At 44.0% G+C, this 487,587-nt stretch overlaps 1 protein-coding gene across 3 annotated transcripts; it reads left to right on the top strand.

Moving 5' to 3' along the window:
• Positions 1-22,411: 22,411 nt before the first annotated feature.
• Positions 22,412-300,695, top strand: CHCHD3 (coiled-coil-helix-coiled-coil-helix domain containing 3). Of its 3 annotated transcripts, none has more exons than XM_068272640.1 (9): positions 22,412-22,581; positions 33,575-33,692; positions 62,381-62,462; positions 95,209-95,350; positions 163,938-163,952; positions 171,670-171,753; positions 209,376-209,446; positions 281,836-281,971; positions 300,214-300,695. In XM_068272640.1, the coding sequence occupies exons 1-9, from the start codon at positions 22,501-22,503 to the stop codon at positions 300,235-300,237; spliced, it is 753 nt and encodes a 250-aa protein (XP_068128741.1). In that variant the 5' UTR covers positions 22,412-22,500; the 3' UTR covers positions 300,238-300,695. The 3 variants fall into 3 exon arrangements, with proteins under 3 accessions (XP_068128741.1, XP_068128742.1, XP_068128743.1); XM_068272641.1 differs by lacking the exon at positions 300,214-300,695 and adding an exon at positions 283,650-283,777; XM_068272642.1 differs by lacking the exon at positions 163,938-163,952 and having other exon boundaries at positions 22,413-22,581.
• Positions 300,696-487,587: the final 186,892 nt, after the last annotated feature.

The raw sequence follows: 487,587 nt of genomic DNA, 5'->3' as shown, positions 1-487,587 counted from the left end.
CTGTTGTATTCAGTGAACCCAGCTCACTGCATCTAAGTACCTTTATTGTTCAGTGAACCCACCTCACTGCATCAAAGTACCTTTACTGTTCAGTGAACCCAGCTCAGTGCATCTAACTACCTGTTGTGTTGAGTGAACCCAGCTCACTGCATATACCTAGCATCCCCTCGAGATGGACAAAATGAACAAACCAGGTAGAGGAAGAGGTAGAGGCAGACCAAGAGGAAGGCCACCAGGCACCGGCAGGTCTGTGCGAGGTGGTGTTGCTGTGATTTCGTGCGGACCTGGCCCAAAATACAGTGCTCAGAAGAAGGCACGTGCCATCACTTCCCAAGATCAGGACGTGCTTGACTATTTAACACAAAACGCCTCATCTCCCGCAGCCACCAGCGCTACAACAAGCACCACATCTGCTGCATTTGACACTTCGCAGGAGTTATTTGGTGGTGGTGGTGAAATCACTGATTCACACCCACTACTGCAACAACAAGAAGAAGGCGCAGGTACACCACCTCATACGTCTGAGTTAGGTGGCGATAGTATGGACGTAACGTGTGAGGAGGGGGATGATGAACCACCTGAAGTTAGTGCAGTTGAGGAAGTGTCTGAGGAAAGCGAAGCTGGCCAGGAGGATTATGATGACGATTATACGGATACCACATATGTTCCCGGTAGAGGAGATGACCAGGGGGACAGATCAGAGGAGGAGTCAGAGAGGAGTAGGAGGAGACGACTCCATGATAGAAGCAGAGGGAGCTCGTCCTCAGAAACAGCTGGGGGCAGTGTCCAGCGCCATATATCGCCAGCTATGGCCAGCCAGCCAACATGCCCTTCAACGTCAGCTGCTGATGCCACCGTAGCGCCATCACCCCAGGGAGGCTCAGCGGTTTGGAAATTTTTTCACGTGTGTGTCTCAGATCGGAGCAAAGCCATCTGTTGTCTCTGCCAGCAAAAATTGAGCCGTGGAAAGGCCAACTCTCACGTAGGGACAAGTGCCTTACGAAGGCACCTGGAGAGAAGGCACAAACAGCTATGGCAAGAACACCTGAGGAAAAGCAGCACCTCTCAAAAGACAAGCCACCCTCCTTCTCCTCTTCCTCCTTCAGGTGCATTGTCTTCATCCACTTTCTCCCTTGCACCTTCACAGCCACCCTCCTCCACACCGCCTCTTCCCTTCAGCAGTTCCTTCTCCTCTGCCCACAGCAGTACCCAGCTGTCCGTGAAGGAAGTATTTGAGCGTAAGAAGCAAATGTCTGCCAGTCACCCTCTTGCCCGGCGTCTGACAGCTGGCGTGGCAGAACTATTAGCTCGCCAGCTATTACCATACAAGCTGGTGGAGTCGGAGGCTTTCCGTAAGTTTGTGGCCATTGGTACACCGCAGTGGAAGATACCAGGCCGCAATTATTTTTCACAAAAGGCCATACCCAAACTGTACCGTGCAGTTGAGAGGCAAGTGGTGTCATCTCTGGCACACAGCATTGGGTCAAGGGTCCACCTGACCACGGATGCCTGGTCTGCCAAGCACGGGCAGGGCCACTACATTACATACACAGCCCATTGGGTCAACCTGGTGACCGATGGCAGCAAGCAGGGAGTACGTGGCTGTGCAGCGGACCGACTTGTCACACCTCCACGGCTTGCAGGCAGGCCTCCAGCCATCTCCTCTCCACCTGCTACCACTGCTTCGCTGTCGTCATCCTCCTCCTCCTCCTTGGCTGGTGCCGTGATCTCCTCTCCAGCTACACAGCCCCAGCATCCCAGGGCCTATGCTGCATGCCAGGTACGACGGTGTCACGCAGTGTTAGACATGTCTTGCCTGAAAGCGGAGAGTCACATTGGAGCAGCTCTCCTGGCTGCTCTTAACAAACAGGTGGAGCAATGGCTGACCCCGCACAAGCTTGAGATCGGCAACGTGGTGTGTGACAACGGCAGCAATCTCATTTCTGCGTTGAATTTGGGAAACCTGACACACATGCCCTGCATGGCACATGTGCTGAATCTGGTCGTGCAAAGATTTTTGTCCAAGTACCCAGGCTTAGAGGACATCCTGAAGCAGGCCAGGAAGTTGTGTGGGCATTTCAGGCGCTCTTACAAGGCCATGGCACGCTTTGCGGACATTCAGCGTAGAAACAACTTGCCGGTGAGACGCCTTATTTTCGATAGCCCGACTCGCTGCAATTCCACACTGCTGATGTTCTCTCGCCTGCTAGACCAGGAGAAAGCCGTCACCCAGTACCTGTATCATTACAGTACAAGGACACAATCTGGGAGGATGGGGATGTTGTGGCCCAACAACTGGACACTGATGCGAAATGCATGCAGGGTCATGGAGCCCTTTGAGGAGGTGACCAAACTGGTGAGTCGCGATGAGGGCACCATCAGCGACTTGATCCCCTATGCCTACTTCCTGGAGCGTGCCGTGCGTAGAGTGGTGGATACAGCTGTGGAGGAGCGTGAACGAGAAGAGTTACGGCAGCAGGAGTCGTGGGAGCCATTTACACCCGAACCCGATGTTTCCACAACACCTGCGGCAGCACAGAGGGGGGAGGAGGAGGAGGAAGAAGAAGAGGAGTCGTGTGGGGAAGGAGAGGAGTCAGACTCTGATGATGGTGATGATGAGGAAGGTGTTTCTGTGGAGGAGGAAGAGGCGGCGGAAGAAGAACAACCGCGGCAGCCGTCACAGGGGGCTTCTGCTGCTCCACGTTCCCGTGGTATTGTTCGTGGCTGGGGGGAGGAAGAGGAGTTGCATCCCGTCACTGAAGAAGAGCAAGAGGAGATGGAGCTTTGTGCAGATGTCCTCTTTCATGTTGTCCAGCCTGTTGAGGGACCCCCGTATCAAAAAACTCAAGGCGAATGACCTGTACTGGGTGGCCACGCTACTAGACCCTCGGTACAGGCACAAAGTGGCGGACCTGTTACCAACTCAACACAAGGCCGAAAGGATGCAGCAGTTGCAGAACAAGCTGTCGATGATGCTTTACAATGCGTTTAAGGGTGATGTGGCTGCACAACGCAATCAAGGTACCACTGGCAGTAACCCTCCTCCTCCCAAGTCCATGCAGGCAAGGACAGGACGCTCCAGCGATCTCATGGTGATGTCGGACATGCGGACGTTCTTTAGTACAACTCCTCGCCATAGTCCTTCCGGATCCACCCTCCACCAACGCCTGGACCGGCAGGTAGCCGACTACCTGGCCTTTAGTGTAAAAGTAGACTCTGCGAAAAGCGACGATGAACCCTTGGACTACTGGTTGCGCAGGCTTGACCTGTGGCCAGAGCTGTCCCAATTTGCCATACAACTTCTCTCTTGCCCTGCCGCAAGCATCCTGTCAGAAAGGACCTTCAGTGCAGCTGGAGGCATAGTTACTGAGAAGAGAAGTCGCCTAAGTCACGACAGTGTTCAGTACCTGACCTTTATCAAAATAAATGAGGAATGGATCACGGAGGGCTACTGCACGACCGAAGACTAAGTCATTCCCCACACACAGCATCTTTGCCTGCAGGCCGCTTGCCTTCTCCGCCACCACCAACAGGGTCCAGGACTCTAGGCGGATTCCTGAATTTTTAAGGGCGCTGCTAGCAGCGTCCGCTACACTCATTTTTCTGGTGCGTGTACATGCCTGGCCAATTTTTCTGGCTGCACTGCGGGCGGCTGCAACAAAAAAACAAAAGGCATGTACATGTGCCCATCCCCCTTCATGATCATTACCTTGCCGCGGTGAAGGGGCTTGCGTATTACAATGAAGCAATGACCGCCGGCTATTTGAGTGTCTCGGGTGGGGGTAGCACACAAAAGATAATAAGGTCATTGCTTCATTGTGGTCAGACCAAATTTGATCAGCTGGACAGTCACTGTTGTTCTATCATTGAGCTACCACAGACCGGCGACCATATGGGCTTGAAAAACGCCACGGCCTACACTCTGGCCACGGTGCGCATCAGTCCAGCATGGTCGTCACTACGCAAACAGCTGTTTGCGGTGCGTTACACAGTGAGTTTGGTGTGTCAGTGTGAAGCAGAACTCTAATTACACTCCCTGATTGATGTATACCCATGCAAGATGTTTGAAAGCACTTTAGGCCTGCAATTTAGCATTCAATGTGATTTCTGCCCTTAAAACGCTGCTTTGCGTCAAATCCAGATTTTTCCTCTGGACTTTGGACATGTATCCCACTCCGCCATGCCCCCCTCCAGGTGTTAGACCCCTTGAAACATCTTTCCATCACTTTTGTGGCCAGCATAATTTTTTCTATTTTTCAAAGTTCGCCTCCCCATTGAAGTCTATTGCGGTTCGTAAACTTTTACGCAAACCGAACCTTCCGCGAAGGTTCGCGAACCGAAAATCGGAGGTTCGCGACATCTCTAGTGATCTCTGTGGAAGGAGACACTGTATGTTTGGCAGTTGAAAACAGCTGTTATTTCCAACACTGTCAGGACCATGGTCATGACATCACATCACACTGTGGGAGGGGTTTCACCACAATATTAGCTATATAGACCCCTTTGATGATCTATTTGATAAAAAGGTAAAGCTTTCTCCTGGGTAAGGGGGGTATTTGCTACTGATTGGGATGAAGTTCAATCCTGGGTTAAAATTCCTCTTTAACACACAAGTGATGGGATGCCTGGGGAGTCTGTGATTAATGTGAGTTATCTTTTTACTTTTTCTTCCTCATTTTTTTTTTCTTTCACACTTCTACCACTTCCACTTTCTGTTACAGTACCTGCTAATGGGTTATTTCACAATATAGTAGAATCTCGTTGTAGTAAACCCTGATATAGTAAACCTTTGGATATAGTAAACGCTCCTCAGGTCCCAGCAAATGTGTCTGTATAAAATATTCAATATATGACCAATTCTGATATAGTAAACTTCCGATATAGTAAACAACTTTTCCTTGTCCTTTGGAGTTTACTATAAAGGGATTTTACTGTAATGCGCCTTTAAAAATTATTTTAGGTGTCAAGCTCATTTTTATTTAAACCACTACCACCAAATAAAACTACAGACACCCTCGTTATTACAATGCTCACTTCTATTTGGTCTTTAAAAATGCACAATCTAAATTGTTCAGTACACCCTCAGTATTTGACAAATACGGTTTCTTCTCACCAGTCTGTGTGTGCATATGATTGTGATAATTGCAGAAGCTAAGCTGACAATTAATATTCCCCCATAATGCACTAAAACTAGAAGACATCATTTTACCATTTATGATGTTAATAGCTTTACAACATTGTTTGACTTAATGAATTACTTAATGTCCTGATATGAATATTTAATTCATTTATAAACTGATTTGTAAAACACAATACAGTAAAATTATCTACCCTCCGTGAATTTGAATATCGCCAAATAATTTACAAAAGTAGCTGTGTGACCATCTTAAAAGGTACTAAACTAGAACATTTTTCATTACATTTTTTCATACATAATCTAGTTTACACAGAGGCATAATGAAAGTTTTTCCTCACAACATAAATGATTCTGAAAAGATAGTACTATGAATACATTAAAAGAGATGAACATTTGAAATGTTTAGAATCAGCACTCATCAACTCTGCAATTTCACTGAAAATGAGCTACATTTTCCTTCACTCAAAATGTACAGGACATATCAGTCTCCTCCCAGTTTGTAGTGCGGGGCCGTCTCCAGTCGGCATCTTTTTTTCACCCTAAGTGGCCAGTCAGAGCCTTTAGGCTTGATTTATTAACTGCTTTGCATCTAGATCTTGCTTTCAGGCTTACCACATCTAACAACACGTGCAGGAGCCGTTCTCCTGCACGTGTTGAGTAGCCTGCGGCTGTCGTTGGGAATCTGCGGTGCGACGCTGAGTAGCGACGGTAATATCAATTCACCCGATGGGGAAATGCAGATTCCCGACAATAAAATGCTCCCGGGTGCGTTGTACCGCAACGCATCGAAATACAGCGTCGGGTGTGAAAGGTAAAATTAAAGTCTATGAACCTTCCTTTTACCTTGGTTAACGCAAAGTATAGACTTTGCGTTAAAATGCTGAAAAAGGGCTCTGGTGTGAAAGAGCCCTCAACCGATGATCTACAGCAATTGTGACGTTTTAGCTTTGTCCCCATTTAATCAGCAATAACTGTATTGCCACTTATGGCATTTAAGTAATATATACTATATTTGTTAAATGTATTGGGGTATCTGTGTTTACACACACTTTACTGAACTTTAATGACATCCCATTCTTAATCCATAGGCTTCACCCTTTGCAGTTATAACAGCATCAACTCTTTTGAGAAGGCTTTCTTTAAGGTTAAGGAGTGTGTTTATGGGAATATTTGACCATTTTTCCAGAAGAACAGTTGTGAGGTTAGGCTTTGGTGTTGGCCTAGCGCACAGTCTCTGCTTTAATTTATGTCAAACGTGTTACTTTTCATCCATGTCTTTATGGACTTTGCTTTTGTGCACAGTAATAGTGAAACAGGAATGGCCCATTCCCAAACTGTTCCCATAAAGATGTGAGCATTAAAATTTACAAAATGTCTTGGTATCCTAAAACTTTTAGATTTCCTTTCCCTGGAATTATGGGGGGTAAGCCCAAGGCCTGAAAAATAACCCCACACCATAATCCCCCCTCCACTAAACTTCACACATGGCACAATGTAGTCAGGTAAGTACCATTCTCCTGGCATTTGCCAAACTAATCCAAACAAGTCTCCACTGCTGTAGAGTCAAGTGGCAGCATGCTTTACGCCACTGCATCTGACGATTTCCATTGCACTTGGTGATTTGAGGCTTGGATGCAGCTGCTTGGCCATGGAAACAGCCCTTTTTGCACTGTTCTCTAGCTTATCAGAAGGCCACCCAAAGTTTTGAGGTCTGTGTTTATTGACTCTGCAGAAAGTTGACAACTTTAGTCAGCCACACACAGCCAAATGTACCAGAAAATTAAAAAATCTTTTTGTAAGGGCTCCCATCTAGTCACGTTTTGCTGCTACACTTAACTAAATGGCATAACAGCAACTTTGAATTTCTCATCAGGGCAACCTATTGGTTCACTCATCTAACCAATGGGATGCCACTTTTATTATAACCACAAAGGTGTCATTATTTTTGTGTTTGCCAGTATCATGGCTTTTCAGATAAAGTGCTTGTCATTATCCCTTCTGTAGCCTGTCCTCTTGGTTGCAGTGGAACTGCAACCAGGCAGTTCTGAATTTCCTGCATGCATATTGTTGCGTAATATTGCTTGCATTTGTAATGAGAATCCTTTCCTTCTGCTGTCAGCTTGCAGCCTTCAATCAGACTTACACAGGATTGAGTGATTACCATTCATGTGTGGGAATTTGCATGTCTGCTCTCATTGGCTGATGTCCATAGAAAAGCCTGATCCTCCTTCAGATCTTGCCCGTCATAGCGTTCAGCTCTGCCAAAGCTGTCTCCTGGGGCCAGTGTTTGAATTGTGAATTACTTTGTCTTGCCTTGTATTTCCTTGTGGACGTTTGCTGTACCTACGGGGGTACAGCGAAGTCCTTCCAGCTCTGCTAGCCTTGGCGCAGCCTCACTTCGGTGGTGATTGCCTAGCGTTCCAGCTGGTTCTGTTCCCGTGGACGTAAATATAGCTGCGGTTGCTATTAGTTACGCTCCTTCTTGTTTGTCTTGTCCGTGCCAGTGTGGACGCTTGCTATTGCTGGGGCAGTGGTTAGTTTGGCAAGCATTCCTTCTGTCTGTCTGTTGACTGTCCTTGTAGTGTGGTGGACATCAGATGCTCAGTGCTGCGGTTGCACTGAGCAACCATTGTTCCTGTTTATTGTTGCGGTTATCAGAAGCTCAGAGCTGCAGTCGCTCTGAGCAATCTAGCTCCCTTGTTCATAGCTCCTGGTGTGATCTGTGTAATCTCCTCCACAAGGGCATTCCACTATATTTCCTGAACTCTGTCAGTTGTAGATTGCTCCAGCCCTTCAGTTCCTGAGTCTCAGCAATCCTTTTTAGTAACCTTAGAACCCCAGCATCTGAATTTTCCAGCTTCACAATGGAAGAACTTGAGTTCGGATTCACAAATTCTGTGTTCTAATCCTCCTGTTTCAGCACTTTTGTCTGGTTCAGTGATTGAGTCAGAACCTCTGTTATGTGAACCCAAAGTCACAGAATCATTACCTTGCCCAGGAAATGCTCCAGTAATTTCGCCCTGTACCATGGATTACTCTGTAATCCTGTCTAGTGAAGATCAGGTCACAGAATCATTGCCTTGTCCAGCAGGTGCTTCAGTGGTTTTGCCCTGCACCATGGACAGTGATCCTGTCCAGTGAAGCTGAAGCCGCAGAGTCTTTACCCTTTTCAGTAGATACTTCTTTAGCTTCACCCTGCACTATGGATGATTCAGTGTCTCTAGCAGAGGACTCAGAAGTACTGCTTACTTCAGTTGGTGTTGCAGTAATATTCACCTGTTTAGCAGCTATCTTTGAATTACAGTCCAGTCTAGCCAATGCTGAAGAATCTCTGTCCAGTAAAGCAGAAGTCATTGAATCATTGTCCTATTCAGCAAATGCTTCAGATGTTTTACCCTGTATGTAGTCTGGCCTAGCTAATGCTGTCGAGTCCCTCTCTGATGCAGTAACAGCCATGGAATTCTAGCCCTGTCCTCTGAATGTTTCAGAAGTCTTGCCCTGTATCATGGAAAATTCTGACTCTGGTGAATGTAGCAGAGGTCTCAGAATTTCAGTCTGGTTCAGTGAGTGTTCCTGATTCTGAAGTCCTGCCTTGTATCATGGAGAATTCTGATTCTCTGTCCAGTGTGGCAGAGGTGTCAGGGTTCCTTTCCTTTCCAATGAGTTCCTCAGAAGTTTTGCCCACTTCAGTGGGTGCAGCTGTAATACTGACCTGTTTGGCAGCTCTTCTAGAGCTTCAGTCCAGCGTAGCTAATGTTGAATCCATGTCTAGTTCAGAGGAAGTCACAGAGAATGTTTTGTCACTGGCCTTGGTTGAATCAGTGACTTCCTAGTCTAATTTTGAATCCCTTTGTGAGAGTCCAGTGATTGAGAGTTCTGGTCATGATAGTTCCCTGCCCTGTTCTGGTTTTGGTCTAGCCGTGGCTGATTCTGAGGTCCGCGGTTCCTCGGCGTATCCAGAAGCTTCTCTTGTGCCAGCATGCCCAGACATATCCTGTGTGTCAGTATACCCAGATGTGTCCTGTGTGTTAGCATGCCCAGATGCCTTCCTGATGGTGGCATGTCCAGATAGTGCCAGTATTCCCGCATGCCCAGATTTGGTTCTGGTTCCTGAAAGCTCTGATCTCAACAGTTGTCCTCGTGAGCATGGCTTGGGAATTGCCCTGAGTTCCATAGGGGGTCTTGATAGTTCTCCATGCAAGCTTATGGGGTGTTCTATTCTCTTGGGGTCTCTATGGAACTTCAAAGTTTTCTGGGAGATCTCTGAGGAATCTTGCCATGGTACCTTGGACTTGTTCGACAGTGAGTGTTGTTTTGGAAAGGACAGTTCCGGGGGGCATTGCTCTGAGAGGTTCGGGATCTTTGGAAATTGCCTAGGAGGTTACGAGTGGGCACTGCTCCAAATGTCACAGTTCTGATGGGTATTGCTCTGGAACCTGCAGTGCTGATGGGTATGACTCTAGGGGTTCTGGGTCCGATTGTTTCAGTTTTAGTATGAATAATTCTGGAATTCTGTTTTGTAGGGCTACTCCAACCTTCATGAATCATCATCCAGATCAATTTACTGGGGATTCTGCACTTAGTTTTTTGTTGTGTGTGGTCCAGAATGGAGATGCGAGTTTTTAAAGGTGTCTGGAATCTGCCATTAAAGGACGGGGATCCCTTCTGTAGCCTGTCCTGTTGGTTACAGTGGAACTGCAACCAGGCAGTTCTGAATTTCCTGCATGCATATTGTTGCACAATATTGCTTGCAATTGTAATGAGAATCCTTTCCTTCTGCTGTCACCTTGCAGCTAGTGTTGGGCGAACAGTGTTCGCCACTGTTCGGGTTCTGCAGAACATCACCCTGTTCGGGTGATGTTCGAGTTCGGCCGAACACCTGATGGTGTTCGGCCAAACTGTTCGGCCATATGGCCGAACAAAGAGCGCATGGCCGAACGTTACCCGAACATTCGGCTAGCGCTGTGATTGGCCGAACGGGTCACGTGGTTCGGACCCGAACGCGCTCTGATTGGCCGAACGGGTCACGTGGTTCGGATAAATAAATACCCGATCCACGTCATTTCTCCGCCATTTGTCTGTGGGTTTAGCTTTGGGTAGGCAGGCAGGGTAGTTCTCTCTCCAGCCAGGCTAGCCAGGGTCCCCTGGTCATTGTGTCGCTGCTGGGAATAGTAGTACACCGCTCACCCACACTATATAGCATTGTGTTTACTGCCACTCTGTGTCTCTCTGCTGGGAACAGTAGTACACCGCTCACCCTGTATAGCATTGTGCTCTGTGTCGCTGCTGGGAACAGTAGTACACCGCTCACCCACACTATATAGCATTGTGTTTACTGCCACTCTGTGTGTCTGTTGGGAACAGTAGTACACCGCTCACCCTGTATAGCATTGTGCTCTGTGTCGCTGCTGGGAATAGTAGTACACCGCTCACCCACACTATATAGCATTGTGTTTACTGCCACTCTGTGTCTCTGCTGGGAACAGTAGTACACCGCTCACCCACCACTGTATAGCATTGTGCTCTGTGTCGCTGCTGGGAACAGTAGTACACTGCTCACCCACCCACCACTGTATAGCATTGTGCTCTGTGTCGCTGCTGGGAACAGTAGTACACCGCTCAGCCACCACTGTATAGCATTGTGTTTACTGCCACTCTGTGTCTCTGCTGGGAACAGTAGTACACCGCTCACCCACCACTGTATAGCATTGTGCTCTGTGTCGCTGCTGGGAACAGTAGTACACCGCTCACCCACACTATATAGCATTGTGTTTACTGCCACTCTGTGTCTCTGCTGGGAACAGTAGTACACCGCTCACCCACCACTGTATAGCATTGTGCTCTGTATCGCTGCTGGGAACAGTAGTACACCACTCACCCACCACTGTATACCATTGTGCACTGTGTCGCTGCTGGGAACAGTAGTACACCGCTCAGCCACCACTGTATAGCATTGTGTTTACTGCCACTCTGTGTCTCTGCTGGGAACAGTAGTACACTGCTCACCCACCACTGTATAGCATTGTGCTCTGTGTCGCTGCTGGGAACAGTAGTACACCACTCACCCACCACTGTATACCATTGTGCTCTGTGTCGCTGCTGGGAACAGTAGTACACCGCTCAGCCACCACTGTATAGCATTGTGTTTACTGCCACTCTGTGTCTCTGCTGGGAACAGTAGTACACCGCTCACCCACCACTGTATAGCATTGTGCTCTGTGTCGCTGCTGGGAACAGTAGTACACCACTCACCCACCACTGTATACCATTGTGCTCTGTGTCGCTGCTGGGAACAGTAGTACACCGCTCACCCACCACTGTATAGCATTGTGCTCTGTATCGCTGCTGGAAACAGTAGTACACCACTCACCCACCACTGTATACCATTGTGCTCTGTGTCACTACTGGGAACAGTAGTACACCGCTCAGCCACCACTGTATAGCATTGTGTTTACTGCCACTCTGTGTCTCTGCTGGGAACAGTAGTACACCGCTCACCCACCACTGTATAGCATTGTGCTCTGTGTCGCTGCTGGGAACAGTAGTACACCGCTCACCCTTCTCCTCCTGCGCCTCCTCCTGTTCCATCACGTGTGCTGCTGCTGGGTTAGCGTTGCCGGTCCCTGTTTATGGAACTTCTTATCTTTATCACATTTATGACTGCATGGCGGCAAAATGCATGCTATCCGCACGCTTCTTGTCCTCATGCAAGGCCTGGGTTGTTGTGTCTGAAAGCGTGGCCTTCTCCTCCTGCGCCTCCTCCTGTTCCATCACGTGTGCTGCTGCTGGGTTAGCGTTGCCGGTCCCTGTTTATGGAACCTCTTATCTTTATTACATTTATGACTGCATGGCGGCAAAATGCATGCTATCCGCACGCTTCTTGTCCTCATGCAAGGCCTGGGTTGTTGTGTCTGAAAGCGTGGCCTTCTCCTCCTGCGCCTCCTCCTGTTCCATCACGTGTGCTGCTGCTGGGTTAGCGTTGCCGGTCCCTGTTTATGGAACCTCTTATCTTTATTACATTTATGACTGCATGGAGGCAAAATGCATGCTATCCGCACGCTTCTTGTCCTCATGCAAGGCTTGGGTTGTTGTGTCTGAAAGCGTGGCCTTCTCCTCCTGCGCCTCCTCCTGTTCCATCACGTGTGCTGCTGCTGGGTTAGCGTTGCCGGTCCCTGTTTATGGAACCTCTTATCTTTATTACATTTATGACTGCATGGCGGCAAAATGCATGCTATCCACACGCTTCTTGTCCTCATGCAAGGCCTGGGTTGTTGTGTCTGAAAGCGTGGCCTTCTCCTCCTGCGCCTCCTCCTGTTCCATCACGTGTGCTGCTGCTGGGTTAGCGTTGCCGGTCCCTGTTTATGGAACCTCTTATCTTTATTACATTTATGACTGCATGGCGGCAAAATGCATGCTATCCGCACGCTTCTTGTCCTCATGCAAGGCCTGGGTTGTTGTGTCTGAAAGCGTGGCCTTCTCCTCCTGCGCCTCCTCCTGTTCCATCACGTGTGCTGCTGTTGGGTTAGCGTTGCTGGTCCCTGTTTATGGAACCTCTTATCTTTATTACATTTATGACTGCATGGCGGCAAAATGCATGCTACCTGCGCAAAAAAAACAGACATTTCCCGCATTTAAAAGACAGTTTTCCCTTTGAAACTTTAAAATCGATTTTCTCAAAAACTATAAGCTCTTTTTGCTAATTTTTTTCCCCTCTTGTACCCACTCCCAAGGTGCACATACCCTGTAAATTTGGGGTATGTAGCATGTAAGGAGGCTTTACAAAGCACGAAAGTTCGGGTCCCCATTGACTTCCATTATGTTCGGAGTTCGGCGCGAACACCCGAACATTGCGGCCATGTTCGGCGAACGTTCGCGAACCCGAACATCCAGGTGTTCGCCCAACACTACTTGCAGCCTTCAATCAGACTAAAGCCCCATCTACACGATACGATTCTTTGTACGATTTGATTACGATTCTATTTACGATCCCATTAAATCTGACATGTCCGAACGGGATTGTTGTGCAATGGCAAATCGAATTGAATCGAATCCCGATCGGACATGTCGGATTTAATCGGATCGTAAATAGAATAGTAATCGAATCATACAAAGAATCGTATCTTGTAGATGGGGCTTAACACAGGATTGAGTGATTACCATTCAGCTATGTGGGAATTTGCATGTCTGCTCTCATTGGTTGAAGTCCATAGAAAAGCCTGCTCCTCCTTTCAGATCTTGCCCGTCATAGCGTTCAGCTCTGCCAAAGCTGTCTCCTGGGGCCAGTGTTTGAATTGTGAAACACTTTGTCTTGCCTTGCATTTCCTTGTGGACGTTTGCTGTACCTGCAGGGGTACAGCGAAGTCCTTCAAGCTCTGCTAGCCTGAACGCAGCTTCACTACGGTGGTGATTGGCTAGCATTCGAGCTGGTTCTGTTCCCGTGGACGTAACTATTGCTGCGGTTGCTATTAGTTACGCTCCTTCTTGTTTGTCTTGACCGTGCCAGTGTGGATGCTTGCTATCGCTGGGGCAGCGATTAGATTGGCAAGCATTTCATCTATCTGTCTGTTCCAGCTGGTCCTGTTCCTGTGGACGTAACTATAGCTGTGATTTGCTATTAGTTATGCTCCTTCTTGTTTGTGTTGTCCGTTCCAGTGTGGATGCTTGCTATTGCTGGGGCAGTGGTTAGTTTGGCAAGCATTCCTTCTGTCTGTCTGTTGTTTGTCCTTGTTTACTCAGTGTGGTGGACATCATATGCTCAGTGCTGCAGTCGCACTGAGCAACCATTGTGTCCTGTTTACTGTGGCGGTTATCAAAAGGTCAGAGCTGCTGTCGCTCTGAGCAATCTAGCTCCCTTGTTCATAGCTCCTGGTGTGATCTGTGTAATCTCCCCCACAAGGGCATTCCGCTCTATTTCCTGATATCACCCAGCTGCATAGTCTTGCTTGCTCTGGTGGTACTCTGGTTTTCCTGGCCTCAGCTTCTATACCTTGCACGTTAAGACCTGGGGGTAACCAAAGTCAGGAGACAGACATATTCAGTGTCCTGTTCAAGCAGGGGCTTGTCTATAAGTGAAGACCGTAGGCGAAGCTCAGAGCTATGGCACTAGTTTGGGGTATAGTGGCTGAAGGAAAACAAGAGATCTGCAAGGCATTACAGTGCTTTCTTGCATCAGAAGGCACTGGTACATTTTGGGTAGTGCATACCCAGAGGTCCCTGAGTCCCGCTCCCCGCCAACCCTGCCTACAGACACAACGAGACTGTGGGCAGCAGATTGGTCAGAGCAGATCTCTCACTTATTCCTAAACAAACCACTTCCCTCTCAGGCACCATACGTGTGGGTATTTATCCTTGTTTATCCTGCAGTGAATGCCAGCATATGATAAAAGGTACCTACAATGGTGGGGTATTCGAGATAAGACACTTCTTGACCTGCCAGAACTCCTATGTTGTGTACTTACTTGTTTGCCCTTGTGGCCTTTATTATGTGGGTGGGACCACACAAAGGGCTTGATTCACAAAGGCTTGATAAATGCTATCACAGCCATGAGAAGCTCATCACACGGGTTAGCAGGTTTGCGCGTGTAATAATAAAGGTTTGCGCGCAATAACTTTCCTGTTCACATGCTAACATGTGGGTTAGCGCGTGAACGTGGTAAGTTAATGCACACAAACCTTTACTATTACGCGAGCAAACCTGTACGCACGCTAACCCGCATGATGAGCTTATCACCGCCGTGATAGCGTTTATCACTCCATTGTGGATCAAGCCCAAAATAGGAGACACACATAGGAGCTCTGTCAGGAGCAAAACTTCGGACTTGCCTGTAGCCAGACACTGGCGCACTACGGGCCACAGGGATATTGACCTTAAATTTATAGTAATTGATCTTGTACCTAAGCCAAGACGAGAGGGGGACAGGATAATCTTCCTCAGAAAATGGGAGCTTATGTGGATTGATAAACTGGGATATTTACACCTAGGTGGATTAAATAAAGATTTTGACCTTTACCTATTTTTGTGAATTTTCAGATTGCATGAAATGATTGCATATGTGGACTTTATGGAACTATTGGATATAGACAATTTGGACTGGATTATGGACTCTGCTTCTTTAAAGCTAAGTGTGAAACTAACACTTCCTTTTTTTCTGCTATGGGCCATTTCCTGTCTGTCAGGTGTATATAAGCTTGTTTGATTTAATTTGTCTGTTGGCATTGAAAAAGCGACGCGGACGACCAAAACCGTCTGCCTGTATAGTGTGTTGTTGCTCAAATAAACAAAGAGCTGAGTGCTGCAATCCTCCGTTTCTCATCTATCTATCTATCTATCTATCTATCTATCTATCTATCTATCTATCTATCTATCTATCTATCTGTATATACACAGAAGGATGCAAAAGTTTGGGCAACCTTGTTAATCGTCACGATTTTCCTGTATAAATTGTTGGTTGTTATGATAAAAAATGTCAGTTAAATATATCATATAGAAGACACACACAGTGATATTTGAGAAGTGAAATGAAGTTTATTGGATTTACAGAAAGTGCACAATACTTGTTTCAATAAAATTAGGCAGGTGCATAAATTTGAGCACTGTTGTCATTTTATTGATTCCCAAACCTTTAGAACTAATTATTGGAACTCAAATTGGCGTGGTAATCTCAGTGACCCTTGACCTACATACACAGGTGAATCCAATTATGAGTAAGAGTATTTAAGAGGGTCAATTGTAAGTTTCCCTCCTTTTTAATCTTCTCTGAAGAGTAGCAACATGACCTGAAAACAAAGATTGTTCACCATCATGGTTTAGAGGAAGGATACAGAAAGCTGTCTCAGAGATTTCAGCTGTCTGTTTCCACAGTTAGGAACATATTGAGGAAATGGAAGACCACATGCTCAGTTCAAGTTAAGGCTCGAAGTGGCAGACCAAGAAAAATCTCGGATAAACAGCAGTGACGAATGGTGAGAATAGTCAAAGTCAACCCACAGACCCGCACCGAAGACCTACAAAATCATCTTGCTGCAGATGGAGTCACTGTGCATCATTGAACCATTCGGCGCACTTTACACAAGGAGTTGCTATATGCGAGAATGATGCAGAGGAAGCCTTTTCTCCACCCACAGCACAAACAGAGCCGCTTGAGGTATGCTAAAGCACATTTAGACATGCTAGCCTCATTTTGGAATAAGGTGCTGTGGGCTGATGAAACTAACATTTAGTTGTTTGGGCATAACAAGGATGTTATGCAACACAGCATTCCAAGAAAAACACCTGCTACTTACAGTGAAAAATGGTGGTGATTGCATCATGCTGTGGGGCTGTGTGGTTAGTGCAGGGACTGGGAATCTTGTCAAAGTTGAGGGACGCACGGATTCCACTAAGTATTAGCAGATTCTGGAGACCAATGTCCCGGAATCAGTGACAAAGCTAAAGCTGTGCCGGGGCTGGATCTTTCAACAAGACAACAACCCTAAACACTGCTGAAAATCCACTAAAGGCATTCATGCAGAGGAACAAGTACAACGTTCTGGAATGGCCATCTCAGTCCCCAGACCTGAATATAATTGAAAATCTGTGGTGTGAGTTAAAGAGAGCTGTCCATGCTCGGAAGCCATCAAACCTGATTGAACTAGAGATGTTTTGCAAAGAGGAATGGTCCAAAATACCTTCAACCAGAATCTAGACTCTCATTGGAACCTACAGGAAGCGTTCAGAGGCTGTAATTTCTGAAAAAGTAGGATCTACTAAATATTGATTTCATTTCTTTTTTTGTGGTGCCCAAATTTATGCACCTGCCTAATTTTATTTAAACAATTATTGCACACTTTCTGTAAATCCAATAAACTTAAAGAGACTCTGAAGTGAGTCTCAATTCTCTTTTTTAACCTATATTAATATTAAGCCTCATAAGCACAGCTAAACCGCCGCTATCTCGCGGCAAAACGCGGGGTTACTACCCCCCAAATCCCCTCTCCTGTGTCGGCGAAGCGCTTCCTGATTGAGGCGGAGCTACAGCCACAAAAGTTTTGGGATAGTGTTCTGTGGACTGATGAAACAAAATTAGAACTGTTTGGGCCCATGGATCAATGCTATGTTTGGAGGAGGAAGAACAAGGCCTATGAAGAAAAGAACACCTTGCCTACTGTGAAGCTTGGCCGGGGGGTCAATCATGCATTGGGGCTGTTTTGCTTCTGCAGGTACAGGGAAGCTTCAGCATGTGCAAGGTACCATGAATTCTCTTCAGTACCAGGAGATATTGGATGAAAATGTGATGCACTCCGTCACAAACCTGAGGCTTGGGAGACGTTGGACCTTTCAACAGGACAATGATCCCAAGCATACCTCCAAGTCCACTAGAGCCTAGGTTCTCAACGTGTGGTACGCATACCCCAGTGGGTACTTCTGATGGTTCTAGGGTGTGCTCGGACTTGATATACTTAACCAAGAATAACAGACTTTGAGTTTTAGAAAATTATATATCTTATTTAAACAGCACTAAATTAGAATTTTAGTTTAATTAAAAGCAATAGTAAATGCTTGGAATTGGTTTAGAACCAATTATCTTGTACTACGATTAAATATATATTTGTCAAGGGGGTACTTGTGATAATGTTTACTATGCTAGGGGGTACTTGGTGAGTACAGGGTTTTAAAAGGGGTACAAACCAATAAAATGTTGAGAAAGACTGCACTAGAGCATGGTTGCAGATTAAGGGCTGGAACATTTTGGAGTGGCCATCGTAGTCACCAGTAGAGGTGGGCCGAACGGTTCGCCGGCGAACGGTTCCAGGCGAACTTTGGGTGGTTCGCGTTCACCGGCAAAGGCGAACTTTTGTGGAAGTTCGGTTGACCCCCATAATGCTCCATTACGGTCAACTTTGACCCTCTACATCACAGTCAGTAGGCACATTATCGCCAATCAGACTACACTCACTCCTGGAGCCCCCCCCCCCCCTTATAAAAGGCAAGGTTCTCCGGCCGTTTTACTCACTCGTCTGCCTACAGTAATTAGTGAAGGGATAGCTGCTGACAGACTCTGCTAGGGAAAGCTTAGTTAGGCTCTTGTAGGCTTGTTAGCTTGCTCCTGGCTGATTGTTATTCCTTATATAGCACCCCACAACAGCTTCCCTCCTCCCCTCCTTTCCTTCTTCCTCCTCCTCCTCCTCCGGAGGAGGATCTTGTCTTCCAGGGATTTGTAGGATGTCAAAAAGCACGCTCACATATATTGGCCGGGAATCGAACCCAGGTCAACTGCTTGGAGGGCAGCTATGCTCACCACTATACTACCAACACTACAGGCTGAAGCCAGTCAGCTGGCCTGGGAAGGATGCAAAGCTAGGTGGCCATGCAACCATTCCTGCTAACCTAAAGCTTACTTATGTCTTACAACACATTGGCTTAAGACTTTACCAAATCCAATGCTCCAATATGGGGAAGCTTCTCTGTTTGCTGTTTTTTTTTTTTTTTTAAGTGTGGTGTCACAGTTCACTCATCTTTTCAACTACAAGAAAGGTCGAGGAGTAGTCTTAGCTGCCGTAATATCTATGTTACGGCAGGGCCCTTATTACACTTTCTCTTACAGGGCTATGGAAACCGTTTTGCCCTTGCGATAAAACGAGGTGCAAAAATAAAATCATGCCTAGCAGAGGATGGTTTTCGATCCATCAACCTCTGGGTTATGGGCCCAGCACACTTCTGCTGCGCCACTCTGCAGTCTGCTTACATTTGTATACAATCTTACATTAGTTGAAATAGCTACACTACAATCTATGTTACAGCAAGGCCCTAATTACACTTTCTCTTAAGAGGCTATGGCTGCCGATTGGCCCGTGTAGTAAAGCAAGGTGTAAAAAATAAAGTACACCTAGCAGAGGATGGTTTACAAAGTTTACAAAGAGTGGCGCAGCATAAGTGTGGTAGGTTCGTGAACCGAAAATCGGAGGTTCGGCCCATCTCTAGTCACCAGACTTAAATCCCATTGTGAACCTCTGGTGTGCGCAAGCCTAAGAATGTGACTGAACTTGAGGCTTTTGCCCATGAAGAATGGGCTAAGATACCCGTAGATCGCTGCAAGACACTTGTGTCAAGCTATGCTTCACGTTTAAAAACTGTTATAACTGGAAAAGGATGTTGTACTAAGTACTAAGAATAAATGTCACTTGGGGGTTGAATAAAACTGATAATGATGTGAGCACAGAAAAGACATTTGTGTTTTTTTTCATCATAAATGTTATATTATATTTGTCTGACTTACAAGTGCCTATTTGATTTAATTGTAAACAAGATGACTGAAATTATCAAAATCAATGTCAAACTGGCCAAAACACTCAATTTCAGTGGGGGTTGAATAATTTTGAACACAACTGTATATGGGGCTTACGCTTCTATAGGGACAAATGATGCCCAGGGACACCGAACAAGCTGTTAGGCACTCCCAGGACTCTGCCAATGTGAATAGTGGTGGCTCCTGCAGAGTATGTACAGCGGAGCACACTAACCTGGTCTAGCCTACACGCTCCTTCTTCACTTTGTGAGCCTCCATCTTCATCCTCACAGTATACATCTGCTTAGTTGCAAAGCAGAGGCGCACTGTGAGGATGAACACGAAGGCTCACGGAGTGAAGAAAAAGTAGGCAGGCCGGACCAGATTAGTGTGGCCTGCTACGCATATAATTACTATTTATTGGATTTATATAGTGCAAACAATTTACGCAGCGATGGACCATACATACGGTTACAGACAATGAAAAAAGGGGTGACCGACAACACAATACAGCTAATGAGCAATAAGATACGCATTGCCAGATCATGCACTAGAATAGTTCATGGCAGAGAAAACCTCTCACCCCCACCCCATACCCTACAAGAGCCCTAGGGGACCACTATTCACATTGACGAGGGCCCAGTAGCTGGCTCAGGGAGGGCGGACCCAATCTAGCTGCACACATATAATACAAATGCCACTGAGGGAGTGCAGTGATTGGCCACAATGACAGAGCTCTGGTCTCGCCCTCGAGACCATTGGCACCTATTAGGAAGCAAGCCTGGAGCAGTGGGTGGCCATGATCGGCAGTCTAGGTCAGGGTCCCCCGCCTGATTGGTGAAATGCTTGCCCAAGCAAGGCTCTGTACCAGCTAATCCCTGGTAGCAGCAGTGCGCAGGGTAATGGCTGTGCAATTTAACAGGAGTGGAGACACAGGAGGAGACAGCCCCAGGGCACCCCTGCTTATGTGAGTTTTACACACTGGCTGAATGAGTAACAGCAAACCACCGCAATATGTATGGTAGGTGTGGGGGACACAGTCAGTAGTATTCGGACAATAGGTCACACTGATACCCCCCCCCCCCCCCCCCCACACACACACACTTTTGGGGATAAATAGTCTGCAAAAATATGGTATATAGCTTTTTTTTTATAACATTGCATCATTCTGTCATATTTACAATTTACAAACAAAGCAGAAACAATGACCCTTTAAACTTTACTGCAGTAAAACCTTATCTCAAGCTGTCTCTCATGGTTTATTGGCTGTTTAAGTGCTTCAGAAAACAGGACTGTATTGACCCAGAGGGTCGAAAAGCTCACAGAAGCTCTTTTGCATAGATAATGACTGACTAGAAATCAATAAGTGACTCTTTCTTTTGCTACAAATGTTCTTTTTCTTAGCTATACTACAATTACAGTTCATTATCTCATAAGTTTATTTTCACTTCAGGTTTGCTTTAACCAGGCCATTTTTTACTAAATAGGCCACTGCAGCTTTAAGGCCTCACTGCAGAGCCGCGCAACTCAGCACATAAGTGATCCCCCCCCCCTTTTTCTGCCCACCAACAGAGCTCTCTGGTGGTGGGCAATTATCGCTCCCAGGATGTGTTTTTTTTTTTTAAATAAATATTTATTTCATTTATTTTTAAAGACAATTTTTTTAATTACTCCACCCCCCCCTCCTCACCCTGTCAGCCAATCACTGTGATCGGCTGTCATAGGCTTCAGCCTATGACAGCGGATCACCCCTGATCCTCCCAGGGGGACAGCCATGTCACACGGCAGTCCCCAGTACAGCGCAGCCTTAGATCGCAGCGCTGTACAGTCTTATTAGGCAGCGGTTTCGCCGTCTAACAGTCTCCGAGCATTCCAGACGCATCGGCGCGCACAAACCCCTGCAATCCTCATTCCCAGCCATTCACGCCAATCGGTGTGGAGTGGTCCTGGGGCTGCTATGTGTGAAGCGGTCAGCAAAAGGTTAAAGAGACTCTGTAATAGAAAAAAGTTCCCCCAGGGGGGTACTCACCTTGGTAGGGGGAAGGCTCTGGATGCTATTGAGGCTTCCTCCGTCCTCCTATGTCCCACTGTGGTCTTGCTGCAGCCCACCGAATGCACATCTGATACTTTGTCAGACTGTGCAATATTTACCTTTCCCTGTTCCAGTGGGGGCGCTGTTGCTGCTCTCCGCTCAGAAATAGGCGGAAATAGACGATCTCAGATGGGTCTGCTCTACTGCGCAGGCGCAAGAGACTTGGGCATGCACAGTAGTGGACCCGACTGGGATCTGCTATTTTCACCTATTTTCGAGTGGAGAGCCGCTACAGCGCCTGCACTGGAGCCGGGAAGGTAAATATTTACATCCCCACCATTCGGGTAGCTCTATCGCTGCCGCCATGGGATGGAGGACGACAGGGGGAAGCCTCAATAACCAGAGGCTTCCCCTTCCCCTCATCAGGGGGCTCTGTATTGCTGATATTGTGGTGAAACCCCTCCCACAGTGTGATGTCAGGACCATGGTTCTGACATCACACTGTGGAAGCCTTGTTGCATTGTGGGAAATAACAGCTGTTTCCAATTGCCAAAAAAGCAAGCAGCATCTCCTTTCACTGACATCAGCGGCCAGCAGTTAAAAAAGGTCACCATGTGAAAAATGTCAGAATGTTAATCAGGGAGAGGAAAGATTTTACAGTGGGCAAACACTGACTAAATATATTATTGTAAAAATGAAGCACTTTTTTTTAAATTACATTATTATCACTGGAGTTCCTCTTTAAGTGCCATGTTTCGCATTCCTCGCTTGTAGCTGGTTGAGTCCCGATAGTCGCTCTGTTATTATGCAGGGTGGATTCGCTTGCAGAGTACACCGCAGCCCAAGCTGACATTTCCAGCAGACTGCTAAAAGAAACTTTCCGCTTCAGGGTTGTCATAGCAGCCATCTTCCTATTGTAATCGCGCGTAATCTTTACTGGGCGTGTCGTGATTTGCAGCTCCCAATGAGCGCTCTTGTTGTTGCTGAGTCGCTGCCGGCTGGTGCTGCGTGCGGCCTGTGCGTACTAGGTGACCCAGCCGCTGTCCTTAGGATAGTTGTACTGTGACATGGGGGGCAGTGGCAGTACCAGGAGAGTCTCCTTCGAGGCTGATGAGAATGATAACATTACGGTGGTGAAGGGGATTCGGGTGAGTGTTAGCAGCAGCCGATGAGAGCGTGTTGTGTCCATCCGTGACTTCTATGCTGTGACATTTATGTGTCCCTTCCCTGCCTTACCTATTTGTCACATCGCTACGTCCATGTGTTGAGTCCAGTCCCATTGCTGCGACCAGGGCATATCTTGAATGACAGTGCATCAAACTCAATGTAACTAAGTGTCATTTCTGCTATGCGGTTGCAGCATGTGTCCTGTGTGTAAATAGTGTAATGCATTGACTTCATGTAACTGGTTCCACTTCACCACGTGATTAAATATGTGCTGCTTGTGCTCTTAGACTTCATTAATAAAGTAAACTTTCATGAACATAAGGCAATTAGAGTTGTTGGACGGTGTTGGTGTGTCTATGCGACCTTTATCAATATCAAGGTTAGATCTAGGGCAGTGTTGCCAGCGCATCCCCCAAATTACTGAATTTTACAGGTCTTGTGGCTATTAAATGCATTTAAGTCACTGATTATGTCTAAGTAGCCCCACAGCCTGTTTAACTTAGATTTGTTAGTATTTTGGAAGACCATTTCCAGGGTATGGCACATCCCCTGGGCGCTGAATTTTTTGGGTTGCAGATAACCTGCTGTATGGCACCCTTGAAAATTGGGTGGCCTTGAATGCCCGCTTGGTTGCAGAGAGTAGATTGATGACCCTATCCTAGTCATAATGACAAAAAGGGGGCGTGTACAGAGTATTGTGTCTGATCTGTTATGGGGTGCTGTCTGTTATTGTGGGCAGTCATGAAGTACACACTTGTGTAGTTTTTAATTTAAAAAAAATGTATAAAAATGCTGTCAAAGTTGCAGACAGAGAAGTATACAAAATATGTGGTTTTGGAAGAGGTTTTATCCTAATATCTTGGAAACGGACCATAGTGGGAGAACACGCAGTGCATTGTATTCTCGTGCATTACTTGTAAAACATCCATTGACTATCATGACATTTGTTGGGACAAAAAAAAGCATCCTTTCATTCATTTTTTTTTTAAATGCACCATAGAGTAGCACTTGTGTGGAGTCATCAGCAAGTGCTTTATTTCTATACACTTTTTTATGTTCTTGCAGAATGCAGTATGTGTTGCTGAAATCTAAAACGGAACACACGAGTATGGACTGGCGTCAGGCTTCTTTAATACTGCAAATCGATATTACGATTGTCACTGGACGCTAGCAACACAAGAAAAAAATACAGCATGCAGGACATTTTTTTTTTAAACTCATATCAAATCACATTCAAAATTGCAGGGCCATGGAGTCTGTACAAAAATCCACCGACTCTGACTCCTCCGGTTAGGATTCCACCGACTCAGACTCCTCTAATTTGCATATAGCAATTTTGTTGATTGAAAGTATGTAACATGAAATTCATCTCTTAAAGGAGTTCTTTCACGAAAAAAGTAGGCAGTTAAAAAATGTGACAGATGACAGGTTTTGGGCCAGTCCATCTTTTTTTAAGGGGGATTCTCAGGGCTTTCTTTGTTTTCAACAGCATTTCCTGAACAACAGTTGCAAAGTCTAACTGACATAATAGCGTGTAAGTGATTAGGGAGGCCGGCTGGTATCTTACTATTTTGGCATTTAAACTGTTGTTTAGGAAATGCTGTCGAAAACAAAGAAAGCCCTGAGAATCCCCCTTAAAAAGATGGACTGACCCAAAACCTGTCATCTGTCACATTTTTTAACTGCCTACTTTTTTCGCGAAAGAACCCCTTTAACTGCCAACGCTTAGGAATTTTAAAAGACAACTGAAGTGAGAGGGATATGAAGGCTACCATATTTATTCCCTTTTAATCAATACCAGTTACCCCGATATCCGGCAGATCTTCTGCCTCTAATGCTGGGTATACACGGGTCGACCCGGCGGCTGATCAGCCGCCGGATCGACCCCAGCCGCGTCCCAGCTCGTTCTCGCGGATCGATTGCCGCTGGCGCCTCCTTATCACTGCTCGATTCCCTGCCATTGTCCACCGGCGGGGATCGAGCGGGCGGGAGTCGAGCGGCTTGATCGGGCCAGCTGAATATTATCAGCTGGCCGGATGAGCTGGTCGATACATGGTACAGAAATGTACCATGTATCCCCAGCATAATACTTTTAGTGATAGGCGAAAACTAGTCCTTGGTAAGAGTACTTGTAGAAGGTACAGACAGAAACAAAGAACATCTACCAGGCCCTAGGCAAAGTAACTGTGAGAACATGTAAGAGTGATGTGCAGGTACTCTACAGGGGAATGTGGGGATTCTTCCTCTTTTACACATTCTTCATGCACAATCTGAACATCTATCAGGCCCTAGGCAATGTAACTGGGTACATGTAAGAGTGATGTGCATGTACTCTGCAGGAGAATGAAGTGATTCTTCCTCTATTACACATTCTTCATGTACAATCTGAACCAGGTTTATGGATGATAGACAACACCTCTGTGTTCAATATGCACAACATTCTCAGTGGATTCCCTGCAGCTCTGTGGGGAGTGCATATGTAGAGTATAGTACTACTGTGTAACAAAGTAAACCTTAGACAGATGAAATAAAAGCTTTATACATACCTGGGCCCCCCTTCAGGCTAATTAGTCCCTTGCTGTCATCCTCTGCCACCTGGATCTTCTGCTATGGGTCCAGGTACTTGAGCTGCGTACTACACCTGCTCAGCACTATTGCACAGGTGCAGAATGCTCCTGGCTGTGGGAGTGGCATGTGACCGTACTGCGTTGACTGGCTGAAATACCAGCACTCATAGCAGAAGATCCAGGTGGCGGAGGAGGACAGCGAGGGATTGATTAGCCGGAAGGGGGCTGGAGGAAGTCCCAGGTACATATAAAACGTTTCTTTTCATCTGTCTCAGGTACCCTTTAGTCGTCAAACAAAATTTTAACAACATATCTATTTCATTTCATGAACAAAGGGAGTGCATACATTTGCATAAACCAGCATCAGCGCAAAATTATTTCTATCTCATTGACCATCTCTGTTAGTGACACAGTTACACATTAGAATTTATTCTTACAGCATAGACGATATTTAGTGTATATATAAGAGATTCCTGTGTACACATCATATATACTGTACAGTCACAATCAGATATTTATATCTGACTGTAAAAATATGGGGACTGCTTTATTGAAGCAGCACAAGTAACTATTTTTTGATTGGTTTGTTTCATTTTTGTGGACTAAGCAGAGCTATTACTGTATATATACAGTAAATTATTTATGATGACTGTTATCTGAGAAATAGAAAATGTTATCATATTTTTTATTTTAATTACAGTTTCAATTCATTAGGAGTCCGTGCATTTTTTTCCGACTCCAGGTACCCAAAAATTGCTCCGACTCCACAGCTCTGCAAAATCGGAATCACATGTAGTGTAAAAGAGCCCTTGATTGTGTGTTATCATGGGACACTGTCTGTTTTTGTGGGCTGCCAAGCGTTGCTGTCCTTTACTGTGGGCTGCTATGGGCTGCTGTTCCTGAGGGCTTTCATATGATGCTGTCTGTCAGTTGTTAGTAGGGCTGTAATACTGTGCTGTCAGCTACCAGGGGCTGTCATACAGTGCTATCTGTATTATGGGATGCTATCTGTTGCTGTAGGTCTTGTATGTTACTTGGGGCTGTCGTGGGATGCCGTTTGTTAGCGAGGCTGTCAGAGTACTGTCTAATGGTAGTGGCTGTCATTGGATGCTGCCTGTTATTAAAGAGAATCTGTACTGTCCGATTTGTACAATAAAAAAAACATAGCAATCAAGTCACTGTGATCTCTTGGATCCCTCTTTGCCGTTTCCGCCGCTCCCCGCTGCAATCCTGGCTTTTAATTGCCAGTTTTGGGTAGTGTTTACAAACATGGCTGCTAAACAGGAAGTGATGTGATGTGATTGTGTGTGTGTGTGTGTGTATCTCATGTCACAGTATACTACAAGTTTTTATTACATTGTGAATTATCTGCACTCCTGTCAGGGATTCTCAGTTTCTCAGCATTACAAGCTGAAACAGAGAGCAGAGGCCTGTCTGTGAGGGATAAACAAAGCCCACACACAAAGCTTGCAGAGGGCATGCATAACTTCTCCCTATCACAGCAGAGGCAGTGGATTCCTCTCTGTGTCGACCAAAGGAAAGAAGTTAGATTACAGAGACTGCAACTACAGAAGGCTGCAGTAATCCAGACCACCTTAGAACAAGTATAGGAACTTTTAAGGTAGCCATACACTGGTTGATTTGCCATCAGATTCGACCAGCAGATAGATCCCTCTCTGATCGAATCTGATCAGAGAGGGATCGTATGGCTACCCTTTACTGCAAACAGATTGTGAACAGATTTCAACCTGAAACCGTTCACAATCTGTTGTGGTGGTGGTGGTGCTGCCGCCGCTCCCCCCGCCCGCATACACGCATACATTACCTGCTCCACCGGCGCGACTCAAGTCCCCAGGTCTCCGCTGTCTTCTCTGGTCTCCAGGTCCGGCATGCTTTACTTCTTCCTGCCCGGCAGGAAGTTTAAACAGTAGAGCGCCCTCTACTATTTAAACTTCCTGCCGGGCAGGAGGAACTGAAGCATGCCGGAGACCAGAGTGGAGAAGAAGCCGCGGTGACAGCGGGGGCAGTCGCGCTGGCGGAGCAGGTAATGTGTTGCCTCTCTATTGCGTCGGTCGTCGGACACTCTAACGCCGCTAGCGACGCGCTCCCTACCTGCGGGCGATCGACGGTAATTTTCCGCACGGAGCGATCGACGGTATCGGAGGAAATGGATCGAAATTCGGCGTGTAGCGCGAACGATTGGCAGCAGATTCGATCCCAGTGATCGAATCTGCTGTCGAAACGGCGGCAAATCGGGCCAGTGTATGGCCAGCTATAGGAGAGAAGAAATAAGGCTGCAAATTTTGTTACAGAGTCTCTTTAAGTGATGTCATTGGATGCTGTACGTTAAGTCTGTTAGTATGGCTGTCATATGGTGCTGTCTGTTACTGGGGCTGACATAGGGGTTGATTCACTAAACAGTGCTATTTCATAACGTGTACGGCATAACGCTGCGTGCGCTATCTGCATAACGCGACAAGGGCTATCAGCATGTACGGTAGAGCGCGATGGTTTTAATGTTAGCATTACGTGCGTAAACTTCTGTGCGCTTAATTTAATGCTCGCTGTAAGTTTTAATGCACATAAAGCTTTACGCGCACAATAACACACGTAATTCATGTAGCGCTATTCAATAGCACGGTTTAGTGAATCATCCCCATAGAGTGCTGTCTGCAATCAGGTGCCCTCTACTGTTTAAACTTTCCCGGACAGGAAGTAAAGTGAAGCTGAAGCCCAGAGCGGAGAAGAGACAGCGGAGACCGGGGGACTTGCGCCGGCCGGATCAGGTAATGCATGCAGGGGGGCGGCGGCAGCACCACAGATTGTGAATCGATTTCATAGTGAAATCAATTCAAAATCTGTTTGCAGTGTAGGCAGATCAGATTCGATCACAGAAGGGATCTATCTGCTGGTCGATCTGGTGGCAATCGACCAGTGTATGGCTGCCTTAAGAGATTATATTACCTATCTATTTTAATAACATAACTAATATAACTTTATGACAGTATGTTTGTTTAGGCTGAAGTTCCTCTTTAAACAATACCAATTGCCTGGAAGGCCTGCTGATCCTGTGTCTCTAATACGTTTAGCCATAGACCCTGGACAAGCATGCAGCAGATCAGGGGCTCTGACTCAGCTGACTCCGGAGGTGGTAGGTTAGTGTTAAAGAGAACCTGAACTGAAAATAGAGTCAAAATAACCAGGGCTGTGGAGTTGGAGTCGAGCAGTCGGAGTCGGGGCAATTTTGGGCACTCGGAGTCGTTGATTTCATAAACTGAGGAGTCGGAGTCGGATGATTTTTGTACAAAATCCTCAGCCCTGTTAAGTATTAGGCTAAGGAGTCGGAGTCGAGGAGTCTGAGCCATTTTGGGAGTCAGTCGTGGTTTCATAAACTGAGGAGTCGGAGTTGGAGTCGTAAGATTTTTGTCCCGACTCCACATCCCTGAAAATAACCATACTCAGGTCATACTTACCTCCTGTGTAATCTACTCCTCAATCTCTTTCACCTCTCCTGTATCCCATTTGTCCACTGTGATCAATGGAATTCTCTGTCCTCCATTTTAAAAATGACCATTACCCCATAACCGCTTTCTGGTCAGCACACTGTTAAACTGTAACATCACCAACTTGAGCCATAGGGAAACATGGGCATTACTTTGCACATTCAGTTGAATCTGATAGCTGCTTATATATACTGGTATATTTTAGTTTTGACAAAATATTGTCAGACCTGGAATGGATCACTATAAGAAGAAAATGGTGAGCTTCTGAGAGGAACTGACGGTGAGGTTAGTATGTAATATTCATTTGCAGCTAGGTCATGTGTTTATTTTAAATAATTTTACTCACTTCAGGTTCCCTTTAAGTATACACGATGCAGTTTCCGTAGATCGTCGGCTGGGTCGATAATTTCTGGCATGTCCGATCTGTTGATCAGATCGAGAACAGGATCAATTTTGTGTAGTAGGTGATGTGAAAATAAATTGAGAGCAGATCGGATGTGTTGGAATTTATCGATTTCACCAGTCAATCTGATGGGAACTAAGGCCGGGAACCCACTAGAAAGCGCTATCGCAATTGCTAGTTATTTGTGATAGTTCTTTGCAAGTGATTTTTGGGAGTTGCGATTTCCCTAATCACAATCGCTCTAGTGGAATCTGTCCCATCCATTTACATTGGCAGAGCGTTTAGGGAATTTAAAGCGCTCCCTAAACGCGCGCAAAAAAAAAAAAAATGCTCTAGTGGTTCAAGTCCTTACATTGTGTGTACCAGTCATTACGGGTATAAAGAGCATAATTTTACCTGTTGGATAGGTGACGCATGCTGATGACATAGGACAGTACTAATTGTCACTGTAGGCAGCCAGAAGGGTGCTAAGCAGGGATGCTCAATTCCAAACTTTGAATGAAGCCGCATAGTTGCTATCCGAGTTTCATCCTGTTAATTGCAATCACCTGGGCGGGGGGGGGGGGGTCAATGTTACCTCTCTGACGTCTTCTTAGGTCCGTCCCTGGGCGCCTCCTACGATGCAGTCCATGCACATCACGTGAGTACAAACACTTCCTCCTTCAACCCGAAAGGAGGAAGTGTTTGTAATCACGTGACCACCGCTAGGACCGCAACATGGGAGGCGCCGAGGGACGGACCTAAGAAGACGTCAGAGAGGTAAGATTGACCCCCCTGCCCATCCTGCACAGGTGATTGCAATTAACACGATGAAATCCGGATAGCAACTATCTGGATTCATTCAAAGTTCGGATTTGAGCATCCCTGGTGCTAAGTGACAAGTAAGAGGATGAGACGGGCAAGGGGGAGGGAAATACAAAGAAACAGGCAAGAAAGAAAAATCCAGATGCATTCACTGCTGCAGGTACTGTCTCAGCCTCAGCCAGCAGCAATTCATGTCTTCCTTACCTGACCCAGATCAAACTACCGTATTTTTTTCGGACTATAAGACGCATCTAGTTTCAGAGGACAAAAACTTTTGGAACAAAAATTGAAACTTAGTGCGGATATAGTGCAGGGGCATCTTATGGTCCTTTCCCACCCCTTCAGGCTGTCTCTATTTAAATTACACTGCCCAGCTTAACTAACCCCTACTGCCCCCATTACCTACACTATGCTACACTGTCTCCACAACCTACACTATGCTACACTGTCCTCCACAACTTACACTATGCTACACTGTCCTCCACAACTTACACTATGCTACACTGTCCTCCACAACTTACACTGTGCTACACTGTCCTCCACAACTTGCACTGTGCTACACTGTCCTCCACAACTTGCACTATGCTACACTGTCCTCCACAACTTGCACTATGCTACACTGTCCTCCACAACTTGCACTATGCTACACTGTCCTCCACAACTTGCACTATGCTACACTGTCCTCCACAACTTGCACTATGCTACACTGTCCTCCACAACTTGCACTATGCTACACTGTCCTCCACAACTTGCACTATGCTACACTGTCCTCCACAACTTGCACTATGCTACACTGTCCTCCACAACTTGCACTATGCTACACTGTCCTCCACAACTTGCACTATGCTACACTGTCCTCCACAACTTGCACTATGCTACACTGTCCTCCACAACTTGCACTATGCTACACTGTCCTCCACAACCTACACTACATACTAATATATTATTCAACATTTCTAATACCTGCAGAGGCATGCTGCCAGGGACACAGGATCCTGGGCTGCTGTTGGTCTTGAACCATGGAGTCTCCAGGTCCTCTGCAGTGGCAGGGTCTCCCATCAGCGGCGGGGGTGGAGCTGGAGCCATTGCAGGAGATGCTCATGTGGTTCGCCCCCGATCACAGATGGGAGCCCAAGTGCCACTCATTAGGCCTTCCGTAAATATCTGGTTAGGAGGCAGCCCAGCAGAAAGAACGGTCCGTCGAAGTAGTGACGGGGTGGAGGAGTGGCTGCACACATGGTGAGCCAGCGAGCGCAGGATTCTGGGGCAGTGCAGCTCATCAGCCCAGCATCATCGGCCTGGGTCACCGGCGGTATGGTCACAGCGTTGGTGGAGCGGCTGCAGACAGGATGCACAAGCGAGTTTAGGATTCCCGGTGAGTGCCACTCATCAGCACAGCAGGATCATCGGCCCGGGTCACTAGCGGAGAAGCCGTGATAGCAGTGGTGGAGCGGCTGCAGACACACCATGTGCCAGCGAGTACAGGATTACGGGTAAGTGCTGCTCACCAGCCCAGCAGGATCATTGGCTCGGGTCACCGGGGGAGAAGCAGAGATAGCTGTGGGGAAGCGACTGCAGACACGCCACATGCCAGTGAATGCAGGATTCCGCGTGAGTGCCACTCATCAGCCCAGCAGGATCATCAGCCCGGGTCTCTGGCAGAGAAGCAGAGAAAGCGGTGGAGTAGCCGGAGACTTGGTGTGCCGCCAATCACAGAGCGAGTGCAGGGCATCCGGGAAGCCCAAATGCCGCTCCTCCCTCCGAGTGAAGCTGTGATGAAAACACCAACAATCTCATGATGCGTGATGCAGGAAGCATGATGCAGGACTCTGATCCCACAGCTGGATAGGTAAGGGCTTCCGTTATGTCCTGCACCTGTTTGTGGGGGACACCTGGCCATACATTCGGACTATAAGACGCAGGGCATCTTATAGTCCGAAAAATACGGTAGTTAGAACAAGAGTGAAGATCCTCCTTCCCCCTCTTTCTCCCCTGGCCAGTCGCCAGCAATAAGTGCCCTGGACCCCTGCTCTTTCCTGACTCCCAGAGCATGTGATTTCTTAGCACTCACTGTGGAGCCAGAGCAAGGCTGCAGTCAGGCAATGAAAAGATTGCAGCACCAGACGGGTATTACAATTTACTCTGGCTTTACCTCTTGTTCTTGCAACAACAGTGATGTTTCATTAAGGGCCTGTTCTAACTTAGCCGATTAGCGTCAGTTTACCACTAATCGCTGAAGCGCTAGCGCAACATTAACTATATAGCAGTGATCTCACTAGCGTGATTTGCGGCAATCGCAAAACGCATTGCATCTAGCATTTTACTGTGATGGTAATACAGTGCTTAAAAAATGCTCTGATCGCGATTGCCCAGGAATCGGGAGAGTGTACAGTGATTTTACCGCACTAATCGCGGTAAAATTACCTGCGAAAATCGTTGCTACTGTGAATGGGCCCTTAAAGAGTGCAGTGCTTCCTACACATGTGAGCTGCTGAAGAAATAATTCCTCCAGGTTAGGGTGCCATACAGACAGCAGAAGCACCATCTCTTCGGTGTTCTCCCCAGGCTCTTTTATTTTTGTGAGCACCCAGCTGTCATCGGCTTGCCTCTTCCCTTGCAGTAAGCAGAGAAGCACCGGCCCTGTAGTCTCCCGTGTCACCCACCCGTCTACTTTTTCATGACACCCGGCTGGAGAAAAATTAAAAATTCTGGGGAGAACACTGCTCTTATCACCCCCCCCCCCCCCCCCCCCATGTCAGCAGGATCCTGCATCTGTTTGGTTAACCGCTTCGGACAGCAGTGATTAAAATATACACCCTGTTTTGATGCTGTTATTCCTGCCAGGATGTACATTTCACATCACTGCCGCAGCGCATTCTCACTAATCTCGGCGCTGTCTCCCCGCCACAGCTCACTATGTGAGCCGCTCAGGAGCCGATTTCATTGGCTCCTGACCCTGTCATCCATGTAAGCAACTCCCATTGCCTTACCTTGATCACATAGTTGGGAACCAATGAAGGCGGGTCCTGACCAGCTCGCAGAGCTCTGCTGTCATAGAGACGGCAGAGTGGGTGGCCTGAGGGGACGGTGGTAGCGGCAGATATCTGCAGTGATTCATCGTTATGCGCCGGTTTCTAGTACCAGCAGTAAAAAAAAAAAACGGCACCGACTCCTCTATTCCGACTCTTTAGTGTAATACTTACCAGGGCTGTAGATTTGGTACAAAAATCATCCGACTCAAACTACTTAGTTTATGAAACCACCAACTCCGACTCCAGGTACCCAAAATTGCTCCAACTCCGTGATTTTGACTCCACAGCCCTGGGGTGATGTGTGTAGTTAAATCAGTCTACATTCCAGAGACACAGGAACTCGTAAGAAGTAAGTGTTCTAAACTACTGTGGAAGAGAGTTTTATCTACTGGTCACAAATTTATCACAGAGTTTACTAGCTGCCCATATTTGCTTACTGTTTTTACTGACTGTCAGTAAATCTACTGACTGTTGGTAACACTGATGCTGTTTATAACCGTTATTGGGAGCTGTCATACGATACTGTCTGTTATGAATGTTATTGGGAACTGTCAGGTCAAATTACATTTTATCCTTGATTTTTTTTTTCCTGTACATCTTTGTCTTTGCTAGTAAACCCATCAACAAATTCATTATTTTTTCTTCTTTCTTTTGCCTTTTTATAGCTATCTGATAATGTTATTAACCGTATGAGGGAGCCGTCACCTGCTGTTTCCAGGCCTCCACCACTGCCTCCAAAGCCAAAACTGCCAACTGAACAAGCAGCCACATCTAGTTTCTCAGGTATACTTTAAGGCTAACAAATATTATTATTATTATTATTGATTTATAAAGCACCAACATATTCCGTGGTGCTGTAGTAAGAAGCAAACATGGGTAACATAATACAGACAATGTTATACACTAATATACAAAATACAGAGTTGGTACAAAATACAGATTTAGTAATTACAGTGACAACAGTAACATGATGAATAAAATGTATAACAAATTCCAATATACAAAAAAAGACTAGAAAGTCCTGTCCTTGTGAGTTTACAATCTAAAGGAACAAGAGGTGGGGTAGCATACAATAATCATACCTAGTGGTAGTGTGTTTTTAGGTTATCTAGTAAGGTTACAACTTGACCAGAGGTCAAAGGGAGGATAGCCTAAGGTAGAGTGTATGTTTGTCGGAAAAAGTGAGTTTTGAGGGAGCGCTTAAAGACCTCAACGGTTGCAGAGTGTCAGATGTGTTGCGGAAGGGCATTTCAGAGGTGGGGTGAAGCACATCTGTGTTCTCACCAAGCCTTATCAGCCAGGCGCCGCCCGGCTGATTTCCCAGAGTGCACAACTTCCTCTCTCCTCACTCGACAAGGCTGCAAACCTAAATCTTATAATTCAGGCAGCATCCTCTAGGTGGCAGCAGCGTGGTACAGCAGACAATCTTCCTCACACTCTATGCTGCTGACAGCTAGGAGAGAGCTGAGCTGTGAGCCTCTCATTCTCATTAATATTCACTGTAGGCCAAGCTGGCCGGCCTCCTCCATGTGCTTCTGAAATGCCTGTAAGACTAAGTTTTTGCTATGCTGCAAAAGAACAGTAAAATGCCGCTCACCCCAGGTAAAGGACAGTGCTGGATCCTGGAGCTGGACTCCAAACATGAAACGGAAGATGAACAAAGCAATTCCGCACTTGTCCAAACTGGTTCCACTTTTATTCAGGACGTATCAAGCATCAAATGAAAGCTGACATGTTTTGGGCCTGTGCCCTTAATCAGAGCCGGAACAGAAGGAAGCAAAAGGTTGGCACTACAGCGGCATCACATGCACTACTCAACTTCAAAGACATGCAGTATGCACAGGAGGACTACAAGTACACCTCTTCACTGGAACCTCTTCAGCGTGCTCAAGCAGAGAAATCAAGCAGCAAGCAAATGAAGAAAGCAGGAAAGCTGGCACTGCTGCAAGTGTTCAATTTATTGTAACATCATAAAGTGCAAACATGCAACATCTTTCAAAATTGCATTAAATAAAGCACATACCCTTGTGAGAGGAGGCGTGGATGGTGGTGGGTGCTGGGCACAGGATGCCCACTTCGACGGACTGTGCGTTCCTTTTTTACATGTCAAACACTATTTGTGGTTTACACAATGTGGTGCCCCTGCGGAAGGTTTTATATAGGGGAGACTACAAGGTCAATTAATGAACGGTTCAGAGAACATTATAACTCTCTAAAATCTGGAAAAGGTTCCCCAAGGGTAATCCAGCACATGCGAGAAAGCCTTGGGAATGATCCCACAAAATTGAAATTTGCAGGAATCATCCATGTCCCACCTCTGTCTAGGGGTGGAGACAGGGAGAAACCACTAAAAAGAGAAGAAGCAATGTTGATTTTGCAATCAGAAGCTATGGGACCCTTGGGTCTTAATGACCATACAGATTTATCATGCTTCCTTGATCCTTGAGGCCTTCCTTTCCTTCCCCACACTTGGATCTCCCGGTTTGTCTTGTTTTGATGTTTGCTTATATGTTCTGCATGTTTTCTATGGCCCTTTATACAGTTACTAATGAGGAGAGTGGCATAAATACCAGTGGCTTGCCCATTCTCCCCTTTTTCTTATCCATGTTTTGCTCATCCCTATGGCGGTAAGCAGTGGTGCTCACCGACAGGTCGTGATCACGCTTACGCGTGGATTCACGACCATTTTGACGCATTCCGCCTCGGACACGCTAAGCCGTGAATAGATTTTCAACCACGAAAATCTACTTCGGCTTCGCGTGAATGCGGACAGAAATCCGCATTCACGCTCGTGAAACCCGGTGCTGAAGTCGTGGTTTGCGGAAATGCGTCAAACTATGTGGAAGTGACACATTGCAGGCCAATCAGAGTGCCCCAGCCAGGCCCTAGTAACCAATCACAGGAGTGGATCTATGCCCTCCCCTCCTGATTATAAAGCGGCGGCCATGATGGAAAAGCTCTGTCCTTGCTAGACTGTGGTGCTGAGAGGATTATCTCCAGGCCATTGTTGTTTGAGCAAGTGCATTTATTGTGTTAAAAACAAAGCATTTTTTTTTGCTAACACTGCTCTTTTACTGTACACAGTTAGCTAGTCAGTGAGTGATTGCTGTAGTTAGTTGTAGTCAGTGTAGTGTAGTGGGAGTGTGGGAGTCTAGTGATTATTTAACTGTGTGTAGTGCAGGCAGGTTCAGTGCTGCAGTGTAGTCAGTGTAGTGGGAGTGGGGATTATCTGTGTGTAGTGCAGGCAGGCAGGTTAGTGCAGCTGCAGTGTTCACTTGCATATTCCAGTGACAGTTATACACTTGTACAATTTGCAGGCAGCCAGTCACACCGCCGGCGCCGCCACTCTCTGCCAGCGCTGTTCATTCATTCTGTCAGTGACCTTGTGCCGTGCCCAGTGCCCACTGCTCGCTCGCTGGCATATGAGCATCTCATTACACAGTGTGACATCCTTGTGTGCCCACTGCATCCTTCAGTGACCTAGTTGTATATCCAGTGCCCACTGCTGTGCCCACTGCATCCTTCAGTGACCTTGTACAGTGACCACTGCATCCTTCAGTGACCTAGTTGTATATCCAGTGCCCACTGCTGTGCCCTCTGCATCCTTCAGTGACCTTGTACTGTGCCCACTGCATCCTTCAGTGACCTAGTTGTATATCCAGTGCCCACTGCTGTGCCCACTGCATCCTTCAGTGACCTTGTACTGTGCCCACTGCATCCTTCAGTGACCTAGTTGTATATCCAGTGCCCACTGCTGTGCCCACTGCATCCTTCAGTGACCTTGTACTGTGCCCACTGCATCCTTCAGTGACCTTGTACTGTGCCCACTGCATCCTTCAGTGACCTAGTTGTATATCCAGTGCCCACTGCTGTGCCCACTGCATCCTTCAGTGACCTTGTACTGTGCCCACTGCATCCTTCAGTGACCTTGTACTGTGCCTGGTGCATCCTTCAGTGACCTTGTACTGTGCCCACTGCATCCAGTGATTCATTACTAGCAACATGTCTGGCAGGGTTTCGCGGGGTGAGAGGAAAGGGAGTTCAATTGCCTCAGCCACTTCTGGGACTGCTCCACGTCCAGGGAGAGGACGCCCAGCTGTACGTGGTCGTGATGCAGCAGAAAGGGGGGCAGCAAAGCCTGGGCCGAGTCAGCGGACGCCATTGTCCAAATATTTTAAAGTTTCTGGTCCCCGTGTGGTGGTTGAGCAAATGGAACCTGACGTACTCATGGACATCATGACTTCCTCCCAGACCTCTACTGTGAGCACCACTCCAAGCAGCAGCAGCAGCCAACGTCCCACGCTTGTTGTGACATCCACCCCAGCACTCACTGGTCAGCAGCCCTCCCAGGATGACAGCGTTCTGTCCCTCAGTCCGGCTTCTGGGAACCTGCTGATGCAAGAAGCTCAGGACTTACTGGGGACTGATGTGGCAGAGATTGAGATCGGGCCACAATCACAAGTGTTGTTGAGTTCTGGTGATGAAGAAGAGGGGTCTGTGTCTGGGGATGTAGGGACAGAAGAGGAGGCGGGGGAGTCAGAGGAAGAGCTGGATTATGATGATGATGCTGCTGATGATGACGACGTTGTGGACCCTAACTATGTGCAGCCTGCTGAGTCCGTGGAAGAATGGTCAGAGGCAGAGCAGGATGACGAGTCACCTCGGCCTAGGCAAGGATATCGCCATATGTCAGGCAGGGGCAGGGGCATCGGCAGCAGTGGGCGTGGAGGAAGTAGACAGGACACTGCTTCAGCCGGCACCACCACCATGCAACCCCCGGCAACTACTACCACACATTGTTCCGCTGCACCCTCTGCTAGTGGGGGCCGCAGTAAATTAAAGTCACCAGTGTGGGATTGCTTTGAGGAATGTACTGATGACAAAAGGTATGCGGTGTGCAGGTTATGCAGCAAAAGATTGAGCCGTGGGAAAAGTCTGAGTAAGATGGGTACCTCATCCCTCCAGGGCCACCTGAGAAGCCGCCACTGCCGCGAGTATGCGGACTTTAAGAGGAAGCAGGCACTGCTGGCAGGGGTTCCTGAGAGCAGAAGGCCCACCAGCGCAGCAGCATCATCCCTCCCTCAGGGTCGTGAATCCCCCACAGCAGCAGCAGTAGTAGCACGCAAGCGCTCTTCCACCTCGGCTGCTCAGGACACAGACATTGAGGCTGACAGCCAGTGTTCATCTCTCTCCTCTGTCTCCCCTGCATCCCAGCGTCGTCAGACCCTGCTGAGCGACACCTTTCAGGGTCTGACCAAGCCTCTGCCTCCAAGCCACAGGCGGATCCGCAAACTAAATGGCTTGCTGGCCCGGGCCATGGCATCACAGCTGCTTCCCTACTCCCTGGTGCAGGAAGGGAGCGCCATGCGGACGCTGCTCCAATTTGGCATCCCCGAGTGGCAAGTCCCCAGTCGCCACTACTACCACCAGTATGTTGCCATGGTCCTTCTGTGCTGCTGCTGCTGCTGAACTGACCGCCCGCATTGTCCTCCTCCTCCTGAATCAGTCGCTTCCACCAATGTACTCTGTCTGCGTTCACACTGCCCGGGTCACCGGGTGCATTTAATTTTTTGGCCAGCACTATGACGCTGTGCTGCTACTACTACCACCAGTATGTTGGCATGGTCCTTCTGTGCTGCTGAATTGACCGCCGGCATTGTCCTCCTCCTGACTCACTCGCTTCCACCAATGTACTCTGTCTGCGTTCACACTGCCCGGGTCACCGGGTGCATTTAATTTTTTGGCCAGCACTATGACGCTGTGCTGCTACTACTACCACCAGTATGTTGGCATGGTCCTTCTGTGCTGCTGAATTGACCGCCGGCATTGTCCTCCTCCTGACTCACTCGCTTCCACCAATGTACTCTGTCTGCGTTCACACGGCCCGGGTCACCGGGTGCATTTAATTTTTTGGCCAGCACTATGACGCTGTGCTGCTACTACTACTACCAGTATGTTGCCGTGGACCTTCTGTGCTGCTGAACTGACCGCCCGCATAGTCCTTCTCCTGACTCAGTCGCTACCACCACTGCACTCTGCGTTCACACTGCCCGTGTCCACTGACAACTCTGCTGCGATGTCATTGCTAATTGCTGCAAAAAAAACAAAAAATAACAAAAACCTCTCTGGGGCCTTTTTGGCGTCAGCCACTCATCCTCCTCCAGTGGTACCTTCGCCGCCAAGTGCCATTGGAACTCGCCTTCACCTCTTTGACTGCTTAACGCGTATATCCCTTTTTAAAACCACTTATTACCAATTAATAGCCCCATTTAAAGTGTTGATTTCACTTTAAAATCCATTTTCTCTAGAAAAAATTTTTTGGGGGGGAATTTTATATGTTGAAGTTATGTTGCCCCTTATCACCTCGATAATCCATGCAATTTGGGGGATTGTAGCATGTATGGGGGCTTTTTTATTAACGTTAAAAGAAAATCCGCCTCCGGGCGGGAATCCACGCGTGATTACGCCATTCACGGCAGAAAATCCGCGTAGTTGCGTGGACGCGGACGAAAATCCGCATGCGACGGGGCCGAATGCGGATTTTTTTTCTTTTTTGCAACCACGCGGATTGCCGAATTCGTGGATAAGGCACATCCGAGCATCCCTGGCGGTAAGCTGCCTAGGGATGTGGGCAATTTTACTTCCCCACACAATGTTGCTTCCCATTTTTCTTCCCCCTGTTTTTGCACATTTATGAAGTTTTTATAGCTTTTTGTGCTCCTATTAGTAGAATATTTGAATTTTTGAGGGGCACAATTCAATCATACTGGCACTAAGGGTCATTCACTATTATTCGCCTTTTCAGGACTTTCTGATCATTCACTTCTTCACTGTGCCCTCCTTTCTGTTTGTTTTTTTTCTCCCTTCTCCTTTTTCTTTTCTAGCTTTTTCCCCTTCTAAACCTAAGGTGTAGGTATGACTGAGTCGGGCCCTACTCATCTTTGGCCACTAGGGGGAGCCTCTCTTTTTCCTCCTATGCGACCACTTTTACGCATGCGCCATAAGCATAATAATGCAGTACGCATGTATCCATTGGACATGCGTACAATATAGGTGACATGCGTAATCACGTACGTGTGTGTTGTACGATGACAGCCTCCGTAGAAGCGTTGTTTAGCGCGAAACGGCCATTAAGGCATCCTGTGCCCAGCACCCACCACCACCTCCTCCTCACAAGGGTATGTGCTTTATTTAATGCAATTTTGAAAGATGTTGCATGTTTGCACTTTATGATGTTACAGTAAATTGAACACTTGCAGCAGTGCCAGCTTTCCTGCTTTCTTCATTTGCTTGCCCTTAATCAGAGCTATGATATGTCCTGAATAATCGGAGCTGGATATGTCTTGAATAAAAGTGGAACCAGTTTGGACAAGTGCGGAATTGCTTTGTTTGTCTTCTTTTTGGTATGCCGCTGGCTATTGCCAGTATTAGGGCCTGCACGGAAACTGATAGCAATGTCAGCCGAATCGTTAAGGTAAGTGATTCGGCCGTCGGGGCCATAGTTTCCTATGGCAGAGTTTCCCTGCGCGGTTCGCCTGCGGGGAAGCTCTCTGAATTCGGCCCAGTTTCCGCAGTAGTGGAAACGGGCCCTCAGGGATTGTGTGCATAAGCCTTTGTTTTAGTACTTGTTCTATTTTTCACACAGCACTTTCAATGCTCAGTGAGAAATTTTATAAAGCGGTGCTAACCTACCATACAGTTCCATTTCAGTTGGATTTGCTTTGCAATCCATTTTTTTCCAAACACACCTGTTTTTTTTTTTTTTTTTTTTTTTTTTTTTTATTCGTGGAATTTATTTTTTTATAGTTGAATTCTGTGAATGGATGAAATCAAATGCCTGTGTGTGTGTGTGTGTATCTATCTGTCTTCTCTGTGTGCCCTGTCAGAGGCCCTTGGCAATTGCCCAGGTTGCCCTTATGCAAGCTTCAGGCATCAGCCTATGAGAGGGGATCGTGATCGGAGCCTCTCTAGGGGACATCCGAGTGACACGGCTGTTCCCAATACGTTGCTGCAGCAGTAGATCGCAGCGCTGTACAATGTAAATAGATGGCTAACGGTTTCCTAGTGGCGATCGCTGCTGGTAGACTGCTGATGGAGCAGAGATGCGCGTGCGATCCCCTGTAAAACACCACCCCAGAACTTGACGCCTTTGGCGTTAGGCGGTCCTGGGGCTGCCACCTTCCCGATGCCTATTGGCGTTAGACGGTCGAGAAGGGGTTAACAGAATCTTCATTTGAGCCAGTAACAGAGATCTCTGTAAAACTATGATATCTGAGACTACATTAGTAGCCATCTCCTGTGAGAAGGGTGGTAGAATTGCAATTGCTTGTAGATTCCTCTTCTTTTCCAAAGTCTCTTCTAGATACTTTAACATGTCTAAAGAATTATCTTCGAACTGTAGTAATCCAAACATGAAAAGGACGAATATTTCTATGCCTAGGAGTCAGATGATGTGCCATTTGATTCCTGGAGATTATATCTTTCTGGAGTAGATTGAATTCCCTGCTAATTCTTATCGCTGGTAAGTCACGAGCCATTCAGATGTCTGAAGCCATCATTGCTCACTGGACTTGTCAGACAAGTTCTCTAGCTTACACAATACAGGAGAAACCGATACCATTGGCACTAAATACTCATTCGACAAGATTTGATTCAACCTGGGCAGAGAGGCCAGGATCCATTACTGAACATGTACAAGGCTCAAGGTTCTTCCTACATCCCTGCATTCCTGCGCTTTTTACAATATTTGACATTTAATGTTGAATATTGCTCATGGCCACAAGCATACAAGCACTGCGCATACTTTAAGTGCACGGCTTTTTTCCTCCATGCTCAAGTGGCACCATGCTGTTGTGGAGGTGCGTATCCTACTGGTGCCTGTGCAGTGCAGCACCTCGTATACAGAGGGGAGCACAGCCGCAAAGTTGAAGAGGGTCCCAGATGGCAGTGAAGGGGTCTTGGAGGTACAGTGGTATCTACTCCTTTTTTTTTTTTTTTGTTTGTTTCTTAGGCTTAAGGTTTGCTTAAGCAAACGTCCCTGCAGTTTGGGTTGCTTCGTGGGCGATCGTGTGGGCAAATGCCCGCGATCGTGCGGTTGCTGGGAGCAGGGGGGATTGGCTGCAGGGGACAAAAGTCCCGTGCCAATCCGTACATGTCCGCCGAGAATAAACACTGTTTTTGTTCAAAAACCGTGTTTATTCTTAAATGGATCCGCCGCGCTTCCTTCCGCCGCCTATCGTTAGATTTATGAATGGGAGCAATGTTCCTATTAATTTCCCAGCAGGCTTCCATTGAAGCCTGCGTCCCTTCCCTAGTTACAATGTAGCAGCACATTGTTTCCTATGTAGCGTACTTATACGCTAATAGGATTTGCTAAACGGGGACATCTTGTGGCCAAATAGTAAAATTACAACTACTGACTTTAGGGAATAAAAAAAAAATTAATATGTATGTAAGAGGGCATATTATTATAAATTTAGGGCTAAAAATTAGCGAAGGATGTAAAACTAAAAAAATGTCTCTTTATTTTCAAATAAATTGTCACCATACATTATACTAGGGATATAATGTTAACATTGCAATAACCAGGACAAATGGGCAAATAAAATGTGTGGATTTTAATTATGGTAGCATGTGGTATTTTAAAAATATAATGGCCGAAAATTGAGAAATAATAATTTTTTTTCATTTTTTTTTTCTTAATTCCTGTTAAAATGCCTTTAGAATAAAATAATTCTTAACATAATGTACCACCCAAAGAAAGCCTAATTGGTGGTGGAAAAGACAAGGTATAGATCATTTCTTTGTGATAAGTAGTGATAAAGTTCTTGGGGAATGAAAGGGAGAAGCGCTGAAATGGGAAAATTCATCTCGTCCATAAGGTGAAAAATACCCGCGTGCTGAAATGGTTAAAATATACGGTATAGTGTCTTTTCTGTCGCTGCAGTTGAAAGTTTGTGTTGCCCAGTACCTTAAATTTATCATGAATTCCTAATAAATGTTCTGGTTCCTAAGCCCTGTTCTTTTAACGCTCATGGTAAAGCATCTACAATAAACTTTACAGTTGGGGTAGTTTGGGGAAAATGATAAAATTGCTGCTTCTTTTCTCTGTAACTTAGAACTGCTTGCATGAGTGTGTGCCACCCATTTGCATATTTGAGGGTCTAAACGCTCATACCAGCATTGAGTCAAGAATTGAAGTTTGATTGGAGAGGGAATGAATTTTTTTTCTTGCATTGCTAGGAAATGCTGAAGGCTTCATTGCTAGAAAATGCTCTTTCTTTCTTCAAGCGATAAGAGTCTTGGGGTTTGGAGAGTCTACAAGCTTGTAATAAAAATTGTTTGCCAAGCTTCTGAATGTTAGAGAAGTGCTTCCTTAATGTTTGATATCTGCAGCTGCTGAGTCCTTTACAAACTCTCTCACATCAGGAATACACTTTAATGCTTTCCATTGCTTTTTATTCCCCATATGTTCCTCTGTGTAGCTACACAGAAGGCAACCACTCAAAAAATCCAAGAGGCATCTGTACTTTGCATGTTGAATGTGTAATTATTTTGATCTCCTTCTGTACTGTTTTATGTACAGTTGTTATGGAAATGTGACCTTTGCATTTTGGCAAAGTTGGTAACTTATTGACATCCGTTGAAATGTTTTGCCAGTTGAGTTGATGTTGTGTGAACAGAAACCAAAAATTGACATAAGTTTATGTAAGTGTGCATACAAGGCTGCCGCCAGCTAAACTTTTCATAAGCATGTAGAGTTAAGTGATGGTTTGCTTATGTTTAAGGCCTCAGCAACTAAGTATGACAAGGCCTCAGCAAACTTAAAATTATACCATTTATATAAAAGTAATTTTCAAAAGAAATTGCTGTTTTGGAAGAATTTTAATCTGATGTTGTACTGTAAATCAGGTGCTTTCAGTTTATGGGGAACCTGAGGCGAGAGGGATAGGGAGGCTGCCATATTTATTTCCTTTTAAAGAGAACTTGTAACTATAAAAAAAGTTCCCCTGAGGTTAATCGCCTCAGGTGGGGGAAGCCTCTGGATCCTATTGAGTCTTTCCCCGTCCTCCTGTGTCCCACGGCGGTCTCGCTGTGCCCCTCCGAACAGCGGGGATGTAAATATTTAGCTTCCCGGCTCCAGCGCAGGTGCAGTATTGGGTTTCCGCTCGGAGATAGACGGTAATAGCCGATCGCTGTTTGTCCACTCTACTTTGCAAGCGCAAGTCTCCTGCTCCTGCGTCGTAGAGCTGACCCGACATTGATCGGCTATTTCCGCCTATCTCCGTGCTGAGAGCCGCAAGAGCACCTCCGCTGGAGCCAGGGAAGGTAAATATATCAAGCCTTGTCAGGCTTGTCGAGCCAGGATTGCGAGAGACTTCGGGGGAGCCAGCGCTGGATTGCCTGCAGCTACAGGGGAGGGGGAAGCCTCATTGGGACCCTAAGGCTTTCCCCTCCCAAGGGGAGTACCCCCAGGGGACTTTTTTTGTTTGTTTTATTTGTTAGAGTCTCTTTAAAAAATATCAGTTGCCTGGCTGTTTTACTGGTCATGTGTCTCCAGTACTTTTAGCCATAGACCTTGAACATGCATGAAGATCAGATGTTTGACTGAAGTCTGACTGGATTAGCTGCATGCTTGTTTCAGGGTTGTGACTCACGTCAGATGCCAGAAGATTATTAGGACTGCTAGGCAACTGGTATTGTTTAAAAGGAAATAAATATTGCAGCCTCTATATAACTCTCACTTCTGGTTCACTTTAATTGTTCAAAGCAAAGCTATGTATGTAATGAAGAGATGAATCCATTTTGGTGGAACTCTAGCATGAATATAGGCGTACCACAATGGGGTCATCAAGCATTACCGCATTCGGTAATGCAGAAAATAGCTGACTTAACCAAATACTTATGAAAATTTCAATTCATAAAAGCAGTTACCACATGAAAAGCTGAAATTCCTAAACAGTGAGGTAAATTACCGACTTGTGTGGTAATTACTTCAACACAATACAGTAAATGTCAATTCATGAAGATTAGAGCAGGCGTTAATGGCACGGAAGAATGCCGCCTGCTTTGAAGAGGTGATAAGAGGGCGATAATGGAGACTCACAAACAGAAGCAGTGAGATCTCCCCCTCAGGCAGCAGCAGAAAGTGGAACAAACAAGGCTTCCACTAAATACCTTAGGCTGTGTGTTTAACCTCTTGGGTTCCTGCTTTTAAGATGTGTATTTCACATCACAAAGTATGGCATGTGTAAAGTTTTTTTTTTTTTTTTTTTTTTTTTTTTTTTAAGTTCTTCTAAGCTGTGGCAATTAAATAGATTGTTTAGAAAGACAAATGGACAGAGTAAAGCTACGTACACACGAGGCATGGATGTCTGCAGTTGCATGGAGACAAGCAACAGTTGAAAGTGTCCAGCAACGACAGTTGTATACAAGCGACGATTGTATACACGCGGCAACAACCTGTCTGCAACATAGCGGAAACTGTTGCTCAGCAACTTCTGTCGCAGGTTCAATGAACTGTCGGACTCACAAGTGTTGCTAGAGACTAGCATACACATGACCGCACCGACTTGAGACTAGCGACGGTTCCTGCAAAAGCTGTTGCCGGCGATTGGCCAAGTCAATCGCCTGGCGACAGCTCTGATTAACAACAATTCCTTGCGCGCACCTCATACACATAGAGGACCTGTTGCCGCAACATGCGCGCGCCATGTGTTTCCAGCAACAGTTGTAGCCCGTGTGTATGGGCCATTAACCCTCCTGGCGGTTTGGCAAAATCCGCCAGGGGGCAGCAAATGCGTTTTTTTTTTTTTTTTTCATGTAGCGAGACGAGGTCTCGCTACATGATAGCCGCTGCTCAGCGGCATCCCCCCAGCCCCCCCGATCGCCGCCGGAGATCAGGAGATCCCGTTCAAAGAACGGGATCTCCTGGAGGGCTTCCCCCGTCGCCATGGCGACGGGGCGGGATGACATCATCGACGTCGTGACGTCAAAGGGGACTCCTATCCACCCCACGGCGCTGCCTGGCACTGATTGGCCAGGCAGTGCACGGGGTCTGGGGGGGGGGGGGGGCGGCTGCGGCGACGCGTATAGCGGTGGATCGGCGGGCAGCAGCGGCGATCGGGCACTGCACGCAGCTAGCAAAGTGCTAGCTGCGTGCAGCAAAAAAAATTATGCAAATCGGCCCAGCGGGGCCTGAGCGGTGCCTCCCGGCGGCATAGCCCGTGCTCAGCACGGGCTTACCGCCAGGGAGGTTAAGGGCTTGTTCACACTGTAAGCATTTTCTGGTTTTTTTTACACTCGGGCGATTTTAATTTATTTTTTAAATCGCCCAGCAAACGCTTGTGCAGTGAATGTCTATGAGAAGGTTCATATCAGCGCAGGTCATGCACTGTTCGTTTGGTAAAGCGGTGCGTGGACCATTTTTGAGGCGATTCTGCCGCAATGCAAAGAATAGGAGAAACGCAAGACGCTTGCAAAATCGTTTTGTGTAGCAATTGTTAGTGTTTTACGAATAAATACATTGGCCTCAATTCACTAAGCTTATCTCCTGTCTTTAATAACTCTTCTAGAGTTGTTACCATGGTGATAAGGCATGTAGTATTCAGGAATCATTTTACCTCAGGCAAACCTAAAGTTAACTCTTCTGTCTTTAAGTTAACTCTTTAATCCTTAAAATAACTCCAGAGTTAAAGACAGGCTGTTCATTAACTGCGTGTGAAATTAACTACAGAGGAGGTAAATTAACTACAGAAGAGGTAACGTAAGGAATGAAGAGATAAGATAACTCTCTCACCATGTGGAGGTAAGTTTTCTCTTGCCTTATTATCTTCAGCATGATCTTTGTAAATTGAGGCCATTGTATTAATTATTTTCCGGGTCAAAGTTCACTTTCTGACTTGCGTCAGGGAGTGAATTACAAAATCACTCGGGCAGCGGAAACCGCTAAGCACAAAAACGAATCGGTCACCCAAGTGCCGGCAATCGGAGGAAAAAAAAAAGACGCCTCAAAAACAGCCCAACGCGGACGGACACGCGAGCCGAAATCAATGTGAACAAGGCCTCAGAGCAGATTAAGGGCAAGCAGAGGCAGTATAACAAACCATGCACATCTAAATTAAAGTTGGGATGCCTCTTTTATTGTAATGCTCTCTCGGCATGGAGAACAGCAAATGTAACGACTCAGCCAGCTACTCTTCTCGTGTTACCGACAGTTTAGTTCGATAAATCACCGCATCTCTATCACAGCTGTGAAAATGTTTATGAATTGGCACAAAAAAGTCTAATATACCGAATGTGGTATTTTCCCGACGGATTTTTTTTTACCGTGCAGCCTTTTATGAATTGACCCTAATGACACTGGTAATCTGCTGAGTTGAATGATTGCTCCTAAGCCATCAACAAAATGATCACTTAAAATTGTATCAAGTGACCATAACGAAGCAATTGTATAAAGTTTTAGCTATAGGGAAGTGCTTTATCAGTTATTTGAAAAAGGGCTATAATATTCTGTTTCTTAAAGAGGAACTGTAATGACAAAACGGCCCCTGGGGGGTACTCACCTCGGGTGGGGGAAGCCTCCGGATCCTAATGAGGCTTCCCACGCCGTCCTCCATCCGTCAGGGGTCTCGCTGCAGCCCTCCGTGCAGCGGTGACGTAATATGTACCTTCCTGGCTCCTGCGCAGGCGCTCTGACGGCTGTCGGCGCCGAAGTAGGCGGAAATACCCGATCGCCGTCGGGTCTGCTCTACTGCGCAGGCGCAAGTTTCCGGCGCCTGCGCAGTAGAGCGGACCCGACGGAGATCGGGTATTTCTGTCTATTTCCGTGCCGAAAGTCGCCACAGCGCCCCCGCTGGAGCCAGCAAAGGTAAATATTGAACTGACAGTCGGCACAGTCACCGGCTGTTCGGAGGGCTGCGGCGAGACCCCCGTGGGACAGAGGACGGCGTGGGAAGCCTCATTAGGATCCGGAGGCTTCCCCCACCCGAGGTGAGTACCCCCCAGGGGATCTTTTTAATGTTACAGAGTCTCTTTAAACTGAGGATTAAATTACATTAAACAGCAAATGACTAGCGCTATATCTCCTGATTAGCTTGCCCCTTCTGAAGATTAATTCCTGCAATGGTGAACGATGTATCTTTTTATTCAGTCCTTTTATATTTTTTTTTTTTATTATGTTACACAGAAGGGTGTACTTTTAAAGTAGAAATCATGCACTACTTTTTTCATTATGGTTTCCCGTTATGAGGGGGATATTTGCACTTAATGATTGTAAATATATTTTAAGTCTTTCTTTAATAACACTTTTAAAAATAAAGTTCAAACCAATGAACAAATGTTCAAAGTATTGCTGATGGGTTGCAATGAAGCATTCCTAAGCAGTCCTTTAGTCCAAACCGTTAGCATTTTATTGAGGTACTTTAGTGTTATTGATGTAAAAATCTATTTGATCACAATTCTTACTTTATTCTGCACTACAGATGTAGTTCCTATGAATCGCATGGAGTAGCAGGTGTCGTCATGTCAGTGCCAGCAACCTCCACGTAGTTTAGAGATGCTCGGCTCAAGAGACTTTTATTGTTTAAAATACATCTGTGCTCTCTGTCAAAAACAACCATTTAAATGTAGAGTCAATCCAGCATGTGAGCAGAGGCTGAATGCCTCCCTCTTGACATTGTGGGGTTTTTCTACTAAAGAGCGGAACTCTTGATGTTACATAGAAAGTGGACCCAGATGTTGCTACACTAATGTACTAAAGAAATGTTATTGCAGTTGGACAAAAAAGCATGGAACAAATAAGCAATTGAAGTAAAACAACAAATCAAAGTGTATTCTAAACTTTTTGCTCTTCAAAGTAGCCACCTTGCTGCACGTCCTCATGCCATTTTTTTCTACAATGGAAATCAAACAGTTCTTCCGTACCCTTGCAGAAGTTCCCATAAATGTGTGGCACCTGTAGATGGCTTTTTCTTTCACTCTTCTGTCCAGTTCCTCCCAAACTAGCTCAATGCAGTTTAGGTCTGGAGACTAAACAAATCAAAAAGACCGCACTCACGTCAGTGGGTAAGCTGGTGCCGGGCTCCCAGGCCATCACATCCAATCATCATGAAGGAGTCCGCACACAGACTAATCGGAGCAATCACCATAAATTTATTGTCCCATCACATGTATAGATACAAGAGTCTGACCTGCATAGGCCTATGCAGGTCAGACTCTTGTATCTATACATGTGATGGGACAATAAATTTATGGTGATTGCTCCGATTAGTCTGTGTGCGGACTCCTTCATGATGATTAGGTCTGGAGACTGGCTGCTCCATTTACAAGCTTGTCGTCTTGTTCGTTTTTTGTTTTTGTTTTTTTTCCTAAGGTTCTTCTGGCATAACTTGGACTTGGGTTTCTTGCTGTTGGATGAATCTCTGACCAATTTAGTGCATGCCAGAGGGTATTGCATGGCGCTGCAGAATGCTTGTGGTAGCCGCTTTGGTTCAGGGTGTTTCTCACTCTGTACAAGTCATTGACACTGGATACAGCAAAACAGCCCCAGACTATCACACTTCTTCCTCCATGTTTGACAGTCAAGCCTCTTTTCCACGGGTTGCTGAAGGTGATGAATTTACCACGTGTCAGCTGCTCCCGTCCACCAGCTGGGTGCTTGCTAGTGCTCTACATGTGAGATGAACAAGCAGAACCCACATGGATTGCATTTAATAATGGCACAGACGTGACACGACTCTTTTATTTATATATATATATATATATATATATATATATATATATATATATATATATATATATATATATATATATATATATATATATATATATATATATATATATATATATATATATATTTTATTATTAATTTTTTTTTTTTTTTTGCCGTTGCATGTCAAACCTGACATGCGTGGTGTTAGGGCTGGTTCACAAGTGCTTAAAAAACGTACCTGTTCTGGATTTTTTTTTTAAACTCCGCTTAGTGTAGGAAGCTGATCCTAATGTTAAAAATAGGATCCGCCTCCACTTGTTAAAAAAAAAAATTGATTCGCCTGCTGCTCCACAAAAGCAAAACTCTAAGTAGAATGCCGAATCTGAACTTGACATGTTTTCCCGGACCAGGCAGGAAAATGTGTGCAGAATCAGAATCAGAATCATTTATTTCGCCAAGCATGACTGGGTCATGCCCGGAATTGGATTTGGCGCGTAAAAACTCAGAGCAAAGCAAGACAGTGGATAAAAGCACAATAAGACAATAGATAATACTACAATAAAACAATAGATAAAAGCACAATAAGACAGTAACACTAACAGACCGTGGACACTGGACAGCAAGACAGATCGTGTACACTATACAGCCAAAAGAGGTGGTGACATAGTGGCTACAGTATAGTTTCCCAGCTTCAGGTCTCTTCAGTTACAGTTCAGGGGGACCCTGGTTGAGTGGGGGTACGTGGCTGTAGTTTAGGAGGAGTTTAAGAGGTTGACAGTGGAGGGGAAGAAGGAGTTCCTGTGCCTTTCGGCTCTAGAGCGCAGTCTTGTGGCGTAGAGGAGGTCGAGTGGAGGGAGAAGTTTCCCAATTATTTTCTCTGCTGTTCTGATAACCCTCTGAAATTTGCGTCTGTCGCTGGCAGAGGAACCAGCGTACCAGACCAGAATAGACGAGCAGAGGACAGATTCAGTGGTGGCAGTGTAGAATCTTGTCAGAACCTCTTTGGCCATACCAAACTTCTTCAGCTGGCAAAGGAAGAAGAGCCTTTTTTGAGCTTTTACCAGGGTGGAGCTGGTGTTGGCCTTCCAGCTCAGGTCATTGGAGATAGTAGTGCCCAAGAGGCGAACACAGGGAACTCTTGCCACCTCAGTGCCGTCAATGTGGATTGGAAGTGGTTTGGAGGCATTTTTTCTAAAGTCTATGATCATCTCTACAGTTTTGGCCGTGTTGAGGACCAATCTGTTCTCCTTGCACCAGTGACATATTCTGTCAACCTGCTGGCGATAGGCCTGCTCGTCGTCGTTTGTGACAAGGCCGACAATGGTGGTGTCATCAGCAAATGTGATGACCTTGACGGAGTCTGCTGTAGATCTACAGTCATTCGTGTACAGGGAGAACAGCATCGGCGACCGGACACAGCCTTGCGGCGCGCCTGTGTTAGTAGTCGTTTGTTTTGAGGAGATGTCACCCAGCTTGACTATTTGCGACCTGTTGGTTAGGAAGTCCTTAATCCATAGGCGTAGAGTTGAGTGGACCCCCAGTGCTGCCAGATCCTCCTGAAGTAAGCATGGGCATATGGTGTTAAAAGCTGAACTGAAGTCCAGGAGGAGGATTCTGGCATACGAGTCTGATCTGTACAGGTGATCGCTGATATACTCTAGGCAGATATTTATGGCATCATCCGTGGACCTGTTGGCCCTGTACGCAAACTGAAGGGGGTCCAGAAGAGGCATGGTGGAGAGTTTCAGGAGAGAGAGGGCCACTCTTTCAAGGGTCTTCATGATAACAGATGTTAGTGCCACAGGCCTGTAGTTGTTCAGGTCGGAGACTCCCTGCTTTTTGGGGACAGGGATGATGGTGGACCTCTTGAAGCATGCAGGGACTCCACCCTCCTGAAGTGACTTGTTGAAGATGGCCGTTAGGATGGGAGCTAGTTGTCGTGAGCAGGTCCTCAAGCAGGCTGGAGAGACGCCATCCGGACCAGAGGCTTTCCTGGCATTCAGTGTTGCCAGGTAGCGCATAACCTCGGTCTCACACACAGCTGGAAGGGGTGAGCTTGGGCTCAGGGCACATTCCTCCGGGGCCAGGGTGGAGGAGGGTAGCAGCTGATGACCTGCAGGTGCCGCGTGGTCCTCAAACCTAAAGTAGAATTCGCTGAGTTTCTCTGCTAGCTCAATGCTGGGTGGCGCATCTTGGGGGGAGGGCTCATAATTAGTAGCCTTTAGTCCCTTCCAGACAGATCGTGAGTTGTTCGAGCAGAGGTTTTGATTCATCCTCTCAGCGAACTCCCTCTTGGCTACCCTCAATTCACGGTTAAGGTTGTTCCTTGCCCTTTTGTAGTCATCCTGGTTGCCCGACTTGTACGCAACTTCCTTGCACTTCCTTAGTTGGCGGAGCTTGTTGCAGAACCATGGCTTGTCGTTAGGGTAGACTTTGTAAGGTTTTGTTGGAACGCAGGTGTCCTCGCAGAAGCTGATGTACGAGGTGACATTGTCCACCCACTCGTTCAGGTTTGGTGATTCCAGGGCCGGGCCTTCCAATCAGTACAGTCAAAGCAGGCTTGAAGTTGGAGCTTGGCCTCCTCTGACCATACTTTAGAGGACTTTGTGGACCGGTTTAGCTGATTCCAAGCGCCTCCTGTAGGTGGGGATGAGGTGGACGAGGCAGTGATCAGAGGATCCAAGTGCTGCCCACAGGACGGCTTTGTAAGAGTCTTTCAGGGCCGAGTAGCAGTGGTCGAGTATGTTCGATTCCCTCATGGGGCAGTCAACATGCTGGTGGTAACGCGGCAGCTCGTGTCTGAGGTTGGCTCTGTTGAAGTCCCCCATCACTATAAACAACGAGTCTGGGAGGGCCGTCTCCCACTGGGAGATGGAGTCGCTTAGGTCACGCAGGGCAGATTTTACATCGGCGTCTGGAGGAATGTACACTCAAGCGAGGATGTAAGAGAACTCCCTTGGCGAGTAGATTGGTCTGCAGTTCACAAGGAGGAGTTCTAGATCAGGGGAGCACTTCTTGACAAGAACAGAAGTACTGGGGCACCAGGCGGAGCTGATGTAGAAGCAGATACCACCGCCTCTTTTTCCCAGAGAGGGCAGAGTCCCGGTCAGCTCGGATGAGGCTGAAGCCTGGGAGTTGTAGGGCGTCATCTGGGATATCCTTGTGTAGCCACGTCTCTGTGAAGCATAGTACTGGAGTGTTATTGCCGAGCTCCCTCCTGTCACTGAGGAGGAGCAGTTCGTCCATCTTGTTGGGGAGGGAGCGTACATTTGCAAGAAGGACTGAGGGGATGGCTGACCTCATTCATTTTTTCTTTAGCCTCACGAGGGCACCTGAGCGACGGCCCCTTCGCCGACATCCCCTGCGGGGCCACGGGGCAGATGCTGTGGTTGCCTGGACATAGTTCCAAACAGAGTCAAGCAGAAGCCTGCCTTCGTAGGTAGAGGAACCGCATGATTCCCACCGGAGGAGCTGCTCCCTGGTGAATGTGATACGCTCAGTAAGGGGTGGCGTTGGAGGAGCAGAACCATAATTGCTGGAGTGGGGTTGAGAAGTGGTTGAGGTGGTAGGGCGCCGGCGGCTGCTGGCTGGCGGCATGGCCAGTTGTAGGCCACTCGGCCAGATAGACTGCAGGGAGGATCAACACAGACCTGTAGCTGTCCCCGCAGATAAGAACAGTCCACTCACCTCCAGCAGCAGGTAGTAACAGTCCACAGCCAATTCCACTACCCACAGACCAGAATTCCCCACCAAACAGAACAGACAGTTCAAACAGTTAAATGCCTCACGGTCCGCAGCCCCCAAGCAGGTAAGACAGACCGATTCCCTTAAGCACAGTTTGATTGCCCACGTAACAACAGAAGAGTCCACATGTACTCTTGTGCAGTGAAAGCCTATGAGAACGTACATTTTCCATTCTCAGTAGGCTAGTTTCCGCATCTACTTTGCCCGTTTTGAACGACACCATGACTTAAAACGTACGTGTCCTATCGCCGATTGCTGCCGATTGGTCGCTCCTACACAGCCCGGATCACAGCGCAGGGGGGCCAGGTTGCTGGATTCCATAGAATACAAAGATATGCAGTGTAGATTTCAAGAAGTTGTCCACAGCTAGATTGGCAGTTTGAGCTGCTCAGTGCAGTCTCTGCGTTTTGTAAATATCAGCGGGGATCAGTGTGGCTACTAGCACCTAGAACTCCTGGATCTCCAGTGCTATAGGATGGTTAGTGACGGGAGTCTATGGCTCCACCCACCATTAAGCAGGGATGTGCTCATGAGTAATTACGAGTAGATAGCTACTTGAATTCATGGTTCTAATGAGGCTTAATTGCCTCAGGTGTGTGGCTGGGAGAGAGGGGGCTAATTACCCAGCCACCCGCTGTTCGAGGCTGTGTGATACGCATAGAAGCAGCTGGGTAATTGACCCCTCCTCTCCCAGCCACACACCTGAGGCAATTAAGCCTCATTAGAATCAGGAATTCGAGTAGCTAGCTACTCGTAATTACTCGTGAGCACATCACTACCATTGAGTCTCTGCAGGTGTGTTTCCCTTTAAAGAGAAACTCCGACCAAGAATTTAACTTTATCCCAATCAGTAGCTGATACCCCCTTTTACATGAGAAATCTATTCCTTTTCACAAACAGACCATCAGGGGGCGCTGTAGGACTGATATTGTGGTGAAACCCCTCCCACAAGAAACTCTGAGGACTGTTGTACTCCTGGCAGTTTCCTGTCTGTGAACCTTGCTGCATTGTGGGAAATGGCTGTTTACAACTGTTTCCAACTGCCAAAAAAGCATGCAGCAGCTACATCTGCCAACAGTAAAAATGTCACCGTATAATAAATGTCAGAATGTAATCAGGGATTTAAAAGATTTTACAATGGGCAAACACTGACTAGATCATTTATACATAATTATAACAGTATTACATTATTTTCACTGGAGTTCCTCTTCAATGCTTTGTCTGTCTCACCGCCATCTTATCGGATTGCTGCAGATCTGGAGAGATCATTTTGGTTTTGCCTACTGACAACCTTTTATAGTTTGTGTCCATAGGTATTTGTGCGCTCACCTCTTCAATGAGTCTTCCTGAGGGGAATGGGGTACTGTTAGTTTTCAAATCAGCCCTGAAAGCTCACCTCTTGAAGGAGGCCTACCTCACTTCAACACTGCCCTAACTCTCTCTGCCGAGAACCTCTAATTGCAGCCCCCCTACTTTCGTGTCACCACTCCTTCCCTTATAAGCCTTTGGCAGGGCCCTCTCTCTTTGTGTGTCATACTTGATGCACTCTACACAGAATAATGTGAACTTGTATTATTAGGGCTACTACTCCAGTGTATGATCTGGCATTGCATTACTACCTGTATCACGTTGTGTATCATATTGCTTATTACCTTTTATTGTGTTGTGTCACCTCTGTTATCACTGTCTGTAACCTTATGTATTGTACAGCACTCCGTAATGTGCCAAAATGCTGTTTCATTGGTCAGTTCTCCTGGTTCCCTGGACTGTTGTAGGTCAAGTGCTTTGTTAGGTTTAAAGACTTTCAGACTTGGGCCTGGTACCTACTAGCAGCGCTTTTCTAAGCACTTTGTGATTTGAAAAGTTGTTGCTGATGTAATGCTACGGGTGTGATCCCACTTCAGGAATGTGATTTCTTAAAAATCCCCCATAGCATTACATTAGCAAGAGCTTTTAAAATCATAAGCACTTACAAAAGCGCTGCTAGTGGGTCCTAGGCCTTATGTTTCAGACAATTAGGGCCCATTCACATTAGAGCATTTTGCCGCGATTTTGGCAAAACGCTCAAACACTAGCGCTTTTTAAAAGCACTAGTGTAATGAAACCCTATGGGCCCGTTCTTTCTTGGGCGATTTGCGCTAATTGCCGCAAATCGACCCCATAAAAACAGCCAAAAACGCGAAACGCACACGCGTCACCTACACCATTTTTAGGCGATTTCCCGGAGATCGTGTTTCAGTGCTATAGAAGAGCTAAACGCGATCGCGGCAAAATCGCCGCATTGTTCAGTGATTTTTTTCCACGTGAAATTGGGGAAAAATCACTCCTGCAAAAATCGCAGGCGTTTTGTAAGTGTGAATGGGGCCTCAGGATAATGTCCTCTATTTTTTTGCTGCCAAACCCTGAAAAAGTTGTAATTTGCATTATTTAGCTTTTTTTATCTTCATAAGACTGGATGGGCTACTTTGATAGCTTATTGTATGCCCCCTATCCTACAAGAACATTTTTAAAATGTTGTTTTAATTAGCCTGGGGTAATTGGGCCGACTACTCCCACACACAATTTTTTTTTTTCTCTAATTGCTTTGAAGTGTATCTTTTATAAATATACAAATACATTGGAGAGTGGTGTGTGTAATACAGTTCTATGATAAATGCTTATATCTTACCCCTTTGAGATGTCTTTTGGTTGTGCCTTCCTGGACTAGACAGTTTAAATAGCTGTCACTGATGTATCTTATCAAGATCCAAAAGCTCATATATTTCTTTTCATTCATGTGGAATTCATAAACGTGCTTTGTCTTCATGTGGCGTGCAGTATCCAGCCGTGACACATCCTGAGGACCTTATTAGGTGGCACATAATAAAATGAAGATTTGCATATTACCCGTTACAAATTGGAATGAAATAAAGAAGCAGATTAATGTTGAAGGCGCAATAAAGCCAGATAATAAACTCTTGGCTTGATGCTTCTTATGCTGTGGGTTGCTATAGTGTTTGTGACTGTTCACTTCTGGTTCAGTATTTATGATTACTTGTGTGCCGTTAAGACTTCTCCTTGCGACCTTGTCATTAACTTTTATGTATGTTATAACAATACTGTTCTGCCAACAACTGTATTTAAGCAGATGGTGTCGTCAAAATTGGGCTTTAGGATCATTGTCCTATGTTTCCAGTTCATGAATGTAAAAATACTGCAATTAATTTGGATTAACTTCTATAGCATTAAAGTAGTAGTAAATCTAGAATTAAAACTGTAAAATAATAGCTGAATGTGGTTTTTGGAACACATGTTGGTGTCCTTTTTGTACCATATTTGGGACAGTAGTATTGCATCAGAAGGTTGTACTGTACCTCGATTGGGAGGACAGAGTTGCTCCCTTGCAGCAGAGAATGTATCAGGGCCATTTCTAGGACAATTTCTGATATAGTAAACTTCTGATATAGTAAACCACTTTTCCTGGTTGTATTTAGTATTTAGTGGAGGTACACGTTAATGCCCCTATGATTTAATTACTAGAATGGAACTCTGTAGTAAGTAATGATTTAGGCTCCTTTCACATCTAATAACGCGTGCAGTAGCCATTCTCCTGCACGCATTGACTAGCCTGCGGCTGTCGGGAATCTGTGGTGCGACGCTGAGTAGCGGCGGTAGTAATTAACCCAATGGGAAAACGCAGATTCCCGACGATAAAATGCTCCCGGGTGCGTCGTACCACAACGCATCGAAACGCAGCATCGGGTGTTAAAGGTAAAATGAAAGTCTATGGACTTTCCTTTTACCTTGGTTAACGCAAAGTATAGACTTTGCGTTAAAACGCTGAAAAAGGGCTCTGGTGTGAAAGAGCCCTTGTGGTAGTTGAGAAGTGTTGCTGCCAGCCTTAGTACACAGCCCGATTACAAGATGTCCTACTTTTGGTTATGTGATAGGACAAGGAGGAACCACATCAAGGTCTTCCGGTTCCTGCTACATAGCATATTTTCTTTTTGTTGCTCTTTAATGTGGTCTGAAACTCAGCATTTCTTCTTTGCTCTAAAAGATTCCTTACAGCTTTAAGGGCCTGTTTCCACTGCAGCGGAAATTGGGCCGAATCCACAGTTTCCCTGCATGCAAATCGTGTGTGGAAACTCTGCCATAGAGGATAATGCTGCCGCCGTCAGAATCAATTGCTATAGTGATTTGGCAGATATTGCAGCATTTTTTCGCGTGAGTGGCAGCGACTCCCATAGCCGTGCATGGCACGGTTTCCGCGATTGGGCTGCATACTCCTTCAACAGGGAAGTGGCTAGTGGAAATGGACCTTAAAGCTACTATCGCAAAAAAAAATTGTAGAAGAACAGCATTCAGTTAAACACAGCATGTTGTCCTGCCATGGAAAGCCCCTTCAGCTTAGAATCCATCCGAACTTGAGATAACATTTCTCAGTTGTTACGTTGTGTGTAACAACTGAAAAGGAGCTCTCTGCTTCAAGCCTGCACACAGTGCAGAACAGCTCACTTGAAGATTTTAATAATAAAAAGCAGCTTGAATAAAATGCAATGGCAGCTTTCAGAGCAGATAAACTGTGCTTTGGGAACTTGTAATTTGTAATCCTACAATATTATTTGTGCACAAAAGCAAATATGGTAACTGTATGAGTTAAAAAGTAGTTAAACACATTTAGGCCTCTTGCACGCTATTCCGATTCCGCTTTTTAATCTGTTTTTACATCCGATTCAGATTCCGATTTGCAGTGTGCAGGGAGCAAACTGCAAATCTGAATCTGAAGTAAAAACTGATTAAAAAGCGGAATCAGAATCTGAATCGCTTGCAGTGTGCAAGAGGCCTTCTATTGAATGTTATGTCAGAGTTTCAGACCACTTTAATTTTCTCCTTTCAGCATACTTTCTGTGTATGCTTCTCCCTAAGGAACCAGGCAATGTTTGGTGCTTAGGACTCTTTAATATCTATAAATATTGGATGCTGGGTCGTAGGCTTCCTACAAGGCACCATAGTGTTGCTAGCCTTTCCAATTACTATTGTGTTATCTGTTTCAATATATTTTTTATTTAAATAAATAAACATCTGGTGCTTAGGTGAGAAGTCTCTATATGGACTGTTGTAGGTGGGTACTAGACAGGGCTGTGGAGTCGGTACAAAAATCTTCCAACTCCTCAGTTTATGAAACCACTGACTCCAACTCCCACTTCACAGCCCTGGTACTAGAGCACACCCATGGCCTGCTCCTTTTTTATTTTTTTTAGACTAATGTTCCAGGCATACCTCCAGGTTTCTAGACAAGAATCTATTGGTTCATAGGACAGTCAAGACAGATGTATAGTTCTGTTGATCTGTGATATATTTCACATACTCTGTATTTCAGGATTGTATTGCATTTTCTGTTTGCCCTTAGTTGGATGCATGTCTCTGGTTGACACAGATAATGTGATAGATATCACTACAGATGGCTTTCGAATTTCTTCTACCGCTCCCTCTGCCTCTCTTTTCTCGGTTTTACTTTGAAAACAGAAATTTCTAACATTCCATTTTTTAGAATTAATGGCATTATGCTTTTAGCCATGTATAATTTCATACCCTGTAAGGTCTTTAGCTTTTGGAAAGAGGTTTTTCGTTTGTTCTAGACCTCATAAAGAAATCCTCTTGGGGTTTCCGGTAACAGATCTGTATATTAGTCAAATTAATTCAGTTTAATAGCATTGTAACAGCAGAACTGTGACCTGAATGTCTGATCTCAAGATTAGACGCTACAATATTTTGTACAGAATTACTGAATTGTGAAAATACAAGAGGAGTTGCTGTGTATCATTTGTTTTATTCTGGATTGGTGAGCTGATCAACAAGACCCTACTTATGGTATTCAGTGTACAGATTGTTTACTGGATGTAAATGTTGAAGGGACTAGCGTACACTGACCCATGACATCAGTTTGCATACAGTTTGGCATCAGTCTATGGAGAACTCTATGAAGTATCATTGGGGGTGGCATTCTGTAAGGATAACATTATTTAGTTTATACCTTTTTTTTTTTTTTTTTTTTTTTTTTTTTTTGTCCTTCAAGTGCATGCATTTTCATCACTTTTTCTGGCTAGCTGGCTGATCTACATACTTGACTGAGGTTGAATGAGTCAGGCATTAAGAATAGAAGCAAATTACAACTTTAACTGATAAGATAAACAATTGTTCCTATCCTTCTACTCCTGAAAATTATTTTTTTAGAATCCCAGTATTCGATACAGACTTTGTGTCCCAGGAGCAAAAATATATGAACTACTAGCTAATGGCCCGGTGTTGCCCTGGTTTGTATTTGGCTGGTGTTGGCTCCACCCACTTTCGCTAACCCTAACACTTAATTACTCAATGACCTGGTTTGTGAGCTTTGTGGTCTTTGGCATCAATAATTTGTATTGAAATTAAACAAATCTGATTGCCTGTGGCCCTACTCCCTTTTCTGAATTTGAACCCCAATCACCCAATGACCAACTATACCAGATTTGAAGCTTATGCCATTAACTGTGCAAGAATGGCAGCAATTAAATATTCCCCTTGAAAATCAATAGGTGAATTTTGTTTGGCTTTTGTAGGCTCCACCCACTTTTCTGAATATTAATTCCAGTCACCCAGTGACCAACAGTGCAAAGTTTGAGAAACCTACCAATAACAGTGTAAGAATGGCTGCAGTTTACATTTTCCCAGTGAAATTTGTATTGGTCTCAGTCCGCTTTTTGGTTATGTGGATTAGAAGTATCCTATATGTTTTTCCAGGTAATGTACTATGTGTGTGCCAAATTTCATTCAAATCAGTTAAGCAACATTTGCGTGATCGAGTAACAAACATCCGAACTTTCACATTTATAATATTAGTAGGATTTACATTTTTTTTAATCTATCACCTGTACTCAAGTTTTTCTCTACTAGGTGAGTTGTATGGCTGTAATTCCTTATCAGCGAGGGTTACTCTATAGTCCGACTGGAGAGAAACTGTCACTTGCATACTTTAAAGTTTTTAACTATTTCATGCAGAAAAGAATGGGAAAAATAAGATAGCACTGCACCTTATAAAAAACACAGAGAGAAACAGAAGCCTAAATGGTGCAATGTAAGATGTAAGGGGGGGCTATAGGACTAAATAGAAAAACTACTCACCAGTATGGGCTTGCTAGCAAAAGCAACCATCCTGTAAGTTAAGTGGAGTAATCCAGTCTCTACTCAGTTATTCCGGATGGTCCTTATTTGTTTTTCGCTCCCTTTACATTTGTTGCTCCCTTTAGAAAAAAGAATGTGATAGCCTTTGGCCTGATAACAGTGCTGGGGCCCAAAACTGCTCATTTCCAGAGGAGGGTATAGAAACACAATGGGGGAAAGAGGCGCACTAAAAGTATAAAATGAATCAAAAAAATTAAAAGAAAAGAAGAGGTGCCTTACCTCAAAGATGACAATATGGGTAATTTACAAAAGGGTGTATTGGAATCTGCTATAGTATAGGGAATACTGAGGTAAAGAATACTACATTGGCCTTCTACTTAATTCAGTAGCTGCTGCATTCTACGGTAACGTAATCTAGACGTGGACATCTGAGGAAGATGTGAATAGCTATGAATTTCCTACTTTGAAATAAATTAGTATTGTATACATATATTTTTTTATTTTCTAAAAGCAGCACATAGGTTCAATCCTGTTTTGATTAATTTAGTAATTTTTCTGTCCAGGGCTGTTGAATCAGAGCAATTTTTGGGTACCTGGAGTCGGAGGTTTCAGAAACAGAGAAGTCGAGTCTGATGATTTTTGTACTGACTCCACAGCCCTGATTCTGCCAGTTATGTTTGTGTGTATTTTCTTTTAAATCACACAGTTAGGCAATGTGTTTACTGCTGTGTTGTTTGAAGGTATCTTTCTTTTTCTTTTAATCATAATTAGGAAGAGCGATTTGTCAAGGTATGCTGCGATTTATCCCACTAAAATGGAAGTTTTTTTTTTTTGTACACTTCAGGATGCAACATTATTTCCTTGAAACTATAATTCGAAACTTTTATTACTTTGCATAGTTTTCTTCTCTGGAGATCTTTGTAAATCTACCTATGTGGATTTTCCTGGTCAGGGAATGTATAAGGATTCTCAGATCTCTTTGTAGAGGGGTTTGGTATTTACAGACGGACACACACCAATAAAAAAAAATTGCAGAAAAATATGCTAAGCAGCTTATTAAATGGCCATGACATGCATAGTTGGGGTCAGAGACCATGACAGGGAGACTCTTGAACAGCAGTTTTCTGATAATAATTGCAGTTTTAATACAATCAGTTATAATTTTATAATAGGCTATTTGATTTTAGCTTGGTCACAATGATCACTGCGTGAAATCTTTTCTGTTCCTTTTTAACGCACATAAAAGCTGTATATTGTTGTGATATAAGTCAATACAATTAAAGTGCAGCCTTCTGTACTAGGGTTTGTCTAATGTAAAATATAATAATATATTATAAATAATTTGCTTTTTTCAAATCTGCCCAAAAATGTTTTCTTCATTTAAAATTAAAGTGTACAAGAGATCAAATCACGTAAACATTTGATACCTACCCAGGGCTTCATCCAGCTCCATAAGCTTGTTTGAGTCCCACGCCATCGTCCCACGGTCTGCCGTTCAGCTGCGATTAGCCCCAGTAACAGCTTTGTCGCGTCCAGTCTGGGTTTTCTGCGTATACGCGGGAGGTCTGTACATGCGAAGAAGACCCAGACTGGACACGACTGAGCTGTTACAGGGGCTAATTGCGGCTGAACGGCAGACTGCGGGAGGAAGGCGTGGGACTCGCATGTGCTTATGGGGCTGGAGGAAGCCCCGGGTAAGTATCAAAGCTTTACTTGATTTGATCTCTGGTTCACTTTGACCAAAAACTATTCAAAAAGTGATTTAATCAGATCAATAGGGTTGTAGTATATTGATTTAGGTAATAAAATAAATGTTTCTTTTGTTAGGGGACAAAACATTGACAACTAAATGTTACTTCTCCTTTGTTCATAGTTAGTGAAGAAGAACTCAGAAAAAAAATTGCTGAAGAGTTGGCTTTAGAACAAGCAAGAAGAGAATCTGAAAATCAAAAAAGGTTTGTAAAGTTTGTTTAAAATATTCCAATGTATTGTTTTACATTTGTGAGCTAGCGGTATATTACGTTTATGAATGCTATTATTTTTTTTTTGGGACATAATTGCCTTATTTTTCTATTTGGGAGACATGCCTGCTTATTCTCATTTATTTATATAATGCTGTACATAGTTATAATATATACTCAGATATAGACCAGTTGACATGTAAACAAATCATGTAAACCTTGTTGTTGCTTGAGAGAACAGGTAGTTGATGTACCTTTTACAGTGGCTTGCAAAAGTATTCGGCCCCCTTGAAGTTTTCCACATTTTGTCATATTACTGCCACAAACATGAATCAATTTTATTGGAATTCCATGTGAAAGACCAATACAAAGTGGTGTACTTGTGAGAAGTGGAACGAAAATCATACATGATTCCAAACATTTTTTACAAATAACTGCAAAGTGGGGTTTGCATAATTATTCAGCCCCCTTTGGTCTGAGTGCAGTCAATTGCCCATAGACATTGCCTGATGAGTGCTAATGACTAAATAGAGTGCACCTGTGTGTAATCTAATGTCAGTACAAATACAGCTGCTCTGTGATGGCTTCAGAGGTTGTCTAAGAGAATATTGGGAGCAAAAACACCATGAAGTCCAAAGAACACACCAGACAGGCCAGGGATAAAGTTACTGAGAAATTTTAAGCAGGCTTAGGCTACAAAAAGATTTCTAAAGTCTTGAACATCCCACGGAGCCCTGTTCAAGCGATCATTCAGAAATGGAAGGCGTATGGCACAACTGTAAACCTACCAAGACAAGGCCGTACACCTAAACTCACAGGCCAAACAAGGAGAGCGCTGATCAGAAATGTAGTCAAGAGGCCCATGGTGACTCTGGACGAGCTGCAGAGATCTACAGCTCAGGTGGGGGAATCTATTAGTCATGCACTGCACAAAATTGGCCTTTATGAAAGAGTGGCAAGAAGAAAGCCGTTGTTAACAGAAAAGCATAAGAAGTCCCGTTTACAGTTTGCCACAAGCCATGTGGGGGACACAGCAAACATGTGGAAGAAGGTGCTCTGGTCAGATGAGACCAAAATAAAACTTTCCCGGATCGTCACTCGCACAGCACCCCTGGATGAGACCTGTCTCCCTCCCAATCGTGGACAGGAAACTGCAATAGAAGAATTTGCATAAGCTATTGGCAGCCTACTATATAAGGTACCTACTTGCTACTATACCTCAGTATAGTTTCCTGTCCCGGACGGAAGCGGACGGAGAGGTCTCCGGGGTGCCATCCATGTCAGTCGGCAGGGGCAGCGGTCAGCAGGGCTCCGGATAGAGCTGTGCAGTGCATAGTGCGGAGTCCTGTAGCGTATGGGAGGCTTCTCCGGATTTGGCAGCAGTATTATGCGCGCAGGCGCGCGCACAGAAGAAACAGCTTCCGGGTTACCCGGAAGTAATCACGTGCTGGCGTCCCGCGTGATCTGAGGTCTGCAGAGCGGCAGGGGCCGCGGCGGAGAAAGACAAATCAGCGAAACAGCTGATTTCATTCAGCAGATGCATTTGCCTGACTAATTATGTGGCAGGGGCCGCGTCGGTGACACGTACTCAGATCGGAGGCTGATTTGTTAAGGTATGTGAGACTGATTGAATAAATTATGCAGCAGGGGCAGCATTAATTCTTTTCAGCTGGGTCCTTGTTTCTATATATTTGGCTAATAGTCCATGAGTCAATTGTTGCTGTTCATCATGGAGGACGCCTCTAGTTCAGCTCCTTTGCAGTCTGCTAAGTTTGGACAGGACCCCTCTCTGGCAAGTAGATGTGGTACTTGTGATACTCCTGCTTGATTGTTGTGTATGAGAAACCATAGTAATAGTTGTTTCTTGTTTGTGTTTTTTTCATAGCCTAAAAAACATGACAAGTTGGACAAATCTGATAAGCGTGAAAAATCTGACAAATCTGCTACTCAGACCAGTCAGCATAGTTCGAGCAGGTCTGAAAAGAAGTGTGCAATTTGTGGCAGTCGTATATCTTCATCTTCCTCTAAGAAGTTATGTCAAAACTGTACAGAGAAAGTGGTTAAAGATGAATCACCAGTTATATTTAAGGATTTGATGGGCTGGATGCGGGCGGAAATGTCCACCGCTATAAAGGAGATTAAGGATTCTGCCTTTGCTTCCACTTCTGTAGTCCCGTCTGACCTTCCTGGAACTAGTGGGAATATGGACGCAGTGCCGGCTATTACTACCCCCACATCTCCTGTCCCAAACAGCACCTATTGGTTCTAAACGCAGAAGGGAAAGTGACTTGGAAGGATCAGAATTATCAGAAGGGGAAATTTCTGAGTTTGAACAAACATCAGATACAGAGGAGCGGTCTAATACAGATAGGCCAAAATTTGCTTTTTCTACTGATTTAATGAAGGACTTATTGGGGGCCATGTATGATACAATGGGCATGAAGACAGAACAAAAATCTGTGACGCCTTTGGATGAGATGTACAAAACTTTGGCGGACCCCCAGCCTCAGTTTATCCCAGTCCATTCCACCTTAAAAGGTATGATTAAGAAGGAATGGGATAATCCTGAGAAACGAGCCTTTTGGCCTAGGTCCTTGTCTATCCGTTACCCTTTCTCTCCTGAGGACCAGGGTTTTTGGGGGACTCCGCCTAAGTTGAACCCATCCTTTTCAAGGGTGTCAAAGAAAACCGATTTATTATTTGAGGATTTCGGTAGTCTAAAGGATCCAATCGATAAAAAGATGGACAATCTCTTACGCAGAGCATGGGAATCCTCTTCTTTGACCTTCAAGCCTGCTGTAGCTTCAACGGCGGTGAGTAGGTCATTGAAGACATGGCTATTAAAGATGCATGATAAAATTGCTTCTGGGGTTCCTCGAGAGGAGATCCTGAATGATTTCCCTAAAGTTTTAAATGCCTCTAATTACATCGTGGATGCTTCTGACGACACTGTAAAACTTACGGCCAGAACTACTGCTTTGGTTAACTCGGCCAAAAGAGGAATATGGGTCAAGACTTGGAATGGTGACAATTCCTCAAAATCAAAACTATGTGGTATACCATGTGAGGGAGGTCTCCTCTTTGGGTCCAAATTACTGTAGATGACACACTGGATAGAACAGCTGATAGGAAAAATAACTTTCCAGATAAGAAAAGACCTTTTCAATACAAACGGCCTTTTCGTCCCCCTAACAGATCAGAACAAGATTCCAAGTCCTCTAAAGGTAAACGTTGGGTCCCATATAGAACACAGAGGTCAAAGCCTAACTTCAATCCTGCCAAAAGGCAGGACAAACTATGACGCCAGAATCCCAGTGGGGGGGGGGAGAATTGCAAACTTTTACGAAACATGGCAGCCACAATTTGCAAATCAGTGGTTACTAAAGATTATTCTGGAGGGATATCAGATAGAGTTCGATCACCTTTCTCCAGTAAAGTTTTGCATTACTCCCCAGCCCAAGGATCAGAGAAGGGATCTAGCATTACAAAGCGAGGTCCTCTCTCTACTAAAAAAGGGTGTGATAAGAGACGTACCAACTTGTCAGAGAGGAAAAGGTTTCTACTCTCCAGTATTTCTAGTAAAGAAACATCAAGGAAATTTCCGGTTTATTCTGAACTTAAAAAAATTAAATCTGAACGTAAGATACAGAAAATTCAGGATGGACAATATAAGATCTGTGATTCATCTCTTGCAGAGAAACGATTTTCTTGCCTCCCTAGATCTGAAAGATGCATACCTCCACTTACCCATCCATCCATCATCTCAGCAGTACCTAAGATTTGCGGTCCACATGGAGGAAGAGGTAAGACATTTTCAGTTTATTGCTCTTCCTTTTGGACTTTCCTCAGCCCCATGGCTATTTACCAAGGTGATGTCTGAAGTGTTAGAGAATCTTAGACTAAGGAAGATTAATATTATTGGCTACTTAGATGATTTTTTGATATGGGGATCATCAGCAGAAATAGTAAAAATACAGATGACCTCTACAGTAGATTATCTTCAAGAGTTGGGTTGGTTTATAAATTGGGAGAAGTCTTCCCTGGTTCCGTCTCAAGTTATTGAGTTTCTAGGATTTAATATTGACACTAGGAAAGAGAGACTTTACTTACCTAATAGAAAGACGATTACTATTCTAAACGCTGTTTTTTCCTTTCAGAAAGCAAGAACAATATCACTGAGGAGAGCAATGGCAATACACTCGGCCTCTTAACAGCCTCATTTCCGGCAGTACAATGGGGGCAATTCCACGCAAGAGTTCTACAGTTGTGGATACTCAAGTCATGGAACAGAAGCCTCAAAGTCCTAGACAAGAGAGTTCCTATCCCATAAGCATAAAGGTGTCTTTACTTTGGTGGCAGGACCAAGTTCACTTCTCGACAGGTCGTTTATGGAATTACCCAGAACAGAGGATAATTACGACAGATGCCAGCCTATGGGGATGGGGAGCCCACCTGGATTCTCTCCCAGCCCAGGGACAGTGGTCTGCACAAATCAGTTCGAAATCTTCGAACAGCAGAGAATTAGAGGCAGTATGGAGGGCATTACTACATTTCAAGGATCAGATCAAAGGATCGCATGTTACAGTAAAGACCGACAACAGGGCAGTTGTTGCGTTCATAAACAGACAGGGAGGCACAAGGAGTCAAACATTGTGGAATCAAACATCAAAAATTATGTTTTGGGCAGAGAGCAATCTCAACTCACTAAAGGCACTTCATCTAAAAGGTGTGTCAAACAGGATAGCGGATTTTCTCAGCAGAGAAGTGCTGAATCAGAACGAATGGTCACTCAATCCAAAAATATTTCAGATGATAACTTCGCATTGGGGAAGTCCAGAACTGGATCTATTTGCCAGGAGAAGGAACACGAAATGTCAGAAATTTTGTGCCCTGTACCAAGAGGACTCTCCTTGGGCAGTGGATGCATTCACAATCAGTTGGACGGGTATGATGATGTATGCTTTTCCCCCAATTCCATTGCTTTCAAGGGTGTTGAAGAAGCTAGTCAAGGACACAGCACGGGTCATATTGATTGCTCCAATGTGGCCTAAACGTCCATGGTTTACATTGCTTCAATCTCTGGCAATATCAGAACCAATAATCCTTCCGCTGACGCAGGACCTGTTGACCCAGGGCCCAGTGTCTCATCCAGAATTAAATCTACTGCACCTCTCAGCCTGGAACCTGAGTGGAAGATCTTGAAGTCCAAAGGGTTCTCAGATGGTCTCTCTGAGACATTACTTAATAGTAGGAAGAAGGTTACTCGGGTAATTTACCAAAAGGCATGGAGAGTCTTTAATGACTGGTGTACAAAGAGGTCTGTTAGCAACAGGTCACTCAGACCTGTTTTTGGAATTTTTACAATGTGGATATAAAAAAGGCCTCAGTGTTAGTACCCTGAAGGTTCAGGTTTCAGCTTTAAGTGTATTTTTAGAAAGAAAATTAGCACAGGAAGATTATATAATTCAATTCTTTCAGGCACTGAGAAGACTAAAACCATTTATAAGATCAAGGGTACCACCTTGGGACCTTAATACTGTCTTACAGGGTCTATGTGACCCACCATTTGAACCCTTAACTCAGAGTTCGGACAAATTCCTCACGTTAAAGACTGTGTTTCTTCTATCCATTACTACAGCAAGAAGAATAGGAGAACTACAGGCATTATCCATAAAGGAACCGTACTTTATTGTTTCAGAGGATAAAATTACATTGCGTCCGGATGCAGCATTTCTGCCTAAGATGGTCTCTTCCTTTCACAGAAACCAGGAAATATATATACCATCGTTCTGTGAAAATCCTAAGGATGATAAAGAAAAAAGACTTCATTCTCTGGACGTAAGAAGATGTCTATTAGAATACATCGAAAGGACTAAATCATGGAGGAAGTCAGACTCAATCTTTGTTCTGTTTGCAGGCAAATCGAAAGGAAGCAGGGCTTCTAAAACAACTTTAGCACGCTGGATTAAGCAGTCAATTATGTCAACATATCAGACACAGGGAAAGACATTAACTTCTTCTGTTAAAGCTCATTCAACAAGAAGTATCTCTACGTCATGGGCAGAGAGGGCAGGGGCCTCTATTGATCAGATATGCAGAGCTGCAACTTGGTCGAGTCATAACATTATCGACTTATCGATTATCGACTTAACTTATCGGCAAGCGCAGATTTATCCTTTGGAAGAAAGGTTCTGCAAGCAGTGGTCCCGCCCTAAGCCTGATCTCTGTTATATCGTCTCATCCAGGGGTGCTGTCCGAGTGACGATCCGGGAAAGACGACTTTACTTACGGTAACGTCTTTTCCGGTAGTCAGGAGGACAGCACCCCTACAACCCGCCCTTATTGGGTGGAGAAACAAAGGTTTATATAAGCATTATTAGTGTCCGTGTTATCTCTTTTATTTACTGAGGTATAGTAGCAAGTAGGTACCTTTTATATAGTAGGCTGCCAGTAGCTTATGCAAATTCTTCTATTGCAGTTTTCTGTCCACGATTTGGAGGGAGACAGGTCTCATCCAGGGGTGCTGTCCTCCTGACTACCGGAAAAGACGTTACTGTAAGTAAAGTTGTCTTTTTGGCCAAAATGCAAAATGCTATGTGTGGCGGAAAACGAACAGTGCACATCACTCTGAACACACCATCCCTACTGTCAAATATGGTGGTGGCAGCATCATGCTCTGGGGGTGCTTCTCTTCAGCAGGGACAGGAAAGCTGGTCAGAGTTGATGGGAAGATGGATGAAGCCAAATACAGGGCAATCTTGGAAGAAAACCTTTTTGAGTCTGCAAAAGACTTGAGACTGGGGCAGAGGTTCACCTTCCAGCAGGACAACGACCCTAAACATAAAGCCAAGGCAACAATGGAATGGCTTAAAACAAAACATATCCATGTGTTAGAATGGCCCAGTCAAAGTCCAGATCTAAATCCAATCGAGTATATGTGGTAAGATCTGAAAACTGCTGTTCACAAACGATGTCCATCTAATCTGACTGAGCTGGAGCTGTTTTACAAAGAAGAATGGGCAAGGATTTCAGTCTCTAGATGTGCAAAGCTGTTAGAGACATACCCTAAAAGACTGGCAGCTGTAATTGCAGCAAAAGGTGGTTCTAAAAAGTATTGACTCAGGGGGCTGAATAATTACGCACACCCCACTTTGCAGTTATTTTTTTTTTAAATGTTTGGAATGATGTATGATTTTCGTTCCACTTCTCACGTGTACACCACTTTGTATTGGTCTTTCACGTGGAATTCCAATAAAATTTATTCATGTTTGTGGCAGTAAAATGACAAAATGTGGAAAACTTTAAGGGGGCTGAATACTTTTGCAAGCCACTGTATTCCTCCACCATTGCTCCTGCTAACACACTGATTCATAGTTGACTGTCACTCATAGTGAATCCTTGGCTCCCCAGCATTACTGTCAACATGAGCTGTGTTGCACCTGCAGCCACTGGTGTCCTTCTTGTAGAGTATGCACATTGAAGTGTTCCCCACCAGCCTATCCATTGGTGTCCCCTAAAGTACAGTTTGGAGTGTCCGTCAAATCTATAAAGGAACAGTAGGGACTTTTAAGCACTAGCCACTTTACAGTGATTTATCTCTTGCCACCCAACATTCTTAGGGAAGAGCTTTCTTTGGCTTGGCAATAGTGTAATCTCCCAGGACTCTAAGCAGGCAAGTATTAGGACTCAGGGATATTGAACAACCCATTTTTGTTATGTGCAAAGGCTAGTGTTTGATGCCAGAAATCTATTAGGGCAGGAGATTGCTTAATTAAGTTTTAGTGTGGGGTCTGTGTCCCCACAAGAACATTTGGACCTAATCTGATAGGTGACTATGGATTAAGGTATGCCAAGTGGAGTGTGTGCAATTACTTTATTCTTTATCACAAACATGAAGTTTTTTTGTTTTTTTGTTTTTGCATGGTGCTGAAAAGAAAGTAAAGAAAAAATTTAATAAGGGCTATTGTCTTCTAGGGTTACCCCACCCATTAACCACTTCTTTCTAGAAAGTCAGTTCACCTCCATTATTTTGAGTTCAAGTACATGTGCGTGTATTTTACCCATTAATTGTCCGTCATGCCCATACTCATGATGTTGAGTATGACTGATGTAGTGATTTTAATTTTAAGCTCGGAATTTTCATCCAGTGCATTCCACAGTGGCAGGTATTGGGTAAAAAGCAAATCTAGAAGTTGAAACTGCAGCTATAGTTGGTGAAATAGATTATTTTACTACTGTTTGGCCTTTATATATTCTGTTTGTGAGGTGTAAATAAGTTATGTCAGAGAGGGGTGTAGAATTCCTAGTTGTTATAGTGGCCTAATCAAGAATTCCTTTGGGTAATTTTTTTGCCTGGGAATATGCCCTTTTTCAATTATGAAACCTTGTTTGTCCAGTGAGATTTAACTGAAGAATTCAGATTTGTACTGACATTCTAGCTTACCACTACTGCACTACTGATTTTTTTTTTACCATCAGGTTAGTCCTTGCTTTTTCATACCCAGTAACAATGTGTTAGGCCCCTGGGTAGTGAGAACGTTGTCAGTGCACAGGACCGTGACTAAAACTACTGCAGGAGTGCTGTAGCCCTGGTTTACAGTCCAGACATTCGTAAAAAAAGAGGAAAAGCTGGGCGCGCACATCCAATGCAATTACGATTTATTATCTTCTTTAACTGTAAAACCAAATTGTTACAGGCTACAGTACCGTTACCAGTAGAGATACAAGCAGCGGGGGGTGTCTACAGCTGTTTCACGCCAAAGTGCTGTGGCACTTCATCAGGTCCTGTTGAAGAAGATAAATTGTAATTTGTAATTGCATTGGATGTGCGTGCCCAGCTTTTCCTCCTTTTTTTTTTCACGAATGTGTTAGGCCCCGTTCATATCTAGAATCTCAAAATGCTAGCGATTACCACTAGCGTTTTGCGGTAGTGATTTTTCCAGGAAAGTAGCGTTTTGGGGGTGATCGACATTTGCGGTTCTATACATGCTAATCGCGATCGCTTCAGAATCCCCGCCAACGCCCACGATCACGGCAGTGAGAATACTGCCATAGAGTATAATAGGACTAGCGGTTTTAAAAACTGCTAGCGGTTTGCGGTTAGTGGGAAACGCACGATTCCTGCTTAGATGTGAACGAGCCCTTAGGGGGAAAATAGATATACATGCATTTACAGAGCTTGGAAGAACAAAGAGAAATCGAGAGCCCAATGTGGTGTAGTATTGTTAAGTTGGTTGTGGTTTAAAGCAAAAAATCTTAGATATACTCACAAACATGGGTTACCCATAGGCAACCACTTCAAGTGCAGGTGGGGGAGTATTAGAACCTGACCCCACTCAGGTTTTTAAGATGTCGCTCTCTGTAGATAGGAAACTGGGTAGCACCCCTCCACCGAGGGTGGAATCAAGATTTCAGCAAAGCTTGGTGTACAGAGGTGCCAGAGTAGAATAAAAACATTTAAAAACAGTCTGTTTTTAAATGTGTGAGCGCCTCACTTATGCATTTAGACCCATTGAGTTATACTCCTTTTTGCCTGATGAAGCTGGACCACACCTGCGAAACGCGTTGCACTAAGTGGAGTTAAATAAAAAAAATTTGTATTGATATATTGTGACTCAATTGAGTTTTATATGTTTGAGGGAGGTAAGTCCACCTGAACATCCCCCTCTTTTAGACTGTTTTTAAATGTTTTTATTCTACTCTGGTGCCTCTGTACACCAAGCTTTGCTGAAATGCATTTACAGAGGGATGCTGCTTGCGTGGAAGTTGGAAATTATTTCCCTCAATGCACCAAGGTTCACAGACAGGCATGGTCCTGACCTCACACTGTGGGAGAGGTTTTTACCACAGTATCAGCCACATAGACCCCTTTGATGCTCTAGTCGAGAAAAGGTAAAGATTTATTATAGGAAATGGCATATCGGCCATGATGGAGATTAAATTCAAGCCTGGGTTAAGGCTGCTCTTTAATATTGTTTAATGCAATGTGATAGTATTCAATTCACTGATCAGATAAACTAATGTCTTAAGTGGTCAGCTGCTACACCTTTTTTTTCCCTTATACCAGCAACTAGTGTAGATATTTGTAATAGCTGTAATGCATGGTAGAATTAAATATTCATAGATGTACACTCACCTTAAGGATTATTAGGAGCACCATACTAATACGATGTTTGACCCCCTTTCGCCTTCAGAACTGCCATAATTCTACATGGCATTGATTCAACAAGGTGCTGAAAGCATTCTTTAGAAATGTTGGCCCATATTGATAGGATAACATCTTGCAGTTGATGGAGATTTGTGGGATGCATATCCAGGGCACGAAGCTCCCGTTCCATCACATCCCAAAGATGCTCTTTTAGGTTGAGATCTGGTGACTGTGGGGGCCATTTTATTACAATTAACTCCTTGTCACGTTCAAGAAACCAATTTGAAATGATTCAAGCTTTGTGACATGGTGAATTATCCTGCTGGAAGTAGCCAGCAGTAGTACATGGTGGTCATGAAGGGATGGACATGATTAGAAACAATGCTCAGGTAGCCTGTGGCATTTAAATGATGCCCAATTGGCACTAAGGGGCCTAAAGTGTGTCAAGAAAACATCTCCCCCACACCATTACACTACCACCACCAGCCGGCACAGTGGTAACAAGGCATGATGGATCCATGTTCTCATTCTGTTTACACCAAAGTCTGACTCTATCGAAAGTCATTTGACCAGGCAACATTTTTCCAGTATTCTACTTTCCAATTTTGGTGAGCTCGTGCAAATTGTAGCCTCTTTTTCCTATTTGTAGTGAAGATGAGTGGTACCCGGTGGGGTCTTCTGCTGTTTTAGCCCATCCGCCTCAAAGTTGTGCGTGTTGTGGCTTCACAAATGCTTTGCTGCATATCTCGGTTGTAACGAGTGGTTATTTCAGTCAACGTTGCTTTAATCAGTCTGCCCATTCTCATCTGACCTCTAGCATCAACAAAGCATTTCCGCCCACTGGACTACCGCATACTGGGTGTTTTTCCCTTTTCACACCATTCTTTGTAAACCCTAGAAATGGTTGTGAGTGAAAATCCCAATAACTAAGCAGATTGTGAAATACTCAGACCGGCCCATCTAGCACCAACAACCATGCCACACTCAAAATTGCTTAAATCACCTTTCTTTCCCATTGTGACATTCAGTTTGGAGTTCAGGAGATTGTCTTGACCCACCAGGACCACACTCCTAAATGCATTGCAGCAACTGCCATGTGATTGGTTGATTAGATAATTGCATTAGTGAGAAATTGAACAGGTGTTCCTAATAATCTTTTAGGTGAGTGTATATGACATTGATTGAAATTCATTTTATTTAGTATATATACTGTACATGTGAAGTAGATGTAGGCTTAACATTTGATTATTTTTTCAGCATGTTGTAATTCATTATTGGGAGGTTGCAGCTTTAATCTTAACAAGTCAACAGCAGTTTGTGCAGGACTCACTCATGTATAGGCATTCTTTTATACTAGAATTTGTTGCACGACATAATTGAAACCTTAGATGTCATTCAAACTTTGTGTTCATACTGTACTGCCTACCTTTATCAATGTATTACAGCTTTTTTGCAGTCAATAGTGTATGATTTCCCCTTTTGCCGCAGAAAATAACACATTTCCCAGTCCTGATAGAAAGGAAAAGACAAATGGAGAATAATATTAAAAAGGAACCCTTTGGGAGGCAGAGCAAAAAGTGTTATATTAAAATCGATACCTGGGGCCTAACCTTTTGAGTTCTGGTATGCACTAAGGCTTTTTTTCTTATTGATCTCTGTTTTAATAACATGTTTATTCTAGTTTCTTTGGCTGGGCCTTGAGAGATTAAACTGAAAAGATTAAATTCTTTATTATCACAAAGACTTAGGTTTGGCAATGATATTCCCCAATGCAGTTGATGTATTTGTTTGTTGGCTTCTTGTAGCAGAGCTACAGACAGTGAATAAGTATGAAAATTAGCTTGATTTTCCTCGTTTAGCATGGAGACATTTAAATATAGGATTTGCTTTGCACTGTGCATGTTGAAATCTTAAGACCATCATTTTTGGTTTATTTGTTTAGTATTTGTCATTAATATGATGTGAAATTTTTAGTTTATAATATTAAGACTATGTACATTAATGCCACACTCCTTCATAAAGGCGTAGTTCTGGAAGCTCAAATTTCCCCATGCAGCGAGAAACATATGGTGAAATTGTACCAACTCCACTAGCAATTGACCTGCACCAAAGTATGTGATTCTTAGAGCAATCGTCAATTTATTTTTTTTTTAAATCATTATAGAAGTTTCATAAATAAAACATAATAATCCTATAGACTGCAGAAGAGCTTTGCCTTTGCAGCTCTGGCACACCGTAAACACTGAGGCTTAACCCTTTCAGTGCTCCTTCTATGTATCGAAGCGTAGTTAGTGAAATTCTTAGTTTTGGGAATAAAATCCCACTTTAACGACTTATGTGGTTTCGATGGATTATTGCGGCCTGCAGGACTTTACTTACTCTGAGACGGAGATAATAGTCCATTAAAACCGACGGCAGCAGCTTGCTTCCATTCTAAAGGGACTTATCCCCACCAGCTATGAAAAAGGCACCTGTAAACCCAGCTACCTATGCTGAAGGCACCTGTAAACCCAGCTACCTAGGCTGAAGGGACCTGTACCCAGCTACATATGCTGAAGGGACCTGTACCCAGCTACCTTTGCTAAAGGGACGTATACTTAGTTACCTTTACTGGAGGCACTTGTACCTGGGGGCTGTTCATGATCGGGGGGAGGGGTCTGCAACACTTTAAATGTTGTTAGATCTCCTGGACTCAGCAAATTTTAAAGTAGCTCGCGAGCCAAAAAAGTGTGGGCACCCCTGTTGTAGAATGTTGTAGGGGTGGGTTCTGCATTTTTGGAAGTATTAGATGAATTAGAAAATAAGATACTGAGTGCCAGAATGGTTTGATAAATATTCATTTGGCCCTTTGATGAAAGGTGAGGATGTGGACTTCTGCAGATAACTTTAAAGTGAACCTCCGGACTAAAAATCGACTCAGCAGCACTGAAAAAGCTTTGTGTTTCTTTAACAGTTTCACAGCATCAGAACTTTGTTTCTCTTAAACAAGCCTCATTTTTAGCTGCACAGAAGAAAACTGCCCGGGCTTTTTCCCCCTGATGCTGTGCAAAGCATGATGGGACTTCTGATTTTGTTCTCGTTCTGCTGTTTTGGTGCAATTTTTTTTTTTTTTTTTTACATTTTGATTTTTACATTTGAAGCCTAGCGTGTGATGCTGGGAGGAGTAATCAGGGCACAGGATAGTTGGAACTGTGTCTCCTGCTCCTTGTCACCTCCTTTCAACCAAAAAGATGGCTGCCCCCATGACAAAGATGGCAGCCCCCGTGAATCACGAACATTTGCCTGTTGTTTTAAAACAGGGTGGGTAAGAGATTATATTACCTATCTATTCTAATTAACATAACTAATGTAACTTGATGACAGTATGTTTGTTCAGGCTGAAGTTACCCTTTAAGGCTTGAAATGCAGCTCTGATGTATGCTGTTATTTATATAGGTTTGGAGTGACATTACTGAGAAAATTATTTGCAATAAACTAAGAAAAAAAAAAAATATGGCCTTTCAAATGGATTTGTATAAAAGCCCAAGCCCACTGATAAAAGACACCCAGAACACTCATCAAAGACTGATAAGAAACCTAGACAAATGACAACAAAAATTGTGTATTCTGGGGAAAAATATAATTTATCCAAAAGCACTATGCACAACAACTAACAAGGTGAGCATCTTTGGTTTAGAATCATGCTTAACTGCCATGACAATTAACTGAATCTGTCTGTTTCATCTGCCCCCCTTGAACTAACAAAATGAATAATTTAGTACTCAATCAGCTTGGCTTCATTACAGTCCAAGCTATTTGCAAGAGCCATCAGTCCTCGGCATTCAAGTTAGTGGAGATGTAACTATGAAAATGACTATAATTTCTCTAAAGGTAAATCAGTCAATTTAGAAAAAAAATAAAACCTGTAATAAAGCACATTCCCAGTGGATTCAATTACTTACACAATCACAAAGAAAGTCAATATTGTAATTAAAAAGTTCAGTCTGCCTCTTGTACGCCACAGGAAGTCAGGAAATTCACGAGCAGACAACAAGCTGACCACATGTGCTAACTGCCATTATAGTTTCAGAGCCTGATGATTAAGCATTGATTGCACATTCACTTTACAGTACAAATCCAGCATCTTTGACAGCATAGTTCAGAGTTTCCTTGTTGAGGAGAAAAATAATACATTCTTTGAAGTACGTGCAATTTCTTAGAAATTCAGAATATAAAAGATTTAGAATTATGATTATTATGTGTGTACATGCTGCAGCTATACCCTGCAGTGCTTTTCACAAGATAATTGCACCATTCATATTTGTATATGCATTGATAACTAATCTAATGACCCTATAACACAGTTGCACAACTTCTCATGTGTGGATCGATAGATTTGAAGACAGCAACTCCTGCCTACTACTCTGTAATCTGGGCACCTGTGGGGCGGTGGTAAAATGCTGCATAGACCGCATTGTTCAACTGCAGCTAAAGCCGTGCCCAGGTTGTATTTTGGGAAATGCGGGTTCCTGATATATCGCGGGGTTAGGCAGCCAGTGAGCGATAAATAGCAGAAGAGAGGAGGTATTTTGCAGTGAAGGCAGCACTGGTATCGGCAGAGACTATGTGGGGTTAGTGCTAGGCATCAGTAGAAGAGGGAACGTGAGAGAAGTGTGTTAGGTGTTGATAAAATATCTGTAAAAATTAGATATTCAACTAGCAGCTTTCCCCAATGCCCAAAATACAGCAGCACCCTTTTTAAATATACACCTGATACCACACTGATGGAAGATTCCATAGTAATGTGTGGTACTGACTAAAAATATGTTCTATTTTTTTACTGGATTATCCTAAACAGGAAGTAACACTTTGCAAGCAGTATATCAGATTCCATGAATTAATACAATTAATGTAAGAAGGTGGGCTGGACAATGTACATTTAAAAATCACCAGTGATTCAAATCGTATCGGCAAAATAATGTGCAACCTACAGCATGAAGACTGCACACACATTTTGCTGAAGGCGGTCTCAAAAATTGCAAACTGTGCCTGGTTTTCTTCTTACATGCATGCCATCACCTTATACTTTATCTGGCTAAAGTGCACATCCCTTATCTGGCAGCCAACAGTCCTGCGATCGCTCAGAGGAGATTTCTGGGAAACCTTCTTAGAGTGGACCTGAACTCAGAATTTCATCTCAGCTCTAAAAGATAAGCAACAGCATAATAATCTTTAAAGTGGACCCAAATTAAAAATACAAGATTTCATAAATAAAATCTATTTCCTAACTTATAATAATAGCAGACATTTTTCAGCTGCATGATGACAAATATAAAATGTTACATTTATTGGAGGAACCCATCCCTTCCTTTCATATTGCTGGGACAGAATCCGGCAGACTGATGGAGGAGATAAAAAACAAAACACAGGCTGCTACTTATTATTATTATTATTATTATTATTGATTTATAAAGCGCCAACATATTCCATGGCGCTGTACAAAGAAACAAACATGGGGTACATAATACAGGCAATGGTGTACACTAATATACAAGATACGTAATTAGTGACAAAATACAAAAAAATGATACAGAATACAAAATATAGAATTGGTAATGACAGTGATAAAAGTAACATGATGAATAAAATGTATAATGATTTCCAAGACACAAAACGGGGAGAGAGCCCTGCCCTTGCGAGCTTACAATCTAAAGGATGATGTCACAGGGGAGGTGATCTCAGCTTGTGTGAGATTTCACATAGACGACTCCCCTGTGAGGGAGGGTAGCTGATGACAAACACACCCATGATCTAAAACCTTCTACTAAGCTCAGAGGTAATGGCTGCCACCTGTATAACCCTAGTTATTTAGTTAGTAAGAGAAGAGTGAAAAGCATGCACTGAAATGCTCATAGGCTTGAAGGAGTGTTTATTTATCTTTGTATGTGTCAGAGTGGTGCAACTAAATATTTTGAATTAAAAAAATGTCTGGTTTGGGTCCGCCTTAAAGAAAAGCATTTCTTTGTTACAGCCGATACAAATCCTGCAATAAATCTGTAGTTTGTCTATTTCCTGCTTTCATGAAAGCAGACATATTCGTAAAATCCTGTGTTTACAAATGAGCTCTCTGCAGCGGAATTCAGCTGACACAGCTAAGGGATCACATTACAACTTGTGCTTAGTCACAGATGAGGGGGAACTAGACAGGCTACACTCTCTAAATACATACAGGGTGCATTTCTATATGTTTTCTCTGTCCAGTGCTAGAGTTCAGGACCACTTTAAATTTTGTTCATGGAAGGATTCAGTGACTACATGCCTATTTTTGTTCTATTGTACAGTATAATGAAATCTATATTTAAAGAGGACCCGTACAGTAACAATAAAATTGCTAATTTTTTTACACTATTACTTTATAATTTTTTCAGGCATGGTTTGCCCATGGTAAAATCTTTTCTCTCCCCTGCTTTACCCAGAATCAGAATCAGAATCACTTTTATTTCGCCAAGCACGACTGGGTCGTGCCCGGAATTGGGCTTGGCACATGAATACAGGGCCCATACATAGAAACAACTGAGACCTCAGAACATAGGACATAATAGACATCAATGCAACACACACACATATATATATATATATATATATATATATATATATATATATATATATATATAAATATATAACCCACAATTCTTTATAACTAGGTTGGTTACAGGCAGAAAGTCTATGTGGGGAGAGCATGAGCAGAGTTTATGGAGTTCAGCGAGTTTACTGCTGAGGGGAAGAAGCTTTTTTTGTGTCTCATGGTCTTTGTGGAGATGGACCTATACCTCAGACACCTCCGCCCCAAGGGGAGCTGATTGAAAAACTGGTGGCCAGGGTGTGAGGGGTCCTTGGCAATCTTCATTGCTTTGGAGCGTAGTCTGGCATTGTAGAGGGAGTCCAGGGCAGGGAGTGTGTGCCCGATTATCTTTTCCGCTGACCTGATGACCCTCTGTTGTTTGCGCCTGCCACTTTCAGTGGAGCCAGCATACCAGACAAGGATGGAGGAACAGAGGACGGATTCGATGGTTGCGGTATAGAAGTTCGTTAGGAGTTTACGTGACATGCCGAACTTCTTCAGTTGGTGGAGAAAGTAGAGCCTCTGCTGGGCTTTTCTCTGGGTGGAGACAGTGTTTGCCTTCCACTTCAGGTTATTGGAGATGGTGGTGCCCAGGAGGCGGGCACAGGGCACTTTTTCCACCAGCATCCCTCCAATGTGCAGTGGAGGTGGGGTGGGGGCATGCTTCCTAAAGTCAATGATGATTTCAACGGTTTTTGCGTTGTTGAGGACCAGCTTGTTCTCCCTGCACCAGTGGCAAATCCTGTCGACCTGCTGGTAGTATTCCTGCTCGTCATTGTTGGAGATCAGACCGACTATTGTGGTGTCGTCCGCAAATTTGATTACCTTGACCGAATTTGCTGAGGATCTGCAATTGTTCGTGTAGAGGGAGAACAGGAATGGTGACAAGACGCAGCCTTGTGGGGCCCCTGTGTTGGTGATCTTTGGCTGTGAGGTGATGGAGCCTAGCTTGACAACCTGAGATCTGTTTGTAAGGAAGTCCCTGATCCACAGTTGAAGTGTGGGGTGGACCCCGAGCTCAGCCAGATTCTCTGGTAGTATATGGGGGCTAATGGTGTTAAATGCCGAGCTGAAGTCGAGGAGGAGAACCCTGGCATATGAATTTGGTTAGTCAAGGTGATTGTTGACAAGCTCCAGACAGATGTTAATGGCATCGTCGGTCGACCTATTCGCCCTATGAGCAAATTGATATGGGTCTAATTGGGCTTCTGTTTTGTGCTTAAGGAGGGGCAGGACTGCTTTTTCAAAAGTTTTCATGATGACCGATGTGAGAGCGACAGGTCTGAAGTTGTTGAGGTCAGACGCGCCCTGCTTTTTGGGAACAGGGATGATGGTGGACCGCTTGAAGCATGTCGGTACTTTGCCGCTCACTAGGGACCTGTTGAAGATGGAGGAAAGGATAGGAGCAAGCTGCTGTGCACACGTTTTCAGGCAGGCTGGTGACACTCCGTCAGGGCCTGAGGCTTTCCTGGCATTTAGTCTGGACAGGTGGCACTCCACGTCCGACTCGCTTACGGTCGGGGGAGGCAAGTCTTGGCATGGTGGTACTAAGGCGAGGGGTGAAGTGAGGGGAGCCTGTAGCTTCGGAGACCCTTCGGGAGCCTCCTTCTCCTCAAATCTGCAGTAGAAGCTGCTGAGGTTTTCTGCTAGCTCAGTGCTGGGAGTTGCGTTTTGAGGGGGGGCTTGTAATTGGTGGCAGCCTTAAGCCCTCGCCAAACAGCTTGTGAGTCGTTCGAGGAGAGGTCCTCCTTCAGCTTATCTGCGTAGCCCTTTTTTGCAATTCTCAGTTCCCTGTCGAGGTTGTTCCTTGCCCTCCTGTATTCTTCCTGGTTCCCCGACTTGTGTGCGGCTTCCTTGCTTCTGCGCAGTTGCCTAAGTTTCTTGGAGAACCATGGTTTGTCGTTTGGATAGAGTCTGTGAGTTTTTGTTGGGATACAGGAGTCTTCGCAGAACCTGATGTACGAGCTCACATTGTCTGCCCACTCGTCCAAGTTTGATGCTTCCAGAGCCTTCCAGTCCGTGCAGTCAAAGCATGCCTGGAGTTGAAGCTTGGCCTCGCTTGACCACATTTTGGTTGATTTAAGGACTGGTTTTGCAGTCTCCAGGCGCCTCCTGTAGGTGGGGATTAGGTGGATGATGCAGTGGTCGGACGCGCCTAGAGCTGCCCATGAGGTGGCTTTGTACGCTTCCCTCAAGACCGTGTAGCAGTGGTCAAGAGTGTTCGCGTTTCTAGTGGGACAGGTGATGTGCTGATAGAATCGTGGAAGCTCTTGGCGGAGGTTAGCCTTGTTAAAATCTCCTAGAATGATGAACAGTGAGTCCGGCAGGGACGACTCCCATCGAGTGACAGTGTCGCTGAGATCGCGCAGGGCAGTTTTGACGTTGGCATCGGGTGGGATGTATACGCCGACAAACACGTAGGAAGAGAACTCTTTGGGAGAGTAAAAAGGCCTGTGTTATAAACTGTTCTTATCACCTTGCTTCGACACCATCGTCTCACAGACTGTGAGATCACTTGACTCTCCACACAGCAAACAGGAAATAGACTTTCTCAGGCTTCTCCAATGTTTCCGTTATTTATTCAAGAAACAGGAATACAGATAGATACATTCATCTCCTGGCCAAGCAGACTTCCATGTTGCGTTACAGCTGCTTGAGTATCTTCCTACTGAAGATACCCAGGTCTTCTTGTATCTACTCTATGTTACAGCTAGACTACCTATGTACATAGCATACATTATATCAGATTACATAAAGGAAGAACATGCTTAGAGAAATAATTGGGTTCCAGTCAGTATTGCGAGCTAGTGAGGAAGGAAGAAGTAGAAGTGCCTTCTTCATTGCTCGCTCCAGATTTAATACCGACTAGGAAAGAGTTAAATATGACATCATCTTCGCCACCCCCTATATCAGTCTATTGGTGGACCCACTCATGGTGTCATCATACCCGCCTACTCGATTAATAATCAATGAGGCACTTGACCCAGATGCAGGACCGTGGATGTTTAGTAAACATGGCCAATGTTTTCTGTTCCTGTGGTTGAGGTCAGAGTAGTCCGATGGCCTTCTTTAGGAACATGTTCTCAGTATCTGCGTGTATCTTCTGCTACACGCAGACCCTGAGATGCCTCTGCCTGCATCACCAAACCTCTATCTATTTTAAAGGCATACACTGCGGACAAGCCTTTTACATAAAACTCAGGCCAAGTAACTGAGGCCTACTTAAATTATAACAGCCTGCAGTTGATCAGAAGGAGTTCAAGCTCTGGTGAGCATTTTTTGGCAAGGACAGAGGTGTTGGAGCACCAAGTGGGGCTGATGTAGAAACAGATGCCGCCACCCTTCCTTTTCCCGGAGAGGGTGCTGTCGCGATCTGCTCGGATGAGGTTGTAGCCTGGAAGGTGTAGGGCACTGTCCGGGATGTTATCGTGGAGCCACGTCTCTGTGAAGCAGAAGACTGGGGTGTTGCTGCCGAGATCTCTTTTTTTTCCCCAGGAGTCGCAGCTCCTCTAGCTTGTTAGGGAGGGAGCGGACATTCGCCAGGAGGACTGCTGGTATAGCTGACCTCAAGCCTTTCCTCTGCAGCCTCACACGAACACCTGCTCGGCAGCCTCTCCGGCGCTTGCGCGCATGTGTCCCTGTCGGAGAGGCCATAATTTTCTGAACATGGCTCCATATGGAATCAGCCAGTAGCCTGTCTTCCGGGTGTAGGGCTGTGGCATGCTCCCACCTGAGTAACTGTGACCTGGTGTAGGTGGTGCGTGTGGAAAGGGGTGATGCGGGAGACATAGCGGCGGGGCTGAGTTTATGCGCCAGTGCAGCAACATTGAGACCAGCAGTAACTGCAGCTTATGAGCCAGTGCTACTGGCAGTACAGTGCATAACATACTCCTAGCAGCAACAGTAACAGTGCAGTCAATGAGATGGTGCTTAGCAGCAGTAACAGTGCAGAGTAGTCCATCAGTCAGTGCGCACAGCAGAACAGTGCAGAGCAGTCCATAAGACCATGCTTGGCAGCAGTACAGTGCTGGACCACCATACGTCAGTACATAGCGGTGGGAGCAGTGCGGAACAGTCCATAAGTCCGTGCACGACCGCAGTAACAGTGCAGAGCAGCCATAAATTAGTGCATAGGTCCGGTTAGGATCAGCCGTGAAAAACAGTCCATGGATCATAATAGTACAGCACAGTCCACAAAAACGGCCCATGGAGGAGAACGCACAGAGCAAAGCAGAACACACCATAAACAGTCCATGGATCATCATACAGTGCAAAACAACCAACCATGGATCAGTACAGAACAGTCCATTCGGCAGGCCATGGGTCAGTGTTAGTGTTCAGGTGCCTGTAGCAGGCAGATGCCCAGGCAGGGCGGCAGTAGCAGAGTATGGTGCCCTCTAGCACACAGATGCCCAGGCAGAGAGGCAGTGGAAGTGAGAGGTGCCTGTGGGCTTTACAACGGGGCGGTAAACAATCAATCAATGGGGTTCTCACCTGGCCTGAGTGGTGCTCCGATGTTCCAGGGGGGAACCAGGCGGAGAATGCAGCACTGTGGGTTGCCGTCTACGGGTGGCTGACTGCTCCAGGCCAGAAGTGCGGTGGCTGCGGGCTCCTCGGGCAGGCGGGACTCCCAGGATCAGTGGCTGTCCGAGCTGCAGACGGGGGAGCGCAGCTGTGGGATCACGCTGCCCACCATGCAGTGTGTGTGGCCTATCAGACCGGAGGCGGCGGCCGCAAGTGGATCCCGGCCTCACTGAAGGTGTTCGCCAGTGAAGTGCTGGCAGCTCGGAGCGGGCTGAGGGGCACTGGCTGCCATCCGCCTACCACGGCGCCGGTGTGGGAGGCGAGGTCTCCCGATGGGGATGGCTGAGGAGGAGGGCACGGCGTTGGGAGAAGGAACACGTGGAGTGCACGTGGGCCCCCGCAGCGGGCCTGGCCGTCCCTGGCTGGTGCGGTGGCTGGGGAACACCGTCCAGCGATCCGCAGGCTCCTCAGGCAGGCGGGACTCCCAGGCTTCCGGAGTGGCTGTCCGAGCTGCAGACGGGGAGCGCAGCTGTGGGGTCACGCTGCCCACCATGCAGCGTGGGTGGCCTAGCAGACCTGAGGCGGCGGCTGCGAGTGGATCCCGGCCTCACTGGAAGCGTTCGCCGGTGGAGTGCTGGCAGCTCTGAGCAGGCCGAGGGGCACTGGCTGCTGCAGGAGGTTCGGCAGCCTCGTCAGGTGGTGCCCGGACCTTGATCGTCGGTGGGAGCTTGGAGCCTGTAGTGCGCACTGCGCAGCAATGGAGGGTAGGTAGGCAGCCGTGACTGCAGCTAAAAGCTAGGAGCTAAACTAAGAATTGACTATACTAAAAAACACCTAGTACACTATCTAAAAAATAACAGCAAACCTAAACTGGCAGAGGTCTAAAAACGAACAGAAGACAGACTAGACGAGAAAAAAAGTTGGGAGCTCCTGTGTGCCGTGGCTGCTAGTCAGCGCCATCTCATGCTGTAGTCGGGATGAGAGCGGCCAGCAAAATTTATTATGGTTGGCAACACATTTACTGCTGCCAACTTCAGCTCTGTGAAATGTTTTGTAAACTAAATAGCCTAGGCTGTGACCTCGCTGGGAGGGTGGGCAGAAACCAGGATAATTAACGTAAAAGGTGGATAAACTGAATAACTTAAAATTTTAAAATTACATCACATAGAAGAGAAATAGGAATTCACCAAACACAAATGCACATTATGGATGTGCTTAAAGAGACAATGTAACAAAGAAAAACCCTCTGGGGATACTTCAGGAGGGTGAAGCCTCAGGGTCCAAACGAGGCTTCCCTGTCCTCTGTAGCTTAAAGGAATCCAGCGCTGGATCCACTCTACTGCACAGGCGCAAAGGACTCACACCTGCGCAGTAGAGCAGATCCGATCGGGTTTGGCTATTTCCACCTTAACCCGAACAAAGAGCCAGTAGTGCGCTTGTGCTGGATCCTATTGTGGTAGGTAAATATTTACCTTGCTGCTGTTGGGGGGTCGCAGCGCTGAATTGCCGGGACACCGGAGGACGGGAAAGCCTCGTTAGGATCCAGAGGCTCCTAAAAGAGGTTTTTTTTTATCATTACAGTTTTCTTTAAAGGATGTTTGATGAGAAACAAAGAGCTATTCTACCAAGCAGGTTAAATAACTAACTGGGACGAGGGGATGGATGAAGAAAAGGGAAGGCTCTATGGCAGGGGTGCCCACACTTTTTTGGCTTGAAGCTAATTTAAAATTTGCCGAGTCCAGGAGATCTACCAACATTTAAAGTGTTGCAGACCCCTTCCACCGGGTCATGAACAGCGCCCAGGCACAAGTGCCTCCAGTATAGGTAGCTAAGTATTGGTCCCTTCAGCAAAGGTAGCTGGGAACAGGTCCCTTCAGCATAGGTAGCTGGGTACAAGTGCCTTTAGCATAGGTAGGTAGGGATAGGTGCCTTTAGCCTAGGTAGGTGGGGATAGGTCCCTTTAGCATAGGTAGGTGGGGATAGGTCCCTTTAGCATAGGTAGGTGGAGATAGGTGCCTTTAGCATAGGTAGGTGGGGATAGGTCCCTTTAGTATAGGTAGGTAGGGATGGGTGCTCGGGTGCTCAGGTGCTTAATCACTTACCTCCCTCCAGCGGTGGTGTCTGGCCTCTCCTCTTTCAGCTGCAGGGCATCGCATGTCAGCGGCTGAAGGAGCGCTCCGGCTGGCAGCGTGATTGAATGAGACGTGCGTGTATGTGTTGTGCCTGGCGCCGCCCCCAGCCATGACGTCGCGTCATGGCAGAACCGCTCCTTGCCTCTTCAGCCGCACCTCCTCTCTCCTCTCCTCCCCTGCTTCCTGTTGGCCAGCGGCAGGCAGCAGAATTTGATGGGACAGCTAAATGATGGCTGCAAAATGTAATGGGATGCGGCCAAGAGGCCGCGATCTACCAAATAGGCGGTCGCGATCTACCAGTAGATCGCGATCGACCTATTGGGCACCCCAGTTCTACAACATACATGCAATAAAGAAAAGAACTCCTCCTTCTCCCCCCCCCCCCCAACAAAAATAAATATAGAATTATAATTTCTCTTCTTACTGTAATAATGTTGCAGTTTTTGTTGACTTTTAATTACTTTTCATGTGACAAGCTGAAAAAAATGTCTTGTATTGATTTTTATTCTTCGTACATGTATGCGAGGGACTTGAATTTCTGGTGTTAAAAATGTAGAGAACAATTGAGGACCCGTCACACTGGGACGTTGCAGTGCAGTAAATATACTGCACCACGCCCTCGGGAAACAAAAGTCTATGGGGGAGTTGACACTCCCCACGTTGTGGTACGCTGCGCTGGAAGTTCCCTAACTAACGCGAGCACATACCTACGTTACCGTGCGGCACCTACGGCGATCTGCGTCAGACTGGAAGTCTATCTTAACATGCATCTCTTTAAAAAAACAAAAAACCTGCATTTTTCAGCGTCACGCACACTCAGAAGCATGTTATGAAATACGCTTCTGTGCACGTCCTTGATTGTCCAACAGGAAGTGAGTGTCACTTCCTGTTCGCCAAATGCCAGACAGGGATTACTGTGTACTAATGCGGTAATCCCTGAAGGCCTGTTTTTGGCGGTGCACGGGCCGCACTGCACCACTGCCGCCAAACTGCAGTGTGAAGCCGGCCTCAGGCTACTACTGCTGCCACATGAGTTGTAGTTGTAAGCTACTTTGTCTACTAATGTACAGAGGCAGCTAAATCGCTCAATGTGGTAATGTAGCATCAGTATAAACAGTTGAAAGTAAATCCATGTACTTAAGCAAAATTGCTATCAGCGCAACTAGTGGTGACCCACCTCTGCCAAGAATGTGTACAGTGAGTCCTGATCTCACAGACTTCCCCACCTGCCCTCCCCTGCATTGACAAGAGATCCAAATGGCAAATCGTCTCATCTGAGCACAGGCCGACTGTACTGTCCCTTAAAGTCCAACGTACCTGCCTTGTGCCGCTCCGCATGTGTACAGCAACTCTTGATCTCACAGACATCCCCCAATGCATCAGCAAGAGATCCAACTGGCAGATTATTTCATCTGAGCACAGGTTAACCTTATTGTCCTTTGACAGACCCTACCTGCTGTGCAGCTTTGCTTTGCACTGTGCCATCCACCTCCATAACAACTGAGGACACCGTTAGTAATGTACAGAACTATTACAAACCATCACCAAAGACTATCCTGGGACCAGTATTAAAAGTACACGAGGTACATATAGATTATTGGACACAGAGGTATATTCTCTGCCCAATGACATGCGTATGTGTCCTCCTGGTGCCGCTGCCAGTCTCCCCTGGGCTCCGCTGTACCCCCCTAAAACTAGCAACAGGCTAGCAACAATCTGATTGTCGCTAGCCTCCTGTTTTCCTCCAGCTGTCAATCACTCCGCTTCCACCACCTCCCCCGCATTGCTTCCCCGCCTCCACCAACATGCTTGCCGCCTCTGTCACCTCACTCCCCTGCATCCCCCAATCAGCAGCAAAGCAGGGACCCAGGAAGTACGGCTCGCAGTTATCTTGGATTTGTCTGCCAGTGATCGAAGGCTGCGGAGGATAAACACCCCAGTATCCTTGGAGAGCAGCGTGGGGGGCGTAGATGCATCCAGGAGGCGGCGTGGAGCAGGTAGTATTATTTTTTTTTTTTTTTACTTAAAGCTGCCTCGGGTTCTCTTTAAGCCCATGATCTTTTTGTGTCAATTTTTTTTTTTTTTTTTAAGTTCAAATGCCTTTCTGACCTGTGCATTTTTAAAAGGATCTTTTTAAATTTCATGGTCATGTTTTTTAAATTGAATAATTTGATTGGGAAAAGTGATGACTGACACGAAAACAATAATCCTTTAAAGAGAACCAGAGACTAAGCACCCTCATGTATTTTATTACATTTATCAGTGGGAACATGGCAGTAAACACCTACCCTGCTTTTAGTTTTATTCTTCTTAGTCTAATCTATCTGTTATCAACTGTGATAAGAATCCACCGACTATTCAGTCGAGGTTTGACCTGGAATCATTATAGCTGAGTCACTCTTCTGTGGAGTCTTTTCAAGCCCAAGCCTTCCCCCTCCTGGATCAGATTTCCTGCTTTACATACTGAGAGCCCTGATGACATTGGAGGGGCTGCTGCTGCAGGAAAAATCTCTGTCTAACAGACAAGTGTGGCTGTGTGATCTGTGTACTCTGTCTGTGCAGCCAGTCAACATTATCTACTGTATGCAGTTTCATTACTATGAGAGACACTTCCTACAGGCAGCCACACAGCATACCAGATTATGAAGTTGAAAGCACACAGAAAGCACACAGATGATTTGCTGCAGCTGCAGCCCTGCTTGTCTATAGTCTCATATAGCCTAGACAGCACATTCAGAACACCTCATAACCTGGAAGCAGAAAGGGATATGAGTCGGCGGCCATATTGGATATTTCCTGGAGCAATAATGGATAAAGAGCACTCAAAAAGGCACACCAGAGTGGCAAAATTATCGGGTAGAGCATTTATTCTTTACAAGCTATCAACTGATATGTTTATTTTGTGTGAATCGTTCATCTCTGGTTCCCTTAAACTTTGTTCCTCTATGTTCTGTAGTAGTGTGCCTGTGTAGTTCGATTCTTTTCTGTAGTTTTCGTGAGGTTTCCCTAATATTTCATCCCATATCACTATTTTTATTTTTTTATGAAATATACTGAATGAGCAATGAGTATGATCTTGTAACATTAAGACCTCTTACACAGTAAGACGTTGCGTTTGATGTAACGTTAAGGTCGCACAACATGCCCCTAACACAACGCATTGTGCGCTATAACTTGGACGTTATAGTGCATTCTTTAGCCCTGCATTTGGTGCACCGTTTTCGTCGCACAGTGATAGAACGAAAACTGCGCATGCGTAATAAAGGAAAAAACAAAACAAAACATTACTGAGCATGTGCAAACAGTCTAACGCAGCTAAAAACGTGTATAACGCATAGCATTGAGCACTTTCATTTAACGTGCAGCGTTAGACACCAACGCAACGTCTGCACTGTGAACAGCCCATTGATTTTTCATTGCTGTAAGTTATTGGGCGTTACATGTTGTTGTAACGTGTGACATTAATGTCGCACTGTGAAAGAGGCCTAAAGGTTCCACTTGAATATGTAACACTAGATAATTGGTCAATGTGATTGCACAGTGTTCACTGTCTGCTTTTGCAAAGGTTAGTTGCATGGTTTAGTTATATTAACCACTTGCCGACCGCCTACTTCATATTGGCGGTGGCGGCAAAGTGGCAGCCCCAGGACCACGTAACGCAGATTGGCGTCAGGTCCTGGGGCACTCTCTGGCCGGGGATCGCGCGCTGGGATGCGCGCGCATCCACCGGCAATAGGCTCCGCCCACCCGCGACGTCAACCCGCCGGCCAATCGGAAGCGCCGGCGGGTTGTTAACCCGACGATCCCCGGATAGGAAGCGTATAATACGCTTTGTAATGTTTACAAAGTGTATTATACAGGCTGCCTCCTGCCCTGGTGGTCCCAGTGTCCGAGGGACCACCAGGGCAGGCTGCAGCCACCCTAGTCTGCACCCAAACACACTGATTTGCCCCCCCCTGCCCCCTGATCGCCCACAGTACCCCTCAGACCCCCCCCTGCCCACCCCCCAGACCACCATTTGCACACAATCACCCCCCTAATCACCCATCAATCACTCCCTGTCACTATCTGTCAACGCTATTTTTTTTTTTTAGTCCCTAAACTGCCCCCTGCTCCCTCCTGATCACCCCCCCACCCCTCAGATTCTCCCCAGACCCCCCCAGACCCTCCCCCCCCCCTGTGTACTGTATGCATCTATCCCCCCTGATCACCCATCAATCACCCGTCAATCACCCCCTGTCACTGCCACCCATCAATCAGCCCCTAACCTGCCTCTTGCGGGCAATCTGATCACCCACCCACACCAATAGATCGCCCGCAGATCCGACATCAGATCACCTCCCAAATCCATCGTTTACATCTATTCTCTCCTCTAAACACCCACTAATTACCCATCAATCACCCATCAATCAGCCCCTATCACCACCTGTCACTGTTACCCATCAGATTAGACCCTTGCGGGCACCCAATCGCCCGCCCACACGCTCAGATTGCCCTCAACCCCCCCCCCCCTTATCGATTCGCCAGTGCATTATTTACATCCGTTCTTCCCTGTAATAACCCACTGATCACCTGACAATCACCCCCTGTCACTGCCACCCATCGATCACCCCCTGTCACTGCCACCCATCAATCAGCCCCTAACCTGCCCCTTGCGGGCAATCTGATCACCCACCCACACCAATAAATCGCCCGCAGATCCGACATCAGATCACCTCCCAAATCCATCGTTTACATCTATTCTCTCCTCTAAACACCCACTAATTACCCATCAATCACCCCCTATCACCACCTGTCACTGTTACCCATCAGATTAGACCCTAATCTGCCCCTTGCGGGCACCCAATCACCCGCCCACACCTCAGAACGCCCTCAGACCCCAGCGCTGATCACCTCGCTAGTGCATTGCTTGCATCTATTTCCCCCCTCTAATCACACCTTGAGACACCCATAAATCACCTCCTGTCACCCCCTAGCACACCTACCCATCAGATCAGGCCCTAATTTGCCCCGTGTGGGCTCCTGATCACTCGGCCAAACCCTCAGATCCCCCTCAGACCCCCTTCCTATCACCTCCCCAGTGCATTGATTGCATCTATTTTCCCCTCTAACCGCCCCCTGAGACACCCATCAATCACCTCCTGTCACCCCCCTAGCACTCCTATTCATCAGATCAGGCCCAATTCATCCTGTCATCTAAGAGGCCACCCTGCTTATGACCGTTTCCACAAAATTTGCCCCCTCATAGACCACCTGTCATCAAAATTTGCAGATGCTTATACCCCTGAACAGTCATTTTGAGAAATTTGGTTTCCAGACTACTCACAGTTTTGGGCCCGTAAAATGCCAGGGCAGTATAGGAACCCCACAAGTGACCCCATTTTAGAAAGAAGACACCCCAAGGTATTCTGTTAGGTGTATGATGAGTTCATAGAAGATTATTTTTTGTCAAAAGTTAGCGGAAATTGGATTTTTATTGTTTTTTTCACAAAGTGTCATTTTTCACTAACTTGTGACAAAAAATAAAATATTCTATGAACTCACCATACCCCTAACGGAATACCTTGGGGTGTTGTCTTTCTAAAATGGGGTCACTTGTGGGGTTCCTATACTGCCCTGGCATTTTAGGGGCCCTAAACCGTAGGGAGTAGTCTAGAAAACAAATGCCTCAAAATGACCTGTGAATAGGACGTTGGGCCCCTTAGCGCACCTAGGCTGCAAAAAAGTGTCACACATGTAGTATCGCCATACTCAGGAGAAGTAGTATAATGTGTTTTGTGGTGTATTTTTACACATACCCATGCTGGGTGGGAGAAATCTCTCTGTAAATGGACAATTGTGTGTAAAAAAAATCAAAAATGTGTCATTTACAGAGATATTTCTCCCACCCAGCATGGTTATATGTAAAAATACACCACAAAACACATTATACTACTTCTGAGTACGGCGATACCACATGTGTGACACTTTTTTGCAGCCTAACTGTGCTAAGGGGCCCAAAGTCCAATGAGTACCTTTAGGATTTCACAGGTCATTTTGAGACATTTGGGTTCAAGACTACTCCTCACGGTTTAGGGCCCCTAAAATGCCAGGGCAGTATTGGAACCCCACAAATGACCCCATTCTAGAAAGAAGACACCCCAAGGTATTCCGTTAGGAGTATGGTGAGTTCATAGAAGATTTAATTTTTTGTCACAAGTTAGCGGAAATTGATATGTATTGTTTTTTTTTTTCACAAAGTGTCATTTTCCGCTAACTTGTGACAAAAAAAAAATCTTCTATGAACTCACCATACCCCTAACGGAATACCTTGGGGTGTCTTCTTTCTAAAATGGGGTCACTTGTTGGGGTTCCTATACTGCCCTGGCATTTTAGGGGCCCTAAACCGTGAGGAGTAGTCTAGAATCCAAATGCCTCAAAATGACCTGTGAATAGGACGTTAGGCCCCTTAGCGCACCTAGGTTGCAAAAAAGTGTCACACATGTGGTATCGCCGTACTCAGAAGAAGTAGTATAATGTGTTTTGAGGTGTATTTTTATACATACCCATGCTGGGTGGGAGAAATCTCTCTGTAAATGGACAATTGTGTGTAAAAAAAAATCAAATAATTGTCATTTACAGAGATATTTCTCCCACCTAGCATCTGTATGTGTAAAAATACACCTCAAAACACATTATACTACTTCTCCTGAGTACAGCGGTACCACATGTGTGGCACTTTTTTGCACCCTAAGTGCGCTAAGGGGCCCAAAGTCCAATGAGTACCTTTAGGATTTCACAGGTCATTTTGCGACATTTGGTTTCAAGACTACTCCTCACGGTTTAGGGCCCCTAAAATGCCAGGGCAGTATAGGAACCCCACAAATGACCCCATTTTAGAAAGAAGACACCCCAAGGTATTCCGTTAGGAGTATGGTGAGTTCATAGAAGATTTTATTTTTGTCACAAGTTAGCAGAAAATGACACTTTGTGAAAAAAAACAATTCAAATCAATTTCCGCTAACTTGTGACAAAAAAAAAAATCTTCTATGAACTCACCATCCTCCTAATGGAATACCTTGGGGTGTCTTCTTTCTAAAATGGGGTAATTTTGTGGGATTCCTATACTGTCCTGGCATTTTAGGGGCCCTAAACCGTGAGGAGCAGTCTTGAAACGAAATTTCTCAAAATGACCTGTGAAATCCTAAAGGTACTCATTGGACTTTGGGCCCCTTAGCGCAGTTAGGGTGCAAAAAAGTGCCACACATGTGGTATCGCCGTACTCAGGAGAAGTAGTATAATGTGTTTTGGGGTGTATTTTTCCACATACCCATGCTGAGTGGGAGAAATATCTCTATAAATTGACAATTGTGTGTAAAAAAAATAAAACAATTGTCATTTACAGAGATATTTCTCCCACCCAGCATGGGTATGTGTAAAAATACACCCCAAAACACATTATACTACTTCTCCTGAGTACGGCAATACCACATGTGTGGCACTTTTTTGCAGCCTAACTGCGCTAAGGGGCCCAAAGTCCAATGAGCATCTTTAGGCTTTACAGGGGTGCTTACAATTAGGCACCCCCCAAAATGCCAGGACAGTGAACACACCCCACAAATGACCCCATTTTGGAAAGTAGACACTTCAAGGTATTCAGAGAGTAGCATAGTGAGTCCGTGGTAGATTTCATTTTTTTTTGTCGCAAGTTAGAAGAAATGGAAACTTTTTTTTTTTTTTTTGTTTTGTTACAAAGTGTCATTTTCCGCTAACTTGTGACAAAAAATAAAATCTTCTATGAACTCACCATGCCTCTCACTGAATACTTTGGGATGTCTTCTTTCCAAAATGGGGTCATTTGGGGGGGGATTTTTACTATCCTGGAATTTTAGCCCCTCATGAAACCTGACAGGTGCGCAGAAAAGTCAGAGATGCTTGAAAATGGGAAAATTCACTTTTGGCACCATAGTTTGTAAACGCTATAACTTTTACCCAATCCAATAAATATACACTGAATGTTTTTTTTGTTATCAAAGACATGTAGCAGAATAACTTTCGCGCTCAAATGTATAGGAAATTTTACTTTATTTGAAAAATGTCAGCACAGAAAGTTAAAAAAGTCATTTTTTTGACAAAATTCATGTCTTTTTTGATGAATATAATAAAAAGTAAAACTCGCAGCAGCAATCAAATAGCACCGAAAGAAAGCTGTATTAGTGACAAGAAAAGGAGGTAAAATTCATTTAGGTGGTAGGTTGTATGACTGAGCAATAAACCGTGAAAGCTGCAGTGGTCCGAATGGAAAAAAAGGCTCTGGTCCTTAAGGGGTTTTATGACTGCAGTCCTTAAGTGGTTAAACAATTTCACTTTACTAGGGAGATCTACTTTTAGCTCATGGACACAGCAATGGCGAGCAACATGGTACCACAGCACCGCAGACATCACACATGCCAAGTTTCAATCAGAACTAGTTAGTTTCCATCCGATAATGAATAAGCCTGGGAGGGCTTATTTGAATTTTCCAAATTCTTGTCGGGCCATAGGGTTGGACCGATAGACCTCAGTTAGGAATTCAGAAAACAATTTTGGCAGTAGTATGTGGTGAGAATGGATGGCGTGTGGCAACTGCAATGTAGATTATAAGTATTTTTGTAAAAGAAATACCTTCCCCTTTTTTCAATAGTCCATCATTATATGCAGTTAAGTGCTGTGAAGTGACATCACTGATAATCTCACTGCCCAGCAATGTTACCATATTTGTTTCAGTGGACCTGTGCAACAGTACCCCTGGAACATTGTTTCCTTTAGGTCAGAAACAAAGCGCGCTTAGGGCCTTTTAATGCGATGTGATTGCAGTTCTCTAATTTTCACATGATCTGACAGGTGTTCTGAGCAATTGCGATTTGCAACAAAAAGAAAAAAGGTGGGGAAAAATTCATATCACTGCATCGCAAAAAAAAAAATTGCATACCACTGCGACTGCTTTGTGATTTTCTTGCGCTCCCACACAATTGGAGGCCAATCGCAAGAAAAAAGCAGCACGACTGATGATTGCAATTGGGTTAATTCATATTGCAGTAATGGAAATTCCCAGCGCAGTTTTCACCAGTTCTAGTTCAAGTATCTAGCGTTTTGCGATCTGCAAAAGATCAGAAGTGGATCGCAAAATCCAGCAAGTGCAAAGGGGCCCTTATACATACATAAATGATGTCGTCATTTAGGTAATTTTTACAGTTTAGTGGTGGCATTTGACTTTTTGAAAGTGACATACATTTTTAGTCAAAGATTACCAGACTAATTTGTATGTTGTCAGGGCATCTTATGTAAAATGTAATCTTCTGTTTATTTTATCCCTAGATTAGATCATGGAAAATTATTGCATGAGGAAATAGGGAGAGCTCTTGAACGGGAAAGAAATGCTTCAACTGAACAGCTGACGAGATCAGTCCTGCGTGAAAAAGCTGCCACTGAAGAGGAGAGGCTGAAAACGAAGACCTTTGTAAGTGTGTAGCCACTGCTTTTATTTTTAAGTGAACCGTTTGTGAATAGAAATAGAACAGCTTTTATTGCTGATTTGTATTAAAGCTAACGTTATGATCTTGGCTTCACCACATAGTAGCGGGTTACTGACATGGAATAAACATTCGGTTGAAAAGTCCGTTTTCCTGCTAAATACTACTGGGCTAGGTGGCAAAATCTGTATTCTGATTGCAGATCTTCAACTTTTTTTTTTTTTTTTTAAAAGCAGGTCAGCAATAGCAGGTGACAGGCTAATTTTTAATTTGCAATTTGTACATCATAAATACACTCTGGTTTATTTTGTGACACAAAGAGTAAGGCACTTTGCACAATAATCTGTAAGAAATTATCTTTGTAATTTAACATATTCTTAACCAGAGCCAAACCCGGCCCGCTAAGCCATTCCAGTAGCCCCCAAAGCTCTGGTGAGATAAGTGCATTCGGCCCGCCAGCCATTGCTGTGGCGCTGCTTGCATTAATGTTTAGGGCCAACCTGTTCTGCTTCCCCCTCTGCTCTCCTGTGTGATAAAGCCAATCTTATCACCTTTTACCTAACCTGTTATACTGTTTGTAGCCAGTATTTTAACTACATTACTTCTGTTACTGGTTGCGAACGTTACATTGTTTTTATTGCAAGATTAAATTGACAGTGCTCTTTACATATAAATTATTTACATAGTTTTTATTTGATGAGCAGTTTTATAACCTTTATTAAATATTGACCATATTGAGGAATGTGCATCCTTCTTATTATTCATATTCTTATTTACTTTTTTATTTGACAACAGTAGCTCTGCAATAAGGACCACAGTGCCAACCTCTAGGAAATCCTTCTCTTACCTTGTATTTTTTTTTTTTAGATTAAAAAAAAAAAAATCGACTTTTTCTTCACATATCCGGCCTATTTTATGTCCTGTATCTTAAATTGAAATATTGTTTCAACTATGTGAGGTAAAAATAAGTTACGTGTTGTTCTGCAGCATATATTCCTTGCTAAAATATTCTGTCACTCATAATCTGCATAGTAGATGACCCAAAACAGTATTACATATTATCTAATCGCTGCATATTTCAATCTTTTATGTGGTTTTAGAAGTGAATTATTTAATAGCAAACATTATTAGATCATCCTAATTGAATTTTGTGAGCCAGTTTCCAAGGTGTAAATCTAAATATCTGGGCCAATTCCAACTGGCAAGGAAAGGCAGCAGGTGCGCAGAGCACTTTGCAGTGTTTACTCCCCAAAAACTGCATAGGATAACATTTTTTTTTAATATGGTTATCAATTTGAAATGATGTATCAATTAAGCAATTAACAGCCTGCTGCACTAATAAGTACTGCTAACTTGGTTAGTGCATCATAAACCGCAAACTGAAAGGTTTGATAATCGGCTTATTGAAATTCAAATGATTTTGTTGTGAGTATTGAAAGATGTGTGCTGTTCTTAGTAGCTGAATCTTAAACCATATTTTTGAAATGTGTTTGTAACTCCTAGAGTAGTGTATGCCTTGCGAAGAAGAAACGTATATTAAAATTAACTGGTTAGCTAGGTCCTGTAGCTTCCTTTTATGTCAAGACTCCTCCACTTTCCCTGCTATCACCCAGATAAGGGTAGCAAAGGAAGGGAAGTCAGCAGCATTTAGTCTTTCTCTTTCAGCAAGGGTCTCCTTATCACTCTTACCTCTCCCCTCTCACCACCTCTCTCTAACAGCTGGTAAGTAGTTTAAAGAGAAACCGTGACCAAGAATTGAACTTCATCCCAATCAGTAGCTTGATTCCCTTCTTTTACATGAGAAATCTATTCCTTTTCACAAACTGATCATCAGGGGGCTCTGTGTGGCTGATATTGTGCTGAAACCCCTCCCACATGAAACTTTGAGAACCATGGTCCTGGCAGTTTCCTGTCTGTGAACCTTGCTGCATTGTGGGAAATGGCTTTTTACAGCTGTTTGCAACTGCCAAAAAGCAAGCAGCAGCTACTTCCACTGAAATCACTTGCCAGCAGTAAAAATGTCACCATGTGATAAATGTCAGAATGTAAAGCAGGGAGAGGAAATATTTTACAATGGGCAAACCATGACTAAAGGGCCTATTTCCACTACACGCAGATTGGATGCAGAATGGATGCATAAAAACTGACTCCAATGAATGCCTATGGGCCTGTTTCTACTAAACGCAATTCTTCTGATGCAGATTTTCCCATAGGCATTCATTAGAGTCCGTTTTTCTGCATCCAATCTGCGTGTAGTGGAAACAGGCCCTTATACATTTACCCTCACAGAAAGTGTGTGTGTTCTAAGATATTTACTTACAGAACTTATTCCTTTAATGACCTCTCTTCGTAATGTTTTAGAGTTAGGTATAATATTTGTCAAATGCGTATAGAATTTATTTTTTAATGTTTCAGAATCCTATATACCGTATTTTCCGCTGTATAAGACGCACCTTTTCTCCCCCTAAAATAGGGAGAAAAAGTCCCTGCGTCTTATACGGCAAAGGCAGGGAATCCCCAACTTGTGAACGCCCGCCGATATGAACCGCTGACCCGCCGCCATTGGGGATTCCCTGCATGTGTGTGCGCGCTCGCTGTGCCTGGCTCCCCTGCGTGCTTAAAGAGAATCTGTATTGTTAAAATCGCACAAAAGTAAACATACCAGTGCGTTAGGGGACATCTCCTATTACCCTCTGTCACAATTTCGCCGCTCCCCGCCGCATTAAAAGTGGTTAAAAACAGTTTTAAAAAGTTTGTTTATAAACAAACAAAATGGCCACCAAAACAGGAAGTAGGTTGATGTACAGTATGTCCACACATAGAAAATACATTCATACACAAGCAGGCTGTATACACCCTTCCTTTTGAATCTCAAGAGATCATTTGTGTGTTTCTTTCCCCCTGCAACCATCTTCCACTGAAGTGGCTGTTTCTTCCTGCAGAGTGCAGACAGCTCTGCCTGTATGTAATTCCTCAGTATGTGAAAGTCCAGCCAGCTCAGAGGAGGATTTAACCAGCTTGTAAAAGATAAGAGAGAAGCTGCCCTAATCTAAATAACTTACAGGCAGTGTGCAGAGAGGGGCTTGGAGGGGGGAGATGCATCACAGAACCACAACACTGAAGAACTTGGCAGCCTTCCAGACACAGGCTGACAAGTCTGACAAGAGAGAGATAAGCTGATTTATTACAGAGATGGTGATAGTAGAATGTGCTGCAGTAAGTCAGAGGACATTAGAATAGCTTTTGGAACTTGTAGGATGATAAAAAACAGGATGTAATTTTTGTTACGGAGTCTCTTTAAGGTGTCCCCCTCTAATTTCCTCCTGCCCCCTCCATGTGTGCATCTCCCTGGTCCCCCCCCCCCCCGCGCGTGTCTCTGATATCTCCGATGTAAAGCCTCCCTCCCTCCGGGTCTGCAGCTGCAGCGGCTTACCTGATACATGCCGCCGCGAAGACTGCAGACTCCCGGCTACTCCATGTGTTTCCCTCTACTGCGCGGCTTGTACTGATTGCGTCATCCGTACAAGCCGCGCAGTAGAGGGAACACATGGAGTAGCCGGGTGTCTGCAGTCTTCGCGGCGGCATGTATGAGGTAAGCCGCTGCAGATGCAGACCCGGAGGGAGGGAGGCTTTACATCGGAGATATCGGAGACGCGGGGGGGGGGGGGGGGGGGGGGTGTAAGGGAACGGGGAGATGCACACATGGAGGGGGGCAGGAGGAAATCAGAGGGGGACACCTTAAGCACGAAGGGGAGCCAGGCACATGCCACATGGGGGAAACAGGACTGATGGGGGAGAGGGACACATGGGGAGGACACAGACTGACACAGGTGGACACATGGGGAGAGGGACACAGGCTGACACAGGAGGACACATGGGGAGAGGGACACAGGAGGACACATGGGGAGAGGACACAGACTGACACAGGAGGACACATGGGGAGACTGACACAGGAGGACACATGGGGAGACTGACACAGGAGGACACATGGGGAGACTGACACAGGAGGACACATGGGGAGACTGACACAGGAGGACACGGCGGCATGTATGAGGTAAGCCGCTGTAGATGCAGACCCGGAGGGAGGAAGGCTTTACATCGGAGATATCGGAGACGCGGGGGGGGGGGGGGGGGGGTGTAAGGGAACGGGGAGATGCACACATGGAGGGGGCAGGAGGAAATCAGAGGAGGACACCTTAAGCACGAAGGGGAGCCAGGCACATGCCACATGGGGGAAACAGGACTGATGGAGAGAGGGACACATGGGGAGGACACAGACTGACACAGGTGGACACATGGGGAGAGGGACACAGGCTGACACAGGAGGACACATGGGAAGAGGGACACAGGAGGACACATGGGGAGAGGACACAGGAGGACACATGGGGAGAGGACACAGGAGGACACATGGGGAGACTGACACAGGAGGACACATGGGGAGACTGACACAGGAGGACACATGGGGAGACTGACACAGGAGGACACATGGGGGAGACTGACACAGGAGGACACATGGGGAGACTGACACAGGAGGACACATGGGGAGACTGACACAGGAGGAGACATGGGGAGACTGACACAGGAGGAGACATGGGGAGACTGACACAGGAGGAGACATGGGAGACTGACACAGGAGGACACATGGGGAGACTGACACAGGAGGACACATGGGGAGACTGACACAGGAGGACACATGGGGAGACTGACACAGGAGGACACATGTGGGAGACAGGCAGACAAGGTGCACATAGGGAGAAGGGACACATATGGGAGACAGGATACATGGGGAGACGGACACAGGAGGGACATATGGGGAGAAGGGGCTGTCAGGACACATGGGGGAAACAGGACACAGAGGGAGACAGGCAGACAGGGTACACATGGGGGAGACAGGCAGACAGGTACTCATGGGGAGAAGGGGCACACTGGACACATAGAAAAACACATGGGGCATACAGCAGGACAGATGGGGCACACCGGAAGAGACATGAGGTACACAGGAGCACACAACATGTAAAAGACGCTCCTGGAACATGGACGCACTAAGTTTAGTATTTTTTTCCTGGTTTTTGCCCTCTAAATTTGGGTGCGTCTTATATTCCGGAGCGTTTTATACGGCGCGAAATACGGTACGTTTTTGTGCACATATTTGATTTGTACCTTCAGAAAGACATTTATGGAGCTTTAAAATTTCAAGTAGTATCTCATTTGAAACGATGATTATTGATATTATACGGTTTATTAATGCAACACCAGAAATGTGTTTACTAACCTGGAGTGATTATTACATAGATCATTTAGCTTATTAATCATCTTAGAAAATGTAAGTTGCTTGAAATAATTAAAGTAATGTGAAATGGACATGCCTAGAAGGTAGTGTATGATTAACCCTCTGGGCGATATAATTACATCGCCCAGGAGGGGGCGCAGCACTTTTTTTTTTTTTAATTTTTTATTTTGTATATCATGTAGCGAGCCCTGGGCTCGCTACATGATAGCCGCTGCGCAGCGGCATCCCCCCACCCACTCCAATCGCCTTCGGCGATCAGAGTAAGCAGGAAATCCCGTTCAGAACAGGATTTCCTGCTGGGCTTCCCAGGTCGCCATGGCGACGGGGCGGCATGACGTCACCGACGTCATGGACGTCATGACGTCAGAGGGAGTCCCGATCCACCCCTCAGCGCTGCCTGGCACTGATTGGCCAGGCTGCGCAAGGGGTCGGGGAGGGGGGGGCTGCGTGGCACGGCGGGTAGCGGCGGATCGGCGGCGATCGGAAGTTACACGCAGCTAGCAAAGTGCTAGCTGCGTATAACCAAAAAAAAATTACGCAAATCGGCCCACCAGGGCCTGAGAACTCCTCCTGCGCGACATACCCCGAGCTCAGCTCGGGATTATCGCCCAGGCAGTTAAACAAAAGTTGCACATCAATTGAGAATGAAGCAATGAACCCATAGGGACTGGAAAAAGAAACCTTTTTTCTTTTTAGCCCGTGACTTGGTTGTACTTTTTCAGAATGATTTTTTAATTAATGAAAGAGAGCACAGGTGGAGTTGGCAATCGATCCAATTTTTTAATCTGAAAGTAGACCTCTCATTGCTGACAACTTTCTCTTACTACTGATGTGCTGGCTTATGGCTGCGTTCAAACTGGGGGGTTGTGTCGCGTTGAACAATAGAATTGCATTGCTATTGTGATCCAATTACCGTATATACTCGCATAGAAGCCGAAGTTTTCAGCACAAAAAATGGGCTGAAAAGTCCACCCCTCGACTTCTTCTATGCGAGTCAGCTGCCTGTGCCCCCACTATGTCGGTCCTTCCCATGCCTGTAGCAGCGTTAGCACAGCAATAAACAGACTGATGTTCCCCAGAGCGTGCATTGCAGAGAGCAGGAATCCTTTTGATGTAACTTTTACTCTGTTTTTACACTCCGCTCCCCCTCCCCTCCCCCCCCCCCCCCCCCCCCACATGCTGAAGCTGCGAAATGTGCGAAATGTACAGTTGCTTCTTGTATTCTCAATGCTGGCATCCTCAGTTATGTGCAAATACATGTTTATGTGACAGGCAGCCACACGCTGTTGTTATGCACGGATCTGTATACTGCCGTGGCTGCAGCTCGATATCATGAAGCTCTGATAGTGATCTGCAGCCACGGCAGCATACAGGTCCGGGCATAATCGCAGCGTGTGGCCGCTTGTCACGTAAACACATTTATCAGCACATAATGGCACTGCATTGCCACGGAGGATGCAGCATTGAGAATACAAGAAGCAACTGTACATTTCCCGTCTTCAGCATGTGGGGAGGGAGCAGAGTAAAGACAGTGTAAGTTACAAGCAAATGCCGGGCTTCAAGAAACTACATCTCCCTGCATGTTTTGCTGTCCTCAGCACATGCCCAGTAGATGGCAGCAGTCAGGAAGTAAGCTCTGACGTGCACATGGAGATCAGACGTGCAGAGGAGATTAGTGATGGGAATTCCGGCTCTTCTCTGAGAATTGGCTCTTCTGAATCGGCTCCCATTAAAGAGCCGGCTCTTCATTAAATATCACTAGACACCACTCAGAATCAGAATTGGAGTAAAAGCCCCGCCCCCGTCTCCATGACAACTCCAGACTGCTTCTCTGACTGGGGCAATCCCTCCTGCTACTGCTCTGCTCAGCCCCATACACTCCTACAAGCTGCAAGAGGAGGACTACATCTCCCAGCATGCCTCAGCGCCCTTTATTACACAGCAAATCAGAGCTGTGTGGGGCGGCTGAGGCATTGGCTCTTTCAAAACCGAGAACCGGCTCTTGTCGTTCGCAGCAAAGAGCCGGCTCGTTCGCGAACGACCCATCACTAGCGGAGATGGAAGCAAAATATTCATTTCAGACATGGGCTGTGTCATAAGGAACAGTTATATTCCCTGCCTACAGCTTTGCAGATCCTGTAGGAAGTACTTTCGTGTCCTGGTGAGTCCAACTTCACCTTACTGATTTGTCCTTTGTTTGTCTAGTGAGAATCATAATCTTCCATCATGGGGAAATGCACCCCAGTTAGCAACATTTGAGATTCTATACTCCAGGGTGTGGAAGATTTGTCTTGGGCAATGTCCCTGGTTGTCAGCAGGATTTGTGTCAAGAGGCTGGGAGCTAAGCAGATGTGAGCGGCAATTAGCAGAGACATGGATGCACATTTGGCTATGGGGAGGTCGGCTGCTTCATACTGGGGGCCTATTTGGCTTTGGGGAGGTGGGGATGTCTCATATTGGGAGCACATCTGACTTTTTTTTTTTTTTACTGGGTATTGGGATGCCTCATATTGGGGGCACATCTGGTTATTAATCCTAAGGCTATACGGGGGGGGGGGGGGGGGCTTATATGCGAGTCAATCACTTTTTCCTTGTTTATGGGGGAAAAGTGGGTACCTCGACTTATATGCGAGTATGTACGGTATATTGTAATGGTACATTCATATCCGTTGGCATAACGTGATGCATGCTGTACGTTGCCATGTAACATGCCCATTTACAGTTGGAAGCATAATTTTTTTGTTTCCTTCACTGTCGCATACCAAACAATGCCACTATTCTCCTCTGCTGCAGTCCTGCTTTTGTAGGGTACACAACGCAACACCCCAGTGTGAACCTAGCCCAAGTGCTAACCATATTCAGTATTATAAGAATTCAAGAAAGTTACAGCCCGTGTGCTACATATTTCTTATGAATACCTATTGTGAAAAGAGAAATAAGAAGTCAACATTGAGGACACTTTTGCTTTCTTCTTTAGATCGTGATGAGTTAACAATGAATTGGACCGGAATTAGTTGTGGTACACAGGGCAGTGGCAGGAGGACATGAGACAGACATAGCATTGAGAAATGTACATTGATGCAGGCCAGGGGAGCATGCAATTTTAGTGAAGGGAGCAACAAAAACTTGGAACAGAGGAGGAAGTATTGGCCAGGAGGGCTTGGAAGTACGGAGTGCACTTGGGAACTATGCTGTCCATGGACTAGAGTGCCCTAGACTTGCACGTCTTAAAGGGATACTGTAGGGGGTTCGGGGGAAAATGAGTTGAAGTTACCCGGGGCTTCTAATGGTCCCCTACAGACATCCTGTGCCCGCGCAGCCACTCCCCAATGCTCTGGCCCCGCCTCTGGTTCACTTCTGGAATTTCAGACTTTAAAGTCTGAAAACCACACATTGCCGTGTCCTCACTCCTGCTGATGGCACCAGGAGCGTACTGCGCATTCCCAGTATGGCCTGTGCTTGCGCTGTGCGCTCCTGGTGACATTAGGGAAAGCGAGGACACGGCAACGCAGGCGCAGTGGTTTTCAGACTTTAAAGTCTGAAATTCCAGAAGTGAACCGGAGGCGGGGCCGGAGCATCGGTGAGTGGCTGCATGGGAACAGAATGCCTGCGGGGGACCATTAGAAGCCCCGGGTAACTTCAACTCATTTTCCCCCGACCCCCCCCCCCCCCTACAGTATCCCTTTAAATTATAAAGTGTTGCAGGAGCAAAAGGATATCTAATTAAAGAAAAAAGACAACAGCTTGCCCCAGTGAGCAGTACCACTCTGATGTATATTTAAGATTTGCCATAATTGCTAATATTAAATATATAGGCAAAGTATCTAATAGCATCAAGGCTGAGTTAATACATCTTGCTCATATCTATTATTGTTTGAACTATTTAAAGTGACGAGGTTCATAGAGTTGAAATATTTTTATATGTCTGGAGATGACATATGCCCTTGGCTACTTTACCTATATGTTTGCTAGACAATAAATATTTATTATTTGTACTATAAGGTCTTTTCACATCGCGCCCATCGCAACACACAATACAAACTCCTTACAACACGATGCAATTATATTTCTATGGTACGTTTACAGGTGTGGTGGCTTTGTTGTGGTGATCAGAATCCCTTTATTTTGCCAAGCATGACTAGGTCATGCCCAGAATTGGGTTTGGCACAATACATAGCTCAGTAGGCAAGAGGTGGATAGATTTAGAGGCACACAACAATCAGTTTACAACAATCATTTTAATGCACACCATGCTGTTTATGACAGTGAAGCATATGTTCAATGTACTGTATGCTTAGCATCACATTCCTGCCGCGCAATGAGACATTTTGCCACTGTTGCGATATTTCTAACTAATCTCTCTGAAAACGCACACGCGCGCGCACACACGCACACACGCACACACGTCTATCTTGTGACCACACACACGTCTATCTTGTGACCACACCACCCAAGTGGTTAGCCATACTACTTAAAGCTTTTTTTTTTTTTGTTTTGGCTCTGCATGCTTTTTCCCTAACCTGTGCTGCATCACTGAAACCCTTATGCTGCTCTGACATTGCCCTAAAAGTCTTTGCATTCTGTGCCATGTCCAATGGTGCTCCGTATTCTAGTATAATATACTAAGAAGGTGGTGAAGTTACGGCCACGCTGCCTTTTCAGTCAGTAGAAAATGGTTGGTGTGAGTGACATGAGTGCCACAATCCATCATAGAAGTGAGCAGGAGGCTGTGCATCTGTCATGATGCCAAGGCCCATTTCCAGAAACCGACTGAGGTGATAAACAAAAATTTTTGCATTGTAGGCTTTTAAAGCAGGCTGAAACTCAGAACGTCCTCTCTGCTCTAAAAGATAATCAACAGCATAATAACCTTTAAAGAAAAAAAATTCTTCTTTACAACTTATAGAACTACCGAGATCATGCAGTGTTTACTTCCTGGTATCCTGGGAGCAGAGAAAGAGTTAACCTTCAGTGTTCACCTATTAGAACAAAACAATGGCACACCTTGGCACAGTTCAGCTGACAACCTGATTTACATGTGCCGATTACTTGCAGATAGGGGGGAATGGGACAGGCTGTTCTCTGTAAACACACAGGGAGAAATTTTCAGCAACTATGTGTTTCCTTGTCTGCTGTGCAAGAGCGCAGGTCCGGTCTATACCGACTCTATTGCAGTTCACACACTCATTAGAGCTGACCACTGTGAACCTAGCCTGAAGCCAGCATAAGAGCTTCTATACTGTACAGCCAATGTCCTCACATTCCAATGCTGGGCAAGTGCTGAGGCCTTCATTCTTCTCTCTGTGTGTCCTTACATCTCATTCAGTGCACCTCTATGTGAGCTGTACAGAGTCACTCAAGCGTATTTCCAGCAACTATTCTGGTAATCTGACATTATCATTCATGTTGCACCTTCTTCAATATTTTATATCATTATTATCGTTCATATTGCACCATGCAACTTATTCATTCTTTTATCAATAATGATTTTTCTTTTAGAATCTGTAATATATGCACACATCATTTTTTAATAAGCATTATTTTCTGAATGTTGATGTGTATAGTGTATTGTTGTCAATCTTGCTTATATAGTGGGAATGCGTTATGGTTTATAGGCGCTTTTTATGACCTAACAAAGTGGTGGTAACCCACGAAATGCGTTGCTAGTATAAATGCAATAATATTGGATATTAGTTTTCATGTTTTCTGGATGTAAGCCACCATTTATAGACCTTTTTTATTTTTTATTCTCTGTATACCCTTAGGTGAATCGTAATATTTTCTAGTAGTTTCTAAATTATTACTTCTGGCGCAAGGTCGATATTTTATGTTCCCATTTTCTCTGTAGTGTAACCACCTTGCTATAGAGTAATCTGATATACTTGAGTGAGGACAGGGTCAATTTCCTCACCTGTTTGTCCCAGTGGCTGCTTTTGAGGCAGCCCTAATCTGTGTATATTTTTTTTCACCTTCAATGTCACTCTGGTTGTACAAAATTCTGCACTAGATTGTCTACATTGTTCAATACCAATCAGCCGTTTTTCCCATTAACTGCCCAGCTCTCCACCATACACTATCTGATGGAGATTAGGGCCCATATGCAATTAATTTTTTCTCTGGAGTTTTCTCCTAGGTGATATTTTCAGAACTTGTCATAAAATGCCTTTTAACCACTTCACCACTGAGGGGTTTTACCCCCTGACCACCAGAGCAATTTTCACCTTTCAGCGCTCCTTCCATTCATTCGTCTATAACTTTATTATTACTTATCGCAATGAAATGAACTATATCTTGTTTTTTTCGCCACCAATTAGGCTTTCTTTAGGTGGGACATTATGCCAAGAATTATTTTTTTCTAAATGTGTTTTAATGGGAAAATAGGAAAAATGTGGGGGAAAAAATAATTTATTTTTCAGTTTTCGGCCATTATAGTTTTTAAATAATGCATGCTACTGTAATTAAAACCCATGAAACGTATTTGCCCTTTTGTCCCGGTTATAAAACCATTTAAATTATGTCCCTATCACAATGTTTGGCGCCAATATTTTATTTGGAAATAAAGGTGCATTTTTTTCAGTTTTGCGTCCATCCCTAATTACAAGCCCATAGTTTATAAAGTAACAGTGTTATACCCTCTTGACATAAATATTTAAAAAGTTCAGTCCCTAAGGTAACTATTTATGTATTTTTTTTAATTGTAAATTTTTTAATTATTTTTTAATTACAAAAAAAAAAAAAAAAATGGGGAGTGTGGGAGGTAATGAGTTAATTTTATGTGTTAAGTCATTTATTTGTATGTTAAAAAATGTTAGGGTGTAGTTTACTATTTGGCCACAAGATGGCCACAGTAACTTTTTGTTTTAATGCGACCTCCAAGCTTCCTTCCGGAAGCTTGGAGGAAGAATAAGGAGGCTGGACACGTGAGTTTTTTCTCACAATGATCGCGCTGCCCATAGGAGAGCAGCTGATCATTGCGGGGCTTAGATCAACGAACGGGAATGGATTTTCCCGTTCATTGATCTCTGGGCGAGCGGGCGGCGGCGGTTTTACTAGCGGCGGGCGGCGTGTTTGAGAGCGGGAGCGCGGGCAGCGTCGGGAACGCGGAAAGTACGTGTTTCTCCGTCCCTGGTTTTTAAAGGATGGAAAAAGGGGCGGAGAAATACGTACGCGCGGGGGTAAAGTGGTTAAGCCACCGGCAAGCAAGAAAATACTCAATAAGTTTGATAGCACTTTTTCACCAACTTTTGAGTACTTTTTGAATTTTAAAATGCTGAAAAGTTATTTTAAAGAGAAGATGAAATGTATCTTATGGAGATAACTTGGGTGACATATGGGCCATTGTGTTAAAAATGACAGTCAGTACACTTAACAAAATGTGTGGCATAAGAACCTCCTATCAGGGCAGTGGAGTTAGTTCAAAAATGATCAGACTCCTCAGTTTATGATTCCACCAACTCCGACTCCTCTAATTTGCTTTTAACAATTGATTGGCAGAAAGTAACAGAAAAGGCATTTCCTCACTGCTAAAGCTTAGGTATTTTAAAGCTATATTATGGCATCTGCTTTTGGGAATAAACAACTCCTGGCCAGGAAGCTGACACTCTAACCTGTCAGACATCCCAGCCTGTTATTGCCTACTTGAATGTCATCGCCCCAGCTTGTCGTCTATATTAAAAGATTCACTGGAGCTGCATATCAGCCGTGTTCCAACTTTTAGCACTGAAGCCTTGCAGAAAAGGTCTCTATCTTTTCTATATCTCATATAGAAAAGGCCAAGGCCATTTCTTCAAGAAAGCAGATATGCATACCAGAATCCAGCTGTGTTTTCCCCAGGCTTTTTTTTTTGCTGGTTACTTCACCCCGCAAATTTTTGGGAGCACTCGGCTGTCATCGGCTCTCCTCCTCCTATGCTGTAAGCAGAGTTGCATAGAGAAGTGTCGCCCCTGCATTCCCCCGTTGCACCCTACCTGACCACTTTTTACATGACACCCGGCTGGAAAAAAAATTCCAGGGAAGAAAAAAATACAGCAAAAATTCTGGGATGGAAAAAAATTCTGGGAAGGACACAGAAGCATGAGCATACCAAAGCTTTTGTAATTGCAAAAACTTTCAGGGAGATGTATGTTTTTCTGATGTAAATACAAGGGTGCCAATATTTTTGGCCATGTCTGTATAGCGCATTGTAGTTTGCATGCCCAATTTTTAGCAAGATTCTAACCTGCATTGTCCATGTAGTGACCTGTTTTACTAGTTTCATGCTTAAATTATTCCATGGTGTATTGAATTTAAATTACAGTTAAAATATGGATTCAGAATGCATATTATGTATTTACACCGCATGAATTTATTATTTTTCAAGTGCCTGATTTTTCGTTAACAACTGGCATTTTTGACAAATGTAATTACAAGATTTGATACTTGTATAGTTTAACAGTTTTTTTTTCTATGGCCTTAATAATCTTTAAGACAACTTTAATATATTCATATTGGTGCCATAATAGAATAAAACTTCCTTGAAATAATTCTTCCATTTAATAATGGGTAAGTGTACGGTATTCAGCTCACTCACTCTTTTGATTGCTGCTGGTCTTTTGAAGTGTGTAAAGCGTGCATGACAAGCAGCAATAAAAGAGGAATCACAAAGTTGTCAGGTTTTGTCCTTGTAAATGACATGTGACAGATGCATGCATTGGTTTAGAAGATGTTCCCCTTGACAAGCATCTTGGTGTGAAACTAGAAAGGACCTCACAGCAGGTTTGGGTACACTCTATTCCTTTTATCACCAGTTCGTATATAGATGGTAGTGTCTTGTATGATACTTTATTCACTGCATTTTTTTATTTTTATTTATTTTTTCTTACCATAACAAAAGAGACATTAACCACTTCACCACTGAGGGGTTCTGCCCCTTGAACACCAGCGCAATTTTCACCTTTCAGCGCTCCTTCCATTCATTCGTCTATAACTTTATTATTACTTATCGCAATGAAATGGACTATATCTTGTTTTTTTCGCCACCAATTAGGCTTTCTTTAGGTGGGACATTATCCCAAGAATTATTTTATACTAAATGTGTTTTAATGGGAAAATAGGAAAAAATGTGGGAAAAAAATATTAGTTTTCAGTTTTCGGCCATTATAGTTTTTAAATAATGCATGCTACTGTAATTAAAACCCATGAAATATATTTGCCCATTTGTCCCGGTTATCAAACCGTTCAAATTATGTCCCTATCACAATGTTTGGCGCCAATATTTTATTTGGAAATAAAGGTGCATTTTTTTCAGTTTTGCATCCATCCCTAATTGCAAGCCCGAAGTTTATAAAGTAACAGTGTTATAACCTCTTGACATAAATATTTCAAAAGTTCAGTCCCTAAGGTAACTATTTGTTTTGTTTTTTTTATTGTATTTTTTTTTTTAATTACAAAAAAAAATAAATTGGGGAGTGTGGGAGGTAATGAGTTAATTTATTGTGTAAAACTAAAGTGTTTGTATATGTAAAATGCTTTAGGGTGTAGTTTTACTATTTGGCCACAAGATGGCCACAGTGTGTTTGTTTACATGCGACCTGTAAGCGTCCGGAAGGACGCTTACAGGAAGCAGTACGAGGCTGGGTAAATCACAATGATCGCGCTGTTTCTCAAAGAAGCAGCACATCATTGCGGGGGCTTAGATCAATGAACGGGAATGGATTTTCCCGTTCATTGATATCCGGGGCGAGCGGGCGGCGGCATGCACTAGCAGCGGGAGCACGCGCACGAGCAGCGGGAGCGCGGACAGCGGCGGTAGCGCAGAAGTTACGGACTTCTCCGTCCTTGGTTTTTTAGGGTGGAAAAAAGGGACGGAGAAATTCGTACCTCTGGAGGTAAAGTGGTTAAACATGACATGTGATTGTGTCTTTCAACCACAGAATTACTGTGTGTTTCTGCTGTGCATGACAGCTGTATATTACAAAAAAATTATCATAAATATTAGGCTGCTGCCTGAAAAATATGTATGCTTTCAGGTCAGTATTTCTGCAAGAAACCTCTTCTAATTTTTACTGTGTGTGCATGGAATATTTGATTGTCAAGTGGATATGATCAGATTTGCAGGTTTAAAGGGAACCCGAGGTGAGAAGGATATTAAGGGAGCGTTCACACTGCACGCGTTTCCAGCCGCGTTTTGGAAATGCGTGCAGGTGGCCGATACGCACGACATCAGACATTGCATAGAGTGCAATGTCTGATGTTCACACTGCATGCGTTCCGGACCTGTGCGGTCCGGGAACGCATGCTGCACGCAGATTTTGCTAAAACGCGTGGCTGTCCCATTCACTTTTCAGTGATGGGATCAGCCACGCAACGCACACAATTGCGGATGGCCATGCGTTCGTACGCGTTGCGGTCCGCACGCATGGGCATCCGCATTTGTGATCTGAACAGGCCCTAAGGCTGACCTGTTAATTTCCTTTTAAATAATGCATATTGCCTGGCTGTCCTGTTGATCCTCTGCCTCTAATACTTTACGCCATAGACCCTGCACAAACATGCCGATCAGATGTCTATGACCAGTCTGACAGGACTAGCTGCATACTTGTTTCAGGTGTGTGATTCAGACCCTACTGACCAGTAAGATCATCAGGACTGCCAGGCAACTGGTATTCTTTAAAAGAAAATAATCATGGCAGCTTCCATAGGTCTCACACCTCAGGTTCCATTTAAAGGATACCACAATCGAAAAAAAGTTTGCAGCAGTGTGTGACGAACATTACGGAAAGTCATGCACAAAATTTCAGAGCAATTCTAGGCATGTGCCGAGCTATTTTCTACACATCAGGAGACATTGGCAGCGCTTCCAAACAGAGGCTGCACCCGAATTGACTACCTGCAATCGATGTGCAGAGCTCCACAATTGTACAAAACTGTACAATTAAAACTCATGTAAATATACTTATGGCTAGCTGCATCCATGTGCATCATTTTGCATTAAAATTATAGATTAGAACTAGTACATGATTTGCATCTGATTTGCATTCAAGGCATGTACTTAGCCCTGTGGGGCTCTGCATGCCTCTGTTGGTCTACAATTCAGTTGCAGCCTATGAGCGCTGTCATTTGTTTGATGTCTATTTTCTACACATGCCTAGCATTTTTGGTGTGTTTTGGTTTAACATATTTTTTTATTTTTTTTACAGTAGAGCTGTAACTGAAAAGCTTCTATAACAAAACCGCTTGGAACATCGCTCTGATCTAGTACTTTTCAGAGCAATTTTTTTTCCACATACCTATATTTATGAAGACAGAATCGCCTCAAAAATCCGCAAAAATGCTGCAGGAGCTGAGTTTGTGTTTGGGGACAAAAACAATTGCTCTGGTGTGCACCATCCTATTGAAATAAATTAGCCAGCAAGCAACCGCAAGCATTTTTAAAAGCTCTCAGAACCGCTTTGGTGTGCACCAGCCCTAACTCTGCCAGTTTAGAGATAGTGCCTTATGCAGCATGAAAGGAATCATGTTTACTACTGGTGCGCAGGGCTAAAGGTTTTGTTTCTTAAATTCCCTTAGTTGTAGACAGGCCCCTGTTATTTCCTTTTATAGATCCCCAAGTTTATACAGAACCGTTAGGGCCCTGTTTCACACTAAAATCTAGTGTCCCAGGATTAAAGGGAACCTAAACTGAGAGGGATATGGAGGTTTCCTTTTAAACAGTACCAGTTGCTTGTCAGTCTTGCTGATCTTTGGATGCAGTAGTGGCTGATTCACACACAAGCATGCAGGTAATCTAGTCTGACTTCAGTCAGAGCACCTGATCTGCATGCTTGTTGAGGGGCTGTGGCTAAAAGTATTAGAGACACAGGATCAGCAGGAGAGTCAGGCAACTGGTATTATTTTAAAAGGAAAAATTCATATCCTTCTCAATTTAGGTTCCCTTTAAATATAAAAACTCACTAAACGTAAAACAATTATCAGTCAGGCCTCTTTCACAGTGCGATGTTAAATTCCCACATTAGAAAATGTTTCAACACAGACTAACGCACAGCAATATTAGGCGGGGTTCTAACATCGCAATCCATATACAGAAGCTGGGTCTGTCTATAGAGCCCAGCCTCTGTTGCTAGTTAGTTTCCTTCAAAGCCCCCCCTGCGCGCTGTCAGACCCCAAAAAACACAGCCACGTCGCAGCCGGCTGTGTTTATCTCACTAATGTCGGTCTCGCCGCTCCCCCGCCTCCTGAATCGCTCCGGGTCCCCACCCTCGTCCCTTCCCTCGCTGCTGATTGGAGGGAAGGGACGCGGGCGGGGACCGGAGCGATTCAGGAGGCGGGGGAGCAGCCGAGACTGACAGTACTGAGGTAAACACAGCCGCATAGCGCGGCTGTGTTTTATGGGGTCTGACAGCGCGCAGGGGGGGCTTTGGAGGGAACTAACTAGCAACAGAGGCTGGGCTCTATAGACAGACCCAGCCTCTGTATATGGATTGCGATGGAAGAACCTCGATTCGGGTTCTCTTTAAGTCTGCATTGTAATTTGCGTTGCTACATTAACGTCGCATCAAAACGCAACGTCCTACTGTGCAAGAGGACTCAGAGAAAAAGAAGTGCCCCTATGGGGTACTTAATTGGGGAGGGGAGAAGGCTCTGGATCCTAATGAGGCTTCCCTTGTCGTTTTCCGTCCCAGTGCTGTCAGCCGCCGAAAGTCGGCGGTACTGGGCTGCAGGATCATAGCAATCCTGTGTGAGCCTCTCGCAGGTGCAGTAGCGATGTTCCTCTGGGCTCAGGCGGAAATAGCTGAGCTTGATCGGATCCGCTGTACTGTGCAGGGGTGCAGTGTCTGCACCAGCGCAGTACCTCCTTTCCGATAAGAAAGCTTTTCCTTTTCTCAGCTAAAGCTTAAGGGGGGTCTGAGTGGCTGATAGTGTGAAACCCCTCCCACAGTGTGATGTCATGGCCATGGTCCTGACAGTTGGCTGTTTATGACTTTGCATACTGGGAAATAACAGCTTTTTCCAACTGCAGAGCAAGCAGCTTCCCTCTCTGTACATAGAACTCAAAGTAAATAAACATTCTGTACAGATCACCTGGCAACACTTAAGATGTCAGGAAAGATTTTGCACTGGGCAAATCCTGACTAAATTATTTACAAATAAAGATTGTAAAAAAATAAGTAATTTTATTCATTACGTTATTTTCAGTGCAGTTACTCTTTAATATCCTTTCTACAATTAGGGCTTCTTCCTGAAAGTCCATTTCTTCCTCTAAAAATTTCTTGTTGGTTACTAAGCTCAATAGCCTTAATTCCCCTCCCTTCTCTTTTGTTCTTTCCTCGCCGGATTTATCTTCATTCATAGTATGAGCTGTGCGGCGCTCTGCCACCCTGACCACCCACCCGCCTGGGACTCTTAACTTGGCCTGTCACCTGAAATCCTATCTTTGAATGCAATAAAGCCATCTAGTCAAGGTCTGTGCAGCCACTTACTTCTATTTTTGCTTGACATTCAATGTCTTTAAGGTACCCCTCAGGCTGGTTTCACATTGCCAGTCAGCGTTAGGAAAGCGCTGCGGTGTGATGATCGCAAAGCATCACTGCACCGAAAACTGCCTTCATGGACTTCCACGTCAATGTGCAGGTAATCCACCCTCTGGCTGAAAGCCAAGCAGGAAGTGAGGATCTCTAGCACTCACCTCCTGTGTCCGAAAAAGGAATTGCACGGCAGTGTATTGACAAAATATGCTTCCGTACATGCGTGCTGCAGCGCTACTGCAGAAACATTGTAAAATATCTGCGCCGCCATAGACTTGCATCCTGTTCGCCAGCACATTGCTGTGCAAGATGCCCGATAATGCGATGTTGCTCTTGCACTTTCATTGGTGTAGTGTTGGCTGCGGCTGCCAAATCGGCCAACGCAATGCGCTAGTGTGAAAGTTTTTCTGTGAAATACGAAGATGTTTCGGTTCAAAGTTGGGCCTTAAAGCTTTGATTGCACGTTGCCTGTTCACAGCATAATCTTCCACATGCAAGCGCCACACCTCAATCAACTACAGACCTTTTTATCTTCTTAATTGATAACTTAATGGACTTGACCACACCTACTTATGAAATAGCTTTTGAAGCCTAATACACGCTCAACAAAAGTCTTTTAAATGCACAATTATCAAACAAGGTGAAACAAACAAAAAAGGTTATTTGCTATTGTTCAAACAACTGATAAGACACAGCTCAAGTCAATCCAACAGTTGAATTGACTTGAGCTGTGTCTTATCATTTGGTTACACAATAGCAAACAACTTTTTTTCGGTTGTTTCAACAACAAAAGTTGTTTGATAATTGTGCATTTAAAATACTTTTGTTGAGCATGTATATGAGCCTTGAGTCAATTGTCCAATTACGTTTGAGCCCCTGAAATGAAGGAATTGTGTTAAAAAAATGCTTTGTTTACCTCACCTTTTTATGCAATCAATTTGTTCACCCCGCTGTATTAAAGCTGCACTTCAACTGCATCTGAGTTGTTTCATTTAAAATTAATTGGGGTAATGTACAGAACCAAAATTAGAAAGAAGTTTTTGTCCAAATATTTATGGACCTAACTGTCAGCTCAGTAAAATGCAGTACAAAAATCAGCACTACATAAATACACAAAAATTATAAAAAGTATGTTGTCACTATTGTGTTGTGTGTTATTTGTATTTTGGAACCGATTTATGTGAAAATGTCATTAGTGTGGTATGGAAGATTTCAGTCAGAAAAGTAATATTTTGAAATTGTATGTGTTAGTTCAATTTAAATGTGTATTTTTGAACAATATTTCACAGCTTTTCATGTTCTTAATTATCGTGCAGACAAACAGTAGGGATCTGAACATTAAAATGAGTGAGTGCTATATGAATTTGCCTTTAGGAGGAAAACCCCTCACTGTTCCTCCCTGTTGGCTACATAGTCGTAATAAATGAACAAGTTCTGAACACTTAGTGATAGGTAATGGTGCTGTGTCTATGCTAACAGGCATATATTCTTGGCATCTGTCGCAATTCATAGTCATTAGCATAACTGTAATGGTTTATTTTCAAGATAGTTTCAAGCATGTTATGCAAGTACTGTACATTAATAAAGATACGTAACACATTGGGGTTTTTGAGAACTGTTGGTGATAAATCCATTTTTAACACTATAAAATGCGTGTTATATGTACTAAAACTATATATGCCATATAAAAAGATTAACACTACCATTCAGGGCTGGAACCCACTACAGTGATTTTGTAAGCGTTTAGGGAACGATTCAAACCTCTATCGATTTCCCTAAACGCTCAGTGAATGTTAATGTTTTCCAAAGAAAGTTATGTACCAGGGCACATCGAACAGCTAATACCTTTTTTTAATTTTAGCAATGCAAAGAAGGGTTAGAACTAGGGATGGACATTGAAATACAGATAATTCTGAATTTATTTAGGATTATGCAAAAATTTTTTCAAGTTTATGCAGCTTGAAAATGGAGGGACCTCTGTTTGTTGGGGAAGGGAGGGAAAGAACTCAGAAACATACAGTGCAGTTAACATTCCAAGACTTGACTATATTTAAGAATTTTGTTTATTTTTTACCAGTCTATTCCATAAGCCTATTGCAGACAACTTATTTTCGTATGCCTCAAGTTCACATCCTACCAGTTTCATTAGAAACTTTACTTGTAGTCAGTATGTCAGATTATGACAAAGCTCTAATAATAACGATCAATCTTTAAACTTAAATCTATTGAAGTATAGTTAAGATACTGGACTAGAGTGTACACAAAAAAGGCCTCAAAAGAGAAAGTAAGAAAGCCATTACCACCTCTCACGCAGTTATTCTATTTTCAGATTTCTACTAACACAAGCACAAATTATTTGTCCAATAGTCTCAACAATCCCAACAGTCTCCAGTTCATCATTCAGTATTTTCATAAACATCTTCCATCTCATAATACTGGAGATGTATCTCCTGGATAGGAAAAGGGTCCTTAACACCCTTGGCGGTCGGATTCTTTCTGGATTTTAGGGTCTAAAAGCTGTGCTTTTCTTTTGCATGCATTTAGATCCTAAAACCTGGAAAAAAATGCTGCTAGGGAGTTCTGCAACAGCCCAGTATTCACCTCCCTGAGATCCAGCGCTGCAGTTTTTCCTCCGTACTCCGGGTGATGCTGTAACCCTATAGTGTAATTGCCGGTGGTCGTCATGATGACAGACGGTGATCTCACCAGGGGGGAGGAGAGGAAGAAAAATGGTGGCTGACGGGACCCCCCCGGGAGGCGAGTTAAAATGCTTGCTGCGCGCATTGCTCTGCCAAACACCCCCCCCCCCCTACCACGAATTCAGCTCACGGTTACCGCTCCTGGCCAAGCTGAACTCGTGATTACCGCTAAGGAGATTAAATATTCAATTAGTGATCACCACTCCAATAACAATGAATAAAATGCTACTGAATAATAGAGTGCATCTTGTTGAATAAAAACATGTTAAACTAACATTGCACTCACCTCCCCATTTAATAAAAGTTACAATGGAATAAAATCCCTTCTAGAGCATCAATATGCCATCATCTTGTCAAAAATAAGTGATCTGACCAGTGTGTTTTGGACTCTACTGAGCCCTTACTCAGGCAGCAGAAATTATTAATGCCTTAGGCAGGAGTGCATACTAGAAAAAATAAAGTATGCAACATTAGGATGACGTAATCCAATAAAGATCACTAGTGCCAAATCTGGAATAAATGCAAGGCCAGGATAAAGCAGAAGACTGTTAGGGTAATGATCACATGGTGTATCAATTACATGCAATTTCTCCGACTATTAGGCCCAATATTTCCTCACCAGAGAATCTCTGGTCAGTGCCACCAAGTGCTCAAGTTGGAAAAGAAAAGACTGGTTTTGCAGGATACAACGGGCATTGTCAGGGCATATATTCATCTGGCAGGTCATCCATTTATGTCCAAGCCTTGAGTCTCTGGTCGTCCAATCCATGCAGAACTAGGCCCACATGGTTCCTCCATGTGTTCTAGTGTAGATCCAGGGGAAAGGACGCCTTCAACCCCCACCACCAGCATCAGGTTGGAAGGTACTGGGCGAAAAGGCAGGTCAGGTGTGCCTGGCAAGGAATACCGTTGCTATGAAATGTGCGGCAGTTAGGGCAGCAAGTGACACCCTTAGGGTCTGTTTCCACTACACGCAGATTGTATGCAGATTGGATGCAGATTGGATGCAGATTGGATGCAGATTGGATGCAGAACGAATGCAGAAAAACTGACTCCAATAAATTCCTATGGGCCTGTTTCCACTACATGCGATTATTCTGATGCAGATTTTCCCATAGGCATTAATTGGAGTCAGTTTTTCTGCATCCATTCTGCATCCAATCTGCATCAAATCTGCGTGTAGTGGAAACAGGCCCTTATAGACTTCAATGAATACCTATGGGAAAATCTGCATCGGAAAAATCGAGTTTAGTGGAAACAGGCCCATAGGCATTCATTGGAGTCAGTTTTTCTGCATACATTCTGCATACATTCTGGATCCAATCTGCGTGTAGTGGAAACAGGCCCTAAGGGGTTGGCTTTGCGGCCTTTAATACACAGATTTCGTGCTCTAGCAGGAAGCACACACATTACATTCTAAGTTTTAAAATTAACCAACACAAAATCATGCTCTGCAATGTGTTAATATTTGCTAAAATTCCTATCTGATTCAGGACAGTCCAGCTGCTGTGAACCTTCACAGAAAGAGAGAGTAAAAACAAAAAGAAAATGTATCTGAAAAATACACTACAAATAACAAGCAAAGTCTAAATCCTCATTTAGTCCTGGCGAGTAGTGTGCCCTCATTTTAAAGATCCAAGACAACCAGAGGCATCTGTTCCAGTTTCCTCTCCTAGGAACAGGATGTACTCTATCGTGAATCGTAAAGAAAACATAGGCGTAGTCTCTCCACCATGGCTACGGACCACATGATCGGCCACTGAGGGTTTGGGCTCAACATTGCTTGTATTGTAGAGATGTTCATAAATCCTGATGATAAATAGCCATTTTGGCAGTGTTTAGCTCTGCACTTTCACTACTGTGGGACTTGCTGCTCTGAAAGGAAATATAATAATTTTTCGGGGTTGAGAAATAACACAAAGATACATGCAAATTTTTTAAACCGGTTGAAATATCTGTTTATAGAATCTAGCAGTTTTTTCCTCCTGTAAGGCAGATGCTGTTCACCCCAATTCCTTCTACTTGGATTTTGTCCTAAATGCTTGTGATGCACATTTTACTGTAGTAATATGCACTTAAAGGAATACTTAAGTCGCCTAAAAAAAAATGACTTTTACTCACCCGGGGCTCCCCTCAGCCCCTTGCAGCTGAACGGTGCCCACGCCGTGTCCCTCCGATGCGCCTGGACTCGCCGGCGGCCACTTCCGGTTTGGCTGTCACCGGCCGACAGGCTGGGAACGCAGCTGATTAGCCGCGTTCCCGGCCGCAATAGCGCCCTCTATAATGCTATTGCGGCCGGGAACGCGGCTAATTAGCCACGTTCCCAGCCTGTCGGCCGGTGGCGGCCGAACCGGAAGTGGCCGCCGGTGAGTCCAGGCGCATCGGAGGGATACGGCGAGGGCACCGTTCAGCTGCAGGGGGCTGAGGGGAGCCCCGGGTGAGTAAGTGCCATTTTTTTTTTAAGGCGACTTAAGTATTCCTTTAAGAAGCTGCTTTATTTCATATAAACTAGCTTTCATAAATTAGAAAAAAATGTATATACTGATATGCTGCCCATGTTAATTATGACTGCACTGAAATGTCATTAAATTTGTGAAACTGGTCCTTTAAGAAAAGTATTTTTTACCATTTTCTATGGTGAAACTTGGAATGTCTGCTAAACTGATCTGTTGCTCTGGGTTACTTTTTATCAGTCAAGCATGGAGCACATAACTTTCTTAGTCAACAGAGGATTTGTTTTTAAAGGAAGTGCATTTTATATATATTTATATATTTTCTATGCCCAGTAACATATATTTTCTCCACATACCTACTAAACATTATGATTCATGGCTAAATTTCAGAGCTTTGTCCAAGGCATAGCATGCATTTTCTTCTAAAAGGTTGTTGGAAATTGATGTGCATGTCAAAGCAAGCGTGCTATTGAATTTAGAAATGGCTCAGCATACATAGAAATAATTGCAACTTTCCTGGAGAGTGGCAAGTGAGAGGAATAATGTATCTATTTGTTACTCTATTTAAGTATTCAGTATCATTAATAATTTGTAGTGCGTCTGCTTTTCTTTCTGCATTGTAGATGATAAAGTATGGACTCTTTAATGGATACTTGTTGGGTTCCATTTTCATTTTTCTTCTCTGTTCAAGAACTTTTTTTTTTTTTTTTTTTTTTTTTTGCAAGGTGAAGGCTGCAGCCTTCCCCCCCATGTGTTAGTTGGACAAGCAAATTTTTTAGTTTTATTTTGAATAGGTTTGCTGTTTGATGAATATGTAAAATGTAAGCAGGCAAGTATTCTGGTTGGACTTGGACAAATGTCGTTGTTTTATTATTATTTTTTTTATTTAACTATGCAACTATGCTTAACCAGTTTCCGAGTGCGTCACGCCGATGGGTGTGGCCGTGGCGGCAGCCCCAGGGCCGCCTAACGCCAATTGGTGTAAAGTCCTGGGTCTGTAATTTGCATGAGATCGCGCGCACGCTGCGCGAGCATCTCATGCTCGGAGGGCGGAACTCCGCCCCCTCTTCAGTCTCCGAGAAGCTATTGCTGCTCGGGAGACTGTTAGACGGCGTGATCGCCGTCTATTTACACTGCGCAGCGCTGCGATCAGCAGCAGCGCTGCACTGGGGACAGCCGTGTGACACGGCTGTCCCCCTGGGGGTTAAGAGAGCGATCGGCTCTCATAGGCAGAAGCCTATGACAGCCGATCGCCGTAATTGGCTGGCTGTGGGGAGGGAGGGAGGGAAGGGTTTTAAAGACAGGTTTTTTTTTTTTTTTTTTAAAGCAGGAACAATAATATTTATTATTAAAAAAATAAACATGGGGGGAGCGATCAGTCCCCACCAACAGAGAGCTCTGTTGGTGGGGAGAAAAGAGGGGGGGGGGGGATCACTTCTGTGCTGTGTTGTGCGGCCCTGCAGCTTGGCCTTAAAGAAAACCTGAACTGAAAAGTCAAAATAAACCTGAAACTGTAAAGTCAAAATAAGCATACACAGGTCATACTTACCTTCCATGTAGTCTACTCCTCAGTGTCTTTCTCCTGTCCCGCGTCCTGTTTGTTCACTGTGATCAAGGGAATTTTCCGTCCTCCATTTTGAAAATGGCCATTACCCATAACAGCTTTCTGGTCAGCACACAGTTAAACTGTAACATCGCCCACTTGAGCCATAGGGAAACATGGACATTACTGGGCACATCAGTTTTCCTCTTTGCTATAACTGACTGCAACTGATATTTTACTGACAGCAACTGATATATTTCAGCTCTGACAAAATATTGTTAGAATTGGAAGGGATTATTGTCAGAAGAAAAATGGTGAGCTTCTGAGAGGAACTGATGGCAAGGTAACTATGTCATGTTCATTTGAAGTTACCTCATGTGTTTATTTTAAATATTTTTACTCAGTACAGGTTCTCTTTAAAGCTGCAGTGGCCAGTTTTACCAAAAATGGCCTGGTCACTAGGGGGGTTTAGCCCTGCAGTCCTCAAGAGGTTAAAGTGAACCTCCAGACTAAAAATCTACTCAGCAGAACTGAAAAGGCTTGGTGTTTCTTTCACCGTTTCACAGCATCAAAACTTTGTTTTTCTTACCAAAGCATAATTTTTAGCTGCATTTTTAGCTAAGCTCCGCCCCATCAAAGAAAACTGCTCTAGGGTGCTCTAGGGCCTAGGTTCTCAACGTGTGGTACGCGTACCCCAGGGGGTACTTCTGATGGTTCCAGGGGGTACTCAGGCTTGATATTCTTAACCAAGAATAACAAATTTATAGTTTTAGAAAATAACTCTTATTTAAACAACACCGAATTAGTATTTCAGCTAATTAAAAGCAATAGTAAATGCTTGGGAATTGTTTAGAACCAATTATCATGTACTACAATTAAATATATATTTGTCAAGGGGTACTTGTGATAATGTTTACTATGCTAGGGGGTACTTGGTGAATACAGGGTTTTAAAAGGGGTACATACCAATAAAATGTTGAGAAACACTGCTCTAGGGTAGCTGAACAGCGTTGGAGAAAAACCAATACTAATGAGGATTTCATTTCTTACAAAAAAGCATTGAACAAGGTTAAAACCGCTTTCTCTTCTGCAAAACAATATATCATACTTTTCCTCCCTCATATCCTCCCACTTGCACAATCCAAAGTGCCTGTTCAGTACTTTCAACTCCGTTCTCCGTCCACCCCCTCCTCCTCCTTTTTCATGCTTATCAGCTGAAGAATTTGCAATATACTTTACAGATAAAATTGCAAAAATCTGTAGTGTGTTTTCCATGCAGACATCAAACTCCATCTCCACTTTTGTTGACTGCTCTTCTTCCAGTTTCTCTCCTCTCCCTGAACATTCGCTCTCCTCTCTTATCTCCAAATCCCATCTAACACCTGTTCTTTGAATCCTATCCCATCACATCTCATTCCACAGCTATTCACATCCCTCACCCTGCCCTAATATCGCTGTTTAACCTATCCCTCTCCACTGGAATTTTTCCATCCTCACTCAAGAAGGCTGTTGTAACACCACTACTTAAAAAAACATCTCTAGACCCCACCGAGCTTGCTAACTACCGCCCAGTGTCACTTCTCCCATTTGCATCTAGATTACTTTAACGCCACATTCATGCTAAACTAAGTCAGTATTTATCTGCAAATTCCTTGCCTGATAAGTTCCAGTCTGGCTTCCGGCCAAACCACTCCACAGAAACAGCCGTCACCAAAGTAGCCAATGATCTTCTCACAGCAAAATCCAAAGGGCTTGTTTCCACTACAAAATGATGCGAATGCGGCTACTAGCCGCATCGCATCACTTCCGCCGCCGGTCGCATCACTTACGCATCTCCTGATGTGGAAGTGAAATGAGGAGATGGGACGCGGCTGCGGCCATGCGAAAATCTGCAGCATGCTGCAGATTTTCGGATTCCTCTGCACCGCACAACATGCACGCAGTGGAAACTCTTCCACTGGCGTGCATGTGTTTCAGCACACCCGTGGTGCGATGCGGCTATGTAGCCGCATCGCACCGCTCCTAGTGGAAACGGGCCCAAAGGCTATTATTCCATACTCCTCCTTCTAGATCTGTCATCAGCATTCGACACTGTCGACCACACTCTACTCCTACAGATCCTTTCATCTATAGGAATAAAGGACCTCGCTCTCTCCTGGATATCTTCCTACCTCTCTGGAAGGTCTTTCACTGTTTCTTATTCAGATTAGGCCTCTTCACACCCTCTTTCTGTAAGGGTACCTCAAGGCTCTGTCCTCGGTCCCCTCCTCTTCTTCATCTACATGCACGGTCTTGGTAACTTAATCACCTCATTTGGTTTTCAATACCACCTATATGCAGATGATACACAACTGTACCTCTCGGCCCCAGACCTTAACTACCTCCTCACACAGGTTCTCGACTGCCTGTCCGCTATATCCTCTTTCATGTCTTCTCGCTTCTTAAAACTTAATATGAATAAAACTGAACTAATAGTCTTTCCACCATCCCTGTCCACCTCTTTGCCTGAAATTACAATACATGTTAACACGTCTATAACTTCAGTTCTCAAAGCACGGTGCTTAGGGGTAATATTTGATTCTTCTCTCTCATTTATTCCTCACATTAAGTCCCTAACCAGCTTCTGTCATCTCCAACTCAAAAACATAGCACGTACCCGACCTTTTCTCTCTCATGACACAACCAAAATGTTAGTACATGCTCTTATTCTATCTCGATTGGACTATTGCAATATATTGCTTGGTGGACTTCCAACTAACCGACTAGCACCGCTCAATTCTGTACTGAACTCCGCTGCTCTACTCATTCATCTATCCTCTTGCTCTTCCTCTGCTGCTCCTCTCTGTCAAGCTCTTCACTGGCTACCAATTAATCAGAGGATTCAGTTCAAACTCTTAAGCCTAACCTACAAAGCACTCCACAATCTCTCTCCCCTGTACATCTCCTCATTGGTCTCCAGATACCAACCCAACCGCAATCTCAGATCTGCACACAAGCTTCTTTTATCCTCTTCTACAACTACCTCCTCACATTCACGAGTACAAGACTTCTCATGTGCCTCACCCCTCCTCTGGAATGCCCTTCCACAGCACATCTGCTACTCTCCCACCTCTGAAATCTTTAAACGCTCCCTCAAAACCTACCTTTTCCGACAAGCATATTCTCTAACTTAGGCCATGCACCCACTAAATAACCTAATTACGCACTGCCTGTACATATACTGTATACTTCCCCACCTCTTGTTTCCACCCCATTCCTTTAGATTGTAAGCTCGCAAGGGCAGGGCTCTCAACCTTTTGTGTCAAGGAATGTTATTAATTTAATTGCTTGCACGCTGTTATACATTTATACATTTTAGTCATCATGTTAAATGTGCTATTGTAATCAGCAGTTCTGTAATTTGTATCAGTGTTCATATTTGATGTATAGTGATGTGAAAAACTATTTGCCCCCTTCCTGATTTCTTATTCTTTTGCATGTTTGTCACGCTTAAATGTTTCTGCTCATGAAAAACCGTTAACTATTAGTCAAAGATAACATAATTGAACACAAAATGCAGTTTTTAAATTATGGGTTTTTATTATTTAGTGAGAAAAAAATCTCCAAATCTACATGGCCCTGTGTGAAAAAGTGATTGCCCCCCTTGTTAAAAAATAACTTACCTGTGGTTTATCACACCTGAGTTCAATTTTTGTAGTCACCCCCAGGCCTGATTACTGCCACACCTGTTTCAATCAAGAAATCACTTTAATAGGAGCTATCTGACACAGAGAAGTAGGCCAAAAGCACCTCAAAAGCTAGACATCATGCCAAGATCCAAAGAAATTCAGGAACAAATGAAAACAAAAGTAATTGAGATCTATCAGTCTGGTAAAGGTTATAAAGCCAATTTTAAAGCTTTGGGACTCCAGCGAACCACAGTGAGAGCCATTATCCACAAATGGCAAAAACATGGAAAAGTGATGAACTTTCACAGAGTGGCCGGCCAACCAAAATTACCCCAAGGGCGCAGAGAAAACTCATCCGAGAGGCCACAAAAGACCCCAGGACAACATCTAAAGAACTGCAGGCCTCACTTGCCTCAATTAAGGTCAGTGTTCACGACTCCACCATAAGAAAGAGACTGGGCAAAAACGGCCTGCATGGCAGATTTTCAAGGCGCAAACCACTTTTAACCACCCTGGCGTTCTGATTAAATCGCCAGGGTGGCTGCGGGAGGGTTTTTTTTAAATAAAAAAAAAACTATTTCATGCAGCCAACTGAAAGTTGGCTGCATGAAAGCCCACTAGAGGGCGCTCCGGAGGCGATCTTCCGATCGCCTCCGGCGCCCAGAATAAACAAGGAAGGCCGCAATGAGCGGCCTTCCTTGTTTTGCTTATATCGTCGCCATAACGACGAGCGGAGTGACGTCATCGACGTCAGCCGACGTCCTGACGTCAGCCGCCTCCGATCCAGCCCTTAGCGCTGGCCGGAACTTTTTGTTCCGGCTACGCTGGGCTCAGGCGGCTGGGGGGACCCTCTTTCGCCGCTGCTCGCGGCGAATCGCCGCAGAGCGGCGGCGATCAGGCAGCACACGCGGCTGGCAAAGTGCCGGCTGCGTGTGCTGCTTTTTATTTCATTAAAATCGGCCCAGCAGGGCCTGAGCGGCAGCCGCTGGCGGTGTTGGACGAGCTGAGCTCGTCCAAACCGCTCAGCTGGTTAAGCAAAAAGAACATTAAGGCTCGTCTCAATTTTGCTAAAAAAACATCTCAATGATTGCCAAAACTTTTTGGAAAATGCCTTGTGGACCGACAAGACAAAAGTTGAACTTTTTGGAAGGTGCGTGTCCCATTACATCTGGTGTAGAAGTAACACAGCATTTCAGCAAAGGAACATCATACCAACAGTAAAATATGGTGGTGGTAGTGTGATGGTCTGGGGTTGTTTTGCTGATTCAGGACCTGGAAGGCTTGCTGTAATAGATGGAACCATGAATTCTACTGTCTACCAAAAAAATCCTGAAGGAGAATGTCCGGCCATCTGTTCGTCAACTCGAGCTGAAGCGATCTAGTATGCTGCAGCAGGACAATGACCCAAAACACACCAGCAAATCCACCTCTGAATGGCTGAAGAAAAACAAAATGAAAACTTTGGAGTGGCCTAGTCAAAGTCCTGACCTGAATCCTATTGAGATGTTGCGGCATGACCTTAAAAAGGCGGTTCATGCTAGAAAACCCTCAAATAAAGATGCATTACAACAATTCTGCAAAGATGAGTGGGCCAAAATTCCTCCAGAGCGCTGTAGAAGACTTGTTGCAAGTTATCGCAAACGCTTGATTGCAGTTATTGCTGCTAAGGGTGGCCCAACCAGTTATTAGGTTCAGGGGGCAATTTCTTTTTCACACAGGGCCATGTAGGTTTTGAGGTTTTTTTTTTCTCACTAAATAATAAAAACCATCATTTAAAACTGCATTTTGTGTTCAATTATGTTATCTTTGACTAATAGTTAACGGTTTTTGATGAGCAGAAACATTTAAGTGTGACAAACATACAAAAGAATAAGAAATCAGGAAGGGGGCAAATAGTTTTTCACATCACTGTACAGGATCTTCTCAAAAAATTAGCATACTGTGATAAAGTTCATTATTTTCTGTAATGTACTGATAAACATTAGACTTTCATGAATTTTAGATTCAAATACACACAACTGAAGTAGTTCAAGCCTTTTATTGTTTTAATATTGATGATTTTGGCATACAGCTCATGAAAACCCAAAATTCCTATCTCAAAAAATTAGCATATTTCATCCGACCAATAAAAGAAAAATGTTTTTAAAACAAAAAAAGTCAACCTTCAAATAATTATGTTCAGTTATGCACTCAATACTTGGTCGGGAATCCTTTTGCAGAAATGACTGCTTCAATGCGTCGTGGCATGGAGGCAATCAGCCTGTGGCACTGCTCAGGTGTTATGGAGGCCCAGGATGCTTCGATAGCGGCCTTAAGCTCATCCAGAGTCTTGGGTCTTGCATCTCTCAACTTTCTCTTCACAATATCCCACAGATTCTCTATGGGGTTCAGGTCAGGAGAATTGGCAGGCCAATTGAGCACAGTAATACCATGGTCAGTAAACCATTTACCAGTGGTTTTGGCACTGTGAGCAGGTGCCAGGTCATGCTGAAAAATGAAATCTTCATCTCCATAAAGCTTTTCAGCAGATGGAAGCATGAAGTGCTCTAAAATCTCCTGATAGCTAGCTGCATTGACCCTGCCCTTGATAAAACACAGTGGACCAACACCAGCAGCTGACATGGCACCCCAGACCATCACTGACTGTGGGTACTTGACACTGGACTTCAGGCATTTTGGCATTTCCCTCTCCCCAGTCTTCCTCCAGACTCTGGCACCTTGATTTCCGAATGACATGTAAAAGTTGCTTTCATCCGAAAAAAGTACTTTGGGCCATTGAGCAACAGTCCAGTGCTGCTTCTCTGTAGCCCAGGTCAGGCGCTTCTGCCGCTGTTTCTGGTTCAAAAGTGGGTTAATGCTTCCATCTGCTGTATAGCTTTATGGAGATGAAGATTTCATTTTTCAGAACGACCTGGCACCTGCTCACAGTACCAAAACCACTGGTAAATGGTTTACTGACCATGGTATTACTGTGCCCAATTTGCCTGCCAACTCTCCTGACCTGAACCCCATAGAGAATCTGTGGGATATTGTGAAGAGAAAGTTGAGAGATACAAGACCCAACACTCTGGATGAGCTTAAGGCCGCTATCGAAGCATCCTGGGCCTCCATAACACCTGAGCAGTGCTACAGGCTGATTGCCTCCATGCCACGCTGCACTGAAGCAGTCATTTCTGCAAAAGGATTCCGACCAAGTATTGAGTGCATAACTGAACATAATTATTTGAAAGTAGACTTTTTTTGTTTTAAAAACACTTTTCTTTTATTGGTCGGATGAAATATGCTATTTTTTTGAGATAGGAATTTTGGGTTTTCATGAGCTGTATGCCAAAATCATTAATACTAAACCAATAAAAGGCTTGAACTACTTTAGTTGTGTGTATTTGAATCTAAAATATATAAAAGTCTGTTTATCAGTACATTACAGAAAATAATGAACTTTATCACAATATGCTATTTTTTTTAGAAGATCCTGTATATTGCTCCCATTGTTTTCCCAGGTCCCCTAGCTTGAAAGCTCTGTTTACTCTCCGCAGACTCTGCACTATATCAGATAAATAGTGCATTAGCAGAGGTCTCACTCACACCAAATGAAGGATGATTATCAGTTCATGTGCAGAGTTCTGAACTTCTCCGGCATCAGTGTGATGTGCTTCAGAGGAGCTTGTGTGTTGTAGAGAAGCAGATGGGAAATAGAGGGGGCGGCGCGTCAGAACTCATTGCCGTGCATTGCCCTATCCTATCTGGAGTAAACCTGCCCTGCCCCTTACAACCTGCCCAGCCAATCACTGTGTAAGCGGGAGGTCACACAGGCAGAGGAGCGCTCCTGCAGTGTATAGCGAGAGCTGAGTGCTGATTTATAGCAGGCAATGGAACGCTCCTGCCTGCGGAAGGTTTACATCACCAGCTTTAGCTAGGTAGGAGGGCGAGATCTCAAAACAGCCGGGCGGCCCGCCCACCTAAATAGTCCTTGGGAGAACACTGTTACTGTTTTTGCAAATAAGGGCTTGTAAACACTGAAATAGTATACGGAAACAAAAAACAGAAAAAATACACCTTTATTCCCAAATAAAATATTGTTGGCATAAATTGTACTAGGGACACAATTTAAACATTGTAATAACCAGGACAAATGGGCAAATAAAATGTGTGCGTTTAATATATAGTAGCTCATTTTATTTTAAAACTAGTAGTAAAAAAGTAATACATTTTTCATTTTTTTTTCTTCCTATTCCGTTGCATATAAAATAAAATAATTCTTAGCAAAAAGTACCACCCACTGAAAGCCTAATCTGTGGCAAAAAATAAAATAAAATGTATAGGCAATTTCAGTGAGATAAGTAGTGATAATTTTATTGGTGAATGAATGTGATGAACATGGAATTGGAGAAAATTGCACTGATTTTTAAGGGGAAATAACCTGTGGTGGCAAAATGGTTAATACATAAAGTCCTCCATATATGTGTTCTTGCATATAAAAAAAATTACCCTATACTTAGTGAGTCTGAAGACAAAATTAAAAAACAAAACCAATACTCACCTAAGGAGAGGGAAATCTCTGGGTCATATAGAGCCTTCCTATTCCTCTTCTGGTACCATAGTTCCTGCGCTGGCTCCCCTGCTAGCAGCCTCTGACTGATGGGTCGGGAACTGCTCTCTCTTGCACTGCAGGAGGCTTTGGCAGTCCTCGGGCCGCTCTGTACTGCGCATGCGCGAAAGCATATGCAGTATGGAGCGGCCCATCTTCCTGAGCATTTCACTCAGGTGAGTATCTGTTTTTTTTTTTTATCCTGGCTTCAGACTTCCTTTAAAAGGAATATTCCCTCATGTACCCAAATCACTTATGCATGTTAAAGCTTTATGTAATTTAATGGTGCCTAGTATGTTGAAGGAGAAAACAAATGAAAGTTTTAAGTAAGTAAATCTGTCACAAATGCAGAAACTATTAAAAACACATTTCACTCTAATTCTACCAGATATCAGTGTTGTATCACACTTATTAATGAAGTAACTGCATTAACATCTTATACAGAATGAGAAATTTGGATTATAAAACATTTTGCAAGTGTTCATGTTTCGTTAGTTTGTAAGCTGTAGTGTATGAGTAGTCCCAAATGAGATTAGTGGGAAGCTGTTAGTTGTCTTTATCCTCAGTGTGGAAGGTTTCTTCCGGTTTCTTTTTCTTAGTGGCTTTTTCAGTGGGTCAGGAAGTAGGAAGAATTTTTTTTTCAGGTAAACACAATAGGTAATATATTATATATAGGTAAAATATTAATTTACTTGTTTAATGCATTTTTTTTCCATGAGGCTCCTAACTGATGCTATAAAGAAACAAACTAGGCGGATTTGATGAAATCTTTAACCAAATTAGGAACTTGGTTTGCTTTTACTTGGGACTAGGAACTTTAGTCAATGGGAACTTTAAAAATAAAATCAGCTAGATACTTAGTGAACCCAAAGTAAAAAAAACAAAAAAAAAACCGATGAGATAAACAATTGTAATCATGCACCTACTCCTAAAAATGACTTTTTTTTTTTTTTTTAGATATCCCATGCTTTTACTTTATATGTAAACATATACAGACTAGATTGAATGTTTATTGCCTCTGCTCAGTGCCAGCATAAGTGTCCCAGAGTTAGAAAAAGGTCAGTAGGTCATGTATTTTATCTCCCTCTGCTCTCAGAAGTCGTGTTCTGCCAGGAAAACTTTTGTGGTTGTAATTTGCTTATCGTGATGTTTAGTCTATTCCTGACAAGCTACTGAGAAGACAGAAGCTGTCACCTCCATGCCTAAAAATTAACTTTTTCAGGCAGCAAAATAGAACAAGTAAAACAGCTTGGTTATTAATGTTTTGCACTGTACATACACGTTTATCTCATCATGTTACATGTCCCCTCGGATACACTTTGAGAGGGAAGCAAAAGTCTAAGAATCTGTTAGCACACCAGGCTTCACAATAGCAGTAATGTCCTTTTTTTTATTCCATCAAATGGATGTCCAACACCAATCGTTGACAATTGTTTAGGGGCCACACAGGAGTGTCCCCTTCCTCAGAACAGTACAGATATGAGAGAGAAGGCTCTGGGTCCTATAGAGCCTTCCCACTCCTCTCTCAGTCACCTTGTTGCATCGGCAGCTCCCCCGTTTTAAAATCCCCCGCTGTGGGAGGCTTTGGAAGTCTTTGGGAGCCCAAGTGCTACCAAAGACAGGAGGCTCCATAATGGACCCGCGTGAGCACACGAGAGAGCATGCTTGCGCAGGTTCAGTATGGAACCGCCCATCTTCTGGAGCACTCGGGCTCCCGAAGACTTTCAAAACCCCCATTCATTGGAGGAAAGCAGTATTTAACCAATTTGGTCAAATACTGCTATGGGGTAGCCAGCGCTGGAACAAGGGATCTGTGAGAGAAATGGGAAGGTGTTTGAATTTAAGTATTATATGCTTGAATTCGTAGGCCTCAGTTACTTAACTGAGTTAGTTAAAAGACTTGATGTGCAGAATCGCCCTTTAACCTCCTGAGCGTTCTAAATAAAAAGGAGCACACGCAGCCGGCACTTTGCCAGCCGCGTGTGCTACCTGATCGCCGCCGCAGCGCGGCGATGTGGCAAAAGAGGGTCCCCCCAGCCGCCCGAGCCCAGCGCAGCTGGACCAAACAGTTCCGGCCAGCGCTAAGGGCTGGATCGGAGGCGGCTGACGTCCATGACGTCACTCCGCTCGTCGCCATGGAGGCTGGAGGCGATCAGAAGTACGGATTAGGAGCGCCCTCTAGTGGGCTTTCATGCAGCCAACTTTCAGTTGGCTGCATGAAATAGTTTGTTTTTTTTTATAAAAAAAAAAAAAGTCCGGTCGCCAGCCTGGCGATCTTAATAGAACGCCAGGCAGGTTAAGGAGACTTTCTCTTAGAGATAAATAAAGACGGTTCTGATTTTCAGTGGAACATTTTACTAGAACTCCCAAGGCTGTTTTAGAGATATCCAGTGCAGAGGCCAGACCAGCTGGCGACAAACAACATAAACGTGTTATGAAAATATTCTCACAAATACATTAAAACAATGGCCTCCTCAGAACAAGGTGACAGTTCCTTGGAAAATGGAATTTTCCAAGGCATGCGCAGTAAAGACTGTGCTTGTCATGATATCACAGGGTTTTATCAGCCAATAGCACGCGATGAGTTATTGATCCGTCCCTGCTCAGATGATGTCACATTTAACTCTTCAGAGGTTAGTGTAAGAAGAGCGAACGTGGCTCCCGGGGGGACTACTGCGGCTGCTTCTGACTTCTGGCTGATGACTTCCACCCTCTACTCTTTTTGTAATGTATTGTCATCTTCTATAAATGTATGCTGTATATAGGCCTAAGTGCAACGTAGTCTAGATGTAACAGAAGAGAAAGCCTGGTGCCATTCAAAAGGAATGGACCAAGGGCCAGGAACGCAAAGAGGACTTACTACAGACCAATTGCTTCGCTGAGGTGTAACAAACTTGTAGAGATAAGCATCTGTATATCTGTTTACTGAATAAACTCCTGAAACTTTGAAGACGTCAAAGAAGTTCTATCTCCTATGCTGTTGCTGTGATGAGAGTCAAGTTATCACACTTCCTGTGATATGGTGCCGAACGAAAGCGTAGTGTTGTTACCCATAGCAACCAACAAAGATTTATTACAGAAGGCTCTATAGGACCCAGAGCTTTCCCTCTCCTTATGTAAGTGTCTGGTTTATTTTTTTTTATATACAGGCTCCCCATTCACTTTAACCTGCAGCTATCCACATATTGCTTTTTTCATCGTTGCTAAAAGCATAAAACAGTTACCAACAGTCATCTGATCGCTTTTCTGTGACCAATGTGTTAGTATTAGGAATTATTCAGCTACAAGGTCTGTGTAAGTTTTTAGCATTTGCTATGTGACAGCACTAATTTGCTAGTACTGTTCTGAATAATTGCTTTGTGCTATGCCCTGTAGCTTTTATGAGAAAACCCAGAAAACAATACTCTGTGAGCCCAAATACCGCATGCTCATAACTTAGTTTTATACATAAAAAATAATTTTTCATGTCATGTTTAAACCTTCTACATTAAAGCGGAATATAACCCTGCATTTCAACTTTGCTCTAAAACATTATTTACAGCATATTATATGCAACCAGCATTTTTTTTACTAGACCAGCATTGGAAGGGTTACACACAGAGCTTTAAAGTTTGTGGAGAGAACTGCAAACGCATCAGAATTTTAGATGGATACATTTAAGCAAAACAAAATGTAACAAGTGAGGAATGTTACACACTCTTTGGCTGTCCTCCAGCTCCTGCACAGTCAGGGTGAGCCACATTCCACAGTTGTTACATTTTACTTTGCTTAAATGTATCTATCTAAACTTCGGATGCGTCTGCAGTTCTCTCCATGGAACTTTAAAACTCTGTGTGTAACCCTTCCAATGCTGGTCTAGTAAAAAAAAAAATGCTGGTTGCGTATAATATGCTGTAAATAATGTTTTAGAGCAAAGTTGAAATGCAGGGTTATATTCCGCTTTAAAATGACTTGGCTTAGAAGTTGTAATAAACATGAAAAAGGACTTTCTTTTGCACTCTTCTGAAATTCTTACACTCAGGAGAAATGGACATCTATTCCAGGAAAAGGGAGTTCTCCCAGAGAGATTTTTTACAATACTACTGCACAGGTGTTTTAGATATGATCTTTTATCACTACAGAAAATTAATAGTGCGTTACAATCTAAGTGCAGAGTACCTGTAAAGTGCTGTGAATCAGAACGGTCGTCAGACAAATTAAAGCTTGTTCTATTTATGTAGTACACTGCAGCACAGATGCATATTAAATCCTAATCAATAACATTGTTTCACTAATTTACAAAACAACTTTAAGTATGGTCTAGATTGCAGTTTGTGAGTATTTGATTTTATTAGCCAAAGCGACTAATTGCCAGGGGCAAAAAGCTATCAGACCTACCGAAAGCCTCCATCACAGTGTTCAAGCTGTCGGCAGCCTCATATTTCTGTTAGTGCTAAGGAAATAATGGCGTTACAAATACATTTATTATAAAGGCTGCATTCTTTTAAAATGCATGTGACTGTTACTACATTACAACCCATTCTGAAATAGGAGTTATTTAATGCATTGAGGCCTTAGTGATGTCGAGAAATAATTGCACAGAGAAAGAAAATAAATATATAAATGGCTTGTGAATCATTATGTAAGATTTCTTTAAAAGCAATCATTACAATCATTAAACTTTTATAAAGTGACTCCTTGTCAGTACAGGTAACAGACAACTGAATATGTTTTATTTTTGCTAAGTTAATACAGTGTAATGTCTTGCTTAAATGTCAAACCAGACCTATAGCTAAAGGCAGAATGCAAATGAACAAATAGACCACAATCCGAGTGGGGACAGACTCAGAGATGAAAAAATAAAAAGAATGATACTTACCCGGAGTTTCCTCCCTCCCCATAAACACGCCTGAGTCCCTCGTTGACATCCCGCGCTCTCCCATTCAGCCACAGTCAGGGTAACCGGCTCAGTCGCGTCAGTCCGGGTCTACTTTGCATGTGCAGGTCTGCATAATAGATACACCATTAGCGCATACAAGTTTAATCACTTTCACTTAAAGCGGTATTATGGCAAAAAAAATGTAAAATATAAAATATGTGCATACATAGACAAATAAGTAGTAAGTTTTTACTCCAGAGTAAAATAAGCCATAAATTACTTTTCTCCTATGTTGCTGTCACTTACAGTAGGTAGTAGAAATCTGACAGAAGCGGCAGATTTTGGACTAGTCCATCTATTCATAGGGGATTCTTAGCTAGGCTTTTATTCTTTATAAAGATACTAGTGACCTTAGCCCGTTCCAAAACGGGGTAGGTCTGTCACCGCGCGCGCACACATACCCGCCGCCGAGCGTATGTCCGCCCCTTCTGGCCCCGTCTTCCTAGGCAAGCCGCTCTTTCTCTGCGTCCCTCCCTGCACATGCGCACTGCAACAAAAGGACACACATGGGACGCAGAGACACTTAGGTATTATTATATAGGATTCCCTAAAACTGATTTAAAGAGGAACTCCAGTGAAAATAATTAATAAAAAAAAGTGCTTAATTTTTACAGTAATTATGTATAAATGATTTAGTCAGTGTTTGCCCATTGTAAAATCTTTTAAATCCCTGATTTACATTCTGACATTTATTACATGGTGACATTTTTACTGTTGGCAGGTGATGTAGCTGCTGCATGCTTTTTTGGCAGTTGGAAACAGCTGTAAACAGCTATTTCCCACAATGCAGCAAAGTTCACAGACAGGAAACTGCCAGGAGTACGTACTCAGTTTCTTCTGGGAGGGGTTTCACCACAATATCAGTCATACAGCGCCCCCTGATGGTCTGTTTGTGAAAAGGAATAGATTTCTCTTGTAAAAGGGGTATCCGCTACTGATTGGGATAAAGTTCAATTCTTGGTCGGAGTTTCTCTTTAAACAATGATGCTGGCCAGCTTCCCTGCTCGCTACACAGTTTTTTGGCAGTTGGACAGAGCAACTGCCATTCACTAAGTGCTTTTGAAAATAAATAAATCCCTGAGCATCCCCCATGAAGAGATAACTAGTTTAAAACTTTTCGCTTCTGTCAGATTTCTACTACCTACTGTAAGTGACAGCAACATAGGAGAAAAGTAATTTATGGCTCATTTTACTCTGGGAAAAAGCATACTTATTAGTATATGTTTGTACATATTTTATATTTTACAATTTTTCGCCATAGTGCCCCTTTAAACTGTCCTGAGCACCATGTGCAGAAGGATAACGGATATGATATAAAAAGACAATTTGTAAAACACAAAGCGAGACCGAGAGCCCAATATAGAGTAGTACCTTTAGTAGCAGATAACGTGTGTAATCAAGCAATGGTTATACTCACAAGTATAGGTTGCCACAAAAGGCAACCACTAGATAGGCAGGTGGGGAGAATTATAACCTGACCCCACTCAGGTATAAGAAGTCTCTCTCTGTAGACAGGAAAAAGGGGATACACCACTCCACCGGGGTGGACTAGTTGATTTGAAGTTGGTGGACTCGCCTCCCTCGAAGAGAAAAACGGACAATGGGACGTTACTAACAGACAAAGTAACTTTTATTAAAAACTCCAAAATTTGCAACGCGTTTCATGGGTCACTATCCTGCTTCATCGGGCAATAGTTTGGAGGGTACACAGTCGGGTCAATATCCTGGCTCACAGAGGCGCTTGTATGTATAACTGTACCTGATTGTCTCTATATACCCTCTTTTTATATCCTATCCGTTATCCTTTTGCACATGTAAGATGAGCTGCCTTTCATGCCTTATGTCAGTGGTTCCCAACCTTTTCCAGGTCGTGACACATCTTGGCAAACATTCAGATTTCCGTGACACGTCACATCACGCCAAATATTCAGATATACGTGACACGTCACATATTGATAGAAAAATAAGGTCAATAAACAGAAAATCAATAGAGTGCATCTTTTAGAATACACTTTAAAATGAGGGCTAGAGCTTTTCATAAATATGATTAAAGAATCAGTGGGAAAGCTAGGCCTGATGGGAAGAACACAATTTTTGTAACCGTGGCCTAATTTTTGACAGACACACCCGTAACTCCATTTCTACATCAATGAGCCGTGATCTAGTTTTGGACTTGATGGTGTTCAGAGCTGAAAATGCCTGCTCACACAAATATGAAGTGGAAGATGGCAATAATAAATCAATGGCTTTTTCAGAAATTGAGGGATACTCATCTTGAACAGTAAGCCAGAATTGAGTTAGGGTGCTTTCTTCCAACTTTTTCTTTAGAGTGGTGTCTGAAGACAAGTCCAGAAGCTCATCCTTTTGTTGAGGAGTAAGTTCTTGTGCATTATCAACAGAACTGCTGGAAAAAGGAGCAATCACCCACTCAATACCTTCAGTAGATAAAGAAGGAAAATAATGCTGAACTGCTGCTTCTAAAGATGACAGGTGGTTCATAATGATGTCAACCAAAACTGAGTGGTCAGAAGTGTCTGCAGCCATTTGAACAACTGAAGGAAAATTGCAGAGATCCCCCTTTGCCACTGATTGTTTCCAGGACTGTAGTTTCCGAGAGAAAGCTTTAATCTTATCTGCAGATGTTATTAAATTTTCTTTTGGACCTTGCATGCTAGTGTTTAAATTGTTGAATTTTAAAAATATATCAGACAGGTATGCTAATTTCAAGTACCAGATCTTGTCATTGATCTTTTCCTGAAAGGCCGGTTTCTCAGTAGCAAAGAACTCCAGCAGTTCATGCTTGAGTTCCAAAAAACGATTTAAAATTAGTCCGCGTGAAAGCCATCTTACATCATTGTGCAATAAAACAGTCCTATGGGGAGAGTCTTTTGCTTCACAGAGCCTTTCAAAAATCCTAGTTTTTAATGGGTTAGCTTTAATATAGTTTACCATTTTAATGACTTCGTCAAGAACAGTTTTTAACTCTGGGCCAACAGTTTTGGACACAAGAGCCTCACGGTGCAGAAAGCAATGAGTAGTAATAACATTTGGGTTTTCCCTCTTTACAAGGGCCACAAAACCTTTAAAGCGCCCAGTCATTGCCGGAGCACCGTCAGTGCAGACCGCACAACAGTTAGTCCACTTTAGACCAGTTTCTTCTAAAAAGGAATTTACGGATGTAAAAATATCATTTCCAGTGGTTTTTTCAGCCAGCTTCCTACAAAATAAGAACTGCTCAATGATCTCTGTACCGTCCACAAATCTGCCAAAGCCAAGTAAATTGGCATTGGGTGTCACATCAGTGCTTTCGTCAATCTGAAGAGCAAATTTCTTGGCAACCAGCAATTTATTTTTCACATTATCTTCAATATCTCCAGACATGTCACCAATTCGCCTGTGAATAGTATTGTTTGATAATGGCACCTTGCGAATTTTAGCAGCTGCATCTTTGCCCAACATGGTCTCTACAATGGTTTCACAAGCTGGTAAAATTAATTCTTCAGCAATTGTATGCGGTTTCATTTTTTTTTGTTCAGCAACTAAGCAACTAAGTATGATGCTTCCAGTGCTCTGTCAGATACGGTCATTTGGTTCACCATTTTCTGTGCAGATTTATTTTGTTGTGCAAAAAGACGCTGAAAATATTGTAGTGGTTTTTCATATGCATAAGCATGTTTTGTCTTTAAGTGCCTTTTTAGCTTGTTTGGTACAAGTGATTCGTTACTTAATTTTTCACCACAAACAAGGCAGATTGGAATCTGTAGACTTTCAACTCCTGTCCAAGTAAATCCAAATGCTAAAAAGCTGTCTTTGTATTTCCTGGTGACACCAGCACTGGTATTTGAGCTTGTACTGGGCTCATCCTCAGGCCGCTTTCGTTTCTGAATTAAAAATGTATCCATTTGAAATAGAATGTTAGCAAATTTGGCCAGAAAAAAAATTTAATATGAAAAAAAAAAATGTATGCGCTCCTTCACAGTTCTGAACACATAAACTACACACAGTCACTAAAGCCAACTGGATCGCTACAGTTCAGGGAGTAATACATCCCAAATTAGTGATATAAGATGCAATAAAATAAATTTTATTGTATTGCAGTATTGCAGGAAAAAAATCTGACAAAGATGTTGGCCTAAAATTCAGGAAAAACACAGCAATAATTCAAACAAGCTCACTTTTTTTTTATTGTGGACAGACCCTGTGTACGTGCAGGCAGGGGTATAACAATCCAAGCAGGCCAAACTACAAACTGATCAGGAAAAGATAAATCTTACAATGCCGTGGGCCTGGATTAAAGAGAACACCACTTTTCCCCCCTAAAATGTGAACAGACCCTGCGTGTGTGCGACAAGGGTGAAAACCCCCCCCCCAAAAAACGGCTGCTACTGGCACAATAGAGAGGACTGCAGCGACAAACTTCTTATGCTGCTGGAACAATAGAGGGGCTCAGAAACAATATAATGCTGAACGCACAATGGCGGCTGCAGCGACAAACTTCTTATGCTGCTGGAACAATATAATGCTGAACGCACAATGGCGGCTGCAGCGACAAACTTCTTATGCTGCTGGAACAATATAATGCAGAACGCACAATGGCGGCTGCAGCGACAAACTTCTTATGCTGCTGGAACAATATAATGCAGAACGCACAATGGCGGCTGCAGCGACAAACTTCTTATGCTGCTGGAACAATATAATGCTGAACGCACAATGGCGGCTGCAGCGACAAACTTCTTATGCTGCTGGAACAATATAATGCAGAACGCACAATGGCGGCTGCAGCGACAAACTTCTTATGCTGCTGGAACAATATAATGCTGAACGCACAATGGCGGCTGCAGCGACAAACTTCTTATGCTGCTGGAACAATATAATGCTGAACGCACAATGGCAGCTGCAGCGACAAACTTCTTATGCTGCTGGAACAATAGAGGGGCTCAGAAGCAATATAATGCTGGACGCACAATGGCGGCTGCAGCGACAAACTTCTTATGCTGCTGGAACAATATAATGCTGAACGCACAATGGCGGCTGCAGCGACAAACTTCTTATGCTGCTGGAACAATATAATGCTGAACGCACAATGGCGGCTGCAGCGACAAACTTCTTATGCTGCTGGAACAATATAATGCTGAACGCACAATGGCAGCTGCAGCGACAAACTTCTTATGCTGCTGGAACAATAGAGGGGCTCAGAAGCAATATAATGCTGGACGCACAATGGCGGCTGCAGCGACAAACTTCTTATGCTGCTGGAACAATAAGAGGGGCTCAGAAGCAATATAATGCAGAACGCACAATGGCGGCTGCAGCGACAAACTTCTTATGCTGCTGGAACAATATAATGCAGAGGGCACAATGGCGACTGCAGCGACAAACTTCTTATGCTGCTGGAACAATAGAGGGGCTCAGAAGCAATATAATGCTGAACGCACAATGGCGGCTGCAGCGACAAACTTCTTATGCTGCTGGAACAATATAATGCTGAACGCACAATGGCGGCTGCAGCGACAAACTTCTTATGCTGCTGGAACAATATAATGCTGAACGCACAATGGCGGCTGCAGCGACAAACTTCTTATGCTGCTGGAACAATATAATTCTGAACGCACAATGGCGGCTGCAGCGACAAACTTCTTATGCTGCTGGAACAATAAGAGGGGCTCAGAAGCAATATAATGCTGAACGCACAATGGCGGCTGCAGCGACAAACTTCTTATGCTGCTGGAACAATATAATGCAGAACGCACAATGGCGGCTGCAGCAACAAACGTCTTATGCTGCTGGAACAATAGAGGGGCTCAGAAGCAATATAATGCTGAACGCACAATGGCGGCTGCAGCGACAAACTTCTTATGCTGCTGGAACAATAGAGGGGCTCAGAAGCAATATAATGCAGAACGCACAATGGCGGCTGCAGCGACAACCTTCTTATGCTGCTGGAACAATATAATGCTGAACGCACAATGAATAAACAATGGAGAGCCTCAGAAACGATATACTTCTGTAGCTAACACAATGAAGGGAGAGGGTGTTAGAGGTACAAAATCCTGCAGCTGCAATGTGTGAAGTGCAGCACTAATATGCTGCTGCAATGTATGAAGGCCTTGCACTAATATGCTGCTGCTGCAATGTGCACTGCTGCTGGCACAATGAGATAGGAGGGACAGTATGCTGGTGCAATAGATACAGGTCTGCTGCTGCCACTGTCTCATTTACAACAAAATGCCGGCCACAGGAAGAAGTCACACCCTTATGTGTAAGGCGGGTGTAAACTTCCTTATCACCCCCCATACAGCCTCCTCTCCCCTCCTCTCCGCCCCTTATCCACCTCCTCCTCCTCCTGAATGTTCCCTCTGCCGTCTGATGCTCTGCCTCCGCCCTCTGCTCGTAGTACTGTAAGGCTACAACAAAATGGCCGCCGATGTCTGCAAATGCGGATGGCGGCGGCAATTTTCTTGTAGCCCTGCAGTATTAGACAGTAGGAAGAGGGCGATCTGCCGGGGAGACAAGCGGGGGAGGAGAGAGTGGCGACACATAGCCGGGGATGCCGCGACACATAAATGTGTCGCGGCACACAGGTTGGGAACCTCTGCCTTATGTAAACAAAACAAAACAAACCATTTCTTTAGAGATCTTAGTGGTTTTGGCATAATGAGGAATGCATTTCTCTCTTGCATCCATTGCATTGCTAATTTACAGTGCATTTGTGAATGAAAACCTTTATTCACATTTTTATTTTCAGAATTTTTTCTTTTCTTATCAGAACTAAGTAATTTGATAATGTCCAGACAGTTAAAATGAACCAAATTAATTCCACTTTGTATTTTTGTTGAGGAACAAAGCAAAGCTGTTATAGCATCTTGATTTTTTTTTTTTTTCTTTAAGAAGTGCTAATCCTTAATTTGCAAGTAATTTGTGGCATTTGCTTTCCTTTAATTCTACATTTTCCGCAGCACACCATTTCTGCACCTTATGTTCCTTATTTTAGAATGACAGTTTATTTTTAATTTTCTGTTAGATTGGTCTCTTATATGTCCCTTAGGGGACAAAATAGTTTTTTTTAAAGACAAAATGCATCCCTACTTCAAAGGGCATGGAATCCTTTTCATCACTAGAAATAAAAGGACTCCTTCCGTTACTCCTACTTTACATGGATCAGAATCTTTCCTGCTGATAGCCGGTATGTTATATTTAATTGTTAAACAGTAAATATTCAGAACGTCCATGTCATTGTGCTAAAATTTCAAGGACACAGTTGTTTTTATTTTATATTTTTGTAAGCAAATCTTGTGCAGTGTTCTTTCTACTTTAAAGCTAATGGGAACCAGGTTTTAAAAAAAAAAAAAAAATAGTCAGATACTCACCTAAGGAGAGGGAGGCTCTGCGTCCCATAGAGCACTCCCTCTCCTCTCCCGGTGCCCGCTGCTGTCCTGGCTCCCCCGTAGCGGTATTTGACCATTTCGGTCAAATACCGCTGTCTCCCGGCCGAAGGGAGGCTTCGGAGATGCTTCGAGTGCTCCCGAAGACGAGCCGCTGTACACTGCACATGCGCGCGCGCGCGTGCTCTCTATGACGCGTTTGCATGTGTGCTGCCTGTCTTCGGGAGGACTCTGCTCCTGAAGACTTCCGAAGTCCCCTCGGCGTGGGATGAGAACGGAGGAGCCACCGGGAGAGGGATGGCTCATTAGGACCGAGCCTTCCCTCTCCTTAGGTGAGTATCTGACTTTTTTTTTTAAACAAACTATGGTTACATTAGCTTTAGGGCTGGTTCAGACGGACGTCTGCGTGGCGTCGCGTCTGGGAGCGTTGCGGCGGATGCGCGGTCAGGCTTTCAGTTGCTTTCGCGTCGAGTTCTGATGCGGTCGTGTTTTTTGTTCCCCTAGGGGGACATTAGCCGTCGCGGTTGGCCGCCCCCTGGAAGCGACATGTCGCTTCCAGGGGCAGCTCGAACGCTCACGAAAATCGGGACCCGAACGCCACGATCGTGCAAACGCACGCAAAAGCTTGGTGTAAACGTTCCCTTTCACTTGAATGGGAGCGTTTACCGCAGGGGTAGGGAACCTATGGCTCGTGAGCCAGATGTGGCTCTTTTGATGGCTACATCTGTCTCACTGACAAATCAGTAGGGGTTGATTCACTAAGCTACACTGCTCAAGCAGCGCTTAGTGTGGCAGCGCAAGTAAAATTAAAGCAGGCACTCTACTGCTGTAGCATGCACTACTAACTTACTCACGCTACCCCTAAAACGAACAGCTGCTTCAATTGTCCCACTCTGGACCCTGTCAGGTCCAGTGACTTTGTAGAACGAGATCCCCGCACTTTGATTTGCCCAATAGGCTGCCTGTCACTTGACAGGCAGCCTATTGGGCCAAAGTGCAGGGATCTCGTCCTACAAAGTGAATCAAACGCTCAAGTCAGCTAGCTAATTGTACAAGCTGTTAGTCGGAATTTCTCCTGTCTAGCTCTAGGGGAAATTGCTGATGTTGCTGCCTGGTGGCTCAACTGTATACACATCACCATGGCAACAGGGAAAGCCCTCTGCTGCGCATGCGCACTGTCCCAGTTTGAAACCTATTGTATGGCTCTCACGGAAATAAATTTTAAAATATGTGGCGTTTATGGCTCTCTCAGCCAAAAAGGTTCCAGACCCCTGGTTTGCCGCGACGTTCCGAATGCTTGCGGTACACGCCCTGCAAGCGTCCGTCTGAAACAGCCCTTAAGACAAACTAAAACCTTATTTAAATAAAATACAGTCCTATGGATAGCACAATAAGTATTAAAACTCAAAAGTTACGAAAAATTACCTCCACCTTTTTAATTAAAGTGAACATCCAGACTAATAATCTCAGCAGCACTGAAAAGGCCTGGTGTTTCTTTAACAGTTTCACAGCATCAGACTTTGTTTTTCTTACCCAACCCTAATTTTTAGCTGCACAGAAGCTAAGCTTCGCCCCAACAAAGAAATCTGCCCAGACATTTTTCCCATGATGCTGTGCAAAGCATAATGGGATTTCTGTTGATGTTCTCGTTCTGCTTTTTTGGCACAAATTTGTTTTTTGTTTTTTAATTTTGAGATTTGAAGCCTAGCGCGTGCAGCTGGGAGGGGTGATCAGGGCACAGGACAGTTGGAACTGTGTCTCATGCTTCCTGTCACATCCTTTCAACCAAAAAGGTAGCTGCCCCCATGAAACCACAAACATATGCCTGTTCTTTTAAAACAGGGTGGGTAAGATATTATATTACCTATTTTAATTAACATAACTAATGTAACTTAATGACATTGTTTAGGCTGAAGTTCCTCTTTAAGTGTATCTGATCAGTACACAAGGCATTTTGTAACTGAATGCCATTGAATATTATTTTTCAGCTGCAGTCTGTATCTACTATAATTATGTGTATATAAATTATATATTCTTTTGAACACGCCTTTTACACAAGAACCTTCCCATAGGTTACTAGAGATATAGTAACAACTAGCTTATAAGTAGCTTAGGCCTGGATTTGCATGTGTTTATTTAGTGAGAGTGTGTATATGCTCCAAGCCAATGCAAAATATAGTGACCAGTAATGATGGTTTTAAAGGACTTTGGGAATTGTACCTGGGATAGATGGGTATGAACATTTTTGCCTCAGTAAATGAGATAAATACTAATCATTTTATTTGCTCATGTTGTCAGACACAAGGTTTTGTGAATAGACAAAAACTGGAAATCGGGAAGGGGAAGATAACAGTGTATTACAGTTAACATACCTGAGCTAGCAAATATGGCAAAGAGTGGGAAAGGGTAGGGTGGGAAGACTCTGGAAGGTAGAATATAGCTGGGTTGGCATAGTTGGGGTGATGGCTGGAAGGGGGATCTTTGGAGTGTAGGACAGGTTGAGAGACAGAATGGCCTCGATTCATAGAGCTGTGTGCGGTGAATGTAAAATGCTCGTTAAATCACCGGAGTCTGTGTTTTAGACTTTGGTATGCTGATCCATAATAATGTTCAGAGGTGTAATTGAAGTTCGGTAATTTACCGCTTCAATAGACAAATCTCCATGCAGTGAGCGCAATACAATGCATCCCAACATCCCTTTAGATGTGCATGCTGTGCTATACTGTTTGTTATACTGCCTCTGCTCGGCTCTGAATATGTCTATCAGTCTCTCAACATTTTATTTAATTGATACAGCTTAAATGAACTTTTAGGAGAAATCACACATGCCCTGCTTTAAAGATAAGCAGCTAGTATAGGGAAAGTATCTATCAGGAACGGAAGAGGTTAAACACTGCTGAAGGACTGCAAGGGAAACTTTATTTGTTCATTTCTCTCTGCTCACTACGGGGGTGGTAGAAACTTTTGTTCCTATCAGCACCGGATCAGCAGGACCTGAAGCAGACAGGAGCGGTTTCTATTGGCTCTGCTCTTGTCAGTCACAGCTTATTCCACCTTTTGCTTGTGGCTTTCACAGTGTTACTGCTCTCCTATCACTCTCCTATCGCCAGCCCAGAGCAGCCGGTAATTTTTCGGCTTGTTATCGCATGTTCTAACTTTTATGAATTGATATTTACCGACCTATTTCCTGCCCAAGTTGGTAATTTACCTCACTGCTCGGTAACTTCAGCTTTTCATGCGGTAACTGCTTTTATGAATTGACACTTTCCTAAGTGCTCGGTAAAGTCAGCTGTTTTCAGCATTACCGCATGCTGTAATGCTTTATGAATCGAGGCCAATGTGGTTTAGACAGGGTGATCATACACAATGGGCATGATTCGCAAAGCTTTTTCATCTGTTTTCAACTTATTTTTGTACATTTTTATGCTCCCAAAGAACAACATTTTATAATTAAATTAAGAAAAGTAATATTGAAATGAAGTTAATTAGGAGCAACTTACTTTGAGTGATTATTTTGCTTCTAAATGTGCTGAAAGGTTATTTTTATTAATTAGGTGATAAGTAATTTGAGACGTTTTGTGAATAAAGCCCAATGTGATATTTTGTTTTGTTTTGAATACTTTGCACAATAGATATCCTATATATGATTAAATCAAACAAAAATAGAAAAAAAAATAAAGTTCATGGTTTATGGGATGATGCTTTTTGTATGTAAATTAATAAATAGTTAGCAGCTTGTGATTTATGACGTCATAAATTAGTACTGTATTAAGCAGAGCAAAGGGTGCAGTAGTTGCTTTGCGCTAAAATATGATTGCATGCGTAGTGGTGCAAGGTGGTAAAATAGGTAAACAATATGAAGGAGATAGTAAAGGACCCCGATCGCAAAACATAAAATGTAAAAACCATACATAAAAAAAATGTACATTTCTCCCAGAGTTAAATGCACTTTAAAACATTTTTTCTATGTTGCTGTCACTGTGAGTGTCTCAATTAACAAACAAGAAACAAACTGTAGGTTCATTCTTAACCAGAATCTGATGATAAGTCGAAACACTGTGCCATCTCTGTCCTACCTCCTCTATGCCCCTGTGTCTCCTTTTGTATCACCTCTGTTAACTTTTCCCTCAGTGTCCCCCTCTGTGCTTCATCTGCCTCCACTGTGTTCTTTTGTACCACCTCTGCCTTCCTTCCCCTTTGTGCCTTCTTCTGTTCCCATTTGTGAAAGTATGCAATTTTGCTCTTTTTAATGTCAGAAGTTTGCTTTAAAATATATAGAATGTGTATATAGTATAGTGTAATGCAGCTAAATGTAATTTTACTAAGTTTAAAAAACATTTTTTTCTTAGAAATTTTTTTAGTTGATTTTCTCAAAAAAAAATGCTTTCATTTGTTCCCACAGAATCAAATTTTGCACCTTAGGGCCCGTTTCCAATTAAAAGTGATGCAAGTGCGGCTACCTACGCTACCTAGCCTACCTACCTACGCATCACTTCCACATCTCCCGATGCAGAAGTGTATGGAGGAGACTGGGGCAGATGCATGCTGCAGATTCTTGGATCGCTCCGCACACAATGAATGCAATGATAACGTCCATTGCCGTGCATTGAGATCAGGACTATGTAGCCGCATTGCACCGCTACAAGTGGGTATGGGCCCTTAGGGCCATTTGTATCGGCAAAGCACCTACAATTCACATAATCATGGAAATGTTGCAATTTCCTGGAACAATCGTGATTTGGCAACTGTAGCCACTATGTAATTGCTATGTTATTTTTAACTTTTGATAATAAAGCTCTTTGACTGGAAGATTGTGCGGACCTCTATCGATTACCTAGCTGATATATCCTGGCGGTACCCAGGAGGAAGGCCCAGCACATCTGATCCCTTCTATAGGGATAAGGCCGTTCTGGTGCAGTTCCAATACTCACATGTAGCCACTAATGTGAACGCTCCGGGATCACTACCTGCAAGCAGCGTTAGTGAGATCACCCCCATCGGGATCCACTGGTAAAACGCTTGCAATCAGCAAACGCTGCCAAAGCATGCCTAATGGGCTCTGGCCCCCATATTTTTCATTATGATCTGTAAAAATAGCACCTGGATGCTGACTTCTTGCATGAAGACTGTTCTAGTATTATTATTTATGACATTTTATAGGACCATTTGGTTTGGACTCTCTGAAGCAAACCTATGGATGAACACTGCAATAATAGGTATAGTTGCAATTGTGTTTTTGTGCAACTTTATTTGAAACATACAGTTTTCAGCATATGAGTGATCAGCAACATATCCATTGTTACATACATTGTTTATTTGTCATAATAGGTTCAACTTCGTAATGTATGTGTAATTTGATCTGTCTTCGTAAGCATTTAATGCTGCTATTTTTAAAGGATGACTCCATACAATGGCAGAAAGAAGATTTACGTTGCCTGTAATGTATGTTGATGCAGTTATGATAGATTGCAATTTAGAGCATTTGACTTTATGCCCCCAGCCATTTGTGTCAATCAGAATAATGGTCAGAGGGGGTTTAGCCTTTGACCTCTGTCTTGGTGGGAAAAAGACAACTCTTCCCCTAATGACTGGCACATTTAGCATGGATTATTCTAGCAACTGAACACTTCATTATAGGATTTATCTTTTTGACAGGTATTTCTGATGTTATTGCATGCTATTCTAGTGTTTGTTCGCGTAATTCTAAATATGCAGAAAAAAATTGTGATTTAAATCCGAAAAAAAGATATTGCGCCCAGCTTTTATTTTTAAAACGCACACTACAACAATAGATAGCTGGTCTAATACCTTTTTCCAAGTGCTAGTAATTATCAATTACTGAACATCTATAACAGCTGCACTGTGCATGTGCATTTTACTAAAGCACAGTGTCATAATACAAATATATATATATATATATATATATATATATATATATATATATATATATATATATATATATATATTATAAAATCTATATCTCTCACAGATAGTGGATATGTGTGTGGGTGTACACACACACACACACACACACACACACAACTATTTGTCCCCTTCCTGATTTCTTATTCTTTTGCATGTTTGTCACACTTACATGTTTCTGCTCATCAAAAAACGTTAACTATTAGTCAAAGATAACATAATTGAACACAAAATGCAGTTTTAAATGATGATTTTTTTTATTATTTAGTGAGAAAAAAACTCAAAACCTACATGGCCCTGTGTGAAAAAGAAATTGCCCCCTGAACCTAATAACTGGTTGGGCCACCCTTAGCAGCAATAACTGCAATCAAGCGTTTGCGATAACTTGCAACACATCTTTTACAGCGCTCTGGAGGAATTTTGGCCCACTCATCCTTGCAGAATTGTTGTAATTCAGCTTTATTTGAGGGTTTTCTAGCAAGAACCGCCTTTTTAAAGTCATGCCACAACATCTCAATAGGATTCAGGTCAGGACTTTGACTAGGCCACTCCAAAGTCCTAATTTTGTTTTTCTTCTGCTGTTCAGAGGTGGATTTGCTGGTGTGTTTTGGGTCATTGTCCTGCTGCAGCACCCAAGATCGCTTCAGCTTGAGTTGACGAACAGATGGCCGGGCATTCTCCTTCAGGATTTATTGGTAGACAGTAGAATTCATGGTTCCATTTATCACAGCAAGCCTTCCAGGTCCTGAAGCAGCAAAACAACCCCAGACCATCACACTACCACCACCATATTTTACTGTTGGTATGATGTTCTTTTGCTGAAATGCTGTGTTACTTCTATGCCAGATGTAACGGGACATGCACCTTCCAAAAATTTCAACTTTTGTCTCGTCGGTTCACAAGGTATTTTCCCAAAAGTCTTGGCAATCATTGAGATTTTTTTTAGCAAAATTGAGACGAGCTTTAATGTTCTTTTTGCTTAAAAGTGGTTTGCGCCTTGGATATCTGCCATGCAGGCCGTTTTTGCCGTTTTTGCCATGCAGGCCGTTTTTAATTGAGGCAAGTGAGGCCTGCTGTTCTTTAGATGTTGTCCTGGGGTCTTTTGTGGCCTCTCGGATGAGTTTTCTCTGCGCTCTTGGGGTAATTTTGGTCGGCCGGCCATTCCTGGGGAAGGTTCATCACTGTTCCATGTTTGTGCCATTTGTGGATAATGGCTCTCACTGTGGTTCGCTGGAGTCCCAAAGCTTTCTATCTTCTCACACACTGAGTTCAAGTGACACATCACTGTTAAGGGTTTGAACTTCGCACCCACCTCAGGGCCAAACGATTTTCAATTATTCAAAGATCTAAACAAACCTCAAGCAAACCTACAGTTAACTCTTCTGTCTTTAAAGTGAGCCAGAGACGAAGAACCCTCATGTATTTTACCATATATTTTAGCGGGAACCTTAGAGAAAAGGCCTACCCTGCTCTCTGTTTCATTCTTCACTGCTCAGCCTGCTTCTAATCAGCCCTGATAAAATCCCAAACTGAGCATTCAGTCTGGCTTTGTTCAGGAATCATTATAGCCGAGTCATTATTGCAGAGCCAGAAGATGCAGGCTTGAAAAGACATCAGAGAAGACAGACTCCGCTATAATGATTCCTGAGCAAAGCCAGACTGAATGCTCAGTTGGGGATTTTCTCAGGGCTGATGACAAGCAGGCTGAGCAGTGAAGAATGAAACAGAGAGAAGAGTAGGTGTTCTCTGTAATGTTCCAACTGATATATATGGTAAAATACATGAGGGTGCTTTTTTTCTTGTTCACTTTAAGTTAAGGAGAGATCTCTGAAGTTAACTCTTCAATCCTTAAAATAACTCCAGAATTCTAAAGTTAAAGACAGGCTGTCAATTAACTGCATGTGAAAATAACTACAGAGAAAGTAACTAATGCTGGGAATACACGGCTCGATTCTGAGCTGATAAGCTGGTTAAATAATTTCCAACATTTCCGATCACCGTTCGATCGATTTGTCATTGAAGTGAATTGAAAAAAGATAAGAAAAACGAGCGGAAGATAAGAGAATCGAGCAGGCAAAACGATCGGGCGCAGACTCGAGCGCCAGAATCGACCTGTGTATTCTCAGCATTAAGTACTGAAGCGATAAGATAACTCTCTCACTGTGAAAACTTGTCTCTACATCTTAATAAGGCAAGATCGATGTGTGGAGGTAAGTTTTTTCTCTTGCCTTTTTATCTCCAGCATGATCTTAGTGAATTGAGGCCAATGTATTTAAATCACTCCATCCTTATGGCATCTTAATAATCAGACCTTCAACTCATTGTCAAACAATAATCTAAAAACAAACAAACTGGGGCTCTCTGTTATTTTTTGATTAACATATCAGTTGTAATTTCGAAAATATAATTAACTTATCAGTCCTAACTTGGAAAGGTTATTCAGAATTTCACTTAGCATGGTTTGGATTACGAGCAGGAGCGTTGGGGCATAGTAGACACTGGCGTGATTAGTGGGTGATCGGCGAGTAGCTTTGTAGTGAGCAGTGCACAGCTAATGTTCTTAACAATTTTTTTTTTAAATGTTGCCATTGAGTTATACCTTTTTGCTTTTATACATTTAAAGGGAACCTGAAGCGAGTAAAATTATTTAAAATAAACACATGACGTAGCTGCAAATGAATATTACATACTAACCTCACCAACAGTTCCTCTAAGAAGCTCACCATTTTCTTCTTACAGTGATCCCTTCCAGTTCTGACAATATTTTGTCAGAACTGAAATATACCAGTTGCTCTCAGTTATATATCACCAGCTGTCAGTTACAACTGAATGTGCAAGGTAATGTCCATGTTTCCTTATGGCTCAAGTGGGTGATATTACAGTTTAACAGTGTGCTGACCAGGAAGCTGTTGTTGGGTAATGGCCATTTTTTAAATGGAGGACAGAGAATTCCATTGATCACAGTGGACAAATGGGACACGAGAAAGAGATTGAGGAGTAGACTCTGCGGGAGGCAAGTACGACATGTGTATGGTTATTTTAACTTTTTATTTTCAGTTTAGGTTCTCTTTAAGAAAATTAGGTAAACCTTATATGGTTGACAGAAATTTCAGTGACAGTTTCTCCATGAGGTTTTGGGAAATAAAGTTAGAAAGGAGAAACATTTCTGATGCAGACTTTCCTATTCTTAATATTCCACTCCTCATTTGTGTTCACTGCAGTGAACATTCTGCGTATTCCTATGGCTGTTCCACAGGAGGAGTCAGTAAACTTGTCTTTAGCGTCTGAAAGAAAGAGAGAGAACACATTGAATAACTGATCCAAAATTATTACAAACTAGTGTTTCAGGTGATAAGATTTTAAGATACGCACAAATTGTGTTAGCAGAAAATTACCCTATTCTATATTTGATGCATCACTACGATAGAAGGTTGGACACAGGAAGTGTCAATTCCAATTATGTTCCCAGATGGGAAAGCCCTATTAGTGCTGATAAAAAAATAAGTTTTATTAGGTCTGCACTAAAATGGCAAATGCCGTGATATCTATCACAAGCAATAACACGTCATAGTTAACAAGGGCTGGTAAGCAATAATGAATGACTCGGACCTAAGAAGACTACAGGATAAGAGCACACCAGTGAAGCAATTTTACTAATCGAGACTGAATATGTCTACTTCAAAAGTCTCGGGGCATCTACCGTGGCACAGCTGGATAGAACAGTTGCACTGGTCCTTGATCAGGTACAGAGCGGATGCAAACTATGCTCCTCAAACTAGCCTATTATCTAACATGTTTTGCCCTTAGAAGACCTTTGTTAGAGGACCACCAGAATGTGCAGGAGTGCAAAAAATAAATACCGATAGGTAGAGCATATTTCCCCCAAAAGTGTAAGGACTATTGATACAAGTGTGTGCTGCTTCGGTCAGAGCTGACCAAAGTAACACAGACCTTGCAGTGATAGTCTTTAGATTTTTTTTGGTGGAAAATGCTGTAATTTTTTACACTCCTGAACCTGACTAGATGAAACCTCATAATCTTCATTAATTTATCTTGGTCCTGGAACACATGTAATAGACTGTTACAGACACGCGTAGATGAGGCTGCGATTAGCCGCCGGATCGCCTCTTCCGCGTCCCCGCCGCGTCACCCGCATTCGATTCCCCGCTCGTCCCCGCTTATCTTCCGCTCAATTCCCTGCCATTGTCCCCTCGCGGGGAGCGAGCAGGGAATCGGCGGAAGCAAGATTCGTCCTGTTGGATCTTATCAATGGAGCCGCATCAGCTGTTCGATTGATAAGGAGCATCGCGGCCGCATCTACGTGTGTAGATGCGGCTTTAGGCTCCAAGTTATAGGATGTTCTTATTTAGTATTTATATAGCACCAACATCATCCGCAGCTCTGTTCAGAGTATATATTCTTGTCACTTAACTGGCGCTCGGCGGGGGACGGGGGGGCTCACAATTTAATCCCTACCATAGTCCTATATCAGTTGTAGCATAGGGCAAATTATTTTAGCAGTGAGCTGTGGGAAGAAATGGGGGGTGTCCATAGAACACACACACAGACACAAGGAGAACATACACACTCCATGTAGATAGTGCCCTGCAGGATTAGAGTACTATCTTCTAAGCCACTATGCTGCCCAAAGTTATCAAATGTTCTCAAATTAAATAACCAAATTTAATTAATAAACACTTGCAATACAGGTATCAGGTGTAGAAAGTGCATATATGCGAGATTAGATTATATTGCCTATCTTTTTGTAACCTATGTGGCCCTTCAAACAAGATGCCAGAACTATAAAAGAAATACTAAATAATAATAATATTGTAGTTGCATTGCATGAAAAATGAGTACAGGTGGACAGCTGTTTATAGATGTCCATGCAATGTGTGAATTGAACATGTTTATCTAAAATGCAGTGCTGTTAAGGAGGGATAGCTTTTTTTAGCATTAGCCTTAAGACGTAAGCCCTAGTAGGAATTTTGTGCGTGCTCGAAATATAAGCCCTACCTCGAAAGTAAACCCTAGCTGCAGTAAGGGGGAAACAGTATAGCAAGTTGTGTTTCTACTGGAGCTGATGGTCTCTCAGGCAGGACCATGGCTCCATCGTTGAGCCAAGCACTGCACTAGCTTTTACTCAGCAAGTGCAGTAATCGGCCCAATAACAGAGCCATGGTCCCGTCTACGAGATCATCAGCTCCAGTAGAAACAAGTTGCTGTATTTTCTCCTCATAGGTCGAAGATCGGGGACACAGCGGCATGGAGCTGGGGGAAAGAAGAAGATGCATGTTCATCAAAATATAAGACCTCTGCTGAAAATAAGCCCTAGCACATCTTTTGGTACAAAAATTAATAAAAGACAATGTCTTCTTTTCCGAGAACCCAGTACTTCCATGCTTTTTGATCTTGAAATGCAGAGAGTTTTTTTATTCAAATGTATTGGAGTGTTTCTAAGAGTTTTTATTTTAACCCTTGGCATTGTTAACCCTTAAAGAGAACCCGAGGTGTGTTTGAAGAATGTTATCTGAATACAGAGGCTGGATCTGCCTATACAGGCCTGCCTCTGTTGCTATCCCAAACCCCACTAAGGTCCCCCTGCACTCTGCAATCCCTCATAAATCACAGCCACGCTGTGAGGCTGTGTTTACATCTGTAGTGTCAGTCTCAGCTGCTCCCCCGCCTCCTGCAGAGCTCCGGTCCCTGCCCCCGTCCCTTCCCTCCAATCAGCAGGGAGGGAAGGGATGCAGGCGGGGACTGGAGTTCTGCAGGAGGCGGGGAGAGCAGCAGACTGACACTATAGAGATAAACACAGCCAGCTCTGACAAGCTGTTTGTCAGCAACGTGGCTGTGATTTATGAGGAATTGCAGAGTGCAGGGGGACCTTAGGGGGGTTTGGGATAGCAACAGAGGCTGGGCTGTATAGGCAGATCCAGCCTCTGTATGCAGATAATATTCTTCAAACCCACCTCGGGTTCTCTTTAAATGTATCCAGTTTGTCAGTTTCCACCTTTTTTTTACTATATGGAAATCTTGTATATATAGCAGCAAGACTGGTAAATTCCATTACCCATATGCATCGTACATCACCCTCACCTCCCAGTTATCTGAGAACAGTGTCGCATAACATGGGGAACATGCTGCTCCCATGGCCTCTGTTGTCCATCAAATGTTACTGGATTACATCTTGTGTGGTAAGGCATGTAGATCTCCACATATGAGGATGAGATCATTCATGTGTTACAGTGTATAGGCAGTTAACAGCATTATTGTAAAGCTGCTTTCCAGATGTCTATCATTTCTATTGTTGACACATTAAGAGGTTGTTTGTTATCGATTGGTAACGTTAACTGCTTTGAGCATATTTTGCAAATTAATATCTAGCGTTTAATAGGCTATGCATTTTCCAGGGTTTGGGGAGTTTAGCATTGATAATGATTCTTATGGATATATGGGTGTGAGACGAGAAAAGATTGGCACTAGATGACTGGGTAGACCATTGAGGGTATGCGTTGCAGTACTGTGTCTCCAGACCAAACAGAGTTAATTGTGAAAAAGAAAGCAAAATAGAGTGCGGGCACCAGCAGGCATGAAATGCACGGCGCCTTTATTCTATCCTCAATATATGACAGCGGTTGCATAGTGTATGGCCTAACAGCCTGTTTTGCAGGATACTCTGCTTCGTCAGAGGCAAAAACATATTGTTCATTCAAAATGCCGATCACCATTGTGGATCGTTTATTTATTGTTCCCCTGAGCTGTCATTTGCGTTAAATAATTTTTAAACTACATCTGTTCATCGTCCATTTGGAATGACTTTTACTCTCCTTGGCGTTTGTGATATTCACTGCATGTTACTGAAAAGATTTACACCTCTATTGAAATCTGAATAAGTGAGAAGAATGCAGTGTTTGAGAAAGCCTCACAGGAAACAGTTGCAGCTATCTTGGCTTCTGATCTGAGAAACACTGGGCATCAGTTTCCACTTCCTTTCTGAAGGTAGAACACCGCTGTAATCACAGCCACTTTTTTCACTAAATGCGTGTTGCTGTTTTTAAAGCTGAAAATCACTTTATCACCTCTTTGCTTGATGAATGTATCAATAGACAAATTCTTCTCTGTGTCTATGCAAGTGCCATCTTGATAGATGGGCCTCTCTCATCAAAACCTGTAATCTGATTTATGTAAGGCTCTGCACATGGTAAATCACATTGCAGAAGAGAAGTTGCATGGGATGTGCTCTTTGCACTCTTGAGTACCAACGCTAAAGGGCTTAACTTTATTTACAGAGCTAAAGCAAAAGGTTAACATCTGCTGAGCTTTGATGGCACTCCTAGCTGTTTGGTATTGTTTTGCTGATTTGAAGCACTATTTTATATCAGAAATATACTGTACTTGCCTGTTTTTTTTTTTTTTTTTTCTTCTGCATGTGATCATAGTTCTATGAAGATTTGTCCCTCCATTTCTGACCAAAAGATATGTTGAAAGCCATAAAACTGTACAAAGTTTGTAATAGACTGAAATTTAAAGCCTGGAAGTTTCAAGCACTTATGCATTGTCTATACTGCACTACACTGGTGGCACCATAGTATGGCAGCCTCAGCTTTCGGACATTTTCCCCCCTTAGGCCCCATTTACACTTAATTAGTTGGTATGCGTTAGTACGAGTTGATACATCTTTTTTCCATAGCAATTCATCTGCCTTGGGCCTCGATTCTGCACTTCATCCCCTCGATACTTCCTCGAAAGTATCAGCAACAGGGAGGCAGTTAAACGGGTAAATTATCCCTTAGTGCCATGGCCGCATCCTGGAACGCATGCGGGTACAGTTTCACTTTTCTCCTTTTTCCATTTTTACTTGTTGTAAACAGTCACTCTGACCAATCAGTTTGTATGCTTAGAAAGCAGGTTATGAAGGACTTTATATGCATTTGGTTTGTTATATTTGCTTGGTGGCGACTAGGATCAATACACTTTTGACAAAATATTCAGACCCCCCCCCTTTTTTTTTAACTTTATGGTTTCACAATAACCTGGCTAAATAATGTATTATCTGTGTAAGGGAAGATTACTATAAGGGCAGGTTTCTCTAGCTCCAACTTTCCATTTCTGAGAGAGCATGCCAATTACGCATCCGAATCCCAGTAACAGTGCAATGCATGGCTATGGAGATTCAGCTGCATTGTCCGGAATTCTGAAGCACTGCTTCAGAACATTTTAATGCGCAAGAATTGAGATGCAGCCTTTTGATTTCAATAGGCTGAGATTCTGGATCTGTGTTCATGCGTATGAAATCTGACAGTCCCAGCCCTAGTGGAAATGGCCCTTAGACTTAAAGCATAACTGCACTTATGCACATACATACAGTTTTCGTCTTAGCCCAGAAAGTCCATTAAAAAAGAAATTGGATGCATTTCCTATTATTTCCAGATACAGAGGGCTAACCATTGTGGCTTATTGCTTGTACTCTGGAAGTTGTAAATAATAGTGAACAGTCTACCTCAATAGCCTAAGTAGTAGACAGTATGTAGGGCTAATGATGGCAGTAGAACACCCTCAATGACTGGGTAAAGCTCTCAAAAGCCCACCTCCTGTCTACCCCCTACTCTTTTTGTTTGGACAGATGGCATCCACAGCTTAATTCACAGTGTAGATTGAAGAGGCACTAGACCACGGTGGCCCGATCTCTGTATCTGGACAGTCCAGGTAGAACGATTAAGAATGTATTTTTCACTTTAGATGAACAGATTACTCAAGCAGCTCGGGATGACCCAAAACCACTAGGAAAGTATAGGGGACTAAAAGAGACAGAAAAGCCCTCCTACTAAAAAGCAATGCTAAAGGTGTGTACACACTTGAAAGATTAATGAAAGATCTTAGACCAATTTTACTACCTTCCATGTAGTATGAGAGCCATACTCTACACAGTCTATTCTATTGAGCTGAACTGTCTGTTAAACAAGCTGTGTATGAGATCTGCAGATATCATAGACCAGTGGTGCCCAACCTTTTTTGGCCCGAGGGCCGAACTTTAAATCAAGAAAAATCTCGAGGGCCGGAACACATACATACAAATTTTCGATGTAAAACTTTAAACGTTTTTCTAGTAACAGTTAACATGGTGTTGGAAATGGAAAGAAAACGACAATATAAGAATTGTTGTACTCACCATTTGATGCACATTTTCTTAATGAGAAGTTTGCGGCTGTTTTTCAGAAACCAATTTCTGGATATTCGGCTCCAAATTTGTAACATTTATTCTTAATACAGAATGAAGATGATCATCTGTGATGCGAGAACGTGAGCCAGTTTCTGTGTGGGGCTGCCCGCTCTGTGTGGTGCTGAGGGGGCTGTCTGCTCTGTGTGGGGCTGAGGGGGCTGTCAGCTCTGTGTGGGGCTGAGGGGGCTGCCCTGTCTGTGTGGGGCTGAGTGGGCTGCCCTGTCTGTGTGGGGTTGAGGAGGCTGCCCCGTCTGTGTGGGGCTCAGGAGGCTGCCCCGTCTGTGTGTGGCTGAGGAGGCTGCCCTGTCTGTGTGGGGCTGAGGGGGCTGCCCTGTCTGTGTGGGGCTGAGTGGGCTGCCCTGTCTGTGTGGGGCTGAGTGGGCTGCCCTGTCTGTGTGGGGCTGAGTGGGCTGCCCTGTCTGTGTGGGGCTGAGTGGGCTGCCCTGTCTGTGTGGGGCTGAGTGGGCTGCCCTGTCTGTGTGGGGCTGAGTGGGCTGCCCTGTCTGTGTGGGGCTGAGGAGGCTGCCCTGTCTGTGTGGGGCTGAGGAGGCTGCCCTGTCTGTGTGGGGCTGAGGAGGCTGCCCTGTCTGTGTGGGGCTGAGGAGGCTGCCCTGTCTGTGTGGGGCTGAGGAGGCTGCCCTGTCTGTGTGGGGCTGTGTGGGGCTGACCTGTCTGTGTGGGGCTGAGTGGGCTGACCTGTCTGTGTGGGGCTGAGGAGGCTGCCCTGTCTGTGTGGGGCTGACCTGTCTGTGTGGGCCTGACCTGTCTGTGTGGGCCTGAGTGGGCGGCCCTGTCTGTGTGGGGCTGAGGAGGCTGCCCTGTCTGTGTGGGGCTGACCTGTCTGTGTGGGGCTCTGTGTGGGGCTGAGGCGGCTGCCCGAGGAGGAGAGGATCGGGTGGTATTGCGTAGTAAAGTATCGGCGTAGTCCCGCGCATACTTGAGAATGTGCTGGTATTCAGCCCCGGGTAGCGCTGGGATAGTTAGAAAGCCTCGCTCATTGGTTAGTGCAGGAACCTTCCTCCAATAGGAATCAGCCTAATTCCTATTGGAGGAAGGTTCCTGCACTAACCAATGAGCGAGGCTTTCTAACTATCCCAGCGCTACCCGGTGCTGAATACCAGCGTGTATGCGCAGGACTACGCCGATACTTTACTACGCAATACCACCCGATCCTCTACCCCTCCGCGGGCAGCCTCCTCAGTCTCCCCCAGCCTCCCCCTCCGCAGGACACCGCCGCGCGGGCCACAGAAACTGGCCTTGCGGGCCACACATGGCCCGCGGGCCGTAGGTTGGGCACAGCTGTCATAGACTATGAATGCATTTTGCAGAAACGGATCTTTTGCAGGAACAGATCTTTTGCAGATACTGATCATTTGAATGTGTGCAGCATCTTGCAAAGATTTTGATCTGATGGGAGTTCAGCTCAATAGAATAAACTGTGTAGAGTATGGCTCTCATACTACATGGAAGGTGGTAAAAATGGTCTAAGATCTTTCATTAATCTTTTAAGTGTGTACACACCAATAGGCTTCTTGCACACTGCAAGCGATTCCGATTCCGCTTTTTAATCAGTTTTTTACCTCCGATTCAGATTCCGATTTGCAGTGTGCAAGGAGCAAACTGCAAATCTGAATCGGAATCGGAAGTAAAAACAGATTAAAAAGCGGAATCTGAATCTGAATCGCTTGCAGTGTGCAAGAGGCCTTAGTGTGATCTGCCTTCTTAAAACAGAAGGTATTTGCGATAATTCAGCTTTAAGTGAACATCTTCTGTTACCCACAATGTACTGCTACTGAATATGCAAATTATCTCTTTATGCCCCTGAAGCCAGGCATACATCCAGAACCGCTGGTGTATAGCAAGCCTATAGCTTGAAACTTTACAGAGCCACATCAACCCCACATGCAGACAGCCCGTTTCTGACTTTTGGTCCTCCTCCATGCACTATGGGATAGGGCTTGGACCAGTACAACCAAGTACCCAAGCAACTATACACCAGCAGTTCTGGATGCAAGCCTGGCTTCAGGGGCATACAGAGATAATTTGCATATTCAGTAGTGGTGCATTACGGGTAACGACATTTGTTCACTTAAAGCTGAATTATCGTGAATACCTTCTGTTTTAAGAAAACAAAACACATTAAGCATCACTTTAGGGGACAAAGGGATACATGTACTTTTGTGCATTTATACAGTTTTAGCTAAATTTTTGTTTTGCAACAGACCCGACTATCTTTAGAGGATTTTGTTGCAGTACTGCCTGTCAAGAACCGGCCCGCGGCACGCCTGCGTATACGGTTCCCGACTGCGGGTTTGACCAGATTAAGCGGGGAACAGCCTTATTTAAGCTACAAACAAGGCTGGAACCCCTCAAACACTTACCACTGCCACCACTAGCGTTGCTAGACACGTTCACTCAGCTATCGTGTGCTCAATACGCAATCTGCGTTTTCGTATTTGGGTCAGCTCTGCGCTTAGGCCAAATACGAGAGCGCCACACACACACACACCGTTGCAATCTTACACTATAGTGACGCAAAACCACTAACAGTCGTTCCGAACGATACTGTTAGCTACTCGCACTGGCGTTTCGTACGTTGGGTCAGCTGCGCGCTTTGGCCAACGTATGACAAACGCCCCCACACACAATGCAATTACAATTTCATATGGTAGTGTTGCTCAAGCATACAATTAGGCACGGACTTATACACAGCTATACTGCAGTCTCTTCTAGGCTATGAGTGTTAGTTTAGTACAGCAGAAGTCAAGCTTATTAAATAATGATTTAATATTCCATAAAAACATAGAACAATGCAGAACTTAATATATACAAAAGATTACAAAAAGACAAAGTAAAAATGTTACAAGATAAGTTACAAAAATAAGAGGTTACAAAGATAACACACAAAGCGATTTTGCTTACCAAAATAAACGGGGAAATAAACGTACCAGCATATCGATCTGGCGTTGTTGCGGGGGGTACGCACTTCTGGTCAGGAACCAGGTTAGTTCTAGCCGTGTGAGCTACCTCCAAGAACTACAAGTTGTGGCTATCCTAGCTGCGGTTTTATACTATGAAATATGCCTGGAGGCTGCAACTTCCTTTGGGAGGGGAGGAACTAGTTTTTAATTAAATCTCAGACATAAATGGGATTTCCAGAGATCCAAGTTACAGGTGACAACCCCATTGTTGACAGTATTTCCTAGCTGATCAAAGATAAGGATGTAGTTTGCACCTCCACCAATAATTCAATTTCCACAGGTAGGAAATGGTATCAAAAGGACTTCACCCCTTCAATAATTTCCAGTAGGCTGTCAAAATACATTTCAAACATTCAGGTGTCAGCTTCCCCCTTTCCTCAAGACTCTAGCAGGCTTGCCTTATCTAATGGGACAATGGCTGACACCAGACTCAAAAGCCATGCCGACCAGCCTATTCTTCCTCAATTGGCAGCTAATTAGCAGTCGACACAGTTTCCCCTGCTGGACAATGGGGCAGAGGTAATGGACATCTACATACAGAATTACATTAGACTTCCGTTTACTCTGGCCAGGTGACCAATTACTCCCCAGCGCAATACACATCTGAGGTTTTACCCAGTAGACAGAAAAAGGACAGAAATATGTTCTGTTATTATCCTTACCATTATCAGCACCCCAATATATCACCACACTGCCTTCCATGGTTCTGGAGAAGTGGCAAGAAATAAAGCACTTGCATCAGGTAAAGAATTCAGTGCATCCGTTGCTAAGATTTTTTGTTACTACAAATGTTCAGAGATTTTGGAACTACTGTATAATCAAAGCAGTTTCAAATTGTTTAAAAGATGTTGGCAACAGATGAATCTCACTCCTTTCACACATGGTTTTGTCCCTTACGCTTCTCCATTATCACAGTAGAAAATTAAAAATGTAATATTACTACAGACTAATTGTACTGTTATATAAAAACAAAAGCATGTCTAACTGGCAATAACTGTTACAGTATCTGCTATTAAATTCATTGTGTACTTGTACTTTGTACACTTTTTTAAGGCAGATAATAAACTTTTATGTCTAAAAGATGGATAAGGCAGAAGCTAATCAGCACTTCAACCTAATATTTTCCAAACTCTTTGCCTTTTCTTGTAACGTGTAATATATCTCCATTGCTTTCTGAAGTGGAATAGCCATCATTCAACTATAGACCATCAAGTGTTTGAAGTAATATAAGTATGTAATTGAACCTGCAGAGACACCTATTGGACCTTTCCTGTTGAATCTTCATTGAACAGCAGCACTAATCCATTCTGAATTGTGGCAGCCACATATACTTTCCTTTTACTCTCCTATTTGTCCAACTGTGAATTTAAATTGAATTTTATATATGTAGAACTTGAACTCTGTTTTTTCTGAGCCACACACGTAATGCTTGCAATCTCCTGCTAGGATGGCATATTCCTTGATTTAGTGTTTTTTCCTCTCCTGTCTTGAAATGAAATCCCATTTGTCCTCCCATGTTTCTCTTTTTTCCCTAAATAAATATCACAGATTTTTATTGTACACTTGTACTGAGCGTCTTTGGCCTTTCTTGTGAAGCCCTTGGTAATCTTTGCTTTGTTGTGTATTGTTCTCTGTGTTGGTTCTTGTAAGTCCTGAAGTTGAAGGTCACAATCTAACAGCTGCTTCTTTCCGACCTTTCATGATCTCGACCTTCTCTTCTTGTGTATCAGTCAAGTCAGTCATATGTTCTTTATGTTCCCTGACCTTTGTTTCTTTCAGTTCAAATAGAGTACTGCAGAAGACTTTTGGACATGATCAAATCAAAGTGTCAAAGGATTATTGTATTATAAAAGCTAGAAGATTGAAAGTACTGTTTCAGAGAATTGTTTAAAATGTCTCTGCTTTACTGCTGATCATTTAGTTCATTAGCATGTAATATATTTGATAGTCATTGGTAAATTATGGTGCACTGTGTTGTCAGCACAGAGTTATATCTCCGAGTAATTATTGCATGTTAAAATAAATTGTGGAGTCTTATCCCATTATTTTTTTCAGAATTCAGAATGCTCATGGGAATGCTTTCTGTTTACTGTTTGGTAATTGTGTTTTGAGAAGTGTTCACGTTAAGGCTTTAAAAACGGAGTATAGTGTTGTAAACTACATAATCAATGGTTACCCATGGCAACAACTGCATGTCTGAATTTCCAGCAGTTCCATGAACTTGGAGCAGTTGCAAGTGAAAATGGGAGTGAAATTATCTAAATTTCTGAACATCCCTGCACATCTCTGTTGGTCATGGAAGCCATCTGTGTTAAAGAGCCCATAGGAAGGTCTGAAACGTCAATCCAATGAGCATGACTTCTAATCTCTGATGGGAGATGTTAGCTGGCACATGTTAGTTAAATCTCAACTGGCTGGTGCTTGTGATTGCAGCATAAATGCTGGGATCAAGGCTATTGAAATCTGTATCATGTAAGAAATAGGAGAATGTAAACACAACTTGGATTTCAACAGACATTCCAGAAGTGGTAAAAAATAGATTACAAATTACCGTATTTTTCGCCGTATAAGACGCTCCGGCATATAAGACGCACCCAGATTTAGAGGGCAAACATCAGGAAAAAAAGAAAAAAACTAAACCTAGGTGTGTCTATGATGCAGGGGTGTCTTAAGGACTTTTTACCTCCCCCTTTCCAGTTACATTACATACTATTACACCACATATGGGGACAGTGTTATGTGCTGTGTCCCCCTGTGCCTGCTGTGTCCCCCTGTGCCTGCTGTGTCCCCCTGTGCCTGCTGTGTCCCCCTGTGCCTGCTGTGTCCCCCTGTGCCTGCCGTGTCCCCCTGTTCTGCCTGCAGCCCCCTGTGCCAGTGTCCCCCGTCCCCCTGTTGTGGCAGTGTCCCCCTGTTGTGGCTGTGTCCCCTATTGTGCCAGTGTCCCCTGTGGCAGTGTCCCCTATTGTGCCAGTGTCCCCTGTGGCAGTGTCCCCCTGTTGTGGCAGTGTCCCCCTGTTGTTGCAGTGTCCCCTATTGTGCCAATGTCCCCTGTGGCAGTGTCCCCTATTGTGCCAGTGTCCCCTGTGGCAGCGTCCCCCTGTTGTGCCAGTGTCCCCCTGTTGTGCCACTGTCCCCCTGTTGTGGCAGTGTCCCCCTGTTGTAGCAGTGTCCCCTGTGGTAGCGTCCCCTGTGCCTGTGGCCCCGTTGTCCGTGTGTCCTCCAGTGCCGGTGTCCCCCTGTGCAGGTAGTGTGAGTACACATGCATTACCTGCTCCTGCGGCCGCGCTCCTGGCTCCCCGATCCTCTTCTTCCATCTACCGCTGCCCGCTGCTACCCTCGCCGAACATCGCTGGCCGGTCTTAGCCGCATGGATACGCTATCAGCACACCACGTGCCGGGGTCACGCATGCCGCCGAACAACGCTGGCCGGTCCTAATTATCCGCGCAGGGATACGCTATCAGCGTGCGCCGGGTCACACATGCGTATGCGTGACCCCGGCGCACGTGGTGTGCTGATAGTGTATCCCTGCGCGGCTAATTAGGACCGGCCAGCGTTCGGCGGCATGCGTGACCCCGGCACGTGGTGTGCTGATAGCGTATCCCCGCGGCTAATTAAGACCGGCCAACGATGTTCGGCGGGGGCAGCAGCGGGCAGCGGTAGATGGAAGAAGAGGTTCGGGGAGCCAGGATTGGAGCCAGGAGCGCGGCGGCAGGAGCAGGTAATGTATATAATGCTTCCCTGCGCACCTCTGCATCCCGAAATCCGTACCTTCGCCGCATAAGACGCACCCACTTTTCCCCCAACATTTTGGGGAAGAAAAAGTGCGTCTTATACGGCGAAAAATACGGTATATACAATAATATACAATAATTTGGCATTTTTTACTGTATAAAAAAATACAAGTTACCTTCCATGAATCCTTTTTTCCTACCTTAAATCCTTCTTTGCTACTAAACCCCATCTGAGTTCCCCCAATTACCAGTCTCCCAGCCTCTTCTCATGATGTAGTCTCCTCCATGCATTACTGCAGAAGGCAATGTAGATGTGCCAGTTCTGACAGGTGTAAACACGCTTTACTTGCATGCACTTTTGTCTGCATGAGATTGGTGGCTCTCTTACTTCTATATTATAATCAGGATTTTTATTTTTGCTAGACATTCATGTTGATTTTATATAGTGGACTAGGGAATTTGGTGGGAATCGTGTCACTAGGTAATACTGACTAGACATAATTTGCTGCAGTTGGATAGTGTGTTCATATAAACCTTTAATAGAGATCCTGATTTATATCTCTGATTGAAGGCTGCTTTGTATTTAACAAGAGCTGTTGAAATATCTTGTTCCCACCGTGAGTTTTCATTTTCCTTAACAAATGTTATTCCCTTTTCTTTTGCAATGCTACAGGAGTTAAACGTTCAAGTGAGTAAATTCTTTGTGTATTGACTTAAATGTTAAGCAATCATTCCTCTTTTTTATTTTTTTTAAATGAACTTATAGACCAATATTTCTTATGTCTGTTAAAGGTTTTGGAGTCCAATATAGTGTATAGGGATGGTCAGTAAGATGCAAATAATTCTGACTTACATGTATGTACTTTCTGGCAATATGGAATGGCCCAATTCCATGCTACGTACAGTTTAAATTACATTTACGTTTAAGTTGGAATTATATGCATCTCATTCACCTTGTCCAATACTTTGACTGTTGAGGTTATTGGATATAGCATCTTTCAAGCTGAACTAGGAGGCAGGTCAATGACAACCACAGTACATCTGTAGTTGTATATTCCATAAATCCTTTTACCGCTTTGTCCTTAGCCCGCTTATTTTCCCCATCTTTTATTTTGCCCAATAGATGTTATAATTTTAATCATATCTAGAAAACTTTTGATCTTGCTGATCTATAAACTGCCAATAGATATGTTATCAGTTAGAAGAAGCAGAAACTTTTGATCACTTGGGTGGTGAGTTGCCTGGCAGCTAAATTGTACTTCATTAACCAATGCAAAATCAACTTGCTGGAATCCGATTGAGATTCAGTGCTGTAACCAACACAGAGCAATGCAGGTGCTGTTTGTTTCTGTGAAACGCATGACCACTTGCGTTGCAGAGCAACATGATAGTGTTGTGCTAAATAAAAATGTTAACTTTGCCAAAAATCTTAACTTGCTTGTTTAGTTGACTTGGTTATATGAACAGAGCTGCAACTGTTGCAGCTTGGCTCAGCCTCCACATCCTCCTGTTCAGTCTTTAACATCAACTAAGAAGGGAACTTATACATGGGTAAAAACAAATTGATACCCTTAGGGACAATAGACCTGACTGGCGGCTTGTTTCACTGATGTCAAACACTTCTCTGCTACTGAGCAGAAAAGCATTTGGCATAATTTCTGTTGCATTTTGAGCCCCTAATACTGAATGCAAGCACAGCTGATGCTAGAAGCTACATGCAGTGTCTTTGGATTCGATCAACAGTGTTTGCGCAGTTGATGGTAAACTCATCAAGGTGGATGCTCCCATTCATCTCTGTGCGTCACGCAGTTTATCCCGGTGCTAAATGATGACAGACTCTGGCAGCCATCTGTCTGAACCAATTTATTGAACTGCAACGTTGCACCGTTTGATGCAGTGCAATGCTATGGGTCGTTGATCTACTACTGTTCCTGCCCCACCCCATGTTGACCTAGATTTTCTGTCCTGTCCGATCAATACTATAGATTTTTGGTCAAAAACGTTTGACATTTCATCAAAGTGACATTTTGGGGGAATTGACTCCCATCTGATTTGATCAGTGATCGAATCTGCCAGGAATAAAACTGAAAAAAACAATGGCCTCAATTCACTATGATCATGCTAGAGATAATAAAGCAAGAGAAAACTTACCTCCACACGTGAAAGAGTTATCTTACCTCTTCATTCCTTAAGTTACCTCTCCTGTAGTTAATTTACCTCCTCTGTAGTTAATTTACCTCCTCTGTAGTTAATTTACCTCCTCTGTAGTTATTTTCACATGCAGTTAATTAACAGCCTGTCTTTAACTCTGGAGTTATTTTAAGGATTGGAGAGTTAATTTAAAGACAGAAGAGTTCACTTTAGGCTTGCCTGAGGTAAAATGTTTCCTGAATACTACATGCCTTATCACCATGGTAACAACTCTAGAAGAGTTATTAAAGATAGAAGATAAGCTTAGTGAATTGAGGCCATTGTCTCTTATTCAATGCAGTTTTCTCCTAGGAGCTCATAGCCAGTTTAAGGCCTTGTTCACATTGCGTTGCGCTTTCGCCTGCGCTGAACGATTATTATTTTTTAATTGCGCTGCGTGTTATAAGCGCTTTTGTAAGCGCTTTAGCAGAGCAATTATTTAAATCACTTCCTGACATAAGTCAGGAAGCGATTACTTTGCCCCCGGAAATGAATAAATACAATTGTATTTATTCATGAAAGCGCTGAGGAAATCGCTATACAAAGCACTTTTACAAGTGCTTTGCGATTTCCCTATACTTTCCATTCAGTGAAAATCGCTCTGAAAATGGTACACACAGCGCTTTTATAATCGGCAAGCAAACGGAACACCCCAATGAGAACGATCTCATTGGAAAGCATAGTGTAGGCGCTTTTAGGGCGATTTGTACAAATCGCCTACATTTAAAAATTTCAAAAAACGATTCTAGTGTTAACGAGCCCTAAAAGAACTTTTCAGCACTTGGGAAAGTACCAAAATGTCAGTGAAAAAGTTCTGTTAGAGTAATTATGAGTATTTTCTTGATCGATAGTAGCTTAACCACTTGAGGACCGTGGGCTTTACCCCCCTTAAGGACCAGGCACTTTTTTTTCCATTCAGACCACTACAGCTTTCACGGTTTATTGCTCGCTCTTACAACCTACCACCTAAATGAATTTTGGCTCCTTTTCTTGTCACTAATAAAGCTTTCTTTTGGTGCTATTTGATTGCTGCTGCGATTTTTACTTTTTATTATATTCATCAAAAAAGACATAAATTTTGTCAAAGAAATGATTTTTTTTTAACTTTCTGTGCTGGTATTTTTCAAATAAAGTAAAATTTCTGTATACATGCAGAACGAAAAATGTGGAAAAACATGTTTTTGATTAAAAAAACCCCCATTCAGCCTATATTTATTGGTTTGGGTAAAAGTTATAGCGTTTACAAACTATGGTGCAAAAAGTGAATTTTCCCATTTTCCAGCATCTCTGACTTTTCTGACCACCTGACATGTTTCATGAGGGGCTAGAATTCCAGGATAGTATAAATACCCCCCAAATGACCCCATTTTGGAAAGAAGACATCCCAAAGTATTCACTGAAAGGCATAGTGAGTTCATAGAAGATATTATTTTTTGTCAAAAGTAAGCGGAAAATGACACTTTGTGACAAAAAAAAAAGTTTCCATTTCTTCTAACCTGCGACAAAAAAAATAAAAATCTGCCACGGACTCACCATGCCCCTCTCTGAATACCTTGAAGTGTCTACTTTCTAAAATGGGGTCATTTGTGGGGTGTGTTTACTGTCCTGACATTTTGGGGGGTGCTAAATTGTAAGCACCCCTGTAAAGCCTAAAGGTGCTCATTTGACTTTGGGCCCCTTAGCGCAGTTAGGCTGCAAAAAAGCGGAATACCTTTGGGTGTCTTCTTTCTAGAATGGGGTCATTTGTGGGGTTCCTATACTGCCCTGGCATTTTAGGGGCCCTAAACCGTGAGGAGTAGTCTTGAAACCAAATGTCGCAAAATGACCTGTGAAATCCTAAAGGTACTCATTGGACTTTGGGGCCCTTAGTGCACTTGGGGTGTAAAAACGTGCCACACGTGGTACCGCCGTACTCAAGAGAAGTAGTATAATGTGTTTTGGGGTGTATTTTTACACATACCCATGCTGGGTGGGAGAAATAGCTCTATAAATGACAATTGTTTGATTTTTTTTTTACACACAATTGTCCATTTACAGAGATATTTCTCCCACTCAGCATGGGTATGTGTAAAAATACACCCCAAAACACATTATACTACTTTTCCTGAGTACGGTGGTACCACATGTGTGACACTTTTTTGCAGCCTAGGTGCGCTAAGGGGCCCAACGTCCTATTCACAGGTCATTTTGAGGCATTTGTTTTCTAGACTACTACTCACGGTTTAGGGCCCCTAAAATGCCAGGGCAGTATAGGAACCCCACAAGTGACCCCATTTTAGAAAGAAGACACCCCAAGGTATTCCATTAGGTGTATGGCGAGTTCATAGAAGATTTTATTTTTTGTCACAAGTTAGTGAAAAATGACACTTTGTGAAAAAAAAACAATAAAAATCAATTTCCGCTAACTTTTGACAAAAAATAAAATCTTCTATGAACTTGTCATACACCTAACAGAATACCTTGGGATGTCTTTTTTTCTAAAATGGGGTCACTTGTGGGGTTCCTATACCGCCATGGCATTTTACGGGCCCAAAACTGTGAGTAGTCTGGAAACCAAATGTCTCAAAATGACTGTTCAGGGGTATAAGCATCTGCAAATTTTGATGACAGGTGGTCTATGAGGGGGCGAATTTTGTGGAACCGGTCATAAGCAGGGTGGCCTTTTAGATGACAGGTTGTATTGGGCCTGATCTGATGGATAGGAGTGCTAGGGGGGTGACAGGAGGTGATTAATGGGTGTCTCAGGGAGTGGTTAGAGGGGAAAATAGATGCAATCAATGCACTGGGGAGGTGATCGGAAGGGAGTCTGAGGGGGATCTGAGGGTTTGGCCGAGTGATCAGGAGCCCACACGGGGCAAATTAGGGCCTGATCTGATGGGTAGGTGTGCTAGGGGGGGGTGACAGGAGGTGATTGATGGGTGTCTCAAGGTGTGATTAGAGGGGGGAATAGATGCAAGCAATGCACTGGCGGGGTGATCAGGGCTGGGGTCTGAGGGCATTCTGAGGGTGTGGGCGGGTGATTGAGTGCCCTAGGGGCAGATAGGGGTCTAATCTGATAGGGAGCAGTGACAGTGGGTGTTTAGGGTAGAGAACAGATGTAAACACTGCACTTGGGAGGTGATCTGACGTCGGATCTGCGGGCGATCTATTGGTGTGGGTGGGTGATCAGATTGGCCGCAAGGGGCAGGTTAGGGGCTGATTGATGGGTGGCGGTGATTGATGGGTGATTGACAGGTGATCAGGGGGATAGATGCATACAGTACACAGGGGGGGGGGGGGGGTGATCAGGAGGGAGCAGGGGGCAGTTTAGGGAATAAAAAAAAAAGCGTTGACAGATAGTGACAGGGAGTGATTGATGGGTGATTAGGGGGGTGATTGGGTGCAAACAGTGGTCTGGGGGGTGAGCAGGGGGGGGTCTGAGGGGTGCTGTGGGCGATCAGGGTGCAGGGGGGGGGGGGTCAGTGTGCTTGGGTGCAGACTAGGGTGGCTGCAGCCTGCCCTGGTGGTCCCTCGGACACTGGGACCATCAGGGCAGGAGGCAGCCTGTATAATACACTCTGTATATATTACAAAGTGTATTATACACTTTGTATGCGGCGATCCGGGTGCTAGTAACCCGCCGGCGCTTCCGAACGGCCGGCGGGTTACAGCGCGAGGAGGGCGGAGCCAGTCACCGGCGGCCGATCGCGTCACGAATGACACGATCGCGCCGCCCATGCCCCTACAAGGACCGCCGCCTCTGGGCATGAGCTGGTCCTTGCGGCATCCACTTTCCGACCGCCCCTGTGCAGTGGGCGGTCGTTAAGTGGTTAAAAGGGGTTTAATTGATAAGTTATGAAGATATACCCTAGGAGAAAACTTAGGAGGAAAAGTGAATTGAATAAGGGCCAGTGTTTGTATGGGCACCTTTACTTGACTGTTACCTTTTGCCTTATTTTCCCTGGTTTGGTATATCCATACAGTTTTCACTATAGATAACTTCTATGTGTATTTTTTTTCCCATAAGATTCCCATTGTATTAAATTGATTTCCTTTAGTGTTCTGCTTATCTAGGTTTGCTGAATTAGGCTGGCAAGGTGCAGGGAACATCTACCTGCAGCCAAACTGCAGTAACCATTCCTTAAAGAAAACCTGAACTGAAAATTAAAAGTCAAAATAAGCATACACAAGTCATACTTACCTTCCATGTAGTCTACTCCTCAGTGTCTTTCCTCTGTCCCGCGTCCTGTTTGTTCACTGTGATCAAGGGAATTTTCCGTCCTCCATTTTGAAAATGGGCATTACCCATAACAGCTTTCTGGTCAGCACACAGTTAAACTGTAATATCGCCCACTTGAGCCATAGGGAAAGATGGACATTACCTGGTACATCAGTTTTCCTATCAGCTATAACTGACAGAAACTGATATTTTACTGACAGCAACTGATATATTTCAGATCTGACAAAATATTGTCAGAACTGGAAGGGATTATTGTCAGAAGAAAATGGTGAGCTTCTGAGAGGAACTGATGGCAAGGTAACTAATGTTCATTTGAAGTTACCTCATGTGTTTATTTTAAATATTTTTACTCAGTACAGGTTCTCTTTAACCTGCAAAGAATGCTTTGCTAGACCTAGCTGCTGGCTGCACATTAATTTTCTTGACTCCCCACTAGCCAAATCTAATACTCCCATGGTTACAATGGCTTGCAAAAGTATTCAGCCCCCGTGAAGTTTTCCACATTTTGTCTCATTACACCCACAAACATGAATCATTTTTATTGGAATTCCACTTGAAAGACCAATACAAAGTGGTGTACACGTGAGAAGTGGAACGAAAATCATACATGATTCCAAACGTTTCTTTACAAATAAATAACTGCAAATTGGGATGTGCGTCATTATTCAGCCCCCATTGGTCTGAGTGCAGTCAATTGCCATTAGACATTGCCTGATGAATGCTAATGACTAGAGTGCACCTGTGTGTAATCTAATGTTAGTACAAATACAGCTGCTCTGTGACAGCCTCAGAAAATTGATTCATGTTTCTGGCAGTAATGTGACAAAATGTGGAAAACTTCAAGGGGGCCGAATACTTTTGCAAGCCACTGTAAATAGGAGCATTGACTGACAGTGTCACATTGACTTTTATCTACTTGCTGTCTGAGCCATAAGAGTCTGTATCAGCCACCAATTGTGACTTTTTTGTTAGATAAAGAATAGGACTAACAAAGAATTCTGTGGATGCTAATACATTGTAATTTACAGGTTTTAAAATGTTCTCGTCTTTGAAAAAAACATTTCTATGATTTTTTAGAGTTTCAGAATTAACATATTTGTACCTATCCTTATTGTCTCTTTAAAGTGAACCTAAACCCATAACTTCCTCTCTGCTCTAAAAGACGAGCAACAACATAATAACCTTTAATGTAAAACATTTCTTTTGTACAGCTTACAGAACTTTTGCAATAAATCTGGAGTGTCTATGTCCTGGGTCCATGGGAGCACTGAAAGAGTTAACTTCCTGTGTTTACACATTTGCACACACCTCGACACAGATCAGACACTGGCACATTACTTGCACATAAAGGAGCATTAGGCAGGCTATGGATTTCTCTGTTTTTTACTTGTCTCTTGTGAAAGAGTTTAGTTCCGCTTTAAAGAGAGACAGAAGCGAGAATAAATCTCGCTTCAGATCTCAGAGTTAGCAGGGGCATGTGTGCCCCTGCTAAAACGCCGCTATAGCGCGGCTTAACGGGGGTCCCTTCACCCCCAAATCCCCCTCCGTAATGCGGGGGAGCGCTTCCTGGTTGGGGCAGGGCTAACCGCCGCAGCCCTGCCCCACGCGCGTCTGTCAGCGCGTATCTCTGCCTCTCCCCCGCCCCTCTCAGTCTTCCTTCACTGAGAGGGGCGGGGGAGAGGCGGCGATGCGCCGCTGACAGACGCGACTGGAGGCAGGGCTGCAGCCGTTAGCCCTGCCTCCAGGAGCGACCAAATGCACGACCAAGTCGTGCTGGGGTGGGTTTGGGGGTGAAGGGACGCCCTTTGTGCGGCGCGATAGCGGCGGTTTAGCAGGGCCACACGTGCCCCTGCTAACTTTGAGCTCTGAAGCGAGATTTATTCTCGCTTCAGAGTCTCTTTAAGTGTTATCTGGTTTTGGTGTTATGAAAATGTATGAGCGCACAATTGGATGGAGTGGTAAATATTTATTGCAATTATGTGTTCTTAATTTTTAGGCAAAAAAGTTGGAGGAAAAAGAGCGCGAACTTAAGAGGCAGGATGAATATTACAAGGAGCAGCTGGCCAGGCTGGAAGAGAGAGTAAGTTTGTCACTGAGTGAAATGTGTTTTCTATTAGTGCATGTGATAATTGGTGGACGTATAAGTCAGTGTAATCAAATGGAACATCATGCTCAATACCAGTATTTTTCAAAGACAGTATGTGAATATGTTATAAAAGTCAATGTAATGATCACGGTATCCTACTAATTTCATTCACTTCATGTTCTCCTGAGAGAAAGATAAAATTAAGTAATATGTTTTCTGAAATGGTTAGTGTACTTATAATTGAGTAGTGAATAATGCAGGGAGTTTGCTGTTGCTCTCAAAGCAAACCTGAATTGAAAAAAAACGTGTGATAATTAATTGTAGTAAAAGAGTAAATAGAATGTTTCTGCGGTCTCACATCATTATTTTATGTTTGAGGGCTGCAAATGTAATGTGAACTGACCAGCAGCCATGACAGTGTGTGGTAGAATCTGGTGCACTCAGCTTTTAGGGAAGCCATTTAAAGTTTTCAACACTATGGGCATGATACAATTTTTCTTCTAAGTTTTCTCCTACATGATATTTTCACAGCTTATCTATAAAATAGAAAATGAGTAGAGGTGTATACCGCTACACTCCGGCAAGAGACAGAGCTGGACCTTGGCGGCCTGAGCCAATACTGGAACTGGAAGACGGAAACAAGTAGGTCCGCTTCAATGTCTCTAAAGTTTTATTCAGGACTTATCCCATACAGGCAAACATGCACAATGCTGACATGTTTCGGACCTAGTGTGGTCCTTAATCATAGCAACATTACATAGCTGTGATACACAGTTTAAAGAGGAACTCCAGTGAAAATAATGTAATAAAAAAAAGTGCTTCATTTTTTACCATAATTATGTATAAATGATTTAGTCAGTGTTTGCTCATTATAAAATCTTTCCTCTCCCAGATTCACATTCTGACATGTTTTACATGGTGACATTGTTACTGTGGGCAAGTTATGTAGCAGTTTCTAGCTGTTTTGGCTGTTAGAGACAGCTGTAAACAGCTAATTCCTGTCTGTGAACATTGTTACATTGTGGCAGTTTGCCCAGAGTATCGCGGTGTTTAGAGCTTCTTGTGGGAGGAGTTTCAGCACAAAATCAGTCATACAGCGCCCCCTAAAGGTCTGTTTGTGAAAATCATTATATTTCTCATGTAAAAGGGGGTATCAGCTACTGATTGGGATAAAGTTCAATTCTAGGTTGGAGTTTCTCTTTAAGTAAGGTCCAGCTGGGAGGAGACCAGTCTGACCCACCCACAATAAGGAAAGGAGGGGAGGGACCAAACGATACCATATCCCATCTTGCCAAACTCCATAAAAACAAAATCACAAAGATATACATATACAAAGAAACTGTGTGTACATAGAGCTAACTTGCAAAATATAAAAATATAAAAACAACAAGTTGTCAGGAGTCTTAGAAGCAAAAACTATTAGCAGATACCACAATTCACAAAGACCATAAAGAATATAAGCAGTGTCCATATAAAACATGAAACCCGACGGGGTACGGGATAAGAAGATAGGGAGAGGGAAAGGAAGGAGGGGGGGGGGGGGGGGGGGGTGGAAGAAGGGAGGGAAGAAAAGAAAGGAAATTAATGTGTAATTAAGGCTAAATCCCATCTAGCATTCAAACCTGCCGGGGCTCTCGTTCCCATACGGTAGATCCATAGGGCTTCCCTTCTCTTAATTAGGGCATGTAGGTCACCCCCTCTCCTGGGCAGGAAAACCCTCTCAATGCCCTGAAACGAAAAAGATGACATGTCACCCCCATGTGTGGTACGAAAATGTTTGGCAACATTTGAAATGTTGGATGTAGACCAACCAGCCCCTAAATAGTGCTGAGCAATTCTTGCTCTAAGGGGTCTGGTAGTACATCCGACATATTGTTTAGAACACTGTGTGCATGTTACCAAATAAATTACATTTTTAGTGTTACAGTTAATAAAATGTTTAATGGGAAAACCCTGTCCATTAACTGTGGACTGTATGTCCCGGCCCTGTTTATGTACCCTGCAATAGTGGCACCTAGACACTCCACACCTATAAGACCCATGGGTGGACAACCAAGTGGACGGTCGAGAACTCGAAACAAATAAACTCGGAGAAAGTAAGCGTCCAAGGGTGGGTGCCCATCGACTGGCAAATCTGACGCCTCCCTTGAGGTAGGGCTGTAAGTCATAATCGCCCTCCAAAATTGGGAGGTATTTCCTAATAATCTGGATTATAGACTGATACTCTGTACTGAAAGTAGTGACAAAGACAGAACTGTCCCCAGAGGACCGCCCAGATACAGTGGAACGCATAAGATGGTCTCGGGGGATGGACCGAGCTCGTCGTTTAACCTTCTCGACCAACCACCTGGGATAGCCCCTTTCTCCTAAACGTACAGACACCCTTTCGAACTCCGCATCAAGCGCAGTATTGTCCGAGCAGTTCCGGCGGGCCCGGATAAATTCCCCCACCGGAATTGCACGGATCGTGTGCCTGGGATGGCAACTGCTAGCCCTGAGTGTTGAAATCCCAGCACATTGTTTCCTGAAAGTTTTGGTTGTGATCTCATGGGACACCAAATCACCCGTCAGTGTGACATCCAAATAGTCAATGGACAGAGGGTGCCAGGTGTAAGTAAACTGCAAATTGCAGCAATTTTCATTAAAGAGTAACTGTTAGCCCCAAAACTGAAAATTAAATCTCTCTTGCAATCTTTTATTTACTATTTAAATGAGCCAAAAAGGCATTGTAGAAGTTAAAAATCAATATAATTTTTTTTACTATGTATCCTTTTACCCCAGCTCCGGACGCAAAGCCGCATATCAGATACTGCTGAGCATGCATAGCATGCCTAGCTCTGCCCGACCCCCCTCCCCCCCCCCCAGGACCAGGTGCCGATATATGCTCACTCCAAACAGCTGACCGCTCTGACACGGAGAGAGAGCGGGAGCACTTCCAGCGCAGCCACCGCAGAGCAGCCGCCGCCGAGTCACATGTGAGAGATGCACCTGGAAGTGCTCCCGCTCTCTCTCCGTGTCAGAGCGGTCAGCTGTTTGGAGTGAGCATATATCGGCACCTGGTCCTGGGGGGGAGAGGGGGGTCGGGCAGAGCTAGGCATGCTATGCATGCTCAGCAGTATCTGATATGCGGCTTTGCGTCCGGAGCTGGGGTAAAAGGATACATAGTAAAAAAATTATATTGATTTTTAACTTCTACAATGCCTTTTTGGCTCATTTAAATAGTAAATAAAAGATTGCAAGAGAGATTTAATTTTCAGTTTTGGGGCTAACAGTTACTCTTTAAGGAAGTCCAAAAACACCTTGGCACCCTCCTGTCCCCCCTTCCACACAACCAAAAGATCGTCAATATACCTCCGGTACCACGCAATACACTCTAGTTGACGGCCGTCACCCCCAAAGATGTGGAACTCCTCCCACCATCCCACATAAAGGTTAGCTAAGGATGGTGAAAATTTAGCCCCCATGGAGGCTCCACACCTCTGGAGGTAAAAAAATGCAGTCAAACATGAAGTAATTGCGGGCCAGGAGGTATTCAACAGCAGCGCACAGGAAAATCCGGGTGTCTGAAGAGTAATCTGAGTATTTCTCAAGATGATATTGTAGGGCAGTCAGGGCCAAACGGTGTGGGATACAGGAATGTAAGGCTTTAACATCGATAGCAAGCCAACTATATTCCCTCTCCCATCTGACCGTCTCTAAGCTAGATGTTTGGTGTCCTTCAAGTAGCCAGGCAATCTTTTCACAAGAGGTTGCAGCATTGAATCCACCCAGTCGCTGAGGCACTCCCCCAGAGAACCTATGCCCGCAACTATCGGCCTGCCCTCCGGGGAGCGCCTGGCTTATGTATTTTGGGCAAATGGTGGAAAACGGGGACAGTGGGGTGAGGAACCCCCATATATTCAACGAGCTTGTGACTAAGGACCCCCAAACTCTCACCATATCTAAGAAGGCTAAATAGCTGTGTCTGAAAATCAAGAGTTGAGTTCCCTGACAAACGTACGTATGTAATTCCGTCATTAAGCTGTCTGTGAGCCTCTATCTGATAATCAGTTTTGTTTAAAATTACCACTGCCTCGCCCTTGTCAGCACTGCGTATAATGATATTATCTTTCGCCTGCAAACTCTTTAAGGCTGCACGTTCCATCCCAGTAAGGTTGCTGCGCCGTGTATCCTGTGAGGCACCAGCCAAATTAACTAGTTCTTTTTCTACCAAATCCTGGAACAACTCAACAGGAGGCGTTCTAGCAATTAAAGGGTTAAAGTCGGGATTCCTGATTTTAGCAGGGTGCACATCCGACAGAGAGACCAATCCAGAGCCCTCGGACATCAGAGAATCTAGTGTCCAATCAAAATGATGTGTGGGGGCATAAGAAAGACCCTTAGATAGAAGTGTGAATTCAGCTTGTGTAAGTGTAACATCAGAAAGGTTCACGACATTATTGACATCTGTAGGGCCAGAATGATTACCTATACGTTTGTTTTGATCCTGCCCTCCTCGTCTTCCTCCTCCCCACACATCATTTTGATGTATTTGATACTCTTCTTGATGTTAATAGATTCATTAGATCAGTTTTGCTGAAAAAGTTTTTTAAAGCTGACCTGCCCCTGGATGATGCTGGGCCTGTTCCATCTGGCGTGGATGCTATCTCTGACATTGGGACCTTTCAGGATGTTAGGGCTCGTTGGACACTAGATTCTCTGATGTCTGAGGGCTCTGGATTGGTCTCTCTGTCGGATGTGCACCCTGCTAAAATCAGGAATCCCGACTTTAACCCTTTAATTGCTAGAACGCCTCCTGTTGAGTTGTTCCAGGATTTGGTAGAAAAAGAACTAGTTAATTTGGCTGGTGGCTCACAGGATACACGGCGCAGCAACCTTACTGGGATGGAACGTGCAGCCTTAAAGAGTTTGCAGGCGAAAGATAATATCGTTATACGCAGTGCTGACAAGGGCGGGGCAGTGGTAATTTTAAACAAAACTGATTATCAGATAGAGGCTCACAAGGGCGGGGCAGTGGTAATTTTAAACAAAACTGATTATCAGATAGAGGCTCACAGACAGCTTAATGATGGAATTACATACGTACGTTTGTCAGGGAACCCAACTCTTGATTTTCAGACACAGCTATTTAGCCTTCTTAGATATGGTGAGAGTTAGGGGGTCCTTAGTCACAAGCTTGTTGAATATCTGGGGGTTCCTCACCCCACTGTCCCCGTTTTCCACCATTTGCCCAAAATACATAAGCCAGGCGCTCCCCCGGAGGGCAGGCCGATAGTTGTGGGCATAGGTTCTCTGGGGGAGCGCCTCAGCGACTTGGTGGATTCAATGCTGCAACCTCTTGTGAAAAGATTACCTGGCTACTTGAAGGACACCAAACATTTATTATCTAGCTTAGAGACGGTCAGATGGGAGAGGGAATATAGTTGGCTTGCTATCGATGTTAAAGCCTTATATTCCTGTATCCCACACCGTTTGGCCCTGACTGCCCTACAATATTATCTTGAGAAATACTCAGATTACTCTTCAGACACCCGGATTTTCATGTGCGCTGCTGTTGAATACCTCCTGGCCCGCAATTACTTCATGTTTGACGGCATTTTTTACCTCCAGAGGTGTGGAGCCTCCATGAGGGCTAAATTTTCACCATCCTTAGCTAACCTTTATGTGGGATGGTGGGAGGAGTTCCACATCCTTGGGGGTGACGGCCATCAACTGGAGTGTATTGCGTGGTACGGGAGGTATATTGACGATCTTTTGGTTGTGTGGAAGGGGGGACAGGAGGGTGCCAAGGTGTTTTTGGACTTCCTTAATGAAAATTGCTGCAATTTGCAGTTTACTTACACCTGGCACCCTCTGTCCATTGACTATTTGGATGTCACACTGACTGGTGATTTGGTGTCCCATGAGATCACAACCAAAACTTTCAGGAAACAATGTGCTGGGATTTCAACACTCAGGGCTAGCAGTTGCCATCCCAGGCACACGATCCGTGCAATTCCGGAGGGGGAATTTATCTGGGCCCGCCGGAACTGCTCGGACAATACTGCGCTTGATGCGGAGTTCGAAAGGGTGTCTGTATGTTTAGGAGAAAGGGGCTATCCCAGGTGGTTGGTCGAGAAGGCTAAAAGACGAGCTCGGTCCATCCCCCGAGACCATCTTATGCGTTCCACTGTATCTGGGCGGTCCTCTGGGGACAGTTCTGTCTTTGTCACTACTTTCAGTACAGAGTATCAGTCTATAATCCAGATTATTAGGAAATACCTCCCAATTTTGGAGGGTGATGGTGACTTACAGCCCTACCTCAAGGGAGGTAGGACGGGCACCCACCTTTGGACGCTTACTTTCTCCGAGTTTATTTGTTTCGAGTTCTCGACCGTCCACTTGGTTGTCCACCCATGGGTCTTATAGGTGTGGAGTGTCTACGTGCCACTATTGCAGGGTACATAAACAGGGCCGGGACATACAGTCCACAGTTAATGGACAGGGTTTTCCCATTAAACATTTTATTAACTGTAACACTAAAAATGTAATTTATTTGGTAACATGCACACAGTGTTCTAAACAATATGTCGGATGTACTACCAGACCCCTTAGAGCAAGAATTGCTGAGCACTATTTAGGGGCTGGTTGGTCTACATCCAACATTTCAAATGTTGCCAAACATTTTCGTACCACACATGGGGGTGACATGTCATCTTTTTCGTTTCAGGGCATTGAGAGGGTTTTCCTGCCCAGGAGAGGGGGTGACCTACATGCCCTAATTAAAAGAAGGGAAGCCCTATGGATCTACCGTATGGGCACGGGAGCCCCGGCAGGTTTGAATGCTAGATGGGATTTAGCCTTAATTACACATTAATTTCCTTTCTTTCCACCCCCCTTCTTTTTTTCCCCCCTCCTTCCCTCCCCCCTATCTCTCCCCCCCCCCCCCCCCTCCTTTCCCTCTCCCTATTTTCTTATCCCATACCCCGTCGGGTTTCATGTTTAATATGGACACTGCTTATATTCGTTATGGTCTTAGTGAATTGTGGTATCTGCTAATAGTTTTTGCTTCTAAGACTCCTGACAACTTGTTGTTTTTATATTTTGCAAGTTAGCTCTATATACACACAGTTTCTTTGTATATGTATATCATTGTGATTTTGTTTTTATGGAGTTTGGCAAGATGGGATATGGTATCGTTTGGTCCCTCCCCTCCTTTCCTTATTGTGGGTGGGTCAGACTGGTCTCCTCCCAGCTGGACCTTACTTAAACTGTGTATCACAGCTATGTAATGTTGCTATGATTAAGGACCACACTAGGTCCGAAACATGTCAGCATTGTGCACGTTTGCCTGTATGGGATAAGTCCTGAATAAAACTTTGGAGACATTGAAGCGGACCTACTTGTTTCCCTTATCTATAAAATACCTCAGAATAATTTTGACAGTAATTTTTTTTTTACCTACTTTTTGGTACTTTTTCAGTTGCATAGTTCTGAAAAGTTATTTTAAAGAGAAGATAAAAAAATTATCTCCTAGGAGAAAACTTGGATTGGGCCTAAAATGGGCTATTTAAAGGATATCTGAGCCGAAGTATATAGGAGAAACGGAGGGAGCTGGCATGTGTGGTGAGCCGTCCTGATGCACCCTCTTCCGTGACGCTGAAGTATCACTGCACCTGGACTGGCCCGGCTGCACGCAGAATTATGTCATTACGCCAGAGTACTTCCGGCCATAGTCGCGCACTGTAGGATGCGTGCAGCCGGGCCAGAGCAGGCGCAGTGATGCCTGACTTCGGTGACACGGAAGAGGGTGCCGGATGGCATTTAGGAGCATCGGGGGGGGGGGGGGAGGGCAGAAAGGAGATTGGGGGAGCAGTGGGCCTCAGGATGACACACCGTACATGCCAGCTCCCCCTGTTTCCCCTATATACTTTGGCTCTGGTATCCTTTAATAGATTTTATACTTACCCGGGGCTTCCTCCAGACTGAGCCAGTTCACCCAGACTGATACCAGGAGAACGGAGGCACTCAAGAGGATGGTGAGGGACGCATTGATGCTCATGGGGCTGGAGAAAACCCCTGGTAACTATAAAATATTTCAAATATCCCATCTCAGCTACACGTTAAACAGATATGCTAATGAGATTAGAAATCAATTTATTTTGTGGGAATCGGTGACAATGACCTAAAAACATGTTACTCCAACAGAGATAGGCAACGACTGCCGTTTGCATCCTACCTAATAATTCCCTGAGTTCTGCATCCATGGGCTGCATTCCTTTTCAGCTCAGGTGCCGATGTGCTGAGCCCTGGCCGCCGTTGCTGTAACAACTTTTTTCAATTGACCTTATTGTCTGGAACCTTATACAGTGGGATGCAAAAGTTTGGGCAACCTTGTTAATTGTCATGATTTTCCTGTATACATTGTTGGTTGTTAAGATAAAAAATGTCAGTTAAATATATCTTATAGGAGACACACACAGTGATATTTGAGAAGTGAACTGAAGTTTATTGGATTTACAGAAAGTGCACAATAATTGTTTAAATAAAATTAGGCAGGTGCATAAATTTGGGCACCACAAAATAAATATTTAGTAAATCCTCCTTTTGCAGAAATACAGCCTCTAAATGCTTCCTGTAGGTTCCAATGAGGGTCTGGATTCTGGTTGAAGGTATTTTGGACCATTCCTCTTTACAAAACATCTCTAGTTCATTCAGGTTTGATGGCTTCCGAGCATGGACAGCTCTCTTTAACTCTCACCACATATTTTCAATTCTATTCAGGTCTGGGGACTCAGGTGGCCATTCCAGAACGTTGTACTTGTTCCTCTGCATGAATGCCTTAGTGGATTTTGAGCAGTGTTTAGGGTTGTTGTCTTGTTGAAAGATCCAGCCCTGGCACAGCTTCAGCTTTGTCACTGATTCCTGGACATTGAGCTCCAGAATCTGCTGATACAGAGTGAAATCCATGCGTCCCTCAACTTTGACAAGATTCCCAGTCCCTGCACTGGCCACACAGCCCCACAGCATGATGGAACCACCACCATATGTTACTGTAGGTAGCAGGTTTTTTTTCTTGGAATGCTGTGTTGTTTACCTCAATGCATAACACTCCTTGTTATGCCCAAATAACTCAATTTTAGTTTCATCAGTCCACAGCACCTTATTCCAAAATGAAGCTGGCTTGTCCAAATGTGCTTTAGCATACCTCAAGCGGCTCTGTTTGTGCTATGGGCGGAGAAAAGGCTTCCTCTGCATTACTTTCGCATACAGCATCTCCTTATGTAAAGTGCGCTGAATAGTTGAACAATACACAGTGACTCCATCTGCAGCAAGATGATGTTGTAGGTCTTTGGTGCTGGTCTGTGGGTTGACGCTGGCTGTTCTCACAGTTTGTCGCTTCTGTTTATCCTAGATTTTTCTTGGTCTGCCACTTCGAGCCTTAACTTGAACTGAGCCTGTGGTTTTCCATTTCCTCAGTATGATCCTAACTGTGGAAACAGACGGCTGAAATCTCTGAGACGGCTTTCTGTATCCTTCCCCTAAGCCATGATGGTGAACAATCTTGGTCTTCAGGTCATTTGAGCGTTGTTTTTACGCTCCCATGTTGCTACTCTTCAGAGAAAACTAAAGGGGAACTGAAGAGAGAGGTATATGATGGCTGCCATGTTTATTTCCTTTTAAGCAATACCAGTTGCCTGGCAGCCCTGCTGATCCTCTGCCTCTAATACTATTAGCCATAGCCCTTGAACATCCAGGCGTTTGATTGTTCTGCACAGCTCTTTGTTTTTTTTTATCATGTAGCTAGCCTAACGTTAGCTACATGATTTCCCCCCTCCCTGCAGCATCCCTACCACCCTTCCGTTCGCCACAGGCGATCATACCCAACAGGAAATCCAGCTCTGAACTGGATTTCCTGTTAGGGCCTCCCTCGTCACCATGGCGATGATCGGAATGACGTCATGATGTCAGGGGGGTCCCGATCCACCCCTTAGCGCAGCCTGGCGGTGATTGGCCAGGCTGCGCAATAGGTCGGGGGGGCCCTCTTTCACGGCGCATAGCGGTGGTTCGGTGGTGAGCAGCGGCGATCGAGTGAAACATGCAGCTAGCAAAGTGCTAGCTGCGTGTTTTAAGAAAAAAATTGGTCAAAAAAGACCCACCAGGGGCTGAGCAATCCACCGTGGCGGCAATGGACGAGCTGAGCTTGTCCATACCGTGAAGGTGCTTAAATACTCTTTCTCGTAATTGGATTCACTTGTGTATGTATGTCATGGGTCACTGAGCTTACCAAGCCAACTTGAGTTCCAATAATCAGTTCTAAATGTTTTGGAATCAATAAAATGACAACAGTGCCCAAATTTATGCACCTGCCTAATTTTACTTAAACAATTTATTGCGCACTTTCTCTAAATCCAATAAATTTTATTTCACTTCTCAAATATCACTGTGTGTGTGTGATATTTTTAACTTACATTTTTTGTCGTAACAACCAATAATTTATACGGGGAAAATTATGACGATTAACAAGGTTGCCCAAACTTTTGCATCCTACTGTATTTAGAAGCTCAATGTAAAAGATTATTTTGTACATACTGGGGATCACATTTCTTTATCTCAAGTGATTTAAAATAAATAATGCAAGTACATTGTGGTACCATTTTAAGTTAAATACATTTAAGTAAACAAACACTTTTACATTTACATTTTGTGCAGACAAATAAAACTTACTTGTGCTACATTTTCTGCATATATATATATCACAGCAGATAAAAAATTGGTTGTTTTTAAGGCAGACTTGAAGCCTGCAAAGAAATTCTGGAACAGTGCTGATCTGGCCGCAGTGGTGTATGGGTTACGATCCATTTATCGCTTTAAAATTCTGTAGTCCACACCTTTATTTCTGTGCGTCGTTGCCCTCTGTGTAAATGGAATTGAGGGGAAAGTGTGGCCAACAGTGGTGGAAGGGTGGTGCAGATTGGAGATATCTAATGTGCACCACTTTCTTTTTTAACAGGCCCTTAACCTGTTCAGGACCATAGGCTTACACCCCCCTAGTGACAAGGCTATTGTTTACTAATTAGGGATCTGCAGCTTTAAGTGCTCGCTGCAGGGCCATACCAAATCAGCACACAAGTGATTTCCCCCTCCCCCCTTTTCTGCCCACCAACAGCGCTTTCTTTTGCTGTGCTCTGATCCCTGCTGGGATGTTTGATTATTAATATATTTGTTTTATTTTTATTACATTTCACTATTTTTTTTTAAACATTCACCTCCCTCCCCCGCCAGCCAATCACCGCAATCGGCACGCAGTTCCAAGCAAAATGGACCTTACGCCAATTGGCGTTGAGTAGCCCTGGGGGAGCCGCCATGTTCATGCCAATTGGCGTGGAGCAGTTGGCAAGTGGTTAAAGTGTAGTGAAGAAACTTCTTATTTAACCCATTCGCGTACCGTCGTTTTCACTTGAGAAATGTTCACCTCCCATTCATTAGCCTATAACTTTATCACTACTTATCACAATGAACTGATCTATATCTTGTTTTTTCCGCCACCAATTAGGCTTTCTTTGGGGGGTACGTTTTGCTAAGAGCCACTTTACTGTAAATGCATTTTAACAGTAAGAATAAGAAAAACATTGAAAAAAAATGATTTCTCAGTTTTCAGCCATTATAGTTTTAAAATAATACATGCCTCCATAATAAAAACTCACGTATTGTATTTGCCCATATGTCCCGGTTATTACACCATTAAAATTATATCCCTATCACAATGTATGGCGATAATATTTTATTTGGAAATAAAGGTACATTTTTTCCATTTTGCATCTATCACTATTTACAAGTTTAAAATAAAAAAAATATAGAAATATTTCATCTTTACATTGATATTTAAAAAGTTTAGACTCTTAGGTAAATATTTACATGCTTTTTTTTTTTATTGTAATGTTTTGTTTTTTTATAGTAAACATTTTATTTGGGTAGTTTTGGGAGGGTGGGAGGTAAACAATAGGTTTATAATGTAAATGTGTGTTAATTTTCATTTTTTTTTTTACTTTTAGTTGTAGTATTACTTTTTGGCCACAAGATGGCGGCCATGAGTTTGTTTACATGACGTCACTCTAAGCGTAACACACGCTTAGAGCGACGCATGGGGGAGGTAACAAGCCAGAAAAGGCGCAGCTTCCGAGAGAAGCTGTCGCTTTTTCAGCGGGGGAGAGCAATCAGTGATCGGGCACCATAGCTCGATTCACTGATTGCCTGGCTAACAAACCGCAGGCCGGGAGCGCATGTGCATGCGCGCAATCGGCCGTGGGAGCGCGCATGGATCCTGGACGTAGTTTCTACGTCCAGGAACCAAAATAGGTTATGAACAGGGGAAGCTTAGGGATCCTCCAGGCACAGTACAGCCTCGCTCGTGCATGAATAGGAGCGAGGTCGCGATCAGAAATCTGAGAAGCTCTTGTCTGATTTAAATTGGCTGTCCGCATGCAGCAATGGGGGGGACTAAAAGGACATGGGAAGCCTCTGCAGGATCCAAAGCCTTTCCTCTTCTGTCACCTTGGTACACCTAAATGTCTAATCCCACATTGGCCTCAATTCTGGTACGGTTTTCAAGCAAATTACCACATTTAAAGTAATTTACTGCATGCAATAATGACATTTAGCAATTCTGGTAGATTTCTGTAATGTTTTACAGCATGTGGTAAATTATGCGGTAATTTGCATTAATTTTACCAAAAATCGCTATTCTCATGGAATTATGTTAGCAAATGATTTGTTGATCAGTTTAAGACCTGCCTGTACCTGGTGATAAAGTAAATTTGTATGCATTTTGCAGTTTTTAGGTGAGTTACTATTGCTGTTACAGGCTGTGTAATAGAAAATTAGTAGAAATAAAACTCCAAATATTTATTGGATTTGTTTTTATAGGGGATGCCTATAAATTATACTTTTAGGTTGCTACAAAATCAAATACCACTCCCTCCCCCCCTTCAAAAAAAAATCTACCAAAGACTATCGTAACTTACGGAAGACAATTAAAAACTACTATTTTTTATTTATTTTTTTATTTATGCGTTTTCTTTACTTTTTACTGTGTGTTCGAACATGCGGAAAAATCATTCAGAATTGAAAAAAGAGGGAAAAAGGAAAGTACCGCATGAGGTATTTTACCAATAAAAAAAATATTTACTGTACATAGCTATCAGAATTGAGGCCATTGTTGCAGAGTATAGAGGCATGCAGTAGAGTCCCAGGGCCGGGCCGAGGCAGAGGCGAGAGAGGCTCCAGCCTTAGGGCGCTGTGTGGGAGGGGCGCACAGCTCAACTATCATTCCCCATTGTGTTTGAAGCAGAGAAATAAGAAAAGGGGATACATGGCACTAACTGTAAGCCAGATAACTAGAGATTAAGGTGTTGGGGGCTTGGGGCGCCTCTTAGTCTAATAGCAATCAGTGTGTGATGGCTGGGGTGGGAGGGTGGATGGGTGCACTTTGGTGTCTCAGCCTTGGGTGCTGGAGGACCTTGTCCCGGCTCTGTGTCCAATGCAGATAAATGGAGCACGGTCTGTTAGTTCTACTGTTCATTGGCATGCACAGGCTTTTCCAAGGCACAGAATCTAAAAGCAGAGCATCCTGCAAGTTGCAATAGGCCATTACTAATTATGAGAACTACTTTGATGCAAGTTCAGATGGCTTCTAAGTTGCAGCCCCTGGGATTATACTACCTGAGGCAGGGAGAACAGGTGAGTTCACAGTAGAGAGACAGAAGAGAAATCACATGCAAGGAAACCTCTACGGCCAATCGGGGTCACCTGTAACATTGTACCCATACTCTCCATTTCAACAGCTGCATGAAGGGTGACAGGGCACAATAAGGTTGGGGATAGACCAAATCCAGCCCAGCTGACAAGGAATTGCACACAGAGCAACATCACAGTCTGGACAGTAGAATCGTGATTCTTTCCTGATTCTTTTCCCCTTCTCGTCGCTTTTGCTGCAGCATACATGACATGTCCTAGTTGGTGCATTTTTTTTGGGAGTTGGTGGAATGTATTCCATAAAATGGCGGCCAGTGAGGCGCTCTTGATTTACCACATAAGAGGCACGGCGTCCAACTCTGGCATCCGATGCAGTCTGGTACCTTAGACAGATGCATTCGCACAATTTTTTTCTGCTGTTTCCTTACAGCAGGATAAAAGGTCACTGCCTGGTCAGCTCTGTCCACACCACCCATGGTGTGGTTATAGTCCACCACGACCTGCGGTTTTGCGATATCTTTTCCTCCTCTCGTTCTGGTGGGTACAGTGGAGGTGTCATGAACAGTAGAGAGGAGACAGACGTCTTTTTTGTCCTGCCACCGGAGGGCTAACATCTTCCCTTTCTGCCAAGCAGCTATGTCCCCAGTCTTCAGCTTCTGCTTGGCAAAGGCCGACGGCATCTCCCTCCTGTTAGCCCTAACAGTGCCATAGGTGTCAGTCTTATGCTTTTTAAGAATCTCACAGTTCAGGGGAGGTATAGAAATTATCTGTGGTGAGACAGTAGCCTTTGTCCAACAAAGGCTCCAGAAGGGACAATACAGACGATGTCGCCACTCCAAACTCGCTAAACCTGGGACAAAATTTTGTGCCTTTTCCCGTATACAAAATAGTATTCCAGATGTATCCGGTACTTGACTCGCATAGAGTGTATGATTTTATCCCAAAGCAGGCCCGCTTGGAAGCAATATATTGGAGCCAGCTCAGCCTCCCCTTCTAGGCCATCAGGCTCTCGTCCACGCTGATGTCCCTCTGTGGCACATACGTGGTCCTAAAATTTTCCACCACCATCTGGTAGACCTCCCAGATTTTTTTTTTAGTTTTGGAGCAGGGTGGGTCGACTCCTCAAAAGTTTCATTGTTAGAAAAGTGGAGAGATTTCATTATTAGGGAAAACCGGTACTCGGACATAACTGTACCGAAGAAGGGGGTTGCAATGATCTTATTCGTGCTCCAGTAATATTTCTGCAGGGGCTTCCCCACCACTCCCTGCAGAATGATCAGGCCCAAAAACAGCCAGATATCTGCTGCTGTTACCGGCTCCCAGGTCCTGCTTCTGGAAAAGGGTCCTTGAGGAGTAGCCAATTGTTGGGTGCCATAGCGATTAGTCTCCTCCACTATCCACTCAAAAACCGCCTCCGAGAAGAAAAGCTGCAGGCATGCCAGGGGGTTGCACTCGCACTCCTTCTTCAAGCCAGGCTCCCCAGTAAAAGGGAAACGTGGGGGCGGTGGTGGAGCCTGAGAAAGGTCGATGGGGCACCAAACCCGGACATCACTAACTTCGCTGGTGATGGAGTCGCTGTCGCTATCTGGGTCGGATGACAGGTCCCCAGGTGCGTCACTGTCACTGGAGTCCGCCAGTGACTGCAGATCGTTGTCCTCCAACTCCAGCGCTTCCGCGGTGAGACGCCTTCTGGAGGATGATGCCATAGTAAATCCAGGCAGAGGACTGTGTAGGCAGCAGGCAAAGAGTAGTCCAAGTCCAGGCAAAAATCGGCAACGGGTAATCAATCAAATCCAGGCAGAAGGCAGAAAGAGTAGTCAAAGTTTAGGCAAAAATCGGTAACAGGTAGACAGAAATCAGATTAGATAAGCATTTACAGATCACAGCCAGCTCCTCTCCAGCTCAACAGCCACAGCTCCTCTCAGCAATCCAGGAAGCAAAAGGCAACATTGCATCGGATACAAAATCCCATTGTATCCAATACAATGCTGTTTTGGCCCAATCAGAAGCGTTTATTTTAATTATTATTTTTTTTTTATACTCCCTCCCCTCCCTCCCCTGTGACCCTACGCCGCCCCTACGTCACTCCGCTGCTGTGATGGGCTAATTGGCCGCCGGGTCCCCGAAGATCAGAGCGGTAATGGGGACTCAGGCGACCGGGTGGAAGAAGCCTTCCAGGAATTGGCTGCAGGCACTTTTTTTTTTTTTTTATATATGCAGCCTCCCTCCCCGATAACTCTTCGCCGCCTGCGACGTCACGACGCACTGCCGATCTTCCCTGCTAATTGGCCGCCGGGTCCCGGAAGATCAGAAGGTAATGGGGACTCCGGCGGCCGGGGGGAAGAAACCTGGGTCCCGCTGACAAGCGCTGGTCGCGCGCGGGACCCAGGAATTAGCTGCAGGTACTGTTTTTGCCCAAACGAGCAGAGCTCGGGCTTACCGCTCCTGACATGTGTCAGTCAGCCCGAGCTCTGCTCGTGAATACCGCCAAGGGGGTTAAGGCACTTTTCCACCAGTTTCTAACACTACCAATTTTTCGAACCAAGTCTGCAAATTTTCAGATCACCTTTAAATTCTAACGGTTGTTTTGGACCTGAAGAAAAAGAGGGAGAATATTGCAGTGTGGAGAAGGCAAGGCTGAAGAGAGGTGTAGATGAGAGCTAGGGGCAAGTGGGGGCAGAGTCTAAGTCAGTGGCAGACTGGTGGTTGGTTGAGCAGAATCAAGGTCACAAACTGAGGTTAGGACTGGTGCCTTGAAGAGCAGGTTCCAGACAAGAGGCTGAGGACAGGACTGACAGTTGGCTGAGCATGGTCAGGGACACACGCATGAACTTTGTAGATCGGACTATTAGTTAGTGCTTTCTAAGCAAGATTTAACTAGCCTTTGACTGGTGTTAGTCATTTGACTATGCTCTGTGCCTGGGTCACAAGTTAGTATGCTGTGGGGCACACTGGAGGCGGAGTCAGACCATGATGGCTCTCCCTCCTGGAGGAATGAGGAAGACCTGGGCTGAAGCACAGTGATGGACACTTGAGATACTTGACCATAAAGTGGCATAAGATTTGTGTTTTATTACATTAAAATAGATACTGTGCTGACTAAAAAAATCGTGGTTGTCCCTGTAGGTTATTTTGTAGCATACGTTAGATAATAGGTGGGTCATGGTTGACCAGTCTTACAGGGATTCATTAATAATTTTCCAGATAAAATGCACTAAAAAGAGTAATTTCGGAAAAACAAAACCTAGTTTCTGAGGACATAATAATCGCCCCACATCAGCTTCTAAGGCTGACATTGTCTTCCCCTGGGAACTGCAAGGAATTTTAAAAGTGACAGTCATCATCTGCTAGTGAATGTGTATAATAGTGTCTCCTCATAAGGAGCAGAAAAGCTGACACTAATCTGTTCTCTTGTCATCTTCCTTTATTATTATTGCTTCTGCTTTTCCTCTTCTTAGTGCAATATAGGAAACGTCTAATTGGAAAAACCAAAGTAATCAAAAAGTCAATTAATCATATAGATGAGCTGTGACACTTAGTGATGCAATCACCAGGAAACATTGCCAGCTAGCAGGCAAGGTATTAGAAAATGCCTTTTAATTTGCTTATGATGTGAAGATTTTCATGACATTTACTGCAGAATAAGTGGCCTTGACACTGTTCTCATTGACTGTTAAATAATCAGATAATCCATTTCAAAGTCTTCAAACTTGCTTGAAGAGTTGGACTTATTTACTGCTCCAATAACTCCATGCTGTTTATCCTTTATATCAAAAATTAACACAAGGTATATAGCATTACTTAAAAGGACCACTCCGGCGATAAAAAAAAGTTAAAATCTGACAGGGTTAACAGGTTTTGGACTAGTCTATCTCCACATGGGGGATTGTCAGGGTTTTCTTTGTTTTAAAAATCATTTCCTGAGCACCATTTGCAAAGTGACAAAATAGTGTGCAAATGAGTGGAGGGCTGGCTGGTATTTTACTATTTTGGCAGATAAACTGCTGTTCAGGAAATGCTTTTGAAAACAAAGAAAACCCTGACAATCCCCCATGAGTAGATGGACTAGTCCGATTCCTGTAGGCTTTGTCAGATTTTAACTGTTTACTTTTATCGCTGTAGTGTTCCTTCAAATTTTACCAAAAGGGATCATCCTCTGAGCTTAATTTTAAAGTGTTTGTTTATTGAAACAACATCAATTCTACAAAAGGCAAAAGTTGAAACCTATTACGTTTCTGCCAACTACCATAGTGTGTGTGTGTGTATTATTTTCTCTGTGTAATTCTGCAAATACCAGATGTTCTTTGACCATTTCAACTTTTTTTTGTAGTTAGATGAAAATCTAGTGTAAGTAAAAGTGTCATCTTAGTTCATGTGGTCTTCCATCACAAACACCCAATGCCATCTTTGTGCTTTTTTTATCAGCCCAGCAGCAGAGAGCCCTCCCGCTCATCTTCCCATAGAGGTAGCCAACCATCCGCTCTCTACAGCGATTGTTGATAAACCGTCATACAAAATGATCACAGATAATTGTTGTGGATGTAGACTGCAGTGAATATCATTACTGATGATACATAAAATGTTTCAGGTGTTCAAGCACAATACTTAATATGATGCATTACAGCAGCATAGCTGCACAGTTACTTTGTCTTTTTGTTAAAGAGTCACTGAAGCGAAAAAAAAATATGATATAATGAATTGGTTGTGTACTATGAATAATTACTAGAAGATTAGCAGCAAAGAAAATATTCTCATATTTTTATTTTCAGGTATATAGTGTTTTTTCTAACATTGCATCATTCTATAATATGTGCAGATTACACAACACTCAGCATTCAAAATGATTCTTTCAGAGCAGTCTGTGAACTAATGACCTCTCCTCTGGCAGAGAAAAAGAAAACAGTTGAGATAATAAAAGTCAGATAACAGCCCTCTCCACCACTTTGAAAGTCATAGAGCTTAATGGCTTTTTTTGCATAGAGATAACAACTGGAGTTTCTTAACTCTTCCTGTACTAAAAACCATTAGACTGATGTGTCTGATCTTAATGTTTTATTTCTTAGCTGTACTACACATACAAATCATAATATCATAATTTTTTTTCGCTTCAGTGTCTCTTTAAAGGACACCCGAGGTGACATGATGAAATAGACGTGTATGTACAGGCCAAGCACACAAATAACAAGGCTATGTTCCTTTTTTACTTTCTCTGCCTTAAAGTGTTAAAAAAAATCAGGTATGCAAGTGACAGTTTCTGTCCAGGTCGGGACCAGGTTGGTCTATAGCGTGACCCTCACTGATAAAGAATTACAGTCATAAAACAAATAAGTGTCAATAGTTCATAGATTTTAGTTGCAGGTGCACACGCATCGCCACTTGAATGACTGAGCTCCACTCTGTCATCAGCCTCCCAGCCGCTAGGAGACTGTTAGCTGGCGAAACTGCCTACTATTTACATGGTACAGCGCTGCGATCTATGCCAATGCTGTACTGTGGACAACCGTGTGACACACCTGTCCCCCTGGGAGACACAGGAGCAATCAGCTGTCATAGGCTGATGCCTATGACAGCCAATCGCGGTGATTGGCTGAGGGAGGAAGGGCTGGAAGAAAAGTAATAGTGATTTTAACTTTTGGATTGCCTGGTTAGCATCCTTATTACTTCTTTACCAGGTAAAAATAAAGAATTGATTTTGTGCCCTACAGTTACACTTTAAGGGAACCTAAAGTGAGAGGGATACGGAGGCTGCCATATTTATTTTCTTTTAAACACCAGTTGCCTGGCAGTCCTTCCAAAACTCTGCCTCTAATACTTAGTCATAGACTCTGAACAAGCATGCAGATCAGAGGTGTCTGATAAAAATCTGACCAGTTAAGCTGCATGCTTGTTTCAGGTGTGATTCAGACACTAGTGATGCTCAACCAACCACCAGGACTGTCAACTGGTACTGTTTAAAAGAAAACAAATTCACCAGCCTCTACATAACTCTTGCTTCAGGTTTCCTTTAGGGTGCTCTAGAGACCAGGCTGAATACAGTGAAAGGAAGGGCCACTTCTCCCACATCCAAAGAACATCAGTTCTCTGTTTCTTCTGGTTCAGCACACCAGCATCATTGAAGTAAGTGGTCTATCAACTTGAGTAATTTGGGACATGGATCTCAGGTGCTGTCCATGCATTGGATGCCAGTCTATGCTTGGGTTACAGTGAAAGATGTGCCATAATAATGTCTAGCTGCATAACTCCTAACATCATGCATAATTTGGTGATACATTTGATTATTGTTTTTATTTAGACATTAGGAGGGTTGGGGTGTTGGTTGAAGGCAAAGATATGTAGAGAAATGAAAAAGAAAACCTGAAGGGAGAGATGTGGAAAGAGGGAGTACTTGTGGTAGAAGGACATTCCTATTGTTTCTAGCCAACTACATGTTCACATATTTTATCATCCATGCATGTTTAAATAATACCATCATTGTCAGTGGCTATGTTAAGATTAGGATATAAACGTGATTTTTGCAAATGCATGCAGAATTCATACATAGCACAAAAACATGTCTTCTTTTTCATTTCTCTACATATCTTTGTCTTCAACCAACACCCCAACCCTCTTAATGTCTAAAAGCATAGATAACCATTAACATGAAGTCCTTTTTTAAGGGATTGGAAAGAGTTAACAAAAATTATTTGTTGTGACAGTTGAGGATTATAAGCGAACAGTTAAGACAACAAAACAATGTACTTTATCTAAAGCTGAGAGCTGCTGCCACCCTGTATGTCAGGCATTAAAGTAAATAAAGTTTTGCGATTATTATGTGACAGGATTTTCTGCAAAGCTAAAGACCATGTCCATCTCTGCAGTAGAGCAGCTTTATTCTGTCTTCAGGGCTTAGGGCTGCTAAAGCTTTTGATAACAGCTTGTAGGTAACTCATTGGACATAATAAACATGGACACTTATTAGTGTGTGCGCAACTGAGTCAAAATGATGCTGTCATTTTTGTGCAGTATAAAATTGGTAGTGTACCCATAGTTAGTTTTGTACTTCTGGATAGACGATTTGGATATATTTTTCCCACTGAGTTCTTATTATTTAAGGACTAGAATGGTAAGGTGCCTAGACTTTTATGTCGGTTAAAAGCACATTGATTGTCAAGGCCTTGTTGATCCTGGCACTGGTGGTTTGGGTGGGCACTCACAGGACACCAGAGCACCCCCCACCCCCGCAAGGGATGATGTGCAATCACCCATAGTGGGTGACAGACTACTGTGCTGCCAGTGGACGCTAGGTCACCACCCCTGCGATTGCCCAACCGGTGATGGGAAGTTTAGGCTGGTGAATCCCATAGTGTAGGAAGGAGGGGCAGGAAATCTTGCAGGAGTAACTTGACAGGTAAGGCTGGTAAGCCTGAATGTAAGGTAGAGACTTCTAAGACGTACAGGGATGCAGGAATAGCAGAACAGACTGAAAGGTAGGATTGACTGAATGAATGGGAAAGTAGAACGGGCAGGAGGGGGACTGGAAGGTATGATTAGCAGGACGGACTGTATGATAGGACTGGCTGGAATCACTCACAACTACTTCACATTCACTGATTTCAGTCCTCCCTGCATTTTCACAGATGTTGTTTTTCTGTGTATTTCATAAGGAGTAATTAAACTGACATTTTTTAACATCTGGATGCATTAACATAAGTCTTTCCATGTCAAATCACAGTTTTGTATGAAAATCTGCCTTGACCTCTCAGGTTTTGTTGAAACTTGGTGTAACTAGTGCCCCTTACATAGTTATGAATAGAAATGGGGAAAAAAGTAAAGTTTTTATTTGTGGAATTATTATAATGCATAACTATCACTGGGAGAATGTAGTAGGTATACACAAGCGCTGCTCTCAATCCATGACAGTAAATGTATATCCAGGCAGCAGCCAATGGTAACCACTCCACAATCGGAACAGAGTTTGCAGTACAGGAATCCTCAGCACTTGCCAATCAGTCAGTCAAACCATTACTTGAGTCTGTGCTCAAAGTTGCAACAAACAGGTGGCTGCCACCACACAGCCAAATAGGGGTTCAATACTGCAAGGGAAGAGAGACTGGGCATATCTTTCTTGCACTACATTGTTTATATTGCGTACTTTGCATACACTTGAGGTGAGGTGAGATTTTACAGTTGGGTCCTCGTTATAGGGGCACACAATGTAAGTAAGTTCACCACTCTAAACAGCCATTGTGTTCAATAAAATTGTGTTTAACAAGAGTACTAAACCCTATATGGTTGTTTTGGTGGCGACCACCTGTTTTTTGCAACTGTGAGCACCCGCGTGTCTGCAGGTCTTCCACTAATGGTTTGACTGATTTATTGGCAGGTGTTGAGGATTTATGTACCGTATCGCTGGGATAAAGTTAAGTTGCTATCTTAGATGCAGTCCGTTTATTAATAAAATTTGGTGAAACGACTAAACCAGCAAAATAAAATCCAGCCCCATCACTGGCAGCATTAGATGCAGGCATTCCTCTGGTAGAATTAGTTGTGGAAATTTTGTCAAACTAGATTCAGTCTGCCACCTAGCCGAATTTGATGCAACCATGTCACCAACAGAATTACATGCAGACATGCTACTGGTATAGTTAGATGGGAGCCATGCCACCAGCTGATTAGATGCAGTCTTGCCACTGGCAGAGTTATAAGAAGTCATGCCGCTGGCAGAGTGAGCTGGAGTTACACCACTGGCAGAGTTATTTACAGTTTTGTGACACTGGCAGAATAAAAATAGTCATATCATTGGCAAAATTAAAATGCAGTAAAGGCAATGGTGGTGTTACTTTCAGGCATCAAATATTAACAATTTTCAATCCTTTGTCCCAATCACCAACATTCCCCGCCAGCACTTAATATTTTTGTGGGTGCTGGCAGGGAAATGGATGATCAGGGAAAAGGATTGGCGGCAGTGATTTGGAGAGTCTTTACCTTTTTGCCCTAAAAAGGTGTAGCTCCACTCCCCTGGCACGTGTGCCAACACAAATTCGTTGTTACGCAGCACGCTGAGAAGGTTCTTTGTCCAGCCCTTTTATCCAAAAGGTAGAGGCCATGCTGGACCAGATCCAAGCAGTGGCACCTCTACACTAAGCCCAAATGTGCCCAAGTAATATTTATATTACGTGGCACTGCGGTGGTGGATGGGTGGGGGGGGGGACGAGTCCGCTGGCGAAATCAATGTGTCAGACATAGTCTGACAATTTGATCTGAAGAGGGTTGCATTGTGCCAGATTTTATCATCCTCAGTGCCATCTAGCAGCAACCACTTTTTCCTATATCGGACTATGTCCATCATTGGACCTATAGACCTATAGAGCAGGGGTAGAGAACGTTGGCTCTCCAGCTGTTAAGAAACTACTAAGAAAGTCCCACAATGCATTGCAGGAGTCTGACAGCCACACTCAATATTAATAAAGGCAAATGCATGCTAGGATTTGTAGTTTTATCACAGCTGGAGAGCCAAGGTCCCCTACCCCTGCTATAGAGGAAAAAGCCAGTGTTTGACATAGTCCAACATAGGATTGGAAAGGGATAACATCATGGGCAGAATTATATAAATATATACAGTATATCACAGGCAGAATTAGATTTAGTTACATCACCAGCAATTTTAATATGCAGCATCTGTAAATGCACTTTTGAATTATTGGATATATGCATCTAAAAGAGCCCAAAGCTGCATAGACGACAGCATGGAAGTAAGACGGTGATACAGTATTTATTGTATTTATAAAGCACCAACATGTAATGCAGCACTGGACAATAAATAGAGCAGAGCTCAGAACAGGATAGGCAGTAGTACTGCGCATGAATTGAAATTTTTAGGTGTGTATTACACAATTAAGCCTCCTGCTTGATATGCGCAAAAGCATTTTTCCCATTATATTTAAATAAACCATAGAGGTAACTGTGTCTGAAATGAAAATAATTTTATGTTTACCTTCCTGCTACCTTACTGTGATGTTTTGTTCCTGTGGCACAGTGTACTTCAGACACATGCAGTTCTGTGTTTTCTCTTCACTTATGGGGATACAGTGCATCATTCCCCTCTTAAGGAGTATGACACTCTGATTAGGGGGTTGCTGGCCTGACTTTGTGAGATTAGACAATTTCCTGCCAATATTAGGATGTCAAATCTTCACCTGTCAAAGGAGCAAATTACTTATATCCAAGGATATTCTGTCCAGGAAACCATCCCTCTACCCGCAGTATCTCATCATTCTTTATGCTCTACATTTTTCATCATCACTATGTCCTTATTATTCAAGTAAATGCCTTTTTCCTTTTAAAATGCACATTTGATTTTTGAAATGACGGGATATGCTCTTTATTTCCTTTAAAGCTGATCTAAAGCCATACATGCATTTATATGTTTAAACTGAGAGGAATGACTAGAATCAAAGAAGCTTATCAAATTGGCAACAGGAAAGGTGTAAATACTACTACTCCTGATCTAGCAGAGCCTGAGACAAATGGTAAACGCAGTGATAAAATATATCTTTGAGATTTTAGAAATTGGCAAAGCCAGATTAGATTTTTGGGAGCAGCAAGAAAACGTATGGTTGCAGTTAGGAAAATGGAAAGAAGCCTTTTTGAAGCAAGGCTAAGAAGTTTACCAATGGCTCAGTTTTTGCTCGTTGAAGTGGCAGATGTTCCACTACGATGGTGTCTATAAAGCTATAGAGAAAGTTTGTCAGAATGACCTTCTGATTGCTGTGAGAGCTCGAAACACAAAGATTAGAGCAGAAAATTAAAACAAACCTGTGAGATCCATAGTAGAGAAAGTCTGATGCTTATCAAAGTAGATAAGTGGAAGTTCACTGCTGTGCTCCCATCTGTGAACCAGCGTGGCCACACTGGGCAGATGTAGAACATGCCCAGTAACACAGAGTTGCCCGAGTTGTAAAAATAAATGCAATGGAAAAATATTTACATAGATCTGTGTCAGCCATGATTTGGTACGACAAGTAACCTTATTTTAGCATCTACACTACTATCTTTCCAGTGATCATTTGATCAGCGGTCTCTGGCAGCAGATGCAATCCGTACAGCAATACAGTTATTGTGGTGATGGAGAGATTACATGATTAGGAGCCAGTCGACACGGGACATGAGATGTCAGTGATCACTACTACTTAGTCTCTACTGTTGGCCATGTGTTATAAAGGCAGAATCCACATCCTGTCAAGAGTTAACGGGACACATACTGGTCATAGATTTTAACTGCAACAGTCCTAAAGTAAATAATCATGTTTGGTTTTCATGCTTGCCCAGGATGATCTGTGCACGTGAGTGTTAAGGTGGTCACTAATGATCCGATCTTTTTCATCCAATCTTACCATTTATATGTAATATAAGGTAACTGCCTGAAGTATCCATTCAGTATATTTACTCAATTTACCCTTATACTACATAGATTTGGTAAGATTGGATGAAAAAGATTGGATCATTAGTGGCCACCATTAGAGTCTAAGTTCATTGTAACTCATGGAATTACATCTCTCAGGAGAGAAGGTGTATGTTTTCTATTTTGGCATAATTGACTCATATAATGCACTTCAGTGGGCAGCATGCATCAGAGCAACAATCAAGCCAGGTGGATGAAGAAATTGTCCACAGTACTTAAGCCTTATGCATATTTTATATAATTGTGGCCAAACATAATGGTGTTAGTGATAGTTTTGGAATGAATCATGTGTGACACTCTGCTTGGCTCTTGGCTGATGAGCCTGTTCTGTTCAATGGAGAGGGAAGGAGAGGATACAAATGAGCAGTGCCCTGCTCCTTGAATTTAATAGAATAGCAATAATGGTTTGGCAAGAACAGTCAAGCAACCCAGCCAATCGAAGGAAATGGGAGAGGAGTGTCTTAGTTAGAGGCAGTTTTGTTTTTAAAGCGGTATTGTCACCATAAAAATCAAATTTCAACAGCAACTGGTCTGAGTTTATTAAGTGACAAAGATGCTAATCCTGCATTCAAAACTTACAAAACTTTTTCTGCTGTTATGTTTTGTACTTATCACATACTTTAGGAGCACTGGCCCTAGTGCCAAACAGTGCCAAAAAGTTGAATGCTGGGAGTTCCTTTGAATGCTGGGAGTTCTTTTTATCTATAATATATTCCTCCTCTTCCATTTATTTCCCTGCCTAGCTGATCACTTGTGTTTACAAGCAAGGCTGAGGTGACTGAGTGATTGGATGTGTAAATAAAAAAAAAGACTCTGGGAGGAGGGCAGCTAATGAATACACAATGAACAAAAGAAGGGAGGGGGGGGGGGGAACAAGAGTCAGGGAGGATATGATGTCAGCGTTAGCTTGGCAAAATGGCCACTGCCTAGACTAGGATTTTCTGCTTTTACTTTGTAAAATTCACAGGAATCATTACATGGATAGCACAATACATCTGTTATGTAAGTAGAAGTAGTATTTATCTACTTATATATGTGTTTTTTATTTCTAGGTTAGCATGGGTGTCGCTTGTTCTTTAAAAAGGGAGCTAAATTACTGTAGGGCTCATTTCCACTATAGCGAATCCGCATGCGTTGTCCGCATGTGGATTCGCACAGCCAATACAAGTGGATAGACCTGTTTCCACTTGTGCGTTGTGCGGAGCGTTTTTGTGTGCGGGGAAAATTTGCACGGCATACCCCTCAGAATTTGCCTGCGTGTGGAATGCAGGCGAGTCGCACACAATGTATTTAATAGGGAAATCGCATGTGTTTTCCCATGCGTTTTTGCCGCGATTTTGCATGCGATTTCACATAGGTACCCATGTTATTTCACACAGGCAGTGACATGGTTAAAATCGCATACTTACTACCCTATGCGAAATCGTGGCAAAAACGCATGCGAAATCGCACACGCATGCGATTTTGCCTACGGTGATTCGCTGGTGATTCCGCAATGCAATAGTGGAAACAAGCCCTAAAACTCTTTGACCTTGCACAGTACCAATCTGTCAAACTTGGTGGTGGCAGCACCATGTTCTGTGGTTTTGTGGCAAGAAATTAAGAGTCAGGGGAAAGGTAATTAGCGCAAAGTGCAAAAGTACCCTGGCTGTGTAAATCTTCTTAAGACATTTCTTAGGACCTCAGGTCTGGACCTCAGTAGTGGATTAGGAAAAACACATTGAATATACTTAAAGTGGACCCAAATTAAAAATACAATATTTCAGAAATAAAATCTATTTTCTAAATTATAGTAATAAATAGCAGCCTTTTTTCAGCTGCATGATGACAAATATAAAATATTTTACATTTATTGGAAGAACCCCTCCCCTTCCTTTCAAATTGCCGGGACAAAATCCGGCAAACTGATGGAGTAAGTGGTGTCTGGCAATGGAGGAATTGCTAATGGCTGCCCTCAGTATAACCCTAGTTATGAAAAGAGAAGGGTGAAAAGCATGCACTGAAATGCTCATAGGCTTGGAGTGTTTATTTATCTTTGTATGTGTCAGAGTGGTGCAACTAAATATTTTTAATTAAAAAAAATGTTTGGTTTGGGTCCGCTTTAAGTGACTTAGTCAGAGCCTCGACTTAAGCCTGGTACACACAACAAATTTTGATTGGCTAATTTTATCACATCCATGAAGTGTGAGCACTTACCTACACAATCTGATTATAGTATTCAAAATCTGTTGGCCCTCATATTACATGGAGGTGGTAAAACTGGCTAATGATTGACCGATTGGCCAATCAAAATTGGATGTGTATGCACCCTTAGATCCTGTTGAACAACTCAAGAAAAACGTGGTAAATAGCTTTCCGCTGATCTCAATGCAATATGACATAACTTTATAGGGTCTGAGGAAGCGAACTAAAAATCCCCAAATATAGGTATCTAACTAACTCTTTTCATGTCATACTTGAGACGACTTAAAGCAATCTAATCATTGCTACAGGTGTGGGTTTTGATTTTTTTTTTTGTAAATTTCCAAAAGTATTTTAAATAATTTTTACACTTTGTCAGCGATAGGGTGCAGAGTTTTGCTTGACGAGGAAAAAAATACTTGTGAAATGAGTTCAACTTGATGTTACTACAAAAACTGAAAGGATTTGGATCATTTCTAAATGCATTTCTTCATTTGGCATCCTGCTAAGGTTAGTCTCAACCTACAGTAATAGAGAACAGTTGAGATATAAAAGATCAACCATGAACCCATACTTTTTGTAGTGTGTCGTGGACACTTTTAAAGGAAATCCAAAGTGAAAATAAACTGATGAGAAAAACAATTGTATCTGTCCTCTTTCTCCTAAAAGTTACTTTTTTAGATATCCCACAGTTTTATTTCATATTTAAATCTGGGTTTTAAGTATTTTCTGTTTCATTGTCCCTGCTCAATGACACCTTCATTTAAGTATGCCAGAGATGAAATCTATGAATTATTTACCCTTATTACTTATCAGTGAGGGTTATGCTATAGTCTGACCCGGTCCCGACTCTGACAGAAACTGTCACTTGCATATCTGATGTTTAACTTTCAGGCAGAGAAAGAAAAAAGGAACATAGCCTAGTTATTTGTGTTACACAAAAGATGCTGGTTGTCCGGCACTCAGTGAGGGGGGGATGATTGGGTCTGCTGCACCATATATATTAGACAACCCCGTCCTAATCCTTGCTGTAACTTGGATCCTTGTGTGAGGAAGCGTGCATACAGGTTTGCTTTAAATCATCATTCATATACAGTACACACAAGACAGTCCGTGCACCGCTTCCTTAAGCCACATTTATTTCTCCATTAGCTCACATCAGCGGGTGGATGGGCACAGATACAGTAGCCACTTGTGCTCATGTACATATAAATTGTAACGATCTGACCTGTGCCGTGGACGGGTGCGGGAGGGTGACCAGGGATGAGAGGACTGCGGAACAGCCGTTTCGCGCCGGTGTGGCGCTTGTTCACGTGCAGGTGTCCTTGGGCGAATGGCGGCGTGTACGGGCTTCCGTGATGTTACTCGGAAGCCCCGCCCATCACGCACACCATTGGCTCCTGAGTGTTGGGTAGTGATCGTGCGTGAGGCTAGGGGGGGAGGAGACCGGGCTGTGACGTTACAGTGGTTTGGTGGTTGCTATGCCAACAAAGGCACGCATGTGCATTAACAACAGATCGCCGTAACATTGCGCTTTAGAACTTGTGAGCATATTATCAATACCTTGTGACTGTGCCCAATTACGTAATGTGTGTCCGTGCAAACCTCTTTCAATATCTTAAACCTTGAAAACTTGTGCATTCCTTGTACCTTAATAAGAGACCGGCTCACACCGGGCCAAAGTGACTATCTGAACTATGCCTCAGTCTCCGCCTGCTTTTTACTTAAAAAGACAACTTTTATTAGACTACTTATCTAAAAACACCCTAATACCCTTAATTAAAATCACTGTGAGGTTGGGAAGGGAGATTCATGAGTAAAGAGACACAAACCTCTGGACAAATTTCTTAAACACTACATTGTGTGATCCCCACCCCCTTCCTAAATCACCACTTTCCCCTTCTTGGAACATTCCAATTGGCACCCTTCCATTCTTGGTGCCAATATTGGGGGGTGGAGAGGGGGGGGGGGGGGGGGAGGGGGAAGAACCCCTACTTGCGCCCATAGGAGAGGGCATATACATTATACCGCTCATTTTTATAAGGGGATCCTTTGGTGACAGCCAGAGGGCAGGATTGCATATACTTGGAAAATGGGAAGGAAAAGGGGAAGAAGGGAACGGGGGACCTCTGGTATATCTCCAGGAGCATTGAACCCCCCTACATCTTGGGGACGCAATGGATATGGAGGCAGTGCAAATGTGCGATGGTCTCGTCCCGAGGAGGGGGGAAGAACAAAAAGGACGCCACCGGGGCATACATATCATCCCCAAGCGGCGCCCCCCCCACACACCCCCTCCAAAGGGACAAGAGTGGGGGCATGACCTCCTCCTCTCCTGTGGCCCCTGGGCCACATTGCCATCCACAAGCTAAAAGCACCTGCCTCACCCCAGCGCATCCCCATCGGTGGTACTCCCACCCATCTGTGCCCCAGGTTCCTGATGCATCAATCTTTGGGCCAGGGGCACATTAAGAGGGGGGCGCTCCTGAACAGTAGTACATTTTTCTCAGGACCCACTATTTACAGGGGAGGGAAGTGAAAAGAAGGGAAGGGAGGAGCGCCCCCCTCTTAATGTGCCCCTGGCCCAAAGAGTGATGCATCAGGAACCTGGGGCACAGATGGGTGGGAGTACCACCGATGGGGATGCGCTGGGGTGAGGCAGGTGCTTTTAGCTTGTGGATGGCAATGTGGCCCAGGGGCCACAGGAGAGGAGGAGGTCATGCCCCCACTCTTGTCCCTTTGGAGGGGGTGTGTGGGGGGGGCGCCGCTTGGGGATGATATGTATGCCCCGGTGGCGTCCTTTTTGTTCTTCCCCCCTCCTCGGGACGAGACCATCGCACATTTGCACTGCCTCCATATCCATTGCGTCCCCAAGATGTAGGGGGGTTCAATGCTCCTGGAGATATACCAGAGGTCCCCCGTTCCCTTCTTCCCCTTTTCCTTCCCATTTTCCAAGTATATGCAATCCTGCCCTCTGGCTGTCACCAAAGGATCCCCTTATAAAAATGAGCGGTATAATGTATATGCCCTCTCCTATGGGCGCAAGTAGGGGTTCTTCCCCCTCCCCCCCCCCTCTCCACCCCCCCCTCTCCACCCCCCAATATTGGCACCAAGAATGGAAGGGTGCCAATTGGAATGTTCCAAGAAGGGGAAAGTGGTGATTTAGGAAGGGGGTGGGGATCACACAATGTAGTGTTTAAGAAATTTGTCCAGAGGTTTGTGTCTCTTTACTCATGAATCTCCCTTCCCAACCTCACAGTGATTTTAATTAAGGGTATTAGGGTGTTTTTAGATAAGTAGTCTAATAAAAGTTGTCCTTTTAAGTAAAAAGCAGGCGGAGACTGAGGCATAGTTCAGATAGTCACTTTGGCCCGGTGTGAGCCGGTCTCTTATTAAGGTACAAGGAATGCACAAGTTTTCAAGGTTTAAGATATTGAAAGAGGTTTGCACGGACACACATTACGTAATTGGGCACAGCCACAAGGTATTGATAATATGCTCACAAGTTCTAAAGCGCAATGTTACGGCGATCTGTTGTTAATGCACATGCGTGCCTTTGTTGGCATAGCAACCACCAAACCACTGTAACGTGTCAGCCCGGTCTCCTCCCCCCCCTAGCCTCACGCACGATCACTACCCAACACTCAGGAGCCAATGGTGTGCGTGATGGGCGGGGCTTCCGAGTAACATCACGGAAGCCCGTACACGCCGCCATTCGCCCAAGGACACCTGCACGTGAACAAGCGCCACACCGGCGCGAAACGGCTGTTGCGCAGTCCTCTCATCCCTGGTCACCCTCCCGCACCCGTCCACGGCACAGGTCAGATCGTTACAATTTATATGTACATGAGCACAAGTGGCTACTGTATCTGTGCCCATCCACCCGCTGATGTGAACTAATGGAGAAATAAATGTGGCTTAAGGAAGCGGTGCACGGACTGTCTTGTGTGTACTCTAGTTATTTGTGTGCTTGGTACTGTACATACACATCTATCTCATCATGTCACCTCATGTGTCCTTTAAATTGGATCCGAGATAAACTTTTACTCATTGCATAATTCTGCTCCTTACATATAGTTTTATAGGACATTCCTCAAGGCAAATACTTTTTTTGTTTTGTTTTAATACTCTAATTCCATATAAAATAAACAAGCTTCGCCCACAGCTTCTCCAGAGAGCCTTGGCTCTGTAGCAGGGCCTTATGGGAGCTCAGTCTGGGCAGGAGGAGGAAGAGGTTACTAGCCAGAGATTTCAGAGGCAGAGGGGAGGAGTGGGATTTTCACAGGCTGAGGGCTGGAGATGCTATCAGTATGCCTGTGTGTAATGTGACAAACAAAACATGGCTGCTGTCATTGTATCACAGTAATAAGTACTCCTAAGGTGCGTGCACACTCACTACAAAAGGCAACGACGGGTCCGCTGGGCGGTCTTTTAGCCAACAGTAGCGTGTGTGTACGCGCTGTCGGCGGACTGATAAGGCCGTTTCTGCTAAACTTTAGATAAGATATATAGACAAGTTACTTGTTATAGTTAGTTTTTCATTTCGTATCCACTTTAAGTATGAGGTAAGTTGAGTTTTACTTTATTCCAGTTACAACCACGGCTAGTCTTTATACTATGCAGGCTTTTGTCCAGTAAACAGTTGCATTGTGACAATGTTGAATACAGTAAGAACAATGTAGTTCCCTCCGATTTTAGCTTTTCTTTGTGGAACGCAAATAAAATAAGGAAAGAAATGTTGAGCTAAGGCTAGAATTTTGTCTTCATGTGAAAACTGAAAATGCAAAAAAAAAAAAAAAAGTATTGATCTATGTAGCTGTTCTGTTTATCTTTATTGATTATACTAGGCAAAGATAAATCGTAGCCTAAACAAGATTATAGTGAATGCTGGCATTGTAAGGACAGTAGCTTGATAGAAGGCCATTCATCATTTCAAATGGAGGCATGTTCTCTCCCATTCAACTTCTTCACCTCAGCTTTGTTCATTGCATGCAATCTGTAGGCAACATGTAAAGTATTTAAAAAAATAAGACCAGTAGAAGAATCAGTCTGTTTTTCATGTAAAATACAGGAAGGGAAAAATAATTTTCTAAAATGTTACGGCAAGCATGATAAGTAGGACATTCTGGGAGGTTACCCACAGTGACATTTGATCAATGTTTTTACTTCTGACATGATGACTTGTACAAGTTTCTTTCACTCACAGTGACCGAACACTACAAATTTGGTGGTCAGATTGCAGGCTGAGATTTATTAATGTATGTGGTTAAAGTGGACCCAAATTGAAAATACAAGAATTCAGAAATACATCTATTTTCTAAATTATAATAATAAATAGCAGCCTTTTTTCAGCTGCATGATGACAAATATAAAATATTTTACATTTTATTGGAGAAACCCCTCCCAAAATCCGTCAAACTGGTAGAGTAGGTGGTGTCCGGCAAAGGAGGCATTGCTAATGGCTGCCACCTGTATAACCCTAGTTATGAAAAGAGAAGGGTGAAAAGCATGCACTGAAATGCTCATATGCTTGAAAGAGTGTTTATTTATCTTTGTATGTGTCAGAGTGGTGCAACCAAATATTTTGAATTAAAAAAATGTTTGGTTTGGGTCCGTTTTAACAAACACCAGGACAGCATTCCCATGTCTACCTCCCTGAAAGACAAACTGGGAGAGTTCACACACTTTTCAATTTGCCTTTGTAATTCCTCAAACCTCATTTTGAATCAAAAATACTCTGACTCGTCAGTTTAGTGAAACCACAGACTCCGACTCCAGGTACCTAAAATTGCTCCAACTCCTCGACCGCGACTTCACAGCCCAGATAGGTAGGCCAGCTCTAGGTGTTGCAGTACGCGTTAGCCAATATAGTTGCCGCAGTACACATTAGCCAATACAGGTGCCGCAGTACACGTTAGCCAATATAGGTGCTGCAGTACAAGTTAGCCAATATAGGTGGGTTCCGCGGCAAGGAACGCAGGTGGAGCGTACCAGGGGTCCAGTTTGGCTGACAGAGGGCTCTGGTGGCTAGGAGGGCCACTTCCCGGCAGAGCTGGCATTTTAATAGGAAAAGCGGAGCATGCAGATGTCGGTCCCGCTGTCCTCCTGACAGAGGATCAATTGTGCAGGCAGAAGCAGCTGATATGCACCTGGGGCTATAATTAGTGATTAGCAGTGGTGCAGGAGGAGACCGCTTGTATGGAGGAGAGGGGCACTCATCCTTGGCAGGGAAGTGTTGAAGGGAAGCCACTTACTGAAAAAAGTCAGCGCCTCCCTGCGTGCAGGTTGAGTCCAGTCACATCTATTGCGGCCATAGCTCCCAACTTTCTGAGATGAGAAAGAGGGACACTTTAAGACACACCTCTGCTAAACCCTAACCACGCACACGCCTAAAAATTCATAAGTAAAAAATTTAATTTGAGTATTCTTTAAAGCAGCTAAGCATGATTTGTTTAACTGTACACAGAGTTCAGCTTTGATGTACTAAAAGGTTGCTGCGTACACCATCATACAGACCTCATTATTGACATGCAGCTGACCATAGGAATTTGCCTGAAATTTAATGGTTACTAATGGGATCTGGTTAATTAGAGAATGCTCAATACTTCCCAGGGATTTTCTTCCATTTGGGGCCTTCGAGGATGGAAACCTCTCAAGCACCTTAGCAGACTGGTGCAATAGGAGGAGTCTTACTTGTTCTATTAGTATGTATAACTGTGATTTGATGTCAGTAATACTGTAGTTGTTCATAAGAGTTAATAAGTCAAAAGTAGAAGCCGCTAACAAGGCACCACACTTTTAGACTCAGGCTGTCAATCAGCTGGACACCTGTCATAAACCTGAGCGGTTCTTGCCTTTTTCATGATTGCTAACTCAGTAAAGGACCAGTCCTTAAAGCGTTGCTATCATATAAATCCGGCATAGTGGGGTCTGAACCCTCTACAGTATAACAGTAATTATAGAATGATGTTGTACCTTGAAATGAATCAGAGCACTCAGTATATGATTTTATATAAAAAATTGTATTTGCTTATCATACAGCATATATACAAAATATGAACAGTTCCAAGTAGTGTTTCCTTCTAACAGTATTCCATCTTATCAAGGCTTTATAGCCAAGCGATCATCAATCTTCTAAGTACATTCAAAAAATAACATAACAGTTGTGTTATGTAGAATAAGATCAAAAGTAGTCTCATCTGTATCAATAGCTGTGTATATAATAGTTGTGTAAAACTAATCTTCTAAAAGAAATAGCATAAAAATAGCTTCTAAAAAACTTCTTGCTAACATCTTAACAAAACTTAATGCTGAAAAATTAATAAAGTAAATCACCAGAACATTAAGCATATTACCCATTCTCTGTCATCTCTTCACTCTTCAGCATATAGAACCACTTGTGGGAAGGTAGCTTCTGCCTCATGTGTCTTCTCAGGAGATTGTTGGGCTTCTGCAAACTATGAGCTTTCAGTTTCTACTTTTATAGGGATAGGAAGCAATATGGCTGCCTAATCTGGAATGTCCCTAATTCCCAGGTTCTGATTGGCTAAAGCTTCCATGCGTCAATGCTTTATCATGTTTGGATATCTAAATCATAATATTGTTTATAAATTCCTTAAAGAGACTCCGTAACAAAAATTGCATCCTGTTTTTTATCATCCTACAAGTTCCAAAAGCTATTCTAATGTGTTCTGGCTTACTGCAGCACTTTCTACTATCACAGTCTCTGTAATAAATCAATGTATCTTTCCCCTGTCAGACTTGTAAGCCTGTGTCTGGAAGGCTGCCAAGTTCTTCAGTGTTGTGGGTCTGCTATGAACTCCCCCTTCCAGGCCCCTCTATGCACACTGCCTGTGTATTATTTAGATTAGGGCAGCTTCTCTCTTCTCTCTTATCTTTTACAAGCTGAATAAATCGTCCTCTGAGCTGGCTGGGCTTTCACATACTGAGGAATTACAAACACAGGCAAAGCTGTTTGCAGGAAGAAACGAGCAGCCTGAGACTTCAGTGCATGAGACCTGCAGGGGGAAAGAAACACACAAATGATCTCTTGAGATTCAAAAGGAAGGGTGTATACAGCCTGCTTGTGTATGGATGTATTTTCTATGTGTGGACATACTGTACATCAACCTACTTCCTGTTTTGGTGGCCATTTTGTTTGTTTATAAACAAACTTTTTAAAACTGTTTTTAACCACTTTAAATGCGGCGGGGAGCGGCGAAATTGTGACAGAGGGTAATAGGAGATGTCCCCTAACGCACTGGTATGTTTACTTTTGTGCGATTTTAACAATACAGATTCTCTTTAATTACCTTATCTTGTGGGAATTAACGTCATTTGGAGTGCTTGACATGTGATATAGGGTCATTTCTGACACAGTTAATTAAAAATGGAAGTCACCAGCCATCTTGTCTGCTGGTTTGCCCCAGACATTGAGACTAAACAATGTCATTCATGACGCATTTCTGATAAAGTGTTCTCTGCTAATTAGGTTGGAATGTGTCTGTACTTTCCCAGACAAGAAATAGGGCATGTTGACCCAAACAATCTGTGAATTACAGATATTGTAATGCAATGCTTATTGAAATACACAGGGCTTCTAATATACTAATTTAAATATAAAGCTTATTATATAATTCTTCTTAAAACAATCATATAAGAAATAATTGCATATTAAATCTTAATATAAAATCATGTTCTATATATTTGTCTTTCTTATAAAATAAATATAATAATGTAAACCGAAAGATGTCACTATCTCATCATAAATAACAAGCAATATTAATATTATTTACAAGACTATAAAACCGCCAGGTGGCATCATTTGTCCTTAATACGGGACAATACAAAAACCTTGGAACTTATTATTGACATTTCGAAGAACTATTATAGCCTAAACAACTTTGTGGAAAACAGCTAATGTATTTTGAAACTTTCACTGCTGAATCCAGCTTTTTAAAATATATTCAGAGTATTAAATTCTAATATATATGGTTTAACAATAATTATTTCTTTCTTTAGAAGGACTGTATTGATTCATATTTAAATTGATAATATTTATGTGTAATTAATGAGCAAATAAGATTGCTGCAGTAATGTGCATTTAACTTGCTTCCAGTCAGTCTTTGCACAGTATGCTTATCTTGACCTTGGCATTTGAAAGAGGACTCTAACAAACAATAATGTTTTGACTTCTTGTAGCTAGAATAATCTTATAGGCCTCACAGCCTGGAAAATGCTGAGATGTCATAGAGCAATATTTTAAAAAAGTACTCTAACTTTACAGTTTACAATGACATTTTGCATAGAACATTAAAACTTAAAATGTATACATATGACAGCTTTTCCTACATAAATAAAACCGCTAGAATTCTGACGCACCCACCTGGTGTAACTTTTCTGCAAGGAGCCAGGATGCTCTGAACAGATCATCCACTTTGCAGAGCCTTCCACGTAGCACAAGGAGAGCAGCTCTGCGGGTCGCTTCTGTGTCCATCCCCTCCTTTTGTGCCGAATATTTAGATGAGAGGGAGAGGGAAGGTCTGAGGGCACGGCTGTTGGAACGTGACAGCCCAGGCAAAGGACATCGGATTATCCCCGGAGTATCGATAGGATTCGGGGGCTTCCCCCTACCGAGGTGAGTACCCTCCTAGGGGAACTTTTTAAAGTTACAAGTTTTCTTTAAAGTACCACTATCCCAAAAAGTCTAAAGTTTAAAATACATACGTATAAATATGGTAGTACATTTCTCCCAGATTAAAATGCACTATAAATTTACTTTTCTCCTGTGTCTCCTGTGTTGCTGTTACTTACAGTACGTAGTCAAAAGCTGACAGATTTTGGACTAGCCCATCTCCTCATAGGGGATTCTTAATATTACCTTGATTCTTTGCAAAAAATCTTTTTGTAAAAATAAATAAATAAATTGATCTCAGGATTTACAAACACCCACTCCATAAATCTGGTAATCTGGTAATCATGCCCATGTACATGGTGGTGTGTAGCAGAGATTTGTAGCAACTGCAAATGCTTCTTTTTGGCTATTTATACCAAACTAGAGGTATGGTCAAACATAAGTGATTTGTAACTCTTCGGTGGTTCAAGCACATGGTTAGTAGAAATTACTGTATGTTGGAGTACTGACTTACATCAAGAGTTTGGTTATTACCACACATTCTCTACTAAAGAGTATATCATGGCAATGCAACAGAGTATGTGTTGTGAAGGAATTTCATATGTTCTTCCATTTATATCTTTACAGAGCGCCCAGTTTTATAAAGTTACCACTGAACAATATCAGGATGCTGCGAACACTGTGGAGGCACGATTCAAGTAAGTTGTTAACCATATAGATTATCCACATGGAGTCTTCAACATGCTGATTTGTAAGTCCAATATAAATCTAGATTTCTAACTGCCACAGTGCCCTCAATTCATTAAGACCTGTCTGGTAATAATACTGTTTTCGAGGAAGGAGACTTTTTTTCAGTGTTCACTAAGTTTATCGCATGTAGTGATCTGATGGTATAGTTGTCAGAAGTTAAAAAATATTCGGTACTTAGAGTACGGGATACTGGTATTCCAAGCCGGCAGATATGTGCAGCACTGTGCCCTGTCTCTTTATACGTGGACATCTCCATAACCTGCCTCTCAGGTCTGCCATGAGTGGAAGGCTGTGTCTACAGTGCCGTGAGGATTGCTGTGTCTGCCCAAAGACAGTCAGGCAGTGGATGTTGCATGCCCAGTTTTAAGATGATGCTGAGTTGCCTAATAAGCGGAATAATTTGCAGTCTGTCTCCTGTGTGTGCACCGTGAGGCTGGTGGACAAGTATATGTGAAGGACACAGAGGGGGGAGAGAGGGATAAGGAGGAGAACCAAGGTACAGGTGGGCCTATACGGCGGCATGTGATTCTTCTGCTATAGAGGGGTCTGCTGCCACACTCTGCACACCTGTGTTACATTGTCACCTTTACTGTTCTGATGTACTGCCAGCTCACCTTTATCCTGCATGCCTCATAAGTCTAATATCTGAGCAGACCACTCCTCTCTACCTATGCAACTGGGCTGTGTGATGTGTGCTCCTTGCCAGCAGTTATTGTCCATTATTGCCTGCTTTCCATGGATCATTTTTGTTGTTGCTGCTTCTGTATGTATGCAGCTGTAGCCATGGTTAGCCTTATTTTTGAGGTCCTGTCTGGCAGGACATCAGCGCCTGTGAACTGAGGAATAAAACAAACGAACGTCTATGAAGTGAACCTTATTTTTTAATACATTTACATTATATTTGATTATTTTGCCAAATGCAACATGTAAAATGTATTGTACGTATGGTGGGCTTTGCCCACCCACATTTGTGTCCTCCTAAACTGTCATCCATTCTATAGATCCTCCCCTTCAAACATCACCTGTGTTCTTGTCCTGTCTCTTACTTTCCCCCGTATCTGCCTAAAGATATATTCCTTGAAGATAGACTATCTTATGTAGAAAGAAAATGCTTGATTTGTTGTAAATTTACATTTTAATACACCATAGCATTGCAAGAATTTTATATGAAGCCTTTTACCAGTTTTTGTGGGTGCAAATGAGTTTGCAGATATATACACTTCTAACAAGCGCTTTGTCTCTGCTTTGCTTTAAGAAACATTGATCTAGGGCTCAATGATCAAATGCTTTATCTCTGAGATCCTAACATTGATCACTCTGTAAATGATCAAGTTCAGTGGGCTCCTGAGCTTTGCAAATTGTATTAAAAGAACATTACTAAAACATGCTACTGTTTCTAATGTAAGAATAATATTTCCAGGAGTTGCATTATAACCATTTCTATTAAATTATGAAGATGTCTCCTCCATAATGAAAAGTTTACACAAGAAGAGAAGAATGCGATATTACAGGAAGAACATGGCTTTGGGCAAGGATTTGGGCTTTTACAAACTAATTACATTTCTACATTTGTATTAGCTTTCCTCCCCTTTGTAATTAAAGAGATGGTAGCAGGAAACACAGCAGATGCCACAGTAACATTGTATTCCCCATGGGCATCTAAGTCAATTTATAACGGCTTTATTATTCTGTGATATAATAATTAAGCAGAAGACATTATGCCAAAAGATTTTTTTGGAGGAACTGTTATTTTTGTACATACTTAAATTTTTTACTAGGAATAGCACAGCGAACTACCATAGGTGGGGATTTTAAGAGAGCAGCAGTGTGGGGATAAACAGCAGTTCATGGGGTTCCTTTGTGTCACTGCAGTGCAGATAGCAACATGGAGCAAATGTCCACTTTGAAGCAATTTTGTGTCAAAAATAAAAATATAAAAGGAAAAACTTTGTAGAACTGATCCCAAGTCAGTTTTGACACTCTTCACCTACTGTTTAATATTATTTAGTATTTATATTGCTCTAACATCTTCAACAGCGCTGTACAGAGTATATTGTCTTCTCACTGAAAGCGGTCCCAAACCAAACATTTTTTTTTAATTAAAAATATTTAGTTGCACCACTCTGACACATACAAAGATAAATAAACACTCCTTCAAGCCTATGAGCATTTCAGTGCATGCTTTTCACCCTTCTCTTTTCATAACCAGGTTTATACTGGGGGCACCCATTAGCAATTCCTCCATTGCTGGACACCACCTACTTCACCAGTTTGCCGGATTTTGTCCCGGCAATTTGAAAGAAAGGGAGGGGTTCCTCCAATAAATGTAAAATATTTTATATTTGTCATCATGCAGCTGAAAAAAAGCTGCTATTTATTATAATTTAGAAAAAAGATTTTATTTCTGAAATCTTGTATTTTTAATTTGGGTCCACTTTAACTGTCCCTCAGAGGGGCTCACAATGTAATCCCTACTTTAGTCATGGGTCTATGTATGTATCATGTAGTGCGTGTATCATAGTCTTTGGCCAATTTAGGGGGAACTTATCTGTATGCTTTTTGTAAAATGAGAGGAAACCCACACAGGCATGGGGAGATGCCTGTGCAGATAGTGCCCTGGCCGGGATTTGAACCAGGCACCCAGCACCAGTGATTGACTTTAGGTCCCAGAGCAACTACTTGTGTCTGAGTGGAACTCAATGTACCACCCCTTAGTAAGCTCAGAAAAAAAAAATCTGTTGCTGGTGATGCTTTATAGTATATTTGCAGGATAGTCCATTAGTGGTTCATCTCCAATATAGCATGTTTGGGCATATTCCTCACTAGTTATGTTGCCAGCAGGGAGGTGCTCATATAGTACATGGGTCTTGCAGATAACTGCCTTTATTGAACCATTTAAAATAGTCAGCTATTTTCAGAATCAGCTGTGAAGTTTAAGCTTTTTCATCCTAAAATTCTATACATTTTTTAAAGTTGCATACTGTATATTCTCATTTTCCAAGCCCTGGTGATCTACCACTAGATATCTAGTTAACTTCATCTGAAAACTAAAATAGTGGTTTCACTTGCACGTACAACAAAAACAAAATAAAACATATCCGCGTTTACAACTAAAAATATATTTTAAGCAATACATACTGAGCCTGTGTTTTAAAGGTGCTCATTTACTTAGGTCATGGTTTTCCCCAAAAAAGTTTTTTTTACCTGCAGCAGCACCCCTTAGGAAAGTATTGACCCTCATCCCCCCCCTACCCCCTCCCCCATCCCAATGGCACACACTATTACAAACCTCCCTTATGGGAAGATTCTCTTCATTTTTGTTTATGTATTTTCAGTTGCTCACTTGCCTTTAAAGGGAAGGTTCAAGCAGGGCGGTAAAAAAATAAAAATCAATATCCACTTACCTGGGGCTTCCTCAAGCCCGTGGCAGGCAGGAGGTGGCCTCGCCGCCGCTCCGCAGGCTCCCGGTGGCCGACCCGACTTGGCCAGGCCGGGTGCCAGGTCAGGCTCGTCTGCGCTCCAAGGCCTGGCACTTCTGCGTCCCACGCAGCCGCGCTGACATCATCGGACGTCTGCCGGGCTCTACTGCGCAGGCGCAGAACTACTGCGCCTGCGTGGGACGCAGAAGTGCCAGGCTTTGGAGCGCAGAAGAGCCCGACCTGGCAGCCGGCCTGGCCAGGTCGGGTTGGCCACCGGAGACCACCGGGAGCCTGCGGAGCGGTGGCGAGGGCACCTCCTGCCTGCCACGGGCTGGAGGAAGCCCCAGGTAAGTGGATATTGATTTTTATTTTTTACCTCCCTCCCTGAACCTTCCCTTTAAGGCAATTGAGAGGGTAGACTAAATAAAAATATTATTTAGGTTGGAGGTACGTAGGAGGGGCTAAAATAATTTAAACCATAAAAAAGCAGTTTAAATAACCACTTTACCTCCTTGGAATGAGCAGCCAAAAAAAGTACATTTTTAGAGCCGTATTGACTGCTCAATATAACATCGTGTTTTGCAAAGCTTATGTCTGCTTCATCAAGCACAGTGCCTGAAATATCATACCGCGAGCAATGTTTGTTTAATAACAGGAATAAAAATAGACATAGAAGACAAGCAATTGTATTAAAAGCTTATTGCAAAAACCTTTCTGAATATCTATCTATTATGTTTTATTATTATTATATAGTGAGTTATGAAGCATACAGTAATAGATGTATGCTTCACTACAGCTATAATTGCTTATGTTATGTAAATGCACAGCATGCTGCCTGTCATTCCTGACCGAATTCGCTGCACTTTGCCACTCATGCGCAGATTTGAATGTGCCATAGCAATCCAATTGCATCTCATTGCAATTATGTATTTTTTTTGTATTTGTATCGCTCATTTAACTGGCCAAAATGCATCTGTGTTTTGGGTCAAAGCCATTAAAATGCATGTTAATTTCCCTGCTCAGGTATATTTAGTAGAAAGGTGTGCTAAGGTGCATGTGGGCAGAACAAATTAAATTCATTCAAAGTGCATGTTAGTGAGCTACCTTAGTAGGTTTCATAAGCTCCATCTAGTGGTGGTCAAAGGGGAGAATGCTTATGGAAAAATGTATTGCTTTGTGAATAGTAGGCTTCATGGGTTCCACCTTGTGAAGTTACATGTGGTGAATACATGGAAAAGTTATCACTTTGCAAATATTTCCTGTAGTAGAAAATACTGAATTTAGAAAATAAAATGGGTTACTGAATAGAATACATCCTGAATATATCTTCAAGAAAAAAGTTTTAATATCCAAAATAAGTGCACCACTTGGATAAGGTAAAGCTCATAATCCTGGTACTAAAGAGTCAAATGGTAATAAATCTAATACTTATAATACAATTAATATAATAAATAAAAATTATCGTTAATAAAAAAATTGAATGATATAACAGCACAAGTCTTCAAAACTGAGTATGAAACTAAGCAGTAACAGTTTCTAAGATTTGATTTAGTCCATCTGGGCAAAACATTAGTTACCTAAAAATCTAATTTGGTTCCCTGTTTTTGAGTTTCTTAAAACGTTCTGGGCTCTTGAGGAATGAGGATTACTTCTATAGAGAAGAATTGTAAGTGAGCTGGGTTGAAAATTGTCTTTGTTGACCCAGTTTACGTCAAATCTAGTATTTTACAGCCAACATACTGTAGATTGGCAAGACAACATTATGCAGGAAAAGAAAAAGAGCTTATCCCATAGAAAATAGGGCACCACTCACTGGCATAGTCACAAATATAACAATACATTAACCTTCTTAGCGGTAACCTTTAGAGCTACCCGGGGTGGAAAACCGCAGCTCAGAGCAGTAACGCCGAGCTACACTCTTGGTAGCTGACAGGAGTTCCATGCAGGGCATTGTGCACAGAAAGCATTCTCACTCACCTCTCGGGCAATCCAGACACTGGCGGCCATCCCTCTTCCTGTCCACAGAGGCTCTGCATCCCTCTGGTGAGATCACTGAACTGTCAACTTGATGACAGCCGGCAATCTCACTGTAGGGTTTCAGCGCCACCCGGAGGACGGAGGGAGAACTGCAGTGCTGGATTCCAGGGAGGTGAGTATGTGCAGGGGCTGCTCCAGGCTCTCTCGTGGTATGATTTTTTTTTCTTGCTTTTAGGGTCTAAAAGCACATGAAAAAATGGTACTGCTTTTAGACCCTAAAATCCGGAAGGAATCCTACCGCTAGGGAGGTTAAAAGGAAAATTGCATGTATAATATCGTATTTTCCACCGTATAAGAAACTTTTTCTCCCCCAAAAATATGGAGAAAAGTCCCTTCCCTGAATGACCACCACTGCTGCCATGTTGTGGATTCCCTGTCTGTGTGCCTGCTCCCCCCGTGTGCCTCCTCTTCCTCCCCATTGCGTCTCCTCCCCCCTCCCTTGTGCTTGCAGCTGCAGCCAGCTTACCTATCCGAGAGAAGGCACGTACGGGGAGCTGGCACACGCTGGGACACAGGAAGACACATGGGGGAGACATAAGCCACACAGGAGGACACGGGGAGACATAAGCCACACAAGAGGACATATGGGGGAGACATAAGCCACACAGGAGGACACGGGGAGACATAAGCCACACAGGAGGACACGGGGAGACATAAGCCACACAAGAGGACATATGGGGGAGACATAAGCCACACAGGAGGACATATGGGGGAGACATAAGCCACACGGAGGACACGGGGAGACATAAGCCACACAGGAGGACACGGGGAGACATAAGCCACACAGGAGGACACATGGGTGATGCATAAGCCGCACAGGAGGATGCATGAGGGAGACATAAGCCACACAGGACGACAAGGGGGAGACATAAGCCACACAGGAGGACACATGGGGAAAAATGGGGCACACAGCAGGACACGGGAGGACACCATTTGGTGGATAACATGTACAAGATGCTACTGGAACATGGACGCACCAGGTTTAGTATATTTTTTTCTTCTTGTTTTTGCCCTCTAAACCTAGGTGTGTCTTATATTCCGGAGCGTCTTATATGGCAAAAAATACAGTGTATCACTATATTAAAACATATTAAAATGCCCCTAAAAGGCTGTCACCAACTGAATAAATAACAGAATCATCCTAATCAGGGGTGCTCGGATACACCTTTTCAAAATTCGGAACCAGCTATCCGGATGCGAATCGGATATCCGAATCAGGACTTTATCCAAGTAAACCCCGATATCCGGATTGAAAACCGGAAGTGACCTGAAAATGGCTTCCAAAAGTCTCTTCAAATGGTCTCTCTCTCTGTCTCTGTCTCTGTCTCTCTCTCTCTCTCTCTCTCTCTCTCTCTCTCTCTCTCTCTCTCTCTCTCTCTCTCTCTCTCTCCTCTCTTCTCTCTCTCCTCTCTCTCTCTCTCTCTCTCTCTCTCTCTCTCTCTCTCTCTCTTCTCTCTCTCTCTCTCTCTCTCTCTCTCTCTCTCTCTCTCTCTCATGTATATTGCATAAGTTGTAAAGAAAGAAAATGTTTAATTTTAAAAATATTGCTCTTGAAATTCCTTTTGTATAGGATGTCGTGGTAGCTATGTAATATTGTTAAACTCTGTTGAGGGCCGCGAGGTTTGTGTTATTGATGGACACATTATGAGTCCCTAGCTGTGTCCTCTTTCAAAAAAGGATCTGCTTTGAGTATATGCCAAATTATTTTGAAGATACTGAAATGACACTGTTATTTTAGGCAGTGTACCTGATGAAGCAGTAATGAGCTCTGTGAAAACGCATTGTTAATTATGCAAATAAAACTTTTAAAATGTACCATATTGGCTGCACATTCCAGGAGGAAAGTTGTTAGTTACACATCCTTTTTAATGTCCTAATGATTTTTACCCCCTCCTATCAGCCTCCTACGACTGGTAATATCTTAAGTGTATTAATATTGTACCTCCTGCCATCAAGTGAGTGACCACCACCACCACCACCGGAGCAAAGACTCAAATGAACTAAAAGGCAGTTGTGCGCTCCCCTCCAGCATTGAATAGTTTGTGTATGCAGGCGGAGAGCAGCGGCAGATACATACCTTCCATGCTCTCCAGTGTGGACGTGTGGACGTTCCTCTCTCTAGCCTCTGACGCGACTTCCTGTTTATAAAGGAAGACTCGTCAGACACTAGAGGGAGAAACGTCCATGCTGGAGCGCACGGAAGGTATGTATCTGCCGCTGCTCGCCGCCTGCATACTCAAACTATTCAACGCTGGAGGGGAGAGCCCAAGGTGAGGGAGGGGGGGCTGTCCCCCTCCCTGCCGAAGTGCAGCACTGCATTCCCCTCATGCTGTGACCCCTCCAGCCCCCCAAAACTGCTCCGAGCGGGCCCCAGGGGGGAGGGGGGCCCACTCAGTATATCTGCAGGGGGGCCCGGTGGAACGTTGTTACGCCCCTGCTTTCTATGTACACCTCAGGAAGATATGGTTGGGAAGGTGCCTAATTTGGACGGAAAAGAAAACGTTTTTACAGACGGCTTTAAAGAGAACTGTTTAATTTACAGCCATCCTATGGCATATCATCTTCATTTTGACACCAGATTAATTAAAGCAAACTATCAAAAAGAATGCCATACATATTTTTGTTTTGCATTTGTTGAATTGTAACATTGTCCCACTGGACTGTCACATGTGGAGTATAAGAAATTTTTATGGGCAAGACCCTTCAAGATCATTACCTCCATTAATCTAGCATAAATCCACCTTCTACTAGTTCTTTTCACCCGATGGCCATGGTGCTTGAGTAAGTTGTGAAATTAGCGGATCTAATTGAAAGAACTGTTTTTTTCATTAGAGAAGTACTCTAATATTACTTAAAAGAAGAGCAGGTTCTTGTGGAAGTTTGATATGCAGGAACTGCAGTTGTCCTGAACCCTTTAGAGCTACTTATACAGCAGCTGTGCACATGTATTCATCTGTTCCTCGTAGCCACAACAAAGCAGAGCCTATTATTGATTATGATGGTTAAAGAATTTGAGTGAGAGAAAATGAGGCAAGTCTATTTCAAGAGCTCTTAATTCATGTGCAACTGTATTGGATTGCGGATTAAACTAATGTGCCATATGCTCAGAGCTTGCCAAGACAAACACCTGTAGTTGTTTCAATATTTGTCCTTTCATCTGGCTGCAATGAAGCCTTCTGCCTGATGAATAATAAATCTTCTATTTCAGCCATTTAATGCATCCATTTCAGAGACGTGAGGAATTTAGTTTAGCCTTAATAAAAATGTAAATGTTCTTGAGTAAAATTGCTTTGCTCATTTTCACATTGATTTAATATATACAGCAGTTGTCCATTTATAATAAGTGTTAGAGACATTGTTTAAAAAACATTTGTTTGTTTTTAAAGACCCCCTAGTGTCTACAACACACACATTTCTAGGTCTACAGTGGGCAGTACACATTTAGAGTTACATTACATTTTTTGGGGTTGGTAAAATTGATCTGTTCAACATCTTGGTACTTGGTATGGCTTTAGTAGTTAATGACAATTTATATGCAAGGTGGTAGTACACATAATAAAATGTGCATTGAATAAGGACATTCATATAACATGTAAACTTTGATTCACAAAACTTTCCTCACTATAAATGTGCCTTTTTTAAAACAGAAGGTGTTTGCAATTACTCAGCTTTATGTGAGCATGAAAGATCTCCTATCGTATATCAGTCCTGAATATGCAATTCAGAGGCCATAGGCACACTTTGCACTTTGGAAATGTGTCTTGCTTTTAGGAACATAAAGGGTTAATTGACGTATTCAGCAGTGATGCATCATGGTAAATCTAACTTTCTTGCATAAAGCTGAATATTTGCAAATATTTTGTGTTATAAGAAGGCAAATTTATATTTAGCATGGTATCTTTAGTAAAAGTGCTTTTGTTTTTTACATGCCCTTTTAAAGGAAATCTGTAATGTGCACCAAATAATTATTACCTGGGGTTTCTGCCAGCCCACTGCAGCCACCCTGTGCCTGAACGATCATCCGGTCCCCCGCCTAGGCTCAGTTTCGTTACCGCAAGTCACTGTCCACTGCGCGGCCCTGATAGCGTTTCCTCATTCCTGTTCCCCCTCACCAGGAGCATCCTACGCAGTACGAGTTTTCCCCGTACTGCACCTGCGCAGGAGGCTCCTGGCGACGGGAGAGTGAACAAGGATGCGCGCGGCCAGGGCCACGCAGGCGCAGTGGCCGTGGAATTGCAAGTTGGTGGTAACGAAACTGCACTGCAGCGGGGGACTGGAGGATTGTTCAGAGATGGCGCAGGCACAAGGGGTCTGCAGAGGGCTGGGAGGAACCCCAGGTAAGAAACTTTTTTGGGGGGCACATTACAGGTTTCCTTTAACACCGAACAAGCAAAAAAATAGTATAAATATGTAAGGAAAAGTATTATCAAAGTTAACTTAATCTGGAACAAGTTGGGTCTATATAGATAAACAGGTGACTGTTGGAACCTTTATATATTATTAAGGCCACCCGTAAGTTTATATTTCACTTTTAATCTCCACCTGATGAACTAAGAATTATTTGCTAATTCAGTGGGGGGAATTGTGCAGCACCTATCAAAAATATTATCTGGAAGCATAGAAATGTTTCAAGTAGATTGTTTTTATATTTTTAAACACTACAACATTTTCTCTAACCATCTCAGTGTACGGCAGGAAAAGGAGAGACTCCAGGCTCCTCCTCCAAGGGAAACACAATTGACAAGAAGTTTAAAAGGCCCCCACCCCCTGCTACCCTCAGTATCTTGTGTTTCCGGCCTGCCGAGGACACAGTTGACAGCTTTAGTTTATTTATCTATTTGGCGACTTTGTGTAGCTATGCAGAGCAGTTTGTTTGGGATAAGATCCCATCCTGGCCTGTGAACAGGCGTTGGGAAGTTTATCCTGCCTGCAATAGTTAGACATAGTGCTTCTGTTCCCAGGTGGTCATCATGTCTGTGTGTGTTATGACGCTGGGAATCTCCCCCCTTCGGTAGCCTGAAGGGTCGCAGATGATCTCACTTAGCTCGGCCAGGTGGGCAGTTTGAGCGGTGAGTGCACGCGGGTGCACAGTGGCATCTGACAAGGGGGAGATGGCTAGGATGAGACGGCACCAAGATTTTTGTATATGGACAACGCCGTCCTCCAGCAGCCGTAGGAAGTGATCACAGCAGAAGCTTAAGGATGTGGTACTTCCGGATCACTCCAGTATAATGGAGGAGACAGAGACGCCGGCTGAGCGGTTGCTGTTGCAAGTCATGGCGGATCCTCTGTCGGCAGACAACACGGTGATGTAGCGTTTACCATGTATTTGCTTGGGGGGAGAATCTGAGGGGACAGTACAAAGATTAGAATCCCTAAGTTTCTCTTTTCTCCAGATGGGGCTCAGCGATTGCTAAAAGCCCTTACCCCTGATCCTATGCCTGTGAGTTTACAGAAGTAATTTTCAGGTCTAGCATTTGCATAGGATTGCTACATGCTAGCTGTGGGGACTGATAATTATTTGCTGGGGAAATGCATTCGCATGGCTGAGATTAGAGTGGTTTCCCTTGTATGTTTTGTGCTATTTCTTCTCCTGTGTCCAAACAAGCAAGCAATAGATGCAGGACTGGATGAAGGTGGAATGTTGCCATTGCAACAATAGGCTTCCCTGGGATTATAACAAATTAGCTGGTCAAGCCTGCACAGGAATAAAGTTGATTGGCAGAATTAGGGGTATAGAAACTTTCACCCAACAAATCTCTGAATAATTTCAGGTGGTCCCCTGATTTGCATTTGTGTGCAGATTATAATTTGCTTAGGCTGGTTAGCCCTGCATTTATTTGCTGAGACTTGTTAACCTTAATTTTTTTGTTAAGCCTTGCATTTATCTGCATATACTTGTCAGCTTTGCTTTTATTTACATATGCATGATAGCTTTGCTTCAAGTTACAGAAGATTGTCAGCCTTGCATTTGCATTCATTAGCATTTATTTGCTTATGCTTGTTAACCTTGCTTTCATGTGCATAGGCTCGCAAGACTTGACTTCTTTTGCAGAAGCTTGTTAAGCCTTGCATTTATTTGCATATGCTTGATAGCTTTGCTTTCGTATGCAGAGGCTTGATAACTTTGCTTTCATTTGCAGAGGCTTGATAGCTTGGCTTTCGTATGCGGAGGCTTGATAGCTTTGCTTTCGTATGCGGAGGCTTGATAGCTTTGCTTTCGTATGCAGCGGCTTGATAGCTTTGCTTTCATTTGCAGACGCTTGATAGCTTTGCTTTCATTTGCAGACGCTTGATAGCTTTGCTTTCATTTGCAGACGCTTGATAGCTTTGCTTCCATTTGCAGACGCTTGATAGCTTTGCTTTCATTCGCATAGGCTTGTTAGCCTGGCGTTCATTCGCATAGGCTTGTTGGCCTTGCGTTCCTTCGCATAGGCTTGTTGGCCTTGCGTTCCTTCGCATAGGCTTGTTAGCCTTGCGTTCAATCGCATAGGCTTGTTAGCCTTGCGTTCATTCGCATAGGCTTGTTAGCCTTGCGTTCATTCGCATAGGCTTGTTAGCCTTGCGTTCATTCGCATAGGCTTGTTGGCCTTGCGTTCATTCGCATAGGCCTGTTGGCCTTGCGTTCATTCGCATAGGCTTGTTGGCCTTGCGTTCATTCGCATAGGCCTGTTGGCCTTGCGTTCATTCGCATAGGCTTGTTGGCCTTGCGTTCATTCGCATAGGCCTGTTGGCCTTGCGTTCATTCGCATAGGCCTGTTGGCCTTGCGTTCATTCGCATAGGCCTGTTGGCCTTGCGTTCATTCGCATAGGCCTGTTGGCCTTGCGTTCATTCGCATAGGCCTGTTGGCCTTGCGTTCATTCGCATAGGCCTGTTGGCCTTGCGTTCATTCGCATAGGCCTGTTGGCCTTGCGTTCATTCGCATAGGCCTGTTGGCCTTGCGTTCATTCGCATAGGCCTGTTGGCCTTGCGTTCATTCGCATAGGCCTGTTGGCCTTGCGTTCATTCGCATAGGCCTGTTGGCCTTGCGTTCATTCGCATAGGCCTGTTGGCCTTGCGTTCATTCGCATAGGCCTGTTGGCCTTGCGTTCATTCGCATAGGCCTGTTGGCCTTGCGTTCATTCGCATAGGCCTGTTGGCCTTGCGTTCATTCGCATAGGCCTGTTGGCCTTGCGTTCATTCGCATAGGCCTGTTGGCCTTGCGTTCATTCGCATAGGCCTGTTGGCCTTGCGTTCATTCGCATAGGCCTGTTGGCCTTGCGTTCATTCGCATAGGCCTGTTGGCCTTGCGTTCATTCGCATAGGCCTGTTGGCCTTGCGTTCATTCGCATAGGCCTGTTGGCCTTGCGTTCATTCGCATAGGCCTGTTGGCCTTGCGTTCATTCGCATAGGCCTGTTGGCCTTGCGTTCATTCGCATAGGCCTGTTGGCCTTGCGTTCATTCGCATAGGCCTGTTGGCCTTGCGTTCATTCGCATAGGCCTGTTGGCCTTGCGTTCATTCGCATAGGCCTGTTGGCCTTGCGTTCATTCGCATAGGCCTGTTGGCCTTGCGTTCATTCGCATAGGCCTGTTGGCCTTGCGTTCATTCGCATAGGCCTGTTGGCCTTGCGTTCATTCGCATAGGCCTGTTGGCCTTGCGTTCATTCGCATAGGCCTGTTGGCCTTGCGTTCATTCGCATAGGCCTGTTGGCCTTGCGTTCATTCGCATAGGCCTGTTGGCCTTGCGTTCATTCGCATAGGCCTGTTGGCCTTGCGTTCATTCGCATAGGCCTGTTGGCCTTGCGTTCATTCGCATAGGCCGGTTGGCCTTGCGTTCATTCGCATAGGCCCGTTGGCCTTGCGTTCATTCGCATAGGCCCGTTGGCCTTGCGTTCATTCGCATAGGCCCGTTGGCCTTGCGTTCATTCGCATAGGCCCGTTGGCCTTGCGTTCATTCGCATAGGCCCGTTGGCCTTGCGTTCATTCGCATAGGCCCGTTGGCCTTGCGTTCATTCGCATAGGCCCGTTGGCCTTGCGTTCACTCGCATAGGCCCGTTGGCCTTGCGTTCACTCGCATAGGCCCGTTGGCCTTGCGTTCACTCGCATAGGCCCGTTGGCCTTGCGTTCACTCGCATAGGCCCGTTGGCCTTGCGTTCACTCGCATAGGCCCGTTGGCCTTGCGTTCACTCGCATAGGCCCGTTGGCCTTGCGTTCACTCGCATAGGCCCGTTGGCCTTGCGTTCACTCGCATAGGCCCGTTGGCCTTGCGTTCACTCGCATAGGCCCGTTGGCCTTGCGTTCACTCGCATAGGCCCGTTGGCCTTGCGTTCACTCGCATAGGCCCGTTGGCCTTGCGTTCACTCGCATAGGCCCGTTGGCCTTGCGTTCACTCGCATAGGCCCGTTGGCCTTGCGTTCACTCGCATAGGCCCGTTGGCCTTGCGTTCACTCGCATAGGCCCGTTGGCCTTGCGTTCACTCGCATAGGCCCGTTGGCCTTGCGTTCACTCGCATAGGCCCGTTGGCCTTGCGTTCACTCGCATAGGCCCGTTGGCCTTGCGTTCACTCGCATAGGCCCGTTGGCCTTGCGTTCACTCGCATAGGCCCGTTGGCCTTGCGTTCACTCGCATAGGCCCGTTGGCCTTGCGTTCACTCGCATAGGCCCGTTGGCCTTGCGTTCACTCGCATAGGCCCGTTGGCCTTGCGTTCACTCGCATAGGCCCGTTGGCCTTGCGTTCACTCGCATAGGCCCGTTGGCCTTGCGTTCACTCGCATAGGCCCGTTGGCCTTGCGTTCATTCGCATAGGCCCGTTGGCCTTGCGTTCACTCGCATAGGCCCGTTGGCCTTGCGTTCACTCGCATAGGCCCGTTGGCCTTGCGTTCACTCGCATAGGCCCGTTGGCCTTGCGTTCACTCGCATAGGCCCGTTGGCCTTGCGTTCACTCGCATAGGCCCGTTGGCCTTGCGTTCACTCGCATAGGCCCGTTGGCCTTGCGTTCACTCGCATAGGCCCGTTGGCCTTGCGTTCACTCGCATAGGCCCGTTGGCCTTGCGTTCACTCGCATAGGCCCGTTGGCCTTGCGTTCACTCGCATAGGCCCGTTGGCCTTGCGTTCACTCGCATAGGCCCGTTGGCCTTGCGTTCACTCGCATAGGCCCGTTGGCCTTGCGTTCACTCGCATAGGCCCGTTGGCCTTGCGTTCACTCGCATAGGCCCGTTGGCCTTGCGTTCACTCGCATAGGCCCGTTGGCCTTGCGTTCACTCGCATAGGCCCGTTGGCCTTGCGTTCACTCGCATAGGCCCGTTGGCCTTGCGTTCACTCGCATAGGCCCGTTGGCCTTGCGTTCACTCGCATAGGCCCGTTGGCCTTGCGTTCACTCGCATAGGCCCGTTGGCCTTGCGTTCACTCGCATAGGCCCGTTGGCCTTGCGTTCACTCGCATAGGCCCGTTGGCCTTGCGTTCACTCGCATAGGCCCGTTGGCCTTGCGTTCACTCGCATAGGCCCGTTGGCCTTGCGTTCACTCGCATAGGCCCGTTGGCCTTGCGTTCACTCGCATAGGCCCGTTGGCCTTGCGTTCACTCGCATAGGCCCGTTGGCCTTGCGTTCACTCGCATAGGCCCGTTGGCCTTGCGTTCACTCGCATAGGCCCGTTGGCCTCGCGCTCACTCGCATAGGCCCGTTGGCCTCGCGCTCACTCGCATAGGCCCGTTGGCCTCGCGCTCACTCGCATAGGCCCGTTGGCCTCGCGCTCACTCGCATAGGCCCGTTGGCCTCGCGCTCACTCGCATAGGCCCGTTGGCCTCGCGCTCACTCGCATAGGCCCGTTGGCCTCGCGCTCACTCGCATAGGCCCGTTGGCCTCGCGCTCACTCGCATAGGCCCGTTGGCCTCGCGCTCACTCGCATAGGCCCGTTGGCCTCGCGCTCACTCGCATAGGCCCGTTGGCCTCGCGCTCACTCGCATAGGCCCGTTGGCCTCGCGCTCACTCGCATAGGCCCGTTGGCCTCGCGCTCACTCGCATAGGCCCGTTGGCCTCGCGCTCACTCGCATAGGCCCGTTGGCCTCGCGCTCACTCGCATAGGCCCGTTGGCCTCGCGCTCACTCGCATAGGCCCGTTGGCCTCGCGCTCACTCGCATAGGCCCGTTGGCCTCGCGCTCACTCGCATAGGCCCGTTGGCCTCGCGCTCACTCGCATAGGCCCGTTGGCCTCGCGCTCACTCGCATAGGCCCGTTGGCCTCGCGCTCACTCGCATAGGCCCGTTGGCCTCGCGCTCACTCGCATAGGCCCGTTGGCCTCGCGCTCACTCGCATAGGCCCGTTGGCCTCGCGCTCACTCGCATAGGCCCGTTGGCCTCGCGCTCACTCGCATAGGCCCGTTGGCCTCGCGCTCACTCGCATAGGCCCGTTGGCCTCGCGCTCACTCGCATAGGCCCGTTGGCCTCGCGCTCACTCGCATAGGCCCGTTGGCCTCGCGCTCACTCGCATAGGCCCGTTGGCCTCGCGCTCACTCGCATAGGCCCGTTGGCCTCGCGCTCACTCGCATAGGCCCGTTGGCCTCGCGCTCACTCGCATAGGCCCGTTGGCCTCGCGCTCACTCGCATAGGCCCGTTGGCCTCGCGCTCACTCGCATAGGCCCGTTGGCCTCGCGCTCACTCGCATAGGCCCGTTGGCCTCGCGCTCACTCGCATAGGCCCGTTGGCCTCGCGCTCACTCGCATAGGCCCGTTGGCCTCGCGCTCACTCGCATAGGCCCGTTGGCCTCGCGCTCACTCGCATAGGCCCGTTGGCCTCGCGCTCACTCGCATAGGCCCGTTGGCCTCGCGCTCACTCGCATAGGCCCGTTGGCCTCGCGCTCACTCGCATAGGCCCGTTGGCCTCGCGCTCACTCGCATAGGCCCGTTGGCCTCGCGCTCACCCGCATAGGCCCGTTGGCCTCGCGCTCACCCGCATAGGCCCGTTGGCCTCGCGCTCACCCGCATAGGCCCGTTGGCCTCGCGCTCACCCGCATAGGCCCGTTGGCCTCGCGCTCACCCGCATAGGCCCGTTGGCCTCGCGCTCACCCGCATAGGCCCGTTGGCCTTGCGCTATTTTCAATCTTCAATCTACAGAGAATTGAAGCGATAAGCTTTTTGGGAGAACCAAAGACTAATTGGTCCAGATATGCATTTTAGATGGGACTCTTCTTCAGTCAGGGCCAACATTTTGGTCGAAAGGTGCTTCAGGCAGCAGTCCCTCCCTCATGTGAGTAGGGGGTTACTTGCCTAGCTCTCCTTTTCCTGCCGTACACTGAGATGGTTAGAGAAAGGTCAGTTTAGACTTACCTGGTAAAGATGTTTCTAAACATCTCAGTGTACGGCATACTACATCCCTCCCTCTATGCTGCCTTCTATCCTTTCTTCCTGACTTTTTTTGCACTGTTTTGGTGTGGATTGAGCTGTAGACAGGAGTCTGGGTCACGTTTGGGTGTTTCATTGGCCGGATTTCTTGTCTATATACTGAGGGTAGCAGGGGGTGGGGGCCTTTTAAACTTCTTGTCAATTGTGTTTCCCTTGGAGGAGGAGCCTGGAGTCTCTCCTTTTCCTGCCGTACACTGAGATGTTTAGAAACATCTTTACCAGGTAAGTCTAAACTGACCTTTCACTGCTTTGTGTTGTTTTATTTTTAAACACTATAACATTTTCACTGCTATATGCACAGAAATATTAGGTGTTCTATTAAATCTAAAAAGAAAATTAATAGACAACAGAACATAATCTTGTCTTTAAGAAGCAAATCCATCTTTTGCATGCCGAAGGCTTAATTGTCAGTTTTGTTTATCCCTTCTTCAGATATGCAAAAAAAATCCCATAAGGCAAAGGCCAATATCAACACAATTCTTTCCAAACGAAAATAGTTTCAATTTTCCCTAAAGCAATCAAGACATTTAGCTGTTGTGTTTTGATCAATACAGTCCATTAAGTATGCAGTGTAACAAACACTGTGCATGAAATATTAATTGCATGCGTTTTAGCTAGATAAATGTAGTTTTCTCTTTTGCTGTTAGAACCAATGGTTATGCTATATGTTGAATAGCTTTAACAAAGTATTCTCACTTTGTATTCAGTTTTTTATTTTTCTGAAGAACAGGATTTGTGGGTGGTGATGTTATCATCTTTTAACACCATATAGTTTTCCTGTTATCTTCCTGAATGTCAGTGAATTCTTCAGAGATTTCGTAAAACAGTATATCTGGATGATAGTCTTATCTTTTTTGCTTTAATTAACGAGCTTCGCATTCATGTCACCAAACTCCATACTCACAAGTCATAAGTTATTTTCACTGACAGTATTGTCTTGAATACACACACTAGAGCGTGCACAGCCAATCGAAGATGTCTTGACCAGTAGTATACAGTTTGTAAAGGTGTCCTACAAATTCTGCCAAGATCACTTTGATGATCCAGCAAGCAACAATTGGTGGCTTAGTCCATTGTCCCCCTCCTTACCCTGTTCACAGAAGCACTGTACTGTCACTCTCCTCTCCCCCCTAGAAATAAATAGTGCTGCCAGGTGATGCGTCTGTACACCATTGGGGTTGCGCTGTCACTTACAGAATCTATTATGATCGTTGGTGGTGACACAAACTACTGTTCTCTCAAATTGTGCATGTGTTCACACCGTTGGATGGGCCCTCTTACAGAGCACAAGAGTGTACAGTCTTTTTATGGCATTTGCTCATTTCAAATGAAACTGTATCAAATGATTATCAGCTACCCTGTTACTTAGAACTTAGAATACCTGACAGCAAACCCACTTCCTTTGAAATTCAGAAGCCCAGTCCTAATTTTAATTATTTAAAAAAAAAAAAGAACTTTATTTCCTCTCCCATGCACATTGCTACAGTAACGCACATAACTGTAGCAATGCTCCAGGTACTCGGGAACCACAGGCTGCGCTAATAGCGTAACTCGTGGTACACTACTAGCAGTAGTAACTGTAATATTGCCATGCACTGTCTGCGCATAGTAATATTACTGTTGCGTCGTTCATCAACCCTATGCTCAACTAGCATTTTCTTCTTTAAAAAAAAGAACAAAACTTTCTGCTGCTGAAAGATTACAATTCTGGGGAGTTAATTTCCGGTTAATATAGACAGTTTGCAGTTTACTTCTAGAGGGAGGTGCTCACCCCATATTAATTTATACTAGCCATTAGAAACTTAGAGCATCTCAGAACTAAAAATGTTTAAAAACTGGTCAAGTCAGATCAGTATTTCAATAAACTTGATAGTCGTATTGCTATTTTCTGATATTCAATATTTGTAGTTGTAGATCACCTGTTCAAGTAGGCAAATTTCCTACTGATACAAGAAACTTACTCAGCTTCCCCAACTACACTTACCGAGATAATTGTTAGAATTCAAGGGGTTCCCACAATATAACCTTAAACTAGGATTCACAGTTTGTGCAAGTCCTGTTGGCATTCATCTCTGTGTACCTGGGCTTAAAGTGGGACTAAACTCAGAACTTCCTCTCTGCTCTTCATTTATTACCTAAAGTTTCACTTCGTTTCACTTTTGCAGAAGGCACTTGAAGATTTAAGCCTCCGTTTTTACTATATGGAGAGGTGCCTCTGCAGAGCACTCCTTAAGTCTATTCACAGTTGGTGATAAGAAACAATTAAATAGGTTAATTTGCCTAAACAAATACAGAACAAAGAGAAGTGAATTCCTTCAGCAACTATATGTGGAATATTGTGTGCTGTGCAAGGGTTCGGGTCCGCTTTGACATTTTCAAGCCAATGGGAATACAGAATTGGCAACCAGGGGTGCTCGGATACCAATTTTTAAAATCCGAATAGATTCGGATCCGAATACCCAGATATCCGGATCCGAATCGGATATCCGAATCCAAACTTTTGGGTATCCGAGTAGAATCGGATATCCAAACCCAATATCCGGTCGGATTCGAATATCCGGATTGAAAACCGGAAATGGCCTTTCTCTCTTCTTCCTTCTTTCTTTCTTTCTTTCTTTCTTTCTTTCTTTCTTTCTTTCTTTCTTTCTTTCTTTCTTTCTTTCTTCTTCCTCTTTCTTCTTCCTCTTTCTTCTTCCTCCTTCTTCTTCCTCCTTCTTCTTCCTCCTTCTTCTTCCTCCTTCTTCTTCCTCCTTCTTCTTCCTCCTTCTTCTTCCTCCTTCTTCTTCCTCCTTCTTCTTCCTCCTTCTTCTTCCTCCTTCTTCTTCTTCCTTCTTCTTCTTCCTTCTTCCTCCTCCTTCTTCTTCTTCTTCCTTCTTCCTTCTTCTTCTTCTTCCTTCTTCTTCCTTCTTCTTCCTTCTTCTTCTTCCGTCTTCCTTCTTCTTCTTCCTCCTTCCTTCTCCTTCCTCCTCCTCTTCCTCTATTGTTTTCTAGGGATTTGTAGGGTCTCAAAAGCAAGCTCACATACATTGGCCAGGAATCGAACCCTGGTCAACTGCTTGGAAGGCAGCTATTCCTGCTAACCTAAAGCTTACTTGTGTCTTACAACACATTGGCTTAAGACTTTACCAAATCCAATGCTCCAATATGGGTAAGCTTCGCCGTTTGCTGTTTTTTTTTTCTTTTTTTTTTAAGTGTGGTGTCACAGTTCACTCATCTCTTCAACTACAAGAAAGGCCCAGGAGTAGTCTTAGCTATCGTAATATCTATTACGGCAGGGCCCTTATTACACTTTCTCTTACAGGGCTATTGAAACCATTTTGCCCATGCGATAAAGCATGGTGCAAAAATGAAATCATGCCTAGCCTGGTTTCGATCCATCAAGCTTTGGGTTATGGGCCCAGCACACTTCCACTGCACCACTCTGCTTACATTTGTATATAATCTTCAAGTTTAAGAAGGGTACATTAGTTGAAATAGTTACACTACAATCTATGTTACAGCAAGGCCCTAATAAAACTTTCTCTTAAGGGGCTATGGCCGCCGATTGGCCCATGTGGTAAAGCAAGGTGTAAAAAACAAAGTACACCTAGCAGAGGATGGTTTCGATCCATCAACCTCTGGGTTATGGGCTCAGCACGCTTCCGCTGCACCACTCTGCTGCCGTTCAACAGATGCTTCGTTGTAGGAAAAAGTGAGTGAGACCGCTTAGCCGTACGGAAAAATGGGCACTTTTTTGCCTACTTTTTTCTGGCCTTTGTCATCATGAAAGGATCATAGAAAGCCATCCCTGGGTGGGCTTGAACCACCAACCCTTCGGTTAACAGCTGAACACGCTAACCGATTGCACCACAGAGACTGCGCATGCAGTTTCTGCTAAATGATTTTATGGGCATGTATGTGTCTTTTGAAGGGAGGAAGAAAGTCTGCTCCAAGAAGTATAACGCCACTTTTTCGTACAATGAAGCACTCACTGTGTGGCAGCAGAGTGGTGCAGCGGAAGCGTGCTGGGCTCATAACCCAGAGGTTGATAGATCGAAACCACCCTCTGCTAGGTGTACTTAGTTTTTTACACCTTGCTTTACCACATGGGGCAATCGGCGGCCATATCCCCTTAAGAGAAAGTGTCATTAGGGCCTTGCTGTAACATATATTGTAGTGTAACTATTTCAACTAATGTACCCTTCTTAAACTTGAAGATTGAATACAAATGCGCAGTGGAAGTTTGCTGGGCCCAAATCCCAGAGGTTGATGGATCGAAACCATCCTCTGCTAGGCATGATTTTATTTTTGCACCTCGCTTTATCGCATGGGCAAAACTGTTTCTATAGCCCTGTAAGAGAAAATGTAATAAGGACCCTGCCGTAACATAGACATTACGGTAGCCAAGACTACTCCTGGGCCTTTCTTGTAATTGAAGAGATGAGTGAACTGTGACACCACAAAAAAAAACAAAAAACGCAAACAGCGAAGCTTACCCATATTGGAGCATTGGGTTTGGTAAAGTCTTAAGCCAATGTGTTCTAAGACACAAGTAAGCTTTAGGTTAGCAGGAATGGTTGCATGGCCACCTAGCTTTTCATCCTTCCCACTCTTGCCCTGGAATCTTCCATATTTCAAATTCAGCATGTAGTGTTGATGGTATAGTGGTGGGCATAGCTGCCTTCCAAGCAGTTGACTTGGGTTCGATTCCTGGCCAATGTATGTGAGCTTGCTTTTGAGACCCTAGAAATCCCTGGAAAACAAGACAAAATGAGGAGGAGGAGGGAGAGAGAGATTTTGTTTTTTTAATCGGATCCGGATATCTGTAAGATCTGCTGATATCCGTGTTATGCGTCTAAATATCCGCAGATAGCTATTCGGATTTTTTTAAAAAATCCGGAATCCGAACTGGATATCTGAAAAAAGTTTGGATATCCGGGTTACCTGGATATCCGAAATCCGGATGAGCATCCCTGTTGGCAACTGCACTTTTTGTTCATTTTCAGCATCTGTTTTTGCTGACAACAACTCCATTCATTCAAAATAAACTGTAAGTTTGTCTCTTTTTATCTTTCATTCAAATATCCAAAAATTAGACATTAGACTAAAGATGGTAATTCATACGATATTAAAACTTCTGCAGCTGGTAACTTTTGAAGGAAAAAAGAAATGCCGAAATTATACAGTACAAATGTTGCTCATATTCAATGCGCAGTTCAGTGGCACTTCAGGATTTTCCTTAATTTGTTTAATTTAACTAAATGAGTGATTTCCTATATTAGTACAGGTTTATTGCAATGGCTTAATCATCATGTAAGCCATCTGTATCCCAGTGAAATGTCTAGGTTTCAGAAAAATACTTTAATACTTAAAAATTGCTTGGCAGGGCGCCCAGTCATTCCTGGTAGAATGCACAGTCGCTGCTCTGCCAATCCATGGTTTAGGCCACTACTGCTTAAAACTAGTGCTTAAGGAGGAGCTGTCAGCCATACTATTTCAGAAAAAAAACACACATATAAGTAGATAAATACTTGCTCTACTTACATAGCATATCTATTGCACTGTCCAATTTTGAGTTTAGTGATTTTTCTATAGTGTAAAAAAAAAAAAATCTTTCTTAGGATTTTCCATTCAGACTCTTGTCTATCTTGAAGCCAATCCTGACATCATTTCCTCCTTTACTCTGTGTGAAGATTGGGAGGATGGCGGATGATACACAGGCACTCCTACCAAGCTCTGCAATAGAAAGTGCATTGTCATTGTGTGACTTTGCAGCTTCTCAGCATGAGAAATAATGGCCAATCAGAGAGGAAACGTGGTGTGGGAGGGGAAAACAGGAGGGACAGAGGCTTCAGCCAATCAGGCTGCATTAGTTAAAGGACAACTAAAGTAAGAGGGATATGGAGTATGCCATTTTTATTTCCTTTAAAGCCATACCAGTTCCCTGGCTATCCTGTTCATCTGCTGCTTCTAATACTTTCATCCATTGACTTTGAACAAGCATGCAGTAGATCAGGTGTTTCTGACATTGTCAGGTCAGGCAAGATTAGCTGCATGCTTGGTGTTGCACTGGTGTTATTTGGACAGTACTGCAGCCAAATAGATCAGCAAGACTGCCAGGCAACTGGTATTGTTTAAAAGCAAATACAAATGGCAGCCTCCATATCCCTCTCACTTCAGTTGTCCTTTAAAGAGGATCTGTAACATCAAAACGTCCCCTGGGGGGTACTCACCTCGGGTGGGGGAAGCCACCGGATCCTAATGAGGCTTCCCACACCGTCCTCTGTCCCTCAGGGGTCTCGCTGCAGCCCTCTGTGCAAAATGACGTCATTATTTACCTTCCCGGCTCCTGCGCAGGCGCTCTGACGGCTGTCGGCTCCGAAGTAGGCGGAAATACCCGATCGCCATCGGGTCTGCTCTACTGCGCAGGCGCAAGTTTCCGGCGCCTGCGCAGTAGAGCAGACCCGACTGAGATCGGGTATTTCCGTCTACTTCGGAGCCGAGAGCAGTCACAGCGCCCCCAGCAAAGGTAAGTATTGAATTTACAGTCTGGTCTGTCGCCAGCTGTTCGGAGGGCTGCAGCGAGACCCCCGTGGGACAGAGGACGGCGTGGGAAGCCTCATTAGGATCCGGAGGCTTCCCCCACCCGAGGTGAGTACCCCCCAGGGGAGGTTTCTGATGTTACAGAGTCTCTTTAAAGCGGAATATAACCCTGCATTTCAACTTTGCTCTAAAACATTTTTTACAGTATATTATATGCAACCAGCATTTTTTTTTTTTACTAGACCAGCATTGGAAGGGTTACACAGGGCTTTAAAGTTCCTGGAGATTTCTGCAGACGCATCCGAAGCTGAAATAGATACATTTTGTTTACATAAATGTATCTAAGTGTTAAATGTGACTCATCTCTCTGACTGAGAAGGAGCTTGGAGGACAGCCAAAGAGTGTGTAACATTTATCAATAGATACATATAACTAGATAGAATGTAACAATCTGAACTTCTGCATAGCTCTCCACGGAACTTTAAACCTCTGTGTTTAACCCTTCCAATGCTGGTCTAGTAAAAAAAAAATGCTTTTTGCATATAATATGCTGTAAATAATATTTTAGAGCAAAGTTGGAATGCAGGGTTATATTCCGCTTTAAGTCTGTTGTCCTTTAAGTCTGAGGGGAACATAAAGAAGAAAAAAAGAAAACCCAGCATGCCTTGCAACTTCCTTTTGTACGGCAGATGTACCAAATGAGAGCCAGGGAAACTGGGGACTGATGTCTTATGGAGAAAAAAAAGTAAGAGTGATTTTTAACTTGATTGCTTGGTTAGCATCCTTATTACTTGTTTACCAGATAAGAATAAAGAACTGATTTTATGCCTGACAGTTACACTCTAAGGATCCCCAGAAGTGTATGCATGGGTGAATATTGTTTTGTAATACCTGTTAAAGTGAAAGTGAACATGCAATGTCTACATTAGTCTTAAAATAAGTATGTAACCAGTAATGTAATTTTAGAATCAGAAACCTTTATTTTGCCTAGCATGACTGGGTTATGGCACAGCTGAAATAGAAGATAGCGCGCACACAATATATGGCAGTGTAATTGGAAATGGTTAAAGAGAACCCTAACTGAAAATAAAAAGTTAAAATGTCCATACACAGGTCATACTTACCTCCCGTGTAGTCTACTCCTCAATCTTTTTCTCCTCTCCTGCGTTCCATTTGTCCACTGTGATCAATGGTATTCTCCGTCCTCCATTTTAAAAATGGCTGTAATCCATAACAGCTTCCTGGTCAGCACACTGTTAAACTGTAATATTGCACACTGCATGGAGCCATAGGGGAACATGGACATTACCGTGCACATTCAGTTGTAACTGACAGCTGCTGATATATAACTGACAGCAACTGGTATATTTCAGTTCTGACATAAAAAATTGTCAAAACTGGAAGGGATCGCTGTAAGAAGAAAATGGTGAGCTTCTGAGAGGAAATGATGGTGAGGTTAGTATGTAATATTCATTTTCAGCTACATCATGTGTTTATTTTAAATAATTTTACTCACTTCAGGAGGCAGCAACTTCCTTGCAGACAGTTTAGCGACAGCAGCCACCGGCCTGAAAAACCTAAGGGGGGAGGGCGTAGTTGGAGTTCAAGAGGTTGTTTAAAACAAATTATCGCCACCGTCTCATTGTGTATATAAACATACCACTTTCATGATTCCTTAGCGGGGTACAAAAAGAACTGCATTTAAAAAACGCTTACAGGATCAAGCACTTTGTAATTTATCGGTCAGTGGCTCAACAGTTATTGTGCGTGACTGTCGCCCAGCAACCGCCTATGCTAACAGCCCGCACCACTGTCACACTGCCATCTGATATCCACCACCACACGCACCCCACTCGTGTAATGCAACTGTCCCACTCTAACTGTCGGGCATTGCATTGATGATTGAGCTTTGCAGCATATAAGGGGGGAAAAAAAGAGTTCCTATGCCTTGTGGTCCTAGTGGAGATGGCCCTAAACCTCTAGCCAGATGGAAGTTGACTAAAGAAGCAATGACCTTTGTGAGAGGGATCGTTGGCAATCTTCAATGCTCTAGAGCGCAGTGTGGAGTAGTAGAGGAGGTCTAGTGTGGATAGGTGTCTCCCTATGATTCTCTCCACTGATTTGATGACACGCTGTTAAATGGTGGCAGAGTAGAAGCTTGTCAGAAGCTCCTGGGCCAAACCAAACTTGTTCAGTTGGTGGAGGAAGAACAGTCTTTGGGCTTTCCTCTAGGTGGAGGCAGTGTTAGACTTCCAGCTCAGGTCATTTGAAGATGGTTGTGTCCAGGAGGTGGACGCAGGGTACTCTTTCAACATCAGTGCCGTCAATGTAGATTGGTTGTGGGATGGGGGCGTGCTTCCTGAAGTCTATCATCCCAACAGCTTGGGCTGTATTGAGGACCAGCCTGTTACTACACCAGTGGCACACACTGCTGACTGTAGGCCTGCTCATCATTTTTGCTGAAAAGGACAATGGTGGTGTCATCAAATTTGATGACCTTGACAAAATCTGCCATGGATCTGCAGTTATTTGTATAGAGGGGGAACAGCATCAGACAGGATGCGGCCTACTGGTGCACCTGTGTTGGTAGCCTTGGTTGTGAAAAGATATCCCCCAGCTTGATGTCTTGAAACCTGTTTGTGAGGAAATCTTTGATCCGTAGGTGTAGAGTGGAATGGATATTTCTGTAGTATGTGGGGGCAAATGGTATTTAAAGCAGAGCTAAACTCCAGGATGAGGATTCTGGCATAAGAGTCCAATCTATCCAGATGATCACTACTGAGCTCCTGGCAGATATTTATGGCATAGTCAGTAGACCTATTGTTCTGTTCGTGAACTGGAATGGGTCTAAAAGGGGAAAAGTGGAGAGCTTAAGGAGGGATAGGACTACTCTTTCACGTGTGTTCAAGATGACGGATGTAAGGGCCACGGGACCATAGTTGTTGAAGTTGGAGACTCTTTGCTTTTTAGGGATAGAGATAATGGAACTCTTGAAGCATGCAGGGACTTTGCTTCCTGAAGGGACTAGGTGTAGATGACTGTGAGGATGGGAGTGAGTTGCCATGAATAAGTTTTAAGGTAGGATGGTGACATGCTATGAAGGCTGGAGGCTTTCCTAACATTCAGTGTTGACAAGTGGTGTCGAACATTGGCCTTGTTTACAACTGGAGGGGGTGAGCTTAGCTGCACAGATGAAGTTTGGCTCTTGAACCTACAGTAGAATTGTATTGCATTACTGATTTAACTCGGTGTAAAAGAAAGCAGTGACATACTTGTACTTTTAGGCTGCTTTCACAGTGGGACGTTACAGGCGCACGTTAAAGCAGCCTGTAATGCAGCCCAACTGACAGCAATGATAAATATAATGTAGACGGGAACAGAGGCGCCAATAAAAGGAGTACACAACTGGGGACAAGAGGCATAATTGGTGCATGTTCTTGGACATTGTGCAAGCATAATTAAACGTTTATGCAAACAATGATAGGTGTAAGTGCAATCAATAGTAAAAATAACGTGCAGGAGACGTCTTATGCAATAATTAATGTTGTTACTGTAGGGTGGTGCAGTGTGAAGGTGATTTTAGAATTAACCAGGTGGACAGCAGGGGGGAGTGGGGGAGAAGGGAAAGAATTTGCAAGGGAGTATAAGACGGGAGGGCCCATCAGGAAGAGTGAAGGGCAGTGAAGAAACAGAGGAAGGGGGGGTGGGGATCATGGTGTTGATGTACAACAGGGTCTAGGATGAGTAGTAATGTGTGTGCATAATGCACATAAAATAAAGTCGTACAGGGGTGTCTGAGGGATGGGACGAGACTAAGTGTGTGTCGTTAGGTGGGGACAGGGTGAAAGTGCATTGTGCCATAATATGTACATAGTAGAGATCAATAGGATAGCTTTAGCAAATTTCACTTACCAGCAAGAATGTCCGGGTAACACCTGGCGCCTCGTTGCCACAGTGTCCCAGAAATGTTGGTTAAATATGCAGGGATGGTGAGAAGCGGCCAATAGGATAGCGGTGCGGGCGCCGAATTACCCGCCTCGCGGGGTACATGATTGGTGTATGTGTCTCCAGTGCGACTAAGATGGCGCATCCGGATGACGTAGAGTAAGGGCAATGGTTAGCGGCGCTGACGTTGCAATATGGCCAAAGACGCCGACGGCGATGGGCACCGCCCCGCCCGACGTCATGCGCTGGTACTGCGCATGCGCCAGGTGACTGTCCGCCATCTTGGTGCTGGGCAGTATTGGCAGAGTCACGAGCCCACTACGGGGAAGGGGAAAATAGGGTTTAGAGTCTGGAAATAGGTATCATATTGAACTCGATAAGTCCCATGAAATCTCAAGGAATAATGTATCAGTACTATATATGTCTTTGACAAGTAATATGGGGACGTCATGTTTTAAATATATATGAGAAGGTGTTTAAGGTGCCATCTAGTGGGCAATCAAATATAAAACTAAATGTTCATTAATAGACATTTAAATAGGTAAAAATCCAGTGAAACAAATACAATGCTTAAGACAGTATGTAAGGTCAATAAATATCGTGAAAATGATTGTCAATATTGCAGAAAAGGTCTTATAGTACGCATATTCAGCCATGCATTCTACAAACACAGTAAAATAATGATAATAATAATAATATGCTTCAGGGGAAGGGGAGGTAGGTAAAGGGGGGAAGGGAGGGGAGGAAAAAAACACAGCCATACGGACAATGGGTATCATAATAAAATCAACATCAGAAGTACAAAAGATAAAAGGGATTGGTAAAATCATGGTAAAACATAGAGAACATAAAAAATGTTTATATTAGAAGAACGTGGAGTTGGCTAGAGCAGGTAATAATGTTTGAAATTTTCTCTGACCTAAATGCCTATATCCGTAAATTAACTTTAAAACGACACTTCGCTTTAAAAAAATTGTCCATATCTCCGGGCATTGAGCCCACTCCCCTGATCATCACAAATAACGATTCAATACCAACTTGCACAATATCACCGGCCGAAATCAACACTGAAAAATATATCACTACACAACTGAAGGGCAGATCATGATTTTACCCAGTAGCTTCCAAAGGTAATTACATAGACACATTCTATTCCCTAGTACTTCACGATTTACAAACCATGCTCAATAGCACTACCAGTACTTCATCCAACCTGCCTCGCCAACAAAAAACAGCTATCCAATCATTGCAGAAAAACCATAACCTTATCATTAAACCAGCTGACAAGGGGGGAGGGATTGTCATTCTCAACACAAAAGACTACCTAGAAGAAGCGGAACGACTACTAGGGGACATAAATTACTATGAAATCTTAGATATAGACCCCACCACGGAACTCAACAAAAACCTAAAAACATTAATTAATGAAGCATTACTTAACAACATTATCACAAAGAATGAGAGAAACTTTATTTTTAACCCCCATCCGAAAACACCATTTTTCTACTATCTACCCAAAATACACAAAACACTGCACAAACCGTCTGGACGCCCTATTATATCAGGGATTAACTCCCTTACCAGCAACCTCTCGCGTTTTATAGACCACCACCTACAACCTCATGTACAAACCCTCAGTTCATACCTCAAGGACTCTTCTCATCTCATTGACCTCGGCAGCTTTAGTTGGCAGGACGACTACCTCTGGCTTACATGTGACGTCACATCATTATATACAAACATTCCCCACTCCTACGGCCTCTCCGCAATCAAACACTTCCTGTCCACCAACTCATCCATGCCCTTCAGCCAGCAGTCCTTCCTAGCTCACTGTACTGAATTCATCTTGCAGAACAACGTTTTTACATTCACAGACAAAGTTCACCATCAGACAAAGGGCACAGCGATGGGGTCGTTGTTTGCTCCATCGTATGCAAACCTGGCCATGGGCCTCCTAGAACTTCAAAAATTACACCCTAACAACCCTTTAATAAACAATATCATGTTTTACAGACGTTACATAGACGACCTTATCTTTATCTGGAAGGGTAACAGTGAACTCATCCCCTTCTTCATCAGCTATTTGAACACAAACGCAGCAGGTCTACAATTTACATCCAATCATCACCCTACCACCATTCAATTCCTAGACCTAACATTATTCACTGAATCTAGCCATATAAAAACTAAAACTTACTTCAAACCGGTTGATGCAAACAACTATATACACTTTGACAGTTTCCACTATCATCCCTGGACCATTAACACTCCATATAGCCAATTCAAAAGAATCCATAGAAATTGCACTGATGCAAAAGATTACGAAATCCAATTGGAAGTGCTCACCAAAAAATTTCAGTCCCGTAATTACCCTAAAAAACTCATCAAAGACGCCAAATTCAAAGCTAAATCTATCCCAAACCCACCAAATATACCCATAGATCAGACTGCCACCAACAACCCACGATTCATTACCCGTTACAATGCTCAACATTACCAGATTCGTTCCATCCTGAAAAAAAGATGGGACATACTGCTACAAGATCCATACCTTCGACCCACCATCACACCTATACCAGCCATCACCTTCAGAAGAGCCCCCAACTTACGCAATATTCTAGCACCCAGTCGATTTAGAACACCCACTACACGCGAACCTCAACAGACACATCTTACACCAGGTTGTTTTCCCTGCAACAACACCCGATGCAAAGCCTGTCCATTCGTCCATACCACCACCTCATTTTCTTCAAACTCTATGAAACTACAATACCAAATCAAAAACCACATAACCTGTACTTCTAGGTACATTATCTACATCATCTCCTCCCCTTGCCACCTCCAGTACGTGGGCCGTACCACCCAACCAGCACGGAGTCGGATTGGACAACACAAAAGAAATATACTTAAGAATTTTCCCCTGCACAGTGTGTCTAGACACTTTGGCACCCATCACAATTGCGACCCCAGTCTATTCCAGATCACACTTATTGAATGTATAAACCAATCACAACCGGATCCTTTCGATAAACTTAGAGCGCGAGAAATGTTCTGGATCCAAATGTTGAGGACCCTCATTCCGGAAGGGCTCAATGAAATTCTTGAGAAAATATACTAACCAAATTCACAATAACAAATTATTTTAACCACTTGAGGACCTAGGGCTTTCTACCCCTTAAGGACCGGCCACTTTTTTTCCATTCAGACCACTGCAGCTTTCACGGTTTATTGCTCGCTCATACAACCTACCACCTAAATGAATTTTGGCTCCTTTTCTTCTCACTAATAAAGCTTTCTTTTAGTGCGATTTGATTGCTCCTGCGATTTTTACTTTTTATTATATTCATCAAAAAAGACATGAATTTTGGCAAAAAAATGATTTTTTTAACTTTCTGTGCTGACATTTTTCAAATAAAGTAAAATTTCTGTATACATGCAGCGCGAAAAATGTGGACAAACATGTTTTTGATAAAAAAAAACCCATTCAGTGTATATTTATTTGTTTGGGTAAAAGTTATAGCGTTTACAAACTATGGTGCAAAAAGTGAATTTTCCCATTTTCAAGCATCTCTGACTTTTCTGACCCCCTGTCATGTTTCATGAGGGGCTAGAATTCCAGGATAGTATAAATACCCCCCAAATGACCCCATTTTGGAAAGAAGACATCCCAAAGTATTCACTGAGATGCATAGTGAGTTCATAGAAGATTTTATTTTTTGTCACAAGTAAGCGGAAAATGACACTTTGTGAGGAAAAAAAAAAAAAAAAAAAAGTTTCCATTTCTTCTAACTTGCGACAAAAAGAAAATGAAATCTGCCACGGACTCACCATGCCCCTCTCTGAATACCTTGAAGGGTCTACTTTCCAAAATGGGGTCATTTGTGGGGTGTGTTTACTGTCCTGACATTTTGGGGGGTGCTAAATTGTAAGCACCCCTGTAAAGCCTAAAGGTGCTCATTAGACTTTGGACCCCTTAGCGCAGTTAGGCTGCAAAAAAGTGCCACACATGTGGTATTGCCGTACTCAGGAGAAGTAGTATAATGTGTTTTGGGGTGTATTTTTACACATACCCATGCTGGGTGGGAGAAATATCTCTGTAAATGACAATTTGTTAATTTTTTTTACACACAATTGTCCATTTACAGAGATATTTCTCCCACTCAGCATGGGTATGTGTAAAAATACACCACAAAACACATTATACTACTTCTCCTGAGTACGGCGATACCACATGTGTGGCACTTTTTTGCACCCTAACTGCGCTAAAGGGCCCAAAGTCCAATGAGTACCTTTAGGATTTCACAGGTCATTTTGAGAAATTTCGTTTCAAGACTACTCCTCACGGTTTAGGGCCCCTAAAATGCCAGGGCAGTATAGGAACCCCACAAATGACACCATTTTAGAAAGAAGACACCCCAAGGAATTCCGTTAGGAGTATGGTGAGTTCATAGAAGATTTTATTTTTTGTCAAAAGTTAGCGGAAAATGACACTTTGTGAAAAAACACAATTAAAATCAATTTCCGCTAACTTTTGACAAAAAATAAAAACTTCTATGAACTCACCATACTCCTAACGGAATACCTTGGGGTGTCTTCTTTGTAAAATGGGGTCATTTGTGGGGTTCCTATACTGCCCTGGCATTTTAGGGGCCCTAAACCGTGAGGAGTAGTCTTGAAACGAAATTTCTCAAAATGACCTGTGAAATCCTAAAGGTACTCATTGGACTTTGGGCCCTTTAGCGCAGTTAGGGTGTAAAAAAGTGCCACACATGTGGTATCGCCATACTCAGGAGAAGTAGTACAATGTGTTTTGGGGTGTATTTTTACACATACCCATGCTGGGTGGGAGAAATACCTCTGTAAATGGACAATTGTGTGTAAAAAAAATCAAGATTGTCATTTACAGAGGTATTTCTCCCACCCAGCATGGGTATGTGTAAAAATACACCCCAAAACACATTGTACTACTTCTCCCGAGTACGGCGATACCACATGTGTGGCACTTTTTTGCACCCTAACTGCACTAAGGGGCCCAAAGTCCAATGAGTACCTTTAGGATTTCACAGGTCATTTTTGTTTCAAGACTACTCCTCACGGTTTAGGGCCCCTAAAATGCCAGGGCAGTATAGGAACCCCACTAATGACCCCATTTTAGAAAGAAGACACCCCAAGGTATTCCGTTAGTATGGTGAGTTCATAGAAGTTTTTATTTTTTTGTCACAAGTTAGCGGAAATTGATTTTAATTGTTTTTTTTTTCACAAAGTGTCATTTTCCGCTAACTTGTGACAAAAAATAAAATCTTCTATGAACTCACCATACTCCGTACGGAATACCTTTGGGTGTCTTCTTTCTAGAATGGGGTCATTTGTGGGGTTCCTATACCGCCCTGGCATTTTACAGGCCCAAAACCGTGAGTAGTCTGGAAACCAAATGTCTCAAAATGACTGTTCAGGGGTATAAGCATCTGCAAATTTTGATGACAGGTGGTCTATGAGGGGGCGAATTTTGTGGAACCGGTCATAAGCAGGGTGGCCTTTTAGATGACAGGTTGTATTGGGCCTGATCTGATGGATAGGAGTGCTAGGGGGGTGACAGGAGGTGATTGATGGATGTCTCAGGGGGTGTTTAGAGGGGAAAATAGATGCAATCAATGCACTGGGGAGGTGATCGGAAGGGGGTCTGAGGGGGATCTGAGGGTTTGGCCGAGTGATCAGGAGCCCACACGGGGCAAATTGGGGCCTGATCTGATGGGTAGGTGTGCTAGGGGGTGACAGGAGGTGATTGATGGGTGTCTCAAGGTGTGATTAGAGGGGGGAATAGATGCAAGCAATGCACTGGCGAGGTGATCAGGGCTGGGGTCTGAGGGCATTCTGAGGGTGTGGGCGGGTGATTGAGTGCCCTAGGGGCAGATAGGGGTCTAATCTGATAGGTAGCAGTGACAGGGGGTGATTGATGGGTAATTAGTGGGTGTTTAGGGTAGAGAATAGATGGAAACACTGCACTTGGGTGGTGATCTGATGTCAGATCTGCGGGCGATCTATTGGTGTGGGTGGGTGATCAGTTTGCCCGCAAGGGGCAGGTTAGGGGCTGATTGATGGGTGGCAGTGACAGCGGGTGATTGATGGGTGGCAGTGACAGCGGGTGATTGATGGGTGGCAGTGACAGGGGGTGATTGATGGGTGGCAGTGACAGGGGGTGATTAATAGGTGATTGATAGGTGATTGACAGGTAATCAGTGGGTTATTACAGGGGAGAACAGATGTAAATATTGCACTGGCGAATTGATAAGGGGGGGTCTGAGAGCAATCTGAGCGTGTAGGCGGGCGATTGGGTGCCCGCAAGGGGCAGATTAGGGTCTGATCTGATGGGTAACAGTGACAGGTGGTGATAGGGGGTGATTGATGGGTGATTGATGGGTAATTAGTGGGTGTTTAGAGGAGAGAATAGATGGAAACACTGCGCTTGGGTGGTGATCTGATGTCGGATCTGCGGGCGATCTATTGGTGTGGGTGGGTGATCAGTTTGCCCGCAAGGGGCAGGTTAGGGGCTGATTGTTGGGTGGCAGTGACAGGGGGTGATTGATGGGTGATAGGTGATTGGCAGGTGATTGACAGGTGATCAGTGGGTTATTACAGGGAAGGACAGATGTAAATATTGCACTGGCGAATTGATAAGGGGGGGTCTGAGAGCAATCTGAGCGTGTAGGCGGGCGATTGGGTGCCCGCAAGGGGCAGATTAGGGTCTGATCTGATGGGTAACAGTGACAGGTGGTGATAGGGGGTGATTGATGGGTGATTGATGGGTAATTAGTGGGTGTTTAGAGGAGAGAATAGATGTAAACGCTGCGCTTTGGTGGTGATCTGATGTCGGATCTGCGGGCGATCTATTGGTGTGGGTGGGTGATCAGATTGCCCGCAAGGGGCAGGTTAGGGGCTGATTGTTGGGTGGCAGTGACAGGGGGTGATTGATGGGTGATAGGTGATTGGCAGGTTATTGACAGGTGATCAGTGGGTTATTACAGGGAAGAACAGATGTAATTAATGCACTAGTGAATTGATAAGGGGGGGGGGGGGTCAGAGGGCAATCTGAGCGTGTGGGCGGGTGATTGGGTGCCCGCAAGGGGCAGATTAGGGTCTGATCTGATAGGTAAAAGTGACAGGTGGTGATAGGGGGTGATTGATGGGTGATTGATGGGTAATTAGTGGGTGTTTAGAGGAGAGAATAGATGTAAACAATGGATTTGGGAGGTGATCTGATGTCGGATCTGCGGGCGATCTATTGGTGTGGGGGGGTGATCAGATTGCCCGCAAGGGGCAGGTTAGGGGCTGATTGATGGGTGGCAGTGACAGGGGGTGATTGACGGGTGATCAGGGGGGATAGATGCATACAGTACATGGGGGGGGGGGGGGGGTCTGGGGAGAATCTGAGGGGTGGGGGGGTGATCAGGAGGGAGCGGGGGGCAGGGGGGGGGGGGGATAAAAAAAAATAGCGTTGACAGATAGTGACAGGGAGTGATTGATGGGTGATTAGGGGGGTGATTGGGTGCAAACAGGGGTCTGGGGGGTGGGCAGGGGGGGGTCTGATGGGTGCTGTGGGCGATCTGGGGCAGGGGGGGGGGGAAATCAGTGTGCTTGGTGCAGACTAGGGTGGCTGCAGCCTGCCCTGGTGGTCCCTCGGACATTGGGACCACCAGGGCAGGAGGCAGCCTGTATAATACACTTTGTAAACATTACAAAGTGTATTATACACTTTGTATGCGGCGATCGTCGGGTTAACATCCCGCCGGCGCTTCCGTATGGCTGGCGGGATGTTGCGGCGGGTGAGCGGCGCCAGGCGAAGGCGGAGGATCGCGTCACGGATGACGCGATCGCTCCGCCCATGCCCATACAAGGACCGCCGCCAATTGTCAATACGGCGGTCCTTGCGGCGTCCACTTCCCGGCCGCCAATTGTATATACGGCGGTCGGGAAGTGGTTAACTAGTCGCCTCTTTTATCATACTTGTTAGCCGTTATTGTCTTATGTGAATTGGCGACATATTACCTGCTCTAGCCAACTCCACGTTCTTCTAATATAAACATTTTTTATGTTCTCTATGTTTTACCATGATTTTACCAATCCCTTTTATCTTTTTGTACTTCTGATGTTGATATTATTATGATACCCATTGTCCGTATGGCTGTGTTTTTTTCCTCCCCTCCCTTCCCCTCTTACCTACCTCCCCTTCCCCTGAAGCATATTATTGTTATTATCATTATTTTACTGTGTTTGTAGAATGCATGGCTGAATATGCGTACTATAAGACCTTTTCTGCAATATTGACAATCATTTTCACGATATTTGTTGACCTTACATACTGTCTTACACATTGTATTTGTCTCACTGGATTTTTACCTCTTTTTTTTTTTTTTTAAAGATTCTTTATTTTTATTTTTTGATAACAGACAAAAGGTGCATTCAACATGTGTGAAATTCAGGACATCAGGCAATATCACAGCAATAAGAAATATGCCGAGAAATGGCGCCGCGTATAACAAAAGAGAGAAGGCAAGGGCTCGGGAAAGTTATATGTCAAAAATATGACTGTCCAGTACGGGTGCACAACTATTGGGTTTCCCAATCCACATGTCATCTCAGTATGTAAAAGCTTGCCGCACTAGGAAAAAACATGGGGATATACAATACTTCTTATTGGGGCTAAAGGAGTAATGATAGGTATTCATATAGAAGCTTATGTAACAGTAAAGCGCACATCTGATCTGATGTTGAGTAAGAGAAAGTGTGTAGTGAAGGTCCCCTGAAGCCCCGGTCTCCAAGGGACCCACAATAAAGAAAGGAGAAAGAGAAGAGAGAGGAAAGAGGCCGAGAAAGAGAGGAAATTCCCGCTGGATCCAAACCCAGGTATCTCACATCATTTTACAAAGCTGTAGAAAAAAGAGTTCTCCTAGTGGGGACCCCCTGCGAAGGGTATGGTGTGGAAGGGCCTTATGTCATGGTGATCGAAATCAGATTTGAGATTCCTTAGTCGGTTGTTTATATTCATCAGATTCTAAAAATATGTTCCAATGAATCCATGTATTGGAGAAGATCTCCTCCCTACCATGTAGAGTATGCATCATGGACTCCATTTGGTATATGTATTTCAATTCTGAGACCCATTCCTGTATGGATGGTGCTATTGTAGTTTTCCAATGTCGAGCAATCAGGACTCGGGCTGCTTGAATCAGGTGTTTTGTTAAAGAGCATTTAAATTTCTTGTATGATTTGGGAGTATTGTGAATTAGGTAGTAGGAGGGATCCTTGGATGGTTCTCCGTCTGTCAGGATCTTAATATATTTTTGGACGTTTGTCCAAAATGGTCGTATTACCTCACAGTGCCAGAAAATATGCAGTAGCGTGCCATTTACTTTATTGCATCTCCAACATAGTTGGCTTGTAGTCGGGTACATTCTATGTAGTCTGTCCGGTGTAAGATACCACCTGGCCAGGATCTTATAGTTAGATTCCTTTACTCTAGAGGCGACAGAAGCTGTCTGATTAAGATATAGGATTTTTTGCCACTGTTAATCAGAAAACTGGCATTGCAAATCCTTTTCCCATTTAAGTTTTATTTCCTGTGACCAAGTGGCATCCGACACCAGCAGCTGATATATAAATGATAGAGTGCCCTTAGAGGTGCCTGATGAAATGCAAAGTTTTTCGAATTGTGTAAGGGGTCGGGATAGTTGTTCTCTGGTGCCTAATGATCTGAGGAAGTGTATAAATTGTATACGGCTCCAGTCATCCAGGAAGGGGCAGGAACGAGTCACTTTAAGCTGGTCCAAAGTTTTCCATGTCCCTTCAGTGAGAATATCTTTCCCACGTATGGGTGTGCCCATTCTCCAGCTAATATAGCTGTTTGGTGTGCACCCCATGGGGAATAGTGGGTTGTCTAATAGGGGGATCAGCGGTGAAGGCCAGGGGGATTTTTCTAAAATTTTCCGATTTTTACCTCTTTAAATGTCTATTAATGGACATTTAGTTGTTTTACATTTAATTGCCCACTAGATGGCACCTTAAACACCTTCTCATATATGTAAAACATGACGTCCCCATATTACTTGTCAAAGACTTATATAGTACTGATACATTATCCCTTGAGATGTCATGGGACTTATCGAGTTGAATATGATACCTATTTCCAGACTCTAAACCCTATTTTCCCCTACCCCGTAGTGGGCTCGTGACTCTGCCAATATTGCCCAGCACCAAGATGGCGGACAGTCACCTGGCGCATGCGCAGTACCAGCGCATGACGTCGGGCTGGGCGGTGCCCATCGCCGTCGGCGTCTTTGCCTATATTGCAATGTCAGCGCCGCTAACCATTGCCCTTACTCTACATCATCCGGATGCGCCATCTCAGTCGCACTGGAGACACATACACCAATCATGTATCCCCGCGAGGCGGGTAATTCGGCACCCGCACCACAATCCTATTGGCCGCTTCTCACCATCCCTGCATATTTAACCAGCATTTCCGGGACACCATGGCAACGAGGCGCCAGGTGTTACCCGGACATTCTTGCTGGTAAGTGAAATTTGCTAAAGCTATCCTATTGATCTCTACTATGTACATATTATGGCACAATGCACTTTCACCCTGTCCCCACCTAACGACACACACTTAGTCTCGTCCCATCCCTCAGACACCCCTGTACGACTTTATTTTATGTGCATTATGCACACACATTACTACTCATCCTAGACCCTGTTGTACATCAACACCATGATCTCCCCGCCCCCCCCCCCCCCTTCCTCTGTTTCTTCACTGCCCTTCACTCTTCCTGATGGGCCCTCCCGTCTTATACTCCCTTGCAAATTCTTTCCCTTCTCCCCCACTCCCCCCTGCTGTCCACCTGGTTAATTCTAAAATCACCTTCACACTGCACCACCCTACAGTAACAACATTAATTATTGCATAAGACGTCTCCTGCACGTTATTTTTACTATTGATTGCACTTACACCTATCATTGTTTGCATAAACGTTTAATTATGCTTGCACAATGTCCAAGAACATGCACCAATTATGCCTCTTGTCCCCAGTCGTGTACTCCTTTTACTATTGCCTGAAGAAGCAGGTTGTGCCTGCGAAACGCGTTGCGATCCCCCGGAGTGTACCAATAAACTGATTTTGTTCTGAATACACAGCTTGTTGTGTCTGCTTGCAGGAGGCAAGTCCACCACTGCCTCCTAAGCACATTTTTTAAAACTTTTTAAAGATTGCTCTTACTCTTTTGGCGCATCTGTTCCCGTCTACATTATATTTAATATCCACCCATGGTGGAGGGGGATACCCCATCTTCTTCCTGTCTACAGAGAGCGACTTCTTATTCCGGAGTGAGGACAGGACAATCTCCTCACCTGCCTATACAGTGGTTGCCTGGAGGTAACCCTGGTTTGTGAGTATATCGTTGTACTCTTTTACATTTAACCCATTGCCACAACCTACTACACTATTTTTGGCTCTCGGTTCTTCTCTTTACATATATCCATACAAGCAATGATAAATGATTGGGCTGTTCGCAGTGCTCACGTTGCGTTGGAGTATAACGCAGCACGGTAAATGAAAGTGAAGCGTACTGTGTGTTATACTTGTATGTGGCTGCGTTCGGATGTTTGCACTTGCTCAGTACCGTTTGTTTTTTTTAATTTGACGCATGCGTCGTTTTTGTCCGATAGTATGCGTCAAAAAGTACGCATCACGTACGCACGAAGAGACTCATAACGTGGCTCTACATAACGTCCGACTTCAAAGCTAACATGCGTTGCATTAGGGGCACGTTTTGTGACTTTAACGTCGTATCTAACGCAACATCTGAGTGTGAAAGAGCTCTTAAACAAAGAGGTGACTCAACTACCTGTACCACTCCATACCAGATGTAATATTTTTGTCACTAGAGCTTTGCCAAAGATGATCATTAATAAGTGTGTCCTGACAATGTAGCGTCAGTGCAGTTCAGTGGATGTTACTCAGTGTTCTGTCAGGATAGATCACTAAACCATAAAATACTAATGAGCTCTGTTGTCTTCTAGGCCAGTGTTTCTCAGCATTTTATTGGTATGTACCCCTTTTAAAACCCTGTACTCACTAAGTACCCCCTGGCATAGTAAACATTATCACAAGTACCCCTTAAATATATTTAATCATAGTACATAATGGTTTCTAAACAATTTTCAAGCATTTACTATTGCTTTTAGTTACCGTATATACCAGGGCTGTGGAGTCGGTCCAAAAATCCTCCGACTCCTCAGTTTAGGATTCCACCGACTCCGACTCCACGACTCCGACTCCTCTAATTTGCATATTACAATTTTGTTGATTAAAAGTATGTAACATGAAATTCGTCTCTTAACTGCCAACGCTTAGGAATTTTACAAGACAACTGAAGTGAGAAGGATATGTAGACTACTATATTTATTCCCTTTAGACTAAAACTAGTCCTTGGTAAGAGTACTTGTAAAAGGTACAAACCGGAACAAAGAACATCTATCAGGCCCTATGCAATGTAAGTGTGGGTACATGTAAGAATGATGTGCAGGTACTCTGCAGGGGAATGAGGAGATTGTAAACAGACAACACCTCTGTGTTCAATGTGCACAGCATTCTCAGTGGATTCCCTGCAGCTCTGTGGGGAGTGCATATGTAGAGTATAGTACTACTGTGTAACAAAGTAAACCTGAGACAGATGAAATTAAAGTTTTATACATACCTGGGGCTTCCTCCAGCCGCCTTCAGGATAATCAGTCCCTCGTTGTCCTCCTCCACCACCACCTGGATCTTCTGCTATGAGTCCAGGTACTTGAGCCAGTCGGGCGTAGTGCGCATGCACACACTCCGCCGCCAGGAGCATACTACACCTGTGCAGCACTATTGCGCAGGTGCAGAATGTTCCTGGCTGTGGGAGCGGCATGCGGCCGGACAGCGCTGACTGGCTGAATTACCAGGACTCATAGCAGAAGATCCGGGTGGTGGAGGACAGCGAGGGACTGATTAGCCTGAAGGGGGCTGGAGGAAGCCCCAGGTATGTAAAAACTTTACTTTTCATCCGTCTCAGTTACCCTTTAATTTGTAGTCACCAAACCAAATTTTAATTACATATCATATTATTTGATTTCATCAGCAAAGGGAGTGCATACATTTGCATAAATCAGCATCAATGCAGAATTATTTCCATCTCGTTGACCATCTCTATTAGTGACACGGCTACACATCAGGCTTTATACTTACAGCATAGATGTTATTTAGTGTATATAAGCGATTCCTGTGTACACATCATATATACAGTCACAATCAGATATGTATATCTGACCTTAAAAATACGGGGACTGCTTTATTGAAGGAGCACAAGTAACTAATTTTGATTGGTTTATTTCATTTTTGTGGACTAAGCACAGCTATTACTGTATATATACTGTATATATACATTATTTTTAATGACTATTATCTGAGAAATAGAACATTTTATCATATTTTCTATTTTAATTACAGTTACAAATTCATTAGGAGTCGGAGTCGGTGCATTTTTTCCCGACTCCGACTCCAGGCACCCAAAATTGCCCGACTCCACGACTCCGACTCCACAGCCCTGGTATATACTCGGATACAAGTCGACCTCATGTATAAGTCGACTCCAACATTTGACCCTCTTAAACAGGAATTTATTAATTACTCAAATATAAGTCTGTGCAGCAAAGTTAAGGGCTGTGTGGCCCTTCTAGCAGTGTGGCCCCTTTGTCCCCCTGGCTGTGTGGCCCCTCTAGTTGTGTGTCCTCTGTGTCCCACTGGCTGTGTGGCTTCTGTGTCCCCCTGGCTGTGTGGCTTCTGCTGTGGCCCCTGTTTCCCCTGGCTGTGTGGCCCCTGTTTCCCCTGGCTGTGTGGCCTCTGTGTCCCCCTGGCTGTGTGGCTTCTGCTGTGTGGCCCCTGTTTCCCCTGGCTGTGTGGCCTTTGTGTCCCCCTGGCTGTGTGGCTCATGCTGGGTGGCCCCTGTGTCCTGCTGGCTGTGTGGCCCCTGTTTCTCCTGCCTGTGTGGCCTCTGTGTCCCCCTGGCTATGTGGCTCATGCTGGGTGGCCCCTGTGTCCTGCTGGCTGTGAGGCCCCTGTGCCCCCCTGCCTGTGCAGTCACTTGTGGGCAATAGCTATCACCTGTCTCCCCTTCCCAGCAGTGTAAGCAGACAGCTTGCTAAAAAGCCCCCCTCCCTCTCACCACCATGCAAAGAGGCCTCTTCTCTCTACCTCTCCCCCCTCTGTGTGATCACTGAAGCCAGCAATCACTCACTGAGCAAAGCAGACAGTTTACTGAAAATCACCCTCCCTCCCAGCACCACGCAAAGGAGCCTCTTATCTTTATTTCTCCCCCCTGTGTAATCGCTAAAGTGGAAGCTTCTCACTCACACTAATCCATCCGAGCACAGCTCTCTTCTCCCTGTAGTCACGCTGACTGGACTGTATGCATAAGCTTGACACACACAAGCAATAGAACACAGCAATACATGCATCCAGCTACATATAAGTGGCCAGCAGGTGCTCGTCAGCCAATCAGGATGCACTGTCATACACCCTTTACCTGCCATACCACATCCAGCAGCCATTAGCATTCAGGTGGAAGGCTTCAGTTGGACGCAAATCACAAGATTGCGTCGCTAGCAGGACCGCCCCGTGCAGGCATCCCTCCCACAGGGGTCCCTCCCTAACCGCTCACCTGTCCGCCATGTCCTAGAGCTGAAAAAAAAGCGTTTAAAAACACACGATTGGTTCGCATGATGACCAGGGGCCCCAGACCTCTCTCACTGGCCGGGGCCCCAAGGCCAACACGCGATACCTGGAGGGGAGTGCAGGTGGGCCTGGACCTCTCACACCCAGGCTCTGGACCTCTCACATCCAGAAAACCCACCAACACTGCCTCCATACTGAATGCTAAATTTGACACACACAAGCAATAGAACACAGCAATACATGCATCCAGCTACATATAAGTGGCCAGCAGGTGCTCGTCAGCCAATCAGGATGCACTGTCATACACCCTTTACCTGCCATACCACATCCAGCAGCCATTAGCATTCAGGTGGGAGGCTTCAGTTGGACGCAAATCGCAAGATTGCGTCGCTAGCAGGGCCCACCTGCACTCCCCTCCAGGTATCGCGTGTTGGCCTTGGGGCCCCGGCCAGTGAGAGAGGTCTGGGGCCCCTGGTCATCATGCGAACCAATCGTGTGTTTTTTTCTGTATGCATAAGCTACAGCTTCCGATGTCATGTGATACATGAAGTCACATGACATCGGGACCCGTAGCAGTGAGCTGATGTACACAGAGCCCAGCCAGCGTGAATACAGGGAGAAGAGAGCTGTGCTCGGATGGATTAGTGAGTGAGAAGCTTCCACTTTAGCGATTACACAGGGGGGAGAGAGAGAGACAAGAGGCTCCTTTGCATGGTGGTGGGAGGGAGGGGGATTTTCAATAAACTGTCTGCTTTGCATTACAGGAAGGGGGAGAGAAAGAGATGCCTCCTCCATTCCTGGCTATTAGTGGGGAAATTGTGGACTATCTCGAGTATAAGGCGACCCCCCCACTTTTATACTTTGAGTCAGTCCAAAATTTCTTGACTTATAGCCGAGTATATACGGTAGCTAAAATACTAACTTGGTGTCTACATTTGTTATTCTTGGTTAAGTATATCAAGCCCGAGTACCCCCTGGAACCATCAGGAGTACCCCCTGGGGTACACGAACCACATGTTGAGAACCTAGGTTCTAGGCTTCCTGCTGCAGGAGCTGTATACTCAGCTACCAGTTGTCCTCCCCCATACCTGTCTCTATAGAACAGAAAAAGCTAATTGGTTGTAGTGCAGTCATTCCTAAAACTGTTATTTAGAATTATCATGAATGACCATCCTGGATGACAAACCTTCCCTTTATGTTCAGCAGTGGTCTTGTTTTTTATCAGATAAATCTCCCTACACAATTTTGTACAACTAAAACCTGCTCAAGTTAACAGGTTTGTCACTCCTGTCCTCTATCAGCTCCTTTTTGGGGATGTTTGCAGTCTGTCACTGGCATACAAATAAGACTGTAGAAAATGTAGAGACTGTAGAAAATAATTAAGCTAGGAAATGTATATCCTTCTCAACAGAGGAAGGTAATACATTTATTTGGTCAAGTTACATTAGGTATGCTAGACCAGCCTCCGTCACAAAAAATAATGAATTGGAAGAGTGCCCAAACAAAGATAGATTTTGTTTTAAAATTCATTTGATCTGACGCACATACATTTAAAGTGGTGTTACAGTCTGGCAAATTGTACAGTAAAATAGACAACCCAACTCCATATTGCCGATATAGTTATCTTACCTGCCTTTTAGCCCAGAATAATGTCACTTGTGGTTAAAAAGAAAAAATGCATATCACAGCTTACATCCACGCGTCAACTTCTGAACTGGCCACAAGAGCTCCAGGCTCACTGCTGTCACATGGCAGTGAGCTTGTAGCTCTAATGACCAGTTCAGAAGCAGCTGAAGGGGATCACTGTCTATGCTTAAGCTGGCCATACACTACACATTTTTTTTTTTGTTCAATTTGACAAAATTGTCTAATATGTCAAAAATTGTGTGTTCCATCAGCACTGCGATCGACATCATGAAAATGGCAGTGTTGGAGGGGGATGTCAATTGCAATGCTGATTTGCAGTGCAGTTTTATAGTGTACTGACGGCTTTACATTGGAGTGCTCTAACGCATGCTCTACATCCACTGCTCCAGCGCACACTCTGCATGGGGGCTAAGGCGGCACATTGGAGGTTGGCAAATCGGGGGGTCGCAGCTTTTAGCCTATTTTTCAGGCCAGAAGTGGGAGAGTGGGCTTATGCACAGGTCTGTGTGTGCGCAGGTAAATACAATAATTTTTTTTAAATATGAACACGGTTTTCAAAAACTCCTGTTTTAGGCACATAAATATGAATGTGTAAGTGCTCAATAAAAAGAATATTTGTGAATTCACTTTAGGAAAGGATTCTTTTTGTTTAAGGACCGGTGAAGCTTGTTTACATCTCCAAATAGAAGCAGCTCTTCTCTGCCCTATATATCAGTTATGACAGTGTGATAGCTGTGTACAGTGTGCTTCCTTTCGGCATAACCACATGGAAGGGCTCCAGGGAGAGTGAAAGGAGGCATTCTAAGCTTTTCAGATCTTTTATTGTAAATAAGGCTTTGTTCTTAGCAGGGCTGTGGAGTCGGTACAAAAATCTTCCGACTCCTCTGAGTTTCTGAGACCACGACTCCAACTCCGACTCCGGGTACCCAAAATTGCTCAGACTCCGACTCCTCGACTCCGACTCCTTAGTCTAATACCTAGGTTCTCAACGTGTGGTACGCGTACCCCAGGGGGTACTTCTGATGGTTCCAGGGGGTACTCAGGCTTAAAATACTTAACCAAGTAGAACAAATTTAGAGTTTTAGAAAATGAGAAATCTTATTTAAACACCAAATTAGGTGTTTTAGCTAATTAAAATAAATAGCAAATGCTTGGAAATGATTTAGAACCAATTATGTACTATGATTAAATATATATGAGTCCTATGGGAGAAAAGCGCTTTACAAATGTTATTGTATTGTATTGTATATTTGTCAAGGGGTACTTGTGATAATGTTTACTATACTAGGGGGTACTTGGAAAGTATAGGGTTTTCAAAGGGGTACATACCAATAAAATGTTGAGAAACACTGGTCTAATACTTAACAGGGCTGTGGATTTTGTACAAAAATCATGCGACTCCGACGTTTCAGAAACCACGACTCCGACTCCGGGTGCCCAAAATTACTCCGACTCCGACTCCACAGCCCTGGTTCTTAGACAATTTAATATTTTGTCAAATCTGTTACAGCATAATGGGAGTTGTCACTGTAATTCCACTTTAACCAGTTTAGGACCATAGGCTTACACCTCCCTAGTTACCAGGCTATTTTTTCAATTTAGTGCTCTGCAGCTTTAATATCTTGCTGCAGAGCCATACTACTTAGCACACAAGTGATTTCTGCCCCCCCCCCCCCCCCCCCCCTTTTATGCCCAACAACAGAGCTTTCTGTTGGCAGGCGCCGATTCCTGCTGCAGAGTTTGCTTTTTTTTTAATGTATTTTAATTTTTTTATTAAAAATTACTATTTTTTTATTTGTTTCACCCCTCCCTCCACCCTGACAGCCAATGACAGCGATCTGGTCTCACAGGCATCAGTCAGTGAGAGCCGATCACTCTGTGAACCTCTCCATGGGGCAGCTGAGTGACACGGCTGTCCCTAGTACATCGCTGCCGTAGATCGTGGTCTTGCCGCCTAACAGTCTCCTAGCGGCGATTGCTGCTGGTAGACGGATGACTCAAGTGGGGATGCACGCGCAATCCCCTGCAAAAAAAAACACCGCCCCAGGGCTTGACGCCTTTCAGCATTAGGATGTCCTGGGGCTGCCACTTTCCCGAAGCCTATCGGCGTTAGGTGGTCGGGTAGTGGTTAAAGAAATAACGAAGAAAGTAGTAGCGGCCCATAGAGGTTCGCTGGCGAACGGTTCGCCAACATCTCTACCAGTTAATTGATGGGCAGCTCCTGACTCTAATTGGCCCCTGCAAAGTTTGATTCAATCTCTGCAAACTCTGTTTTACTTGGAAAATGAATTTGCATGTTTTTAAAATGTTCTGATAAACTGAGAAGACTGCGAAAATTTGTTTGCAAAAAAAAAAAAAAAAATAGCCTAATGAACTCACTTCTGCCTAGATGCTTTAAAGTGAACCTACAGTGAAAATAAACTGATATCATAAATATTTTTATCTATTACAATAATTATCCTACATAGAAAGTTTCCAGATCATCCATATTATAATTTTAAGGGTTAAAAATATAGGTTTGAAGATTTAATGGTTTGACTGACATAAGCTGCTACTCCTTGTTTATTCATCCCTCATACATAGTAGAGATGACTTATTCAACTTATCTCTCCTCTGCTGTCCAGAATGTTCATCATAGACAAACATCAGTTTCATGGCCTATTAGTTATTGGGGAGAATTATTTGCAGTCCAAGATCATACAACTGCAGAGCGACTATGATTTATGGTAATGGTTTATTAACCCTCAGGCTTAGGCCATACAAAGTCTGATGCACAACGGTACAAGCACAGTGTACTCTGTGCAAATATGCTGTGCCTGTTACATTGTACTTCACCTTGCTCCCATTATGCACCATTGTGCATCTGGTCCGCTGTTGCCGTCACTAGTCTGACTGGGGGCAAGCACCGTAATACCAATTGGAGCTCAAGCAAATGCATAATCAACTGCTGGGACTCCCTATTGGCTCAAAACAGATCGATGGGAATCCTATCTGCCCAGGGAGGATTTTTACTGCTCCACCAAGTGGTGGATCAATAAGAAACCTCCTTCGGCACATGGGATTACTATTGCTTTGTTTCAGTCCAATGGGGAGCCCCAGTATACAGTTTTGTCACGTTTATCTTGCCTGCTACGTCTTTTCAGGTACATAGTTACATAGTTATTTGGGTTGAATAAAGACTTGTGTCCATAGAGTTCAACCAGAGAACAAAGCACAACACCAGCCTGCTCCCTCACATATCCCTGTTGATCCAGAGGAAAGCAAAAAACCCTTACAAGGCATGGTCCAATCAGCCCCTAAAGATAAAAAAATTCCCTCACGACTCCAGATGGCCATCAGATAAAATCCCTGGACCAACACCACTGGGCATTACCTAGTAATTATAGCCATGGATGTCTTTCAATGCAGGGTAAGCATCTCAGCCCCCTTTAAATGCAGATATGGAATTTGCCATAACTACTTCCTGTAGCAATATGTTCCACATCTTAATCACTCTTACTGTAAAGAACCCTTTCCTAAATAAATGGCTAAAATATTTTTCCTCCATGCACAGATCATGTCCTCCAGTCCTTTGTGGAGGCCTAGGGACAAGAAGCTCATCCGCCAAGCTTTTATATTGTCCTCTGATGTATTCATACAGTACATGTTAGTTAGATCCCCTCTAAGGCGTCTTTTTTCTAAACTAAATAAACCCAGTTTATCTAACCTTTCTTGGTAAGTGAGACCTTCCATCCCTCCTATCAATTTTGTTGCTCGTCTCTGCACCTGCTCTAAACCTGCAATATCCTTCCTGTAATGTGGTGCCCAGAATTTAATTCCATATTCCAGATGTGGCCTTACTAGAGAGTTAAACGGGCAATATTATGTTAGCATCTCAAGTTTTTATTTCCCTTTTAATGCATCCCAAAATTTTATTAGCTTTAGCTGCAGTGGCTTGGCATTGAATACGATTGTGTAACTTGTTGTCGATGAGTACTACGAAGTCCTTCTCCAAGTTTGATGTCCCCATCTGTATCCCGTTTATTTTGTATGGTGTTAGACCATTGGTACGACCAAAATGCAGGACTTTACATTTTCTAACATTAAATTTCATCTGCCATTTATGTGCCCATATAGCCATCCTATCCAGATCCTGTTGCAATATTTCACTATTTTCCTGAGAGTTGACGATTCTGCACAATTTTGTATCCTCTGCAAAAATAGCAACATTGCTCACTACTGCATCTACTAGGTCATTAATAAATTGAAGAGCACTGGACCTACAACAGACCCCTGTGGGACCCCACTGCTAACAGTCACCCATTGTGAATATGATCCACTGACCACAACTCTTTGTTTTCTGACAATTAGCCAGTTCCCTATCCATGCACACAGACTCTTCCCCAGTCCTTGCATCCTCAACGTTTGCACCAGACTTTTGTGGGGAACAGCGTCAAAGGCCTTTGAAAAGTCCAAGTATATCACATCTACTGCATTCCCAATATCCACATTAGCGTTCACTACCTCATAAAAGCTGAGCATGTTAGTCAAACAGGACCTGTCTTTAGTAAACCCATGTTGATGCTGAGAAATAAGATTATTTTCTACTATGAAGTCATGTATAGTATCTCTTAGTAACCTCTCAAATAGTTTGCACACAACTGATATTAAGCTTACAGGTCTATCATTTCCCAGATCTGATTTTTTGCCCTTCTTAAATAATGGAAAGACGTGGGCTGTACGCCAATCTATTGGAACTCTGCCAGTTAAAAGAGAGTCACATTTAAAGATAACCCGAAGCTGCATAACATAAAAGAATAGATGCCTAAGAGGGAAGCCTCTGCATCCTCTAGAGGCTTCCCATGTCCTCCTTCAGATTAACACCGCTGGCCGGGACCCTCTTGAAGTTCGCGCTATCACTCACCGCTCTGTATAAACACAACTGTACTGTGCCTGTGTGAGTACAGACATGCTTGTGCACTAAGCCAAAACTGCTTGTATACGAGCGGCTTCTGCTTTATGCGCAGTCACGGCTGTGCCACGCAAACCTATCCAACAAACTGTTGTCAGATATTTTCTGGGGATCTGCGTGCGCCAACGGTGAAGACCAGGAGAATGAGGGAAGATGCATCCCTCTTAAAGGGAAGGTTCAAGCAAAATAAAAAATTATTTTCACTTACCTGGGGCTTCTACCAGCCCCATGCAGCCATCCTGTGCCCTCGTAGTCACTCACTGCTGCTCTGGTCCCCCGCTGGCAGCTTGCCGACCTCGAAGGTTGGCGGGCCGCATTGCGTACATTTTTATGCATTCCCGCTAGTGCAGGAACATTAACACATACATTTTTACGCATTACTGGTTCAATGCGTACAGTTTTACGCATTGAACCAGTAATGCGTAAAAATGTATGTGTTAATGTTTCTGCACTAGCGGGAATGCGTAAAAATGTACGCAATGCGGCCTGCCGACCTCCGAGGTCGGCAAGCTGCCAGCGGGGGACTGAAGCAGCAGTGAGTGACTACGAGGGTACAGGATGGCTGCATGGGGCTGGTAGAAGCCCCAGGTAAGTGAAACTCATTTTTTAATTTTGCTTGAACCTTCCCTTTTTTTTTTTTTTTTTTAAACATTTTTTATTGTTTTCAACACATAGAAAGACATATAACAACACATACAGTTCAGGTTCCCCCCTTTCCCCCCAACCCCATCCGATCCCCCCCCTCACACAGGCCAATTACAGCGATATAACACAGCAGTTAATCATTATATAGGTGGACATGTTAGGCAGGCGTACAGCTAAATATCTATATGACAGAATGATAGCCAGCATTTCCAAATCTTATAACATTTCTTAAGAGAGCCTCTATTTTCATATACAGATTTGTAAATAGGAACATCCAGATTGATTTCTTTTTTGAGATCTGCTAGAGACGGAGGAGAGCACTTTTTCCATCGTATGGCAATTGCCCTTTTAGCATACATAAGTAATAAGCGGGCTAGAAGTAGTTTTTTATCTGAGAGTGCAATATCACCAAAAATTCCCAACAGACATGCCTTAGCAGTGTAAGGTATTAGATTGTGAAACAAGGTAGAAAGCATATCATGTACATTTTCACAGTATTCCCGTAGATTAGCGCAAGACCAGAATATATGCAGAAAGTCAGCTCCGTCCTCTCCACATCTCCAGCATCTCCCCTCGTCTTTTTCCCATTTTTTGGAGTCTTTAGGGAGTAATATATGACCTATATAGGAGTTTTAGCAATATTAATTTATGTTTGGCAGCTATAGGTGTAGGTACCATACTGGCAATAGCTTCCTCCCATTCCTTTTGAGATAGATCGGGAATATCTTTTTGCCACTTATTCATAAGCTTGTCGGTCAGACTAGCTTCTCTATCAATAAGAAGTACAAATATTTGAGAGGTAACTCCTGTAAGTCCTGAATGTGATAGTAAGTCTTCTAAGGGGTGGGATTGCACTAAGAGGTCAGTGTCCTTAAACTGGGCGTTGAAAGCATGACGCAATTGGAAGAATCTGAATAACATAGAATTTGGGAGGTTCTACAGTTGTTTGAGGCTCCCAAATTGTCGAAGGGAATTGCCATCGACTATATCTTGGATTTTAAGAATACCCTTGGTAGCCCATACATTCGGGTCGGGGATTGAAAGAAACTCTTTGAGTTTAATGTTGTTCTATAGAGGTGTGTGTGGAGACCATTGCCCCTTCCGTGCCAGGTATGCCCCTGCTATCTCCCATACCTTTGCGGTCGTTCTCATGGGAATAGTTAGTAATGGCATTGCTTTGGGCCCTCGAAAGGGCAGACTAGAGAGAGCCGTAAATGATCCCAGTAGTGACGCCTCCAGTACTGTAGCCGGGTTGTACTCTGACTGTGCAAACCACCAATATACTGTTGTTAGGACAGCTGACCAATAATAAAATTTAAATTTAGGAAGTGCGATCCCACCCCTGTCTACAGGCAGCTGTAAACTATTTAACGCAATACGAGGAGAAGAGGAGTTCCAAATAAATGATCCAATCATTTTATCCAATTCTGAGAAAGTGCGAGCAGGGATAAGAACAGGGGTATTGCGGAAGATGTACAGAAATTTAGGGAGTATACACATTTTAATGAGATTACTACGTCCTATTAGGGATAGAGGAAGTGTTGTCCAGGCCCGCATTTTGTCCAGAGTGTGTGTCAGGATGGGGGTGATATTTAAGTCGTAAAAGTCTGAAACTATGGGGGAGACATCAACACCAAGATACCGTAACGTGCGTACTACCTGAAGTGGATGGGAGGGATGTGATACCTGAGAGTAGGGATCCAGTGGTAGCAACAGAGACTTACTCCAATTGATTACCAACCCGGAATATTTTCCGAAGTCGTCAATAATAGATAGTGCTGTGGACAGGGAGGTAGATGGGTCAGCAAGGTAGAGGAGCAAATCGTCCGCATATAAGGATACTTTTTCTTCCAGGCCAGCAATACGAAGCCCAGAGACCTCTGAGGAGGAGCGCAGGGTTGCCGCCAGGGGCTCCATTGCCAATGCAAAAAGTGCAGGTGACAACGGGCACCCCTGACGGGTCCCCCGGCCAAGTGAGAAAAAAGAAGAGATTTTATTCCCGGTTCTGACCTTTGCCATGGGAGCAGAGTAAAGAGCTTTAACATAGGTGATGAATTTAGGGCCAACCCCAAACCTTTCCAAAACTCCCCACAAATATATCCACTCAACACTGTCAAAAGCTTTTTCCGCATCAAGGGATGCAATGACTCTAGTGCCTCTGTTGTCGTGTTGAGCCGATATATTCGTAAACAGCCTACGTAAATTGATGTCACATCCCTTACCGGGAATAAATCCAGATTGGTCTTTGTGGATAATGGAGGTAATGACCGTGTTAAGGCGAGTGGCCAGTATTTTAGCTAAAATTTTGCTATCCACATTCAGCAAAGAAATAGGGCGGTAGGAGGAGCAAAGAGATGGGTCCTTGCCCTTTTTTAAGATTATTGTAATTAACGCCTCAGACATTGTGGGAGAGACTTTCCCTTCCCGAAGTGTTTCTTTAAATAGTGCTAAGAGTTGTGGGGATAACTGTTTACTGTACTTAACATAAAGTTTCGTAGGGAGCCCATCAAGTCCAGGGGTTTTTCTTGGCTTTAGGGTAGATATACGGCCTGACATACCGCCTGGAGGGTAATATCCGCCTCCAGTATGTCCCTATCCTCCACCGAGAGCCTGGGAAGAGAGATACGTGACAGATAGGTTTGGATATCTGAAGGGGTCTTTGTGATTACGGAGGTGTACAAAAGTTTATAGAAGCTCTGGAACTCGGTGTTGATGTCTCCCGGGTGTGTTAGTTCGTTGCCGTGTTGAGTGACAATTTTAGCAATCTGAGTCATGTCTCTGTCCTGTCTTACCAATTGGGCTAGCAGCCTGCCTGTTTTGTCCCCCTGTTCAAAACTTCTAACCGTTTTTACTTGAATACCTTGTTTGGTATAGTCTAATTGTTTAGTGGAGAGTAGGGTTAATGAGGTCTGCCAAAGATCATAGTCCTCATCGGTTTTAGTGCGGATGTAAGTTTGCTCTGCTGCTAGTGCCTTTTATTCTAAGTTTTGCATAATTATATTAGACTGTCGTTTCTCCTCTGCAACACCAGACATGTATGCACCCCTAGTTACGGCTTTGTAGGCATCCCATTTGATTAGAGCTGGCACAGGATCATGAGAGAGTCGCCAGTACTCCCTCATGTAGTCCATTACATGATATTTAACTCTGGGTATGTCGAGCCAGTGCGGAGCAAGTCTCCACACTGAGTCTGAGCGAGTAATACCGAGATCCAATTGTAGGGCTTATGGACAATGATCCGAAATTCCTCTGGGCAGCACCGTCACATCGTGTATTAAGGTTAAACCTAAAGTAGAACTATAGATTAGATCAATACGAGACATAGATATTACCAGCACACCAAGAGTTATGAAACGCACTTTATTGTGCCAGTTTCCACAAGAAATCCAACAATTGTTTCGGGGCCACACAGGGTCCCCCTTTATCAAGGCATGTGGTTACATGGAATGTTAAAATCCAAATACATATAAACCTTAGTAATCCCCAATACCACACCCCTACAAACTAGTGACCTCATCAGCACATAATGATTGACAGTAGTAAACATACTAAATGATCTGCAAATATTACCGATCTATACTTCATATTGGTAATATAACATTATCAGTGCACTCTGTGCTACTGTAGTTTTGACCATACCTTATGGAAGTGTTCGCATTGTGCCAGGATACACTTGTTGCCAATTCTTGGATAACGTTTGAATCCTGAGCTGCCCCCTCCAGCCGTTAGCCATCATGTATCCCATCAGCAACGGGCAAGTGATTCCGCCCGCCGCTGTGACAAGCGAGTGGGGATCGTAATCCTCGCCTCCTGATTAGTTAGCGTCATAATGACGCGCCCGCACTCCATGCGAAATTCAAGTCGCATGCCTATGATGCGTCACGCGTCCATGGAAACCACATGGACGCGGACGCCATCACCGGCAAGCGTAATAGACGTTGCGTGCCATGACGCTGAACGCGTTCCAGGCAACGAAATGCTAATGACGCACATGCGTCCATAGCAACCAAAGGAAATACATCCCAGTCAAATGAATCTGGATGTATGTAGTCCTAAGCTACGACTACAGCGAAACTCTAGCATGCTGTTGGACACGGAGGCTCCTCACATTTTTAATGTATAATTTCAGGGAACATATAGCACAACCCTGGGGAGGGAAGGGCAAAAACACATTAATTTATCAGTGTATAGAGAAAACTCACCACCTGGGACAATGCACACACTCCACAATGCAGATCAGAGCAGGAGAACCAACCTGCAAAAAAAGAGAAGCGAGAAAAAGCATGTTACCACAGCAATAATCTATATGACATAATGAGAAAAAGTGTAAAAGATTAAAAACAATTATAAAGATCATCACTTTCTGCTAAAGTCATCTTTCCTTTAAGAAACAAGTGAGTGGATTATTATTGTTAAGACCTCTGGGCGATAAAGTGCCCATCTCGAAAATCCAATAGGCTTCTTGTTGTAAAAGTTTTTTCTCCCAGTCTCCTCCCCGTTTCGGTTTGTTTACCTGCTCGATTACTACTCCTCTGATCTGGTGGGCTCTGTGGTTATTCTCTACACAATGTATAGCTACTGGCTTAGTGTAATCAAGATTCTCGTTTTTCTCTTTGGCTGCCCATGCCATTCTAATGTCACTGCGATGGTGTTGAAACCGTTTTTTAAAAGCATTAGTTGTTTGACCTACATATTCTAGGCCGCAAGGGCATTTCAGCATGTATACGCAATGGTCCGTATTACAATTATAGTAACCATTCATGTTATATTTTTTTCCATTATTAGGGTTAAAAAACTCCTTCCCCACCATGATCTGCAGGCCGATCACAAGTTGGCCGATCACACGTTGGCCCCGATAGTCAAGGAAAAACCCATGTTTGCATATAAATCTGGAGCCAACTTGAGAAACATGTTGGTTCAGGCAGACCCCGAACCTAAATATAAGAAGGAATTTGTCTTCTCGACCAAAAAAGGTTGTTTTAAATGTCATAACTGTAATGTTTGTGACTCGATCATGGTGGGGAAGGAGTTTTTCAACCCTAATAATGGAAAAAAATATAACATGAAATGCCCTTGCGGCATCAAGTTACGGTTATAGAATAAAACAGTGACTAGGAACTAATGATGCAGGCACCAAGACCGTGCAATTCGTGGATAAAATCCGAGGTGGCCATCTTGCAGGTGACGACAAAGTATCTTGACAGCGACAGACCTCCGGGTGTCATAGATAATGATAGCTTTTAACTTATCACCTTTTAACTCAGGGACATAGTAAAAGTTTTAGCAAAGGGCAGATCTTACCGCTCTTCATTTACTCGCGCAGTTTATCAAGCCAGTCCGAGGCCTCAGATGCAGTGGTAAAGAAGTGAGCTTTTTCTTGATGCGTCACGCTGAGCTTAGCTGGAAAAAGCATGGCATACTGGATGCCCTTAAAGGGACACTTAAGTCAAAAAAAAAAATGAGTTTTACTCACCTGGGGCTTCCAATAGCCCCCTGCAGCTGTCCGGTGCCCTCGCCGTCTCCCTCCGATCCTTCTGGCCCCGCCGGCAGCCACTTCCTGTTTCGGTGACAGGAGCTGACAGGCTGGGGACGCGAGTGATTCTTCGCGTTCCTGGCCACAATAGCGCCATCTATGCTGCTATAGCATATATCATATACCATATAGCAGCATAGAGGGTGCTAATGTGTCTGGGAACGCGAAGAATCACTCGCGTCCCCAGCCTGTCATCTCCTGTCACCGACACAGGAAGTGGCTGCCGGCGGGGCCAGGAGGATCGGAGGGAGACGGCGAGGGCACCGGACAGCTGCAGGGGGCTATTGGAAGCCCTAGGTGAGTAAAACTCATTTTTTTTGTTTGACTTAAGTGTCCCTTTAAGACGTAAGCGGGATCTCACTGTGTCGAATAGCTTCCGCTTGCGCTGGGTTTCAGTGGCTAAGTCGGGGAAAAACATAAGAACCGCGTTTTCATATCGAACTTCTTCAAGTTTTCTTGCTTCCTTCAGGACAGTGTCGCGATCCTGGTAGTTTAACATTTTAAAAATGAAGGGCCTTGGAGGGGATCCCGAGGGCTTACTACGTCCAGGTAAGCGGTGTGCACGCTCAACGACAAAGCATGTAGAGAATGGCGCCTCTGGAAATAGCCTTCGTAGCAGGTTAGTGATGAACACCACCGAGTCGGTGCCTTCTGCTCCCTCCGATAGGCCTATCAGGCGGATGTTGTCCTGCCGGTTGCGGTTTTCACTGTCCTCCATCTTTTCCTCCAACTGGCGCACCCGTGTTAAAGCCTCTTCAGAGGATTTACGTATGGGCGGGATGGCATCCTCACATTGCCCAACACGTCGCTCCACTTCCCCAACACGGTCGCGGATATTTCGAACATCCTGTCTGAGGGTGGATACCTGGGTCTCAACATGGTCTATTTTGAGGGCTAGCGAGTCCCGCGTTTCTGTGATGAGGTCCTTACACGCTGTGACTGCTGCGAGCACGGTTGCAAGGTCCGGCTGCTCTCTATCCCCATCGACTTCCATGGTCTGTATGCCCTTCGTCTTTGTCTTAGATCTTTTAGGCAAGATGGCGGTCGGGCCTACTTCCGCTGAGGCTATGGATGCCTTCGTGCTCCTGAGTTTCCGCGAATATTTATTCACTGTTGTCATAGGTAAGTTCCCTGGGCGTTGTAGTGTAGGTTTAATAGAGAGGCGGCGTTAGAAAGGTAAAGTATCAGCAGGATCGATTAGGATTATAAAAGCCGCATGCGGAGCTCCTCTTCCCTACGTCTGCTCAGGTCCCGTGCATAGCCACGCCCCCGAACCTTCCCTTTAATACACACACACACACACACTCACACACACACTCTACAATTTTTAGTTTTCAGTTGAGTAGATACTTTCCTTTGTTTTTGAATAGCGTTTGGCCTTAGATTTTCATTACATTCAAAACCATTAGAGAAGGGATTGAAATGTGTAAAAGACAAGCTGTGTATTAAGTAAACATGAGCTAAAAACATGAGCTTCAACCAAATTTGACTTAATTCCAACACATGATAGTATAGTAAAATGAGTAAGAAACGTTTACTAAGTTTTTGCACTCTGCTTTGAATCCTATACAGTTTTTATATACCTTCACTACATGCATTGTTGCATTAATCTTGATCACTCATTTCTAATGTAGTATCTAATTTCAAAAATGTTAAATTGGAATTCACACTTTTTCTTTGCTTTCTGTCTCGTCCGTTTCAAATAGGGCTTGTCAATATGTTAGTATGCTTCTTCATTTGACTATTTAGGTTAAAAGGACAAATCACTTACCCACCACTGACTTCCTGCAATTAGTGTGCTCTTTAGGCCATTGTGTGCGAATACCTCGTGTGTATGCATTACCAACCCAGTAATGCAGCAGAAAGCATGTCATTATATGGTCACATTTAAAAAGATTGATAATAGGCAGGGTACAGTGTTAATGTCATTCAAGCTGGAGGACAAAGTTCTTTTTTCCAAAAGATTTATGAAACCCCAGCCTCATAAGAAGACACGATGTTTAGTCGGTATTGCTAATACATTAGCAATTAGCATTGGCTTACATTTGGCAAATAGATTAAAAGAACTACTGCCTATAATGCCCACAGTATGAAAGTGAACCCGAGCTGAAAAATACACCGAGGTAAACAGGGCTCTGCCTCTGACATGGGAGACCAGGGTACGAATCTCCTTTCTGCCTGTTCAGTAAGCCAGCACCTATTCAGCAGGAGACCTTAGGCAAGTCTCCCTAACACTGCTACTGCCTATAGAGCGCGCCCTTGTGGATGCAGCTCTGGCGCTTTGAGTCCGCCAGGAGAAAAGCGCTATATACGTTTTTGTCTTTGTCTTTATATTTATTCTCTTAAAAATTACCTTTTTTTTTGTATACCGTGGTATTCTTTTTTTTTAAATATTACAAAGGGGGATAAAACTTTTACCAACTGTAACTCTTATCATTTACAGCCTGTTTAGTGTTCCAGGCTTAAAATACATGAACTGTTGACCTTTTTTAGCTCTCTCCCCTAAGCTCAGATGTTGTATTCTGCCAGAAAAACGTTTATGGCTGTAATTTGCTTATCAGTTATTTTCACTATATTGCACAGACAAGACAGAAGCGGTCACTTCCCAGTCTAGAAATTAACTCTTTTGGGTAGCAAAATAAAGCAAGTAAAACAGCCTGGTTATTAGTATGTTGTGTACTGTACATACACATGTTTATCTCATCATGTCACATGTCGCCTCGGGTACACTTTAAGGTGGGTGAACTACTTTGATAATCATTTGCCTCAAAGATGCCTATTGATCTGTCACAGTGAGAAAAACAGCCACCCATTGATCTATGTCACAGTGGTGTAAGGGAAGAAATAAGCCTCGATTTTCAAAATGTTGCATCTTTTGTTTTTGTTTTTTTTAAATTAATCACTTGGATTTCCTCAAAAACAGACTTTGGTAATAGTGGAGGGCAGTACGACTTTAGTAACCAAAAAATAAAATCTATAGGACATATCACTATACAATAATATTAAATATTCTCTTTTGACCTCATTCAGCAGCAGCTATAGCTATTTTTGTAAACTTGCTGGAAACCATTATATGATTATATGGCTTGGCATAAAAGGTACACAGAATTCTGTTCTCTTTGCTCCATTGGTTCCTAAGTCTGCACAAAGCAGTGAATTTTATTGTATAACTACCTAGACCCATTGGGCTGTTTTCATGATATGCCAGTAAATGTTATGTGTGCAATCCATAAATGTAAAGTTCATTGGCAATTATGCATACTGTTGCATGTATTATGCAAATAGTGCAACTCACATTATACACACACCTATGATGTTTGTGTAACGTGTTTAGCAAGTTCATTTGGTCATCGTTACCCAGTAATATAATTGACGTCGCATGTATAGTGTGAATTGTTGAACTATTTGCGTAACACTCATTCTTCACCCACTTTTTGTAAATATACTCCATTGAAATCCCACAATTCTGTTACCATTTATACTGTAATGAAGAGTTGCATAGAAACAGTCACACTAGCACTGTCCACCAGTGCCGAATTCAATGCCTCCACAGAACCCACATTACTTTTCTAAAACTCCGAAGGGCACATATAGTTTAAAACCTTTTATTGCTTATAAAAACAAGCAGTAGTGCACTCACATAAGCTTCAGCATAAAAAGCACTTTTGTTTAAAGCCAACAGCAGCCGCCTCAATCTGCATGCAGGCCCTCAATATACATTTCCACATAAATCACAGACTTGCAAGCTCTGCCCAATGTAATTCTTGTGACTCACCAAGGCTTTTTTGTTTTTTACAAGAAATAAAAGGTTTTACACTATATATGCCTTTTGGAGTTTTAGAATAGTGACGTGGGTTCTGTGGAGGCATTGAATTTGGCACGCTGTCATGCAGACCAAATCAACATTAACAGCTAGGCAGTACAAACGAAGGGAGAGGACAGAGGAGAGTCTGAGGTAGGAAGATTATGCGCAGGCCTGTATAGCTGGTCTGAAAGCAGCAGGCTCTAGTCCGTATACACAAGCTTTGCATTGAGTGCTGGCGTCGGGGCATGCAATAAGTTGTGGATACTACACTTTTACAATCAGCAGCAGGCTCTAGAGAATATACACAAGCTTTGCATTGAGTGCTGGTGACTGGGCATGCAATAAGTTGTGGATACTACACTTTTACAATCAGCAGCATGCTCTAGAGAATATACACAAGCTTTGCATTGAGTGCTGGTGACTGGGCATGCAATAAGTTGTGGATACTACACTTTGAAAGGATTTCCTGGTGAAAGAGTAAAGAATAAGCCTTGTCTGAGTCGATAATACACTATTATGTTTTTTTTTCTTTCAATTTTGTTTCCACATCTGAGGAGATCGGAAGATATATGTAAAGAAAGCTGGTCACAGAAGAGTTGCTTACATTTTGGTTGGGTTATTGTTTAGTCATTCTGGACTTAAATATATAAATTAGTATTTAGCACTGTTATACAGTGATATATCTTTCTAATGTGTATGTAGCTGAAGCCCTACCTTCTTCTTTGTAAAAAGTCATTTTGCACATTAATTTGGTAAATAATATGGCAGTCACATTTAATTTTTAGTTTTAGGCTTCTTATTGTTATGACTCTTAGCAATGTTCTGCTTCTGGACCTTTCAGATGCTTTATCGCAGCATCTACAGTGAATTTAGTAGCAAATGGACTGTCTGCTGTTTCCAGTTTAACAAGACATGTAATTAACACTCAGAAAAGTATATTTTTAATATATCCTAAATAAATATTTTTGGAAACTGCAACAGTTGAAAATAGAAAATTAAAAACTGTTATTAATAGAATTGCTTATTTTTACAATATTTATAAATAATTAATATTATTGGAGGGGGCCTCACAGAACCTCATAGCTATCAAAACAAACGCTTTCCGTGTGCACAGGGAGCTCTGAGAGCTGGAATGTGCCACTACTCCTACATCAGCTGCAGAGGGGAGGTAATAAAACGATTAGAGCTGCTATTTCAACTGTCCTCCCCTACAGGTGAATGAGCTGTCTTTCTGCTGCGTCAGGAAGATGGCGTCCGGCGTGCTGCATAGAGATCTATGATCTGTAATGTGTCTCTCCTTACTACCTTATACAAGCCATTTTGCATTTTTTTTTAAAATCAGACCTCTGGCAGATATTAATGATTTACTTAACTGAAAAGCTATCATTTTGCCAAAGTACCCCTTTAAGCACATATACAAAATAGTTTTGACATGTGCAAGGCACAGTCCAACGACTATTGGACTATTCTGCATTTTATATGACAAGACAATATAGAGCATTCATTTCAAAATTCATCAATTTTGGCTCGCAAGTGGTTCCCCCATTTTGCATTATATTTGGCCCCCAAGCACCTGAACATTAAGCCTGTATGGCTAAGGTTTGAAACTATAAAGCCACATAATGAGGGAAACTTGACACCAGAGAATTGTATAGCTGAGGGATGGGGTCACTAGACACCTGGGAACTGTATAGGGGAAAGAAGAGGACACTAGACACCAGGGAAATATTTAGGGAAGGCAGTGGGGCCATTGTACACCAGGGAGGAACTGTATAGGGGAGGGTGGGGACCACTAGACACCAGGAAACTGTATAGGAAAGTGAGGAAGAGCCACTAAACTCCAGGCAGTACGGTAACTATATAGGGGAGGGAGGGGGAACACTAGGCACCAGGAAAGAACTGTGTAGGGGAAGGTGGGGGGCCACTAGACACCAGAGAGGAACTGTATAGGGAAGGGAGAGGGGCCACTAGAAACCAGGGAGGTACTGTATAGGGGAGAAAAAGGACCACTAGACACCAATTAACTGTATAGGGGAGAAAGGGGGGTGGAGGACAACTATTCACCAGGGAACTGAATAGGGGAGGGAGATAGGCTATTAGACACCAGAGAATTGTTTACGGGGGTGAGGTGGCTATTAGACATCGAGGTTGGCCCACAACTTAGTGCCAATTTTCAATTTCAGTCCATTGTGTATTTGAGATTGACGACCCTGGTGTAGAGCCTGCTGCTGGAAGAATACAACAGTGATCAACAGGGAAATCAAATTGCCAGACCCCTAATCCCCAAAGAAGGATGGATCTGGGTTTTCTCAAAAGCCTTATATAAACATAAAATTTCTGCCACATCTATTAGGATGACAATCCATTATCTAATGTCTATACCTACGTATGACATATGTTCATCTCAATGTTTTAACAAATAAGGGAGGAGTTGTTATGATTTTTAGTGTCACAGAGGTCAAAGAAAATTGTGCCTTCTGTAGACAGTGTAAGGGGTATTTTTTCAGAACCAAAAACATTTATTTCGCCAAGTACAACTGAGGTTGTAGTCAGAATGTTTGACACATACAGGGTTGGTGATGGTACAATAATTGTACATACAGCAGAACATACATCGAGTGGCATTTAGTAAGCACCAGAGGGGTCATCTGAGTGGAATGTGAGCAGAGTTGCCACACTTAGAGCACTCAACTGCTCTGCAGTGATTTGGACGCCCACGTTATGTCCATGGTAGAGCGTAGTGCAGAGAGAGAGAGAGAAAAAGGAAAGACAGAAGAGAGAATCGAGAATAAGTTCAATCAAGGGAGAGAGAGGCAGAGGATCCTGGTGTTGCAGCAGTAACTTGCTGGCCGGTGTCTTGGTTGGAAGTCTCCTGTGGCTACGCTCAAAAATCCAGCCCGTTTTATAGTCTACTATATAGGTTATTTGAGTTGCCAAGCAAGTGAAAGTTATGTAAATTTGGAAAGTGTAAAGCATCCACTCTAATCTTTGTCAATTTGTCAGATTTATTCTTTTCCTACCTTTTAAAAAGTTATTATGCTTTACACGAAAGCCTTGGAAATTATCCATGGTAACAGGATGCTAATCGCTTAAAGAGACACTGAAGCGAGAATAATTCTTGCTTCAGAGCTCACGTGCCCCTGCTAACCCCCTGCTAAAACGCCACTATCTCGCGGCTAAACGGGGGTCCCTTCACCCCCAACCCCCCCCCCCCCCCCCCGCGCAAAATCAACGACCAGATTGGCCGTAGATTTTGCTGCTCCTAGAGGCAGGGCTAACGGCTGCAGCCCTGCCTCTAGTCGCGTCTATCAGCGGTGCATCGCCACCTCTCCCCCGCCCCTCTCAGCGAAGGAAGACTGAGAGGGGCGGGGGAGAGGCGGAGATACGCGCTGATAGACGCGCGTGGGGCAGGGCTGCGGCCGTTAGCCCTGCCTCAATCCGGGAGAGATCCCCGGCTGCACGGAGGGGATTTCGGGGGGTAAGGGACCCCCGTTTAGCCGCGCGATAGCGGCGTTTTACCAGGGGCACACATGCCCCTGCTAACTATGAGCTCTGAAGCGAGATTTATTCTCGCTTCAGAGTCTCTTTAAGTGGTTAGTTCAGCTGACAGTTTTAGGATGAGTTCTATGCAGGGTCATGGCATAGAAAGTATTAATCCTGAGTTTCCTCATTTATTTCACACTAATACTTTTAATGGAGGATAAATTGGAGCTTCTTCTCTACGCAGAGTGTAATAAGATGTTAAAACAGTTGATATTTTATTTTGCCAGTGCACAGGAAATCGTTGTACATTGATTTGTAAATACACACGACAATGAAAACATGTGATCAGTTTAATAATCTTCAGGAAACCATAACCCGTTACACACATGCAATTTTTATTGGCCCATGATCGATATGACCAAGTTTACAACCTCCGTGTAGCATGAGGGCCAACGGATTTCCAATACTATGAACAGATTGTGTATGTAAGCTCTCGTACTACATGGAAGTGGTGAAATTTGCCAATCAAAATTGGATGAGTGTAACTGGCTTTAAAGTGAAATATCAAGAACAATTTAAGAAGCCCTGTGGGGAAAATGGGCTTGGTCACACCGCATTGTTACAGTGCCCAGCAATGTATATGGCAACGTGTGGCTCATCGTGTTAGTTATATTCCATGCTTCATGGTAAAAGCACCAGGCACTAGTTAAAGGGGCACTATGGCTAATTTCTTCATTTTAAGTCCCTTTAACATAAACGTGTATGTGTAGCATTGTTAATGTCATATATTGTGACTGATTAAAAGGATTTTTTACACTGCAAGTACTCATATATAGCTAATGAGTCACGTCGGCCAGATTTACCTTTCTGACGCCGATTCAGCATAAACCATTGTGTAACCCGGAGTCATCTGTAACTGCTCTTCGTATTGCTGATTTATTCCCTCCTCTGGTCCGACCAGATAGGTTTATTGCAACTTGTAACGGCACAATCGTTAGCTCTGTGCAGGCTGCAGCCACCGTACAGCGCAGGAAGGCACTGCATGGCTCTATCGTTCCACGCTGCTTGCTAATGACATATTGTTGTCCGTTGCTGTGATAACCAGCATTCGCCTTTTCAAGTGCGCAAAACAGTGGCGGTGTCAGCTAGCAGACACAAGCGCTATTGCTGTGTCCTGCTTTGTGTCTCATAGGGAGATCGTTTTTGTTTGCCACTGAGTAGTTTTCAGGAAGGAGATAGTTATAAATATAATTTTGTACATAAGCAGGACACCGCAATAGCGCTTGTCTGCTAGCTGACTCCGCCGCCGTTTTGCGCACTTGAAAAGCCGAATGCTGGTTACCACAGCAACAGACAACAATAGGTGTCCGTCGCTGTGCCATCTTCAAAACAGGGGTCCTTAGTAAGCAGCGTGGAACAACAGAGCCGTGCAGTGCCTTCCTGCGCTGTACGGCGGCTGCAGCCTGCACAGAGCTAACGATTGTGCCGTTACAAGTTGGAATAAACCTATCTGGTCGGACCAGAGGTGGGAATAAATCAGCAATACGAAGAGCAGAGCACAAACCAGGCATAAAGTCAAAGGAATTGTTTGTAGACCTCTGAGACAGGATGGTCTTAAGGCATATATCTGGGGAAGGTTACAGAAAAATGTCTGCTGCTTTGAAGATCCCAATAAGCACAGTGGCCTCCATCATCCATAATTGGAAGACGTTCAAAACCACTAGTACTGTTCCTAGAGCTGGCCGTCAATCTAAACTGAGCAATCGGGGAGGGCTTTGGTCAAGGAGGTGACCAAGAACCCGATGGTCAATCTTTCAGAGCTCCAGAGGTGGAGAGAGGAGAACCTTCCAAAAGGAGAATAATCTCTGCAGCAATCCACCAATCAGGCCTATATAGTAGAGTGGCCAGATGAAAACCCCTCCTCAGTAAAAGGCACATGGCAGCCTGCCTGAAGTTTGCCAAAGGTACCTGAAGGCCTCTCACGCCATGGGAAACAAAATTCTCCGGTCTGATGAGATGATTGAACTCTTCAGTGTGAATGCAAGGTATCACGTTTGGTGGAAACCAGGCACTGCTCCTAACCAGGTCAATACCATCCCTACAATGATGCGCAATGGTGGCAGTATCATGCCGTAGGGATGTTTTTTAGTGACAGGAACTGGGAGACTAGTCAGGATAAAGGGAAAGATGACTGCAGCAATGTACAGAGACATCATAGATGAAAACCTGCTCTAGTGCACTCTTGAACTCCGACTGGGGCAATGGTTCATCTTTCAGCAGGACAATGACTTTAAGCACACAGCCAAGATATCAAAGGAGTGGCTTCAGGACAACTCTGTGAATATCCTTGAGTGGTCCAGGCAGAGCCCAGACTTGAAGTGGATTGAACATTTCTGGAGACATCTTAAAGAGGAACTGTAACGACAAAACTGCCCCTGGGGGGTACTCACCTCGGGTGGGGGAAGCCTCAGGATCCTAATGAGGCTTCCCACGCCGTCCTGCGTCCCTCGGGGGTCTCGCTGTAGCCCTCCGTACAGCCGTGACGCAATATTTACCTTCCTGGCTCCTGCGCAGGCGCTCTGATGCCTCTCGGCGCCGAAGTAGGCGGAAATACCCGATCGCCGTCGGGTCTGCTCTACTGCGCAGTCGCAAGTTTCCGGCGCCTGCGCAGTAGAGCGGACCCGACGGAGATCGGGTATTTCCGTCTATTTCCGTGCCGAAAGTCGCCACAGCGCCCCCGCTGGAGCCAGCAAAGGTAAATATTGAACTGACAGTCGGCACAGTCGCCGGCTGTTCGGAGGGCTGCGGCGAGACCCCCGTGGGACAGAGGTCGGCGTGGGAAGCCTCATTAGGATCCGGAGGCTTCCCCCACCCGAGGTGAGTACCCCCCAGGGGAGGTTTTTGTTGTTACAGAGTCTCTTTAAAATGTCTGTGCACCACCGCTTCCTATACAACCTGATTGAGCTTAAGAGGTGCTGCAAAGAGGAATGGGTGGAACTGGCCAAGGATAGGTGTGCCAAGCTTGAAGCACCATATTCAAAAACTTAAGCTGTAATTGCTGCCAAAGGTGCATTAACAAAGTATTGAGCAAAGGCTGTGAATACTTATGTACATGTCATTTCTCAGTTTGTTTCTTTTTTAATAAATTTGCCAAAACCTCAAACTTAATTATGTGGTGGTGTGTGTAGAATTCTGAGGAAATAATGAATTTAATCCATTTTGGAATAAGAACGTAACATAACAAAATGTGGAAAAGTGATGCACTGTAAATACTTTCTGGATGCTATCTAGCTATAAATATCGCCATCCAACTCTTCATAAAAGCACCCACAAATTAAGTCCTGGATGATTTAGAATTGCGGACTATACATTTGATTGATGCACTGCATAGCAAAGTCGGTAGCTGCTACTGTTTACTTTCTTAGCTGTTCGTCCCCACTTGTAAGCAGTTTTAGGTCACTGATCCATTCTTCAATGTGTTGTCAGATGACAAGAGAAATGTAAGATCAGACTGGGCATTGTGTGGGAACTGGGAGGTTTGTGAACCAAAAGATTGTCAAAACAGCATACTAAATATTTATTTGTGTTGCCTTAGATTTCAGCTTTTAAAAATTATGAACAAGCAAATTGATCAAACTAGCTATTTTGTATTTCTGAATTTATTTTTATTACAAACTGTTGGCATTGCCGTAGAAGTTACACATTTAAATTGATGTATCTATCTTTGAAGAATTTATAAGCAAAGCTTTGCAGTACCTTTTAGCTTGCATGGTGTGGTGTCTTGCCCCGTGTTTTATGGCTACCCAGTGTCTGACAGTAATCTCATTTAAGGATTTCCCAAAAGTGAAAACTGTGCATTAAGCAGCATAACAAATACCTCAGATCAATAGAAGGCCAGCACTTTTTCCTTGTATGCTAATCAAGGAAATTTCTAAGACTTTGCTGGAGTAGCTGGAGCCATTTCTGTTGATGCTCATCAATATCGCATTGGAGTGCCTAAAGAGATTGGAAATGGATATGGAAGCATATGAAAATACAATGAGTGCTAGTCATAAGCAGACAAGACGTCAGGGGACTGAAATGGGTATTGACTGTGGAATGAGAAAGCTCATTTGATTTATTACATGTCAAGAGCGTTGATGTGTGGGTCTCTGCTAATGTCACCTCTGGCATTCTGTAAAATAATGTTGTTCTATTTGCCTTACATGCCACCTGGAACCTAAGTTATGCCTTATTTTTTAATTTTTGCAGTGGAGTTTGGGAGAGGAAAAAAGTAAATGGAAAACGCTGTTAATTTTCATGATTTGCTATTCTTATCAGCAGATTGTTTATTGTTGATGGGAGAGCTTCTAATATAACGACTGATGCTCCCAATACTCCTGATGCAAACAAACTTGCCATTTTATTAGTTCAGTTAAATGTATTGGTGCAAGTTTAATCTTGCATTGAATATTAAAATGACTACTGTCTAATTTTAACCACTTTATGCCATAGGCTGAAGGAGTCAAACACACTCGTGCTCCCATAACGCACATGTATTTTTGCACAATATTTGGACTTTTAGAAGTGCCCTATTTGCACTAAAGGTGCACAAATAGGTCCTTAATAAACACTCATTTCGTAGGATTTGGTTAAAGCTGATCCAGCTTTGTTTTAATTAAAGTTAAAAACATTTCAGGCAGGCGCGGACTGGCATAGGGGGCGATTGCCCCCGGGCTGCCCGAATCCTAAGTAGTTAGGGCCGGTGTGCGGGCAGGACAGGTGTGCAGACCGCAGGTCGGCGGTGAGTGACACAATAGAGAGAGCTGTGTGCGCGCAGCCCCGCACGACTTTTTGCCACGGCAGCTCACTTCAAAAGCCAACTAAGTCAGCCCCCTGCCCGGCCGCCCCCTGTAACAGAGTCAGACACACTAACTTTACAGGCCGGCTGGAGGCGGATGAATGAAGATGCACGTGCTTGCCTCCATCCACTCCTTCTAATTCAAGTATCCAATCAGGGGGGCTGAGGCTGCCATGACGTGCCCTTGGCTGCGTCACCTACATACAATGCAGGCAGCGTGCTGCGTAAGCGTGTTCACGCTATTTGGTCGGGACTTCACTTGTTGACTTGACTCCGCCCCCGCCTGGAGCCTTTGCCGCTCAGCTCACTCATCTGCTGAGTGGCAACCTGTGCCTGCCTGTCAGAGTGAGCCTTCTGCTGGGGCTGGGCTCGCTGGCTGGAGGAGTCGGAGGGAATCTAGTCCTGGATTGCTGGGAGGGGGAGACGCCACCTAGCTAAGCTGTGGAGGAGACAGGTCTAGAGGAGGTCGGGTCCAGGTCGCCAGAGGAGGTTTTTATAAATTTTGTTCTTTACGGCTTCCTGTACAGCAGTCTGGGCAGCAGCATGATTTCACTGTCAACTATGTTGCCCTCATGGAAGCAGCCATAGCCAGCCTGCACAGTGCTGATTGGGTGGCCTCGGTATGCTGGAGGAAGAAGGCTCCATCCTGGACTGTTGCTGCTGCTTTGCATCTGCCGCAACCAACAGCGGGGTAGAATGCAGCTTAAAATTGTGAACTTTTTTTTTTCTCCCCCAATGCTCACTGTATCCTCCCCTCATGCCAGCACCTAGATGCTAACCCCCCCCCCCCTCCCCCAGCCAGCACCTATATGTTTCCTCCCACCCCAGCTACCACCCAGCACCTAGATGCTAACTGCCACAGCCCAGCCAGCACCTATATGTTCCCTCCCAGTACTTAGATGCTAACTCCCCCCAGCCCAACCATCACCTAGATGCTACCTCCCCAGTCAACACTTAGCACATGGCACCTAGATGCTATTTCTCACTCACCCCCAGCCAGTGTCTAGATGCTCCCTCCCACCCCAGCTAGCACCCACAACCTAGATGCTACCTCCCACTTTAGCCAACACCTACCTCCCAACACCTAGATGCTACCTCCCACCCACCCCACCGAACATCTACCACCCAGCGTCTAGATGCTCCCACCTACCCCAGCCAGCATCTAGATGCTCCCACCCACCACAGCCAGCATCTAGATGCTCCCTCCTACTACCTAGCTCCCCAGCTAGCACTCATGACCTAGATACTACCTCCCACCTCAGCCAACACCTACCACCCAGCACCTAGATGCTAATTCCCAACCAACCTAGCCAGCACCTAGATGCTCCCTCCCACCCCAGCTATCACCCAGCACCAGGATGCTACCTACCACCCACCCCAGCCAACACCTACCACTCCGCACCTAGATGCTAAGCTAGTGTCTACATGCTCCCTCCCACCCCAGCTAGCACCCAGCACCTAGATGCTAACTCCCACCCCAGCCAGCACCTAGATGCTCCCTCACACCCACCTGAGTCAGCAGATTTACTGAGGCGAGGGCACAAAAACTGTCTTTGTCCCTGACAAAGTTGAAAACCCAAGCTACGCCTCTGCCCATCCCTCTGCACACTACTCACTATATGAAGGGGAGCACATAGGAAGGAGGACCACTACCAGGGGATAAAATTGATAGTGAAGGGCACCAGGGAGGCCATAAGTGGGGAACACTAGACCTAGTGGGAGCCATATTGGGATGAGCTCATTTGTGCTGGGGCTGCCATGGGGCATGAGCTATGCATTTGGGCAGGGGCTGCCGTGAAAGGGCCCAGTCCTCCCCTGATTTCAGGTGCAGTTGTCTTTTTTTGCAATCATGTTAGATAACCTGTAACTAATTTTTCCTGAAAAGTTAATAGAAGCCATGAGAGCTGTATCTGAGCCAGAGATTACTTCTGATAAGGTTTTAATGCTAGAAAGTTAAAGTGCCATTATGTGTTTGTTTTTTAGCTTAGCAAGGCAACTTTGTCATTGCTGCTTTTTAGAATTAAGTGTTAAAATTAAGTCCTTTAAAAGAGACCCTGAAGTCTCCTAAAAATGAGATATTTACTTTAAAAACCTCTTTAACATCATTGCCCCTATTAAAACACCATATCCCAGCTGCTTAACCTATTTTGGTTTCTGGACGTAGAAACTACGTCCAGAAACCATGTGCGCTACCGCGCGCACCCGCGCACTCCCGGCCGCGCGCGTGCACGCGCACTCCCGGCCGCGGATTCGGTAGTCAGGGAATCAATATATCGGGCTATGAAGCCCGATCACTGATTCCTCTCCCCCGCTGAAAAAGCGACAGCTTCTCTCGGAAGCTGCGCCTTTTCTGGCCGTTCCCTTCCTGATGCGCCACTCTAAGCGTGTGTTACGCTTAGAGTGACGTCATGTAAACAAACTCATGGCCGCCATCTTGTGGCCAAAAAGTAATACTACACCTGAAAATGAAAATAAATTAAAATCAACACACATTTACATTATAAATCTATTGTTAACCCCCCATCTTCCCAAAACTACCCAAATAAAATGTTTACTATAAATAAAAAAAACCATTACAATAAAAAAAAAATGTAAATATTTACCTAAGGGTCTAAACTTTTTAAATATCAATGTAAAGATGAAATATTTCTATTTTTTTTTATTTTAAACTTGTTAATAGTGATAGATGCAAAATGGAAAAAATGCACCTTTATTTCCAAATAAAATATTGTCGCCATACATTGTGATAGGGACATAATTTTAACGGTGTAATAACCGGGACATATGGGCATATACAATACGTGAGTTTTAATTATGGAGGCATGTATTATTTTAAAACTATAATGGCTGAAAACTGAGAAATAATGAATTTTTCCATTTTTTTCTTATTCTTCCTGTTAAAATGCGTTTACAGTAAAGTGGCTCTTAGCAAAATGTACCCCCCAAAGAAAGCCTAATTGGTGGTGGAAAAAACAAGATATAGATCAGTTCATTCTGATAAGTAGTGATAAAGTTATAGGCTAATGAATGGAAGGTGAACATTTCTCTCGTGAAAACCACGGAACCTGAATGGGTTAATAAGGAATAAATCACCCCAAACTCCTCTGGCAAAATCCATTACTTTCTTGGTCGTGGATTTTGCTGCCCTAAGGAGGCAGAGCTTCGGGCTGTAGCTCTGCCTCCATGTGCGTAAATCAGTGCTGATTGCCGCCTCTCCCCGCCCCTCTCGGTGAAAGAAGACTGAGAGGGGTGGGGAGAGGCGGCGATCCACGCTGATGGTCGCGTGTAGAGGCAGAGCTGCAGCCTCTATGCAGAAGGAGCCCTGCTATATTCCCCAGACAGTTTGGGGTGATTTTATTGCTTTTTTAACCGTGGAGATGCAGCGTTTTAATAGGGGCATATGTTACAGAGGTTTTTAAAGTAAAAACCTAATTTTTAGGACACTTTAGACTCTCGTTAGTTGCACGTAAAAGACTACCTTAAGTTAAACACATGCAATTAATCATCTTATACGTTTATTTTCACTTCAGGTTTGCTTTAAGTTAATAATTTTAAGTTGGTGCAAATTTTATGGTAACCTTCCTGGTGTTATGATTATTTCCAGATTTAGAGTCTAAAAGCCGTGCAATTTTTTCACAAGCTTTTAGACCCTAAAAACAAGAACACCAGCCCTCACTCTGGCACAGGATTACCGCTCTGAGCTGCGGATTTTCATCCCGAGTCTGATTTGGGATTACTGCTAAGGAGGTTAATATAATTTATGCAGCTTAACCACTCTGCGACCGCCTAACGCAGGATTGCGGCCGCAGAGTGGCTTCCCCAGGACCGCCTAACGCAGAATTGCATCATCTCCCGATGCGCAAGCTTTGCAGGAAGCGCGGCCGATTCCTGCAGGGGGAGAGAGGCGGCCGCAGCGATCATCCTGCTAGATCGCGGACCGAAGGCTGTTACAAATATAAAAAAAACCTGTTTATTTCCATGTACAGTGATGCGATCTACTGCAGCGATGTACGGGGGAGAGCTCTGCCACTGAGCTGTCCCCTTGGGTGGCAGGGAAAAAGATCCCTCTCATAGGCTGAAGCCTATGAGAGGCAATCTCCGTGATTGGCTGTCGGAGGGAGGGAGGGATAAAATAAAATAGACATTTTTATTGTAAAAAAAAAAACAACGCAAAAACCATAACAAAGAAAAAGAAAATACTGATCGCAGCAGCAAACAGATGCCACCAACAGATGGCTCTGTTTGTGGCAAGAAAAGGAGGCAAGTTTCATTTGTGTGCTAAGTTGTATGGCCATGGAGCACACTGTTAAAACTGCAGTGTGCTGAATTGTAAAAAAAAAATGGCCTGGTCATTATAGGGGTGTAAGCCTGTGGTCCTGTAGTGGTTAAAGGGAACATAAGCTGAGATGGGTGTTGAGGCTGCCAATTTTTTTTTCTGTTTAACCACCCTGGCGTTCTATTAAGATCGCCATGGCGGCTGCGGGAGGGTTTTTTTTAAATTAAAAAAAAAACTATTTCATGCAGCCAACTGAAAGTTGGCTGCATGAAAGCCCACTAGAAAGCGCTCCAGAGGCGTTCTTCTGATCGCCTCCGGCGGCCAGAAGTAACACGGAAGGCCGCAATGAGCGGCCTTCCATGTTTTGCTTACTTCGTCGCCATGGCGACGAGCGGAGTGACGTCAGCCGACGTCCTGACGTCAGCCGCCTCCGATCCAGCTCTTAGCGCTGGCCGGAACTATTTGTTCCGGCTGCGCAGGGCTCAGGCGGCTGGGGGCGGCGTGTGCTGCTTTTTATTTCAGCAAAATCGGCCCAGCAGGGCCTGAGCGGCACGCTCTGGCGGTAATGGACGAGCTGAGCTCGTCCATACCGCTAAGGTGGTTAAACAATGCAAGCTGCCTGGCTATCCCTCTGATGTTCTGCCTCTAATACTTTTAGCCATAGACCCTGAATATTCATGTAGCAGATCAAGTGCTCTGACTAGTCTAACTGGATTAGCTGCATGCTTGTAACAGGGTTGTGACTCAAACAGTGCTGATGCCAGAAGATCAGCAGGGCTGCTGGGCAACTGGTATTTTCTAAAAAGGAAATAAGTATAGCAGCCTCCATCTCCCACTCCCCCCAGGTTACCTTTAAACCTAGACTGATCAAATGCAGTAGCTGATTATTTTGACTGGTCCAATTCAAAGCTGCATACATTTACATAAATTAACATATTTCTGAGTTTAAACTATAAAAGTTTGCACTAACTTAATTGTAATATGCTGTTCCTAAAACTACTATGGATGATTCAGTGTTTTGTACCATCTATTGAAAATGTATTTTAAAAAATCCTTAGTACACTTTAAATGCTAACCCATTTTATTTCCTTTTTTCCCCCTCCCCAGGCGATATGTATCCCATCCAATGTGTGCTGAACTGCAGACTCAGATTCTCCAGTGCTATCAGCAGAATCCCCGGCAGACATTGAGCTGCTCTGCATTGGCCAGCCAGTACATGCAGTGTGTCAATAATGCCAAACAGGTGAGAGTGAATGTTTGTGCAGTTGTATAAAACAGTATGAGCATCCTAAGGGCCCTTTTCCACTAGCGCGATTGTGTTTGCTGAATCGCAAAAGCGAAAATCACTAGCGATTTTAAAATCGCTAGGGTTTGCTAAATAACATAGGAATCGCGGTAGGTTATTTCCACTACTGCGGTTCGATTTTTACACAAACGTGATCGCGCAGCGGAGCGATTATTGCCAAGATTTTGCTATGCCCTGCAGTGCATAGCAAAATCGCAAACGCTATCGCCGGGGAAAAAAAGGATTTTGCTAAATCGCAATCACTAGTGTTTAGCGCTAACGCTAGCGATTGAAAGTGGAAAAGGTCCCTAAGAAATGTTTTACCTATTTGAACTTACAAATGTTTGTTTTTCATTTCAGTAGTATATATTTATTTTTTTTTTTGCTTTTTATACAAATGGGACACAGAGGCATATTCTTTGCTTTATGACATGCCTCTGTGTCTTCTCTGCGCTGCTTTCTTTCCCCTCTTTGCTCTGCCCCCTTCCCCCCCTCCCCCGAAATTAGGGGAAGGGGCATCTCCCTGCCTCTATCTTGCCTCTCCGCCCATCCATCCTGCCTCTTCCCCACCTCTAACCCACGCCTCTTCTTGCTTCTCCCCTGCCTCTTTGCTTTGTGATGAGGTGTGGTGCATCTTTGTGACCCCGTAGTCACGATCTATTTTTATTTTATATTTTTTTTTTTTACAAAAATGAAACTAAAGAAAGCGGAAGTAATGCATGCTACCTGATCCGGCTAGTTCCATGGATCAGTTAGCATTTTTTTTTTTTTATTTTTTTTTTTTATTTTTTTTTTTTTTTTTAGGTTTTAACAAGGCCTAGGTACCCTGTAAGCCATGGGTCTCAAACTCGCGGCCCGCGGGCCATTTGCGGACCTCAATACAATATTTTGTGGCCCGCGCCAGCAAAAGCTTCCTTATAGTTCGCTTCAGTGCTCCCAAGTAATCCGCCGCATCCCTGCCGCTAAACGAGGGCTGCAGAGCCCCCAAATCGCCCGGGGGGCAATCCGCCGGCATTTCCTGGAAGGGGCAGAGCTTTCAGCTTCAGCTCTGCCCCTCCTGACGTCAATTGCGGCGCATCGCCGCCTCTGCCCGCCCCTTTCTCTTCCTTCACAGAAAGGGGCGTGGAGAGCCGGCGATGCACCGCGATTGACGTCAGGAGGGGCAGAGCTGAAGCTGAAAGCTCTGCCCCTTCCAGGAAATGCCGGCGGATTGCCCCCCGGGCAATTTGGGGGCTCTGCAGCCCTCGTTTTGCGGCGGGGACACAGCGGATTACTTGTAATTGGAAGCACTGAAGCGAACTATAAGGTAAAATAGGCAAAATAGTTCGCTTCAGTGTGAACTTGATTTTGAAATAAAAATCAATGCAAGGGGGGGGGGGGGGGGGGTGGCGGTTTGCTGCTGATTGACTTTTTTTGTGAAATCCCTTATGCGGCCCAGCTTCATCCTGACTTTTCCTCCTGCGGCCCCCGGGTAAATTGAGTTTGAGACCCCTGCTGTAAGCGAAAGTTGAAACAATATAACACATAGGAACTAAGGCTTTCAGAAAGAAGATTGTAGATGCCAAGGAAACTGGGATAAGGGTTTAGAAAAATAATTTCCTGACAACTGGACATATACTATTTTTTTTCTGCTCAGATGATTTTCTGCAAGTGGAGATAATTTCACTGAACTGCCAACTTGTGAAGTCCATGCCATCCACCAAAAATACAACTGGAGTCCATAGAATAGTGCTGATGATGCTAAATAAAAAGTTCCTAAAACTACTATGAATGATTCAGTATTTTGTACCATCTATTGAAAATTTTATTTAAAAAAAATCCTTAGTACTCAAATCCTTAGCAGTCCATAGAATAGTGCTGATGATGCTAAATAAAAAGCTAAGAACTCCAGAATTTCATCAGTTGATCTACAGGCAGCGCTCAGCACTATTCTATGGATGTCTAATCACATAAATGTCTTGAGCAATATGCTACAGAAAGTAAATATATGTTGGGAGGTGTTGCGGAATTAAGGCTACATTTACAGTCACCTGCTGTAATGCATTGTGTCACACAAAGTAATCGCACAGCACATGCAATGAAATTGTATCGTAACAGTATGATTACATTGACTCGTTGGCATTGGGGTGCATCGGAAGCAGATGCTTCTATAGGGGCACACTGGGCAATTGCCCAGAGCCCCAGGTCTCCCAAATAGATAATGCTCTCCAGGGGCCCCTGCAGAGTATGAGTGGGCTTCTCTACCACATAATTACTGTGTGCTGCTGTGTGTGCACACTAGGTTTGCAACGGTATGAAAATTCACGGTATGATAACCGTCAAAAAAAATACCACGGTATTACAGTATACGGTATTACTCAATTATTCTCATTACAATTACCCTTATAAAAATGAGAAAATGTCAAAGTTGAACAAACTCTTCTTTATTAAACTCTTAAAGGGAAGGTCCAAGCAAAAAAAAAAAAATGAGTTTAACTTACCTGGGGCTTCTACCAGCCCCATGTAGCCATCCTGTGCCCTCATAGTCACTCACTGCTGCTCCAGTCCCCCGCTGGCAGCTTTCTGACCTCGGAGGTCAGGGCCGCATTGTGTACATTTTTACGCATTCCCGCTAGTGCAGGAACATTAACATATACATTTTTACGCGTTAGTGGTGCAACGCATACATTTTTGTTCCTGCACTAGCTGGAATGCGTAAAAATGTATGCAATGCGGCCCTGACCTCCGAGGTCAGAAAGCTGCCAGCGGGGGACTGGAGCAGCAGTGAGTGACTACGAGGGCACAGGATGGCTACATGGGGCTGGTAGAAGCCCCAGGTAAGTGAAACTCATTTTTTTTTTTTTTTTGCTTGGACCTTCCCTTTAATGGTTAGGGTCCTCCTGTCATGCTTGAAATATTTACTCTTCTAAATGTCAAAAAAACAATACCAAAAGTAAATCTCATTCTCCCCGTGTCACATGACTGCCTATGGCAGAGAGGGCAGATAATAAGGCCATTGGAAAGCACAGTAGGTTAATATGTCTGCTTCCATGAATCAGGAAGTAGAAACTGTGCAGATTTATTTTAGGATTTGTACTAGCTGTAACAAAGAAAGAAATTGCTGTTGCATATCTTTGAGCAGAGAGGACGTTTTGAATTCAGGTCCACTTCAAAAATGCTGGTGGTACACTTTACTATACACCTTAAAGTGTACCAGAGATGAAGCATAGTGAAAGTTTTATACATAACTGCGGCTTCCTCCAACCCATCATGCGCACAGATCCCTCCCACGCGGCCATCCTCAACCTTTTCTATCGCTGGTATTGAGTACGGTAACTTGAGCCAGTCGCGGCCAGTCTGAGCATGCGTAGTGCGTTCTCTACAGCGGAGAATAATACTACGCAGGCGTAGTACTATTTTCTGCCAGAGACGGAGGGAGTGCACTGCGCATGCGTAAAACTGGCCGCAACTGGCCAAAGTTACGGGACTCAGTAACAGCGATAGAAGAGGCTGAGGATGGCGGCGTGGGAGGGATCTGTGCGCATGATGGGTTGGAGGAAGCCGCAGTTATGTATAAAACGTTCACTATGCTGCGTCTCTGGTTTCCTTTAAAGGATACCAGAGCTGAAAAATAAAATGCAAATGGGTGGAGCGGACATGAATTAGGTGAAGTCCTGTGATAAGCCACTGCGGGCGATTTCATTAAGAAGTAGGGGGACAGAGTAGAACAGGGGGGGGGGGCGTTGGGCATGAGCACACACACACACACACACACACACAGCTCAGACATTACACACACACAGCTCAGACATTACACACACACAGCTCAGACATTACACACACACAGCTCAGACATTACACACACACAGCTCAGACATTACACACACACAGCTCAGACATTACACACACACAGCTCAGACATTACACACACACAGCTCAGACATTACACACACATAGCTCAGACATTACACACACATAGCTCAGACATTACACACACATAGCTCAGACATTACACACACATAGCTCAGACATTACACACACATAGCTCAGACATTACACACACATAGCTCAGACATTACACACACATAGCTCAGACATTACACACACATAGCTCAGACATTACACACACATAGCTCAGACATTACACACACATAGCTCAGACATTACACACACATAGCTCAGACATTACACACACATACATCAGGCAGACACTTCACACCCACATGCCATAGTACGTATACACACTGGCTGCATTCATACAAACACAGCACCTCTCACACAGCTTCAGCTCCCCACGTGCAGTGTGTCTCTCGCTCCTTCTCCCAGGCGGGCGGCATACTCATCATTTTCATGGGGGAGGAGCGCTGGACATTCCTTTGAACACTGATCTGTATCAGTGTTTATGTCAGCTCTGCAGTCGGGGGAGGCAGGGGGCTGCATGCATCTAGCAGAAGGGAGAACGGGCTGCCTTTTCTCATTTGCCTATTTATTTTGCAGGAATGACCTGGTGACTCCCCCTCTGCCTTTGTGGTACAGTCCACAATAATAAAAAAAAAAACACAAGCAGATACATTGCCAGGAAAATCATTCGCCGTGTGCGCTCCAGCCGTGGCCGCGTCATTACAGGACGCGCATCACCGCCCAGCTCCTGCACTCATATCGGCAAGCCTCCCGCAATCAAGAAACAAGCTTTGGGAGCTTGCCTTTGTTAGGAAGGGAGACACAGAGCAGGGCAATGCCGGAGCAGTGGCGGAGATGCGGAAATACAGCAAAAACCGGTATTTCCTAAAAGTGCTTACCGTGATTACCGTGCATTGTAAAACCGTGATATACCGTAATACCGGTAAATCGCGGCAACCCTAGTACACACACACACACACACACACACACACACACACACACACACACACACACACACACACACACACACACACACACACACACACACACACACACACACACACACACACACAGAGACACACACACACACACACAGAGACACACACACACACACACAGACACACACACACACACACACACAGACACACACACACAGACACACAGACACACACACACACAGACACAGACACACACACACACACACACACACACAGACACACACACACACAGACACACAGACACAGACACACACACGTACGTAGAGACACACACACATACAGACACACACGTACGTAGAGACACACACACATACAGACACACACGTACGTAGAGACACACATACAGACACACACACACACGTACGTAGAGACACACATACAGACACACACACACACACATACAGACACACATACAGACACACACACACACCTGTACGTAGAGACACACATACAAACACACAGACAATGTTTAGGCGAGAGCAGCTTACCTCAGGCATTGCAGCAGTATGTGGAGAAGAGGCCAGGCCAGCCAAGAGACGAGTAAATAATAATTAGAAGGCAGAATTACACACTCCCAGCTCTCCATCCTGTGTGTCATCTGCAGTAGCAAAGAAAACAAAATCCTCAAATGTACCATTGAGCAACGCTGCTGCCCCCTAGAGTTTGCTGCCTGAATTACATGATTTAGATTTGCATGATGGTAATTCAGGCAGCAGCATCTAGGGGGTAGCAGCAGTGTTAACTGGTACATTAGACAATATGTTACGGACTCTCATGATCTTTATCACACACTCTCCCTCTGCTATTGGAGAGCTGCAAGTGTGTGATCCCGTCTCCTTTTTATTATTCACTGCTCTCCTGGCTGGCCCCACTTCCTCTGCATGTGCTGCTCGGATAAGAGAGCAATAACAGATGGGCACTCAGCAGAACTAGCCAGTCGAGGCACCCGGCTTATTGGGCTTGAGGAGAACACTGCTGTGCGGTACTGGACAATGTGTGCATTTACAGTTGCCGTGAAGCATTCTTTTCATGAACTGTATGCTGCACCACATGTCACATCACATGTGTAACACATAATACGACTTCCCTACTATTGCCTTGTGATCCTGTTTTTACAGGGTACGCAGCGCCCCATTGTGAAACCGTGTGAAAAGATATCAGATTGACTCTTAAAGTGAACTGTGCAGTATTTTTTTTTCTTTTAAAGGGAGGTTTGTTATGGTTTGTGCTGCTGAGGGTGCGTGGGTCGGGGGAGAGCACAGCTACTTGCCATTACTTACCTACAGGGTGCTGCTCCTCTGAGTCCCAGAGCTGTACTCTCATCTTCCAGACTAGATCTCCTGGCATACATTATACGGCGTGTGCATGAGTGAAGCCTGCTGAGGATTACAAATGCCAGCAGAAGCTGCAGTCGGCTTGAGAAGATGAGGAATCCTGAACAGGTCAGGGGCCAGAGGAACAGCCTACCGTAGATAAATAATGGTACTACCTTTTCTGCATACAGGACCTGGCCTACCGTGATGGGGGTTAGCTGAATACAGGGGGTGGGGGGTCCGGGCAATAGAATTCTGTGGGGTGGCCCGGCCCTCTGTAGTTAAATCCCTGTTCGTGTGTTCTTAACCTGCTTTGTATTTGGCAAAAACCGTAAATTTATGTTTGTTATTCTTTTAAACCAGTTAGAATGCAAGGTTTTTTTTTTTATAGAGGGACAGCCTTTTTCCTATTGTCATTTGGCAGCTTTTCCACCTTCCCTTGACAGCATCCTCAATAGTGTTCTCCATATTACTGTATAGTATGGGACAGGTTCTATTTATAACTGTCTTTACTCATGTCCTGCCGCTGTCTGCGTAAAAGTGAGCACAGTAATGATTAGTTTCTGTTCTCATCCTGGATCATTAAATGCTGTTCCTTTCTGGACATAGCCTTTTGCAGGTTTTGTGACTAAAATCATTTAGTTACATTTAACTGAATGTTTGAAACCTTTGGAATTATTGTTTACAAAAGCTCTTATGGGATATCCCCCTTTGCACTGTGCATATTGTAATCCTGCTGATGGCACTGTTGCTGTACATGTTATTACTAGCTAAAATATGCATACTAGTTTTTATCACAAATTCCTGTAGTTATGTAAGCAGTGTAACCATTTTATATATTGTGAATGAAAATATGGATCAATTTTAGATGAGTAAACTGAAAACAATCCTTAGATATCATATACAGTACCTTTTTAACCAGTTCAGGCTCCTGGCAATGTTCATATTTTAGCTGCGTCTCTATTGATACAAAAATAACTCGTGCACTACTTATGACATTTAAATGATACATATATTGTCTTTTTCAGCACAATCTAAGCTTTCGCTGGGTAATATTTGTTTTCAAAAAGTATTGCATTTTACAGTTAATTTACAAGGGAAAACCATTGTAAATGCTGAAAATACACTCCCCCCCCCCCCCCCCCCCCCCCCCACACACACACACACACACACAGACACACACACATTTTTCACCTTCTCTAATTTTCACATTGCTCTTAAACGCCTCAAAAAATATTCTTTGGCTCTTTTCTGCAAAAATGAGACCACGTCAGAACTCAGAACAAGCAGCACCTATCTGATATATATATATATGGCTGCAGTAAAGGCCAATTTAAATTTACATACAGTATTGTGCTATTAATTCTACAGCACAAATACAGCAGGAGCTGAAAACCAAATGCAAAAGAGATATGGGTTCCATATATTGCAATACATGTTGGCTCATGTCCCCTCCCTAACCTCTGTTGAGAGTTACCCAATATTATAGGTTTCCTTTTTTCTTGTAAGCTTCCAAATCCCACATGCTTGTTCCCAAAATTGGTAACTCTCCAGAGAGGTTAGGGAGGACAGCCTGCCAACCTATATTGACATACAGTGGTGTGAAAAACTATTTGCCCCCTTCCTGATTTCTTATTCTTTTGCATGTCTGTCACACTTAAATGTTTCTGCTCATCAAAAACCGTTAACTATTAGTCAAAGATAACATAATTACATAAAATGCAGTTTTAAATGATGTTTTTTATTATTTAGTGAGAAAAAAAGCTCAAAACCTACATGGCCCTGTGTGAAAAAGAAATTGCCCCCTGAACCTAATAACTGGTTGGGCCACCCTTAGCAGCAATAACTGCAACCAAGCGTTTGCGATAACTTGCAACGAGTCTTTTACAGCGCTCTGGAGGAACTTTGGCCCTCTCATCTTTGCAGAATTGTTGTAATTCAGCTTTATTTGAGGGTTTTCTAGCATGAACCGCCTTTTTAAGGTCATGCCACAACATCTCAATAGGATTCAGGTCAGGACTTTGACTAGGCCACTCCAAAGTCTTCATTTTGTTTTTCTTCAGCCATTCAGAGGTGGATTTGCTGGTGTGTTTTGGGTCATTGTCCTGCTGCAGCACCCAAGATCGCTTCAGCTTGAGTTGACGAACAGATGGCCGGACATTCTCCTTCAGGATTTTTTTGTAGACCGTAGAATTCATGGTTCCATCTATCACAGCAAGCCTTCTAGGTCCTGAAGCAGCAAAACAACCCAAGACGATCACACTACCACCACCATATTTTACTGTTGGTATGATGTTCTTTTGCTGAAATGCTGTGTTACTTCTACGCCAGATGTAACGGGACACGCACCTTCCAAAAAGTTCAACTTTTGTCTCGTCGGTCCACAAGGTATTTTCCCAAAAGTCTTGGCAATCATTAAGATGTTTTTTAGCAAAATTGAGACGAGCCTTATTGTTCTTTTTGCTTAAAAGTGGTTTGCGCCTTGGATATCTGCCTTGCAGGCCGTTTTTGCCCAGTCTCTTTCTTATGGTGGAGTCGTGAACACTGAACTTAATTGAGGCAAGTGAGGCCTGCAGTTCTTTAGATGTTGTCCTGGGGTCTTTTGTGGCCTCTCGGATGAGTTTTCTCTGCGCTCTTGGGGTAATTTTGGTCGGCCGTCCACTCCTGGGAAGGTTCATCACTGTTCCATGTTTTTGCCATTTGTGGATAATGGCTCTCACTGTGGTTCGCTGGAGTCCCAAAGCTTTAGAAATGGCTTTATAACCTTTACCAGACTGATAGATCTCAATTACAGTACTTTTTGTTCTCATTTGTTCCTGAATTTCTTTGGATCTTGGCATGATGTCTAGCTTTTGAGGTGCTTTTGGTCTACTTCTCTGTGTCAGATAGCTCCTATTTAAGTGATTTCTTGATTGAAACAGGTGTGGCAGTAATCAGGCCTGGGGGTGACTACAGAAATTGAACTCAGGTGTGATAAACCACAGTTAAGTTATTTTTTAACAAGGGGAGCAATCACTTTTTCACACAGGGCCATGTAGGTTTTGAGTTTTTTTTTCTCACTAAATAATAAAAAACATCATTTAAAACTGCATTTTGTGTTCAATTATGTTATCTTTGACTAATAGTTAACGGTTTTTGATGAGCAGAAACATTTAAGTGTGACAAACATGCAAAAGAATAAGAAATCAGGAAGGGGGCAAATAGTTTTTCACACCACTGTATATCTAACCAATGTCCCTTTTGCATTTGGTTTTCAGGTCCTGCTGTATTTGGTCTGGTGAAGTAATAGCACGGTATATGCACCTTTAAATTTGCCTTTCCTGCAGCCGTTTATTAGTCGGGTGCTGCTGAGCACTTGCTTATTTTCTCCTCTTGCTGTGTTTACCATGCTGGATATGGTAAAATTCTAACAGGGTACACTAATTGGTGCATATATTTACTCATCTAAACCTACCCCTACACCCTCCATAACCAGAGGCGTATCTAGAGGGGTGCAGGCATGGCTCTTGCCATGGGCGCCACAGCAGCATGGGCACCATGTCTGCCACTGTGCTGTATTGCCATGCAAGCCCAATGCCTTCTAGTCACTCAGACCTCAGATCATATTATTCTGTTATCTGGGGAACATTGCTAATTAACTTATGTAGGGTGCACTTGGCTTAAGTTAGAAAAGGGGACAGAGAGGTAATAAGAAGAAATATTTCCAAAAAAGTAAATTCAGCAATATGTGAGCCAAAACAACCATGGGCAACCATAACACATGTACACGAGAAAAGATGCTGTTTTTAGAAGGGAAGGGGGCTCTGACCAGGAAAGCGGGGGGCGCAATTTTAGTGTTTGCCATAGGCTCTATATTACCCAGATACGCCCCTGTTCATAACTAATCGACAAAACTCAGAGGTGCATGGATCCAGCATGAACATACCTCTGATTACCTTGCAAAGATTTTTCTCAGGTCAGGTATCCTTCAAGAATATTTTTGGTTTCGATTTCTAACCCATTATAGCATCTGTTCTTTAGCATTTTACACAATCCCTATTTGTTATGAAATATCAATTGCTGTTTATATTTACTAAGCATCAACCTTCAAAACCAAATTACTACTGTAAGCAATTTTTGACCGTGAAGCACCTTGTTTCATTGTTTTGCTTAAAACCTCTATCTATTGACAGGTTTATGTGGCATGAATGAAATATGAAGTCCTGAGAAATAGCAATACATTATTGCAGAAAATGAAAGGTTTGGTGCTCTATGAGCCGCAATGATGCACTTTATTGCTGCTGCCAGACTCTGTGATGCCAGATACATCACACACAGACCTGATGGCACAAGTTCTGTGTATACTGTTGTACACCTTTCTCTTTCTTTAGATCTGCTAACTACATGGTGCATTAAGCTGAAATGCTGTTTTTCTCTTTTCCAAAAATGTTGTAAGTCGCTCCTGCATGTAAATGTATTCAAGATTACCTTAAAACAACTCATTGGTTGATGTTTAGCAACAGTATGTAAAGAAGCACAGTAAGGCCCAGTTCACACTGGATGGATCAAAAACGGATCTGTGTAGGAACTGAACTGTGAAACGGATAATTTTTTAATGGGCATCAGTTTTTGATCAGTGACGTTCCATCAGTGCAATGCGACCGTTGCTTTGGATTTATCATAGCCTCCCCAGAGTTGCGGTCCATTTGGCGGACTGTTCCAAACGGATTCGTTTTAATGGGTCACTGTGAATGGGGGCACTGTGAATGGGTCCTATTGATTAACATAGGATCCGTTTACCTTCGTTAGGCTCCACTAAACGGACCATTTGTAGTGCCAATCTTAACCGGGCCGAACGGACATGGGATCTATTTATGTTATCCAGTCCTGACCGTCAAATAGCAATGCAATGGAAAATCAGCAGTGCACACAGACTATGCTAGAGTCAGCAGTTCATTGATCATGGCCATATGAATGGTAGATCATGACATCATGACACCCTTCCTCTCTGCCGCTCTCTATTCCCAGTTGCAAATTAGGCACTCCATCAGGAGATGAGAGTTGTGGAAGACTGTGAGTCTTGGTCACTTTACTGCACAATGTGCAAGTGAGTGTGTGTGTGTGTGTGTGTGGGGGGGGGGGGAGGCAATTACCGATGATACTGTATACAGATCATGATGGGGGGGGGAGGCAATTACCGATGATACTGTATACAGATCATGATGGGGGGGGGGGCACTTTTCAGGAGGAAACATAACACCTGCAGCATATAGGGTACTATTGGGGGTGAACATGATGCAGAGGGCAATATAGGCAAAGGCTCTATCAGGGTACATCGTAACATTTGGGCACTATTATTAAGAAACCTAACATAAGGTCACTATCATGGAGCAACATGAAGAGGATACAATTAGGGGGAAAGACAGTACATTGCTGAACTAGCAAATAATTTTTGTGTTTTATTTTTAACTCCTACTGTACAGGAGAACATAAATGTATTTCAGACAATTTCTTGATACAAATGTACCTATTTTTATCTCATGCCATGTGTCAGTTTAGGTACCTTTTTAAGGCCCTGAAAATTCCCCACGGTTCCTGGCTTTTTACCCCTCCCTAAAGTACACAACAATGTGTGTTGCCCCTTTGGGATGTACTTTTAAAATGGCTGCAGGCAATTTTGGGTGCAGGGTAAAGCCAAAAGACTGCTCACCCTGCTCCCGCTAAAAATAGGGGCCAAATACTATTCCCACTGTGAGTTGTCGCAACTCAGGGGGAGGGGGAACATTGGCCGAATTACTTTGTTTATTATCTAATTTGAGCTCCCAGCAATCACCACGCCCAAATTAGTTATTGAGCGCACTATAGCTCTAATTTTCATTACAGCTTATGGCGGAGCCCAAACGATTGGTGCAGCGCCGAAATTAGCATGGTGTGGAACTCGCAATATTGGCGCAGCGTTTTACCAATCCCCTGCTATCGGCAAGCGCTGCAAAAGCTCCTTAAAGCCACTGGTGGTATATTTAGAACTGATGCTATTACAGCTTGTGTAGAATGACACTAAGGGCACTTTGACACTGGGGCGGTACAGTGTGTCAACTTGATGCACTGCTATTGCAGCCTGATGCAAACCGTTGGGAAAGTTCATACTGCCCACGTGGCGATACGCTGCACCGGAAGTCCCTAATCTAATGCTAGCGCAGAACTACATTACCGTGCGGGATCCATAGTAAGCTGCGTCTGCCCGGAAGTCATATTAGTCTATGGCGAGGCAGAGTTTTTTTAAAAAGTTGACTTGCACTTGCGAATAACTCAAAGCAGGAAGTGACTACAAGTATGCATCACTTCCTGCTCAGCTGGTGGCCAGACAGGGAACACCTCGTATTAACGTGGTATTCCCTGAAGGCTTTTTTTTTTTTTTACGATGCTGGGTGGCGGGTGCAAAACAGCGCAACGCTGGCGCCAGTATTCAGTGTGAAACCGGCCTAAATGTCTGAGCTTAATTTTTTTTTGCGCATTTTTCCACCATGGATGTGAGTGAAGTCAATCTGCGGGAGAGTCTAGATGTTTCAAACTTATATACCAGTATTTACATGCTGACCCTATAGAAGCGGCCACAAGAGACTTGCAAGGTTTGTATCAGCACTGAAGATTACATTTTTATTTACATTGGATGTCTGTTGCACTGAAGAATATTTTAGATTTACAGATCAGCTCTTTTTGCATGGGGGCTGTTGATGCTGCTAGATTATGTATTTTGAAGTGAGAAATTTGTCCTATTAAATTCCTATTAACCTCCCTAGCAGTATTGATGGTTATGCACGTCAGTACAAAACATGCTGTGAACAGTATTGACGTGGATTACATGTTAATACTCTTCTGCACTGTATACTAGATCCTTGCCTGACACATTTTGGCAAGTTGCAGGGGAAAGAAAAGTTTATGAAAATTAATGGGATCACTGTTTGCACAGAAATCCTTGGGAAATTGAACGCCAGAGAGGTTAAAGAATACCAGTTGCCTGGCAGTCCTGCTAATGTTTCTGGCTTTAGTGGTGTCTGAATGATGCATCTGAATCAAACATGTGGCTAATCAGTCAAAGCCCCTGATTTGCATGCTTGTTCAGGGTCTATGGTTAATGTTTGCCAGACCATTTGCATTGTTTAAAAGGAAACAAATAAGCCTGGAAAGGGGAAAGGAGGATTCTGCAAGATTTTTGACATGCATGAATATTCTTCATCCCTGTTATCAATATCTAAAACAAGCCAAAAAGGAACCACAACCGTTCTTTAATTTTAACAGCTGGAATGAAGGTTCTATACGGGGGAAGTTATGGTAGCAGTATAATACAGCGGGTGCCATAATGGAGATGACCACTTTTTTGTTCAATTTTTATTTAACAGTTTTGATTTGGATTTTACAATACAAGAGTACTGCATTAAAGATGCGTACAAATACAAGTATACAACCAGAAAAATGATTTCTCACTAGAGAACTTAGTCCTGATTTATTACTGTATTATCTTGTCCTTGTTTAGTTTTATTACAACAATGCAGAATCAATCTGGGGCTGTGTTGCCAGTAGGTCCAGTAATCCCTAGCAAACATCAATTAGATACTATCAAAGTAGTGCAAAACAAACTAATTATGACTCTCTTGCCAGGGATCACATATCCAAATATGACCTAAAGGTCAAAATAATGTATGGGCTATTAAGCCCCTAAGCAAACAAGCACCCTGGACTGTTAAGGGAGACAGGAGAGTCGGGGGTGATTTATGTAGTCTAGCTTAAAGTGGACCTGAACTCTTGCTCTGGACAGAAGGAAAACCTATATATATAGCCAAGCTAGGATCAGCAATGGTGCGGGGTTGTCAGACCAGCCAGAATCAGCAACTGTGCAGGAAGTCAGACAAGCCAAGATTGGTAACAGTTAAGGTAGTCAGCCATGCCAAGTTCTGCATCAGGTTGGGAAGTCAGCTAGGCAGGGTCAACAACAGCAATATCAATCAGATAAGGTTCAAGGAACACAGGAACAATACTAGGCACACACACACGCTGCAAGATTACAGCACTGAGGGCTTTTTAACACATGCAAGAGCAATCAAATATGCCAACGGCACGATGTGCATCCCAATTCTTTTTGAGATTGTGCTGTATGCTCCAATGCCAGCCCACAAGTGCACACAAACACAAACCTATGCACGTGCAGCCAAGTGTCTGCGCGCTAACTTCTACGTGCTCATCCCTAATTGACTGCCATCCAGCCCGAGATAGTGTTACTGACAGTGTCTCTTTAAAACATTTTGTTTGTGAGTCACGAAGAATACTAGCTTCTCATTTACCATAAAGCTGTTCATTCTCTGTTAAACCTCATCAAGGTTATAGAGCGTCTTCCAATTTTTTGCACATATTGCATTAACCACTTGAGCACCGCAGTGTTAAACCCCCTAAAGACCAGGCAATTTTTCATTAAATTGGCCACTGCAGCTTTAAGGCCAAGCTGCAGGGCCACATGACACAGCACACAAGTGATCCCCCTCCCCCCCCCCCCTTTCTCCCCACCAACAGAGCTCTCTGTTGATGGGGTCTGATCGCCCCCCAGATGTTTGTTTGTTTGAGTTTGTTTTTTTAATAAAAAGTGTTTTTTTTGTAATCTATTGTATACCCCCCTCCCTCCCCCCGCCAGCCAATCCCCATGATCAGCTGTCCTAGGCTTCAGCCTATGACAGCCGATCACCTCTGTGGCTCAGGAGGGGACAGCTGTGTCACACGGCTGTCCCCAGTACAGCTGTAGATCGCAGCGCTGTACCAGTAATTAGACAGCGATTACGCCATCTAACTTTCTCCTGAAGGCTCTGCTCCGCCCACCGAGCAGGAGATGCATGTGGAGCCTGCGCGCGATCTCCTGCAAAACAGAGACCCAGGACTTTACGCTGATCAGCGTTAGGTGGTCCTGGAACTGCCTCCGTGGCCTCGTCCATCAGCGTGACGCGGTAGGCTAGAGGTTAAAGTTGGTCAAATGAAGGTGATGTGATTATCTACAGCGTGTAATTTAATGTAAAAAAAAAAAAGGGCCTTTCAAAGAAAGTGGAGCTTAACACTTATGCTGGATACACACCATGCGTTTCCGCGTCGAATGCGTCCGTCGATACGCGTCGATTCGATTATTTCTGAGCATTTCCGAACGAATTTCGATGATTTTTAGGTCGATTGCCATGTAAAGTATGGCAAATGGACTAATGATCCATCGAAGCTTGAATCGGACATGTCGGAAATAATCGAATCGACGCGTATCGACGGACGCATCGAACGCGGAAACGCATGGTGTGTATCCAGCATTAGGCACATCTTATTTACAGTAGCATTTGAGGCATTGATCTCAATACACTTCTCATAAGTCAGAAAGGATACATGTGATCCCAAAACTTACTGATTAAGGAAAACCTGGTGAGTTAATAAAAAACTTAAAGTATGATTGTAGGATGTAAAAATGACTGCCACAGCAAATGTAGAAAACTATAACAATGGAGCTTTTCCCTTTTTCAGTAGTAGAGCGTTTATAGCTTAATATGCTTATAGAAGATAATATAGGTCATCTTGTGCACAAGTCCATTCCACCCTCATACTTCCTTGCTCCGGGTCCCCACGATTTCTCTGCAGCTTTTGAACTGGGCGCTAGAGCTTCAACCTCATTGTCATGAAACCAAAGTTTGCCTGGAGTTCTAGTGGCCAGTTCAGAAGTTGGAGGAGGATGTGTGGATGCAAGGCAGAATTAGAGAAGGTAAATAAACACACTGCAGCATGCTCCAATGCCAGCTCTGCAAATGGTGGCCATGTCTTCCACGGTATATCACCTGCATATAGGAAGAATCCCCCCACGCTTTACACCCTCAAAAAGACAGCTTCTCCGCGGTTTTATATGGTACTAGTCCTAAGGCCTGTTTAAAAGGCTAGGCTGTGGCGGCGCCCTATATCCCAAGCACTGGTTTCTCTTTCGGCGTGCATACAGCGCGTGCCACTCACACACGCACCACTCAAGCATGCGCACCTGCCCGCCCCCTTCGGGACCTGTCCTTCTGTGGCGCGCGTCATTCCCCCCAGCTCTCGGCAGTATCCGTGCACATGTGCAGAGACAAAAAGCACTGACACACGGACATGGGACACAGGGACACTTGCCAATTATTAGGTAGGATATTCTAAATCCCTGGTGCCCAATTTGTTCCTCCACGTCACAAAATATGAAGAAAGTACTGTATTTTGTGGACCATAAGACTCACTTTTTCTCCATCAAAAATGGGGGTAAAAAGTGCGTCTTATGAGCAAAAAGGTCTCCCCCATAGGTGCCCCCTCTGTCTTCCATTGCTGTCCTGTGTCTCTGGTGTCGTCCTGTCTCGCCTCTGGCCGGTGTCCCTTGTCTTATTGTCCTCTCTTGCACGGGTGGGGGGTGCAGAGGGGACATGGGGGGGGGGGGGGCAGGTGAGACAGGAGAAAACTGGACTCCAGCCAGAGGGGAGATGGGGCAGATAGGGCAATGGGAGCACAGGAGGATACATGGGGACAAAATAATTGGGGGTAAAACATCTGCAAGATGCACTTGGACCAGGGATGTGGAGTCGGTACAAAAATCCACCAACTCAAACTCCTCAGTTTAGGATTCCACCGACTCAGACTCCTCTAATTTGCATATTACAATTTTGTTTATTGAAAGTATGTAACATGAAATGCATCTCTTAACTACCAACGCTTAGGAATTTTAAAAGACAACTGAAGTGAGAGGCATATGGAGGCTGCCATATTTATTTCCTTTTAAACAATACCAGTTACCTGGCTAGCCGGCTGATCTTCTGCCTCTAATACTTATAGTCATAGACTAAAACTAGTCTTTGGTAAAAGTACTTGTAGAAGACAGGAACAAAGAACATCTATCAGGCCCTAGGCAATGTGACTGTGGGTACATGTAAGAGTGATGTGCAGGTACTCTGCAGGAGAATGAGGCGATTCTTCCTCTATTACACATTCTTTAGGTACAATCTGAACCAGGTTTATGGGTGATATACAACACCTCTGTGTTCAATGTGCACAACATTCTCAGTGGATTCCCTGCAGCTCTGGGGGGAGTGCATATGTAGAGTATAATACTACTGTGTAATTAAGTAAACCTGAGACAGATTAAATTAAAGTTTTATACATGCCTGGGTCTTTCTCCAGCCCCTTCAGGCTAATCAGTCCCTCGCTGTCCTCCTCCACCACCTGGATCTTCTGCTATGGGTCCAGGTACTTGATCCAGTCGGGCGTAGTGCGCAAGCACAGACTCTGCTGCTTGGAGCATACTACACCTGCTGTTGAAGAGCAAAGGGAGTGCATACATTTGCATAAACCAGCATCAACACAGAACTATTTCCATCTCATTGACCATCTCTATTAGTGACATGGCTACACATCAGGCTTTATTCTTACAGCATAGATGTTGTTTAGTATATATGTATGTATATATATATATATATATATATATATATATATATATATATATATATATATATATATATATATATATATAATATTCTTGTGTATACATCATATATACTGTACAGTCACAATCAGATATGTATATCTGACTTTAAAAATACGGGGACTGCTTTATTGAAGCTGCACAAGTAACTATTTTTTGACTATTTTATATAATTTATTTGCCCTGTTTTTGACCTCTACACCTTGGTGTGTCTTATAATCCGGAAAATACGGTATACACCTGTCATTAGAGTGCATCATGTAGCATTCATTTTGAGGGTATACGTGCACTGGGTCCAATGCTGTGGAAATATTTGTATCTCATTGACTATAGCTACTGTATGGTCATATTAAACATTGCAAATCCAAGTAAATCAGTATTTAACTTGACCTCCATGGAACAGTGTTTTGAATTTGTGTTTGGAAAAAATTCAAACTGTCTAAGTTTTTGGAAACATTCATTTATTAAATTAATGCAGGTTTCCAGTAGTATTACAGTGATGACTTTTTCTTCTTCTTTTTTTAGAGCATGCTTGGAAGGGGTGGCTAGTATCTCTGCACCCTCTGTGTCTACTCATAATGCGGCTGCTGTCTGAAGACCACAGAAACTCGTTTCAATAAAAATCTGTACCAAGGCGATCTCACAAGAACTCCTCAGGAATGATGGTGAACAACAATCCTGACTGCAGACTACACAATTCAAAATGGTGTACACTATACATTACTGACAACTTGAATTCTAAACATGTTCTTCTGTATGGTTTCCAAATATACAAATGTCCACACTTACTGCCTGTGAGGCTGCTACCTATCATATTCCATATCATATAACATTTGTGTTTGTGATAATGAAAGCATGTTGATTTTTGCCTTTTATAGTTGTGTTCATTGGCAGCCAAATTGTTCACACTATTATCTCTTGTACTGGATAATTTAAAACCAATAAGTGTGTCAGGAACTCTGTTTTAAGCCTGGTTTCCTAATAAATATATATTTTCAGAATGATAATTTTTGTGTTCAGTGGCTTACATAAGGTGTACTCATTCAATGTGTTTTATTGTTTTTGTTTTTTTGTTTAGTTTTTGTTTTTTTTTAATAAAACAATGTTGAACATAGGAATGGAGTCATTCCATGGAAGTTTGATGTGGGGGAGTGCTACTTGATTTGCATCTGTCAGATTGATTGATGGTCAAGAATAATTAAACAAAACAAAACATTCTTTCCTTGTTCACCAATGGCAAGATGGCTGCTGTCAGAATATTTCATTTTTTTAAAATTTGTATTAGGTTCTTACATATTTGAAATCAATAAAAGTAGTTCATTGATCCTACAGCCATTTTCTCTAGAAATGAAGTTATTTAGCACTTTTCATATACCCTAATATCAATAATATTTTTTATCTTTATTTCAAATTGATGAACTGAGTGATTTGCTCTCATCTCTGGAGGAATAAGATACATGTTTTTCTGTGTATACTACACTACGGTTTAAAATGTTGGTGTCTCTTAGAAATGTCATTGTTTTCCATGAAAAACTTCCACTAAAAGTGTTTGAATAACACACACTGCAAAATTATTTGTAAATATAGGGGCTGATAGTTAAAAATAATGTTTTTTTTATTGAATTAATAAGTGTGTCCATTAAACTGCTTTTGTTAAAGAATTCTCCAGTAGCAGGAATTTCAGCCTTGCTTACATTGGCCATTTTAGTTGTGAATTAGATGAGGTAGTATTGCGCAAAAGGTGGATCAGCGCAACACCAGGCCGCCTCCGAATGGCCTCCATCAGAGATGGGCTGAGCCCCCCCAGGAACTACAAACGCACCTTGAACCCAAACAGAAGCTCTGCATATACACCAAAAGCATGGCTGTTAAGTGGGAGCAGCTGACCAAAAACGAATTACATTAGTACACAGCAAGGAAATGAGCAGCGCTACTTAAAAACAGACTAGTGCCTACCTGCAAAAGAGTGCAAGCCCCACTTGTGGGGTCGAATGCACACCGAGCATACACATGACCTGTCTACCACTAGAGGAGGATGTTGGTTTCCATTAACAGCTTGCATGCAACCTATTAAGTACTCATCCCTCCCACTGCGAAGAAGTCAATCCTCCATGGGAGGGGCCTAACACTAACTAAATCCTAACCTATGTATATGCATAGCCTGGGTGCGGCTAATCAAATAAAATTGAAAATTGCGCAAAAGGTGGATCAGCGCAACACCAGGCCGCCTCCGAATGGCCTCCATCAGAGATGCGCTGAGCCCCCCCCCCAGGAACTACAAACGCACCTTGAACCCAAACAGAAGCTCTGCATATACACCAAAAGCATGGCTGTTAAGTTTCGATTTTATTTGATTAGCCGCACCCAGGCTATGCATATATATAGGTTAGGATTTAGTTAGTGTTAGGCCCCTATCATGGAGGATTGACTTCTTCGCAGTAGGAGGGACGAGTACTTAATAGGTTGCATGCAAGCTGTTAATGGAAACCAACATCCTCCTCTAGTGGTAGACAGGTCATGTGTATGCTCGGTGTGCATTCGACCCCACAAGTGGGGCTTGCACTCTTTTGCAGGTACAACAGAGCAGTAACCAAGCAGCTCAGGGTGACCCAAACTACTAAGAATGTATAGGGGGATAAAAGGAACCAAAAAGCCCTCCTACTAAAAAAGCAAAGCTTGGTGTAATTGCCTTCTTAAAACAGAAGGAAATTTGCAATAATTCAGTTATAAATGAACATTTGTGGTTACCCACAATGCACACCTACTAAATATGCAAATTATCCCTTTTTGCCCTTGTTAAGCCAAGCAAGCATCCAGATCCGCTGGTTTATAGCAAGCCTATAGCTTTAAGTTTTACACAGCCATATCAAACCCACATGTAGACAGCCTGTTTCGGACTTTTGGTCCTCATCAGTACATGGCAGGGATTGATAAGGCTGTATGAGATAGGGCTTGGACGAGTACAACAGAGTAACCAAGCAGCTCAGGGTGACCCAAACTACTAAGAATGTATAGGGGGATAAAAGGAACCAAAAAGCCCTCCTACTAAAAAAGCAAAGCTTGGTGTAATTGCCTTCTTAAAACAGAAGGAAATTTGCAATAATTCAGTTATAAATGAACATTTGTGGTTACCCACAATGCACACCTACTAAATATGCAAATTATCCCTTTTTGCCCTTGTTAAGCCAAGCAAGCATCCAGATCCGCTGGTTTATAGCAAGCCTATAGCTTTAAGTTTTACACAGCCATATCAAACCCACATGTAGACAGCCTGTTTCGGACTTTTGGTCCTCATCAGTACATGGCAGGGATTGATAAGGCTGTATGAGATAGGGCTTGGACGAGTACAACAGAGTAACCAAGCAGCTCAGGGTGACCCAAACTACTAAGAATGTATAGGGGGATAAAAGGAACCAAAAAGCCCTCCTACTAAAAAAGCAAAGCTTGGTGTAATTGCCTTCTTAAAACAGAAGGAAATTTGCAATAATTCAGTTATAAATGAACATTTGTGGTTACCCACAATGCACACCTACTAAATATGCAAATTATCCCTTTTTGCCCTTGTTAAGCCAAGCAAGCATCCAGATCCGCTGGTTTATAGCAAGCCTATAGCTTTAAGTTTTACACAGCCATATCAAACCCACATGTAGACAGCCTGTTTCGGACTTTTGGTCCTCATCAGTACATGGCAGGGATTGATAAGGCTGTATGAGATAGGGCTTGGACGAGTACAACAGAGTAACCAAGCAGCTCAGGGTGACCCAAACTACTAAGAATGTATAGGGGGATAAAAGGAACCAAAAAGCCCTCCTACTAAAAAAGCAAAGCTTGGTGTAATTGCCTTCTTAAAACAGAAGGAAATTTGCAATAATTCAGTTATAAATGAACATTTGTGGTTACCCACAATGCACACCTACTAAATATGCAAATTATCCCTTTTTGCCCTTGTTAAGCCAAGCAAGCATCCAGATCCGCTGGTTTATAGCAAGCCTATAGCTTTAAGTTTTACACAGCCATATCAAACCCACATGTAGACAGCCTGTTTCGGACTTTTGGTCCTCATCAGTACATGGCAGGGATTGATAAGGCTGTATGAGATAGGGCTTGGACGAGTACAACAGAGTAACCAAGCAGCTCAGGGTGTCCAGTCCAGTCTTTTGCAGGTAGGCACTAGTCTGTTTTTAAGTAGCGCTGCTCATTCCCTTGCTGTGTACTAATGTAATTCGTTTTTGGTCAGCTGCTCCCACTTAACAGCCATGCTTTTGGTGTATATGCAGAGCTTCTGTTTGGGTTCAAGGTGCGTTTGTAGTTCCTGGGGGGGCTCAGCGCATCTCTGATGGAGGCCATTCGGAGGCGGCCTGGTGTTGCGCTGATCCACCTTTTGCGCAATTTTCAATTTTCGATTTTATTTGATTAGCCGCACCCAGGCTATGCATATACATAGGTTAGGATTTAGTGTTAGGCCCCTCCCATGGAGGATTGACTTCTTCGCAGTGGGAGGGACGAGTACTTAATAGGTTGCATGCAAGCTGTTAATGGAAATCAACATCCTCCTCTAGTGGTAGACAGGTCATGTGTATGCTCGGTGTGCATTCGACCCCACAAGTGGGGCTTGCACTCTTTTGCAGGTAGGCACTAGTCTGTTTTTAAGTAGCGCTGCTCATTTCCTTGCTGTGTAGATGAGGTAGTATGCCAAGATTTCTCTCAATGCTTCCTGAAGGACCTACCACAAGGTGGATTGGCTTATTGAGCACTTTTCATGTATCATTCAGTCAAGCTACTCAAACAGGTTATGCGGTGACTAAAACCTCTCTTGGCAGAATATTATGCTAAGCATAGACGGTTCGTTTTTTTTTTTTTTTTTTTTTTTTTTTTTAATCAATCGAGCCGCTGATGGCTCGATTGTTAATATCTGACAGGTCCGTCAGCACTACAGCTCATGCACATTTTCCATGCCACCATTCTTTTGCACAAGAACATGGATCTAAGTCTGAAGCTGTTAATAAGAACAGTGCCTGGGTGAGAACCCCAAACATTGTACAGTACTCCAGATTCAAAGCAATATATTGTCCACAGCCCCCTACAGCATAAAGTACTATCACTGGGGTTAAACAAAGTCAAATGGGTAGGGACTATGTACCAACAAATTAACACTTTGTAAGTCGGTCACTCGGAAAATGTTTGAGTTCTGGTTGTAACACAGGGTTGTTTTTGCCTGGTAGTGTAGAGAGATGTAGTGATTGTAGCCCAACTTAGTGGTAGATAGAGTCCAATATTTTTTTGTCGTAGTAAATGATTAAGAAACCATTTACACTAAATATTGTAAATTTATTTTGATGCTGTAACTAAGGTCTGTAGAGTCAGAGATGTAGCTGTTAGGTTATTTGTAATTTCTCTGAACATTGTATGGTCTGAACTATCATTGAACTGACTGGGGCATTCACTCCAGGAAAGATTGTCAATTGTCTTAAATGTTTTCTACTTGTGAATAACTTTCACACTAAAAGTTTAATTTACCCCAAAAAACGAAAAAAAATATTCTCTTCACGACTGCCCCTTTTGCTAGAGCTCCTGGAGCATAGGATGCACACCCAAAGTCTTCTGGTCCGGGCCCTGTGCTGAATCAATGCTGCTAGCAGCAATATTAACACCAACTCTAGAATCTTCTCAGCTACCTGTAAACCTTTATTGTGACCTCTCCTTTTATGTCAGAGAAGGTAGTCTGTTTGGGGATTAGTAGTCAATGGCACAATTTTCACAGTGCCTTAGCTATCGATTCCTTCACTAATGCATTTTTTGATTAGCCAACAGCAAAAAGGCATTTCTGTCCTATCCAGTCCAGTGAAAAATGACAAAACCCATTTGCCTTTTCAAAAATAAATTGCATGAAAACCAGAATTGCATGCTGCAAAAGTGCAAAAATCACGATTGCATCACAGTGTATTTGTGTTTTGTGATTTGCAGTGGAAAATAAGCCTAGATCCAATGCTGCAGCTCTGCAGGGGTATTTGATGGTGGCTGTTTGCAGTTCTCATTGTAATACTGTTTAGACATTGCTGAATAAAAGCAGCAAGCAAAAAGATCTTTTCATAGGTCTGTGTATTTTTTTTTATTATATTACAGAGTTGGCAGTTCTCGAATCTTAACCTTTTATTGTGATTTAAGAAAGCAGCTTATGTATAGCCCTAAACCTTTATTGCTGGTGCATCTGGAGGCATATAAGGCCACTTACAATTATCATTGTAACACTATTATGATATCCACTATAGCTAATCCATAACCTCTTACACTGTCTTCTGTTTTTCTTTACTTTGTTTCCTTTTGTTGCATTGCTGCGACATATGAGGACAGTGAAGCTTTATAGCCTGTCCTGTGGTTATTTTATTACCCTACTCAATGCCCATTTCTATCTCTTCTATTATATTTGTGGTTCTAACTTACTAAAATTCTGTTATCCTTTCCACAAAATCAATAACTGTCTCCTGGATGTTTTATTGATGGTATTAGGATAAATGGTCCAAAACTGAGTGATGTCCTTTGCAATGTTATGCCCGCAACCTAAATGAAAATCAAGTTAAATTTAAAAATAAGAAATATATTGTAGCTGTGCTATTTTATATTATAAAAGTAAAAGGAGGCACATATGTTATAGTTTTAAAAGCAGCTCTCAACAATATTAACAAATGTTGATTTTATCAATGTGATAATGATAGGATTTCTGAATATAATCCATAGTGATGTGTAGTAAAAGAAAAATGTCTGTGCTATTATCATTTGTTACATCATTTTTTGGGCATGTCTCAGTTCATAAAATAAGTTCCCACTCTAAGTTCTCAACAATTTACTACAATAAATACAGCTGGAAAAGCTAGCTTACTTATTTTTCACCTTAACTGAAAGGCCTGAGATAAACAAGGAGAGAGAATTCATGCAATATCCAGATAAGGAGAGATAAATCATGAGTTGTGTCAGTTAAAGAGAGATAGATCATGAGTTAAGTTAGATAGGGAGAGATAAATCATGTATTACATCATTAAAGCGGACCCAAACCAAACATTTTTTGAATTAAAAATATTTAGTTGCACCACTCTGACACATACAAAGATAAATAAAGACTCCTTCAAACCTATGATAATTTCAGTGCATGCTTTTCACCCTTCTCTTTTCATAGCTAGGGTTATACTGGGGGCAGCCATTAGCAATTCCTCCATTGCCAGACACCATCTACTCCACCAGTTTGCCGGAAAAATCCAGGCAATATGAAAGGAAGGGAGGGGTTCCTCCAATAAATGTAAAATATTTTATATTTGTCATCATGCAGCTGAAAAAAGGTTGCTATTTATTATTCTAATTTAGAAAATAGATTTTATTTCTGAAATCTTGTATTTTTAATTTGGGTCCACTTTAAAGTGAACCGAGCATCATTTTTAACACCCAGGGCAGCTCTATAGCAAATTAAAAATGCATTCTAAATATGTGGTTTATTATTAAAAAAAAATTTCATTTTACCTCATTTTTTTACATCTAAGAGTTAAATTAGCCACTTTGTCTGTCCGCAAAGGACCTGTGGTCCCTGAGCAGGAGATGGTGAAAACAGATAAGAAATCACCTCTTTAGACTTAATTGACCACAAACAAACCCCCATTGTACTTCAAACAGAAAACATCAGTTACAGTTGAAGAATTTCACACCTAGCCTGGATAACAGCAGGGGTTGAGCTTCTGAACAATGGCAGCCCTTGCAGCTATTTGAAGCCAAGAGCTGCTTGGATCCCTTTAAGGAGAGATGCATTATGAGTTAATATGTAAGATGAGATAACTCAACAGAAAAGCTTTGTTAATCAACCCCCAGTTCCATAACCTCCCTGGCCGTATGGACGAGCCCTACTTGTCCCAGGAAAATAGCTGAAACCGGTATGGATGAGGCAAGCTCGTCCAGCAGCTCTAAGCCAGGGTTCCATTTTTGTTCATGCATTGTTTGCTTTAAAATTCACACTGGTATGCAAATTTTTGCATTCTTTGGGAACCTGCGTGAAAAAATTCTTACATGAACTTGAATATTATTGTGAAAAAAACACATTCGAAAAAACGATTTTTGCCAAAAAGCTGAAGAGAGTGGACATTGTGACCTGGCAGAAAGGGAAAATTAAATTTCATGATCTTGTGTTTGAAAGTTTTTTATACTCAAAATATATAATAGACCATTGATTTTGGAAAGTTATAGGTAAAAATGTAATGAAAATTAATTGAACCATTTTTTGCACAGAAATCCAGCAGGAATTGAACGCCAGGGAGGTTAAACGTTTCAAACTAGTATTTGCTTTCCATCCCATAGCCCATTTTTCTTTTATCAGATAGATATTTGACCAGTGCTGCAAGAATCTACATGTCTCTCTCACCACCAACACCCAGTGGAGAGCGACTCACCGAGTCTGTTGGACCACCTATGACAATGGTCTAATGCACTTGTGGGGCATTCACAGGCTCCCCAAATAGATCCTTAGTGGTAGACGGACTGTGTTTAAAAGATTAATTATCTGAATTACAGCTAGGCATAAAGGAAAATGGTTATATTCAATACCAGTTCTCACCGGTGATATGCGAACTATGTCTTTTATTTGAGGAAAATATTGAATGCCATTGCCTAAAGAGCTGTCTATGACGTTGTGGTGACTGTGGCTGGAGTGGAGCTGAGGATAAAGGCGAGGGGAGCCTGTGAATGCCCCACAAGCGCATTAGACCATTGTCTTAGGAGGTCCAACAGACTCGGTGAGTCGCTCTCCACTGGGTGTTGGTGGTGGGAGAGACATGTAGATTCTTGCAGCGCTGGTCAAATATCTATCTGCTATTACCAAGAAGGAATACTCACTTCTATGTGACTACGAGCACAGCCAAAACTTTCTGTATAAGGGACTATGGGCCTGATTCACAAAGCGGTGCAAAGTGTTTGCACGCCTGTAAAAAGCCCCTTATCACGCCTAAACTTAGTTTAGGCGTGATAAAATGAAACTTGCGCGAAATTCCCGTGCGCAAACTTTTGCGCGCACAATCACGCGGCGCACGATGCAGTGCGCGCGACGTGCCCATTAAACCCCATGGGCGCTGCGTGCGGAATTACGCGATTGCGCGCGTAAAACTTTGCGCGTGATAAAGACCACAAATCGGTGCTAACTCAGTGGTGCAAAGCTTATCACGCCTAAAGTCTTTTAGGCGTGATAACTGAGTTATCACCGCTTTGTGAATCTGGCCCTGTATATGTTGATCTTAGTGATCTTTAGTGAACTTCAGGTTATTGGCATTTAAATGGACTGGTTCACGTTTGTATGCAGTAGCACTTTTTGGATGAGATTCAGCTTGAGGCAGCTGATTCATTCATTTTTATGTGTAGTGTACTGGATTTATATATATATATATATATATATATATATATATATATATTAACGTCCATTGCATGGGAATTTGATCTGGTAGTGCAGAGCTGAACCGGGGAGAACTGGTATTGAATATAACCATTTTCCTTTATGCCTAGCTGTAATTCAGATAATGAATCTTTTAAACACAGTCCATCTACCACTAAGGATCGTCAGTGAACCCCTAGTCTTGTGATAAGTTACCAGCAAGCAGCTCTGCATGTATGCTGGTTGCTCTGATATGATATCTATTTGATGGGCAGTATGTGGCTGCAGGGCAGGACTGGTCTGTGGAAGTGATAGTAGCTGTATGCAATCTTGACATCAACTGAACAAAGGCTTGTTGTGGAAAGGTGAGCTTTACTATCATCATAACAAATATGTATTTGTGTTTATGTGTGATTGTGAGGCGTGTATAGGCGGGAAGAGGGGTCTGCTAAAACATTCACCATAGCATAGGGAAATGTCTGGAAATCTTACTGACCTGCTCAGGTAAGTAAACGTTTTTTAGGTTTAAACATTTTGTTTCACAGTACATTTTATTTGGTATAAACACATTAAACCCAATGAAGCTGGTCTGTTAAGCCACAGATCTGTTTGTATGTGCATTTGTATTATATTCATTGAAATTAACACAGTAGACAAAGGGATGAAGAATGTACTATTTGCATGATCAAATTTTTTTATACTTGTTATGAATGAAACTTAGAGTTTAATTTACTACTTATTTTCTGACGTGCGACGATTGAACACTGCCCCACGTGTGTGTGTGTATGTGTGTATGTGTGTGTTTATGTGTATGTATGTATGTGTATATATATATATATATATATATATATATATATATATATATATTACAGTATTATTATTGATTTATAAAGCGCCAACATATTCCGTGGCGTTGTACAAAGTAAGAAACAAACATGGGGTACATAATATATACAATTGTGTACACTAATATACAATATGCATAATTAGTGACAAAATACAAAAATGATACAGCATACAGAGTACAAAATACAGAAGTGGTAATGACTGTGATAAAAATAACATGATGAATAAAATGTTTATGAAAAAGAAGAGCAAAAGAGCGGACTGGCACTAGATAATGGTTGACCACTGAGGGGACGGTGTACCCACTGTGCCTCCAGATTGAAGATCCAATGTATCAGCAGCAAGAGAAAAGCGTCCGGGCACCAGTGGATTGCAGAAAACACCTTTATTCCATCCTCAGTACAAAGATTAAAAGTTCGATGTTATAGCCTAACAGTCTGTTTCGCAAAGTCTAGCTCTGCTTCCTCAGAGGCAAGAAAATGTTCTTGCCTCTGAGGAAGCAGAGCTAGACTTTGCGAAACAGACTGTTAGGCTATAACATCGAACTTTTAATCTTTGTACTGAGGATGGAATAAAGGTGTTTTCTGCAATCCACTGGTGCCCGGACGCTTTTCTCTTGCTGCGAATAAAATGTATTATGATTTCCAAGACACAAAAGGGGGAGAGAGCCCTGCTCTTGCGAGCTTACAATCTAAAGGGAAAGGGGGGAAACAAGAGGAGGGGTAGTATACGATAAAATATATAAAGGCAGTGTGTCTTAGGATACCTAGTAGGCATGCAATTTGGTTTTAGGACAAAGGGAAGTGGCTGAAGGTAGCGCATATGCTTGTCGGAACAAATGAGTTTTTAGAGAGCGTTTAAAAGTATCAAAGGTTGGCAAGTGATGGATGTGTTGTGGGAGGGCATTCCAGAGAAGGGGTGAAGCACGTGCAAAATCTTGTAAGGGTGAATGTGAGGAGGTGATTCTAGAGGAGGACAACAGAAGATCACGTGCAGATCTGAGATTGCGATTGGGTTTGTATCTGTATTTGTATATATAGATATAAATATATATATATATATATATATATATATATGTGTGTGTATTATATACATATACACATACACATACATACATACATGCATACAGCGCTGCCCATAATTATTCATACCCCTGGCAAATTTTGACTTAATTACTTTTATTCAACCATTTTTTGATGGAAAATGACATAGGTGTCTCCCAAAAGATAGTAAGATGATGTACAAGAGGCATTATTGTGGAAATAAAACATTTATCAGCTTTTATTTTCATTTAAGCAAAATGTGTCCAGTCCAAAATTATTCATATCCGACTCATTAATCAATAGAAAAGCCAAAATGCTTCCTATAATTGCAGATCAGCTTTTTGCATGTCTCCATAGGTATGTTTGCCCATCATCTTTAGCAATGAGCTCTAAATATTTCAGGTTGGAGGGTCTTCTTGCCATTACCCACTCCCTCCACAGATTCTCAATTGGATTTAAGTCAGGACTCTAGTTGGGCCACTCCAAAATGTTAATATTGTTGTCTGCTAACCATTTCTTTATCACTTTTGCTGTTTGTTTTGGGTCATTGTCCTGCTGAAATGTCCACTGGTGCCCAAGGCCAAGTTTCTCTGCACACTACCTGATGTTGTCGGTGAGAATCCTCATGCATTGCTCTTTTTTCATGGTGCTTTTTACAGTGATTATTTGTCCATATGAGCATTTGCAAAGGTAAAACAAGCTTTTGTGTACCTTATCTGGAGAAGTGGCGTCCTCCTTGGTCTGCATCCGTGGAACCCAGCAGTGTGCAGTGTCCATTGGATTGTCTGCCTTTAAACATTGCAACCAGCAGAGCCCAGATTCACCAGGATGGCCTTGGTGGTGATCCTTGGATTCTTTTTCACCTCTCTCACTATCCTCCTGGCCAGCACAGGTGTCACTGTTGGATTCCGACCATGTCCTCTAAGATTTTTCACAGTGCGGAACATCTTGGGCCTGATTCACAAAGCGGTGCAAACACTTTGCACGCCTGTGAAAAGCCCTTTATCACGCCTAAACTTAGTTTAGGCGTGATCTGAAGGAATTCGCGCGAACTCCCGCGCGCAAGCGCCCATTAAGCCCTATGGGACTTTGCGCACGCACGTACGCGCGGTAGCTTCGCGCGAGTTAGAGCACAAAGCGGTGATAACTTTGCTAGTGCAAAGGTTATCACGCCTAAAGTCTTTTAGGCGTGATAACTGAGTTATCACCGCTTTGTGAATCAGGCCCTTTGTGTTTAATAATACTTTGCACTGTAGTCACTGGAAATGGAAAACATTTAGAAATGGCCTTATAGCACTTTCCTGACTTGTGAGCAGCCACAATGTGCAGCCGCAGGTCCTCACTGAGCTCCTTTGACTTAGCCATGACTGTCCACAAACCAACTGCGGAGAGCTGCTGTTTTTCACCTGTTGAGTTAATTTAAACAGCTTTTCCCAATTAATCAGGGTAATTAGTATGCTTTAGAACAGCTTGGACTATTCAGAATGCTATAAAACTTTGGATTTTCCCACAGACTGTGACAGTTTGTGAAGGGTATGATCAATTTTGGACTGGACACTTTTGTTCTCAAATGTAAATAAAAACTGAGAATTTTTTTTCTCCACACTAATGCCTCTTGTACATTGACTATCACTCATAAAGCATTTCAGCATGCGGAAATGCTGAAAATAGCTTACTTTACCGAGTACATAGCAAATTCTCCATTCATAAAGGCTCTTTCCTCATGAAAAACTGACATTACCGAGCAGAGCAATAAATCACCGCCTTGTGCGGTGATTATCGTATAAAATGTAATAAAATGTAAATTCATAAATATTACTGCAAGCGGTGTGAGGTCGGGAAGTACCGCTCCCTTGGATGTGGCGATAACAATGTTACGTTAATGGAGACACAGACCTCCCAGGCAGCTGCAGTAGAGCGGAACACGGAGAAATGTATCAACTTGGCAGCTTCCTGTGTTTCCGCAAGCCTACCGCCAGCCTAGTTCGGGAAATCTCCGCAGTGCTATTGCAACTGTATACATTTTTATGAATAAGCACACAGAAGTCTAAAATACCGCCAGCTGTGTTTCCCCGCACAGATTCTCATTACCGACAACACTTTCATGAATGATAGCCATTGTCTTATTATCTTTTGGGAGATAACCTATGTCATTTCCCATCAAAAAAATACTTGCTAGTTGAATAAAAGTAACTAAGTCAAAATTTGCCCGGGGTATGAATAATTAATGGCAGCACTGTGTGTGTATGTATATGTATACACACACACCCACACCCCCTCATCCCCACCTTTTATGCCCTGAAGGAGATGTGGTGTAGGGTGTGTAATTTTGATTCGCTAATTTTACATTTTCAGTACAGTATGAAAGCTTAGCTCATCTTCATCTCATGCTTGGGAAGTTTGTTGCAATTACCACCAAGCATGTGATGGTATCTCTTGGCGGGACTTATGGTTTAATCTGGGAACCTAATCTTTAATGATAATGGAACCCGCAGATGTCCACCCCCAAGTACCAGGCAAATGGGTAAAGAGGGTAATTTTTTTTAGGTAATTTCCTTAAGGAGGATTCTCATTGGTCCAGTCAATGGACTAATGGGGAGCCACAGGAGGAGATTCAAAGATGCTTTGGCTAGGGTTCCCTGCTTACTCTTGTGACTTTTGTGCCACAGGGAGTGGTGGAAGTGCTGGGGTTGGTGGCAGAGGTTGCCACCTGGTCAGTACTCTGCAATCAAGATTCATTTTTAACACTTTATTATAAATAGGTTGACATCTGTATGGTATCTTTATTAACCGAGGTTCCCAGATTCCACTACAAGCCCTCCCAGGACCTACACCCACAGGTGTGGAGGTAGTTACACCCCACCTCCCAGAACAAGAGTTTAGGATAAGCCCCATTCCTTGGCATGTACAGGGCTTTTCAGGAGAGGAGAAGGTTTTCCTCTCCCACCCTGCAGAGCCCCCCCCCCCCCCCCATGTCATGAATTATGCAGGCTGGTAGAAGTATGGCAGACCCTACACCAGATAGCTCAGTCATCTGGGCCGTAGTGGCTGGCATGGGAGACGAGGTTGAGATTTAGAAATTACTTGCTTTAACACTCACTAACACTTATTGCTGGTGAGTTTGGTAATCACACATGGCCCTCTGAGTAATATTTACGCATGAGGGCAGATCTTTAGAAGCTGACCACATCTTTAATTTTATGCTATCATGTAAATATACAGTATATCATGTTTCATGCTATCAGCGTCATATGTTAAGATGTCGGACAGCCCTGTTCTTGAGCATTTACTATTTTACATTATGAAGCTTTGAAAACAAAATAATCAAAAGATTTTCATAATCTTAAATGTATTCAAAAGTCCAGCTCAAAGATGGTTTCAAGTATTAAAAAAAGTACATGCTTTTAAATTTACCACATGGTGTTCTTGTGAAAGGATATTAAAATGATGAACTGGTGATAAAAAGTCATGTGCTTGGTTCATTTACAGTAAATTTACGAGGAGATTTGGAGAGGGCTAAGTATTGTTTGCATTTCACTGTCATCTTTTCTTGACTTTACAGTTGACCTCGCCATAATTTAGAGGGGATGATCAGGAAAGTGTCAGGTAGATGGGAAATGGCCATTGATGCTACTAATCAAATTCAGTATCCCGGCTAAGGAAAAAAGAACCATGTATAAAAGTTTCGCCGTAAATGTATTCTATTAACAATGTAATCATCTTCCAGAACTCCCATAATTCTCTTTATTCTTTAGGCAATCTGGCATAACCTTCAAAGTATTCAGAAGATTTAGAACACAAATATGTATTAAAAAAGAAAGAAAGAAAGAACTTTGCACCAGGGTTCCTGTGCGTGCGTGCGTGTGTGTGTGTGTGTGTGTGTGTGTGTGCGCGCGCGTGCATGCGTGCGTGTGTGTGTGTTTTTGCATTTGTGTTAAGATTAAAAAAAAGGATATAGGATTTATATAGAGCTTTAACATGTGTGACTTAAAACATCATAGTCGTGTTATATTTAGTCATGTATTTATTTAAATGCCTAGGCTCATGAAAAATAATTATAGAAATGGCTAGGTTCTCGGATATTGCTAGGCGAAGAAGTGAGGGCACAGGGTAGCTGGAAAATTTTTTGTTTGTTTTATTAATCAACTGTTGAATGTACACACCAGTTAGTCAGATCAAATCACATCCCACGCAGGGGAGATCATAATACGTAGATGTGTATATATACAATAAAGCATAAAAAGATAAATCGCAGTATGTTCCTTTCAACGACCGAAATAGAACATAATATAACCCCAAAAACATTGACCAGAGAGGGGCCGAACAGTGGCATACCTATGAATATGCCGCCGGGAGATTTGGGTGCAGGATAAAGCTGAAATACATGCACAAGTCCTGGTGGTGTTAATTACTATTTCCCCTCCAGGTCAACGTGGATGGTAGGGAATTATGTAATTCGGCTTCCAGCTATTGCTGGCAGCCAAATTACAGTGTTTTAAAAGTAATTTGCGCTCTTTTTTATGACGCCGTCCAAGTTACTCACTGACCACTGTTATAGCTATAATTTAAGAGCACTCGCTAAAGCCCAATCTACACGATACGATTCTTTGTGCGATTCGATTACGATTCTATTTACGATCCGAATAAATCCGACATGTCCGATCGGGATTCGATTTAATTCGATTTGCCATTGCAAAACAATGGCATATCGAATTGAATCTAATCTAATCACGATCGGACATGTCTGATTTAATCGGATCGTAAATAGAATTGTAATCGAATCGCATAAAGAATCGTATCGTGTATTAAGCCCCGTCTACACGAAGCGATCTCGGCGCGCGTGCGTCGGATTCGATCCCCTGCTCGTCCCCGCCGGCGCCGCTTATCTTCCGCTCGATTCCCTGCCATTGTCCCCTCGTGGGGAACGAGCAGGGAATCGTCGGTGGCGAAATCCGGCCTGACGGATCTTATCAATCGAGCCGCATCAGATAAGTCACATCGCCTCGTGTAGATGAGGCTTAACAGTGGCCACCTGACTGGTGCGAGGCAGCTAATCATAACCATAATCAAAACCCAGGCTCGCACTTAGTAACCATATCAGGACTGGTCAACCATGAGGGAAACCCCTGAATCTGTCCAATATGACCATATTTTCCCAAACTTGGCAGGGCACGTATGATGCATATAAAGTACTTTTTCAAACTATGCCACCTCGTTTATAAGTGAGATCCAGTGAGAAATCTGTTTTTTTTTCTGCTGAGAACCATTTAAGAACAATTGTTTTCCTAGAAAGAAACAAGGTCTCTCTAAGGAATATTGTGTAATAATGCTGGCCATCAATTTCATCCATGAGTCCAAAAAGGCACAGGAATGCCTCCAATATGAGACCGCTTCCAAAACCTAATTCCAAAAATTGGCAACCACCAGACAGCACCACAGAAGATGTAAAAAAAAAAAAAAGAAATCTGCATCTTGTTTACCACACTTAGGGCAATCAGCATTATCAGGCAAGGATTTAGCCTTCAGAAAAAATGGTGTCCAGTAGGGGTGCAGGACATGCAGCTGCATCAGTCTGTTATGAGCAGCAGAGGAGGACGACGACAACCGCACAGACAAATAGATATCTTCCCATTCATCCTCTTGTATCGAGAAGTGAGGTTTGTGCCACTAAAAGGAGTCATCAAGAGATATACCTTACCCCCCCTCCCCCCGATCTACTTACCTGGGGTTTCCTCCAGCCCCTAGCAGCTGACGTCCCACACTGCAGCTCCGCTCTCAGCCGCTGGCCTGGGGTCCCCGCACGGTGCAGAGGGCAACCTCGAGGTCATCCTCTACTGCGCCTGCGTGAGCGCCGCTGTCAATCATGTCCGCGGTGTACTGCCTAGGCGCAGTAGTTCTTGATTGACAGCGACGCTCGTGTGGGCATAGTAGAGGATGCCTGGTGAGACACTGTGGGGACCCCAGGCCGGCGGCTGTGAGCAGAGCTGTGGCGTGGGACATGTCAGCTGCAATGCGCTGGAGGAAGCCCCAGGTAAGTAGTTCGGGGGGTAGGGCTTGATGACTCCTTTAAGTATCCCTGCCCCCTGTTGTTTAGGATGGCAAGGAACAAACTAAACAAACTTAAACAGAGAACAAACTGAAAATTTACTGATAAAAGGAAAGATAAAAACGTACAGACGAAATACAAAATGTGGATTAAGGTGGCCATACACTGGCCCGTTTCGCGACCGTTTCGACAGCAGATTCGATCCTGGGATCGAATCTGCTGCCAATCGTTCGCGGTAAACGCACCCGCCGATCCGATTTCCTCCCGAAATCGGATCGGTCCGTCGATCGCGCCGTGCGGGAAATTACCCTCGATCGCCCGCGAGTAGGGAGCGCGTCGCTAGCGGCGGCCAATCCGATCAGGTATACATTATGCATCTTCTCCGCGCTGCACGGCTCTGTTCCGGCTCCATCCCGGCGCTTCCTGTGTCACTGCAGTGACTGCAGTGACCAGGAAGTTCAAATAGAGGGCGCTCTATTCGAACTTCCTGGTCACGGAGTGACACAGGAAGCGCCGGGATGGAGCCGGAACAGAGCCGTGCAGCGCGGAGAAGATGCCCGGGAGCCAGCATCAGGTAATGTATAGGGGGGGGGGGGGGGGACAGGTGGCAGGAGCAGCTCAACAGATTGTGATCGGTTTCAGGCTGAAATCGATTCACAATCTGTTTGCAGTAAAGGCAGCCATACGATCCCTCTCTGATCAGATAGGGATCTGTCAGCTGGTCGATCTAATGGCAAATCGACCAGTGTATGGCTACCTTAATAGTTTCAACTGTAATGGTATATACCATACTCTCTTGATCTTACATATGATATATATCAGATATTATTTTACATATTTTATTTAATTTAAGAAAAAATGCTAATGTTTATGTGTATATAGAAAATATCTTTTGACCTAAGTGGAAAGTATGTACCGCAGTATGTAGGTGTTTTCAGGACAAAATTCTGTATTTATTAATTACAGAATTGTAGGTAATGACTCCTTTTTGTTCTGTAATTAAGTGTACTTTTCACATTTACTGTTTGGTATCCTCTGAAGTGCATTACTAATGAATTATACATTTTTGATAGCTTCTTACAACTTTTTTCTTCCTTGCAGTTCACTTATGTTATCATTATCCTATTAATAGCATTTTAGCAAAATCAAGAAGGCAATTGAAATACAGCATGCACTGTTGAGCCTGGAATGCATTATACTGAATCTCAAATCAATAGTAAGATGCTCTGTAGTGTTGTAAAATATGTTATTAATGAACAAATTAATAACCACATTAAGGACCCAACCACTGGCTCCATGGTGTCTCGCCCTGTTGTCTGAGACACAGGTAGTATGATGTGGTCATAGTACCCCCTCTTTAATAGATGCCACATTTACCAACAGGACATGAGGAATCAATGATGTCCTTGTCTGTCCATGAGCAATAGTCATAACAAATGTCTCAGCTGTGAGCTGGCTCTGTATGTTGTGAGACAAATTGTATGACTTGCCATTTGGGGACTGGACTTAATAATAAGAAAAAATTATATTGACCCACAGTCAATAGCAGAAATCGAGTCAATGACTATTTGGACAGATAAATCATTTTTAAGAAGTAGGAGGATGTTTGGATATGGGAAGACAATGACAAAAAGGTCACTTCACATAGCATAAAAACTTTTAAAATGAAGCTATTTTGTGGGCCATCTATGCACATTGCATAGATTTGGGAACAGACAATGCACACAAAGTTTACTAGGAGCTGCACAAACTAACTGCCGGACTTGGTCAGTGTTAGGCAGGCAGTAACACAGAATATGCAAGCAACGGATACTTTAAGTGAATAAATTGAGTTATACTATTTTGAAGACATAACAAGAGTTGTTTAGGTGATACCTTTTAATGTCTAACTGTCAAAGATTTCTTTGCAAGCTTTCGAAACTTTACGTTTTTTCTTTAGCCGTGTTTCAGAACTGGATCAGAACCATACCAATTATGCTATTACATAGCGTGTCTTCTGTATCTCCGCCTCCCTTGAACTTCTGTTCCAAAAATGAGGATACATGCAAGCATCCTAAGTGGTTTACTAGCCTATCCTATTTCAAATGACTTGGATAGTTCTGGTATAGGAGAATCAAGTATGAAGAATATCCTTCACATGCAGTGGAGGTTGCACTATACAATACTGGATGGGGAAAGTCTCCATAACTGAATACACTTTTATGTGAAGTACGATCACTGAGACATCACAACACCCACTCTTTTTTTTTTTTTTTTTTTAACTGAGGTTAGGGAGATGGACATCACTAAAATATTTTGAGGGCCAGAAACCAATCAGTATTGCTAAGGTACAAACCTCAAGCAACATGGAGATAAGGCTTCTATCAACAAGATAGTTGCTGGAAGGTTACGCATTAGCATACCTAGACATCATTTCTGTATTCAGTCCCACCTGGGAAAGATCACCTCTACCATTTGACACTAATCGCATCCGATCGTTTGAAATAATGTGTGCCAGCTGACGCTAAAAGGACTAGGTACTGATCACGGATGATATCATGACAGCACGCCAATTTTGTCTAATCTGCTACCGTTACCATTCAGGAAATAGTCGCGTCTGATGGCTTGTAATACGGTGAACAGATTGACGCTAAAGATTGGTCGCACCGCTGCTGACAATGTGACAACCACCCACCAATCCCGTATTACTAGGCCACAGTTGCCATGCAGGTCTCATGCACTAGAGACTCTGGCAGCGAATCCACTGTGTGCACAGTAAACGGTTAAGATTGGTTGATGGTCCTATGCATCTCTTGAACTTTTGAGTGAACTCACCATGCTCCCATCCAGTGACTGACTAAGCATTACCTTGTACTCATACTGTGCTGCGAAATCTGGTTTGCATGTATTCCTGTATTGTCTTATTGCTGTGTGTCACCCCTAAATATTGTCTGTAACTTAACTAATGTCTAGCGCTGCGTAATATGTTGGAACTTTATAAATACAATAAATCCTATCTAATAAAACCCCTGTGTCCCTGCATCCTCCTCCTGTTTCCCGTGTCCAATGCTTTTGCCGAAGTGCGCATGCGCGGCACTCGGGCGGCCGTTGGGACGGGACCAGGACGGGACCAGGGGGGCGGGCGTGTGCGGGGGTATGCGCGCTGAAATGAGTTGGTGACGGGCGGGAGGGGAGGGGGGTTGTGAGGGAGGCCTAGTGCCTGTTATGCTAACAGGCCTTAGGTCTAGTAAAATAATAAATAATCAAATATTAGGTGTCATACTGCAATCAAGGCTGGAAGAGTTTATTGCAATATGCTTCACATAAAATGCATAAAAACATGAGCCTGAACTAGTCCTTTCAAATGGTGCTCTGATCAACAACACAATATCTATTTTAGATCTATTTAATCTATATATACAGTATATAGATGTGTGTGTATGTATGTATGTGCCGCCATCACTTGAAACCGCTTTGACCGATTTCAGTGAAAATTTGTATACAGATTCCTTACTAACTGGAGAGATATGTTCTGGGGGTCTCGCATCCCCCCTGCCCATCTGTGCGGAACCACAAACAGCCAATCAGATGTCTTCCATTTACGTCAATGGAAAAAAATGGAAAAGGCTGCCATTCTCACAGTAATAAAGCCAGAGTCCCCAAACTTGGCACGGTTGGTCATTGGATGATCAAAGTGAAAAATTTGGGGAAAGTGGGCGGACCATAAAACAGCCAATCAAATTTCAGCAATTTGTTTTTAATGGGAAAATGTAAACTGCAACCATTCTTAGACTATTGATCGCAGGGTTTTCAAACTTAGCACACTTAGTCACTGGGTGACTAGGATTAATATTCAGGAAAGTGGGTGGAGCCTACTACAGCCAATAAAAATTCACCTATTGATTTTCAAGGGGAATATTTAAACTGCTGCCATTCTTGATGTCAGGAACCTGAAAGCTCACAAACTTGTTCATTGAGCAACTGTGTGTCAAAGTTACAAAAAGTGGGTGGAGCCAAAAAAATCACTGGGAAAATGTAAACTGCAGCCAATTTTACACTTTAATTAAACAGGGTTCTTAATAAAGTGGGTGTAGCCTACAACAACCAATCAAAATTCACCCTAATGATTCTCAAGGGGAATATTTAAATTCTTATACTGACAATTGCAGAGGCCTCAAACCCAGTACAGTTGGTCATTGGGTGAATGAAGTTCAAATTCAGAAAAGAGGAGGAGCCACAAACAGTCAATCAGATTTTTTTCATTTATATGGGAACATTTATATTGTTATTGATTTTAATTTATAGTTTTGTTGAGGACCCCGAAAGCTCACAAACTTGGTCATTGAGTGTGTGTTTAGGTTAAAAAAAAAAGTAGGCAAAGCAAACAGCCAAATACATACCCCAGCAATGCCGGGTCTTCTGCTAGTCTGCTTCTAAAATGTCCCTCTTGATGTAAATTGTGTGTCTGAACCCTTTGTGAAGCTCTTCTCAGTGTTCAGTGACTGAAGTATGGGTTAAGGTGGCCATACATTTGCAGATGGCCAACAGCTTTAACCAAGAGATAGGTCCCTCTCTGATCAGCATTTGGTCAGATAGGGATCTATTATTGTCACACATTACAAATAGATATTTAATACATTTCACCTTGAAATCTATTTAACATTTATGGAACCACTGCCGCCAGGTACAGGTTTGAATGGCAGGCCCCCTAGGACTCCCCCATCTTGTTCTCCCCCCAGGGCCCCTGCTGGGTGTTGGCAGCAGAGCGCACACTCACCTGTCTGCTGGGAAACCCCTGCATTCCCATGCAGGGGCGTCTCTAGCCATTTTGTCACTGCAGGCGAGAAATCCTGTGGCGCCCCCCGTGATTGCCCTCCACCCCCGTGGTGAACCCCACCCCAAGACCCCCGAAAATCATAATACAGCAGCGTTTCACCCGAAAATACACATTGCGGCATGGGTTCACCAGAAAATAGTTGTAATGCAGCACAGCGTTTCACCATAAAATATACTTATTGCGGCATGCACTCACACACAGTACACACACACTATACACACACACCGCACACAACACAGACACTATACACAGTACACACACACAGTACACACACACACACTATACACAAATCAGCACACAGTAGACATACACTATGCTGCTACCAGGGGAGGACTGGGACCTTTTGGCCTGGGGGAAACATAGACTTGAGGCCAATTATCATGGCAGCCTCAGCCCAAATTATCAAGTCGCATTTGCAAGTTGCTAGCGATTGATATTGCGATTTTGTCGTGCACTAGCCCAGAGAGAGGAGGAGTGGAGTGAGACTGAGAATAGCAGGAGAAGGAGTAAAGAGCTAATCTGTATTGCAGTCCCACATTACACAGAGACTAGTTGCTGGTAATTGGACTGCTGTCCCTGCCAGTCTCTCACACAAAACGATGTGCAGAGGCGCCAGTAGGATAAAAGATGTCTAAAAAGTTTAAAACATTCGGGTGGCGGTGGTGGACCAGCCACCCAAAAATGGACTTGATGCGTCAGTTAAGGAACATACAATTTATTCACATACTCCAAAGACAGTGATAGCGATACTGTCTTTGGAGTATGTGAATAAATTGTATGTTCCTTAACTGACGCATCAAGTCCATTTTTGGGTGGCTGGTCCACCACCGCCACCCGAATGTTTTAAACTTTTTAGACATCTTTTATCCTACTGGCGCCTCTGCACATCGTTTAGTCAAGATTTCCACCCTGGGTGGAAGGGTGATATACCCTCTTTCTTCCTTCAGAGAGCGACTTCTTAATCCTGAGTGGGGACAGGTTTAATCTCCCCACCTGCCTATACAGTGGTTACCTGAGCGGTAACCCACGTTTGTGAGTATAATACTTACTTGTCATATTCATTCCAGTTGGTTCTAACATACTACACCATATTGGGCTCTCGGTTTCTCTCCTTAGTCTCTCACACAAGTCAGAAAGCAGCCTGGAGTCTAGGGACTGTCAAAACGTGTCAACCTGTTTAACACCTTATCTGCACATGCAGTCATTATAACAATGGGGAGAGACCAGACACATTTTTTTCCCATGGACCCTCCAGGCAAGCTCTGCACCATGCTGTGTATATTTACCAGCTTGTCTGCCCTCTAATTGCACTTTTATCAGCTAGCCCAGTGTTTCACATTGCTGTACAACAACAAACCTGAATACACCAGACACCAGACCAGCCCTAAATCACTGAATAAAAGGCAGCCTCAGTCTCTACATCCACGCAGTTACCAGTAGCAGAGAGAGAAACTGAATGTATCAGTGAATCAGTTAAGAGTGAAGAGTCAGGTCTCAGGAGCTGATGCTGTACTCGGAGCCTTCTCTCACTGACTCATTACTGTGGTTCTTTGAATCATTGAGCTGAAGGAACTGAATGAATCAGTCAGTGAATCAGTTATGAGTGGAGTCAGGCGCTGCTGTTAGCTGCTGCAGTAGTGTAAACTGATACCTGAGTGAGCCGAAAGGCATTTCTTCTCTCACTACTCAGCAGCGCTTCTGGCTCCTCCTGCCGCTCTAGGCAAGAATTTATAGCTGCCTGGTGGGTGAGACGCCGCTGTCCCCATGGAAATGGATAGAGAGTCTGATCTCATGCATGCCTCTAGTTTCCCTCTCCTATTGAGTTGTAGAGCTCACAAGCAAGTACTCTTCTTATTGGCTGCAGAGCACTTCTCCAAACAAACTTAGAGGATAAGAGCACAAATGATAGTAAAGAGATAGCAGTACTAATTGTAAGGAATGTAAGCCTCTACAGTGATTCGTGCAGTTCATGCTTTTTACTGTGTCCCTTCTTTTCCAATGTTTCATAAAACTCTTCAAAAAAGCATTATGTGCACCAGCATGAAAATGTCCCCATGGATAGATCTAGTTAACCACCCTGGCGTTCTATTAAGATCGCCAGGGCGGCTGCATGAGGGTTTTTTGTAAATTAAAAAAAAACTATTTCATGCAGCCAACTGAAAGTTGGCTGCATGAAAGCCCACTAGATGGCGCTCCGGAGGCGTTCTTCTGATCGCCTCCAGCGGCTAAAATTAACACGGAAGGCCGCAATGAGCGGCCTTCCGTGTTTGGCTTCTCCTGTCGCCATGGCGACGAGCGGAGTGACGTCATGGACGTCAGCCGACGTCCTGACGTCAGCCGCCTCCGATCCAGCCCTTAGCGCTGGCCGGAACTATTTGTTCCGGCTGCGCAGGGCTCAGGCGGCTGGGGGGACCCTCTTTCGCCGCTGCTCGCGGCGAATCGCCGCAGAGCGGCGGCGATCGGGCAGCACACGCGGCTGGCAAAGTGCCGGCTGCGTGTGCTGCACTTTATTTCATCGAAATCGGCCCAGCAGGGCCTGAGCGGCAGCCATCGGCGGTGATGGACGAGCTGAGCTCGTCCATACCGCTAAGATGGTTAAGGGAGCACTACAGCGAAAAACTGTAAAATTTGAAATATGTGCAAACATATACAAATAAGACTATATAGTCTTTCGATTGCGCTCCCATATTTTCACCCCCTCAATATCAAGGCCTGCCGCAACTCGAGACAGATGCTACATGTACATCTCAAATGTTCAAACAGTGCTTATTGAGTGCGCTACCCCTTCCCAATGTTCAATAGCTACACACAGGTCCTCTTTGGCACGTCTTCTGCTGTTAAGCGTCCAGTATTCAGAATTCAGGTGCTCCAAACGTATTCACCCGTTATTTGAAAGTTCACATGTGTAAAAAGAGAAACAGACACAGAATCATAGTGCGATCTGCTAATATGAAACCATGTAGGGACCTTCACCCTATGGGGTCCAGTAGTGCAATTGGTATAGTGGGATCACCTCTCTATCCGTGACCATATAGCCAACAATTAGCACGCTCACCTTGCTGCCGGGCTGCCCAGCCCTACAGACAGCATCAGCGCTTAAGGGTTGACCGGTTTCCTTCAGGCAATCAATGACTCATCCAATCTCAAACAAAGCAGTGAGACAATATCATAGTGCAATCTTGTTTACACCACCACTGAATCTTATAACCATTAACATCTATTGTTCTCCTGCTCACCCTTTAATCCTGCTGCCCACACTCACAGACAGCTGTCCACGCTTATGGGTGTGCAGTCTCAACCTCACTGGTTACAAGTACATCCACCTTCACAATTTGCTGGCAGGAACTTTAGGCATAGATCTATAGACTAAAAAACTTCCAATAGTGTAAAATCCACGATTTATTGTATAAAAGTTTAAGAGTTATACTCACAAACATAAGATAAAAAAGCGCATGTAATTTTAAAACTCTCAGGGGACGTCTCCTCCTGCTGCTGGTCGCTTCCCTTCCAGGCTCCGCCCTACGCGTTACGTCATACGACTCATCAGGGGCTATTGGTTAGAAAGCGACCCAGCAGTCTTATGTGTTCCCACAGCTCATTAGCATATCACACATGTGATTAGTAAGCACAATCACTCCTAATATGTAACACATCCATATATAAACCATTACTTTCTATGCCTATCGCTCCTCCATTATCTTGTACTTACTCATACTCCTATAAGTTCCTATTATGTAACTCCAAAACTTGCCGACATTCTCATGAGGCTACTATCCTATACGTAAGCCCCAGACTACATTACCCAGCTTGCCCAAGTTTCGCATCCTCGCGAGACTTGGGACGTCATGTGCGCATCACAAGGAATCTCCATTCCCTGCCCGGCAGGACTACATTACCCATATTCCCACGTTCTTGTCCTCACGCGAGACCTGGACGCCATCTTGCCCAGCGTCACTGAATGCCTGAGACTCCATTACCCACACTCCCCAGAGCCCTGCCCCGTGATCTTAGTACTCCGCCTCAATGCGTCCAGTTTCCATAGTGACCTTCTGCGGGACTTCAAAAACGGGACCCATATGTTCTTACCATATCCCCAAGAGCCCATTCACTTTAATCCAACCCCCCTTCTACTCTATTTCCACCCCCCACCCACTTGTAGCACATTCTTCCACGTAGTACACTACCTCTGTATCGTGTCCCACCTCTGTGGATACTTTGTGCAAATCCCCATACGGAACCTATTTATTATGTACATCACCTTTAGTGTTTATATCCATTTTATTATTCTTTTATAGTCAGCAGTGCCAATCCCGCCCTTTCATTATCCCCCTATTCTTACACTATTCTTTACTATTTTTATTTTTATCCATAGTGAGTCTATGTGCCAGCTATATAGCCCCAAAATAGTGCATTATAACATCCTCCCCCTATACCCTCCAACTCATTACTTCACATCTTAAAGTGATCATAACCACCAACTCTTATGTATTAACCAACTGCAAATGCCCTAAAAACCAGTGTACCCCCATATCTTGTTCCATAACTTTACTGGCACTTCTACCCTTACACCCAACTTGACTGGCACATCTACTCCTTCGCCCAATACATAGTGATTAGTGTATAATGTAATATAATCCTCTCTCTCTACCCCAATCATCATTATCATTAAATGTCTCATTAAACTTTTCCATTAAATTCCCTAAAGTCCAAAAATTGTGAACCCCAAAAAATTGTGAACCCCAAAATAGTAGTAAACCAGGCCCCAAGATTCCTCGGGATGCTACATGTGGGCATTGCAGATCCCCACAATGTGAGCAACGCCCCACATATCCAATTCACTCATAGTTCTAGTCATCTGAGATAAAGCAGTTTAAGTCCACCTCCACATTCAGACCGCTGGGTGTCATAGTTTTCATCTCAAAAATCCACTTTGTCTCTAATTTCGAGATCTCCCGTGTCTTATGACAACCTCTCCAGTTATTTGATAGTTTCTCAATTGCACAAAACTTCATTTGGCTGGGATCTTTCTGATGATGTAACTTAAAATGTTTGGAGACACTATGTCCCTCAAAACCCCGCTCAATGTTATACACATGCTCAGATATCCGTCTCCTCAATAGTCTCGTTGTCCTACCGATATACTGATACCCACATGTGCACCATAATAGATACACCACGTGCGTTGAATTGCATGTGATACAATCCTTCAACTTGTATGATCGTCCAGTCACTTCAGATACAATTTCATATTTCCTCTCCGAACGGGTTGCCTCACATGGTCCACATTTCCTGCACGGGAAGAACCCTTTCCTCCCCAACATATCCCCTCTTTTTTGTTGTGGACCATCCACATATGAAGGTACTAAAATGCTCTGTAGATTCCGGGCTTTTCTGTATATAAATTTAGGTCGGGGTGGTAGGTGCTGTCCCAATATATGGTCACTCCTCAATATATTCCAATGTCTTTGGATTATCTTTTCAACTTCCCTATATTGGCTATTGTAATCCAGGAGTATGGCAAAATCTTGTTTACCCTCCACTCCCCTCTCATCATTCCTGTCCCTCAAAAGAGTCTCTCTATCCATTTGCTCAACCTTCCTATACTCCTCCCACAGCATCCTCCTGTCATATCCCTTCTCCTCGAATCTTTTTATTAGGATTCCACTCTGCTCTCTGAAATCCTCCTCGTTGGTACAATTCCGTTTTATCCGACAAAATTGTCCTTTTGGGATATTTGTTAGCCATTTTTCATGATGACAGCTACCCCTTGGAATATATCCATTCCTGTCCGTTTTTTTGAAGAAGGTCTTAGTTGTAATTTTATTTCCCACTTTTTTCAATTCCAAATCCAGGAAATTTATACTTGTATCACTGCTTGTTGCTGAAAGCACAATTCCCACGTTATTTTGATTCAGCCAGCTAATGTATTCATCTATATTCTTCTGACCCTTCTTCCACACTATCAATAGGTCGTCAATATAACGCCACCATTGCTGTACCTGCGTGCTCCTTTCATCTTCAACCACCTTCCTTTCCCATTTGTCCATAAAGATATTAGCAAGGCTGGGGGCATACTTCGCCCCCATTGCACATCCCACCTTTTGTCTATAATAGTCCCCTGCATACCAAAAGTAGTTATGCTTCAGTGTGTATACCAGAAGCTGGATAAGGAAGTCAATTTGTTGAAATTTTAACCTCCCCTCCTGTACCAATGCTTCCCTTATTGCATCCACTCCCTCCTCATGAGGGATAATTGTGTACAGGGAAGACACATCTGCCGTAACCAGTAAGCAATTTTCATCTACCTCAATTTCCCTTAATCTCTGTACCATTTGTTTCGTATCTTTGATTAAATACGGTAATCTTGCAACTACTGGCTGCAGATATGTGTCTATATACTCCCCTATTCGTTGATTTAGGCCACCTATTCCACTCACGATTGGCCTCCCAGGTGGGCACTGTGCATCCTTGTGGATCTTCGGATTTTGATATAGGTCAGGGATTCTCGGAGCATCCGGCAGTAAGTATTTAAATTCCCTATCAAGCAGAATCCCATCCTCCACCCCCTGTCTTAGAATGTGGCATAATTCCTTCCTATATTGTTGTGTGGGATTTCCTCTTAGTTTCTCATATGTACTTGTGTCCCCGACAATCCGATCCATTTCTTGTCTGTATTGAGCCCTACTTAGCACCACCACCCCTCCCCCTTTATCTGCTGGTCTTATCTCAATATCTTCTCTCTTCCTTAAGGAGGATGGGATTCTGCTTGATAGGGAATTTAAATACTTACTGCCGGATGCTCCGAGAATCCCTGTCCTATATCAAAATCCGAAGATCCACAAGGATGCACAGTGCCCACCTGGGAGGCCAATCGTGAGTGGAATAGGTGGCCTAAATCAACGAATAGGGGAGTATATAGACACATATCTGCAGCCAGTAGTTGCAAGATTACCGTATTTAATCAAAGATACGAAACAAATGGTACAGAGATTAAGGGAAATTGAGGTAGATGAAAATTGCTTACTGGTTACGGCAGATGTGTCTTCCCTGTACACAATTATCCCTCATGAGGAGGGAGTGGATGCAATAAGGGAAGCATTGGTACAGGAGGGGAGGTTAAAATTTCAACAAATTGACTTCCTTATCCAGCTTCTGGTATACACACTGAAGCATAACTACTTTTGGTATGCAGGGGACTATTATAGACAAAAGGTGGGATGTGCAATGGGGGCGAAGTATGCCCCCAGCCTTGCTAATATCTTTATGGACAAATGGGAAAGGAAGGTGGTTGAAGATGAAAGGAGCACGCAGGTACAGCAATGGTGGCGTTATATTGACGACCTATTGATAGTGTGGAAGAAGGGTCAGAAGAAAATAGATGAATACATTAGCTGGCTGAATCAAAATAACGTGGGAATTGTGCTTTCAGCAACAAGCAGTGATACAAGTATAAATTTCCTGGATTTGGAATTGAAAAAAGTGGGAAATAAAATTACAACTAAGACCTTCTTCAAAAAAACGGACAGGAATGGATATATTCCAAGGGGTAGCTGTCATCATGAAAAATGGCTAACAAATATCCCAAAAGGACAATTTTGTCGGATAAAACGGAATTGTACCAACGAGGAGGATTTCAGAGAGCAGAGTGGAATCCTAATAAAAAGATTCGAGGAGAAGGGATATGACAGGAGGATGCTGTGGGAGGAGTATAGGAAGGTTGAGCAAATGGATAGAGAGACTCTTTTGAGGGACAGGAATGATGAGAGGGGAGTGGAGGGTAAACAAGATTTTGCCATACTCCTGGATTACAATAGCCAATATAGGGAAGTTGAAAAGATAATCCAAAGACATTGGAATATATTGAGGAGTGACCATATATTGGGACAGCACCTACCACCCCGACCTAAATTTATATACAGAAAAGCCCGGAATCTACAGAGCATTTTAGTACCTTCATATGTGGATGGTCCACAACAAAAAAGAGGGGATATGTTGGGGAGGAAAGGGTTCTTCCCGTGCAGGAAATGTGGACCATGTGAGGCAACCCGTTCGGAGAGGAAATATGAAATTGTATCTGAAGTGACTGGACGATCATACAAGTTGAAGGATTGTATCACATGCAATTCAACGCACGTGGTGTATCTATTATGGTGCACATGTGGGTATCAGTATATCGGTAGGACAACGAGACTATTGAGGAGACGGATATCTGAGCATGTGTATAACATTGAGCGGGGTTTTGAGGGACATAGTGTCTCCAAACATTTTAAGTTACATCATCAGAAAGATCCCAGCCAAATGAAGTTTTGTGCAATTGAGAAACTATCAAATAACTGGAGAGGTTGTCATAAGACACGGGAGATCTCGAAATTAGAGACAAAGTGGATTTTTGAGATGAAAACTATGACACCCAGCGGTCTGAATGTGGAGGTGGACTTAAACTGCTTTATCTCAGATGACTAGAACTATGAGTGAATTGGATATGTGGGGCGTTGCTCACATTGTGGGGATCTGCAATGCCCACATGTAGCATCCCGAGGAATCTTGGGGCCTGGTTTACTACTATTTTGGGGTTCACAATTTTTTGGGGTTCACAATTTTTGGACTTTAGGGAATTTAATGGAAAAGTTTAATGAGACATTTAATGATAATGATGATTGGGGTAGAGAGAGAGGATTATATTACATTATACACTAATCACTATGTATTGGGCGAAGGAGTAGATGTGCCAGTCAAGTTGGGTGTAAGGGTAGAAGTGCCAGTAAAGTTATGGAACAAGATATGGGGGTACACTGGTTTTTAGGGCATTTGCAGTTGGTTAATACATAAGAGTTGGTGGTTATGATCACTTTAAGGTGTGAAGTAATGAGTTGGAGGGTATAGGGGGAGGATGTTATAATGCACTATTTTGGGGCTATATAGCTGGCACATAGACTCACTATGGATAAAAATAAAAATAGTAAAGAATAGTGTAAGAATAGGGGGATAATGAAAGGGCGGGATTGGCACTGCTGACTATAAAAGAATAATAAAATGGATATAAACACTAAAGGTGATGTACATAATAAATAGGTTCCGTATGGGGATTTGCACAAAGTATCCACAGAGGTGGGACACGATACAGAGGTAGTGTACTACGTGGAAGAATGTGCTACAAGTGGGTGGGGGGTGGAAATAGAGTAGAAGGGGGGTTGGATTAAAGTGAATGGGCTCTTGGGGATATGGTAAGAACATATGGGTCCCGTTTTTGAAGTCCCGCAGAAGGTCACTATGGAAACTGGACGCATTGAGGCGGAGTACTAAGATCACGGGGCAGGGCTCTGGGGAGTGTGGGTAATGGAGTCTCAGGCATTCAGTGACGCTGGGCAAGATGGCGTCCAGGTCTCGCGTGAGGACAAGAACGTGGGAATATGGGTAATGTAGTCCTGCCGGGCAGGGAATGGAGATTCCTTGTGATGCGCACATGATGTCCCAAGTCTCGCGAGGATGCGAAACTTGGGCAAGCTGGGTAATGTAGTCTGGGGCTTACGTATAGGATAGTAGCCTCATGAGAATGTCGGCAAGTTTTGGAGTTACATAATAGGAACTTATAGGAGTATGAGTAAGTACAAGATAATGGAGGAGCGATAGGCATAGAAAGTAATGGTTTATATATGGATGTGTTACATATTAGGAGTGATTGTGCTTACTAATCACATGTGTGATATGCTAATGAGCTGTGGGAACACATAAGACTGCTGGGTCGCTTTCTAACCAATAGCCCCTGATGAGTCGTATGACGTAACGCGTAGGGCGGAGCCTGGAAGGGAAGCGACCAGCAGCAGGAGGAGACGTCCCCTGAGAGTTTTAAAATTACATGCGCTTTTTTATCTTATGTTTGTGAGTATAACTCTTAAACTTTTATACAATAAATCGTGGATTTTACACTATTGGAAGTTTTTTAGTCTATAGATCTATGCCTAAAGTTCCTGCCAGCAAATTGTGAAGGTGGATGTACTTGTAACCAGTGAGGTTGAGACTGCACACCCATAAGCGTGGACAGCTGTCTGTGAGTGTGGGCAGCAGGATTAAAGGGTGAGCAGGAGAACAATAGATGTTAATGGTTATAAGATTCAGTGGTGGTGTAAACAAGATTGCACTATGATATTGTCTCACTGCTTTGTTTGAGATTGGATGAGTCATTGATTGCCTGAAGGAAACCGGTCAACCCTTAAGCGCTGATGCTGTCTGTAGGGCTGGGCAGCCCGGCAGCAAGGTGAGCGTGCTAATTGTTGGCTATATGGTCACGGATAGAGAGGTGATCCCACTATACCAATTGCACTACTGGACCCCATAGGGTGAAGGTCCCTACATGGTTTCATATTAGCAGATCGCACTATGATTCTGTGTCTGTTTCTCTTTTTACACATGTGAACTTTCAAATAACGGGTGAATACGTTTGGAGCACCTGAATTCTGAATACTGGACGCTTAACAGCAGAAGACGTGCCAAAGAGGACCTGTGTGTAGCTATTGAACATTGGGAAGGGGTAGCGCACTCAATAAGCACTGTTTGAACATTTGAGATGTACATGTAGCATCTGTCTCGAGTTGCGGCAGGCCTTGATATTGAGGGGGGTGATAATAGGGGAGCGCAATCGAAAGACTATATAGTGTTATACAAACTGCATGAAACTTTTGCCGCATACCCTCAGTTTGTATCTGAAGAGTAGGTACCAGGGCGTTTCTTGTGTACACTGGCGCCACTCAGGCAGGATCGTGTGATCTGGCTGTATGTAGGCGCGAGTTTAATTACACAGAAGTGAGCGTCCTGGTATCTGTGGATACAATCTAGCCTTGATTTAATTGTGTTAATACACAGAAGAAGATACCAGGGCATTGAGGGTCACGCAGTGCCACTCAGGTTGGATTTGGTGGTCCCGCTGTATGTAGGCACTGTCGTTGTACTAGTGGATGTCCTGATATCTTATGAACGATTGAAAGAGAATACATCGTTACTTGCTGGCTGTCGTTGCTGTGATACTCCGTGAGGAATTATATGTTATAAGTTGAATTGTATGTTATAGGTTGTGCTGTAGAAAATTCATTACGGACCAACAGGCATCTTAGGATTAGAGCACTGAGAACCTGGTTTCTAGTGGGTTTAGGTAATATAGTTCCAGAGAAATGGAGTTGTTTAATATTAGGAATAGGGGACAGGTTGATTTGGATAGTATTTTTCCGAAGGAACCCGGGGCGCAAGGGATGACTGTTGAGAATTGCTTTAAGAACCTACAAGTATTGATGACCAAGGAAGTGAATGCATGGTGGGATTCAGCTAGCCTAACCAAATATGCACAGGCAGGGATAGTGCCGAGAAGGTTCAGATATGATGTTATGGTTAATGATGGAGAAGAAAATGATGTTACAGACAAAGAATTGGGAGGATATTTGGAGGAATGTGGAATTAATCTTTTGAAAAATTTGATCAAAAGGAAAGAAAATAGGCTGGTACGGTTAGGGAGAGAAATAGATGAAATTAAGGGTAAGATTGAACCACACAAGCAAAATTCAGATGTGATCCAATATTCTGCAGAATTAAACAAAACAATGGAAAAAGTAGAAAGAGAAGCCAGGGACCAAAGAGTAACGAGGTTCCAGAGGGATTGGATGGAGTATAAGGAAGGACAGGCCTACAAATGGCAGGTGGAACAGAGTAAGAGAAAAGAGTTGGAATCCAAAGTGACTGAAGAGAATGTCACACAAGGTAATGTTGGGGCACCGGGTGGTGGGGGGCCCGGTCAGGGCAATGGAGGAGGGGGACAGAAACCCATACAACCAAATAGACCAGAGGGGAGGGGTGCACAGAGAGAGGAGTGGTGGGAGCCCATGCAGGGAAATAGGGGGAAAAACCCCCGGGGTGGAGGAAGAGGGGGACCACCGAGAGGTGGAAGTTATTGGAGGGGCGCCCCAACCCGGCAATACCAAGAGAACCTACAGAGAGGGTTTCAAGGGGGTGATCCAAGAATGGGTGGAGGAGCACGGGGTAGAGTTGATTATGGGAGGGAGGGGGACACTGGTTTAGGGAATGATGGATACGGTATACCCACAAATATAAATCGGTTTGAACCATTGAGGAATGTTCTAAATTATAATCACTATGAATATGTGAATGGGGAACAGGGTTTTTTAGAGAGGGCATGGGGGGGTGGAGGGACGGAGATGGATTGGCGATGGAATATAGGGGAAGACCCAGGTATAAGAAGAAAGAGGGCAATCGACGGGGATGCAGGGGAGGGGATGGGAAAAATAAGAAGGAAGGAATAATTGGACAGGGTATATTTAACATTAGTGGCACCAATTTGACAACAGATGAAATAAGAGTATTGGATAAAGGGCTAAAATATGCCCCTAAAAAAGGGCTCAACAAGTTTGACACGTACATAAATGTTAACAAGTATGCTAGGACACTAAACATTAAGAAATATTTTTTAAGTAAACCAGGTCCCAAGCTTGGGAATGATAATAAGCCAGACAAGTTTGTCCATACTGGACTTAAAAATAAGTCCAGATTCAATCCATTGGATCAAGGTAAAGGCAATACGGTGGATGCGTTTAAAAATCAGATAATTAAGGACCTTGAAAAATGTGAAAATACAAGAAAAGATCGGGACAATAAAGTAATTGAAGCCTTAAGGAAGAGAGAAGATATTGAGATAAGACCAGCAGATAAAGGGGGAGGGGTGGTGGTGCTAAGTAGGGCTCAATACAGACAAGAAATGGATCGGATTGTCGGGGACACAAGTACATATGAGAAACTAAGAGGAAATCCCACACAACAATATAGGAAGGAATTATGCCACATTCTAAGACAGGGGGTGGAGGATGGGATTCTGCTTGATAGGGAATTTAAATACTTACTGCCGGATGCTCCGAGAATCCCTGACCTATATCAAAATCCGAAGATCCACAAGGATGCACAGTGCCCACCTGGGAGGCCAATCGTGAGTGGAATAGGTGGCCTAAATCAACGAATAGGGGAGTATATAGACACATATCTGCAGCCAGTAGTTGCAAGATTACCGTATTTAATCAAAGATACGAAACAAATGGTACAGAGATTAAGGGAAATTGAGGTAGATGAAAATTGCTTACTGGTTACGGCAGATGTGTCTTCCCTGTACACAATTATCCCTCATGAGGAGGGAGTGGATGCAATAAGGGAAGCATTGGTACAGGAGGGGAGGTTAAAATTTCAACAAATTGACTTCCTTATCCAGCTTCTGGTATACACACTGAAGCATAACTACTTTTGGTATGCAGGGGACTATTATAGACAAAAGGTGGGATGTGCAATGGGGGCGAAGTATGCCCCCAGCCTTGCTAATATCTTTATGGACAAATGGGAAAGGAAGGTGGTTGAAGATGAAAGGAGCACGCAGGTACAGCAATGGTGGCGTTATATTGACGACCTATTGATAGTGTGGAAGAAGGGTCAGAAGAAAATAGATGAATACATTAGCTGGCTGAATCAAAATAACGTGGGAATTGTGCTTTCAGCAACAAGCAGTGATACAAGTATAAATTTCCTGGATTTGGAATTGAAAAAAGTGGGAAATAAAATTACAACTAAGACCTTCTTCAAAAAAACGGACAGGAATGGATATATTCCAAGGGGTAGCTGTCATCATGAAAAATGGCTAACAAATATCCCAAAAGGACAATTTTGTCGGATAAAACGGAATTGTACCAACGAGGAGGATTTCAGAGAGCAGAGTGGAATCCTAATAAAAAGATTCGAGGAGAAGGGATATGACAGGAGGATGCTGTGGGAGGAGTATAGGAAGGTTGAGCAAATGGATAGAGAGACTCTTTTGAGGGACAGGAATGATGAGAGGGGAGTGGAGGGTAAACAAGATTTTGCCATACTCCTGGATTACAATAGCCAATATAGGGAAGTTGAAAAGATAATCCAAAGACATTGGAATATATTGAGGAGTGACCATATATTGGGACAGCACCTACCACCCCGACCTAAATTTATATACAGAAAAGCCCGGAATCTACAGAGCATTTTAGTACCTTCATATGTGGATGGTCCACAACAAAAAAGAGGGGATATGTTGGGGAGGAAAGGGTTCTTCCCGTGCAGGAAATGTGGACCATGTGAGGCAACCCGTTCGGAGAGGAAATATGAAATTGTATCTGAAGTGACTGGACGATCATACAAGTTGAAGGATTGTATCACATGCAATTCAACGCACGTGGTGTATCTATTATGGTGCACATGTGGGTATCAGTATATCGGTAGGACAACGAGACTATTGAGGAGACGGATATCTGAGCATGTGTATAACATTGAGCGGGGTTTTGAGGGACATAGTGTCTCCAAACATTTTAAGTTACATCATCAGAAAGATCCCAGCCAAATGAAGTTTTGTGCAATTGAGAAACTATCAAATAACTGGAGAGGTTGTCATAAGACACGGGAGATCTCGAAATTAGAGACAAAGTGGATTTTTGAGATGAAAACTATGACACCCAGCGGTCTGAATGTGGAGGTGGACTTAAACTGCTTTATCTCAGATGACTAGAACTATGAGTGAATTGGATATGTGGGGCGTTGCTCACATTGTGGGGATCTGCAATGCCCACATGTAGCATCCCGAGGAATCTTGGGGCCTGGTTTACTACTATTTTGGGGTTCACAATTTTTTGGGGTTCACAATTTTTGGACTTTAGGGAATTTAATGGAAAAGTTTAATGAGACATTTAATGATAATGATGATTGGGGTAGAGAGAGAGGATTATATTACATTATACACTAATCACTATGTATTGGGCGAAGGAGTAGATGTGCCAGTCAAGTTGGGTGTAAGGGTAGAAGTGCCAGTAAAGTTATGGAACAAGATATGGGGGTACACTGGTTTTTAGGGCATTTGCAGTTGGTTAATACATAAGAGTTGGTGGTTATGATCACTTTAAGGTGTGAAGTAATGAGTTGGAGGGTATAGGGGGAGGATGTTATAATGCACTATTTTGGGGCTATATAGCTGGCACATAGACTCACTATGGATAAAAATAAAAATAGTAAAGAATAGTGTAAGAATAGGGGGATAATGAAAGGGCGGGATTGGCACTGCTGACTATAAAAGAATAATAAAATGGATATAAACACTAAAGGTGATGTACATAATAAATAGGTTCCGTATGGGGATTTGCACAAAGTATCCACAGAGGTGGGACACGATACAGAGGTAGTGTACCACGTGGAAGAATGTGCTACAAGTGGGTGGGGGGTGGAAATAGAGTAGAAGGGGGGTTGGATTAAAGTGAATGGGCTCTTGGGGATATGGTAAGAACATATGGGTCCCGTTTTTGAAGTCCCGCAGAAGGTCACTATGGAAACTGGACGCATTGAGGCGGAGTACTAAGATCACGGGGCAGGGCTCTGGGGAGTGTGGGTAATGGAGTCTCAGGCATTCAGTGACGCTGGGCAAGATGGCGTCCAGGTCTCGCGTGAGGACAAGAACGTGGGAATATGGGTAATGTAGTCCTGCCGGGCAGGGAATGGAGATTCCTTGTGATGCGCACATGACGTCCCAAGTCTCGCGAGGATGCGAAACTTGGGCAAGCTGGGTAATGTAGTCTGGGGCTTACGTATAGGATAGTAGCCTCATGAGAATGTCGGCAAGTTTTGGAGTTACATAATAGGAACTTATAGGAGTATGAGTAAGTACAAGATAATGGAGGAGCGATAGGCATAGAAAGTAATGGTTTATATATGGATGTGTTACATATTAGGAGTGATTGTGCTTACTAATCACATGTGTGATATGCTAATGAGCTGTGGGAACACATAAGACTGCTGGGTCGCTTTCTAACCAATAGCCCCTGATGAGTCGTATGACGTAACGCGTAGGGCGGAGCCTGGAAGGGAAGCGACCAGCAGCAGGAGGAGACGTCCCCTGAGAGTTTTAAAATTACATGCGCTTTTTTATCTTATGTTTGTGAGTATAACTCTTAAACTTTTATACAATAAATCGTGGATTTTACACTATTGGAAGTTTTTTAGTCTATAGATCTTTGCCTAAAGTTCCTGCCAGCAAATTGTGAAGGTGGATGTACTTGTAACCAGTGAGGTTGAGACTGCACACCCATAAGCGTGGACAGCTGTCTGTGAGTGTGGGCAGCAGGATTAAAGGGTGAGCAGGAGAACAATAGATGTTAATGGTTATAAGATTCAGTGGTGGTGTAAACAAGATTGCACTATGATATTGTCTCACTGCTTTGTTTGAGATTGGATGAGTCATTGATTGCCTGAAGGAAACCGGTCAACCCTTAAGCGCTGATGCTGTCTGTAGGGCTGGGCAGCCCGGCAGCAAGGTGAGCGTGCTAATTGTTGGCTATATGGTCACGGATAGAGAGGTGATCCCACTATACCAATTGCACTACTGGACCCCATAGGGTGAAGGTCCCTACATGGTTTCATATTAGCAGATCGCACTATGATTCTGTGTCTGTTTCTCTTTTTACACATGTGAACTTTCAAATAACGGGTGAATACGTTTGGAGCACCTGAATTCTGAATACTGGACGCTTAACAGCAGAAGACGTGCCAAAGAGGACCTGTGTGTAGCTATTGAACATTGGGAAGGGGTAGCGCACTCAATAAGCACTGTTTGAATATACAAATAAGAAGTACATTTTTTCCAGAGTAGCATGAGCCATAAATTACTTTTCTCCTGTGTTGCTGTCACTTACAGTAGGTAGTAGAAATCTGACAGACGTGACAGGTTTTGGACTAGTCCTTTTATTCATAGGGGATTTTCAGCAAGGCTTTTATTCTTTATAAAGATATTCCCGAAAAAGGATTTAAACAATGATGCTGGCCAGCTTCCCTGCTTGCTACACAGTTTTTTGGCAGTTGGACAAAGCAACTGCCATTCACTAAGTGCTTTTGACAATAAATATATCCCTGAGAATCCCCTATAAAGAGATGGACTAGTCCAAAACCTGTCACTTCTGTCAGATTTCTACTATCTACTGTAAGTGACGGCACCATAGGAGAAAAGTAATTTATGGCTCATTTTACTTTGGAAAAAACGTGCTTCTTATTTGTATATGTTTGCACATATTTTACATTTTACAGTTTTTTGCTGTAGTGCCCCTTTAATAACAGTTATAAACAAGCTACTGTATGTTTACTTGAATAGAGAGGGGAGGAGGGAATGATGGAACAAATATTCAAGCCATTGCTGATCACAAGGGAAAGGGTGAACTGTCAGTCATTGTCTTTTACTTTTTTACATATTTACGCTTAACCTGCCCAAGGCTGGTCACACTGCATATGCCCTTTATGATTATGGCCATTTCTTCAATACTCCAGGAAATATAAAGGTTTTTTTTCTGAGATGTAAAAGGCACATCCCTTTGTTTTGATGAGAATAACATGCTAGTATTGCTATTTTAGCATAGCACTATTGACCTGTGGCTGGAGGACTGCCTTGTGCTGTCTTCACAAGAAGAATGTAGATTAATTATTTTATTATCTTTTCCATTTGTTGTAATATAGCATACGCAAGTAAATGTTCCTGTGTCCTCTCCCTGTGCTGGTTCATGGCTATAAAACTCCTTTGACCTTGTGCTTTCAATGTCATTAATCTACATGCAGTAGGCCAGGCAAGGTCCCCTGCCAGCATCTATCCTAACTCCTAGTCTATTAATCCATTGTTGCATTTCATGGTACACTGCCATCAACTTAAATGTCTGGGATTTCTGATTCTACCCTCTGCCTATCACTTGAATGAGACATGCCCAATGGGTATTCCTGATCACAGCAGTGGGAAATCTAGTATATTGATTGACTAAGATTCACCGGAGACTATACTGTGTTCACAATAGCTTCATCATGGTAGGTTAACAACATTAATTAAACTCATTATATGGATTTAGAGTAAATCCAAGAAATAGAGAAGTCTGCTGTTTACAGCTTGAACGGTATTACATTTAAAGGCTATAAAGCGGACTGTAGTACCTTTGGTATTAACATCTTCATTTGCACTAAGCTTTCAAAAACAGTGAATAAAAAATAAAAATGCTTCAAACATGTATCTTTCACTTCTTAATATTTGTAGAATGATACAGATTTGCATATTACTAATGTTCTATTTGAATACCAGCTTCCCGACCCTTTTTCTGCTTTAGGGATACTTTGAGCCTGATTTACTAAGGTTGTCCTGGATTGGAATTTATTGAAGAACATAAGGGATTCTAAAAACAAATCCTGGACACATTAAAAATTGTCTGTTGATTTATTTATATATTTATTTATTGTATTTATAAAAAAACAACATATTACCCACTTTCGGATTTCCCAGACGCATAACTACGCCCCTATTGACTTAATTAGCGGATCAGGGGCGTTTATAAACGCCCCTGCCGCTATTGTGCTGTGCGGGCGCGATCGCGCGCGTGCACGCGCGCGCTCCCGCGCGCCCCCGCTCCCGCGCTCCCGCCCGCGGGTGCGCGCCCCCGTGCGTGCACGTGCACGTGCACCAGCTTCATTTATTTCTGGGTGGGATTGATGAATGGGAGTAATTACTCCCATCACCAATCAGATGCCTGTAACCATGAATGAGCACTGCTATAAGCCAATAGCAGTGCTCATTCATTTGTGAGGTTTACAAACAATGTTGCCAGCACTTAAGAAGATACAGTTACCTTGTAATCACTCCTGAGAGGATTACAAGGTAACTGGATCTTCTTTTCTTGTAGTCTGACTGCCACCTAGAGGATTTTATAAATATACCAGGACTTATAAATAAATATACCAGGACTATATACCCCTGATCAACCCTGATTAACCCTGATCAACCCTGATCTAATCCTAGCCTCCCTTGCTTTTTTTTTTATGGTTGGAAATATAGAAATAGTGTATCTTTTCATTTTTTTCTCTTTTTTCTTTTTAAAATGCATAGAGAATAACATTATTACTAAAATAAAATATCACCCTTGAAAAGCCTAATTTGTGGCGAAAAAAACAACCTATAGATCATTCACATGTGATGAGTAGCAATAAAGTTATCAGTGAATGAATGGGAGGAGCGCTGAAATGTAAAAGTTGTTTTGGTTTTAAGGGAAGAAAACCTGTGATCCTGAAGTGGTTACGCAGCGCTAGACATTAGTTAAGGTTACAGACAATATTTTGGGGTGACATACAGCAATAAGACAGTACAGGAATACATGCAAACGAGATCACTCAGCACAGTACGAGTACAAGGTAATGCTTATGGTGTGTACACACTTGAAAGATTAATGAAAGATCTTAGACCAATTTTACCCCCTTCCATGTAGTATGAGGGCATACTCTACACAGTCTATTCTATTGAGCTGAACTCCCCATCAGATAAAAATCTTTGCAAGTTGCTGCACACAAAGATGCTGTACACATTCAAAAGATCATTATCTGCAAAAGATATATTCCTGCAAAAGATCCGTTCCTGCAAAATGCATTCATAGTCTATGATACAGTATCCGCAGATCTCATGCACACCTTGTTTAACAGACATTCATCTGCAGATCAGATCCACCAGGATGGATCCTCAGATCTGCAGATGATTGTCAGATATGCAGGAATTGATCTTTTGCAGGAACAGCTCTTTTGCAGATACTGATCTTTTGAATGTGTACAGCATCTTTGTGTGCAGCATCTTGCAAACATTTTATCTGTTGGGGAGTTCAGCTCAATAGAATAGACTGTGTAGAGTATGGCTCTCATACTACATGGAAGGTGGTAAAATTGGTCTGTGATCTTTCATTAATCTTTCAAGTGTGTATGTAGCATTAGTCAGTCACTGGATGGGAGCATGGAGATATTATGCAAGTTGAGTTCACCCAGATCAATGGGATGGGTGTACAATAATGGAGGTGCATGAACAGGTAGGAGACCTAAGGAGGAGTACCCTGCCCGAAGGCTTACAATCTAGAGGGAGAGATAGGGACATGAAAGGTAGGGGACCAGAGTTCAGCTGCGGGTTTAGAGCATGAAAGGTGGGGGGGGGGGGGGTAGACCAGAGTGCAAATGTGAGTTTTGAGGGCCTTCTTGAAGATGTTGAAGGAGGGAGAAAACCTAATGGGGGATGTAGGGAGTTCCATAGTGTTGGAGCAGCTCTTGAGAAGTTCTGGAGGCGTGCATGCAGAGCCGGGACAAGGTCCTCCAGCACCCAAGGCTGAGACACCAAAGTGCGCCCCTCCATCCCTGCCACCCCAGCCGTCACACACTGATTGCTATTAGACTAAGAGAGCCACAGGGCCCACAACCTCCCCAACACCTTAATATCTAGTTATATGGCTTGCAGTCACTGCCATGTATCCCCTTTTCTTATTTCTTTCTGCTTCAAACACAATTAGGAATGACAGCTGAATGAATTCTGCGCCCCCTCCTACACTGCGCCCTGAGGCTGGAGCCTCTCCAGCCTATGCCTCGGCCCGGCCCTGCGTGCATGGGATTGGATGATGCTGGGGCAGCCGAGTGAAGTTCATTGGAGGAGCAGAGTGAGCAACTAGGTGATGATGATGCATGGAAAAATGATTTAACAATTATTAAATTGTATCTTTTTTATGTGCTTTTTGTTAGCTTTCTCTGAAAAGTATGGACTTTTGATTTCACAAGGTTAAAGAGGAACTCTAGTGACTAATAGTAGAATGTAGTAAATTGTTCAGGATACCCACTTTTACTGTAATTATCCTGGTTTCAAGTAGGGATGATCAAAGATTTGCCAATACGTCTGAGTTTATGCAAATGTATGTAAAATGTTATGCAAATATATGCAGCTTGAAATTGGACCAATCAATTTAAACCTGGCTGGGACTGGTTTGGTCCATTTTCAAGCTGCATATAATTGCGTAAAAAGTTGCATAAACTCAGAAGTATTTGCATATCATTGATCATCCCTAGTTTCAACATCCAAAACTCTACAGTATATTGCTGTACATTGGTATGTAACCCTGTCCTCCCAGTGATGTTTAACCAAGCTGTGTATTATGCAGAATTTCTTCAAGAGCATTCTAGGAAGCAAGGTGTTATTTCTGCTGGCATCAGAACAAAACAAAACATTGTGCAGTGATGCACCTGCCAGTATATGTATTCAGTAGTATGCATTTTTCCGCAGGTTCTATTGTATTCCACACGGCAGAAGGCATGCTGTGGCTCTGTAACTAAGCTCCCTGTTGTATGTGTATGCCTCTTGCCAAAGCCAAGTCAGTACGTTTGTACAGGGGTTTCTAGCACTGTGTTTCCCAAAGAAATCAGGAAAATTTGTTTCAGGGGTAAAAAGGTACATCCCTCTAGAGACACTAAAGCCACATTCACTCCTGTTTTACAAATATTTGTCCAAAAATACAGCATGTACAGCAATAAGCAGTAATCGTTAAACATAAAGGAAAAGAAAAAAATGTGTTTGTAATGCTAAACACAATAACAAACACACAATCCTGCCTGCAAACACACATACATCTCTCAAAAAATGAATTACCTGGAAATGTGCCAGTTTCTAAAAAGCTTGCCAACTCTTCTCCTAATATCCACGCGCTTATATGCAAGGATACAATGGTGGATGACTATGGAGGAAACCCTTTAATTGATTTATTTCATATTCATTCAAACAAAAAAAAATTCCCTTAGAAACAAACTGGAATGAAGTTTAGCAGCACTGAGGCCCCCTGCTGTGCAGTAATAGTGTTATAAGCTTATTAGATAACTAACAGTAATGCTCACTTTAGTGTAATGAATTGTGCATGAATTAAGGGATGTGCTACCTAATACAAAAACCAATGAATCAACTCCCATTATTTCAAATTTTCCATCCTTTCAGACTTGTGAATTGCACCATGTTCATGGTTGGTTGTAATACCACTTATGCATTGTGTCTTGCTGATCAGAATTTTGTGTAATACTTTGCCTTCAGATTTTGACCCCTGTCCTTCCCTCTTGCAGTCTATTCTCTATGTGCTGCTAGCTCCACCCTCCAAGCAGAATTCCATTTACAACATGTACATGGTTGGTTGTAATACACGGTATGCATTGTGTCTTGCTGATCAGAATTTTAAGGAAAGCTTTGCCTTTAGATTTTGATCCCTGTCCTTCCCTCTTGCAGTCTGTTCTCTCTGTGCTGCTAGCTCCACCCTCCAAGACGAATTCCTCTTATGCGTATTGTTGAAGCACATAATGATCTTTTCATATTTTGGCAAGATCCTCACACTATAAAACTTCTCAACCATCTTCAAAGTGTAATTCTGATCGAGTCAGCTGTCTGAGAACACTATGGAGAATGTGAGTTATTGCAGTCTCATGACAACTTGATAAGTAATAAAGATCACTTTTTCATTGCCTAAATTGGAGAGGCAGAACATTAGTCACATGTAAAATGCAGTCAGCCTATTACCATTATTATTTTGGTGTCATTATTTATATTACTTCTAACAAGGAATTTGTCTTTTTTAAGAAATGGTGAATGATCTCAAAAAGACGTTACCTCAGCAATAACATTGTTCTTATATAATTATTGATTTATACAGTGCCAACATAAAGTGCTATCCGTAAAGAGTAAAGGAAAAGAGGATATATTTTTACTGGCTACGAATATACTTTATCTGCAACTGAATGATATTTTCATTTAGCCAATAAAAGTTATTGCCTACCTCTTTTCTTTCTTTTGGTAATTTAATACTCAGTAGTCTCTACCATTTATTTGTTGATGTAAGGGCAAATCAAACTCCTGGAGACTTCACTTATTAGGACATTTATCGTCCTCTTTGAGACTTGATTCCCTGAGGCTAATCAGCAAAGAAGAAAATTAGAGTGTAACTGGGTGAAGCTGAAGTTAGAAAGTTTTTGACTGATGACAGTGGCGTAGCTACAAACCTCTGGGCCCCGATGCGGAATCTGGATGTGCCCCCCCCCCCCCCAGTATAGGTTAGATAGGTAGCTGCCCCCAGTATAGGTTAGATTAGGTAGGTGCCCCTCAGTATAAGGTTAGATTAGGTAGGTGCCCCCCCCAGTATAGGTTAGATTAGGTAGCTGCCCCCCCAGGATAGATTAGGTAGCTGCCCCCCAGGATAGATTAGGTAGCTGCCCCCCAGGATAAGGTTAGATTAGGTAGCTGCCCCCCTCCCCCCGGCAACACCCGACGCACATACATATCCGAATCCCTATAGCCAGCTATAGGTCCCCCCAGTATAGGTAGCCAGGCATAGGTAAGCCAGTATAGTTGCCCCCCGGTATAGGTTAGCCAGTTAGATGCCTCCAGCATGGGTAGCCAGTATAGTTGCCCCCCAGTATAGGTTAGATAGGCAGGCGCCACCGGTATAAGTTAGATAAGTTAGATAGATAGGTGCCCCCAGTACAGGTTAGCTAGGTGGGTGCCTCTAATATAGGTAGCCAGAATAGTTGCCCCAGCTTAGGTTAGATACGTAGGTGCCTCCAGTATAGGTTAGTTAGGTCGGTGCCTCCAATATAGGTAGCCAGTATAGTTGCCACCTGTATAGGCTAGCTTGGTGCCCCCAATACAGGTTAGATAAGTAAGTGCCCCCAGTATAGGTTAGATAGGTAGGTGCCCCCCAGTATAGGTTAGATTAGGTAGCTGCCCCCCAGTGTAGGTTAGATTAGGTAGGTGCCCCCCAGTATAGGTTAGATTAGATAGCTGCCCCTCAGTATAGGTTAGATTAGGTAGCTGCCCCCCAGTATAGGTTAGATAGGTAGGTGCCCCCCAGTATAAGGTTAGATGAGGTAGGTGCCCCCCCAGTATAGGTTAGATTAGGTAGCTCCCCCCCCCCAGTATAAGGTTAGATTAGGTAGGTGCCCCCCAGTATAAGGTTAGATTAGGTAGGTGCCCCCCAGGATAGATTAGGTAGCTGCCCCCCAGGATAAGTTAGATTAGGTAGCTGCCCCCCAGGATATTTTAGGTAGCTGCCCCCCAGTATAGGTAAGATTAGGTAGCTGCCCCCCCAGTATAAGTTAGATAGGTAGGTGCCCCCCAGTATAAGGTTAGATGAGGTAGGTGCCCCCCAGTATAGGTTAGATTAGGTAGCTGCCCCCCCAGTATAAGGTTAGATTAGGTAGGTGCCCCCCAGAATAAGGTTAGATTAGGTAGCAGCCCCCCAGGATAGGTTAGATTAGGTAGCTGCCCCCCAGGATAGATTAGGTAGCTGCCCCCCAGTATAGGTTAGATTAGGTAGCTGCCCCCCAGTATAGATTAGGTAGGTAGGTGCCCCCCCCTTAATGGAGGGGGGAGCCACAGCCGGGGGGAGGGCAGCCTGACCTCTCCCTCCCTTCCTCTTCCCAGGCTTCCCCCTCAGATGCAGCGTGAGCGTGCACGGAAGCGCTGTAGGCAGAACTCACCTCACTGCGTTCCAATCGCCGCTGATCTCCTCTCTGCATAGACGCTGAGTGATACACAGGCTGCTTCCAGCTAAACAGGAAGCAGCATGTGTATCACTCAGCGTCTATGCAGAGAGGAGATCAGCGGCGATTGGAACGCAGGGAGGTGAGTTCTGCCTACAGCGCTTCCGTGCGCGCTCACGCTGCATCTGAGGGGGAAGCCCGGGGAGAGGAAGGGAGGGAGAGGTCGGGCTGCCCTCCCCGCGGCTGCAGCTCTCCCCTCCCAATAGCGCGCACGGCCCTAGAAACGGACATGGGCCCCCCGGGCCCCTCCCCGCCTCTTCAGGAGCCAGGCTCGGTCGCGAAGGCAACCCCTGCGACCCCGGGCCCTACACCCATGACTGATGTAAAGCAAATCTTTGTCACACTCCACACAGTGGCCTCGATTCATCATTGTCTTTGCGATAACTTTTTCCAGTTCTTTAAATTACCGAATTCGAAGTTTATCGATTTCTAGTTGTATTCATCCAGATTTTTCGGTGTGACTTCGATAAAATATCGATAACCATTCGGTAACGTGTCGATATTTCCATTTTACAGCGGTAATTTAACACAAGGCCATAAGATTCCCGTGGAATTGTGGGTAAAAAGGCAGTCCTTTGAACACCACGTAGCAACATTCCGAATAGGGCTTAACACCTGGACCAGGATTCTAGAAGTGGCTTGGGGCAATCCCACAATTTCGCCAGCTACAGCTTGAACCTGACAAAATGTAGTGCAGCTAGCAATTTAGTTAACCCTGGCACTGCCTGTGTTCTCTTACAAGATGATTCAAGAGAAATGCCCATGTCCTGGTATAGCAAATAAATCCATTCTCTTGCAAATTGATATGGTTCTAGACCTTATTCTTGCCCTTCTGCGCCTTTGAATCACTCTCAGCTGATACATAACCACTTCAAATGGCTCCATCTTCTCTGTCAGCAATGATCTGACAGGAATAACGACAGAGCAGTGAAGGAGATAACTAATCCTAAATTTAACGCTAAACCACGCCCACTTTAATTTTCATGAATTGCACTTTCTTCCGTTTTATCGCATCATTACCGAATAATTACCGAATTTCCCGCTAACAGCTGTAGATAACTTTCATGAATCCTGAAACTAACTTATCGAGTTTGGTATTTTACCGAGCTGCCTGTAATTGATTCGATAAATCTTGATGAATCGAGGCCAGTGTCTGCTAAAGATCAGGCTGTATTGTAAACAGACTCGCCATCCCATTGTAACGATTGTGGAACTTTCTCCCAGGCGCGGAGCTAGGGGGGGTCGGGGTAGGACAAGTGCCCCCGGGCGCCTGGTCCCCGAGGGCGCCCTCAGCCTGGCTGAGCTGCGGGGTTTTTGGTTTTTTTTGCGGCGGAGGGGAAGGGGGCCAGCGCAGAGAAGAGGGAGAGCTGTGAGGACGGTGGGGAAGGGGGGCCATCTCCCCCCTCCTTCCCTCACCTTATGTTATGATCATGTCTGCAGCGTTTACTGCTGGCTGCAGTGGTATTGTAACCCAAGCAGTTCTGATGTCATTACATGCATTTTCTTGCATAGTTTGGTTTGCACTTAAACTAGTTGCTGATTCCATCTGCAGTCGCTCTGAAGTTAATGACAGTTTAATATGCTTTTGTGTAAACAAACATTGTCTGCTGCAATGGAGGGGCAATCTCTTTCCTGCAGGCTGCATATCATTGTCTGCCTTTTCCTGCTGTCAGCCTGTGATTAATTACCATTCACTTGTGTGGGAATCTGCAGGTCTGCTCCCATTGGATGACCTCAGTATAAAGAACTGCTTCCTGCAATGCTTGATGGGCTACCATAGTCTCAGATTCTGTCTGTTACTCTGCTCATGCCCCACCTCGTTCCTGGTCCGTGTGGACTGCGCTGACTCCTGCGAAGGGGTCAGCGAGTCCTCCTAGTTCTGCTCTTGTTCTAGAAGTTGTTACTTGCTTGTCTTGTGTCATATATTGGTTCATCGCCAATATATACGCATACTTGCGCATTTTGTTATTTTCCTTGTATTCGTGTTACGTTGATACATCAGTGTCGCTGATATATACGTACACGAACTGTTTATTTCCTGTGTTCAGTTAGTCAGCCTTCCAGCACGTTTTGGTAGTTTGCGCGTATCGTGAGCACCCGTGCTGAGCTAGTATCCTGCTCCTGGTCCTGTTTGTGGATTGCGTTCATCTCTGCGAGGAGATAACGAATCCTTCTGAATCCTGTCCTGTTACCGTTTGTGGATTGCGTTCATCTCTGCGAAGAGATAGCGAATCCTTCTGAGCCCTGTTCCCTGTATTGCTCCAGTGCTAGTCAGTGTTCCTGCTTATGTCATATGTCGGTTCATTGCCGATATATACATATGTTAGTCAGACGTTACAAATAGTTTCATTGATAGCTGTAATTGTAATACGCTAGGAAAACATACTTATTGTATATTTGTCTGTGTTACGTTCATCTATCTTGATCCTGCTATTTCCTGACTATCTTGTCCTGTCTTTGTGAGGCACGCCATCGCTGTAAACGCATTGGCTGCCTCATTCCAGTCTGTCTTATTGTGGACGCTTGCTGTCACTAAGTAGTGGCTAGTTAAGCAGGCGTTCATTCTGTCTACCTGTCCTGATCTCCTCAGTCCTGGTTTATGCGCTCAGCGCTACTTTGCGCTGAGACGTTATTACGAAAGTGTTGTTTGTGGCTGTTCGGATCTGCACCGGCTCTCTGCACCACAATCTCCTATTGGAGTCAGTCCTCTCCTCCACTAAACTGGGGATATCCTGATCCCTTGTGCTGGTGTGTGTACCTCCTTCACGTCAGCTTATGTGTTGTATGCTGACTGTGGAGATTACACCTCCAAGCTTAACACCTTAGGTGCTCTCCCTCCCTCGCTGTCCCCTCCAATGTCCTCCGGGTGGCTGGCCTGGCAGCGGCGGGCGGAACTCACCTCCGTCTCGCCGGGTGCGCAGCCGCTGCTCTGGTCTGGACCAGACCAGAGTAGTGGCAGATCCATCCGGCGTTGCGACGAGACGGAGGTAAGTTCCGCCCGCCGCTGCCAGCCTGAGCCACCCGGACATTGGAGGGGAGAGCGAGGAAGGGAGAGCAGCTCTTCTCTGCGCTGCTCCCCTCCTGCTGGGGAGGGGGACACCTGACCTGGTGTCACACTCACTGTCCTGGGTTGCTCAGGCGTTCTCGTGCGCGCGCGGGTGCGCTGGGTCTTATTGCCATCTCTAGTGGTCTGGCGCGCACAGCGTTGCGCGTGCAGCGCCATGCGTCTGCGCAGTGCGCGCGAGAGGTCGCGCACGCACGCAAGACGATTCGCGCGCATGCGCAGCGCTAATCTTAGCGCCAAGACCTGTATTTAAACAAGCCTGCCCTTCCTAGAAGTGCTGTTTGTTCTTACAGCTTGTGCCTGAGCAATTACTTGTGATACTCTGTGATTCCTGTTTAGACCTTGGCTTGTGACCCCGACTACGTTTGATTTCTGCCCGTCCTGACCCCTGGCTTATGTTCTTGACTACGATTTCGTCTGCAGCCTGCCTCGACCCTCTGCTTGTCTACGACCTTCCAGATATCCGCCTGCCCCGACCTGTGCCTGCACCTGACTACGCCTTCCAGTTCTCGGCTCTCCACACTGAGTTGTTTCCTGTTCTCCGATCCTCTGTGGAATCATTCCAAGCGCAACCTGGTGGGCACTAGGCAGCGAAGTACCCGCTTCCCCCTCAAGGGGTTGCGGTCCTGCTTCCCCCTCAAGGGGTCGTGGGTGAAGACCCGTGGTCACTTAGATCCTGTGCTTGGGTGGTTCATACCACAGTGGAAAGGTCAACAGCACCTGAACTTCCCCGCAAGCCTAACAGTAACAAACAGCCACGATGGACGGCTCCGGAGAGCGCACCCCGTTTGATGTACTATGTGACCTGGTTCATCAGCTGACAGTTTCTGTACAAGAAGTCCAGAGGGATTGTGCCCAGATCCGTGGACAACTTAATGTCAATCCTGCACCCGTAGCGGCCCCTGCATTATCAGCTCCGGAATTACCCGCTGTTCCTGCTTCTGCTCCTTTGGCTGCTGCGGCCGATGTTGGTTCCCCTGCTCCTGAACCCAAGCTGCCACTACCGGAACGTTTCACTGGTGACAGGAACAAGTTTTGTCTCTTCAAAAGTGCCTGCTCCTTGCATTTCTCCCTGCTGCCTCGGACTTATGCGAGTGAGGAAATTCGGGTGGGAGCCATCATTTCCCTGCTCCAGGGAGAACCCCAAGCTTGGGCCCTCAGACTTGTAGAGCAAAGACATGCCTGTCTACAGAATACCGCTACCTTCTTTGAGGCCATGGCAGAGCTTTACGATGACCCCAGTAAGGGAGCCTCTGCTGACGCCGCCTTGCGCACCCTTCGCCAAGGTCGGAGGTCCGTTGAAGATTACGTTCTGGACTTTCGTAGGTGGTCGGGCGATTTAGACTGGAACGACTCCGTGTTGAAGTCTCAGTTCCGCCTTGGTCTATCTGATGCCATCAAAGATGAACTTGCCCGTATTGGTGTTCCCGATACTCTGAAAGAACTCATTCAAGTGTCTATCCAGATTGACAGGCGATTGAGAGAGAGACGTCAGGAAAGACTTGGATTCAGCCGAAGTCCCTGGCCCCCTTCTTCTGTCTCTCCTCGCACCGTTCCGGCTCCTGCTCCGATTCCCAGTCCCCCACCTCTAGACGAGCCTGAACCGATGCAACTAGGCCTTGCCAGACCGTCATTTACTCCTGAGGAGCGACAGCGTCGTAGAAAGGCAAATCTATGCTTGTACTGTGGAGCATCTGGACATTTCCTGCAAGACTGCCCTGTCCGTCCTTTGAGTAAGCCTGACTCCCTAAATCCCTTTGATATGTCTCTTCCGACTATTTCTACAGCTCACGTACCTCTATCTCTTCTTCTGCAGGGGATTCCAGGAGAGAACCATAAGATTGAAGCAATAATCGATTCTGGCGCCTGTTCCTGTTTCTTTGATTTAGAACTTGCCTACAAGCTGAATCTGCCTATACGTGAGAAGAGGAGTCCACTTCTGATTCAGCTTGCTGATGGGTCCTCTATCCACTCGGGACCCATTACATTAGAGACTTTTCCTTTGCTTGTCACCACCTCAGAGGAACATCAGGAATACCTCGTGTTTGACCTCATACCCTCTCCTCTGTTTCCTGCCATTCTGGGAATGCCCTGGCTCAAGAGTCACAATCCTCTCATTGACTGGCTCACTGCGAAGGTCGTCTTCAACTCCTCCTACTGTGCCCGATTCTGTTTTCCGAAGATCGGTCGCCTGCTCTGCCTCAGCTCTGACACCTCTGCAGTCATTCCAGCCGTTTATCATGATTACTTGGATGTGTTTGATAAGAAGAAAGCTGATTCTCTCCCTCCTCATCGTATCTACGACTGTCCAATAGACCTCCAACCTGGAGTGGCCATTCCTTATGGAAGAGTGTATCCCTTGTCTGAACCCGAATCCCAGGTGTTGAAGGACTATATTCAAGAGAATCTTGAGAAGGGTTTTATCAGGCCATCTTCCTCACCAGCAGGTGCCGGAATATTCTTCGTAGAAAAGAAAGACGGGTCTCTCAGGCCCTGCATTGACTACAGAGCATTAAATCAGCTCACAATCAAGGATCGCTACCCTTTGCCCTTGATGCCTGATCTGTTCCAGAGACTACGCTCTGCCAGGGTCTTCACCAAGCTTGACCTCCGAGGAGCCTATAATCTGGTCAGAATCCGAGAAGGGGACGAATGGAAGACTGCCTTCCGATCGCGCTACGGACACTACGAATACATGGTCATGCCGTTCGGCCTCTGCAACGCCCCTGCCACTTTCCAGCGCTTTATCAATGACGTGTTGCGAGACTTCATCGATGATTTCCTGGTTGTCTATTTGGACGATATTCTCATCTTCTCCTCCTGTCTTGAAGAGCACCGAGTGCATGTGAAGAAAGTCCTGGCCCGCCTGCGCACTCACGAGCTCTATGCAAAACCCGAGAAGTGTGAATTTGAACGCGAAAATATCCAGTTTCTTGGCCTTCACATCTCCGCCAAAGGAATTGAAATGGATCCAAAGAAAGTATCTGCTATCCTCAACTGGCCGGTACCCATTGATCGCAAGGCTGTCCAACGATTAATTGGGTTCGCCAATTTCTATCGAAGATTCATTAAAAACTTCTCTAAGATCGTGGCCCCAATTACACACCTGACCAAGATTAACCTCCCATTCAGGTGGACTTCTGAAGCCCAGACTGCTTTCGAGCTACTCAAGTCCCGTTTCACATCTGCCCCTGTTCTGAAGCATGCAGATCCGTCACAATCCTTTATCGTGGAGGTGGATGCATCCGAAACTGCGTTGGGAGCCATCCTTTCTCAACGTTTTGGTCCTAAGTCCATCCTGCATCCTATAGCTTTCTTTTCCCGGAAACTCAACTCAGCTGAGAGAAATTATGACGTTGCCGACAGAGAACTTCTTGCTATCAAGGCCGCCTTAGAGGAATGGCGTTACCTGTTGGAAGGGTCGTTGCATCCAATTCTTGTCCTGACCGATCACAGGAACTTGGAGTACTTGCGTTCTGCTCGAAGGTTGAGGCCACGTCAGGCTCGCTGGGCCCTATTCTTCTCCCGGTTCAATTTCCACCTGACCTACCGCCCAGGGTCTAAGAACTTGAAAGCTGACGCTCTTTCTCGAATGTTCCCTGAAGAATTGACTATGGAATCTGTTCCAGACACTGTTTTATCTGCCAATCATTTCCTGCTGCTGCAACCCGCTGTTCTGGAGCAGATAAAACAAGCTACTTCTACTCTTGCCACCCAAGAGGTCCCTGCCAATCTGGAGGAAGGTGAAGGTGTTCTTCTTCATCAATGGAAGGTGTTTATTCCTCCTCAAACTCGCCAGTTTATCCTTGCGTGTTGTCACGACAACAAGTTGACAGGTCATTTTGGAATTACCAAGACCCTGGAGTTACTCCAAAGAGACTTTTGGTGGCCAGAGATGCATAAGGACTGTTCTAACTTTATCCTTTCCTGTGAAGTTTGTGCTAGGTCCAAGAGTCCCAGGTCCAAACCTTGTGGTCTTCTCCAACCTCTACCAGTACCTGAACGTCCTTGGGACAAGATTGCTATGGACTTTGTGGTTGAACTACCTTCCTCGGAAGGGTTCACTGCCATCATGGTGGTGGTGGACCGATTTACTAAAATGGCGCACTTCCTACCTCTGAAAGGGGTACCATCTGCAGCAGTAACTGCCCAAGTCTTCCTGAAAGAAATTGTCCGTCTTCATGGTCTTCCTTCTGAAATAATCTCTGATCGAGGAACTCAATTCACATCCCGATTCTGGAGGGAACTCTGCAGATTATTGAATATCAACTCTCTCCTCTCCTCTGGTTACCATCCGCAAACTAACGGACAAACTGAAAGGACCAATCAAACGCTAGAACAATATCTTCGTTGCTTTTCGTCCGCCTCTCAAGATAACTGGTCCATCCTCCTGCCGACAGCTGAATTCGTATACAATAACTCGGTCCATTCTGCTATAAAGACTTCTCCGTTTTTTGCCAGTTACGCTTTCCATCCCTCCTATTTGCCTGGTCAGATTACAGAATCCAATGTGCCCACTGTTCAAGACAGGATCCTGTTTCTTAATGAAAGTTTCAAGAAATTACAGACTATCCTGTCAGAAGCACAACGGAAAGCTAAGCATTGGGCAGACAAGAAGCGCTCCAAAGGTCCTGACCTCTCTCCTGGTGATCTGGTATGGTTGTCTACCAATAATCTGCGGCTACGTTGCCCCTCCAAAAAGCTGGGACCCAGATTTATTGGGCCATTTCCCATCGAGAAAACAATTAATTCTGTAACCTTTAGATTGACTCTTCCTAGTTCCATGAATATCCATCCGGTGTTTCACGTATCCTGTCTAAAGAAAGTGATGCCTGATCGTTTTAACAGATCTGTCTCTCCTCCTTCTCCTATGTTGATGGATGACCATGAGGAGTATGAAGTGGAGAAGATTTTAGATTGTAAGAAGAAAGGAGGTTCTCTTTACTATTTGGTTAAATGGAAAGGTTATGGAGTGGAAGAGAATTCTTGGGAGCCACTTGAGAATATACACGCTCCAAGGCTTATCAGAAGTTTCCACTCAAAATTCCCTGATAAACCTATGTCAAGGGGCAACCAGAGGTTGCCCGTAGGGGGGGGGGGGGCAATGTCACACTCACCGTCCTGGGTTGCTCAGGCGTTCTCGTGCGCGCGTCTCTACACGCGCGCGCGCGCGGGTGCGCTGGGTCTTATTGCCATCTCTAGTGGTCTGGCGCGCGCAGCGCGCAGGGTCATGCACCTGCGCAGTGCGCACGAGAGGTTGCGCACGCGCGCAAGACGATTCGCGCGCACGCGCACTCCGCACTGCGCACAGTGCGCATGCGCAGCGCTAATCTTGGCGCCAAGACCTGTATTTAAACAAGCCTGCCCTTCCTAGAAGTGCTGTTTGTTCTTACAGCTTGTGCCTGAGCAATTACTTGTGATACTCTGTGATTCCTGTTTAGACCTTGGCTTGTGACCCCGACTACCTTTGATTTCTGCCCGTCCTGACCCCTGGCTTATGTTCTTGACTACGATTTCGTCTGCAGCCTGCCTCGACCCTCTGCTTGTCTACGACCTTAAAGATATCCGCCTGCCCCGACCTGTGCCTGCACCTGACTACGCCTTCCAGTTCTCGGCTCTCCACACTGAGTTGTTTCCTGTTCTCCGATCCTCTGTGGAATCATTCCAAGCGCAACCTGGTGGGCACTAGGCAGCGAAGTACCCGCTTCCCCCTCAAGGGGTTGCGGTCCTGCTTCCCCCTCAAGGGGTCGTGGGTGAAGACCCGTGGTCACTTAGATCCTGTGCTTGGGTGGTTCATACCACAGTGGAAAGGTCAACAGCACCTGAACTTCCCCGCAAGCCTAACACCTGGCTACCTACTCTGGGCACATATACCCCTGCCTACATATATTGGGCACATATACCCCTAACTACCTACTCTGGGCACATATACCCCTGGCTACCTACTCTGGGCACATATACCCCTGGCTACATATATTGGGCACATATACCCCTAACTACATTTACTGGGCATATACCCCTGGCTACCTACTCTGGGCACATATACCCCTGGCTACCTACTCTGGGCACATATACCCCTGGCTACCTACTCTGGGCACATATACCCCTGGCTACCTACTCTGGGCACATATACCCCTGCCTACATATACTGGGCATATACCCCTGGCTCCCTACTCTGGGCACATATACCCCTGTCTACCTACTCTGGGCACATATACCCCTGCCTACATATACTGGGCATATACCCCTGGCTACCTACTCTGGGCACATATACCCCTGGCTACCTACTCTGGGCACATATACCCCTGCCTACATATACTGGGCATATACCCCTGGCTACCTACTCTTGGCACATATACCCCTGGCTACCTACTCTGGGCACATATACCCCTGCCTACATATACTGGGCATATACCCCTGGCTACCTACTCTGGGCACATATACCCCTGGCTACCTACTCTGGGCACATATACCCCTGGCTACCTACTCTGGGCACATATACCCCTGGCTACCCACTCAGGGCACATATACCCCTGCCTACATATATTGGGCACATATACCCCTAACTACATATACTGGGCATATACCCCTGGCTACCTACTCTGGGCACATATACCCCTGGCTACCTACTCTGGGCACATATACCCCTGGCTACCTACTCTGGGCACATATACCCCTGGCTACCTACTCAGGGCACATATACCCCTGGCTACCTACTCTGGGCACATATACCCCTGGCTACCTACTCTGGGCACATATACCCCTGCCTACATATATTGGGCACATATACCCATAACTACATATACTGGGCATATATACCCCTGGCTACCTACTCTGTGCACATATACCCCTGGCTACCTACTCTGGGCACATATACCCCTGCCTACATATACTGGGCACATATACTCCTAACTACATATACTGGGCATATACCTCTGGCTACCTACTCTGGGCACATATACCCCTGGCTACCTACTCTGGGCACATATACCCCTGCCTACATATACTGGGCACATATACCCCTAACTACATATACTGGGTACATATACCCCTGGCTACATATACTGGGCATTTATACCCCTGGCTACATATACTGGGCACATATACCTCTGGCTACATATACTGGGGACACATACCCCTGCCTACATATACTGGGCACATATACCCCTGGCTACCTGTTCTGTGGACATCTCTACCCCTGGCTACCTGTTCTGGGGACATCTATACTGCTGGCCACCTATTCTGGGGACACCTATAGACCTGGGGCTACCTATTTTTGTGCAAGCACTGCTGTCAGATTGAGTGTATTTTGGGGAACTGCTGCCAGGTGAGAGGTGTCTACCATATTAAGGGGACATTCTGCCTATTTATGTGAAATGCTGTCTATTTATTTGCCTCATGACTGCTGAATTTGTCTTGTTGGGGGCCTCATGGTTACTGAATTTGTCTTGTTGGGGGCCTCATGATTTGTTGGGGGCCTCAAGATCGCTGAATTTGTCTTGTTAGGGGCCTCATGATTGCTGAATTTGTCTTGTTAGGGGCCTCATGATTGCTGAATTTGTCTTGTTGGGGGCCTCAGGATTGCTAAATTTGTCTTGTTGGGGGCCTCATGTTTGCTCATGATTGCGGAATTTGTCTTGATGGGGGGGGGGGGGCTCATGATTGCTGAATTTGTCTTGGAACATGCTGGAAGGTACATACTGAGGGAGGGTGGGTGAGCGTGAGCCTGCTAACCTCCACGTACATTTGAAGGGGCGTGACCAAATGTGGAGTACCCATAACCACGCCCACATTTGGTCACGACCCTTCACCTTAGGGGGCGCATTAATAGTCTTTGTCCCCGGGCGCTGAAAACCCTAGCTACGCCTCTGCTTTCTCCGTGATCAGCGCACAACGCGTGCGCTGACACGGCGGAAATCCTCCACAAGCGTGTAATTGCAGGCACCCAGCAAGGGAAATTCCTGTCGGCAGATGGCGCTGGGGAGTGCAGAGGAACCAATCCTCTGTACCTCCACAAATGCCAGACAGGAATTGTACGAAGCGCAGAACGCAATCGCAAGAGAGGCGATTGCGAATGAGAACGAGCAAAGGGACAGGTTGTACGTGTGTGCGCCAATCCAGTTGCCACCCCGCGACCGCACACACACAACAGCAGATATGAAATAGGAACGCGATCGCCAGACGTGACACAAGGCAGATCAGAATAGAATACGAGGGTAGCAAAGGCACAGCAAATAAAACAATGAGGAGATACCGAAAATAACAAACGCTAGCTAACCGCGAACACCGCACTCATTCGCAACAGTGCACGCAGTTATGCGCGGTCTCCACGTGATAAGCACAATAGAGACAAGCACGCCTAACTAACCATTAACCAACATGAAACAGAGGACGCGAGCGCTTGCTTAACGGTTACCTCACCGAGCCTCCAGCAAGCGTAGCAGACAAGACAGACACACGAAAACAGGGACAAGCGAGAGATAGGATCCACAGCACTAGCGAAAAGTGGCTAGCACGATCCAAGTACAGAGTAGCAGAACAGAAGGATCCCCAGCGCTAGCGAAAAGTGGAGGCTCCCTTAGCTTGCTATTTCAATTGGCCTGGCACTGCTATTGGCCTGAGGAAGTGGGCTCAGACCCGTGAAACGCGTTGCCTGTGCTACCAATAAAATCTTTTGTCCCTACAAAGATTTGTCGTCCTTGAGGTAAGCAACCTCAAACCTTTTCTCGGTTTTAAACTGCTTTTAAACGCTTTTATATACCACCAGGGCGCCTCTTTAAACCATTTAGTGCATCCCTAACCCCCATACGATACCCGTGTGAGGGGTGGAGGCAGAACATATGTGGTTTACACCACGGTGGACATCTGCCTCCCTTCTTCTTTTTTCCAAGGAGAGCGACCGCATCCAGGTCCTTAGTGACCTCCCCGAGTGGAGTCGGGTTAATTGTCTCCACCTGCTTCCTGTGGTCGGTTGCCCCTCTGCAACCCACTCTTGTGAGTAGATTCTTATCTTCTATATTGACAATTTTGACTAAACATATTACACTATTGGGCTCCCGTGTTTTTTGTTTCCTGTGCCTTTTCCCCAGAAGGTGTCCTGACACCAATCATCCACTACAATAGAGACAAGCACGCCTAACTAACCATTAACAAACATGAAACAGAGGACGCGAGTGCTTGCTTAACGGTTACCTCACCGAGCCTCCAGCAAGCGTAGCAGACAAGACAGACACACGAAAACAGGGACAAGCGAGAGATAGGATCCACAGCACTAGCGAAAAGTGGCTAGCGCGATCCAAGTACAGAGTAGCAGAACAGAAGGATCCCCAGCGCTAGCGAAAAGTGGCTAGCGTGATCCCAGAAGACAGAACAGAAGGATCCCCAGCGCTAGCGAAAAGTAGCTAGTGCGATCCCAGGAGACAGAACAGAAGGATCCCCAGCGTTAGCGAAAAGTAGCTAGCGCGATCCCAGGAGACAGAACAGAAGAGATAGCTGGTAGCAACCGCTGCACCAGCTATACTCCAAGAACAGAGATCAGAACCATTTCCTGTCGACCACCATAGGGACAGGACAATGGCAACAGGCAAGACAAGACAGAACAGGCAATACAGATAATACAATCCTAACTGCACTGGGGAATAGAGATGGGCCGAACGGTTCGCCGGCGAACGGTTCCACGCGAACTTCGGTGGTTCACGTTCGCGTCCCGCTGGCGAACCTTTGCGGAAGTTCGGTTCGCTCCATAATGCACCTTGAGGGTCAACTTTGACCCTCTACATCACAGTCAGCAGGCCCAGTGTAGCCAATTAGCAGGCGCGGAGCTAGGGGGGGTCGGGGTAGGACAAGTGCCCCGGGGCGCCTGGTCCCCGAGGGCGCCCTCAGCCTGGCTGAGCTGCGGGGTTTTTTTTTTTTTTTTGCGTTGCGGCGGAGGGGAGGGGAGCAGCGCAGAGAAGAGAGAGCTCTTCTCTGCGCTGCTCCCCTCCTGCTGGGGAGGGGGACACCTGGCTACCTACTCTGGGCACATATACCCCTGGCTACATATAATGGACATATATCCCTGGCTACCTACTCTGGGCACATATACCCCTGGCTACCTACTCTGGGCACATATACCCCTGCCTACATATACTGGGCATATACCCCTGGCTACCTACTCTGGGCACATATACCCCTGGCTACCTACTCTGGGCACATATACCCCTGGCTACCTACTCTGGGCACATATACCCCTGGCTACCTACTCTGGGCATATATACCCCTACCTACATATACTGGGCATATACCCCTGGCTACCTACTCTGGGCACATATACCCCTGGCTACCTACTCTGGGCATATATACCCCTGGCTACCTACTCTGGGCATATATACCCCTGGCTACCTACTCTGGGCACATATACCCCTGGCTACCTACTCTGAGCACATATACCCCTGGCTACCTACTCTGGACACATATACCCCTGGCTACCTACTCTGGGCACATATACCCCTGCCTACATATACTGGGCATATACCCCTGGCTACCTACTCTGGACACATATACCCCTGGCTACCTACTCTGGGCACATATACCCCTGGCTACCTACTCTGGGCACATATACTCCTGGCTACCTACTCTTGGCACATATACCCCTGCCTACATATACTGGGCATATACCCCTGGCTACCTACTCTGGGCACATATACCCCTGGCTACCTATTCTGGGCACATATACCCCTGGCTACCTACTCTGGGCACATGTACCCCTGGCTACCTACTCTGGGCACATATACCCCTGCCTACATATACTGGGCACATACCCCTGGCTACCTACTCTGGGCACATATACCCCTGGCTACCTACTCTGGGCACATATACCCCTGCCTACATATACTGGGCATATACCCCTGGCTACCTACTCTGGGCACATATACCCCTGGCTACCTACTCTGGGCACATATACCCCTGCTTACATATACTGGGCACATATACCCCTAACTACATATACTGAGTACATATACCCCTGGCTACATATACTGGGCATTTATACCCCTGGCTACATATACTGGGCACATATACCTCTGGCTACATATACTGGGGACACATACCCCTGCCTACATATACTGGGCACATATACCCCTGGCTACCTGTTCTGTGGACATCTCTACCCCTGGCTACCTGTTCTGGGGACATCTATACTGCTGGCCACCTATTCTGGGGACACCTATAGACCTGGGGCTACCTATTTTTGGGCAAGCATTGCTGTCAGATTGACTGTATTTTGGGGAACTGCTGCCAGGTGAGAGGTGTCTACCATATTAAGGGGACATTCTGCCTATTTATGTGAAATGCTGTCTATTTATGTGCCTCATGACTGCTGAATTTGTCTTGTTGGGGGCCTCATGGTTACTGAATTTGTCTTGTTGGGGGCCTCATGATTTGTTGGGGGCCTCAAGATCGCTGAATTTGTCTTGTTAGGGGCCTCATGATTGCTGAATTTGTCTTGTTAGGGGCCTCATGATTGCTGAATTTGTCTTGTTGGGGGCCTCAGGATTGCTAAATTTGTCTTGTTGGGGGCCTCATGTTTGCTCATGATTGCGGAATTTGTCTTGATGGGGGTAGGGGGCTCATGATTGCTGAATTTGTCTTGGAACATGCTGGAAGGTACATACTGAGGGAGGGTGGGTGAGCGTGAGCCTGCTAACCTCCATGTACATTTGAAGGGGCGTGACCAAATGTGGAGTACCCATAACCACGCCCACATTTGGTCACGACCCTTCACCTTAGGGGGCGCATTAATAGTCTTTGTCCCCGGGCGCTGAAAACCCTAGCTACGCCTCTGCCAATTAGGCTACACTAGCCCCTGGAGCCCCACCCCCCCTTATATAAGGCAGGCAGCGGCGGCCATTACGGTCACTCGTGTGCTGCCTGCGTTAGTGAGAGTAGGGCGAGCTGCTGCAGACTGTCTCTCAGGGAAAGATTAGTTAGGCTTAACTTGTTCCTGTCTGGCTGCATACCTGTTCTGTGAACCCACCACTGCATACCTGTGCTGTGAACCCACCACTGCATACCTGTTCAGTGAACCCACCACTGCATACCTGTGCTGTGAACCCACCACTGCATACCTGTGCTGTGAACCCACCACTGCATACCTGTGCTGTGAACCCACCACTGCATACCTGTTCTGCGAACCCACCACTGCATACCTGTTCTGTGAACCCACCACTGCATACCTGTTCTGTGAACCCACCACTGCATACCTGTTCAGTGAACCCGCCACTGCATACCTGTTCTGTTCAGTGGACCCGCCACTGTATACCTGTTTAGTGAACCCGCCACTGCATACCTGTTGTGTTCAGTGAACCTGCCACTGCATACCTGTTCTGTGAACCCGCCACTGTATACCTGTTCTGTTCAGTGAACCCGCCACTGTATACCTGTTCAGTGAACCCGCCACTGCATACCTGTTGTGTTCAGTGAACCTGCCACTGTATACCTGTACTGTTCAGTGGACCCGCCACTGCATACCTGTTCTGTTCAGTGAACCTGCCACTGTATACCTGTACTGTTCAGTGAACCCGCCACTGCATACCTGTTCAGTGAACCCGCCATTGTCATTTAGCATTCAATGTGATTTCTGCCCTTAAAACGCTGCTTTGCGTCAAATCCAGATTTTTCCTGGCGACTTTTGGCGTGTATCCCACTCCGCCATGCCCCCCTCCAGGTGTTAGACCCCTTGAAACATCTTTTCCATCACTTTTGTGGCCAGCATAATTTTTTTTTTTTTTTTCAAAGTTCGCATTCCCATTGAAGTCTATTGCGGTTCGTGAACTTTAACGCGAATCGAACCTTCCGCGGAAGTTCGTGAACCCGGTTCGCGAACCTAAAATCGGAGGTTCGGCCCAACTCTACTGGGGAAATCTGCCTAGCGCAGATTCAGGAATTACTCTAAGCTGATGTTCAAACAGAGAGCCAGGCTGACACTCCTCCAGGAGTGTTACATAGGACGAAATCCTTATGAACAGCGAAGCATTGTGGGAAAGACATAGTACTTATAGTACACGCCTCCAATGAATGTGGCCAGGCAATTTGCATGACAACGTATGCAAATTCCTCTGCAATCACAAGCTACAAAACTGACAGAAGCTCTTCTTTCCAGAGTCCTGCAGCATGCAAACCTACACAATGGTCAAAAGGCTGGCTGCCTGCACAGGCAGCTGAGCAAATCATCACACCCATCTACATTGTTCAGTTGGAAAAATCAAGTTGTAGGATTCTATTAGATTGTACTAAATGGTACAGGATTGTATCCAAGCCCCTTGGTTACCAAGGCTATGCCGTGGCCATGTCCTGCAAGGCCATGACCCTGTCCACTCTCCAGCCTTAAAAACTAGAGGTAAGTGAGTGGGATGGGCCATCATGGGGTATTTTCACTATCCATCTACATGACTACAAGCCAGCCAATGCTCAGCTGGTGCACGATCCTAAGGGCCACCAGGCATGGGCGTCTGCACTAAAAAAAAAAATTTATTGGGAGGGAGGAGGAGGGGGGGGGGGATAGGGTACAATATTATCTGCTCATAGACATGACTGTGATTGGGTGTGGCCATGATACTGTGGGTGGAGCCAAATGTACATAGACCTACCAGTGCTGTGACCCCCCTCCTCTTGTACAAAGATTAGGTCCTATATACCAAACAGACATATGGTGTCAAGTCAAGGTATACCACCGCAGCTAATGTGCCCCTCACCCCTATACATACTTCCACATCCAACTCTAACATTCTCCTGGAGTGAGTGAGGGCACAGAGATCGCGCTGGGAGAAAGAAAGGCTATCGGCGCGTGATCTTTTATTACTATTTGAACAATAGGCACTGAAAGTATGAGTTTCAACCCGGTTGGCAAGTTATACTTTACAATTGTTATGCAGCAACAATTTGCAGATTGGTCGCAAATAACCTTCCTCCTTTACGGAATAAATCCTTTATATTTTCACAGTTCCTTTTTACCAGTGCTTGAGGGGGTATTAAACACCATAACAGATTGATAAACAATGTTCACAGGGACCATTTTAGATTGATCTGAATAGGTAATGAAAAGAAATCACTAGCAATGCTTCAAATCAACATATTAATGAACTGCTTAAATCACATACCATAAGCAGCTTGGAAAAATGGAGCTGTGGCAGGAATGATTAATACTGAGTAATCTGAATATTGCAAATGCAGATATCATAGACTTCACTTTGAGACAGGCTTATATTTCACTGCTTATTTTATCCTTTATACTCACATTTTGAAAGCACACATAAACTCAAGAAATGATGTGTGCCTGTTCAAATCACCTTACAAACCTGTAAAATGATGAGTGTTTCTCAGTGGAGTAAATTCATGTACCTCCGTTAAAATTGTCTTTTATGCAGGAGTTTATGCAGAATTATGTAAATTTTATGCAAATTCATGCATCTTGAAAATGGATTAATCAGTTTAAAACTAGGTGGGACTTGATTTGTCTGTTTTCAAGTTGCAGACATTTGCATGCAAATTTACATAATCCTGCATGAACTCAGGAATATTTGCATCTCATCGATCATCCCTATTGACCACACTAACTACCAAGAGTGACAAATGGTGACAGCATCTGTTATGGGGAGGAGACTGGTCACCACAATTGTTTAGGCACGATGGGGGCAGAATCCTAGCACTGGTGTGGAGGCAAGGGTTATTCAAATCCTGGTCAAACAGCGTCCAGTGCTGTTGCTCATCTGTACACAGTCGTGACATCTTGCCTTGCTGTATGCAGTGACAAATCTGTCACAGTCCAATCCTGTCCATTAGTTCAGTCCCATCAGTTCAGTTCTGTAAACTCCATTAGTCTAGTCCTGTTTATTTACCCAAGTCCATTCAGTCTGTTCAGTCCTATCCATCAGTTCAGTCCTGTCCACCAGTCCTGTCAATCAGTCCCGTCCAGTCAATCAGTTCAGTCTAACTAGTCTAACCCAGTCAGTCCTGTCCTGCTTGTGCTGTCAGTTCTCCATTTCCACACTGCTGGGTTCGCCCTATTCTTTTCATCCCGGTAGGTCAGTGCCAGGGCTCATGACCTGGTGGCCACTAGGCAGCTAAGTAGTCTATCACCCAGTAGTAGTGATGACCCATCATCCCTTGTGGTGCTCTGGTGAAGACCCATGGTTATTTAGTCCCCTCCTCTGGGAGCGCCCACACAACTACCGGTGCTAAAATGAACGGGACCCTGATAACATAGTAATGGGTATGGATTTCTTTGCTGTATCAACACAGTTTACAAGACTTTGTACACACATAGCAGGCAAATTTAACATGCACATTTTTTGGTTTCTTGAAGATGATGATCCACAATCAGTGTTTTACTCTGATCATGGAAAATACCTCAGTATACGTGGTGCCAATCTTGACGTCAATTAAAGGAACAGTTCCATTCTCACGTAAGACACAGAACATTTATATCGCACATTTCTCCTGGCAGACTCAATGCGCCCCAGCTGCAGCAACTAAGACATGCTCTATAGGCAATAGCAGTGCTAGGGAGTCTTGTTCAAGGTTTCCTACTGAATAGGTGCTTGCTTACTAAACAGGAAGAGCCGAGATTCAAACGATGGTCGCCTGTGTCAGAAGCAGAGTAACCAGTACACTATCCAGCCACTGCTAGACTCCCCTGTCCCTGGAGGTGGCATTAAAACCCGAGAGCATGATAAGAAATTCTATCTCTACCTTGCTTTGTTTCCTGTATCTATTTACATCTTAGAGATGCCCTGTTAATATGACCTGCTTTATTTCGTAACACCTGCCCAACGCCAGCAATCTTCATGACTCTCACAATCAGCCCACCTAACCACAACTGGCTAACAAAATGTATTATCATGCCTGAAAGTCCAGGGCAAATTCTCCACCTTCACTTTTGAACCCATCTTCATCAATTCCTTCCAAAGTGCTTGTGCAGCAGGACACAGGGGATCAGGACATTAAAAATATTTTTCTTTAGCTTCTCTTTACAGTAACTACATATAAAAATGTACATGAAGTTCACACACCTAAAACACTTTTAAAGCCAACCACTTAGGATCCATTTTACTGTGTTTCCTATGTGTGTGTGTGTTATTGTATATTAAATTGTGGTTAGTTTGATCATAAAAGCTTTTATATTAAGAGCAAAAGACATAAAACCATAACTGTACACTTATGAAATAATTGTTATATGTTCAGTGTACAGTTCCAGTCTTTTCCATTACAAGGTTTTCATGCCCTTTGTGGCAATACGTATGGTCCTTGGAGAATGGCTGTATTCCACTCCTAATGGATCATGCATTAGCTAATCTAGTAATACAATTAGTCCTGAATACGCTGTGATGGTTGGAGCTGACCTCCTTCTCCCATTTACCTGGTTCCCTGACATCATGGAGACATTCATTATACAGCTCCGGACAGTGCACAGACTATATAATTTTTTTCTATAGTTCATAATGATACTTATGCGGATGTTGGGGAATTATCTATGCTGATATCATGGAGACAGAATACTCAGAAGAAGAGCTGATATGAACAAGTTAACTGTGAAATAATTGTTGTATTGTCTTTATCTTCTTCAAGAGGTTATCTGCAATTGTGTGTACTTTTCTATGTTGCAAAGTCTTTAACTATTTTTATTTTTTTAATTTCTCAAGTAATAACCTTGCAGTGCAGTAACATATATGAGCCTTAAAGGACTACTAGCAAGAAACGCCTGTAAAGGTTTAAAGTGACTCTGTAACAAAAATTACAACGTTTTTTCTACCATCCTACAAGTTCCTAAACCTATTCTAATGTGATCTGGCTTACTGCAGCTCTTTCTACTATAACCATCTCTGTAATAAATCAATGTATCTTTCCCCTGTCAGACTTGTCGGCCTGTGTCTGGAAGGCTGCCAAGTTTTTCAGTGTTGAACTGTTCCTCTATGCACACTCCAGTGTGTGTTTTATTTACATAAGCCAGCAGCTTCTCTGCTATCTTATCAGTGATAGAAGAGAGCTGGATAAAAATCCTCCTCTGGAGGCTGTGAAAGGAGCTGGTCTGTCACATACTGAGGAATTAACGACATAGGCAGAGCTGTCTGCAGGAAGCCTGTAATGTTCAGTGCATGAGAGAAGCTGGGGACAGAAGGTAAACACACACAAGTGATCTCTTGAGATTCAGAAGTAAGGCTGTATACAGCCTGCTTGTGTATGGATGTATTTTCTATGTGTGGACATGCTGTACATCAACCTACTTCCTGTTTTGGTGGCCATTTTGTTTGTTTATAAACAAACTTTTTAAAACAGTTTTTGACTACTTTTAATGCGGCGGAGAGCGGTGAAATTGTGACAGAGGGTAATAGGAGATGTCCCCTAACGCACTGGTATGTTTACTTTTGTGCGATTTTAACAATACAGATTCTCTTTAAAATAAATGCGAAAATGTATATAAAAAGGCACATTTAATCCAACATTTACTGTAAATTACTTATTTACTGTGTAGCAGTCACGTACAGTAGGTAGCAATAATTTGACAGCTCTGAACCTCTCACTGACAGGTTTTGGGGGTGGGCAATTTCCTCATGGGAGATTCTCAGGATGTCATCTATCCCTGCACTGCACTGCAAATATTATTATTATATTAATGAATAATCCAGCCTTTTGCCTATGCTGTGTGTACCACAAATAATTATTGGTGCAACAACTGTCGTACTTGGGGTATAAAGCTGATTCTGATCATCATCTTTCCTGGTGCTATAAAGAGTAAGATACAATTCCAATATTGGCATACGTAAAAGTAGAGACAATGTGTTTCATTCATTAATACGTTAATTGGTCGTGGTACTGCACTATCCTCAGTAAATGACAATGATTGCACTTACCTTAACCGCACACAATTAAGTTGAGTTACCACTTTGGGAAATGAAGTAATTGGGATTTTGTTGACATTTATTGTTGTATTAGGCAGAGGAGTAGATAAAAACAATTTAAAAAATGATCATTTCTGTTAGGTTTTAATAAGCTAGAAGTTACAACAGAAGATACAGCACAGGTATCCAGGAATCTTTGGTAAAGGTGGCCATACACTGGTCGATTTGCCATCAGATCGACCAGCAGATAGATCCCTCTCTGATCGAATCTGATCAGAGAGGGATCGTATGGCTGCCTTTACTGCAAACAGATTGTGAATCGATTTCAGCATGAAATCGATTCACCTTTTGTGAAGCTGCCGCTGCCGCCGTCCCCCCCCTGCATACATTATCTGATCCGGCCGCCGCAAGACCCCCGGTCTCCGCTGTCTTCTCCTCCGCACTCGGCTCCAGCTTCACTTCCTGTCCGGGGAAGTTTAAACAGTAGAGGGCGCTCTACTGTTTAAACTTCCTGCCGGGACAGGAAAAAGTGAAGCCTGCCGGACTCGGAGCCCAGCAGAGAAGGAGCAGCGGTGACAGCGGGGATACGCGCTGACGGAACAGGTAATGTATTGCCGCTGTATTGCGTCGGTCGTCGGACTTTCAAACGCCGCTATCGACGCACTCCCGACCCGCCGGCGATCGAGCTAAATCTTCTGCATGGACAGGAACTGCAGGAATTGATGCGGACGATCGATTTCGGTCAGAAATCGATCGTTCGGTCAACGTTTGCGCAACGATTTAACAGCAGATTCCGTCACAGTGATCGAATCTGCTGTATATCGGTGGGAAAATCGTTAGGTGTATGGGCCCCTTAAGAGAGAATTAAAGAGAATCTGTACTGTAAAATTCTTACAATAAAAAGCATACCATTCTATTCATTATGTTCTCCTGGGCCCCTCTGTGCTGTTTCTGCCACTCCCTGCTGCAATCCTGGCTTGTAATTGCCATTTTTATGCAGTGTTTACAAACAAAAGACATAGCAAGTGATAGGCTGAGAGTAGCTCAGTGTGTGAGTCATACAGAGTGTGCAGGGGGCCTGGAGAGGGTGTGTATAGCTTCTATCCAATCAAAAGCAGCACAGCACATTCCAGCCTGACTGCCTGAGCCCGACAGACCCGACAGAGGAGAGAAGATTAGATCATATAACAGAGATAACACAGCCACTGTGCAACTAGGAAAGGCTGCAGTAAGCCAGAGCACATTAGAACAGCTATAGGAACTTATAGGATAGAAGAAATAAGGCTCACAATTTTGTTACAGAGTCTCTTTAAGGTCTGAGGTAGAGACAGCTGTGTGTCATCAGCATAAAAGTGGCATTGAAAAGTAAATTAATTTATAAAGCTTCTGAGACTGTGAACATCAATGGGAAAAAAGAGGAACAAGGACACACTTCCAGAACTGTTGGAATGCAATGATGTGTCAGCTTGTTAATTGTACAGTGCCACACTAATCCATCATACAAGCAGACTGGTTGGTCCTCATCAGTGGATGACATGGATTAATATGGCTCTATGAGGTAGGTCTTAAAACAATCCAGCAAGCTTATGGTGAACCAGACCGCTTAGGAGACAGAGAATGTGGAGAGGAGATATAATTTGAATAAAGGTGGCCATACATTAGAAGATTATGGGCAGATCCGACCAAGAGACAAATTTTTCTCTAATCGAATCTGATTAGAGATAAGTTCGTCTCTTGGTCGAATCTGCCCACACACTACAGGCCGATTCCTGTCCGATTTCAGCATGAAATCATCAGGGAATCGGCTGAGCCCGCCGCGTCCACCCGGCCGCTGCCTCCAAAATGTATAAATGTATGTAGTGTGTGTGCATTTATACATTACCTGTTGTGTAGCAGATTCCGCACGGCGTCCGTCCATCTCGCCGGGTAACAGCCGCATACATGCTAGCAGCGCATAGCGTCAGACGCTATGCGCCGCCGGCTTGTATGCGGAACCCGGCGAGATGGACGGAAACCGTGTGGAGGCTGACACCGGACAGGTAGTTTATAAATGCACACACACTACATACATTTATACATTGCGGCAGCAGCGGCAGGGGTTTCATCATCTCGTCGCTCGTTTGCAATTCGGCCGCCGCACTGCCGCACACCCAACCAACCAACGTCTGCCCGACATCTTCCAGCATGCGCAATCGACCGTGCTGCTAATTTCTGTCCCGAAATTGGTTGCTTTGTCGGCTGTGCATGCACTTCGCAGCACCAATTTTCATCCAATTCGATTATAATAATCGAATTGGATGGTCGATTGGTTGGTTGTTCGGCTAATGTATGGCCTGCATAAGAGAAAGTGAAAGATCTTCCAGAGTGATAAGACGATATCCAAGAAAGAGCATTTAATAGCTAAACATGACAGTTTCGGGAGGAGCAGATTGTGGTTAACAGTACCAAATGGAGAGGAGATCAAGAAGGATGATAATATAGTAATGGCCTTTGTATTAAGCTGTTTGGAGATCATTGGCTAATTGGCTTTGGACAGGGCCATTTCTGTGGAGTGATTGATCCTGGAGCCAGATTATAGTTAATCAAGCAGGGAGTTTGAAGATAAATAATTACCGTACTTGATTACACATGGTAGAGTTCAGCTCAAAAAGTATACTTATAGGCATGGTATAACCCTATGTATACCTTGTATAATTTTGGTAAAGTGTGTCATATATATCTTCTTTGTAAATTTGTCCTTTTAAAAAAAAATATTGTAACAAAATGTAAGTAACAAAATATAGATAACATTTTTGATAGTATATGACTGTAAAATGGTTTTACATTAATACCAACTAACCAGACATAAGAGAGTTATCTAAAATAAATTCCTATGTTTGGTCACAGCAAGGCAGAGGTTCGAGGAGAAAGCGTCTGTTTTCCTAATGGAACCCTGCAGGTACAGAGGATACTGCAACTTGCCAGAAGTACGATAGATATGAATGCATAATACTATAAACATAAAACAATAAACACGAAACTTTGCTTCTAGTGAGCTTCCTAATGGATTGCCTTGGGCTTGTTGACTTCAAAATCACTAGCTCAGCCATTTAAGCCTCTCTAACACAGTTAGGAAAGGGACATATGGTCAATTAAGGCAATCCATCCCATCATCGTACACGAGAACTCTACAATTCTCACGAGAGTGGCTAGCCTGTTAATCTTTTTGCTGTATTAAGCTATTTTTCATATTGTGTACAGACTGCCAAGCAAACAAATTTTCCTTAGTACACTTATAAATATTTAAGAATTTGTATGACTTGCAGACGTTGACTGCGTTGTGCATATTAACGTAAACAATTGTGTTGGAGTGTAAGAAAAAAAAAAAAAAAAAAACCATGAAGGTGTAAACTGTTTGTACATATTCTGCGGAGCTATTCTACAGATTTTGTAGTTCATATGTGGTCATTACATGTCCTCTTAGCCTAAGAGGACATATTTCTATGTATTTGTGAGAAATAACTAAGTAATCTCAGGAGATTAACCACTTCACCACTGAGGGGTTTTACCCCCTGACCACCAGAGCAATTTTCACCTTTCAGCGCTCCTTCCATTCATTCGTCTATAACTTTATCATTACTTATCGCAATGAAATGAACTATATCTTGTTTTTTCCGCCACCAATTAGGCTTTCTTTAGGTGGGACATTATGCCAAGAATTATTTTTTTCTAAATGTGTTTTAATGGGAAAATAGGAAAAATGTGGGGGAAAAAAAATTATTTTTCAGTTTTCAGCCATTATAGTTTTTAAATAATGCATGCTACTGTAATTAAAACCCATGAAATTTATGTGCCCTTTTGTCCCGGTTATAAAACCGTTTAAATTATGTCCCTATCACAATGTTTGGCGCCAATATTTCATTTGGAAATAAAGGTGCATTTTTTTCAGTTTTGCGTCCATCCCTAATTACAAGCCCATAGTTTATAAAGTAACAGTGTTATACCCTCTTGACTTAAATATTTAAAAAGTTCAGTCCCTAAGGTAACTAATTATGTATTTTTTTTAATTGTAAATTTTTGAATTTTTTTTTAATTACAAAAAAAAAAAAAATGGGGAGTGTGGGAGGTAATGAGTTAATTTTTTGTGTAAAAGTCATTTATTTGTATGTGAAAAATGTGTAGGGTGTAGTTTACTATTTGGCCACAAGATGGCCACAGTAACGTTTTGCTTTATTGCGACCTCCAAGCCTCCTTCCGGAAGCTTGGAGGAAGAATAAGGAGGCTGGACACGTGAGTTTCTTCTCACAATGATCGCGCTGCCCATAGGAGAGCAGCGGGTCATTGTGGGGCTTAGATCAACGAACGGGAATGGATTTTCCTGTTCATTGATCTCCGGGCGAGCGGGCGGCGGCGGTTTTACTAGCGGCGGGCGGCGTGTTTACGAGCGGGAGCGCGGACAGCGTCGGGAACGCGGAAAGTACGTGTTTCTCCGTCCCTGGTTTTTAAAGGATGGAAAAAGGGGCGGAGAAATACGTACGCGCGGGGGTAAAGTGGTTAAAGGCAAGTGATTCTAAGGTGATGACATTCTGCACTTTTAGTATTTATGTCTCCATTTGTCATGACTACTTTGTGGAATTTACAGAATTACGTGTAACACTGCTGCACATGTATGCCCATTGTACCCTCTCAGCAAGAACATTAGGAGGTACTACATCAACGAATCATGAAAGCTTGAAATCAAGCACAGTAGAAAAAGTGTAAATGCCCTGTAAATCTGTGGGTGAACTTATTTAAATAAAGACAGAATGGGGCTACAAAGAGCCTCTTTTGTTGTATTAAAGCGGACCTGAACTTGGAACTTCCTCTCTAATCTAAAAGATGAGCAACAGCATAATAACCTTTAAAGAAAAACATTTCTTTGTTACAGCTGATACAAATCCTGTGATAAATCTGCAGTGTGCCAACTTCCTGCTTTCATAGAAGCACACATGGTGATTACATCTTGTGTTTACAAATTAGCTGTTCTGCCGAGGCAGCCGGCTGACATAGCTGAGAGATCAAATTACAGTTGTGATTAGTTACAGATGAGGGGTAAATTAGACAGGCTAAACTCTCTAAATACATACAGTGTGCATTTTTTCATTTTATTCTTTGGACTGTCATGAGGACCATAAATATGTCATTCACACATGGTATGAGTAGCATTCAGCAATACAAGTACATATGAATTTGCTGTAATAAGTACAGTAGAGATGAGGGAGAGGATCTACATTTACATTTGAGGGAGCAGTGGGGTGAATACACTAGGTAAGGTAATCAGCAGCAGTAGATGAGGGTGCAAGTGCTGACATCTGGCGCAGAGGTGGATATGTCTCTGAAGGAGAACTATGACAGATTTTATGCTTTGCTGAAGAAGGTAAATTTATTATTTGCATTGTAAGGTTTCAAGGTTTTGCGCATGATGAACACGATGTGCAAGGAAGTTCCAGTGGAGGGGTGAAACTTGTTAATAGTTTTTTTGTATCAGCAACAAAGATTGTGAGTGGGAGGGTGTCAGGAATTTGGTGAGGAAATGTATGGAGGGGGTAACTTGTGGAGAGCTTTGTAAGAGAGGGTTAGAAGTTTGTACTGGATCCTCTGGGTAATTGGCAGGCAATGGAGACATTGGCAAAGAAGGGCAGCATCAGAGAAGCAGGAGGCGAGCTGTATAAGACAAGTTTCAGAGTACAATAGAAATTAGAAGGAATCCAGTCTGTTTTTGGTAAGCCAAAGAGTGAGGTGTTGTGTTGGTGAAGACAGCATACCATTAGGGTATGCACAAGCATTTTAGTAGCCTCATGCCAGAAATAGTTAATGAGGAAATATTAGGCATAAATTGGAGTTCAGAGTAAAAAGATTATCACCAGGTATTAGGCATTAGGAGATAAGGTTATTGGGGTGTTCTCAACAAATATAGTGACTAGTGACTATAGGTACTGCTACCCTTCTTTGCCAATGACACTGGAGGGAACCGGTGAAGATGAGGTGGGTGGAGTACAGCCAGAGCAAGAAGCAGAGGTAGCCGCTAGTTGGGTCACAGTTAGAAGGGGTAGGGGAAAAAGTGGCAGGGAGGCTGGTCCCTAGTTGTCCCTCCCTAATAAGTATGCTTGTTTGCATAATATTGGGGAGGATGATTCTGCAGTAGCAATGCTGCAGCAGGATGTGTCCCTTAGCAACCAAGGGGCAGACCGCTGCAACGAGAAAGGGAATAGGAGTGCAGCTAAGGCTAGACAGATACTGGTGGTAGGGGATTCAATTATTAGGCACACAGATAGGGTAACATGTCGAAGAAACCGTGAATGCCGTGCAGTCTGTTGTCTCCTAGGTGCTCGGGTTTGGCATGTAGCGGAAAGAATTGACAGATTATTGGGTGGGGCTGGGGAAGACCCGGCTGTCATGGTACACATTGGCAGCAATGACAAAGTTAGTGGGAGATGGAAGGTCCTCAAAAATGATTTTCAGGTACTTGGAGATAAACTTAAAGCAGGGACCTCCAAGGTGGTGTTTTCTGAAATACTGCCAGTGCCATGTGCTACATCAGAGAGACAGGGAGCTTAGGGAGTTAAATAAGTGGCTGAGAAATTGGTGTAGGAAGAAGGGGTTTGGGTTCCCGGAGAACTGGGCAGACTTTGCAGTCGGCTACAGGTTCTACAGCAGGGATGGGCTGCACCTTAATGGGGAGGGTGCAACTGCATTGGGGGAGAAGATGGCTAAACAGTTGGAGGAGATTTTAAACTAGGATCTGGGGGGAGGTGGGAGGGTAAAGTCTCAATATGTAGACAAGATAAGGTAAAAAGACAATGGGAGCCTAACATTATGGGGGTGGAGAGGGGGGTGGGGACAGTGTAAAGAGTGACAAAGGCTATGACATTGTGGGAATAACCGAGACATGGATGGATGAAAGCCATGACTGGATAGCAAACTTAGAGGGATACAATGTGTTTAGGAAGGATAGAACAGAGAAAAAAGGTGGAGGGGTTTGTCTCTTTGTTAAGAATTCATTTACAGCTATCCTGAACGATGAGATGGAGGAAGATTGTGAAGATGTGGAGTCCATTTGGGTAAATATTCATGGTGGAAATAGAGGTTGCCAATTGCTTATTGGGGTATGCTACAAGCTACCACATATTCATGAAGCTGCAGAACTGCAATTACTACAGCAGATTGAAAAAGCTGCAAGTAAAAATGAGGTCATAATTATGGGTGACTTCAACTTTCCGGACATTGACTGGAGTATTGGGGCTACCCATTCTGGTAAAAGCAGCAGATTTCTGGCATCACTACAGGACAATTACTTGACTCAAATGGTAACGGAAGCAACTAGGGGGAATGTGTTACTGGATTTGATCATTTTAAATAGACCAGATAATGTATCAAATGTGTAGGTTCAAGAACATTTGGGAAATAGTGATCACAACATGATAACGTTTAATCCAGAGCCGGTCTTTGGGGGTGGCAAGTGGGGCGATTGCCCCAGGCCCCGCGCCTGAAGAGGCCCGCACCCTCTGCGGCGGTGGGGAGAGCGGGCAAAGTTGTTAAAACTCACATTTCTTCCGCTGATCATCGCAGCTTCCATCTCCCTTATCTCCCAGCATCTGACGTATTGATAACAGCGCCCCCTGTGATGACGTGACCGCATGTCACCACAGGGGGAGCTGTTACCAATACACGGATGCCGGGACAGGAAGGAGGAGGAAGCTACAATGATCGGTGGAAGAAATGTGAGTTTAAACTTAAGTGCCCGCTCTCCCCACCGCTGCAGCCACTTGCTACCTTTACTCAAGGAATCTACCTATCTAACCTGTACTGCAGGGCACCTACCTATCTAATCTATACTGCGGGCACCTATCTAATCTATACTGCAGGGCACCTACCTATCTAATCTATACTGCAGGCACCTATCTAATTTATACTGCAGGCACCTATCTAATTTATACGGCAGGCACCTATCTAATTTATACTGCAGGGCACCTACCTATCTAATCTATACTGCAGGCACCTATCTAATCTATACTGCAGGCACCCATTTAATTTATACTGCAGGCACCTATCTAATCTATACTGCAGGGCACCTACCTACCTACCTATCTAATCTATACTGCTGGCACCTGTGTAATCTATACTGCAGGCACATATCTAATTTATACTGCAGGCACCTATCTAACCTATACTGCGAGAACCTATCTAATTGATACTGTGGGGCACCTACCTATCTAATCTGTACTGCAGGCACCTATAATCTATACTGCGGGGCACCTACCTACCTATCTAATCTATACTGCAGTCACCTATCTAATCTATACTGCAGGCACCTATCTAATCTATACTGCAGGACACCTATTCATCTAATCTTATACTGCGGGGCACCTAACTGTCTAATCTGTACTGCAGGAACCTATAATCTTAATCTATACTGCGGGGCACCTACCTATCTAATCTGTACTGCAGGCATTTGCAATCTATACTGCGCGGCACCTACCTACCTACCTATCTAATCTATACTGCAGGCACCTATCTAATCTATACTGCAGGGCACCTACCTATCTAATCTATACTGCGGGGCACCTATCCATCTAATCTATACTGCGGGGCACCTGCCTATCTAATCTGTACTGCAGGCACCTATCTAATCTATATTGCGGGGCACCTACCTATCTAATCTATACTGCATGCAGGCACCTATCTAATCTATACCTCGGGGCACCTACCTATCTAACCTATACTACAGGCACCTACCTATCTAATCTATACTGCGGGGCACCTACCTATCTAATCTATACTGCAGGCACCTATCTAATCTATACTGCAGAGCACCTACCTATCTAATCTATACTGCGGGGCACCTATCCATCTAATCTATACTGCGGGGCACCTACCTATCTAATCTGTACTGCAGGCACCTATCTAATCTATATTGCGGGGCACCTACCTATCTAATCTATACTGCATGCAGGCACCTATCTAATCTATACCTCGGGGCACCTACCTATCTAACCTATACTGCAGGCACCTACCTATCTAATCTATACTGCGGGGCACCTACCTATCTAATCTATACTGCAGGGCACCTACCTATCTAATCTATACTGCGGGGCACCTATCCATCTAATCTATACTGCGGGGCACCTACCTATCTAATCTGTACTGCAGGCACCTATCTAATCTATATTGCGGGGCACCTACCTATCTAATCTATACTGCATGCAGGCACCTATCTAATCTATACCTCGGGGCACCTACCTATCTAACCTATACTGCAGGCACCTACCTATCTAATCTATACTGCGGGGCACCTACCTATCTAATCTATACTGCGGGGCACCTACCTATCTAATCTATACTGCAGGCACCTATTTAATCTATACCTCGGGGCACCTACCTATCTAACCTATACTGCAGGCACTTACCTATCTAATCTATACTGCGGGGCACCTGCCTATCTAACCTATACAGAGTGTATGTTTGTGTGTTTCCACTGCATATCTGTGTGTGTATCCACAGCATATGTCTCTAGGCCCCGCATATGACACTTGCCCCAGGCCCCGCATACTCTAAGGCCGCCTCTGGTTTTAACTGGTGACTGATAGGCCACGGGGCAGCGGGACCACTAAAAGTATGAATTTTAGAAAAGCAAACTTCAATCAACTCAGGCAGTCACTAACTTTGGTGAACTGGGATAATGTACTACAAGGGAAGGACACTGAAGGGAAATGGCAAGCTTTTAAGCTTATTCTCAATCAATATTGCAGTATGTATATCCCATATGGAAACAAAATGTCTAGGAATAAAAAAAGGCCTCTATGGATGAATAGAAATGTTAGAGATAAAATGAAGGGGAAAAATAATGCCTATAGGTTCCTAAAACAGGAGGGGACCGAGGCTGCATTAAGCAATTATAAGGCGTGCAATAAAAGTTGTAAAAAAGAAATTAGGCTGGCAAAGATTGAAGCTGAAAATCGAATCGCTAGGGATATCAAATCTAACCCAAAGAAGTTTTACAAGTACATCAACTTTAAAAAAAGAAAGGTTGACCGTATTGGACTCCTAAAGGATGAGGGTGGGAACTCAATGGTGGATGACCAAGGTAAGGCAGAGTTATTAACCACTTAAGGACCAGGGCTTTCTGCAGTGATCGGTGCTGCGTGGGCTCTCCAGCCCACAGCACCGATCAGGATTGAGCCTTGGCAATCAGACTTCCCCCCCTTTTTTCCCCACTAGGGGGTGTCCTGCTGTGGGGGGTCTGATCGCCGCCGGCTGTTTGTGATCTGCGGGGGGGCTCTTCAAAGCCCCCTCCGCAGCGTTTTCGGCGCTCCCTCCTTCCCCTTACCTCCCTCTCCCTCCATGGGCTGCGCAGGACGGATATCCGTCCTGCGCATTGAAGGATAGGCTTCAGCCTATCATATGCCGGCGATCCCCGGCCAATCAGAGGCCGGGGATCGCCGATCTACGTCACGGCGATGCTGCTGCAGGATTTCTTCCCCGCCTGTTTACAGTTCGCTGGCGAGCCGCGATCGGCGGCTCTCCGGCTGTTCACAGAGACAGCCTCCGTGAACTGGCATGGAAAGGCCGCTCGGTCGAGGGGCCGTTTCCATGCTATACCACTAACGACCCGCCGACGCCTATGGGCGTTAGGCGGTCGTTAAGTGGTTACTTTGCTTCTGTCTTTACAAGGGAAACATCACTGTTGCAAATTACAGATGCAGAAGAGTCTCAATCTTCCAACTGTAATATTAAATACTTAACGCAGAAAGAAGTGAAGGCAAGACTAAATAAATTAAAAATAGACAAGGCACCTGGCCCGGATGGCACGCATCCTCGGGTCCTAAGGGAATTAAGTTCAGTTATAGATAAACCCCTTTATCTTATCTTTTGTGACTCTCTTTCAACTGGCAGAGTCCCAGTGGATTGGCGTACAGCTCACGTTTTCCCATTATTTAAGAAGGGCAGAAAAACAGATCCAGGAAATTATAGACCTGTAAGCTTAACATCAGTTGTACGCAAACTATGTGAGGGGTTACTAAGAGATACTATACATGACTTCATAGTAGAAAATAATCTTATTTATCAGCATCAACATGGGTTTACTAAAGACAGGTCCTGTTTGACTAACATGCTCAGCTTTTATGAGGTAGTGAACGCTAATGTGGATATTGGGAATGCTGTAGATGTGATATACTTGGACTTTGCAAAGGCCTTCGACACTGTTCCACACAAAAGTCTGGTGCAAAAGTTGAGGATGCAAGGACTGGGCAAGAGTCTGTGTGCATGGATAGGGAACTGGCTAATGGACAGAAAACAAAGAATTGTAGTCAATGAATCATTCTCAAAATGGGTGACTGTAAGCAGTGGGGTCCCACAGGGGTCTGTACTGGGTCCAGTGCTCTTCAATTTATTTATTAATGACCTAGTAGATGCAGTAGTAAGCAATGTTGCTATTTTTGCAGTTGACACAAAATTGTGCAGAATCATCAACACACAGGAAGATAGGGACATATTGCAACAGGATCTGGATAGGATGACTATATGGGCACATAAATGGCAGATGAAATTCAATGTTGAAAAATGTAAAGTCATGCATTTTGGTCGTACCAATGGTCTGGCACCATACAAAATACAGGGGCTTGCAAAAGTATTCGGCCCCCTTGAAGTTTTCCACATTTTGTCCCATTACTGCCACAAACATGAATTAATCTTATTGGAATTCCACGTGAAAGACCAATACAAAGTGGTGTACATGTGAGAAGTGGAACTAAAATCATACATGATTCCAAACATTTTTTACAAATAAATAACTGCAAAGTGGGGTGTGCGTAATTATTCAGCCCCCTTTGGTCTGAGTGCAGTCAGTTGCCCATGGACATTGCCTGATGAGTGCTAATGACTAAATGGAGTGCACCTGTGTGTAATCTAATGTCAGTACAAATACAGCTGCTCTGTGACGGCCTCAGAGGTTGTCTAAGAGAATCTTGGGAGCAACAACACCATGAAGTCCAAAGAACACTCCAGACAGGTCAGGGATAAAGTTATTGAGAAATTTAAAGCAGGCTTAGGCTACAAAAAGATTTCCAAAGCCTTGAACATCCCACAGAGCACTGTTCAAGCGATCATTCAGAAATGGAAGGAGTATGGCACAACTGTAAACCTACCAAGACAAGGCTGTCCACCTAAACTCACAGGCCGAACAAGGAGAGCGCTGATCAAAAATGCAGTCAAGAGGCCCATGGTGACTCTGGACGAGCTGCAGAGATCTACAGCTCAGGTGAGGGAATCTGTACATAGGACAACTATCAGTCATGCACTGCACAAAGTTGGCCTTTATGGAAGAGTGGCAAGAAGAAAGCCACTGTTAACAGAAAAGCATAAGAAGTCCCGTTTGCAGTTTGCCACAAGCCATGTGGGGGACACAGCAAACATGTGGAAGAAGGTGCTCTGGTCAAATGAGACCAAAATAGAACGTTTTGGCCAAAATGCAAAAAGCTATGTGTGGCGGAAAACTAACACTGCACATCACTCAGAACGCACCATCTCCACTGTCAAATATGGTGGCGGTGGCAGCATCATGCTCTGGGGGGTGCTTCTCTTCAGCAGGGACAGGGAAGCTGGTCAGAGTTGATGGGAAGATGGATGGAGCCAAATACAGGGCAATCTTGGAAGAAAACCTCTTGGAGTTTGCAAAAGACTTGAGACTGGGGCGGAGGTTCACCTTCCATCAGGACAACAACCCTAAACATAAAGCCAGGGCAACAATGGAATGGTTTAAAACAAAACATATCCATGTGTTAGAATGGCCCAGTCAAAGTCCAGATCTAAATCCAATCGAGAATCGGTGGCAAGATCTAAAAAACTGCTGTTCACAAACGCTGTCCATCTAATCTGACTGAGGTGGAGCTGTTTTGCAAAGAAGAATGGGCAAGGATTTCAGTCTCTAGATGTGCAAAGCTGGTAGAGACATACCCTAAAAGACTGGCAGCTGTAATTGCAGCAAAAGGTGGTTCTACAAAGTATTGACTCAGGGGGGCCGAATAATTACGCACACTCCACTTTGCAGTTATTTATTTGTAAAAAATGTTTGGAATCATGTATGATTTTCGTTCCACTTCTCACATGTACACCACTTTGTATTGGTCTTTCACGTGGAATTCCAATAAAATCGATTCATGTTTGTGGCAGTAATATGACAAAATGTGAAAAACTTCAAGGGGGCCGAATACTTTTGCAAGCCACTGTAAATGGGGTACAGTTGGGGACATCAAACTTGGAGAAGGACTTAGAAGTTCTCATCGACAACAAGTTAAATAATCATACTCAATGCCAAGCCGCTGCAGCTAAAGCTAACAAAATTTTGGGATGCATTAAAAGGGAAATAAAAACTTGAGATGCTAGCATAATATTGCCCCTGTTTAACTCTCTAGTAAGGCCACATCTAGAATATGGAATTTAGTTTTGGGCACCACCTTACAGGAAAGATATTGCAGTTTTAGAGCAGGTACAGAGACGAGCAACAAAATTGATACGTGGGATGGAAGGTCTCAATTACCAAGAAAGGTTAGATAAACTGGGTTTATTTAGTCTAGAGAAAAGACGCCTTAGAGGGTATCTAATTAACATGTATAAATACGTCAGAGGGCAATAGAAAAGCTTGGCGGATGAGCTTTTTGTCCCTAGGCCTTCTCAAAGGACTAGAGGAAATGATCTGCGCATGGAGGAAAAACGTTTTAGCCATTTATTTAGGAAAGGGTTCTTTACAGTAAGAATGATTAAGATGTGGAATGCATTGCCACAGGAAGTAGTTATGGCAAATTCTATACCTGCATTTAAAGGGGGCTTAGATGCTTTCCTTGCGTTGAAAGACATCCATGGCTTCAATTACTAGGAATGCCCAATGATGTTGATCCAGGGATTTTATCTGATTGCCATCTGGAGTCGGGAAGGAATTTCCCTTTTGGAAAATCAGATTTCCCATGCCCATCAGTACTACAAGCCCCAGTGTGACACCCATCAGAACCATGATTTCCAGAAGAAAGCCCCCCGAAACTCCCTGAGTGATACCCACCGCCTTCCAGGAACCGTTCAGAAACGCCAAAGCCTTTGCAATGCCCACCGGTACTGTCTTTACCAACACAAAACCCACTGTTGAACCAGTCCAAGGCACCAGGACAAGTTTTCTCAGAGACCTCCCAGAACACCTTGAAGCTCCAAAGAGATCCCCATAGGTCAGAATGCCCCTTAGGCTCACATGGAGAACCATCAAGAACCCCTATGGAACCTAGGGCAATTCCCGAGTCAGGGCCACAAGGACAAACATCAATATCAGGGCTTTCAGGGACCAGAACCATCTCTGGGCATGCAGGCAGACTGGCAATATCAGAACGTGTTCCCACTAAGGAAGCATCAGAGCACGCTAACACCTTAGACACACTTGGGCATTCTGGCACACAAAGAACATCTGGGCACACCGGCACAAGAGAAACCTCTGGGCATGTCAAGGAACTGTGAGCCTCAGGGTCAGCCAAGACAGGACCAAAACCAGGACTGGCCAAAAAAAAATCATCATGACTAAACTTCGCAACTACTGGACTTTTACACGAGAATGCTGGATCAGACTTAGATGTCGCTGATTCCAGCAAAGTCAGTAACAAATCAGATTCAGGGGCACTAACAAGACAGGACAAATCTTCTGATGTATGCACTGAACCAGACAGGGACTCCACAACTACCTCTGGACTGGACAGAGACTCATTTAATACACTGGATTGGAGCTCATGAGGCGCTGCAGAACAAGTCAGTATTGCAGCAGCCCCCACTGGACTAGGCAAAACTGAGGAATTCCCTGGACAGGAAGGGGACTCTGGAACCTCTGCCACAGCGGCCAGAGAACCAGAATCTTTCAAGATACAGGGCTGGGTTTCAGGAACACTCATCAGACCGGACTGAAATTCTGAGATTTCTATTATTTTGACCAGAGAATCAGAATTATCCATGTTACAGGGCAAGACTTCTGAAACATTCAGAGGACAGGGCTGGAGTTCCTCGGCTGTTACAACACTGGAGAGGGACTCAACAACATTGGTTAAATCAGACTGTGTACAGGACAAGGTATCTGACACACTTGCTGACGAGGACAATATTTCAATGGCTTCTGCTTTGCTGGGCAGAAATTCATTAAGTTTTATTAGAGCAGACTGTAATTCCAAAACAGCTGCTAGACAAGTGAATATTACTGCAACACCAACTGAGGTAAGCAGTGCTTCAGCCTCCTCTGCTAGCGGGTTTAAAGTATCCAAAGTACTGGGTGAAGCATAAGACACTGCGACCACAGCTTCACTGGACAGGATCACTGAACAGTCCATATTGCAGGGCAAAACCATGGAAGCACCTGCTGGACAGCATAATGATTCTGTGACCTGAGTTTCATTGGAGAGATCTACTGCACAATTCATGGTACAGGGCAAATTTATTGGAAAATTTTCTGAACAAGGTAATAATTCTGCGATTTCAGGTTCACATAGCAGATGCTCTGAGCTATTCACGAAACTAGAGCGAGGTGTAGAAACAGGAAGATCAAGACACAATGTTTGCGCATCTGAATCACCATTCATTTGTAAAATTGGAAAATTCAGATGCTGGGGTTCTGAGTTTACTAGACAGGATTGCTGGGACTCGGAAACTGATGTAGTGCATCTATTGGCATCTGCTGGATCAGACAGGAGTTGAACTTTATTAACACAGGTAATTTCTGCAGAAGTGTTTGCAGAGACAGGCAAGATTTTTCTGGTGTCTGTTTCACTAAACAAAGAGTCATGAGTACTGGCTAGGCTGGACTCGGAAGTCAGCAGGACCTCTGGATTCTCTGCTGAGAAATTTGCGCAGGGCAAGGTTAAGAATGTATCAGTGGCTTCTGTTTTACTGGGAAGTAACACCATTATCCATGGTACAGGGTGGAATTGCAGGAACTTCAATTTCACACAAAAAGAGCTCCGAATCACCTGCTGAATCAGCCAAAGGTGCTGAAGCAGGCGGGTCAGAACGCCAAATTTGCGAATTCGGAGTCACATAAAAATCATCCAAAATCAGTTCCCACACATCAATCAAGGGAGCCACACAGTCATACCTACACACACCAGCCTCTATTAGGTTATAGGCTGACTTAATGCATGCGTTCAATACCATTTCACTTTTTGCACTGTAAAATTGACAAAATGAACTTGAATCATTCTTCCATTCACAGACCAGGGCTTCCATCTCTCCCCTCTCGAATGGAGGATCCCATGCATACTTAACAGCGAAACATTTAGGCTGATCACAGTCTGCAGATATGATTGTGGCAGGCACATGTATAGGGTTAATTAGCAGGTGATTGGCAGATTCCTTATTCTTAAGAATCTCCAATACCTGTAGCAAGTGTTGAACTGTAGTGTATGCAAACTTCCCTTGGTTCACAAATAAGTTGATTTGTTCAATACTCTGTAATATCTCATCATAATCATACTCAGATAATTCTTTTAAACAAAAATCTTTATTTTCCCTAGCCAGGGAGGAAAGTTCATTAGTAGTTTCATAAGTCCATTTAACTCCCCTGAAAGACAATTGCATTTCATTATCTGTTAATGGCAGAATCTCATTATAGGTCTCAGTCGCTAAGGATAACGATTCTGCAGATTGGACACGTTTCTTAGAACGTTTGCGTTTTGCCTTTGACCTTGCGGTTTTTGGTGATTTATTCAAAGCTGCAGGAAAATTATCAGTAACACTTTCTGCTTGCTGCTCATTCTTGCAAGCAATTGAAGGAGCAGCTGATTGGCCTGCTGCCAGGAGTTCATTAAGAGGAAAAGGCAATGGATCTATGCGCAACCAGTTATGGATCACAAACGCTAGAAATTCCAGCGGTCTATCTTTCAAATCGGAATGATTGAGAACATCAAATGCCCACTGGAATAATTCCCCTTTAAACAAAATATAACTTAGTTGGAGTGCCCAGGTTGAAACAGGAGTCGCTTGGAGATCAGGATTGGTCAGGAACCTGGCACATTCAGAGAAAAACTCATTTTCTGTTTCAGAGCTAAGTTCTTCAAATTTCTTAAAGGAACAGGAACCATAATTAACAGTGTCATACTTTCTGGGAATCCCCCCCACAATGGGGATTGGTAATGGGGTTTTCATAAAGTAAGGCTTGGTGGTGTATTCTCCACAGTCAGCATGCAACGCATGAGCTGGCGTGGAGGAGGTACACACACTAGCACCAGGAAACAGGCTATCCCTAGTATAGTGGAGGGGAGGACTGACTGCAATAGGAGATTGTGGCGCACAGAGCCGGTGCAGATCTGACAGCCACAAACAATGCTTCCGTTATAACGTCTCAGCGCAAAGTAGCGCTGAGCGCATAAACCAGAACTGAGGAGATCAGGACAGGTAGACAGAATGAACGCTTGCTAGCTAGCGGCTACTTAGCGACTGCAAGCGTCCAAAACCAGACAGACTGGAATGAGGCAGCCAATGCGATGCGGCGATGGCGTGCCTCACAAAGACAGGACAGGATAGTCAGAAAATAGCAGGATTAAGATAGATGAACGTAACACAGATAAATATACAATAAGTATGTTTTCCTAGCGTATTACAATTACAGCTATCAATGAAACTATTTGTAACGTCTGACTAACATATGTATATATCGGCAATGAACCGATATATGACATAAGCAGGAACGCTGACTAGGAATGGAGTAACACAGGGAACAGGACTCAGAAGGATTCGCTATCTCTTCGCAGAGATGAACGCAATCCACAAACGGTAACAGAACAGGATTCAGAAGGATTCGTTATCTCTTCGCAGAGATGAACGCAATCCACAAACGGTAACAGAACAGGATTCAGAAGGATTCGTTATCTCTTCGCAGAGATGAACGCAATCCACAAACAGAACCAGGAGCAGGGTAACTACCTCAGCACGGGTGGTCACGGTACGCGCAACCTACCAAAACGTGCTGGAAAGCTGACTAACTGCACACAGGATATAAACAGTTCGTGTACGTATACATCAGCGACACTGATATATCAACGTAACACAAATACAAGGAAAATAATAAACGTGCTGGTATGCATATATATTGGCAATGAACCAATATATGATGCAAAGACCAGCAAAGTATCTTTAACAAGAAACACGATCGGGGGCTAAAGCGACAGCAAGGCAGGCTTAAGCTGAAGCTATGAAAACCCAAGGAAACCCTGCAGGAAGCAGATCTTTATACTGAGGTCATCCAATGGGAGCAGACATGCAGATTCCCACACAGGTGAATGATAATCAGTCACAAGCTGACAGCAGGGAAAGACAGACAAAGCTATGCAGCTTGCATGGAAATAGATCAGAAATGCCTGAGCTGCAGCACTACTACTTCCAGTAATAGCTGCTGCAGCAGCGATCATTACATGGGGCTAATTGGACCATGCCTTGTAAGGGTTTTTCGCCTTCCTCTGGATCAACAGGGATATGTGAGGGAGCAGGCTGGTGTTGTACTTTGTTCTCCGGTTGAACTTGATGGACGTATGTATTTTTTAACCCAAGTAACTATGTAACTATGTACATGAGTGAAAAACGTGCTAGAAAGATATTATTATAATTATGTTATTATTGAGCAGTAACATATATTTATGCAGCACTAACATTTTCCACAGCTTTTTACAGAGTATAATGAACTAGTCATGTCACTAACTGTCCATCATAGAGCTTATAACTTTAACCCCTATGGTGGCCATGGGTCCCTACCATGTTCTAAGGCCATTTTTTTTTTGGGGGGGGGGGGGCAGTTGGGTCATGGAAAGAAACTGGAATGCTGAAAGAAATCGAACACAGATGCAGGGAGAACATGCAAACCCCATGCAAGTAGTGTTTCGTATGCTGTTCTAACCTATGATATTACCTCTATTTGACCTACAGTATATTTGAAATAGTCGAATGTAATGTTCCTAGCTCTTTCTGGTGGCATCAGGTAGAGTTGTATGATGGACATCATTAGGCCTTGCCCTCACAGGATATCAAAAGTCCAGACAAACATTCCTAAATAAAAAGCCTTCTGAACTGTCCTCATAAAAGACCAATCTACTACAGAGCCGTAAATTCGAACTGAAGCACAACCATACATTTTATGCCTGTTACTTAGCTCAATAGTGCATAGCCTTTATTTATGTAAAGCTGTGATTTTAATTGTGATTAACATTTGCTAATCGCCATGACATGTTGCAGAACCCACCAGCTGGGTATATATATGGTTCTCATACTTTTACATGCCTTTAGATTTATTCAAGTAATGACATAGATGACGCTTTACATTTAGTGAGCTCCAGTCGTTAAAAATAACTCTAAAGAGGTTGGTATTTGCTATGTGTAAAGAACAAGCCTAATACATAAATGAATGCCTGCTCTCTGACTAATAGCTTGAGATGTGTTTCCACTTTCGTCTCAGTGAATAGTACATAATACTAAAATTTACAAGGAAGTGGGCGATGAAAGCAATTTGTACTAATACCTGTATAGAGACTGTCATAATGTCACCTCGCATCCAGCTTAGCCACAATTTACTTGGTGAGACAGGCACAATTTGAAAGGCAGGTAAAGGCTGCCTTTTCTTCTTGTGTCTCTAAGCCTTTACATTCCAAATATTTCTTACCCTTATTTCAGCTTGTTTGCTTCTAGAGCTAGAAAGAAACTCGCTGCTATTAATTTCTTCTGACACACGGACACAATGAAATACCCTAAAGTTGTGTTTCTTTTCAGTTGTATATTAGAGCAAGTATAATTGCAGACAGCCCTTTGCAACTTTGCCTCCTATTTGGAACTAAAGTGGAACAAATTTGAGTCATTTTCCAGCTCTTGGTATAAAGGGACTCAGAGCTTCTAATCACTGCCTGTGGGTTTGACTCAGCCATCCATAAACTGCAATATCCACTCATTTATTACTTTTCATTCAATTGACTTCAAATTACTTTGTACAGGCTTCCTTGCTACAAGTAAGAGATGCTGGCTTTATTATCATTACCAATGACAGGAACACCAAGAGATTTCATTTTAACCCTTACTTTCCAGACATGTAGTACTTTCTTTGATGTATCAGTGATACATATACACATTGGCCATAACAAAAGCTGGAGTTTAGGGATGCTATTAAAGGAAAACAATTGTAAAACCCTGGATATTTTCTATACAACACTTTATTTATGTCATGTAAGATGTAGAAAATAATAGGGAACAAAACAGATGAAGAGACCTGTTGGCAAGAATGGATGGAGGTAGAAAGTTAGTGTTATGGTGGCCACTAACGATACAATTTGCTGAACCATTGCTTATGAACGATTATTCTTATGAACGATCAGAAATGATCGTTTGTTAGCACTAATGGACAAAAATCTCCTGGCCAATCTGATCAGATTGACAGGATTGAACCAAAAATCGGATCGATTTTATTAACCTGATCAGATTGGTAAGCAAAGTTTTGTCCATTATTTTTCCCAAACGATAATTCCCTATTGTTCACATGAAGAATTGTTCATAAAAGATTGTTCAGCAAATTGTAATGTTAGTGGCGACCTCTAGGAAAATAATTTTGAATATAAAAGGCCACATATACAAGCAAGATTTGGATGGCCTGAAAGGATTTGTGACAATCAAGCATATGAACAGGTGCCCCCAAGGTTTCTGGCCCCCTCTCCAGTGGCCTGTACCAGGACTTGTGCTCATCCTCCCCTCTACATAGGACTGAACAGGCTGCTTGTCTGAGAGCCAAACCGTGTGTCTGTATAGTTACCACAAGTAAACAGCATCATTGTTTTTGGCAGCACTAATAAACATTTCTGAATAAACCACAGTGATTTTCCTGGAAACCGTTCTTATTTTAGAGACTAAAGAGTACTTTCTCATACATCTCCACACTGAAGTAATAGTCTGACTGCACATTACACTCTGCAGCCAGGAAGACACAGAGGAACTACTGGAGGTGCATCTAACACTTAAAGGTGAAAATCACTGCCAAACTATCTGATTACAAAGCATAGCAGCTGATAAAAGGAATGGAATCATAGATAAATTAGCTGCAGTCAACATTTGAGACTGACTACTTAAGATGGCCATACATTAGGTGACTTGGAGGCCAATCGAAGATTCAATTCGATTATTATAATCGAATTGGATGGAAATCGGTGGCGCCAAGGGCATGTCCTACTGACAAAGCAACCAATTTTGGAAAGGAAATCGGTCGCAAGGTCAGTTGCGCATGCCGCAAGATGTCCGGCTGAAATTGGTTGGTCAGGTGTGCGGTGATTTACGGAACGAGCGACGAGACAACAAAACCCCCGCCGCTAACGCTGCAATGTATAAATGTGCCCAGTGTGTGCATTTATATGTTACCTGTCCTGTAGCAGCCTCCGCGCGGTGTCCGTAACCTCCGTGCTGCTCTCCATACACGCTACTGGCGCATAGAGTCTGACGCTATGCGTCAGTGGCGTGGATGGATAGCAGCCCGGAGGATTATGGACACCGCGCGGAGGCTGCTACAGTACAGGTAAACGTATAAATGCACACACGGGGGGGCACATTATACATTGGGGGCAGAGACGGTACTGATTCAGCCGATTCCCTGAATATTTCATGCTGAAATTGGATGGGAATCAGCTTGTAGCGTATGGGCAGAATCAGCAAAAAACAAATGCATCTCTAATCAAATTCGATTACAGATAAATTTGTCTCTTTGTCGAATCTGCCCATAATCGGCAGGTCTATAGGCACCTTTAAGGGTGTGGAGATTAAGCATAAGTCCCAGCTACTAGAAAAATACTAGAGGCTGTCTCTATTTGAAATGCTGCCAAGCAAAGGCTCACAACACTGGGTGTGGCCACACTAGAAAAGTGGCCACCAAAAAAATTAATGCCATGTACTCCAAAGAAATAGTCAGCATGTACTCCCAACTACAATTCAACAATACAGTAACAGCAGAGGCTCCAACAACCAAACCAAATTACCTAAAAATGTTGCTTCAATTCACCATGCCCTGCTCGGTATGTCTCACAAGCTGTAGAGTAGGTCAGCCAGCCAGCTGAGTATCCTCTCTCTGCATGTGCCTTTCTTGTGTCAGTTTTGTGAACTAAATTACCACCTGTATCCCTTTAGATGTGCATGCAGCCCCTGGAGGTCCCACTCTGTGTATCAGTATAGAGATCTGCACATCTAAAGGGATACAGAAAAGCATTTTTCAATGTCTCATCCTTCTGCACTCCTAGTTTTTTTTGTGATGTCCCACCGGCCAGTGCATCGGATCAAATGGGTAAGAAGCAGGGACCAGGAGGCTCTTCTCATTGGCTTTCTGCCTAATCTATCAGTGTTATCTCATGGTGATTGTTAGGTAATGGCAAGACCAGATAGGTTTTAAAATACCAAACATTTTACTTGCTTTACCAAATGCTTTAATCTTTGTGAATTGACATAAGAATCAAGCTGTGTGAGGTATTTACCTCACAGGTCTTTCTATACTTCACTAATCAGTAAATTCACTCTTCAGTGCGGTAATAGATTTAGTGAATTGTTGTTTGAGAAGATGTTCGATAACATCTCCTGTTTTCTGCATTACCGAATGTGGTAATGCCTTAGCGCTTCAGGGCTGAAGCCACAATGGGGGGCGCACCACGGGTGGCTAGGATGATAAGGGAGCGTTATCCAAAGACCCCTTAATGTTTAAAGTAGTGGCTTGAGTCTACAAACAGGCAGCAGCACAGTTCCATGCACTGCCCGCAGACACTGTCGGCTTCAGCTTACACGGGTAAAAAGGAGCACATGCAAGGCAGTATTATTCTTTGTACTCTAACTGGCACTCCAGAACCATGCCTGGAATGCTTGTCCCTGAAAATATCCCTGAATTAGGAGTGGAAAAATCATCACCCACCAAATTGATATGGTTGACATCAAGCTGTATACTAGGAACTAACAAGACTTGGATATGCTGATCCACATGACATGCATTTACAGTAAGGACACCTAATCATTCAGTCCATATGGTATGTGGACCATACTAATCAGCAAATACCCTGGTAATAGCATAAGATGACCAAAGGAGGATACAAAAGTTTCCTTTGCAAAGACCCAAAAGCTCAGAGGGTTCTGTGGTTTCCATCCTAAGTGGAACATCTAGAGACTGTAGTCCAATAGGAGAGCAGGCAAAGTCTGGTAAACATCAAAGCCCTTGTCCTGGATGATACCTAAACAGTACAAGAACAGGCACAATACACTGGATCCTGAGAAGCAGGGACACATTGCGGACAGAACCCCAGGTGCAGGCTGTGTGGAGAGCCTGAAAGACAGTCCAACACATAGTGGTAGAGGGTGTATACACTGAACACCATAATTTAGCTGGTATTGAGTACAATAATTTCTGTACAGCATGTTGGCCAAAATGAGATTAGAGGTTCCACATGGATCATTGAGAATAATAGGGTTATCATGTTGCAGGACTTCCCTATTCAAATAGACAGATAGTGGGGATAGATGTAGCAGGGACCAAGAATTAGGAAGCTGTATGGGTCACAGGGCTCAAAAGAGAAACAAGAGAGGATATACTATCGATCAAAGAAGACCCATCAGTGGTAGCAGGACTTTAGGCTGAATCTCCTAAGCTGAAAGAGTGACCATGAACAGTAGGTCACAGAAACAACATCAAATCTCTCTGTCCAAAGAGTGCAGTGCTAGCAACAGCTAAGATACTTCACAAGAATTGAAAAGGAAAATCAAACTCTACAAATAAGGAGGTTTAATTTACTTGGATTCGTTTTCTCACTGAAAATTATAGTTATTTTACAGGGAAGTCTGAATATTCAGGTCAACCTTAAAGGGATACTGTAGGGGAGTCGGAGGAAAACGAGTTGAACTTACCCAGGGCTTGTAATGGTCCCCCACAGAAATCCTGTGCCTGCGCAGCCACTCACCGATGCTCCGGCCCCGCCTCCGGTTCACTTCTGGAATTTTAGACTTTAAAGTCTGAAAACCACTGCACCTGCGTTGCCATGTCCTCAATCCCGCTCCCGGAGCGTACTGCGCAGACACAAACCATACTGGACCTGTTTCTGGGTAATAAGGGAGGAAACGCCATATTTGGCTTGTCCCCTAGGAGCATGCGTAGATAGGGTCATCCATCACATGCTATTATCAGCCAATTGCATGCGATGGGTACTAGATCATCCCTGCAGGATGATGTCACATTTTAACTCTTTTAAGGTCAGTATAAGAATAGCCAACTTGGGCTCCCGCTTGCACTACTCTCTACTTCTGCTGACTTCCTTCTTGTAACTTTCCATAACTGTATGCTGTATATAGGCCTAAATGCAACTAGCATAGATGGAACAAAGATAAAGCTGCCTGATCTAGTCACTAGGGATAGATCATGTCTGCATGGAATGCATACGATTCTACGACCGTTTGCTTTGCTGAGGTTATATAAGATTGCTGATGAACACATCTGTATATTTGTTTTACAACTAAACTCTTGAACCTTTGACGACGTCTAAGAAGTTATATCTCCTATGCTGTTGCTGTGATGAGTGTCAAGTTATCACACTTCCTGTGATATGGTGCCGAACTAAGGTGTAGTGGCAACGTGTAGTGTCGTTGCCAATAGCAACCAACACATATTTATTACAATACGCTACATAAAAACTGCATTTGTTACTGTCAGTATTCCATTGAAAAAAACCCCATCTTCTCGATTCACCAGTGGCATTAGTGGAACTTAGGGGATTCTTCTTAAAGTGGATATTGATATGAAAAACCAAAGCATATATGTCAATGCAGTTTCATGTTACCATACAGATTGCACCCCATGTGTGGTGTGTTATAACTGATAGCTCCACACACAGGGCCATATTCAGTAAACTACAGTAAAGTTACAATGGGCAGGGCCGGCGCTTCCATTGAGGCAAGGGGGGTAATTGCCCCAGAGCCCCCAGCGCTACTGGGGCCCCCAAACTCCCCCTCAACATCCTGTGCTTCTGGGGTTGTGCCACTGGGCCTCCCCACATTGCCGTACCTTCGATCCGACTTCCCCACACTAATTGTCCACACTGAGTGCACTAATAACTTTGTAATCAGGGCCGCAGCGCTATCATAGCCTTTGCATATCACCTCTCCCCGCTGCTGTGTTGCTGCTGCTTGCCCATCTTCATCGCACTTCCTGTGTGATCCAGTCATATGTAACATGTGCCTGATCACACAGGAAGTGTGATGAAGACAGGCAAGCAGTAGCAACACAGCAGCCGGGAGAGGTGATATGCAAAGGCTGTGATCATGCTGCCGCCCTGATTACAAAGTTATTAGTGCACTCAGCGCGGACAATTAGTGTGGGGAAGACGGATTGGAGGTATGGCAATGTGGGGGGGATCGGCGGCACAACACCAGAAGCACAGGATGTTGGGGGGGGGGGGGGGTGGCTAAATGCAAATTTTGCTGGGGGTCCCAGGTTACCTTTGCCCTGGGGCCCCATCGAGGGTTAAACCTCCCTGGCCATGCGCGGGAATTGCACAGCGATTTCAACATTATGTCTGCAGTCTACATGTTAAATTCTGCCTCTTAGGTGATTCCATATAATATATTCATTCTTATTTATGTTAATTGTGTTTGGCCAGTGGTTTTGGCCTCATAATATTTGTGGAAGCTTTACTTAAATTGACACTGGACGCAGAAGTCAGGCCACCGTATTTCTGGACCAGTAGTTATTGTTAGGTTGTTCCCTAGGTTTGAACTTTGGACTGTGTTTTTTACGTCTCAGCATGCACTACTGATGGGTCACAGGCTCTGGTAAAAACACCTTATACCTTCGAACAGCACAGTTTCTGGGCTTCCCGTGTCTGAAATGACCTTATTTGCATTAACAAGTGCCCACAGCTTCTGTGCATCTCAGAGACTCAGAACACGTCTGAGCACTTCCTGGTCAACAGAGGCCTGCCAGTTCATTAAGGTTTTATCCTGTGTTTCCTGCCTCCCTGTTACCTTTATCCCTGACCTGGTTGCCTTGTTCCTGCTGTTCATGACCCTCATCCTGAATACATTTCTTCCTGCCCTGTGACACTCTGAATCTGATTGAATTCCTGTTGGTACCTAGGTTGTACCTGACTTTGCTTGTTATCTACCTGTCCTGATAGTGGCTAGTCTAGACCATCATTCATCATTTGATCAATGCCGGCCCTTGACCTCAGCTAGTTTGACCCTGTCCACAGTTACCAGCCTGCTTTCTGTCTGCAATCTCTCAGTGGTATCATTTGTTCTCTCCGTCACTGGTGGGGCAATCCTGGGAGTCATGGTGTGGTGGTTACCAGGCAGCAAAGCAGTCCGTTGCCAAATAGGGGTGGAGGCAGCCTATCATCCCTTGCTGGGTGCTCTGGGGAAGACCCGTAGCCTCATAGACTCCGCACCCTGAGTGAGCCTTCTCCTGCCGCTAGTGCAGGGGGCAACAAACAGCATACAGCAGAATACTTTATTATAGCCTGTATATCTGGTGAGTCCTCATTATATTTGCTGTAATTTTAAATAGAGAACCATATGGACCTCAATGTACCTTACCTTCCTATGAGGAAAATCACAGCACATGGGCTTAGCCAGACCTGCCCAAGCTGCTATGCCCATAACAGTTATGGAGTGTTTTCATGGATCTTCAGATGAGGGCTGATATCCCATGCAATGCGCCTTGGTCAGCCATCAGTCTCCTCAATTTTCCTGAAACATGATACAAGACATTTTCACTCCTCACCTGCGTAATGGAGGATTTCTGTGTAATGGTTAGTTTTATTATACATCTGTCTTACTTCCACTACCCTGATTTAGGAGCACAGGGAGAAAGATGTTCTTCAGAGGCTTACAGTTATATCTAGCAAGTGTTTTTCTCTGCAGAAATAAGTCACTGCTGATGTATAGCGCCTGTTGTCAGTTGGACAGAAGCAAAAAGTTATGAGAAATTTACAAGGGCAAACTACAGAAGCAGCTGTAATTCTACTGCCAGAGCTGATGTCAAATACATAACTTGACAATTATCAAGCTGCCATGGACATTATAAAACACATGCCTGTCTACTGGAGGCACAAAGACATACAAAATCAAACATAAAAGTAAAGGTATCTATCACAGGCTCCTACCGTGCATGTAACTATCAGAATAAAATTGTTATCTTTTATTTTTTTTTAACATTCACTTGACTTGAAGAATCAAAGAAAGTGTGTTTGGTGATTAAGAACAACACGCACAATTTTCTGATAAAAACATAATACAATTCTTTCTGTTCTATTTCCCGGTTTCTAGCATTTAAAGTGACACTGAAGTGAAAAAAAAGTATGATATAATGAATTGTATGTGTAGTATGGATAATTACTAGAACATTTGTAGCAAAGAAAAGAGTCTCATATTTTTATTTTCAGTTGTATAGCTGTTTTTTTTTAAATAACATTGCATCATTCTCTAATATTTGCAGTTTACAAACTGCACTCTGCATTTTAACCACTTCACCCCCAAGGGACCAGAGCAATTTTCACCTGTCAGCGCTACTCCCTTTCATTCCCCAATAAATTTTTCACTACTTGTCACAACAAAATGATCTCTATCTTGTTTATTTTGCCACCAATTAGGCTTTCTTTGGTTGGTACATTATGCTAAAAATTATTTTATCCTAAATGCATTTTAACAGGAATAATAATGAAAAAGGAAAGAATTCATTATTTTTCAGATTTCTTTTTTTTTTTTAAACAAATTTTATTGCAGATTGTGGAAAAGGTACAGTTATCCCCGCGCAGGGGGCAAGACTCAGGTTACATTTCTTATGGCATAGTGATCATAATACAGTCACATATAATATTTAATGACCCTGCCTCCTAGCGTTAGAAAATGCCGCCCTCTCACAATCCCCTTTTTTTTTTTTTTCCCCCCAAGTCTTCCTAACCCACCCTCCCCACCCCCCTCCCTTGTCACCATCTCAATTTAATCTCTATGCAGAATTTCTCTGTGAAGTAGCTTCTCACGTCATTCAAAAGTCTGACTTTTCTTTATCCTCTCTCCTGTATTTTTAATTTGCCCAATTCTCCAGATAAGTCTCTTTTAGCATACCAAGCGGTATATTTGAATGGAGTCATGATATCTCGTATTTCTTTTGTGGTGAAGGAATATGTAATAAAGAGTTTCCACGTCCGAAAAAATCGTGTTGTCATTTTTTCTTTATGCATTTGTGCTTCTACATTGTCTAGGTGGAACATATGTAGTAGTTCTTGCTATTTTTATTTTTCAGATTTCGGCCATTATAGTTTTAAAATAAAGCATGCTACTAAATAAATTACGGAATCTGTGTAGAGAACTTGTTGCGGACCACATCTTTTCTAATCCTGCTTCAGTATCCGGGCCTGGCTGCCTTTGGTCCAGCACTGCTCTACACGGTGCAGTTGAGCGGTGTTCCACTTCCTTCTATCTTGCTGTAAATAAAACCCATGTATTTTATTTGCCCATTTGTCCTTGCTATTACAAGTTTAAATGATGTCCCTAGTACAATGTATGGCAATATTTTATTTGGAAATAAAAGTTCATTTTTTCAGTTTTGCGGCCGTCACTAATTACACACCCATATATGCAAATATAACAGTAATATACCCTCATGCCATACAAAGAAAAATTCCCTAACATAACTGTTTATGTATTTTTCACTTTCATTGCTTCTGGTGGCACTTGCAGTGAACGATAACACACTGTAGCCTTTGTGTCAGCTAGAGCCTTTTAGCGCATCGCAGGGAGTGTGTCATGTTTCATTGACTTTAATGGTCATTGTGATGAGGTGCATTAGATGGAAGTGACACAATGCAGTAAGTGTAAAAGAGGCCTAAAACATTTCCCTACCAAAGCTAAAAAAGCTGTTTCCAAATGAATTCATGCATGCCCTGCATAAAGGGTACTGCAAGCCTACTGAAAAAACAACACTTGTTCGCAAGATGTACCTCAGTACGAAACAAAACAGAAGACAAATAGGACTTACCTTTTAATAGCAACCCGCAGATTGTTTCTTGTTCGCTTTAAATGACAATGCATGCACTGTGCAAGGGCTGGGACCATGTCCACAGAACATCTGTTGTGGCAGTTGAGAAAGGCCACAGATAGCACGTCAATTTGGGTTCTACTACTGCAACAAACATGGGACAGAATGGACATGTCGGCACGTTTGAACTCATCCTTTGCTTAACATAGGATCCATTGCCATTTCTGTTTATGCATTTGGTCCATTCCATTACATGGACCATTTTAGCTCCAAGTGTAAACCAAGCCGAAATATACATCAGATGTATTTGATTATCTTATGGCTGTAACCCTTTTTTAAAACCTACCATTTTTTTCCTTAATTTATATATTTATGTGCATGCTTCTGCAATGCTTTACGCGTGGGTATTCATTCTTGTGCTTTACTAAGCAAAGCAGTTCAATTTGGCATGGTGCTAGGCGCCGAGTGCCAAAGCTGGGGGCCGGCATAGCAGCAATGCTATGCTGCGCTCCCCGTGTAACAGTAATTTGGGGCTCCGGCGGTTGCCAGACCCCAAATTACATCTCCCTCCAAGTTGCGACAACTCAGAGGGGGAATAATATTTAATGCTGCCAGGGAGTTTAGCGGCAGCACGGAGAGCTGTCATTCGGCTCTCCCCACGCCAAGCTGCCCGGCGCCGAGACGCCATGTACTCTTACTAAGGGCTATGGCAGAAGCAGAGACTTGCAACTGACTACATGTCTATGCAAGGACAAGTTCTGGATAGTGTGCCCCAGTTATTAGTAGCTAGACTGAACACATTAGCCGACCTGCTGCTGGTGTTTTGTAACTGCTACAAGTCTCTGGTGCCAGACACCTGAGGGTCAGATTCACACCCCTAAAGTATTCAACACACATGCTGTGACTGCGCTCCAAGCAAATGTCATTTCATTCTTCATATATATTATTTTTAAATATCACAGTGATAGTAATTTTAGTTAGAAAGAATGTGGAATAAACGATCTGGTATTAATATATGATACGCAGCATGCATCCTGAAATAATCCAGAGGCAAAGATAAATGAAATTCTCTTACTACATAAGAGTAGGACCTTATTTTTACTCTGCAGGAAGTAATGTGAACAGCTAAGAAAACACTTAATAAGAAATGAAGATGGAGAATGAGATTGAAAATTAGAAGTACATACACACATTTTAAATTTTTATTTTGTGGCTACATTAGAAACCACCTAATACTGGAAAAAGTATAATTCATCATCTGTGGTGAATTTGTCAAGACCAAAGGCTCAAGTTTTTAAATAAGTTTTTTTAAGAAGCATTAATTCCTTCTACCGCAATGGCTAAACTTCAGCCACAGCACAATGATGTAATGGTGCAAGCGCAATTACATCATTATGGCTATAAGCCTTAAGTCTTTGCACAATAGGATGCTAAAAGTAAGTAGCCCTCAGATAGTAGCGTTAAGCAGTCCCCTCCACCATGGTATGTTTACTAAGCAGCAGCACCCCCTCTCAATGCATACACACACACACACACACACACACACACACACACACACACACACCTAGAAGGCTAAGGCAGCCTGATGTGCAAATCCCCCCCCCCCCCCCCCAGCTTACAGGGTTAGGGAGCCTGATGTGCTATTCCACACATACACAAACACACAACTACTAGAGCTACTAGAGTTAGGCAGCCTATTGTGCAAAAATCCCAAAACACACACTCCCCTCCACACCCGCCCACACACACACACTCCCCCCACACCCACCCACCCACACACACACACACACACACACACACACCCTACACACACAGCTGTTAGGGTTAGGCAGCCTGATGTGTAACTCTCCCCCCAAACACGCAATTAGGTAGCCTGATGTGCAAACCCCCCCAAAGCACACACAAACACAAAGTTGTCAGGGTTATTCAGCCTGTTTTTTTTTTATTTGTTAGTCAGCCTGGTGTGTAACCATCTACTCCCCCACAAGCACACAACTACCAGGGTTAGGTAGGCTGATTTGCAAAGCCCACCCACCCAAACACACAACAACTAGGGTTGGGCAACCTGATGTATAGCTCCCTCCCGCACGGTTATGCAGCCTGATGGGTAACACATCTATTCAACCCCACCCCCCTCCTACCCTGCATGTGCACGTTCTTCTTTTTAGCTAAGCTGGGAGATGTGTGCACAGCATTGCACCTCTTTTTGGCTCCCGATGCAGTACAAGGCTGTGCTCAAAGCTCCCAGAAGGTATGATAAGTGGGAAAGAGCATGAACCTGCTGCTGGAAGTAGATAAACATAGAGTTCAGGCTACCCTCCCAATAGCCATATACTATCTCTATGGCTCTCATTCCTTGCATACAACCACATGGGATCTGTGTAGTACATATTCTTTGTACCCCCAGCAGTGGTCTTGCATACCCCTTAGGGTACACATACCACATGTTGAGAAACCCAGATCTAAAGGGTATCCAGCAGGAAAATTAAAATATGGTCCCGGGATGGACAGCAGTGATGGGCTGTGATCAAAATAACACAAGATAGCTGTAACGATTGGTGCCAGCACACAGAGAGAATCTGATTATTGATGATCTGCAGAATCATCAACAATACAGATGTATACCTGATTATGGATGATTTGCAGAATCACCAATAATACAAGTATGACTAACCTCTGGACACCTAATGAAGTGTAAGTGTTTGGTGCAACTGTAGGCTATCTCCCGTGGGGCGGGAGACACAGATAAACTACGGCCAGCGACCACCTGAGGAGCAGGTGGCCCTCGGCTGTGCAGGGACTATCTCTTTAAGAGAAGGAGATAGAGATAATCTTGCAGCCAGTGATTCCCTGGTAGACTGGAAATCAGACTGTACTGCAGCCCAGGATTCCCAGATGGATTGGGAATCAGACTGTACTGCAGCCAGGGGACTCCTATGAAATAGAGGCCTCTGGCTGCACTGCAGGAAGGACTCTCTGAGGAGCAGGAGGTCCTTGCAGCTAACTGACACCTGGTGGATTAGTGTACAAGCTAAAAAACAGTCTAATAAAGCATATGCTCCCCATCTAGCTGACACAGCCCATTTCCTAAACTCAGCGGCGTAATCCTCAACCGATTTATGACCCTGCCTGAGCATCTTGAGCTTCTTTTCAGCAGTGGAAGCAATATCCGGATCATCATATATAATGGCCATGGCCTTAAAAAATTCCTGAACTGATGATAATGCCTCATGCTCTGCATGCAGGTGATATGCCCATGTTTGGGAATCACCTGACAACAGAGTCTTTATGAACGTTACCCTTTGAGACTCAGTTCCTGACGAAGTAGGCCTCAACTCAAAATAAGACAGTACCCGATTTCTGAAATTCCGAAAGTCAGATCTATGGCCAGAAAAATGTTCAGGTACGGACATGCGGATGTCCGTGACTGGAGGGGATCGCACTGTATTTATAGTTAATTGAAGTTCCAAAATAGCCCCAAATAGCTGATTGATCTGAGTCTGTTGGTTCATAATCACCCCTGAAAGATTGTTTACCGCGGTGGTCAGGACTTCAACATGACTATGCAGTGCGTCCATAATGTGTTAGGTCTGCCGTTCTGTAACGATTGGTGTCAGCACACAGAGAGAATCTGATTATTGATGATCTGCAGAATCATCAACAATACAGATGTATACCTGATTATGGATGATCTGCAGAATCACCAATAATACAAGTATGACTAACCTCTGGACACCTAATGAAGTGTAAGTGTTTGGTGCAACTGTAGGCTATCTCCCGTGGGGCGGGAGACACAGATAAACTATGGCCAGCGACCACCTGAGGAGCAGGTGGCCCTCGGCTGTGCAGGGACTATCTCTTTAAGAGAAGGAGATAGAGATAATCTTGCAGCCAGTGATTCCCTGGTAGACTGGAAATCAGACTGTACTGCAGCCCAGGATTCCCAGATGGATTGGGAATCAGACTGTACTGCAGCCAGGGGACTTATATGGAATAGAGGCCTCTGGCTGCACTGCAGGAAGGACTCTCTGAGGAGCAGGAGGTCCTTGCAGCTAACTGACACCTGGTGGAGTAGTGTCACGGGTAGTACAGACAGACTGAACACTCGGGGGATGAGGTCGGCAACACACGAGCAGATAAGGTACAAAGACAGAAGTCTGATTCGGTAACCGGGTACAAGCAAGGTTGGCAACTGGTAGACAGATAGGCAGAGGTACCGAATCAGAAAGCAAGAGAGAGGTCGACAGAGCCAAAGGTCATAACAGATATCAAGCACAATCCTAATCTGAGGTGTGAGGTCCTTGGTCTCGACACCCGGGAACTAGTCTAAAGAATAACACAGTATCCTATGCTTGGGTGTGAGGTCCTTGGTCTCAACACCCTGGAACTGGTCTAAAGTATAACACAGCAATGACACAGTAATCCTAAGCTTGGGTGTAAGGTCCTTGGTCTCAACACCCTGGAACTGGTCTAAAGTATAACACAGCAATGACACAGTAATCCTAAGCTTGGGTGTGAGGTCCTTGGTCTCAACACCCTGGAACTGGTCTAAAGTATAACACAGCAATGACACAGTAATCCTAAGCTTGGGTGTGAGGTCCTTGGTCTCAACACCCTGGAACTAGTCTAAAGTATAACACAGCAATGACACAGTAATCCTAAGCTTGGGTGTGAGGTCCTTGGTCTCAACACCCTGGAACTGGTCTAAAGTATAACACAGCAATGACACAGTAATCCTAAGCTTGGGTGTGAGGTCCTTGGTCTCAACACCCTGGAACTAGTCTAAAGTATAACGCAGTAAATAACAAGAGCGGAATCTGGCTATGTGTGAATTCCCAGGTCCACCTGGTTCTAACACACTGTAGGATCTGACTGAGGTCTGAGTGCTCACACGTAAGTATTCGCAACGGCAGACAACCAGCAACTGACAAGCAAGTTCTATATATACTTACAGCGCTCCGCAGCGCCGCCCCCAGCCACTCAGCCAATCAGGAGTTCCGCTGGGATCAGCTGATCGTCCTGATCAGCTGATACCTCTCCTGCCGGCATAAAGGTCCTGTCTTCCGGCGCGCGCAGCTCTCCATCTGTGTGCACTAGAAGGCCCAGGCAAACCAGACACACGTTGCTGTACGGAAACCGCCGGTCTGAACGCGGAGACAGCCGCCCCGCCGCCAGACCACGCGGCGGCATCTCCGCTATTCATTACAATAGCAAAGGAAGAAGATGGAAGTACTCCTCAGGGACCCCAAACAAACCTCCCCATTTTGTAGAGAGCCTCTTGTTGTTATAGATTTTGTTGGCTGTTCCACATTGGTGAATATTTGCTAGGAAACAAGCCTGAATGTGAAATAATTTGTTTAATTAAACAAAATGAGATTGTCGGGTGTATTGTATATATGGGCACTAACAAAAATGTTGTCTAAATGTTTAAAATACACAAATGCATATTGTAAATACAGTAGCCTTCGGTTAGTGCAGAGTTCCCCAATCCAGTCCTCAAGGCCCACTGTACTGTTGTACATGTTTTGCAGAAAACCACAAACATGCACAGGTGGGGTAATTAGTGTCTCCACAGAGCTGATTAACTACCTCTGTGGATTTCCACAAAACATGCACTGTTGGTGGACCTTGGGGACACATGTGTGAAGCCAGTTTTGCTTTCTTAACCTCCCTGGCGGTAAGCCCGTGCTGAGCACGGGCTATGCCGCCGGGAGGCACCGCTCAGGCCCCGCTGGGCCGATTTGCATAATTTTTTTTTTGCTGCACGCAGCTAGCACTTTGCTAGCTGCGTGCAGTGCCCGATCGCCGCCGCTACCCGCCGATCCGCCGCTATACGCGTCGCCGCAGCCGCCCCCCCCCCAGACCCCGTGCACTGCCTGGCCAATCAGTGCCAGGCAGCGCCGTGGGGTGGATCGGAGTCCCCTTTGACGTCACGACGTCGGTGATGTCATCCCGCCCCGTCGCCATGGCGACGGGGGAAGCCCTCCAGGAGATCCCGTTCTTTGAACGGGATCTCCTGATCTCCGATCGCCGGCGGCTATCATGTAGCGAGACCTCGTCTCGCTACATGAAAAAATTTTTTTTTAAAAAAAAAGTATTTGCTGCCCCCTGGCGGATTTTGCCAAACCGCCAGGAGGGTTAATATGCATGCACCAATGATCCAACCTCCCCATCCCCGTGCTTATAACTTCCTTGCGACTGTCTAATGCCAATTAGACGGTCGCAAGGTGGAAGCCCCAGGACCGCTCAACGGCAATTGTCGTGAACTGCTGGGGGCGTGTTTTTCTGGGGATTGCGCGAGCATCCCCACTTGAGTAACAGAGCTCTGCTCCATCATCAGTCTACCAGCGTCGATAGCGACTAGGAGACTGTTAGACGGCGAAACCGCCATCTATTTACATAGTACAACGCTGCGATCTACGGCAGCGCTGTACTGGGGACAGCCGTGTCACTTAGCTGTCCACTGGAGAGGCTTAGAGAGTGATCAGCTGTCATTGGCTGATGCCTATGAGAGCCGATCGCTGTGATTGGCTGGCGGGGGGAGGGAGGAAGGGTAGCAATCAAAAGAAATAAAAAAAATGGCAAAATGTATTTAAAAATAAACACAAATAAAAAAATAAACAATGGAGCAGCGATCAGAGCCCAACAACAGAAATCTCTGTTGGTGGGCAGGGACTGGGAGGGGGGAGGGAATACTAATCAATAGTATGGCTCTGCAGCAAGCTCTTAAAGCTGCACAGCACTAAATTGTAAAAAAATAGCCTGGTCACTAGGGAGGTGTAAGCCTATGGTCCTGAAGTAGTTAATTTTTCTACCTGGTGTTCTAATTCAATAGGGGCTTGATTCACAAAGCGGTGCTAACCTACTTAGCACGTCTAAAGTCTTTAGACGCGCTAACCAGGGTGCTAAGTAGGTTAGCACCGGATTTCTCAATCAGATCGCGCGCTAACTTTGCGCGCACAAAGTTTTACGCGCGCAAAGTTTTACGCGCGCTAAGTCCCATAGGCTTTAATGGGCACTTCGCCCGGAGCGCCCTGCGCTCTGTGCAGTACGCACGTAGAGTTTTATGCGCATAAAGTTTTGCGCGCGTAAAGTTTTATGCGCGAAAAGCTTGTTTAGACGTGCTAAGGGGGTTTTCACAGGCGTGCTAACAGTTAGCACCGCATAGTGAATCAAGCCCTAGGTGTTTCTAGCATAAGCAGGAACACTTTTAACAATAGGAATACGCTAGGCAGCATCGCATATGCAGTGTTTTCCATAGCACATAGTAGAAAACAAATATGCAAGTCTGCCTAGTGTGTTCCTACCCTCTGCCTAGTGTTCCTACCCTCTGCTTAGTGTGTTCCTACCCTCTTCCTAGTGTGTTCCTACCCTCTGCCTAGTGTGTTCCTACCCTCTTCCTAGTGTGTTCCTACCCTCTGCCTAGTGTGTTCCTACCCTCTGCCTAGTGTTCCTACCCTCTGCTTAGTGTGTTCCTACCCTCTGCCTAGTGTGTTCCTACCCTCTGCCTAGTGTTTCTACCCTCTGCCTAGTGTTCCTACCCTCTGCTTAGTGTGTTCCTACCCTCTGCCTAGTGTGTTCCTACCCTCTGCCTAGTGTTCCTACCCTCTGCTTAGTGTGTTCCTACCCTCTTCCTAGTGTGTTCCTACCCTCTGCCTAGTGTGTTCCTACCCTCTTCCTAGTGTGTTCCTACCCTCTGCCTAGTGTGTTCCTACCCTCTGCCTAGTGTTCCTACCCTCTGCTTAGTGTGTTCCTACCCTCTGCCTAGTGTGTTCCTACCCTCTGCCTAGTGTTTCTACCCTCTGCCTAGTGTTCCTACCCTCTGCTTAGTGTGTTCCTACCCTCTGCCTAGTGTGTTCCTACCCTCTGCTTAGTGTGTTCCTACCCTCTGCCTAGTGTGTTCCTACCCTCTGCCTAGTGTTCCTACCCTCTGCCTAGTGTGTTCCTACCCTCTGCTTAGTGTGTTCCTACCCTCTGCCTAGTGTTCCTACCCTCTGCCTAGTGTTCCTACCCTCTGCTTAGTGTGTTCCTACCCTCTGCCTAGTGTTCCTACCCTCTGCTTAGTGTGTTCCTACCCTCTGCTTAGTGTGTTCCTACCCTCTGCCTAGTGTTCCTACCCTCAGCCTAGTGTGTTTCTACCCTCTGCCTAGTGTGTTCCTACCCTCTGCCTAGTGTGTTCCTACCCTCTGCCTAGTGTGTTCCTACCCTCTGCCTAGTGTTCCTACCCTCTGCTTAGTGTGTTCCTACCCTCTGCCTAGTGTTCCTACCCTCTGCTTAGTGTGTTCCTACCCTCTGCCTAGTGTGTTCCTACCCTCTGCCTAGTGTGTTCCTACCCTCTGCCTAGTGTTCCTACCCTCTGCTTAGTGTGTTCCTACCCTCTGCCTAGTGTGTTCCTACCCTCTGCCTAGTGTGTTCCTACCCTCTGCCTAGTGTTCCTACCCTCTGCTTAGTGTGTTCCTACCCTCTGCCTAGTGTGTTCCTACCCTCTGCTTAGTGTGTTCCTACCCTCTGCCTAGTGTGTTCCTACCCTCTGCCTAGTGTTCCTACCCTCTGCTTAGTGTGTTCCTACCCTCTGCCTAGTGTGTTCCTACCCTCTGCCTAGTGTTTCTACCCTCTGCCTAGTGTTCCTACCCTCTGCTTAGTGTGTTCCTACCCTCTGCCTAGTGTGTTCCTACCCTCTGCTTAGTGTGTTCCTACCCTCTGCCTAGTGTGTTCCTACCCTCTGCTTAGTGTGTTCCTACCCTCTGCCTAGTGTTCCTACCCTCTGCTTAGTGTGTTCCTACCCTCTGCTTAGTGTGTTCCTACCCTCTGCCTAGTGTTCCTACCCTCAGCCTAGTGTGTTTCTACCCTCTGCCTAGTGTGTTCCTACCCTCTGCCTAGTGTGTTCCTACCCTCTGCCTAGTGTGTTCCTACCCTCTGCCTAGTGTTCCTACCCTCTGCTTAGTGTGTTCCTACCCTCTGCCTAGTGTTCCTACCCTCTGCTTAGTGTGTTCCTACCCTCTGCCTAGTGTGTTCCTACCCTCTGCCTAGTGTGTTCCTACCCTCTGCCTAGTGTTCCTACCCTCTGCTTAGTGTGTTCCTACCCTCTGCCTAGTGTGTTCCTACCCTCTGCCTAGTGTGTTCCTACCCTCTGCCTAGTGTTCCTACCCTCTGCTTAGTGTGTTCCTACCCTCTGCCTAGTGTGTTCCTACCCTCTGCTTAGTGTGTTCCTACCCTCTGCCTAGTGTGTTCCTACCCTCTGCCTAGTGTGTTCCTACCCTCTGCTTAGTGTGTTCCTACCCTCTGCCTAGTGTGTTCCTACCCTCTGCTTAGTGTGTTCCTACCCTCTGCTTAGTGTGTTCCTACCCTCTGCTTAGTGTGTTCCTACCCTCTGCCTAGTGTTCCTACCCTCTGCCTAGTGTGTTCCTACCCTCTGCTTAGTGTGTTCCTACCCTCTGCTTAGTGTGTTCCTACCCTCTGCCTAGTTTTCCTACCCTCTGCCTAGTGTTCCTACCCTCTGCTTAGTGTGTTCCTACCCTCTGCTTAGTGTGTTCCTACCCTCTGCTTAGTGTGTTCCTACCCTCTGCCTAGTGTTCCTACCCTCTGCCTAGTGTGTTCCTACCCTCTGCTTAGTGTGTTCCTACCCTCTGCTTAGTGTGTTCCTACCCTCAGAGATTTGGGGGCTTAAAACTATTTGACACATTGGATATTCCCAGTTAGTAAATCCTGAGCTGATAATATCTTTATTCAGACACACAGTCAGTGACAATTTTTGTGGACCATAGTTTCCCACCATCATCAAGGTAATTCATATTTCATCTAGATGTGAAATTCAACCCAACACTTACCTCTAAAACTATTCAGTAACACTTCTACTTTATATTCTTGTATAACACAAAGAAGAAAAAGCAAGATGATTAAGCTTCACATGAGATGATAGATGATTATGTTGATAACTGTAAACTGGGCAGTTAACTGTGATAGTGTCTAATAAAAACCAAAGAAAGCATAATCTTTAATTATAACAAAAGTAAATTGCTTTGCTGTAATTAGAATTGTATTGCAGTATGTGCAAATAGTATTGTGAGATGTCTTGTCAGAATATGTAATTAAAAAAGCAGGGCTTCAGTATACAGTACCTGTCCTTGGGAATAAAAACAAGGTCCAAGGAGCCACATCAGGGTAAAACTGTTAATTTAGCTTATGTTTTTTTATTTATTGCTTTCCAAGTAACTAATGCAGTTTTTCTAATTTAAGAGGACTTTTTTGTAATTCTACTATTTCTTACAATATGGTTTGAATTTTGTGTGCATAATGAAGTACAAATAAAAATGGTATGTATTTAACCACTTTACTCCCAGCGGTACGGATTTCTCCGTCCCTTTTTCCACCCTGTTACCACCAAGGGACGGAGAAATCCGTACCTGACGCCGCTCCCGCCGCTGTCCGCGCTCCCGCTCGCTCGTCCGCGCACCCCCGCGCTCGTGCATGCCACCGCCTGCTCGCCCGGAGATCAATGAACGGTTTGTTGATCTAAGCCCCCCGCAATGATCAGCTGCTTCTACTAGAAGCAGCGCGATCATTGTGAAAAAAAAGTTGCCCAACCTCCCTAAACTTCCTGCAAGCGTACTTTCTGTGTGCTTGCAGGTCGCATAAACAAAAACTTACTGTTTGTTATTTTACAAATAGTAAAACTACACCCTAAAGCATGTTTCATATACAAATACATTAGTTATACATTAAAAATGATTTCATTACCCCCCACACTTCCCAATTTATTTTTTTTTGTAATTAAAAAATAAAAAAAATACAATTAAAAAAAATACATAAATAGTTACCTTAGGGACTGAACTTTTTAAATATTTATGTCAAGAGGGTATAACACTGTTACTTTATAAACTATGGGCTTGTAATTAGGGATGGACGCAAAACTGAAAAAAATGCACCTTTATTTCCAAATAAAATATTGGCGCCAAACATTGTGATAGGGACATAATTTAAATGGTTTTATAACCAGGACAAATGGGCAAATACATTTTATGGGTTTTAATTACAGTAGCATGCATTATTTAAAAACTACAAAGGCCGAAAACTGAAAAATAGTAATTTTTTCCCCACATTTTTTCCTATTTTTCCATTAAAACACATTTAGAGTAAAATAATTCTTGGCATAATGTCCCACCTAAAGAAAGCCTAATTGGTGGCGAAAAAAACAAGATATAGTTCATTTCATTGTGATAAGTAATGATAAAGTTATAGATGAATGAATGGAAGGAGCGCTGAAAGGTGAAAATTGCTCTGGTGCTCAAGGGGTAAAACCCCTCAGTGGTGAAGTGGTTAATATACAGTACCAAGACACTGTACGTGGTGTGCATAATACAGTTCTTCCCTCACTTGTTTAATTAATTCCGCCCCAAATTAGACCGATCATACACATATGCATGGCACGGCTCATGGGATTCGCCTGCGATCCCACCCGCTCAGTGCGGCGTGCGTCTGCGAGACGCACGCCGCACTAGTGGAGACGAGCCCTTAAAGGATACCACAACTGAAATGTGACATAATGAGATAGACATGTGTATGTACAGTGCCTAGCACACAGATAACTATTCTGTGTTCCTTTTTTTCTTTCTATGCCTGAAAGAGTTAAATATCAGGTATGTAAGTGGCTGACTCAGTACTGACTCAGACAGGAAGTGACTACAGTGTGACCCTCACTGATAAGACATTCCCGTTTTTTACCTCTTTCTTGCTCTCAAAAGGCATTTTCTGCTAGGAAAGTGTTTTATAGTTGGAATTTCTTATCGGTGAGGGTCACACTGTAGTCACTTCCTGTCTGAGTCAGGACTGAGTCAGCCACTTACATACCTGATATTTAACTCTTTCAGGCAGAGAAAGAAAAAAAGGAACACAGCATAGTTATCTGTGTGCTAGGCACTGTACATACACATGTCTATCTCATTATGTCACATTTCAGTTGTGGTATCCTTTAAGGGGACAACTTAGGGAGAAATGAAAAAAAAAATACACTCTATAATTCCATCCCCTATAAATTAAAAATAAACAATGCTATTGTAAATAAAACCCACACATTTAATTTGCCCATTTGTTGTTATCACAACGTTTAAATTATATCCCTAGTACAATATATGGTCACAGTATTTTATTTTGAAATAAAGGTGTATTTGTTCTGTTTTGAGTTTTTTTTTTGTATTGGATCAATAATTACAATCCTATATTTGCAAATATAACAGTAATATATCCACCCTCACGCCATACATAGTAAAAAAGAGTCCCTAACATAACTATTTAGGTAATTTTTATAAAAATTCTGTCATTTAAAAAAAAATAATTAAACTTTTTTTTGTGTGTTTTGCTTTACCACTAGATGTCCCTACACTCACTATACTGTGTGCTTTGAACAAGTGCACAGACAGTGTTCTCGTTGATCTTTCCCTTACAGGCGCTTTGATTGGTTCAGGGAATACTTATTCCGTTTCACCAATCGAGCTCTCCAACTTCCGACAAGTACACGTGCACGGCAGCGGCGGAAGACGTTTTAAAACGTCTGTTGGTCCGTTAAGAAGGACCAGCAGGACGTTTTAAAACGACGAGGGGTCCAGTGGTGATTAAAGCAAATCTGAAACGAAAATAAACTTATGAGATAATGAATTGTATGTGCAGTACAGATAACACATAGAACCTAACTAGCAAATAAAGCAAAAGTCTCATGTTGTTTTCCAGAACAGGAAGAGTTAAAACACTTGAGTTGTTATCTATGCAAAAGAGCTTCTCTGAGCTATTTGACCAACTTGGTCGAACTCAGTCCTATTTTATGAAAAGCTTAAAGGATACCTGAAGTGACATGTGACATGATGAGATAGACATGTGTATGTACAGTGCCAAGCACACAAATAACTATGCTGTGTTCCTTTTTTTCTTTCTCTGCCTGAAAAAGTTAAATATCAGGTATGTAAGTGGCTGACTCAGTCCTGACTCAGACAGGAAGTGACTACAGTGTGACCCTCAATGATAAGAAATTCCAACTATAAAACACTTTCCTAGCGGAAAATGGCTTCTGAGAGCAAGAAAGAGATAAAAAGGGAAATTTCTTATCAGTGAGGTCTCCTGTGTCAGAGGCAGAGCCCTTAACCATTACACCATCCAGCCATACAATTCACTATCTCATAAGTCGGCAGCTTCTGCAGAGCAGCTAATTTGTTGACACAGGATGTTAACCCTATGGACTTGATTCACAAAGCCATGGTAACTGTTATCACAGCTGTGAAAAAGTGCTTTGCGCGTGACAACCAGTTTTTCATGCTAAAACGCTCGCAGAGCACTTTCTCACAGCTGCGTGATAATTCAAATTTTTCACGCTTTAGTGTTAGTGCAAGTGCGAATTTTTGCACGCAAAAACCATTTTCACGTGAAATTTAATGCGAAGCACTTTTCACAGTGTGATAACAGTTATCACCGCTTTGTGAATCAAGCCCAATGTCTGCTTCCATGAAAGCAAGAAGTAGACACAGTATTTTTATCAGCAATAACAAATAAATGTTTTTATTTAAAGGTTATTATGCTGTTGCTTATCTTTTAGAGAAGAGAGGAAGTTCTGAGTTCTGGCCCGCTTCAATACATATGGGCACTGGGCAATGCTTTCTTGCACTGGAAGTGCAAGTAAAAAAACACTGGAACTGAACTACAGGCAGAGGTGGTTTGGTGTTTTTAAATTAATCAGCCCCAATATGAGAAAACATCCCTGAAAAGAAGCTTAGGAGAAAAACTAATCATGGCTCAAATGTTTTAAACACTAAGTTTACACTAAGCACAGTGATGTCTCAACTGGCATTTAACTGAAAGAAGGTAACAGGTTCTCTCTGCAGCTACAAACCCATTGATTTCTGCTGGTGTCCACTTTGACACAAGAATATGTCCATTCGGGTTTCGATGGAGCTTCCCTAACTCAAAAGCAATTTGCAGCTCTCAAAAGCAACCTGAAGCTCACTGCATTCCAATTTTAAGTCCCCATTGCACCCTTGCTTTGCACTGCTGACTTATTTATCCTGGCTCCAGAAATTCAGGTAGAGCAGGTAATCCTATTCATCCTGATTTATTTTCCTGGATCTAGCTAATAACAGGCATGCATTAGGAACAACTGACCCCAACAATGACGTTGCTTAACTGCAAATGCACATCAGTTATTCAACAAATTCAGTAACTGGAGGTAGAATTAAGTATGCAAATTTGTTAGGTAAATTTTGCACTAACGTGTCAGTTTCCAGAGCAGGGGTGTCAAAATAAAATAAAAAGTGGGCCAATATTGAACACTGGGACCAAGTCACAAGCCAACCTCAATGTCTAATGGCCACCTCCTTACCTTATAAACATTCCCTGGTGTCTAGTGCTTTCTCCTCCATCCAGGGCTGGCGCTTGCATTAAGACAAGGGGGGCAATTGCCCCAGGGCCCCGAGAACTGCTGGGGCCTCCAGGCTCCCCTTGCCTTTACATTAATATGGTCGCTTTACCCCTCCCCCCCCCCCACACTGCCAGAGCCCCAACCTCCCCCAATTGATCCATGCTGTTAAATATAACTGCAAGCGGGGCCACAGCACAACAGCAGCACTTGTAGTTTACCTGTCTCGGATGCTGTGCTGGAGCCACTTGCCTGTCTTCATTCCACTTCCTGTGTGACCGGGAACATCACATCATGTGTAACTTACGCCGGGTCATACAGGAAATAGAATGAAGACAGGCGAGTGGCTCCAGCACAGCAGCCGAGACAGGTAAATTACAAATGCTGCTGTCGTGCTGGGGCCCCGATTGCGGATATATTTAACAACGTGTATCAATGGGGGGGGGGGGGATTATGGGGTTCTGGCAGCATGGGGGTGCACACCTCGGCATCTGGGCAGTGGGATGGGGGCCCCAGATTACCTTTGTTATCTTTTCCCCCGGGGCCCCATCGGGGGTTAAACTGGTCCTGCCTCCCTCCCCCATATGGCTTCCCTGGTGATCTAGGGCTTCACCCCCAATATAGCTCTGCTGGTGGACTACAATGGACCAAACATAATGCAAAGAGGGGAAACTACTTGCAAGCCAAATCTGATGGCTCTGCAGGCCAGGTTTGGTCCACAGGCTGGAGTTTGACATATATGTTCTAGAGGCATGAAACATTGTGTTACAGCAGCTGTCACCTGAGTGATATGGCTATAACATAATTAGTTATTCTGAGAACATTTTCTCTTTGTGCTAGAAAGGTATTAGATAGTGCAATAACAACACAATAAGTAAACCAAGAATGTTCAATGAAACATTAGCACCATCAAGGCTAGACTGTACCCTCTGTTGTGCCGTTACTTGTTTTTTTTCTTTTGTTTTTTACGCTTTTCCACTCTACCTATAACATTGTGATATACCATACATTTGAAACCAATGTGCAATATTGGCTAGCAATTAGTTACTATTAGTTTCCGTCTGTAGTAGTTGAAGTGAGGCTGTCTTTATAGCAATAGACTGGAATATAGCCAGGTTTTTATTTTTCAAAATGAAGTCTGGTGAAGTCTGAAGTCCTGTATTCTCTTGGTACAGTTGAAATGCTTACAACATAAATAAGTACATATAAGTCAATAACACAATTAAGTGAGTCCATACTCACTCAGCTGTTTGCATTTCTAAACTCATGAATAAGGAAAATGTATGTGGACAGCATAAAAAATTCAAGTGGGTTAATGGGCACATCATTGTCTTCACACAACAAATACTCAGAATAATATACAAACAATAATAATTTACTTCATCTACTACTATCAATCTTATAGAGAGAAAATGTAAATACTAACAATCTAAAAGGAAGTACAAATTGAGAAGTTTTGTAGTGTTACTTTTTCATTGTATTTTATGATGGTGTGTCATTTTTCACAGGTCAGTGCAAGTCCAGGCATGTCTGGCAGAAGGCTACATTATGATAAATTGAATCAGGGTGATCTGTGTGTTATATGATTCCACATAGATCTGCCCATTTACCTTCAGTCATTTTCTGACATTTGTAGGCATATTGAAGCTATGGCATACCTCCCAACTTTTGGAGGCAGGAAAAAGGGACAGGCTGAGGTAAAAAAAATTAAAGGGGGTGTGGTCATGCTCTAAGTGGGCGTGGTCACTGTATAGTAGTGAGGGAAAAAATAGCAGTTTAACCTACATGGGGCTTCTTTCCAGCTCTGCAGTCGTTCCGTGCCCTCGCCATGATTGTGTGACCCTTAGTTCATCTGTAGCGCCCCTCTGCATGCTGGATGCACGGCCCTAGTCTGTATGTCTCCTAATTGTGCTCCCGTGGACAGGAGCGTTCTGCTCATATGCTGTACATAAAACTGCGCTGCGCAGGCGCAGTAGCTGAGCGAGTCACCAGCTGACAGAGGGGCACTGCAGGCGGGTGCCTCATGGCAAGGGCATAGGATGACTGCAGAAGGCTGGAAGAAGCCCCAGGTAAGTTGAACTGCTGAAACCCCCGTTTCCTCAAAATCACATTTAGCAATAGAAAAAATAAAAATAAATGCTTACAAAGTATATATGCTTACATGCTTACAAGGGTATATGATGGTTCACATGCTTATATGTTCACATGCTTCACATGCTTACAAGGGTATATGATGGTAACAATTGTTTTATGGGGCATAATTGCTGCACAAATTGTGTGGGGTACATGTAATGGATATACATGTTATATGGTGATAGATAATGGCTGCATGTATATCGACTTTTTATGACTTTTGTAAATCGTCTTGTGTTAAGTCCATTTAATTCTGGATAAATTCTTCCATTGTTTATCAGTATAAATGGGTGTGGTTCAGAGTGTACCATCTGTTGAGGGGCAGGGCTTAAGGCTGTTTTGTGCTCATAGGGCTTGATTCACTAAAGGGTGCTAACACAGTTAGCACGCCTAAAAGCTTTGCACGTGCAAACTAGGGTGCTAAGTAGTTTGCACGGCAAAGCTGTTACTGTTCGCGTGCTATTTTAGCACGTGTAAAAGTTTGCACGCGTAAGGTTTTACGTGCACTAATATGCGTGCAAAACCAGCTGCTTCGCGAGCAAAGCATGCTTATCACACTACTTAGCATGCGAAGCGGCTGTTTTTGCACGCAAAGTAGTGCGCATAAAACTTTACGCGCGCAAAACTTTATGTGCACTAAACTTTACGCGTGCAAACTCTTACGCACGAATAAGCATGCGAAAAGGCAGTTTGCATGTGAAAAGCAGCTTTTCACTGGCGTGCTAACACTTAGGGCTTGATTTACAATGCGGTGCTAACCTAGTTAGCACGCCTAAAGACTTTAACAGTGTTAGAGGTACAAGAAGGGGATTGGGAACACTTTGTTAATGATTACCACTATTTAAAGCATCTATAGAAGTGATTATTATGAGCACAGGAGCAATAGAGAACTAATACTGTAATTGAGGGAGGGCCCTTTGGGGTCCCTCTGGCCCAAGGGCCCTGATGCGGTCACAACCTCTGCAACCCCTATTGCTATGCCCCTGCCCTTGCATAAGAGCAAAATTTGCCACCTGGAGAAAAAGTTGTATAATGCATCTACATTTATATGTGCACTGCTCCCGTGCTGTTAGTATTAGGAAACTGCCCCCCAAATTGCCAGAAACGACCCAAGGTTTTATTTAGTAGGAAAGAGTGGAAAGCTTTTTACAGCAAACCAAAGCAAACGATCAGAAATACTCTCTTCTGTCTTACTGAGCTACACCATTGAAATATTAAATCTGATTGGGTCCCACAAGCTTTGGCTCTTTGCACAACATCATGCGTCTTTCTCCTGCTAAATGGTTCCGCTGCTAACAAACAATTTTTGGGGCAGCTGAATGTTTAAACTGCCTATTAAATGAGTTGGAAAACACTCTGCTGATCTCTTAAATCTCTGTGACAAAATAATCCATAACCATAATGCATAATGCTTTATAATGTGCATACACCATAAAAATGATGTTATTGCAGAATCATTAACATGAAATATGTCAGGTAGCAAAATCAGAGTCCCTAAACAACTGTTTGACAGTTTTTGTAAAGGAACCCAAACTTAGTAAACATTATGATCAGCAGAAGACCCCCAAGGAAACCCTGTAACCTGATTAGCTATATGACAATTTCATATCTCTGCTGCCTGGGACATGAAATCTGTGTTTTGGAGAACTGAAATTCTTGAGATGTAATAACAATGTCAGTGTTCATTTACTCCAACATCTGTTATAGTAACTCCTATATTGCAAAGCATATTGACTGTGCTGGCTTTATCTTCATGCATATCAGGCAGGCTCTGAACCCAACACCAGAACAATATAATGTTTTCACAATTACCCAGCTCACATCAGGGGCTAATGATATATCGCAGAAATAACTGGGAATTATTTAAAAGAAGAAGCCAAAATGATGATCTATGAGAGTTGGATTTCACTTGCCAGTAGAATATCATTCTCACCTTTTAAAGAGACAGTGCATCATTTGTTTTCATATGTTATATGGCAGTATGAACTCGCTTATCACTGATTGATATTTCCTCACCATCACATCTTCTGCATATTTACCACTTAAAAACTAAATCTATTTTTGTGTAAAATACCCACGTAAAGGAAAACATAATAAAAAATCAGTACTTTGAATCATAAACCACAGGTAACCTAATTTACATAGAAGGTTATTATGTTGTAAAGCCCAATGTGATTTTACTTTCAAAAGGAATTTACTGAAACTATTAGCATAATAAAATACAAATACAGCATTAGGCCGAGACCTCCAACATGGGGAAGACACCCGAGAGTGTAAAAAACATTAATTAACAGTAAATTAATAATTACAGCAAAGATGTAACAGAATAGAAACAACCAAATGTGATTTGATACCCTTAGCATACCCTTAGTGTAAGCTTAGCTGACTGCCCGGTTCCCCATCACGCACACTATGATGTCAATAGGGCTCGTAGCTTGCAATGACCGTAATTAAGGCATGCTTACTTTTATAGTGCTCGTAACAGCTGATAACTCTCACTGTTACGCAGCACTAACATTAGTGAATCAAGCTCCAAGTCTGTAACGAGAAAAAGTTCCCCTGGGGGGTGCTCACCTCGAGTGGGGGAAGCCTTCGGATCCTTTTGAGGCTTCCCCTGTCCTCCTGTGTCCCACGGCAGCGGCGAAAAAGCTCCCGGGAACGGCAGGGATGTAAATATTTACCTTCCCGTCTCCAACGCAGGCACAGTATCGGCTCTCCGCTCGGAGATAAGTGGAAATAGCAGATCGCTGTCAGGCCGCTCTATTGCGCAGGCGTAAGTCGGAGATAAGTGGAAATAAAAGATCGCTGTCAGGCCGCTCTATTGCGCAGGTGCAAGTCTCCTGCGCCTGCGTAGTAGAGTGGACCTGACAGAGATTGGCTATTTATCTCTGTGCTGAGAGCCTCCCGAGGTGACTACCCCCCAGGGGAACTTTTTTTCGTTACAGAGTCTCTTTAAATACAAACTCTACTAAAATGGTTCAGATTGCTAACCAGCTCCAAAAGGCACATGTCATCTAACCGATCTACTCTTCTATGGAGCAATAAGTGTACAGATCATTGTAAAAATAGACTTTAAAATCATCCCCAAAGCATACCGATTGTTGCAGGGCCAAGTGCTGTACTGGCACATTGCTATGCTACAGGCTAGAGATGTGTTCTCTTGCAATTGCAATGGAGCAGGGAGAAGGAATGCCGCATGACACATGATGAGTTGATGGTGGGGAGGAGAACAATGTATGTGAGATGATCCAACACTCCGGTCCTCACAGCAATGCATCAGGACCATCGTAAGCACACTAGATTGTCAGGATAGTTAGTGACATGACTATATACACTATGTAAAAACACTGCAGAAGATAATCCGTGCTGTATAAATACACAATACTGTAATAATACTGTTTATCATATCTTACAGTACAGCGATGTAGCTATGGAGGCTGCTACACTGACCTCATTGTAAAAGATGCTAGTTTATTGACTGCAGTGCTATTTATCTGGCTATAATGCTTTCTGAACTCCTCCCTAGAACATGCATACAGTTTAGAAAAAATCACAAGAAAGTCATAATCGCTGGTCTAGGGGAGTTATTTACAAGATTTTGAAGTCAAATAATTAACCCAAGGATGTAACAACAGCCCCCCTGGGCCCTTTAGCAACATAACTATGGGGCTCCCTGCTTCCCTAACCCCCTTAGCCCCCTCCTTTAGGTGGAGTAGCCAGTCACACCCCCCCCCCCCTTTTTCCTCACCATGGAGCAGGGGTAATGTTTACCTGGTCCATGCTGCAGTGAGTCTCCTTTTCCTCCTGTGAGCCACTTGCTCCATGCTGCCACTCTTCAGCTCCGGATCACATTACATGAGATGGAAGATGGGAGAATACCGCATGTGGCTGGCAGGAGGAAGAGGAAGCCTGTTGCAGCATGAAACAGGTAAGTGTTATAGTGTTCCTTGCACCATTGTTAATATTTATTGTATTTATAAAGCACCAGTATATTGCGCAGCACTGCACAATAGATAAATGGGTTAACATACAAGGTAGGACATACAAGGAGCTTACAATAAAACAAGATCATGCAAATGTCTCTTTTAACAGTACTTCAGCATCTTTTTTCAAAATAGTAGAGTCTGTTGTAGTCTGCTAGAGGGGTGTCAGATGGTGAGCTTGCATAATCAAGCTATAAACAATAGGGGGGAGGTCCCTGCCAGAGGCTTGCAATCTAAAGGGTGGGGGTAGAGACAATAGGTGCATCTGTTCAAAGTGCCCAGCAGAACGTATTATGGTACTGATGATGGGGGGGGGGGGGCATGAAAAGGTGAGTCTTGAGGGCACATTTGAGGGTTTTAAAGGTGGGGGCGAGTCTGGTTGCTGGTGGGAGCAAGTTCCAAAGAGTGGGGGAAGCCCTAGTGAAGTCCTACAATTGTGTGTAAGAGTTGGATATGCGCAGTGTGAACAGGCCCACTCTGCAAACTTGGAGGGAGGAGAAGCAGGCCCCCATAGCCCCTGAGCCTCCATGTGGTTGTGGGGGTCACAGTGGCTATTGTTACACCACTGGGTTAACTTAAAGAGGAACTTCAGCCTAAACAAACATACTGTCATTAAGTTACATTAGTTATGTTAATTAAAATAGATATGTAATATAATCTCTTACCCACTGGTGTTTTAAAAGAACAGGCAAATGTTCAGGATTTCATGAGGGCAGCCATCTTTTTGGTTGAAAGGGAGCATGAGACACGGTTCCAACTGTCCTGTGTCCTGATCACCCCTCCCAGTTGCTAATCAATGAGAACAACAACATCAGAAATCCCATCATGCTTTGCACAGCATCAGGGGAAAATGCCCAGGCAGTTTTCTTGGATGGGGTGGAGTTTAGCTTCTGTGAAGCTAAAAATGATGCTTTGGTAAGAAAAACAAAGTTCTGATGCTGTGAAACTGTTAAAGAGACTCCGTAACAAAAATTGCATCCTGTTTTTTATCATCCTACAACTTCCAAAAGCTATTCTAATGTGTTCTGGCTTACTGCAGCACTTTGTACTATCACAGTCTCTGTAATAAATCAACTTATCTCTCTCTTGTCAGACTTGTCAGGCCTGTGTCTGGAAGGCTGCCAAGTTCTTCAGTGTTGTGGTTCTGCTATGAACTCCCCCTTCCAGGCCCCTCTATGCACACTGCCTGTGTTTTATTTAGGATTAGAGCAGCTTCTCTCTTCTCTCTTATATTTTACAAGCTGGATAAATCCTGAGCTGGCTGAGCTTTCACATACTGAAGAATTATAGACAAGGGCAAAGCTGTTTGCAGGAAGAAAAGAGCAGCCTGAAACTTCAGTGCATGAGAACAGGGGGAAAGAAACACACAAATGATCTCTTGAGATTCAAAAGGAAGGCTGTATACAGCCTGCTTGTGTATGGATGTATTTTCTATGTGTGGACATACTGTACATCAACCTACTTCCTGTTTTGGTGGCCATTTTGTTTGTTTATAAACAAACTTTTTAAAACTGTTTTTAACCACTTTTAATGCGGCGAGGAGCGGCGAAATTGTGTCAGAGGGTAATAGGAGATGTCCCCTAACGCACTGGTATGTTTACTTTTGTGCGATTTTAACAATACAGATTCTCTTTAAAGAAACAGCAAGCATTTTCAATGCTGCTTAGTAGAATTTTAGTCTGGAGGTTCACTTTAAGATCGAATATCGTAATATTTTAGCAGAAGGAGATCAAGACAGAATGCTGTGTAATCTCTTGTAACAGGTGAGCACTTACATATTCATAAGTGTCACAAGAAATTAATATTCTTGGTGTGATCATGAAAAATACTGTCATTTTGGAATGAATGTTATTTTAACAGCTATACTACAGACTGAAAAAAATACATCAATAAGACAATGGAGCTGAAAATAAAATAGTTTAGTGTGAAAAACAAGTACAACAGCATTCAGTTCACACCTGCGAACAATGTACAGGTTTGAGAGATACTTTACTTTTTGTTCCATCAAGGGAGCAGCTACAACTGAACATATGTTTGCTTTGAGACTGTGATAATTGTAAAACGAAGTGATCGTTTGCAGTACCCACACAATGCCTAGTGCCATTTTCAGCTTTACAGCCTAGGGTTGAAAATCAGGATATGGGAGTCATTTTTTTCATTTGGACAAGCAATTTTTAATACATCAGTTTGTGAACAGGTTTATGACATGTTATCTATCATATTTCATGCCGTGGAGGAATGACTTAAGTAAGAAAGACAAATCATTTTTTAAAATTACCTTACCAAGCATGACAGATTAATCAGAGACGCGCAGGATCACTACAAATAGTGACTCATTTCAAGGATACTCCTCCAGGTATAGCAGTGTGAATTAGTGGCGGCTGACTTCACCTCCACAGCAGCAAAGTGTTTTACTGGAAGATACCTGATGGATCTATCATTCAAAGAGAAACAGGAAATGGCATAGTCTCACAGTGTTATTGCATTAATGTACCTCCAGTGAACTGGCTTGTAAGTGGAAAGCGTGCAGTAATGGGACACCTGCAGCATAATAGGTTGAAGTGAATCCGTACCTATAGAGCATGTGGTTTTATTAATATTCATCATCTTACTGGAAATCGGGGAAAGTAAACCACAAATGTCAAATATTTTTAGTTCTCATGAAATGGCTGTTCTAATCATGTTTGTAAATACAGTATTTTGTTATGTAGTCCCTAATGAAGGGAATTAACCCCTTCCGTACCAGCGGCCTCTGGCCCCTTTAGGAGCCTAGACTGCTGGCACCAGAAACCGGCGCATACCGATGAATCGCGGATACCGCCGTTCAAGCTGCGCACCCGTCACCTCAGCCCACCCGCTCTGCCATCACTATGATGGCAGAGTTCTGTGAGGCAGTCATGAGCCATTGGCTCCTGACCCTGTGATCAGAGTGAGCCAATGACAGGGTCAGGAGTCGATGAAATAGGCTCCTGACTGGCTCACAGAGCTCTGCTGTCATACCGACAGCAGGGCGAGTGAGCTGCGGCGGGGAGAGAGCGACATGATTGTCGGGAGTGACGACAGTGGTGAGAGCGCATGGCAGCGGTGAGTGAAATCTACACCCTGGCAGGAATAACAGCTTCCAAACAGGGCATAGATTTCAATCACCGCCGTCCAAAAGTGGTTAAGGAACGCCATAGTCAGGAGATGCCAAACAGTTTAACTAATTTCAAAGGGAATAGGTAGGAAGGTTTTGAAGTTTTTGTCTAATTGCTCTTAAAGCACACCTCACCTGAGGCAAAGCTACCTAAGCCAAGCACAGGGGTATGTTAATGCTGGATCCACATACCTCTATTTGTTGTCTGTTTCTTTCCTTGTTATCCCTGATCCCCATAATCACTCCTTGAAAATGATGACGTTTGGCTAATGTAAAATTTTAATACAGGAAGAGGCTGACTTGCTGTGATGTTCCCTCCACTCACCCTTCCGCTTCCTTCTCTTAAAGGACAACTGAAGTAAGAGGTATATGGAGGTTGCCATAATTATTTCCTTTTAAGTAATACCACATCCAGTTCTATCTGGAATGTCTGACTTGTATATTTACATTTCTCAATAATAAGTGTTCCTAAAGCATCATATTTTCAAACATACTACCTTACAGATTCCCCTGGCACAAAGGCAGATACTGCGGAGAGGCGGGCTTTGTCTCCTCTATTTATTTCCGAGTGTTATTTTTACTTTTGATTTAAGTGTACCTTTAATAGTCAATACATACTAGTCAATTTAGTTTTTATGACAAATGTAGCTAATCTAATTCCAGCATTATGCTATCAAATAAATACTTATTTGTAGCAGCTCCAAAATTGCTCTAGTTAAAGATTTTAATAAAATCTGAGTTTTTCAGTTCCAAAGCAATATTCATTATTCAAGGAAAATGATCCCAGTAGAGACTCTCATACACCAGTTAATGACGAGGCTTCATGCCAAGAAAACGCTGAAATAAACACAAAAATGCCTTGGTGTGACTCAAAGTGTTACTACCTTACTTCAGTCCAAAAATATGCTATATAATCAGTATATTGAGATGGCCCGAATGGTTTGCCTGGCGGGAAGTTCGCGTGAATTTCCGCTGTTCGCGTTCCGTGGCGATTAGCGAACTTTTATGCGCGTTCACTCCACCTTCTATACTTGTCATTGGGCTAAACTTTGATCCTCTAAATCACAGTCAGCAGACACATGGCAGCTGTGTGTGTGTGTGTGTGTGTGTGTGTGTGTGTCACAGACGCATAGATACAGCCCTGTTGCAGCTGGTCCTTGTTTGCTGACACACTGTATTACCACCAGTGCATTTCTTCCCATTCTATTTGTGGGATTTAACTTACTAAAGCATAGCTCTCTTTGTGGGTAACACTGCATAGATACAGCACACAGACAGTTGCTGGCTGCTTGGTATTTGTAGTCCCACTGACTGCCTGCACACTGTATTAGACCAGTGCATATCTTTCCACTGCATCTGTGTGACTGCACACTGTATTAGACCAGTGCATATCTTTCCACTGCATCTGCGTGGCTGCACACTGTATTAGACTAGTGCATATCTTTCCACTGCATCTGTGTGGCTGCCCACTGTATTAGACCAGTGCATATCTTTCCACTGCATCTGTGTGACAGCACACTGTATTAGACCAGTGCATATATTTCCAGTGCATCTGTGTGACTGCACACTGTATTAGACCAGTACATATCTTTACACTGCATCTGTATGACGGCACACTGTATTAAACCAGTGCATATCTTTCCACTGCATCTGTGTGATTGATCTTACTAAAGCATAGCTCTCTTTGTGGGTGACACTGCATACAGCCCACAGAAAGACATGGACAGTTAGCTAGGCCTTGCAGTTCTACTATCCTCTTCTATCTATTACAAGCCAGCACACTGTCTATCATCATAAGCTGTGCTTAGCTTACAACTTTATCTGTTATTGATATCTGTGTGGGTTACACACTGCATACAGGCCACAGTCAGTTGCTGGCCCTTGTAGTTCTACTATACTCTTCTAACTATTGCAAGCAAGCCAGCACACTGTGTATCATAAGCAGTGCTTAGCTTGCAACTGTATTTGTGATTGAAAGTACTATAGTATATATCTCTCTGAGGCCCATATGCAATTAACTTTTTCTCCTGAGTTTTCTCCAAGGTGATATTTTCTAACTTGTCAAAAAAAAGCTTTTTAAAACACCAAAGCGCAAAAAAAATAAATACTCAAAATCATTTGAATACTACCTTTTCACCTACTTTTGGTATTTTTTACATTGCAAAGTGCTGAAAAGTTATTCTAAACTGAGTCAGGTGAAAACGTAAATTGCATATGATCCTGTGTGTGTTAAAGTACACAGCCCTTTGAGACACACACGCACGCACGCACGCACGCACGCACGCACGCACGCACACACACACACACACACACACACACACACACACACACCTGCTGTGTACTTGACACTGCTTGTGTGCCTCTTTGTGATTACACACACTGTCTACCACTATTGAATATTGTTAGTAGTACTGCATACCCCCAATATGGAAAAAATAACAGGCGGAGACAGAGGCAGGCCAAACCAAAGGTATTTTCGAGGTCGTGCTGGCGTGATTTCGTGAGGCCCTCGACCAACCCTCAACCCCCAAGATTGTGAGGACTATTTAACACAGAACACCTCATCTTCCTCAGCTTCCGCACAGAACCTCCTTGACGCACCGTCCTTCTAACAAATCTATACATAAATAACTTTCAAGTTTTTTCTTCAATAACCTACCTTTCCCTGAAACTTAGGAAAACGAATACTACACTTGGTCTTAGCCAAAAGACCGAGAAGCATTCCATTGTTTGCAAGTTTCCACTGGGTGGCTCTGCATTGGAGTTGGGTGACACCACCCCCACCACGAATGGCAGCCTGACACCTGCTGACTTTGTTCATTTTTTTTAAATTATCATTGAAATTAGAATTATTACCTTGAAATGTTGTTTTATTTTTTTTATAAATAAAGTTGGTTTTTTTTTGTTTTTTTTTCTTACTAACAAATCTATACATAAATAACTTTCAAGTTTTTTTTCAATAACCTACCTTTCCCTGAAACTTATAAAAACTGATACTACACTTTGAGAATAGGTGTTACTTTGTACACAACACAAGTTTTTTTATGGCACCGTACAGGTCAGTGCTTGTCAGCAGGTATTAGCGCTGGAATTACCACAGTTATCAAAGTAACATATCAAGAAAAAAAACCATTGTAAAATTTTATAAATAACTTCAATTTTCAATTATTAAAAAACAAAACAAAAAAGCCCTGTATTTTTCCATTTTCATCATCATGGCCTGCACTCTCGCCAACGTGCGCACGAGCACGGCCATCACTACACATACGTTGCCGCGGAGAGGACTAACGGTTTATGTCCTGCGAGTGTCAACTAACGACAACTCTTTGCGGATGTTTGCGGCGGTGTATTAAACAGTGAGTTTGGTCTGTCAGTGTGAGGCAGTACACTACTTACACTACCTGCTGATCCATGTATATGTTACGGCCAGAACCCGATGTCTGGCCACTTCAGGTTCTGGCCAGTCAAGTCTAGAAGTGGCCAGCTGATGCGGCCAATGTCAGAAATAAACTGTACCTCCGGACTTTGGCCGGCCAGAATGGGTTCTGGCTAAGTGTGGCCGGCCAAGTCCCGAACTGCCGCTCACCTCTCCTCCGCTGCCTCTAGTCAGACCTCACATCAGGACGACCCGGACCGGAGAGGCAAAGCGAGGCAGAGCAGTGCACACGCGACCCGCAAGACGCTTACACTTCCATGCAGAAGTGACGTCATTGCTCACTTCCGCATGTGAAGTGTATGAGTCAGAGCGGGTAGTGTGCGCACTGCTCTGCTTCTCTCCGCCGTTCTGGTCGCCCTGTTCTGGGGTCTGGAAATAGCGCCAGCTGCCCCCCCCCCCCCAGTTATGCAGAGCGCACAGCAAAGCAGCCAGAAAAGCCCCCACAGCCATGCAAAACTACCCCAGCATGCACAGTGCCCAGCAAAGAGCCCAGCATATCCCCCCCAGCCATGCAAAATGGCCAGCAAATCCCCTGGCAGCCATGCAAAACTGCCATGCAAATTCCCCTCCCCCAGCCATACAAAGCGACCAGCAAATCCTTCCCCCCAGCCATGCAAAGCAGCCAGAAAAGCCCCCAAGCCCCCAAGCCCCCACCCCCCACAGCCAGGCAAAGCGCCCAGCAAATCCCCCCCCCCCCCCGCCATGCAAAGCAGCCAGAAAAGCTCCCACAGCCATGCAAAACTACCCCAGCAATGCACAGTGTCCAGCATATCAAACCCCAGCCATGCAAAAACCCAGCAAATCTCCCCCCCCCCCCCAGCCATGCAAAGCGCCCAGCAAATCCCCCCCCCGCCACCATGCAAAGCGCCCAGCAAAGGCCCCCCTCCCCTCAGCAAAGCCTCCTCCCCCTCCAGCCACTCATAGCGCCCAGCAAAGCACCCCCCAGCCATGCATCCCCCCTCTCCCCTGTGTCACCTGACTGCCACAGCAGAGCAGCTAATTTAAAAGCACAGGATATTAATATGCTCCCAAGAAAGCAGGCTGTAGACACACTGCAGATTTATCGCAGGATTTGTATCAGCTGTAACTAACAAATAGAAAGATGTTCCGAGTGCCATTTATGGTGCTGGACATGACCCGGATGTTCTGGGATTTTTGCGTTTTGTACTTTGGCCGACTGACTTTGGCCGGTTCTAGAACTGGCCGGCCAATGTCAGAAATTCCCAGCATTTTGGACTTTGGCCGACGTCAAATCGGCCAGTTCTAGAAACGGCCGGCCAATTCTAGAATTGGCCGAATTCTGTTTTTGGCCATAACATATACACACTTAAGATGTTTTAAAGCACTTTATGCCTCCAATTTAGGAATGCAATGTGATTTCTGTCCTTTAGGGATTATAACCCTACTCTGCGTCAAATACGTAATTTGCCCAGAGACTTTTGGCATGTATCCCACTCCGCTATGCCTCCCTCCAGGTGTTAGATCCCTTGAAACCCCTTTTCCATCACCTTTTTGTGGCCAGAAACAATTTTTTAGTTTTTAACCACTTTACCCCCACCCGTACGGATTTCTCCGTCCCTTTTTCCATCCTTTAACCCCCAGGGACGGAGAAATCCGTACTTTGCGCACTCCCGCCGCTGCCCGCGCTCCCGCTCGTAAACACGCCGCCCGCCGCTAGTAAACACGCCGCCGCCCGCTCGCCCGGAGATCAATGAACGGGAAAATCCATTCCCGTTCGTTGATCTAAGCCCCGCAATGATCCGCTGCTCTACGATGGGCAGCGCGATCATTGTGAAAAGATACAAACGTACCCAGCCTCCAAGTACTTCCTCCAAGCTTCCGGAAGGACGCTTGGAGGTCCCATTAAAACAAAAAGTTACTGTGGCCATCTTGTGGCCAAATAGTAAAACTACACCCTACACATTTTTCACATACAAATAAATTACTTTTACACAAAAAATTAACTCATTACCTCCCACACTCCCATTTTTTTTTTGTAATAAAAAAAAAATTAAAAAATGTACAATAAAAAAAAATACATAAATGGTTACCTTAGGGGCTGAACTTTTTAAATATTTATGTCAGGAGGGTACAACACTGTTACTTTATAAACTATGGGCTTGTAATTAGGGATGGATGCAAAACTGAAAAAAATGCACCTTTATTTCCAAATAAAATATTGGCGCCAAACATTGTGATAGGGTCATAATTTAAATGGTTTTATAACCGGGACAAAAGGGCAAATACATTTCATGGATTTTAATTACAGTAGCATGCATTATTTAAAAACTATAATGGCCGAAAACTGAAAAATAATTAATTTTTTTCTCCACATTTTTCCTATTTTCCCATTAAAACACGTTTAGAATAAAATAATTCTTGGCATAATGTCCCACCTAAAGAAAGCCTAATTGGTGGTGGAAAAAACAAGATATAGATCGTTTAATTGTGATAAGTAATGATAAAGTTATAGACGAATGAATGGAAGGAGCGCTGAAAGGTGAAAATTGCTCTGGTGGTCAGGGGGTAAACCCCCTCAGTGGTGAAGTGGTTAAAATTCACCTGCCCATTCGTGTGTTCACAAACTTTTTTGCAAGTTTGTAGTTCGCGAACACAAAAAAGGAAGTTCGGGCCATCTCTATTAGCTTACAAGTCAAAATGTAACTTAAATACAATGTCATTCAATTATCTTTCACGTTGTCTGCAGCTGCTATAACCTTATCACGATAACCTGCTGAAAACCATGACAACAGTATACGACTTGGTGTAAAGGAGACCCAGAAATCTACTGCTGAAAACTATGACAACAGCATATGTAAAGGATACCCAGAAATTTTCTTGCTCTGTTTGTCGCCACAAAAAGGTAACAATTACTGTAGCCTTCACATCCCTTTAGCTGTGCTGTAACACTGCAATGACACATTCATTTCACAAGACATACAGGTATCACGTTTGTGTGGATGCTGAAATGTGCACACATCATTTTGGAGTAATCACTGCTATTATGTTAACAGCTGATGCAGTCATGCTAGGCAGCTTTCCCAGTTACTCTCTAGTAAGCATATGGAGAGGGCTGAAGGACTGATCAGGGAAAATACAGGAGTTATCACAGGTATGTCAGTGTAATGCAGGCTCTACAGAGATAATATAAGGACTATTTTTTTTATTAGGAAAAGAAGTGATATGCTTTAGGCAACACCTATGAGAATGACCACATTTAGACATCACATTATACAACAAGTTTAAGGGTAGGAACACACTAGGCAGAATTGCATATGCGTTTTCCACTATGTGCTATGAAAAACACATATGCGATTCTGCCTAGTGTGTTCCTACCCTGAATCACAAACCTAATATTCTCCCCACACACACACACACACACACTCACACACACTCAGGGTGCATACACACATCAGACCATAGTCTTTGGAAAATGAAAGATCACAGACCAATTTTACCCCCTTCCATGTAGCATGAGAGCCATACCTACACAGTCTATTCTAGGGAGCTGAACTCCCCATCAGACAGAAATCTTTGCAAGATGTTGCACACAAAGATGCTGTACAGACACAAAAGATCAGTATCTGCAAAAGATCTGTTACTGCCAAAGATCCATTCCTGCAAATTGCATTCATAGTCTATGAGATCTGCAGATCATCATACACACCTTGTTTAACTGACATTCATCTGCAGATTAGACAATCATCTGGAGATCTGAAAATCTATCCTGGTGGACAGGCACGTGCACAGGGGAGGGCTCTGGGTACTCAAGCACCCCCCTTTTTGTTACAGACATCATTGTGGCCCTTCCCCCGGACTTCTACTTTAGCTGCTCAGGCAGGGACTGGCCAGGAGTAGTGTTGGGCGAACATCTAGATGTTCGGGTTCGGGCCGAACAGGCCGAACATGGCCGCGATGTTCGGGTGTTCGACCCGAACTCCGAACATAATGGAAGTCAATGGGGACCCGAACTTTTGTGGTTTGTAAAGCCTCCTTACATGCTACATACCCCAAATTTACAGGGTATGTGCACCTTGGGAGTGGGTACAAGAGGAAAAAAAAATTTAGCAAAAAGAGCTTATAGTTTTTGAGAAAATCGATTTTAAAGTTTCAAAGGGAAAACTGTCTTTTAAATGCGGGAAATGTCTGTTTTCTTTGCACAGGTAACATGCTTTTTGTCGGCATGCAGTCATAAATGTAATACATATAAGAGGTTCCAGGAAAAGGGACCGGTAATGCTAACCCAGCAGCAGCACACGTGATGGAACAGGAGGAGGGTGGCGCAGGAGGAGAAGGCCACGCTTTGAGACACAACAACCCAGGCCTTGCATGAGGACAAGAAGCGTGCGGATAGCATGCTTTGTACCACCATGCAGTCATAAATGTAATAAAGATAAGTGGTTCAATAAACAGGGGGACCACGCGGCAACGCTAACCCAGCAGCAGCACACGTGATGGAACAGGAGGAGGCGCAGGAGGAGAAGGCCACGCTTTGTGAGACACAACAACCCAGGCCTTGCATGAGGACAAAAAGCGTGCGGATAGCATGCTTTGTACCGCCATGTAGTCATAAATGTAATAAAGATAAGAGGTTCAATAAACAGGGACCACGCGGCAACGCTAACCCAGCAGCAGCAGCAGCAGCAGCACACGTGATGGAACAGGAGGAGGCGCAGGAGGAGAAGGCCACGCTTTGTGAGACACAACAACCCAGGCCTTGCATGAGGACAAAAAGCGTGCGGATAGCATGCTTTGTACCGCCATGTAGTCATAAATGTAATAAAGATAAGAGGTTCCATAAACAGGGACCGGCAACGGTAACCCAGCAGCAGCAGCAGCAGCAGCAGCACACGTGATGGAACAGGAGGAGGCGCAGGAGGAGAAGGCCACGCTTTGTGAGACACAACAACCCAGGCCTTGCATGAGGACAAAAAGCGTGCGGATATAGCAGCAATGCTTTTTGCCGCCATGCAGTCATAAATGTAATACAGATGAGAGGTTCAATAAACAGGGACCGGAAACGCTAAACCATCCCAGATGTTCATCGGTCATGTTACTTGGTTGGGGTCCAGGAGTGTTGCGTAGTCGTTTCCAATCCAGGATTGATTCATTTTAATTTGAGTCAGACGGTCTGCATTTTCTGTGGAGAGGCGGATACGCCGATCTGTGATGATGCCTCCGGCAGCACTGAAACAGCGTTCCGACATAACGCTGGCTGCCGGGCAAGCCAGCACCTCTATTGCGTACATTGCCAGTTCGTGCCAGGTGTCTAGCTTCATGCCCGGTTTCAGGTCCAGCGGTGCCAGCCACAAATCCGTCTGTTCCTTTATTCCCCTCCAAATTTCCTCCCCTGTGTGCTGCTTATCCCCAAGGCAGATCAGCTTCAGCAACGCTTGCTGACGCATGCCAACAGCTGTGCTGCACTGCTTCCACGATCCTACTGCTGCTGGTGCTGGGTTAGCATTTCCGGATGAGGTACAGCTTTGAGATGCGTTGGAGGAGAAGGAGTCAGAGAGGTAGGTGCTGCTGTTGTTATCCAGCTGTTTGCGGCGTGGGCAACACCCGCGCCGTAGCAGGTGAGGAATCGCTGCCAGGCTCCACAAGGTTCACCCAGTGCGCGGTAAGGGAGATGTATCGACCCTGGCCGAACGCACTCGTCCAGGTGTCAGTGGTGAGGTGAACCTTGCAGGCAACGGCATTCTTCAAGCTTCGGGTTATTTAGCTGACCACGTGCTCATGCAACTCAGGCACTGCAGAGCGCGCAAAGTGGTAGCGGCTGGGAACCACGTAACGTGGGATGGCCACTGACATCATGCCCTTGAAGCTGTTTGTCTCCACCACTCGATATGGCAGCATTTCGCAGGCCAGAAGCTTGGCTATGCTGGCTGGCTGTTACTGCCACGGCCCGGGGGTCATTTGCTGGCAATTTCCTCTTGTGCTCAAACATCTCAGAGACAGACAACTCAACCGTAGCGCTGCACACCGAAGGGCTGTTGGTTGTTGTGTTTGATGAACACTGGGAGACCTCAAGAGCACTAGTCCGGAAAGTGACAGTGTCAGCATCGTCTGATGTTTGTGAATGTTGTGAACCACGCAATGGCTGGGCTACTGCTGCTGCTGAGGCGGGTCTGGTGGTGAGTCTGGTGAACCCAAGGGAGGCAGTGTTGCTGGTGGTACCCTGTCCTGCCGCGTTTGCCCACAGAGTGGGATGTTTGGATAGAATGTGGCGGCTCATGCTGGTGGTGGAGAGGTTGTTAATACTTTTCCCCCTGCTCAGGCGGGTCTTGCACACCTTGCAAATCGCCATGGTAACATCCTCAGTGCAGTCTTCAAAGAAAGCCCAGACTTTAACTGGCTGAGGACTCGGACCTCGTGCGTGATGTGCTGGTGCTGCTTAACCCACTGCTGGACGCTTGAGAGGTCATCCAAGTAATTATCTGGTCCTGTTCTTTTGGATCTGTGAGGGTTGTTGTCCTGGACAACATGGGCAGTATTGAGTGGGTTTTCTTGGGTGCTCCCCTGTGGCCTGTACGTGAACCGTCAGGGGAAACACCTCTTCCCTTGCCCCTCCCTCTTTCACCGGATTTCTTCCTCATTTCACTTATCCTTAAAGTACACGCTGACTGGCACCAGTACAGTGGCAGTACAGAAATGCTATACAGTGGTGGGTGAGCGGTGTACCACTATTGTCAGCAGTGACACAGAGCACAATGCTATACAGTGGCGGGTGAGCGGTGTACTACTGTTCCCAGCAGACACAGAGTGGAAGTAAACACAATGCTATATAGTGTGGCTGAGCCGTGTACACAGAGTGGCATTAAACACAATGCTATATAGTCTGCTAAATAGTCACCCCGAACAGGGTGATGTTCTGCAGAACCCGAACAGTGGCAAACACTGTTCGCCCAACACTACTGGGAGGGAACGCAGATTTTAGTACCTAAACACACGATACAACATGTTTTCCGGGGTCGGACTCTGAGGCACATACAGATGGTCCCGATCATCATCCTCATCATACAACTCTTCTCCTGAGTCTGACCCACCCACCACCTCTGCCACCCCAACATCCCCAGACACAGACCCCTCATCGTCCTCAACATTAACTTGGGATGCTGGCCTGAGCCAGACCTCCTCCTCCACATCAGGCCCCATCATCTCCTCAATGGCAGCCCTCATTAATCGCTCTGGCGACGGACTGATGGACACAACGTTCTCCTCCGGGGAGGGCTGCTGCTGACCACTGGCTGCTGGGGTGGATGTTATAGCTTGCGTGGGGCGTTGGCTGTTGCTGTTGTTGGGAGTGCTGCTCACAGCGGAGGTCTCTGGGGAACTCATGTTGAGCTCATATAGTGGTTGACGGTGAGTGGAGTATTACTGATCCCAGCAATATACACACTGACTGGCAGAGTACGCAATGCTATATAGTGTGGCTGAGCGGTGTACACAGAGTGGCAGTAAACACAATGCTATATAGTCTGGCTGAGCGAGCGGTGTACTACTGTTCCCAGCAGAATCAGAGTGGCAGTAAACAATGGTATATAGTCTGGCTGAGCGGTGTACACAGAGTGTCAGTAAACAATGGTATATAGTCTGGCTGAGCGAGCGGTGTACTACTGTTCCCAGCAGAATCAGAGTGGCAGTAAACAATGGTATATAGTCTGGCTGAGCGGTGTACACAGAGTGTCAGTAAACAATGGTATATAGTCTGGCTGAGCGGTGTACACACAATGCTATATAGTCTGCTATATAGTGTCAGTAAACAATGGTATATAGTCTGGCTGAGCGAGCGGTGTACTACTGTTCCCAGCAGAATCAGAGTGGCAGTAAACAATGGTATATAGTCTGGCTGAGCGGTGTACACAGAGTGTCAGTAAACAATGGTATATAGTCTGGCTGAGCGAGCGGTGTACTACTGTTCCCAGCAGAATCAGAGTGGCAGTAAACAATGGTATATAGTCTGGCTGAGCGGTGTACACAGAGTGTCAGTAAACAATGGTATATAGTCTGGCTGAGCGGTGTACACACAATGCTATATAGTCTGCTATATAGTGTCAGTAAACAATGGTATATAGTCTGGCTGAGCGAGCGGTGTACTACTGTTCCCAGCAGAATCAGAGTGGCAGTAAACAATGGTATATAGTCTGGCTGAGCGGTGTACACAGAGTTTCAGTAAACAATGGTATATAGTCTGGCTGAGCGGTGTACACAGAGTGTCAGTAAACAATGGTATATAGTCTGGCTGAGCGGTGTACACAGAGTGGCAGTAAACACAATGCTATATAGTCTGGCTGAGCGAGCGGTGTACTACTGTTCCCAGCAGAATCAGAGTGGCAGTAAACAATGGTATATAGTCTGGCTGAGCGGTGTACACAGAGTGTCAGTAAACAATGGTATATAGTCTGGCTGAGCGGTGTACACAGAGTGTCAGTAAACAATGGTATATAGTCTGGCTGAGCGGTGTACACAGAGTGGCAGTAAACACAATGCTATATACTCTGGCTGAGCGAGCGGTGTACTACTGTTCCCAGCAGACACAGAACAGTAAACAGAATGCTATATAGTGTGGCTGAGCGAGCGGTGTACCACTATTCCCAGCAGACACAGAACAGTAAACAGAATGCTATATAGTGTGGCTGAGCGAGCGGTGTACCACTATTCCCAGCAGACACAGAACAGTAAACAGAATGCTATATAGTGTGGCTGAGCGAGCGGTGTACCACTATTCCCAGCAGACACAGAACAGTGAACAGAATGCTATATAGTGTGGCTGAGCGAGCGGTGTACCACTATTCCCAGCAGACACAGAACAGTGAACAGAATGCTATATAGTGTGGCTGAGCGAGCGGTGTACCACTATTCCCAGCAGACACAGAACAGTGAACAGAATGCTATATAGTGTGGATGAGCGAGCGGTGTACCACTATTCCCAGCAGACACAGAACAGTAAACAGAATGCTATATAGTGTGGCTGAGCGAGCGGTGTACCACTATTCCCAGCAGACACAGAACAGTGAACAGAATGCTATATAGTGTGGCTGAGCGAGCGGTGTACCACTATTCCCAGCAGACACAGAACAGTGAACAGAATGCTATATAGTGTGGCTGAGCGAGCGGTGTACCACTATTCCCAGCAGACACAGAACAGTAAACAGAATGCTATATAGTGTGGCTGAGCGAGCGGTGTACCACTATTCCCAGCAGACACAGAACAGTAAACAGAATGCTATATAGTGTGGCTGAGCGAGCGGTGTACCACTATTCCAAGCAGACACAGAACAGTGAACAGAATGCTATATAGTGTGGCTGAGCGAGCGGTGTACCACTATTCCCAGCAGACACAGAGTGGCAGTAAACAGAATTCTATATAGTGTGGCTGAGCGAGGTACACAGAGTGGCAGTAAACAGAATGCTATATAGTGTGGCTGAGCAAGCGGTGTACTACTATTCCCAGCAGACACAGAGTGGCAGTAAACAGAATGCTATATAGTGTGGCTGAGCGAGGTACACAGAGTGGCAGTAAACAGAATGCTATATAGTGTGGCTGAGCAAGCGGTGTACTACTGTTCCCAGCAGTGACACAATGACAGGGGGGACCCTGGCTAGCGTGGCTGGAGCGCGAACTACCCTGCCTGCCTACCCAAAGCTAAACCCACAGACAAATGGCGGAGATATGACGTGGTTCGGGTATTTATTTACCCGAACCACGTGACCGTTCGGCCAATCAGAGCGCGTTCGGGTCCGAACCACGTGACCCGTTCGGCCAATCACAGCGCTAGCCGAACGTTCGGGGAACGTTCGGCCATGCGCTCTTAGTTCGGCCATATGGCCGAACGGTTTGGCCGAGCACCGTCAGGTGTTCGGCCGAACTCGAACATCACCCGAACAGGGTGATGTTCTGCAGAACCCGAACAGTGGCGAACACTGTTCGCCCAACACTAGCCAGGAGTAAAGGAGGAGATTTCCACTAAGCTGTCTCCCCTTGTTTATTTCACCAGGGTCAGGATTGGTGTGCGCTTGCTGCTGCACACTTGGCTCTCAGCCTCAGTCTTTGTAGCTGCCGCCAGGCCAGTGCAGAGGAGTTGCAGGGAACTGGCAGAGCTGAATTCCTGCTTCCTCTCCTTCATGCCACCTCCTATTTCAGCTAGGCTTCTGTAACTCCGCCCCCGATCTAGAGTCTCCCGTTCGAAGCTGCACACACAGTGCTTGTCATGCACAGAGCACACTCCACAGAAGGCTGGCTGCTGCAGGGTTGACTGAGCCACCAGGAGGATCCTGCAGGGACACAAGTCACACCACAGTGAGGTGACACAGAGAGAAGAGTGTCTAGCTGCTATGTCAGGAAATGCAGACGTGTGTATAGTACATGGGGCATTATAGTGACTTGGGGTAGGAGGGTAGTGGCTAAACTATGGTGGGCAGTGGCATCACTAAGTCAGTTTATAAACTGCAGCAGTAGTTCCCCAAACCTCTCTCCTTCACCACAGAACTTGTAGCTAATATTTGGCAGGAAACTTACCTGTACCTGAAACACTAGTGAATAGAGAAGATTGGGCAGTGATCTGGCAATTGCTTCTTCACAACTGTCAGTGCACTAGCTACAGAGAGCAGGGAAGTCCTGGCTGCTGGGAGAGGAGGCTTGGAGGAGCAGAGTGCAAAGGCAGAAGCACTGAAGAGGAGGGAGAGCCTAATCTGATGTCACACAGGTATCTGTCAGACAAGCTGAGACCTTCAGTTCACACACATCAAGGTCCTCACAGCATTGTATCTTCTTCCCCCTTCCTTTTGAACCTATGCTGAGCCTTAAGGTACATGCACACGTCTGATTTTTCCAAACGATCGGTGGTTTGGACTGGTCATTTGGACGTCAAATCGGGAGTGGGTACAAAGGATCACCCGGCTGATAAGGCTGATTTTGACAGATCCGCTAAAACCAGCCTTATCAGCCGAATGATCGTTTGTACACGTACACGATTCACGATTTGACGTCCAAATGACCGGTCCTTTGAAAAAGTCAGACGTGTGTAAGTACCTTTATGATTCCACAAAAGCTGCCTTCATCTGTTACAGGTTTTGAAGGGAAACATGAGGACTCATTTCCACTTGGGGAAATTTGCAGTATTTCCGTGGACATGATTTCAGACATGGAATTGCGGCCTGTTGAATTCAATAGACTGCTTCCAAATTCTAATGCGGGGATAAATTAGTGCCAGCTGTATTTTATTTGCATACTGCATCCATCTCCATAGCTGTGGGCAGCACAGTGGCATAGTGCATAGCGTTCCCACCTTGCAGCACTGGGTCCCCAGTTCAAATCCCTAGAACTATCTGCACAGAGTTAATATGTTCTCCGTGTCTACGTGGGTTTCCCCCAGGCACTGTAGTTTCCTCCTGCATCCCAAAAACATACAGATAAGGTAATTGGCTTCTTCCCAAAAATTGGCCCTAGACTGCAATGGGCACAACTATGGACATCTTCTGCAACGCTTCATGCAGAAGATGTCAGAGTCAATAATAATAATAATAATTCATGCAGTATTCGCTGGCTGTTTATGACAGATGCAGGACCTAGGCGCCAACAACATTGAGGAACTTCCAAGAAGCTTTGCATCTGCATGGCAACCGCACCACATAAAAACCTGATGTTATGTAACAGACACACGGCTGCCAGGGAGAGCAACAAGCAGTCCAACCGGCAGAGAAGGGAGTGTGGCTACTGGTGACAGGGCTGACAGTGACTGCATAGCAATGTGGCACCTCTGTCACTCGCACTGTGGGAGAGGGCAGACACCTGACTGTTGACTTTACTACTTGCTAGCACTGTGACGGGGTAGGGGACAGTCTTATTGGAAGAAGATGCCACTGCAGAGAAAAAGGGGGGTGGGGCCCTTTTTTTTAAATTTGAGCACCCCCATTTAAGGATCCTCTGCACGGCCCTGCTGGTGGATCTGATCTGCAGATGAATGTCTGTTAAACAAAGTGTGTATGAGGATCTGCAGATCTCATAGACTATGAATGCATTTTGCAGGAACGGATCTTTTGCAGGAACAGATCTTTTGCAGATACTGATCTTTTGAATGTGTACAGCATCTTTGTGTGCAGCATCTTGCAAAGATTTCTGTCTGATGGGGAGTTCAGCTCCATAGAATAGACTGTGTAGGTATGGCTCTCATATTACATGGAAGGGGGTAAAATTGGTCTGTGATCTTTCATTTTTTAAAAGACTATGGTCTGATGTGTGTATGAGCCTTTAGGAAAATGAAAGATCACAGACCAATTTTACCCCATTCCATGCAGTATGAGAGCCATACCTACACAGTCTATTCTATGGAGCTGAACTCCCCATCAGACAGAAATCTTTGCAAGATGCTGCACACAAAGATGCTGTACACATTCAAAAGATCAGTATCTGCAAAAGATCTGTTCCTGCAACAGATCCGTTCCTGCAAAATGCATTCATAGTCTATGATATCTGCAGATCATCATACACACCTTGTTTAACAGACATTCATCTGCAGATCAGATCCACCAGGATGGATTTTCAGATCTGCAGATGATTGTCTGATCTGCAGATGAATATCAGTTAAACAAGGTGTGTATGAGGATCTGCAGATCTCATAGACTATGAATGCATTTTGCAGGAACGGATCTTTGGCAGGAATAGATCTTTTGCAGATACTGATCTTTTGTGTCTGTACAGCATCTGTGTGTGCAACATCTTGCAAAGATTTTTTTCTGATGGGGAGTTCAGCTCCATAGAAAAGACTGTGAAGGTATGGCTCTCATACTACATGAAGGGTGGTAAGATTGGTCTGTGATCTTTCATTTTCCAAAGACTATAGTCTGATGTGTGTATGAGCCTTAACGATCACTTGTTTGCAGGAGGAAATGCCTGTTTTAGTGACTCGTGTATACCTATGAATGTTTTCTCTCTGAAAAATGATGAATGATTGTTTGTTTTTCCTGTCAGAGCAGTGAGTCCCTAATGCCTGGTACGCACCAGATAGATGGGTTGAATCGATTTTCCGATCACTTATACAAAGTCGATTAGAAAAATGATCAGAAATCAGATTAGACCTGTCAGAAATAATCAATTTGAACCCATCTATCTGATGGCAAATTGCATGGTGTGTACCAGGCATGAAGTAGCAGAGCGGCGTTCATCTCCCTCTCTGCTCTTCTGTAATCACAGATCTGTTGCATCTATTTTATAGTATTTATTGTACTGACTCTTTCACATGTGTTTTTTTACTGTTTGCCAACACGGTACAAATATATTTTTTTTTAATTTTTAGTGTATGTTATTACTTTTGGTATATAAAACAGAATGTAACAATACAAAAGTATACAACAGTACATTTGCAATTATAATTATAGAGAAGTTGTCTATCTCATACTACTGCAGACAGTACTGCTGCCTTTAAAATGAGCCAGCAAGGGGTTAAGATTTAGCTTAGAATGGGCTGTCATAAATCTCTCTAAGGAAAAAAAACACCTTATCTTTCTGTTTAAGATTTACAATCCAGGGGGAGAGAGGAGAAGGAATGGCTCAAGTCATTAACAGAGTCTGACCAGCAATACATTGTTTAGCCCAGCTTGAGTTGTAAAGTGGAAATAATTCTGTTACCTTACTGGATCAGAAATTTTGTCTACATTGTGATCCATGTTTCTCTCACCCCTGGCAATAAACTGAAGCTTGTATCATAGCACACCAGCACACCACGAAGTAAGGAAAATACACAGAGCTCTGGAATTCTGACTGTGTGTGCAGCAAAGCCGGGGCGGCTTCGGAGCAGGAGAAATGATTTATTTTGACATGCAGCCTCTTATCTCTCTCAGGTCCTGCCGCCCTTTAATCCTTTGGATGTTTTTCCGCCCTAGGCCGTGGCCTCTGTGGCCTTTGCAGAAATCCGGCCCTGCTCATACCCCCAGATCTCAACCTCAATGTGAATCTTACAAATGCATTGAATTATTTAAGGTATCACATACAGCAAGGCTGGCACCACGTTTTGGGTCTATACGCCCTTCCTCAGGCACATGTAGAGCCAGCCCTTAGCTTTATTATACTTGGAGGAATGTATGTATATGGAGTATACTCAACTGACTTGTGCTATCTTGTGATATTGTTGTAAGGTTAGTTAGTCCTCTTTGCTGAGACACTAATTACTGCACCTGCAAGCACTTACCTGCAAGACAATCACTGTTAAGGCTGGGGCCTACTAATAGCACTTTTGCAGTGATTGCCTATCACCAGCAAAGTGCTGTAACAGTGGAACACAATAAGAGTGATTCCACTGTAGAGCAAAAGCACCACATGCATAATTTTCTGAGATATGCTGGAGCAATCGAGTTGAAGAAATGCAGGGGAAAATTCCTTTGTGATCACTCCAGGAATCTCAACAAAAATCACTGTGTGAAGTCACAATGGCAGTCACTGCAAAGCGCTCCCTAGTAGGCTTTAGTGCGACTTGCGGACATGTTTAACCATTTCAGCCCGCGGGGATTTTTCCCCTTATGCATCGGAGCTATTTTCACCTCCCATTCATTCGCTAATAACTTTATCACTACTTAACACAATTTATTGATCTATATCTTGTTTTTTTCGCCACTAACTGGGCTTTCTGTGGGTGACACATTTTGCTAAGACCTACTTTACTGTAAATGCGTTTTAACAGGATTAATAAGAAAAAATTGGAAAAAAGTCATTATTTCTCAGTTTTCGGCCATTATAGCTTTAAAATAATCCACACTACCATAATTAAAATCTATGTATTTTATTTGCCCATATGTTTCAGTTATTATACCATTTAATTTTTGTCCCTATCACAATGTATGGCGCCAATATTTTATTTGGAAATAAAGGTGCATTGTTTCCGTTTTGCGCCCATCACTATTTACAAGCTTATAATTTAAAGAATGTTCGTAGTATTCCCCCTTCAAATGCATATTTAAAAGTTCAGACCCTTAGGTAACTATTTATGTCTTTTTTTTTTTTTTAATTGTAATTTTTTTTTTATTTTCATTAAAAATTTTATTTGGGGAATATTTTGGTGTGGGACATAAACAGTTAGTTTTTAATGTTGTTTATGTGTAAAGTGTAATGTACAAAATGTGTAGATGTAGTTTTACTATTTGGCCACAAGATGGCCACCTTCATTTTCATTTTCCGTCCTTGTACTTCACGCTAAGCGGGAGTACAAGGGCGATGCTGAGATTTTTCCTGGCAGAAGAGCCGAAGCCTCACGGGTGAGCGCTTCGGTTTTTCTGCGGGGACAGGGATCGGTGATCGGGAACCATGTTCCCTTTCACTGATCCCAGGGCTACCGAGGGACACAGCGGGGACACGGGGGCGCGCCCGCTGAAGCGCGGGTGCACAGCAGAGCAGCCGCCCAGACGTGAGCTTCACGTCTGGGCGGCTGAAATGGTTAACAAACACTGCAGTAGACATGAGACCATAATTGCCCAAACTCACAATTACATTTTCTGTTGGCCTGACCTGCTCAACAGAGGTGTAACTACAGGGGAGAACCCTCTGTGACTGCATGAACACACAGATCCTGTTCAGCATCTTGCAAAGATTTTTTTCTGATGGGGAGTTCAGCTCCATAGAAAAGACTGTGTAGAGTATGGCTCTTATACTACAGGAAGGGTGGTAAGATTGGTCTGTGATCTTTCATTTTCAAAAGACTATGGTCTGATGTGTGTATGTGGCCTTAGTCTAATAGCAATCAGTGTGTGACGGTTGGGGTGGGAAGGATGGAGGGGCGCACTTTGGTGTCTCAGCCTTGAGTGCTGGAAGACATTTTCCCAGCTCTGTATAGCCCCAATGAGAAGAGTTATGACATGAAGCCTATCTATTTATATTGGGCATCATATAGCCATAATTTATGGTTTGTAAAAAATAAAAAAAAATAAACACACGCTTAGCTGAGAGACAATTGGCTTATACTAGATGTTAACAAAACTGAGGTTCTTGTCCTTGGAGGTCAGAGCTTAGTTACAAAGCAGCTCCAGACTATCAGCACCACTAAGGGTAGGGAACTCAGTCCTTATTAGCTCTGACTCTGTGCGCAGCTTGGGTGTACTGAGTGAAGAAGAATTAAATTACAGTAATCACATTTCAGCTGGAAGAATGCAAAAATTAAGTGCCTCATACCCTAAGATGATCTTTCAACTCTAGTTCACACCTTTATCACATCACGGCTGGGCTATTGCAATGCCCTCTATGCAGGCTATCCAAATAAAAACCTGCACTGCCTGCAATTAGTACAGAATGGGCTGCAAGGCTGTTAACAAACCAGTGGGTTACCCCACCATTGCCATATAGCACTGATTCCTCAGCCACTCTACTGGTTTCCCATAAAATTAAGAATCCTCTTCACATCTCTACATGATATAGGCTCAGGATGTTACAGGCCTGAACAGAGGAACATGGAATGAACACAGTTTGCAGCAATACAGTCACTGAGACAAGGAGCATACTGTGGAATAATGTTTATTGCAAAGCACTCTTGGTGCAAAATGTGCATACAAACATCACATGCAAATTACATGCAAACAACATGTAATCACTCTAAAATGCAAGATGTATACAAGAAACCACCAAACAATGCATTACAGTGTGCACACAAACTAACTTACTAATATATACACAGAGAATATATACAAAATATTTATAACACATATACATTTAGGCAGCAGTACTGGAGGGAGTGGATTAGAGTAAAGTCAGAACAGAATAACAAGTTCAGCAACAGATTATCAGATTCAGGCACAGTACAAAAGAAGCAGGCAATAAGCAAAGTTCAAGCCAGCAGGTCCCGCAACCAGGGTTGCTCTCATGAGTAATGAAGGGGTTATTTACCCATAATTCTTCCATCCACCCTGCATTCCAAACAGCTTGCACGCGTCCTATTGGTCGCGTTGCAAGCCTCACCACGGCGCACTTCCTCCTTCATGCCGGAAGGAAATGCGCCGGTGTGAGGCTTGCAACGCGACCAATAGGATGCGTGCAAGCTGTTTGGAATGCTGGACGGATGATGGAATTATGGGTAAATAACCCCTTGTATCCCCACCGCACACCTGCGCCAATTAAGCCTCATTTCAGTCTCGGGTAATCACTCGTGATTACTCGTGAGAGCAACCCTGCCAGCATCAGGTTGTTAGGTACAGGATCACGATCAAGGAATCAGGGATGTCCAGAAACTCGGAGCTAACCGCAAACAAAGTTTTGGCAAAGGTAGGTTGCTACTTGCAGAGCTCCTATATAGGGAGGCCACACCTGCTGCATGATGAAGACACAGAACCAGCGCAGAATACATTTGTAATACATAGCTGTCTCCAGACACACTTTAGAGTGGAATACAATTTTTGCAGCCTTTTACGTAAGCGGCCTTTGGGTCGCATAAATAGCGGTCACATGAACCAGCGCAGTTGCGCAGTACGTCCTGAGAAAGTCCCTGGGCATGGCGAAACGCGTTGACGTAGGCCTGCGTCACGCGCTGTGAGCCCCTCCCTATGGTAATACATAGTTCCTAAGACTGGATACCTGAAGGACTTGCTGCAACTGCATCACACAACCTCAGATCAACAGGATCTAATAACTTGACCACCCCTAGAGTCCAACTCAAAACCTTTGGAGCCCCGAGTTTCTGTCATGCTGCCCCTACCTTTTGCAATGCCTTGCCACATCCAATCCAGACAGCTCTCAACCCTGGAGGCGTTTGAATCAAAGCTGAAGAGCCACCTTTTTAGTCTGGTTATATTTATGTTCACATAACTTTTCCCCCCGTAACACGTTACAAGCCGCAACTATGTATTGATCTGAGACAAGCCTATTTCCTTTGGGTCCTATGACAGAAATGGCATGGCATGTTTCATTTGGGCCATAATACATGCCCTTAGAGGGTATGTTTTTGATTTAATGTTAAAAATAGTATGTGTAAAAGAACTAGTTATATTTGTGCATTAACACACTAGAATTACTGAGTTTTCTATTTTCTGTTGCAAGGCTAGAGGTGTTATTCACCCCTGCTGAGATGTTCACAGGTCTTCAGGGTTGATTATCTTCAATCTATTGTTGTGCAAACCACCCATTACCTGTAAGGCCTTGCACATTTGAATGTGTGTACACAGAGTACCTCAGAGTAGCTGTGTGAGACTTGGAAACCTTCAGAAATGCCTGCCCTATCTATACAAAATATCCCCCACATTCACTGACCTGCAAATTCAAAATATATGGAAACACATGTCTTTTATAAAAAAAATGTGTGAAAACAGAATGAAAAGTTGCTGATACAATGACATGAATACAATGAAAACTTGCAGATTTTATTTAAGTATTTATATAGCGCCAACATATTACGCAGCACTGTACAGAGTATATTGTCTCGTCACTAACTGTCCCTCAGAGGGGCTCACAATCTAGTGCCTGTCATAATCATACAGTATGTCTATGTAAGTATCATGTAGTGTATGTATCGTCATCTAGGGCCAATTTTATGAGGAAGCCAATTAACTTATCTGTATGTTTTTGGGATGTGGGAGGAAACCGGAATGCCCAGAGGAAACCCGCGCAGACACAAAACTCTGTTGCCGATTCATGCAGCAAAATGCAATCAGAGGGCAATTGGCACTTCTGGCAGTGTTCCAGCGACATGACAAATGATCACAGACTGAGGCATTCCATTGCCATGGCATTGATGGCAGATACTGTAATGCAATAAGGCTGGCTTTTCACAACATATGAATGCTATAGAGGTGGCCAAAAGGTGTGATGCTGTCCATCAATTCTAGCAGTGTATGTAAGGGAGTGGCATGACACCGTGCTGTCCATAAAAGCAGACCGACGCAGGTGGGAGAATAATTTCGCATTTCGCATTTCTAAGAACACACATCAGGATGGCCTGCGCATCACTGTCACGCAAGAAGAACCTCTCCGCGCAACAGGCTTTGGCCTGGCTTCAGGAAATGGACGAAGCAGACTCTGATGGAGGAGAGATTTCATTTGTCCAGCAGGCCACTGATACCTCCTCAGAAGAATCAGAAAAGGAGACAGAAGAAGAAGAACCCAACATGCCTCCACAGAAGATGCACCGTGGTACTGGGAAGCCCAGTCTGAGCCAGACAGCAAAAGATGGCACTGTGTGGGTAGAGGAGGACTTTGGAGTGCCCAGTGCAGTAGCAAATCACTCGTGCTTCACTGCGCAAGCTGGACCCACAAAGTCTGCTAAGGTTTGCCATTGCCATAGTACATATGATGTTTATATAAACCCATTTAGAGTGAGGTTCATGTAAATTTACCAGTCTCTATTTGTTTATCTTCCAACAGCGTAAAATTACAAGCGTGCTCCAAAGCTTCCTTTGCCTGTTAGACATGGGAATGCTGCAGACCATCATGGAGTGTATGGTCCATCAAGCCTGCAGAACAGAGTCGGACTGGAATTTGGCAATTCATGAACTGATGGCATTAATTTCAATTCTGTTTGTAAGAGCAATCATGTGTCCTGTTGGTGCCATTGTGGATTGCTGGTCATAAAACTTTCTGGTGCCAGTAATCAAAGAGACAATGCCCCGAAATAGATTCATTTCAATTATGCAACACCTTCGATTTGATGACAAGGACACGCGGGAAGAACGGGTGAAAACAGACAAATTTGCTGCAATCTCCGACATCTGGACACGCTTCAAGAAGAACTGTGCTGAGAGTTTCACTCCAGGAGAACGCATGACCATAGATGAACAACTGTTCCCTACCAAGGTTCGTTGTCCACTCACACAGTATATCGCAACCAAGCCAGACAAATTTGGGATCAAGTTCTGGATGGCCACGGATTTGGAGACCAAATATGTCTGCAATGCATCTCCTTACTTGGGAAAGGATCCCAGTCGTCAGAAGGGAGAGAGGCTGGCAGAGAACATGATCATGAATCTGATGGAGCCATTTTTGGATGATGGGAGAAATGTCACGACGGACAATTTCTTTACTTCACTGTCGCACAGACTGCTGCAGCGCAAAACAACGCTATTGGGCACGGTGAATAAAGTCTGGCGTGAACTTCCTCAGCTTGCAAAAGACACTGCACAGCGAGAGGTATTCTCCACTTCAGTGCTTAGAAGTGGCAGTGTCTCCTTGACAATTTATGCACCTAAAAAAAACAAGACTGTGTGTGTTCTAAGTTCCATGCACCAAGACATGACGATCGGTGACGGCAGAAAGATGAAACCCAACACGATAACAGACTATAACCACGTGAAGGTATGTGAATGTGTGTATAATTTTATACCAGTGCTCAGTGGCGTCGCTAGCGCTATTTTGGGGGGCCCGTGCCCCCAACATTTTCTGGGGTGCCCCCAATCTATTTCCAGGGGTGCCCCGGCCCTGCTGTCCCCCCCCCCCCTGGCTGCCACAGCTGTCCCCGCTGCCAGACAGCCAGCAGCGTCAGACCTCGATCAGCCGGGACCAGTTAGAGCGGGCGCTAGCACCTAGCGGACACCGCTGATATGCAGAAGTGACATCACTTCCGCAGATTTGCGCCCGGTGCCCGCTCTAACTGGTCAGGTCGCCCACTGATCGAGGTCTGACGCTGCTGGCTGCGAGGTGAGGGGTCCCTGTCACTTACTATCTAACGGGGGTCCCTGCTGTCACTCACTACCTAACTGGGGGTCCCTTCTGTCACTCACTACCTAACTGGGGGTCCCTGCTAATGTTCCACCATTGCTAAGTTCATGTAAATTTGTCTCCACCCATGACCACACCCACATTTTGGTCCATGGCCACACCTAGTTTTCGGCGCGGGGCGCTACGCGTGCTGCACAACGTTACCCTCATATTTTTCGGCGCGCTAGCTGCAGTGTGCTGATCTCTGCTGCCTACAGTATGTACAGTATAAGCTGTTCTCTAGTGCCTGCACTGTGTGCTGATCTACCTCCATTGTGTACAGTGTAAGGTGTTACTCTGTGCCTTTACTGATTGTAAACTAGCTGCAGTGTGTGCTGATCCCTGCTACTTTCAGTATGTACAGTATTAGCTGTAAAGCCTGGTACACACATACAATTTTGATTAGCCAAATTTACCTCTGTTCATCAAATTCATTGTCTGTTGGCCCACTTACTGCATGGGGGTGGTAAAATTGGTCAGTGATTGACCAATCAAAATTGTATGTGCGTATACATCTTTGATCTATGCCTTTACTGATTGTAAATTATCTAAATAAAGGACAGGGGGCTCCATCCAATATTTCGATGGGCAGGCCCGTTATCTGTAGCTTACACCGCTGCTAAGTTCATGTACATTTGGCCCCACCCATGGCCACGCCCACTCACTGCATGCCCACACCCAATTTTTGTTGCGACCGCACAGGTGCCCCCGATCTCCAAGGACCCAAGGAACGCCCCTGCCAGTGCTACAATGTTTTCTGATGTGTTCTATACAGGCCTATAGAAAAAAAGCACATATACTCATGTCTCTCTCTCTCTGCTTTTACAGTGTGGTGTAGACGTGTTGGACCAAATGGCACGGATGTATTTCGTAAGAGCAGCAACACACAGGTGGCCAGTAGCAGTTTTTTACAATATGCTGGACCTGGCGGCGGTGAATGCCTACATTTTGTACAAGGCATGTACAGGGTGGACAGGCAAAAGAAGATTGTTTCTTAGTCTTCTAGCTAAGGAACTCTGTTGCCGATTCATGCAGCACAAGGAAATATAGGCACAAAGGCGGGCTGCTGAAGCTGTTGCAGCTGCTGTGTCAGGGACTGTACAGACAACACTGTGCAAGGTGCAAGAGAGCTGCAACAGGAATCGCAGCAGGTTTACCTGTGCAACGTCAGAAATTGCCAAATGCAGGGACGATGGACACTGGGTCTGTAAACGCTGTAAACTCTGTAAAGTTTGAAACACTGAAAAATAAAACAGAATTTTTGCATTTTGCACGATCGTGAATTTTCACGTGAAACGATGAAGTTTTCACGCGCAAACGAGAATTTTCGCACGAAACCAATATCTATAAACGTTATTGATACACACCAAGCCGCTCACTCCGCTCCTCCAATGAACTTCGCCTGACCGTCCCCCGCATCACCCAGTCCCATGCACGCCTCCAGGACTTCTCAAGAGCCGCTCCAACACTATGGAACTCCCTACCTCCACCCATTATGCTGGATACACACGGTGAGTTTTCCACATCGAATGCGCCGCTCGATTCCCGTCGATTTGATTATTTCCGAGCGCATTTTGATGATTTTTAGGTCGATTGCCATGTAAAGTATGGCAAATCGGCCTAACGATCCATCGAAATGCAAATCGGACATGTCGGAAATAAGCGAATCGATGGGAATTGAGCGGCGCATCGAGTGCAGGAACGTACCGTGTGTATCCATAGCTATGCACTTGAGTGAACCTAACTTGCCTAATCTCCATGCTCCCATCCAGTGACTGACTATGCATTACCTTGTACTCATACTGTGCTCACACAAAGAACAGAATTCTCTGGTTTTGGGGGATGGGAGGTGGGCAAATGAACTAAATCACCTTGGATCTGAGTTACTCTAAGTAAACAAATGCAAATGTGCGTGTTTTCAGAACAAAAGAAAGAGAACAATGGAGTTGATGGCATGTTAAAAAACTCAGCAGGGGTGCTAGGAGGTGTGAGGTCCAGGGAATTTACGCAAATCTGCGCAGGCTTGGTAAATCTAGTGTAAATCAATACTGTATATTTGGTCTTTTTATGAGATGCAAAAGATCTGCTACTTATCCACTTATCCACAAAATGTAAATGTTAGATGTGTTCCACTATTTATTATTCACAAAATGGCCCATGGGCTACAAGACATTGGAAGTACTGACAAACATATTTTGTATTTTTGACAAAAATAATAAAAACAAGTATACTGCACATAAAAATTACTCTCCAACATTAACCGGGAAACAAATTCGGAGCCAACTTGAGTAGAAGATAGTCTCCTTACTATTGAAATGAAAACATTAAATCTTCTCCTGTGTATGGTAGATTGAATTATCCGATAATTAGAAAAACCTTCAAATGAGCAACAGCGTTAATATTATTGATTTGTAAAGCTCCAACGTATTATATGGTGTTGTACAATTCACGTGGTGCACAATTCAATACATTGATATGTGGTCTGACCCAGATGGAAGATGTCCACTTTAAATCTTAAAACGAAGGCCTCCATCAATTCATTAGTGTAATTCATTTCAAAGGAAATTATAGTTTTAGTCAGCTTAATGTTTAACACCATCTATCAAAGGCTAGTTCATTTTTATAGGTCTCCATTATATGCTAAAATATTGTAATTTCTTTTGCCCTTGTATTGTTACCTGCATCACAACTGCTTGCAAGGTCATCCGCAAGAGAAAATACTCTTTTATACCCTATTTCTCTATCATTCCCTCTCTTATAACTTTATTATTAGGGCCTAATAAACTGTAAGTGTTTCAGGCTCCTCTTACCCTCACTTATGACAAAGGATAAGAGGGTGTGCACCTAGGCATTGCTCATGCTAACTAATATCAGTAGAATGTTATCAAGAAAGTAAGTAATGTTAGAAGCTTCCATGGGCCAACAATACCCGTCACTGGCATTGCAAGGATGTCGTTTTCTGTCTAGCCTGCAGATGGCTCCAAGAGAACTTTCAGCAGGATCACAACACCCTTGTTGGTGATTATGCATGGCGTATATAAGGACTGGCTCACCTCTAGTCCATTGCCTGAACTTTGTTGCATCCAGGCATGAGTTAACTGAGATTTCCTGTTACCTGTTCCTTGACCTGAATCCTGTTTCCTGCATCTTCTCACCTGTTGCCGAACCTGTCCAGACTTGCCTGCTCCTTTTGTACCAGGCCTGTATCTGTCATTCTGTTGCCGACACTGGTATTTGGTGTCCTGATTACTGCCTGCTCCTTTGATCGTGTGACTGTTGCATATATACAGTATATATATATATATATATATATATATATATATATATATATATATATATATATTTCCTGTGTATTGCTCCGTAAATAAATATATAGGGTATTTTATTTGGTTGTGTGTGTATACACTGGATTTCCTTGCTGTTTGGTGATAACCTGTATATAGTGTGCTGTGCATGTGGTTTCATGTAATTTGCATTGTCAGTTTTTGTATGCACACTTTTGCTCACTATTGCTTTTCAATAAACATTATTGCATGATATTTTCTTGTTTCAGTGTCCCTATTGTTGCAAACTGTGGTCAATTCCTTTTCTCTTGAAATTTGTTTATATCTCCTGTACATCTGTCTTGTAAATAGTTAGATAGTATTTGGTTGTGTGTATACAATGCATCTCCCGGTTTGTTTGGTGATTCCCTGTGCATAGCTTGCTGTACATCTGGTTGCATTTAATTTGCTTTGTTATGTTGCATGCATGTTTTGCACTCTGAGTGCTTTGCGAGGAACCTTATTGCACGATGTTTCCTTGTCTCTATGTCTGTATTGGTGCAAACTGTGGTCATCTCCTGTTCCTCTGTTCAGGTTCATAACAACATCCTAGTTCTGTCCGCTGCATTATTAAATAAACAGCTATCTACAAATGTGCAAGACCTGGCAGAAAGTGCAATAAATCAACTAACCTAAAATAAGACAATACAACATAAAAGTTATAAGCAGCAGAAGAAAATCCAGGAGTCAAGTACAAATGGTACCCGAAATATGCTTTGACCTTAAATTCTCACCCCCTTGGTGCTATTTTAGGTTAAATAATTTATAGCTAAATTATATCCGCGCATATGTAATGTACATCTGTGGCTTTCAGACATCTTTCCATCTTCCCAATGATTTCTAATAAAGACACGCAAATTATCTGATCTTCCTCACCACAAATCAACAAAATATTTCTCTTTATCATAAAGTAATGATGGCGGAGGGAGGCCAATCATATCTAATAGCATCAGGGATAGAAAGAGCTGGATAACAAATGTTCCATTAGAGCTAACTAATGCACTCTTCTAAATGTAGGATGCATGTTCAGGGTCGGTCAGACAATTTAATATTAAAGATACAGGAAATGGAAGCCAAATCAGCAGGCATGGTCACAAATGCAAATGGGACTGAGATGCCTGAAGAAATTCCTGGAAATCGCAAAAGTACTACAGCAGTATTCATTTCCTGCAGTGATAAAGAACCATGCAGATAAAGCCTAACGGAACAATAACTTGTGGTCAATTTAAATCAATAAAGACCGGCAACACACTCAACTGCTAGAAACAGAGGGCAAACGTACTGTAAGAAAAGATGTCATTTTACTGAAAATATTCCATTTATCTCATCAAAATAAATTAATCACTATGCAGAAATTAATAGTTTGTTTTCAGTATGAACAACTAAGTGACGATCTTATTGCATTTCTGTGGATGTGAAAAATGTTATCACTTAAGAAGTGTGATTTCTAAGGCATGTTTTTGCAAACATGGGAATAATAATAACAACACATAAATAATTCTATCAGAACCTTCTAAGTAAAATTAAGGGGGGAAATTATGAAGATACATTACTGCATAGGTACAAGGTACATTGCAATATGCAAAAATGTATTTCTTTCCTCTTGAGCATTTTCCCTGTTCATCTTCATAATGCTTCTGAAAATTAATAAAACCACCTGTTTTAAACTAGTGCATTTCCTCGTGAGGGATGCTCACTTTTTTTTATTATTTTTTAATGTACTTCCTAAAGGCAGTGGCACAGTGCAGCTACCAGAATAGTGACATGCAAGTGGTGAGGTCAGTGTGCATCTTTCCATAATTCCTTGCTAGTGAATGCCTTTGAAAAGTATAAGGCCTCTTTTCCACAGACTTTTGATAGGCAGTGAAATGCCTCTCAAACTCTCATGACTACTTGCTGCTGCCTGGAAACTGCTCACTGCTGCCTGGCAACTGCTTGCTGTGCACACAGTTCAACTGTTTGTGGAAAAGAGGCCTTAGGCTGGATCCACAGTGTTCCATTGGGTAACACATGCGTTAACCACTTGCCGACCGCACGCTTATACCGTGTGTCGGCAAAGTGGCAGCTGCAGGACCAGCGACGCAGTACTGCATCGCCAGCTGCAGGCTGATTAATCAGGAAGCAGCCGCTCGCGCGAGCGGCTGCTTCCTGTCAAATCACGGCGGGGGGCTCCGTGAATAGCCTGCGGGTCGCCGATGGCGGCTCGCAGGCTAAATGTAAACACAAGCGGAAATAATCCGCTTTGTTTACATTGTACGTCGCTGCTGCGCAGCAGCGCCGTAAGGCAGATCGGCGATCCCCGGCCAATCAGCGGCCGGGGATCGCCGCCATGTGACAGGGGACGTCCTGTCACAGGCTGCACAGGACGGATAGCGTCCTGTGCAGCCCCGATCACTGGGGGGACAGGTAGGAGAGGGAGGGGGGTGAATGTCGCCGCGGAGGGGGGCTTTGAGGTGCCCCCCCGCCAGCCACACGCAGGCAGGAGAGATCGGACCCCCCCTGCACATCATCCCCATAGGGGGGAAAAAGGGGGGGTGATCTGATCTCTCTGCCTGCACCCTGATCTGTGCTGGGGGCTGTAGAGCCCACCCAGCACAGATCACATAATTCAATGCTGGTCCTTAAGGGGGGGTAAAGGGTGGGTCCTCAAGTGGTTAATTAGTGTATGAGCTGCTATTAAGACTTGACATAGATGTTAATGCAAAGCCTGCATGCAGCGAACTAGAATAACGCAATTCGATACAATGCAGAGATGTGAACAAGCTCATAGAATTGTATGGGCATTGAGTTGTGATGCAGAATTATTCTGCAAAGCAACTGATGCACTGTGAACCTAGCCTTTTGGAAAACAAGGAGATTGTCCTAGTAAGAGTTTTAGATCCATCAGATTAACAATACCTACAGTATGTAATGCCATTGGGAGTAAAAAATGTACAGTGCATTTACTCTGGGACAATTTTTTTTTTCATTTTTGTTCTGTTTCTTATGTTTATTACTGAAAATATATTTCTTTTTTGTTTAATCAGACAAATGTGAAATATTACAATAAAAAAACATGATATCAGTAAAAGCACACCTGGACTCAGAGAAATATGGAGGCAGACATATTTATTTCCTTTTAAACAATGGTAATTCTCTAGCATAAACAAACCGAATGGGAGTACAGGTAATATTTATTCACAAACTATGTCCAAACAAGGACCTAACCTATATGTACAAAATAAGTGACATGAGGAGTCACTGGTCAATCAGCTGGATTGTAGTCTTGTAAACCAGTGATCAACAGGTCTCCAAAGAACATATATACAAGTATGGGGAGAGACTTGACACAAGTGTCATAACTGTCAGTCTCACTTAAGTACTGATACACATATATATGCACGAAAGAAATAAAAATACGTTGCTGTGAGGTGCGAGGTCTTTGCTGATCCCAGCCAGTGCTGGCAATCAGTCAGAGGATACTGGGGTGTAGCTCAGTGGCGTAGCTTTGGAGCTGTGGGCCCCGATGCAAGTTTTACAATGGGGCCCCCCAAGCACTCTATACATAACAATTGATATGGCGCACCAAAACCTGCCAATGGCAACTACAGTGTCAGAGGTGCAAGAAGGGGATGGGGAACAGTTTGTTAATGATTACCACTATTCAAAGTGTCTATAGAAGTGATTATTACCAGCACAGGACCAATAGAGCGCTAATACTGCAATTGAGGGAGGGCCCTTTGGGGTCCCTCTGGTCCAAGGGCCCCGATGCGGTCGCTGCCGCTGCTACCCCTATTGCTACGCCCCTGGTGTAGCTAGTCCCACCACGGCAAAGTACTGTTAAAAGTAATTGCAAAAGCACATGGCAAAATAGGAGTATGGTAACATAACTGTGATGGAGGCTAAGTGTGAGACTGCCATCAATCACAGAGAGACCTGTATGCTCCTACACAGTAGTATTATAGCCATGAAACAAATGCCTTCACAGAAGGTATAGAGCTGGGGTAGAAATGGGTGATATATACAATTTACAGTGCTAGTGTCATTCAACTAGGACTAGTTTCACTCTATAAAGCAAGAGCTTCGTCAGGAAATAGAACACACAGTGTACAAATCATAAAAAGCCTGAAACATGGATGAGACAGAACTTGATGTGGGTGGATGCACACACAGGTGAGGCTGACACAGCCATTAGTGCTTGTATATGTTACGGCCAGAACCCGAAGTTTGGCCAGAACTAGAAGTGGCCGGCCACTTCGGGTTCTGGCCGGCCAATGTGCGAACTGGCCACTGCGCTGCGGCCAATGTGAGAAATGCAACAATTCCTGTAAGGTTAATGGGATGTTGTGGCCGCAGCGCAGCGGGCAAATGTATCACACATCTTACTTTATTCAATGACATTAAGCCGCCCGGCTTTTTCTCTGCCTCTCTCCTCCCCCCCCCCCGCCTCTCTCTCCTCCCCCCGCCTCTCTCTCTTCTTCTCTTATGGGCAGCCGGGCGGGGACACGCGTGTCCCTCCGGAGTCGTTCGTCGCGGCAGGGGAATCCTGCCGTTCTTGCAGAGCGGGTGCTGGCAGAAGCAATGTCTGCAGCCTCCCCGCTCTGCTCTCCTGCCGCGACGAACGACTCTCCTGGACACGCGTGTCCCCGCCCGGCTGCCCATAAGAGAAGGAAGAGAGAGAGGCGAGGGGAGGAGAGAGAGGCGAGGGGAAGAGAGAAAGCGGGGAAAAAGCCGGTCGGCTTAATGTCATTGAATAAAGTAAGATGTGTGATACATTTGCCCGCTGCGCTGCGGCCACAACATCCCATTAACTTTACAGGAATTGTTGCATTTCTCACATTGGCCGCAGCGCAGCGGCCAGTTCGCACATTGGCCGGCCAGAACCCGAAGTGGCCGGCCACTTCTAGTTCTGGCCAAACTTCGGGTTCTGGCCGTAACATATATAAGAGCAAAGAGTAGCAGGCGCTCCAGCTCTGTCTTGGGCTATATTGCTGTGGGACTTCTTGTGGTGGGGGGGATACTTTTTATGATTTGTACACTGTGTGTTCTATTTCCTGACAAAGCTACACCCCAGTATCCTCTGACTGATTGCCAGCACTGGGGGGGATCAGCAAAGACCTCGCACCTCACATCAACGTATTTTTATTTCTTTCGTGCATATATATGTGTATCAGTACTTTAGTGAGACTGACAGTTATGACACTTGTGTCAAGTCTCTCCCCATACTTGTATATATGTTGTTTGGAGACCTGTTGATCACTGGTTTACAAGACTACAATCCAGCTGATTGACCAGTGACTCCTCATGTCACTTATTTTGTACATATAGGTTAGGTCCTTGTTTGGACATAGTTTGTGAGTAAACAATGGTAATTGCCTGGCTGCCCTGCTGATCCGCTGTCTCTAATACTTGTAGCCATAGACACTAAACAAGCATGCCAATCAGGTGTTTCTGACGGAAGTCTGACTGGATTAGCTGCATGCTTGTTTCAGGTGTGTGATTCAGACACTACTGCAGCCAAAGAGATCAGCAGGACTGCCAGGCAACTGGTATTGGTTAAAAGGAAATAAATATGCCAGACTCTATATCCCTCTAACTTCAAGTGTACTTTAAGAGCATTATCTGATGTCCAAACCAGAAATCTCTCCAAATGTACAAAAAAACATAAACAGCTCTATAGGAGACTGCCTGTAATGTTATATGCTGGTTTACTGAATCAATAAATTAAGAAAAACAATGCTACATTTTGTATTTTAAAAATAATGTTAGTATATAAAGTAATTCTTCCCTTTAAAGAAATGGAAGTGCCATTTTATCAGCTGTTAGAACAAAGGAAACAATTACTTAAATGTAGTCTTCTCCTAATGCAGATAAAAGAAAACCTGTGTATAATGGGTTAAACTGTAATAACTAAAGCACTTCCAGGAAAATCTCTCATCCCTAGATTATTATTTTGTATGAAATTTTTTTGGACTGCAGACAAATGATCAGAACAACCAGGCTATTACGGGTTATATTACATGATTTAGCAGCTGAAAAAACGAAGCTAATGAGGGTAGTTAATTAAAAGAAATTAGTGCAGTAAACACTCAACCGAAATTACACATTATGCACAATGTAGACATACAAGGTTTATTCACTTTCACTCTTCCCAAATTGCTCTTTTCATATTTTAGCAAACAGCATTTTTCAAGCCAAGCTCTCTTTATATGCGGTGAGCTCTTGGTTTGATTAGACTCAGTAGTAAAACAATTTTTCAAGGCCTCACAAAGACAGTTCAATTGCAAACTCTTAACAATTACAATTGGACAGGAAGGCTGGCTTTCAATAGTCACAATAGGCTCAGTATAAAAACTAAGCTATTCAATTCTACAATGGTTTGCAGAAGAACACAGCTTCACACAGCTTCCTTTCAAATACATTTTCTTAAAGCAACACTGTCAAGAAGTGGACCTGAATTCACAATCACAATTCAATCTAAAGGTGAGACTGCCATCTAAGCAATATTACTTAGAAATCCTCATTTAAAAAAAAAAGAGCCACTCCGGAGTCTAGACATGCCAGAAGGTTTTTGGTGATACAAATCCTGCCCCTACCACCACCACATGACCTTTGTGCCTATGTGTAATGGGTTGGCTGGATAGTGTACTGGTGAAGGGAACCACCACTGACATAGGAGACCAGGGTTTAAATCTCTGGTCTTTCTACTGAGGTACCCTTATACTGCTATTGCCTACTGAGCTCGCCCCTAGTGGCTGCAGTTCTCAAGCGAGTCTGACAGGAGAAAAGCAATATACAAATGTTGGAATTATTATTATTAGTTTGCAATGGGGCAGAGCCTGGAGGATGGCATTGAATGTGGTGTGGTGAAATGTCAATGGGGTCAGTTGGGACTAAGCAGGGTTTCTATATTTAATAGCAAATCCAAGTAGTAGCTAAGAAGTAAAGCTTACTTTTATTTCATTTTTTTTGTTTAGAGTTTAGGTCCTCTTTACACAAAATATGGACATGCTAAATCTGCCACAAGCTATGTAATGAAGAAAAGTCTCCACAGCATGATACATTTTAACCTATTTATGATCAATCTCACACAAATGCTCCAATGCAGCGTCCCAGGCTGCAGCAGTCCAAGAAAGACAACCAATGGCAAGAGATGATCCACACAAGCTGGAGAAAGGTTTAAATCCACTTCTTTATTCAATCAATGGGATATGACTTACATGTATTGGGACAATAATCAATAATCAGCTGAATTCAGACTGAGCAAACAGACATTTAAAAACTTAAAGAGGCAACCCCAATGGGTAATTGCATTTTAGAAAACAGGGACATATAGTAGAAAAGCACAAGAACAGTTTAAAAACATGTCGACAATACAAACGCAAGTCAAATAGAGATCTACAACTCATACAGTTAACTGAGGCTGCACTGTAGCTTTAAGGCCTTCTGAGGAACAAGTCCCCATGTTGTATACATAGCACATAAGAAGAAGCTGCTGTATGCCCCCCCCAATAGGGGATTCTAAATTTATGGAACTACCCATGTGGGCTCTCTTTGTGGCCTTTATTCAATTACATTTTTCTCAAAGGAAATAATTTTTCATATTTTCAATTTTCATATTTAATATCACTTTTTAGCACTTTGATATTGAAAAAGTACTGTCAGGATCATTTTGCTTGCTGTTAGCTTCAAAGACATTTTATTAATAAGGATTAAAAATATAACATAGAAGAAAATTCAGGAGAAAAAGTGAATTGAATAGAGGAATAGGGGTCTATGCAGTGGCGTAGGAATAGGGGTTGCAGAGATCTCAATCGCACCGGGACCCTTGGGCCAGAGGGGACCCATAAGGCCCTCCCTAAACTGCAGTATTAGCTCTCTATTGGTTCTGCTGTGCTGGTAATAACCACTTCTATAGATGCTTTGAATAGTGGTAATCATTAACAAACTGTTCCCCATCCCCTTCTTGCACCTCTGACACTGTTGTTGTCTTTGGCAGGTTTTGGTGCGCTGTATCAATTGTTATGTATAGGGTGCTTGGGAGCCCAATGTAAAACTCGCACTGGGGCCCATAGCTCCTTAGCTACACCATTGGGCCTATGTATTTAAATGTCTGTTAGCTCAGTTTGAATTCAGCTATGACAACATACGCCAGCTGTATTCTGTTACTTGAAGATGTAGATTGTAGATTTTAATCTAACTAGATTGTAGATGTAGATTTTAATCTAACTCCAGTTTGTTCAAATCCCCCTTCTGCCATTAAGAACATTCACAACACTCCAAGATCCCATTAGAACAACTGCAAACTGAAATGGCAAATTGTTTGCAGATGCTCCTCCTCCAGTATCAAACTAGAGAGAGATGGTGAAGAAATGATGAATCAGTACAGTAGAATCTCATTATTGTAAACTCTGATATAGTAAACCTCTGGATATAGTAAACTCAGTGTTCATGTCCCAGCAAATGTGTCTGTATAAATATACAACGTATGACCAATTCTGATATAGTAAACTTTTGATATAGTAAACAACTTTTCGTGTGTATCAAAAAAGGGCGCCTGGAAAAAAGGGCACGGGATATAGTCGAAATTATAAGTGGTAATGTAAAACAATATTTTTCGTTTATAGCTTGTAAATGAAAATGTAGTGCTAAATAGATTAAATAAACGGAAATTAAATGGCAAAATACCGTCTATAACAACAAATGAATTCTGAAATGAAACATCAAATAGCGTCTATAACAAAAAATGATATTTACACTTCTATTAAGCATAGTAATACAATGGTAGATTTTACAAGTATTTTACTGCAATTATACCTAACTGTAGGCTCACACAGATCTTTCCCTAACCCCAAGACTCCCCTCCCCCCCTTTGTGTAAATATACATAATTTAATAATTTGTATATATTACATATATTGTGCTGTAACTATACCTAACCCTACACTCACACAGAACCCTCCCTGTACCTATCCCTAACCCCTAGACCCCCCTGGTGGTGCCAAACCCTAACCACCCCCCTGGTGGTGTATATTGTACGGTAACTATACCTAACCCTACTCTCACACAGAACTCTCCCTGTACCTATCCCTAACCCCTAGACCCCCCTGGTGGTGCCAAACCCTAACCACCCCCCTGGTGGTGCCTAACCTTAACCACCTCCCTGGTGGTGCCTAACCCTAAGACCCCCCTGGTGGTGCCTAACCCTAACCACCCCCCTGGTGGTGCCTAACCCTAACCAGCCCCTGGTGGTGCCTAACCCTGAGACCCCCTAGTGGTGCCTAACCCTAAGACCCAATTGGTGGTGCCTAACCCTAAAACCCCCCCTGGTGGTGCCTAACCCTAAACCCCCCCCTGGTGGTGCTTAACCTTAAATCTCCCCTGGTGGTGCCTAACCCTAACCATCCATCTGGTGGTGCCTAACCCTAACCATCCCCCTGGTGGTGCCTAACCTTAACCATTCCCACTGCACAAACACCCGTACACACATATAAACAATAATATATTTAATCCTTAAAATACTTCACTATAAATAACATGAATAGAATAATTTATATATTTGTAATAGAATAAATAGTCTTAAAATCACGTACACATTAGTAATATTATAAATAGAAAAAGGTGTGTGTATGTATGTGTATATATATATATATATATATATATATATATATATATATATATATATAAAAGCCAAGAAGGTGAGGTGTTTTTAATTTCATTTCTCCCATTTAGCTGACCCCTGGGCTTTTGGCATGGTTCCCACTAGAACGCTGATAAAAACTAGCATTTTTGCCTGGTTAGAGTAGGACTCACCAGATCGGGGACACTTTGGCGCAGTTGGTGAGCTTAAACGCGTTAAAGCGTAACCAAGAGCCCCTGTCACTGTTTTCCTGTTGTGTGCTGCAGCACCCTCTGTATTTATATATTGCTTATGGAGATTGGGGTTCTCCAGTGCTGCGTGCATGCTTTGCATAGTATTGCATAAAATTCGGTTTGTGCTGCTCATCCCTTGGCTTATGTTATTTTCCCCTGTGAGCGTGCATAACCACACCCATCTCTAGCACAGTTAAGCATATAAATGAGCGGTGCTCATAGTTCAGTTAGTAGCTAGTAGAAGGTGAGGTGTTTTTAATTTCATTTCTCCCATTTAGCTGACCCCTGGGCTTTTGGCATGGTTCCCAGTATAACGCTGATAAAAACTAGCATTTTTGTCTGGTTAGAGTAGGACTCACCAGATCGGGGACACTTTGGCGCAGTTGGTGAGCTTAAACGCGTTAAAGCGTAACCAAGAGCCCCTGTCACTGTTTTCCTGTTGTGTGCTGCAGTACCCTCTGTATTTATATATATATATATATAAATACAGAGGGTACTCAAAATATTAAAAGCGATATATTAGTAAGTTAATAAAACTATAATCGACGCATTATAAGTGTAAAAAACAAAGTTAATACCAAAAGCTATGTATTTCTAATTGAACAAGGTTGAAAACGATATTTAAGTATTATACGTATGAAAACGAATTTTAAATGATAAAATAAGTGTAAAACGAAAATTTACTTGTTACAGCCCTGAAAGCTTAAATTTTAAGTGGAAAAATTTTAAAACGGAAAAGTAAAAGCTCCAATAAGCAAAATTTAAAAACGAAAAAAAATAAGTAAACCACAAAGTTATTTTTGTTTATTTGTAATAAACCTTATTCGGTAAACGAAAACTTTTGTTAACACGATCCCTGCAACTGCTATTTCTCGGGCGCCCAAATTTCCTGTCGGACGCCCAATAGCCAATATTTTGCATTGCAGTCTATGGTGGTGCCCTTTTTGTCCACTAGCCATATGCACCCTTTTTTACTGCTTCCCAACTTTTCCTAGTACCTTGGCGTTTACTATAAAGGGATTCTGCTGTATAAAGACAATAAAAGTCTTTCTGTGTGCGAAAAATAGTCTAGTGATGAGCAAAAGGTCTTCAAACATGCAAATTTCCACTGACTCAAAATGTGAAAAATTGAGGCTTTCAAAGTCAGTAGCTTCTGATTAATTAGCTAGTAGCTGGTTCATTAATCAGCAGATAAAGGATTTTATTTGCAACATTTAGCTACCTATGCCGTTTGCGGCAGTATATGTACGTCCTGCAGGACTTCAGTTCCTGCACAGGGGCGTAGATATGCATCTACAGGATCTTCTCAAAAAATTAGCATATTGTGATGAAGTTCATTATTTTCTGTAATGTACTGATAAACATTAGACTTTCATATATTTTATATTCAAATACACACAACTGAAGTAGTTCAAGCCTTTTATTGTTTTAATATTGATGATTTTGGCATACAACTCATGAAAACCTAAATTTCCTATCTCAAAAAATTAGCATATTTCATCCGACCAATAAAAGAAAAGTGTTTTTAAAAGAAAAGAAAGTCAACCTTCAAATAATCATGTTCAGTTATGCACTCAATACTTGGTTGGGAATCCTTTTGCATAAATGACTGCTTCAATGCGACGTGGCATGGAGGCAATCAGCCTGTGGCACTGCTCAGGTGTTATGGAGGCCCAGGATGCTTCGATAGCGGCCTTAAGCTCATCCAGCGTGTTGGGTCTTGCGTCTCTCAACTTTCTCTTCACAATATTCCACAGATTCTCTATGGGGTTCAGGTCAGGAGAGTTGGCAGGCCAATTGAGCACAGTAACACCATGGTAAGTAAACCATTTACCAGTGGTTTTGGCACTGTGAGCAGGTGCCAGGTCGTGCTGAAAAATGAAATCTTCATCTCCATAAAGCTTTTCAGCAGATGGAAGCATGAACCCACTTTTGAACCAGAAACAGCGGCAGAAGCGCCTGACCTGCGCTACAGAGAAGAAGCACTGGACTGTTGCTCAGTGGTCCAAAGTACTTTTTTTCGGATGAAAGCAACTTTTACATGTCATTTGGAAATCAAGGTGCCAGAGTCTGGAGGAAGACTGGGGAGAGGGAAATGCCAAAATGCCTGAAGTCCAGTGTCAAGTACCCACAGTCAGTGATGGTCTGGGGTGCCATGTCAGCTGCTGGTGTTGGCCCACTGTGTTTTATCAAGGGCAGGGTCAATGCAGCTGACTATCAGGAGATTTTGGAGCACTTCATGCTTCCATCTGCTGAAAAGCTTTATGGAGATGAAGAATCCATTTTTCAGCCCAACCTGGCACCTGCTCACAGTGCCAAAACCACTGGTAAATGGTTTACTGATCATGGTATTACTGTGCTCAATTGGCCTGCCAACTCTCCTGACCTGAACCCCATAGAGAATCTGTGGGGTATTGTAAAGAGGAAGTTGAGAGACGCAAGACCCAACACTCTGGATGAGCTTAAGGCCGCTATCGAAGCATCCTGGGCCTCCATAACACCTGAGCAGTGCCACAGGCTGATTGCCTCCATGCCACGCCACATTGAAGCAGTCATTTCTGCAAAAGGATTCCCGACCAAGTATTGAGTGCATAACTGAACATGATTATTTGAAGGTTGACTTTTTTTTGTTTTAAAAACACTTTTCTTTTATTGGTCGGATGAAATATGCTAATTTTTTGAGATAGGAAATTTGGGTTTTCATGAGCTGTATACCAAAATCATCAATATTAAAACAATAAAAGGCTTGAACTACTTCAGTTGTGTGTATTTGAATCTAAAATATATGAAAGTCTAATGTTTATCAGTACATTACAGAAAATAATGAACTTTATCACAATATGATAATTTTTTGAGAAGATCCTGTATTGCTGTAGGTACTCACCACCGCCCTTTAACCCGGAGATTAGTGATGGGCTGAACATCGAATTTTGGGTTCGTGAATCACCTAAAAAAAAATTGGCGAATCTGCAAATCTCCAAAGACTTCAATGAGCAGGAGAATTTTTAAACCTACAAAGACTTTTTCTGGCCACAAAAGTGATGGAAAACTTGTTTCAAGGGACCTAACACCTGGATGGGGGCATGCCGGAGGGGGGTCCATGCCAAAAGTCCCACCAAAAATTACGTAGTTAATGCAGAGTCATGATTTATTCGCTAAAGGGCAGAAATCGCATTGCATCCCTAAATTGGTGCAGTAAAGTGCTTTAAACATCCAGTGTGTGTACGTGTCGATCAGGTAGTGTAAGGGTTACACTCGCTTCACACTGACAGACAAAATGCCGCGTTTAATGCACCACATTCCACAAACAACCGCAAAGACCTTTAGCGATTATGTCATGTGAGCATACCTTTGTTTTCACTAGGTGACACCTCCAGGACATAAATGTTAGTCCTCTCGGCGACAGTCTTTGTGTAGTGGTGTGTAGTGGCCATAGTGCTTGTGCGAGTGCAGGCAATCACGGTTTTCCAGCCCCTACTGTCGGGCTGAGGTAGTTCAATGACAGTTAAATGACCAAAAAAAGCACAGATTCTGCACTGAGGCTTTATACAGGGGGCAATAGTGTGGATACTAGATACCAGTAGTGGTTTGAAGGTGGATTATGGTCAGTGCACTACTAGGACCAGCAGACATGTCTCCTACAGCACTGAGATTTTACACAGGGGGCAGTGGATACTAGGTGCCAGTAATGGTGTGAAGGTGGGTTATGGTCAGTGCACTACTAGGACCAGCAGACCTGTCTCCTACAGCACTGAGGTTTTACAATGGGGGCTGTAGTGGATACTGGATGCCAGTAGTGGTATGGAGGTGGGTTGTGGTCGGTGCACTACTAGGACCAGCAGACCTGCCTCCAACAGCTAACTTGTGCACTGGCCACAGAAGAGCAATACAATAGCAAGAAAAAACAATGTATCAGCCCTAAGAAGGGCTTAGCTGTCCAGGACAATGGGGTAGCAGCAAGAATCTGCTTTGAGAGGACACAGAACACAAGCATACCTAACTCTCCCTGTCAGCAACACACTGTCCCTGCTCTCACTAAGACATCAGCCACAGAATGAGTCCAAGATTGCCGCCGTCCTGGCTTTTTTAATAGAGGGTGGGGGGTCCAGGAGGGGGTGCTAGCTGATTGGCTGCCATGTGTCTGCTGTCTGTGATGTAAGGGGTCAAAGTTTAGCCCCATGATGATGTATAGGGGGCAAATCAAATCCACCAAGTATTAGCCTGAAGAGGCAAATGCAAATGCTGAATGTTTGCTCTGAAGTATTCGCCTGGCAAATACTTCGGACCATCTCTACCGGAGATTAGTGAATGGGAACACAGTTGCCGGCATCAATAATATGCCTGCAGTCATTGTAACAAAGTAGGTTACATGTCCATGCATTACTTCCTGTTAGCGTACTAATAGTATGCTCAGGAAAATAATGCGCAAGGACATCTTGTGGTCAAATAGTAAAATTACACCTGCATACATTTTTTTAAAGAAAACCTGTAACGAAAAAAAGCTCCTCTGGGGGGGTACTCACCTCTGGTGGGGGAAGCCTCCGGATCCTATCAAGGCTTCCCACGTCCTCCTGTGTCCCACGGCGGCGGTGAAAAAGCTCCCAGGACGGCGGGGATGTAAATCTTTACCTTCCCGGCACTAAAGCAGGTGCAGTATCGGCTCTCCGCTCGGAGATAGGCGGAAATAGGCAATCGCTGTCGGGCTGCTCTACTGTGCAGGTGCAAGTCTCCAGCGTCAGCGTAGTAAAGCGGACCCAACAGAGATTGGCTATTTCCGCCTATCTCCGTGCTGAAAGCCGCAACAGCGCCCCCGCTGGAGCCAAGGAAGGTAAATATAGCAAGCCTTGTCAGGCTTGTCGAGCACGGATTGCGGGACGCTTCGGGGGAGACAGCACTGGATTGCCTGCAGCTACAGGGATGGGGAAGCCTCATTGGGACCCTGAGGCTTCCCCTTCACGAGGTGAGTACCCCCCAGGGGAACTTTTTTTGTTACAGTGTCTCTTTAATAAAATACACATAAATACAAACGTACCATTAAAATGAATCCCATACCTCCCACACTCTTTACCCAAATAAAACATATACATTTAAAAAAAAAAGACAAATAAAAAAAAAAATACATATATGGTTATTTTAGTTTCAACAAACTTTTATTAGGCACTATGTGCCAAAAATGCATAAACAGAAGAACATGGTAGCATTATATAAAGCGTCTGTAAATGCCCAACATGGGCCACAGACATTTGAGGATACATGAAATTTGAGTTACAATTACGCTCTCAGTAAGATAACAGATCAGGAATGTAAAACAATACGATATAAAAACACATGTATAAGTATAAAGGAGGTCACAGCCAGCTCTACCGCAAAATCAGCGCTGAATATGTTTTGTGTTCAATGATATATTAGCGAGGTTTCTATAACTTTCAGGTATTATCGGTATTTGCAGGGGGGGGGGAAGGCAGAGGTGGGACGCTCCTTTTGTGAAGATATTGGGGGGATCCATCAGACAGGGGGGCTGAAACCTATTTGTGCTTGAGCTCCCCTAGACAGCTTACAGGAATCCCAAGGCTCCCACACCTTCTGGAACTGTGGGAATCTGTCATTGATAATAGCATTAATACGCTCACAGGACATTATGGAATTTATTTTTTCCAGTACTTGCAAATATGCAAGGTGGGGTGAGTTCCAATTAGCAGCTATATGAGTCTTTACTGCAGTTATTATGAATTGGATAAGTTTGTGCTGGGCATGCACTAGTGTTTTTGGTTTATATCCCAAGAGGAAGATTCTCGGGTCAAGTGTAATAGGTTTAGGGATTAATTTGTTGAGTAGGAGGCGTATCCTTCCCCAAAGGCGGGAGACCCTTGGGCATGAAAACCATATGTGGTACATAGTACCTATAACCTTGCAGCCTCTAAAACAAAGGGGACTTTTTGTGGGGTCAATTTGGTGTAGTCTATAAGGTACTAAGTATGTACGGTGTAGCAATCTTAGGGACACTTCCATGTACGTGGCTTGTAGGCTTCCCCTAGATAGGGTCTCCAAGCATTGGGACCACTCATCGTTGTTGAATTGAGTGTGAAGGTCATACTCCCAATGTTTCTGATATTGGTGTGTATAGTTGGGTGGTGGGGCATTAAGCATGGAGTAGAGGTATGAGAGCACACCTTTCTGCATAGGGTCATTTAGACACAAGCTCTCAAAACGCGTGGGTTGGATAAATGTACCCGGTTTAGCTAATTGTGATAGAAAGTGGTATAGTTGTCGTAGGTTGAGCCAGGCAGAAGCCCGTGGTTTTGTAATATCTATCAGCTGGTTCCATGTGGGGATCATTCCCCTGTTTAAGTAGGTCTTAATAGTGGGATTGGTTTCTGTGGACCACCACATGAATGACTGTGCTCGGAGACCCTCAGGGAAGTCTGGGTTGGATTTAATTTCAGTTAGTATGGAGGGGGTAGATTGGATAGAAATCGAAGATCTAACTAGTCTCCATAATTTTAGCGTATTGTAGGTTATGATGGAATTATCTCGTACTGAGCTTATATCCTTGGTGTGGGACCATAGTAGGCCTTTCCATGTAAAGGGGGAAACGAGGAGATTTTCCAAGAAGACCCATCTGGGGGCATGATCCTCACTATAAATGGTTGGGAGGATCGCGAGTTGAGCAGCTTTATAGTATAGATAGAGGTTGGGTACAGATAGACCTCCTTCCTTCTTATGCCAGTAAAGTATTTTACGAGAGATTCTGGGTTTTTTGTCAGCCCATATGAATTTGATTATTTCTTTTTGTAGTTTCAGCAGTTCGAATTTTTTAATTGGAGTTGGGAGAACCCTAAAATAATATAAGATTTTGGGAAGGAGGGTCATTTTCACACTCGCGATCCTTCCTGCCCATGAGATGTTGAATTTATTCCACGACCTGAGCAGGGCAACCAGTTCCCCATACAGGGGTACGTAATTCTTGGTGTATAGTTGGGTGTAGTCATTAGTTAGTTTGATTCCTAGATATTGTGTGTAGTGATCACGGTGTTGAAAATTGTGTTGGTTGGAGATCTGTAGGGCCTGGGCTTTTGTATAGTTACAGTACATTGCCTCTGATTTCTCATAGTTAAGTTTTAGGCCAGAGAACCTCTCAAAGAATTTTAGGGCTTTCATTAGATTGGGGATTGATATATGGGGGTTAGTAATTGTAAGGAGTATGTCGTCGGCGAATAAGCTGAGTTTAAACTCTTCACCTGAGATCTTGTAGCCTTGGATTGAAGTATTTTGTCTAAGATAAGATGCCAGTGGTTCTATAATGATTGCAAATATGGCTGGGGATAAAGGGCACCCCTGCCTCGTCCCTCTTTGGATTGAGATTGGTGCATTTGGGGATCCAGGTAGTTTAAGGGTTGCATGTGGGGTAGAGTATATTTGGGCAAGCCAGTGCATATAGGGGTCTGGCAGTCCTAAATGTGAGAGAACATCAAACATGTAGGGCCATGATATTGTGTCGAATGCTTTTTCGATGTCTAACGTCAGAGTCATGAGGGGCCTTTTAGTTTTATTCGCATGGGTGATTAGGGCAACATTTTTCCTGATGTTATCTGTGGCCTGCCTAAATGGGATGAAGCCTACTTGGTCGTTTTTAACAACAGCGGGTAGGATATTATTTATTCTACGGGCCAAGATAGATGTGAAAATTTTATAATCTATATTGAGGAGAGAGATGGGTCTGTAATTTTTGGGTTGGAGTGGATCTCTGTTGGGTTTCGGGATTAAGGAGATGAAGGCGTCCAAGAACTCCGGATGAGTTAGCTCTGTTTTCCTCATTGCATTTAGGAAAGACTGCAAGTATGAGCAGAGTAGACCTTGAATTTTTTTGTAATAGAGAGCCGTTAGGCCGTCAGGGCCCGGGGCTTTTCGATTTTTAAGCTTTCCAATGGCGGCGTATATTTCTTCGGAGGTTATGGGGGTACTCAGAATATTCTTGGAGGCCTCCGCTAGCTTGGGGAAGTGTATTTGGCGGAGGAAGGTTGAGACTCTCTCGTGTTGGGGCGGGGTTGTGTCAGAATAAAGGGAGTCGTAGAATTGGCGAAAGGTCTGCACAATCTTATTTGGGTCGCTAGTGACGTGACCTTGTCGGGTTCTAAGCTTGTAGATTGTATTAGTTTTATGGGAGTTTCTCAGTTTGGCTGCTAGCCAACTATCTGGCTTGTTCGCATATTTGTAGTAGTTGGCTTTCGTCCAAACTAAAGCCTTTTCGACTCTGTCTGATAGGAGGATATGCATTTGTAGTTCTACATCTTTTATTTGTTTCAGAATGAAATTAGAGTGCTCTACTTGGTGTAAGGATCTAAGACGCTGAAGTTTATATGCAAGGTTGGCTATGTCTTCGGACCTTTTTCTTTTCTTTTGGGCCCCTATTTGTATGAATTTACCGCGTATGACAGCTTTATGCGCCATCCATATCGTGGCTGGGGAAGTGTCAGGCTTGTCGTTTTCAGAAAAGTACTGTTGGAGACAAGACAATATTTCTGACCGTGTTTTAGCATTAATAAGTAAAGATTCATTTAGGCGCCATACTCGAGGTTTGGCAACTTCAGCGTGTAGGTCAAAGCAGGCTAAGAGCATATCGTGGTCAGAGAGGTGGGTGGGTATATGTCTAAGGTAAGTCAGGTGTGGTACTGATGATGTGGTCACCAGGAAGTGGTCGATTTTGGCGTAGGTGCGGTGGGCTGCAGAGAAGTGAGTGTAGCCTTTTTTGTCACCGTGAAGTTCCCTCCAGGCGTCTACTAGCAAATTATTTTCCAAGAGGGTTTGAAGACGTTTTCTTTGTGTTTTAGTTAATTTATCTGGGGATGGTTTGGATTTGTCTAGCCTTTCATTTAGTGTAAGGTTAAAATCACCACACCAGATAAAAAGCGAGTTGGGTTGGATAGAGATTTTCTTTTGGATGGTTTGGAAGGTCTTAAAGGCCTGGTCTGGAGGTGCGTATGAGCTGATAAGGTTAATGCGCCAGGTGAGCAGTGTGCCAGTCAGGATTACGTATCTGCCTGCGTTGTCAGTTTCTGTGCTAGTTATCTCTATGGGAAGATTTTTATGGATTAGAATCATAACCCCTCTGTGTTTTTTAGGAGCATTGGCTACAAATTTGACTGTGTAATATTTGTGAAAGTAGGTTGGACATGAGGTTGTGGAGAAGTGTGTCTCCTGTATACATACTATGTCTGGGTGGTGCCTGCTCAGGTCGTGGAACAGCTCCCTCCTCTTTTGCGGAGAGTTGAGACCGCGTGCGTTGAACGATAATACCTTTAAGAAAACTTTATTAGTCGAAGGTATCGGGATGACAGTGGAACATAGCTAAATATTGAGAACATATTGTGATAGTTACAAGTGGGGGAGATGGCTGTGAGGGGAGGGTGAGATGTGAGAACGTAATTACTAGGATTGTGAATACAATCCTATCAGAGTGGGAATGAGAGAGGGTGGGCTTATTAATGCCTTCCTCTAACATGCCACAATGCGTGGGTGCAGCAAGAGAACCCTGAACAGCATAGGGCTAGTTTCTGTTGTTATAAATAGGGCTGTTAAATCTGGAGGATTTCAGGAGCTATTTAGTATTCTTACCATATTTTTGTCTGGCTTAAAATGTAGGTTCCACTGTCTTTTGCCCCGTAGGGGGGCCTTAGGCCTGTCAGAGTGTGGGTATAGGATAAACATTAAGGATGCATAACAATTAACGGTAAGCACTTTTCATATGATTAATCGTAGGGGCCAAACCACCCTTCCGGGAGGCCCCCGCGCAGGCTTCCTCGGCTCGGGGGGCCCACCCGGGCCACCCCCCAAAAAATTAGGGGGGTTGACAAGTGGCCCGGGTGGGCCCCCCCCGGCCTCCACCCTTCAGCACAGGTGACCAGGCCAGTTGGGAGGTCAGCCCCAAGATATCACACAGGTGCAAAGGTAGCAATAGGACAAATAACAGGTAACAACATAATTTGTGCAATTCTTCAACACTTATACTCAGTGGGTCTAACACTCAGACATAACATCTATGAAAGTTCCTGTTGGAGTCCCCATTTTGGAATGGAGTATTCACATCACCTTATAGTGCTAACAGTGCATTATCAGCAACAAGAACAGTTCCTAGGGTGTGGTAGGTGGTCTCAGGCGTCCTGAGAGCATAAAACCCAGAAGGTCTGAAAGTACCGCGCACCAAATATAGGAATATAAAAAATGGGAAAGCAGGAAAAAATAGGAAAATTAAAAAAATTAGTGGATAAGGATCAGTCAATGTCAGAATTGACCTCTGACCAGGCTTTACGAGTTAACAGGGGCTCAGACAGGGAAAGTCATAACAAGGAACGTTGTGATAAACTCACGGACTACGAACAGAGGAATCCTGAGAGGATGAGGGGCCCGTTCCCCCGGGTCTTCTTCTGTGTACTGTGCTCCATTCTCTCTCCGGTCTTGGAAGCCTTTGTGGGAGTGATTGGTCATGTTGTTGCAATGAGGGATCAGGGGCCTCAACTCTTATGTCTGCTTCTTCTAGTATTAGCCTTCCTTCATCTGGGGATTTTGCATGGTGTGAAATGCCGTTTATTTGGAATTGTAGTCCGAATGGAAAAGTCCATCTGTATCTGATGCTCTCTCTGATGAGAGACTGAGCAATCGGTCTCATCGCTTTACGCTTCTGTAAGGTGAGTGGGGAAAGATCAGCATAGAGGCGTACTGACTGTGGGACGCCTGGTAGGTTAGTGAGATTCCGCGCAGCGTTCATAATCCTCTCTTTAACATCATAATAGTGAAATTTCAGGACAACGTCCCTAGGGAGGTCAGGGTTGCGTGGTCTACCGAGTGCCCTATGGATTCTATCAAGGCGGAACTCAGTAGGATCAGTTTGCGGGAGGAGGGTTGTAAAGAGGGTTAATGCTGCTTCCTTAATGTCCACTACACTCTCCGGCAGGCCTCGGATGCGAATATTTGATCGCCTCGCCCTGTTTTCATAATCTTCAAGACGCGCTTCTAGAAGTGCTATTTTGGCGTCTTGATTGTCAAGTCTGGTATTGTCAGCCTTGAATGCGTCGGCACAGGCGTCTACCCTCTGCTCCAGGTCGTGTACTCGGCCCCCGATCTCATGTATTTGGGCAGAGACTCCAGCTACAGCCGTTGCCAGTTCATTGCGCAGTATAATTTGGAACTCCGCGAGGAGCTCCGCGTTAGATTCACGTGAGGCTGTGCTGGTTGCCTTAGGTATCTGTGGCTGGCTGAGAGATGCAGCGTGTCCCTGGGGCGGTGGTGATGGCGGCGGGTGGTTGCTTGCGAGAGGGGACGCCGGCATATGGTTGCGCTCTGGTGGGGAGGCTGGCTGGGATTGCCGCTCCGAAGATAGAGCGGAGGGGGGTTTCCCCACGGGGCTAGAGGGCGGAGGAGACCCTTGTGAAGAGGGAGAGGCAGCGGGTGACTCACGTGGTGCCGGTGAGCTATGGCCTGAGGCCTGGCTGGAGGTGGGCGAGGCGGCCATCTTTTCCTTCCGTTGCTTCTTGGTGAGAAGTTCTGCGATGGATGGCTGCGTAGCAGATTCCCCGGTTTTCTCCGTTTTCTTTCCTCTCCTGGACATGATGGTAGGTAATCCTCCGCAATTTGGTGGCTTATAGGGCCCTTTAGATGAGGTTTTATTGCCCTTTTCTGCTGTTCAGGCACGGAGCTCACACGGAGTACATCTACTTCCGTTGGCGCCGCGCATGCGCCCCTTCCATATATGGTTATTTTAGAGACTGAATCTTTTTATGACTGGATACAGGACTCAGTAGTTTGGTAGTACAGTAAATGTCTGGTAAAATGTCTGGTTGTCAATGAGAGATGAAAAATTGCGCAAAAGGTGGATCAGCGCATCACCAGGCGCCTCCGAATGGCCTCGAATCAGACGTGCGGTGAGCCCCCCCAGAAACTGCAAACGCACCTTGAACCCAAACGGAAGCTCTGCATATACACCAAAAGCATGGCTGTTAAGTGGGAGCAGCTGACCAAAAATGAATTAAATTAGTACATGGCAAGGAAATCAACAGCGCTACTTAAAACAGACAAGTGCCTACCTGCAAAAGAGTGCAAGCCCCACTTGTGGGCTAAAATACACACCTAGCATACACATGACCTGTCTACCACTTGGAGGATGTTGGTTTCCGTAACAGCTTGCATGCAACCTATTAAGTACTCGTCCCTCCCACTGCGAAGAAGTCAATCCTCCATGGGAGGGGACCTAACACTAACTAAATCCTAACCTATGTATATGTGTTTTTAAGTAGCGCTGTTCATTTCCTTGCCATGTATCAATGAGAGATGCTCAAAGATGGTTATAGGGACATGACAGGTGTATAATACTCTTTATTCTCCAAAATCAGCATTCATCAAGGGCACCATTCCCTTTCCTAATGATAAATGGATGTTACAGGGTTAATTCGGGGCATGATCACCATAGTACAGGCGATAGAAATAGAACTGCTGGGGTTAATTCTCCATGTATTGTAAACAATCCAAATGTGCAACATGAAATTGTTTGATACAAATAGAATAAATATAGAAATATCTAAAAATGTAGCCTCAGGTTTGTGGTATTTGAAAAGAATAATAAACTGTTTTATCTTATTTTTTTATTATAAAATAACACAATAAAGTAGAAACAGCTCAATTAAAAGAAATATGAATTTAAATAGAATTTCAAAAGGGTATTAATTGGGTTGAAAAACAGAGCCCACTGCTAATTTCAGTATGCGGATGGCTAAACAGCAAACCTCTAGTTAAAATCATAACTTGAAACTCAAAATTAAAAATGGGAAATATAATCATAACCATAATTAAATAGATCATTTGAGGGCATAATATTCAATGGTGAATTAGATAGAGAATTAAATAAATGAACAATGGAGCAAAAATAATAGTTTAGTGTTGTATTGAGCCTGTGTTCTCATTTAGACCCTTGTTAGAATACGTGAGGTTTCCTTGTTACATAATAGTTTAAAACTTTTGAAACCTTTAGTAGGTACAAGCATAGGCAGGGTGTGTCAGAATCTCTGACTTTTGTTTTAGCATTTTTGTCAAATTATTTGGCCTTGGTTTGTTCAAATGGCAAAACTGTCACGAAGAATCGATCATTTGGGAACATTTGGAATAATTTTATATGACTACGGCCTTCTTAACGTTAAAGCATAAAGTGAAAATCTGGGTTAGTTTAGACTAGGATTTAAATTCTATCTGAACTGACATGTGACATAATTAGGTAAACATTGGTATATAGTGTAGTAGGTCCTGCTTATAACTTGTGTGAGGTCCCTTATTCATTTTGCATTTTTTTGGATTGTTAGGGTTAAAGAACTAGTGTTTTTTTCTATGGAAACGAGGCAGTCAAAACAGCAGTTATGCAGAAACCAAAACACTTGTATTTGGCTCAGGAAATACTGCTGATAATAGGACAGGAAGCTTAAAGGGAAGGTTCAGGGACTAGCTAAAAAAAAATAAAAATCCATTTCCACTTACCTGGGGCTTCCTCCAGCCCGTGGCAGGCAGGAGGTGCCCTCGGCGCCGCTCCGCAGGCTCCCGGTGGCCGACCTGGCCAGGCCGGCGGCCAGGTCGGGCCTCTTCTGCGCTCCATGGTGCGTTCCACGCCGGCGCGCTGACGTCATCGGACGTCCTCCGGGCTGTACTGCGCAGGCTCAGTAGTTCTGAGCCTGCGCAGTACAACCCGGAGGACGTCCGATGACGTCAGCGCGCCGGCGTGGAACGCACCATGGAGCGCAGAAGAGGCCCGACCTGGCCGCCGGCCTGGCCAGGTCGGGTCGGCCACCGGAGACCACCGGGAGCCTGCGGAGCGGCGCCGAGGGCACCTCCTGCCTGCCACGGGCTGGAGGAAGCCCCAGGTAAGTGGAAATGGATTTTTATTTTTTTTAGCTAGTCCCTGAACCTTCCCTTTAAGCTGCTATTATTTGTTTTATTTTGCATCTGAATTAAATAGATTGTACATCAGACTGTAAAGGCTGTAGTTTAGAATTCAGTCTTAGAAATTCAGCCCTTGAACTGAAAAAATAACTTTCCTGTGTATAATATTTTTATTTACCATTAGTATTAGACATGCAGTTAATTATCTCACAGGTTTATTTTCAAGTTTGCTTTATGTAAAAGTTTTACTCACTTTCTTAAATCCCAGCGAGAACATGTGCAGATAGTGGTGCAATTCCTGCTGAGACAAGAGAGATGTATTTGCACCTCCATAAAGCAGAAATAAACCGTTTTCATAATTTTTGACAATACTCCCTAAATTCGAATAAAATTGTTGAAATAATATTATTTTTATTTTTTTTACTCTTTATTTATCCAAAAATATATATTTTCCAATGTCTTACAAAAAAATGCCAGTACAAAATCTTTACAAATGTATTCCAGAGGATGTCCCTCCCCCCCAATCTCCTTCCCCAAATCTGACACATATCCACTGTTCCCAGGACTATTCTCCTTCTTTTCCCACTTCCTACTCTTATTCTATTATAGGTCACGTCTCCTTCCAGTCATTTCTTATGTGTTGGGCCAGAACTAAGAACACATCCTCTGGTTACAAATCCCCTCTGAAGAAACACTAATATGAAAATAGAACCTCCACCAAAGAATTTAAGACTCACTGAAAGGAAAGAGGGAATACCCACCGGTCCTATTTGTCCATCCCTCCGAACTACCCATAGTTTCCCATCAAGATCTTCCTGCCCATGGGGAAAACATCCCGTCTCGCTACTGATCTTATATCTCACTACCTCGATATTATTCTGTTTCCCTAAATTCGAACCATTTATCCCAGCCCCGAATTTCTTTTCCCTTAATTATACTTAAAAGTTCTTCCATCGAATAGATTTGGTCTATTTCAGTGAACCATTCCTTTAATGTGGGGCCTGTCGACACTTCCAATTTCTTGCAATTAAGATCCGTGCTGCATTAATTAAGTGCATCCCCAGTCACCCCCTGTACTCTTTAATCCCTTTCTCCACTAGATGTAGCAGATATACCTCAGGGCCTGCCAATACTGGTATCCCCACCAACTCCCATACATATTTTTTTACTTTCTCCCAATATGTGACGAGGCCTTCGCATGTCCACCATATATGCATAAAGTCTCCTCTTTCTTTACTACACCTCCAACATATTGGGCTTGCCCCACTTATCTTGTTTAACCTATCTGGTGTATAATACCACCTCATTACTATCTTGTACCCAGATATCCTGCAGTGGCTGGATAGTGTAATGGTTAAGGGCTCTGCCTCTGACACAGGAGACCAGGGTTCGAATCTCGGCTCTGCCTGTTCAGTAAGCCTGCGCCTATTCAGTAGGAGACCTTGGGCCAGTCTCCCTAGCACTTGTACTGCCTATAGAGCGCGTCCTAGTGGCTGCAGCTCTGGCGCTTTGAGTCCGCTTGGAGAAAAGTGCGATATAAATGTTCTGTGTTCGTTTTTGTTTATTTGTTTGTTTGTCTGTATTCTAGTGGACATCAAAGCCCTGCACGTCATCTTAACTATTCCCATTGGGTGCGTCCAATTCCTCCCAATATCCCTTTCCCATTTTATTTTATACTTTAATGTATGATCTTCCTCTTCTTCTAATATTTTATATAGTTTTGTCAATCCCTCAGTCAGGCATAGCTTCTCAAATTGGGTCAGTTCCCTTGATAATGTCTCCCTCATACCCAGTGTAAGTAAAAAGTGTCTAAACTGGTTCATACTTCATAAATCTATCTTCCTCACCTGGAGTTGTTCTGCTATTTCCCTTTCAACCAACCACCTGCTGTTTCTAATCAAAGAGCAAATTTGTGGACTTCTTCCCATCCTACACTCTCTATAGCTTCCTTTTTGACACCCTGGTGGGAATCTACTATTTCCCAACAATGGCATTTGGGGAGAGGGGCTCATGGACATATCCCTCTTACTACTTACCTTCTTGAAAGTTTTTAGGGTATTTTCCACCAATGTTCCTGGGATTCGGTATGTGTCCGGTATATATGGGAGCCATGGGGTTCTCTCAACTCACCCTCAAATAGTTATTTTTCCAACGAGACCCACTGTTTTGAAACTTCATTTCTATTCCAATCAACCACCCTAGTACAGACAGCTGCCAAATAATATCTCATGGGGTCAGGTACTGCTAATCCACCTTTGTCTTTTGAGTGTGAAATAAATACGAATTTCAACCTAGCCCTTCTATTTTGCCAGACGAACTTTGTAAACGTCATCTTCAGTTCATCAAAGTAACTTCTAGGTAGGGGAACAGGGAGGGCCTGGAAGACATACAGCAGCCTCGGAATAATATTCATTTTAAGCACATTAATCCTTCCAAACCATGAAAGTCTCAGTTTTGCCCATCTTTCTAAATCCTTTTTCAGTGTATTAAGATGTGGGTAATAATTTAATCTAATGATCTCCTGTACATTTCTGGCCAATTTTATACCTAAATAGCTTAGGGAGTCTTTCATCCATCTAAACGGGAAATTTGCTTTTATTTGTTCCACTTCCTCCTACTTCATCCCTATACTCATTGCCTCACATTTATTCCAGTTAATCTTAAGATTTGAGATCCTCCCATATTCAGTAAATGCCTTCATTAGATTTGGCATAGTTATCCTTGGGTTTGTCAGATAAATTAACAAATCGTCCACGTATGCTGCAATCTTATGTTCCGTCGGGCCTATCTTTACTCAAGTAATATCGAATTTTTTTCGAAATGTTCTCAGAAAGGGCTCCAGGGTTAGGGCAAATTCCAGGGGGGATAGCGGACAGCCCTGCCGGGTTCCATTTGTTATTTCCAGTGGGCTGGACAGCATTCCATTTTCTTTAAATCTGGCCGTCAGATCTCTATACATAGATGCAATCCAGGCTCTCATGTTTTCGCCCATGTTTTCACACCACCTTGATATATCCCCACTTGACCCTGTCAAACACTTTTTCGGCGTCCGTGGATAGCAGGATGACAGGACCAGGTGAGGATCCCACTCACTGAATCACATCTACTGACCTAAGGGTGTTGTCCCTGGCCTCCCTCCCCTGTATAAATCCCACCTGGTCATAGTGCACCAACTCTTTTAATAATGGTGCTATCCTATTGGCTTAGATTTTTGCTAGGACCTTTAAATCGATATTTAATAAAGATATGGGCCTATACCCCGCACAAGATGCCAAATCCTTCCCTTCTTTCGGTATTACAGATATATGTGAAACCAATGATTCCCGTCCCAATCTCCCCTCATGATTATCCTTTGCCTTTATAGCGTTTAATGTCCTCACCCAGTATGGTTTCAGAATCTCTCCAAATCTCTTATAATATTCGAGGGTGTACCCATCTGGGCCTGGTGCCTTCCCCCCTGACATTTGCCCCACTGCCCTATCTAACTCCTCCACCGAGATTTCCCTTTCCATACTATCTGCATCCATAGGATGCAATTTCTCCATGCCTGAGGCTGTCATATAGTCCTGCATGCCCTCCCCATTCCCCAGTTCACCCTCTTCTATCCCATATAGTTTGGCGTAGTATTTACGGAACATCCTGCATAAAGACTCATTCCTGTAAGGCTTCTGTCCTTTATTATCGCAAAAAAAGGGATATAATTCGCAGTCTGTTGCTGCTTTAGAAATAATATTATTATTTATCATTATTATGTTTTATTTATATAGTGCCAACACCTTCAGTAGCGATGTACATTGTAAAAAAAAAACAACAAATAATGGGATACAAATATACAAATAGAAATTAAAGACACTTTACAGTCATGACATTCAATAGTAGAAATACAAATACATACCTAGTTAATATGTAGTTTGAGATATCTCTAAAGTTGGTACATGAGCATATGTTAAATTACAGCAGTATGAGAAACACTAGGAGGAGGTCCCTGCCCTTGCGAGCTTACCGCCTTGCATACATTTTTTTACCCTTTTCAAATATTTTTCCACACTATATTTTTTTCCTTTTTTTTGCATATAAAGTATCATTTTTGTTTTCCATGAATAGCTTTTATCAGGGGACATAGACAAACAAGGAGACCCAGTTCTAATCTGGTTCTGTATCATCTTGAGAGATGTAGGTAAACCTTAAAAAATCAAACACAGAGACAACAGGAGCCCAAATGAGGTCGTTTTTTTCCCCGTCAATTGGAATCTGAAAGTAATAAAAGAGGCTACTCACAAAATGAGGTTGCTATGATGGGTAACCAACAAAAATATCTTGTGGGGGAATAATCATCTGCACCACTGCACTTCGGCCACGCTCTAAGTGGAAAATAGGCTGGAACCTGTCAGCTGGAACAACGGGCAGGAGGGTAATAGACATAACCTTGTGCAGGAGGGTAATAGACATAGAAGGAGAAAGAGGCTAGAAGCAGGTTACTTCGATGCTCGGCGCGCAGTGCCAAAGCTGGATGCTGTCATAGCACTAGTGCTATGCTGCGTGCCCTGCACAAGAGTAATTTTGGGACCTGGGGATCGCCAGACCTCGATTTTATACCTCCCTCCAAGTTGAAACAACTCGGAGGGGGAATATTATTTAACTCCGCTAGGATTGGAGTGGCAGCAGGGTGATCCGTCATTCAGCTCATCCTATGCCCAGCTCACTGGCGGCACTGTAATATGTACGCAAGAGGCGCCCGGGAAAAATAAAATACATTAACATCCTAAAAGATTTAAAATGTGGCTACATTTCAGTTTATACTATATCTGTGTCATAATTGAGGTAAGCCACCTCCTAATCTCGATTTTCTATGTAGTTTATTTTTCCTGGGTACCTCTTCTCTCTACTGTAGTTCTGTATCGTGCCTGAAAAAGTTTTGTAAGCTTGCAAGGGAACTATATACAGTTTGCCATTAAAGATATTACCGTGATTCACATTTGTTGTTGGCAGATCTGCTCCACCACTAACACCGGATCATATCCCACTCGCTCTAGCTTTTATCACTGGCAACAGTGGATATTGCGTCAGGCCCAGTGTTAGAAGCTGCGTTCAAACCTGGCAGTGGCAGCACTCCTTACATACATAATGGCTAGAGTAATCTGTCATCATATACATTTTTTGTCTGTATTTTGGCACTGGCTGCAATGCATATTTAGTATTTAAAAGCCTTTTCGGGCTGTGGATACAAACAATAAATCAGGATGATGAAAGAAAGTTTGTCAATTCTGGGGCCGTGCTGGCTTTCAGGGTCTCTGGGTATAATGATCTCAGCATCTAGTGAGCAAAAAGCAGGAAGGTAGGAATCCAGCAGAAATAGAGCTAAACTAGCCTATTTCCATGTTGATAAATGTTCCCTAGTACAGTATATGCATTTGTCACATTAAGCTTGCCCCAGACAGGCAGATCTCTGCAGAGCCTTCTGGATATGCTCATTCTCATAATCACCCCGCACATGAATCTCCACATCTTTTCTCCTCTATTCCAACAGCTTTTCATTTGAAATGTGGACTGAAAAATGCACAAGTGAAAATAAAGCTGGAAAGACTAATATGCGCGGGCGACAGCTATCCGTATAAATGATCAAACGTTCAATGTAAAAATACATTTGTAGCCTGATCTTTGACATTATATATGGGAAAAGGATCCTGCTCACTAAAACTCAGATCAGATGAGAGCTGCAACGGAGGTAAGAATGTTTTACACATCTTCTTGATCTATCCCTTTTTCATGTGGAAGCTTGGCTGGCCTCAGAGTAGAATTCTATTACATTTTGCTGTTCAGCACATGCCCTGCATTATGTGGAATTCGTGACTACTTTCAGTAACAAATGTAATTACTACCAACCTGCTCCACACATAAAGCATAAAGAACTGAAAGCGAAATATTTAAACTTGAAAGTCAAATCTCAAATAGTATTTCAAGAAGGACTAATTCTGAAGAATCTGATTACATTGATTAGCTGCTCAAATAATAGTGATGAATGCTGAAACTGCTAGCTCCCCAGGGGATAAAAGTGACCACTCTGAACTTACCGATAGGAAGGTTGTGGCTGGTTGTTCTTTCACTGCTGTTCAGAAGAATGTGCTTTATTATCAGGCTTTACAAAGCATGTTACATGAGCATTAAGGGAACATATAAAAGCCCCCATTGTTTGGTTGATTACTTAGAAAAGCTTGTATAGTTAAGGTCCGTACACACGCCGGACTTTAGGCAACGACGGGTCCGTCGTTGCCTCCCGCTGGGTGGGCGTGCCAGCGACAGTCCGGCGTGTGTACGCTCTGTCGTCAGACTGATATGGCTGTTTCTGAGCGATCCGCCCGGCGGATCGCTCAGAAACAGCCGTATCAGTCTGACGACAGAGCGTACACACGCCGGACTGTCGCTGGCACGCCCACCCAGCGGGAGGCAACGACGGACCCGTCGTTGCCTAAAGTCCGGCGTGTGTACGGACCTTAAAGGTTACTGTTCTATTTACTGTTCTTTCGGTTCATATAGGATTTTCACTTGATGGTTTTTGTGATATTGACAGCGGACTATCAATTCTTATTATAGATCTGAAAGAAATCAACAAGGAGCTTGCAGGCTTTCCAGCCACACCTACCCCTCCTTATGTAAAAAGTCTATACTTATGTAGGACGAGTACTGGGAAAACAAATTCACTATAATGGCTTGAAGCTGATTTAATGGAATGGGCAGAGAATTTTCTTGTTAAACTTATTTAAGAGGTTTAACAGTACAAAGAGTTAAAAAAAATGTTTCCAGCTGTATTCATGAAGAAAATACAAAATATTAACAAATGAAAATGTTACCTCTGTTTGGAGCGCCACCTGCTGGTTTGACTAGTATTTATTTTTATTTTTTTGTGATGTGGGGCGCACTGTTTACATTTTAGACTTCCAGCCAAAATCAGGGTATTAGCCTTTTGACTGAGGAAAATCTACAGTTTTGATGTATCTTTACACATTGCTGCTTACAAAACTTAAAGAGGAACTTTACTGAACAAAACGTATTGAATAAAATTGCTTATTTTTTATGATATTCACTTATAAATTAATTTATAAATGATTTGGTCAATGTTTGCCCATTGCAAAATCTTTCCTCACCCTGATTTACATTCTTAAACCTATCAGGGATGGTGGCATCTTTACTGCTGGCAAAGTGAATCACTGTTTTTTCCCATCTGGGTAGTGAAGAAGCAAGAACATCATTTGATCTCCCAGTGTGCTCTTGAGCAGAAGGCTGCAATACATAATAGCCTAGGCTAAACATCACTGGGAAAGCGGGGTTACATACCAATATACAGCAATATATAGTTATAAGAACAGTTTCTGATGCTGAATGCAGGATAATTAATGTAAAATGGGTATCCTGAATATTTTTTTTATGTTCTGCTTTGAGTCGTTCCAGGATCTCTTTAAACGATACACCAAGATGTGTAGCTAAGCATAAATATCACAGTTTTCAAAATGTCATAGTATATTTGTTATATTGCATATATATATTAGAAATCACTAGCAATCACTACATAAATCAGCATGAGTGAAATCACTACCTTTTAAATTTATTTTTTTTACTGCTTTTACAGCTTTTCTTAATAGAAACATAAATGTATGATTAACAGAACAACCAGGGTTGCACAGTCTTTTCTTACATGTACTAATGGGATACTATCAATAATAAATACATTATTTTTTTCATATCAGAAGTGTTAAATTAACATTATGATTCTAGTTTGTTAGTTAGGGTTAGAGCTAATAATTACCCTACCCCTTTTTACCAGTATTTTAGTGTAAAAGCTACCTAGCAGCTTGTTAAAGAGAGTCTGAAGCGAGAATAAATCTCGCTTCAGACCTCATAAATAGCAGGGGCATGTGTGCCCCTGCTAAACCGCCGCTATCCCGCGGCTTAACGGGGGTCCCTGATCCCCCAAATCCCCTCGGTGCAGCGGGGGAGCGCTTCCTGGTTGGGGCAGGGCTAACCGCCGTAGCCCTGCCCCACGCGCGTCTGTCAGCGCGTATCTCCGCCTCTCCCCAGCCCCTCTCAGTCTTCCTTCAATGAGAGGGGTGGGGGAGAGACGGCGATGCGCCACTGATAGATGCGACTGGAGGCAGGGCTGCGGCGGTTAGCCCTGCCTCCAGGAGCGACCAAGTCTGCGACCAAGTGTTGCAGTGGGGGGTTTGGGGGTGAAGGGACCCCCGTTTAGCGGCGCGATAGCGGCGGTTTAGCAGGGGCACAAGTGCCCCTGCTAACTTTGAGCTCTGAAGCGAGATTTATTCTCGCTTCAGAGTCTCTTTAACCTCCCCGGCGTTCTATTGAGATCGCCAGGGAGGCTGCGGGAGGGTTTTTTTTTAATAAAAAAAAAACTATTTCATGCAGCCAACTGAAAGTTGGCTGCATGAAAGCCAACTAGAGGGCGCTCCGGAGGCGTTCTTCCGATCGCCTCCGGCGCCCAGAATAAACAAGGAAGGCCGCAATGAGCGGCCTTCCTTGTTTTGCTTAGATCGTCGCCATAGCGACGAGTGGAGTGACGTCATGGACGTCAGCCGACGTCCTGACGTCAGCCGCCTCCGATCCAGCCCTTAGCGCTGGCCGGAACTTTTTGTTCCGGCTACGCTGGGCTCAGGCGGCTGGGGGGACCCTCTTTCGCCGCTGCTCGCGGCGGATCGCCGCAGAGCGGCGGCGATCAGGCAGCACACGCGGCTGGCAAAGTGCCGGCTGCGTGTGCTGCACTTTATTTGAAGAAAATCGGCCCAGCAGGGCCTGAGCGGCAGCCTCCGGCGGTGATGGACGAGCTGAGCTTGTCCATACCGCTCAGGAGGTTAATATAGCGCTGCTATCGAGTATTGACTACTTGAGTCAAACAATTTCTCTGGTGTATGCAAAAAAGTTCCATGCATGTTTGGCAATATCCCAACAGAATGGACTATTATGTTCTCTGTTATAGGCTTGCCTAAGTTGGCACACAAGACAAGTACAACACATTCTGGATATCTATGAAATGAACTGTAGCTTTAGTAAAACCTTCATTGTTACAGTAGAGCTTACACAAGTTTCACACTATAATATTCTTAGAGGTTTTCTTATTAAAAAAAATAACTGATTTTACAAAACTCAGGAATCCCTTACATCACTGGATGCTAGTATGTTAAATAGCACATCACATGAGTTTTACTCTGTGTCATAAAGAAATTATTATGGATATAACAGGCAGGCCGCACTGTAAAATATCCCAAACCCTTATTTACAGATACTGAAAAATATAAAAATTCCCTTTGCAATGCCACAATTATTACGAATGAAATCTGGTACAATATTTTCAATGAAGTCTTCCCAGGCCATGTGGAGTATATATTTCACTGCTGTGTAGAATTTACATAGCAATCTTTATGCAGCAGAGCATTACTATCACTACTGAACATCCCCTTTCCAAGCCTGCCCCATAGAATTAGAAATGCATGGATAGGAACATCTATTTCTTACTTGTTAATGGTAAAATGTCCTTTAGTCTGAGAAATTCAGAGGAGTGCTGCGAAGTAATGAAAATTCACCAGTATGTAGAAGCCATCTGTCTTCTCTTTCTAGCACAACCTGTTATACTGTGGCCACAGCCAAGGATTTGGATGCACGGGAACGGTGGACAATGTAGGAGTATTTAAAGTAACTGTTTATAAAATAATGGATGTCACCAAATTCCAGTGATGTCCACAAAACACCAACAAGCTGGCAGCAATGCCAGGCAGATATGAAATGACAAGGAAATTTAAATGGTGAACATTCTCGCCTCTCAGCACTGGGTCCCTGGTTCGAATCCCAGCTAGGTCCCAACCTGCACTGTGCTTTATTTTTACACTAATTATCTATAAACTAGTAAATAAGTAGTAGTGCGCTAGGCTACAGGCGCTCCCCCCCACCCCCCCCCAGCAATGCGAGCACAGATGTGTCCCACTCGCCCATCCTCCACCGATGTCTGCAGTATATGCACACAGGATGTTACTTGCTTGGCAGTGGGAAAAAGCTGTTATTTCCCGCAATGCAAAGAGGTTCAAAGACCGAAAGCTGTCAAGTCTGGAAGCACAGACACAGGGACACAGGAGGATGCAGAGACACAGGGGTTTTATTATATAGGATGATTTTTTTTCTCTTTTTTTTTTCTTTTCAAATTCCGATGCATACCTGATATGGGAAGCGTGTCAGCTAATGGCGGGTCAGCCTTCAGCAGCTATCCGCCAGCACCGGGGAATTCCATCATCATGGTTTGATAGTTGCATGAATAAACTTTATTATGGCATCCTGGGCTTTTTATAAATGATTTAGTCAGTGTTTGCCCATTGCAAAATGTTTCCTCTATATGATTTACATTCTGACATTTATCACATGGTGACTTCTTTACTGCTGGCAGTTGATGTCAGTGGAAAGAGCTGCTGCTTTTTTGGCAGTACCTGCTGACATCACTGTGTAGGAGGGGTTTCACCACAATATCAGCCTTACAGAGCCACCTGATCCGTTTTAGAAAGGGTAAAGATTTCTCAGCGGAAAGGGGGTATCAGCTATTGATTGGGAGGAAGTTTAATCCTTGGTTACAGTTCCTCTTTAAGGGACTTCAGAAGCCACCAAAAATGCTCTGAAGGCTTAGTTTGAGGACTACTTATGTAAGGAAATGGTTGAATCCACAAGTGGTTTGTAACTGCAGTATAGTGCAGCAGTGTGCTAACTCTAATCTAAATAAGTCTCTTTAGTATTCATGATCTGAAGCAACTGAATCTGATAATTGCAGTTATATACTGTATATTGTAACAATATTTTGATGAGTTCTTTAGGAAGTCCCCTAATGTGAGAGAGCACTGATTCCACTCTTTGTGGAAACAGAAAGGAGTAGACAAGTTTAATTAACCCTGTCACTCCCATTTGGATACTGGATAGAAACTATTCCACTACAAGACATCACCATGTACAGGGGTTTAACAAAATAATGGAAACACCTTGAAAATCAACAAAATAAATTTTAATATGGTGTAGGTCCACCTTTTGCGGCAATTACAGCCTCAATATTCTGAGGTATTGATTCATACAAATTGTGAATTGTTTCCAAAGGAATTTTAGCCCATTCTTCAGTTAAAACACCCTCCAGTTCTTTTGAAGACGATGACTTCTTACTTGAATCTCTAATAACGACCATAAATGCTCAATAATATTGAGGTCTGGGGATTGTGGTGGCCAGATGAGATGCTCAACTTTATTAGAATGTTCCTCGTGCCATTCTTTAGCAATTCTAGCTGTATGGATTGGGGAATTACCATCTTGAAAAATGGCATTCCCCTCCGGAAACAGTTCTTGAACCATAGGATGAACTTGGTCCCCTAAAATTCCAAAATAGTCTCTGCTGTTAATTCTTCCATGAAGGGAAATCATTGGCCCGGTGGATTTCCAAGAAATAGCACCCCAGATCATCACAGAACCCCCGAAATGTTTTACGGTTGGGAGAAGGCAGTCTGGATGAAATGCTTCTTTTGGCTGTCTCCAAATGTACACTCGGAAGGAGGTCAGAAATAAGGTAAACGATGATTCATCAGAGAAAATCACATTTTTCCACTGCTCGAGGGAACCAATTCTGGTGGTTTCTACACCACTCTAAACGCTTTGAAACATTTGTCTTTGAGAGCAGACATTTTCTAATTGCAGTTCTCCGTGGAATCCAGATTTCTGCAGCTCCCAACTAACAGTTTTTTGTGGAAACTGGGTTCTGTCGGTGTTCATTCAGCTCTGCAGTGATTTTAGGAGCAGTGGTCTTGCGAGATTTTCTAACAATTCGATTTAGAGTACGCCGGTCTCTCTCAGACAGCTTCGACTTTCGGCTACAACTGTGCTTTGCTGAGGACGTTTTTCCTTCTATTTCAAAGGCAGTCATTACTTTTGAGACAGTACCTCTTGAAATGCCAAGCGTTTGGGCAGTTTCTGTTACAGTAGCGGCTGCCATATGAGCACCAACAATTTGGCCTCTTTGAAAGTCTGAGAGACCAGGCAAAACTGGCTGAAGTGACGGGACCCTGTACCGGAGCTGCAGACAGCGGAGGACGGTAGCGTGGGAGCGATCCGAGTGGATGGGGCTGGAGGAAGCTCCAGGCATGTATAAAACTTTTTCTTTTATTCAGCTCTGGTACACTTTAAATACGGTTGATTTGTGCATTGGTCTTAGTTACCCTATGTGCTAAAAAAAAGAACTCAAGAAAATTTAGTAATTGCAGGTTTAAAAATAAGCATTTGTATGATGTATTTTCTACAAGTTATACTTTGTATGTGACGCACAGCATGTGCTTGAAATGATGGCTTGCGTGGGTTTTATTTCCCAACTATTAATAGTAAAGATCAAAGATTATTCCAGTTTATTTTTCACTGTGTGATTAGTACAATCCACGATGAAAGATCTTTGCGAACAAAAAACATTCTGAGCCAAAATAGCATTTAAATGTATTTATCCAAATATCACCTCACTAATGTCACCACTCACCGATTTAAAAACAAATACAAGGCTCCTGTATGGTTTCTGGGCACATTAAATAAAGCAAACATTGAAATTTCTAAGTCTTCTCCAGTTGGCCTATAACAGAAGAGTACAGCATAATATCTTCAATAAAATTTGACACATAAATGAGGTTTAAAGCTGTCAATTAACAAGATACATACTGCAGTAAATAATTATTAAGAGAAATTGTTACTGTTGCTATGACATTCATAGTTCCAACACAAACCATTTTCAAAGCTCCAATTACATTTTACTTTTCATTTACTAAGATTTCCTAAAACTGCTAGTAAATTAAGTTTGTATTATATTTTGTTTCCTCTAATCATGTCAACAGTGATTCTTTTGGTGTTTAGGATATCCTTTTTGTTCAACTCCCACTCTACTTTCTTAAATATCTGAATGAATTGAGGAACACATTTTCAGGCATCTACTCAGCTATGTTCAGATTTCCTACCATGAGACGTTTACCTTTACAAGGAATGGATCTGCGCCACCTGAAGGGTTGCCAGAGAGATGTTGTCACTTTTCACATTCCTGGTACTAATCATTGTTATAATATAGCAGGAAAAAAATCTCACCAGACACATAACTAGAACTCACTGTGCCCCCCAGCAAATGGATGCGCCTCCCCACCCCAGCTGTTAGGTAGTCTTTGCACTGACAGCTCCGGTACCATGCCAACAAAGACTAATCCACGCCTACCTCTATTGATGACCTAAACACAAACATTAATACTACCCTTTTCCCTTACTGTGGTAGGATCTGAGCAATTCATGCATAGAGGCAAATCAGTATGTCTGAATTGAAGCAGTTCTGTAAAAAGACAAAAATAAAACAAAAATAATTAAATCCATTGAATTATTACGGTAAGTAAGCCAGCTGATAATAAATACATGGAAGCATTCCCTTGCAGTTATTGAAAGCTGCTGAGAAAAAAAACTGCAAACCCTTCAGATTAGCTCTAGGCATTGAGAGGTGTATTCATGGCAAGCTACATTTCACCTATCAGCTTACTTACAACTTACATTTAGCAAATTTTACATGAAAAAGTTCCTAACAGAGACTATAACATGGGCGTGTCCAAATGTACTGGCAATCATTGGATTAGTCCAAACTGCAGCAGCAATTTCCATTAGTGCGATCCGATTGCGATGCGATTTTGGTCAAAGCGCAATCGTCGTCCTGCTGCGTTTTGTATGCGATTGAGCTGGACTATAATGAGTATAGTAGCTCAATCGCAATCGCAATCGCATGGTGGAAATTGAAATGCGATTGCGATCGCGATCGTAATCGCGATCGCAATCGCGATCGCATTTCATAGTGGAAAAGAGCCCTACTTCTGCAGTGAGATTAGACATTTCTGTGCTGTCTATACTTCACTAGCAGATTACAGAGTCCTGGTTGGCAGAGAAGTGCAATTTCAGCTTTAGTCAATTTTGGAAATTCATAGCTGGCTGCACATTGAAGTAATACTAAATGCAAAAGTCCTACAGACCACTGATTTATGTTTGTGCCACTTTTCCATTCTAAGCCTATTTTAAAATACTGTTTTATGCAATACATTCACTTAGGATCCCTATAATATGATGTGCTTGAAGATCAGAAACCATTAAAAAAATGAGATACTTTTCATACTACTGAATGAATGATGCTGATATCCACAGACAAAGCTCACTTGTAACCCTTCCCTTAGCTGTATGACCTTTCATATGAAAGAGCATGTCATAAACTAACAACTTTTGGTAGTAAAGAAAATTGTACCTTTGAGAAATACGTAAATGCCATGTAAAACTGAATGGATGATTCCAGGTACAGGAAACACACATTTCGGCCTTATTTCAACATTGAAATGAACAGATGATAAAGACTGGGGCCTGAATTTCTCGATTGAAAAATGAACAAAGTGTCCCAGGGAATTCTGTTTCAGTCCAATTTTTCCATGACACTGATTCACTGCTAGCAATGTTGTAATATAAGTTCAATCTGAAATAAGCAAATGCGTGTTCACATTTGTTCTACATGTCTCAGGCCTGGGGCCCACAAGAAGCTATTTTAGCCGCTCTCCAATACAAAGTACAGGATTACTGCAAAATCGCTTTTCAATCCCTATACAAAAGTGACTGCAGCAATTTTACTACCCAAAATAAAAAGTATAAAACAACTGCAAATCACATTTACTGTACAATTGCTAGCATTACATTAAAAAATGCTTTAAAAGGGACGGAAATCACTTGGAAAAATGCTGCAAAAGGGTAAGCAAAAGCGCTCAGCAACTTCGATCATGATTCAAGATTTCCAGTGGACCTCAGCCCTTAGATGGCCATCCTTCAACCAATTAATAACTAGTGTGCAAGTACAGTATCATAATTTACACTAACCTGCTGTAGCTATTAAAAGACATTTAGAAAATGCAGATTTGTTGGGGAATGTATTCTCAGTCAGAGGATCCTGTTTTGGATGCTATTAGCTGGCTGAATACTCAGACATCTGTAGGTGGAGCTGCTCTGCACAGCACACTCTGTAGGCACTCTTTGGGGTGTAAAGACCAGATCAGTTGTGCGCAAGCTGAGACCAATAGTTAGAATATTGTGAAAGTGTCATTACTAATAATCTACAGTAGGCATTGAGGCTGAGCGTTTTCGGGAAGGTTTCCTGTGCTACTTCCAGTTCCTCCCCTATCCTTTTCTCCCCCCTAAAGCTTGACTTTAACCTCCCCTTCAAATGTAAATGCCTTCCTAATGCCATCCCTAGCCTCCCCTAATGTAAACCTCTCCTAATGCCTAAACCCAGTGTTTCTCAAACCTGTCCTTGTGACTCCGCAATGGTGCATGTTTTGCAGGCAACCTCACCTATGCACAGGTGGGGTAATTAGTGTCTCAGCTATATGCAATCCTCCTAACTGAGACACTAATTACCCCACCTGTGCATAGGTGAGGTTGCCTGCAAAACATGTATCGTTGGGGAGTCATGAGGACAGATTTGAGAAATACTGCCTTAACCACTTTCCCTCTGCTGGGACAAGTAACTACGTTCCTGTAAAATGCCTTAACTGCTTGCCAGGGCATAGCTACTATGTCCCTCCCCGCCGCACGTTACCGCTCGCCCCCAACCCACCCCCCAACCCCCATGCTCATTACTGCCGCAATTGGTAGCCGCTAGATCAATGAATGGGAACCCAGTTCTTATTCATTGATCTAAGTCCCCGTGTGAATGACCGCAGCCATCTATAAGATGGCGCTGCCATTCACAAAGAACATCCACGCATCAGAAAGTGAGCGGCGAGGAAATCTTGTGGCCAAAAAGTAAAATTACACCTACATTTTTTTTTCAATAATGGACCTATTTTTAACGTACCCTATATACTCGAGTATAAGCCGACGAGAGTATAAGCCGACCCCCCAACTTATACCCTAAAAAACAGGGTAAAATTATTGACCCGAGTATAGGCTGAGGTATATCCAGTATAGGTAGCCAGGTGTAGATGTCTGCAGTATAGGTAGCCAGCCATTGGTGCTCTAGTATAGGTAGGCATGTGTAGATGTCTGCAGTATAGGTTGCCAGCCATAGGTGCTTTACTATAGGTGGCCAGGTGTAGATGTCTGCAGTATAGGTAGCCAGCCATAGGTGCTCCAGTATAGGTGGCCGGGTGTAGATGTCTGCAGTATAGATAGCCAGCCATAGGTGCTCTAGTATAGGTGGCCAGGAGTAGATGTAGGCATTATAGGTAGCCAGCCATAGGTGCTCTAGTATAGGTGGCCAGAAGTAGATGTAGGCAGTATAGGTAGCCAGCCATGGGTGCTCTAGTATAGGTGGCAAGGAGTAGATGTAGGCAGCATAGGTAGCCAGCCATAGGTAAGGTGTAGATGTCTGCAATATAGGTAGCCATCCATAGGTGATCTAACCTATGTGGCCAGGTGTAGATGTCTGCAGTATAAGT

Source organism: Hyperolius riggenbachi, chromosome 3 (assembly GCF_040937935.1).
Source record: "Hyperolius riggenbachi isolate aHypRig1 chromosome 3, aHypRig1.pri, whole genome shotgun sequence".
Lineage (NCBI taxonomy): Eukaryota > Metazoa > Chordata > Amphibia > Anura > Hyperoliidae > Hyperolius > Hyperolius riggenbachi.
Note: the sequence above shows the minus strand (reverse complement) of the source record. Positions and strands in the feature narration are given on the sequence as shown.

Bases quoted from the DNA above. Each gene is read 5' to 3' on its own strand.
- CHCHD3 (XM_068272640.1), top strand. From the start codon at position 22,501: ATGGGGGGCAGTGGCAGTACCAGGAGAGTCTCCTTCGAGGCTGATGAG. The intron at 62,463-95,208 runs GTTTGTAAAGTT...TTTTATCCCTAG, and splicing joins GAATCTGAAAATCAAAAAAG to ATTAGATCATGGAAAATTAT. The intron at 171,754-209,375 runs GTAAGTTTGTCA...ATATCTTTACAG, and splicing joins TGGCCAGGCTGGAAGAGAGA to AGCGCCCAGTTTTATAAAGT.